The sequence below is a fragment of the Python bivittatus genome, unplaced genomic scaffold, assembly GCF_059951505.1.
Source record: "Python bivittatus isolate LINGU-HERP-01145 unplaced genomic scaffold, Pbiv_v1 ctg000580_np1212, whole genome shotgun sequence".
NCBI classification, from domain to species: Eukaryota; Metazoa; Chordata; class Lepidosauria; order Squamata; family Pythonidae; genus Python; species Python bivittatus.
In genome coordinates, this window is record NW_028277087.1 from 28,326,366 (window position 1) to 28,903,081 (window position 576,716).

At 39.4% G+C, this 576,716-nt stretch overlaps 8 protein-coding genes and 1 pseudogene across 22 annotated transcripts; 3 read left to right on the forward strand and 6 right to left on the reverse strand.

Moving 5' to 3' along the window:
• Positions 1–757: 757 nt before the first annotated feature.
• On the reverse strand, positions 758–34,225 carry SLC25A47 (solute carrier family 25 member 47). Of its 6 annotated transcripts, none has more exons than XM_088149847.1 (7): positions 33,751–33,822; positions 31,703–31,836; positions 12,470–12,513; positions 11,720–11,791; positions 10,128–10,310; positions 9,502–9,778; positions 758–1,459 (listed from the first exon to the last, which is right to left on the reverse strand). In XM_088149847.1, exons 2-7 carry the CDS (start codon positions 31,704–31,706, stop codon positions 1,179–1,181), a joined length of 861 nt encoding a protein of 286 aa, XP_088005973.1. In that variant the 5' UTR covers positions 31,707–31,836; positions 33,751–33,822; the 3' UTR covers positions 758–1,178. The 6 variants fall into 6 exon arrangements, with proteins under 6 accessions (XP_088005973.1, XP_088005971.1, XP_088005974.1 ...); XM_088149845.1 differs by having other exon boundaries at positions 33,646–33,781; XM_088149848.1 differs by lacking the exons at positions 31,703–31,836; positions 33,751–33,822 and adding an exon at positions 34,089–34,225.
• SLC25A29 (solute carrier family 25 member 29) lies at positions 34,139–48,931 on the forward strand. The gene is made up of 4 exons (XM_007431103.3): positions 34,139–34,277; positions 38,862–38,905; positions 42,199–42,282; positions 45,133–48,931. The coding sequence occupies exons 1-4, from the start codon at positions 34,244–34,246 to the stop codon at positions 45,889–45,891; spliced, it is 921 nt and encodes a 306-aa protein (XP_007431165.1). The 5' UTR covers positions 34,139–34,243; the 3' UTR covers positions 45,892–48,931.
• Positions 48,932–55,458: 6,527 nt separating this feature from the next.
• YY1 (YY1 transcription factor) lies at positions 55,459–76,690 on the reverse strand. 2 transcript variants are annotated; one of them, XM_007431102.4, is made up of 5 exons: positions 75,654–76,690; positions 62,106–62,256; positions 60,740–60,800; positions 59,986–60,144; positions 55,459–56,654 (listed from the first exon to the last, which is right to left on the reverse strand). In XM_007431102.4, the coding sequence occupies exons 1-5, from the start codon at positions 76,363–76,365 to the stop codon at positions 56,472–56,474; spliced, it is 1,266 nt and encodes a 421-aa protein (XP_007431164.1). In that variant the 5' UTR covers positions 76,366–76,690; the 3' UTR covers positions 55,459–56,471. The 2 variants fall into 2 exon arrangements, with proteins under 2 accessions (XP_007431164.1, XP_007431163.1); XM_007431101.4 differs by having other exon boundaries at positions 62,106–62,268; positions 75,654–76,688.
• A 19,779-nt stretch (positions 76,691–96,469) lies between these two features.
• On the forward strand, positions 96,470–120,585 carry DEGS2 (delta 4-desaturase, sphingolipid 2). The gene is made up of 3 exons (XM_007431106.4): positions 96,470–96,575; positions 109,211–109,953; positions 119,272–120,585. The coding sequence occupies exons 1-3, from the start codon at positions 96,494–96,496 to the stop codon at positions 119,416–119,418; spliced, it is 972 nt and encodes a 323-aa protein (XP_007431168.1). The 5' UTR covers positions 96,470–96,493; the 3' UTR covers positions 119,419–120,585.
• Positions 120,586–121,191: 606 nt separating this feature from the next.
• Positions 121,192–285,855, reverse strand: EVL (Enah/Vasp-like). 5 transcript variants are annotated; one of them, XM_088149855.1, is made up of 15 exons: positions 285,455–285,855; positions 193,735–193,903; positions 190,543–190,723; positions 148,979–149,042; positions 141,608–141,672; positions 139,240–140,115; positions 131,039–131,259; positions 130,711–130,826; positions 130,018–130,078; positions 128,706–128,769; positions 127,573–127,639; positions 127,409–127,471; positions 125,303–125,369; positions 124,197–124,254; positions 121,192–122,784 (listed from the first exon to the last, which is right to left on the reverse strand). In XM_088149855.1, exons 1-15 carry the CDS (start codon positions 285,457–285,459, stop codon positions 122,747–122,749), a joined length of 2,115 nt encoding a protein of 704 aa, XP_088005981.1. In that variant the 5' UTR covers positions 285,460–285,855; the 3' UTR covers positions 121,192–122,746. The 5 variants fall into 5 exon arrangements, with proteins under 5 accessions (XP_088005981.1, XP_088005979.1, XP_088005977.1 ...); XM_088149853.1 differs by lacking the exon at positions 285,455–285,855 and adding an exon at positions 248,643–248,840; XM_088149851.1 differs by lacking the exon at positions 285,455–285,855 and adding an exon at positions 214,265–214,428.
• An 8,899-nt stretch (positions 285,856–294,754) lies between these two features.
• Positions 294,755–399,785, reverse strand: EML1 (EMAP like 1). Of its 3 annotated transcripts, XM_088149856.1 has the most exons (23): positions 399,605–399,785; positions 368,966–369,148; positions 367,144–367,276; positions 354,522–354,656; positions 347,687–347,715; positions 346,081–346,107; positions 340,825–340,954; positions 339,501–339,650; positions 338,481–338,550; positions 334,376–334,486; positions 331,573–331,668; positions 330,737–330,871; positions 327,311–327,410; positions 326,080–326,234; positions 323,755–323,880; positions 322,651–322,782; positions 312,624–312,691; positions 309,399–309,487; positions 307,913–308,010; positions 303,593–303,680; positions 303,324–303,419; positions 297,938–298,068; positions 294,755–296,116 (listed from the first exon to the last, which is right to left on the reverse strand). In XM_088149856.1, the coding sequence occupies exons 1-23, from the start codon at positions 399,672–399,674 to the stop codon at positions 295,991–295,993; spliced, it is 2,478 nt and encodes an 825-aa protein (XP_088005982.1). In that variant the 5' UTR covers positions 399,675–399,785; the 3' UTR covers positions 294,755–295,990. The 3 variants fall into 3 exon arrangements, with proteins under 3 accessions (XP_088005982.1, XP_088005983.1, XP_025028938.1); XM_088149857.1 differs by lacking the exon at positions 346,081–346,107 and having other exon boundaries at positions 399,605–399,783; XM_025173170.2 differs by lacking the exons at positions 367,144–367,276; positions 368,966–369,148; positions 399,605–399,785 and having other exon boundaries at positions 346,081–346,137; positions 354,522–354,571.
• LOC148214705 (uncharacterized) lies at positions 356,672–360,295 on the reverse strand (annotated as a pseudogene).
• A 104,135-nt stretch (positions 399,786–503,920) lies between the features above and the next one.
• LOC103060463 (extracellular tyrosine-protein kinase PKDCC-like) lies at positions 503,921–526,740 on the reverse strand. 2 transcript variants are annotated; one of them, XM_088149858.1, is made up of 7 exons: positions 522,295–526,740; positions 520,225–520,347; positions 519,387–519,658; positions 516,959–517,038; positions 516,746–516,850; positions 515,210–515,386; positions 503,921–504,602 (listed from the first exon to the last, which is right to left on the reverse strand). In XM_088149858.1, the coding sequence occupies exons 1-7, from the start codon at positions 522,766–522,768 to the stop codon at positions 504,586–504,588; spliced, it is 1,248 nt and encodes a 415-aa protein (XP_088005984.1). In that variant the 5' UTR covers positions 522,769–526,740; the 3' UTR covers positions 503,921–504,585. The 2 variants fall into 2 exon arrangements, with proteins under 2 accessions (XP_088005984.1, XP_007433698.3); XM_007433636.3 differs by lacking the exon at positions 503,921–504,602 and adding an exon at positions 510,411–512,299 and having other exon boundaries at positions 522,295–526,738.
• A 5,075-nt stretch (positions 526,741–531,815) lies between these two features.
• CYP46A1 (cytochrome P450 family 46 subfamily A member 1) lies at positions 531,816–556,114 on the forward strand. Of its 2 annotated transcripts, none has more exons than XR_015797691.1 (15): positions 531,816–532,044; positions 534,557–534,634; positions 535,000–535,081; positions 535,669–535,742; positions 536,582–536,668; positions 537,110–537,248; positions 537,640–537,750; positions 539,001–539,157; positions 540,624–540,683; positions 545,069–545,141; positions 546,579–546,663; positions 547,514–547,634; positions 551,384–551,494; positions 551,984–552,072; positions 552,937–552,988. XR_015797691.1 is itself a non-coding variant. In XM_007433635.4 (15 exons), exons 1-15 carry the CDS (start codon positions 531,917–531,919, stop codon positions 555,001–555,003), a joined length of 1,494 nt encoding a protein of 497 aa, XP_007433697.1. In that variant the 5' UTR covers positions 531,816–531,916; the 3' UTR covers positions 555,004–556,114. The 2 variants fall into 2 exon arrangements, 1 of the variants encoding a protein (XP_007433697.1); XM_007433635.4 differs by lacking the exon at positions 547,514–547,634 and adding an exon at positions 554,851–556,114 and having other exon boundaries at positions 552,937–553,003.
• The last annotated feature ends 20,602 nt before the right edge of the window (positions 556,115–576,716 follow it).

Genomic DNA, 576,716 nt, shown 5'->3' on the forward strand with positions numbered 1-576,716 from the left:
TGCTAATCAATTGTAATCAGTAAAAACAGTTAAATGCTGTTTTTACAAGCTCTTATTTTGTTTTGTTTATTTCCTATTGGAACCTGTCAATGCACTCCTGCTAGTATTTAGCAGCTTCTATTTCCCATGCCATGAAGTCACTTCATAGTTTTGAGCCCACTTTGTTTTTTTCATGATCAGACTTTTTACATTTGCCAATAGGTCCATATCCCAGGTCCCACTCAATAGAAACTGTGTGCCTGAGTTGGAGTGATCCCAAGTAATTTCAGTCCAGGAGTTTATAATGGGTGAGCATCTAACATACAGGAGTTTCCTTTCCTGGGTATTTAAATTCCCTCCACTGCTGAATCTAAACCCAGGGAGGAGACAAATGATTGGGGTGACCCATGTGTTCCAAATTATTGCAAACAATAACCTAAGGGTGGCTGTATCCCTTGACTGATACACAATCAAGACAGATGCAACACATAACAACACAACAATAAACATGTGCAAGCCTTTTTTAAAAAATAAAAAAATCCCAATTTTCAAAGTCCTAGGAATGTGTTTATCCACTGGCCTGTTATCTGGATTCAGAAACAGTTCCTTTGACATGGAGACTAGTTGACAGTCTCTCATAATTCATGAAGTTAGCAACTCAGTCATTGTTTAAATGTGGCAAAGCCCTTTCTTTCCAAATGATCTTTTAAGCTTAGGTGAGATATCATAGACTACAATTAAAATGTTATTTTAAGTGTCTTTAATCTTAAAGAAGTCAATTAAAAAAAAAACATGTTTAGTCAATAAAAGAAAATCCATCCAAGATTTGATATACAGTACTGACCCTGTTTCGATTAAAAGAATGAGCTACAGCAGATCTTCAGCTCCTAAAAGAAGATCATCAGCTTTTGTTTCTGTGTTAAATGTAACACATTCTAGCAACATGAACCACATCCTAACCATAGTTATTTGTAACTATGGTTCATAAAAACAAACAAAAGCATTCCCTCAGGCTGCACAAACACAACGAAAAAAAGTTTTTGAGAGCATGATAAAGCTTTAATGCATATATCCAATTCTGAAATTTGCAAACGCAAAGCTAATTTATCATCACAAGAGTTGTCTGAAGACGAAGTATTTAAATAAATTGACTTCAAAAAATAAGCAAACACTTACAGAATGAGGCTGAAATAAAATTTTCACTTCCGCAAATGCTCCCCAAACCTAAGAACAGCTTCATAAGTTAAGAATATCATCATGTTTGTAGGAAATGCACGAAGTGAGTTTAGTCCAAGGCCTTTGAAAAGAACTCTTATTCCTTCTTCCCTTATGCTGTCTCTGGCACAGTGTATTAGTCCAGTATATTTACGCTGTCCATCACCATCTGCTTGCATCCGGGCTTTAATGACATCCATTGGGGTTGCTGTGCCCCAGGCCAGAACACCAGCACAGCCTCCAGAAAGAAGCACAGCCCACAGGTCTGCATACACAAGTATAAATAGTGTAAACTATCACTAATACTCCAAAATCATTAAAAATCCAAATTTTGCTAAAAGAAATATCCCAAACTTGCTAACAACGTTACTATAAGTTCCTCAAAGAAAGCCATTTTTCACACCTTAAAAATGGAAGGGTTGCCTTAGTTTGGCTGAAGATAAAGTAATAAAGGCTGACAAGTTTTTTGTTTTTGTCCTTTTGGAGAGAGGATCATCTTAAACTCAGTGTCATCTTCCTTTGGGATAAATATAGTATTATGTAAATTAGTATAATCCTCATAAAACATCGCTTCGATGCAACTCATGAGCCATTGTGTCCATTTCCCAACAAACAGAAGCTTCCACTTTATGATGGCGCTGTGAGTACATGTCTCTCGCCTCTCTCCTGATTAAAGTATTTTCAAACTTCTGAATTATTGGATTCTGTGGACAAAGACTTTGCTCACTGGGTAAATAAAACTTTTCATTATATATTATCTTGTTTTTAATGAGCTATTGGGATGGCAACTAGACCCAAATGATCAACAGGTAGCTTAATTCCAACTGCATCACTAACTGCCAAGCCAGGCAAAATGGTGGAGGAGGAATCTTCCATTAATTTGCTAAAAGAGATCCTGACTCAGATACAAGGTTTGAAGCAGATTCAACATGATTTGGCAGAGCTTAAAAATGATATAAAGTAGATGCAAGACAAATTGGTTTGCTATGAAGATTAGCTAACTGCCCACAAGGCTATTATTCAAGCTAGTCATAATATTTTGGATAAACAAATTACTTACTTACAGTCACAACTGCACAGGAAAAATGTATGTGTGATTGGCATTGAAAACCCTCTGACTCAATCAAACCTGGATTTTTTCAGAAAGCTTCTCCCTTTGGGAGCAGACTTTTCAGTTGAGATTAAAATGTTATTAAAATTCCTTTAATGAGACGGAAGACTGGAACTAGCTCCAATATCATTATTGTACAATTCCTTCATGTTACTACAAGAGATGAAATTTTACATATGTTTTGCCAGGAATCAGTAAAGTCTCTGTTGAAGTGGGGTTCTAGCCAAAATAAAATATCAATTTAACCTGATTTTACTAAAGAAGTCTCTGAAAAGAGAAGGCTTTTTACAAAAGCAAGAAGTTTTGCAAGATCAGTACAACTTCAATATTTCATGTGCTTTCCAGCTACATTCTGCATTAATTATCAAGTCCAGATTCACAGATTTGATAATCCTCTGAATGCAGAGGCTTTTATTTTATCTTTGAAATCTGCTGATGGACAAACTTGATTATGTCTCATTCTATGAAATCTGTTGTGGGAGAAGTTTGAATTTGCCTAAGGATGCCTTGCAAAAGCCTCACTTTAAAGAGTCTTCTTCTTCTTCTTCTTCTTCTTCTTCTTCTTCTTCTTCTTCTTCTTCTTCTTCTTCTTCTTCTTCTTCTTCTTCTTCTTCTTCTTCTTCTTCTTCTTCTTCTTCTTCTTCTTCTTCTTCTTCTTCTTCTTCTTCTTCTTCTTCTTCTTCTTCTTCTTCTTCTTCTTCTTCTTCTTTCCTGTCCTCATGTTATGGTCAACTTCAAGATAAAGAATCTGGGCATATTGCCAACTTTAGTGTCTATCTCTAAATACAACATGTTTGTCTGAATGAGTCTGAAACTGTTGTATTTCATCTATAAGAAGAGAGAAAAAATGATAGTGCTTTGGGGAAGTTATGTATTTCTGAATGTATTTTTTTTTTAGGGTTCTAATAATGTTGTTTGTTTGTTGTTTTATTTTCTTGCACATAATCACATTTTTCTCTATTTTTTAAGTATATTTACCACATGAGAAATAGAATGGTATTTAAGTGCTAATTTGAGTTTTTATGGAGGTTCTATGTCTGTGAGCAATACTAGAAAATATGATAAATATTTAAACATAGAAAAGTTTATTACTAAACATTTGTTAAAAGGTACAGGTTATAAAATGAATTGGTACTGGGAGACCATGGATAAGTGGGCCAGAATAAAAATAATAGATGAAATGAGTTGGTCTTAATGTAAAAAGTGCTGTGAAAATGTAATCTTAGCCTATTTAAAATCGTTAAGGGCAGACATTGCTTTTTTACAGGAGATTTGTTTAATGGAACAGGATAACTCTTTATTCATGAAGGATTGGGTGGGACAGTTTTACTTCACAAATACTTCAATAAAAGCTAAAGTGTGGTCATTTTAGTTCAAAAAGGACTTTTAATTGATGTACAACAGATTATTACTGATGTAAATGGGCAGTATTTAATTTTATGTGCTAAAATAAAAGGGACTGTAATAGTTTTGGTTAATTTAGACCTAATTTAGATTCTCCTATTATGTTTTATGAATGTTTTTGACATTTGAATGAGTGTATTTATGATAAAGTGGTAATAAGAGGAGATTTTAATGAAATACTGGATCCTGCACTGGATAGAAATACACTGGTACAAAAAAAAAACACCAATCGTTAGTGAGGGAAAAAAGACTTATATAGAAGAACTGAATTTAATAAACTCCTGGCGTTTGATGCATCCAACTAAAAGAAAATAAATATTTTATTCAAATGCACACCAGAATTTTTTTAGCTTTGATTTTTTTTTTTTTTTTTTAGTATCATCAACTTTATATCATCAAATTCTAGGTGACTTTGGGCTAGTCACTGTCTCTCAGCTCAACCCACCTCACAGGGTTGTTTTTGTGGGAAAATGGGAGGAGAAAGGAGTATTAGGTATGTTCGCCACCTTGAGTTATTTATAAAAATAATAAAGGTGGATAAAAAAAAAATCTAAAAGACTATTCAAGAAGAAAAGTAGAAAGTAGTGGATTGTATAAATATGACTGTGCAACAAAAATAAAACTTTTCACAGGCTAATATTCTTTTGAATTACATACCTATTACATGGCAATTGACAACTGGACAACATAAATGGACTCTCCATGCTCTTACTATGGCCAAAAGACTGATATTGCAGCATTGGAAAGATAAATGTATGGCCCTGTTCACTGAATGCATTGAAGACCTGATTATTCTTGCCACCTATGAGCGGATTGCCTATAGATGTAGACTTTGTATGGACAAGGATAATGAAATAGGGAACTCATTTATACAAAATACAGTAAGTTAAAGACAGATGATAGATATATAAATGTATTAGAAATAAATATATATATGCACTTGAATAATATTTACATTAGATAAGTATATATAGAAGTTTAACTGTTATAAGGACACATTATCCTTTTTTCCTTTTTTCCTTTTTTCACTTTCCTTTTTAAAAGCACTTTTTAAGTGCTTGGGAGGTTTTTTTGAGAATGTGTGTATTTGCATTACAATTATTTTGGTGTTTTATCTTTTTTCTTTTCCTTTGTTATTATTTTAAAAGCAATAAATAAATAAATAACAGAAGGCCTTCAATCCTCATTATCAAATAAAATTCCATCAAACACAAACATACTTACTTGATTATATGAATGAACAAACCTAATGTAAGAGTTGTGGTGTGTCATCATGAACTTGAATCCAATGAACTATTCCCACAGTTACCAAGGAAAACCCACAAGATAAGGAAGTGTTAATTCCCCCACACACACATACACCCAGAGGAATCATGAAATTTGTACTACAGAATTTGATGATGTCTTGCCTGACATGGCCATCAAAAGGAAATTAAACAGATTCATGGAGGGTATCAAGCAATTCCCAAGGCCATCTGGTTGGCTACTTTGGACAACCTGGGCATTGAGACAGACCCAGCAGAACTCTTCTTAATTCCTTGGGACCAGCAAATAAGCATAATTACATTTAAACACATTATACAGTGACTGCTTCTAACCAGATGTGAACATTAAGAAGAATTTGAGATATTTTGCTATATATACTTGACCCTTCATATATCATGTATTGTATATGAAGCCAAAAAATAAACCTGTTAATGAACTATCAGGATAAAAGGGCATAGCTAAAATAAAAATGTCATAATGCCTCTTTGACCTGCCTTCCATAGTTCATGCCCAAGATGCCTGACATTCCTATTGTGAAACACAAGATGGGCCATTCAGGAAGATCCCTAATTCTATTAATCGTGCTTCCCCTTTCTCAAATATGTGACAGTAGTTTCCCTCCCTCTTCAAGTACTACCTTCATTTGACTGAGTTGTTTGCTGAAAGATTCCAAATATGCTCCACTCTGTTCATCTCATCTTGATTTTTATGATTTTCTGTTAAATTAAGCTACAGGATTGCATCACACACTTGAGCAATCTGTCTACAATGTTAGTTCAAACACAGTGTGAGAGCCAGATTATTATTTATTTTTTCCTCCAGGAGAACACTTCAATGAGGGGGAAACTGGTATTTTCTTCAAGACTCAAGTTTATAGTTTTACCCCAAATAAAAGTTTATTACAGTTTAGTGTAATCTGCTAAAAGATATTGTTAGCCAGAGGGGCAGACTTTCTTAAGTGTTTTGGGATTGCTGGCTTGAAATTCTGCTAATTGGAATCAAAACATATTTAGAAGGCATCAGGTTGGGGGAGGTTGGGCTGTAATATTTATTTCTTTATTTAGAAGCCACCTGGCTCAGAATGACCTTGCAACCCTGCTATTAAAAGTAATAGCAATAGTGAGGTCCACGTCTTCACCATCGTGCTGCCCACGCTATTTCAAACAAAACCCTTAAATTATGTATTTATTATTTCTCTGACAGCTGATTGTATTCCTCAAGCAAGCAAGTTAAACCAAAAGAAACCCCTAAGGCAAGCAGAAAATATCTAAACTCATTTTCCTACCACAATGAATAATCATTTTCTGTGCCTCATACTTCCGTTCTCTTACATTTCTTGTACCTTTCCTTCACTTTCATAAATGAGAGCTTCTCTGCATAGTAACACACACATCCAATTTTTTTTACAGTTGCAGACTACCCATCTCCTCAAGAGCTAAAATGATCTCAGCAATCACCTCCAGAACTGAGAAGGGGCAATGGGGGCTGCTGCCTCAAGATTTGCCAGGAGGAAATTAGGACCATTTTAAACTTTTTCCATCCCTTCTTCCCTCACTTATTGAGCAGAAGGCCTGGCGCAATATGGTTCATGGGGTCACGAAGAGTCGGACACGACTTAACGACTGAACAACAACAACATACCCTTCATGCTATTCCCTTTTCACGTAAACAATATTAGGCCAAAATAGCTAAATTAAGTTTACATCAGCACCATTTACTATACCTTTTCATACTTTACTATGCTTGCAAATCATCCTTACTTCCACCACATCTATATATCACTTCATACAACTGTCCTTTGTACTTACCAAGTTATAAAATGCTTTAAAAAAAAAAAAAGAATAAATTCACAACTTGAAAAATCCTTGCACAATTCTTGCTGCTTCAGTAACAAGTTGACATGGAAGCCTAAAGATACATGTTAATTTTCCCAATAAATTATGAACCCTTGCAAAATATATGCATATTTAATTATCTAAAAATTTAAATGTGCAGTATTAATTACTGTAAATTCAAGAGAACAAAGCTTTAAAAAATCCTTTTATGGAGGAAAAGCTGCTGAATGACACCAGAGGACACAGCCTCTATCAACCAGTTTCATAACAGTTCAAACAGAATTTTGTAACAAGCACTTTAACAATGTTACACAACCTGTACAATCACACTTTAACAATGTTACACAACCTGTACAAGCACAGTTTGACAACGTTATATAACCTGTACAATCAATGTGAATTATCACTAAGCTTATTTCATCCTATCTTATATGCAAAGGATCTGCAAGGTCTACTAATAAAACTCAAGGAGCATAGTGAAAAAAATGGGACTAAAATTAAATATAAAGAAGTCCAAATTAATGACAACAGGTAGAACAACCAGCCTTAGAACTGATAATGAAGATATAGAAGTGGTAGATAATTTCTGCCTTTTAGGATCAACCATCCACAGTAAAGGAACAAGCAGTCAACTTGACAGAGCAGCCATGAAGGCCTTGGAAAAGATATTCAAATGCCTTGATGTGTCTATACCTACAAAGATCAAAATCGTACAAGCCATGGACACTATGGAAGTGAAAGTTGGACCTTGAATAAGCAAGACAGGAAGAGCACTGATGTTTTGAACTTTGATGTTGGAGAAGATTCCTGAGAGTACTGTGGACGGCCAAGAAAACAACAAGGTGGATGGACTCAATTACAATGGTGATGGATACACCATCAGAAGACCTGAAAGACCAGGTTAGTGATACATCATCATGGAGAAAATATATCTGGGTGGTCACTAAGAGATGACACTGACTTGATGGCACATAATCAATAAAAAAACCCTAGTCTAGCCTAGCCTAGCCTACTGTCTTACCATTCTCCAGATTTCAGATTCTACCGTTACCCCGTGAGCCATACCGGGGTTTAGAGTAGATGATCTCAAAATCCCATTACAATTCTAAAATCCTATAGATCTATAACACATACTAGATTGATAGGGAGGAGATTGAAAAGGGTTAGAGTATACACCAGCCTTCCTCATCAACTTTATTCAAAAGCCAGTGGCCAATCAGCTTGTGCATGAAAGAGGTAACTCATCACATGTAGCATTTTCAGCAGGTTAGACAATTTGTGGCCAGTATCCCAACTGGCTGCAATACCATGGTATTTTTAGATCTGAAAATACCACAGCAAGGAAATGACTGATAGGACTCTTTTGAAAGCAAATATCTAACCCTGAGGGGAGTAAGGCATTACATTCAGTCAACTGCCAGTAGGCACAGCTAGTCTCCATGAAATTTATGGCACAGGTAATCATCTGGTTTTCAGGCCCATAATGCCTCATTTTGGGGAAGGAGCCCTCCAAGAGACATCCTGACAGATAAGACAGCCCACACTGGTATATTTAACTATATAGAAGTAGGAGTGGGAGTGAGAGAATCAGCTTTCTTATCTCTGGCATCAGGCAGAGGAACATCCTACATCTCTATGAAATCATTTCTAGCACAAAAACGTGTGGCCATGTAAGCTCCTGTAGACATCTGAGGCATTGATTGCCTGCATTCAAAAGGCAAGTATTCTCCCTCCAGTATCCTTAATCTATATGCTACTAAAACTGTCACTGTGTGTTTGTAACCTTCAATTGGGTGAAACAGCGCATCATAGGGCAACAATTTTTTAATCAGTGTACCTCAAATGGGCTAACTTAAAGAATGTGTCCAAAATCCTGGACCCATTACTCCTGTGGGATTAAAATTTGGCAAAGTTGTGGCCACTTCAGCGCCACCACGCTTTCCGACTACACTTCCCAGAAACCTTTAGGTTGTATGGTGCAAGGGAAGATGGGAGGGGTATATCCCCACCCTCTTTCCCACCTCCCTCTGGCCCCTGCACTTAGTCAGCTGGTGTCAAGGCCTGACAGGTGAGCAGCAACTGGCTGCTTTGGAAATGAGGCCAACATCTGAAATCTCTTAACAGCACTTGGCAGTGAGGGAAGGACAAGGAAGTGACTCGGATGCCTGCTGGCAAGGTAAGGCTGGCTGGGGGGTGCCAACGGTCAATGGGTGAACCCTCTTCTTCCCTGGAGGGAGGGGGCCCCTGGGGATATGCCAGGGTGGTGAGCAGGGGTGCATTTTTCCTCGCAGTCTGTGGCTTCCTTTGTTCCCCCACCCCCCAGCAAGGTGGCAGGGAGTTCCAAGGGTCAGCCAAGGAGGAGGAGGAGGAGTGATTTCCAATGCACCCTGCCAGCTTCCCACAAGGAAAGTCAATGGGGAAGCCAGCAAGAAATCAGAAGTCGCTCCCACTCCCACTGCTTTTTTGCCTGTCCGTAGTTATTTGGTTTCTCTGTTTAGGTAAGGAAATATCTCTGAAAGGATGACCCAATGGGTCATGGGTTCTCTAGTGGTTCTTAAAAGGTTTGTATATTGCAGGGTGATAAAGGAAAATGCAAGGTATAAATGAATACATGTCAATCTGTCATGACACAAACAGGCAAGATAGACATCTGAAGCTTTTGAAACAGATAATTCCATTTAATGCACATACCTGGTTTGTTTTTACCAGCTGGAGTAAGCCAGTCACATAGGACAGAGTAGGTAAGGAAATAGGCTGCGCATGAATGACAATCCCTGCCCAGCAGAGCCAAAGATCCTTTGTAGAGACCCGCAAAGCCTTCTTCTTTCACTATTGTCCTCAAACAATGTAAGGAACCTTGATACTTAGGCCTGGAGTCAAGAGGATGAGATGATGTTATCAAGCCATGTGGATCTTTCTGGATCTGTAATCTTACTTTGGCTATTTCTGCAGGTGATATTAGCACAACCTAGAGAATATAAATAAGAATTTAGAGTCAGATCTTGCTGCCCAGATTCTGGAGGATCTTAGCTCAACTTCATGTATCCTATCTGGTCCTTTGACCAAAATATATTCCTATATTTTCCAATCATGTTTGCACTCTGCACATCTGATCAGAAAATTTTCTCTAGCTCTCTAGGCAACATTTTGGTAGTAGGGAGGACATGCTTAATATTTCATGTGTGTGTGAGGTTCATTTTAATATGTGTGTGAGGTTCACTTCAATTCTAAAGATTTGAAAGTAAGTAGGAGATGCTGACAGATCCTGTTCCATCAACAAACAAATACACCCCATATTGTTTTATTTTTTAACCTACCCGGACAGCACCAGTAACACAACCTGCAAAAGATATATCCGCTTTTGATGGTTTTCTGTCTGCAGAGCCATATCGTAGTCTACAGATACCATAAAGGAAGTTTTTGTAGATCCCAAATGAAAATGATGAAATCAGTGATGCCATTACAACTGTCATTGAAACGCCTCTGAAGAAACCTGGCACCTGAATGGAGCAGAGAAGTGAGGAAAATGCCTTTTTAGAACAGAAGAGTAAGAAGCATAAAATTCCTTACAATGAACAAATTAAGTATAACCTAATGATTTTAGGTTTTGTGGCTATAACCTAATGATTTTAGGTTTTGTGGCTAAGCAAGGTAAAAAAGAGGAAGGAAGGAAGGAAGGAAGGAAGGAAGGAAGGAAGGAAGGAAGGAAGGAAGGAAGGAAGGAAGGAAGGAAGGAAGGAAGGAAGGAAGGAAGGAAGGAAGGAAGGAAGGCAGGCAGGCAGGCAGGCAAGCAGGCAAGCAGGCAGGCAGCTAGCTGTAGGCACACATTATTATTTTATATTACACATTAGGAATAACAATAATAAACATTCCAAATTAGGATCATCTTCAGAGATACGTAGAGCCAAACTTACAAGTGGGTCTTTCCCCACTAGCATCTAACCATAGCACTAACACACCATGGCAACTTCTGTTTTCTCCTGTACCCCGATGAAGTTGCCTTCTCTTATCCAGCCCATGAGCAAGATAGGCTTAAGTCATCCTTTAGCAGTATTGATACTAAAGTAGTATTTTCCTCCTTCATCTGTTACTAGGGTCATCCTCAAGTTGTGTAAAATCTGTTAGACTTTATCACTTTCCCTTGGGAGGGAAGTCAAGTGGCAGCAATGGCTGGGAACAGGAGCAGGATAGGGACTGGCAATGAAGACAACAAATCTCACGCAAGTATCACTTTCTGCCTACTCAGAATGGGTAGCATTTGAACTCAGCAGTGGGAGATGGTGCTAAATAAGACATCATTCACCACTTAACAATTGCTAGGGATTCAGAGGAAGAGATTTAAACTGTTTATGCACCCCACTCCCAAACAGCTCCAGTCTGGATCAATCCATCCCAATCTGAGGGAGGCAAAAGTGGCTGGCCAGCAGGTTTTGGGTACAATTAAAGGACAGCAATTAAAACCAATATTTCTGTACATTTAAATAGAAAGTCCCAAAAAACAGCCAGGTAAAATATGCCCTGCTCTACTGGAATGCCACATGTTATCTCCTTTCCATATGGCTACATATTACAGTGTAAGAAATTACCACTTGGTAAACTCAGGGCCTTCGGACATTCTGGGCTACAACTTCTACAATGCTTCATTATTGGCCATGCTGGCTGCAGTTGATGGGAACTGAAGTCTAAACGTTCAAGAGGAAAGTTCCCTACATCTGGCATGTGTTCAGCTGTAGAATGAATATGCTAATTTTTAAAATGTTATTTTATTTGGAACTGCATGCAAATCTATAGATTTCCCTTGAAAATACTGTAAGTCTCTTTACTTTAAGAGGTAATAAGGCAAAAAAACAAAATAAAATGGATGCTATGATCAAGATAATTAGAAGTACTGATTTTTTGCTATACATACCCTTTCGGTTCTGTATGTATCTGTGATGCAGTGCCATATTCCACGATAGTGTGCTTCTGTCTGAATTCTCACCTGTTAAAGCAAGGTAAAGCAATCCATCATTCATATCAAATGTATAAAAGGAAGTACCACAATTGGGCATTTTATGTGACATACATTCTGTTTACAAACAATTAAGAACAGAAGCATTATATTAGTTAAATTAAAGGTGCACAGAGTTTGTTTTTGAAGAAGAAAGGTGGAGATCCATAGCTCAGGCCATGTTTATATAACACATTAAACCAGCCAGGCACATTTTTAATTAGCCATCCGGCCTAGCATATTGTATGAATTTAGGCCAAGGGGTGAGTTTATAGTTCAATATGATGTAACAATCTACAGATTCAGGACAATGTATGGGTCGGTTAACCATGAGTAACAGCTGTAACTGTCTATTGTGGTTCTGAAGTTCTGAAAGGATTAGGAGAGTGAACCTTGGAATTCCTTCTGCTAAATCCTTTAACTTACCACAGAGCTTTTATCTGAAGAGGGGAAAACTGTGTACACAATGAACTAAGCTATGGTGTGATTTGTTTGCTTCTGTCTTAGAACTCGATGTGTATCCAGCCACAGTGGATTGTAAAAGATGGTTTATTAAGCACAGCATGGCTTACCACAAAGTGTTAACCCAATCATAGAGAAGCCTGCACACTTTCCCATGTGGTAGGGATTATACACAAAATAGTATTTTTAAGAAACTGGCTGAAATACCTTTACTGTATCCAATGGATAACCTACTGCAGCACTGACACCACCTGAAACAAATAATTGTATGTGAATTTGTTTTGGAAGTATTATAATTAAACGTGTTCAAGCCCACAGAGGACAGATTACATTCTTCAAGCTACCACATTAATACTTCTCAAACCAACCTATGTATGTTCCACTTTTACCAAATCCCTCCCTCTTGCTTTGAAATTATTGTTTGTATATACTTTTGATGGGCTATCAGAGTTAAGACTTCCCCACTGCTCTCCCAAGCCAGTGATACTTCCTTTTTCTGTGAGATGGTACTAGTTGGACTACATAAGTACCATCACACTGAAAACTGACAAGTCTTTAGCATATGTAATCTGGTATCCCCTAACCAAATTTATATATTAGGAATTCCAAACCTGATTTTCCAGGATTCTCAACCACAGAGAATCTCCACAAAGAACAATCTGCACTATAGATGCTATGCCCTGTGATTGTGGAAGGAGACAGAAGTGGAAGATTGAGTGGCCTTCACTCTAAAGTGGACATTAGTGAGATCTATAAAGAATGCTGCAGAATATTTCTAATTTTTAACAGACATCTAGTTAAGAGACATCTTGCCTCACTTGTATCTATTTAATAATGTAAGCTATTCAGTTGTGCCTATTTCTTATTTGCAAAATATCCATTTGATGGTAATGCTAGTTAGTATGATATAATGGAATATTACCCCTTCATGGATCACTGCCTTGTCGTGGCGAAGGGGCTTGCGTAACTCAGTGAAGCCATGAGCTATACCGTGCAGGGCCACCCAAGACGGACAGGTCATGACAGAGAGTTCTGACAAAATGTGGTCCACTGGAGAAGGAAATGGCAACCCACTCCAGTATCCTTGCCAAAAAAAACCCATGGACAATGTTAAAAGGCTAAAAGATATGACGCCGGAAGATGAGCCCCTCAGGTCGGAAGGTGTCCAATATGCTACTGGGGAAGAGCGGAGGGCAATTCCAAGTAGCTCCAGAAAGAGTGAAGCGGCTGGGCCAAAGCCGAAAGGACGTTCAGCTGTGGATGTATCTGGAAGCAAAAAGAAGGTCCGATGCTGTAAAGAACAATATTGTATAAGTACCTGGAATGTAAGATCTATGAACCAAGGCAAGCTGGATGTGGTCAAACATGAGAAGACAAGATTGAACATCGACATCTTGGGAATCAGCGAACTGAAATGGACGGGAATGGGTGAATTTAATTCGGGTGACCATTATATCTACTACTGTGGCCAAGAAACCCTTAGAAGAAATGGAGTTGCACTCATAGTCAATAAGAGAGTGGGAAAGGCAGTAATGGGGTACAACCTCAAAAACGACAGAATGATCTCAGTGCGTATCCAAGGCAAACCATTCAATATCACAGTCATCCAAGTCTATGCCCCAACCACTGATGCTGAAGAAGCTGAAGTTGACCGCTTCTATGAAGACCTACAACACCTTCTAGAACTAGCACCAAAAAAGATGTCCTTTTCATCATAGGGGATTGGAATGCTAAAGTAGGAAGTCAAGGAGTAATCGGAATAACAGGCAAGTTTGGCCTTGGAGTACAAAATGAAGCAGGGCAAAGGCTAATAGAGTTCTGTCAAGAGAACAAGCTAGTCATAGCAAACACTCTTTTCCAACAACACAAGAGACGACTCTACACATGGACATCACCAGATGGTCAATACCGAAACCAGATTGATTATATACTTTGCAGCCAAAGATGGAGAAGCTCTATACAGACAGCAAAAACAAGACCAGGAGCTGACTGTGGCTCAGATCATGAGCTTCTTACTGCAAAATTTAGGCTTAAATTGAAGAATGTAGGGAAAACCACTAGACCACTCAGGTATGACTAAGATCATATTCCTTGTGAGTACACAGTGAAGGTGATGAATAGATTTAGAGGATTAGATTTGGTAGACAGAGTGCCTGAAGAACTATGGACGGAGGTCCGTAACATTGTACAGGAGGCAGCAACTAAAACCATCCCAAAGAAAAAGAAATGCAAGAAAGCAAAATGGCTGTCTGATGAGGCTTTACAAATAGCTGTGGAAAGAAGGAAAGCGAAAAGCAAGGGTGAAAGGGAAAGATATAAGCAACTGAATGCAGATTTCCAGAGAATAGCAAGGAGAGATAAGAAGGCCTTCTTAAATGAACAATGCAAAGAAATTGAGGAAAACAATAGAATGGGGAAGACTAGAGATCTCTACAAGAAAATTGGAGATATGAAAGGAACATTTAGTGCAAAGATGGGCATGATAAAGGACAAAAAAGGCAGGGACCTAACAGAAGCAGAAGAGATTAAGAGGTGGCAAGAATACACAGAAGAACTATACAAAAAAGATCTTAATGTCCCTGATGTCCACGCTGGTGTGATCACTGACCTTGAGCCAGACATCCTAGAGAGTGAAGTCAAGTGGGCCTTAGGAAGCATTGCTAACAACAAAGCTAGTGGAGATGACAGTATTCCAGCTGAGTTATTTAAAATACTAAAAGATGATGGTGTTAAAGTGCTGCACTCAATATGCCAGCAAGTTTGGAAAACGCAACAGTGGCCACGGGATTGGAAAAGGTCAGTTTATGTTCCAATTCCAAAGAAGGGCAACGCCAAAGAATGCTCAAACTATCGCACAATTGCACTCATTTCACATGCTAGCAAGGTTATGCTCAAAATCCTACAAGCTAGGCTTCAGCAATACATGAACCGAGAACTACTGGATGTACAAGCTGGGTTTCGAAGAGGCAGAGGAACTAGAGATCAAATCGCCAACATTCGCTGGATCATGGAGAAAGCACGAGAGTTCCAGAAAAATATCTACTTCTGCTTCATTGACTATGCAAAAGCCTTTGATTGTGTGGATCACAACAAACTGTGGCAAATTCTTAAAAAGATGGGAGTACCAGACCACCTTACCTGTCTCCTGAGAAATCTGTATGCGGGCCAAGAAGCAACAGTCAGAACTGGTCATGGAACAACCGATTGGTTCAAAATAGGGAAAGGTGTACGACAAGGCTGTATACTGTCACCCTGCTTATTTAACCTATATGCAGAGTACATCATGAGAAATGCCAGGCTGGAAGAATCACAAGCCGGAATTAAGATTGGAGGGAGAATCATCAACAACCTCAGATATGCGGACGATACCACCCTAATGGCAGAAAGTGAAGAAGAACTAAAGAGCCTCTTGATGAGGGTGAAAGAGGAGAGTGCAAAAGCTGGCTTGAAACTCAACATTAAAAAAACTAAGATCATGGCATCTGGACCCATCAATTCCTGGCAAATAGAAGGGGTAGAAATGGAAGCAGTAACAGACTTCATTTATTTGGGCTCCAAGATCACCGCAGACGGAGACTGCAGCCATGAAATTAAAAGACGCTTGCTCCTTGGGAGGAAAGCTATGGCAAGCCTAGATAGCATATTCAAAAGCAGAGACGTCACCTTGCCGACAAAGATCCGCATAGTCAAAGCTATGGTTTTTCCAGTAGTAATGTATGGCTGTGAGAGCTGGACCATAAAAAAGGCCGAGTGCCAAAGAATTGATGCCTTTGAACTGTGGTGCTGGAGAAGACTCTTGAGAGTCCCCTGGACTGCTAGGAGGTCAAACCAGTCAATCTTAAAGGAAATCAACCCTGATTGCTCATTGGAAGGATCGATAATGAAGCTTAAGCTCAGATATTTTGGTCACCTAATGCGAAGAGAGATCTCTTTGGAGAAGACCCTGATGCTGGGAAAGATTGAAGGCAAAAGGAGAAGAGGACGGCAGAGGATGAGATGGTTAGATAGCATCACTGAAGCAATGAGCATGAAACTGAGCAAACTCAGGGAGGCAGTGAAGGACAGGAAGGCCTGGTGCAATATGGTTCATGGGGTCACGAAGAGTCGGACACGACTTAACGACTAAACAACAAATGGAATATTGCTGCTACAACACTGTATCACTCCAGAAATCCTCTTGTCTAGGTTTTGTAAAGCTGTTTCCTCTTTGGCTGCTAATCCTTTGCTTTTATTTAGCAGGGGTTCCCCCCCCCCTCCTTTCTGTAGTGTCCCATGGTTAGACAGCCTCAGCAAAATATCATCAGAGAAATAAATACATATCTAAGCTTTTAGATGTGACACTTGATTCTGCATGTTGGTGATCTGTGTCCCCTAAACATTTAGGATATGAAGAAAGGTTAAATATCCAGGTCTTCTTCAAAACATTTAATTTCCCTGAGAAATATTACTCTGCATCCAGAAGTTTCCTGATTCAATTTCTGGGATTAGAATCCTTTAAAGAGGGATGACAGCTGTTGCCTTCGATCAATACCAGCCAGAATAGCCAATGATCAGGCTGAGGAGAACTATAGTCCAACAACAACTGGATGGCCACAGAACCTACTTCTGCTTGGAGCTCAAACAAGGTAATTCACTTCCCTATCCCACTTTTCCATTTTTTCCAATTGATACTCAATGTTCCATGGCTTCTAGCAACTATTGAGCATACTCTATTCCTATTGGCTTATTCTGGGGGTGTGGGTGTTTGTTGCTTGTGGTTGATTTTCTACTTTGGCATGCTTAGGAATCTGATGAAGCATGGGAGTATTTTTCCCTTGTTATATCCTGTTTTCTCTCCAAGGAGTACTGAGTTTGCTACTAGAAGCAGTAATAGAAGACAGTCCAAGCATAAACTATAAATGAAAGATGGCAGAAAATTGAATAATATGCCCCATGTTGGTCTTGACAATATTGCTGTTCTAGATATCAGTTGACCTTTTCTAGTGTGCTATGAATGACAGTAATTATATAGCTTTTTAACATTCTCCAGGGATTTCCATACTCCAAATATAGCCACCATCAGACACTTCTATGGCCCAAAATAGTCTCAGGGATTGAAAAATTTGAGCTGCTGCAACAACTGGAGAAGAAAAACAAACAAGTTACACAATCCCATGAATGAACTTTCTATTTTCCATTAACAATTTAACATAGTATGTGTATACTATGAAACTAAATACATTTACTCTAAAATAACTTATTGTAGCGGCTACAGTGTTGGACTAGGTCTTGGTCTCCATTCAACCACTATAAGCACTTTGAGGTAGGCCAGGTCAAGAAACCAATATGCCAGAGATGGACCTTAATGAAATAAGGTAGCATAACAGAATCTTGAAGGCCCATACAGCTTTCTCTCTGCCCTTATATTAAACAAAATCAAGGCAGGATTATTTTGAGTTTCTTTCTCACATTTTCCTCTTTCTCAGGACTATGTAATCTTTTCTGCAAGTCTCCCTTTAATGGCTCATTCATTCTGTCCCAATACAAAAGATTAATTCTACATCCTTCACAATTATGGACTCATTGGATGTCTTGAGCTAGTCACTCTTTTTCAGCCCAACCTACCTTATCAGCTTGTTGTGGGGATAGAATTAGGGGAGATCTCTCATGTACATTCTCACAAAAAAAAGAGAGATATAAATAACATGTTTCCAAGTATGCTTTTGTTTCCAAAACTGCTGAGATATTCTGCTCCATTGAATAGAAAGAAAGAAAGAAAGAGAGAGAGAGAGAGAGAAGACAGACAGACAGACAGACAGACCTCTTAGGAAACCAGTGCTGCTAGAAAGAGAGATGAGGCCTTAATCACATCTTCAAGGAGAAAAAAACAAATGGAATGCAAAAGTGAAACTTTGATCACATCTGAATACTGTATTCAAGGAAAAGATAGCATTTCTTCAGGACAAATGCTTCCTTATTATAATACACTAGATACATGCAACAAGAAACCAGATACCTCATACAGAGAAAAAAGAAATTCTGAATCTAATCCTTTCAGTTGTCTTTTCTATATATACATAGTTATAATTTGGGGGGGGGGCATCATTCACTGCCAGGTAAAGTATTCCCTATACTGTACTCATTTTTATAAAGTCATCTGTTTGATGTTGTTCTCTGTTTGAAGATCTGCCAGTCCATGTCTGACTTAAAAATCAAGAATCATCAGAGAATATGAGAGTATGAATTGTCCAGCAAATTTAGCAAGCAGATGGTAGATTGAGCACAAAAGCATACAGGTTATCTAGGTATATTTATAGTTAAGCTATAGTACTATTTTCCACATGTGTATAAATTGCCTATGCAGGTTTGATACTCATTAATACGGAATACTAACCATGCTCTCAATCTGTCAAAATGAGACCAATGCTCAAGGTTCCTTGTTCATGAGCATGTGGGGATGGTGAGGGGGGAGAAGGGGCCAAATGATAAGTATGACTATATAATTGTGCAAATTGTGCTGTGACCTACATACTTGCATCAGACATTGGGATGCAAGTACATAAGGGCAGCATTTGTGTGATGACATGCGCATGTCTTCATTTTTGCATTACTGTGGTTTGCTGTAGACACTGCTGTCCTTGTCCGTTTTTTTTTTTAATGTCCCCAAAATGTAATTTTAGAAAGAAAGCCAACCCACAATTTTATTTTCACTCTTCTAAAGCATGGGATTTCCATAATATTCCTTCTCTTCGGAATAAGTACTTCAGTAATGCTTCTAGTGGTTATGTTTCTTGCTATGCCTCCCTCTTTCAGTTTCTCCACACTGATAACAAACTTTCATCTTCTTGTTTCTTTCTTTCAAGCAATATACATTTATGGAAATAGCTCAAATCCACAGCTGCTCCCAGAGCATATGTTTACTAGCACTTTCCTTGACCAATGAAAATGGGATTGTGTAAAACTGACTTGATTCTCACATGTCCCAGCTGACCTTCATTTTGGAAGTATACCTGATTAAGGGCCTCACAGAAACTGGATAGGACTAGGAAAGAAGGGGTGGAAAACAGCCCTTATGCATTTCCTGAGGCCCCTCTTTCCTGTAATCCTTTGATAGCTATGCTTGCAAGACATAAACTGAAAAGTCTTCAGTCAGTTAAAACAAAGAGTTGGGGGGGGGAGAGAGAGACCCTTTTTTCCTTTCTTCTGCAGCTCTCATCATTCTCTCCTCATTTCTCGTTATATCCTTAGAAGATCTGTCAACTTTCTTTCAAAGATTTAGGAGTATGTGGGAAGTAGAAGGGTTGGGGAAATTTGTTCCACCAGCAATACATATTTAATTCTAGACTATTCATACTTATACAGAGACTCCTGATGTCAAATAATCAAAATGTGGCATTTAGTGAGCCAGATAACACCAGTTATTTGTGGATTAAAATAACTGCCCTTCAACCACATAACCTGAAGGAATAGAGTGAAACCTAAAATAACAATGCAGATATTTCAAAGGGTTTCGAAAGAGCTCTAACCTGAATTAATAATTACACAAAACAAGCTGCACAGAATACATTCTTGCAAGTTCTTTCATTTCCCTAACTATAGAGTTTTTCAGTAGAAAAAGTGTATCCCTGAGTAAGATCACTATAATTATTCTGACTGGTTTTCTACTTCCAAGAACTCAAGATGTTTTTACCAGGCACATATTCATCCTGACCTCTCTTAAGTATCCTTCTTAATCCTTGACCAACTTGAAACAACAGCTATTTAATAGAGATAGTCCTTGTTTAGCAACCACAGTTGGGACCAGCTACTCAGTCATTAAGCAAAGTGGTCACTAAATGAAACTGTGACTGTACTTATGATCTTACTTCAGCTTTCCTTTGCTTTACAGATTTGTGAAGGTCATAAATGCGAGGATTGATTGCAAAGTTACTTTTTCATCACCATAACTGCAAACGGTTGTTGTATGAGGCAGTCACTATATGCGGACTACCTGTACGTTATCAAATGAATTATGAATGGAGGCTGGAAACAGTCTGCGGTGAGTTCCAGATTAAAAAATCCATACTGGCTGTTTGATATTCATTACCTCCTTAAGTCTCACTGAAGTCAGCTGGATAACAAATCACTATTACTTTCAGTGAGATTTTAGTAAGATTAGTTTCCTCTGTGCTAGGACCTTTTTCTTTTATTTTCTTAGTACCTTAGAAAGAACTGTCTGCACTGTACAAAATCTCATGGAATGATCAAGGTGCAGCATTTGTCAGATCCAACAGGAGTAGCTTCTTCAGAAGTTATCTACCACACATATGCAACAGATATGTAGTAGAGATGTTTATTTAGTGCAATCTCCATTTACAGTGCCACTTGTTACATAGCTAGGATCTGAACAGGTAATACTTCCATTTCTAAACATCAGAGCTGCTAGCCTCACATCTGTCTATAGCAGCCTTTTTGAAGCTAGTGCCCTCTAGAAGTTGGGCTAACTCGCCACCATCCCTAGCCGGTAAAACCAATGGCTGAAATGATGGGCCTGTTATAAATCTATATACTACTAAAACTCTCGTGTCTGTTCGTAACCTTCAACTGGGTGAAACGGTGCATCATAGGGCAACAATTTTTCAAGCAAGGTACCTCAAATGAGCTAACTTACAGAACACGTCCAAAATCTGGGACCCATTACTCCTGTGGGATTGAAATTTGGGGAAGTTGTTGCCACTTTGTCACCCCACTGCTGCTATTTCAGCGCTGCCACCACACTGTCACAGTCAGCCGCAGTCAGGCAATCCTCCTTTCCAACGCTCCCTGACAGCTTCCCACAAGTTAATGGGAAAGCCAGCAGGAAGTCTAAACTTGATCATTGGAGGGGTGCGGGTGGGGGAGACTTGGGAGGGAGGGAGGGAGGGAGGGAGGGAGGGAGGGAGGGAGGAAGGAAGGAAGGAAGGAAGGAAGGAAGGAAGGAAGGAAGGAAGGAAGGAAGGAAGGAAGGAAGGAAGGGAAGATTTCCGACACTCCCTGCCAGCTTCCCATAAGGAAAAGCAATGGGGAAGCCAGCAGGAAGATGGAAATCACTCCCACTCCCACTGCTTTTTTGCCCACCCATGGTCGTTCTGTTTAGGTAAGATAATATCTCTGAAACAATGACCCAATGGATCACGGGTTGTCTAGTAAGAACTAGAGGGTGTCAGGTTAGGGAAGGCTGATTTAGGGCAGAGCTGTACTTTCTGCTTGGCCCATTCCTAGTACAGGCCGCTCACCACTTCCAGAGTGCAGAAATGAATATCATCCTCTTCTCACTCCCAGCACATTACAAATGTACCTCACACCTATATTTTCCAGCTTCAGTTCAAAACTGCTGTTTTCCATCCTGGACCATCTTAAGCCCTTCAGAGCAGATGGTCTCCAATGCTTTGTTCCATTCTAGGAGCACCCGAGTTCTGATTGGCTGCATGGCCTGGCATGTCCCCTCCCCTCCAGCATCTGGTCATTGCTCAAAACAGCCATTTCACTCCAAGCTGCCAGACTGCTGCATTCTCTGCACTTTTTAATAATCTTGCAGTTGATCCAGCAGTGGCCTGTTAAGTCAGTGAACTATCTTCAACCCTAGAAACCTATGCTCCATTCAACCCTTACATGTCCCAGTGGGCACCCTTGCAGTTTATAATGCCCAGGCTGAGTGAAGCATGCTCCCCCTCCTTCCCCACTTCCTGTCCACAGTACTGCAATTTTTTATTTGGAGTACAGTACAAAGAATGAAGACTTCCATAATATTTTCTCAATAGGTACCACACTGATACTTTTTTGCTATATTTCAAGATAACATTTTTTCTAGGGAAAATGACATCCAGAGTATATTCAAGGGTTGAAAGTCTTGAAACACAGTGGATTCAAATTTTTAAAAGGCTACCTTTGTTGCCAGTTCTTAGTTCTTATGCAATTGATTGGCAAATTATCCGCACATTTAAAAGTATCCAAAATTGGAACATTCAATCCTGAAAATGTTTCATAGCTAGTGGTGGTTGTTTTTAACAGACAATAAATATAAAGCTAGATCCGTATCTCAGAGGTTCATGGATGCAGTCACGCAGGAGCCACGTGAATGGAAAGATGTAGAAGTCACTCTTCCTCTTCCCACCAGACCACTTGCATGCTGGGCTGTGGCTGAACTCTCAGATGCTCAGCATCACACGTTGTGCAAGAATTCAGAAACTTAGATTTTTCTCTTTGTGTTTGTTTTGTTTTGCCCTGCTGCTCCAACTCCTCCAAGCTTTACAGATGAGGAGCTCATAGATCATATAGGGAATTTATGTATGTGTGTTCTGCCCTTGTTTTTCCCAGTGGTAGCCTGAATACCAGACATGTTTAGGAAATCATATTTGTTTTATTATGAGTACTAAACGCCTCTTCATTCATTTTGGCTCATGTGATTGCTTTAAAAAGAAGCACTGGTGCTGTGTGTTAGTTGTAGCCTAGTAAGGAAGAGACCAGTTTATACAGACCAGCTCCTAATGCAATTCTGCACACATAGCCAACACACATATGAGGTGGCTACAATTTCTCCAGCTGGCAAAATATCCCGTGGTAAAACTGAGCACTGAAATCAAGAGTTGGCTGGCGATGGGCTAAATCTGTTCATTCTCTTCTGCAACACTGCTGGGAGCACAGGAAACTTTCTTATCCACTACTGCATCTGCTCAGGGCATAACTGGATTAAATAGTTTCCAACAGAAAATAAAGCTTTGTGTTCTTGTGTGCATCCTAAGGAAGTATCAGCAGCACTGACTATGCTGCTTTTGCAAACAGTTTACAGTAAAAGTAAGCTCTTCTAAATCAGACTTTGATGCTGCAGTCAGAGTGGGTAGGGTTATTCTCATATCTGAGGTTTAAAACTGCTCTTGCCTCAACTGTTTTGCAAAATACTATATAAAGGCCAGATTGATCATTTGCATTACAAATATCTTTCCACATTCATTTGCATTACAAATATCTTTCCACATTCTGTATTAATTTAATAAGCCGTGATAGTCCCAAAGACAATGGAATATTGCTGATGCAAGTGTTCTCACCCAAAGACATCCTTAGTTTCAACACATTTCCCTTACGTCACTCTACAAGGTGATATAAGAACATCTGTGACTGCAAAGGCTAAGCCTGAAACATAATGAATCCTGACTAGCATGGTTTTGGCATATTTAGACTAGTATCACATTTCAGTAGATTAAAAAGGAACCCATAGTCTAAACTCTATAGGTAAGTTGCAAGTAGGGTAGACAGTATAGTGTGGTTAAGAATTTATTATAAACAAATGCCATATTTAGCCCAAAAGGGAACTAAGATAACTTCTGAGCTGGGAAAGATAGGGGACTTTTCTCTTTTAGGTAAACATGATCTTTGTTTAAATGGTTTCAAACTGAAAATAGACTTTTGTCTTCTGATACGTATCCAAAGTAGTAGCGCCTACTATGATGGTTTTGCAAAACAGTTTATAGTAAAAAGGGGCCACATGGACTATGCTGTGCCATGTATTAAATATTCCCTCTCTATTTCTTGGGTCAATATCACTTCAGCATATAGCATTTTCTTTTTTTCACTCACAGATAAAGAAAAGGTAGAAAAGGAGATACTTATCTGTCCTAGAATAATCCAAATATGACTTTGATATCTGGCATCACTTAGGATGGCACAGAATTTTGGATATATTGGTAACAGTTTTTGGACTGAATAGGATTCAACACCATTGATCCATCTTGACTATATTTCAGTCTGGGCTGAACCCATATAAATATTCATCTGTACTGTTTGTATTAAAATTTTCTTTCCAAAATAAATATTTAAAATATCATTTTCGATTCAGCCTTATTGAGTATAAATAAGTAAAGTGAACATATAAAGTTCAACACCTATACCTTGGGTTTTAGAGTTTGCCCAGTTCTGTATTGAGAACAGTCAACAGGGAGAATACCCAAAAAAAAAAAAAACCCTCATAAAGCTTCAGTTCTTTGACTTTCTTGCATTCTGTGTGGAGGGCATATTTAAAAATCATGGATGAACGTTTTTTAAACACAGAATCTTCTTATGTGATGAATCACGCAGTCCCAGGAGCGCTGAACCATGAGATTCTCTGGAAAGCATTAATCAGTACTAAACTGGTAATGTCTCAAAGAACAGAAAGAACCAATGGAGCAATTACTGAAAAGTAGTTGTCAGAACATTCAACAGACTGGTCAATAACATTTCTATTTTTATGGAATGAATTGGTAACATCCTAATTTACATACATGTCAACCTCTCCACAAATGACAGCATCAAATGGATTTCTCTAATAATTTCTTGACAATTATAGTGGTAAAACACTAGAAGTAATTACATCAAGTCTTCCTTCTTTCTCTTTAAAAGGTGTGCATGATTTTGGAGCAGAATACCAGAATGAGCTAGATGGTACATTCTGAATACACTGCATGGGATGCTGTAATGGTATGTGGGAATGACCTTGGAAAACGGTTACTCATTACTCAGGCAGTAAAAGAGATGGCAGAAGATTTGTACTTGCAAGGTTCTGTAGCCTTACAATAAAGTAGAATTAGCTCATCTGGTCATGTTTCCTGTCTGGTCTACCTAGGAAGACTGACAGATGTGGACATGCAAGCTAGAATCTAGATTAAAGGTCCTCCTTTGCATGGACATGTTTTGGGATAAAATTGAGTTTTGGTTATGTTTGTGGCATACTAACCAAAATGTATCAAAACTGAAGGGTACTGTCTTTACAGTTAGAGAATGGTGCATATGGCATAGGTACTACTAAGTTAGGTGACCTAGACTATACCTTTTCTATCTTATAAAAATCATTATGTGAAAGCTTCAATTGACCAAATACAAGATAGGTGGTGGTGTCAATGTCCATGGGCCCATCTGATGACAAGCACAGCATATGAAAGATAGTGACTTGGAATGCAAGAACAGTATGTTTTAAAGAGCATGAATTAACAAATGAAATGAAGGGAAAAAATAGGTCTGTTGTGTGTTAAACTAAAAGGATGTAATAGACTTGAATGAATGTGGTCTGATCTTGCAAAGAACTGAAAATGTAGGTTCAGTTATAAACGGATTATGTACTGGTGTCATTTGGGCTGTTGTGGGTGGATGTGAAAGTAGGAACCCATGGAGTGGTGACAGTTGCATGTTACATTACCATGAATGATGATACTGAAAGAAGTTGGGATGAATTTTGGGAAAAATCGTGCAACATTCTTAATGAATGCGGTTCAGGGAATAACATTATTCCATTAGATAGTATGAATGGATTGGTGGGAATAAGATGAGAGAGTACAGAAATAGAGTTTGAGCCACTCAGCCCTAAGAATGAATGAGAATGGTGACTGTTAGGATAGAACCTTTTAATAAAAATGACTCTTTGTTTTGAATATGTGAATTTAGCATAAATCTATTCAGACGTAAACATGGCAAAGGAATGAATACAAATCTAAAAGCAAGACTAAATTTTTTATTTAAGATGAAAGCAAATTAGTGAAGGATGCAAAAAGTTCTGAATATGGAGCAGATCATCTTTTGGTAGCATCAAGAGTGGATCTTGGGGGAGAAAGGGACAGAAAAGGAAAGAAATGAAAGAAAGGGGGAAAAGGGAAAGAAAAGGAAAGAAATGAAAGAAACTAGAGTAAAATTAGAATTGCAGGAGTAGAAAGTATGAATCTTGTATTAAAAAGTATTTTAAGATAGATTAATCTTCCAACAGAATGAACGGAAAGTAAATATAAATAAAACGAACATGAAAGAGTTATGTTACAGAACAGCACAGAGATGTGTGGAGTTCCCTAATGAGAAGTACAAAAAAAGATGCTTGGTGGAATAATGAAGTAAAAGAGGCTATAGATAAGGGAAAATGCATACAAGAGAGTGATTTCTGAAAAATTATGAGAAAAAATATTGTATAACGTGCATAGAAAGAAAAAGATAGTTGAAAATGTAATCAAAGGGATCAAGGAGTGGTTAAGATTTAAAAAGGCAGAGGAAACAGTGATTTTAATGGAAATAAAAAACTATTTTTGAAGTGGGAGAAAAGAAGCCTCCAGCAGAGTAAAGATTTAAAAATAAATATGATGAAGTTATTTGGGATGAAACTGAAGTGAGGAAATTCTGCAAGAAATATTTAGAGATTTGTATGGGAATGATTAAAAAAAAAGGCAAAAAATAGTAAAGCTAGAAATGCAGGTGGTATAACTGGAGAAAGGCTAAAATATTGGTGAAGTTTGCTTATGGAGTGGCCAAGCAATTTGTTTAATGTGTGTGAAGATTATGTGTACGCAATTGAAAGAATGCCACTATGATCCCAGTCTATATAGGGAAAGGTAGAAGAATGAATGCAATGGAAAAACTACAGAGGGGTGAGTTTGCTTAGTATGTCTGAGAAGGTGTTTGGCAGAATTTTGATCAAAAGGTTATGAGAGGCGACAGTGAGCAAAATGTGGGAAATACAGTTTGTACTTTCGCTGAACAAGGGATGTGCTCTTCAGCAGGTCATTCAGAAATGTATGAATGTGATAAAGTTTATTGGTCATTTTTTGGTGTAGAAGAAAGCTTATGATAAACTGAACTGGGTTGAATTATGGAATGTTTTCTATGAATATGGAGTGTAAAGATGGTTGCTGAATGTGATAAGAGTGGCACGTAATGGAACTAAACCATGCATGAAATAAATGTTATGCTTAGTGAATGATGCAACATTGACCTTGGAGTAAGGCAAGGATGTGTGTTGTCCCCTTGTTAATGTATTTACTGTATGAAAATGTGTGTAAGGAATACTTGTGGTAATATTAGGGGCGTGTTATTTGGGGGCATGAATGTACATGTATGCAAGTGGTGCTGAATTGTTGGTTCAGAACCCAAATGGTATGCAATGAATGTTAGATAAATTGTATGATACACAAGTATGGATCTGAAAATTAATGTATGGAAGAGTAAGATAGCTCCGTTGACAGGGGAAATGAAGTGAATGATTGCAAGTTATACATAAACAGTAATTAGAACAGTAATACAAGGGCATCCACAGTGCCAGTCACTGGTTTCAAAATGGTGGGCACAACCAGCTGGTCAAAGCTCTGCCCCTTTTTAATGTGCATCTCATGCATTACACACAACTAAAAAGGGGAGGGACTTTGATCACTCAGTTGTGTTCACCATTCTGAAGCTAGTGAGCATCTCTGCAGATACGCCTGTAGGTGTAGATACTATGTGATCTGTTGAGGGGAATGAATATTTGTCTAAAGAAGTGAAAATGGCTATCTTTAAGTGCATGATTTTGCCCACAGGAAGGAAGGCAGGCAGGCAGGCAGGCAGGCAGGCAGGAAGGAAGGAAGGAAGGAAGGAAGGAAGGAAGGAAGGAAGGAAGGAAGGAAGGAAGGAAGGAAGGAAGGAATGGTGGGTGGGTGGGTTCTGAATTATTGTGGACAGAATAAAAAGTGAGTGACCAATACAAAAGAAATATGTCGAGGTGGCTTGCTCAATTCATTAAGAATTGAATTGTGAATTAAATACATTTTAAAAAGTACTGAGTCGAAGTAGAAAACCAAGAATGTAGATCTTAGATAGAGTTGATTAGATGCTCAAAAAGAGAGGTGAAAAGTTAAAACAAAGAGCAATGTCTGAAGTAATGTATGGCTGTGTTGGAACCAAGGATGGTCTGCAAGGATAGAAAGAAAATATATGATCATATTAAAGAAGCAAATACGGAAGGATTACTGGCACTGATCCCAAAGCTGCTACTGTCCTCAGCTAACTACTTGCTTAAGTTCTTTAGATGATCTCAGTCCCGGGTGTCCCAAAAATTTTAAGTCTAGTGCTGGGAAATGCCCATGATATCAAAGAAATAACAACTGTCTCTCTTCATCAAAATACCACCGTATTATTTGTATGTCTGTTACCTCCAATAGCTCCAGCAATGAAATCCATCTGCACCAAGTCAACTGTCTTTGCTCGTCCAGTAAAAATGTTTGAATCACACCATAAGAGGGAAGAAAAATCTGTTTTTCCAGAAACGAGAACTCTGGAGGGACGTGCTGAGTTTGAACAATAGGTGCTGTAGTCAGCAGCACTAGCTTTCTGCACCTCTCTCTGAAGATAAATTGAAAGACGTACATCACCAGAATTTGGAAACCGTCTCCGGAACACTGGCAATCTATAACGTCATAGCAGCCAGCCTGCAATTGTTGCAGGGGACAGAGACCTCTCTCCTTGTGCCTTTTGCCCTGCAAACCAAAGCATTAACTCTGAGCTGAACCGGGGCCAGATAATGGGTGGAAGGTCTTTTAACTTAAAAAGTGAATTCCTGCTTCCTGACTTGCTGAATCTGTTGGCCCAGCAGAGAACAGGATGCAGATCAGCCTGGTATTGAGGTCAGATGGCCCTAAGTAATCAGTCCTCATCCACACAGGAGGGATATAATCTGTTGTGGGGGAAGTAGGCACATGCTTTGAGTGCTCTGGGTGAATGGAATTCAAATGGCTATCTCAGGCATTTCAGTAGCAAGACTTGGAAAGACCTTTGTCTGAGAAATACTCAGTCAAGCCAGTACTAGGCTAAGTGAACTGATTATAACTGATTCAGTGATTAGGGTTACCTATTGCATTAAGTCATAGTTCGTAATTATGGTTTATTGCCTAAGCCACAGTTGGATGCACCCACACAATATGCTAAGTTATAAACTGTGCTTTATAAATCACAATGGCTTGGTTCACACAGGAGATGGTTAAACAAGACAACTAATTCAGATATTTTGCCTTAATAGAACAAATTGCGTTAAGCCAGTCTTCTTCAACCTGGTACCCTCCAGTTTCATTGGACCCCAATTACAAGCATGCAGTTATGGATGTTGCAGTTCAACACATCTGGATGACATCTGGTTGTGGAAAGTTGGCCTAGCTTCTTAGTAGGAGCCTGATACACATAGACAGTTCTGTGTAAGACAATTGCACTGGAAATCATGCTTCAAATCAGAAAGTGAGCTCAGAAAGAAGAGTTTTAAAATGCAGTTAACCAGTAGCTTTGTCTAGTTAACACTTAACCATTCTGAGTGATTGATTAACAAGGATACTTCTCCTTTAGTCCATGTGATTCTGCACCTATTGCCAAGTATGATTAGAGGTGTCTCATGACATATGATCCTCCTAAGATTCTTGGTCTCAACTGAAGAGTCATTTGGGGTCTTGTGCCCAATGTACCTTATAAGCATCTCTGACCTACTACATCTAGTTTATGCCTGCACTCTATGGTCCACTGACATCTTATCATGTCTATCTCTCCCCATTACCACCCCATAGAAAGAGTTCCAAGTATTGTATTATTAGGAAAAATCGTAACTAACTTCAGCTCAGATCCCCAAGATCAGTGCTTTTAACTGGTAGAAGAGATGTAAACTGAACCATGTATTTCAGTAAGAAGAATTTATTGCTCCATTGACCAGACAGAGACAAAAAAGTGAGAAATGGCCACCAAGCATAACACAAGAATTAACTTTGCCAAATCAGGTGGTGCATTCATCTAAACCAGCTTCCTGTTTCTGTTACTAGACTGTTTCAGAAAATACAGACAAGATGGGCTTTTCCTACTGTTCATCCTCAGCAACTCATGTTTCTGAACACGTGAACTTCTATCTGTTCTGGCTTGGATGCCAATTGGGCAGAGTCTATGGTGATGAATGAGAAAATATCTTGTGGGGTTATTTGGGATTCTTTTGAGTTTGTCAAGACTGAGAAAGTGAATAGGGTCCTCAGTAGTCTGAATGCCACCACCTGTGGAGAGATCCATGCTCTCCCTGGTTCTTCTGGGGCATCAGACAGGGCATGAATAGATGGAACTAGGAGATTATGAGTACTTCACTGGGAAGGGCATAGTATCACCTGTGCCATCTCCTGAGAAAGTTCATCCTGCATGTGGCTATCTTTTCTGCCCAGTTTCCAACCTTCTCAGATATTTTGGGTCATTCTTAGTCAGTATTCAGGCTTGGTCATGGGACAGAAACAGCAATGGTTGCTCTGGTCGATGACCTATGTTTGGACTGAGATTGCAGAAGTGTGCCCCTATTAGACTTCTTGGTTGTGTTCAGTATCATAGACCATGATGTCATTCTGGATCCCTCACAACAGTTGAGAATTGGGGCATCATTCTTTGGTGGATTCACTCCCACTTAAGTGGAGGGTTCAGGTAGGGTTCATGGGGGAGCAGTGATTGAACCCTTGGCTTCTCCTGGGCTTGATCCTCTCCTTCATGTTATTCAACATTTATATTAAACCACTGAGGGAAGTCATTCATTGGTTTAGGGTGAAGTTTCATCAGTATACAGATGATACCCAGCTATACATGATCACCTTGAACTGGTGCCAGGAGACTGTAAAAATCTGGATGGGGCAAAACAAATTAAATCCTTCCAAGATGGAGTTGCTGTTTGTCAATGAACATCTCAGCAGTCTAATAACAACAATTCTGGTAGTTACTCTTGATGGAGTCATAGTCCCCCCTGAAAAAGTTTATGTCTTGCAAATCATCCTGGAGTCTCAGCTCTTGCTGGAACAGCAGGTAGAAGTCATGGTGGGTGTATGATCCTATTTTGACCAGGATGCCATAGTGACAATTACTCATGCCCTGATCACCACTCTGTTAGACTATCATAACATGCTCCATGCAGAGCAGCCTTTGGAGATGACTCAGAAGCTGCAACTGGTACCAAAAAAAATGCCAAAATTGTTATGCCATCAGTATATAATAACACAGGTTTTAAAGTTCCTACACAGGTTACCAGAAGACTTCTGGACCCAATTCAAAGTGCTGATTATTACCTTCAAAGCCCTTCATAGGGCAGGAACAGGTTATATCAGGCAGTGCCTTGCCAAAATCTGCCCTTCCAGTTAGGATACCTAAGGAGGAATTGTTAAGGTTCCAGCATTTTGTGAGGTTCATGAAGCACGGACCAGACAACAGGCCCTCTTAGTGATGGCTCCCATTTTTACTGAGTATTATTATTTTCATTGTGTTTTTATTGCATAATATTTTGAACTATCATAGGCTGAGAGTCCATATGGATTGGGGTAACCTATGTAAATAAATAAATACATTTGCTATCATGATTCATAGCTACTGATAGGTCTCTCCTTAATCACATTCATGGCAGGGTGAAGTGAGCAGAAAAACAAGCAGGAAACAAATGAGCAAACAAATGAACAAAAAAATACAAGCAGAAAGGTTAAAATGATTGTGCAACTTATCTTATTGCCTGCCCATCAGAAACTCTGCTGGCTGTCATGACCGCATAGAGGAAACTAATGTAAGATCAATGTAATTAAAATGTATACTATATTGAGACTAATGTATATTTTAAGAGGGATTCCAATGTTAACCCCTACTGGACATTTTACATTTTACACAAATAGGCAAACTAATGAGAAAAGTAATATTTACACATTGCTGGAGAGTAGGCTTTTTTTTATCATCATGTGCCTGGTTCCTCCCATTGCCCTCATAAATCAGCAGTGCCTTTGAAAAGAATGTCACAAGACATTGTCCTAGGAGGTGTTCATTTTCATTTCATTACACTGCAGCAAAACATGCACAAAAGTAAATAGAGAATAAAGGTAAATAGAGAACATGCATAAAGGTAAATAGAGAAAGCCCCACCCCGAGCATCTTTGGAATAATGTAAGGGCTTAAATTTAAATTTCACAGATTAATACAAATATTGCTTTGACAAACAGAAAAAAGGCATCTGTGATTTACATGTCATAACTAAACAAGTTTATATGAAAAAGACACAGGAAACAACTGTCAGAAGTCAGTAGCACGGCCATATCTGCATTATGTGCTAGATTATTTCTGGATGTAGTATGTTGTACAAACCCAGGTAAAAGTGTAATTAATAAAAAGTGCCTAAACTGTGGTTCTTAGCAAGCTGTCTTACAGGCTTAGTCCTCTCAACTTCAATTCCTCATAAAATAACTGGGAAGTTACTTTAAAATCAACAGTATCCTGACCTCTGGATTCAGAGAGGAGGCTAGAGCAGCTAGAAAACTGGGTTGCTTTCTTCTCCAGCCCTTCTCACGCAGACACTTACAGGCAGAGGGGAGATGGGGACGCAAAGGGGGCAGAGAAGCCGCTGTGTAACATGCTATTCGTGGTGGCCCCAGTGCCCATCAGGCAACCCCAGAGGCACACTGCTTTGTTTTCACAATCGGTTTTTTAAAAAGGCAAGGAAACGTCAGCCTGCCGACCATTGCAAAAGCAGCTGGGGTACCAGCCAAGACAGCTGCTTCCAAGCAAATCAAAACTACCCTTCGTTTGCTGGGTCAACTGGCACTAGGTCACTGGATACACTTACTCGTGGACTGAGCCAGAAACAGTTGAGCATGACATATGAGCACACTATTTGCACTGTTTGGAATCACTTTGAACTATAAAGTGGTTTGATTCTGACACAGTATCTTTGATAAGCTCTTAACTCATCTTTTACTATTCTCCCCCTTGTTCCTTAACAACTCTGCATGGTACCTAATACTTGTTTCGCAGAGCTGTGTTCTACAAAACCTTATACAATGAATTGTTGCCTTTTAAGTTGCCCTAGACCAGTGTTTTTCAACCTTGGCAACTTTAAGATGTGTGGACTTCAACTCCCAGAATTCCCCAGCCAGCCATGCTGGCTGGGGAATTCTGGGAGTTGAAGTCCACGCAACTTAAAGTTGCCAAGGTTGAAAAACACTGCCCTAAGACTTCGTTGGGTTTTTTTACTGTGAGACTAACAAAGCTTCCTTTCTAAATATTGACAGGCGACGTACATCTCAGGCATCAAACACTGAGTAATGAATGCTGGTAGGCAAAGAGTGGGTGCGTCTGTATGAAAGACGTATCCTTGGTTAACAAACATTGTTTATTCAGTTAATCCTGGGTTCCCACGACACACTGAACGACAAACTAATGCCACACAGCCATTTTTTTTTCTCCAAAGGATGAGCCCTTGGCGGCTCAGGGCGCCGCTACGTTCTGCTTGGAAATCCCCAGGGCCACCTTGGTCGCCCGCTGGAAAAAAAAAAATCGAGGATACGTTTCCTTATGCAACGTTATGCATGTACATCGAAAGCAAGCCACCCTGCGGCTATCTTTCAGGTAACGAGCACAGAACGGAAGATGTGGCCTTCCAGTTCATCCCACTTCTCCTGCCTCCGTCCGCCGGGCTGCCCAGATCAGTTTCGCTGCTTGCAACCCGCACCAGCTCGCGGGCAAACGATCTCCTCGCCCGCTGACCGTGAATTGCCATGCAGGAGCCCGCACCCCGGGCCTGCCGGACTACCCCACACCTTCCACTGAGTAAGACGGAATGCCCCGCCCCGACGGCGGCCTTAAACCCGCGGCACCTGCCCAGCGTTGCGCAGATGCGCTGACACAACAGTCGCGGCCGGTATTCGCCTCGGTCTAGGAGGAGGCGGCGGCGCTCCCTTCCGCCCCTCTCGCTTCCCCACCTCGAGTCTCTCGCAGCCGCTGCCTTCCAGCGGCCAAGACGCCTCCCCAGAGGAGCGCCCAATGAACGGCCCGCGTGGAGGGCTTCACTGGAAGGGCGTTGTCCTGCAAGCGGCCTCCTATTGGAGGCTGCCTTTTCCCCATAAGGCTTGGTCTCCCCCTCCTTTCGGTGGCGTCAGAAATAGAAACGACTCGATCCAGTTTGGCGACAAGCGGGAGAGGAACGCGCCGGCTCGAAGGGCGCCCTGGATTTCCCTGGCTCGCTGTCAGAACGTAAGGGGGGCGAAGGAGGAAAAGAAAGGACCAGTTCCCCGCCGCAAGTAGTGTCTGGATTTCTTACCTCCCTTCCGCCTTGGAGGAAGCCGAATCCCCTCCTTTATTCCGTAAGGAAGCTCGTTATAATACTCAGAGCCACAAGGTGCATTGAAACAAAAACCCGGAGTAAGGCGCACTTAAACGCTTCAGGTTGGAAAGCACGCTTTGGGCACAGCGATCATGGCGCTGGATTTCCTTGCAGGCTGCGTAGGAGGTAAGAAGCGGGGCTTGGAGCGATTGGGAGGATCGAGGTTGACATAGTTCGTGCCACGACGGTGAATGGTTTGCGTAGATCCGGGGCGGTGGGGGGGGGAGGCAGCTGCGGAAGGCGACGGCTACCTCCCCCTCTGTGGCTTGGCGCACTGCAGTGAAGATGCGCTGCCCACCCGCCCGAAGGAGGCCGGGAGGTGTTGCATTCATGCGCAAACGCTTAGAAAGAGGGAGGAAGAGACAGCCCCCAAAGCCTCAACGCGAGCGGTGAATTTATTACTCCCCCCCCCATCATTTTTGTTCTTGATCTGTTCTGGGAGGGACGTCGCCGATTCTCTGCCGACCCCATTGTCCCTGTCTGCGCTGGATTGGCTTTGATCCTGTAGAACCGGCGAATTAGCGCCCAGAAATGGGGAGGCTTTGGGTGGGTCGGCTACCTCTCCACCGAAGCTTGGCGAGGCCATTGTGCAAAAGCGGAAGCCGACTCTTCCTCTTCTTTACCTTCTCCTCGGCCACCTAAACTTTCCGGGCCGGGAATTGAATTTGGTGTAGGACGTGACCCAAATCTGTACGGGTCTGTTAGGAAGAAAGTTCCGTTAAGTGTAGTGGAACGAAATCCTAGATGTAGCCTTACAACTTAAATTCACACTAAATACAAGTAATTGGGCTCCATTTCTGAACTGGGGAGAGAAAGGGTTGAGGTTTATTGAAGGCCGAAGCAGCCCAGAACTCATTATTCCTACCCCCGGATCGCTTTTATTGCATACTTTTTTTTTCCCCCAGGATAGATAGGATGCACATCCATTTCTTGGAAACTCCATATATGAAGCAGAGCTACCCACTGGGGGACGAATACACCAACATTAATTATTGGAGGGAAGATCCTTGAACGGATCTCTTGCTATTGCCAAAGCAGACCCAACCAGACCTCTCTCTCCTGAGATTGTGGGGACTTTTTTTAAGAAAATGGAAAAGCTTCTGTTAGAAGTATTTAAGATACTTTCAAGCTATGCTTTTTATTTGTAGGTGTCTCCATACAGATTCAAAGTATCACTCCCATCCATTTCATTGTGAAATCACATGAGACGGTGGTTCCTAGTGGTCAGTTTATCTGGAGTTGGAGAGTAATGTTACTTTAAGCCCTGGCACACAGCAAATTGTAAACCAGCTTTTCCCAACTAGATTCTCTTGGTCATTTTTACAGTCATGGGGGTGATGGGGAAAGCTAAAAATCAGGAAGAAATTTTTCATTTTTTTCTTTCTGATAACTTTCTAGGGTTTTTTTTTTCTTTTTTCTTTTAGTCCCAGTCTCTAGCCTGGGAAGATGTCTCATGTTCTCAAGGGAATTTTGGAGTTTGTTCAAAACATTCAGAAAACACTATGTTAAGGGAAGGTTAGTGTAGGTGGTTTAATTTTTCTTCCTCATAGTATTGTTTTTTTAATTAAATCCCAGAATAGAAAACACAGTTGCTTGCTTTGTTGTTGAGATGGTGTAAGTAGCATTTTCCAATGTATTCACCCTTGTTGATTTGCTTTTATGTGTCTTTCAAGAGTTGAAAGTGGCATACAGAGCACTCCCTTTTTTAATTTTCCCCTGCGCGTGGTCTGTGGGTGGTAGGTTGGACTGAAAGAGACAAAGTCATTTTTATGCCTTCAAATGAATTTGTACCTGGGGCTTCCTGGTTCTAGCCCATCACTGCATTACAGTGATTCAGAGATGCTAGCCATCTGTAGCTAACTGACTGCTTCCCTTTGGTTACTAACCTCTCTTTGTCATTACATAGACAAGCATGCTGTCCTTCAGATTTTCAACTCCAACATTTAAGCTACTTAAATGTAACTTAAAAATGGTTTGGCAAGGCTTTAATATGTTTAATGCTGCAGCACACATTTGTGTTCTTAAAGGAAGAATGTTAAGATGCTAACAACCTGTTTAGATTTTAACCCTGCCTTAGTCGCAAAGATAAGCATTTCAAAACAAAATGTGTAGTTTTGTGTATGTGCTTGTTCTAAGTTCTTGCATAATTTCCTATGACAAATGCATACTGATACTCCATTTTACTGTAATCTAACTAGCACACATCACTGGATTCTGTCTTCCTTTTTACCCTGTGTTGGAACTGATCACGTGATGTAGGAGTGACAACTGCCTTGCAGACAGGGTGTATCTGTCCTGTTTCACACAAAGCAGGCTGTCAAGATTTGGGTGGAAAAGATATGCTCATCTGGAGATAGAAGCAAGATAGAAGGATGAGGAATGTAGGAGGAGAGAATTACATTTACTCTTCCCTCACACAGAAAGAAAAAAGGTGGGATTTTCCTCTCTAGCCAGATGGGGAGTCTGGAAGGTTTTATTTGGCACAAAAATGGTATTACTTTGGCCCACAGCATCAGGGTGTTGACTTTGTGAAGATAAGAATAAAGGATTGGATTTTGAATTGGATATTTGTAATCTTTCACAAAAGGGTTTGGATTAGAGGCTGTGATCATTTGTATCTTACTTTCTATTATTTGAGAGTACTATCATACTAGCCACTATCACATTTTCTCATTATCACACTTTCACTAATATTGGGTAAATTTACAGCTTCACCCGTACAGAAATATTAATTTGTGTGCTGGTTTAACTGATACACAAATAGGTCTTCTAGCTGAACATGCAGAGAATTTATCTGCAAAACCTACAAGTATGCAAATTATGTAGTTTTACATATTGAAAAAGTAGCTCCGTTGATGGGGCAGGGAGCACATCAACCTGCTGTCCCCATTATAGATACTTCCATTGGCAGAAAGCCCCAGACCAGGGCAGATTAGAGGCAGCCTTGGTTCTCTTGGAGCCAAAGGCCTTTTGGCCTTCCTGAAAGGTTCCCAAGGTTGGAGCCATTAACGTTGCCATCTTGCCCGCCTCCTGACACTGGCTGAGGCAGTTTCCTCCCCATTGAAATTAACAGATGATAATGTGGAATGAAATTGTTCCCCACCCCTTTCCTTAGTCCCACAAATGGAAAATGGGCAGGGGAGAGTGCCATTTCAGTCCCTTTCTTCTTAAAATGGCAGAAATACCCTATAAAGAGTGGAACTTTAAGCTTGCTGAGAGAGTAAACATTTAGCTCTGTGCTGAAGAAGCCCATCACTTTGCTTCTGGCATGTGCAATGAGGAAAGGTTTATGACTGATGAAACATTTGGTGTTCTATGTATTTTCAATATGCAGTTAGTTTTTTTTAATGGTCTTGGAATAAGCATATATTTTCCAGCAAAGCATGGAGTAGGCAAACACTCATTAGAGAAATGTTGAGTGTTTGGACTGCCTGATGGGAATGTGCGTATTGAAAGCACGTCCTTCTGTGCTTAAGAATACTTTGCCAGGCTGACTATATAGGATACCATTTCTTGGGGAAAAAACCTAATTCTTTAGTGAAGAAGAGCTTGAACTGGCCTTTCCCCTCTTGGTATTTTTTTCCCTCATTTGATTATTAAACCTGTTATTTAGTATCAAGTTGCCAATGATACGCTCTTATTCAGCTGGGCTAGATGTCATGTGGTAGGGCAGGAAGTAGCTTCTAGAAGTATAGTTAGGACAGTGACTTATATTGCTTTGTCCCACCTGTATTGTTGGCGGATGGTGTCTAGTGGTTTTGCAGACAGCGCGGGAACATTTCCTGTACTTTTTCTGAACTTCAGTAGAATGAAGAGTTCAAGGCAGTCTTTCCAGGTTGTGTTCTGGTCCCTTATTTGGTCTTCTCCAAGCTTCCACTAGGAAACTGCAGCTGGCACCAAATGTGGTGGTGCCAGTGCTTATGGGCAGGCTTTGGTGTGCCCATGTAGCACCACTGTGTGCAGGGTGCACTGATTACCAGTAAGCTTCCAGATGTGATTCAAGGCACTGGTTTTTACTTAAAAACTTTCACGCCATTGGGCCTGGTTGTCTAAGAGACTGCCTCTCTCCCATCCAGTAACATCTGTCAGAGTGAGTGTGTTCCAGGCCCCATCTTTAAAGCCATCTGGTGGGACCCAGGAGGTATGCCTTCTCTGTCACAAAGCCTGCCCCCTGGAATAGTAACCCTGGGTTTGAGTAACCCTGACCTTGCTGTCCTTTAAACAGGCCTTGAAGACCTAGTTTTCCCCCCAGGCTTTAGGTTAGGTGGAATATGTGTCCTGAGTGCACTTGTGCTATTGTGTTGGGGGTGTCAGCCCTCTGGTTCCTGCTATCTTTTATCTGTTTTATGTGACCCTGTCCCCCTCTTGTGACCCTCCGCTTAAAAATAAAAAGGGAATTCCTGCATTTGCCCATCTTTCGCCCATTTGTCCATCTCTTTATAGTAAAACGATTCTAGGCAGACATTATTTTTATAATATGGTGCTGCTCATGTCAAAGCTAATTTGACACTGCTTCCAATTCTAATGTTATTACTATATCCTTTTTACTTTCTCAGTATCTGATCTATTGCACCTGTAGATGGGTTTGTACTTTGCACTAAGCTGTATGTGATTGTTGTACTCTGTATATTCCTTAATAAATCTATATTTACATGATGGCCCCAGTGGCATGATACCACATGGTCTCATTGTGCTCTTTGTTTATTTCAGGTGCCGCTGGTGTATTGGTAGGACATCCATTTGATACAGTCAAGGTGGGTCGACTTTTCACAAACTTTCTTACAATATGTGATTAGGCCGAAGGTAGTACTAGCCCTTACAAATAGAATGGGGAAGGGATGTAGATGTTTGAGACCAAGTAAAACACGTATAGACCTTTCAGTAGATTACAGTCATACTAAAATACTTTAACGTCCCATTAAACCTTCCACAGAAATGGAGCATTTAGAGTTTCAGGTTACATCAGCCCTTGTCTGATGCACTTAAAAAGTGTTCTGAGATATGAGTCTTCAACCATATTTTAATAAGATAGTTCAGTGACATCTAATAAATCCTAGATATAGTTTTGAGCGTACATAACTCTTTTGTACTAAAATAAAATTTTAAAATGCACTTTCCTTAATCCTGCTTTATCTGGTGCACTTCTTTTATTTGCATTTGAAGCAATTAATTTGTTAATTATATTGACTAGATGACTGTTTGCTGCATGATGAAACAGTCTTGCTGATTTAATGTGCTTCTTCCCATCCAAGGAAAGATGTTGTGAGTTTTCAATGACAATTTTTATTTTCTTGTTTAAGACATGGATGTATATGGGTTGCTGTTGGAGAGATAAGTAGTAAAATTTTTGGCAAGAAAAAAAACACTAGAATTTGGGTAATATCTGTGGCTGTACAGAAGCCAGATAATATCTCAAAACAGGATTGTGAAATAAGATACAAATAATGGGAATACAGGGATTTGAGTTGTAAACATGTTCATATTTTTACTTTAGAGAAACCCTCACTGAAATCTGTGGGGATTCTTTTTGAATATTTACGTGCAGGATGAAGTTATAATGCTATAGAATATAAATTAAAGTAAAAGGGCTTAAATCCAAATATTTCAGCTTGTATGTGAATTGTGTAACCTTTTTGAAGAGAAAATGTGCTGAATAACACTCTGTAGATAATCTTATAGAGTCAAAGACTAGTTAGCAGCTATAAGTCTTAAGAAATGTAAAGTCTGTTGACTTATAAATGTATTTTTAATTATTTCATGCCGAGAAATAATTTTTGCTATGAATTCATTTTGTTAAATTACTCTGAATTTCCTTCCACATTGTTTCTTATCAGAATGAGTAGATTCTAGGAGTTACATTTAATCCTGCATATATTTTATGGACAGGTTTACAGAATGAAAGAATAAGCTGGCATTCCTGAATTGAAATTTATTTTAGTTTAATTATTTTGGTGCATTTATATTCCATCTATCACAAACATGGTATCTGTGGGATGTCTAAGTGGTTTTTCACTGGCTTTCTTAGCTTAAGAAATATGATCGCATCATGTGTCCTCAAACTGTGCTTGGGCACCAAACAATATACTTTCTTGGAAACATGTTTGACAGAGTATGCTTACAAAGCAAATGTATCATGGTTGGGAGGTTACTTAATTTATCATAAATCACCGAGAGACGTTTATAATTTGCACAATACCAACGTTAAAACAAATAATTTCTTCTGTAAATATACATGCATATAAGTTTATCTTAAATGTTTAGCTTGCTACTATGTTGTCAAAGGAATAATGATACAGCTACTCACACTGAGAGAAGGAAGGGGGATCTGTTTTGCAGACAGATTCTATACATATTTATTTGGAACTACATCCCATTGGGGGATTAGCTTCCAAGAAAATATGCACAGGATTGTATCATTACTTTCTTTTAACCTGTCAGAAATAAAACCACTGGTTTCATGAAAGGACAGTTTATGTAGAATTTAATCTTTGTTAGTCTTACCTAATATGAAAGTCTTTTCCTGAGCAAACTGAGTAGCTAGGCGCTATTTTCTCTTGAATGCTACATTTTAAAAATAAATGTAATGGAATTTAAAACAAAGTTTAGTAACTTTCCAGTAGTTGTACAGATTAGGCAGGTTGGGTTTGTGGGATGGGGAGGGGAGGGCATGTAAAATGGGGAAGATGCTGAAGTGTTTTGGAACCAGCTCTTCAAGTGGAGACTCCTCCCCCCACTTTGTTGATGTAATATGTACAATTGCTTTGTTGCTTAACTGCCTTTACTTTTTGAGCTAGGGGCTGTCTTCATTAACAGCAAAAGTGTTACTTTGTTGTAGATGACAGATAAGCCTCATCACGGGAGAGTTACCTAGTAAGTATAGACCAGGTGAACATTCTGTTTCTCTCGGTCTTAATTTATTCCAACATTTATCATTAGTTCAAATTTTTATAAACAAGCAAAAAGTACCAAGAAACATGTATGGTATATTTCCTTCCTTTTTTTAGTTTGTAAAATGTTTCTAGAGCGGAGGGAGTGGGGTGTGTAATGTCTTTAAATACGAGCTGTATTTTTTTTTTAAGAAAAGCCTAACTTTTGCAGTTTGTTCTCTATTATTTTTATTTGTCCCCTTTTCTGCTTAAAGTTTGTATACATGCGCTAACAAGCAAATGCCTCTTAAATTGTGAATTCTGTTTCAGCCCCTCTTTAAATTAGGAGCCCATTTACTCATTTCCCCATACAGCTATGACTGCTTCTGTGTTAATGCGTTTTAGGTATTGCTACTGGAATTATTTCCGGGCCCACTCTCAGTATGCTTTTTAGTGTTTTGAATTGCCAGCATTTTATTGCTACTTACCTTCTCAAAACAGATAAGAAGAAAAGCTAGGAACCAGCATAATTTAATATGGATTTTATAAAGAAATGACGTTGGGACAAAAATGGAACTCTTACTCTAAAGATGCTCTTAAGTTTCAAACTATCATTAGTTTCTGAGATCCTTAAAATAGTTTTAAAATATGCAGGTTCCAAATTGTGCCTCCAAACAGGATTTTCTGACCCTGTCAATCTAGTGTATAGACTGCTAGAATACATTGTACTAAGATTATTTAGACTTTCAGCTCATTTAGTCATAAACCTAAGTAAACTTGTAAAAGTCTTGCAACTGTGGTCCTAAAGAAAAATTCTAAGAATATTTTCACTTACAACCAGTACATTTTGAGCTTATCCATTCATGGTTCTATAGATGAGCAACACCTAATTCTTTAGAAGTATCAGATGTGCTAATTAAACAAGCTATAATTGAACAGCCAAGTGAGGGTTTACCTTACTGAAGATCTTAATTTAACATCCTGGCAAGTGACCACCCCCGTTCCATATAGACTTTAACATAAATCTGAGTGGCTCCCAAAATGCAAACTATCCTCTTTAATTTCCTGTGGCATCATGCCTGCACATGTGCATAGCTACATTATGTGTATGCACCCAAAGGTACTATCACACTGCCTGCTGATTTTTTGCCATGTCAGTAAATTCTAACTATATTTTATAGGTACGCCTTCAAGTTCAAAATGTGGAGAAGCCGCTTTACCGTGGGACTGTACATTGTTTTCAGTCTATCATAAAGCAAGAATCTGTAAGTAACTTCCTGAATGAATGTGCATGATTGCACTTAGGAGGAGGAGGAGGAGCTATTTCAATATAAGGAATATGGTCCTCTTGTTATGTTATGCTGGTGGTATTGGAACTGCAAATGCCACCTGGTAGTTTGAAAGTGCCTAGGCTACCCATCAAGAATGGCTTCTTCCCAGGACAATCAGGATCATATACAAATTGACCCCAAAATTGCTGAGGCACTTCAAACTACCCAAACCTTTGCTTTATATTGTTTGATTACTTTAGATATAGCTTAATTATTTATGATTTAAAACTATTTATACCAATTATTTATTGAGACTGTAAGCCACTAAGACTCTTGTTTGCAACAGGTAAAAAAAAATCTTTAAAAAAACCAGTAATATAGGAGGTTAAATCATCCGTGCACAGCTTGATTCGATTCAAATCAGTTCAATTGAAATAGAATTCAAGTCAGTGCTATTCATAATTTTGTAAGATAGACAGATGAAAAGATATAACATTTAATTGTATAATTGCCCTATATATATTGGTCGTAGATGGTTAAACATCACCATCCTTGTGCCTCAGTTTTCTCTTGCTCTTGGAGGTGGTCAGCCTGTCAGCTTTCCCACAGCCTGAAGTGATCAAAGCCAAGACTTTGCCACTTCTTTTTTACTGCTTCTTCTAATAACCAAACTTTGGCAATGAGAGTTGACCAGCTTTATCAAGATACAGAAAACATTTAAGAACATGAAGACCAAAAGTAAAAAAAACAAACAAACTAGCCCAATGGAAAGTGAGTATGCTTAATAGGGAATGTCGAGTCTCTTTGGAAAAGAAAACCAGGGAAGAAAAGAAGGCCTCACTTAAAATATTTACAGCATCTATGGTCCAGTTTATACATGATTATTTGGAAATAAGGCATCCTGAGCTTAATAGGACTTACTCCCAGGTAAGTATATACAGGACTGCAGTCTTGGACTCCTGGTACATAGCTGAATACAGTAACTGTTACTGGTGCCTGCTGATAAGCATGATAGAAATGGAAACTAAACAAGATGATCTGTTCTGCCTTTGAAGGCTCTTATTAGAATTACTACACAATTTGATAAGGAAATATTTTCAATTGCCAGCAAGGAAGAGTCTTCATACTACTGTATTGCTCTTTCTTCAGGCAGTTTGTTTACCTCAACATGATCCAAATGGGCCGTTTGCCTCTCATTTTCAGATTGAAGATGTAAAAAGAGCCTTGCTTTATAGGTCCAAAGAACAGGATTCTCTGTTTACTAGAAGAATCCTTTAGATTCAGTTCCCCAAAGGGTTTTGAAATGTGGGAATGTGAACGTAATATCTACCTGCAACTTCTTAAAACGGTTGTGTCCTTTCTCAGAATCAAGCAACAGCTACGAAATGCAGAACTATGATCTTGGGAAAAGGCATGGCTCCTTTAAGGTGTTGCAGATGGGTACTCTGTACGTGTTCAAAAACATTTTCTGGAGTTAAGTTCTGAAGCATTGTGCAAAATTATATTTATAAGCCCCCTTACGCCAGAGGCTCCAGATGTTGTACAAAAGATCATAATATATTACGGTAAAATACAGAATAAGCCACTAAACAATATCATCAGCAGTAGCACTAGTGGCACAAGTCTTACTGCAGCTGATAATCTCCAAAGGCTTTCCAGACTAGCCAGGTCCTCACTGCCATCCAAAGCCAGGAGGGGAGGCCATTCCTCCATAGTTCCAGCCATCTTTAAGTTTAGTTCAAGATACAAATTGCATGGATGTTTAATACTCCTAGTGGGTAGTGAATTCCTTTACAGGAAGACAGTAGATGAAAATTCATTCCTACCTAGTTGTAACGAAAGTATTGATGTGTAAGAATATTGTAGCAATATTGAACAATTGTCACAAGTTTAGAATATATCCAGAGGATATGCATAGTAATTATTGTATATGAATGTGCATATTACTGGTTTATGGCAGGCTGCAGCAATTCCAGTATCTATCTCAAAGCTTTGGGTGGTTTGGGGAAGCAAAGAAGGACAGACACCAAATTATTTCCACTCATGCCCCCAAATAAAGCTCATACAAGGTTGCTGCCTTTCTTGCTACTTTATTATTGATCTTAGTTCTTCATTTGCAAGGTCAAAACTACAGGGTTCAAACAAAAAAGAACTCCTTAGCTTCCTTAAAGATGTATACAGATGTATATTTGATTCCTAAGGGATGTGCTCTGCAAGGAAGGAGTCCGGTCTGCACTGATAATAACTACAGCAAATCATGGTAATAGTTGTCTTTATAGCCAATTCATCCCCTGATCATGGGACACTAATGTTCTCTGTTTTATTAGAATCCAATCCTGATTGGTGGAGATGGAATTAGTAATAATTTACCTTGTTCGTTCATATTCTGATAGTCCACAGAGAGATTAAGTAGTTGCCAAGTGTAAAAAATTGTATTACAGACAGAACTTTTGAAATCAGAAGCTGCACAGTGAAATATGTGGGCTTGGGAATTGTGGAGTTTATTTTGCACTTGAGGGGCTATTAGTTGTGATTTGGCTAAGTGAAGGCTTGCACACAAATATTCAATCATTTGCTGCTGAAAAAAGCAGGAAATCTTGGGGATATGATTTTTGGGTGCTGCAAGTTGTCCAGTCACCTTACACAGTCCAGGAGTGGCACAAATCTGAACATGCAGGCTTTCTAAGTAAGAAGGAACAAAAGCCTAAAGGATAATTCAGATGTTCTATCTATTAATGTGCCAAAATGAAAGTTTGCAGAGGTTTAATGGCTTAATTTTATGTTGTTTGAGAAGAGTCTTAAAATGCCTGCTTATCATTTATTTGTCGGCTTTTTTTCACCTAGGCTCTTGGACTTTATAAAGGTATTGGGTCACCAATGATGGGACTTACCTTCATTAATGCCCTTGTCTTTGGCGTTCAAGGGAACGCTCTCCGTGCTCTTGGAAAGGACACACCGCTACATCAGTTCCTTGCAGGTTCAGCAGCAGGTGCCATTCAGTGTGTGATCTGCTGTCCTATGGAACTGGCTAAGACACGGATGCAGCTGCAAGGAACAGGAGAATACAAGTTGAAGTCCAAGAACTACAAAAACTCTTTGGACTGCTTGGTGAAGATATATCGAAAGGAAGGCCTGAAAGGCATCAACAGGGGAATGGTTTCCACATTTCTGAGAGAGACACCCAGCTTTGGTTTCTACTTTTTGACATATGACTGCCTAACCAGGTATCTGGGGTGTGAGGCGGAGGACAATTACATTGTTCCCAAACTGCTTCTGGCAGGAGGCATGTCTGGCATAGTCTCCTGGCTCTCTACATATCCTGTGGATGTCATCAAGTCCCGCCTTCAGGCTGATGGAGTTGGTGGAATCATACGGTATCAGGGAATTCTGGACTGTGTTAGAAAAAGCTATCGGGATGAAGGCCTAAGGGTGTTCACAAAAGGTCTTACATCCACATTGCTTCGTGCTTTCCCTGTTAATGCTGCAACTTTTGCCACTGTTACAGTGTTCCTTACATATATGAGGTCAGAGGATGGCCAGATCAGAGGCGATTTAAGTGGATGTGAGGCTGGTCCAGTGATCCAGCAGCCTTCAAGTTTTTAAATTGACTGGAAGATAAAGTTGTACCTGTTACATATAAGATGCCATCATTTTTTTTAAAAAAATATCTGGATACCAAAATTACACATTTCGGTCTGTATAAAGCATCTTTTTAACATCTCATTTATAAAAGCAGCTTAATGCTTTAGGAAGACTCTGAGTTAACTCTAGAAATTCAGACAATGAAAGGACTTGCCCTTTTAATATGTGCTTAAAAATACATCCGCTGCATTTTTTCAATGCAGCCTTGACATCAACTCCCATAATCCCCCAGCCAATGCATTATTAAGGAAATTCAATGCAGCTACTGGTCACCAAGTTGAAGAAGTCAGCTTCAATATATTGCAGCCAGCTCGAAATGCCATACTTCGCCTATCAACCTTGATGCTAAATTCCTATTCAGACTCTATCCATGTCCAAACAGGAAGAGAAGGGAAGAATAGGGGCTTTGAACAGATAATGAAGGCTTGTATGCACAGATGTCACACCCCTTTCATGTTCATTGGCTCTCAATGCACATTGAAGGTCTGGATTTGGCTCTCTGTTCTGATTATTGCTGAATCTGACTACTCTATTCTGTTTAAAGCTGGTTGTCCTGGTAAATGTAGGGCTAAAAACACTTGCTTCATTTTCCTGCACTTTATGCAAGGGGAGCTTGTGTTCTTCCAAATAATCTTGGCTTATAATTCACAGCCATCTAATCAGTGGCCTTGCTGGTGGGAACAGACGGGGTTGAACAACTGGAGAACTACAAGTCTTTGCCCCCTCTATATTTTAACATCCTGTTGCAAGTCATTCTGTAAATGATGTAAGCTACACTTTTACCTTTTTTTAAAAAAAATTTGCAGTACCTGTTAGGAAGCCTATAGCCTCTTCCTGCTAGTTGTGAATATTTTAGGACAATGTATGAACAGCCTGCTCTATCTCTTGATCAGTATGCAGTAAGTTCACTATCTTAATCCTGCCACTCAGTATGCAGATACCTTCCCTGCTATTTTTAGATTATGGCTTGTTTTTCTGTGCTTCAAATGCACTTGTGCAGGCAGATTGCTGCTATTTGCATTTGCCTCTTAATTTTTTTTGTAATGTATGCAGTTGCATCTTGTAAATGTTTAAAAATATTTTAGTTACTACCGTTTTGAGTTGAAAGCTAGAGTAAGCTGTCAGAAATCTGTTACAACGCAAAATGTAGACTAACTTGATTGTTTTTTAGGGTGGTGGTGATATATTGCTTAAATTACAATTTCTCCATGATTGGGGTATATGCACATAATTGTGAACTATACGTAATAGGATAAAGGATGAAAGTATATTTAAAAGGATTTAACAGAAATGTATTTTAGAGAATGCAATATTTAAAACAGAAGTAGAGCTCAGTAGTTTAGGAAGGGTTGGTGAACATGTTACCTGATAAACTATCAAGCCTATTTAATAGCATACTTAAATAGAAATGCTACAACATAGTCCCACTGATATCAGTAATATACTAAGTCATTAATTGGGTTTTAGTAACAAATGTTTAAGGTTGCAATGGTATACATGCTTACCTGGATGCACATCTGATTGAACTCCAACCGAGCTGATTTCTGAAGAGCAAAAATACCACCATTGGCCTAGTGATAATGTCTTTCAGGATGTACTGATAAAACAATCCGGGCAGTCAAACATCTCTTTCACATCACTAAGTGAAGAAAAAAGCCTTAAACTATATCAGAATTTGGCATCTCCCTCTGCAGTAATGAAATCTGTAGGAGTTGCCTACTAAGTATTGGAAATCTCAAGAATAGTTAGCTTGACACTGGAAGTTTTGTTTCTGTCCACACCCATCTCACTTAAAGATCTGCTCCTAACAACTGTTCTGGGTAGGGAAAAAAAATTCTCTAATTTTATGCCAATATTTTCACATATATAGAGAATGGTGGTGAAGAACTGTATAGCTATGTGACGTTTCAATTACAGAGATTTGATTCCAAACAAATTTAAGTAGCTCTCCAAATTTAATCAACATGGAGTTGAATTGGATGCATTCTGAGGTGAGTTTGGCATATGCAGAGTATTTTTCCAAATCAATTGAGAAACATCAATCCATTTGATGTTATAATTCAAATTGAAGCCACTCTCTGCAGTCCTACAGGATTGGACATAATGTCATTACTCTGGCTGACTTCCTCACACACACTCTTCCATGGTAACATAATGTAAATGCTCATTTACCTGAGTTGGACAAAAAGATGTGGAGCTCCTCAAGTCCAAAGCAGGGATTAACACTGCCACTTACCCATTCAGGAAACACAGTGTATGAATGTCATGTGAGATTGCCAAGCAGCAAGAGGTGAGTGTAACCTTTAGACCTGACACGATTTCATTGCCCATAAGGACACCTTGATAAGTTAACACTCAGCCAGTGGTCACTATCTAGCACATAGTGAGTCATCAAAGAACCCTACAAATGTTTTAAATTGCAGTTGCACTGTTAGCTAGATCCTGCAATATAAAAGTTGTTTAAACACCACTTTTCTCACATGCTTTTAAGTACTTCCTATTCTTTTTCCATTGCTGCTCTCAAGAATGTGCAAGTCACCCTCCCCCCCAAAATTGGTACCACTTGCAGACTTAGCTTTAGGCCAGAGCTAACATAGTTAAGGTTTCCAAAGCATCAGTTGAAGGCCATTATTCTAGCTGCTGAAGAGACAAGGTGAAGAAAAGCTGGTGGAAAATCTATCAGTGTGATACAGAACAGAGGCTATATATAGAATGTACCATTAACTAATTGCAGTGGATGATAGTATTTTTGGGACAGGTGCAATATATCTGCTCAAACTCTTTTTAATAAAAATCTAGCCAATTGTTTTAACAATTATGCTGGAGAAACCTGTAAAATTGGATTGCTGCTTCTGTACCTTGCAGGTATGCTGGATGTTTTAACACTACTTGCAGGGACATTCAAATTGAATGTGAAACCCGTGTTTTTTATTGTGCAACGACACTATCCTTTTTTGTACAGTATTCTGTAACTATTGTACATAGAAGAAATAAACCTTTTTTTAAAAAAACTGTTCTTTTTTGGTGTGACTAGGTTTACATGTCACACTAAACCAGAGATGAGCAACCAGTGGGCCTTCAAGCCCCTCTGATAAGGATTTCTAAAAACTCTTATGGCTCCTATCCTATGAAGCAGGAAACATGCAAAAACTATCATACAAGCCCTAATAGGCATACAGTTCAAAAACAGGAAAATTCCCCATCTGTCAACCATTTGGCAACCTTTAGCCTTCCAATGTTAGATGTTGCCCTTGGCCTGCAAACGATTGCCCACCTCTGCACCAGACCAAGACCCTGTTATGGCTTAGCATTTTGTAAACCAAGGGCTGGAAGAGAAACAGTACATATGCTTCATTCTCCATATGGCAATACACTCACTGGATATCCCAGGGTGGTTCTACAGGTTGTGTGAGGTACAGTTTAGACCCTAATCTATCATCTAAGCTATTCTGACCAGATTTTTAGCATCTTGATAAAATAAACATGGGGTGGTTGAAGTACAGTAATTACAAGCTTCTCTCTCTTCTTGCACCCCCTTTAGTAATGAGCTGTGGAAAAGGATGGGATTTGGGGGTTTTTTGTTTTCAGATTTGACCAGTCTCTTAAATACCAGTGCAAAGGTTTACCTGTTGGTAGCAGCACTACCTTTGTTTCTCTGAAAACATGTTTGATGCCATCATAATATGAAGTGGATTCATTCCCAGTGGGGTGGTTCATGCCTACTATAATTTCTATACCTGTATCAACCCACTATTTTTCACACATTCTGCTGCTATTGCAAACGTGCCTAAAGAGCCTCTGTTTCTGTACCTATGGTATGTCTCTATGTTTACTCAAAATTAAAATATATTGGCTGGTTAGCTGTCCAGAAAGCCTATGACGGAGGAAAACATTTTTATAATGACCAATGAAAACAAAAGTTTTTTTGTTGCAACCTTATTTGGGGGGTAGGAGCAAGCAGTGTCAGAATAATGGCAGCAGCATTGCGGCGTGGCCCATTCCTTTTCTATGTACATTTGACAAAGGCAGTGAGAGTCTGGTAGTAAGACTATATATCCGGAAGATATTTAGCAAACTTGGATCTAATGGTTGCAGAAGACTTTTTACAGTCTTTTACTTCCTTCCTTTCCTCCAAAACATTCCTGAACAGCATGGGCTGAATGGTACAGAGTTCAGTACCAAAGTGGCAGAAATCAGTAGAATAAACTTGCACTGATTTCAAGAGATTTGCTTTTGTGTTACTGGTCTATATACTGCTGAGCAAGGACAAGACTTAAAATTGTCTTGCAAAATTACTGGCTTCTACTCATTAAGCAAGTTGCTAACTCACATGCAAGTTATGTTACCCTCCGCTCAGTAAGTTCTAAGTTCAGTTGTCATCCAATATTATGTACAGAACATGGCAGACAACTCAGGAAACATACTTATGCAATGGAGAGTGCCACATGCTTTCTCAAGTATACACAAATAAAACTACAAATTCAGGAACATCACATCATACTGCTGCTTTTAGTTTCATACTTATTTTTGACATGTGGAACAATCAGATATAAAGGCATGCAGTGGTAACAGGCAAATGTATATTTCTAAGTACGGTAAATTCAAAGTTAAAGTCAGTTTCAATTAGAGTAGCTTAAAATTTGTTTGTTCTTTTAGAAGAATTAAGGTCTGTGTTGGGAGTGTTGGTATAGTATTTGACATTCTGTGACAGGGACAAGTAGTGGAGAGGATTAAATGATATATTTGGCTCCACCCTGCAATGCTAAAAGTACTCCTTTGGTTTTGACACAACAGCATTTAGACTTACTGTGAAGTATTTTTCTGGTCATCAGAGGAAAGACTCAACAGGAAATAGTTAACTCCACCTCCTCCTCTTCCTGTTCTATAGAGAAAACTTCCTTCAGTCACAAACACTGACTTTAAGTGAGTGTGGGTCAGCTCTTCCTTTAGTGTATATTCCCCTGTAACAACACAAATTGAAATTAAGATGTATGGAAATGGAAGAACAATGTATAAAGTTAGCATAACACAGTGAAGTAACTTGCATCTCAATCTTTGATCTCATAATCTTCTAAATAGAGTGGAACTGTCTAGTCCAATGACTGCTGATGAGAAAAGTACTTCATGGTAAGCTCAACTTGTGTTCTGCCACCAGAGATGAAGCAGTTAAGAGAGAGACATCCAAAGGTGATATTCATAGGATAGGTCAGTGTGACACTTTACAGAACTCTAGTAGTCCAGCACAATGAAAATTCATATCAGAGGATACAAATCTATTTTATAAGATAGCTGGCTCTGCCCTAGTAGCCACCCTACAAGTTACTTCTGCAGTAAAAGCCATTGATAGAAACATCTCCCTTAACAGGAGTGCTGTGAAGCATGACTCTTGCTTGGTCCAATGCATTAACCTGAATTGGGAAACGTGTATCTCCTGATTCTTGTATCTAAGAAGATAAACAATTGTTGTTTCTTTGGTCTCTAATGTACAGTTGAGGTATTCTGAGAGTTCTGTGCACATTTATCTCAGTCTAAGTGCATTCACTAGGGGTGGAACTGGGCAGGAGTTGGGAAGCACATAGAATTTGGAAAATGACCAAGGACATGAAAAAGATCTAGAACCTTCTTGCCTGGTGGAACACACGTCTCCTGTAACTGAATGAGTCCCTACCTCTCAAACCCTCCAGCCAAGATTAGAACTACCAAGCAGATTGTCTTCCAAGTAAGAAAGTCAATGGGAATCTGTCTAATGGGATTGAAGAGGCAATCAATGATACCGTCAGAAAAAAGGGAATCACTGGAATAAAAGGAATGTAAGGAAGTGGCACACATAAGCATGCCTTAAAATCAGTGCTCCCTCTCCATCTAGCAGAGTGGAGTCTAAAGCAGTTACCTTTTTATATCACATTTGTTGCCAGCCCCCTCTTTAGACCTACCTATAGAATCTGAATAGTTCATGAAGCTCCATGACTGATACCATGGGTTTCTGTATTAGTATTACCACTTGAAAGTGTGCCAGCTCAACTGATCCTAGTTGTGGATATTGCTTTGGGGCCAGGAAATCTCTGTCATCTCTGGAAGGTCAGTGTAGTGATTAGTTCATTCAATTTCCAGGATTGTAGATGTACCTATTCTAGGTTTGGATAAGAAATTGGATCTTGAGACAGGTTAAATACCACAGGTGTTCTCTCATCTCCACTTGGATAATGTGCCAGAATACAGCAATCAGAATCACCAATGTGAGTCTTGTGTCCCACCTTTAATAGTATTGGAGAACACAAAAGAAAAGGTCTTTTTGGCTATAGTAATATCAGGAGCTTGAGCCCCTATGCTCTATTGTCCTGCAGGTGGGAGAATAATACTTCATTTTTCTGTTGTCAGCTATCACAAATGGGTCAAAAGAGAGACATTCTGTCCTGAGTTCTTGTGAAAAATCTTTCTCCCTTAGAAAAATACAGGCAACCCTGCCAGTCTGGTGGTGATCATTGCCCCCTTTATTGATTCCTATGATATGGACAGGAACTGCTTCTCTCCATGTCATTTGATGTGTAGACTCTCTCTGAAGATCCTTTCATCTGGATCTGCTGTAATGATTTAAATAGAATTTGTTGTGCCCCCTCACCCGGTCTGATAGTGTTTTTAAGACTAATTGTACTGCCTTCTACTCCGCTTGATCATCAGTGTTGACTCAGAATGGGCCCGCCCCCTGCCCTTTTTTGGGAACAGGCTGTCCCTCCCATTAAGTTGGCATCTACAATTGTTTGACTCTAAATCAGCTGAATGTCAGGTTGGCTGGGACTAGCCTCTTATGCAAGGACTGAATAACTTTTCATAACAACTGTATGTACAAGTGGGGTCTACTGGATATGCTCTGATTCTGAAACAGGAGAGGGTGCTACTGTAGCAGCCAAGTCCAATGTTGTAATCCTCATCTTCTGTAGCCATGTCATTCTCTTAAATATTGGCCTTCTGGATGGTAGGATCTCTCATAACTTGAGAGTATGCACTTGAGAAGCGCTTTCCTTTCTGTCTTGATCGTACTTCCTAAGTGTGGAACCTGTTTGGATGATGCCAGAATCCTATTGGCTAGGTTCACCATGAAGCTGTGATCCCGGAGACAGCTAGGATAAGGTTCTTCGCTGCTTTTTCATATAGGGGCACTCTTATGGGGAGTAGGTAATAGAGAGGCGTAAAGGTGGACTCTGTGTTCTTAAATGGCCCAGCCATGGATTTTCCCTTGTTCTCTTGTGGAAAACAGAGAATCCTTTGCATCATTTAGGGGATTTGATACACTGAACAAAAGGTCATAGTTTGTTTGTTTTTTTGCTTCTTTGGTCCCTTTATCTGCAAATAAGCAGATGATGAGAGTGACTAGCATGAGTGGATGGACTTTTGGAAGTGAGGGTACCTATTTGAAAATTTGGGACTAAAATCTAGGATTGTGTAGAATTGTTCTGGAAAAAGCATCACTGGAAGGGGAGGTGAAGCTGACTCCCATACTTACATGGATAGCCTAAGGCCAACCAAAGCTTACCCTTTAGTTAGTCCTTGAGCCACCAAGGCCTTGGTTACAAGACCAGCTTACACCTCCTTTGTCCTTTCCTCAGGGATGTCCTTCCCTCCATCCACATAATTCCATATCCAGCACCTTTTGGCTCTTCACAGCCATCCTGTTTTTGGAAGAAAAGTCAATCCTGTGGATTTGCTCCTGTTGGGAAAGGAGAAGCTGGGTGCTGCTGCTCTGTTTTTCCCAACCTCTATCCTGCAGCACTGCTGGCATCACCCAGCACTTCATCCATTGGGGGGGAGGGGTTGAAAGGATCATCTGTCATGTGGCTTCCTATTTTCTTACCTGCCTGCTCTGGAAGCAGCCACTTCCATAATTGACCTCAGCCTTCCAGCTGCCTGATCACTCTTAGTACTCCTTCTTGCTTCTACTGGGGAGAACTAAAGGAGTCTTCAAATCCTTCATTCATGTGCTAGAAAATCAATGTCTTGATTGCTGCTATTGCTCACCTCCTCTAGTGCATACTTCTCTTGTTCTGGAGTCTGACATATCTTTGCTTTCTCATTGGACAAATGGATTCTACCCATCTTCTAGGGGCTTCCCCAACTCAGTCATGTAACCCATTTGGTTGTGGTCTTCTGTTGGTATGCCAATCAACTGCCAGGAGCTGTTTTGGAGCAGCTGACATTTTTCCCCCTCAGCTCCCAAAATGGAACTAACAGAGAAAGTCACTGCTTCTTCTACAAGGACTGAAGGGAGGGGATTCCTCTACAGGACAAGAAGTAATCTTAAGTTTTGCCTTCTAGCTAGAAATGTTAATAAGCTTCCATTATCTTCATCTTTAGTGACCAAAATTTAGGAAATTCTAATGTTCAGAAACCTGCAGAAGAAAAGTACAAAACGTCTGTCAAAACAGACCTGTTCAAGAACTCTACATAAACAATGTACTAGAATAGAAACCAAAGTTGCTAAACTTCCACTTACTTTCTACTTCCTAATCTTCCTTAAAAACAATCTATTTATTAAGTTCAGAATCCACTTTTCAATAAAATTAATACAACTATGCAATACAGGAAATGCAAGCTCTAAAATTTGATTCTTTGTTGACAAAGTACTATCTCACTGGACACAACTTTAACATTTTAGGCAGCAGACTGAACCCATAATTGATGTCTTAGTTATGACATATTTCATCTCTGTTCTTTTATCTGCAAGATAAGAGCAAGTACAACCATTTGACCTGATCCAGCTGTGTAACAGTATTAATTAGGAGAGATGTCCCTCTAAAAGACCATATCCTTTCCACTACAGAAGCAGTAATGTTGCCAGAATTATGCACAAAAGGAAGACAATGAAAAATTATACAAAACAAGTTTTTTAATGTGGAGAACTTATGATTTCCTTGGCCCAGAAATTGAGTTGGCTGGTTATAATTTGGTATTTTTAACAATAGATTAGACATGCCCTGCATAGGACAGCTATTCTAGCGCAATTCAACCCACAGTATTCTAATGCTAAGGACCAGCTTTCATCTGAGATCTCTTCATTACATTGATAATATGTTAGAATTCACATGCCCAATGCATCATACCATACAATAATGGATTCAATTGATACCACCTTACCTTGCCAAACTGAAGCAACAGCATTCCATGAATTACCCTGTCCCACCACTTACTGATTGCAGGGAATATCCCACAGTGTCTGCTAAGAAAGAATGATCTGTTGAAAAAATAGTCTCTCTCTCTCTCTCTTGCAATCATCAGATCTGCTGTTGAAGGCTGAGACCCTGTGGAGCACATCTGGGAGGTTGAAAGTAGAAGAAAAGGAATGGGAAATCCCACAGCAAATGTCTGACTACATAATTCTGGAGGGAACCCAATGAAACTTGAAATTTTACTTCAGGAAAATCCATACTATCTGCAAAAACCAGAACCCCATACCGATTTAATGGAATGCTATGCAGAAGACAGGTACACTTACATTTTTAAAATAAAAAAAATCTAATTGAATGCAAAAACAAGTAAAGGTAACTTGAGTTTTATTTATCTTCTAATTTCTGGGAGGTTAAAGAACTATAATTTGTTTTGGACAACAGAAGAAAATAGGCTGTGCTTACAGATAATTTTCTGCCATATTCTTTCTTCAGGACCACTGTTTTATTGTTGCCCACTCTATTACACGGGATGTACACATCAGGTGTTGTTAAAAGGTCAGTGCCTGTACAATACATTCTACAACTGAGCACCACTTTCCTTAACTGAACAGGCAAAGAGAAAGTACACGGAACATCAGCATCTGGCAGTATTTTTCCCAAAAAAAGAGACTAAAATGGGTTTAAGTTGATTAACACTATTAAATCACATCTAATATTTGTTACTACATGATTTCATTACAGCTATACGATACAATTATACAAAATGTGTTAACATCAAAGAATACAACCAAAAAAAATTTAAGATAGCAAACAAAACCTATATAACTTTTTTTTAATCTTTACAGGAAAATACTTTTGAAGTATGCATGTAACTGCCCATTCTTTTAAAGAAAATCTACTGCAAGCAAAGTTATCAACCTCCAGAAAAAAATCACACGTAGCATTACTAAGCATATCCCCAAAAAGTGTACAATATGCACACTTTGAAAATACAAAATTAAAAAATTGTAAGCAACAGGTGAGCTTCATATTTATAACAATGTGAAAAGTCCAATTTTAGCACTGTTTGTAGAAAGAACTGTCTTTGATGCAAGTCCATGAATTGTCTGTCTCTTCCAGGTAGGATCACACTTTACAAAAACACCATGCTCTTGAAACCAAATTACAGAGCAAAATGGAGCATTGTAGCAATGCTGCCTTAAAGTTTATTTTGCTACTTTATCAAAAACAAGTCCCTTAGGCATGTAAGGTTCTTTTTTTGTTTTGTTTTTTTAAATTCTTTCCTAGAAACAATATACAAAGGGGGAAGCTTATTTATTTTCAACCATTCTCCTGTAAGGTAAAAGATGTTTTGAGTTCAAGAGCTTTCTTCTTGCAGTTTCACTGGTTGTTTTTGGCCTTAGCGTGTGTTAAGATGTGAGATTTCAGATTAGTTGACTGAGCAAACTTCTTATTACAGCCATCAAAAGGGCACACATAGGGCCTGTCTCCAGTATGAATTCGCACATGCGTGCGTAAATTGAAGTCCAGTGAAAAGCGTTTGCCACAGCCTTCAAATGTGCACTGGTGAAAAGAGAACACAGGACATTAGCAGCTTGTTTACAGATCTTCACTTGCAATATTAGATTTACATGAAGTAAGATTCTATTCTGTGCAATTCCAAATTGAGTCTCTGTTATTCATAGGTGAGTTCCACTGAAACTGGAAATGTTCACTTGTGCTGTTGCACAGCAAGGAGGGACAGTGGAATACCCTCTTTGCAGAAAGATTACAAGGTCTTCTCCATGATGGTACTAATTTTGTAGAATTCACTCCTAAGAGAGATCTACCTAAAAACCTTTTCAGGTATACTTCATCTGTGTTAAAACATCTGTATCATAAGATTTTTTTACAGCCTAATGGTTGCAAGCTGCTGTAAGAGAGAAATATAAAGAATATAAAGAATCTGTGATATAGTTCCAAAATTAAACTAATTCTCTTTAAATCAACATGAGTGGAAAAATCCACAGGAAAACATAACCAATGATAAGGGAAAGTTCTCAATCATTGGCATTGCATCATAAATTGAACAAGAAAGGGACAACCTAGAAAGACAGAAGCAGAGATGATTGCCTGCCCTTGTCAATCCAGAGACGGTCTCAGCAGGGTTGGCCTTCCGAATATGAAAACGTTCCCAAATCTAGAATTCTCTAGATGTATTGAAATTGCAATCTGAAGAATTCCCAGGTGTATGGCTAAAGAGACTACAGTACATCAAAACCGCTGCTCTAAAAGGTTCTGAAAATGCTCTGCTCAAACTCCCATTTATCAAAATATTCAGAAATCATTGAGAATTTGCTTTTTTGTTCGCAATCTAAAGTAGGCAATACTAATAGAAATCTCATCAGCCTCATTGTATCTACTACCTCACATTACACGGATGGTGGTTTGGAGAATTCAGTGTATTACAGGTATTATTTACAACAGCGGTCCCCAACCTTTTTGGCGCCAGGGACTGGTTTCGTGGAAGACAATTTTTCCACAGATCGGGGGGGGGGGTGTTTCGGGATGATTCAAGTGCATTACATTTATTGTGCACTTTATTTCTATTATTATTATTATTTCTATTATTATTATTTCGGTGGGAGGAAACGCTGGTGGTGCTTTGTGCGGGAATAGGAATCAGTTGCTGGTCCTGCCTAGACATGAATGTCGGAAAAACGCGACACAACAGAATATCCGACTCCCCTGCGACTGCCAGCTGGGCTCAGCCCTAGGAAGGAGGCAATGGCAAACCACTTCTGAAAAAACCTTGCCAGAAAACTGCAGGGACTTGTCCAGGCAGTCTCCGAAGAATCGGACACAACTGGACAGATTTAAAAAAAAAAGCTTGTGGGCTTACCAAAACTGTGACTGAGACAAGCGCGCAGTGCGGGAAAGAGGCACAGATGGAAGCGTTAAATAAAATAATGGGCGGGCCATGCACAGAGTAAAATAAGTGTCAGATTCTGAGCGTGCAACCTAGATCCCTTGCATGCACAGTTCACAGTAGGATTCGCGCTCCTATGAGAATCTAATGCAGCTGCTGATCTGACAGGAGGTGGAGCTCAGGCGGTAATGCGAGCAATGGGGAGTGGCTGTTTTCGCTCGCTCGCCCACCGCTCACCTCCTGCTGTGCAGCCCAGTCCGTAACAGGCCACAGACTGGTACTGGTCCGCAGTCGGGGGGTTGGGGACCCCTGACTTACAAAACATGAACTGGAATCTGATATTTATTTATTTATTTATTTATTTATTAAATTTATTCCCGCCCATCTCCCCCTAATAGGAGATATATTTTAAACCATTTTAAATAAAACAGTAACTCATAGAAGCTCCAGGAAATTTTAAGAGTACCAGATTGGGGAAAAGCTGTAACAGCAGGAAATCACAAATTTAAGCAACAGAAAAAAGTCATCCAGCTAACATCACCTATGTACATAAGCAAGTCAATGTTGTTCAAGTAGCTTCTTTGTATCTCAATCTGAATTTTTAAGAAAGCATGTTTTAATGTGAGAAATGGTTAGGAGCCAGAACATACTGATTAAAACACACTTTTAATCTTTCTCCAATTATCAACTAAATACCTATTTTTTTTCTTGTAGTATTAATGGATGCAAACATATTTTTCAAGAGAAAAAAATAAGATTTATTTCTGCTTTTAACTGCAACCTTAGGGTTAGGGTTATGTTTATCCAGTCCTGGCTATAAAAATGTGATGTAATTGTAATTTCTGTATTTATCAAGAATAAAACATCCAAAGAATGTCTTGGGAGATATATAGTAAAGGACTACTTTAGCCAGTGAAATCCAAGTTTGAGCAGTTGTTGCTTCTTCTTAATGCTTCATTCATAACCCTTCTTCCTAGACAGTTTTTACAAAGTAAATACGGGAAACCTTTGCCAGGGAGGCATGGGTGATTGCTTGGCCAAGGCAGCAAAAGGTAGATTGCTTTATATAGTCATACTGGGTATGGTGAACTAGTTCTCCTATCAGCTACAACAACAGTTCAAAGAGAGTCATCTTTCTCAAAAGGAACTAAAAAAAGATTGTGAATAGATTTTTTTCTACTGTTAAGGTTTCTATTCATTGTGTCTGTTAAAGAAAGGCTGTTTGCATACAAGCACATCCTAAGAATATGAGAGGAAACCAAAAAAAATGTAATTGTTTAGGCTGTTGTCTTGTTTGTACATCTTAACCTGTCAAACTGGACAGTATGACCTACATAACTTCTAACTCTGTCCTATAATGGCAAAATGCAGCATGTCAGAAAAGGGAAAAAAAGTTTTCAGAACATTGCATTTATCTATTTCAGTTACTTATAACTTCTCCTCAATTATTTTTTTAAAGTTATCAACAATGATGTCGTGTGCAGAAATGTGGCCAACATTTAGAATTCTTTTTCCATTTTTGGGTAAGGGGAGAAAGGGGATAATAATTATTTGCATTTCAAGCATTCTCATCTCAAGAAGAATTAGTTTAACTGTTTTTTAAAGTCCAGTTTGTTAAGAGTTGAACTTTAACAATTTTAATGAAGCTGTTGTCCTATATAATTTATATGCACCAAATTAAAAATGAGAATACTGTCTTAATCCAAAATACTGTAGTACAGGAAATACTTTTCGGTTATGGATCAATCAGGTGAAATATAAATGGGCTTATCACTAACTGCCTTTATTCCATTTTGGAACTAGGGGAAAGAGTTGGCTGAAAAAGCCTCTGTACAAATTCTTTCCAGTACTGATATTATCTGTCACACAATTTATTAAGTTTCAGAAATAAAACAAAAACAGAACACACATCAAAGAGAAACTAACTAGACTCTCATGACTATGTTGTAAATTGACTATCTCACCTAGAATATCTGAAATAGTTACCTGAAAGGGTTTTTCTCCAGTATGAACTAATTGGTGCCTCTTTAGCTTTGAGCTCTCAACAAATGCCTTGCCACATTCTGCACAGACGTGTACCCGAGGCCCATGAGTGTGTAGATGCTTCCTCATAGCGGAATTATCCCTGAACATCTTTGTGCAGCCCTTCAAAACACAAGTAAATTATTTAGTTGTCAAGACAAGCCCAAGCACCAGAATTATCATCATCTTAATCTGTATACAGGTAGTCTCCAGTTTAAGAACGAATTCCGTTCCCAAGGTCTGTCCTTAAGTTGAATTTGTATGTAATCCAGAACAGTATTATTGTATAATACTGGATAAGTAGTATTGTGTAATTAACTCGAACCACTATGTATTTATCTCAAATCATTGTGTATTTAACTCAATTTTTGCTACAATAGGCTCTGTTCTTAACTATGAGTCGTCCATAAACTGGGCATTCTTAACCCGGAGACTACCTGTACACTGACTAGGTTTACAATTATACTGAACCAAAATATGGTTTGGTTTTGGTGTTCTGCAATGTGCAAGCACAGCCACTGCAGTCTATATGACTTAATGCTGTGTGAAGTGAGATTGCTAAAAACAAACCTCTTTTTTGAAAGCAGGAATCAGAATCTCCTATATACTGCAGCATAGGAGAAATTTAAACTACCCACCATGTAAGTAAAACATGTATGAAACTCCTGTATTAAAAAGGTTCTCATAGAAATAAATTGGTCAAAATTGCTTCACTCACTTTATGAGGACATGCTATCGTTCTTGGAGCATCATCTTCTTTGATTTTTCTTGGCTTCATTCTTACAAGAAAATAAAAAACAAGCATTGATTATTGAATAGCAGATAAGTTATCAGAAGTATCTTCTGTCATAAATCACCACACTACATTGTAATTGCCTCCTGATTAATTGGCTGAACTGTTTTAATTAGGGAATTTAACAATTTACAATTCAGATTCTATGAGAAAAAAAAAGCTCCCAAGTTTAGTTCAGATAAAAACTCAGAAATATACCCAAATTGATTTGAGGACAATAGGGCTGACATAGAATTAACTGCAGAAAGGATTACTCAGCGAGTGGATTTAAAAGAAACAAGGCAGCACTAATATGTTACACTTGTTTTAAAACTAACCACCAATGTCTCTTGGTGGAAGTTAAAATCAGATATATTAAAGTAAATAATTAAAAGCCTATGAGGAGACCTTTCAAAAGCAAACAACAAAGTGTCCAGCCAACCAGAAGTACAACCCAGAGACTGGGGCAGCTACAGAAGGCTTGAATCTAAGCTGCTGTGCTGTGAAATTATTCTGCAATAACTGCAGGCAAACTCCTTAGGTGGATCCCAATGAGCAGATTGGAATTGTATAAAAATATACATTCTCTTCAGTAAAGTGGATAAGACCATACAGCCCATTATATTTTCCCCAAAAACAAAGTGACAATGTTTTTAACACAGGCTTAATGTAGTCTCTTTGAGTTCTGTACCAATGGACATTTGAAAGTTACAAGTGAGTGAACTAAGTTAGTTTTAAGATAATTTTTAGAGAAAGGGACTTGAGATTGGGAAGGGCTTGATTAGTCTCTTTAGCCAGTAGCAAGTCTCCACAACTTGGTGCCCTCCAGTTATGTTATACCAACTCCTGGAACACTCCAGCTAACAGAGTCTATAGCTAGCCATGACAAATTTCTACCAAAGGTGGAGTCTATGGTAATCTCAGGATTGTGACCTGATAATTTTAGGGGAAAATAAGAGCCAAAAAGCAGCACCAAGACAAAGGGCTGAAGCATATATACTAATTTGCAACAACCAGCCCATTTTTGGGCTGCAGCCATCTATAAAACATAGGTATAGAGTGCCAACTATTCTTCTGAAATCCAGCCAACAAGCATTAATTTTTAACATCTGTGAACTATTCTGATTGCTTGACAGTAAGTCACTCTATGAACATCAAGGTGATTAATTATATCCCTGCACTGAAATTATACTCCTGCGTTGACCCAATTCAGTGATTTTAACTGAGACCAGAAAAATCACATATTGCCAGAAATAGGAACAATTATTTTTTAAAAAGAAAAAAAAAAATCTAAAGCAGTTTTTTCACCTACCTTGCAAATTCAGCCAATTGTTTAGGATCAGAAAGGTCAATACCAGGTATTCCTCCAGGTGGCAGCTTCTTTCCCGTCATGTATTCTGAGTAGTCCGGAGGGGAGTTCTCGCCAATGATCTGTTCTTCCACCACAGTCTCATGGTCAATGTCTTTTTTGTCATCTGCAATGATTAGAGAAAACTGAATTTTGATTTAACATCCACGAAGGACAACACTGATAGTCTGGAAAATGCTTCTTAGGCAAAGTTTGTACTAAGAAACTGATTCAGCTATTTTTAAGGCAAAAATACAGAGTTACACTTAATAAGTATTAAAAAAATCATATTTAATAAGTATACTGATCATTCATTTTTAGAAACTAATTTCCTTAAAAATGTGTATTATGAATCATTAAATGTAATTTCTGATACATGAAGAATTCTTTCAAATGTACTGCAACTAAAGGGAGACATTCTTTGCAGAATTTTTTTTTTAAGTTATCACAATAATCTGCACATTACCATCTTTGGTATTTATCTTAATTCAATCATAGTAGGACTATTAGTGGCTACTGATGTTTTTTACTAAGTGTTTTTCCCCTTAACTTGAAAAAATATCTGAATTCTTGCTATGGAATTAACACCAAACCCCCAGTCTGACAAGAGATGAATAAAACAAGACACACATACTTACAATTCTGGCCAACTAAAGTCTGTTGCAGTAACTTATTTAAAATATATTTGAGCAAAATTTCCCTGGCAATTTCCCTTCCTTTTATTTTAGCTATCAAAACTGCAAGTCTATTGTTCATTTTTTCCTAATAAACACATTTATATAATGCTTTCCACCATTAAATTCTCAGAGAAGTTTATATTGCAAGATCAGGCAAAAAGTTTTCAATCTTTAGTTGTCTCAATGAGTTTAATCAAGGCTAAATAATTCCAAGTTTACATGTTATTTTTAAGAGACATGCTAGGATAACCAAATTACAAAATTTGGTGTGTGTATGAATGTGTGTGTATAAATAGATAATATTGTGGCATACAGAACAATGAGAGGACCCCCAGCCCATTACCTTATAAGATCCACCACAGCAGATTGATAGCTTTATAAATACGTCATGAATATAATCTTACTATGCTGCCCAGAGTTTAAAAAGAAAAATAGTTTGCAGTAAGATGGGCAGAGGAATACTGTAATGGAACAACACAGTGCAGAGCCCAACAAAGAACAAGTTATCATTGCTTTCATTACTAGCTTTGTTTTGTGCCATTAAGATTTCATTATTCATGTTGGTTGTGACTTAGTGACTATGTACTCACTTAGGCCACTAATTTTAAACAGCTGCTTTTCTTCTATTATGATTGTACAAATAAACCATTTCCTTTATTTCCGTATGGATGAAGAGACTGGTCTTTGTTCCTAGTTCAGTTCTCCCCTCTAGGCAAATTTAAAACCCAATTAAGAGAGATACAGAAACCATACTAATGTAAATGTGTCATAATAGTGCATATAATTAATTTATTTATAGATCATATTTATATGGCTGTTTATCTCACAGACCGTGACTCTGGGCAGTGTGCAATAAAACCATAAAATAACAAAATTAAAACACACCATTAAAAACACTGATGTTATTAAAAAAGGCTAGGTAAGAGCATTGGATATTACGAACAGTGGAGCCACCTCAGCAGATCATCATTCCCTTGAGACCCCCCCAGGCCTGTTGACACAGCCAAGTTTTGGGGGATCTCCAGAAGGATGGCCGAGAAGGGACCAATCTCACCCTGAGGGAGGGGATGATGTTCCACAGGGCAAGTGCTACAGCAGAGAAGGCCTGTAACTCCTTAGTAGACAGGACCCACAACATACCTCTTCTGCTGGATCTGATGGGATGGACAGATAAAATCGGGAAGAGGCGGTCCCTCAAACAACCTGGACTCATGCCATGAAGGGTTTTAAAGGTCAAAACCAGCACCTTGAATTGGACTGGAAACAAATTGGCAACCATTGCAGCTCGCGGAGCAGAAGTGTAACATGTGCCATTCTAGAGGCACACATAACTGCCTGGGCCGCCTCATTCTGCACCAGCTGAAGCTTCTAGATATTCTTCAAGGGCAGCCCATGTAGAGCACATTACAACAGTCCACCCAGGAGGGGGCATGAGTGACTGTGAACAGAGCCTCCCAGTTGAGGAATGGGCGCAACTGGTGCACAACACAAAGCTGTGCAAAGGCCCACCTAGCCATGACTGCCATGTGCTTTTTGAGCAGGAATCATGAGTCTAGGAGGACCTCCAAGTTGCACACCGGATCTATCTGGGGCAGTGCAGCCCCATCCAGTACCAAAAATGGTATAGTCCCAGGACTGGCAGGTCCAAAAATCCATAGCCACTCAGTGTTGCCAAGGTTCAGTTGAAGCGTGTTGTTCCCCATCCAGACTCCCATAGCCTCCAGGCACCAGGATAAGACATCAACAGCACTGCTTAATTCACCAGAGGCAGAGATGTATAATTGGGTATCAGCATACTAATGATATCTCACCCCATGGCAACAGATGACCTCACCCAGAGGCATCATGGAGACATTAAATTGGAAAGGGAAGACCACCAGACCCTACAGCACCCCACATAGTAGAGACCGACAGCAGGATCTCTCCCCCGCATTACCACCAACTGATATTAACCCCACAGAAAGGAGGAGAACCAGCACAACACAGTGCTGCCTACCTCCAATCCCTGGAGCCAGTCCAGAAGGATGATCGATGGTATCAAAGGCCACTGAGAGGTCAAGTAGAGTGAAGATGGATGCACCACCTCGATCCCACTCTCACCCGACATCATCTAAAAGCATGACCAATGTCATTTCTGTCCCATTCCCACACCTGAATTCTAGCTGAAAGGGGTCCATATAATCCGTTTCATCCAGGATTCTCTGAAACTGTTACGCAACCACATTCTCTACAACCTTCCCTATAAAGGGGAGGTCAGACCCTGGATTAAAGTTGTTCAGTATGGTGGGGTCCAGCAATAGTTTCTTGAGGAGGGGGCGCACCAAGGCCTCCTTAAGAGGCAAAGGAATAACCCCCTCACCTAAGAAAGAATTCACCACAGCTAGAACCCACTTGCATGACACCCCCCGGGCAGCTTTAGTTAGCCAGGAGGGGCATGGATCTAAAGAGCAGGCGGCCACGCTCACAGTCATGAGGACTTTGTCCACCTCCTCAGGGCCAACAGGTTCAAACCATTCCCAGACAACCGGGCAAGACTCCACCCTGTTGCAGGACCTACAAGAAGGCTGATATCCAACTGCAAATGAATTCAAGCAACTTTGTCTGACAGATGCTGAGCAAATTCTTCCACATGATCCTGCAGGGGGATCCCTGAGCCCTCTCTACCCAAGAGGGCACGTCACCCAAAACAGGGCTGCAGGACAGCTATTTGCAGATGCAATAAAGGCAGAGAAGTGTTGTCACTTCACTACCTTTACCGCCATTAAGTAGGCCTTAATAGTGGCTCTAACCTGTGCTTGGTTGAGTTCATCTTTCGTTGAGTGCCAGAGGCGCTTTAGACATCTTTTCTCCATTTCATCTCCCTCAGCTCTTCCGTGAACCATAGAGGGTAATGGGATCCACAAGAGGGGAGAGGTCACATAGGCACAATCCAATGCAAAGCCTTGGCTGCCCTCTTGTTCCAAGCAGCAACCAAGGCTTCAGACAGACTGTGCAGCACAACAGCAGGGACACCCCCCAGCTCCCTCTGAAACCCACCTGGGTCCATCAATTACCAAGGGCGGACCGATCTAATAGGTCCTGCCACTCTGCAGTGGATAGTGGCACCGGAGAACCCCATGGTAATCAGGGTGTGATCTGACCATGTCAAGGGGACACTAAAAGATTTCCCAGTTCCAGATCACATTGCCGCTGCTCCAACAGGAAAGCCAGATCAGGTGTGGGACCACTGTCTTGTATTGGGCCCTGGATGACTGGAATAGGCCCATGGCTGTCATGGCAACCGCAAGCTCCAACCCCACTCCCAGAGAGGGCAGACTGAAGTTTCCCAAGACCGTAAGTCTGGGGATCTCCACTGTCAACCCAGAAATGGAGTCAAGCAGCTCAGGCAGGGAGGTTGCTATGCAGTAGGGAGGCTGGTACAGTAGCAACAATCCCAGCTGATACCTAGAGCCCAACTTAATGAACAGGGTCTCATATCCAGCAACCTGTAGAACAGTGCCCCTGAAAGCCTTAAGAGACTTCCAGATGATGATCACTACACTTCCACCCTTGCCCTGGAGTTTCAGCTGATGCCACATCCAAAACCCCACTAGGCACATTTCTGAAAGGGCCAGCCCCTTTCCAATCCCAGCCAGGTCTCAGTAATGCATGCCAGGTCGGCTCTCTCATTTGTGATTACAGGCCAACCTGGCATTCAGTAACAGCAGCTGAAAGCCAGGGCCTCTGAAGGTCTGCTGACTAGGTACAGGGGTTGAATGCAGGACGCTGGAATGTGAAACTTGTAAAAGACATTGGGTTCATGCTCCCTGAGAATGGCCTGCTCCCCATCTCCCACCGTACTTTTCCATGCCCGTCACCAACATAATACTGTGATCCACCCAGCCCCCATAAGCCCCAATGTCCCCAAATCCAACCCTTCTTGTTCCCTAGGTCAGGGGTCTCCTCCTGTCCTCAATACCATCCATCCCAAAGGGGGGAGGCTAAGTTTCCTGAGGCACTTCAGCCTGAGCTCTCAGTGCCATCAGGATATCCAGCAACTGCCCCCTTCCCCACTCAAAACAGTCAGTTGCCACCCCTAGCCTGGTCAGGGTTCCCTGCCATTCACACCCTCCCTTTCCCTCTCTCTCACCCAGGGGAGAGAATCAGTGCCACAGTGGGAAATCCACAGTCCATAGTCCTTGAGAAATGGGGCCTACACAGCACATCATTGATGGTCATTGCCAAAGACTGCATCCTCCTCTGTAGGCTCTGTAGGCTTGAGCTTTGCCCACAAAAAGAGAACATAAGCCAACTTTCCTTTCTGAACAGTCCCTAGACTTGAGGAATGTCTGCTAAAGCACTGCTACCAATCTCAACAACCCTACATCTCTCCCCTTAATTTTTTAGTTAGAGCTTAAAAGTGTGGGCATTGTCATAGAAAAAAGGAGGTCTGAGGCAGAGCTGGGGGCATTAATCATATTTGAGGCCTCATGTTGGAGAAGCTGGTCTAACAGGACATATCAGACTTACTGGTCAGGGATTATCCCTGCACTGCAATGGAAAGGCGGCAGTGGTAGGGGAAGGAGGAATAGAGGAAAGGAGAGATAACAGCAAATAGAGAATCCATTTACAGCAAGTAAATACATATTCAAATTTGAAGAAAGACGTTAAGCTTAACTTTGTACTTTGTGGAAGTTGTGAGGCAGAATTCATATTGGTAAATGGTGGCATATAGATTTTCTACACATTGTGCTTTGCTGTACAGTGATACCTCTAGTTACGAACTTAATCCGTTCTGTGACTCTGGTTGCAATTCGAGTTGGTCTCAAGTCAAGGTAAAGTTTCCCATAAGGTTCAGTGTAAATATGGTTAATCCGTTCCGCCCTCCGAATTTGGTCGCACCATGAGGCAAATTTCCCCATAAGATTCAATGTAAATATGCCCTCCGAATTTGGTCGCACCCCAAGGTAAATTTCCCCCATAAGGTTCAATGTAAATACGGCTAAACAGTTCTGAAACATATGCATTTTATTTTTAAACCTCAAAAACCTTCCAAACGCCACAAAAACCTTCCAAACGCCACAAAACACACCACAGGCCTCACCAAACGTCTCCTTGCTACCACGATCTTGCCCACAGGAAGCCACGACCGCGTGGCAGCAGGGCAAATGGCCGCGGATCCGGTTCGTATCTCGAGGCGGAGTTCACATGTCGAGGTAAATTTTTGGGGCCGGAGCTAGCCGTATCTTGAAAAATTCGTAAGGAGGGGGGTTCGTAACTAGAGGTACCACTGTATTTTTCAGGCAACTAATGAAGAGGCACATGTAGACACACACTATTTCACTTTCAACAAAAATGTTCCAAGTCCATTATGGATGTATAAATGTAAATACTATTACAATGTTCGTTTGGTGGTCTGTGGGCCCAGTATCATTTACAAAATCAGTCAGACAAGGCTATTTAGTCCATAAAGTCCACCCCTACCAAGTGCAGGAATTCAAATGAAAGAATTTTTGGCAGATGGCTATCATACTTCTGCTGGAATATATCCAATAAATGGGAGCAAATCCCCTGTCTGGATAACTGTTCAACTATTAAACTACTCTTGCTTTTAGGAAGATTTAAGAAAAAAACCCCCACCTTTTTTAACCTACCTGCCTTCTTGTAACTTAAATCCATTATTCCATGTCCTACTCTCTATAATGATAAAAGAACAGGTCTAGGCCTTCTTCTGTATGATATCCTCTGAGTTATTTGAAGAGTGGTATTATATTCCCATGCCTCAGTCTTTTCACAAAGCTAAACCTGTTCAACTTTTTCAATCTCTCTTCAAGAACTTAAATTTTAGATCTCCAATAATCCTCATTACCTTTTTCTGAATCTGTTTAGGTTTTCTGAATACTTCCTAAAAGTGTGGTGCTCAATACTGACACAATAATTAAGGTGGGATCTACCAACCAAGAACAAAAAGAAACGAATACTTCCAGTGATTTAGAAGCTATGCTTCCATTGATGCCACCTAAAATTGTATTTGCTTTTCTCATAGCCATAAATGCTGATTTATATTCCATTTGTAATCAACTACTGAAGACCTTTTTCACCAGTACTATTGCCAATTCATATATCTGGCACTCCATGAATGCATCTGATTTTTTTTTTAATGAACTTTGCATTTTATTAAATTTCATTGTCATTTTAAGCCCTTCATTAAAAAAATATTAAATTTTATTTCTGAAGAAATAAACTATCACACCAATTTTGTGTCATCCATGGTTCTAGTAACATTTCCTCCACTTCTTCGTCAATGTAATTGATAAAATAGTTAAAGAATACAGGACCTAAAACTGAATTCATGGCTTTCCACTTCATACCTCTCTGCAAATAAGACATTGCTAACCATTCTTTTGAATACAGTTTTCAAGTCATTTTTATTTCCACTTAATTGTCATACCATTTGGCCACAGTTAAGTAGCTCACTAATCAGAACATCATGGGTACTTTATCAGATGTTCTTCTGAAATCGATATACAGTGGTACCTCGGGTTACGAACACCTCTGTTAACGCATTTTTCGGGTTACGACCAGCTCCAGCCCCAAAAATTTACCTTGGGTTGCGAACCACCTCGGGTTATGAACCGGATCCGCGGCCATTTTCCCTGCTGCCATGCGGTTGCGGCTTCCTGTGGGCGAGATCGCGGTAGCAAGGAGACATTCGGTGAGGCTTGTGGTGTGTTTTGTGGCGTTTTGGAAGGTTTTTGGTGTGCTTGTCAGCATGGCAATTTCATTTCCGGAGGGTTACGCAGCGCAGGAAAAAACAACTGACTTTAGACAGGTTTTTCCCCAGAACTGAGCCTGCAGTTAAGAGGCAAAGAAGAGAGGAAACCCCTGAAGGAGATCTCCCCAATGTCCTTTTGGAGGGGGGCTCTCCCTCCAAACAATAACTGCCTCCCCACCCCATTCTCCCTCTTCATACTGTGCTGTACTGTACTTTTTTTCATGTTTTTATGGTTTAAAAATAAAATGCATATGTTTCAGAACTGTTTAACCGTATTTACATTGAACCTTATGGGGGAAATGTGCCTCAGGGTGCGACCAAATTCGGAGGGCAGAACGGATTAACCGTATTTACATTGAACCTTATGGGGAAATTTGCCTCGGGTTGCGACCAATTCGAGATGCGATCAGAGTCACGGAATGGATTAAGTTCGTAACCCGAGGTACCACTGTATATTATGTTCACAGCATTCCTGTATCTACTAAAGAAGTTACCCAGCCAAACAACTAACAATCAGATATTAATATCACAAGATTTTTTTTATGACAAATCTATGTATTGTTTTACATGCATGAGTGGGGTGGCAAATTTGACTTTAGGACCTTCACTGCCACGAGCTCAGGTAAGGTAAACATAAATGCAATTGTACAGCAAGTCTAACTAGTTACCAACAATGTTGCAATCTATTTGGCATCCAAATCACAAAACCTGGGGTCTATGAAATAAATGCATGGAAGATCAGAAAATAGTTATGGCATCTGGCAGATTCCTAAATTATAACAGATCTGACTATCTGGGTATCCAAAAGCTGCAATGTTTACTGCAGAGTAGTTAATATATTCTAGCAAAATCCAACATTATTCAGGTTCAAAGCTGATACCTATTTATGAATCTCCCTACACTAGTGAGAAGATTATAATACAATATAATATATAATACCAAGCCATAACATGTTACATACGTATTTGACTTAGTGTGGTAAATCCACCTTTTACCCAAAAAATTATATACTATATCTGTGCTGGTCTGTGACCGTAATAAAAATTTGATTTGAACTAGCTAGTCCTTGGTTAATGATGGACCTGTTTAGTGACCACTCAAACTTACATCAGTGCTGAAAAAGTAGGTTTATAACCGGTCCTCAAACTTATGATGGTTGCAGCATCCCACGGTCAAGTGATTGCCATTTGCAACCTTCACAGCCGGCTTCCAACAAGCAATTCAGTGGGGAAGCCAGCAAGTTGAGATCATATGACATCACACTTAACAACTGCGGGTCATTCATTTAATGACCAGAGCGGAACTGATATCATAAGTTGGGTGCAGTCACATGATGTTTCACTTTGTGACTGCATTGCTTAGCAATGGAGTTGCCAGTCTCAACTGCAATCATTAAGCGAGGACTACCTGTATACCAGGTCACTACAGCATGTTCAACAAATGATCATTTTAAAATCCTAGCTTACTGTTACATACAAAATCAGCAAATTTGGGAAGGCCCAGAACATGAAGGGGTGAATCAGAGCAATCTGTCCTTACCCTAAGAGCTGTACAGTGCTCCTATTCAGAGCCTGGTAAACCTCAAAATAGGAACAACTAAGTCACAATACTAGGATAAGAACATGGCCAAACAGAAAGTACAGAGCAAGACTCCTGCATGCTCAACAGTAAGGAATACTGTTTCGGTACATCAAAACTATTTCTTCACATACTAGTAAAATTTTATTTCAATGTTCCTGAACTGAGCACAATTATTTTAATGCCACCATTATAAATAGTATTAAGTATTCAATCATGCCACTATTCTAACTTAATGGTCTAAAAGATATAACTGCAAAAAGGAGTTTAGAGAAGCTGATCATAAACAGATCAGACAATTGATTCATACCAGAAGTCAGTAATTGTGAAATAAGTATTTGCAAATGGTTTAATAAGCAAGACACAGAAGTTAACAAATCACTGAAGGAAAGACAGAGGGGAGGGAATCATAAAATAAAGGTTTGTTGTTACATCTCTTTATTATCAACTATAAATGGAAAAGAGGATTTTTTTTATTGTAAATAAAATCTTAACACTTTTCCGTAACAAATAAAATAGTTACTTATACAAAATCTAATATACTTCAGATAACCAACCCTTTAATTATGTACTGTTCGTGGTTATTTCAGTGTTAAAATTAGAGAACTACATAATACACAGAAGGCAGCAACATCAGCAGTATCAGTACTAAGTAAAGACTTCACTGTTCCCAGAACAAATTCAAAGCACAATCACACACTATGCTTGCTCTTAAACTTTTAACAAACTCAATTCTTTCTACATCATATCTAGGTTTATAATTCTATATACCACCATTCCACAAGTATTCTCCAGACATATTAGCTATGCTGACTAGGAATTATGGGAGTTGTACTAAACATAAGGAAGACTACAATACACAGAGATACTAGAACCTACTTATGAGCATGCAAAACCTGTGGCAGATGGCATACATTTTGCAATTATGATTATGTATTCTGAATATTAACAGAATTTCTGTGAATCACTCAATGTACTTATTTAAGAATGTGACAATACAGCAATTAAACTGATAATACAGAAATTACTATTACACCAATCTACCAATCATGGGAACAGATAAAAAAATTAAATTCAAATTCAGACAGAATAGGAAAAATCTCTGAGACAGCAGGGCATAAGATTTAACTATTTCTACATATTATGTAGTCAGAAAACATTTTTTGCACATCAAAGACCCTATCTTTACATTACATGGAAAAGAAAATGCTCATTTTTGTTTTATAATACTCTATACATTCAATCAGAAGGCAAACCAATATTTGCAGTTTTTCTTTGATGAGTTTTAGGATCCATTCAAACTTAGAACAAGTTGGGGCTGGATAAAAATCCAATATTGAGCTCAGTGAAAATTATGCAATACTTTGGTATATATTTCAATTACATTTAATAAATCATTAATTTTTAAAATGAATACAATCTGGTTTCCATTATTTCATTTTCTGTGTATAATGCTGAATCATGGTAATTTACCAAACCCATTAGGCTGGATTCAGACTAAACTTAGTTCCCATTTAAATCAATGGGATTTGAGAGATAATTTAGCTCACTGATTTCAATAAAATCAAAATTTAACTAATTAAACAGTACAATTCTATGTTTACTCAGTAAAACCACTGGGCTAAATGACGTTTCCTGGATTGGGAGGCCCTGCTCACTGTCACTTATGCCCCTGTGACCTCCCATCTGGACTAATGCAATACACTCTACAAGGGGCTGCCCTTGAGGAGCATCTGGAAGGTTCAACTGGTGCAGAATGCAGCCGCACAGGTAGTAAATGGTGTCGGTTACTCAGCACATGTAACAACACTACTCCCTGAGCTGCGTTGGTTGCCAGCGTCCTTCTGGATGCAATTCAAGGTGCCGGTTGTCACCTTTAAAGCCCTTCATGGCTTGGGACCACATTACCTGAAGGACTGTCTTTTCCCAGTTGTTTCTACCCATCCGGTCTGGCAGGATGGGAATGCTCTGGGTCCCATCAGCCAGGGAATGCTGTCTGGCGGGGCCCAGGAGGTGTGCCTTTTCTGCTGTAGCACCCACCCCAGGGAACATTCTCCCTCCAGAGATTAGTATGGCTCTGACCCCGCTGATCTTTTGCAAAGCACTAAAGACCTGGTTCTGTGCCCAGGCCTAGGGCCCTGAGGGTGTGAAGGGTCCTGTCTCTTGGTTGTGCTAATAATCAGCAATAGTGGTATCTTCCTTGGCTGCTGTGTATTTTAATTTCTGTATTTCTGATGAGAATTAGTTTTTAACTTATTTTAAGATTGTTTGCCACCCAGAGTCACTAGCTGAGATGGGCGGACATACAAATTAAATAAATAAACCCTAACCAAACAGCATGGACATTTATTTTCTATGGCCAAATAATATATGTCTTATAAATTATCAGTTTTTGCCCTCAAGTAAGCAATCTCACTTAGCCATAGATGAAACTATTACTAGTTTCTAAGCAACACAAAACTAGAGCATAAAGGGAATGTGAGCTACGAAGGTTTTTGAACCCCAGATGGCATATATTACTAATGTAAAAATGCTACAGTAAAAGAGTTTATAGAATTTAGTAAGGATGTAATCATCATCAGAAATCTATGAATTTCAGTAGGGGCAAACAGTTTTTTCCCCCTTACCAGCAATTATACTGATTAAATTATTCTATTCTAGGGATTATATCAACACTAGGAATCATTAGATTTTGTCTTTTCAAACTATATATTATCTATGAGACATAATCATTAAATTTTAAGTTCATTCAACAAATACTGATTTTTTAAAATTGCTTAAAACACTGCAATATATACAAACATTCTAATCAACCTAGCAGGCATAGTGGGGTCAGAAAACAGAGTTCCTGTACTAGGTAAGCTAAATTCTTTTCTGTTTTTTTGTTTCTATTGGGAGTATGAGAATTCAATGTCTTATATACACAGCTAAGAATCGCGACAATAAAACTAAATCATTTTTTTAAAATGTCACCCTTAGTTTTGTATACTTAAAAGCATTTTTACAGGAAGTCATTTAAAATCTAAAAACCTACAGTGATTCCACAACTGTCCCACTATCACCCAATATTCATGGAGCAACCATAACCATCTAATTACATGATGGAAATTCCTTTTAAACTGTTGGAAAGAGCTTTTAAGGACCATGTTTGGGGTCTGGGACAGGAAGTACCAATCCTATATTCTGGCTGTGTCATATGTGCAAAAACATATAAGGGTTAACAGCTTTCAAGTCAAAGATCTAATACCAAAGCACCAACCGGAAGAAGATCTGTCTCTTTCCTCCCAAATGGATAACAACAACAACCACAACAAGATCTATTTTAGGATACCTTCAAGTCCAGTTATTTAAAGACCTAGTATATGTCATTTAAAGGGTTAAAAAAATAAGTACCATACTTATTCTGTCTCTCAGGGGATGGGATACAGCTTCAACTTTATTTCTTGTAAAGAGTTCAAACAGAATGAAGTGAAACCAGGAGCTGTTCTAACACTATCCAAGTACTGACAGCTTTAAAAGTATAACTCAGCCTTCCTAAACAGACTGCAATGGCCTTCAGCCCCTAGCTTACTCTTCATTTTGGCCAGAAACAGAGATGCTATCCAAATGTTTGAGGAAGGGAAGGTGGGAGGGAAGAGAAAGGAAGATGCCAGGAGGAAAAGGAAATGAGGAGGCATCTGCGAAGCAGCCGCCGCGAAGGCAAGAACGCTGATGGGAAAAGAAAAGGACATTAGGAGGGGCGTCCAAAGGAAGAAGACATGAAATAAAAAGAAGCCTGCGCGTTGAGAATACTTAGAAGGAGAAGGAATTGTATTGCGAAGAAGCTCGCAAGGAGCAGCAGGATAAAACCTTAAGGGGGCGCCAAGAGATGTCGAGAACAAGCAGTGTTTAAATAAAATCAAATCGGACTCGGTTGCGAGGACAGCTGAAAAAAGTCAACAGCCGGAGGGCGAAGGCTGTGAGCACTGAACCAGCTTGGCGGCAAGAAGAGCGCCAGACCCGGCGAACGAGAAAGAAACGGAGCAGGGAAGGCGAAAGAACGGGTCGTCGAGGTCGCCGCGCGCCTGCCCCGCCCCCAGCCTCCCTCCTCCTCCCTCCTACTGCAGAAACTACGCCATTGCGGCCTAGTCCAGGAATCAGTCAGCGAGCGAGGGAGGGAGGGAGCGAGGGAGGGCGCGCGCGCGCGCGCTGTGTCCCCTCCCCCCCTCTCTCGCAGCGGCCATCTTGGCGGGGCTGCCGCCATCTTTCTTTCCCTTTTCCCCCCCGCCGGAGGGAGCCGGGCAATCAGGCAGGAGCAGCGCAGACCCCGCCATCTTTTCGGGGGAAGCCGCCATACTTGCCCTGGCGAGATGAACATGGCGGCGCCCATCACACACATCCAAACATGGCCTCCCTTCAAAACAAAACGGGGGGAAGAAGCCTACCGGGCACCGTCCGGGGCTCCCCAAACCTTCCCCAGTCCCCGCCGCAACTTGCCGGACTCGTCCCAGCTGCTCTACTTACCCGAGGCCCACATGGTGACAGAAAACTCCCCCTCCAGGGTCTTGATCTGCACCTGCTTCTGTTCCCATTTCCTGGCGCCGCCGCCCCCTTCGGCTCCTCCGCCGCCTCCCGTCAGATAACTCTTCTTACTGCTCTTCTTGCCGCTCCCGCCGCCTTTCTTCACCCGGCCGCCGCCAGAGGAGGAACCTCCGCCCGAGCCTCCTTTACTGCCCGCGGCTGCGACGGTGACCAGAGTCTGCTCGATGTACTCATCCTCGCCGGCTGGAGCCGGCACTGGAATGAGAATCTGGTCCTCGAAGCCGTCATCGGCCCGCAAACCGTCCGAGTCGTCGCCTCCTACCACCTCTTCGCGGGTCTGCACTAGGATTACCTCCTGGTGGTGCGGGTGGTGGTGCAGGTGGAGCTGGCCCCCGCCAGCCCCGACTCCACCGCCACTTGGGTCACCGTCGGTGACCAGCGGCTGCAAGGCGATCATGGGCGGGTGGTGGTGGTGGTGGTGGTGGTGGTGACGGCGGTGGGGCGGGTGGTGAGGGCCGCAGTCCTCGCAACACTCATCCTCCTCGTCGTCGTCCTCGTCCTCCTCGCCGCCCACCACAGTGGTCTCAATGGTCTCCACTGGGATGGTCTCTACCTCGATCTCGTGCAGCTCCACGATCTCGGCGGGCATTTCCGAGCCGTCTGTGGCGATGTACAAGGTATCTCCTGAGGCCATGGTGGCTGAGCCGCCGAAGGCGGCGGCGGGCCCAAGCCTAGCAGTGGGCCTCGGGTCCGTTCCTCTGCCCGACGTCGGTGGGGCTCAAGCTTCTCTGGCTTTCCTTCCTTCTCTTCCGCCGTCGCCTCCTCCCCCTTCCACACAAACACCACCAGTTCTTCGTTAGGAGGGTGGGAGGGAGGTAAGCAGGCAGCAGCCTCAGCCACCGCCAAATCCCGCCTGCGCCGCCTCGCGAGAGTACCGCCGAGAGATTCAGACACCCTAGTTCTCCCTCACCCGCCATCCACACCCGCGGAGGCCGCGGTAGCCGCCGAGACACGCCCCTTCGCAACCCTGGGCCAATCGGAACACTCAGCTCGATTTAAGGACACCTCTCCTCGAGCAAACTCTCCGGCTTGACCAACTGGCAAACGGGCCGGTTACTTCTGGAACAGCCTCTTTTCCTCCTGAGCTCAGCCTATCACAATGAAGTTGAGCTGAACAGCCCCGCCCTGCCGATTCCAGTTAGCTTATCGTTGGCTCCTTACGAGGCGAGAGAGAGCCGTTGCTCTTCTGGTCCCGCCCACTCCTGTAAATGAGCCGTGAGAGAAAGTTCTACTCGGCGTTGGCGGGCGCTGGTTTTCTCTGCTGGGCGGAGCTGGGGGCGCCTTCGGTTTTCCTCTTCGGGTCCTGAGAGCTTTTGTGGCTGGTTTTGGCTGCCTGGGGGAAGCAGACGGGTTGCATCGACGCACCTGGGGACTTTAAAAGGGAGAGAGAAAGTTCGCTCGCCATCAGCTTCCTTGCTTTTTTTAGATAGACGAGAAAGAAAGTGTACTGCGGACGCTGTTGATTTTCTATTCCGACCCTAACTTGGTTCGTCCAAATTATTTTTGTTTCTCCCGAGTTAGCACTTCTGTTGAATTCGTCTTTCATGATCCGAAACAAACGAAGTCAGGGTTTGCGCAATACTCTACAGTTGCCTAGTTTGTGGCTTACTGTGTTGTGCGAACTGAAGAAGCCGCGGTTCCTTAATAGCCCGCGGCTCAGTTAGCGACGGGTTACGCGTGGCGCGAAAAGGGAGAGGTTCTTTTTCTGTGACAGAAAAGGGGAGCACTTGAGCCCCGTCGCCCTCTGACCACCCGCAGAACCGAGGCAGCATTTTCTTAAAGCGCCCCATTTTGCGGTCCGGGCTTGTTTTAGGGATCCCCGAACCGGCAGGTGTTCCCACTCCGTTACTCGCCCTGTTGCGGAACAAATAATTTGCGGTATAGTAGGGGAATATTTCTTGTAATCTTTTCATACAGGATGTCATTTTCCCTTTTGGGTAAAGTGTAATTAGGGTTGCAACGTGGATGGTTACAATACAGGTGAAACTTGAAAAATTAGAATATCGTGCAAATGTTCATTTATGTCAGTGAGGCAACTCAAAAGGTGAAACCAATACATGAGATAGACGCATTACATCCAAAGCGAGATATGTCAAGCCTTACTTTGGTATAATTATGATTATGGCGTACAGCTTATGAAAATCCCAAATTCACAATCTCAGAAAATTAGAATATTACATGACATCAATAACACAAGGATTGGAAATAGAACAATATCGGACCTCTGCAAAGTATAAGCATGCATATGTACTCAGTACTTGGTTTGGGCCCCTTTTGCAGCAATGACTGCCGCAATGCGGCATGGCATAGATGCTATCAGCCTGTGGCACTGCTGAGGTGTTATGGAAGACCAGGATGCTTCAATAGCGGCCTTCAGCTCCGCTGCATTGTTCAGTCTCATGTCCCTCATCTTTCTCTTGGCAATGCCCCATAGATTCTCTATGGGATTCAGGTCAGGCGAGTTTGCTGGCCAATCAAGCACAGTAATCCCATGGTCATTGAACCAGGTTTTGGTACTTTTGGCAGTGTGGGCAGGTGCCAAGTCCTGCTGGAAAATGAAGTCAGCATCCCCATAAAGCTCGTCTGCGGAAGGAAGCATGAAGTGCTCCAAAATCTCCTGGTAGACGGCTGCGTTGACCCTGGACTTAATGAAGCACAGTGGACCAACACCAGCAGATGACATGGCTCCCCAAATCAACACAGACTGTGGAAACTTCACTGGACTTCAAGCATCATGCATTGTGTGCCTCTCCATTCTTCCTCCAGACTCTGGGTCCTTGGTTCCCAAATGAGATGCAAAAGTTGCTCTCATCAGAAAAGAGGACTTTGGACCACTGGGCAACAGACCACTTCTTTTTTTTCTGTAGCCCAGGTAAGATGCTTCTGATGTTTGTTGTTCAGGACCGGCTTGACAAGAGGAATACAACATTTGAAGCCCGTGTCCAGGATCCATCGGTGTGTGGTGGCTCTTGATGCACTAACTCCAGCCTCAGTCCACTCCTTGTGAAAGTCCCCAACACTTTTGAATGGCCTTTTCCTGACAATCCTCTCCAGGCTGCGGTCATCCCTGCTGCTTGTGCACCTTTTTCTTCCACACTTTTCCCTTCCACATAACCTTCTATTGATGTGCTTTGATACAGCACTTTGGGAACATCCAACTTCTTTTGCAATTACCTTTTGGGGCTTTCCCTCCTTATGGAGGGTGTCAATGATGGTTTTCTGCACAACTGTCAGGTCAGCAGTCTTTCCCATGCTTGTGATTCCTACTGAACCAGCCTGAGAGACCATTTAAAGGCTCAGGAACCCTTTGCAGGTGTTATGGATTCATAAGCTGATTAGAGTGGGACACTTTGAGCCTAGAATATTGAACCTTTTCACACTATTCTAATTTTCTGAGATTGTGAATTTGGGGTTTTCATAAGCTGTACACCATAATCATCACAATTATACCAAAGTAAGGCTTGACATATCTTGCTTTGCATGTAATGCGTCTATCTCATATATTGGTTTCACCTTTTGAGTTGCCTTACTGACATAAATGAACATTTGCACGATATTCTAATTTTTCAAGTTTCACCTGTAGTGTACATCCCATCCCACTGAGGAGTGCAACTGTTCAGACAAAGTCATTAAACATTTAGAGCAAGTATACCTTTCTAGGTACTTCACATTGACTTTTTATTGTTGTTAAAGCCTTAATATTTTTGGTACTGTTTAAACAGTTTGGACCACATTACTATGTATATTTAATTTCCAATAAAAACTCAGTACAACTTCTGTGTCAATTTTTTATTTGAAATCTGTTGAGTTTTCCTTGCAAATGTTAAAGAAAGTGACTGGATGAGTATAGGTTAAGCGTGATTTAAGGAGATCTTCAGTGCGGGGGAAAGGATCAGACCAGGTTTATTTATTTATTCGTATTTATATAGCTGCCCATCTCACAATCAAGTGACTGGGCAGTGTACAACAAAGTTAAAAACGAAATATACAAGTTAATATTAATGTTAAAAGCTTTAAAATTATAAAAAGCACAAAACTAAAAACAGAATAAAGAAGATTAGGCAAAGAGGAGGTGTTAATTACACAGCCATCTCAATATTTTGCCGGTCCCCTGGGGTCCCCAAGGCCTGCTGACACAACCAGGTCTTGAGGGACCTCCGGAAAGCTAAAGGGGATAAAGCCAGCCACCTGAGGACTGCTGAGTTTGAGATAATGCTAATTGGGCATGGTCTCTTCCAATTCAACACTCAACTTTAGCAAGCAAGCTCTGTAAATGCTTTTGTGGTCCCAATGCACATTACTGCACTTTTCATCTTGGGTGAGGTTTCTCCTATGTAACATCCTATGTTACTAATAGGAAGGCAGATCACTAGGAAATACTAGGACTGCAAACTAGAATTTATTTGCCATTGCCGCCTTCTGGGATTTTTTAAAACTTCCCAAAAGTTTAGAAAAATCCCAGAAGGTGGCAATGACAAACAATTTCCTTATATTAGCAAGAAAGCAACTGGATGGGCCCATGAAGTCCCCAGGAGCTGAGTTTGACTTTTTAGTTATCTTCCAGAATTGTAAAATGGCAGTAGAAGTATATAACTTACTTCAATCACAATCTTCTTCCAGCATATGTTACAAATAGCAGTAATAGCATGTAGGACAGCCCTTATTTTTAGGTTAGTAATCTAGAAGACATGAGTAAGACAAAAAGGAAGAGCAAATAAGCTCAAACACCAGTTCTTACTACCACTAACTGGGATGGAAGCAATGTAGGTGACAGGTGGAATGTGATTGTTAAGGAGAACCAAGTAGATAGCAGAGGTCTCTCAACAGAGGCAATGGAACAGGTTTGTTTTTCTTTCTGTTCTGTGGGATGAGCAATATTTAAGTGTTTCTGTTCATGTCAGCCATTAGTTAAGCCAAGAACAAAAAATTGTCATCTTGTGATATCCATCTTTTCTTGTTTTCTTGTACTAGCTAGAGAAATAGGGGTGAGATTTAGAGGCAAGATTGTGCCAGGGACAGCCTGTTAACAGGGTAAAAGTACAGGAAATGATGACCTCATGGATTTCAGAAACAGTCACTGGCCTGTTTGTAGAAGCACTCCCACAGTGTTCGAGCAAGGGAAGTGAGGATGGATATCATTAAACGTAGAGTGGCCAGATGACTGAAGGTCACTGGATTTGAGAGAATGCAGTATTATGCTCAAGTTAGAAAGAGGCACTATTCACCTAAAGTGGCCTCAGGAACTTCCAGTGTAGAAAAGTGCCTTTTAGCCATGTTCAGGACAGAGCTGAAAATGGAACTCCTACATTTCTGCAAGAACGTTCTGTTAAAATATAAAACGATTGAAATGGCAATTTTATTATGGAAATCTTTTAACTGCTTTTTAAATCTCTATATTGGGGTTAGAGGACTGTTGGCTGGACTTGCCATCTTGTTCTCTTTTATCTGTATTTCTTACTTTGTCTTGTTTTATTGTGAGTGGCCCAGAGACATTCTAGAGTCAGAATATTGAACTGAATTGTATACCCAAGACACTTTACTTAAAAAAAAAAAATTGTGTGGTATAGTTCTACAGCTTAGAACACAAGGCTCTAACAAATAAATGCATGATTAATTGAAGGTAAGGAAAACATTTTGGTAACCTAACAGGCTTCCACCACATTGGAATGGGAATAAGCAGAAGATAAACAGAAGGTAAATTGGGGTATACTGGTAGACCTGTTTGGTTTTCAGTAGATAACCCAGTGTTTATGCATCCCAATTGTTAAGCATTTTTCCCTTCCTAGAATACTTTACTGAGAAATAAGATTTGGGGACTGGGGCAATTTACAAAAGAATACATCACATCTCAAATCAAACTATCAAGAGTAAACAATCTTTTTTATGTAGATGTGCATAGCAACTTCCAAGTGGAGTGGAAGAGAAAAACAAGACTACTTGAATGCAGTACTTAACATTATGCAGTGCATAAATCTCCTTCTACTATGACGTTTTGCAGTAATTGTTGGGTTACCACTGGGAGAGTCTATTGGAGGTATGTTTCAAGAAGGATGATGATTGCCTTAATTTCATTATCCTTAGTATGTATTATCTGACTATGCCTTATCAACTGCCAACCTCCCCTATCATATTACCTATTATATTATGGTTGTTGTTGGTTTAACTACAGCTTTGCAAGGATTAATCCTCTATATATTTCTGACCATAACTATTAAATGACAATATTTATCCAAGATAGCAGAATTCTTTAGATGGAACTGATCCTGGTTCTTAATGTAATATATATTGTTCCTATTTATACAGAGATTGGTTTCCCAGCAGATGTTAACTATTATAAATGTTCAGCTAGTATTAGCTATCAGCTAGAAGTGAAAGATTTTACAGTACTTCCTTGAAAAGACAAATGCGTCCTACAGGTTTTTTGGCTGTGACTGTTAAATTTCTTTTTTTCATAACTTTTCATAAGAAGGCTTAATAGAGTATGGTATTTGGCATACACTTGGCAGCAGAACAAAATTGGCAAGGGGAAGAGGCTCATTGATTTTATTGTACTTTGCAATGTTGGCCCTACCATTAGCCAGAGTACGGCAACTGCCTCAGGTAGCAGTTGTCAGGTGTAACAGCAGCTCTTCTCTCACTGTTCCCTTCAGCGTACCTATTGATTCATTCAACAGTCAATTTGGCAAACAACCGTACATGAAGATACCTAGGGTAGGACGCCCCACTTTGTTATTTGTTTCAAGCAGCAAGTAGAAAGTAGTTCTTGGAGCAGTAAAACTGGATGCACCAAGGACCATCACCTTGAACAACTCTGAAAACCTGTTATACAAATGACAGTTAAGTTAATGACTGCTTGTCAGGATCGGTAGCAGGATATCTCTGATTATCAGTTTGGATAAAATGCAAGCGTGATTATGTTGCCTTCATGTTCTAATTGTAGCCTTCTCAGGGGGTGCCTTTGGTCTAATCCAGCATGGTCCTTGCTACATGCCTCATCTTGATCAATTTCTAAACATTTGAGTTTCCATTTTGAGTTGAAATAATTAATGCAAGGTAATTTTACAGTTGCTTCTAAAAATTGCTTTTAATAATGCTTCAGATTTTCCCTCCTTCAATAAAACTAGTTATGTGCCCATTACCTGCTTATTTTGACTTTGGAATAGCACCCTTGTAACAGGAATCTCTATTTAACCTATATGCAGAGTACATCATGAGAAATGCCAGGCTGGAAGAATCACAAGCCGGAATCAAGATTGCAGGGAGAATCATCAACAACCTCAGATATGCAGACGATACCATCCTAATGGCAGAAAGTGAAGAAGAACTAAAGAGCCTCTTGATGAGGGTGAAAGAGGAGAGTGCAAAAGCTGGCTTGAAACTCAACATTAAAAAAACTAAGATCATGGCATCTGGACCCATCAATTCCTGGCAAATAGAAGGGGTAGAAATGGAAGCAGTAACAGACTTCATTTATTTGGGCTCCAAGATCACCGCAGACGGAGACTGCAGCCATGAAATTAAAAGACGCTTGCTCCTTGGGAGGAAAGCTATGGCAATCCTAGATAGCATATTAAAAAGCAGAGACGTCACCTTGCCGACAAAGATCCGCATAGTCAAAGCTATGGTTTTTCCAGTAGTAATGTATGGCTGTGAGAGCTGGACCATAAAAAAGGCCGAGCGCCGAAAAATTGATGCCTTTGAACTGTGGTGCTGGAGAAGACTCTTGAGAGTCCCCTGGACTGCTAGGAGGTCAAACCAGTCAATCTTAAAGGAAATCAACCCTGATTGCTCATTGGAAGGATCGATAATGAAGCTCAAGCTCAGATATTTTGGTCACCTAATGCGAAGAGAGATCTCTTTGGAGAAGACCCTGATGCTGGGAAAGATTGAAGGCAAAAGGAGAAGAGGACGGCAGAGGATGAGATGGTTAGATAGCATCACTGAAGCAATGAGCATGAAACTGAGCAAACTCAGGGAGGCAGTGAAGGACAGGAAGGCCTGGCGCAATATGGTTCATGGGGTCACGAAGAGTCGGACACGACTTAACGACTAAACAACAACAACAACAGGAATCTCAAGATAAAAGTAATGCTATCAATTTATATCTTTTGGGTATACTTATTCAACAAATTGTGCATGTTTTTCTTTCATGCCACACTTAATTTTATAACTTGGACATAGAAAATCCCAAGCAAAACCACAGGTATGTAATCTGCCCAATTAAAACTACAATGATGGTATAAAAAACCTTGGACAAACTAGTATCGTCCTTGGAATTATATCCTTTATTTTTAGTTGTACAAGAGAAAGCATGAAAAGTTCATAATGCTATGGATGTTGGAGACAACAGTCTTGCACAATTTCAAGCTCATACTTTTTTTGAACACACTGTGATTTTACAATCAGAAATTCAACACTTTGGGAGACATACCTGCTGATAGTTTTACTGCAACTGCTGATCAGTCTTTCAGTGGTTTACTTTTTTTGTCAGTGACTTGATTCACACATCGGTCACAGCAGCATAAAGTTCTACCATTCATTATTGGGAGTGAACTTAAAGAGCCTCAGTCACTATGTTCACTGAGTAACAAAGCAGAATATGGAGTTCTCCTACACAAGAAATGAAGTGAGGAGAGAGTCAGAGTTAAAAATGACTTCTGCTGTACTAGTAACTGGCAGCAGAAGAACTATGGGTCTTTTGCTGACAATTTTCTGATCCCTCAGAATTATCACTCCATAGGATAAGAAGACTGGCATCAAATGTGTCATTTCTTGCTGCTTCTCTCATGTGTCCCCCATGGGAAGAGAAGAGTCCTGTTTCTCCTATTGCTCTGTTCTCCCCACCTGGTCTCCTGGCATCCATGGCAAGAAAGATGGGGAAGGGGGAGGCTTTCACTTTTCCAGTCCTATGGAGTGATCAGCCTGTGAGATCAGAGGCTGTGAGATCAGAGGCTAGCACCAAATAAACTGTTCTCTCCTGCTTCTCTTTCCTCTTCTCCTGCCACCCAGCAGGGGAGGGACAGAAGGAGAAGAAGTGGGTCTTTTCGGTACTGGCTCAACCACCTCCCCCTCACAACATACAAGCCAAACGCTCTTTCCATAAAGTAGAGACTGAAGACCCCCATTTCCCTAGTTTCCTTTCCCACTAGTTCAGCCTACAGCCTTGGGATAACACTGATTACAACTTTCCCTTGGGGGCATGCCCTTCCTCTCTCACCACTTCACTTCCCTCCCATGGCTTTTTGGTATAGTGGAAGGCAAATGGTCCTGCAAACCAGTGGCCAGAAATCAGGGTGGGTGGATGGGCACATGCGTGTGGTAGGCCCCACCTCTAACCTAACTTTGGTATGATATGCTTCAGATGGACTGGAAAGTATAGCTTGTGCTGAAAGAAACTGGAATCACTACTTTTGAAGCAGGCCAAGAAAAGACAAGTGGGAACCTGCCTTCCAAGTGGGCACAGGGCAGTTTGAAGAGGACATTATACAGTCATGTCATTGACACATGGTTAGTGGGGCATCTTCACATTGTGACAAGTTAGACATGTAGACGAGCCCTAAGTTGAAATGATGTTTGTTACAGGAACCAAGGCAGTATGGTTATTCAATTAACTGTAATTAAACCATAGCTTAGCACAACATACGGACCTAGTTACAGTCTCAAGAGAAAATAAAATTACATTTGGTGCTCTGTAATTTTATAAACGTAATTCTGGAGCACTCCTCTCTGGAAATAACATTTCTGAAGAGTTTCCTTTTTAGCATTTTATTTCTTTATTTAGGATTTTAATTTGATCCAAATCCATGTTTAAGCTGTTAATAGGAAATGTGCAGCTCTGAACTATGCCAATGATCACGCATGATTGTATTCCTGCTTCAGTCGTTTCTGCTTACAGTGACTTATGATGTCTTCTAGCACAAACCAGCCATCAATTATGTGATATAAAACCCATCCTTGCTACTGTTATATTGAGCTCTCTCTGAATTAGCAAAGTGATGTGCTAAATCACTAGTAGAGATTCTGTCTTCAGCTGCAGTGGACGTAGCTCAAAATGGATACTCGAGGACACTATATTTATATTATTTATCCGTATTATATTATTTTCCCTTCTTCCTTTATATTATTTTCCTCCTTTCTTTAAAAACTAGATTTACTATAACTGAAACAAAAGTATATTAAAACACCCATTTTTAATTTATTTTATCCTTATGCCTACATTCAGAAAATGCATATTGATTTGATTCTAGAACACTGAAGACAGAACCTGCAAGCCACTTAGATTCTTTTGATTGAAGCAAAACTAAGGCACTTGTTAAAAGTATCTTTTTAGCATTTTTTTATGTCCATGATAGGTGATGATAGAAATGTTTACAATGCTGAAAAGCTGTTCAAGTTAGAAAATGTCCCATATAATACGCATCCATTTGTAATTTAAAAGTTGTATGAGTAAGTGGAATCTATATCAACCATTATAGTTTCATTATAAGTGATTTTTAGAGTTAGACTGCTATAAACAATTACAATTAATTCTAGAGTTAGTTCAACTTCTGTTAGGCATTTCATAACAGTGTGCATATTAGCCCTAGATTGGAAAGTATCATCAAATTTGAACTGACAGCATGTATTTTCAAAAACATGATTTCTTATATTTTAATTCTTTCTCACCACACAATCTCACCAAACCTCATGATGTGAGGTTCAATCTGAAACAAAAGAAATATATTTAGGATGGTGAAAATAAAACAAATTTTAAATAAATACAGTGTGATATATTAACCTGATCACATGCAAGAATGAAATTGCACTCTTAAACATACTGTATTAACTTGAAAGGAAGTGCTATTGAATTATTTCTGAACTGATATCTTCCATTTCTACTAGTCATGCAAACCTGGGAAAGTTGTGACTACACAGAGGTGTTGCAGACCCAGGTAGTTATTTATTTATATTATTTATATGGTCACTCGTCTCACAACAATGACTGTGGGCAGTGTACAAGGATTAAAACAACTGTTACAAGCAATGACTCATGTTATCTGAGGTAAGCAATACATCCCAGTCAGAAAAACCACATCAATAGCAAGGCTGGCCCAAATGCCTGGGGAAACAGGTCTTCAGAGTCTGACAAGGCTAACAGGGTCAGGACCAGCCGGATCTCCAGGGGGATGCTGTTCCATAGGGCAGGTGCTGCCATTAAAGAGGCATGACTCCTGGGTCCAACCAGATGACATTGTTTGATAGAAGGGACCTGGAGTATACTCCTCTGTGAGATCTGGTGAGGCAAGCAGAAATGATAGGAGAGAGGCAGTTTTGCAAGTAGCTTGGCCCTATGCCATGTAGAGCTTTAGATGTGACAACCAGCACTCTCATCCACCCCAAAACAGTTTTTGAAGATCAAACCTGGTGTTGCATAGTTTTGTTCGGAAGTGCTGTCAATTTAGACTGCAGCTTTAATGGGATTTTAATGTGTGACCACATGTGTCTGTGATGGATAGAGGTGAGTTTACAATGTACGGTAGCTGCTATGAATATGCACTCAAACATTCACAGAGTTAGGCAAAATTAAGCATATAATTTTTTTTTCTTTTCCTTTTTGGTAATCTGCTTGAGATTCAGAAATAGAATTTCTTTTTTGTCATTTTACTGTTGTTTCAGTAAGATTTTTGAATCTATGATTGTACAAATCATAACATGGTTTACTTGTATGAGTGCAGCCCAATGTAGTTTGTAAATCATGGTACATGGCTTAGCATGGTGTGCTAAATCCATCCAAGATTGTTTATTCAACAATGGCTAAAGCAAACCATAGCTTAGTGTAAGCTTGCACTTTTTCCAAGCCAAAGATTGGACGTGACTTTTGAGTTGGCACATCAGGACTCTAAAAAGTAGTGGATAGGGAACAAAACCTAACATTGATTTCATTTACATTTTATTTAGTTAACATGATTACTTTTGTCATGTAATTAATTGTTTTTCCTTTTCATCATATTAAAATTGCACTTGGTAACAACTTTTGGAAGTTTCTGAGAGCCACTCCTAAGGTGTTCCAGGACAGGCCACATACCAGATTTATATAATATGTACTTTTAGCTTATAGTTGGTTGCCTTAACTATTATTATGTAGACATCCTGTATTTTTTATTGTTTTGTGTACTCTCTTGCACTTTTCTTTGAGAAAAAAGCAATCTATAAATTAAATAGCTGCAGCCTGAGGTGCAATGCTGCAAATCTGCTAATAAGCGTTATGTAAAGATGTGTAATTATCTCTAATTATCTGATTATAGTAAGACAGTTATGCAGTTAAAAAGGCAAGTAATTTGTAACAGAAAGGCAGGTGACTGATGGATATCAGCTTTTAATAATGAAAATCTGGACTAATTTTTTTTTAAAGTCTGCTTTCTTTATTTTACTTTGCAATTCTAAACTTTTTTTGGGGGGGGGGTTCCTTTGAGTCAGTGTTGACTCCTGGTAACTGCCTAGACTAGTCCCTGCAGTTTTCATAGCAAGTTATTTTGGAAGTGGTTTGCTATTGCCTGCTTCCTAGGGTGGAGAGAGAGTGACTGGCCCAAGGTCACCCAGCTGGCTTCATGCTAGAACTTTCACAGTCTCCTGGTTTCTAGCCTGATGCCTTTAACCACTACACCAAACTGGCTCTCCAATCCTAAATATACATCCCCAAAATAAATTCTGTGGAGATAAACTTTAGTAATGGAAAGTAAATCATCAGGTTAACATAAGAGATACATATAGTGGTATTAATTGGCACACAGCATAAAATCTTTCCTCACATGTGACTCTTAACAGAACCCAGCCCTTGTGACACAGTAAAAGCTGCCAGCATAAAGCTGCATTATCATTTTCATCACACATCCTCCATTCATTGTGACTGGATAATATTTTGTACTATAGAAAATAGCAGGATAAAGCTACATTAGTCATGGTCTGATCTAAGACCCTGCCAGTCTTATGGGGACAGGGAAGAAATGTGGGGGTTGTCAAGCTCTTGTTATGTTGTAAATTGTTAGTGAAGAAAGGAAGATTCCTGTTGAAATTCTGGCAAAAATATTAGGAGGTGTCTGCTAGTACCTTTTCCAACCAGCAAATTTTGTTAAAAGGAAGGATGCTACCAGACTCCTCCTGATATTTTTAGCACCAGATGAACGTGGCTCTCCGCCTACTATATAGTATTGAAATTACTTTCTATTTATGTCACTGACCACTAGATGTCAGAGTTTCACAAATTAAATATATAGCCTCAAGAGATCAGTTGTACAGGGCAAAATAGAGGAAAGTCATTCTCTACTTCTTGCTATTTTCTATCACAGAATTGGAAAAAACGGCTGAGTCCAGCCTCCTGTTTAGTGCAGAAATCCAAATTAAACCATCTCAAACAGATGGCTGTCTAGCCTCCATATGAACACATCCACTGAAGAAAAGCCCACCAATTTTCTCAGTAATTGGTTGAACTGTCAAACTGCTCTTAATGTTACACATTGTTAGGAATTATAGAAGAACCATGTTAGAATATGGTGGCCAAAAAAATAGGATTCTGGTAGCACCTTTTACAACAAACAAATGTTATTAAAAGGCCTGTTTTTATTTTATTAAAAGGCCTTTTATTAAAAGCTGCTGCTCACAAAAGGTTAGGCCTTTTAATAACATTTGTCAGAAAAGGTGCTACCAGAACCCTGTTTTTTTGGCCACAATGTTGGGAAGTGACTTTGCTGATAAAGAACTCAGCAGAAATTGTAAGCTTACAAACACTTTTGTGCATCTGTAGTTGGCCATACTAAATGGAGTTTCACATTCTGCTTTTCTACATGCAAAGGCCTGCATGTGTCCGCCTGCGAATACTTATCCAGTCCACCTGGGCGTGGGGCTTTTTCCACTGCAGACATTTGCATATTTAAGGTCCACTGACGTCCACAAGGCTTAATTATGAGTCAGTATGTTAAGGGTGGCAGAGTTAATCACATCCTTGATTTAAAAAACGAACACCAGATTTTGATCTTTAGAATTAGATGTTAATATTAATTTTCACTCAAGATTGTTCTGTTACTGAGTGGACAAGATAGCCTCTACTTTTTGCCTCGCAATTTCCATTTTAGAAGGAAAGGGAGGAGGAATCTTTCAAATTCCATGATATCTGAGATAGTAAGCTATGTGATGCAACATACCATGTCAAACAATATACATTGGAACAAGTCCTAAAGATACTCAATTATAATGAACTAACTATCACTGGATGTAAAAAAGCCAAAGGTAGTATTAAAAGTTAGCTATCAAAGTATTGTCGAAGGCTTTCACGGCCGGCATACGATGGCTGGTGTGGGTCTTCCGGGCTGCGTGGCCGTGTTCTGGAAGTTTTGTTTCCTAACGTTTCGCCAGCACCTGTGACCGGCATCTTCAGAGGGCAGGAGCACAGACAGGAGCAGTTCTCTCTGTGCCCAGGGTGATGTGACCCTTTTGTGGGTATTTATAGAGATCTGAGGGGGGGGGAAGGGGGGATTGGGGGTGTGTGGGAGGGGTTGGGTTACTGAGTGGCTGCTTGTTTTGGTGTCAGCATCTGTGTGTATCTTCCTGGGGATTAGGCAGGGTTTTTTCTTCTATTGAATTGTTAACGAGGGGCTGCTGGGGGTGATTAGCAAGTTCATTGTGTGAACTGTTCACACGTCCTGGTGGTTGAGCTGAGTTCGTTGACCTGAGTTCGTTGACAGACCCACGTTGGACAACCCTAGCCATTCGCTTGTAGGACCCAATTAAGGTGGTTAAGTTCAGAGTTTAGGAATTGGGTTTCACAGATCCAATTGGCACGATCCATGAGGTTTTGATAATGCCTCTTTTCTGACGTGGGTGGTGGTTGGAGTTTTTGTGTAGGTACCGGTCTGTGTGGGTGGGTTTTCTGTAGACTTTGTGTCCTAATTTGAGGTCTGGTTTGCGTATGACCAACGTGTCTAGAAATGGAAGTTGGCCGTCCACTTCTTTTTCCATGGTGAATTGTATATTGGGGTGGACGCTGTTTAGGTGGTTCAGGAACCTCTCTAGGTCTTCTTCATCCTGACTCCAAATTGCGAAGGTGTCATCCACAAATTGGAACCAGACTGTTGGGGTAACAGGTGCGGTTTCTAAAGCCCGTTTTTCAAAATGTTCCATGTAGAAATTTGCTACGACTGGGCTCAGGGGGCTTCCCATGGCGACACCGTCCATCTGTTCATAGTACTCATTATTCCTTAGGAAGTAACTGGTTGTTAGGCCCTGCTGAAATAAAGCTGTGATGTCTTCTGGGAAGATCTGTTTGATGAGTGCCAGGGTATCCCTCACTGGTACCTTGGTGAACAGGAAGACCACGTCAAAGCTGACCAGTTTGTCCGTGGGGTTGAGTTTCAGGGTGCTGATTTTGTCGATTAAATGTCCTGAGTCTCTGATGTGGGCTGGAGTCTGTCCAACGTGGGTCTGTAGAAGGGTGGCCAGATGTTTGGATAATTCATATGTCGGGGAGCCAATGGCTCTTACGATGGGTCTGAGTGGGATCGAGTCTTTGTGGATTTTGGGGAATCCGTATAGTCTGGGTGTAAGGGCTTCTGTCTTGCATATGCATTGAAGTACATTGGGGTGAAGGGAGGAGCTCCTCGTCAGGGTGTTGCTTTGTTTCATGATTTTGCTGGTCGGATCCCGTTTTAGTTTTCTGTATGTGGTAGGGTCTAGTAGTTCTCTAACTTTGTCTTTGTATTCATCTGTTTTCATAATTACCGTGGCGTTGCCCTTGTCAGCCAGCAGGATGATGATGTCGGGGTCCGAATTGAGGGTTTCTATGGCATTTCTCTCTTTCTTCGTTATGCTGCTGGTGGGGGGCTTTGCTCTTCGTAGGATCCTTGCTATTTTACCCCTTATTTCCTCTGCTTCCTCTTCAGGACGGTGGCGGATGGCTGATTCCACATTGGCGATGATATCTTCCACAGGAATTCTGGGGGGTGTGATTGCGAAGTTTCCTCCCTTGGGTAGGATGGCAGTTTCTTCTGGCGCGAGTTGGCGTTCCGTCAAATCGATGACAATGCGGGAGGGATTCAGCGCCGGTTTTGGTTGACTGTTTTGGGTCCTACAAGCGAATGGCTACTCCAAGAATGAAATAAAAAGAGCCATCAAACCAAGAAAACAACATGCGACTGAAGAAGAAAAACAGCCACCCACCAACAAAGTATTTCTGCCCTACATCAAAGGGGTCACAGACCACATGGGAAAACTGATGGAAAAACACAATTTCCAAACAATCTTCAGACCCACCAGAAAAGTACAAGAAGTGCTAAAATCAGCAAAAGACAAAAGGGATCCCTTCACCGCCGCAGGAGTATACCGCATACCATGCAGTTGCGGGCAAATATACATCGGGACCACAAAACGCAGCATCCATACCAGGATAAAAGAACACGAAAGACACTGCAGACTACAGCAACCAGAAAAATCTGCAGTAGCTGAACATGCTCTCAAGCACATTGGACACAAAATCCTATTTGAAAACACGGAGATACTGGACAACACCAACAGCCACTATACCAGGCTATACCGGGAAGCCATTGAGATTCACAAACACCAGCACAGTTTCAATTAAAAAGAGGAGAGTCTAAAAATCAACAAAACCTGGCTACCAATCCTGAAAAATACAGCCTGCAAAAGGTCAACGAACTCAGCTCAACCACCAGGACGTGTGAACAGTTCACACAATGAACTTGCTAATCACCCCCAGCAGCCCCTCGTTAACAATTCAATAGAAGAAAAAACCCTGCCTAATCCCCAGGAAGATACACACAGATGCTGACACCAAAACAAGCAGCCACTCAGTAACCCAACCCCCCCCCACACACACCCAATCCCCCCCCCCCTCAGATCTCTATAAATATCCACAAAAGGGTCACATCACCCTGGGCACAGAGAGAACTGCTCCTGTCTGTGCTCCTGCCCTCTGAAGATGCCGGTCACAGGTGCTGGCGAAACGTTAGGAAACAAAACTTCCAGAACACAGCCCGGAAGACCCACACCAGCCATCTTAGCTATCAAAGTTAATCAGAATTGAATGGCAGATATGCATATTAATTATATACATTTATTTGACATGATGAAGAATATTAGAAGGGACTCTTCTCTTCTCTTCTCTTCTCTTCTCTTCTCTTCTCTTCTCTTCTCTTCTCTTCTCTTCTCTTCTCTTCTCTTCTCTTCTCTTCTCTTGCCTTTGAGTCAGATTTGACTCCTGGTGACTACCTGGACAAGTTCATGCAGTTTTCTAGGCAGCATTTTCAGAGGTAGTTTGCCATTGCCTTCTTCTTGAGGCTGAGAAGAATGACCACCCAAGATCACCCAGCTGGTTTTCATGCCTAAGGAAGGACCAGAGTTTCCTTATTTCTAGTCCACCACTTCTAGTCCTTCTTAGTAATATCTATAATGCCGCAAACATCTGTGTGACAGTAGTCAGAGAATGTATACAATTTACACACCCATACTAACTAGACTTTATGCATTGATAATTATCTTCTTTGAAAGTTCTCCAAAAGTTATTTGGAGGTTATGCACACACCCGCAATAGCCAAATATTCTTTTTTTGTACAGTTTTCCTGTAATGATCATGCCTTGTGAATGTGCCCAGTCACACTGGTTTATGTACATTCCACATACATTTCATACTGACATAAGGTACAAACAGTGTCAGGGAAATCAGGAAACAAATAGTGGGAAGAAAATGTATCAGAAGGGAGCGGTTGGCTTGTGATCTGGGAAAGCACATAAACCTATTACAATTTTTTTTTCTGTTTCAGATAATTATCTAGTTCCTTTTGTTGCATTGGTCATAATACAGTGGTACCTCAAGTTACGAACGCCTCTCCTTACGAATTTTTCGAGATACGACCAGCTCTGGCCCCAAAAATTTACCTCGACTTGCGAACTCTGCCTCGAGTCACGAACCGGATCCGCAGCCATTTTCCCTGCTGCCATGCAGTTGCGGCTTCCTGTGGGCAAGATCGCGGTAGCAAGGAGACTTTCGGTGAGGCTTCCGGTGTGTTTTGTGGCATTTGGAAGGTGTTTGGTGTGCTTGTCAGCATGGCTCCAGAGAAAATGCAGAGCAGGCTTGGCAAGAATAAGGCTTTGAAGAAAAAAGTGACGATCGAACTTAAGAAGGACATTATAGAAAAGCACGATCATGGTATTTGTGTGACTGATCTGGCCTTGGAGTACAAGATGGCGAAGTCGACCATCTTGACTATTTTCATGTTTTTGTGGTTTAAAAATAAAATGCATATGTTTCAGAACTGTTTAACCGTATGTATTTACGTTGAACCTTATGGGGGAAATTTGCCTCGTGGTGCAACCAAATTCGGAGGGTGGATTAGCCGTATTTACATTGAACCTTATGGGGAAATTTGCCTCGTGGTGCAACCAAATTCGGAGGGCGGAACGGATTAACCGTATTTACATTGAACCTTATGGGAAAATTTACCTCGAGTTGCAACCAACTTGAGTTGCGACCAGAGTCACGGAATGGATTAAGTTTGTAACTAGAGGTAGTAACTGTATATTTAAATGTTCAGATATCCTACAGTACAACAATTAGAAACAATATTACCCTACCCAAAGGTTTACAGTCCAAAGATAAAGACTAAAGCGATTAGGGCTGAAGACCAGGTAAAGTAAAAAAAAAAAAAAAGAAAATCCATCTTCCTTTGAATTCACACCTTGGGTGACCCTGCTGGGAATATGTACTCTAAGCATTCTTCCTTCATCCCTCCCAGGAACACCCCCACCCTGCTATGATGAGGCAGCACAGCAGGACCGTGGGGTGGGCATGGACATTCCCAACACATCAGTATTATATTTGATTATATTATGTGATAATATTTTTTTTACCAAGTTGTTTATTTCTACTTTTTTGGTATTAGGATGGCTTATCATCAAATGAGCTTGTGCCCTTCAGGTCAGAACTTATGTACTTCATAGCAAAACTTCCTTTCATGGGAAGTGCACTTGTGAGAAAATGCTGTTCTCTAAATCATACAGAGTTATCCTTCATTACAGTTGTTTCTTCAGAGCATATTTTATGGGAATCTAATATTTCAAATACAGGTAGTCCTCGTTTAATGACGGTTTGAAGTTACGATGGCCTTGGAAAGGGTGCTTTATGGAATCATAGAACGTCACGTTGCCCTCCCCCTGTGTGGTCAGGTGGCCGCATTTCAGGCGCTTGGCAACTGGCTCGCACTTATGACCAGTTACCAAGCGCCCCATGATCATGTGATCACCATTTGCAATCTTCTCTGCTGGCTTCCCCAGAAAGTCAATGCAGGGAAGGTTGCAAGCAGAGGGGACAGAGGGAAAAATCTCGGCGGTGTGCAGGAACAGAGCTCAAATCCTGAAGATTTGAGATCTGTTCCTGCACACCATCGAGATTGGGGAGGGGAAAAAAGGACAGAGTAAAAGAGCTGTCTGCTGAAGGATTTCAGCTCCACATGGAGCTGAAATCTCCTGGCAGGCAGCCCTTTCGCTCTCAAATGTTCCTAGAGCCACCGAAGGGTTTGCCCTCCCCTTCGAGGATGGAGGGGAAACCTCTCCGTGGTGTGCAGGAATGGAGCTCAAATCCTCCAGACCCCAAAGGATTCCCTCCCCCCTGTCCATGGAGGTGGGGGGCAAACCCTTCAGTGGGCTTTAGGAACATTTGAGAGCGAAAGGGCTGCCTGCTGGGAGGATTTCAGCTCCAGCCTTTTCGCTCTGCCTGCTTAACAACCCAGGAGATCACTTAACGACAGCAACCAGGAGTGCCCAGATTGTGGTTGTTGAGCAAAGCAGTCACATGGGCATCTTGCTTAAGGATTGAGATCCTGGTTCCCAATTGTGGTTGTTAGGCAAGGACTACCTGTAATAACAACAATAGTAGCAGCAAAGGTTCTACTTGTTTCATTGTTTCAACAGCCCTGGGATGAAGCTTGAGGTGAAAGAAAGTAACTGGCCTGAAGTCATTCAGGGAACTTTAAAACTGAGTTGTGATTTGAACCAGGAGTTTCTACATCAGCATAGGACACTTCCCTTTTTATCTCCCTCTTTCCTGCAGCCTTGTCATGTCCTTGTAAAAAACTCAGAATTTCTTCAAAATAATTTGTCACAGTGAAGATCAGATCCCTAGGATTATCCACCTCATAGCCCTCAACTTCTATAAAAACGTTTGCTTCTCCATTGTTCAGGGTCCCTCTTCCTTGTAAAGCAGGCACTCAATGATAATTGCAATAAACATGGTTCTTCTTCTCAGTGTTATGCTCCTTACTTCAGCAAAAAATCCACAACTTTAGTTGCATCTCTCTTGCTATCCAGCTCAGCTGCTGCTGCTTCCTCCAACTGTTATGCCTTTCTGGGAGTCGTGTATTGGATCCAACACAATTTTATTATACACAGACATAGGAAGTGTACATTCTTGGCACACACTTCGATCAATTTCACATTGCAATCCCAATAATATCTCCTCTGTAAATCAATTCAAGATCAACAACAATTGGAGAAAACACCCCAAGCCCAAATCCATACCGAGGCACTCTTAACTATTGTTATTATTAATGTTATCGTCCTAACAAGAACCTAAGCCTAGGCACATAATTTGCTCTCTCTTCGGCTGAAGCGGGCGAGGATGGGGCGGGGTTTGTCTCGAGCGTTCTCCGAGCTGATATAAAGTGTCTCGCTGGAGCGCGCTTAACTCTCGTGCGCCAGAGGCGAGCCGCGTTAGTGTGGCAGGGATGGGTAACAGGGCTGCCCGCGCGGACTTCGAGTGGGTTTACACCGAGCAGCCCCACACCCAGCGGAGGAAGGAAATTTTGGGTAAGCTGCGGTCGGGAAGGCGGCTTAACGTTCAGAAAAACTGGAAAGGTCGCTTCTTTTGGTGAGGTGGGGGCGCCCGTCCATCTTTCTGTCCCCTCTTAAACGCAAAGAGTTGCACTTTATCCCCTCAGCTTCCCAGTCGGTGCCCAGTTAGATCACGTGGAATTAAATGTCAGCGCGGGCTGGATTCCCCCCCCCCCATTCTTTCTTTTTTCCCCCTGTAGTCGAGTTCGTCTTCTGGTACCCGTGAGGACCGTTAATAATTTTCTCATCAACAAGGAGGAACTGGTTTGCCCTTGTCCCTTCCAGGAGATCTTTGCGGCTTCCCATCTAACCCACAATCCTGGCTTCCTTGTCCAAGTACTAACCTTCTCCAAGACTGCTTAGTTATGCGGTGCTAGGTGCTGCCACGTGTTGAGGATAACTTTTCTTGTTTAGTGGGGGGGCGGGGGGGAGGTGAATGAGGTATCAAAGTAGACAGAGGTTTTAAGCTTTTAAGCCCATTTCCTATGTAGGCTCTTCGTTTCATAACTGAATCTTCCAAAGGGTTGATGTAGTTACAGTGGGGCAAAAAAGTATTTAGTCAGCCACCAATTGTGCAAGTTCTCCCACTTAAAAAGATGAGAGAGGCCTGTAATTTTCATCATAGGTATACCTCAACTATGAGAGACAAAATGGGGAAAAAAATCCAGAAAATCACATTGATTTTTAAAGAATTTATTTGCAAATCATGGTGGAAAATAAGTATTTGGTCAATATCAAAAGTTCATCTCAATACTTTGTTATATATCCTTTGTTGGCAATGACAGAGGTCAAACATTTTTTGTAAGTCTTCACAAGGTTTTCACACACTGTTGCTGGTATTTTGGCCCATTCCTCCATGATCTCCTCTAGAGCAGTGATGTTTTGGGGCTGTCGCTGGGCAACACGGACTTTCAACTCCCTCCAAAGGTTTTCCATGGGGTTGAGATTTGGAGACTGGCTAGGCCACTCCAGGACCTTGAAATGCTTCTTACGAAGCCACTCCTTCGTTGCCCGGGCGGTGTGTTTGGGATCATTGTCATGCTGAAAGACCCAGCCACGTTTCATCTTCAATGCCCTTGCTGATGGAAGGAGGTGTTCACTCAAAATCTCACGATACATGGCCCCATTCATTCTTTCCTTTACACGGATCAGTCGTCCTGGTCCCTTTGCAGAAAAACAGCCCCAAAGCATGATGTTTCCACCCCCATGCTTCACAGTAGGTATGGTGTTCTTTGGATGCAACTCAGCATTTTCTCTCCTCCAAACACAACGAGTTGAGTTTAGACCAAAACGTTCTACTTTGGTTTCATCTGACCATATGACATTCTCCCAATCCTCTTCTGGATCATCCAAATGCTCTCTAGCAAACTTCAGACGGGCCCGGACATGTACTGGCTTAAGCAGGGGGACACGTCTGGCACTGCAGGATTTGAGTCCCTGGCAGCATAGTGTGTTACTGATGGTAGCCTTTGTTACTTTGGTCCCAGCTCTCTGCAGGTCATTCACTAGGCCCCTCCGTGTGGTTCTGGGATTTTTGCTCACCATTCTTGTGATCATTTTGACCCCACAGGGTGAGATCTTGCGTGGAGCCCCAGATCGAGGGAGATTATCAGTGGTCTTATATGTCTTCCATTTTCTAATTATTGCTCCCACAGTCCCCACCAAGCTGCTTGCCTACTGCAGATTCAGTCTTCCCAGCCTGGTGCAGGTCTACAATTTTGTTTCTGGTGTCCTTCAACAGCTCTTTGGCCTTGGCCATAGTGGAGTTTGGAGTGTGACTGTTTGAGGTTGTGGACAGGGGTCTTTTATACTGATAACAAGGTCAAACAGGTGCCATTACTACAGGTAACGAGTGGAGGACAGAGGAGCCTCTTAAAGAAGTAGTTACAGGTCTGTGAGAGCCAGACATCTTGCTTGTTTGTAGGTGACCAAATACTTATTTTCCACCATGATTTGCAAATAAATTCTTTAAAAATCAGACAATGTGATTTTCTGGATTTTTTCCCCCATTTTGTCTCTCATAGTTGAGGTATACCTATGATGAAAATTACAGGCCTCTCTCATCTTTTTAAGTGGGAGAACTTGCACAATTGGTGGCTGACTAAATACTTTTTTGCCCCACTGTAAGTCATAGTAGTAAGGATAGGATGCAAGTTTTTCTGGTAGGATTTATGGGGTGGCCAAAAGAAGTCTAGTACACACAATGATTCCTCTTTGTTTCAGTCATGCTGAACAACAACAACAAAACCTGCCACGCTATTGTTTGCCATATAACTAGAAAAAAAATAAAGAAGTGATAACTCAGCCGTTTGCTCAGTGCTCTCAGGGCAGGATTTGGGAAGAAGTAATCAAAAGGATTCCCAAATGTAGCAAGGCTGGCTTATTACTTTACTTGATTGTTGCACGCCGCCCATAGTCACTTCTTGTGAGATGGGCGGCTATATAAATTTGATAAATAAATAAAATCAGATTTTGAAAAAAGCAAAATATAACATACATTATCACCTAAGGAGCTATAGCTCCCTTCTTCCTTATCTCTCCCCTGGCCCTTCATTAAAACCTTACTTTCAGAGTCTAATCCTTTCCCCCTCGTTTTACTCTCCCTCTTTTCCGATTATTTTTGTCACAAATAAATTCCTTAATACTTTTTGAAAGCTTTCTCCTAGTCTCATGTGAGAAGGTTACTGGGATCCAGTTTAGCAATGCCAAAAGATAGGATGAAATAATGATGGGGCTTGCTACCTTTCAAAACATTAATATTATTTCATTTTTATCCATTTCTTCCTCCTCCAGAAAGCTCAGGCTAGACTATGCAGTTCTCTTTCCATTTCTTTTTACTGCACAGCAGTTCTCTGTTGTTATGATTCAGCTGAGTGGTAATGGTTACCCAGCTATGGACTGGACCCAGGTCCTCCTCTGACTACCACAGCTTCCTTTATCTTTCAGAACAGGTTGGATGGCTAAGTACTGCTGCAATCAAAGTCCTTCCTGAACTGGCACTATGCCTGATGCTTTGCTACGAGAAATATATTTTTTTATTGGCTGAAGGAGGGTTGTATAAATTCCTTTCACTTACCACTCACCTTTTCTTGTTTATGAAATCAATAAGCAAAGGGTTGCACCAAAGGGTGTTGTGCAAAATGGAGCAACTTTGTTCAGCTGGATGGGCAACTTCATTTCAATTTACTCCACAGTGAAGTGTGTGAAAGATACTTCTTTTGAAATGGGGTGACTTGTGTTTAAACTGTCACTTAGCCATTTAATGTGCATTTTAATCAGGTCTTACAATCTAATCACTTGCTTCCCTTGGCTGCATTGGAACCACATTTTATTTTAACAGGCTTAAGTAAATACAACAGTGTTTGTTATTCTGGAAAGTTGTGTACTGTTTGACTTGTGAAATAAATTGATTTAGATTTCCCCAATATCTCATACACCATCCCCATTCTCCCTTGTTGACTGGAAGTTATAGGATTTTTAATCCATCATCTCTGGAGGGTGATAGACCAGGGAAGGCCAGACTAATTACTTACTTAGGGCAGTGTATGTTGGATGATTGTGTAATACTCATGTCACTTGTTCCATCTCTTGTGGCATTTTCTTATATTGCCCTCCCAGCATGGCTAACCTGATACTGAAACTCCTTATTGAGACTGGAAAGTAGAATCAGAAGCTCCTCTGCATTTCATCATTGCCTCAAACCAAGCAGCATCTACTCCGTGTGTAAGAGGAACTTCCTGTGGAAAGCATAACAACCAGGCAGTTGTGTCTTCCCCAGAATACCTATTCCCTTCCATCTCAGGCAGTAGTTAGTATATTTTGCCCCAAACCCACGCATATTCCTTACTGGGCATTTTTGAAGTTCCCTCTGCTTTTAGGGGATATCCTCCATGTCATTTATTATTAATTATTATTCATCTAAACTGGGATGAACATTGTTTAAGGGGTTGAGGGCCACAACTCTGTCTCCTAAGGTCCCAAAACCATGCTGCCCATTTTTGGCCCCTGCTTTGCTCCTTCCAAAGACAGCATTATGGCCTCTTGCCTAGATAGCACTGGTCAAGTCTGTGCAGTGCAAGATTATGCTAAGGCAACTCCCTATTCTTAGGCCTTTTGGCTGGGGAGTGGGGATATGGAAAGAGGATATGGAAAGAGGAAAGCTCAAGGTTTGAGGATTAGCTTCACAGTATCAGAAAGAGTCAGACTCAGCACCAGCAGTGTGACGTGGCATCCTTAGGACTTTCCAGGCTTTTTCACATGCCCATCTTATATGAAGTACTGCTTAAATCTGGGCTCTTGTTATAGTGTATTTTGGAGGCAATAATGTGTGTTTTAGAGCTAGGAACTCTGTCTGCTGACATCTCCCTGTTACAGCCAAACCTACTATCCATTTTGAGTTTCCAAAAAAACAATAGAGAAGCTCTTCTCCAGCCAACCTGAAATGTAAGACCTGATTTGAATTGCTTTATAATGCACTTTAAAGGGAACTAATAGGTACAACATTATGATTAGGAGCTTAAACAACGAGTACATTTATAATATCTGATGGATAGATGGCCTGTATAAAATCATGACAATGCCACAGGTGCCTTATTTTATGAAACACTTAATTGTTATTTAATTAATTCCCTTAGGGATTTCATCTGACATGTTTTGATCTGTGTGTGTGTGTGTGTGTCTGTCTTTTGAATTTAGTATGAATGGGTATGCCAACCCATTTTTGTGAGGGTTAGCAACATAATTTACTGGTGTCCTTTTTTTTTCCCCTTTTGCAATGTTTAAATGGATAGCTTGGTGGCCACAGGCTAAGCTATAGATCTCATGCTCTGCATGTTGTTTGTCAGGGCAATTAAGCTTTTAACCGGCTTTAGCAGTTAATATTTTTGTAGATAGTTGATTTGTTTTTGCTCATATAGTCAGCTACACCTCAGGCTAGGCTCAGTCTGTTGGTTCTTAATTTAACCTGCCTAACAGCACAATATAGTTTGGCATCAAGCAATAGTTAATTGGCATTTTCTTCTTTCTCAAGAGACCTTCTTACACAAATTCATGTTTGCTTTCTTGAAAGGATGCTCAGGCAGCAATCTGATGCGTCTGGATACCATTTTTTGTAATGAAAAACAAACAAACACTACCTTTGGTTATTTTGGCAGAAGCACAAAGCCCAGTTTTGCCCCAAGGAAACCCATGCTATTTTGTGTAAGCTAGGACCTCTGATCCTGAGACTAACTTACAGGTCCTCTTGTTGCCTGCATCCTACTAAGGAGCAGTACATATAGTGTACTGCCACGTCCTCAGACAAGCAAATATTGCATTGTCGTAACCTAAATATATTAGCTGTACTATATATCTTTCGTCAGACATACAGAGATGAAAGGGACTTTTCCAGGATGTGGCTGATCCTTTGTCTCATTTCATAGGTATACACCAAACATTAATCAGAATGGTATAGCTGAAATTGCATGGCAGATGAGGAACCTACAACCCTCTTTGGCTTTCTCATCCCATTGCCACAAAGCAAAATACAAAATGATATTAAGGAACTGATCGAAATATTAAGCAAAATGCTCATCAAAATATAAAATGAAGAGAGTAATTGGGTTGCGTTTTCTCTCTTTCTCTAAAAGGATAGAATAAATAGGATGGGGAGGAAGCTGTGGAGGAAGTTATATAAAACTTCACGATTCATCTAATCTCTTTTTTAAAGCTCCTGAACTGCTGTTTAGAACAGTTTGAGGATTTATGAAATTGCTCATTCACTGGGCTGAATAGGATCCACTCATGTCCTTTCACATTCCTACCCCATGAAAGGGAGGTATTTGACAATTTAAAAGATGGAAAACTTTCTTTGCCATAGGTAGAAGGGATTGGTATTTGCTGAAGAGTAATCTTTTTGAAATAAAGGGGTGTTATGAGCTTTTGAGGGGCATGAGAATGGCCACATGACAAAAAAAGTATATGGAGCCAAGAAAGGGCAAAAATGAAATAAGCTTTGTATTAAATTAATGATGGACAGTGAATATTTAATTAATATTCTGGATGTGCATTTTTTGCAAAAATCTCCCTACTGTTTGGATGTTTGTAAGCAAATAAATAAGTAAAATTTAAAAAATAAATTAATGCACTTTTTAAAAAACTGAAAAATTGCAAAACCCAAAGAAATGCAGTTAGGGAAAAATAAATTATTTCTCTGTATATGGAAATATGTAATGTAGAAATCTTTATCAGGCTAAATGCTAAGTAAACTTTGAAGAGTGGTAGGGAAACTGGTTTAACGTAGAAGCCACAGTGTTGGATGATAATTTTCATCATCCCTGGCTGTTCGTCTTGCTGGTCTATGGGAATTTGATTCCAACAATAGTTGGAGAGCTGCAGATTCCAGTCCTACTCCAAATCCTGTGCAGATTTGAAGTTATACCTAGGATAGTTGGGGCAAAGAAGCAAACAATGGTTGATTCTATTTTGTTAGCTATATGATTTCTCTCCTTTTAGCTTTCAAGCTCTTTTGGTACCTTAGATGGGAAATCTAAATTTATTAATTCTTTTATTTCCACCTGTGTCACTAAGATGGGATTCAATTGACAGAGAAATTCTGCTGTGCAAATGTCTTTGACATGGCTCATATATAGGAGATACTGTATGGACCTCTAAGAGGACAACTCACTCTGCTTGTTTACAGTTCTGCATCTCATTCTGCATCTTTACAGTTTCAACCCTACCCATAATTCTTGCTTTTCTCTCCAAGGTCACAAAAAAGGGTCAAATAGATTCAAGTTTGTTTCTAGCAAATACATTTATAAATTTGTTCTATACTTACAGTTTGTTGTTGAGTTATTTATTGGTATAAATAAGTAAGATACTATATGACAAATAAAAATACATATATAACAAATAAAACTTAGATAGGTAAAGGGAACCTTCTGGAACTCAAGAACATCACCACCACCACCAAATTAGATTTGTATATTTTTCTATGCATGAAATGAACCAGGATGGAGAAGGAGAAAAGATGTGCATTTGAAAACAATCAAGTTTGCTTTCACATTTCCAGAAGGGAGAGCTGAGGCAGAACACATTTGAATCACCAGGTGTGGCTTATCTAGGCTATCCAACAGGCGCTTTGTAGCAAGAAGTTTTCTGTTCCTGCTTCAGTTCTTTTAACAGTTTGTGAAAATAATAACAATATCTGTCTCATCATGTTCTCTTACTTTTGAGGATGCACAACTCTTTTTGAGGAATTGGTCACACTTAGCATTTGAATAATCTGCTAGGTTGTATAAGAATAAAAAACAAGGGGGGGGGTTAGACCAAAATTAAATCTAATTTAACTGAAATTGAAATAAATGTGGTCAACATAATTACCCTTCCCCTATATTTAATCATTTTCTATCACTTTGAGAATGGCTTTGGGAAGCTGCATTTGAGATGTTGAGGACACATCTTAGCGGGCCTCCTATTTAGCAGTCCTTTAGTTCAGTGTTTCTCAACCTTGGCAACTTTAAGATGTGTGGACTTCTACTCCCAGAATTCCCATGCTGGCTGGGGAGTTCTAGGAGCAGAAGTCCACACATCTTAAACTTGCCAAGGTTGAGAAACACTGCTTTAGCTAACTGTGTGGGAATTTGATTTTACCGGCAAGTTACAGCATACCTTTTATGTTATTGTTCATTCTTTAATAATATCAACATGAAACTAATTTGTGGCAATGACAGACTGTGTGGGGCCTGTAGAGGATGAAGAAGTAGTGAATTGCTGCTGGTATTGACCCTATCTCCAGCAATCAGTTCTTCCCTGAGAAAAGCAACTTTGCCCCAGTTCTGTAGCTACTGTGCTGCAGAGAGCTCCCTTTCTGATAAGCCCAGAGATTTCCCAATGGTCAGCTACTTAATCAGGCAAACTTGTATAAACAGAACCTAACAGACTTATGAGAGTTTGTTTATTCTGTGATGCTGGAATGAACAGCTCAGGGAATCAAACCATCTTCCCACAAAAGCAGTCACTTACTCAGGCATCCTGCAGCCAAAGATTAGCTTTTTCTGTTTGCACATAACCCAGTTTATAAATTGGAGTCAAGGTGCTAGTCCTCATTCCTGAGTTAGAGCATCAGCATAAAGTCCCTAGACTTTGCTAGTGGAAGTTCTTCTGGAATAAGTAGTTTCCCCCCTCCGTTTAAAAAAAAAATAAGTCTAGAGTTTTACTTTTTTCTGGTCTCCTGATGTGGATTGGTTTCACCCCCAGCTTCCAGAAACCCATGTGTTATTTCCTTAGTGCTGGTAAAGGGAAGCATAAAAAATGGCATGCAGGCTGAAAAGAAGGATTTTTTCTTTTCACAATGAAAAGCGGTTCAGCTTTGGTCAGAAAGGGAATTTAAGAACAGTTCATAGGAAAGTTGTGCTTAAGGAGGTGAAATGCTTCTTTCTTAGCAGATTGTCACATCTCTGTGAACAACAGAATCCCTGAAGCGTGTGCATTTTTAGCTACCTAGAACCTATTGGTTACCTAAATATATTTGAACACGAGAGGGATAGAGAGCTAACAGACCCTGATGTTAGTGATGAATGAAGCCACTTGCAATTGAAAAAAGAAATTGGAGACATGCCAGTTATGTTTAAAAGTAAATGGGAGTCTGTGTTAGTACTACAGGTGACAGTGAACCATTGGTTTCCAAGTAGTTGGTGTGAAGTTAGACTGAGGGATATCCTTTCTTCTCCATTTGTCAGAATGGTCTGTCCTTTTATGTACCCTTCTTCTAGATGTTCTTGTTAAGTTTATGGACAAACTCTACCAATAAGCTGGGAAGGACTTTACTCACATGATCTTAATTTATTTAAGTCTGGAAAATAATGGAGAGGGAAAGGGATTAGAATCATTGCAAGTGCTAAATTTTAACAATTACCTAATTGCATTAATTTAAAGTATAAGTATTAATATTTAAGGAATCAAATGGCCATCCCACCATTTTAATATTTTTATGTGGCCCACAGGATTTTGTTCAAAGGCTGAAGCAGCCCTTGGACCAATGAAAGTTGTGAGTGGCTGACTTAAGGGGACACTGGAGCAGCCAGGAGCTCCATATTGGTGCTCTGTTCTCCTGTCCATGGCAGGTCAATCTCTCTTCTTCACAAGCAGGTTGGATTTTGGTGAAAAGTTGATCTCAAAGCAGCTAGGTCAAAAGAACAACGCACACATAAGGCTTGATCGTAGCATCTCTCAACTTGATCAAAGGTCAACAAAAGAAGGGAAGTGACGTATTTTTAAAAAATCAATCGCATGTTAACATTGCTTCATGCTTGCCTTGAAGATAGCAAGTAGCACTCATTGGGGCAAAAATGTCTTTTAGGTTTGTATGCTGAGGCCATGCTGGTTGGAAATTCTGAGAATTACAGACCAGACACATCTGGAGGGTGCTATAGATGGCTGCTACAAATTCCCTTACATTAACTGTCTTGGTATTTAGAAATTTTGGCTGAGTGTGTTGCCAAGAAAACTCTGTGGGCTTGTCCATGTAGTCTCCAAGGGTCAAGACTGATTATAAAGCCAAAGTAGCGGACCTGTTCTGTACATTCCTGGCAAACAAAGGATCCCAAGGTCAAGTTTACACACCATCCTAAGAAGCCCATCACCAACCTAGACAGGGGCACGACAGAAAGATCGTAGAATATTTGATGATACAGTAGTATTCCTCTACTCTTACACACTACTAGAGGGAGCCAGGGTTTAAAATTTCAGTCTCTCATCACAATACAGCATTTCAGTCCCTAGTTCCCAGGCTATTACTAATGTTGTTGAATAAGCTACCCATTTTGATAATATGTTCAGGTGCCCATAAAGGCTACTTCTTCATAGCCTCAAAGATGTCACAAGTCTCATTGGCTTGGATTTTGGATTTGGGAGAGCAAGGGCTTCTTCCTTTAGCAGATAGGCAGGATTGAGATCCAGCAGACTGTCCTTCCAGCAGCAGAGGCCATTTTTATTGGTTCTGCTCTTCCCATAATGTACTGCAAAATCCCAGTCTTTTGGAGTTGACTGTTGAGGAACAGAAGGTACTGCCATTGAACAAAGACATGAGTGAAAATGTTCATTATTAACATGAGTGAAACTCTTCATGGGGTACTTTCATGAGTGTGAGAGCAAACTTAGGATCCCAACCAGTTTCTGTCAAGAACCAGTTGTTCCTTCTGTGATGAATAATGACTAGCCATTTGAAGCAAACCTTTTGTGGCAGGAGCAATGGATAAATTGGTATCCTGGAAAATTGGTTGAACATTTGCGTGAAGGACATTTATCAAGATATTCTAGGAGAAGCAGATGAGCCATTTCAGGGAGCTCCTCACGCTGTTGCCAGTATTAGCAGCATCCATAGTTTCAAGGTTGCCCCATCCTCTAATGGGACTGCAGTGCAACAGGAATTTAACCATTAAAGCTAGGCCTTCAGGGTTTTGTAGAAATACTTCTGCCTGGTTTTTTTGTGGATGGTGATCCTCTAAAATTAAGAGATGTACAGGTAGTCCTCACTTAATGTCACCCATTCAGTGACCATTCAAAGTTATAATGGCACTGAATGAGGGGGACTTACGATGGGTCCTCATAGTTGTAGCTGTTGCAACATCTCCAGTCACATGATTGTGATTCAGGCGCTTGGCGACCAGGGTCCCACGGTCACATGATTGCCATTTGCAACATTCACTGCCAGCTTCCGACAAGCAAAGTAAACAGGGAACCCAGCAGTAAGTCACAAATGGCAGTCTTGTAACCGTAGGATGCTGCAACTGCACGGGATTTGCCTAACAATGGCCATTGGGACTGCTGCAAATGCCATTGTAAGTTGGCACAGTCACAGGATGTGGCACCTTATGACTGCATCATGTAGCAATGGAGTTCCTGGTCTCAATTACTGTCAGTAAACGAGGACTACCTGTATCTTGAACTATCTTCCTCCTAATACACAGTATAAAAAGGCCTCAAGAGAGTTCCCTCAGATGTAATATGTAACACTGACATGAAAACAGAACTACTGGTTGCTCTCCAAGGGGTTTTACTGGAAAAGAGCCAGGTTCTAATTCAGCTTCACCTTCCAGATATTGTGGGACTACAACAGCCAGAAATTTCACCAGGACAACCAGCAGTGGTCTGTTTGGGTATTCTAGGAGTTGCAGTCCCCACCAGAGGCATTTGCCGGGAACAAGGAGGCTTAGACTGTCCTGCCCTTTTTCTGTATGCACAGTGACCTCTCACACCTACCCAAAAGGGGTGGTGCTAAAGCACCATGCTGCTTTCATCACACTGATGAAAGCAGCAAAATCCTGTGGACTGGTCCCTTCTCATCTATAAGCTGGCGTAGAGATAAAGATGACCTTGCCAAGGCAACAGGGGCTAAAGCATTTTTAAAGTCCAGAACCTCTAGATAACATTCAGTGACAGCCCCCCTAAGTCACTGAACTATAAGGAGGAAGGGGAAGTGGCAGTGCAATCAGACTTGCAAGATTCTGTTATTATAGTCAGTCTCAATAAAAGTAATTGTAGACATCATGTGGAGTTGATTTCATCGTCTGGTCTAGCTAGTGGGGCTGACAAGAAGTTGAGAAAGGTTGTTTCTAGAAAGGGATATTTCATTTATCTGCTACAGTTAAATAAAACTGGCTATTTACAAATCAGAAATGTCTTAATAATCTTTTACCCCAACTGTAGGAAATCAACCCAGCTATTGCTAAACAACATAAGAAGTCAAGGGGTCCCTTCCTACTTTTAATGCTAGACATTCTGATGGTCAATGTTTGGGTTCAATAGGGCCAGCTGTAGGCTAAGGCTGAGTAGGGCTCCAAAGCTTAGGAGACATCAACGTTGCCCCTTCTTCCAAATGATTCTAAAATGCAATTCTTTGCATCAGAGGAAGGTGGCACTAGGGCACATAGGGCATATAGCCTGCTACATTCTCATGGGCATCAAGTTTTGGTGTCAGCTGTTTTAGCATATTTTCCCAATGGCCTCTTTTTAAAGCAGAAGAGGGAGAGTATTTAGTTATAGAATTATAGCTGAGGTTTAGGTCTAGAACTAAATTTCATATTAAGTCAAGTGAAAACTAATTTTTAAAATAATCATCCCTTATTTAAAATAACAAAGCTTTAGACAAGAATATTTATGTAATTAATGGGGAAGTGGAACCAAATAATGAAATATCAGATTCCAGGACCTCTGTTGGAAGGTCCCAAGGAAGGATTTGAAGGTGTATGATAGAGCAACTTTCCTAAAACTAAGCAGATCTGAATTTAGTAATTATTTGGCTAGGAGACTGCCTGGGACATGGACTCTACAACGGAAAGATGGAATATTAAGAAAGAATAAGAGTTCCTCATATAAATGGAGTGGTGACTCTGTATTTTGTTGCTGTTGTCTGTTTTATTATCACATGTAGTATGTAGTTTCAGTAATTTTCAAACAATTTAGTTTGCGATATAACCTCTTTTCTTCTTTCTGTCGAAGGGATCTAATTATGTGATATAGATAGTTCAAGAACTGGTGACGTGAGACTTCTGGGCTAGATGACCCTTTAATTTCATAGGAGCAAGACTGTTCTCAACTGCATTTAATTTCATCTTTCTTTCCTCCCTCAGCCAAATATCCAGCCATCAAGTCTTTAATGGGACCAGATCCCCATTTAAAATGGATTGTGACAGGAATGGTATTCACTCAGCTTCTTGCCTGCTACCTGATGAGAAATTTAGCCTGGAAGTGGGTTTTCTTCTGGGCCTATGGTTTTGGGGGCTGCATCAACCACTCTATGACGCTAGCAATCCATGACATCTCTCACAATGTTGCCTTTGGCAACAAGCAGGCCAGGTGGAATAGATGGTTTGCAGTCTTTGCCAACTTGCCTGTTGGATTACCTTATTCTGCCTCTTTCAAGAAGTACCACATTGACCACCATCGATACCTTGGTGGAGATACTTTGGATGTGGACATCCCTACCAATTTTGAGGGCTGGTTCTTCTGTACTCCACTTCGGAAATTGATCTGGCTTGTCTTCCAGCCATTTTTTTATGGTTTGAGGCCACTGTATGTAAACCCCAAAGCAATTACTGAGATGGAAATATTCAATGCTTTGGTACAATTTTCTGTTGACCTTACAATCTATTATTTGTGGGGTTGGAAGCCTATTGTTTATTTAATAGCAGGAACAATCCTGGGCATGGGTTTGCACCCTATTTCTGGGCATTTCATAGCAGAGCATTACATGTTTTTGAAAGGACATGAAACATATTCGTACTATGGACCCCTCAACTGGATCACCTTTAATGTTGGCTATCATATGGAACACCATGATTTTCCCAGCATTCCTGGATGTAGACTGCCAATGGTAAGCACTGATATTCTCTCCTTGCAGTACTTCAAATTGTTTGTGTATGTTGCTTATTAAACTCCTTCGAAGTCCCAATCATGTCGTGTAACAGGGAGGAGGGATACAGAATTAAAGCATGCAGTAAAATAGTAAGAGCCAGTTGGTTTAGCCTCTGACACCAAAATATGGTTTGGACTGAGGGGAAAAATTATAGGCATTATGAAAAATGCTTTTATGATTATCAGTGTGAAATCAAATGTATGGGTAAATGATCATCTTTGTTTCTTCTATTGGATTATAAATGAAATGTCAAATCAATATGGCTGCTTTTGACACTATCTTCTGTCCATATTTAATGGAAGGCAGCTGGAGTATGAACAAGTATCAATGTATGTGCTTTGAGACAATTGCCATAATTCAGTTTTTCTTCCTCCTCACCTTCCATTACATTTGTCCTACTCAGTTGACAGGCTACTTGATTTCATTAATTGTTTTTCACTAGGAATTATTGGTAAATAATATATTCCCAAACCTGCCTAGTGATATACACTAGGGCTGATTTCTGCTCTAAGCTGTGAATTTAATTTTATATAAAACTGCATCAGTGTTTGGAACTGAACATGTTCTCTGACTATTAAATGTCCTGAGGTGAAGATAAACTTGGATTGATCTGTACATATTTTTACACACAAACACACCCTTTTAATGGAAAATAACACACCTCTGCCTCTATTGCATACCAACACCCCCAAACAACAACATATACGCATTCCAGTATATAATCTCCAAGCTAGAATGTTATTTGTATAACCTCTCTAAAATGTATTGAACTCCTTTCAAGAATTAAACATTAATTTTTGCTTGTTTTACCAGACAAAAAATGAGCCCCCAAATTATTTTCCCACTACTTTACAGTGCTGTGCAAATGCAAAATCAGTGCCTAAAGGGGGATCTGCCTTGCATCTGTGGTCCCTTCCCAAACCCACACATGGCAAGTTATCTCTGCAGAAGGGTACATAGACCCTTATGTGCCAATACATGGGGGCTTGGAGCCTGGATGTCACAGTCAGAGCCAAGATGCATTGTATTGTATTGTGTAGAGCCCCCAAATTGTTGTGAATATGTAGGGTGAGGAATCCACTTTTATGAATTTCAGTGTTGAATATCTGGGTCTGCTTCTCCCTGGTTAATGTGTGGCTGGACCATACATTGTGACACCAAGAGGGGCAGGCCTCTAATTGTGGCACCACACCCACCATCTTGCAGATTCTGATACCATCCCCACTTCTGTGGTGGGCCTGGCAAATTACAAAGCATTTATTTGCCACAAAGGCACTTTGTGAGGTTAATGCCTTCTATCCTTCCCTACGTTCCCTAGGATGCTCCCTACCACCCCTGTTCAGCCTTGGAGGGGCAGTGGGCACAGCTCAAGCAAAGCAGTGAGGTGTAGCAACCCTCCAGTTTTCAATTCTTTAAGAATGTCAAGGTGGGGTCCAGAGGCATTCTTGTAAACAGAGATAATGCTGGAAACTGATGCTTGGTTTTGCAGCATGACAGCTTCTCATTTAAATTGGTTTAATTGAAACTTTTTAAAAGCCTTTTATTTTAAAAATAAATGGCTTTTTAAAAGGTAAATAGGTGGGACAAGAGCATGGCAGGCACCAAGGGAAGTGATGATGTCTCTGACATATTGGAGTTTAGGGGTACTACTTTGGCTAGCCTGTCATGAACCATGTTCTTCTGTTCTTTTTTCCAGTGTGAGTTTCTGATTTTGGTTTAAAACATTTGATGTAAAGATTATCTTGGAAGACTCTCACCACCCTTAACAGTACCTTAAGTTTTGGGGAGTCTTACAACATGTTGTAATATGGGTGGCTATTAAAGATGTTAAAAACACAGAAGGGCAATGGGAAATAATTTCTCCAACATTCCAATAATAAAAGATAATGTGAATATTATCTAATCAGTCTGGGGGCCAAAAGCAAGGTTTTCAAGCAGTGGAGACTACGGTCTCGGCTTTTTTTGAACCATTCCTACAGACACTCAAGCAATCTGTCTTTGGGCACACCCTTGCCAAACTTTCTCCTCTACCTTTCTTTATTCATTTATGGTGTAGGGCAAAACAATGATCCAGCTTGATCTTGATTTTCAATAATGTCTTATCTTCAGCCTTCCCTTCATAGGCATTCTTATCTTATATGGCAGCTAATGCTTTGTTCGGAGTGAATCTGTCTGGTGGAAAACGAAAGGGGGGAAGGGTAGAAAAACATTCCCTGGGCTAGATGGAGTGATGGGGAGGTGTTGTGTTAATGACTGACATGATCGACATGTCCAATTGCAGGCTATTTAATACAATCTATAATTACATGTGTTGTTTAATTTGGCCTTAGCATAGCTTTCCCCATCAGAATATTTCAGAGTGGCACATTCCTGAATAAGACTAACTTCAGTCCTGTTTTGAAGAATATGCTGCCATGGAGTGAGATGTTCACGCTGTGCCTTGTTTTCTACCCAGCTAATACAATGGGTTATTCATACAGGTTTAATATTTGCAGCAAAATAGGTAATCTATTAAAGGAGTAAGAGCCTGATGGGGACATTCTTATTCATTTAATGATCGGTAATTTTGCATAAACGGGAACAAACAAGTTAAATTTCTCCAGAACATAAAGCAATGTTCAAATCTAGTCATTGTCCTAATAAAAATATAACCCAATTTTTTATGGAGCACCAGACGTCAAACACTAAGTTACAAATACCACTCCCCTCAAACACACCCACACACACCCAGAGTTTTCAGTGCACGGAGAAAAACCCCTAGTTGCTCAAGATTTGCTTCATAACATGTTCTCTTTTCCCTGTTTCTGTTCAATTCAGTCCGATAACTGAAGGACTACAAGTCCCATCATGCTTTACCAGTATTGTGGAGGCTATGAATTCACCGTGATATCCTTGGCATCATGACTCGCACACCAGAGCCTAGTTTTCTAGCCCATGCTCCAGTCTTTCTATAGCATCATCAAAAATAAACTATAAAGCAGTTTGACATTCCTTAAAAATGCTTGATTGGGCAAATAAAAGTAAGAATATGGATTGAGAGATTTCATCTAGAATCTCTCTATGCCAAGCTTTGTAGCATAGGTGAACTGGTTGTATTTTTCCGTGGACTATAGTAACTGGTGGTTGAAGTTATTTAATAAATAATAGCAAATACTGGTTCAGCTTAATAAATCCACTTTATCTGATGTTCTTTGCCGCTTACTTCTTTTGAACTCAGCTTTTTTCACTCTAGCTCCCTCCTGCAATTGATCTTGCCACTACTGAATTTCATTCTCTTTTATTCATCTCCTTTTAAGCTGCTGATCCCCAAACAAAATTGACTTGTGTTGAGTGTGAAAGCCCTCTAGATATTTTTAGGTTGCAGCTTCCATCGTTTTAGACCATTGATCTTGATGGCTGAGGCTGATGGAAGCTGGACCTCAACTATCTGGAAGGTCAGTGGGGTGCCTAAGCAAGTCAGGGAGGGGTTACCTGTGTCTGTCAAAGATAGACTTTGTGTAATTTTCTGATCCAGTATTAAGAAAACTAGGGTTTGGAGAACAGGCCCAAATGCCTGGATTTGCAGAATACATTGACCTCATCAATAATCATGCTGGCTGCATTTGCACAATGCACTGAGCAATGTCAATAGCATTTTAGCCCAGTGTGTTATGCAACCCAAGCATCTTCTGCTTTTCATATGAAATGTATGAAGGGTTAGCACTTTTGGAGGGAACCATATTAGAAAATGGTTGTTCTGTCTCTGATTCCTATTTCTTGGGGGAGGAAGGAATCAGAATGATAACCTAGCAACCACAGTGAATGTCAGTGGCTATCATTGGGAGCAAATCCCACTGTTATGAAAGATGTGAACATGTGTCACCTGCTGCCTTTTTTCCCCCTTGCCGCGAATCATGCTTATGAAAGATTTTGGTTCATTCATTTAGTAACATGCATAACTTTCCAAACTTTTACCAAATTCCCTCCCTGCCTTCACATTTTTCTGTAAGTTGCTCTAAAACATAAAAAGTTATACTTTGGGGAATGTGTTCTAATGCCCTCAACCCATTTCTTTGGCTCTGATCTGATTGTGACCTTCCAATTCTGTCCTGTTTAGAGATGGGACATCCCAAACTATACACAAAATGGCAGTGGCATTGAGCGGGGGGAAGGGGAGAAAAGTCAAGATGGGGGCCATTATGCAATTAAAAAAGGGTGGGGCTTTGATCAGAGTTATTTATTGCCTGGCAAAGCATTTCCAAGGAACAGCGTGCATAAAAGTAATTTCCTGTGTTTGCAATAAAGCTGCGTTTAGCAAGGTCTAGCCACCACTGTGGCATTAACTGCAATACATCACCCACCCCCCAGAAACTGTTTTCCTACTGGGAAGGTAGAGTTACAGTATTTAGCATGCGATTGGCTCTACTCATTCAACATACTTAATGATGGTTAATTCAGGCATAGATTACTTAGTATAGTTCTTTGAATTTGCCTGATAACACTGAATCATCAGCTTCCCATGGATTGGCATTGCACAACAGCTAAAATCACTAGGTGGCTGGCTAGCTTGTGCTAGCTTGTGCTTCAGGGTATTAAGCAAATACACCCACCATTTTAAGAGAGTCAACTGATTGCAAGTAGAAACCAGAGTATGTGCTCCTTCTCCATGATGGGGAACAAAGACCCTGCCTGCCATAGAAAGGAGTTGATTGAGGTCGGGTGTGGAGCATTCACAGAATCTTGGAATTCCTTCATGAGCAGGTGGCTATTTTTTTGTCTGGCTCATTGCCCCTCAAATTAATAACTTCTGCTGTGCTTCAGGATGTTTGGTTTGGTCTACATCAACCAGAAAAACCAAGTAGAAAAACCTGACACACTGGGTTACACCCCAGGTAGGGCTTGCTGACTGGAAACATTAGATTACATTTTAACACCAATTAACTTGACCCTTTCAGTTGAAGGACAAAAATCTGTTGTGTGTAAAAACATGGAACTGGGAGCAAAGCAAGCAGGGGCCAATTGGAAGTCCGTGCACTGAATTTAAAAAGTGTACTGTTGCTCTTTGGTGTAAATCATGTCTTAAAGCACCCCCCCCCCCAATTGTGTGGTTTATTGGAAGCTGCACATATTTCTTTTTAGAAAACAAGGCGTGGGAGGAGGCATGGGAAACATTTCAGAAGGGGCCCTCCTAGTTTTCCAGAGAGTAAAAGGAAAGGAGGGGGGAAGTACTTTCAGGGTTGCGAGATTCTGTAAATGTAACCTTACAATAAAGAGTTAGTATTCATGGTTTTGCTTCTTGTCTGGACTGCCTCAAAGGGCTAACAGGCAGGAAAATGTTCCTGAAACCAGGGGTCATTACTGAGAAAACCTGTTTCCTGGTCCAACTCCCTTAAACTCCCGGGGGGTGGGAGGGAATGGAGGATCTAGAGTAAGTTGTCCCTCAGTGTTCAAACCAAATGGGCAGAATCATGCTTGCCAAGTTGTTCCCTGATATGTCCTACCATTTAAGCCTTTATAGATGAATTGGGCCTGGTGACCACATTGTCCTGCAATTATAGGTTTCACTGGCTAATAGCCTGGCTGTTTAATTGCTTGTTTCCAAAGGCAGCCCTATGTCATTATAACCCTATGGGTTGCAGTAGGCAAGTCATTGTTGGAACTGCCATGTGCCTGAAGGACATGATTTGTTTCAGAGGGGGTTTGGGTGAATTACAACTTCCAAGTGAATCTTCATGTAATTGAATCAGGTGCCTTTAAAACATTTTTAAGAAATGAAAAGATGATTCAGAGGCTTGATAGGAATTCAGAGTCTCACATACTGTTGCAACTTTCCTTCCATACAGTGGTGTCCATGGAGATGGTTAGCTCCACTCCTTTTGTACATGAGTTTACATTACATGCACCTATAGAGGGGCAGGGCTTGGATCATATTGTCATGTCCACCAGCTTGTCTGTTTCAACCACCCCTGTGGACACCACTGCTTTCAACAATGGATAAAATAGGGCAGGGGACTATTATGGATCTATAATATTGCTATGAGTAGGTAGCTAGCGACTTTTATTATTAATTGTGTAAATTTTGCTGATCAGAGCACTTTGGGGTGTGCTGCTCTGTTGATTGTCTTACTTTTCTATTCAGGTTTGTTCAGGTAGATTCCCTGGCTGGGGTTAAGGGAGAGAAGCTGAAGACTGTTCTACTGATTTTTTAAAATTCATTTTGCTTTTTCTTGCCTGATCACCTTTTCTCCAAATCCATATCTTTTTATTTTTATTGTTCCTTAACTTTTAATCTACTGTCTGACCTCTAGTCCCCATTAGGCTGTAGTTCCAGTCTGCTTGCATTCTTCAGCTCTTTGTTCCCCCTTTCAATCTCCACATTTTCCTCAATATTTTTAATCTGCTTTTTTCTGATACTTGTCTACCTCCTTCTTGTCTTCTACTGAATGATTCTTCTTCATTCTGTCAATAAGCTGAAGTAGTATACTGGTTATTTGACTACTGCATAACAAATTATTTATACTGTGTTACTATACAACCTCAAATTTTAATAGTACAATATTTTCATACTTCAGAAAAAAATTACCGAGAGACTAAGAATTCTGTCTGTACCTGGAGTTTATGGAATGATGACAGGATGTGGATCCTGTTGGTGCACAATATGCCTTGTAACCCAACACCACAGCTAGTCTTGGAAGTGATGCTGAAGGTCACCTTGTTGTTGCAGCTCAGGAGTTCATGGACATCATGGTTTTGACAGCTTGTCTCAAATAACTTCTGCCCGTCTCATCACACACTTTAGACTAAGTCTTTGACACCATGGGAGGTGCTATTTAGGTGGAAGAGCCAGCGATGACTCTTTTGTCATGGACAGATCACCTCATAATTACAGTTTGTTGGACAACTCTCCAGCAGGAGGAAGGAGGTAATTTAAAGGATCTGCCCTTAGCAGCTTCTCAATCCATACAATTCCAGAGTTCACTAGTGAGGAAGCTTGCTGTTACGTCAAACCTATCAGTTGAAACTAGGTGGCGGATTGAAACAATCAATTGTCCCAGGCTATCAATTGCTCACCTCTGCCTGCTTGCCGAGCTTTTGGTTCTCCTTGGTCTAGTAAGAAATTGTAGGAAAGAAGCAGGCAAAGAAATGACTAGAAAGCTAGTGGTGGAAATCCATAAGTGAATATGACCAATTCTAGTTTAGAGTGCATTGCTGAGCCAGTGAGCCTTTAGTGAGCCTGAAGAGTCCTTCACTTCAAGTTACAAATTGGGAGACCTAAATGCTCCATTCCCAGAGCCTCTGTACTGGGGCACTGCAGGACTCCATTCTATCTCCCATGATCTTTAGTATCTATATGAAACTGCTGGGAATGATCATTGGGAGTGTGGGACTGGACTCATCTAAATGTGGATAATACTCAGAACTGCTTCATTTTCCCACGTTCGTCAGGTGTGCAAGCTGCCTGGTGGGCTCCTGTTTCGATATAATCTAATCAAGGTAGAAGGTTTAATAATTGGGGAGACTTAATACATATGGTTAGGACTTTACCTGTTCTAGATGGAGTTTATTGTCCCTTGAAGGAGCAGGTATGCAGTCTGGAGGTCTTCTTTGACACTCTGCTGGCTTTGAATTTTCAGGTCAGTGTGGTAGTAAGAGGTGCCTTTTTCCAGCTGTGAATGATCTATCAACAACACTTCTTCCAGAAGAGTTCTGACCTGGCTACTAATACCCATGGTCTTGTTACCTCCCAATTAGATAGTTCTAATGCTGTACTTGAAGGAGGTTCAGAAATTCAGCTGTCAGACATCTGTTGGGTATTTGCTAGCAGGAGCATGTAACACTTGCCATGGCAGATTACTGGATTAAATTCAGATTGCTTATTTTAACAGATAAATCCATAAATTGTTTGGGTCCTGCTTATCTGAAGGATCAGCTTTCCCGTATGTTACAATCTGGTCGCTCCAATAAATCTCACCTTATTGCAGATGCTGGAAGTGATGAGGACAAAGTGTTTTTTTTTTCAGTGGTGGCATCTTCCTTATGGATGACCCTATCCCTAGAGGTCCAGACTGCTCCATCCTTGGCCTGTTTTAAGAAGTAGTAGCTAGTTAGGAGTGGATACATTTTTATGCTCAAGCCTTCATCTTCTAAGAGTTTTTTTACATTGGATATTTGTATTGCTGTATTGTTTTGTGGATTTTATAAGCTCTTTTGATATTATATTCTATGATAGCTAGATTTTATTTATGTTAACCATTATGGCTGGTATTGTTGGAATCTCCAATTTATAAACAAACAAAACTTCATCACAGATAAAACTGCTATATTGGTAAAATTATCTCAAAGTCAGCTGCCCCTATCTGAGAGCACATTTTTATGGACACAGTTTAGGTGATGTCCATGACTGGAGATGTCCATGATCATAAATGCAAATTGCTATCATTTTGAATGAATTTCAGTGGAAGTTATGCCTGGCTAGAATACACCTGGTCCACCTTGCCTCAATTTTTTATCTGCCCCATGCCAAAGCCCTTGATAAGTTATGTTACATATCTGTGTATCTAATACTATCAACCAGGTTAAGCTGATAGGTTTCCAGTTTGCCTAAGAATGTGTTTCTGTGTCCAAGTCATCATTTATCACAACGAACTTGTTAATATAAATTCATAATAAATGGAAACAGGATATATCAATATCTACCCAATCTGTGAATCAGTTCACGGCTTGTAGAAATTACTTTTGTACTCAGATCCCATTGCGAAGGTAGAAAAGTCAAGACATGAATTTGTTTCATTCTCTCTGTTGTAAATATATAATGACACAGAAAAAAAAACCACCTTCCAATCTCAGCTTCTTAGTTCTTCAGATGAAGTTCAGGTAGTATTTTGGATAGGACCTGAAATTACATAGCAACTGTTATTTCTGTCTTAAAGTCATATGAACATTCAAGAACATATTGTGTTATAAGGTTTTAGGCTACAATCTGACACAAAATTATGGGTTGAGTTTAGGATTGCCTTGCCTGTACATCTGATTATGAACTTTGTATTCATTGGCAGAAAAGGAATCAATAAGCTAGCACCTGCACACTCAAATTTGAAGCTGCCTGTAAACAAACTTTTATACCTTACTATGTAAATAACTGTCTCCTAAACAAACAATGAACAATACTAAGAAATGTTTATAGGTTCATGGAATCCATTTTGATAACAAGGGAGATATAATGTATATATTGGCATTAAATTAAATATTTTGCAGGTGAGAGATCACTGATTAATATGTTCCCTTTGATCTTTACAGGTAAAGAAAATAGCAGCAGAATATTATGACACTCTACCTCAGCATCAGTCATGGGTTCACGTTCTCTGGGACTTTGTTTTTGATGATAACATCAGTCCTTATTTAAGGGTTAAAAGAAAATGCAAATTGGTTTCTGAACCTTGCTAGATACCAGCTCTAGCCTTTCCTCTCTGGACTTCTGCACCTTGCATATCTTTCCTTCGCAAATACAAAGGATGCATTTTATGAAGTGTCCTAGGTAGGCGTAGCTGATGTATATTTCTGATTGCAAAGGATTTTCTTAAATCCAAATATGAAGAAATATTCAAATGAAGCTGGTAAAAAACCTTCTGCTTTACTACTGTGCAGTACAGAATTCAGGGATAGAGTCAGAGGACAGAGGAGCTTGAATTTACAGACCTGGAAAGTAGAGAAAGGTATATGATAACTGCAGCAGGTCTTTTATATGCTCAAAGTTGAAAAAACTTGATATTACCTACAATGGAAGAATGGATGGTAAAGTTGATGGAGCTATCTGAGATGGCAAAATTGACAGCTTTGATTAGAGAAAAGACTGAGTAATTTTAATGCTAACTGGAAGTCCCTTTTGGACTTTTTGCGGGAAACAGAAAAAATGAAATTATGATATATGAATTTGATTAGTAAAATTAATAATTATAGAAAAAATAGATGTTAAGTTGTAATGTATGTTTTACTTATATCTGCTGTAAAAGAAGTCAGAAGTCATTTTTTGGTATTTTTTATTTTTCTGCACTTCTGCTTTCCTTCTTTCTCTTTATTCTTCTATTCTTTTTCTTGATTATTAGTTCTTGTTAGTTTTTATATTTTTGTTTTTAAAATTTAAAGTATTATAAAAAAAGAAAGAGAAAGGTGGCTAGCTTTATATATTTTGACTAGAGTACAAGGTTGGGTACGTCTGATATTACAGACAATGGGCTTCTCTCTCTAGAGAAGTAGGGTAGATAGGGAATTCTTCAGGTAGAGGAAGATGGAGGAACTCCATGTAAGCAGTTAAGTAATGTGCAAGTATGTAGGAATTCCTCATCATCTCATACTGTTGTGATGAGCAATGGTTTTGAGAGCTATAGAATAAAGATTATCCATTCTTAGAGGAGAGGTTTACCAAAAGCATATTAGTTGCAATGATTAAATTGGACCTCCATGCTACATTTAAGGTGACTGAACATGTATAAGGAGGCAGCTCTGTTTATGGCTTTACGTTATATAATACAAAGAGAAAGACCACATGTACCTACCCAGAAGTAATCTCAATACAAATTAATGCAGTCATCAAGGTAAATGGGGTTAGGATTGCATCCTAAAAATGGACTGAAACAAGTATATTCTTAACACAATTATGTGTAATTGGGGAGATAACCTAGCTTGATAGCAACGGATATGGTTTGTGTGCTTCAATCCTTGGTATTCCGAATTACAAAAAGACCAAGTGGTTAATGTTGGAAAGGCCTCTCTGAAAAAATGTTCCAATCAGGGTGAATGATACTGGTTTGGACGGAACGAGGCCAAGACTGGCTTATAAAGTATATTATTTTTATCTACCTGATTGTCTGCTTTTCCTTTTTCCTTTCTTTTTAGGCTACTACATATGATACTAATTTCCAGATAGGTTAACCATGTTATTTTATTGCAACAAAAAACGAACAAAACCTATGGTACCTTTAAAGATGAATGTATTTATTATCACATAAGCTTTCATGGACTACAGTCTGCTTCCTCAGATGCATGATTCATTATTCTGAAATTTATATTATATACTCTTGATATGACAACTCACCCCCAAAACAAACAAACAAAAAAACACAACCCCAGCAGTCATGTGGCTCCTGAAGTGTAAAATTGGAGGTGCTTCCACATAAAAAAAACCCCAGAGTTTTCAAAGGAAAGAAAAAGGCTTTATTAAAAAACCTAGCCAGTGCTCCACTTATTCTTGTTTAGTACTCAAACCGCACCCCCCCCCGCATGTTGCACGTTATTAAACAACATGAGATGCACAGTATTATTACTTCCTCCTAATCAACAATGGATGTTTATATTGTCCAAGGCAGGTAAATAAATCCTATGTTCAGGACACAAATGTTAGTCTTGGTCATTGACTTTCCCATAAAATGAAAGTTTGAGGGAATTTTTGAGGGTCTTTCTCAGGAGAAACCTCCATATAATTTCAAGAGAAAACAGTTTCAATTATACTAGCAAAATTTTTCATGTGGGTTCCACATATCTTTAGTGGTTTGCTCAAGCCAACATACATTTGAAGCCTAAGCAAAGTAAAATAGTTTGCTATTAGTTATCACAGAGTATTTATGACAAAATATTGGATGATGTGTTATGGGGAGACCTATTCAGTGCAAATTTGTTTTGGGAGAAGAATAATAGTAATTCTGAATGAAACCACTATATACAGGAGACATGCTTAAAAATGATGAAAGACAATTTAATTTGTCTTAGAGACTTGTTCTATTCTCCAGTCTAGGTCCAGTGATTTGCAGCCATCAACTTCTTAAATTGATATATTTCATAAAATATCCAAGAGATGTAAATATGAAAATGTGAATTTTCTATTTCTCTAACTGCATTTCTGGTAGCACCACCAGAGGTCAGATAAAGACCTGGTTTACACAATATGGGAAACCATAATATGGTTTCCTTAATTTTGGTATATCGTCTTGTATGAATCCAGACAATTCAATAAACCATGGCTTCATGCAATGTGTAAACATAATCATAGCCATTTCCTTTGGAATACCATAGTTGGTCAAGATTGCCAAGTTGGCCATCCCTGTTGTTAATAAGTAAAAAGTTATATATTGTGAGCCCAAATCCATTACAAGAAAGAACTGAAAAGAAGCCAATCAATGCCACGTGGACAATGAACAATTTATTACCAGTATGAGCACAGATACTGTGATGCACTGATGTACCGCTTCAATATGGTGGTAGCTTTGAGACTAGGGACTTCCTGGCTGACAGCTGGCATCCTCTGGCCTCAACGAGTGATGCCATTAATTAGGTTCTGTTGGCAAAAAGGTTTTCATTTACACTGCAGACTATCAGTAAAATTATTTTGAAGTCATCTAATAAAAGCAAATGGATCACATGTTTCTTTACCTACTATATACTAAAAACAAAAATGTCATACATTTAAATAAGCAAATACAAAATACAAAAAGGCTGACCAAATCTGATGTGCATTGTCAGATGAAATTTTAAAAATCCAGATAAATGTTTAATATTTTCCATTTCAAAGATTTTAAGACTTTTTTCGTTCTTTTTTAAATGAAGCAAATCCAAGGCAGTAGCAAGCTTCAAAGTCTGCTGAGTCTGCTAATAAAAAGGATTTTAAAAACAAAGGATGCTGTCAGGTGTCCTCTTTCACCATTCTGCATGATCTTGGTACACTTAGAAATGATCCATCACTTGTCATGTCCCTTGCAACTTCCAGATGGTCTCGCTGCCATTATGTTGTGCTGATTCGACTCAATTCCTGCCTGATGGCTAGAAAACAACAATAACAAGCAAATAAGGTATAAGCCAAGGCTTATAACAAAGGAAAAGGAAAAGGTCATCACAATCTCACACCTAATTTAAAGGTCATCAACATATTTCATGGGAATCGATTGAAACAGCAAATATAGAGGCAGCATTGAGAAAACAAGGATGAGTAGATCAGCTCCTGGTAAGATCCAGAGAGGACACAAGCATCTTAATGGCCCGCAGTTTCCTCTCCCCTGCCTTCTATTACACGTGATGAACCTTGTGGCCTTGGACATTCGGGTTTGGGTTAAGATGTCAAATAGGTAAACAATCTGGTATGAAGTAGTAATATAATATACTGGGAAAGAGGTGTCAACCTTATATGCCAGAAACTTGTTGAATAGAAAGCCTGGTCTGGCATCTTCAAAACATATAATGACAGTTAGCAAATTTACTCACAGGCCACTAGGTCTTTTTTTTTAAAGAATTGCCTCCATCACTCTTTCTCAGACCTGCATATAGCTTCCAATTGTTCCTAAACATAGCAGTTCTTCAACACTGTAACAGATCTCTTTCTGGCTTCTGTTTTTGCAGCTTCCTACCTTTTGCAAAATATCTATATAAACTGTAGCAAGTGGCAACACCTAGTTGACCGTGGCAGATCTCAAAAGCTACGCTTGACTGGATCTAGCTTACCTGAACAGGAAACCACCAAGAAACTGGAAAAATATTGGAAGTCAAACCATGTCTGTATTGTTGCTACAGAAAACTACACAGATGTGTCCATGTAATCACCAGGAGTTGAGCTTAAGCAGGTTTGGATTCTACTATGGCAGGTTATATTTTCACTTCCCTTTAAGCCAAATCCTGAGTTCAGTCAACAAGTTGAAGGGTAATCTTTCATTCTGTGTTATCTTGGAACGCAGCAAGATAACCAGCAGGGTGTCTTTTTTTTTTCCTCCAATAACCCACCTTGATTGTGTGTTTAAGGTATGTCTAAAGCTGCTACAAGAACAAATATAGACATAGGAGGGGAGCCTGATTTCCATGTTCTGTGAAACTTAACAGCATATTTTACTAGGCATGTAAATCATAAAAGATTTCAGATCAAGTTGGAAAAACAGACCGCTTCAAGCATTTATCTCCTGATTTCTCTGGGAATCTGAATCTTAAAACTGATTGGTAAATCTTCTTGTGCTAAAATAAAATTCCTATTCTCCTATCTACACCTTCCTAAACTTGGACAGTGGACAGAGGGTAGCTAGGCAGCCATGATATTAAATGGATATAATCCTGACAAGATGGATATTCTCTTGACTTCTCTATCATACACTGTAGCTAAAGCATCTTAATTTGGTGGCAGGAAAGGGACTCCCATCTTGATCCCCCAGCCCAGGTCAATGCAAGAAATGAACCCCTCCCTGGCTTCTTACCATCAATTATCTCTTCTTTTACTTTGTGTAACTCTTTTACGACTTCCTCCAATATTTCCTACAGAAAGAAAACAGCAGTTGAAAAGTGCTCTTCAACACTGTAAAGGCCTAAGTCCCTTGAACTGTGAAAATCAAATTCTCTCAAACATGCCTACAAATCTAATCTGAATTTCTACTTTTGCACCATACAAGAAGAGTTAAAATGCACTGTTCAGAAATTTGATTTACTGAAGTTAAAAGATGTATAGGTTTACTTCAATTGCATAGTAACAAACTGAAGCGAGTTCACATGGAATTTGGGTTATTTTGGCACAGAATGTCCACATTATGAATCTATATGCATATGTCTGACACTACAAACAGATTGACACTTCTTGGATTTGAAAGTAAGGGCCAGTTGAGACACCACACTTATTTTACAAAGAAAACATGTGTTTTATTGTTGTGGGTGGGAAATACATGCCATTTACTAAATAGGAAATATAAGATAATCTTGGATTTCAGGCTGCCCCCTGTAATTGCTTTCTCTTTTGTAACATTTAATGCAGTCTGTTAAGAGGCAGGGTCACAAGGGACACAGGTTTAGTAGAGTAAATATTTTGCATAAAAAAGTCTCAGATTCAATCCCTGGTATCTCTTTGTCTGAAATCTGGAGAAGCAGTATCAGTACTGAGCTAGATAGACCAAGGATCAGAGTTAAGTATAAAACAGGTAGGTTACTTGTAGAGTCTTGGCACTTAGAGATGGTTTGTTAACTAGGTTTGGGAATGAGAAAAGAATTCATAAATCCACACACTTTTCTCATTTTATTGCCTTCATAGATCTTGAAAATGATTCATTTCTTTGTGAGACAGGCATTTCACAGCCAATTCTGTCCAAATTATGTAAACCAGTGGCCCTCAGGAGAACCATAGCTCAGTGGTAGAACATGCAAAAAGTTTCAGGTTCCATCCCTGAATTTTCAGTTAAACAAGCAATGAGTAAGGCATAAGGAAGATGCTTGAGACTGTAGAAATATTGAACGAAATTGTTGGTTTTCCTGGTATGAAGACCATTAATAAACATTTCTTCTATCAATATTCATTAATGTACAAATTCCAACTCACTTGTTTCATACGATCAAAATCTAAAGTGTCCATTGCCACATCATTGCTGCTGCTTGCTGGCTTCATCCTTGAGACAGAACAAAAGAAAATAAGAGGCAATTCCATGCTTCACAAAACTAGGCTATGTTTATTGAGATGTGATGTTAGTAATACCTTATAAAACGGTATATAAAAGCAGATGAAAGTTAATCATAAAGCTCACCAATACTTAATTCTTTGTGCTCCCTGTACCACTTAGTGGTCAGGTAATTTTGCTAAACAAGTAGCATCAAGCCCTACCCGCTATGCATCACTGAAAGGCCACTTTAGCTTTGAAAATACACTGGGAAGGGAGGGAGCAAGCCAAACTGCATTTGTGTATGTAAAGTTTTTTTTTTACCTGTAATGTTAATTCAAATAGTTTCCATGACTACTTTGTTGCATAACCTGTTATTGCCATTAATTATTTACTAGACACTGTTTGGAATGTCTTCCAAAGGCCCGGATAGCTGCTGGATGAACTTTCAAAATTTTTTCTTCATTGTTCAAATCTATCTTTATTTTTCCTATAAATCATCTTTATCATCACCATTATCTGCCACCAACAATATCACTACCACCAATACATACTGTTAACCTATGTGCCAAAGAGCTCTATCATCTCCCTACAATGTCTCCTCTTCACTCAAGCCATTTGAGTCACAACTCATTCCAAAACCTGAGCCATGGGGACATCATGTGGTCAACACTGTGCAGTGCACAAGCAATAAATCAGAGTTTATATTACCTCTTTTTGCCAGATGTGATATGGGATACTAAATAATGATTACATGGTTAAGTAATTACAGGAAAATTACAAGTGAAATGTCATTATCAATGGACTACTGGCATTTAAGGGGGTTGGACAATATAGAAAAAGTCATATATGGACTTCACATTCCTTCAGACCCAAATAATTCTGTCCTATTTTTTTTGGTCAATTTTCAACAGCTAAAAAAAAAAAAAATGCAACGGATCAGAAAGAAAATATTTATTAACACCCCGAGCAGTTTATTTTTCTTCAACTGCAGAAAAGGCAATAAAAACAATTTACAGTATTTTTCTTCTAGCCTACATATCTACATGATATTTTTCTGCAAACCCTGGAGGCCAAACTAGGAATTTACAACAAAATATTTCAGTCTTAACATCTGGACTAACCAAATGGCTTTAATGCTAAAATTATAATCAGATTTAGCTGAAATCTAAGTAACATGTATATTTTACTTTTGGGAAGAAACCTACTAAATTTCATTATATATTTTTATTTTATTTTATTTATTACAGTTATTGATTTCATTTATATGAAGCATGTAATTTGATGTTTCTCGATTCTTGTTTAAACTTTTTACAGAGCAGTTAGTGAGATGAGAGCGTGACACAGAGTACAATTTTCATTGTGTGCGCTACATTTTGGAAGGGATGAACATGGATGAAAGCCATTAAAATAACCCGCATTGACATCCTGATTTTAATTAGGCCTTCCACAGCCTCTGCATAAAATATTGAAAAAGAAGAAGTTAAAAAGCATAATCCAACATCAAATGTTATGTTTAGTATGTTGACTTTTGCTAATGTTAAAGTAACATTCCCATATATCTGCAGTAGAATGAACTGTAGGCATATCTTTCCACAATATATATGTTTTCTTTGTGTACCTTCTATACCTCATATATATGTCCTCCACTCAGGTTACTTTATGTAACATGTTTTATTTAATCTTAAGACAATTTTTTTTAACAGTTCTAAAGTATGCTGAGTTTAATGCATTTTTTCAAACTATACATCAGCTTTTTTCCCCCCAGCAAAGAATAGGAGCTTCTGCTCACTGCTACCCTCTGAGCAATACTGGAATTCACTCCAATAGTTCACAGCATTTCCATGTAAAAGCAGTCCATGATGGATTTCAATTACATACCTAACCCTCACTGACATGTGGTTTGTTAAGCAACAGAAGAGCAAAAAAAAAAAAAAAGGTGGCACGTCACACCCAGGCATACAGCTTGTTAGTTGTTGCATGAAAAGTTACATGTTTTTGCAAAGGATAAGCCAAAAGACTACAGAGAAGTCAGAACATTTTTTCAGTACCTAAAAGATGGCTGAAAGTGAACGGGACCTTTAGATTCAGGACTTCTCACCACTGATGGGTTTCTATGCAATGGAATGAGAGGATACAACATGATCACATCCAGAAGCATCATGCACAAGTCCAATACATGCAGGTGATCCATACAGGATGCTCTGTAACTAACCTAGAGAGTAACGAAGTGACCGGTTTTTCCATGGAGTTGCTTCTCTCCCAAAGTTTCTTCCCAGCATCTGTATAAAGAGCAGACACACAAACAAAAGGCTGTAGGACCTAGATTGTGGAAGAAGAGCTTAGACAGAGGTATGGGGGGATATAAATAAAAATAACATAGCTTATAATACATTTCTATTTCTTATTTTCACCAATTTTTGTAATATCCAATGCTACATAGAAGGTCTAGTAACTCATGAGTGCAGAAACTCTGTGGGAAAGATAGTATTGGATGGGAAGAGCCATGAGAGCGATATTTCTCTTTTACCTGGCCTCTGATATTAGCCCTGTTTTGTTTTCCATGGCCCTATTCCTTCTATGTGGCTGATTCCTTCTCCACATATCTAGAGTGATGTGGGAAACAGCCATGGGGTAGCAATTCCCAAACTGTCACTGTTGTTTCTAAGAACGTGAATTATCTTTATTCCTGCTCATGTATGCAAGTTCTGTAGACACACATGTTGAACCCAAATTATTTGGAAAATTTAAAACCTTCATTAACTGTGACTGGTTTTGTGTCTTTCAAGATATATCTTTTTAAAAATCAAGCAGATCTGCAAATGAAGAACAATATTCTGACCATTTCTCAGCAACAAATTTGCAAGGTAAATACCACTGCAAGAAAGTAAACTACGACACTTTAAGGTATAATTCTGTGCAGTTTTGCATTCAGTTTGAAAGCAATGGCATCTATGCATGCTTAAAAATATTATGCTGATATATGTGCTGAATATTAGATTTTTTCCTCAGAAGATGTGTTAATTTTCCTAGCACACATGAATTACTGTTGCTAGGTTCACAAATTAAATCTAGTTATAATCCTATTTTAATCTTTCTTAAATAATCCATAACGGATTGGGCTGGATTCTCACAATACTTTAAGGTAAAATCAAACAAACGATATTACTGCTTAGCATGGTGTGTGAATGCAAGCACGAAATTACTGAGGTGGTCACTCCCTGAATTATTGAGTAGGGACCATCTTTTTAAAGATTTTTGACTGCCCGTCATACCCATTTTGCATAACTTAGATTTCACCACAGAAATAACTGTTGTCAAAGGGAAGACAGTAACAGAGTTGAATACCTGAAGAATTCTGCTGTTGGACAGGGCCGCGTGTAACAGGTGAAGGGGAAGTGCTAGCATCTTCCTAAATACAAGCAAAATGTTATCTTAATATTGTGTTCTTTGTGACTGCTGTTTGGAGAACATATGGTTGTATATTCCTAGCCATAAGATAGCAACAAAATAATCTCCCTAGGTGACAAAGTAAGTTCTCTTTAACAGAGAAAGCTATTTATTCACTCAGCCCTGTACTGTCAACTTTTCTACACCTATCATCAACCGCTACATAATTAACTGAAGTTGTTCTAAGTATGTCTGTCTGTCTGTCTGTCTCCCTCCCTCCCTCTCATTGCCCTATTACCTGATGCCTTCTGGTGGTTAACAATATAACAAATAAAATGTCCACAATAAACTAACATTTGAACAATTAAATTAAATTAAAATGTCCATGATAACAATAATAATGAAAAGATATCATGACAGGAGACAGTGTCATCTAATCAACCACCAAAGCTTTGTAGAAGAGCTCTATCTTTACTACCTTTACTACCTATCAAGAGGTCAACAATGTGGCTAGTCTAGTTTCTAGGGAGAGAACATAACATCAGGAAAATGAACGAGAACAATTCTTCCTGGTCTTGGCCCCCTTCACCTCATGAACATAGGGAATTACCAGGAGTTTTCCTTGGAAAAAGCATAACAGAAAGGTTGATTCAGCTGGCAAACACAGCCCAGCAAAGTATTTTGTAACAAGCTGTACAAAGCTGTATAGGTTAAAAACAGCACTTTAAATTGCTCTGGAAACTCACTGGCAAGCAGTGCAGGGCCTGTAACAGGTGTACTACTGTATGTTCTTGGTGATTAACAAAGGCCACTGCATTCTGTAACAATTATAGGTTCTGAATATCTTCAAAGATAGCCCTATATAGAGCATTGTATAGCAGTCTGAATAATGATGAGGGTGTTGTTACTGAGAGATTCTCACACTCCAGATAGGGCCATAACTGATACACTAGTGGAAACCAGGTAGAGAATCTCCTTGCTATGGCTTCTACCTGCCCATCCAGCAGTAGCCATGTGTCCAGTAGGACTCTGATTCACAGACCTGCTCCCTAAGGGGTACTGCTTCCCCATGAAAGACAACAGTGGGGCTGACAGAGAACCACAATGCCTAAAGCATTTTCCAATTGCCTGATGAGGCAGGCCAAATGTTTCAATATCAAATTATATATATGAGAGCAGATAAAGGGCATCCTTCACAAAATCACTCTGATAGGCATCCAAATTACTTCCATGATTCAAATGCCACAGAATTAGACAGCGCTCCACTTACATTTTGGCTTTCCTCTTCTTTTTTGTCTGCTGGCTTATCTGACTGGGATGCTGCTTTTCTCCTTAGGACAGAGTGAAAAAGGCTATAAATCAATTCCTTGGAAATACATCCACAACTTATGCATTCATCTATGTTAAATTCCTCTCAACACAGTTGGAATTATCTGTACAAATGGCAAAGGAGTATATCCAGTGGTGTGCTGGAGCTGGCTCACACTGGCTTGTGAGAGCCAACTGTTAAATTTTATGCAATTTTGCAAACCAGTTGAGGGCAGAGCTGAGCCTCAACATCTAGCGTGTCAATCAGCTGTTCTGTGGCTAGCGGCACAGCATGGGGGTGGCAATGGAGATGGCAGGATGGGTTGTTAAACATTTAGTAGTACACCACTGGGTGTATATAGTGATTTGCTATATTCATATTGACTAGCAAATAGCTCAAATAAAAGTTTCATCTTCTGCCTGAAACAAACACTGATGGTTATAATTAGAGACATAGTCTTTTGCTTTGAAAATTTGGTTAGCTTTTATAGCAAGTGTAGCTCCTTTGGGTGAATTAGCCTGTAGTGGACCAATCCCTTCCCACCCTTCTAGTCTTTTTTGAAATTGTGGATAAGAAAAAAGAGGCAGTGCTTTTCACAGATGATGCAAAACATATACCCCTCAATTACCCTAACCAAGTGTCACAATCACTAACCTTTTCGCCAACAGTTTATTCATTTCCTCCATAAGTCCACCTCCTCCACTACTTGTTCGATTGGCATCACTCTTGGAAGCACCACTGGGACTAGAACCTCCAGATCCGTCCTCTGGCTTTTAAGACAGAATCCAACAATTTAGGTTCCACAGGCATTAAGAATTTGATTTAACTGTTCAGGAAAATCTAAACATCAAAGGCATCCATTGAAAATTCTCTATGGATGATGGAAATATTTATTCATTGCCTTTCTTACTCCTTCATATACCAGAATTTCAAGGGCCCAGTTTTAAGCTTATAATGCCTGTGTCATAGCTGAGAGCCTTACCCGTTGCACTCTCCTTAATTTGGCACCAGCCAGAGCTGCTGCTAGTCCTGATACTGATCCGTCATCAGTGCTAGTTCCTCCACCACCTGCTGGCAATGGAGGAGGAGGAGGTGGCGCGGTTCCCGTAGGTGGAGGAGGAGGGGGAGGGGGAGGGGGTGGTCCACCAGACGATGTGGGCATTCCAGTGGCAACAGAAGGGTGACCTGGTGGTAGGGCAGGACCTGAAACAAAGAAATGTCATTCAGGAATTGCAATACACTGTCTTGTTCACTTCCTTTGTTGATGGTTGCTTGGACCAATAACAGCAGGCAAAATGAAAGCCAGGAGAGACATAATCTCTAGGATCCTCAGAATCTACCAGGTAATTGTGTCACTGTAGCATAAGGCACAGGGCTTGTTGGGAAATAACTTGGATCTTCCCTATTGCCTGTAACGAACAGCTGGCATCTCTTTTCCCCATATTTAGCCTCTAGTTGGATGCCTTATTTTAGGCTTAGGAATGCTACACCAGGAAAGGGATGTACCTTAGCATTTTAAAAAATAAAGCGAAGTGTAATAAACAAATAAAAAATAATACATCAGTGATTGTACAGTAAAACTACATACATTACAGTGATTAAACTGAACATAAGAGGAGACAAAAAAGGGGATTCAAGATCATATGATAACTCAAGTTGAGAATTGTAGCTACAGTATATGGGCATTTTATTCAGTCATGTTCTGTTCTGGCAATTTCACTGCAAGGCAATACTCTTGAAAGCAAAAGCTACTATGATGGCTTTGCTTTGATATTTTTATTCGGGGGGGGGGGGGAGGGAACTATCCCACAGCAATACAAGCTTTTAATCCAAAAATCTCATCTCAAATCTTATATGAAGCTCCAATTTAGAGTACAGCTGTCAACAGTAACATAGCTCAATTGCAGGTAACATTTTTAAGAGCTCTTTTAAATGTTCCAAATTGTGTTCTTCATTCTTCTGGAAACCAGGCAATCCTTCCAAAAAGAAAAGCTTGGCTAGGTACAATTAACTTTTAGTTCGAAATATATGTTTTCAAAAGCAAGGAAGTGTTGTTATGCAAAATTCCAAACGATTCTTATATAGGTAGGTGGTTTAAACAGAAGACGCAAAAGATTATTGGCACTGATCCCAATTATTTGTTCTCCCGGGGTATGACACTGGCATTTTATTGTATAAACAGTAATTAAAGATTATGGGATAACACAGTACAGGAATTAATGGCAAAGGCCAAAGGTCAGTGTTAATCCCTAACACCTTTAGAATAAATTACACTTTTCAGCTTCCTATATATTTTAGCAGTTTACATTTGAGTAAATATAGAATAGCTTTTTCTAAAAAGCCAGATTAAATGCATTGCCATCAAATTTGTTGTACAATAGATTTCAAAAGATTTCCATCTCTCAAAAATGTTGCTCCTGCAATGGTATTGACCTTAAAACTGTGGGACGTATTCTACTGCACTGTGATTTTTATAAGAGTTTTTGTCAGGATATAATTGGTCCTATTTTAAAATCAAGCCCAGGAAGAGATATTTCTAAATATGCTAAAAACCTTAAAATTACAGTGGTGACAGCCAAATTTTAAACAATGGATTTAAAACAATGTCTTTATAACAAATTAATAGGTTAGAGTTTTAAATGTTTTCTGTGACCTCGGTCAACTTATTTTATCTGTCAACCCTTATGTCAAACCTCTTGATTATATCCATACTTTATTATTAGGTCTTTGGCCCATAATAAGCATTACATACGTATGTACATACAAGCAAATATACAACAAGGGATGTAGCTTACTAAAGCATTTTCTGCAGAAAGGTTCAGTCACTGGCATTTCCAAGGAACTCTGGAAAATGTCTTGCCTGGAACCCTAGAGAGCTGCTACCAGTCAGTGTTGGCACAGCAGCTTCCTATGTTCCCACTAGCTGCAGTTCAAGGTGCTGGCAGTCACCTTTAAAGCCCTACAGGGCTTAGGACTGGGTTACTTATGGGACCTCTTCCCATTGTTTCTACCTGTCCTGTCTGATCCGGCAGGAGAGGCATCTTACAGGTACCATCAGCCAAGGAGTGTCAGCTGGCAGGGCCCCGAAGAACAGCCTTTTCCGCTCTGGAACATCATCCTTCCTGAGATTAGGCTGGCTCCCACTCTACTGGACTTTGAAGACCTGGTTCTGTGCCAGAGCCTGGGGCCCTGGATGGAGCCTGTTTCTTAGCTATGTTGAGGGCTTTTTATGGTTCTCCGGCTGCTGTGTGTTTTATTTCTTGCTTTATTTTAAAATTTGTATATATTTTATTTGTTTTTAATGTTGTGAGCAGCCCAGAGTCATGTACTTGAGATGGGCAGGTATATAAATTGAATAAACAAACAAACAAACAATTCTATTCTACTGGATGAATTGTGGCTCCTCTTCTCAAACTCAGACCACTCTTTTATATATTTGCTAATAAACAAAGCACGGAACAAGAAAAGTTCAGCCTCGGAAGAGGCAATTTGTTCCTTTCAAATGCCCAGCATTCTTTTTTCTATAAAATAATACTTTTATAAGAAGCAGTCTGCAATAATAATAAAGAAGAAAATCTTCCTTTATCAGCCTTAATTTTTCCTCTGCCTCTGAGAGATAATATACAAATAATCCAAAGAGCCTCCTTGCCAACCAGACAGGAACGGATATAGTCAGTTCCCAGCCATGATCTCTGGATAGAAGAGTAGAAGTGAGCACAGTTCCTTTAATCCTGCAAGTGAATCACTGGCACTGTTAGAGACAGCAACACAAATGATTTCCTTGTCAATCCGTGACTGCCACAAATCCTGAGTAAGTCCTGCCTGTCTGCCACAATACTCTTTTGCATATGGACTTCTGGTGGGGAATTAATGGCGGCTTAGATGTCTCTGAGAGCAGCAGGAGACGGCATCTCAGCTGATCGGCGGCTACCAGCAAGCACTGGCCACCCAACTTGCTCCGGATAAGGAGGAAGCATGAAATCACCCCATTTGATCTCCAGACAGCCATTCCTTGAAAGCTAATCACGGAGGGAGCCTCTGTGAACGGCTTTCAGGTTGAGCGGCAGGGAGGCGGGGGACCCATCTTCGTTTGCAGCTGTGGTGCAGCCTTTCTACGGACATTAGAGCCGACCATCCCCATTTCTAAACACTGATTATTTTTCAGTCTAAGAGAGTCCTTCCTTTGCAACAGATAAGTAAATCTCTTGGGGCTTATCCTTATTTTGGGGGCTATATTTTTAAAAGCAGAAACAGAGTTTTAATTCGACTTTGAACAATTAGCAAAAAGCTGAATGACAATTGGATTTATTTACTTGAGATTGGTTTTTTTCCTTTTCTATACAAAACTCCATTTGCAATAGAGATCTGATTTTTCCATGAGAAACTCTTTTGTTTTGTTAGATCATACTTGTGGATTGGTTGGATTTTTAAAACAGAAGAAGATTGTAACCTGATCCCTCTGTGTTCCCTTGATGTTTGCCTGCAATTCTAGCTTGAAAGTCTCCAGAGAGCTTGAACTGTCTCCTTACTTTCACTCGCATTTAATATATTCGATGTAAAGGGGAAGAAAAAAATAGAGTATGGCTAAGTGGAAAGTACTGAAAGAAATGGTTGCTTTAAATTTGCTTAAACAAAAGTTTGATGAATTAGGGGCCAAATTTGTAACTTTGGGGGAAAAAATGGAAGAAAGAGCAGACAGGATGGACAGTTAGGTGAAACAAATAGCTGGAGAGATGAAACAAAGGTCTGGAGAAATGAAGCAGGTTACTGAAAGAGTGGAAGTGCTGGAGAATAAAGCAGAGACCAGAGATTCGAAATTAGAGAAAGGATCAGAAAATGTGGCTTTGCTGGAGCTGAGAAAAAAGAAGTGTGATATGGAAAAAGAAGCCAAAATGGACTTACAACTAAAACCAACTAATGATATAATAATACAAGGGGACATACAAATAATAAAACAGAAGTATGATTTGGACAGTCTGCCTATCCTGATTTGCAAAGAGAAGGTGTTACATTGGGAAAGCTGTATTTGAGAGGAGACAAACATAAAATGATAAGAAATCAGTTTGGGGGATACTATTTGAAAGGATTAAAGATCAAGCTTTTTAAAAGTAAACAGAAGGTTTATAAAGTGAATTGATTTGATTATGGTTAACATGTATGTTGAGGTTTTTGATAGTTATTAACAGGATTTTCTTGTGACCAGGATTGAATGATGAGGTTTTAAAGATTTGTGTATAAATGGGGAGAGATTTTTCTGTTTGTTTTTTTTTTTTGAGAAAATGACAAGTTGGATTATAAAATAGATCTATTTTTGATTAAGGTTAATATATATATAAAAGTTATGTATTTTTGTTCTCATATATAACAACTGTAGGGTTTTTATATGTATAATCTTTTTTGGACTTTTTGCGGGAAACAGAAAAAAATGAAATTATGTTGTATGGATTTGAGGATTAGAAATAATATGGGTTAATAGGAATAATGGAAGTGATTTGTGAATTTAGAGCAAGAGTTTATGTATATTGTTACTTATATCTGTTGCAAGGAGGGTCAGAAGTCAATTCTTTTTTTCTTGCTTTCTGCACTTTACATCTTTACTATCTCTTTTTTCTAATTTTTTCTTTTTTTCTCTTTTTTTCTCTTTTAATATTCTTGTCAGTTTTTACTCTGTTTCTTTTAAAATTCAATAAAGTTATTATAAATACTCCTTAGCATTTGGGGGACATCTGCATGTGCAATGGGCTCATCTGGACATTCAGATAGTCCCAGTATAGTCTTATGTTTGTCTACTTTTCTCAATATATTTTATGGAGCTTACTCCTAGATAAGGACTTCTACTATTGCAATAGGCAGGATTAAAGCTTACTGAAAATTAGTGATTTCTGGTCCATGAAATTCAGTTTTAAAAAGGGAGATTGCCCTGGTATTCTTCAGTTTTAGGGTAACAGATTTATTTCTGATGCATTGTTACAGAGACATAGATCCTGTCAACAAAATTTTGATTGGAATCTCAAACTATGCCCAACGTATAGCATCCCTTTTCAAAACTGAAGGGTGACCATAAATGAACTGGTCACAGTGCCAAAGCACAGCAGCAACAGTGATAATAGCAGTGGTCCTTCAGTTAAACTAGCAGAACTAGTATTTCATTACACAGATGAGGAGAACAAACTGAGCTGTCCATTCATATCTTATTTGTAACAATATTATTTAGGTGTAACACCAAACATTGCACACTTTTTTCCTAGTCTTTATCAAGAAATTTTTCATAAATTAGTGACTCTCATTTAAATTCAAGATTAATTTGAACAATCCTAAGGGACATGTCCATTCAGAAGTTTTGGGATGCTGTTCTTGCAGGCAAAGTAATACAATGGTTTTTCAGGTACTTCATATTTCATATTGCTAAATTATCCACACCAAAATAATGGAAAGAAGAAAGATTTGTATAACCTTCCTAATTTTTTCAATAAAGTAGATTCAATATATTTTCTAGAAAACAGAACTGGTTCTCTTGGAGTTTTTGTGTTTCACCGTGAGCACACTAAAAAGAGCACAGAAGCAAGATATTGGATAAGTACACCTCTGATCTGATCCAACAGGGCTTGTCTCATTTATATGCAAAACTTTATTCTAATATATCAGATTTCAATCTACATTATTTCCAATTTATATAATAGCTCTCTCTCTCTCTTGCCAGGTTAAAATTGTTTCCAGGTGACAAAGTATGAGATATTTCTCTTTTTAAAGTTAGCAATTTTAGAACACAAAACATTACTATAGGGAAATATAAACAGGCAAGTTAATAAAAATATTGAGGAATAGCCACTTTAGTAGATTTATTGCAAGGCCTCCTCTACATAGTGTGTAAATATTTCTCATAATCATGCTAACAGTTAGACTTTAACCTGTTCTTTATAATTTTTTTTTTTATTAAACCTTCTTGCCTTGTATTTTGAACAAGTATTTTCCAATATTGGATGTCACACCATTGCCACCAATCTTTATTCTTTTTTTAAAAGTAACATTACTTTAGTACTGCATATAAAAGCGATCTTACATTAATTTAGTCCTTTAAAACCATTATTAAAATCAAGCCAATAATCAGTAATTAGCAGCCAATATAATATGAATAATCAGTTAAAAAAAATTGTTTCTATCTTATTTCAGAAAGTCTGTCCCTATTATAATGAATCAGGCAAAATCCAGTATTTTAAAGCCTTATATTAAAAGAACCCCAATCTTCAGATGTGGTACTAATTCATATACACAAATATTCTATAAATGGTTTTCAGGTTAAACTGAATTCAGTATCAGACTTGTTTTTTAAGTATGAAGTTATTTTTAATACTGAAGCATACTCTCATAGCTTAATCTGTTGTTCCTCTAAAAAAGAAATAAGTAGTATCCAGTAAGTACCATAAAATGTTATCATACAGTCCATATACTTTGTAATAATAGAAGACTTAGTAATGAAAAACAGAAAAATAGCTGGCAAGAAAGAAAAGTCAGTATTTAAAATATGTTCCATTCAATGGTGAATTATCTTCAAGGACTCTTGAGCTTTATGACATTACCATAATGTGTGCGCGTGGGGGGGGGGGAATCCATCCTGAATATTGCATTTCCAGCAGGTTTTTTTTTTTAAATAATTCTTTTGAGTAAGAATTATCTATTTTGGCAATCAACCAACAATTCTCAATTCTGCATACATGCATTTTCCCCACATAAATTCCTTTCATTTTACTAGGATTTCTTCTTGCTTCATTTTAGCTTTTTCTTGTCAATTAAATAACACAGAATTTTAATCTATCTAAGTATTGGAAACTCTTCCTAAATTCAAGCAATATTCAAATTTGTAAAGTATACTCTTCACTCTCCTATCCAAACTCCCATAAAAAAGGAGATACAGTTCTATAGTAAGATGTCAGATTAAAACTACAACAAAATAAATAAATTTTGCCTTTCTGCTCTCAGAAAACCAGATACCAGATTTTTTTTCCAATGCTATAGCACAAACTGTTTTCAATAATGGTTTGTCTATAATGTGAGTAGGACTGACTATTGAAAATTCAGAACTATTCTAGCAGAATCAGCCTAGGCAGCAGGAACGCTAACATTTTTATCAGGGTTGGGCAACCTTCTGGTGGCCAGGAGCAGCTGCATATAACGGTTTGGTTGGCAGCTTATAAAGTGAGCAGGGCCATGTCACATACATGTGCAGGATTAGGTCTGAGGTTTTCTTCCTTTTTTAAATTGTGACATGCCTGATCTGTACATTATTTTAGTACAGGCATGAGGAACTTGCAGCCCAAGACTTGTATGTGGCACCTGAAATTCTTTTATGGAGACCTAGAGATGGTTCCAATTGGGTCACTGAATTGCAGTGATGCATTTGCCAAACAACTGTTGCATTATTTTCTATAATACTAAAGATGGAAACAAACAATAATATAAAATAAATAAATAATAATTAAACATATAAAGGTTCCTACTCAGATCACCTTCTAAAAACATTCTGGGGAAAAAAGGAAAATCTCTGCCCCTGTATGTAATCAAGTCTACCCTCTTTGTTATACCTGCTATTGTCTTAGTCAAGCAAAAAATGTTAAGTGGACCTCTTGGCTACCAAAAGGTTGGCCCTTCTGTTTTAGAGTGTCCAGATTGCTTGTTTGTATGGCTTCACTAAATATAACAATCTTGTCAGACTATTCAGCTACAAATTGCAGATCTAGATTTATGACTCCACAGCGAAAGTTAAGACCTGGATACTGATGTCCTTATTTACACCTTACTCTTTCATTGAAAATGCTTTGAACCTGAATAGGGCTTATGACACTAAACCAGCATTTCCCAAACCTGACAAATTCCAGATACATGGGTTTCAACTGCTCAAGTAACATGGCCACTACTAAACTTTGAATCTGCCAAGTGTAGGAAACATTGCTCTAAACTAATCATGATTCTACATTACACCAGTTACAGCATTCTTTGGATGGTAATTTATATCCTGAATTCATCATAAGCACCTAAAGGGCTACTGAAAGACTTACTGGAAAACAGGACTTTACAACTGTTGAAAACTACTTATGTGTTTTGCTATATAAATATATATGTTTAAAACATATATTTTAAAAAAGGAAATAAATTATATATACTTATATTTTCAAGCCAAGTACTTACTCATGTGGGAAAAGGTAGATGAAGTCATGTAAGAAGGGGTCCTCTTGGACAAATTCATCTCAGATATAGCAGCATAATGAGGATGTAATGAAACAAAGTGTGACATAGATGGATACAGCTGGTGTGGAGAATGAGGCAACTGTTGGGAGGGCCAAGAAAAAGCCTGGATAAAGGATCCAGGTGGGCTGGATCCAGGTAAATGTGAAATGGGCACTGCTTCTAAGTAGGAGAAAAAAGATTGATCTTTTCTCTTTACCTGTGTCCTAGAGGAGCTTAGAGGAATTTGTGTAGCTAAACAATCTTCATGCCGGCCATTCAGACCTGACTGAGGTACATTTGCTGAGGCATCTTGGACCACTGCATCTGTAGACCCCTGAATTCTGCCATTCTGGGCAGCAATCACAGGAAAGACTACTGGAATATGGGGCTGCAGGATCAGCCCCTTTTGTACAGGGGATATAAAGGTCACAGGAGGAGAAGCAGATTGAGGAGAATATGACAGGGAAGAACATCTTATGGACTGATGAGGGGAAGTAGAGGCAAGAGGTGGAGATAAAGAGATTTCCTTGGTGCTTCGTGTAACAGTTCTGTAGCCTGGCCAAATTGGTGGAAAGGAAGGGCCAGGAGATGACGGAAACTCAGAGGCAGAATACTGATGGCAAAGCAGAGGGGATTCCCTGGCACCATGAACAGATTTGAAAGAGGCCTTGCTAGCAGATTCAGGGAGAGGAGATGCTGATGAGATTGCTTTGGCATAAGGAGGAGGAGGAGGAACAACTGCACCAGTGGAAGTAGAAGCATTGTAGTTACTGTAGTCAGGAGGAGGAGACTGGCAGTGAAAAGGGGAAGAAGACACTTTAATCTGAAGGGTGGAGACTATAAAGAATAGAAAAGGGAAAAATAATAATATGGGTTGGTACTGAGGAATGACAGAAGGCATCATGGTTAGAAGGTGGGGGAAAAGGGAATGCAATAAAAAATAAATCAAAATGAACCCAATGCTTAACAGTTAAAAAAGATTAGTGAAGATACAGGTATTAAGGTTATTCAGAGGAAGCCAGAAAAGCTGCTAATGCATTTAAAACCAACAGAAAACACAGCCCTGTGAATGCCAAACCTTTTAATCCATAGCCAATTTTACTGAAGACCCACTTTTCAAGACCCTACTCATCTAACACATAGTTTTATTTGCCAAACTCTTTTTATTTATTGTACTTATATCCCTCTTCCTTCTAGAAGTTCAAAGCAATTTACAGGGTGATCCATATGATCTCTTTTTCAAGTACCAATTACATCTACAACTGTTTTGCAATAGCACTGCTAAAGTACCCAATAATGTTCATTGGGTCCAAAGCAAACAGTGCCTTATGTATAGTAATCTTCACTCCAGCTCCCAAAATTCCCTGCTGTTACTACCACCAGCTACATTGGCTGGAAATTCTGGCAGTTATTCCCAACATAACTGGTATCTTTTTGGGGAAGACTAACCTAGAGTGCCCCTATGATCTCAGTGATGGAATTCTATGCCCTATATAGATTATCTTCCGCTGAGGAGAAGCAGTAATTCACAAACAATCATGATTAGGCATACTACAAGCCATGTTGCACCAAATTAAAGTTCTTTTGCATGTTGTTTACTTTTTGGGTTATTGTATTGGTGTAGTTGCTATATCTATACAGTTATGTCCCACACACCTTCAATAACAAATCTATTGAGAAAACCAAATAAGTGAGGACTATAATATGGCTAATCTCAGTCAGCTCCCAGGCTGAAGAGGTATCTGTATAAAGATCATAAGATCCTCCAAATTATATAAGTTATGGGAGTGCAGGCAATGTGGGAAGCAGGAGACTAGTACAGCAATAGAAAAACTTTCACTTTAGAACATCCTTCCTGTTCTGTAAGAATGGCAGAAGAGCAATCACGGTGACACTATATAAAATTAAGAGTATTTTCAGACATACAAAATTAAGAGTATTGGGGTAAAAAGTGAACCCTCCCATGTTATTTGTGCCATGTTTCTATACTAATAAAGATATGCCAGAATATGGGAATATAACCAGTATGAGCATTCTATTTGCATTGGAGGTAATTTCAATCAAAATTGATTTAATCCTTACCAGTGAAAACACCCTAAAGAAAATCCGAAAGAATTTTTTAAAAATGCTACTGCATTGCATTTCAATGCAAAAGCATCTCTGTATACATTATGCATAAACTTTAGTAACTGAAACCACAGAATAATTATAGCAACAGATGAGAAGCCAAACTTTTTCAATAAAAGCACAAGGAGCAGCCAGAAGTTAATAGGGAGAATTAGGGGGGGAAAAAGTAGTCCTGCTTGGCTTCCAAAAGCATGATACATGCCTGTGGTAGAGGTTCTTCTTTCCAGAGATTCCTGGCGTTGCTGCTGCTGCTGCTCCATTGCTTGCCTATAACAAAGGGGTTTAAAAGAAATCCAGCTTTAGTTCCCAGAATGCATTTGAGAAATGCTGCTTAACACAAGGTGGGTCCAATCGTGGAGTTTTAAAAATCATCTCTGAGTATAACTGGTAGTCATTGGGCAAGAAGGAACACTTGATTTCATTCAATGATCCAACTCAAATGTTTTAGGAAGCCAGATTTCTGAAGAATGTTATCTTATCAGGAAGAAGGAAGCAAGAGACTTCTTCCCATGGTTTCTTTACTATTCTTCTGAATCAGATCTCTAATTTGTATCTCTCCTAACAAGGCAGAATTATAAGCCAAGACCAGTGATTTATGAACTTGGCTTGCTAAAAGAAAATCATCCCAAGAGTTTACTTCTGATGGAAGAAGTCTTCATGATATTTTTAGCTCAGGCCTTCTTCCCGATCACAAGAACAGCCAAATAGGAGTGATCAAGCAGTACACACCATATACCTGCTTGTTCCTGATAAACCAAAAATCTAAATTATGCTTGCCCACTGCAATGTTAGTATTGGATCAATGTATATTCAATAGTACATGAGGTTCCAGTTCATCAAGAAGCATTACACATGAAGTTCCCATATACTGAAGGGGAACATTTGCCTTGATTGATTGACTGACTGACTGACTGACTGACTGACTGAATGAGTCTATGTGTGTGTGTGTGTGTGTGTGTATGTACACACACACACATATAACAGAACCTATGTCTTTAGCCATAGCCTGGCTAAGAGGTCTTCTGGTAATAGCACATGTCTGTCATTTCAACATCAATTGCACAACATCATCACCAGGGCTATGAAATAGTAATGATATTTGTGCCAGCACTGTTTTACCTAGTGAAAGACAAAGCAAAGGTCACTTCAGAAACAGCATGACTCAAGATCTACTGTATGTACTCACTGGAGGGAATTCTTTTGCCCTGTGCCAATCCCCTGGGCTCCTGTTGTAGTGGTGTGCTGGCATGGTTAAGAAGATAGGAAGGAATGGAGGTCTGCCACCATGCCAGGTGGGAAACTTCTAAATATTTTTTATACACTTGGTTATATTTTGCATTGCGCCCCCCCCGCCTCTGGAATTTTTTCCCAAAATCCTGGAGTAACATCCACAAATAGAAATGCAAAAACCAAGTGTAGGAGATGAGAAGCAGAAGCAATTTATTTTCTCTTCTATTTGTGAAGAGGGAGAGGGGATTATTTTTATTTATTATTAATATGGCATAGATTTGGTGAAACCTGGGAAAGTGCTGTTATAGTTCGGCATGAAAGGACAGAAAATGAGCACTGATTGGATGGCAATTCTTTGTGCTCAGCTGTTGTCCAGAAAGGGCAAGCAATAATTTGCTGAGAAGCTCTGAGAGCTCTAGACATGCAAACAAAGAAAAACAACTGAGCTTTTAATGTGTTGATGTCTAAATATTTCTGAAAATGATCAAAACAGCATGGGTCACCTATGGATGCATTTTAAACTAGTTGGAGAAAGAAAAGATTGTTTCCTGAAAGAACTCTAAATCTAAAATGGCTCAAAGCACCTATAAAAGCCATTGGCAAAGTTGGTAGTGGGGCATCTTCTTACCTCTTTTTGCTAAAGGTTAACCTCTAGCATCATTTCTTCTAGTTCTGATCACAGGCATTTCAGGGTGAGGACAGTAAGAAGGGTCTAAGATTCTCACCCCTGATCAGTATTGCAGGACCATAGCACTGGATATGGTTATTTCCATAAGACAACTTTTACTTGCTCTGATAAGATACACAAATAAAAAGCTACTTCCATTTTCAACCCCACACCTTCAACCCCTTGTGGTAACTGGGTTAATTTGAAAAAAAAGTAAAGTGTGCATTCAACTGTTTTCAAGAAGACAATGATTCCGTGATGTGCCAACTTTACTGACGGTATAGATACCAAATGTTTAGTGACAGCTAATTTTATATTAAATATTCTAAATTGCTACACGTTAGGACCACCTTTCTCCAATTTGCCTCTACTCTGCCCATCAGATCTCATAGAAGAGGCATGCTCTGCATCCTATCAAGTGAAGAATCTCACCTGGTCAGACCCAGAAAGCATGGCTTCTTTATAGCAGAATCTGCTCTTTGGAACACTATTCTTCCTGGAATTAGATTAGCCCCCAACTTGCCTGGCTTTCTGAAAAACCCTTAAGACCTGGCTTTTCTCTCAGATATGGGGTCAGGAGTTGGCTAAGCTTGTGTGTTGCGTGAATTTGTTGTTTGGCTGGTTGCTGTTTTTCTTTTTGTATTTTGTTTTTGTACTGACGTTTTTATTGTGTTAGCTGCACAGAGTTGCTTTATGTGAGATGGGTGGCCATATAAATCTAATAAATAAATACATGCATGGAGTGCTGTCAGCCTTTCTAGCTCATGAGCAACATGACTGTGGCTGACGATTGTTGTTTTAAAAATGCAGTTTTGCAGGAGGGCTTCCCTTATACAGATTTTTTAATAGTTCTGGTGAACTTGTACCAGTTTCTTAGATAGCCAAGATTATTATAAGTGTGCTAGGATTTTATATTCACTATAGTTAAAAGTACATGAATTCTAAAATACAAGAGCAGTACTTGTCAGAAATGATGGGTAAATCATATGGAATTACTTTCAGCAAAATATTAATCCTAATGCAAAATATTATCCTTCCTATACTCCAAATATTTCTTCTTGGTTTCAAGCTATCTTATGTGGAATTCCATTTGTCCCTCAGAAGTTTTATGGCCCACTTCTCAAATTCTATTAACTGTAAATCATCTTATTTTCCATAGAAAGGTAATAAAGGGATGTGTTCCTACCAGCCATCATTACCGGCTGATGACTGTATAGAAGACTGTGTAGCCTGTACAATATAGAAATATGCAGTTTTGAGGAAATCCCAGCAGAGGGCATGTCACTTTCAAACCATTTATTACTTATAGTTTTAATCTGGCCTCCCATTGTTCAGTTAAAAAACATGAATGGAGGTGCACTTGCTTCCCGATATATGCATTACATTTAACTTTAGAAATTACCTATAGTCTGTTAAAAAAGAAGAAAAACAGAAGAATTTTTCCAATATTCAACAGAAATTAAGATGAATGAAATGTAAATGTATTTTCTAAACAAATTTTATATACTTTTATTTAAAAACAAACACATCTCTCTCTTGATTCCAAGTATGATTTCTTAATATTAGTGCAATGGGCAGAATTATTCAGCAATAAAACAAAAAACAAAGCAAGCAAGTGAAGATATATCTCATACAAATAACATGCATCTTTTCTGGCCCACCCAACTTGTGAGCCAGGTTACAATGTTCTTGGAAGCCTTGGCCTCCAGCTGCTGCTACCGAATGCCAGGTCTATTTGTAATAAATCTCTCCTCATCCATGAATGAGAGGGCAGACCTGGTTTGTATTACCAAGACACAGACAGGGGCGGGGGGAGCGGGTGTCCTCATTTTGAAGTTGTGCCCATCTGGGTTTCAGGTTTGGTATCAGTCATGAGCTTGGGAGGAGGTATGGCAATTGTTGAATGGTGGTTCTTCAGGTGACTGGAGGCACCCACAGATAACCGGATGTTAGAGACCACAGAAAGTGAGAGACCATGTAAACAAAAAATTGGCTTATGTGATAAGAGGCAACACAATGTGGATATGAGAGATGCGGGAAGAAAACTTTCAGAGACTCTGCCTTAATTAACTCACTATAACTCTGGATGGGATTTTACTCTTACAGTTTTCAAGATTCTAATTTTACCCCAGTCTAGCATTAGAGAAGTCTTTCTGAAATTTGTGTTTTAGCATTCTTGGTTTGCCAGCTATTTGGGTCTTGACACTGGAGGTGAGACTTTATTCTTGTGGTTGGGCATCAGGGACCAATTGGGAGACATTAACATCTGATCTTGTCATGGTCAGATCGATCACTCTCTGACTGCTATGGAGTTGACTGGGGTCACCAACTTCTACAAGATAGAATGTGAGTGGTCCAAACTGGAGAGCCAGTTTGGTGTAGTAGTTAAGGTGCTGGCCTAGAAACCAGGACACTGTTTGTTCTAGGCCTCCCTTAGGCATGAAAAACAGATGGGTGATTTTGGACCAGTCACTCTCTCTCAGCCCAACCCATTTCACAGGATTGTTGTTGGGAAAATGGGAGGCAGGAGTATTAGGTATGTTCGCCATCTTGTGTTGACCATTTTTTTCTAAAAGGTGGGATTAAAAATATAATAATAATAATTATTATTATTATTTTCAGGTGTCTAATGGGTCCAGCTGATTTCCAAAGGTCACTTGGGGAATTTCCTGAGAGGCTGGTGGATAGTTCTGCTGAAGCCTGGTTGCTCTCTGGAATATGGAGGCTATTTCAGCCTTGGAGAGAATTGTGGCTGAGCAGCCTCTCTTCAGATACAGGCTTAATCCCAGCAAGACAGAGTGGCTGTGAATTCAGAAGCCATATGAATTTCCATCTTTAGTTCTGGATGAGGTCACATTCCCCGTTTGCTACACTAGTTCACAGTTTGGAGAATCTCCTAGGCTCACTCAAATAGTATGTAGCAGCTGAGGCTGGGGGACTTTGAACAACTACAGTGGTACCTCGGTTCATGAACTTAATTCGTTCCGCAACTCTGGTCGCGACCCGAATTGGTCGCGACCCGAATCAAATTTTCCCATAAGGTTCAATGTAAATACGGTTAATCCGTTCTGACCCCTCCGAATTTGGTCGCGACCCGATTTTGGTCGCGTCCCGAATCAAATTTTCCCATAAGGTTCAATGTAATTATGGTTAATCCGTTCTGAACCATATGTATTTTTTTTTTAAACCACAAAAATATGAAACAAAATATAGTACGAAGAGAGAGAATGCTAACCTTGCTCGACGCGACTTCTGGCATGGAGGGCAGGAAGGTGGGTGGGGAGGCGGTTATTGCTTGGAGGGAGAGTCCCCCTCCCTACAGGAAGCCACGACATGTCACGGGAGGGAAAATGGCCGCGGATCCTGTTCGTCACCTGATCCGGCGTTCGCGAACGGAAGCAAAATTTTGCGAACGGAGCTGTTCGTGACCCAAATTGGTCGTGAACAGAAGCGTTCGTGACCCGAGGTACCACTGTACATTTTATGCACCAGTTGTGACTATTCCTGGATTGGAAGGCCTTCTCACAGTTCCTCATCCTTAATCACTTAATGATTGGAATACTGCAACTCACTCTACATGGACTGCCTTGAAGACCACTTCAAAGCTGTCCGGACCGTTGTAGCTCCCAATATCATGGGGTCTATGTGATTTGCCTATGTAACACCTCTACTATGAGAGCTGCACAGGTTACTAATTGCCTTCTAGGTGCAATTCAAGGGGCTAGTTGTACCTTTAATGGTGACAACCATACTATCATGCTAACCATACTAACATGGCTCAGGATCCAAGCTTCTTCAAGATCACCTTCTCCCATTAGCATCTGCCCACCCAATAAAATCTGGACAAGTAGGCTTCCTCTAGGTTTCTACTCCTAAGGGGTCTTTTCATCAGGGAAGGCCTTTTCTGTTACTCTTCTGGAACAACATTCCCCCAGGCATTAGATTATCCTCAACTCTGTTAGGTTTTAAAAAGCTGTGAAAACCTGTCTTTTTCAGAGGGCCTTTGAGGTGTGATCTGAATTTATTATTTCCTATTGTGGGAATGTCTGATTGTTGCTGGGTGCTGTTTCTTGATGCTTTGATATAATTATTATAATATACTTTAATTGTTTTTAATTTTCTTACTGGATCTGGGAATGTTAGCTGCTTAAAGTCATGCATTTTTGGAGTGGCATAAAAGCCCTACTAAATAAACAATCAATAACAAAACCATTCCAGTTGATTTACTGGAGTTAACCCAAATTTATCTAAGCTTTATAGTTGAGGGAAATAATTCTACTTCTCTGTTTAAAACTTAGAACATTTGCACCTCTTTACTTTTCAAGAACAACTAAATTCCAACTGCTTAGGTTTGTCATGTGTTACGTCTTGCAGTTCTACTCCGAAACCATGAAGCAATATGTAATAGTTTCTAAGAGCTTGCTAGCTGAAATCTGACATATAAATCCTTTGATAAATAATAACAGGAATAAACAATGAATTACTTCCAGTATTGGGTCAACCAGTCCCTTCCTTATTTAATCATTTGCATCTCGTAAAGCTCATACCAGCAATTCTCTTGTCAAGCAGACAAAGGATATGCTGGTTTGATGAGTGGAAAAAAGAAACGAAAAAAGTGTGTATATTTGAGAGAAAGAGCAAGGCAGTTTGCATACTGTGCTCATTGGTCCAATTAGCACTTGATGTGAACAAACCTTCCCTAGAGCCCCATAACATGTGACCTAGGAGGTCACAGATCTTGTCCTTAATAGCTATGTCATCTGGGACATATATTCTCAAGTCTTTAAGACTGCAGATACTGCCTTTGGCTGCTTTTGGTCAATTGTATATGGCCTCATAAATCCTATTTTATGCAGCTGTGAATACACTGTAGCCCTTTAAGAAGTTATAGTTTCCTCTTTCCATCATTTGTAGGCTTTAACATAGATTGTGAGGAACTCTGTTATAATGGTCCTGATCTGTTACCATAATTTGTTGATCTTCAATGAATAAAATATAATTCTGCAACAAGATCCAGGTGAATTGTCATAAGCTATGTACTCTTAAACATAATTAACTCTGATTAATAAAGCATTTCATTCAGATAATTTAGAAATCATCAATGACAGAAAACCAATATAGTTTAGGTAACAGAATCATACAAAATGGACCAAAATAATCATTAAGGGACATTATTGTATAGACTCCAAGAAGTTAACAGTATCTGAAGGGAGTAGACCTATTCTCTATTGCCCCAGATGATAGGACCAGAATCAGTGGGTTGATTTCCTTGTAAATGGGTTCAGGAGGAATTTCCTGACTTTACTAGCTGTTAGTCAATGGAACAGACTGTCACATAGTGGTGATTTTTCTTTTGCTTGAAATCTTTAATCAGAGGTTGGATAGTAATCTGCCAAAGATACTCTAGTAGAGCCAACACTAAGTAGTGGATTGGACTAGATGACCCTAAGGTTTATTCTATTTCTATCATTCTACCATTGACTTCAACAGGATTAATAATCCATCTATTGTGCCAACTCTGACAAGGCCTTCAGTGGACTTGCACAATTATATATCTTCTGAATGAATTCCCTGATGATTGAATGGAGATGTAAGTTTAAATAATATGCAACAATTTGGTTTCCATTTATTTTTAAAATGAAAATCTGAACATTTCTGTAGATTTTTGTTCCTTACCTTCTCTGAATTTCAAGTTCATCTGGAGAAGGTCCATTTTGAACCTGGCGCTGGGTTGTGGGACCTAGAAGACAGTAAAATAGCTTCACAGTTATCAGTGGAAAGGTAGTAAGAATATTCCCACAGGATCTGAAAAACAGATTATTCAAGGAAGTGTGATTAATAATCAGTGCCTGGTTTCAATGCCAACGGACCTTGGGATTTGCTGCTGTTACGTTTATACTGATGGCTAAATTGTCTATACATGAAGAAACTCCTGCAATCACAAAAAAGGGGCTGTCGCAAAGACCAGCATTATGAAATAAAAATATATTAAAGGAAGTCTAATTCGGGATAGAATTATAAATTAGGAGATGCAGGAGAGGAAAACTGGGGAGAGTTGATGGACATAAGGAGAGTGCTACAACTTTCTATATATGGAATCCCCAATCCAGCCTATATATTACTCCTTAAGCCATTTTAGTACTCCTAGAATTAAGAACTTCCACAGATTTTATTTGGACCACATTTCAAACACCATGTCCGAGATTAATGTTTTCATTTAACATTCAAGTTTTTAACAATTCAGACAGCAACCACTAGGTGGGATGATTAGTATTATAATGCAGAAGACATACCAGGGAATTTAACTCATATACGCTATTGATGCCCCCAGAAAACAAAACAAAACAAAACAAAACAAAACAAAACAAAACAAAACAAAACAAAACAAACCTTCCTTCCTATAATTTACATTGAAAACGAAACCCATACTGGTCTCAAGGAGGATTCCTTGAGTTCTTAAGTATATACTGAATCTGCTCAGTTGAACTTCCCAAGTAACTTGGATATAATGGTGATTTATTTATAATTTTAGTTATTTCAAATAAGTATTTATAATTACACTAAGAAAAAATCAATAGTCTTTTACAATATTGAAAATATTCAAAGATAATTTTTAAAAAGCAACAAGACAGTTTTAGTAGTCACATCAACAAAAAGCAGTATAAAATTGGAAAGACATACCCATGAAAGGAATAGGCACGCTAACCCAATAAACCCCTGGTGTACTGTATATGTATATATGCAATGGCAAATTTCAATATTCCCTGGTTTTAACCCTTGTCATATGTTCATGCTGCTCCTACACATGTTCAACAAAAATGGTTCTGCCATTGCAAATGTACTTATGTGCTTATGACCAAATCCATAGGCTTCATGATTATAGGAAGATATACATAGTTATCCATATACTTTACAATGAAGTCTCCTTTAAATCAAGCTCAATTCATGATGGCTTCAGGGAAGCATCCATGTAGATTGGGAATAGTAAAAAAGTGTTTTACTATTGCCTTCTGGGATTCTTTTTCACTTCCCAGTCTTACCTATAGCCCTAATATCCCGTGGAGGTTTCCCATGCAAGGACAGACTTTGCTTAGCTTCCAAGTTTACACAATGTTGGCCAGATGCTACCAACTACAGACACTATATACATGATATATGTGAACACAGATATGCTACAAATGTACCAGTGAATGCATCATCTTCACCTCTCCAACACTGGCATATATTCTGGCATATATATGAGTATCTGGAGGGCAGCATGTTGGGGAAGGCTAGGCTAGAGTCACATTTAAAGACTCAAAATCTCTAAGATGATAGCAAGAATGAAGAACTTGTGGCCTTCCATAGCTTGATACATTATAACTTCTGGCAGGTCATGAATATCTGGTGTAAGGAATGAAGTTAATGAGGCAGGAACAGGAGGCTCCCAGGCTAGGGATGTTATGACAACATGGTGTCAAAGCCACTAAAAGAACAGCCAAAGATCCATTGATTCAGAAAGGTGGGAGGAACAGACTTAGAATTTAGACCCTGGACCACAGATATATATTTAGGTTCTGACTCCAATGTACTGCAACAGGAATATTTTTTGTGAGTATATGACTTCATTCTAGTTGGCAGTAAAGAAACTAATCCATCCAAGTCATGTCTATGAGCTTTCTGTCAAGTAACCTGAATAAGGGGGTCAGTGCTGGAAGCATTTCTTGCTGGGCCTGAGGGAAGCGTGATATCTGGAGGACCAGAAGTTCTGCTCTCCTCCAGTGTATTACTGAACTTGGTGCTACTCAAGTAGGAATTATCAATGGCTGCTAAGGAAGTCTGTAGACAAAGAAAAGAGCCTGATATGAGACAGAGGGAACACAGAACTATTCTAAACACTGAGCTTCCCAAGAGTCAGATGCAGGCTGGCCCCAATTCATATATGCCTAAGAATGCAGAATACACACACATGCTTTAATATTATCCTTTATAGAATCATTCCCATCACAAGCACTTTGCACATGATAACAGAAGCATTTTGTTAGTTGTACAATATTCGAGAGATCAACAAAATTACAGAAATCATCATCATTCTGGGAAACCAACTATGCCATTTTCAAATGTCCTAGAATAGAGGACAAGTTTTCTTTCCTTGTGATAAAAAAAACATTGTAAAGCAGATACTGCAGATATAGAATTCACCCTACTTATACCAATTGTTCAGTTGAAACCGTCCCCATTGTTTAATTGAAAAGTTTTCAGGTTCTTACAGCTACTGGCTACAGAATTCTGCCAGATTGTGTTTTCTGATGTTCAATTTTGCATTTGGGCTCTGCCAACCTTAATGCAGAAATTCAGCACATGGAATTATTTTTAGCAATTGCCAGATTTCATATACGCATGACCAGTCTGAGACAAATCAGTCACTGCTTTGGGGACTAATTACATGTTACACACCAATATGTGCAATTCAGCCTAGGATATGATTTTAAATGAAAAAGAAGCTTGGGAAGAAATAAGACCAGAGAAGCAGTAGAGCAAGTATTATTTCTAGGCTTTCCTCTCCTAAACACTATTTCTCCCCAAACACCCATGTGTGTAAAACCCTGTTGGGGAGAAGAAACAACTTGAGTGCAAAGAATTAAGAACTGTTTCTATTTCATTTCAAATCCCCCCACATTTTTTTTCTCTGAAAAGGTACCTCAGTTTTGTTATTTCAGTATTTAGAAAGGGTTGTTTTTTTTTTCTTTTACAGAACAGTAGAACTGTGAAAGAAAAGAGAGGGAAGGAAAGAGAAAGCAGGAAAACAGAAAGGGACTACAATTTACAGGATCAATATTAAAAAATTAGTCTTGAAAAAAACTGCATGGATTTCTTTAAAAAAGCCAAATGTGGGGCAGTGGAAGCAAAAAAAAGAGTCCAAACAAAAATTCAATAGCAATGTTCTGAAAAAAAGTGAAAAGATGTGCTCATATATGAAATTGAAGAGAGATAATTACGAGTTGGTAATCACTTATCTTTAAAAAAAAAAGAAGACAAATGATCAGCAGGAAGAAATATTCATACTAGTGAAGATGGCACTTTTTAAAAAAGAGAACCAGGCTATGAAAACAACTGCAAGCACCAAAAAGAAACAGAAAACAGCAGGCTTCCCCAACATGTTATACTTCTGATGTACTGGAGGTTGAGGAAAGCTGTAATAAGGATAGTGTACCAAAAATGTTTATCTGCCCCATAATTCTGAATAAATTAAGTACAATTTTCCAAAGCAATACCTTGTCTGGAAGCCCCCATTTATTAAGGGATGGACTTGGAAACACAGAGTTGGAAGAGTCCATTCAGACAATTTTTTTTTTTTAATCCACACTCAATCGTTACCGATTCTGCAGCGACTGCCTGGACAAGTCCCTGCAGTTTTCAAGGCAAGGTGTTTCGGAAGTGGTTTGCCAGTGCCTCCTTCCTAGAGCAGAGCCCAGCTGATGAGCGCAGGAGGCGGGGTTTCCGTTGCTTCGCGCGTTTTTCGGGTGTGCACAGCTTTTGCGTTACCGGCAACTGCTCCCGTCTCCCGTGCAAGCGCCACCAGCATTTTTCCTCCCACCGGGGTGAGAGTACCTATTTACCTACTCATGTAAGTTTTCGAGCTGCTGGGATGGCAGGAGCTGGGGAGGAAGCAGGAGCTCACTCTGCTGCGTGGAGCTGGGCTTGAACCCGCTGAAGTGTAGACCATTTCTGGCCGGCAACTTTCAGCGTCATTAAGCTGCTGCGCCACCGCGTCCCCATTCAGACCATTAGACAAAACTTTTTTTCGCAGTGCAAGAATGCAAATTAAACATTCTGACAAACCCTACCTAACTTCTACTTGAATATACCCAGCAGAGGGGAGCCACTGCTTTCCCAAGTAACTTTTCAGGATTGTATAGCTTGGTACAATTTCATGGTCTTTAAAAAACTGAGCTAATTAATTATTGCTAATTATTACACTCTCTCTTAAATTTTTATGCTTGTTCTTGGCACTGGCTCAGACAGGTGGGACATCCTCTCTATAGTTTGATTAGCAATACAACTCCTGAAAGAACTGAAATATCTGAAGTCTCCTGAGTTGCTTTATAATAAAACCCCAACTTTTTGCTTAAATAACTTTTGTCAATTTTCTGCATATTCTTTCAGAACAGCAACAGAAATAAGTTATGTCTGGAGTTTTCTTTTAGCTAATGAAGATTCACCAAAATATTACTAGAGAACTTGAGATTTTTAGAGCTTGCTACTGCCTCTTATCTACCAATTTTAAAATATGCTTACAGATTTGTTAATAGGCTGTCTTGTGATTAGACATATGCAAGCCAATGATAGCATAAGTAGAATCAAAGATTATTAGCAGCTTGTATGATCACTTGTAAACCAAACTCTCTGTGCCTGAAACACAACAATTAACCAAAGCATTTTTTATTCATTTTTTTCCTGATTAGGCCAAACGATTTCCCTGAAATCCCTTTTAATATCATCCTTTGATCCCCAAAGTTCTTTAAAAGATTTGAGCTCCCTGATAATTTGTCATGTGTTCATTTTTGGATGGTACAGATATAAGCAGGATGAGTAGAAATGTGTTTTATCCTTGTAGGGGGCTACTTATTACATTGCAGCTATAAAAATATAACCTAATTGTTACTAATGTAACATCCTAAACCTAAATATTTTCTACTTTCATGCCTACTTGCTAGTCTCCAGGTTTACTCCTATTCACCCACTGGTTTATTTACAAATAAGCTTTCTGCTCAGGAACACAAGCAGCCTGGGAATCAAGCTGATACACAGTCTCTCAAACTGTATGGCTGCATCTTTCAGTACTTGTGAGAGCCCTTCCGCCACTCTCTTAACTTTCACTTTCACTCCTTTTTCCCCACACAGCAGCTGCAGTTCTGCTTCACCCTCTCTCGGAGATTCCTTTTCAGGCTATCTGCTGTGATGAGCCAAGCTTCTTCATTCGTTGCAAGACTGTTTCTCCTTCCTTCCAGGCTGCTTGCAGCTGCCTCTGCTTATCTGTCTGACAGTTCAGCTACTCCTCTGCTTTGCTGTCCCATGCAATCTCTTTCCTTGGTCTTCTTCATCCTCTCTACAAAACTACACTCTCCAGACACATACCAGCTCCAGCAGCAACTCCCAACTCTCTTCATCTTACATCTGTAGGAGATCTTTTGATCAGTAACAGAGTAGAAAGATTCTTGTCACTTTTGGAATGATTGCACCTTCCAGAAGGCTCCATTTCTAACCAAAAAACCCAAAACAGAACAGATTTTTTTCTATTTGTTACATTTTGGAAAATTACTCCCAGTGCAGTCACAAACATGAAATAGCCTCTACCATATATCCTGCGACAAATGCTTCCTCATGTTTTGCTCAAAGTTAGTGGTGATGATGATTAAGCAGAAAGATGTGTAGGGGAATAACAGAAGGAACATATTCTTCAATGTTTCTTTACTCCAAATCCCCTCCCAGAATTTTTCTTTGAAAATGAAATTCAATAGCAGGGTTCTACTAGATATATTCTGCATGATGAAAGTGGTCCTAATCCTGGGTGTAAATGGAATTTTTTTTTAAATATTCTGAAAGGTCAACTGGCTCATATTGAAGTATGCTTAACATGTTTAAATAAAGCTAAATTTTAAAGTATCATAACAAGTAAATCAACATTAATAAATAATAACAGAGATAAAGGGCCACATAAAACAAGAGAATAACTTAATAAATAATGTAGCTAGTTACTAAACAAACCTCCTTTTAGTCAGGATTCCCTCCTCTCCCACCTCTTGATGCTTATTTAATCTAAACACCTCTAGTGTTTAGTCCTCATCCATTGGAAAAGAAGGGCCACATAAAAAAAGAAAAGGGATTAACACAAACAAACCCGTATCTGACTCATAAAAGAACACTCAGAAAAATCTGGTTGCTGCATGTTAAATTGGCTTGTATTTGCTATAATCCTCAAGAGGAGTCCTGAAGTAACCAAGTCAAGAGATAAGTAGTTAATGCAGCAGAACATTCAGATTCTTCATGAATCAGACAAAATATATAACTTGCTTCTAGACATTATCCAGGCAGATACCTACATGCAAAAAACATTCCAGGACTATGGACCTGACCTTAGGTCCATAACTACCTCATCTATGGTAGAAGTTGTGCCACCCCAGCACAATTATGGGTGTTTATTATGAGCAACACTCTCCTCTTGCATGAATCTCAATTCATTCACTCTCATCATCACTCTCATTACTAATTCCAGACAAACACACAACAAAGAGATGGCATCTTTTTATTCAGATGAAAGGGAAAAATACAACAACCTGGTAATCTGAATGGTCTTGGTCATCAGTATCAGGCAGATGTTAATACAAAGGGCAGTACAAACTCATGAGGACTCACAAGAAGAAAATCCCCCAATGTCATAGAAATACAACTTCCCAATGAGATAAGAGTGAAACTGCCAGCACATGATGCCAACAGCCTCAGCCTCTGATCTGTAAGGATACCATGGTCACAGGTCCTAAAAACTGATGAGAGATCCAAAAGCATCAACTGGTATATATTTCCAATCTATTTCTCAGCTAAGGCAATTAAAGCATATCTGAGTCCTAGATCAAATCATTTTTTTCACCCAGAAGATTTTGATACTATTTGGTGATTGACTTCTTGAATAATTTGGCCAATAACTGAGCACTTAATCTAAAGTTCCTCAGATAATGAAAGTAAGGTCTTTTTCTCCCAGCAATCATATTAACTGTGTTTTTTTCCCAATCAAATAAATAGGTAATAGCAAGGCTTTCCCCTTTGTGTGAAAGCCTATCCACACAGAGTTGCACGTGTAAAAGCATACATGCTGTAGTTGTTGACACTATATGTGTGGATGTCTATGACCAGGTGAAATTGGGAAATTAGAAAGCAGGGCTTACTATGCAGTCCTATCCCATGAAAGTTTGGAATTAATACAATTTTCATAGCTTTCATAACTTATATACAGGGATTCTGTTCTAAGGAAAAGAAGCCAAGCCCTATTTCTCTCAACTAACACCAGTCATGAAGAGAATGAGTCAAATAAGAAAGGCATAACCAAGATAAATCCAAATATTTTGACCTTAGACTCAGGTCTCAGCAACTTATCTAATAATAATCTAATCAGAGAAAGGCTTAGTTATAAGGTAGTCCTCGTTTGGCAGCTGCCTCAGATAGTGACTGCTTGCAAATTCAACAGGAATAAAGGGTAATAAAAAATTCATTTTCTGACCAATGCATGCCTTTACAACAACAGAAGCTTTCAGTGTGAAATTGATTAAGATCTGGTCAGTTTCAGGCAGCAGCTGCCAGTCAGTGGGAGGGTTCTAATCAACTGATTAAGGTCAGGGAACTAAGCTTGTTAACTTGCAGTTAGCACTTTTCAGGGATGCACAAGGCTGTGGAGAAAAGCAGCTCAGGAAGAGATAGCTTGTTTAAGCAATCTCTCCTCCCTGCAAAAGGGCAAAAAAAAAAAAAAAAAGGAAAAAATGGGTCAGGCAGAGTACACTGTATGAGAGAACTTTATCTAAATGAGATTGCAGCAACCAGCGATCTTTGCAGCATTTTCTCTCTCTCTCTCAGTCACGTAGTTTGCTTAGTGACCATGTCCCTTAGCGACCATTTCGCCAGAACCAATTTTAGTCACTAAATAAGGGCTAAATAATCTGTGTTTAATGAAGAATAAAATTCTATAAAGTAGTCCTAGAAAAGCATTTGAATGTAAAGTTCTTATTTAAAAAAGAAATTATCAAATCATTGCCAAGATATGAAGTAACAAGGTTTAAAATAAACATCTCAATACAGGTAGTCCTTGTTTAGTGGCTGCCTCATTGAGCAACTGTTTGTAGTTACAACAGTGATGAAAATTTAACTTTACGACCAATTCTCGCATTTAGGACCTTCAGAGGTCTGTAAAGCAAAGGGAAGCTGAAGTAAGATCATAAGCAGAGTTATGGTTTCACTTAGCAACTGCTTCGCTTAACGATCAAATTGCTGGTCCCAACTGTGGCTGCTAAATGAGGACCACCTGTATTATATGGATTTCCACATCTTTTTATGATTTGTCATCAGAAATGATAATTACATCTTATCGTTTGAGGAAAGATGCAAAAAGACGAAGTTCCTCTAGGAAATTATTCCATTTGCTACTCTAGATTAGGATGCCTATGAAGAGTTCTAAGCTGAAAAAAGCAGAATAGTTTCAAACAAGGCACATAATAATGAATTAAAATAAAACCAGTCATTATAATCAGAAATCAATCCTGTTATTTTTCACTACAATAAATCTGTAAATGTTTACTACTGATGCAATGATTTCAGTGATCATTTAAATCAACTACATTTTCAGAACAAATCAACCAGTGAACACCTCAACTTTTAAAAAAAATTAAAGAGCCAGTGAGAGATTGCAGTTCAGTCCCTTCAGCATGTTCCTGTTTAAATTCAGCCTATGAAACTGGCTTTCTGCCCCTCCTTGCTAATATTCAGGAAGTAAATACTACAGTGGAAATACTACAGTGAGAGGACAGTAACTATGAAAGAGGGGCCCTTAGAAATACAAACCTAAAATGGGAAGGACTAAGCACATATATTATATTAAACAATTCCACTGAAAATTGCAGACTCTTATGGTTGGTTTTCATGTTAAAACTTCAGAGGTGTGTATATTCACCTTTGTATAAAATTTAGCTTCTTCCCCCCTTCTATATTTTAAATAATACATAATAAAAAGTATCTGAAGATGTATTTGAAAAATGGGTAAATTCTCAGCTAGAAAAAGCTAAGCATAACCATTAATCAACAGCACCATCAAATACAAAGTAAGCACAATATGGTAATAATAGTTACAGAGCTTCGAAGCAAATAATGTAGCTACTTATTAGACAAACTTACTTTTAATCAGTGTTCCCTACACTTGAGGACTCCTCTCCTATTCCACTTCCTGGCATTATTTCATCTAAAAACCTCTATTGTTTTTAACCGTCATCCATTGGAAAAGAAGAGACAGAATGGCCACTTTGCATGTTATGGCACTAAAAGTATCTCCACAGGGCTATTGAAAAAGAAGATTCATTTCAAAGCCTTCTAAAATCCAAACACATAAAATCAGAGGGGAGGATTAATAATACCTCCCACCCTTCCCTTTGCAACAGCAACCTGAAAATGAAAGATGCTCAAAACAGAAAAGTGAAAGTTTCCATCACCTACAAGACATTCGGCACAGGATGATGCAGTCACACTGACAAAGGCAGAAGCAGTGGCAAATCCATTCCCTGTTAACCATAATAAAACTTCAGTACAACTGTTTCATGACCAAATGCATATCTAGCATCCATCAGTGGCCAGGTTACACAGGATGTAATCAATACCTTTCCCACAGCAGTAGAGTGGGCCTCTTTAATTATTTAATCAGAGGCTGCCTTCTGAGCCTAACAGGAGGCTTAAATGTTAGGTTTTATAACACAGCACTCTATCTAGAGAACAAAAATAAACATGGCTGAAATGGCACTGTGGGAAACATTTAAGAGTCCCAGAAGGACAAGATGACTGCCTTTTCCCCATACTTAAAGTTCTATGAATATTGAGGAAAGCAGAATATGATAATGCAGTACTTTTAAACTGAGGACCCTGCACAGCCACTTTGTCTTATTTGTAACTTTCAGAAGGATAGGTATCGAATGAACCAGCACATTGCCTCTTCCCATAATATGGAATGCATGCAGGAGTCTCAATGATTCTGCCATTTCATCTGCACCTTTAAGGGGGAAAGGCAGGGAGCAGCTGAAGCCAAACAAGGATGGGGGAGGGATCTTATTCAAGGTCCAACAGATCAGATGGGTCAGTCTATAAGCAATATTTATTTATATAGGGAATTTACACTACTCATTTTTTCCAGTGTGAGATCCCCTTTGGACTTCAACGTGATGTGCTATATATTTTGATTGATTGTACACCATCAAGTTGGTGTCAACTCTTAGTGACTACATCAATAGATTTTCTCCACAATGATGTGTCCCTAACCTGGTTTTTCAGGTCTTCCAATGTTGTACCCATTGCCGCTGTAACTGAGTCCATCCACCTTGCTGCCGCCGCTCCTCCTCCTCCTCCTCTTCTTCTTCTTAATTATCATCATCATCTATTACATTTATATGCTGCCCAACTCCCAGAGACTCTGGGTAGTTCTTCTCTTTCCTTCCACCTTTCCCAGAATTAGAGCCTTTTCCAGAGAGCTAGGTCTTCGCATAATGTGTCTCAAGTAGGATAATTTGAGCCTGGTCATTTGTGCCTCAAGTGAGAACTCTGGAGTGATTTGTTCAATTATCCATTTGGTTGTTTTCTTGGCTGTCCACAGTATTCTCAGAGTCTTCTCCAACACTAACGTTCAAAAGCGTCAATACTCTTTCTATCCTGCTTTTTCAAAGTCCATCTTCCAGAGTGTCACAGGGAATACCATGGCTTGCACTACTCTGATCTTTGCAGGTATAGACTCATCACAGTATCTAAATATTTTTCCAAGGCCTTCATGGCTGCTCTACCAAGTCCTAGTCTGTGGCATATTTCTTGACTGCTTGTTCCTTTATTGTGGATGGTTGATCCTAAAAGGCAGAAGCTATCCACCACTTTGATATCTTTATTATCAGTTCTAAGGCTGGTTGTTGTACTTATCATTAGTTTGGTCTTCTCAGACCATCTCATTGTCCTCATGAGACACTTCTATTTAATTTTATTCTCATTTTTTCACTTTGCTCCTTAACTTTTATTACTAGAACTTGCGGATCCATTGCATTTTCAGCTATCAGAATAGTGTCATCAGTATAGCATAGGTTACTGATGTTTCTTTCTCCAGTTTTAAAACCACACTCATCTTCTTCCAATCCAGCTTCCCTTAATATATACTCAGTATGTAGGCTGAATAAATCAGGGGAGATTATACAGCCTTGCCTTACTTCATTGCCAACGTGGAGCCAGTCTGTCTTGCCATGTTCTGTCTGTACTATATATGACCTGTATATAAGTTTCTCGTGAGGACAATGAGATGTTCTAGGATTCCCATTTTCCTAAGCACATTCCACAGCTTGAAATGATCGACACAATCAAAGCCCTTTCTATAATCAATGAAACATATATTGACTTCTTTTTGGTATTTTTTTGCTTTCTCAATCATCCAGTGGGCATCAGCAATAATGACTCATGTTCCTCGGCCTTTTCTAAAGCCAGCTTGAACATCTGGCATCTCTTTTTCCATGCAGGGCTCTAATCTGTGTTGGATGATCCTAAGCATTATTTTGCTAGCATGTGAAATTAAGGATGCTTCATGGTAGTTTACACACTCTGTTAAGTCTCCTTTTTTAGGCAGTGGAATGTAGATTGACCTCTTCCAATCCACTGGCCATTGTGTTGCTCTCCAGTTTTGCTGGCATAGCTTATTTGGATTTTTTACTGATTCTTCTTCTGTTGCTTTCCATATTTCAGTGGGTATTCCATCAGTTCCTCTAGCCTTCTGACTTGGTAATGACTGGAGTGCTGATCTAACTTCATTTTCTAGTACTAGAGGTTCTTGTAAGCTGGGAATATCTTCTAAAGTATCTTGGATGTTGACAACTCTACTGTACAGTGTTTCAGTATACTCCTTCCATCTTTGATCCTCTTTGAATTGGTTACTATCTGTCCACTGGCATCCTTTAGCATACCAGCTCGAGGTTGGAACCTTTGAGTTCAGAGATGTTTTGAAAGACTTTATTTTTCTATATCTGTTTTCATCTTCAATGTGTTTAGAGATTTTGTTGTAATAGTGCTTCTTGTCTCTTCTAGCAGTTCTCTGAAACTCTTTGTTAAACTCCTTCCCATGATTTTTGTCTTTCTTGGCTTTGGCTTCTCTTGCAATATCCACGGTTTCTTCTGACATCCAGTTTGCTTTATTCTCTTTCTTCATTTTTGGCAGTCTCTTTTCATATTCATCCCACAATTCTTTTGGTTATCTATCAATGATGTTCAGGACTTCAATGTGATTCCTGATGTTCTCCTTGAAAATGGTGGGTATATGCTCAAGGTCATAGCGTGGAAACTGGTTGGCTTTCTTCTTCTTTAACTTAACTTGGAACTTACACATGAGAAGTTTGTGTCCCACAGTCAGCACCTGTCCATGTCTTTGATGCTATACTTGAGCTTCTCCATCTCCTTTTAGCAATAATACAGTCAATTTGATTTCTATGTACATCTGGTGATGTCTATGTATAGAGGCTTCATTTTGGTTGTTTGAAGACAGTGTTAGCTACGAAGAAATCATTGGAGTGGCAGAAATTGATAAGTTGGTCTCCCACTTCATTTCGTTTCCTAAGTCATACAATCCAACTACAGTTTCCTCTTTCATGTTTCCAACATTAACATTCCAGTTTCCAATCACAAGCAGAATGTCTTGCTTGCATGTTCCATCGATTTCAAATTGAACTTTATCATAAAACTCATCACCTCCTCTTCTTCTGCACTGCTGGGTGGAGCATAAACTTGAACAACCATCAAAGGGTTGTCCACAAAGTCTAATTTATATCATTCAGTCATTGATGGCATTGTAGCCAAGTACTGTTTTTTCTATATCCTTCCTAGCTATAAAAGTAACAACCTTCCTTTGTCTTTCATGTCCTGAGTAATAGTCAAAGTGATCTTCTGACTGAAAGTGCCCAATCCAGTCCATCTCAATTCACTAATGCCTATGACGTCAATTTGTAGTTGTTTCATTTCATCTTTCACTGTGTTGAGCTTTCCCGTATTCATGCTTCTTACGTTCCATTTTCTCTTTGCAGCTTTGGATTTTCTTTTCCTGTATGGCAACATCAGCAACAAGACATCCCAAAGGCTTTAATCTAGCTATGACTTAAACACCTTTTGTACTCTGAAAGATCCTCAGCTTTTCCTCAGTAGCATGTTGAGTACCTGTGACCTGAGAGGCCCATCATCCAGCACTCTATCATCAATAATTTTATATTTTCTATCCATGTGGTTTTCTTGGTAAAAATATAGGAGTAGTTTACCATTGCCTTCTCCCACGCAATATTAACTGATGTCTTTGCCATCATCACTAAAGTGATCATCTGCCTCCAGCATCTTCCTATATCGCTGCCCAATATACAGTAGGTTTCTGCTTGCTTTAGCTGGGCAGCTGGGATGACCTTCATACCTTGGGTGACCCTGCTGGGAATATATACTCTTGGCATACACTCCCAATGTTCTTTGCTCATCCATCCCAGGAACACCCTCCCTTCCACATGACAAGGCAGTACAGCAGGTTTTGGGGGGAGGTGCATGTATATATGTGTGTATATGTATGTGTGTGTGCACACGCGTCTGTGTGTGTGCAGTGCATAAATTCCCTTTTCTATAATATGTCTTTCATGCTTTCAGAAAACGGCTTCTATTGTTTCCAATTATGACTCTGGCTTTCCCATTTTAACAGATTTTGTCTAACAATAATAAACACAATCAACAAAGATACAGTAGGGCAAAAAAGTATTTAGTCAGCCACCAATTGTGCAAGTTCTCCCACTTAAAAAGATGAGAGAGGCCTGTAATTTTCATCATAGGTATACCTCAACTATGAGAGACAAAATGGGGAAAAAAATCCAGAAAATCACATTGTCTGATTTTTAAAGAATTTATTTGCAAATCATGGTGGAAAATAAGTATTTGGTCACCTACAAACAAGCAAGATGTCTGGCTCTCACAGACCTGTAACTACTTCTTTAAGAGGTTCCTCTGTCTGCCACTCATTACCTGTAGTAATGGCACCTGTTTGACCTTGTTATCAGTATAAAAGACACCTGTCCACAACCTCAAACAGTCACACTCCAAACTCCACTATGGCCAAGGCCAAAGAGCTGTCAAAGGACACCAGAAACAAAATTGTAGACCTGCACCAGGCTGGGAAGACTGAATCTGCAATAGGCAAGCAGCTTGGTGTGAAGAAATCAACTGTGGGAGCAATCATTAGAAAATGGAAGACATATAAGACCACTGATAATCTCCCTTGATCTGGGGCTCCACGCAAGATCTCACCCCGTGGGGTCAAAATGATCACAAGAATGGTGAGCAAAAATCCCAGAACCACATGGGGGGACCTAGTGAATGACCTGGAGAGAGCTGGGACCAAAGTAACAAAGGCTACCATCAGTAACACAGTATGCTGCCAGGGACTCAAATCCTGCAGTGCCAGATGTGTCCCCCTGCTTAAGCCAGTACATGTCCGGGCCCATCTGAAGTTTGCTAGAGAGCATTTGGATGATCCAGAAGAGGACTGGGAGAATGTCATATGGTCAGATGAAACCAAAGTAGAATGTTTTGGTCTAAACTCAACTCGTTATGTTTGGAGGAGAGAGAATGCTGAGTTGCATCCAAAGAACACCATACCTACTGTGAAGCATGGGGGTGGAAACATCATGCTTTGGGGCTGTTTTTCTGCAAAGGGACCAGGACGACTGATCTGTGTAAAGGAAAGAATAAATGGGGCCATGTATCGTGAGATTTTGAATGAACACCTCCTTCCATCAGCAAGGGCATTGAAGATGAAACGTGGCTGGGTCTTTCAGCATGACAATGATCCCAAACACACCGCCCGGGCAATGAAGGAGTGGCTTCGTAAGAAGCATTTCAAGGTCCTGGAGTGGCCTAGCCAGTCTCCAGATCTCAACCCCATGGAAAACCTTTGGAGGGAGTTGAAAGTCCGTGTTGCCCAGCGACAGCCCCAAAACATCACTGCTCTAGAGGAGATCTGCATGGAGGAATGGGCCAAAATACCAGCAACAGTGTGTGAAAACCTTGTGAAGACTTACAGAAAACGTTTGACCTCTGTCATTGCCAACAAAGGATACATAACAAAGTATTGAGATGAACTTTTGATATTGACCAAATACTTATTTTCCACCATGATTTGCAAATAAATTCTTTAAAAATCAGACAATGTGATTTTCTGGATTTTTTCCCCCATTTTGTCTCTCATAGTTGAGGTATACCTATGGTGAAAATTACAGGCCTCTCTCATCTTTTTAAGTGGGAGAACTTGCACAATTGGTGGCTGACTAAATACTTTTTTGCCCCACTGTAAATGTTTGGATGCCACACTTACTCAATAGAAACTAACAAATAATGTCAAGAGGACTGAACTCAGGTGCATTTGCTGCAATTTCACATTGTGGATCCACTTATATTGGTCATTTACCAACTCCCTACTGCTAGTTATGGTCATACCATTATAATATTTGCATTTTTACAGGAGGTTTGAATGATTCCTTTAAAAGAACATTCTCCCCAACTTTTCTGTCAAAGAGAACAAAATGATTACATATGTGTACAATTTTTTTAGCATATACAAAAAATAATAGTGTTCCAATTTGTGAATCACTTTGCATTAAATAATTGATACAGCAGTAGATTCCCCGTTTCCTCTGCAATACTCCAAACAGACAGTGCAGATGGTTGCAAATAAAAGAGGTGCTATATTTCTGGAATACAAATAGTTGAGATCAAGTGTCCTTTTCAAAAACAGCATCTTTCATACTCACTGCAACCAATTTAGATTTCTCTCTCTTACTCCTCCTAAATATGGGCTCTCATCTTTATCATTCAACAACACCTGCCGTGATCCATGCAAGACAAGGAGGCATGCTATTCCAAGCAGTATGCTGATTGCTTTAATTGCTAGTGGACTGAAATCCTTTCACTGCATCATTAGCAGTGGGGCCTAAGCAGCTGCTTAAGATAAGTCTTAGGGCTGCTTTTGCATACAAATGCAATGTATGATTCTGAAAATGATTCAGAAGTAGTACTTTGGACCTCACACAACTGCAGCACCTTTCTGTTACTAGAGCAATCTGATTTTTTCCAGACTTCTGTGTGAGCCGTGCTTTAAGAATCACATTAACTGTAAAACATTAATTTCTTAAATTCTTAGCATCTTTTTTCAGGTTTGTGCAGAAGCTGAAAAAAACATTCGAGAGAGATACTCCATTTGTAAAAAAGCTCCAAAGCTCTTCTTCTGAATCATTTTCAAAACTTACACAGCCCTATGGAGTTGCACTGTCTCCCAGCATCACTGTTAAAAGAGAAAGGCTGTGGAAAAGCAGAAGGGAATCATATGGCGAGTTGACCTACCTGTCTAAGCTCACAAATGAATGCTACTCTCTAAGCAACACCCCAAGTGAACTTTAACACATGACTGTCTCTCATAGTTATCCAATGACCTGAAATGTAGCCTAATCACGTACAACAGCAACTGGCTCACTGGAAACCTGGAAAGCATCTAACAAGTTATTAAACTGCTGCCATCAAGTTGTGAATTTTTCAAGGCAAACTCTTTTGTCAAAACTAGGTTGGCAGACAGATTTAAAAATGTCTCTAAAACTTTAGATTTTGCACCTCCACATTTTATTTGTGTATACATTGTATTTAATTTTCTCCTCCCAAAATTTATTTTAAACAGCTATTATTTCAAAAAGAGATCAGGAAGAAAAAATGCATATTAAGAGAACAAATTAAGGGAAGACTCCCTTTATTTTGATCTCTTTATCAATCAAACATAAGGAAGTATTTTTCTTTCTAAAATTATAACTGCTGTCTTAATATTAGTGGGAGGAAAGGGAGAAAAGAAGAAATTTAAAATAATTTGTAAATTAAGGATGTAACTCACATTATCCATAAAGTTAAGGAACTAAGTAATTAGTATTATAACACCGATCTTCAAATGTAGCTACTGCTCTGTAAGTTCTATGAGGAATTGCTCTGAAGAAGTGCTCAGCTCTGCAATACAAATAGGTAATTTCACTGACTTACTTGATTCTTGCCTGACCTAGAAGTAGCCATAAAGCCCTTTAAATAACTTCCAAAGTTAGCAAAAAAATAAAAATAAAAAATTGACAGAAACTTTAGCCAGTAGGCATCACATTTATTTATTTCATAAATAATATGGAACTTATCTCATTCTGCAGTTATTCAGAGCAAGGTAAGTTAAAAAAAAAAGAAAGAGGTAACACAAAATCATGGTATAAGCATTATGTTCCTAAATCTCCAATATCACATGTTTTGGGGGGGTAGGATAGGGATGTATAATTTTATTATCTCAAGGGCTTCACCAGGCTTTCCAAAGCTTGCTTGCTATTTACTTACTTACTTACTTACTTATCAATCAATCAATCAATCATATTTATATAACTGCCCATCTCACACAAGGTGACTCTGGGCAGCATACAACAATTAAGAAGAATAAATACATAAAAACAATTACAAATAAAAAAACTGTAAAGGTCCATATGCCAAAAAATGGGCAAAGAAGGAGTTCAGGAACTGAAGGAATAAATTGGATGCTTAAACATCTGTAACACTTAAGGTTATCTTTTTGCTCCTTAAAATCCCATCCAACTTGCCTCCCAAAATGGGCACAAATTTTTGATCATATCCAGTCTGTATGTATCACTCTACAATGCCCTTGACCCTGGACTGATTAAATTTTTTGTTCTACGGACAGAATACTGGACTTGATGAGCCACTGATATAATCCATTAGTACAATGTTTCCACCCCTTTATCTATTATTATTATTTCTATACCGCCAATTTCCAAAGATTCTTTATTCGATATTGTTCAGTTGAAATCATATTAACATTTTTATTTAATTGGATCAATCTTTTGCAGTGAATGAAATCAATAAGAAAAGAGTTAACCTTCGTATAAGGCTACCTCTATCAAAACATTAGCGTATCCCTATGGGACACACATGCTGTCTTTAAATTTAGTGTCTGAACTGTTGAGACAAACTACTTAGGAAAATGCCAGCCAAGAGATTTCTTCTTCAGTTCTACCTTCTCTGAGGGTTAATTAAAACGTTTGGCTAATAATAGAGCCTTGTGTTTGTTCAGATAAGCTATATTCATCACTGGATTTCAGTAAAGGCTAAAGAGCACTATTTGGCTAGAGTTCCAAGCTTATTCTAATGTGCTGCTCTTATTTTAGAGGTATATTGGTAAGACATGCAAATGATAGTTGGCATCTAAGTACTTGCTCCCAGTAAAGGCAGCTTAATGAAGATAGTGGATAACCTTTGCATAATGGCACACATCACAACAAAAAGGCCAGAAAATTATTCATCTCACATTTGATATGACTGAAAAACATACTTACAAATAGGTTACTGAAATTGACTGAAACAATTATTCAGTAGACAGTTGGACCTCGTAGTCCTGTTTATACCATTCTGTTAAAAAGTAGAGATCTCTTTTTGCATTTTCTGAATTTTTTCATATCTTTGTCATGAAATTTGATTAGCACTTGATATGTGTCATCCTTGAGCCAAACCCAATCCACCAAGAAGGCCATTTCCACCCTACTTTTCCTGCTATGTGTTGGAAGTGCTTTCTGATTTGTGTGACCTCAAGCTGTGCTATCCAGTCTGCCTGCTATGATTCATTTCAATGTAGGCACTCCCACTCCAGTTGGCTACTATGCATATTGGCAGGATTCTCCTTCCCCCCTAGTTATTGGTTGCTGCCCTCCATGACCATTTAATGTCATCAACAGAATGGTGATAAAGTGCTTTTTTTTTTTAAACACAAAAACACAAACTCATTGCTGGAACAGTGGCATGATGGAGTTCTCTTTTTATTTTTTAAGCCAGATGAAATTATCTTGAGTTCTGCCATTTTCCCTTTCTAGCCCAAGTGATGGGGAAAATGGTAACCCTGTGGCCTGCCTTACTTCCCTCCCTCCCTCCTCCCCTCCCTCTCTCTGGTCCAGGAGCAATAAAGAAGCAGTAGAAACCATCAATCAACAGTCATGATAAATACAGTCTAGACAGCAGAGAAAGGGGTTGAAACAGGGAAAGCAATTTCTTAAACTGGCTTCATTTCCAGCTGGTTTATGCATGGGACACAAACAATTTAAGCCTGCAGTGCAGAAAAGCCCTGAGTCTCTGTGAATCACTAGAGTCCTGGAGCTTTAGAAATGGTTTGTTATTTTTTCCAGACTGATAGGCATTGATTACTTTTTATGGAGTCCTTCAGAAATTTCTTTTGAACAGGCCATGATGGTCCTAGAATATGTGTGGTGAGAACTTCACTGTTATAAGAAGAGTCAAAGTTTGCCAGATTTAAAAAGAGCAGCGCTGGCCAAAATCAGCCCTGACTGTTTAATAAAATACACAGACAATTGGCCTTTCAATTAAATTGATTGAACTAGAGAGATCATTTATTTTTCACACTGGAACACTGCACGTTGGATGAAGTTCTGATAATATTCAGTGACAAAGGTGTGCAAAACATCAGATAAAAAGGAGTGATTTTTTTCCCACATGAACTGTATGGCAAAAGAGATTTCCAAGGGGACAAAATAATTCAGGGTATGGATGGAGCTATTTATATTGTGAGGTTATTCATAGATTCATTGGGTAGTCCCAAACAAACAAACTTTAATCTATGAAATGGGAATACTAATTATCTACTTCACAGAGATACTGCATAAAGACCTGTGAAATAAGCAACAGTAATTCTTGGGATTATCTTACTTATTCTATTTTTAAAAAATACTTTTAAGCTCTTGTAATGGGTAATAACAATAATTTAAAATAAATAATTTAATTTAAATTAAATTAATAATTTATTTAAAATAAAAAATAAATTAAAATAAATTATAAAACAGTATTCTTTTGAAGACTGAAAAAATAATATATACATTTAAGATATTTAAAACATTAATCCAGAAGGGTAAATAATTTATCCTGTAGTAAGGGATCTGACCCCCATGAAAGGAAAGAGCTTTGGAATTTTAAGATTTTGTTAATTTGCTTTCTTTTAAATAAGTATGCACATAGCACATATTTTCACTAATACTATGATAGTCATCAGAACACAAGCAACTGCTTCGTACCAAGACACAACCATCCTTGGTACTGCCTAGCCCAGCCTTCCTTGGCCTGGTCCATTTTAGACATGTAGGGATTGCAACTCCCACTGTTCAGAGACAGCATGGCTGAAAGCTGGAGTTGCAGCTCTAACACACGTGGAACGTTCTCTCACCTGGAGATGTTAGAGAGGAATCTGGTACTTACTGCATTGTGGTTTACTGTTGCCGTAAGGAGCTTGAACCAAGGTCTTAGAGCTTGCAAGCCATATGCAAAATTACTATGCTACATATGCTTTTTCACTCTGCTATTAGCGTGTCAGTTAATTCCCTCACTGCCAACTTTTGTATTTGGAAAGCCTTTTGTATTTGGAAAGGGAAGGCTGCAATAACTCATGATACACTCCATTCTCCAATGTTGATGCATTCTGTTTTGCTGGTACTGTGTTTCAGCCAAGACAGAATGATGGTCCCAGTGGAAAAATAAAACCTCACAGTCTAGGCCAACATGCCATGAAGCCCAAGAGAATCATTCAGACAGACAGACCCTCTTTATGAAGTTTATCACACAGCGTGACTTTTCTGAAAAGTTCTGTATTGTTAAAGTGGTTACTAACTTATACTATCAGGTTAAGAAAAAACTGTTCATTTTATAGCAAGGCACACAAAACAAGTTTATACAAGACAAGGAGAAAGAGCTCAGTCATGCTTGCTTCAGGCTTTATGCTTCCGTGTTATTCCTGTTATTCTTACAGAGAAGAAAGAGGTGCGCTGGAGATAATTTACAATTCAAATTAACCTCGAATAGCCAGAAATAAACTCCATTGAAATAAATCTCTGTTTGCCACTCTTCAACCTTACAAGATTGAAGTAGCAGAAAAACAAGGTAATATAGCCCAGTGAACAAAAAAAATTCCTGTTTTCAGGCTGCATATTAACAAATATTTCATAGAAATACTAGGACAATATTTGTATCTGTAAATCTCTGTAAAAAAATCCTATGGATTTTACTCTGAAAACTAACGAAGTACCCAGCCCCAAAACATTTTTTGTTTTCCATGGCATTGTTTTGCCTCTTTCTCTTCTCTTTTCATTTTTTACTGTTCTCTCTCTTTTACTGTTTGAACTTGTATTCCCCATACCTCAAACTGCAAGGTGTTCTGCCACTGACTTCCACAGAATGCACATAATATTCTAAGAAGAATCTAAATCAAGGATAGTAAGTTATTATCCAAGACAGTTATCAGCTATTCTTTTGTTCCTCTCCTCAATAAATATTATGATTATCATATAAAATGATTCTATGAGGGTTTTGGTAACCTTGTTGTAATTAAATGGTGATAGTTTAGAAAACTGAAAGATGTGAAATCTATTCTGCAGAGGACCAGGATGAACGTGCAAGCCACTTTTAGTTGCCCTTGTTTTGCAAAGAAGCCACTCTCTACCCCTGCACAGATACACGCTTGCAAAATGTGGCATTTTTTCAGATTCAATGCACCAGTAGATGATATTGGCAAGGCCTTGAGTGATTTGCTATGCTCTTAATGAACGGAAACTGATACTTACTGTGCGTGCTCAGGCTGATAGTGGCCCAACTCACTCCCTTCAGATGACCGTGCCGAGTCCGTCGGACTGGCATTTTTAAAACATTAAGTTACTTTCCACGATGCAACATAAAGAGTGACAAAACAACTCCTCCAACTGATTTTTGCATTGGGCATAGAGGATACTGTATCCAAATGACACATCCGGAAGAAGGACTTTGCAGCTAAGCAGTCACAGAATCAGTCTCCAGCATAACAAGAGAAATCCCTTGTGTAGAAAAGCTCCAAGTGGGAAAAAAGGAAGGAGGGGAAGGGAGAGAAAAGAGTAAACCTGGAACACAGCCAATAACCCTAAAGACTCCTTGGGATATTTTGGACCTAAAAATCCTCCAATCAGAGACGTGATGACAGGAAAAAGCAGACACACGTCTCTCTAGACCATATATGTCTTAGATTAGGCAGACTTTGGAAGGGCTGAAACAGGAGATGAGTCTTTGAGACCCATCAACCGGCATCACATGTCACTTGTCAACGTGAATTACAGCAGAGTTCCGAGGTCCTGTTTTGAGAAGTGGAATTAGTGGGTGAGAAAAAACACGTGCTTAAAACTTTTTTTTTTTTTTAATAATACTAACACATTTATATAGGGCATTCTTACAAGCACGCAGATTCAATTGCTGGGGGCGGTGATTTAAATACATTTTTCTTGCACATCTGTTACTCTTCCCTGCTTAAAAATACTAGTTTTTTTACAATCTGGTAAAGAACAGAACAAACATAAAATTAATCTGCCTGAAAACAGCTGACAAATCTAGTGGCAAAAATTAGGAATCTACAGCTTACTCTTTGGAAATTGGCACTGACAGCAGATCTTTTTTGCCCAGCTACTTATTTCCTTGGTGAATTTTAATACGGTTAACAACAATCTGCAGCAAAAAAATGTCCCCAATCCACAGATGATTTAAGAACTGCATTTTGCAAAGGGAGGCTATGTGGAAATTCAAAAAATTATATTGCTATCAATCTTCAATTAGCTTCCACTATTTAAATTGTCACTGTGTCATAATTTTACATGTAATCCACCAACAAAGTCCAAAATTGTACAATCTACACTGAATCATTCATAGCGCACCTTTTCTAAATCAATTTTATATGACAGCAGGAATCACCAGAAATTTGAAATGAAAATATGTTAGGCACAATCTAACATTGCGTAAAGGCACCCTCTGCCACTTAGGAACTTTAATGATAAAGTTCCAGGATCTGCCTGCCTGCCTGCCTGCCTGCCTGCCTGCCTGCCTGCCTGCCTGCCTGCCTGCCTGCCTATCTATCTATCTATCTATCTATCTATCTATCTATCTATCTATCTATCTATCTATCTATCTATCAGTTGCTGGCACTAGCATACTGTACTACGTATTTGAGGCAGCCTCAAAAATTACAGCCTGAGTAGTTTGTTGGCCAAGTGGTATGGTAGCCACTGCAGAGTTGATCAACTCTGTACTACTTTGATATGCAAGAAACTTCCTTTATATGTGAAGGACCCTATGGTACTTCCCATCCCAGTGCTGCTTTATAGTTGACATTCATGTATGCTTTGGGTCCCCAAAGTGGCTCCTGCAATCACTAATATGCTTAAGGATACCTTTCTTGTTATCCCCAATTTTATATGCCATTGGAAGTTAATCAATTCCTTCAATTTAAAAAATGGAAAGTTAATATGTGGCAAAGTCTCAAACATTTTAATTTCCATAAACATTTTTAGAAATCCCAGAGGCATTCCTTAAAAAATGAAAATAGGGGGCTGCAGCCCAGTGCTTTATTTGGAAGCGTGCTTACCTATCCAGAAAAAAGGCACTGAAGTCACAGAGAATACTCTAGAAGGCTTGAAAGAAAGTGTGGTGGGGAGCAACTTCAACTATTTACCTTCTGGTAAATTGCCTTCTGTGGTGGCCATTTTGGCAGTGTATGGATTACATGGTCTTGGAATTCAACATGGGCCAACTGGTCTCACTAATGGAGGGACAAATTACACCATTAGCTCCTCCCATCTTATCAAGGGCTTATTGTGGTACTTCAGTGGTGCAGAAAAGAGCAACTCTGCCTAAATATCATGCTGTTGGATAGTTAAAAAAGTATCTGTGTTGTAAACTGGGGAAATTTTCTGTGCATGGAAAAGAAGGATGTGATTTAGTTACCATAATTTCCATCTCAGTGAGATTCTAATATGGTTACCTGGCTTTTCAGCCAATGTTACAATTAGCCAAGAAGGTAAGTGGCAACACCTATCCAATCTTAGTTGATCTAGAAAGCCCTGGTCAGTACTTGGATGGGGCTATCTGAAAATTCCTGGCCTATAGGCAAGACTGATTATGTATCATCAAGTTGTTTTTGATGTGTAGTGACCACACAGATAGATCTTCTCCATGATGATCTATCCCTAACCTCTTCTTTCAATTCTCCCAATGGTGTACTCATCGCCACTGTAACTGAGTCCATCACCTCGCTGCTGGTTGTCCTCTTCTTCTCTTTCCTTCCACCTTTCCCAGAATTAGAGCCTTTTCCAGAGAGCTGGGTCTTCACATAATGTGTCTGAAGTAGGATAATTTGAGCCTGGTTATTTGTGCCTTAAGTGAGAACTCTCAGTTGATTTGTTCGATGATCCATCAGTTTGTTTTCTTGGCTATCCATGGTATTCTCAGGAGTCTTCTCCAACACTAAAGTTCAAAAGTGTTAATATTCTTCCGTTCCTGCTTCTTCAAAGTCCAACTTTTGCTTCCATAGAGTTGCCATGACTTGCATGGTTCTGATCTTTATAGGTATAGACACGTCATGGCATTTGAATATTTCTTCCAGGGCCTTCATGGTTGCTCTACCAAGTGCTAGTCTGCAGCATCTTGACTGCTTGTTCCTTTAGTACTGATGGTTGATCTTAAAAGGCAGAAGCTATTCACCACTTCAATATCTTCATTGCCTCCAGGCAAAACTAGGAAATCAGAAAGACTTCCTGGAGGAAGGCAATTCCAAGCGCTTCCCACAACATGCCAAGAAAACTTAATGGATACATTCATGTAAGGCAGCAGAAATCAAGTTCAAGTTCAAATCAAAAGATGACTTTATTTTATTTTACTTTTTATTGACAACTTATGCAATACTATGATTCCAATTATTCTTTGTGGAGATAATGTATCCAAAGATTGTATTTTTCCTTAATTTTCTTTCATCATTTTTTTTCTATGTATATTAATGTCTTCTGTCTGTATTTAGGTAGGAAAAAAAGCAGTTCTAATGATATTATTCATACAGGAGAATAGATATCATCAAAATGATATCAATATTATCTTATAGAAAAGCTATTCTTAGCTGCCTATTTTAAGTACTTTAGTCCACTGCAGCTCTTTTTGCACCAGTAAGTCTATGCTATTTTAATGAACCATTATAATCATTCTGTCAAGATGTACTTTCAGTAAGGTGTTTTTTTGAGGAGGGGGAGTGCCTTCCAGTCAGTGTTGACTGCCTGGACAAATCCCTGCAGTTTTCTCAGCAAGGTTTTTCGGAAGTGGTTTTTCCATTGCCTCCTTCCTAGGATTGAGAGTGATTGGCCTAAGGTTACCCAGTTGGCTTCATGCCTAAGGTGGGACTAGAACTCATGGCCTCCTGGTTTCTAGCCTAATGCTGTAACCACTACACCCCAAACTGGTTCTCTATATTTTCAATAACTGGCTCTCTTACTTTCGATAAGCAAGATCAGCAAAAATAAATAAATAAAGTAAGTAAGTAAGTAGCGGCATAGAATGCTCCATGGCCAGAGCACTCCATTTCATTCTACTTCCAGTACTCTTCACCTGGAATACTTTGACGGTGTTGTTTGTTCTGCCTGTTTGCAATTAAGTTTTTTTTTTTTTTTACATTGGCTGCAATCCCTATGATCCCTGAGAATATGTCCCATAATCCTGACATACATTTTTGACCCCATCATCTGAGGGCAGGGAACTCAGATTTTGACAATCCATTCCAGCTCCTGTGGAAAGAGACATTCCATGGGGGTATCAGGGTAGGAGCTTGGTCCCTAATTTTGATAACCTTCCCATTTCCTCAACACAACCTGAAAAACAGCACCCACTACAATGGTAATCTTAAGGATTTTTTTTTTTAAGTGTTGAGGACATTAAAAAAAAAGCCTTCATTTCTGCCTTATTAGTGGAGGCTTGACTGAGCATTGGATAAGGAGATTCCTTTGCTTCGAGATCCCTATTCCTGACACATACACAAACACACACTTAGTAATATGATTATTTGGCCCAACATTTATCCTTAAAAAACAGCTTCATTCATTTGGTGTTACATTCCAAAGGCTAATCTCACTAAGACATTCCTCTACCACATTCCTGCTAAGCTGTAGGGAGTGACATTAATATAAATGATTAAGTATAGCTCAACTGTCCCCAGTTGATGCATCGGCTAAACCAATTATCCAGTCACAGTAGGTCTGATTCAGCCTTCTCATTGATATAAATGGTAAGAGTTAAGTGTCTTTGCTTAATTCTTTCCAAAGGAATGAGCAGGACTTATATATTGTTAAACAAAGCTCGAATGGGTCCAGTATGGGGGATTTTTTTTAAAAAAATGATTTCACTCTAATATAATATATGGACTCTCTCCATAAATAAGCACATCGTACTAAACCTAAGTCAAAAATAAGAAGACTAAACAAATCTGTACCTATGAGCAATGGGATAGGAAGCTTTTCACTACTAAGTCACAAGTTCCAGTCTGTCTGAACTAAGTAACATGATTATCAAATGATAGCCAAAAATGTACTCATGACGGATCAGTTTGTCTTACTGACACCTAGGATTTTAAAATAGACAACTTTCATCAACAGAATACTGAAAAACATTCTTAATCACCTGACCTACCAGGATCTTATTTTAGTATCATTATTTGCTACTGTGTACTTTGATATTGAGTTAAACAACAATTATTACTACAATGGTTAAGGTTGTCTCATTTTCTCTTTATTTTAAACTTGTATATGTTGCGAGTCCAAATAATGGCTCAGCCCACAAATAAAATTCCAAAATTCATGACAAATAAAATTATTAAATCCCAGTTAAAAACTTTAAACAAATTGTGAAAAGCCTGTATTAAAATAATAAAGCCCCCGTCTAAACTGTAATACAAAGGGGGAAAGCTTCAGCTCCAGTGATAAATTGTTCCATAATCTGGGTTCAACTTCAGAATTAGCTGCTGATATTAAGTGGGATCTGCAAAATGTGTTCCACTGAATGGATGTAAGTGGTCCTGCATTTAATCTGGGCCCAAACCAAGCAAGGTGTTATACAGCCCAATGAGCACCTTGAATTGAGCCCAGAAAGCAACTGGTAACCAGTGTAGCAATTTCAATACAGTTGTGATATGGCATTTCCTGGAAGCACCATCACCACCACTACTCCTGTGCTCCATTCTAAGCCACATAAAAGTTTTGTTTCATGAACAGTGTACTGCAATAATCCAGCTTGGAAATTACCTGAATATACCTAATCAATGCCAGGTTTCCTACCTCCAGGAAAGGATACAATTGTTTAATCAGCCAATGCTGAAAAGGCTTCCTTCCCCTGATGTAATTTGTCTATTCAGCATTAAAGACAGATCCCAAGATGTGAAGAGGAAATGCAACCTCATTCAGTGTAGGTATATCTTTCAAAATCTAAAGTCAGCCTCTCGGATCAGCAACAACTCTGTCTTATTCAGACTTAGCTTCAGTTTGTTCTCCTACATTCAGTTCTTTACAACCAGGAGACATGCAAAGGATTTTGAGACATCCATGGAAGGGAGAAGTATAACTGAGCATCATTAGTGCACTGGTGGCAATTAACTCCAAACTCATGCATGGTCTTTCATAGCAGCAGCATAAATAGCATCTCCCTGAGCCAAGTTTGACTGCTGGTAACTACACAATCATGGCCATATTGTTTTCTTGGCAATAAAATGGAATTATTCACTATTATATTCCTTTGAGTATTTTTTTTTTTTAATTTTACTTCACAGCCTGCCCTACAGCCCCAAAATTTCTTAGTAGTCTCTCATTCAGGTATGAACCTGCCTAGCTTTTCTACCCCCTTGAAATCAGCCAAGGCTGGGTAGGTGCTATTAATTTAGGTAATAAGATGGAACCTACTGTAAGACAATTATCAAGGGGTTGAGCAGAATTCTCCTAATAACATTTTCTGATAGCACTTAGAGAAAAAAAAAGCTGAAATCACTGCCAGGTGCTGCCTTAAACCCCCCAAGTTCTTCAAGAAAATACTGGAATTAATTGTGTCAAATGCCCTTGAGAGATCAAGGAATTTTACACTATGACAGTTTATCATTTTTTTCACAGTAGAGTTTATGCATAACAAGGATCTCACCACTGCCTCCTTTCAAAGTGTGAGAACTCTCTTTGTTGGAAAAAAGTTAATAAACTCAAAAATCATTTAGTAGGAAACTGTCTTTGAGGATCCTAATAAGCCAGGATGTGGAGGGAGACAAGTAATGGAGTAAACAGATACAAGAACTTTATCCATTTCCTCAAGAGACAAAGAGGGTCTGACACAGGATAGAGATCACTTGGGAGTCAGCTTATCAAACAACCAAGATACTTTGTTATTCCAGGTCTCTCCCAGACAGTTAATATGGTAGATGGCCAAGTCTGAAAAACATTCCATAGAACACTCTAGAATCCACCTGGATCCATTTGCTTCCACAGGGCAAATGATACACATTGATCCCAGCCTTAGTCAAAATAGCTCAAATTTAACTGTGGCAAGGACATTTCTATAATCCCCATTTAAGGTTCACTTCCTCCCAAGACAAAAACAGACTCAGGGTACGACTTGCCCCGTGAATAGGTACAGAAATTATCTGGGTGAAACCCATGGGGGGCAGAAATCCTGACCCAACTGCCTAACAGGCAGCTTGAGTATGAATATTTGGAAGTCCCCCCAAATCAAAATTCTTGGAATTTCTAGCATCATCTCTGAGACTAAATCAGCTCAGCCATGAATTTCACTAGGCAGCAGGGCTTCAATATACCAACAGTATCACCGAACAATTTAGAACAAGATGTATACCCTCAAAAGCAGCTACAGAAAAGGGAGATGAAGTGTTTATGGACCAAAGCAACATCCTGTCCCTGATTATTCTTGTACTTTGATGTATCCAGCTTACATCAAACCAGCCCATATGACTGAACTCATTCTGCCAGTTTCCATGATACACATCATGTTGTCTTCTTAATCTACAGTATTTTTCTATCACAGATATTATCATTTTTTAATTGAAGACTGACCTGGCATTTAACAAAAACAGCATAAAACCTGTGATTTCTTGACCTCTAGTCAGTTGAGGAGGCGGAGTTAGAAATTATTATGAATTGTTAGATCAAGGCATCAGTGGTTGAATAATGCATCAAATCTTGCCTTTCATGTATTCTGGGAACCTGAGTTGCCTGTTCTCATTGCTGCAGCGTGCGTGTGCTTAAGTCCTCCCTCACCAAATTGGGAAAACTAAGTGGAATAGTAGAATACCATCACATCATGCTAACCCTATGAAACTGAAAATTAACACAAAGCATTCAACATAACCTAGAAATTTTAATTAACTATAATTTAAAAAATAGCAGTTGAGTAATTTAATATTGGACACATGTACAGCCTGCAATTTTTAAACAATGAAAAACTAGGAGGGGAAACAAAATATCATTGTTCTAGGTATCTCAGTTATTTCTTCTTAGGCAGCAATATAGGATATTGATCATCAAAATACTGCTGTTGAAACCAGGCCAATTGACGGTTAAGAAGAAGCTGATGTAGAATTTTAAAATCTAGACCACTATTGAGAATAACCTCTATTCTGCTAAAGGAAATTAAATTTCTGATTAAGAAGTTCCCACAAAAGAACTTCCCACAGGCTAAGCCAAAGATATAACTCAGAAAGTCAACACATCCAGTTAAACTGTAAATAAAAGACAGCTGTCCGCTATTAATTCATTGCTCAATGTATTTCATGTTATGAATAAAGCTCACACTATTTCAAATACCATTTAGAAACTAAGAGGCAAAGGAAGATTGGTTATTATATGAAAATATGAACTCCGCTTGTATCACTGCTTCATATAGTGTGTTCTGATTGACATCATTCCCCAAGGCAGAAGTCTTTCCTTATTTTGCTCTATTTTAATTGGAGACTGAACTTAACACAGCAAAAATAACCTGGGAGTTTTAAATTATAGGAATAAAAATAGGGTGGCAGCTCTGAAATCTGAATTCCCTGCATGCAAACTATGTGCTCTACTTGAGCTACCGGGATAAAGTGTTCTAATTTTTAGAATATTAGAGGGTTTTGGTTTGTATGTGTGAGCATGTGTATGAATGATTCGGTGAGGAGAGAAAACAAAACTGGAATTGAATATGAATATTTTAACTGTTGCCTCTAATTCTAGGATATTTCTAGTACAGGTAGTTCCAAGTTTAAGAACAAGTACCATTCCCAAGGTCTGTCCTTAAGTCAAATTTGTATGTAAGCTGGAACAGTATTATTGAAAAATACTGTATAAGTAGTATTGTGCAATTAACTTGAATCATTGTGTATTTAACTCAAATCATTGTGTATTTAAATCAAATTTTGCTACAATAGGCTCCGTTCTTAACTATGGGTCGTCCTTAAACTGGGTGTTCTTAACCAAGGGACTACCTATATCTCAACCAAAATCCACTTTCTTTTTGAAATATGTCATTATAAACCAAGACTACATTAAATTCATTTTATATACTATCTGATCCTTTTTTAATTGAAGATACTGGGAATTGGACTTGACTTCCTGTATGCAAAGTATGAATGCCACACTATTCTTAATTTGGGGGAAGGTAGTTCCTATCAGCTTCTGTATCACTAGGAATCATCTTCATTTAAGTGATGGTATTGTCACAGAGCACCAGAAGTTTATTAAGCGCAGAAGCTGCTTTCAACTCTCCCACAGCCTTCCGGACACTGAGGTACTTATGCAGCTGCTTGGACAAAGAAAAAGGTGTTTTTTCAGAAGGTGAATTCTCCTCTTCCAAGGGAAAGTGGCAGATAGAACTGTCATTGGTTCCAATGAAAGGATTCCTTCCACAGCACTCAACACATTCAATATTGATTCAAGGTCTGTCACCCATCAGCATCTCCCACTCAACTGCAGGGACAAGCTTGAAGGCTTTGACACTCATCCTGCTTTCCAGAAGATGGTTTACTGTTCACTGAACTATTGAGGAATGAATTTCCAATGATAACTATTTTGAATATAATTGAACTCTTCCATCTGTAGGTTGGGTGGCCAAAGAAACTGAACCAAGACCGAAGCCCCAACTCTTCTCCAAATCACTCTCCTTAACTCCTCCAGGCTCAAGCCAGTTTTGGTAGGATCCCATCCTTTCCTGCTAAGGTAGCTCGCCCACAGAGGATGGGAGGAGCTTCACGTTTCGCATCCTCTCATTTCTAGCAGCACCAACCCAGGCCAAGCTCGGCTTCTGTGCCCAGGCAGCTTCTCACAGCCACACGCCCTCCTCTGGGCTGGGTCAAGTGCCCAGGCAGGGGGATGCTGCACCAGTGCGGGCCATTGGAAGGGGAAGGCAAGCAGCCAGAGGGGCACAGGAGTGGAAGTGGAAGTCCCTCCGCCTCTCCTACCAAGCCATTCGCTGAGGCTTCTGCTCCAGGGCAGGCCAGCTGGCACAGCTGCCTCTACTCGTGCGGGATCCCCGGGAAGTGCCCACTAGGAATCAGAAATTACATTCTAAGAGTGGAGTAGATTAAGGAAAACATGAGGAGAAAGAATGTATAAATGGGAGAGGATAAGGAATTAGGATCAATAGATACATCAACGGCTTCTTTGAGACTGGATTTGAAGGGACCCCTCTTTGCAAATTACCTAGATACATAGCTGTAACTGGCCATCCATGATATTACAGGGCAAAGTTAACACACTTACTCTAAAATCTATGAGTTGAGAATGGATGTTTGGGAAGAAAGAAATATTTAATATCAGCAGCCCTATATCATCCTCATAATGTCAGGGATCAAGAGCAAGGAGCAGGTCCCAACCTAAGTTCTGAGCATGGGAGCCCTCCATTCAGGAGGCCATAGCTAGATGAGGAGAGACATCAGAAAGGAGCCCTGCAAAGGAGTTCCAAGTGCAGCAGACAAGGAGGGAGAATATATGGGGTTTTAATGAGAACACAACTGTTCAAATTAACACATTCTTGTAGGAGAATTAAAAAGTTTATTTAACTAAAATCTAAAGTGAAGAAAGAATGGAGAAATATTGATTTTCTTTACTGTTCTGATTCAGCATCTATTTTCTATTTGTACCTTTGCTCCCCCTCTCCCCTCTCCGGCCGATGCTGATTTCTGTGAAAGTAGCAAAACATCAAGGAACTTTCCCAAGAGCTGTTATGTGTTTTAAAATGTGCTTCAGAATGACTACTGGTAAATCCTTATGTACATAAACAACAGCAATTCTTTTCCTGCTACATTTCTAAACAGAGATACTAGGGCTCTGGCCCATACCACAAGATAATTGGAAGACAATTTTGTTATCCATACAAGGTCAATAGTATAAGAAGAAAAAAAATATTTTATTTCTTTACCTAGGTCAATGTTATAAGCATATTTTAATGTTCAATCAGAAACAACCACTAAGTAATTTAATTATATATTTAGCTTAAATAACATCTGAGTTTTGTGGCAACAGACTAATTCAGGCACAGGTTACATGAACCCCAGTTAATTTCATCAGAAATGCTAACAAAACTAAAATGGCTTACAGGTCTAGATTAAGTGTCTTACATGGATTTATGATGAGAGAAAGAAATAGTGGGAGCATTTTCACAAAAACACTCAAAACTGCATAAAAAAAAAAAATCATCCCCCAGAAACCACTATAAAGAGGGCTATCAGATGTAGGCAGCAAAATTCCAGGCAATCACAAGATGGCAGTATAGAGTTAAAGATATATGTATTTCTTTGCTGCCATGTGTTTATTCAGTTTATTTACTTTTATTTATTTTTATTTGTATGCTGCCATTCCTGAGGGCTCTGAGTGGCTAACAGTCAAAAACATCATAAAAAGAACTCCACCAAAATAAAAAAATAAAATCTCTCCCCCCCCCCCAAATAATAAAAAATCCCAACAGGTTCACAAGGGACAAAGGAAAACATGCAAAGCCCAGTGTCCACCAATCCACCTCAAGATTCCTAATGTCTTCTGCTTGGCCTAGATGGAAAAGCCAACTGCCTTTTGACTTTAGCTTTTTGGCTTTGGGGCTTAACTGTTTTCCTGAAACCCAGGAGGGAACAGAAAGATTTGATCTCAGTAGGGAGGGGGTTCCAAACACTAGCTTCTTGGTCCTGCCGGATAAATTCTCAAACAGATGGGACCAGGAGGGAGCTGTTTGATCAGACTGGATGGGCAGATGAATATTGGAGAAGGCAGTCCTGCAGATAGCTAGATCTGGAGCAATGTAAGGCCTTAAAGATGACAACCAGCACCTTGAATCACACCCAGAAGCCATTTGGCAACTAGTGCCCTCCGAAAGCAGTGGGGTCACCCAAGTATAACTGGAAACACATGTCACCACCTGGGCTGCTGTATTTTGTACCAGCTATAACTTCCAAATGATTTTCAGGGACAATCCCATAAAATTGGAATTGATTAGGGCACAAGCGACTGTAAGCAGGGCTCACTGATCCAGGAATGACGCACAAGATTGTCAAGCCATTCAGAGTCATTCTGGAATTGGGCAGCACCTAAATCAAATACATTAAATTAAAATTAAACTAGATGAAATTGTGTAAAAGCCCTCTTGGTCATACCTGACAACTGCTCCTTGAACAGGAGCTGTGAGTCCAGGAGGATCTCCAAGTTACAAACCACCTCTAAGCAGCGGAATTCAATTTGTTCAGAGCTAAAGATGGTGCCACCTTGGAATTGTTTGGCCCGTAGACCCAAAGTCTTGGAGGAATTCAGTCTCCCAGTCCAGAACCTGACAGCCTCCAGCACTTCTACCACAGCTTGTTTGGTGCAGCACCAAACTGGGTATCATCAGCATGGTGATCTCCTAGTGGTCATCCACATCTCTGCAGCCCTGATCTCATAGTCCTAACTATAAATAGTACTGTATGTCTGGGTAGAGGCATAGGAATCATTCTGCCTGAAGCAGAAGCAAGAGTACCAGTTGTTGAGACATTGTAGCACAGTAGGTGGAGAAATGAAAGTGTTGTTGCTCTGACAACAGAGCAGATCAAAGCAAGGAGGCTGAAGGAACAACTCTGGATAATGTTGAGCCACTGCAGGCTGTTTATACAGGGGGCATTTGACTGCCTAACAAGAGGGCCATATTCTTTCCCCTTGCTCTCAGTCTGAGTTTGCATCAATATAGACTTTTCTAACCCGCCAATTTGCTGGACTTTATGGGACATGCTAAATGCAAATTATGGAAGTTAACTAGCTTCTTGACCTCTGTTTAGGGAAGACTGCATATAATAATAATAATAATAATAATAATAATAATAATAATAGCGGCTATATATTAATTTTACAATATCGTGAACCCTAAATTTTACTGGTTGACTGGGTTCACTTTCTAAGAAGAAAATGCCTTTTTTTGAAATGCCTTTTTAAAAGTGTTAAGGAGCAGCAAACTAGTGTAAAAATATTAATACTTCAATGATTTTCAAAGAATATATTAACCATCCTAAAAGGACTGAGTTTTAAAAGTTAAAACTAAAAATATTGTCATTAGATTACCATTTGCAATTCTTTTTTAGTTCAGTAAGAACTCATAAAAACAATATTCAGCTGTATGTTAAACATCTCATATTATCTGAGATCTTTTTATAACTTTCTTCAAAATACTGTATTGTAAATTAAGAGCTACCGTTTAGTCTAAAAATCTTTGTAAGTATGGTCAGGATCATTTAAACTGCAATTCTATGTACACACAGCTGGGAATTAGCCCTACGGAACTCAATAAGACATACTTATGTATAGATGTATAGAGGGCTACACTTTTCATATGAATTACTCACTTCATAAAGGCTTTTACATTTCAATCTTACACATGTCTACTTAGAAATAAGTCACTGGATTCATTGGGCTTATGTTTATGTGTGTGTGTTTAGGGTATAGCATTAGTCTTCCTTTTGTAGTCAAACAAGATGGATTTCTTAATACCACTCAAGTTAGTTGCAATCTAGGCTGTATTCATATATTGCACTAAATCATTGTTTACTTAACCATGACTTATTAAATAAACTAATGAAGTCACACCATAGACTAAACCATGAACAAAGCTTTACAAGCCACAATTGTTGCTTGATATAATACACTAAGCTACTGGCTGGAACCTTAAAAAGGAACATTCATTACTGTTTCCTTAATGTTGAACTCATTCATGCACTTTTTAAAACTTCACGCCCGGAGTCTTTGAAGTCTGTATTGTTTAAGAAGATAATCTATTAAAACTTTTTTTCATTCTATTCCAATGCAATTTCTTATGTTACCTAGTTAAATACTGTCCAAAATGAGGGAAGGAAACAGATAAAGACAAAACGAAATGAAATGAGATAAAATAAAATGCATCAAAAATATTCTGACCATCCAGTTTATGATATTTGTTAGTAAGGGTTTTCACTGTTTTACAAAAATTCTTTCATCCTTTTTAAGTGCATGTAAAAGGTCACTACAGGCTGTATGAGAATGAAAAGTCTCAGGCTTTGCTTCACTGCTGTAACTCTCATGGTTTTCAAAACCAAAAACCAATGTTTTCAATGTTGCCTTCTTTTTTTTCCTGAAAGATTTCTTAATGCTTTTGCTGCTAGGAAACATGCTCAGCTTATTAGTCTTGGTTATAATAAATAGACTATTGGCATATTTATTATTTTGCTAAGTTGACAATTGTTTACCTTCTCTAAAACTAACCTTGGAAAGAGACATTGAAAGAAAATGATCACATACAACTGGCCAAAAAGAACTAATGTTTACTAAAGTTTGGGGGGGGGGGTTCCTTCAAAAGAAAAGATTTAACCAGTTATGGTGCTCTGAAATATTTAAGAAATTATGAAGCTCATTTAATTCTATGTTATGAGTTGAAGCATCATGAACAAACAAAATATATTTAGAAAAAAGAGTCAGAGGGTTTATACTGTATTTTGTTCTTTGGGCAATATGAATTAAAATACTGTAATGTATTTTCCATTTATGTTATTTGCTTCACAAGAACTTGCTACATTTTGTAAACATGGCTACAGTATAAGTTTTCATTTTCAGAAATGTAAATATATCAGCATGAGCACTATGTTTCTTTAACATAAATACAGTTATCAACTTGCTTTTAAATGTTGTTATTTCGTAATATAAATTAGAAATATAAAACGGGGATGAGCCAGATTTGGGCTACAGAGGGACAAAAGTTCAATCCCCTGACATTTTATGCCAGCATTCCAATCCAAGTTGAAGTCTCTGCATTTACAGTACTTTAGCCTAGGGGGGAATACAATTGTTTAAAATGTAGCTTGACTCTGCATATGAAAAGGAAGATTGCTGGCCAAAATCTGCTAATGTCAGAGTTAGAGCAGAATGCTAAGGTACAAATTCTGTTTTGAATCCTAAGATCAAACAAGATTCCCTCTTTAAATGATGGGAGAGGAGGTTTTTTTTTAAAAAAATTAAAAATGCTTTCTGTCACTCCTTTCTGCTGTCCATTTTAATTTTCTTATTTCTTTTTCTTTTTCCTCTTGTTGCTTGTGTTTCTCTTTTCTGTCCTAATGTTTTACTCTCTGCCTATTTTCTTCTCCCAGTCCCTATTTTTCACTTCCTCTTTATCCTGCTTTCAATTTGTTCCTCCATGTCAGTCAAATTCCTTGAAACTTTCCTAACAGGAGTTGGTGTCCCAAACTTTGTCACCTTCCTGTGGACATTATATGTATCAGCCATATGTTTTCTAAATAAAACAAAATGTCTTGCAATTGGTGTATGGTAGGATCAATTTGAAACAATTAGCTAATTCATACTTCCCAAATAGAGAGCATGGAAACCTCTTCCCTACAGCTTTTTTAAAAACAAAACAAAACAGTGGTGTTCATATTAAAAGAAATTACCTAACTGATCCTGGCTCTTTGATTTCTTCATGAAAGACACCCATTTCCCATGGGCTGCCCCCAAGTAAAACATCTCTTGGTACAGCAATTATGTATTCTATTTTTCAGGTACCACTATATTAACTTTTGAAGCCTGCTTACAACCAGAGGCTCTGGATTATACTACATTGCAACTCTTCATCTGATACACTTTAATATGCCTCCCAGTACCTCATAATTATATAAAAATCATGATGCAACAGGGAAAAGTAATCTAAAGCCAACTATAGAGGATCTATATTTACAGTCTCAGAAAGTATGTCAGGGCAGTAGGAAAAAGCTTAGTTTAAGTTAAAACTGCAATACTACCTAGGGCTTAGCCAATGCCATATTTGCATAAAGAGGACTCATATTTTTTGATGAGGCATTTGAGGTCACAAAGCTTGTCCTTAGCAGAATGTACCGTATTTTTCCGACTATAAGACGATACTTTTTTCTAAAATCCTTACCCTAAAAATTGAAGGGCATCTTATTCAAGGAAGTCAGCCGAGGAGAGAACCGCACAGTTGCAAAACTGCCCATACTTTGTTTCTGCAAAGAGGTTTCCTCCTATTGCTAGCCTCCAATCACGAGTGAAATAGCTTGTCTCCCAAACAGACTTCCTCCAATCACGAGCCTTATGTAACTGACGTCAGCCGATGCTGAACAAACCAATTAGAGGAAGGCTGTTTGCAGAGACAAGCTATTGTCAGTTTCACTCATGCTTGAATGTAATCAGTTGTGCAAAAGAGCATGGAAATAGAGCTGCAGAGAGACGGTTTGGACCTCCTCCCACCGAGTGTATCAGGTAAATATTAACTAATTACTAAATAAAAATGTGTTCTGCGCTATCTTTAAAATATTGATTTCTTAATTTTGGGTTGGAAAAGTGGGGGTCGTCTTGTACATGGGGGCGTCTTATTGACGGAAAAATATGGTAAGCTTTTATTGTAGCAAGTCTGCTGTCATGTGATAGAACTGAAGAGCAAGAAAAAAACAAGAGTAACCCTCAGGATTTTCATGCCCTCCAAATGATTTTTTTTTTTTAAAAAAAGGACTTTGCCAAAGGCTTTACTATGGACCCTGTGTTTCTTCTAGTGTAGACTAATAAGAAAATCCAGTAAAATTGTCCAGCAGAGAAATGCTGGGATGGATTGATTAAATTAGCATAACAAATTGATTTAATGCTTGCACTCTATTTATTAAAGACTGAGGGTATTTTCTTAGGGATTCTGTAAATAAAAAACAAAAACTGATGAAGTTATTTCTAATTGCTGAAAAAATGGACAGCACTATCCCCCAGGTTCTAAATAACCTTCCAAGAATATGCTGTTTCAAAAATGTTTTGGTGCAGCTAAAACTATTGGGACCTGGTAAGAGTAGATAGTGCTAATTTCTCCTTTTTATCCTACACCACTGAGCAGATCAATTAATCAATCAATTAAATGTGTATGCTGCCAAATCAATTTAGTACCATGGTGGTCACACAAGTGGGTGGTTGAGTGAAATAAGCAGCTTACTGCCAAACACTTGAACTGATATATAGTATCTAAGCTTAACAAACACCTCAACATAATGTACTGAGTGTCTGGTTTATGAAGAAAGCAAATGTTAAAAATAGGACATCCAGAAATAGTCTAAGCAACTAATGCCATCAATTTGATGTGCTTACTTCTTTCTTAAGTATTATGCCTGAATTTCACTTTTCATATTATGAGCATTTTATAACTAGCCTTTCATGTTTTTCAGTTAGTGCGATATATAGATTCTAGAAAAACCCTTCTTTGCTAGGAAAATAAGAACATATGTTAATTTTATTTGTAAAGGGTTTTTTTTTAACAAAGATTTTTTTTTAAAAAAAGATCATAATGATGTACGATAAAATTCCTGCTCTCAAGCACTGACCTGTTAAATAATAATCTGAGTTTATGAAATACAAATGGACTTTTCTTCATCTTTCAACAGACTCAATCATGTTGATTTAGTGATAAAAATAATCAATTGGGAAAGCTCTATGCATTAGCAAGGGTATGCACTGCATCTAGACTTTGAAAAAAAACACTATTTAGAAAAAAAAACTGCTAAGCATTATTCTAACTTACTGTCATTCTACATACCATGGGAAGAGGATTTCTGCATGCATGTGAAAAGCGTTAGGGCTAGGGTGATCCTTTGGACCAACTCTTCAGAGATTAGGAATGGTATTTCTGAACTGTGACGTACTGAATCCATATCCTTTCCTTTGGTGGGCTAGTTTATATATCTTAAGACATCAATTAGTATACACACAGATGGTTAAAGACTGTAACCCAGCATTTAAAAAGTACTGTTTGCAAAGATTTCTGGAATTTTTATCCCATATCTGATGGATAATCACCCCTCCATATCTATACTGCCAAGCTGGTGTACATGGCTTAGGATCAGTTGCTTCTTCTCAATCTAGCATGTTATAAACTTCATTAAAACATCGCACTGAACGTGGTTCCTTTGATTCTGATTTAGCATAATGTGTGAACTAGTTTGCTATGGTTTGTTAGAAATGTGATGTAGTTTAGCATCATCATAATACTGAAAAGCACCAGTTAAGACGTCAAGTCTAGCTCAGTGCTAAGATCTAATTCAAAGCTTTCCAAAAAGATGGTTGTCTAGTCTCTGCCAGAACCCATCCATGAACAGGAGCCCACTACCCCTCTGGGTCATTGGTTCCACTGTTAAAAACCATTATTACTATTAAGAAGTGTTTCTTAACATTAAAATGGAATCTGCTTTCTTGTAACTTAATACTATTCTACTTGCTACACTCAGGGTTATAAAGATGCTTTTTCTGTGTGGCACCCTATCAGAAAAGCTTCCATTATGTTTTTAGTCATATTTTCTCATACCTATTTCTTTCTATCTTTCCTCATAAAAAACTCAGAAATCTCAGTGTTTATATTGAAGAGGATTTTTCACAAAATGAGGAACCCAGCCACAGTTTTTGATCCACTACACATCAAACTGAAAACAACGTAAGGGTTCCTAAGAGTTATGATAAATAAATCCAACAAAAAATTCCTGCAAGGAAACTTTGCATTATGCTAGCCTATGCTGTAATAGGCTAGGAGAAATGGCACAAGAAGAGAGATGGGAACATATCATAATTGCCTGAGTTAATCTGCTGATATTAGCAGTTGGTCTTCTTTACATCTGTCTCTGGAACAACAGCCCTCACCATCACAAATTCATAAAGAAATCTTGACTATGATATAACTCTATATTACAGTGGTCAGTAGACTATTTAAAAGGATATCCTACATATGTAATTAATGGTCTTACTGGATCTAGAAGCCACATACTGATAGCATGCTCTCCTTTTCATGGAAGAAAACTAGGTTAGTGTTTGCTTCTAAGAATAAAAAGATCTTGGCTGTAATTTATATAGATTTTCATAAGGTTCCTAAGACTACAGACCAAAACATGTTTACTTTAATCTGGGATCCACTGATTTAGCATAAAAATTACTTCCAAATGAGCTTGCTTAAAAACAATATCTAAATATCAATGTTAACTGTGCATGGTTAATGCTGTGAAATGTCAGATAGGGATTACAAAGAGAAAATACTAACAATTGCATAATCTTAAACTAAATCATCAGAATCGACTATTGAATGTACAGAAGAAAAATAAACAAGGCATCTTGGGAAATAATGCAAGATAAATCGATCAAGCTATTAAAGTCTCACTGCTCTTTCATAAGACTACCTAGGATCTTGGTGCAGCAAGTAAGCATCTCAGTCATCCAAATCTTATGTTCACTTTTTTTTTTAGGAATAAGGATCTGTAGAGAGTGAGGAAGATGACCTTGTTGGAGATATGCAGAAGCTGGAGCCTAGGTAAAAGGGGCCAAAACATTTTTTTTAAGTCCAGAATGGCTAGATAACTTTCAGAAGCAACTCAGACACCTCCCTAATTCATTGAACTATAAGGGGGGGGAGGAGCTACAGCACAATTGACAGCATAAGATTCTATTGTTATAGCCAATCTCAATAAACATAGTTGTAGACAACCTTGGACCATTTCATGGTCGGGTCTACCTAATGGGGCTGACAGGACAAACCTAAACATCACATGGCAAATTCTTATTCATTATTCATTCATTCATTCATTATTATTCATTCATTCTTTATTCATTCATTATTATTATTCATCTCACACAGGTGGATATAAAATGAAAGGTATCACATTTCTTATGATAATAGAAAAAGTACAATTTCGGCTATGAAAACTGCCTATCCAGATTATTCGTTTTATGAAGTGGGGAGAAAACGGGTATCCATATTTTCCCCCATGGGCAGAGGATAGCTAATAGCATGTGCTATTGCCAGCAGTACTGTTCTCATACAATTTAACATCAACCTCATCTCAGAAGAGAAAAATGTATATTTTAAGGATACCTAGGTTTTGCCTTTATTTGCTTTCAAAAAAAGGGTAGATACTGTATTCTGAATGAGACATGTAAATCCTGACACTAATATTTGTACTATAACAGACTGTACCTAATCTGCTAAGAAAGAAGGTGGTGGTGATGGTTGGGGGGACTGACAAACGTAATTATTTGTCTTACCTCCATCTTGCTGTGAGTTCATGATATTTAGGGCAAATAGCATTGCATTTGAAAATGTGGTTGCCTCTTCTTTACTAGCGAAGTTCAGTCCGTAAACCTGCCGTGCGTCACGCCACTGATGGAATGTAGGCGTTGCCTGATTGTACTTCAGTCCTTTCACAATTGAATAATTAATCACTACCTGAAATTGAAACAGGAGAGATGAGAGTCACTAAGGAAAAGTATATACACTGTGCTTTAATCTGCTGCCATTATTGTGACGCTGTTGTTTGGTTTTTACTACTATAATAGTGTGTAATTTTATCATATTGTTTTATAAATGGGTTAAAGGTAGCTGCATCAGAAGGGAAAATACCCTAAAAGACAGTACAGCAACCTACTAAAATAATAATGAATTAGCAGCTATTGCAGGGAAAAAAACACACAAACGCATATCATCTTAATATTGTTGAACAGTCAGATATTATATACTTGTGTTCTCTTTAGGTAAGAGTTCTTTTCTTTCTTCTTAGAAATACATTTTGATTTTTTTTTTTGCCAAAATATATTTCCAGAAAGGCAGAAAACAAGCATAAGAAAATATCTTGTATCAGATTGTTCTATCTGTCTATTTAGCCTAGTAATGTCTACTCTCTTGGGGGCCCAAACATAAAGAAATGTTTCTCAATACCTGCTATCTGACCCTTTTAACTGCCGATCCTAAGGATTATAGCTGAGGCCCCCTATATGTTAAGCAAATATTTATAATTGAGCTATGGTTTGTCTCAGCAGAGTCACTAATAGTGAGGCTCCAGAGCCCTACATAGCTCATTGTTTTACCCTCCCCTCACGGCTCAGACTCCTAACTCCCTCCATATCATAAACATTGCTCTTTTCAGTCTAAGTATTCTTCCTCTTCAGATCCAAATGCCTGAAACAGATACAGCTTGGAAGTGATGTATATTCTGCAAGGGTGTGGCAACCATGGACTTGTTCCAGGTCACCTCTGGCCTAATGTGTACAAGCAGTCATATGAAAAACTAGGTGTTTACCTTGGAGCAATGTGGTAATGGGATCTGAAGGTAGAGGGCACTGATTTTCATGCACATTGTCACCTTGCTTCACCTCTGTGGGGGTGATGGGATGGTTAAAATGCCACGCCCCAGGCAGCTAATAAACCCAAGAGATTTCCTGAGGGCACTTGGGGATTTTTCCAGCATTCAGGTAGCTGTTTTCTAGAATTCAACAAGTCATCAAACAAGATTGCATACGAGCAGGGTTTCCCAAGTTGCAGATCTCAGGGCCTCCCTGATTTTCTGTGAAGCTTCAAGAAATGAAGCAGCGATCGATTGATTGATCGATCGATCGATATCAATGCTGGTAGAAACAATGAGTGAGTACCCAAGTTCTTAGAGTATTTAGTGGAGTCTAAGGAGTGGAATGTGTTTTCTTCACAGCTTTTCCTGTGTCTGCAAACTCGCATCCAGGAGCCTTAAGTAAAGTAGTTGATCTCCCTGCTGATCACCACAATATTTTTATGGGATTCTTTTAGATAAAATGATTCACATTCATTTGAAGTTAGACACCAATTGGACAAAGTCTTATGAAGTGACTAGGGTAATGTCCAACAGGATTATCTGGGATCCCTTTGAGCTTGTAGAGATCAAGGAAGTGGATACAATCCTCTGCAGCATGCCACTCCTGGCTTCCTTGGGCAGATAGATAGAATGAATACAGCTGGATCTGGGAGGTGATTAATATCTCTCTGATGGAAAGAGAGAAACCATCCACTTTGAAAGAGGCATACCTCAATCCAGCTATTTTACCAAACTTCTGCCCAATCTTCTTTTTTTGGAGAAGATGGTAGGGCTTCATCTACAGAAAATCCTAAAAGAAATGCATCATCTAGATTCCTGGATTGCAATCATGTGACTGAGGGGTGCTGCAATGATCCTAAGTTTGAGCACCGGTCATAAATCACTTTTTACCCTTGTTTGTAATTTGAATGGTTGCTAAATGAATGGTCTTTAAGTGAGGACTACCTGCTACAAGTGAGGACCTGTAGTTGGACTGTATACCTCCTGGTCCTATTGCACATCTCAGCAGCATTTCATACCATCAATCATGGTATCTTTGTAGATTGCCTGCAACACTTGAAAGTAAGAGGCACTGGTTCCTGCTTGAGCAGCAGGTAAAGACTTTAGCTAGGAGGGCTTCCAGCCACTTTCAATGATGAACCAGAAGCAGCCCTTTTGGAAACGGAAAGCCCTTATAACTGTGATTCATTCCCTTCATCACCTTATGTTTAGATTACTGCAATACTTTTTCTTGGAGCTGTCCCTGAATGAATCAGAAACTGAAAGTGGCCCAAATTGCAGCAGCCCAATTATTAATGCGAAAAAAGCCAGTTTGGTAGTGTTACCACATTGTTGAAGTTAGTTCACTGGTAACCAGTAGGCTTCCAGGGCAATTTAAGATTTTAACCTTTCAATTCCTACATGGCTTGGCACCTGTTGGATCATCTTTCTTGACTAGCATTAGTCCTGTGAATTTATCTTAAGAAGGGCTGCTGAGGATCTCTACCCCATGAGTGAAAGGAATGGGAGCCTAAAGGTGCTTATTCTCAGTGGAAGTCCAGATGTTAAGAAACATCTTGCTTCTGAAGGTATGGAGAGCTTCAACTTGCTTGCCTTTTGAAAATCATTAAGACCATACTGTTCAAGTGGACTTTCAGAGCAGACCATAACTATAGATTATTATTATGCCAATGAGGGTTTTCTTGTAATGTAACCTGCTTTGTGTGGTTTGAAGTAGAGCAATATATAAAGCACTGTATAAATAAATAAATAAATCAAATAGAAAAAAAGGTTTAAAGCTTGGAGTGTACAACATGCTTTATTTATACAAGATCCTATGTACAAAAACTGGCATCTCCTGGTAATGCTGAAATTATGTGAAACCCTGGAGAACTACTTGTAATCATTTGAGACAGTTCTGTGCTAGATGGAGCAACAGCCCATTTCAGCATAAGACTTCCTCTGCTCAGCATAAATTATGCATTTCAACCACAGAGGAAAGAATGTACTCTTAAAATAAAAAAAAGTATATGTACATACACACACTAATGTACCTTTTTCTAAAACACAGAACAACCACTGTTCTTTGAATTCTATTTTAGAACTCGCATGGTTGAAATGCTGAAAAAACACTCACTTGTTGATCTTGAAGTTTAACTCCAACTACTCTAAATGTGTTGCTGGCCGTGTTGTGATAGATGTTGATTCGGCTGAAGCCTTGCTGTCCAGGCTTTATTGGCACCCATTTCTTACTGGTATCGTCATAAACCATAACTGATGCCCGGGCTTGGCATATACTCTGTTCACTGAAAAAGAAATCAATAAGAATAAACAATAAATCAAAGACAAGCACAAGATCTGTAATATACTTTATAGTTTGAAATAGTAGAGCTTGAGAGTTTTAGATGTTTGCATTTTAAATGCATTAATTAATTCAATTCAAACTTCCCAAATGGAAATCCAAGCAACATTATCTTGTAGTTTCTGCAGTTGTTTTGGCTCAAAAAAAAATCTGTCTGTCTGGATAAAATGCACAGAAAAATATATCTTCTGTGAAAAAAAATATTTTCATGCTTAAATGCAAACATGCTTTTGTTTTTCCTATGATGATTTAAGCAAAATAAGGATGAAACAGACTTACGAACACATGTGAAAATAAACAGACTGATCCACACATCCTCTCTAGTCTGTGAGACAAAATGTTTAAAAATAACCATATGCATGCAAAATACATATTTTATGCCTAGGATATGACCCCTACCCATTTTCATGCCTTTAGAGCGTTCTACAATGCTGGCCTCGTTGCACTGGCTTGCATTATAGCAAAAATTCTGACCTTACCTATTGCTTGTTAGTTTCTTTAGGGAACTGCCGTTTACAATGAATTCTGGTTGTATCACAGCTTTATTTAAGCCCCAATACTTAATCAAATCTCAATTTTCTTTCAAACCATTTATCCTTATTTCAAGATCATTAGTTACAAGTGGAGTACTAAGAGGACTGTTCACAGCAGAACCTCTTCTTATAGGATTTATGAATTTGGGTTCATCTGCCAATAGAACAAATGGATTGGCAAACTTGATTGTTTCTCTCCCTTGCAGTTCCCAAAGACCACCAAAGAAATTTTGGAGGTGGGGTGCAAAGGAGGAAAAGTACAGGAAATTCTACTGCACAAATACCAGTAGGATTTTCCACAAATTGTATGAAGAGGTATTTTTTCATTGCTGTCAGCTAAATCAAAGAAATCTACCTTTCCAATGAAGCTAGTACAACCCAGAACAATGGCCTTATACTTGCTCTTATAATGTGATGTAATAAACTTAAAGCTGCATAGAACTAAGATACTTACAAATATATTTACAAGGTATAAAATTATATTTTGAGGTATTTAATTTAAATAAAAAAAACCAAAGGAACAGTGCAACCTCATTTATTTATACACACATTAAAAAAACTAACGCACCATTGAAATAAAGTAATTTAACAATCCAAATTATCACACCCATCAGACATAAAATCCAACCAAAACAAGTCTTAGCCAGTCTTCTATACACAAACTTCATTTTGTTTTCTTTAAACTGAAAAAGACACACTTTTTTATGTGAATGAAAGAACTTTCTTGAACCACACTACTGACATCTGTGCTTTAACTTAATCATGACTTAAAAAGTAGCCGCAGTGAACACTTTTTAAGCAAACTATTAGCAGTGATTCTAAGGAGAGAAATGAAAGGACAAACAATTTTTCTCTTTTCTTGTTCCATCACCTCCTCCTCAATCTTCTTTCTAGGCTAAGAATGTTTAACAAAAGCAATGAAGAATGCTACAGTTAAGATTAAAAGCACTTCTTTACTTAATTTATAGTCTTCTTGTGGCATATTTCACATGGAGAGTGCATTCCAGGATAGAGGGTGCTATCACAAAACACTTCTTAAAAATAGATGAGAGAAGTAAATGTAGCATCCAAAGTGCAAAGCAGTTGATCAGGATAAAATTGTGACTAGAGTTCTAATTTACATCTATTGGAGCTGCTGGTATGAGAACTAGAGCTCTGATCTAGGAAAAGTACAATTAATACTCTGCAATGTACACTGGAGAGACTTGTGCACTGGGGCCAGAACATTTTAACTTGTTTATGAACCATCAGTAAATACATTTGAGCATGGAGGTGGCTACATTTCCTAATACTACAAAATCTATCACAAGAGGAAAACAAAACAAACAGTGAAGAGCTCCAAAAATATTTCTCCAAACAATATGAATGAATGAGCACCAAATATCAAATGCGGTTCCCTGCAAAGTGATGTATATCAGCAGAAAAATCCAAACTTCATACATTAATTAATGGGTATTGAGTTGGCAGTGGTTGATCGGGGAAGGTACCTTGGTGTCATGGTGAATAAGTCAAAGAAAGTATCAACTCAGAATGTAACTGAAGGGGGGGGGGAAAGACAAAATTCAGAGATTTTAAAATAAAACACTAATATTGCAATCCCCTTCACAGAGGCTATATTGGAATACTGTGTACATACAGTACCTAAAAGAGGATACTATAGAGAATGAAAAGATGCAAAAAAAGGCAACCAAAATGATTGAGGGGCAGAGCAGCTCCCATACTGGACATCTGAGCATTCATGGAGAGAAAGTAAATAAAGTGCAGCATGATATAGGTACATAAAAACATACACAGTATGAAAAATGTGGATGGAGGGAGATTTTTCTTTCTTTCTCTCCCACTGCACTTTTAGAATTCAGGATCATCATTTAAAGGGAGATATATAACTAATAAAAACAAATACAACTTTAAACAATGTATAGTTTCATCGTGAAATGATGGTGATGGCTATCAATGTAGATTATTTTAAAAGGGGCCTGGATGAATTCACGGAAGACTGGGCTATCAGTGGCTACTAGTCTAAAGAGCTGTTTAACACTTCCCTAAATACCGACTGCTAGATTCAAATAGCAAGAAAGAGTTATCACTCTCTGGTTCACACTGGGGGCTTCCTGAAAGCATCTGATTGGGCAGTGTGGGGCACAGAATGCCATACTTATGGGCCACTGGTGTGATCAAACATGATACTCATGTTCTTATGGTGTTGCAAAAGTGGATTTTACAATAGACAAGCCATATCATTAGGTACTGCTGGGTTCTAATTTCAGATATAAAAAAACTGTTACGTTTTCCTTCTAGAACTCAGTCTAGGGAGGAATGTATGCATTTTGAGGGAACACAACAAACGTATTACCAGACTGACATACAGTATTAGAACGCTTCTTCATCTTTCAATTTCTCCTCTACAGGAAGTTCTGATAAACTCTCATGGTAAAGCCTGATAGCCTGTTTCCACATTGCTTCAGGAGTTTCCATTTTTATGCTAATATTTGTTTAAAGCTTCACATTTGACAGTAGGACTCTATCATGAAATTAATGACAGTCTTCCTATCATTACATATCACACCATCAATTACATCAAGAGCATCATTAATATATTTCACATCATAAATTACATCATGGGCATTCTCAAATTAAATTACCCTTTGAACAAATCATCTTCCACACAACACAACTACAATAGCCATATTGGTAGGAAAAATTAAGCACATTTTCCTGGTAACAAAATATTGCTGTTTGAGCACTGGGGGAAATTGTATATTCATTATCTGGTATGCTCTAGTGGCATAGTAGAGCCAGTGCAGTATAGTGGTTAAAGTATTGGGCGATGACTGATGATACCCTGGTTCAAGTCCACACTCAGTCATGGAAGTTTACTGGATGACTTTGGGCCAGTTACTCTCTCTCAGCCTAACATACCTTACAGAGTTATCATGCAGAAGAATTGGAGGAAGGAGTGCTACATATATAGTTTTGAGATCCTGGAAGAAAGATATACATCTAACAAATACAAATAGATATATTTTGTTCAGAAAGATGTCTAGGTCACCCAAAGTACCTTCAAAGTACTTCACAGAGTAGCTCTTGTGAATGTAATGTCCTATAAATACAGTGGGGCAAAAAAGTATTTAGTCAGCCACCAATTGTGCAAGTTCTCCCACTTAAAAAGATGAGAGAGGCCTGTAATTTTCATCATAGGTATACCTCAACTATGAGAGACAAAATGGGGAAAAAATCCAGAAAATCACATTGTCTGATTTTTAAAGAATTTATTTGCAAATCATGGTGGAAAATAAGTATTTGGTCACCTACAAACAAGCAAGATGTCTGGCTCTCACAGACCTGTAACTACTTCTTTAAGAGGTTCCTCTGTCTGCCACTCATTACCTGTAGTAATGGCACCTGTTTGACCTTGTTATCAGTATAAAAGACACCTGTCCACAACCTCAAACAGTCACACTCCAAACTCCACTATGGCCAAGGCTAAAGAGCTGTCAAAGGACACCAGAAACAAAATTGTAGACCTGCACCAGGCTGGGAAGACTGAATCTGCAATAGGCAAGCAGCTTGGTGTGAAGAAATCAACTGTGGGAGCAATCATTAGAAAATGGAAGACATACAAGACCACTGATAATCTCCCTTGATCTGGGGCTCCATGCAAGATCTCACCCCGTGGGGTCAAAATGATCACAAGAACGGTGAGCAAAAATCCCAGAACCACACGGGGGGACCTAGTGAATGACCTGCAGAGAGCTGGGACCAAAGTACAAAGGCTACCATCGGTAACACACTATGCCGCCAGGGACTCAAATCCTGCAGTGCCAGATGTGTCCCCCTGCTTAAGCCAGTACATGTCCAGGCCCGTCTGAAGTTTGCTAGAGAGCATTTGGATGATCCAGAAAAGGATTGGGAGAATGTCATATGGTCAGATGAAACCAAAGTAGAATGTTTTGGTCTAAACTCAACTCATTGTGTTTGGAGGAGAGAGAATGCTGAGTTGCATCCAAAGAACACCATACCTACTGTGAAGCATGGGGGTGGAAACATCATGCTTTGGGGCTGTTTTTCTGCAAAGGGACCAGGACGACTGATCCGTGTAAAGGAAAGAATAAATGGGGCCATGTATCGTGAGATTTTGAGTGAACACCTCCTTCCATCAGCAAGGGCATTGAAGATGAAACGTGGCTCGGTCTTTCAGCATGACAATGAGCCCAAACACACCGCCCGGGCAACGAAGGAGTGGCTTCGTAAGAAGCATTTCAAGGTCCTGGAGTGGCCTAGCCAGTCTCCAGATCTCAACCCCATGGAAAACCTTTGGAGGGAGTTGAAAGTCCGTGTTGCCCAGCGACAGCCCCAAAACATCACTGCTCTAGAGGAGATCTGCATGGAGGAATGGGCCAAAATACCAGCAACAGTATGTGAAAACCTTGTGAAGACTTACAGAAAACGTTTGACCTCTGTCATTGCCAACAAAGGATATATAACAAAGTATTGAGATGAACTTTTGATATTGACCAAATACTTATTTTCCACCATGATTTGCAAATAAATTCTTTAAAAATCAGACAATGTGATTTTCTGGATTTTTTCCCCATTTTGTCTCTCATAGTTGAGGTATACCTATGATGAAAATTACAGGTCTCTCATCTTTTTAAGTGGGAGAACTTGCACAATTGGTGGCTGACTAAATACTTTTTTGCCCCACTGTACAGGTAGTCCCCCAGTTAAGGAGACCCATTTAAGGAAGACCCATAGTTAGGAATGGAGCCTATTGTAGAAAAATTCAAGTTAAATCACAATGATTTGAGTTAATTATATAATACTACTTATACTGTATTATACAATAATATTGTTCTGGCTTAAACATAAATTCAACTTAAGGACAGATGTTCCTAAACTGGGGACTACCTGTAATTATATGGAAAGGTTCTGAGGAACCATATGCTATCTGCACTACTAGTACCATCAGAAGGTATTAGAAAAACATTACTATGAAATAAAACAGAATCAAACTGATCTGGGTGATGGAAAGCCCTTCCAACAAGAAAAGGATCAGAGAGCTATATGTCCTCTGTATTTTTGCATTTCCTAATATTAGATTTAAGAGTGGCAGTATCTTCAGACAGATAAAGTATTTCTTCATACGATGAATAATGGAAAAAGGTCATCACACAAGAAGATCCTCTTCTATTTAAAAAATCCTGATTCACTCCAGCATTTCCAGGTAATGTCCTGGCAAAGACGCCTATCTAAAATCAATGCTAATCAATACAACTTGTCATCCCAAGCTGGTCCTGTCTAAATGTGTTGGGTATCAATCCTCCAGAAAGTGAAAGCAAATAGATGGAGCTATCAAAAGTGATAGGACCCCCCCCTTTTTTTTAGTTCAAGTGTACATTTATATTCATGGTAAAAAAAGGATTCCTGTGAGGGTTAGAAGGAACTATATCCTTGAAGCTTACGATTGGCAGTTGTAGGCTTTCTGCTCTAATTTTTGGTTTTCTGGTATCTAGCTTATCAAGGAGCCAGCTTCTTGAATCTCTACATGCCGACTTTTGAGAACAACTAATGATCTTATGGGTATTGGCAATTCTCAGGGTGACGCCAACCAGTTACTTAGAACATATTTCTCCTAAAGCTGCAAACTTGGCAAGAATTATCATTGTGTAGAAAAAGAAACAGTGAAGCATTCTTCTGGCAATGATCCCAAACACAGAAACTTAACAATATGCATATTGTAGTACACTGAGTGAATAATGGTGCATGCTGGAATTACAATGTTTGTTTTAAATAAGTGGCAGTTTTTAAAAACACATGGCAACACTTGAAGCACAATCAAACTCATCCAGTCTAACTTCATTGGGGATTGTATGAGACACTATGGTAGATGGTAAGATTGCTGCAAAAACAGAAGCTGCCGCCTCCTCTTGCTTTGAGATGTATGGGTTTGTGTGACATGATGTAATATCATTCAGCACTGATTTTCCTGAGCCCCAATGAATTTGAGGAAAGACAATGAAATGTGTACCACAACAATGTGATGCCATACAAAGGGGAGGAGAAGGAAGAGGTGGGGCTGATGATTTGGGTAGCAGCCATAGATCTGCTTTCACATCTGGCAGGAAATGAGTCACAGCATTATAGTTCTCATTCATTTTGAGCAGAAGATGTTTCTGGTGGATTGCACCTCAAATCTCATCATTAAAGAACGATGTATAATACCAAAATATAAAAACACTTTGGCCAGGGTTGTAGCTCAGCAGTCTGCCAATTCTGACACGCAAAGAGTTGGTTCAGTTACCAGAAGATAAAAATATTTTTGGTATATTTCCCTGACTGGAAAAGGCATCTCTGATCAAGACTCTACAGAAATTCTGACAGGCAGTAAAGAAAATATTAAGTTAACAGGGTCAATGGTGTGAGGCAACTTTTTATATTACCTATATGAGGAACAGAGGATGTCTCTCATACATAGTGCTAGAAGGTTGAAAGACCTTTCTCTACCTTCATATTCCCTCAGAAGCCTTACAGTGTTCCTCTGCAGTGACATAGAACCTTTTCCTTCCATTTGTTTCAGTGAAGCAAAGATTGGTTGGGATTATATAACGACAATACAGCCTCCTCTGATGCGTTGGTGTTGGCATTTGTAGCCAATTGAAATTTCCCAATATATCTGAAATTTGGAGAAAAGCTCAAGTCTCTGCAGTGCAGCCTTCTCTGGAATGCTTGAAATACAGCAGTTTTTCATTCTTAGATAATCAAGAAGTGGATGTTCTTAAAACTTTTTTGATGAAAGTGGTTGAAAGAGATTCTGGAAAGTGGAGAGAAACAGGCACCCCAAAAGAATAAAGCTATACAAAGGAAGGACAGAAATAATAGATTTTTTTCCTAATCTTCCCATAGTGACCATCTGACAGCTGCTCCACTATTAACTGAATGACAGGGCTGAGACCTACAATTATCTCCAACTCAGCTCCTGAGGTATACAAACAAGAATAATTTTTAGAACTAATCCCTTATTTCCTACTCTCTGTTAAATTCCACTGATCTGATTTTATTATTTAGAGATTTAACCCTAACTTTTGTTCTTATTCTCCTTTTGTTAAAGAAATCCTGTATTTTTAAATATCTCGGTAAGTTGCATATTAGTTTTTCCTATGCAGGGATCAAGAGGCCTGGTAGGCTGGAGGCATCTTCATTCTATTTTGGGAGCTTACCAGTTATGTACATATGCTTACATCACCATCCCACCACCAAGTTATAATATCCTTGCTCACTCCCCCTGCTCCACCATACTCCAGAGAAACAAAAACACTGTCCCCAAAGACCAATGAGATCCCCAAGGTTTTCTGTCCTGTCCCATTCATATTAGAACTTCTGAGAAACAGCCCTGAATAGACACACAGTTATCATGTCTGTCTTCAAGCCAAAAAGAAAAAAAGATATCACATGAAACAGTATGGAAGCAGATAACAGTGCTGAAGAGGTTGAGACAATTTATCATTCTAGTTCTCTCTAACTTATGTGAGCAGCCAAATGCCAAGTTATATATCTGTAATATTAGGCCAAAACACAGTTGGACCACAATATCCGCTTGTAAAGAAAATAGATCATACCAGTCACATAAAACTTGAGCAGGACATTCTATAACTGGGGAGGCAATGGGAAAATATGAGATCTTTCTCTATTCTAAATGAGAACAAGCAGATCTAATTCCTGTTGGTTAACCAGAGGAGTTTTTTTTAACTATTATATGTGAATATAGTAATATATTTTTCTCTCAAGCCAACAGGAAATCACAAACCTATGGTTTTCACTTCACTAGAATGAGTCGGCTAAAGCCAATGTAAATTTCATTTAGCACTAGCTGCTTAAGAAAAAAACTGAGTCATATTATACAGGATGTACAGCTGACCTATGTTCACTTTATTAGACTAGTAAGATAGAGTTGAGAAGCCACATGCCTGTTGCTGCAATCCACTTATTCCGAAGAGATCACACATTAAACAGTTATTTAAAATAAAACTAGTTACATCAATGTTCAAGTAAAAGGTATGATTGTGTAAAAATACAAGATTGGTTGAACTGAAAAAATATAATTTAGTTACAGAGTAAAGTAATATATTTGGCTCTAACATAACTTCCCATATCAGAGATAATATGCCTTTTGATGCCACTTGCCTAAGAAAATGGATGGTGTTGGGCCTATTTAGGACCTGAATGAGAATTTCCTAGGAATACCAGAGCTGGCCAGGAGGTCAAAAACAAGACAAAATAAAACACAAAATGCAATGGCAAACTGCATCTGTGTAGCTGACAAGAAAGCTACATGGATACGAAGCTACCATGAGTCAAGCTTGACTTGAACAAAACTTTATGAGAAGCTGCCAGATACTGCCAAATACTACTCCTTAAGGACTGGAGGAGTGATGATCATTCTGAAAAGACTCTAGAAGATGCTTTTGAGTTACTGAGGAATTTGAACTATCACTAGAACAGATTTCAAATCAGAACCAGCACTTATTAGGAAACTGCATGATGAAAGAGACAAAAGATGTATCAGTACATGATTCAAAACAAAAGTGCAAACTATTTTTCTCCTTTTTAAGGAACATTATGAGCAAATACAGCACTTATTCAGTAGCTCACTTCCTCAACAAAGTCCAGAGTCTGCAAAACAGGACCTCAAAACAGATAGTATGACATTACTTGAAGTCAGATTCAGCATTATAAAATAGAAATCCAAAAGTTATTTATGTAGATATGCAGTGAATCAAAAGATATTTTATGCTGACTTTTAAGAGACTTTACACCTCAAGATAGACTGAACTTTATTTTTGAACAAAGACTTACAATTCCTAACATCTTATTGCTGTTTCTATTTTCTTCACTCATACAGTTTCTGGGCCAGTGGGGAACATAACTTACCAAGGTTAAATGGATTACAATGTACTAAGAGTCTAGTTGAACTAGCTACCATCTTGGTAGAACATGAAATAACTTCAAAATTGTGCAAAAGGAAAACCACGACAAATGAAGTTTTAGATGGGCAGTCCACAACCCATAGGACAAATGCAATCCCTGAATCACCTTTTTGCAGCCATCTGACTCCCTTCGGATCATACTGCCAAAAGTGGTGGTTGCAATCAAAATGATGTGCTTTTCTACTATTAAATTGGAAATACATATTGTTGCTTGGTTGCATAAACTTACAACATTTAATTTATTAAATATATATATACTGCCCAATCCTATTTTGTGATCCTTTCCAAAGGACACAGGATGTATTCTAAAAAGGCTATCCTCAATTTGAGTTCTTCATTTGGAGTCATGACCTCTGTTTTATTAGCTTGCATTCTGAGGCTCCTTCCTGATGGCCAATAGTTTAGTCAGCACAAAATAATAAAAATAGAGATAACATAGTTAGAAAAAGAAAAACCTCAACATTCCCTACTAAATAAAGAAAAATAAATAAATAAAACCTGACCATGGTAACTTAATTATTTCACCAGCTGCAGCCCCTCACCTGTGGTTTCTGGCCACAAGAAGTTGCCCATTTCTATCTTATGAACAAGCCAAGTAATATGAGTGAAACTGATTTCAATACTACTTTTGACAACTAATGCTTCAGAATTCTCCTCCAGACTTTTTTTTAACTATCGTGCCTCTATTTTAGTCCTTTTATTGTAGCTGTCTGACTTCAAAATGATAGGAAACGGGCCGCAAAAAAAGACACAGGGCCATGTGGCTCTGAGTTGTCAGTTACAGTGGCAAACACCCTGAAGTTTTATTTATACTGCTACTATAGACATTCAAGGTCCCAACCTCAAATTGATATGCTAAAGATAGCCACTGGGCTGATAACTTATTTAAAGAAGATCAAAGGTGAAAGGAATATACTGAAATTCTGTACAGTAGAGATGTCAACATCCAAGATACCTTAGAAGATAATTCTTACTTACAAGAACCTCTAGTACCAGAAGATGAAGTTAAAACAGCACTCTGGTCATTACCTAGTTGGAATACTGAAGAAGCTGATGGAATACTCACAGAAATATGGCAAACAACAGAAGAAGAATCAGTAAAGGTTTTAATCAAACTATGCTAGAAAGTCTGGGGAATGTTACATTGGCTAACAGATTGGAAGCGGTCAATCTACATACCAATACAAAAGAAAGATGACTTAATAGAATGTGCAAGCTATCATACAATATCCTTAACTTCACAGGGAAGCAAAATAATACTTAGGGTCATCCACAGAGATTGGAGCCCTACATGGAAAGGGAGATGCCAGATGTTTAAGCTGGCTTTAGAAAGGGTGGAAGAACATGAAACATTATTGTATGCTGGATAACTGAGAAAGCCAAATACCAAAAAGAAGTCAGTATGTGCTTCATTGATTACAGAAAGGCATTTGATTGTCAATCATGTCAAATTATGGAATGTGCTTAGAAAAATAGGAATCCTCATGCAAAGCCTATAAACAGGACAGGAAGCCACAGTACAGACAGAACATGGCAAAACAGACTGGGTCCAGGTTGGCAAAGGAGTGAGACAAGACTGTATACTCTCCAATTATTTATTCAACCTACATGCAGAATATATACTGAGTGAAGCTATATTGGAAGAAGATCAGTGTGGTTTTAAAAATGGAAGAAAATTATCAATAACCTGTGCTATGCTGATGACATTAATAGTTGAAAATGCAAATGACCACAAAGTTCTCATAAAAAAAGTCAAGGAGCACAATGAAAAAACAGGACTAAGACTAAATATAAAGACTAACTAATGATAACAGGTAGTGCAACCAGTCTTAGAATTAACAATGAAGATACTGAAGCAGTAGATAGCTTCTGCCTTTTAAGGATTGACTATCAGCGGTATGGAAACCAGCAGTCACGAAATCTGGAGATGTCTATAATGCTGGGAAAGGTAGAAGGAAAGAGAAGATGAGGATGACCAGTAGCAAGGCGGACGAATTCAATTACAGCAGTAATGGGTGCACCATTGGAAGACCTGAAGGGCCAAGTTGGGGACAGATCCTTGAGCAAATTCAGCTATATGGTCACTAAGAGTTGACACCAACTTGATGGCTCATATAAATATGATCAATAAATCAATCACTATGCAAATTCAGTCCACGGGAAATTGAGAGTTTTCAAAATTTTACAAAGGAATGTTCCTGTTAAAAGATGCCACTGACAGATGCTGAGCTGCCTTCTTCCAATTCGCAGCATCAGTGCTTATTCTGGACTTACTATGAGACAGAACCAGGTAGTCACAGTGATAGGAACTTCATTCTTTCCTCAAAGTGAAGAAAATTACAAACGTATATTGTTATTTCAAGAAATGTGAGAACTACTGAGAAAGCCCTTTGCCTTGTCATATGGTTTATGCCTCTTTTGTAGCTGAGACATTTAATTTTAAACATATATTTATATAGTGAAACACAGTGGAGAACAGGATCAAGACCATGTCTTGATTTCTTCCTTTTCTTGCACAGGTTGGATGAGTTAGAGTCAAGGTTCAAGTTTTGCCTGCATGATTTCCTTCAGTCCTGGGAAGAGTCACTTCAAGTGGCTCCTCCTGGTAATCTCAGCCACCATATGTCTTCCCATTTAGGGTAGACATGGGATAGCCAAGACAGAACCAGATATGTAGGCACTCCAGCTGAAACACCTACAAGCATACAGACATGTCTCTCAGTGATACTGTGTCCTCCTGCTTAGGAGAAACAAAGGGGTAGCTAAGACAGAATCTCATTTGTATGCACATCAACTGAGGCACCTGCAGTTAATGGGAGGGGGAGGAGGGAGTTAAACTTGAGGCCTTGCAGGCTAGATGACTCAAAGGCCAGATAATCCTCATTCTGCTGAAGAATCTTTTTGCTTACTATTTGACAGTACAGTAAACAAAATGGTGATTTGCTGATTTTTTAAAAAACAAAAACCTTAAATATATAGCATTAAGTAAGAGATGGCTATTTTCAACAGTGTCACAAATAAACATTGACATGGAAAGTAGCATCAAAGAAGTAGCTCTGTAAATGTACTTGATTAACTAGAACAGCATGTTAAATCTCTTTAGAAATGATTATCTGAATTCAGAATTAGTAACGTTGCAATATTGGTAGCAATTCTGTATGCATCTTGCAGGTCATATTCAATAAAACAACAGCACATGGCAAAATATTTCACATACTTAAACAGAATGCCATTCAGTTAATCTCATCCTATAAAGGCAGTTTAAGAAAACATTTTTTTAAAAAATAATTGAGATCCATTAACATGAGTTTTTTAAAGTTTTATAATAAAAACGTTTAATAAAATTTATATATAAAGAAGATCCATTAAAATAAGAAAGACAGATCACTAGGCAGGGATATTAACTAACAAATAAGCTTCAGCCACAATCTGGAGATTGAAAAAAAAATCACTCCATAATAGTAAACAAACCTAATTTACTTTTGGACTGATGATTTGAGATATAAACTCTTACTTGTCATAATACAGAGTATTATTTTTAAAGAAATTGTATCACATATTCTCAGTAAGTTTGCCAAATTCTTACCTTGCTGCCATCGCAGAAACAACCTGATGTATTTTTTGGGAAAATCAGAGTATTAATGATGTGTCCAGTACAATTACTGCATTACAGCATGTAGTTTCAATTTGCAAAGGAGAAGTACACATTACCAAGTTTCAACCAAGCCAAACCGTTTAACTTTATAGAGTCTCATAACCAAACAGGAAAAAGGAAGCTTTACTAAAATAGAAAGTGTACATACAGGAAACGAGCTATAGCTGTGTTTTGTGCTCGAAAATCAATTATTGATCAAAAGGTGAGTGGAGAAAGACACGAGACTTAAAATATCAAGTTCATGTTCAGACGTTGGCACAACAGCAAGAGCTACAGTTACAAAAAGCTACTACCACTTACAGGAGCCAGTTGAACTGTTTTTTTGTCAGATTTCTATTCCATTTTTTCTCTAGGAGCTCAAGAAAACATATATAGGTTCAAGCTTATCAGTGAGTTTCCGTGGCTAACACTGGATTTGAAGCTGGGTCTCTCCTGTCCTCATCCAACATTTTAACTCTTTGGAGCAATTTAGAACAAATGCCACAGTACTGTGACCTACAACATGATCAGTTTCCTCTAAGTCCTCTTAATAAATAAAGGGATTCTGGTTAAACAAACAATATCCAAAACAGTCTTTATTGAAAACACTGAAACAACAGTCACTGTTTTTATTGGAAAAAACATATGAAGTCCTGGAATAATCAGCTCTCTTAAAGGGACAAATTTGAGTTAGATGTTCCAATCTTAATCCAATTAGAATGTTGTAGCATGATCTGAAATACAGGCAGCCCCAAAATATCAATGAGTTGAGTGAGGAATGGGCTATAATACCTCCAAACCAATGTGGGACATTGATCAATAAGTACAGGAAAGATATGGTTGAAGTTATTGCTACTAAATAATGAGCTACTAGTTACTAAACGTAAAACTTCATATATCAAATCAAGATAGTGAATATTGGCTCAATGTCTTCAATAAGGACATGATACAGTACACTGTTCAGAGTCTCTTTATCTATTAATAGGACTTAGATGAAGCTCTAATCACACTCTGAATCACAACCCTGCAGGATTATGGATAGTTTTTAAAGAGTTCACAAGCTTTCTTTCACCACTATAGCACATGACAATCTTCTAAATTCTTCCTCTTATCATTGAGAACAGCAAAGCAGGAAGATGAACACTGTTTTTAGAACTAGGTTAAAGAGATTTGACATGCAGTGTGATCTAATTTACAAGTTTTTTTTTTAAATGGGACTTTCCTAAATCATTAGTAGCCTGTTTTTTGTCAGCTCCAATTCCTGACTGTCCTCTTCAAAAGTTTCACCTATGATCAAATGTATGTTATATAAAACAAAACAACAACCCTGAGAGTTCCACGTATCCAACTAGTCTATGCGGATTTGCAGCTTCACTAAAAGCTTCTAACAATTTCAGAATTCACTGGAGCAAATAAAGAGTTTCGCATAAGTTCTTAATGTGTGAGCTAGCATGTCCTTTCTCTTCTTACTTTACTCAAATAAATATTTTAAGTCCTCTTTATAGAACGTAAAGGTTGGAAGGGATTTTGAAGGGATTTTCATCTAATCCAAACCTCTGTCCAATTCATTACTACAGCATCCTCAAGAGATGGTCATCTAGTCTCTAAACACCTCCAGTGAAACAGAGTCCACTACTGCTGTTCCATTTTTAAACAGCTCTTGCATTTAGGATTTTTTCCTAGGACTAACCCTTGTCATTTAAATATGCTGTTTCTGGAACAACTCTGAACAATTCTGCTCTGTCTTCTCCATAACAGCTCTTCAGATACTTGAAGAAAGTCAAGTCATCCTTGCTCTTCTTGACTTCTCAGCAGCCTTCAATACCATCAATCATGGTGTCCTTCTGGACTGGCTTCAGGAGTTGGGGGTGGGCAGCATGGTGTTGTGCTGGTTCTCCTCCTTCCACCAAGGTCAGTTCCAGTCAGTGTTGACAGGAAGGGAGAGATCCAGCCCACAGCCTCTACTCTGTTGGGTGCTGCAGGGCTCAGTTCACTCTCCCCTTTTATTTAATATCTAGATGAGGCCACTGGGTGAGGTGAGCCGAGCCGATGGTTTGGGGTGAGGTGTCATCAGTATGCTAATGATACCCAGCTTTATATCTCCACCCTGGGCTGCCTGAGTGATGCCATAGATGTCCTGTCTCAGTGACTGGAAGCTGTAGTGGCCTGGATGGGGCACAATGGGCTTCGGCTGAACCCGAGCAAGACTAAGTGGCTTTGGGTGCTTGGACCTTCTGGCACAAAGGTTATTTACCTCTGCTTCAGGATGGGATGACACTGCCTCAAATGGACCCAATGAGCAATCTGGGGAACCTCTTGGACTCACGGCTCCTGCTGAAAGAGCAGATGGTAGCGGTAGCTAAGAGGGCCTTTGCACACCTTCGGGTTGTGCGCCACCTGTGCCCATTCCTGGACCAGGAGCTCTATTCACTGTCACTGATGTCACCGTTACCTCCTATTTGGACTACTGCAATGCGCTCTACATGGGGTTGCCCTTGAAGAGCATTCGGAGGCTTCAACTGGTACAGAATACAGCTGCATGGATTATAAACGGTGTCAGCTATTTGGCTCATGTAACACCATTGCTTTGGGGGCTGCATTGGTTGCCAGTACATTTCCGGGTGCAATTCAAGATGCTGGTTGTCACTTTTAAAGCCCTCCATGGCTTGGGACCAGGTTACCTGAGGGACCTGTCTTCTCCCAGTTGTTTCTACCTGTCCAATCCAGTCTAGCAGGATGGACAGGCTCCAGGTCCTATCAGCCAAGGAATGTCAGCTAGCAGGGACCAAGAAACATGCCTTTTCTGCCGTAGCACCTCCCCTCTGGAACATTCTCCCTCTTGAGATTAGAATGGGCCCGACTCTGCTGACCTTTCGGAAGGCCTTGAAGTCTTGGCTATGTACCCGGGCCCAGGGTCCCAAGTACAGGTCGTCCTTGCTTAACAACAGTTTAATGATGGCTCAAAGTTACGACAGCCTTGGAAGAAGTGCTTTATGACCTGTACTTGCACTTACAACTGTTGTAAACTTTCACACCAACCCCTGCGGTCATGTGATTGCAATTTGTGACCTTTTTATGATGGTCGTAAAGCAAATCATATGGTCATTAAGCAAATCATATGTTCAGTGGATTCTGGCAAAAACCATCCATTGGGGAAGCTAGATTTGCTTAGCGACCACATGACTCACTTAATGACATGACTTGCTTAACAACCATGGTGATTCACTTTACGACCATTGTAAAAATGGTTGCAAAGTCAGGTCTGATCATGTGGTGACTCGCCTAACGACTGCCCACTTAACAATTTTCCAACGGTCCCTATTGTGGTTGTTAAGCAAGGACTACCTGTATGTGAAGGGGCCCATTTCCTGGTTATGCTGGCATAGACATTGGCTGCTATCTATATTTAATTTCTTTTTTGTATTGTGTTTTAACTGTTTTAATTGTTTTTATGATTGTTTGCTGCCCAGAGTCACTGGATTGAGATGAGTGGCGATACAAATGGAAATAAATAAATAAATAAATAGACAGACAGACAAACAGACAGACAGATAGATAGATAGTTACAGTTCTCCTAAAATGAAGTGGCAGAACTTGACACAATATTCTAGGTGCAGAATTTTGAAGAATGGAGAAGAACGTGTCTTCTCCTGATCTTAACACTATACTTCTGTTAATGCATCCTCCCCCAAAACAATCTAAAAATGACACAAATCAAACAAAACAGAACAAAACAGGGGTTCCCCCAAAAACAATAATACATCAGTCCCAGGCCTTGGACCAAAGCCAGATTTTTAGAGCTTTCTGGCACCCAAGGGGAGAGGGTGCCATCCTTATCTCTGGGGGGATGCTGTTTCAGAGGGTGGGAGCTGTGACAGAGAAGACATGCATCCTTGGTCCCACAAAATGACAACATTTAATAAAGGGGACCTGGAATGCATCCACTCTGCCAGAAGGTATTGGGCAGGCAGAAATAATTGGAGATAAGCAGTCACCTAAGCAAAGGAAGTATAGTTGTAGAAATTAACATACAGATAGTCCTCACTTAACATCCATTTGTTCAGTGACTGTTTGAAGTTATAACGACACTGAACAAAGGGACATATGACTGGTCCTCAAAATTCTGGCCGTTGCAGCTCCCCCATGGTTGTGTGATCAAAATTCCTTGTTGACCACCTTTTGTTTGACCACCTAAGCACGGCTGCCAGTGGCCCCTGCTGCTCGGTCCTGCCACTGCAGTGCCTTCTGCATTGCGTCCCATTAATGTACTGGCCAAGGCCTTCTTTTGCTCTGACTTCTTTCACACCGGTGCAGCCAGGGTTTCTCTTGCACCCCGCCCAGGGCCTCTATTTGTGCCCCGCCTAGGGCCTCCATTCACACACCAGCCAGGACCCCCAGTCACAAGCCAACCAGGGTGTCCATTTGTGCCTTGCCCAGGGCCTTCTTTCATGAAACAAGTGTGAAAGAAGATACCAGCTGTGCCAGCACAAAACAAGGACCCAGCTAGAAGGGTTCTTTCACGCACAGCCGGGGCCTTCTTTCATGTGGGCAAAAGAAGGCTCTGGCTGCGCCAGTGCAAAAGACATTGTACTTTATGACTGCATTGTTTAGCAATGGAAATTCCAGTCCTAATTACTGTCATTAACCGACAACTGGCTTTTTTTTTTTTTTTAAGGCTTGGATCTTAAGATACACTCATGAAAATTCACAAAAAGAAAGCTTCCTCTGTGTGCTCCCACTCTTCCTGGTGTCAATGATACTTAAAGAAGATACTACATATATCTATTCAGAAGTGAGCTATGCTAAGATTTATTTTCCTCTTGTTGTTGTCCAGTAAGCACATTATCATGACAAAGCCACAGAATATCCCCAAACTCCAGGTGAAAAGTATTTTATTTTTATTTAGAACACTTGTGCTAAGAGAATTTTAGCACTGTTCATCTAAACCAGAAATAATTAACTTCCTCTTCTTTGAATCCTGACATGCAGTTAATGGCAGTGCTGCAATGAAATCAGTAGTGAAGGCAGGCCTAATGCTTGCGATCCTATTTTAATTATAATGTGTTTTTTTTAAGGACAAGGGTGCTTTATTTTAATCTTTATTTTAAAAAATGCCAAATCAGGCCATGAAAAAGTCATCTATTACCACTGAATTTAGGTGATATGATTCTGGGGGTTCAGAGATTGCAAATATCAGTATGGAGGTCCACATGTACCCATGGGCTGCCCACCCTACCACTCAGTCAATTAGAATGGGTTATATACTGTAATCAAAAATACAACTCTAAGATTTATACAGCAATATATATAATACATATTTGACAGCTGATTTGCTGACCCACAAGAGTCTTACATTATCATTTCAATTGGCCAACTGAAGTGTTACAGATAGTTTTGGGCTTAGACATACGGGAGAGGTCACCAAAGAAAGAGGAGATCCTGTAGTGAAAATGGTTATGGACCTAAAAAGTGTAACCCAACCACTGTGCTTAAACATCTTGTCCATCTAGCAAGAAATATAAATGAAATTCTTCAGCACTTATTCTGAATTGTTACATTTCTGACAGAATGTCGGGATACCAACCAACTAACTAAGCAAAATATTTTGAAGTCTATTGCCATATAGCAACCTCAAAAAATAGGGTTGTGAACAACTTCTGAGACAACTTCACCCAAGGCTTAACATGATAATAATTTTCAGTTCCAAAAAAGTAACAAGATCAAGATTCCCAGGCTTTTGGTTGATGATCAGCTGCTTTCTGCAGCTGTGAATGAACAATCAGAGCAAGTTGGATATTGTATTAGGCAACACAGTGTTATCCTAACAGTTTAACTCAGTGGGAGGCTGAAAATATACTCTCAGTAAATTGTTGATGTGGATAATGAATCCTAACCCCACACTGAGCAGCAATGAAACAATTTATAGACCATATGGAGGAAAATATTCTGCCAATTCGTACACACAACGGAGTTTTCAAAATCCTGTTTGCACTAGAGTCAATGTATTGTGCACATTTAAAAATAGTAAATGTAGCAATAAATGTCACGTCACAGAGTCAGCACTTATGTGGAAGTGCATTTATCCTCTTCCAAAATATCTAAAATATTTTACAAATTTTTTGATACACACACAAGAATTTGGAGCCCCAACTGTCTGACACATTTTACAGCATGTATAAAATAAATATTTCAATCCACTCTCGCTACCAGGAATAAAATAGGTTCAAGATAGGAGTGGTAGAAGAAATGAACCAGGCTGGTTACACAATTCACACAGAGATCACCCACAGTGAATAAACAAGAAATCATTGGACCAGGAAGGGTCTATTTATCCGCTGATTCACCTATTTTAAGGAAAAGCTGGATAAATCTAGAGAGGCAATTTGTAGTATAACTAAATCAGAAGTAAGGTAAGCAGTTTGGTTAAGATTTTGAGAAGAAAATTAAAGCCAAAAAAACAGCAGGACATATTTTATAAATTCACTGAATACAAACTGAAAGGACAAGGAATAACAGTGAATCAACTGCAGTATGTTCCTTGCAGTCTGCAAAACAGCTGTTAAAAATAAAACTTAAAGGATCTAATCTTCTTGGTGAACAATGGTGCACGCTTATTTTGCTAAGTTCACCTGACTACATTTCTGCAATTCAGCGAGCAGCAAAGCACAACCAATGGCAATTTTTTATACCAAGCTGGCTAGAAATAATTCAAGAATTATTTGCACAGCTATCTTATTTATTCCATTACCTGAGCTATCTTCAAAAATCCAACTCAGAGCAAAACCCTAATAAATTTCCTGTACACCCTTCTGCCTGAACTTCTAAAAAGGATATATAGTTGGTTTATTATCATCTGAAAGATGCTCTTCTGCCTGAACAAAATCAACTTCCCCACTATAATGAGAATATAAATCAAACCAAGCCCTCCCATGTCACATAACCTGTTTGGATAGTATAGATGAAATTCATCTTAATAGATGAAAATACTGACCTACCAGGCCCTTTTCAAATCCAACTGAAAAGGTGTCTTTCCTAAATCACACTTTTTTTGTCTTTCCGTCTTTCCCCTTCTATTTCTACTTCCTTGCTTGCCCATTTCAGCCCTTTCTGTATAAAGGTTCAGCAATTTCTAATATCCAACCATAGGCACTTACTTGGTACATCTGCAGCAGAAAATGTGTATTCTTGTGTAATGGAATAGTATGCATGAAAACACCTTGCCTTGCAATAATTTAATCAACTTCTGCTCATTTCCTGATAGTGAATTACATTCTTCTGGTCCCAAATACATGCAGATATTACTGTTCTGAAACACTATATTCTGTAAAGCAGGAGAAATGTGCCATTAGGGAATCATTGAACTGCTCATTTCTAACATCTATTCCTATTTTTATAAATAATAACACAATTTATCTCTAAGTATCAAATAAGAAATGGGATGATTACTTCCAAACAATACATCACAGGTAGCTTAAATCTTAATCTAATTTCACTTTGTTTTATAATTAATAAACTCCATTTATTATATTATTATGCTTTTAATTTAGTAAGGATTTCAGTACAGATTTCGACATGGTACTTGGTGTTGTTTGGTTTTCAGTTGAGATTAGATATTTTCTATAGATACTTATATTTCAACTATGAATTACAGGTAGTCCTCGAGTTATGATTGCAACTGGGACCAGGATTGCCATTGCTAAGCAATGTGGCTGTAAACCACAATGTCATGTGACCGCATTGCTTAGTGATGGAAATCTAGGCAGTCCAGGTTGTCCTCGTAACCTAAGGCATGTGGGTTGTGAGCGCCGAAGAATTGATGCCTTTGAACTGTGGTCCTGGAGAAGGCTCTTAAGAGTCCCCCTGGACTGCTAGGAGGTCAAACCAGTCAATCTTAAAGGAAATCAATCCTGATTGCTCATTGGAAAGATTGATAATGAAGCTCAAGCTCAGATACTTTGGTCACCTAATGAGAAGAGAGGAGTCTTTGGAAAAGACCCTGATGCTGGGAAAGATTGAAGGCAAAAGGAGAAGGGGATGGCAGAGGATGAGATGGTTAAATAGCATCACTGAAGCAATGAGCATGAAACTGAGCAAACTCAGGGAGGCAGTGAAGGACAGGAAGGCCTGGCGCGATATGGTTCATGGGGTCATGAAGAGTCGAACACAACTTAACGAATGAACAACAACAACAAGAGGGAGTCCCAGGTAAGGAGTGTATGGGTGCTGCAAGGGAGTGGGCAAGGCCCTGGGAGGCCTGGCATAGGCCACGCATGAGTTGGGGAGGGGGTGCTCAGTGTGGTGTGAGCTCAGAAAGGCCAGGGAATGAGGGTGCAGGGTGCATGTGATCACAGAGAAGCCATGGTGAGAGAGCGTAAGATGTGTGCATGCATGTGTGCGATTGCAGGAGGCCACAGAAAAAGAGTGCAGGGTGTGCATGTATGTGTGTGCCAGCACAGGAAGGCCAGGGAAAGAGGGCATGGGGTGTGTGCAAGCCTCCCTGCAATCGCACATATGCACACACATACCCTGTGCCCTCTTTCCAAGTGGGGAAGGAGGGCATGGTGCATGCGAGTGAAGGAAGGCTGGGGGTGGGGGAGGAAACTTACCCCAGCAACTTGAGACCTTCCTTGCCAGCTTCCCACTGACATTGTTTGGGGGAAGCTAGCAGAGAAGGGTGCAAATGGTGATCTCATGACCACGGAACACTGCAAACGGTTGTAAGTGCGGGCTAGTTGCTAGGCATCCAAATTTTGTTCACATGACCCTGAACTTCGAGAACCAGTTGTAGGTCCCTTCATTCAGCACCACTGTAACTGAATGGTCACTGAACGAATCATCGTAACTCAAGGATGACCTGTATATATTTTGCATTACAGGTGCTTTAAGGGCTGCAAAAAGCACTTTTGTTTTCCTATGGTACATATTTTGAAACCAGAAAAGGCTGTCTTTTGCAGAGTAATCCTGTATGAAATGTTTACCGTGTGTGTGTACATGTGCATGTATTTGAACATTTATTAATGAAACTACATGAGGAAATAATCCTGCTGAATTTCTACATCAGAACATTTAAAAAAGATATAGCGAAATCTATCCTTTTGATGTAGATAATGGCCCAGGTTTATACCCAGAAAGCAGTAGCTGACCTACTGCTCTAATTAGGCTGGCAGACATTTTGACATTTATGTTGCTGAAAGTAGACAACGTTTATAGCTTGAGGGAAGGCTTTCAGTTCCTCTAACAATCACAGTATCTCTGGCATTGCATGCTGCAGCCTTTAAGCATCCAAGGGCTCAGTGAATGTGTCCTGCATTTCACTGATTAAAAAAAAAAGGAGGCTCCTTCTGCAGGAAGAATACTTTACAAGCAATATCATTTCAGCCATCTTGCACCTGATATTAATTTTCCCTTCCCATCGTTGAGGTACTTTGTATGTATTTTTGATGTGTTTCCAATTCAGGAGACAGATTAGTAGGACCAGTAGAACAGATAAGAAAAAAAAAAAATCCTCAGATCGGACCTGTACCTAGCTCTTATTCTTCCCTAGCCAGGACCCATTTAATGTCTTATTCTCTGTCTTATTCTTCCCCAGCCTCTGTGATGGCACTCAGGACAATGATAAAAACTGAGCTGCTCCACAGAGTATTCTAGATAGCCAATTTGGCCATCCTTTTATCTTACTTCTGTTCATCTGCATTTTTAAATTTTAAATTTTAAATTTCTTAATTTGTTATTCCAATTTTTAATGCTTATCATGGATGTTTTAATATTTTCATATCTTGTAAACAACAGAGTTGCTTCAGTTGTGATAGTATATAAATAAATAATAAATAAATTGGATAAACCAAAAAAAGTTGATAAAAAGAGAAAGGGGCAGGAAAGAAAACCACATTTGAAGAGTATTAATTCAGAATGATGGAAGTATCTTCTAATTGCCGAACTGGGAAGGAAGGGCATCTATAAATTTCAATCATTTTCCCTCAACACTGCATTGTCATTTATGCTATTGCTTGGTAACTATTAAATAGCTCCATCTTAATTAAGTAGAGTTTCATAGTGATATTATTCATCATAAATCACTGAGTAGAGTATCCACACATTTGGTCAAATCAGAATGAAAGTATTTGTGATGACCAAGATATTACACTTACAAGTATTTAAGTGTTAACTGTACGTTAAACATGTGTAAGCATAGGACCTTAGTAATTCATGTGTGACAAGCAGGGCTTCAGACTTTTTCTTCATTTGTTTTTGGATAAAAGCTTAAGAGAAGCTCAGAGAAACTCCACAGGATGTACTTATACATCCTTACAGGTAAACTCCTTTTCTGCCAGTACCACAAAATGTTGCTGAGCCCTAGACTCTGTATAAAATTTACCTGCAAATTTGCTTTACTTAAACTGTATCTGCAAACTTATTTGAAGTCCAAGCAAGTTCTGTGTAGCATTAACTTCAAGATCCCCAGTTTAAGTACACAGCATAATCTAATTTATTCTTCTTTCACTACTGTTCTTCTACCCCCCACCCCCTTTTCTTTTTTTTCTCAGATTTCAAATATTTGTCTCACTCAGCCTGTCCCGACAGCTCTCTCTAGGTCTCACATCAAGATTTTATCCCACCCTAATGAACATTTTAACTCCCCCTGCAGAATGTACACTCTCTGTCAATATTCTAATTTCAAGACTGAAGGTCTATACTCAGCAAAATGGAAAATGAATAAGTGTTAACATCAAATCAAAATAAGCAATGACTGTAGAACCACAATCAGAAATAACATGGGCCTATTTTGCCTATCATCCTAAACTAATTAAGACTACATGATGATTATTTGACCTTTTCCCTCAGAACTGTGTACTTTTTGAATATAATTAAGGTCTAAAAACAGCCTAAATTATGATGCAAATTATTTACTGGGACTCATATCAACTACAGCATTTGGATAAAAATATTAGTAACATAAAGGTATCACCAGCACAGATTTCACAAGTGATGGAAGCACTAATTTTTTGAATGGAAGAAAAAAAAATTGGTATCAAAAAAATGTTAAATCCTAGCACAGAATAAAAGAGGCAAATAGAGATTAAGAGAGCAGGTGAGCAAGAGTTAAGCACCTACGTGAAAGTATACATACAGTTCCAAGACTTCAAAACAAAAAGGTAACTGAAACAGTAACAAGCACATAAAGTACTTATTTATTAGGTAGGGTTGGCTGGGAGGTGCCAGTGGTCAACAGGAGTCCTCTTCCTCCCTCGAGGGAGGGGGCCCTTGGGGGCACATCGAAATGAGAAGTGGAGGTTTTCCTCATGGTCCATGGCTCCCTTTGTTCTACTTCCCCTCAGCAAAGTGGCAGGCAGTTCCATGGGTCAGTCAAGGAGGAGGAGGAGGCTCTACCAGGGCTCTCATGAGGTTTGTGAGGAGAGGGAGGGAGAGGGGAAGAGGGAGGGAGGGAGGGAGGGAAGGAAGGAGATTTCTGACGCTCCCTGCCAGCTTCCCACAAGCAAAGTCAATGGGGAAGCCTGCAGAAAATTGTAAATTGCTCACAGTTCCACCGCTTTTTTGTCCTTGATCATTCTGTTTCTCTGTTTAGGTAAGGAAATATCTCTAAAACAATACCCCAATGGGTCATGGGTTGTCTAGTACACTATAAAATCATGGTATAAAACAACATATCAACATAAACCTAATCCCCCAAAGCACAGCACAGGTCTCTGCTACTTTTCAAAAGCCTGCCAAAATAAAACAGTTTTGATGACCTTGAGGAAGGCCAACAATAAGGGTGCCAGGCATGTCTTTGGGTGTAAGAGGTTCCAAAATTAAAACTATTCATTCACAGCTCCACTAAAAGTAAACTTACTGAACACTGAAGGCTGAACTGCCTATATAACGTGATCTGCATTCTTGCAACATTATGGAGTTATGTTTTCAGTACTGCCACATGTAATTAAAACAATAGCCAGGATATCAGATATTCAATCAGTCTAGTTCTAATATCTTTAAAAACTGAAAAATTAATACTGAGATGGAGATGAACTTTACTGCAATTCTTGAATTCCTATTTTAAGGAAGAAAATGCTAAAATTGAAAAAGGTAGAAGCAAAAAAACTTTTCTATGAAGTTAAAGTGAAGTTTGTACATACCTAACTTCTACTTTATACTTTTCAGAAGAAGAATTTATAGAGTAATTCTGTGCTCACTTTATATTGGAAGGTGTGGGGGGGGGGAAGTGAAAGACAGAAATAAGCTGTCAGTGCCACATTTTTCATGGAATAGCTCCAATGCCTGGGCAGCCAACTATACAAATAGAAATGCAAAAATTAAAAAAAAACAACTAAGATACTTCAGTATCCCTGCAAACTTTCCTAATGCTCACAAATCAAGGGCCATGTAGCTGCTTACACAAGACACAGAAGAAGCCAACTGACACAAACCGAACTTAACACAGCATTAGGCAGCTGCCACTGATAACTTAGTGTTTGTAAAGCAACAATATAATGATAAACGCTGATTTGAATGATCCTGTGGCTGCAGGCGAAGAATGGTCCTAAGCATTATTTTGCTAGCGTGTGAGTTGACATTTCTACAGCACAGAATTTCAGAATACTCCTTCCATCTTTGATTTTCATTGAATACTATCTGTCCACTGGCATCCTTTAGCATACCAATTTGAGGCTGAAACCTTCTTCTGGGTTCAGAGATTTTTTTTGGAAGATTTCCCTTGTTTTTGGTGTCTGTTTCAATCTTCAATATCTTTATATATGTTGTAATACTGCTTTTTGTCTCTTCTAACAGCTTTCTGAAATTCTTTATTAAGTTCCTTCCTGAGATCCTTGTATTTTTTGGCTTTGGCTTCTCTTCTCTTCTTGGCAATTTGCACTGTCTGTTCTGATATCCAGTTTGCTTTCTTTTGCTCCTTGGTCTCTTTTCAGATTCATCCTTAACAACGTATTTGATTTCATTCAACAATTCCTCTGGATCCCCATCAATAAGGTTCAGGACTTCAAAGCAACTCCTGGTGTTCTTCTTGAAAATTATGGTTATATGTTCAAGATCATATCATGGAAACTGGTTGGCTTTCTTCTTCTTCTTCAGATTGACTTGGAAGTTGTATGTGAGCAGTTTGTAATTTGTTCTACAATTAGTCTTCCCCACATATTTACTGTTATAACTGAACCCTCCCACCTTCTTCTATATTCTTATACAGTATGCATACTCCCAACTGGTGATGTCCATAGATATATAGAGGTGTAGTTTTGGTTGTTGGAAGACTACGTCAGTGGCAAAGAAATCACAGGATTGTCCGAAATTGGTTTCATTTCTGTTTCCTAGGCCATGCAGTACAGCTACATTTTCCTCCTATTTCCAACTTTAGCATTCAAGGTAAAACCACAAGCAGCACATCTTGCTTGCATGTTCTGTTGATTTCTAATTGAACTTGATTATAACACTTATCAACTCCTCTTCTTCTGCATCAGAAACTGGAGCACAGACTTGGATAGCGTTCATATTAAAAGGGTGTCTGTGAAGTGTAATTGATATTATTCAATCACTGACTGCATTATACACAAGAACTGTCCTTGTTACTTCCATGTTGTCTATGAAATCAATGCCATTCCTTCTTTGTTTTTCATTTCCTGCATAGTAAACAGTATGATATGGCTGAAAATGTCCAATTCCACTCCATTTTATTTTGCTGAAGCCTGAGATGTTGATGTGGGGTGGATTCTTTTCACTATGTTGAACTTTCCTATGCCCATGATTCTTACACGTCACTGTAATTCTATCTGTGCAGCTTTGGATTTTCCTTTTCTGCAAGCAACATCAGCAGCTAGACATCCCAAAGGCTTCAATATAGCCATGTCATAAATAGCATAAATATTCCGAAAGATAGTCAGCTCTTCCTCTGTAGCATTTTGAGTGCCATTCAACCTGAGGGGCCCATCAACTGTCATATATCATTAATCATTATGTATTGTCTATCCATGTGATTTTCTTGATAAAATATGTAAGTGGTTTACAATTAACCTCTCCCATGCAGTATGAAATGATGCCTTTGCCACTGTTAAGTGATCTTCCATCTCCAGCATCTTCTGCTGCCCAATATACAGTAGGGGCCCACTTGCTTTAGCTGGGCAACTTGGATGATTTTCACACTTTGGGTGATCCTCTTGCCATACATTCCCAGCATTCTTTGTTCATCCCTCCCAGAAACATCCCCCTCCTCCTGCCATGATGAGGCAGCACAGCAGCACTTGAGCACGGAAAGAAAAAAATACAAATACAAAACATAATTTCTGGCTTTTTTTTTTTTTTTTAATTGGTGGCTTTGAGTCAGTCTTGACTCCTGGTGACTGCCTGGACAGGTCCCTGCAGTTTCCTTGGCAAGATTTCAGAAGTGGTTTGCCATTGTCTGTTTCCTAGGTATGAGAGAGAGTGACTGGCCCAAGGTCACCCAGCTGGCTTTGTGCCAAGGCAGGACTAGAATTCACAGTCTCTTGGTTTCTAGAAAAACAACATATTAAGCATAATGTGGTTTTTTAGGTTTTGGCCCAACATGTGGTATGAATTTAGCCATTACAGTATGCAATTCTCAAGACAGCAAGATATATAAAACCTTTGAACTGTGGCTTTTTCAACAAACCATAGTTAGGCAAATGGTAATATCTGCAGATCATGCAAATAAAATGAAAATGAAAAGGGGGAGGGGTGGGGGTGGGGAAGAGAGAGGTTGGCTCCTATTCTCTCCAGTTCATATATATTTCACCACATTTCACCACAGTGAACATAAGCAGGACGAACAATTTAGGACATAAGCCAGGCAGCTGGATGTACAATATTCTTGGCTGTCTGTCAAGCTTTCAATCCTCTTATGATAGGAGATACAGATGGAACACTGGAATGCTTTATACAGCAAATTGTATAAAAAGGATATAAACAAAGAGTATATTTAGTACAGGCATGTACATGTGCCTGGAAAGCCTGAGACAATCAAATTTATTTTTTCTCTTCAGAACTGAGCACCAGTAATCTTTCAAAATATTAGAATTCTGTTCAAATAATTGTTTATACACTCTATCTCAAAGTCACGTTACATCCCCTAATTTGTTACATGCATCTTTTCACTATTAGCAAGGAATAGCACCTGCTGCCCATGCTCATTTCCCTTAGCAAAAACTGATGGGGAACTCCACCAACTGGATCAGGATTTCAGATTCATGTTTTTGAGGTCACTAACCGATATGCAGGGCCATTATCAGCTCTTACTATCTTTGAGGAAGTGTAGGAGTCCTAACATCCTGACAAAATCTACCACAACTACATGCCTCGGTACCGTTTTGAAAAATCTGTTAAGATCCAGTGTTCCAAACAGCACTGGCAGACAAGGATAGCAGTCCTTTTAAATTTTCACAATGCCCATGATGCACCACCATTCTTTTTTATTTGTAATAATTTTACAATTATTATAAGTTTACAAATACAAAGATAAAAGACTAATACAAACTAAGAGAAATATAAAAAGTGAAGAAAAAAGTGCAAAAAGAGATAAAAAGGAAAAGGAAAAAAATAAGAAAAGGAGAAATATTTAAAAAAATGACTCCCACCTACCTCCAGACAAGTATAAACAACTTCAGTAACTTAACATCTTCTCTAGTATTTCAATAATAATAATAATAAAAAAATCTCTTCTTCCCAGATCTCATCTCTTATCAATAAACAAACTGTAAAAACTCATCATTCAGTCCTATTCAGCAAAAGTCCATTAAGAGCTACCAGAAATAATAACAAATATATTTTAATCTTAATCAAATCATTTTGTATTCCAACTTATCATTTTCTCTGAGGAATAAAGCAAAAGAAATCTCTCCCCGTTTATAAACAAATCTTTAAAGCATCACCATTCAGTCCTGGTAAAAAGAAAATTCCATTAATAGCTACCAGAAACCACAACATATATATATATTTTAACTCTGATCAAATAAATTCACTTTATAGTCCTTCCATTTACTTTTAAAAAGCTTGGTCTTTAATCCCATCAAATAATATCCCACAAGTTGATTTCTTATCATTTTCTCTTTGCCTCTTCTCAGAAACCGTTTCTGTAGTTCAACACATCCCTTTTGTAAATCCAAGGTAAGAAGGCTATCCAAGTCACTCTTCTGATTTATTATTTGTACGTTCCTTTTAGTTATTAAAACATCAGCCAGTTTCATTTGTAAATCCAATGTAGTGCCTTTTTCCATATCAATTTTATAATCTGTCATTTTCAAATCCATTTTCAAATCCACGTCATCTTTTTTCATATCATTCTTGTACTCTGGCATTTTTAAAAAATCATTTTGAAATCCACATTCAAGTCAGCCTCAGTCTCTATTTTCTCCAGTAGAATCTGCTTCTCTTCTGTAGCCTCTCTTAGATCCATTTTTATAGTGGCAGACAATCTTGAAAGTAATTTGTGAGTACATTGTTCCCAGACAGCCTTAATTATTTCTATAATCAGAAACTATTGCTCCATTGTATTAATAGGTCTGTTCTCCTTTAACTGTAATCCTTAGTTTTCTTTGGTTCCCTCTAGTCAACCTTCAAAGTGCCCTCTTATCTTTATTTTCCAATCAGCAACACTTTCCCACAGGAGGATTTCTTACAGTTAATTTCAAAATCTTCATATGTATTTTTATAAAATTTTGAACAACTCACAGGAAATAGTTTTCCAAGCCTGTCTGGCCCCTTAACTTTCCAAAATCAACATTCTAGTCCCTCTTTTGCTGTTTTCCAAAAATTAAAAAAAAATCTTTTTAATCCTCAAACTTCTTTCATCCAGGATAGAAGGAAGCTCTCCCAGCGTAGTGAACTTGCCCTTCAGAAGGTTCTTAACATCCAAAAGATCAATAACAAGCAATTTCCTAAGGTAGTTAAGAGAGGAAGTGGGCAAACCTGGTGTCCGTTTAAAGGGCAAGAGCCACATTTAGGCAGGATGATTTTCCCCTGGTTCCCAGAGCTCTCAAACCCACCAGGCTTTGCAGGCAAGCCTCTGTATGGAGCAAATTTGGGGATAATCCTAGTTCTCTCCTTGATCTGGAGAGGGGTTCCAAAGAGCCAATCCATTTACCAGCTCCTTTTTCTTCCGTGGCCATCGGCTCCGCTCTTACAGAGTCATCTTCAGTCCTCCACTGCTTCCCCGGCAGTCCGATGCACCACCATCCTTGAGCAATGTAGCAGTTAAAAAAGTAATTGCTACCAGGCAGGATTGCATGAATCACTTCTGCCAGATAACTCTGTCAAGATACAGCAATGAATGAACAGGATCATTGAAGGAAAAATTATCCGGAGACCTCTCAAAGCCAGACTCTGCCTTACTTGATGGGTAAACTAGGTTGTTAATATATAAACCGATACATTGCTTCACAGACAAGGTCTGCTTCTTATTGTCACAGCAAAGCTTATCATCCATTCTTATTCCATCTCCATGTGTACCAGTGGGCAATCTCTTCCCACTCTGGCAGTAGTGACCAGGTCGGTAACTGCTCTCTTACCCACGTTAGACTGCAAGTAGCCACAGAGTACAGCAGCTTCAGGCTAGAAGGAATGCTCATTCCCAGTGATCCTTATCTGAGTCCTGCTGGAATCACAGTAGCTAGGTTCACATATCATTCTTAACCATGGTTTGTTAAATTAGTCACCACTTACTGGCATAAAGCACCATACTGAGCCCAAACCATACAAACCAGAATATCATTTGAAAGATCCCAACCAGCTAAGCCCATCAACAAAGAACCCATAGTGCCAAAGTCCAAACTTCATTGTTAGACCAGAATATAATGAAAACTTTATTAAAATAAAAAATAATAATAATACAATAATAGTAATCAGTATAAATTTACACCTCACATTTTCAATTCCGGTGTCTTGTTTCAGGCAATCCTGTGGGTGATACAAGTTGTGATGAGACCTTGCCACTAGGAAACAAATTTTTGAAAGTAAAAATGAAGTCTTAGGAGTCTCTATAAGCTAAGAGAAATTGAATACAAAACGGATCTCAGTGAACTGGGAAATTTTTTAGTAAAGTAGAATTAGTTCAGTGGAGTAAAATTCACAGCATGGGGGATTGTGTTCAATTGATTCAAGCTCACCTGATCACATGGGCAGAACTTCTGAGCAACTGAGCTATAAATAATGCCCATCTATATTTGGGATCAATAAGTCTATATAGGTAAGCTGCTGGAGCAGTTCTTTGGAATTGTCTAAGAGGCTGATACACGTGTAAAGTTTGACTTAAATTGTTCTGAAATTCTACATCCCAGATCCTTTGTTTCATAACTTCTTTCATCTTTTCTGAACTTGGATGTAACAGATACATGGGTAAAAGGCCATACAAATGCAATTTGTTTTGATGCTCTTTCACTGTGTAGCTCTAAAGTTATCAGAAGATGTGGAAGCAACACAACTGGTGCTAAGTTAAGCCTTAGCCAGATTGTCAAGACAGCTAACCAAACATTGGCTTCAATTTTGGGCAATCTGATTCTAGTTTTAGAAGTGTGTTAGGAATGCATCTTAGAGACTGAAAAAGAGATCTTAATAAATTTCAAGGGAGCATAGCTGGAATAAGGTCCTATTATATGTGCCCCATATAATAATTGTGTGGTTGATTTTGCAACAAAAAGTTTGTTTCTCTTCAGGAAACTTGGAAAACAACTAGAAAGTTGGAAGTTTTTGGCTTGTTCATGGCTGTCTATATGCCACTTATGGATCTTAGTCCTGTTGGGGAAAAAAACATGACTTTTTGTTTTATGATTGTTAATGATTAGCTGCTTCTCTTGGCAGTGTTGAATAATGGCCTCAAGAGCTCTCCTGAGACCAATCAGAGTCAATGACAAGGTGACAGCATCATCTGCATAAAGGAAAACAGGAAAATGTTTGCCAGGCACATTAATCTATCCTCTCCAGACATTTAACAAAGAAATTTATATGACTATTAAGCAGAAATATACCGTTTTACTCTCTTGGCCACTGTAATTAGGTCAGAGAGTTTCCAATTGCATCTTAGTCTGCATCTTGTATTGTACAGTTTATATATCAGCAGCAGCAACCATTTGCCAGCAGTAGAATTCTCCAGCTTTTCCCACTCTTAGGACTGACTGAAAGGCTGCCTCAAAATAGAACCTATAGCTGCAAAGCTTCTAATAAATTGTATGATCTCAAAGGAAAGAGCACATGAAGCTTTTTGTCTTAGCAGAGCACTTGTTCCATTAAAATGTACATGACAGGCAATGATCATTCCATTGTTTTATATGTCATGTAACTCTGGTTCCCTTGTAGTGAACTAACTCTACAGTACAACATTGGGCACATGGAGTATTAGGGTTGGAAATTAGTGGGATAATTGTATTATCTTTATGAATGCCTTGTTTATCTTCACTTTATTCCAAACCATTTAAAAGACTGTAAAACCTGGTCTCTCCATGCAAATTCCCAATAAATGCTGTGCATCATTATCTCACAATTGTGAAGGTTTCAAAAACTTCACTCTTCACTTAAAGAGCTGTATACAACATGAACTGAAAAGACATACCAAGAAAAAGCCAATTCTGCTGCATTTCAATACTTATTGGGTGCAGCATATATCAATTACAGACTGCATAATTTTTACTCTAGGCTGACAGGAGTCAAATATGTAGTCATCATTTCTGTGTTAATCTGTCATATAAGTGTTCAAAATTCTAAAAAGTAGACGCTATGAAGAGAGAAATAAATGTTATATATGAGGACATTTAATTTCTCTTGAACAATGAAACATGTATTATTTCCTATAAAACAGAAGACTTTGATTTAGAAGCAGAGCTCATGTTATTCCAAAACACTTGAGTTGGTGCATAATTCTGCTTGTGTGTGTATGGGTATGTGTGTGTGTGTCTATGCGCGCATGCCTTCGAGTCAGTCTTGGCTCCTAGCAAATGCCTGGACTAGTCCCTGCAGTTTTCTTCACACGATTTTCAGAAATAGTTTGCCCTTGCCTGCTTCCCAGAGCTGAGAGAGTGACTGGCCCAAAGCCACTCAGTTGGCTTCATGCCTAAGGCAGGACTAGAACTCCTGATCTCCCGGTTTCTAGCCTTGTATCTTAACCATTACATTAAACTGGCTTTCATAATTCTACTTAGATATATTTAATTATGCCTACCCAGCAAGCAAATAAGTATATGGTAATCTCTTCTTATAAACAAGACAAATCAGGTTAGAGTTCTCCTTTGCATATTAATAGAAATCATGTCCTATTCAAGTTTAAAATATTCCATCAGGACTGGTTAACAAAATTACACGGCTGGATTTATTGGTGTCCTGGCTAGGTTTTTGATACAGAAAAACACTTATATGCCGGTTATTCTCGAGAGTAGGGTTAAATTAAAATAGTGCCTGAGGATGGAGGTCAGAGGTGTCCACATGATCTAATGCTTTTGTCAAAAAGCATCACACACATACAAAAGGGGTGAAGTTAGTGCTGTGATATTTGTTTTGTCACTTGCTTACCCTTAACCCTCCCTCAGACACCTCTGGATACAGGCATATTTGCATACACTGAAACCTCACTTTAATCATGTAATTTGTTAATTAAAATTATGGGTCAGAAGGCAGAGTAGGTTAAACTTCTACACTGATTTCTTAAGAGTTCCAGGTTTTTGATAAAAATAGCTGGCTGCATTAGAAATTCATAAAAGCTAAACCAACTATAGTGTGGATTGTACTTGGCAGCTATGAAAAAAATCATTCAGTTTTTCTGATGAAACAAGTAGCAGTGGAACAGCAAGGTTCTTACTGCTTTTGCTCCTTTTCCCTACTAAATAACTTTATTATCTAAAGTTATTAAAGAAATAACTTTAGTTAATAAAACTTAAAAGTAATGCTATTTTAGTGAATGTTCTTCCCTATCTTAATTGATTAAAAATCAGTCATTCTTAATGCAGTCCCAATCTGAAAGACTGGAAATTAGAAGTAATTCACATAGCTCCTGAACAACATTTAACAGTGTTAATATGCACTAAGCAAAGAAATACAGATACATGTATGTCAAAGTAAACTCCATTTACTTAAAAAGAATATCTGGGCTATTTATTTATTTATTAAATTTATATGCCACTGAATCAATGTTGAGTCATGATGTCTTATAAAAATTAAGATTAAAATATCCATAATAGCAGCATATAATAGCAGCATAAACATCACATGAAAAAAAAAGATAAAACATCCATGGTAAACATATTCACAATAACATCCAACATAAAATATCTACAGTCCACATTAACTAAAAAATAATAAACTTAAACTAAATAATTGTCTTAACCCCTACTAAAATTCATACCAAACATTCCCTCTAAGATGACGATCAACCACTTAAACCCCTATGGATCACTGCTGTCTTTCCTGCTTTCCAGAAGGCCTGTACCATGGAGAAAAATCTAATATTTAAAGGAGGTCTATTCCATAAAGTTGGTGTCATTATGGAGAAACACCTCATTTTAGCCCCCATGATGTCATGGAAGTTGCCCAATAAAATTCCAAATTATTCAAATATAATTTTACTAGGTCATTATTGCATAGAAAATCAATTGTCTCTCTAATCTTGAATACATATCGGAACACCTCCTATTTGGCTGGATGTAGGCAACAGTACACAAGGCCTGAACTGCAAGGTAGTGTTTAGATTAGAAATTCTGGCTTCCAAAAAAAATAGCTCAACCTTGCTTGGAGTAAAACTGAGGTCTGAGACAAAAATATGCTGAAACTGACCAGTACTGTTTCCTTACTGTTAGCAGGGAATACTGCATGTCTCATGGGTAAGACTAAGATTGATAATCTAGTGTACGCCTTCTCTATCTTTCTAAAAATGGTTATGTGAAAACCCTGACTGATCAAAGCCATGGTGATGACCACATCTTATGGAAGAGTTGAAATATAAAAGTAAATTGTAAAGAGTATGAATGAACAAAGCCTGAAAAATGATGACATTACTTTAAGACTCTTATTAAAGACACAATCTTTAATGACTCGATTTCATTAAAGTAGCAGGATCTTTATTCAAACTTTCATGGAAGTGTGTGGGAAAAAATGTATGCTTTAACAGCAGAGAGATGCTGTGCTCACCTGAGGTCCAAAGCATTTTTCCCAAATAATTTCTAAGTTGTTCAATTGTTCAGTCACTTCTGACTTTTTGGGACCCAATGGACATCATTTTCATTAGGATACCCGGGCTATGGTTCTGTCATTCCATATATCAATGATATGCATATCTTTGCATATCTTTACAACAGTGAAGTTTCCTTTTGCTTCTGGGCACATCAGTTAATGGATTATCTTTCCAGCTTTAATTCAGCTATACTGTTAAGTACCAATGCTACTCATACTTGCTCTTTACTCTTCCTCAATAGCTCACTGGATACTTCAGTTATAGAGGGCTCATCCTCCAATATCATCTTAGCATTGTCCTGATTGTAACTATTTGGTTTTCTTGGCAGAATTTTGGAAGTTATCATTTCTTTCTCCAGTGGATCATATTTAGTCTCATCCTTTATCTTTGACCTTCCTGTCATGGATTACCCTTTTGGGAATGTACACTTTTAACAGTATAGCTCATAGTGTCACCGGGATGTGCTAGCCCTTTGCCATTACAAAGTAACAATCCATGGAAGGATCATTCCAAATGTGCACAACCTTAATACAGGGCTACTATATCTGGGCTGCAAAATTCCAAATAACCCCTAGAAGAGATACAGAAATTTATAACACAACATATTTTTGCAGCCCCATATTTTTAAGGATATGATAGCCTTAAATATTCTTAACATTAAGACAACTAGGAAACTGTCAATATTTTAGATCAAGCCAAACCCACAAATGCTAAGGAATCCCTAGAACATTAGCATTCTGACAAATCAGCTATCAACTGACACATAGAGATAAACCCCATGTACACACCATTTAAAAGATATAACCAAAAGTCAAGGAAGGAATCAAACATCCCGCAACACATTTTCCCCAGCAACCAACACCAGGAGAAGCAGAAAACAGGATCAAATAAACAATCAGGGAAGAAACAATACCCTAATCAAGAAAGAACTCACACCACAACAAAGTCTGGCAAGGAAAGCTTTTTTTTTTTTTTTTGTCTGCACTCAGTCATTGCTGACCCTGCAGTGACTGCTTGGACGAGTCCTTGCAGTTTTCAAGGCAATTGTTTTCGGAAGTGGTTTGCCAGAGCCTCCTTCCTAGGGCAGAGCCCAGCTGGCGGGCGCAGGAGGCGGGGTTTCCGTTGCTTCGCGCCCTTTTCGGGCGAGCGCGGTTGCACTACCCGGCAACTGCTCCCAACTCCTTTTTGCAAGGCGCCACCAGTATTTTTCCTCCCACTGGAGTGAGAGTACCCATTTATCTACTCACGTGAGTTTTCGAACTGTTGGGTTGACAGGAACTGGGGAGGAAACAGGAGCTCACCCTGCTAACGCGAAGGCTGGACTCGAACCGCTGAAGCGTCGACCATTTCTGGCCGGCAACTTTCAGCGTCATTAAGCCACTGCGCCATATATAAACAACCTGCAAACTTCACTCTCCCGTGTACTGATGATGTTACCTAGCCTGATAATGAAAAGTCTGTAGGAAAACAACCAAGCTCAGAGAACACCAAGACCCCAACAAAATGTTATATGCTTATGTACTGGACACTTAATGAGGAAGGATTTGCTAACAAGATATATAACCATATTACTCATTCCAATCACATAGGCAGAAGTTGACCCATGCTCCACCCAATTCTACAACATTCTCTGCAAATCAGCAGAGAACTCAATTCTTCAACACTCTTGACAACCAGTTTTTGTCTTCCCTTACTTCAGAGACAGATGAAACATCCAGTGTTTGATTGCATTTGGTTTTTCACTGGAGAGATTGCCTGAGATGTCCCTGCTGTCTAGCTTGCATTTAATACAGCTCAGTTCAAGGAATAACCTTCAAATCAAGTTTTTCTGGTTATAGGATTTGTGGGGAAAACAAGTTTTTCTTGGAAAAATGATCTGGTATCATGAAGAAACAGGCTTTTTAAACTTCTAAGTCCATTTGTTAATATCTTCAAACATCAATCTTTCGTTGTAATTGCTCCTCTACTTATCAGGATCAACATTTTGAAAACCAGCAGATAAATATACTGAAATACATGTTGTGAAATAGATTGTGTAGTGGGAGGAGGAGGAAGCTAGAAATTTACTTGATCTACATTTTGAGAAAGAAGGAGAAAAAGCAATTTGTTAACTCATACACCACAATGCAGGAAGTTCTGGGGGTGGGAAATGACAAGTTTGAAGCAGGGAGAATACATCATTGTCTGGCATTCTCTTTGCTCAGTTATTGGTCAATTTGGCTGAGCAATGATTGGCTAAAAGTGTCTTCTACTAACTTCAAAACTTCCAGCACACAAACAATGCCATGCTGAAAGTGTTTCTGGTCTTGTCAGCTTCAGCCTTCAACATATATACATGCATAGGTACATATAAAAGTAGTCCTTGACTTACGACCATTTGTTCAGTGACCATTTGAAGTTATGAAGGTGCTGAACAAAGGCATTTACAACTGGCATCTGAAGGTACAGCCGTTGCAGTGCCCCTGCAGTCATGTGATCAAAATTCAGGCACTTGGCAGCCCGCCCTCACTTACAACTGCAGGAGCACTTCAACTCCTCCCACCCACCTATCTTCTCCTCCATCTCTGCCCTTTTGGGTACCCTGCACAGCAGCATTTCTCAGCAGTGGCGGCAGCGCTGGGGCTGAATTAGAGGCCTGGGGCCTTCAGCAGTCTCAGCCAGCCACCACCACCCCCAGGCCTTTACTTCAGTCCCACTGCAGCTGGCACTGCTGCTAAGGAGTGCCACCTCAAGCCCTGTACCATGGCCAGCCACCCAGCACCACAGCACAAAGCCCCAGCTGCCTTGCTGCTCTGCAGACCCTGCTGCGCCCAGCTGACCTTCACCATTTTCCTCCCACTTCTGATAAGGCATAATCTGCTTGCCTTATGCAAGGCAGCTGCTGGCTGTTTCTTCCCAGCTATGTGTACTGTTATCCAAATCGCGTGCCCCTTTCCCATGCTGCTTCGGAAAGCCTTTGGAAAGATTCTGAGGTCTTCCAAGGCATCACAAGAATGGGGCGTGCCTGCCATTCTCCAACTACAAAGTAAAATATGAACATTCTGTTGGATCTGTAGCATAATACAGAACTGAATAATAAGTTTACTGAACAAGTACAAAGGAGCACTTGCCTGAGAAATTCTGGCTCTGGCTTAGTTTTTTAGCCATTCCTGCTTTAATGTTCTTATATAGTCTGAAGTGGAAGAGTGGAAGGCAAGGAAATAGAAATGAGGTCTGTGTCCATCAAGATGATAGAAAGATTCCAAGAAAGTTGATTTGGATGGAGGCAAGATTCCAATGTAATAAATAAATAAATATTCATGGCAGATGTCTCCCCACTAGTTTAAGATCCCTGGATTGGGGGGAAACAAGAAGAGAATCAACTGAGAAATCTCTCATTATTACTTCCTAAAATTCTGAGATACCCACATCCCCCAGGTAATAAAGGACTGGTAACACCCCAAGCACTACTAGAGTTGGCAGGGGGAATATTTGCTCACTTTCCTCCAAGTCAGCAGAAACTATGCTTCATCTTCTACATGGGGTTTTGGTATCGATCCCAGATTAGTGCCACAGTGTTCCCATACTGTTGAAGGCATCAGATGACTAAGCTAATTTACTTCAGACTCAACATGAATTGCAAAATTTTAGTTTTGCAAGCTGCAACATGGAAGCAGGCCATTTTCTTATGAACAGGAACTTCCGCCAATTCCTGCTTTTCAGCTCCTTAGTTCTTCTACTCCCTACAAGTGCCAATCTCTTATACTGCTTTTATGCTTCTCACTGGGCTTCCACAGAGCAAAAAGGTGAATTTGTAGCAATGAGGGAAGGATGGGGACAGGTACTAGCTGGTTCTTATTTTTATGCTGTCATGTAAGTCAACTGCCAGAAGCACTGATCACGTAATCAAGAGTTTATAACAGCTTTGGTGAGGATAACTGCAGGCCATTGTAGGATGGGTTCTGAGAGTTTGGGGAATTATGACAATGGTTACATAGGAGTGGCATGAACTGCACAAGTGAACCTGGTTAAAGTTATCTTAAAGTGGGAGACAGCAAATTGGGAGTGATGGCTGCAGCTATTTTTGCCTATATTTTGTATCTCTGCATGAACTACCACCAGGGAAGAGGTCATACATTTACATCTAAGAAATACACACACACACGGCTCTCAGCCTAATGCCAACCACTCTGTGCAATTATACAGATGGTGCAATTGGAGGTTACACACTGCTCACAGATGCTAGGATCATGGTACATCATCCACATTTCCCTTTTTTGTGAAGGCAAGATGTCTCATTTCTCACAATAAAGATATTTATCCCTTAAAGAAGCCTTTCAATGGTTAAATGTCTGCTAAACATTTGCAGTTCAAATCACATCTGCTGTGATTTATCATATTATGAACTCTCCAGAAGCAAGAATAAGCTCCTCTTTGCCAAAAGCTCATCCACACATTTGACAGATGTTTTTAACCACCAGTGACTGCCATATTGTTCCTCAAGTTGTATGCTCTGAAGAACTCTTGTCAAGCTTATTATTTGACTGCTGACTTCATTCTTCCCTTGGGAATCATCCAGTCACAGTGATTTATCATCCCAACAGTTCGTTATAGGTACAGCTTCTGAACCTGTAGTCTTAGCACTGCTTTTCCGACACACTGCATTTTGTAAACCTAGTAGATATGTTTATGAATTTTAGGTCACATGTTTCTTGGGGCACAAGCTTTTCATATAAATCACCATGCACACTGATAGTGCCATACTAACAAATTACTACAATAAGGGCTGTGCCATTTTTCATTATTTGGGATAATTCTCTTTCATACTGAACGAAGAGTGCTGTTGGAATGAACAGTTCTTTTCAGACTACAGCCATGTCTAGTAGTGCTGCTAATAGTTTTATTCAAAAACATGCAAAATCATAGGTTCTGTTGTTGCCACTTCCAGCTGAAATGGGATGAAACAGACTTATGAACAAACACTTGAGAAAACAATGCATATGGAAAACAAATTGATCTGTTCATCTAGTCATATAGGAACTGGCATGTACATGGATATTTTATAACAATATTATCTAAAGAATACTTGAGAATTTAAATATGTGACCAGAGTCTTGAAAAACTATCCAAGCAAACATTTTAATCACACCCAAAAAGTTGTATCAGAAGGAGGACTTGAACTGAAATTTCCTTAAAACTGAGTCACTGAATTTAAAAACAGTACAGGATCCAATGAATGCATTATTTTAAATCAGTTGTTCTGGATTTGTATTCCAATCTAATAATGGATTTGTATTTGCTATTTAGTACCTAAAGTCCCCAGCAATAACATGGATTTCTTCCAAAAACAATGTGTTTTGCCCCATTTCCTCCTGTTTGCCCTCATATCCTCCTGTTATAGATACTTGTTGTTAGACAGATTTATAGGTTTTATTTTCCTTGTGCTAGAGCATGATAAAGCTGTGGATACACCCTTTGTTTTCAAAGCACAAGCAGTGATGCTGTATTATTTTGGCAGAACTGGAACATTTGTGTACATATTTCTGAAAAAGTTCAAAACCTTTGCTTGCATGCAAAAATGCAATTGCCTTAAGCTATTATAAAGTCATACTTATTAGTACCATGTCATTCACTTAAACTGAGATTTTTTTCAGAGAGAGAAATACGCCTTTTTTGCATAAGTTTTGACTTATTCAGAATGTAAATACATTACACTAGTCAAACTAACATGTCAGTTATAAAGGATACAAGGAACCTAGCAAATAGTTAAAAGTTTAAAAAATCCCCATAAGCCATTCACTTGCTGACTCTGCCTTAAAAAAAAATCTGAAGAAGCTGTCACATTTTTATGCCAAGTGTATGATAATAGATGAAGTCTCAATTTGCTTTGTTTTTTTACTATCAATGTGACTTGTCAGGGGACAATGGGTTGGAGGGAATCAAGCATGCAGATGAAAAAAATCTTGCAGGCTTTGCAACTTTTACAGTTTTATCTTTTTGCAGATTTTAAGGTTTATATATGCAGTATGCTGAGCAGAAAAGGAACCATATCATCCATGCTTGATATATGAAGTATTTTTAAAGAACTCTTCAAATGCAAATCTTTACATATGATATATACATAATCATATGCAGAACTGAAACCTCAAATAACAGATATTTGATCTAGGAGTCAGACATTCTGATATTCCAGTCAGGATGTCACCAACCCTGAATAAAACCAACATAATCTATAGATAGTGCTTTCAAACTGATAAATGTAATAGAAGGATTCAACACTGATTATTTTTTCAGTTATATTATTGTTCCATGTCTTGCTACATGCAGCCTGCAAGTAGAGGTAAGAGGGTGGGAGTAATTGTTAAGTATCTGGACTCAGAAAAGTCAAAATTTTCTCTTCTTCCCTTCCAGTGATAGAGGGTTTGTGGAATGTTTTGAATTGGATATTTTTCAAGAAAATGTCCTTCGATTTTTTTCCCACTGTTCTTAATTTATTTTTTTAAATGTATATTGTATTCATTTTATAAGCTGTATCTTAACTGTTCCAAATAACCTAAAGTAATTGAATTAGAACATTTGATTGGGAGGATGGAATTCAATTACAGTATGCAACAGTATACCCACTTGCTAGATATAAGGCTCACTGGAATAGTGAAAGCATGAATAGATTTGTACTGGCAGGGAAGTTTAATGCCATATTCAAACATATTTAAAACTTTCTTTCGCAATAATTTATATTAGAATACTTGACAACGTTTTAACACAACAGTTGACTTGCTAGGCTTGCCACCTGCTCTATTTCAAGTAAAATGTATTTAGTCCTATGATTTAGTGTTTATTTGCAAATGCAAATCTCTCCTTAATTTAGATTCTAGCGAGGAGAAAACAAAGATGCTGAAAACAACTATAATAATAATTTTTGCATGCCCTAAAAAACTGCAAGCATAAATATGTTTCCAAGGAATAGACATAACGAAAAAAAGTTAGCAGCAGATGATTAGTATCATAGTCTGATCCAGCTGTATCCTAGTTGGATACTTTAGAACAGAGGTTTTCTACTGCCATGCTGAAAGGTCCCCAGTTATGCAATGTTAGTCAGCCACAAGTAAATGATGGAAAGTGCTGCGCAGCTGGCAGTCAGTGCCCCACCTCTGTGATATCACCAGGGGCGGATTGCCTCAATTTCTCCTCCTGAGTCCCAGTAACCAGTGATGTTACGGGACTTCCACTTTTGCAACCTGGAAGTCCCACCTACAAGATGTGTGCCATGAGATGAAAACTGCTGCTGTAGAACATTTAGACTGTTCTAGGTTAAATACACCATATTTGCAAATACTTATTTCTGAAAGCTGGTAAATGTCCCTGTATTCATATGTGTCAGGCCCAGCCCAAGAACAACGGTGAAACAGTCTAGTCAAGTAAAGTTCCTTTATTTGCTTATATCTTACAGACAGAATCTTGCCAGACTAAATCTATGCTACAGCAACTAGTAGATACACCCTGGGAGATTCTAGGGAGTGGCTATCCTGAACCTCTTTCACTTCCCACACTCCCCGAGGACTGTATTGTCTTTTGTCTCCTTTCCCCTCCTGGAATGTACCCTCTTCTTCCTGATAGCCTTTATTTCTCACAATATGACATTTTACTTACTCTCCCTTCAACAATTATTTTCAGTTTCTGTGAATGTTACATGACTTGTAAACCATCTCAATAGAAAGCAAACAGAGTGATTGCTTTCCCATCTATTGCTGGGAATTTGGCTATTTTTCCCACCACTTTTTCAAGTTCACAGGTGCACATCTGTTTTAGCAATGGTAGGAAGAAGCATAACTTCTAGGGATAAGCAAAAATAGATTTATAAATTCTATAAAAAATTTATAAATTTTCTCATAATTTCATATTTTTAAAAGAAGTACAATAATGGAGATACACAGCCTCCAAAGGACAGAGGAAACAAAATAAAGAACAGAGGTTTTGAAAACCACTTAAGAAGGCAACATAAGATAGCATAGGCACTATGCAACAAGACTTTACAACACCCATGAAGCCTTATTCAACACTGCAGTAACAAGTGACTGAAGACAATATTAGATGAGAAGGATGACTGCACTTCCTCAGATACAAAATACAGTAGACTACTTAGAATATACAATACTATAATTGTACCCATCCCTTGAAACATGAGACTGAAGTAAAGATTGTGCAGAAAGTCCCTAGCATTCAGCTAGAACTGTAGAGAAGAGATGAATCCATGTCAGAAACCACATGTATATGGCCACGCTATTCTACCTTGCCAGAAAACCCATATAATCTACTTAATGAAGGAGAAATGTTCCTCCTTACAAGCTTCAAGAACCGATCATAAAACGAACTGATATTTAGTGAAAGAATGAAAGGAAAATACCAGCCCGTACTATATGCAGATGTATAATAAACCTGTTAGTATTAATATGACTAATAGGTAAGCCATTACAATGCATAATTGTACAAAGAGGGAAAGGTACAAAGAAAGAATACATAGATGCAATAGTAATTCTCTTAGGGCTTTCTCTTGCATTTCCTCAAAATATACATGGACATAAAATCAAGTCTGTAAACATCTGATCCAAAGTTAGTGAGTTCAAACAGAATGGAATGTCAGAAATACTGTAGAAATCATAAAGGACCTTAGCCAAGCCAGTCATGTTTCATTTACTTCTTCTGTGGCTTATTTTGGCTTCCTTGTGCTGAAAAACAGGGTATACAGCAGAACATGAATTCCTATACACACACTTGATGATACAGTTCAAAAATATATTTTTAGAGGAGCTTTAGACAAAAACAATTTTTACATTCAGACTACCATTTCTAGACCTTAAGGAAGTACTGTTATTGATTATATCGTGATTGTTACAGGTGTATTTTATTACAACATATAGAAATGCAGCACTGAAACTACTTATACCAACTGCATATCAACATATAAATACAGATAGTTCTCGGTTAACAACGGTAATTGGGACCAGGTATTCCATCGCTAAGCGATGCAGTTGTAAAGTGCAATGTCGTGACAGGGCCAACTTATGACAGTAGATCTGGCCATTCCAGTTGCTGTCATTAGGCGTGATGTCACATGATTGCCATTTGCGACCTGACAGCTTTCTCATTGAATTGCTTGTCAGAAGCCAGCAGTGAAGGTCACAAATGGCGATCATGTCATCGTGAGACGCTGCAACATTGTAATTGTGAGCTGGTTGCCAAGCACCTGAATCACAATCATGTGACTGCAGGGACACTGCGATGGCTGCAGCTATGATGACTGGTCATAAGTCTCCTCGTTCAGCACTGTCATAACTTTGAATGATTGTTGAACAAGTGGTCACTGAACAAGGACTATCTGTAATGACAAAGATAAAACTGGATGTGTGCTAATAATCACAATATATTACTGTACACCAAGCAAACACAACTAAACCTCATCTTTTTAATCCAATATTCTTCATTTCTTAAACTGCCACATTCATGTTTATTCTTCTCAAGGCACCTGAATTTTACATCCCATGTTGTATGGCATTTCTCTTCATAATACTTTACTTATGAAGCTTGAAGTCTATCTCTTTTGTAGCAATCCTCATCTATGCATGTTCTAGGTCCCTGGACAGCATTACCTATATACATCAACATATATGGATACTGGATACCACAGATAACTCCTTTAGATGCATAGGTAAAAAGGTCCCTTAAAATACAGGTGCTACAAGTCATATACAAGTCATAAAACTGCTGCATTGGTATCAGTTTTTACAAGTTCTGCATTTACCAAAACAGGCTTTAGACTCATCTCCTTTCTATGGAACAGCATTCCACTGCAACTCATGGGACTCCAACGCTGTTGAGTTTTTAAAAAGTATTAAAACTAGGCCAACTGGAATGAGATGGCATAATAAATATGATGTACATCACGTACAGGTTGTTCACGATTAGTGTGAGTTCGAATAATGCAATATTTGATTTACTTCAAATTGTAAAGTGATACCAGGTTGCATTTCATATGACCCAAAATTCAGTTAATGCAAGGCTGGCATGTGCGCAATTGAGGCTGGCACATGCACAGTTGTGGTTGTGGTTTTAGACACTGCTAATCTTTGGGTGTGCAAAATGGAAAAAAGGAAAACTCCATCAGAGGAAAACTGTAATGTGCAAGTGAAGTAGTTCACTCTCAAGGAATCCGAAGATATCTTTCGAGCAATAGAAGTCAGGAAGCAAAAAATTATGGTTGCTGACCCTAACCTCGATCAAAGCACGCAAATTCACCAAGATGTGGATAAAACACTGCGTCTAGCAGCATACATATAAAATTTAAAGAAAGAGAAAACAGTTCAGTCTATGCTGCTAAAATATTTTGAGAGACAATAAAGATGCTCTTGTCAATATAAGCATAGCTTTAGGAATGATGTTTAGAACTTTTTTGTTTTTATTTTGCTTTCGGTATATATTAACTGCACTAACTGAGAGCTACCTGTATAAAACATAATAATTATATATGTACAACATATTATAATAAAACAAAAGCTTACATTGATGGCTCCAGAATTCATCCCAAAAGGCTCTCTGAAAAAACAAATATTTAGACATTTTTGGAAGACCCTAAGATTGGGAGCCCTCAGCTGGTATGGTAAGGAGAGCCCTTACAGATAACACTTACCCTTGGGCACCTTCCTGTTGTTCTCTGACTATCCAGGATGGGAGGGCAGATTTGTTCAGGGAAAGGCATTCTCATGGACACCCAGGCCCCAAGCTATTAAGGGCTTTAAAGGTGACCAGTATCCTTCAGCTGCAGTCAAATACATACTGATAGACAATATAATTCCAACAGCAACAGTGTAATATGGCAGTATCAAGACTGACCAATAAGCCCAATGTAGAGCAAATTATAGTACTGTAATCTAACCGAGGGATGACAAGGGCATAAGTGACTATCCTCTGTGTATCTTGTTTGGTTACTGTTATTTATATTTTTTTAACCTTGAGATCAGGGCCTGGGATGATTGAAGGGGTATATAAACCCAGATTGTCAGGTTGAGAGAGGCAATATCTGTGTCTACCAGTACACCTTTGGTTATAATGCACCTTTATACAGATTAAGAGAAGTTTACTATTGTTACTATTGTCACTGTGATCAGAGGTATATTCTTACAATGACATATATTCTGTAGTAAATACTAATGTTCAAAAATTATGTTTCTAGTTACACAGGTATAGCGATCATAAATTAAAGGTATAACTAATATTAGACTGGAGGCGAATATGTGTAGCTCAGGGTTGAACTGTGGAGACCTTGGGGTTCTCTGAGCTTGGTTCTTTTCTTGCAAATGTTTCATTACCTGGCTAGGTAACTTCTTCAGTGCACTGAAGATGTTACCTAGCTGGGTAATGAAACATTCGCAAAAAAGGAACCAAGCTCAGAGAACCCCAAGGACTCCACATAATATTAGACTGATGGCAGGTAGAGAAAAGGAACAGGAACTTTCCAGATGCACACACAGTGCATCAAATTACAATGATGTTTATTGTAGCACTGCATTTAGGTAGAAAATTTGTGCATATTTCCAATATTCTGTATATTCTGGCCTTAGCTTAACAAACTATACATATACAGTTCTATATAATAAATTCCAAACAGAAATTCGTTTACTGGTGTAGACTTTCACAGCCAGTATCTGTTGGGCAGTGTTGAGCTTCAGGGTTTAGTGACTGTGGTCTAGACAACAAATTTCCTTATGTTTCACCAACAACTGTGGCTGGCATCTTCAGAGGCAAGGTGGTCTATTACCTGCTCTGCACCACCCCAAGATCCTCCCCAAAAGCAGGACTAATCAGGCATCAGCCCCAAAATGGGCAAATCAGAAACCTGCCTGGACAAGGACCCAATCAGGTCATAGCTGCTCAGACTCAACAACCAGAACCCAGCACGAACAAAGAACCAATCAGGAATAAGTACTCCAAAAATGACCAATCAGAAGCCAGCATGAACAAAGAACCAATCAGGAACCAACACCACCAAAACAACCAATCAAGATTGGGCACGAACAAAGAGCCAATCAGAGACAGCCCGCACCAACCTGCACCAATCAGAAACCAGTTTGACTGAAGATCAATCAGAAGTCAGTCACCCAGGTCCCCAGTCTGAATTGTCTGTGGTTGCATGGCAGACCACCTTGCCTCTGAAGATGTCAGCCACAGTTGCTGGTGAAATGTGAGGAAATCTGTTGTCTAGACCACGGTCACTAAATCCTGAAGGTCAACACTGCCCAGTAAGAAATGTGTGTGTTTGTTCTGGAGTCTTATTTGTTTTACTCTTTCTCTCCCTGTTTCATGCAGCTTCTTTCAGTATGTTCACTTCTGGGCTCACTTGTAGCCTTGGAAGACAAATGGAAAGAGAAAAATTGCTATGTTTTTAGTTTTTCATTTAAGTAAATCCTCTTATTTCATACCCTTAACTCTCTGTAAGGTTTCTTTAACTTTCTGAGACATCCTTAGGCATGCAGCAGATGCTCCAAGATCTGTGCTTGCCTAGAAAAGGCCCAAATAGTTATGTAACTTCCATTTAATCCCAAGGGTTGAGAATTTTTTTCTTAAAGTGCAATAAAATGTGGTTTTCATATCGCAACAAGGAGTTAACATAGATTTCCTATTTTGTCATAATGCTGTTGTTAACTATGCTAATCTCAATATTGATGTTCATTGTAACACATTTCAAACTACATAGTCTCATGTAGAACATTAACTAATTGCCAGATTTGATAAGTAAATCCTCATTGCCCTGCCAAATGACAGATGTCTTTCTTTAAATTTCAAGAACGCAGATTTCAACTGGACATCAAAAAGGATTTCCTTACAGTACAAGCTGATTAACAATGGAACAAATTCCCTTGGAGGTTGGTAGACTCTCCTTTGCTGGAAATCTTTAAAGCAGTGTTTCTCAACCTTGGCAACTTTAACATGCGAATTCTAGGAGTTGAAGTCCATCCATCTTAAAGTTGCCAAGGTTGAGAAACACTGCTTTAAACAGAGGCTGCATTGCCATCTATGGGGGGAGCTGTAGTAGTAGATTCCTGCACTGGACATGAGGCTGGACTAAATGATTTTCAAAGTACTTTCCAATCCTGATCTTATGAAATAGCATTTTTATAACTTAAATCTTTCATGTTTCAAGATTTTTTTTTCTTCAAAATGATCCATGTAGAAACTGGCCAAGCCAGGAGCAAATCTGCAGGCCTTGGTGGACCCTTCTGATCCTGAAATTAAAAAACAACAACTTTGTAGTATTATCCTTGCCAAAGAACAAAAACATGGGGGATGGGGAGGCTGGCTGCCAATTCTAGAATCCGAAATTACTTTCCTAATATCCAAAGCATTCCTGAAGTGTATTTAGAATAATCAGGTATACTAGGAATCAACCCATCTGGAATCCATTAAGAATACTTTTTTAAAAGAATCTGGAGGATACAATGGTATCATTGGAATGAAAAGTTTAAGAAAAGATTCCACATATTCTCATATAGGTCCCAAAATTCATACACATCCAGAAGCAGCAGGCCACCAGAAAAGATATTTTTTATAAATTTAGGTAATAAAATAATGAGGTTCCACACTCTACTCCAAATAAATATTCATGCACAGACTTAAAAATACAGTGATGAATGAGGCCTTCATTTAAAAGAGTATAAACCTTTTAAACTCTACCTGTTTGATCAGGGATGCATTTTTCATAATGTTATATTTTCTCTAGTTGCCATTATCCCTTCTGGATGTAATCTTATATGTCCATTACTTCTATTGCTCTTTCTTTATCTGCAGGTTTAGGAATAATACCTTTTCTCCTTTTTAATCCCTCCAAGTACCTGCCATTCACATCTGGTAAAATTAAACCGATGAGGAATGTGGATATTTTCAAGATCTTTTATAATGTTTACAAGTAGTCCTTGACTTATGACCACAATGGGACTGGAAATTTTTTCGTTAAGCAGTGCGGTCATTAAGCGAGGCATCACGTGACTTGCGACCTTCCCTGCCAGCTTCCCCACTGACCTTGCTTGTTGGAAGGTAGCTAGGAAGGTCACAAATGGCGATCATGTGCAACTGCCGTAAATGTGCAATGGTTTCCAAGCGCCTGAATTATGATCATGTGTCTGTGGTGATGCTGTGACAGTTGTAAGTGCAAGTACTGGTCATAAGTCACTTTTTTCAGCACTGGTGTAACTTCGAACAGTTGCTAAACGAATGGCTGTAAGTAAAGGACTACCTGTAAAATTAACTCATGAAATATCTTTACAAAAGGGTTGGAGGAAATGGATTAAACTCTGATTTTACTCTCAATATTTTTTCAGTAGGAGATGTAGGAGATATTTGGTCATCTTAAAAAAAATCTCAAAATTACTGCAAGAAGGCAAAGTGGGAATATCATTCCCTGCCATTCTTTTTAGCCAAAGGATGCTTCCTGCCATACCAGATTACTTTTCAGCTTTTTATTTTGGGTAAATGGGCACATTTCCAAATAAAATACTAGGCTTTAGCCAGCCACCAATTTTATTTTTTTAAGAATTCCCAGAGACATTCTTTTGAATAAAGATGATGCCAGAGGCTGGCACTTTGCAGTTTTAATTTTTATTTTTAGTTGAAGAGAGACAAGCAGCAGGCATCATGATTCCTATTACTGATATAGTGCAATTCAACAGCTATCCAATTATTAACATCACATGAAACTTGTAAGGATTTCTGGAGCTGAATAAATCCAGATTCAATCCTTGGCATATCCAAACTAAAATATATGAGGCATCCTGTCAGTCAGACTATCAGGGCTAATTCAATATAAGGCATCTTCTAATTTCAATTTATTTGTTTATTCAAATGTTTGTATCCTGCCTTTCACAACAATGGGCTTTCAAGATGGCTTACAAAAATAAAGCTGAAACCTTGACAGACAGAAAGAGGGAGGAAGGAAGGAGGTAGTCATCAACTTCTGTATATCTGTGCTTGTCTATTTACTACAAGACTGCGAAGTGGGTCTGCAGGACTGCAAAATAGCACCACTACCACAAGGAGCACATGTGGCTGATGAATATTATAGTCAGCAAATCCATGTTGTGGGACCAGATCAACTTGGACCACTACACATGGGCTGTGCAAGACTGGTACATGGAGATCAGAGACAATCTGAGGAACTTGTATGATGACAAACATAGGTTGTGGAAGGAGCTCAGCACCATTTCAAGGCCCAACAAATTCGGTCAGTGCATCAGTTGCACCCATTCCTGGACCTGGAGGCTCTACTCATGGTCACATCACTACTCTGCAAGCTGCTGTGGCTGCCAGTATGCTTCCAGGTGCAATTCAAAGTGCTAGTTGTCACTTTTAAAGCCTTTCATGGCTTGGGGTCAGGTTACTTAAGGGATTGTCTTTCTCCCATTTTTGAACCTATCCTATCTGGTCCAACAGTATGGGCATGCTCTGGGTCCCATCAGTTAAGAAATCTAGGCTGGCCCTCTGAAATGTTCTCCCTCTGGAGATTAGGTTGGCCCCAACCCTGCTGGCCTTTCATAAGGGTCTAAAGACTTGGCCGTGTGCTCAAGCCTGGGGCCCTATGTGTATGAAGGGACCCATCTCCTGGCTATGTGAATGATTGTTGGTTTTCTCAGCTGCTGTGTATTTTACTTTTTGTATAAGTGTTTTTTTTTTTCATTATTGTTCGTCACCCAGAGTCGTCATTGAGATGGACATATAAACAGATTAAATAAATAAATAAATAAATAAATAAATAAATAAATAAATTTGCTGAGATCTACACCATTTTCAAGGCTCAACAAATTCACTGACCTTTATGTTGACTGAAGGAGATCAAGGTGTTCCACCTGAAACACTTGAACAAGATGTGCCAATTATCAATAGAAAGTGAGGAACCTGAGAAAACCCAAGTGAAGAAGCTCAGAAACTTGTGGAGTTCACAAAGGAAGGATATAGCCACTATTTGGACCCACATGACTGTTATCTCAAGTATATTAATTTTCAATTTCATTTGCATTTTATATAGAAAAGGCCACTGAGGTTGCCAGAGCGATCAAAATCAACGACTTCAATGTAGTGGAGATTATGCTATGTAAAAGGAGAAGCAGAAAGAATCCATTAGAGGACAACATAATTTAATAACTACATGATGACTATAGGTATGAACTGATGTTTTCTGCTTCAAAATAAATATGATGTATTAATTCTTTGATTCATTAAACAACCTGCTTTCAGTGTTGCTTGTTTCATAGACACCACATCATCAAATGCTAGATCCTACACCAAAATATCAGAAAGAAATCCATTAGCTTATTAAGATGGAAAATGAAGAGTGTACATCAAGCTACAGGGTAGACAGACATAATGACCTCATTTGGAAGCTAGCCAAATGCTCCGGATAAGCACCTTTACATTCTGAATATCCAAAGAATCAGGAAACTCTGCAACACTTAGCTAACACTATAATCAATCTGTTAAACAGTACGGTACTGTAATACCTTAGACATATAATGGCACTGATTCATTCAACTTGTAAAAATATTCCCATTTTAGAGATCTTAACCCAATACCTTCATCTCTGAGTTTATCTGCAATTGTTATAATCTTTTTAAAATGCCCGTATGGTCCTTCCTGAATATAAGCAGACTCTTTTCAAATGAACAGACTTGGCATCCAGAAGACATGCAGTAACACATAAAGTGCAGCAACACAATAAATCTTCATAAATCATACACAACTCCAATTGTACATATTGGTTTTATGTGACTTCAAACTTACATCTTGTTCTTCCCTTAAGAGCTACATTCTACCCCAGCAACCAGCTTTCCAGTTAAAGGCAACACAACTGAAGGTCAATAAACAAAAATGAGAACTAGTCAAAGGGAGAAGGGTGCTTGTTTCCTAGCCTAATTTCCAACTTTTCTTTTCCTGAGGGCTTAACTCCTGCCCCTATCAGTTCAACTAGAGGAACCCCGCATCACATTTACTAAAGATGATGGCAGTGCTTTTGATATCCACAGACTTTATCTGTCAAATGTTTCCACCCACTTAAAAAAAATTACAAAATAATATTACACTATAATTAGGGTTTCCATTTTATTTGATATAATTCTTATTTATCTGAATCCCACATTTCTTCATCTGTCAGTGCCTTTAGCTGTGGTGGCTGAGAATTATGGGAAGTATAATCCAACACAACATATTTGAAAAGTACCAAATTGGAAAAGGCTGTCCTATGTAACATACTAGAGGACAGGTCCCTCTCTAAACCTGCAATGAGGGGGAAAAAAGAAAAAGAAAAAAGAAATGGATGCAAGAGTAAGAGAATGATACCCATTTATTTCAATTACATCTTCATCAATATTTGGTAAAATTAGCTTTTGATATCACCAATCCTAATTAGAATGTAATCTATACAGTAGCAAATAAGAACATTTTCCTTGTTAATCAGCTATGTTCAATTTGAATCAGTAATTGTAGAATTTAGAAGAAATTCTTCATTCTGGCTGATAAAGAATTCTTTGTAGTTTAAGAACTTTCACAATCTTACGGAAGTATAACAATATAATCATGACATCAAATGAATGAAAAAATGCTGAGCATGGTGACTATGGTATAATCAATGCTAGTTGCTTATAGTATCTTCTACAGACATCCAACACCATTTTAGTGCCAATACTGAATAATGGGGACAGGTTTTACATCACCTCAACAATGACTGGGTGATGGTAGGTGACACTACTAGTAGCTACTGAAGAAATGAGGTACTGTTTTCCCCAAAATAAACCTCTGTAACAAAAGGAAAAAAACCTGACATGCTACTTGCTCCAAGACAGCTAAGTAAATGATAATCTAGTTTGAGGCTATCAACAGTTAACAGTGAGGCTTTGCCTTCTGTGAGTTGGTGTATAACAGTGAAGTTTATTTTATCCAACGATCTGATCCGAACATCATGATGAAAATCACTTTTGCATCGCTTCGCCTCCATCTGTGCATGATGACAGCACAAAAAGACAGTAGGACTGGGGTCTCTTCTCTATTTGCAGTGTAACTTGGTGACAGTAATTGGCCCTCTTCAAGATTTGCTAGCACTCTCATAACAATGCTACAACTGCAGTTACGCTACAGCACTGCGCCGAGTTCTAGTAAAATCCTTCTGTTATCAAGATGGTAATTTTCCTGTTTTTATTAAATAGCACAAGTTTCCTCTTATTTTTTTATCTTAAATTCCACAGACACCAATGACATACTTTCAGGAATTAAGAATTAACTATTGTCAATCATCTGCTAAGGATGGATCAGCCAGACACGAGCAAAGATGTTACCAATATTACATCTGACATCAAATTATGTTAATCACTCAATCCCTGTAAGTAAAGTCCATACTTCCCTCTTAGGACTAGTGTTCAGTTAAACAATCTGCTTCTCATACAAAAAGAAACCAAGTTAGCTTTTTACATAATGTCATAATAAAATGACATTATGACAAACAAAATAAAATGTGAGCATCATGGAACTGTTCATTATTTTTACCAGTTAGTTTCAAAAGAAAATAGTGAGTACATCTTAAACAATAAGCAAAAAACACTGAAGATTTTATAATGTGTAATATATCCCTATATTATCTAGTTGTAGGTTAAGAACAGCATTGAGGTTCAATTATTAAATATAAATTTTTAAGACTGAGTTACAAAAGGTGCCACCAACATCTCACAAAAGAAAACACATTTTATATTTAATATTTTTCCCTACTTATCCATTAGGTGTACAGTGCCTTATATTTTTACACAAAATCCCTGCACTGGTATCTAAAGCATTTTATTTTTACTAAGTGGTGTCAATGAAATCCTGCAGCAATGAAACCACAAGAAACAGACATGTATATGGTGCAGAAGCTCCCCAGTTTATTCCTATATGCGATCCGAGCATATTTTGCTCCTTAACTCTCATAATCTGCATTCTTTACAGAGGAGAAACATTTCTCATGCACCAAAGATAGCAAAGACGCTTTTTATTTTTCCTGACAGAACACCATCTTTTTATAACTCTAGATTATACTTGCAGCTTCAGGCGGCAGCAGTGACAAAAATTCCAGTAAGACATAAAAAGCTATTACTCATCTATGTAGTTCATCATGCAGTTAGCTATTGTTTACCTGCAGCTCATCCTTGACACACCCACCTCCCAAACACTACGGAAGAACTGCAATTTTTAGATGAAAGCAAAAATCCCTCTTGCATTTTGGAAGCCTTTTGCAACTGTAAAAGCAGTCTGACATTACACAGCAAAAATCTTCCAGGAACAAAAAACCCAAGCATGCTGATGTATGAAACACAGCCTACCTGAATTCTTCAAATGCATACATGGCCTAGGAAATAGGACAGAGGCCTTGAAGTCTGCAAGATAACCTTGATAAGACTCAGGAGAAACATTTAGTTGGGCAAGCCACAGGCATAACCAAGAGCAGTAGGCTGTAAAGATTCTGGAAGAAAAGGGGCTGCAGATATTGGCCTGCAGCCTGCAGCTCAACCAGCTGCTGACAAGCAGCAGCTCGCAGGGAAAGGCGATAGAATACCATGTGATCATTTCAGCAAGTCTGATTAATGCAGTATACTCTAATAATACAGGCTGATATCTTTATTATTCAAGCCAATCCATGCCATACTTGCGAAACCTGAAACACACAACACTTAGCACCTCTCGTTTTGTGTTTGCAGGGTTTTTTGCCTTTTTTAAAATGAAACAATACATCTATTCACAGAAAAGAAAAATATGGGATCAAAGAAGGTGTTTCAACAGGATTCACTGGAGTTCCACAAACTAAGACTGTGGGATAGGATGTTAATTATATTATTTATTATAGCTATTTTTTATGCAAAATGGCAATAAAACCTACATGCTGTATTATGTTAACTGCTTCACAATTTGCATGTAACTGCATGAAAAGTCATATCCAAATAGAGCTGGAAAAACTAGTCTGAACTCTTGAAGAGTTGTAGTCTCTCATCTGTCAGCCTTACTAGGTAGACCAGACAGGAAACATGACCAGATGAGCTAATTCTACTTTATTGTAAAGCTACGTAACAAAATCTTACAAATCTAAAAGTACAATTCTCCCTCTGTCTCCTTTGCAGCCCGAGAAACTAGGGAGGGTCTCTTCTGAGCCTCTTGTCCCGCCCACTATCCAGCTGTGGGCTATACTGTCTCTTATTTGACCATTCCCTTGGTGGTGTCTCTTGGCCCAGTCTCCCAAGTTCTTTCCCACATACCATTACACAGCAGACTGATGGTTCCTTATTTTGTTGCTAAACAATACCAGAAGACTCAACTTCACTCATCTCTGATATTGGGAGTGCTGTTTAGGGATAATACGAATTACAGTCCAATAGAGTAATACCTCGGTTCACGAACGCTTCTGTTCACGAGCAATTCGGTTCGCGAACAGCAGCATTCCCAACATTTTGCTTCCGTTCGCAAACTCCACATCGGGTGACAAACACGACCTGCGGCCATCTTCCCTGCTCTGACACATGGTCGTGGCTTCCTCTAGGTGAGATCGCGGTCGCAGACAGACACTAGCTGTGAAGCTTTTTGGTGTTGCCTCAAGCAAGGTTAGTGTTCGCTCTCTTCATACTGTACTGTACTGTACTTTGTTTCATATTTTTGTGGTTAAAAAAAAATACATATGGTTCAGAAAGGATTAACCTTATTTACATTGAACCTTATGGGGAAATTTGATTTGGTTGGCAACCAATTTGGTTGGCGACCATGTTCGTAGGGGTCAGAACGGATTAACTTTATTTACATTGAACCTTATGGGGAAATTTGATTCAGTTCATGACCAATTTGGCTCACGACCAGAATCGTGGAACGAATTAAGTTCGTGAACCGAGGTACCACTGTAGTTATGGGGTCAAGTTTGAGAACCAATGCATTCATTAGGATTAAGTAACCAGGTGCCTTCCAAATAATTTGGTCTAGAACTCTCATAATTATTTAGCATTTATCACTGACTCTGAGGAGCCACAGGTCTCAGCTGATAACAGGCAGATCTTACATTTTCAGGAAGCCAAACTAGCAAGTAGTTTAGCTAGAAAACACTATGTAGAACAGCATTCTGAAGTGGACTATCTGATGGCTATTGGTAGCTCATACGAACATACCCACAGTTGTACCTCATCAGCTAATATTCAGAGGTATGTAGTCTCTAAACCTGGAAGTAAAATATACCTGTGATAGAGTTAGCATATTTGAAGTCCCCCATCCCCACTCCCTGCAAAAAAAAAAAAAAGAGGATGTGGGGGTAATCTGTCTACGGTAGCTTCCACATGAGCTGGAAGGTAATAGAAAGTTCTGGTTCCCATGGAAGCATGTGCATAAGTGCATATATGCAAAGGCTCCCCCCTGCAGACAGCTGTGCTGTAAGTATGCAGACAGTCCCTTCACTTCTATCTTCAACATAACTAGGACGTACGTGAAATATGTAACCAACAGGGCTACTCTCAATTCCTCCCATCCTGGACTGAATTTGTCAAGATAATGCCTGAACAGGCTAGAGATCAAACCTAGAAGACCGCTCTCCCTCCCTTCAGCAAAAGCAAAATCTTTCTGATTTCTTTTCTGTAAGTCTGGCACACTATAAATTAAGCAAACAACTTTCAAACTCACAACTCAAGACAATATATCTGGGGGGAGTCGCTGAGAAATAACTGAACATGGCCCAGGCTTGACTCTTGCCCTACAAACCCTGGGGGCCAGGAGGCACACAAGTCAGTAGCAGCCATGGTGGCCACTCCCATTTTCAACACTGATGCATCAAAGTGATGACCTTTCAGGTCAGAGAAGGCAAAAATAGAACACCACTACAGTATTGTTTTTTCCTCACAACTAGGCAAACCTGCTCTAAGTATCTCCAAGCTCTTTAAAAACAAGGAATCCCAGACATTTTTGCTATTTTTAGTTTTCTAGGGAGTTCAGCATCTAAAACAAAGATTCATCTTGGAAATCCCAAATGTATGGTAACCCCAGGCATCATAATTAGTAGCATTATCTTCCATTAATTTGTCCAAACTGCACAAGTAGATTAAAATGGCTGGAGCTATAATGAGACCTTCTTTGCCACATAGGAATCTTGCCCTTCTGCTCCTGACTCTCCACTGCAATTTTTTTTGGGGGGGGGGCTATGACCATCAAAAATCACTAAAATGTGTGATTAATTTGGCTAGATTCACACAATATGCTATGTGACCGTAATCTAAAATGGGGTTTGTGGTTCAGACATTGTCTTACCATGTTATGCGAGCCAGATCATCATATTATGGTACAGGAATTGTGAATGTTTAACGCATGTTTAGTGCTCAGCAAATGAAAAGTTTTTAAATGAGATAGAATCAGAAAAGACCAACTAAATGATGTGACTTGAAAAGGGCCAAACCAGCGGAGTCACATTTTGAAAGAAACAGCGCTGACTGAGGGAAGTCAAAAGTGTCAGGGATTGAAATATGCGTCAGGCAAAAGCTTGTCTGCCTAGCAACAGTACAAGGAGTAATGTGGAACATTCTAGTTTAGCAGGCAACATACAGTCATGGGAACAAACTTTCAAACATGATCAGCATTCATTATTAAATATTCATTATTAAATAGCCTTTTTTTAAAAAAGGCAAGAAGCCTGCAAAAAGAAGCCTTATTCATTTGCAGGATATTAGAAAAGTCAATGTATTGCAATATGCAGAAAGAGGAAGAAGTAATAGGCTGCCTAGAAAGCATTTCTGGAATGTTTTCAAATGAAGTACCAACGACCCCTAAAAGCTTAAAGATTTGGAGTTCACATAAACAGTTTCTCCATCAATCCTAAATTCATTTCCTTTGAAGTCAACTGGGGACAGAATTTGGTCCATTAAAAGGTTTAAGGCTGCAGCCCTGTCACATTTTCTGTCAATATTCACTGAAGTTCATCTAAATGAATTTCTACACCACAGTTTTGAACCTGATTTATACTTTTCTAATTGTCATGTATCCCAACCAAGAAATCTTGTAAGTTCTGTCTCACACAAAGAGACAGACATTATCTTATCACTGTAATAACTCAGATATGCAATCCCATTAAAGAGACATCTTTAGTAGGACTGTTGGCTTTCCAATGAAAACTTCTGCTCAAGTTCCTAAGTGAATGACCAACTCAAAAGAAGCAATGGGAAATTTCCTGCTTTACTTCAGCTAAGAACGAGCCTTCTGTTAGAGAGGAACAATGGCTTTGCATCAAGAATACTTAAATATACTTTATTTATACAGTTATGAATAAACACCCAAGGTATTTGTGAATAATAGTTCCTGTAAATACCTATTAACAACATTATTACAAGATACAGTATCAGAGAGAAGGCTCTCATGTCATCAAATATTATGGTGTGCAGGAAAATTCCTAACCCTGTAACAAATTAAAAATAATACATCTGTAGTCCTCAAAATGGTGTTGTCAGCCAGGCAACCTATTATTGATTTTAAACTATAATGGTGCCAAGAAATTCCACTGAACTTCATATAAAACGGTATCAGAGCACAAAAGTATAAGTCCAAAACAGCAGATTGGCATCTCATCATTTTGCTGTTTGGGAAATGTTGTGACTGGCTATATTCACTATTCTATCTACAGTGGTACCTCTAGTTACGAACTTAATCCGTTCCGTGACTCTGATCGCAAGTCGAGTTGGTTGCAAGTTGAGGTAAATTTTCCCATAAGGTTCAATGTAAATACGGTTAATCCATTCCGCCCTCCGAATTTGGTTGCACCACGAGACAAATTTCCCCATAAGGTTCAATGTAAATACGGCTAATCCACCCTCCGAATTTGGTCACACCACAAGGCAAATTTCCCCCATAAGGTTCAATGTAAATACATACGGTTAAACAGTTCTGAAACATATGCATTTTATTTTTAAACCACAAAAACATGAAAAAAAGTATAGTATAGCACAGTATGAAGAGGGAGAATGGGGTGGGGAGGCAGTTATTGTTTGGAGGGAGAGTCCTCCTCCAAAAGGACATTGGGGAGATCTCCTTCAGGGGTTTCCTCTCTTCTTCGCCTCTTAGCTGCAGGCTCAGTTCTGGGGAAAAACCTGTCTAAAGTCAGTTGTTTTTTCCTGCGCTGCATAACCCTCCGGAAATGAGAGAACACGTTGTCGTTCATCATGTTCAACGCTCTGGTTGTCACAGTTCTGTTGGGGTGGTGCTTCTCAAGGAAATCCTGGCACTCATTCCATTTCGCCATGATGGATTGTATCACTTCACTGCTCACCTCCTCCCCGTCATCCTCTTCCTCAGTGGAATGCTCCTTGCCAAGCGCTTTCTGTTGCTCACTCTGGAGCTCAGCAAGTTCTTCCGTGGTCAGCTCCTCCTTATGGTCCTCAACAAGCTCCTCTATGTCTGCATCATTGACAACCAGACCCATGCTCTTGCCCATGGACACAATCTCCTTCACTACCTCTGCATCAGACCCTTCAAAGTCACGTTCAGCGACACATTCTGGCCACAGTTTCCTCCAGGCTGAGTTTAAGGTCCGGCAGGTGACATCTTGCCAGGCTTTATCAATGAGGCTGATGCAGTGGAGGACATTGAAATGTTTCTTCCAAAACTCTTTCAGAGTCAAGGATGTTTCCTCAGTGACATTGAAACACCTGCTGAAGAGCGCCTTTGTGTAGAGCTTCTTAAAGTTGCAGATCACTTGCTGGTCCATGGGCTGCAGAAGAGGTGTCGTGTTGGGGGGGAGGAACTTGACCTTTATGAAGTCGTATTCGGCGTCCATATCATCCACCAAGGCTGGAGGGTGTGCCAGGGCATTGTCCATCAGAAGAAGGCACCTTTCAGGCAGCTGGTTGTCAGAAAGATATTTTTTAACGCTAGGTGCGAACACCTCGTGCAGCCATTCCATGAACAACTGCCTTGTGATCCACGCTCTCGCATTGGCCCTCCACATGACAGGCAGTCTGGCCTTGTTCACATTGTGTTCCCTGAACGCACGAGGGGTCTGGGAATGGTACACCAGTAGTGGCTTAATCTTCAGGTCGCCGCTTGCGTTCGCACACAGCAAAGAGTCAATCTGTCCTTCATGGGCTTGTGCCCTGGCAGTGCCTTTTCCTCCTGCATGATGTAGGTTCTGTTTGGCATCTTCTTCCAGAAGAGCCCTGTCTCGTCGCAGTTGAACACTTGCTGAGCGACGTATCCTTCCGCCTTCATGAAGTCCTCAAATTTTTTCTTGTAGGCTTCTGCAGCAGCCTTGTCAGAACTGGAAGCCTCATCATGTCTTGCCATACTGTGGATGCCACTTCTCTTGCGGAATTTCTCAAACCAGCCTCTGCTGGCTTTAAATTCTTCACTTTCTGCGCTGGTAGAGGGGTTTGCCCGCAGTAAATCACTGTGCAGTTTCCTGGCTTTTTCACAGATGATAGCTTCACTCACGCTATCACCTGCCAGCTGTTTCTCATTCAGCCACACTAACAACAGCTTTTCCACCTCTTCCAGCACTTGTGTCCTCTTCCTCGTTAAGATCGTTACTCTTTTTGCCACATCAGCTCCTCTGATGGCATCTTTATTCTTCAAAATAGTCGAGATGGTCGACTTCACCATCTTGTACTCCGAGGCCAGATCAGTCACATGAATACCACGATCGTGCTTTTCTATAATGTCCTTCTTCAGTTCGATCGCCACTTTTTTCTTCAAAGCCTTATTCTTGCCAAGTCTGTTCTGCATTTTCTTTGGAGCCATGCTGGCAAGCACACCAAACACCTTCCAAACGCCACAAAACACACCACAAGCCTCACCGAACGTCTCCTTGCTACCGCGATCTCGCCCACAGGAAGCTGCGACCGCGTGGCAGCAGGGCAAATGGCCGCGGATCCGGTTCGTAGCTCGAGGCGGAGTTCACATGTCGAGGTAAATTTTTGGGGCCAGAGCTGGTCATATCTCGAAAAATTCGTAAGGAGGGACGTTCATAACTAGAGGTACCACTGTATTTTATGATAATGTACATGATACATTTCTACTATTCCAAATGCATGCATTGCCTTTAAAAGACTGATACATTTAAAAGGATAATACATTAATTAAAACATACTAAAATGTTCTGATACTTTTTACTCTTTCAAAAAATCATTTGAATCAAAACATTTTGTAAGTCTGTATAAACATTTTCACTTAACAATGCTTAAAATCATTACCCAAGACCTTCTGAATCCTCTATCTCATTGTTCTGCCATCCATCAATTTGTTCTTCTATCTTCTCCTTCCCAATGTTTTCAGGCATCATGCCAGGCTCAGCAGCAAATCACAATTTCCCAAACTCTCAACCGGGGCATCCACAGTGATGGTCACTGGCTTCAAAATGGCAAGCAACCCTTTTTTACATGTATGCAATGCATGTAATGCACATTAAAAAGCTTTGACTGCCTGATTACACCTTCCATTTTGAAGCCAGTGACCATCAGTGTGAACTCCCCTGTACTTAACCACCTATTCAGCACTTAGCTTGATTTGGCAGAAAACTTTAGACGCAACTTGGCTAAATTAGAATTTTTATAGCAAACAAGAATGATGGCTTAACAAAACTGACTGTCAACTGCAGAGCAAAGAATTCAAAGTTTTTACATAGCTATGTGTCAGCTTAATCTCTTGATTCTCCCCCCTGGCTTTTCCAAGTTAACAGATTCTTGGGGGTTCACTTAGTTTTTGCAGCTAAGATCATATTCCTCTCTGGCTTAGGAACCATTGGTTCCCACCTTGGTAGCTCCAGCCATTACAAATGTAACACATAAGATTACAGATCTGACTCAATTTGTACCAGGCTCCACTTGTAGTTTAATTATTATTTTACTTCAAAATAATATACTCAGAGCTATAGTTTTATCATTAGGCTATAAAGCCATTTGTGATGGGACTACAAATCTCCAATCTGTATAATTTAGAAATCTAATCAAAGGGATGTTTTCTGATAGAATGAATTAATGATATTCTTAGCAATCAATAAATACTCTTCTGAGAGTTAGTCTAAAGACATTTTGCTATCTGAAGTGGAATAGCAAATATCCCTCCAGTTTCACAATAAGGAGCACAGTTGGTACTCCAGGCTGACAAAGAATTTTTTTTCACCAAGGGACAATCAATCAATCAATTAATCAATCAATAACAAATCCCACACAATTTGCTGTATTTTCATGATACCCAATTGTTGCTACAGGCTAGCATGTCAGATCATTAAATATTGTTTACTACAAAAGAAATCAAATGTTAACTCTCAGTGAAAAAAACTCATTCATCATCATCATCATCATCATCATCATCATCATCATCACCATCATTGATATCCTGCCTTCTTGTCCATAAGGCACAAGATAGATAAAATATAATTAAAATTGTTTTTTAAAAAATATATATTTACCCTTCCCAGGTTAATTTGATGGGTCAACTTAATTTCATTTTTAGTTGCTGGAAAATCTGCTACAGGAAAACTGTATAAAACAATGTAGAAGAAATGTCTTGGTTCTATCAAATAATCCAAGGAGTCTATTGTATAGCTCAAAGTGCACTTTTCTGATACATTTTTTAAAGCTTAATTGCATGAAAATTCTATACAAAGAACATTTGCATTTTAATTTCAATCCCACATTTTCACAGTGGGATCAAAAGCAATCTTGCAATCAAGATAAATATGGCCATTCACCTACAAAAGGATAACACTATAATTTGTCAGCATTCGTTATTATTAAAGCATTCTATAGCATGAATAGATGATGTAATAACACACTCACCCCATGAGTCAAAATCAGCAAAGTTATTTCTGAACAGAATTTATGCAATGTTTAGAATTCACCAGTTCATAAGATAAATGAAGTGCGCACACACACAGACATGTCTTGTTTGTATTTTTACATGGTAACAATGAATAAGTAATGAAATATTCCCTGAGATCTCACAATTAAATCTGATGATGCTTTAGAATCAACTAGAAAATACTTCTTTCCCTACGGTCCATTTTTCTCTTCCCTATACACCTTTACAATATACAATTTTTTTTGTAATAGTCAATATTTTCCAGAATCTTTCCTCCAGATATCATTCCATTAATCCCCCAGAGGTAGTTAATCATGAATCACCAATCAGATATTATCTGTAATATATGATTAATAATAAAATATATTTTTTTAAAAAAGAAAAAAAATTGTATATCTCTGGCCCTTAAACCCACACTTTTCACAATCCACTCGCACAAAAACATAAATTATTAATGGAATCAATAGAGAAAACAAAAAGGTTTGTATATTTATTAAACTATTTCAAGAACATCCAGTTAACCCAGTTCATACACAAAGACATTGAATGGTAGTCAAGGCAACTTCCTACAATTTAAAAATAAATAATAAATAAGTATGACAGAATGTCAGAATAATAAACAAATAAGTATGACAGAATGATGTATTAGAATGTATTCAGAAGGCTAGTAATTAAATAATTACATGGAAATTTGAAGGCTTACTTTATTAAAATACAGTCTATATGTCCACAGATTTATCATAGACCATGTAATTTGATCAAATGTCAATTTCCATGTTATCACACTAGCTTTCATTTTCAAAGTTTTTATTTCCACTTTTGAGGTTGTAATTAAAGGTTGAATTCTTCTGGATAGGGATCGTATGTGGGATAACCACCAGAACCCCCAGGACCTTAAGCTTTCTTCATAAATCTGGAAGACCAGATCAGGAATCAACTCCACAAAAAGTTAAAAAGCTAAAACTACTTTTATTGAGAGTGGTTATAATAACAGAATCTTGCAAGTCTGATTGTGCTGTACTTCCTCCCCTTGTTATACTCATGTGGATTAGGGAGGTGTCTGTCTAAGCCTCTTCCACATATTTTCTGTTTCTAAGATATATGTATTTTCCCCTCATCGCTTTAGTAACAGAGCTCACATATCTCTGTCAAGATTATCTTCCTTACTCTCTACACTTTTAAATACAACACAAGAATGGGATCCAGTGAAGTCTCTCTGGACTTCCAGTGCTGTTTTAGTAGACCTCCAATTACTTCTTGTTCCTGATGCTATCAGGGATAATTATCCTTTGACAAGGACTCCAGAAAAATTTCTTACCCTGAATCCTGTAACTGAGTTTAAAATGGCACTAAGATGAATAGATAAATCAAACAGTTGGCGACTCGTTACTAGAATTAATCAAAACATATGAGGGCCAACCAGATCCATCAGCTCATGAAGTTTGTTTTCTGTCAGCAGCAAAGTTCATGAATGTTCAATGTTCAAGTTCAATGGAGAATTATCCCTTCCTGCTAATACATGTTGCAAGATGTTGCAAAAAATAGCTACAACTGTATCACCATGATCTTTGAAAATTTATGAAGAAAGCTTAAGGTCCTGGGGGTTCTGGTGGTTATCCCACATATGATCCCTATCCAGAAGAATACTGGAAGTGAATTGTTGGCTATGCAAATGGTATCAGTGACAGAGATTTGCTTTCTGGAACCATTAGTGTTATCTAGATGATGGCCTGCTGGCATGACATGGGCTGCATCTCACAAGGACTAGTAAACTGTACCAAAGCATTGTGAGTTTCATTAGGAGGACTTTAAACTGAACTCTATGGAAGTTGGAAAGGAAAAAAAAGTGATATAAAGACCTCAAATAAGATCTTCTGGGTGTAAAAAGAAGTGGAAATGATGAATGAAGCCTATCCCACCAGCACAAAGAACTGAAGAAGTTCATGGCCTTCACTGACTGTACACCAAGCTCAGAATATGGGTAATAAACAAGATGAGTTTAAACTTTTAACAAAGAAAGGTGAGAATAATATAAAGGGGTCCTGGTGGAATCAGTCCTGAGACTGGAATATAGCAGTTGAAAAAGAACAACCTGTCATATATAAGTAGTATTAACTTCTGATCAGAAATCCAACTCAATCAATATGTCAATAATACAAAGACCATTTGGGTTAAAATAAGTCAACAAATAAAAGAAGTACAGTATTGTTGTTGAGGTGAACTTTTACTCACTGTGCCAAGGAGATGATGTGGATGATATGCAGTTTCCAAAAGCAATTTGCAGATCTTTAAGAGAAGAATAAAGTAGTAGTGATGAGGGACTTTAATTACGTAACATCTATTGGAAGAAAAGCTCTGCCAGCTATTGGTCCTTCCAAGAAATTCCTGAATTAGTTTCCTGATTTTTTTTCCTGCAGAGGATGAGTCACAAAAGGATCAGCTATGTTTGCTTTGATACTAGCCAGTGGGAAAGAATTAATTCAGGAAATTGAAGTGTCAGGTTTGTACCCAGGCCGCAGCAATAAATCGCTCTCTAGAACTTCCAACCCTCGCTCAAGTTCTTTCTTTGGAAGTCAAGGACTGGATTAGGACAGATAAGTAAAGTTTATTACAGATACAAAATATTCCTAATGAAGAAATAAATCAGCTTCTACAAATTCTGATCTGCCATATACACTTGTGTGTTCCAAGATATCCTGAGTTTCATTCTTTTCCCTTTTTGTTGTAATAGACACCACGCTGCCCTTTTCTCAGGCTAAGCTGTTAATGCACCTGCACTATGTTTACGTAACACACTTGTCTGTTTTTAGCTTGTCAGCTCCAGCCCTCACAGGAAATTACAAGAACATAGGGCAAACACGAAAATGTGATGCTGGACTGGCTTGTAAGAGCTGATTGTTAAATTTTCTGGAATTTTGTGAACTGGTTGAGAGCAGGGCTGAGCCACAATGCCTAGTGCACTGATCAGCTATGGAACAGCAATGGAGTCAACAGAATCGGCTCAGAGAACACCAAGAGTTGAACCTTGAAAAATGTGTGCTGCAATTTGTAGAGAAGTCTTGCACTCTTTAAAAGAACTGCTCAGAACAGATTGAGCAATGGGCAATGGGGACATACAGAAGATGAAGCTTCCAGAAGTGTCAGTAGATGTATCATTCTAAGTGCTGACGGCAGCATCTATGGAATAGGCCAAGTGTTGCTTCCCAATAATAAGTAAGGGCTGCACCAATAATTTACTCTGTAGAACACTCATGGATCCACAAAATATGGCCTGCCCAAGATGAGAAAGAATATTGTGCAGTAATGTGGTCATGTGGATAATTTTCAAAGTACCTTTATGGTCTGAAACCCTTCCATCTATATATAGACCATGATTCATTGCTTCCTCTGAAAAAATTCAAAGTTTTGGATTGGGTACCAATAAGAACCTGAAATCTCTTCTGTTCATCAGCTATCACCTTCATGCTGGATGCCACCCAGGCAAAATAACTTAGTAGTAGCAGATACTTGTCCCACTTGTCTCAATAAACACTATTGCCCCCTAATGCGGACTCAATGTAGTCGTCAGGTTGAGAGCCAGAGTTTCTCAGAGCATGGATTTTAGTTATGTCAACAACTTACAATCACACAGCTTCAAAATTGAAAAGCACAAGGCAAACAGTCTATGAAACCATGGAAAAGGAAGGAAAAAGAAATGCTGGAAGTATACCGCTCTGAATATAAGAAGGGACTGCATCTTTATACTGACAAAGGGCAAATAAGAGTTTTACAGTAAGTGTTTCACCCTAGTATGCAATAAAGACTCATGCTGTGTCTTGTGTCTGACAGCCTGCAACCAAATTTGAGCCCAAGTTTTTTCTCAGGCTATGATAAGCCAAGTGCTTAGGAACTACTGCCAAATTCATATCAATGAGGCTGGCATCAGGCTGTAAAACAAATGGAGTTTTACAGCTTCAGTGCCTACCTCCAATTGGTATTTTCAAGTTGTACTCTAAATTACTGTTTTTGACCCACTGCTATAGGTAATAGTGATTTTTTTATAAAATGGCTTGCCGTCATAATTATGTAACATGTCTATTGTACTCAATCTATTCTTCAGATGACAGGAAAACTTACAGTGTCACACAGAATAATTTTTTGAGTGACAGAATTGTTATTCTGGCTGAAATGCCATAAAAAGTACCGGAAAAGCTTTAGGAAGGCTACCTAGGCCTCACTAAATGCAGATAATGTGCAAAGCCACCTGTTCAGTATACAAAGTCAAGTCAAAATCCTAAAGATCTTGTAGCAGTCATTGATTTCTGCCAGAATCTTTTCAGTGAAAAGAATCCTTGTGGTTTACACCAATGCCAGATAGACACAAGAAGAGAATTAGAGCTGATACATGTGAATCTGTAGTTCGTAAGTACTTGGTGGTTATACACTATTTTTCTAGGTGTCTCAAGACTGTAACCATAGCCAATTTTATAAGATCCACTATCACTAATTTCTTAAAAAGCATGATAGAGATATCCTAATGAGCTCCAAGCAAAGAAGAAATTAAGTGGAAACTCTAAAACCATCTTCCTGCCTTGACTTGGCCAGATCAGAAAATCTTTGAGATGAAAAAATTTCTAAGGTGATGTTTCCTTTCTATACACATATACTATACATACTTCCTTTTTTGAGAAGCTACCACCTGTTGTTTCCACTTTAATTCCATGTCTACACTGATTTTTCCCCTCTTCTTGCCAGGCCACAAGTAACAAACCCTATTCTAGATAACTATGTACATATCTACTTGCCATATCTTTTAAAATAATACAGATGATTTCTCTTTTCTCAGGAAGTCAAAATATTAAAAAGATATGACAACCAAGCCTGGAGTAACTTTCCATATTAGGAAAAAAATGAATAACAACACAACTGTTTAAAGGCTTTTAAATTACCTTTCCCTTATGGAAAAAATTCACTGTTTAGAAATATCTGTTCTACTGATATTCTTAACATGGGGAACATAAGTGGGGGGGGGGGGCGGGGAACCAAACAGTGTAATGCAAGATTGTTCTAAAAACTCAAGGAATCTAAGGACTTAACCTTTGTGTGTATCTATATTTGGACTGAATTGAGTTCCTTTGTTTTGTTTGAACAGGATTGTGTTTTAAAATCCCATAAAAGCTGTCATTCATTCATGTAAAACATGCTAAGCAAAATGCCAGGCAAAGGATACAACCAAATCATAACAAGAATCGTACATATGTAAACATAGATAATTCCACAAACAAGTCACTCTTGAAGGACTAACATGCTGAATTTTGACCAATTTTTTGTTGCATATACGTGGATTCCTGCAATATGTTAAGCTGCAATTTAGTGACTTAACTATGCATGAACTAAGTCATTAGAGTTTCACCATTGTTATTTATTTATTTATTACTGATAGTCCTCAACTTACGACCACAATCGGGACCATAATTTCTATTGCTAAGCGATGCGATTGTTAATTAAGTCACACCTGATTTTACAACCTTTTTGCCATGGTTGTTAAGTGAATCACCACTGTCGTTAAGCAAATCACATGGTCATTAAGTGAATCTGGCTTCCCCCATTGACTTTGTTTGTTGGAAGCCCCCTGGGAAGGTCACAAATGGTGATCATGTGATCCTGGGACAATGCAACTGTCATAAATACAAGCCAGTTGCCAAGTGCCCGAATTTTGATCACATGACTGCAAGAATGCTGCAACAGTCATAAGTGAGGACTGGTCATAAGTCACTTTTTTCAGCGCTGTCATAACTTTGAACGGTCATTAAACAAATGGTCGTAAGTCGAGGACTACCTGTATAACACTTCTATACTGCTGGATTACCTATATAATACTTTTATATTGCTCTACTGCATACAAAAAAAAAAAAAAAGACACCAGTATAGATATCTTGGGAAAGATGGCCTTGCAGGAACATAGATGCCAAGCCATGCAGGGCTTTGTAAGTTAAACTAGGCCCAGATACCTACTAGTAGCCAATGCAATTACAGTGGTACCTCTAGTTACAAACGCCCCTACTTACTAATTTTTCGAGATACGACCAGCTCCGGCCCCAAAAATTTACCTCGACTTGCGAACTCGCCTCGACTTACGAACCGGATCTGCGGCCATTTTCCGCCCGTGCCACGTGGTCCGCGGCCATTTTTCCGCCCATTCCACGTGGTCCGCAGCCATTTTTATGCCCATTCCACGTGGTCCGCCACCATTTTTCCGCCCGTTCCACGTGGTCTGCGGCCGTTTTTCCGCCCTGCTGCGTGGTCCATGGCCATTTTCCGCCCCTGACACGTGGTCCGCGGCCATTTTTCCGCCCGACACGTGGTCCGCGGCCATTTTTCCACCCCTGACATGTGGTCCGCGGCCGTTTTTCTGCCCCGATGCATGGTCCGCAGACGCCGGAACGGATTAACTGTAATTACATTGAACCTTATGGGAAAATTTGCCTCGTGTTGCAACCAATTCGAGTTGCAACCAGAGTCACGGAACGGATTAAATTCGTAACTCGAGGTTCCACTGTACTTCAACACGAGCGCCACTCTACTGAACTTATTTCCTCTAGTCAGCAGCTGGGTTGCTGCAATTTGGACCAAATGGAGCTTCTGGGTCATCTTTAGCAGCATTTTCACATAAAGCTTGCTGAAGTAGTCTAACCACCTTGATGAAACATAAATCACTGTTGGAAGTGGTAATTGTGAGGTCAGAAGGACGTCTAAGTTGTATAACTACAGTTTGAGGAAGAGTGCAAACCCATTCTGAGTCAATGGAGGGAGTTGGACTTAACCAGATCACTCATCTACAAAAAGCAACTCCATCTTACAGCCTCCAAACACTGGGTCAGGGCCTCCAAAGCACCCATGGCCTGGCTTGGGATGGTGATACATAATTGAATACGATGAAATACTGATGATACCTCATCCTAAAGCGACATATGACCTCTCCTAGCAGTTTCACCTAGATGTTCAAGAGCATAGCTGAAGCCTGCAGAAACCACAATGAAGAAGCCAAGGGCTTGACCACTTTTCTCCCCTGTGCACTGACTGGTACCTGTGAGGGAGTGAAGTTGGAGTTGCTGCCCGTATTTTGGAAAGGTAAGCTGCAGCTGGGCAGAAATACTTCTCACCCCCATTTCCCTTGTTTCCCTGACTACTCACAAGCATCCAGGCCAGCTTTCCAGCTGCCTGTGATAATGAGCCATACCCTGGCATTTTCAAGGATGTGCCGACATCCAGAAACAGCCTCAATCCCACCCAGGCTCTTAGCTTAGAAAAGAAAACATCAAGACAGGGTGGAAGAGGAGGTACATGTAGAGGGTGTATATGTAAGAGGAAATGTGACAAACAGCCTACAGATGGGGAAGTGGAATAGTGAAGTCTATTACTCTAGCTATCACAAGCAGGCAAGAGGACTAGTATTCAACTACCAAGACCACAGGTTGTGGTGAGCAGCATATCTTGGTGGGCCTCCTGGCTGGAGCGTGGAGTTTTGCTGGGAGCTTAGTAGCAAGTAAAAGAGGAACAAGCACACTGAAGCAGCACTTTATCTCAACTAGTGCAGGAACATCTGGAAAAGGCTTAAAGGTTGTATGCCACTCTACAGACTTTACAAACTTTACAAACTTATTTATATAGACTTCATACATTTTATGGACTTTTGCTTGAACTAAGTATTAAAGGACTAGGTGTTAAAGACATATTTACATGGCATCACCTTGCAAATCCTAGATGGGTGAAAAGCAATAGCCTGTGGTTGGGGGAAGGTGTGTGCTACAATAAAGCATTTTGTACAGCTTTGCTATGCTGTAGTGTGTCCAGTCCTTGAAAAACAAAGAACCCTCACAGTACCATACACTCCAGTAGGAGGTAAACCATGAAACCGCTTCCAACCCTAACCCTAAACTGTCCAGCAGGATGCCATTACTGATGTTATCAAACTTCATCCAGAGGACTTCCAGGGGAAGTATGGTGGACTAAAGACATCCCTGTGAAAGTGAAGCCGACTGTGGCAAAGATCAAGGAAATGGTGAATAGACCGGTTCCTTGGAAACTCTCCAGATAAGAAGAGGATGGGAGATCGTCCACATGTGCTCCAGATGGCTGCTCCTCATGAAGAAATCACAGGACAGCAGTTTTCCACAGGTTTGAGCACCTGGAAACAATGGGATTAGCCATCTTGCTTGGAACTGTGGCAGAGACTTTTAAAAGACAATAGCTTCGCAAACCTCACTTTCTAATCACTTTTGAAATTGCTCATTAACTACTTCTAAGCTATTAGAGACCTTTGGAACAAGTTTGAGAACACCAGGTGAATCTGCCTTCAATCCCTGAATGAAAGGAAATTTTAATCATAAACTTAAGAACTTAAAGAATCTGAAATAAACAGCAAAAAACTAAATATTTGATCTTACAAGACAAAACAAAGATAAGCAATTTCATGATTTCAAAAACTGGACACTAGAGGGGACTAAGATTGTTAGGTTGAGAAAAGATTTACAAGCCCTTAAAATGTTTACAAATGTTTTTAAAATGTTTTAAACATTTAAAACATTAAAATGTTGCAAAACATAACAATGAAAATACTGAAGGAGACTTTTGAAGAATGGAATCAGAAAATAGTTTTAAGCATTTGTTTATAGATAAGAGATGGGATACGGGATGAAGAGATAAATGTTTGTAACTTTAGAGAGGGTGAAGAGTTACAAAATTTGTTTATACTTGCTGTGATGAAGGTTGGAAGTCACTTCTTTATATATTTTTCTTTTTCTTTATTGTATTCTTATTTTTCTCTTTTTTCTCCTTTTTCCTTGCAATTTTTGCTCCTTCTCTGTATTTTCTTTTTTCTTTAAGTTTAGTTTGTATTAGATTTTACCATTATAATCAAAATTATTAATAAAAATTATATACAAGAAATATCATATATCCTCAAGATTTTGGCAATTCCACTAGATCAGGGTAACCGATGTGTTCCACTATTTGTAGCCTCAGTCTGTAGCCTCCAGAATTCCTCCAGAGTTGGCAGGACTGAAATTTTCAGTCCTTTTGTTTTTCTGTTTTAGGGAGGTTTACAGTTCATGCACCTATCACCTCTTCAAAATCCTTTTTCCCAAATTGTACTGCTTGCTTGCTTGCTTTTTCATTTTTGGGGGAGTGTAATTTTTTTTCTCTTTATTTTTATTTTAAAAAACATTTAAAAATGGAACCAGAGGAAAAGAAAATAAGAAAAAAGGAACAGAAAGACGGATTTACAAACTATAAAAAATAGATTAGAATTCACAACATGTAACAAAAAAAACTAAAAACATTCTTCTATTATTCTACTTAATTTTGATTATGTTCCATCAAGCCAGTGTCAACTCAGCAACCACACAGATCTGGGACGATCTGTCCCCATCCTTCAGATCTTCCAATCCTGCACCCACTTCCACTGTAATTGAATCCTATCCACCTTGCTGTCAATTGTCTTCTCTTTCCTTCCACCTTTCCCAGAATTAGAACCTTCTCCAGAGAAATAGGTCTTCTCATAATGTGTCCAAAGTATTATAACTTGAATCTGATCATTTGTGCTCAAATGAGAACTCTTGAGTTGATTTGTTTGATGACCCATTTGTTTGTTTTCTTGACTATCTGTAATATTTTCAGGACTCTTTTCCAACACCAAAGTTCAAAAGCATCAATACTCTTTCTATACTGCTTCTTCAAAGTCCAACTTTCACTTCCATAGAGTGACACAGGGAAAACAATTGTCTGCACAATCCTGATCTTTGTTAAGTATAGACACATCATAACATCTGAATATCTTTTCTTAGTTCTTCATGGCTACTTTGTCAAGTGCTACTCTGCAGTGTATTTCTTGACTGGTTCCTTTATTGTTGATAGCTGATCCTAAAAGGCAGAAGCTATTCACTACTTCAGTACTTTCGCTGACAGTTCTAAGGTTGGTTGCTGTACAAGTTCACATTAGTTCGATCTACTTTATATTTAATATTACTCCCTATTTGAAAGCTCCTTGACTATCATTATTAGTGCTTATAGATCACTGTCATTTTCAGCTACCAGAGTAGTGTCAACAGCATAGCACAGATAATTAATGTTTCTTCCTCCAATTTTAAAACAACACTCATCTTTTTCTAATCCTGGTCCTCTCAATATATATTCGCCCTATAGATTTAATAAATTAAGGGAGAGTATACAGTCTTGTCTCACTCCTTTGCCAACCTAGAGCCAGTCTATTTCACCATGTTATGTCCATAATTATTCTTCTAGTAACATTAAATTTGTTGGAAAGTATGGGGCTTCAACCAAGCCTGTCTCACACAAGCACAAAGGGAGGGGTGGCTTCGCTGTGGCCTAGCTTTGCTGCTTTGTGTGGGAGGGGCTTGGAGCCCACCTTTTTTCCTGTTTCCTTCATTTTCCTTCTCTTCTCCTCATGGCTCTCCACAAGGTAGGGATGAATCCTCTCTCCTCCTCATGATTTCTGAATTAACATTTCAGAACCCCAACAAAATTAAGGTTATATATATAATCATATATCAATCTGGCACTTTAAAAGCTATTATTAGAGTCAAGTCAGAAATTAACAAAACAACCAAAGTAATAAGAATCATCAGTCAAAACAATGAGGTTTTTTTTTAATCTTGTGAGGTTTAAATGGGCTATCCCTACATATAAAATATTATATATGGAAAACTGATCGCAAGCCTTTGGTAATCATTGGTTAAAAAAAGGGCAAATGAAGGTGCTGTTGAAACTCTTGGGACTTCAATATACAACAAAGCCTTGACAAGAGCAGGTCAAGATTTTATGATTTCAATTGGTTTAATTCAGATAGTTTCAGAATCAATCAGTGAAGCATGTAATATCATCAATCTTTTTTTTTTTCCCCTGGAGGGAAGTGATCCTTATAAGGGTTCCAGAAGTACAACATTTTTCATGGATGGATCACTGCTTGGTGAAGATTGGGTTGTCACAATCAACTCCACTCTATAGGGGCAGGGACCAAATTAACCTAGTTAGATCCATTTGGATTCCAGGCAGCTTTGGGAGATGTTTATTCAAACCTGGCTAGTTGCCCTACTACCAGCCTGGTAGAGATGTGCAATAATGAAGTCTCCTGGGTGCTTGACATGGTGGTGCCCAAGCATCACTTGTCCTTTATCACAGTCTGTGATGTTCCATGGAATGGTTACAGGAAATGAAGCAAAGAGGCAGATGCTCAGGTCTTTGGATGAATATGATCAGTCTTGTATAGTTAGCAGCACTATAAGGCTTTTACCATGATGATCCTAGAAGAAAATAAACTAAGGATTTCCTCTCTAATGGTGCCAGCTTTTTAGGGTTGTAGGCTGGATAACATGCCCTTGGTGGCCCAGGCCACCTGAACTCCATTGTGACAGTTTTCATGGATCTTCGCAAATTAAGTCAGTCTGATTTGTACTGAAGTAGATATCACTTTGAGCACTGCCATATCTGAGATTTTCATGTACTGTCTAAAAATATATTTTCAATTTGTCTCATTGTTTGTCTTATGAGGCTGGATGAAATATATATAATTTTGATTAAGAATTTTGATTATAATAGTAAAATCCAATACAAGCTAAAAGAAAATAGAAAGGAGTAAAAAGTGCAAGAAAAAAGAGAAAAAAGAATATAATTAAGAGAAAAGAAATATATAAAGAAGTGACTTCCAACCTTCATCACAAGTATAAACAAATTTAGTGACTCTTCACCACCTCTAAGGTTACAAACATTTATCCCTTCAACCCATATCCCATCTCTTATCTATAAACAAATCCATAAAACATCACCTTTTCAATCCTGATGCCAGGAGAAAGTCCATAAAGCATTGCCAGAAACAACATAGCTTGTTTTAACCTTGATCAAATAAACCAACTTTATATTCCTTCCTTTTACTTCTAACAGTCTTAATCTTTAGTTCATTGAAATATTGTCATCGGATTTGATTTTTCTTCATTTCTTCTTTGTCCCATCACACAGAGTTCTTCAAGACTTTAACAAGCCTCTTTTGTAAATCCAGTAGGAAAAAATTATCCAGATCACTCTCTTGGTTTGTCGTTGTATTTCCCTTTTAAATTTTAAAACCTCAGCCAATTTCTTTTGTAGATCCAGTGAAACATCCTTTTCTAAGTCATTCTCTTGACCTGTCAGCTGTAAATCCACTTTCAATACCATCTCTATCATGTCAGATAAAATTTGTTCTACATCTGTCATTTCTTCAATATCTTTTTATCCTAATTTAATCTTATCTTTTGGCATAATCTATCTATAAAGCAGACACCATTACTGACATTGTTGATATTGTGGTTACTATTTTCTGATTCCATTTTTCAAAAGTCTCCTTCAGTATTTTTATTGTCATAACTATGTTGCAGGCTTGTATATCTTTCCTCTATTTAAACTCTTTAGTCCCTCTAGTGTCCAGTTTTTGAAATCATGAAATTATTCATCTATGTTGTGTATTGAAAAAAAACCAAAACAGGATCTATTCCCCTTGAGAAGCTGTTTGTACTTTATAACTAATTCCAAAATCTTATTGTAAAAGTTTCAATATTCCATTTATAACTTTCTAAGATCAAAATCTTATTTAGCTTTTTGCTTTTTATTTCAGATTCTTTACATTCTTAAGCTTATATTAAAATGTTATTTCATTCAGGATTAAAGGCAAACTCACCAGTGTTTTCAAACTTGTCATTCCAAAGGTCTCTAATAGCTTAGAAGTAGTTAATGAGCAATTTCTAAAAGTGATTAGAAAGTAAGGTTTGCGAATTTACTGTCCTTTAAAAGTCTCTGCCATGGTTGTGAGCAAGATGGTTAATCCTATCACCTCCCAGAACTCAAACTTGTGGTCTCCTCATGGGGAGCAGCCATCTGGAGCACATATTGGCTATCTCCCATCTTATCCAGAGAGGTTCCAAGGAACCGGTCTAGTCACTGATTCCTTAGTTCTTTGCTGTGGACATTGGCTCCACTTTTGCAGAGCTGTTTTCTGTTCGCCATAACTCACCAAGAAGTCAATGTATAACAACATTTCATATCGGCCTTTTCACCAAATATTCCTCATTAGAGATGGTAAAATGCTATCTACACACACACACACACACACACACACACCCAAATACACCAAACTGGCTCTTTATCCTTTTATATACTTTCTACATTTAAACCCAAAATAAATTTTTAAAATCCTTTTATATGCTTTTTAAATTTCTTTTGGGTTTAAACTTTACTTTAATTGGCAAAGCCACATTCAGTATAATGCTACTTCTTTTTTGCCCTTAAATCTGTAAGAAATATTTCAAATATTCACCTTCTTTCTGAACCTATTAGTGAAACTTATGTCTGTCAAATATCTCACTTTTTTTCTCATGCAGTATTCTGCAGTTCTCTGCGGTTCAGTCCCACAGATTTTTCTCTCCTGAATTAGTTGCATGCTTTTAAAGACATCAACAGCTTCATTTCTAAATAAAAATATTATGATTTTCTGAATATCTTAATTCTTGCTGCTACCAGTTTTACTAAGTGCTCAGCAGCTTTACATGATAGCTGTAACTCTTTGGGAATTTTTAAATGCTCTAACTCTTCAGCAATTTCTTATGTTCTCCTTTTGTTTTCACTCTACTTCTAATACTACGAACTGTTTAACAAAGTAGCGTATTGATTAAATGATAACATCTATTATGCACTAATTGTAATATCATGTTCTACTATAAACCCAACAGTCAGGATAGACAGATAGACAAACAATAGAGCTGTATTTCTAAGTTTGACATCTTTGATCCGTGTTGTAATTTAACTCCCATCATCTCTCAGATAACCTGGTCATTTGGCATGCTGGAGGTGAATTTTGGGTGTTGAAATCCAACTGCAGAGCAGCAGGTTGTGAAAGGTAAAACAAGTTAGTTGAAAATAGCAACAAATAAAACGTTCAGCACTACACCAAATGATTGGGTAAGCAACTATTTTTTTAATCTGTCAGCTAACATTAATCAAAGTAGGTGCCAGGTGAATGAATGAGAGAAGAACAACAAGCCTTTCCTTGTTTCACTTCATCAAAGACAGCACAAGGTCTCTGATGAAGAGAGAATTGGGCAGGCTCTTAAGTGCTCTAGATCTTTGATGGCTTTATTGATCAATATAATAATGCTTGGAAGGAAACAGGTAGCTAGCGAAATTCTTAAACACTGTACTGTAATCCAAACACATGGAGGGAACTAAAGTAGGAAAGTGATTTAAACCACAGTGTGATCTGAGCAATACCATCTTCTCTGTTTCAACAATCATATTTCCTCATTCATCTTATTTTTATGATGAGAAATACAATTATGTCTAGTCAATCTCTTATTTACCTTCCACAATATCAGAAGATACAATAATAAAAAAGAATCAATTATTTGACAACCCATTCTCATGTAATAACAAATTATTCAAATATACTTTAAACAAGGTATACTATGGATCATGACTGAAAAGAAGTTGATATCCATTTCTCATAGTTGTGACTGTATCACTCCCGCATATAAAAATGTGTACAGGTAGTCCCCAGGTTACAGATAACCCATAATTAAGAACGGAGCCTATTGTGGCAAAAATTAAGTTAAATACACAATGATTTGAGTTAAATACACAATGGTTCAAGTTCATTACACAATATTACTTATGCAATATTATATAATAATACTGTTTCAGTTTACATACAAATTTGACTTAAGGACAGACCTTGGGAACAGAACTCATTCTTAAACTGAGGACTACTTGTACACAGAAGCAGTGTAGAATATAATTAATTAAAATTAAGATTAGCTGCCCACATACCTCAATTAATTGTTAGATATCATGACTTTCCTGAAAAAGTGTTTGAAATAATACTTTATTATTTATTTTTTGTTGTCTGATGAAAATGAATATGTAACTAACCAAGTTGGATTGTTCGCAATGGCTGCAAGAAAGATATGGAGGCAAATGTTGACAAATAGTGCGGCAAATACTAGAGGGGACGGACTGAACTGATATGGATTGCTGTACTTTTAAATGAATTTTGCTAAAAGCTATGGTTGCAAATAAACATATGAAATGAAATGAAATGAATACTTGATAATTTACCACCATTTACTGTCAGTGCTGAAATGTGGCATTACCTTTTCACATGATTGATTTTAATGCCAGGGACAACTATTATTATAATAATCTATTCCAGCACAGACACCATTTCATAACAAAAGTCATACTGAAAATATTTCAGGGATGTATCAAAAGTTCCATTTCTAGTAATTACAAAAGCTTAAAATAACCGCACTGGCTGGGTTCATCAAATAAACAATTTGTTTAGCCATAACAAATTCATTCGAACACAATGCCAGAAAATGGTATGGAACAACATTGAGGATTCAGCCTTACCTTTACAGGTAGGCTACAATGAGTAAAGGGATAAGGATGGGATTTTCTGCTTTGTTTTGTTTATTTTAGGATTTAACTACAGTTTCACGTGCTTGCTAACTCAAGTGAGAAGAAACTACCACCAATTTTCAACCACTGTGCACAATTGCAATAAGAAGCTACCACAGGCCACAAAAAAAGAGAGTAAAGGGCATAACTTTAAATATACATTTTGTTAGTCACAGACCAGATATTCAGTATAACAAATAATAGCTAAAACATTCAGCAGTCTACATATATAAGCAAAATTATCAATCTCCATAGGTCACTTTTCTGTCTCAAGATGGTGACCTGCTCATTGTTTATCCTTGTTGCTAAGTAGCAAAATTTTGCCACAAATTAGGTGTCTCTAGAATTTCTGCTAAGTGCAACTAAGGAAATTATTTAATAATGGCTGAAATAGCCATGCACAACCTAAAAAACACATTCCATAGATTCAACCACACCTGACCCACGTGGGCATTGCAAAAGGTGATATTGGAATGTTTTAAATCTACCCTCCAAGATGATAGAAAGGAGAGAATTAAAGCAGACTTGAACAGAGGTCATTCTATAACTGAAGTAAGAGAATGCAGATATTTTTCAGCCACGAGCCTCAGTGGTCAGGAATCTTTGTGATATGAGTCAGTTCATACTGTGTCTTCAATCATTCATCTAATTAATTTCTTGGCTTTATATAAACCCAAATTTAGCAGAAACCCAGGAAACAGACCAATCACAAACATTTTAGTTATCAAATGCATTCACCATCTAGATTTAAATTTATCCCTTGTAATTATGGAAATCAACCCAGTTGGGGCACTCTTAACTTTAGCCATGCAACTGCCCAATCCTGCCCTCCATCCAAGGGAGTCTTGCCTCCAGGGTCAAGTTGTACTAGGCAACATACAGTGTCATAAAAGAAAATCTTAATAATCTTATGCTCTTAAGGAAAAAATAGCATATTTTCATTGTATAAATACTTATTTACTTAAAGTATTTATAAATAAAATTTATAAAAAATACATTAGGCTATATCTAGTTGTTGTTGTTGTTTAGTCGTTAAGTCGTGTCCGACTCTTTGTGACCCCATGAACCATATTGCGCCAGGCCTTCCTGTCCTTCACTGCCTCCCTGAGTTTGCTCAGTTTCATGCTCATTGCTTCAGTGATGCTATCTAACCATCTCATCCTCTGCCGTCCTCTTCTCCTTTTGCCTTCAATCTTTCCCAGCATCAGGGTCTTCTCCAAAGAGATCTCTCTTCGCATTAGGTGACCAAAGTATCTGAGCTTGAGCTTCATTATCGATCCTTCCAATGAGCAATCAGGGTTGATTTCCTTTAAGATTGACTGGTTTGACCTCCTAGCAGTCCAGGGGACTCTCAAGAGTCTTCTCCAGCACCACAGTTCAAAGGCATCAATTCTTCGGCGCTCAGCCTTCTTTATGGTCCAGCTCTCACAGCCATACATTACTACTGGAAAAACCATAGCTTTGACTATGCGGATCTTTGTCGGCAAGGTGACGTCTCTGCTTTTTAATATTAATATATTATTTTAATACATTATTTTTTAACATTTTTGGTACATTACAGGTGCCATGGAATGTTGCATTTTTTTTTAATCCATTCAATCATGTCCAGTTCTTGGAGATTGCCTGGACAAAACTCTGCAGTTTTTTCAGCAAGGTTTTTTCAGAACTGGTTTGCCATTGCCTCCTTCCTAGGGGTGAGAGAAAGTGACTGGCCCAAGGTCACCCAGCTGGCTTTGTGCCTAGGTGGGACTAGAACTCACAATCTTCCAGTTTCTAGCCTGATGTCTTAACCACTACACCCAACTGGCTGTCTAGAATGTTACATATAAAGTCCAATTATCAAATTTAGTGATTCAAATAAATAAAATCTGATCCAAATATACCCAATATTAATTAAAATAACAAAGAAATAAACAGAGTTCTTTTTCTGCACATGCCAGTGATTTTCAACATTTACAGTTCTCACTTTTCAAACTATATCAAAAAGGGGGGAGTTGTTGTTTTTGGTTTTTTTTTTGAGGACTGCTAAATCCCCAAAGTGTGAAACTTTACAAAGCTGGTATTTGGATCAAGTGCTTCATTTAACACTTGAGTTGGTGTGGTGAACTGTACATATCAACAGTACACAAATTTGCAATTGTGTACAGACAACTTTTCCCTAACTTAACTGAGATACTATTTAAACGTAAGAGAGAGGGAGAGAAAGAAATACATGTTTATTTTCCATTGAGGTAAATGAATGTAAGTTGTGTGATAGTCTGCATCTCATTACCAATCCCTTCCAAAAGGAAACTGCCATATAATATACAGTCTTTATATTTTTAGCTATCATTACTTATCAAAACTGAAAAATTTATACTTTGTGTGCTGATTTCATAAAATCATCTTAAGTGATCACCAAAACTACTTCTAGTCAAAGTATATATGAACAATTTATTGTGTTCAAATTGCAATTAGAGATCTTAACGAAAAGAAAGAAGCTCATTCTAACAGCCTTTCAGAGGAAGTTCCGTAACTGAGTGTTACATAAAAGGTCTTGACTATGAGTGCTCACTTCTATAGAAGATGATCAGAATACTTCCTACAGGTAGAAGCTGCCTTTCAGGTACCCTGCCTCAAAATAATTTAATATTTCTTGGGCTGTCAATCTATTTCCATTCACAATTCAAACTATTTTAGTAGTTGTGACTGAAATTAACTGGAGGTGCAAATGACTAAAGACATTGCTGCCTTTGAAAGTAAATTTAAAGATTAGCCATGATGTGGGAGTAGCTGTTTCCCTAGTCAGGTTAACCCTTTGGAAGTTAAACACAATTAAACACACCATGTTTCTCTCTTCATTCCTTCCTTGTCTAGTTGCCTCTTCCCCTCTTCTCCCTCCCTCCCTCCCGAGATTTTCCACAGCATGGGGGAGGCCACCAAAAGACGTATCTCCTGGCTCTCACTCCATTCACCTCAGGAGGGGTAGGAACCCTTTCCAGCCCCTCTTGGAGTAAATACACAGAATGATCAGAGTCTGAGTAGAAAAAGTTCCCAAAACCAGCAGCTTGAATTGGGCCTGGAAGCTTACCAGCAACCAATGCAGCTACCAGAACTCTGGTGTAATGCTACTAAATCTACTGCTCCCTGTTAGAAGTTGAGCCCTGCATCTGGGGCCAGCTGCAGCTTCCAAGTCGTTTTAGGGGCAGTGTCACATGAGGTATGTTGCAGTAATCTAAGCATAATGCAAGGCTGTAAGAGCTACATGAGTCACTTTTGTAATAGCTTTTGAGTCCAAGAAGGCCGTAGCTGGGGCAGAAGCCAAAAGCTGGGGAAAGTCCTCTCTGGCCACTGCCTCCACTTGCTATCAAGCAGGAGCAATGAGCCCAGGAAGACCTCCCAGATGCAGACCTGCTCCTTCAAGGGCATGAGACTCCACTGAGAACTAACCTCAGAGCCATAATCAACCACTTTGATCGCATACAAACAGCGGCTGAGATTTCATTAAAGCTTGTTTTGACATACCTAGTTCCTTATTCACCAAGTCAGTACCTTCACAGCATCTTTGGCCCTACATAGAGTGACAATGTATAGTAAGCATTATCCACATATTGATGATAACCTCACCTCAAACAAATTCCCCAGAGGTTTCATGTAGATGTTAAATACCATGAGGGAGAGAATCAGTCCCTGTGGCACCCTACACTGAGCACAACCGTTCCTCTCCTATATACCCTGTATTCTGCTTTTGGAAGGAGCAGAACTAATACAGAACAGTGCTTCCTACATCCAACCATCACTAGGGTTCCAGAAAGACATCATGGCTGATGGTACAGAATGCCACTGAGAGGTCTAATAGAACCAGAAGAGGTGCAACCTAGCTATCCAGGTACCAACATAGGTGATCATCCAAGGCAACCAATGTTGCTTCTGTCCAGGCCCAGGCCTGAATCTTGACTAGAAGTTATCCAGATAATCCATTTCCTCCAGGATCTTCTGTACTACTTTCTCCAAAAATCCTTCTGGCTGCCCAAGGAAGTAGGCAGGGCATGGGTCCAATCCATGCTACTTCCTTGATCCACTTCCACTTTCTTGATCTCTATAAACTCAAGAGAATCTCAGAGCATCCAAAAGACAGTGCTAGAGTCATCTTACAAGAATATGTCCACAGGACATATCCTTAATCCAGACCAAATGTGAGCAACTTTATCTGCAAATAATTTCACAAACATGTCACAGCTGCCCAAAAGAAGATATTTTTCCAAATCTTTATCCAAACATGCATCACTTTAAATAAGGCCAATGGGCATGAGTCTGTAGACACAATGAGTCTGAAGAAGTAATCACAGTTTGCCATTTTTATCATCATGATATACTCCTGAATATGGATACACAATCACGTTCAGTGACATCCTTTGTTCTTCTCCACTGTTGCCCTCAGTGCCTCTTTAGCTGCTTTATTCTGTGCCCTTGTCACCTCCAAAGTCCAGAACACAGTTTCATGGCATAGCCCCCTCAGGAAACATAACAGTAATAATAATACTAAGAGTGGTAATAATAGGATTCAAAATAAATAGGCAACATTAGGTAGTATCAGAGTTTCACAGTTTAATTGTTTTTCAGAAATTATTCTCAGCAAGTATATGAGAGAAAAGCATTTGATACAAATCAGAAAATTTTCCAATACAAATTAGAAATTTTCTAATGGCAGTTACTCTCTTCATATTAGCACACTTGCATGCAAAATGCTTCCTGTCAAAATTTTCTGAAAAACCAATGTCTGTATCCAGCTGCTATGGAGACCTGACATCCTAAAAGTTCTTATCCAAAGATATCTGGAAAGTGCCAAGTCAGTATAAACTGTCCTAAAGCCAAAGAAAAAGGATCCAGCCTCCAGTGTGATAATACATTTTGACCACAAACTTGGGTCTTCTCTGCCTTCAGATACAAACACTGGCAAAACTAGACTTTGCATTAGTTATGTGAATACAATTAACGAGCGTAGTATGAACATTAAAACCAAAAGAAACTCCAGCAATCTCAGAATCATGGAGAATAAGGTTTAGCCCTTTTTGTCTGCCATAGCCTTCTCCCCTCAAAATAAATAAATATGCAGAAGGTCAGACAGGTCATGTTCTGTTTCTACCACCCAAAAGTGCAAGACACAAGATAAAGGAAGGCAGATCCCTAATGAATCCGAAGGAAAAGAATCCTAATAGTAAGAAAAGTTTTGTAGTGGAACAAATTACCAGGAGAGGTGGTCAGTTTCTCTTTCCTAGATATCTTTAAACAAAGGCTAGGAAGCCATGTTTTAGTCGGGGGGACTTGACCTGATGCCCTAAACGGCTTCTTCTTTCTGTTGCATTTAAAGCACAACTACATGAAGTTACCTTGCAACTCAAATAACAGATTCAGAGAGGCAATTTTAATTAGGCCTGGGAAAGGGAGATAAAACATTAAATCTCCCTCCCTGTTTTTACATTCTTAGAGCTGTTCATGTCCCCTGTTATTTAAATAACAAAATACATTCAGATAGGTAGGGTCACTACTTTACATTCAAATCAACATACTTTCAATTCAGGGGACTCTTCAAGATAAGCCTGGCCTTATAGCTAAGCACGATCACTAAGCAGAACTAGAGGCAGAGCTGAAGCCTGGAGGTGCAGGGGAGTCATTTGGAATGGGACGAAGCAGATGATTTTGATCCTGCTCTAATCCAACTGCAATTAGATTCTGGTCCCAATCTGTTTTCCCACAATTCCTACATACTGTATTTCAAAGGACCGTGCCACAACAGCTACACTAAAAAGAAAAAAGAAAAAACCAGAGACATCATTTGTCCAAAATAACATGGCGGGCCAGAGGTGTACAGGATTTAGTGAGTGACTATCTTTGTCAAGCCACATCAGTGGTTCTCAAAGTGTGGTCTCGGGATCACCGAGGGTCCCTGAGAAGTCTTCAGGGGGTCCACAAACTCAAATAAATATTTTAAAATTACTCAGTTTTAATTTCTAATACAGTAAATATCGATAGATGTAACCCACATAAATCAAAGCTCTTTGGGGTCCTCAATAATTTTTAAGAATGTAAAGGGGTCCAGAGACCATTGCCTTTGAAAGTAAACAGCTTTTGAGGTTTGATTAAGATCCTTGGTTATTATTTTATTATAATTAGATTTCTATCCCACTTTTTTTAATATGTTGTGATCAACTCAAGGTGGCAAACATGCCTAATAGTCTGGCCTCCTATTTTCCCCATAACAACAACCCTGTGAGATGGGTTGGGCTGAGAGAGAGTGACTAGTCCGGCTATCATGCCTAAGGCAGCCCTAGAATCACCTTTATACTACATTGTGGTGGTCTAGTCTCTCATTTTGAAAAACTGTGTGGTGTTATTTTGTAAGCTGGTTTGTAAAACCTAACAATTGATTTAAATTATGGAAAAGACCATTGTTTTATCCTTTATATTTCCACCTTAACTCCTGTACTCAGGAGAGTGTATTGTTGCTTTTTTTAAAATCCCTTGCCTTTGCATAAATATCCTTCAACTTATCCATCTGAAATTTTGGCATGGATATTCCCAACCACCAAGGCAACTATTGCTGCAAATTTCATCACATTCTGTCTTCTCCACAAAAAAAAAAAAAAAACAGTTCCAAGAGCTTGATTCCTTTAAATCCTACAGTTTTAAAGGAATAGAACCCAAAACCATTTTTTTTAAAAAAACTGGAACTTCCTCCCCTGAGAAAGGTCTAGTTTTCCAGAATATCTCATTCTACTAAAAATGTTTCAGACATTTATGTTTATTCCACACTAAACTATGGAAGAATAGATGGCTATTTCTCCCCAAACCTCACTCTGAAATCAGCTTTCAAGTAAAACTGAACTATCTTTGACATGATCCAGCTTTGGCCAAGTAACTTTTAAGAGTTCTGGATTCGGCTCCAATACCGATTGGGTGGCCCGTGCATAGGATTAGTAAAAGCCAAGAAAAAATAAGAATGTATTTAATTAAATACAAATACCAGGAAGTAGTGTGCAATTAAGAATTGATATGTGGACAAAGTGGTGGCACTTTGAGCTTTTCTACATTGCAGTTTGCCACAGTTTGATTCTACTGAGTATTAATTCACATACTGTACTCGCACTGCTTTTGTTATCTGAATATGTGCTCAGAAACATGTTGCCAAATCTTAAGTGAACTGTCTGTTTACACAGCAGGGAGCTAAATCCATGCCAAGATGTTTCTTCCCAGAGCTTTTTGGCACCTCCACTACCACAAGTATTTTGCTTGTTTGCCACTGTTGCTGATGATCTTTACTCTTCTTTATGCTCATTATTGTTTTTGAATTATGCATCGTTTGCATATTCTCCTGTTTTTCATAGTCACCGTATAATGTTTATTATTCAGGTTTCTTTTCAAGTTTTCACTTATGTTTTTTTTTTTGCAAGCCCCTCAAGCCATTAAGGGAGTGGGTGACATACCAATACTTTAAATAAAGGCGTAGCAAAGCAATTCATCCCCCCAATCACTAAAAAATACTTAGAATTCTCAAACAAGATACAAAAACATCCCAGCTTGCCTAATACGTTATCATCTTTATCAGCCAACTCAAAATTTATGGTGGTGTACAAGCTTTTGAATTTCCAACAATTCTCCCTAGAGTAAGACCTTGAAAATTAAAAAATGCACCCGTTATTTTGGAAATTTCTGGGTCTAATAATGATATTGCATTAAGATTTTTCCACTTGTGGTCCATCAGGTTGTTTTTTGGTTTTGATGGCAATAGACTTGGACAGCAAGTAGATAGACGAAGCAATTGTTCATTAATCAGAAGTGCAATGGTTGCGCACCAGGCACCCAACTTTACAAATAAATATTGCTATCCTGAAATTTTAATAATCTACAATTGATTTCTAATGCAACTTACAATAAGTCAATTCAAACATCATGCCAAATCATACCTTGTTGGAATATAAACAGAAAACCCTTCATGCCAGCAAATTACCTATTCAATATTACCTGTCCAACACACCACAGAGCTCTTTCCTTGGATCACTTTAATGTCTTGCCCTCTGCAATACTGAAAGGAATGTATAACAATATTCCCTTTGCAGAGAAATTATATGGAATTCCCCATTATCTGAATGTTACTTTGCTTCTTTATTTTACCTTCCTCTGCAAACATATCTCCAACTTTGCTGTTTTAGTCCGACATCCAATATTCTCATCTAAAATTGCAATTGTATACCCACTTGTCTGTCAGTAAGTTGTAAATGGATATCTAAAATATGAAACAAAATCCAAGTGAAGATCCCCTACCTGTCTGTTGAGCTTTGAAATTATATCTCAACACTGTGCTCCCAAAGCAAAATGCGAAGATCTGATACACACATTGTGCTAAATTATAGTGTTTTATTTGGTTTTTCGCACAGTGTATGTGCAATCCCTCACCATAACCCTAACCACAGTTTAATAAATCATGGCTTAGAAATCTAAGAACTCAAAGTGTGAGATCCATCCTCTTGCATCTTAAAGGAAAACAGTTTGCTTTCTGCCTTCACACAGTGTATCATTCTCAATACAGGACAGAGTTAAAACACTGCCTTCCCTGTGTATGCCAGGGGATCTAGGGAAAGAAAACAGTTGGTGGCAACTACAGACAATGCCTGGCTATCAAAGCTTGCCAAGATTGTGAACCCTCTGTCAACATTGCAGAGCCAGCTTTAGAGTCTATAAAAAGAAGAGAAGGCCTTCACATGCACGAATATAAGAGGTCAGCTATTTTGTGACTAGAAAAGAGAGAACAAGGTTCATCTCCTGTGCACTAAGTAAGACAGTCTCCAATGGATGCTCATGAAAATAATAAATATTTTCCTTTCTCTGCCAAACAACTTTTTAAGCACTGCTATGTAGTATTCTGCTGACCATAACCCTGAAAAGACATGGATAAAATGAGACATTTGAGAGGCAGGTAGTTTGTGTACTATTGTGTCAGGGCTAGCAAAAGACAAGACTTACACACTAAACATACATATGTAGTCTATGGAGCTCTATACCGGTGCACTATTGTCTAGTGTTGTCTGCAGCTTTTAATAAATCCCGGCATACTCTGTCATACCAATGTAAGTAATGATGGCCAATCATGCCAAAACATACCATCTACTCACATGATATTTATCCATCCCATTGAAGGACTGAGAGATACAATGATACTTCAGTGTCCTTTGTTCCTGGAATGTACAGTTCCTGCCTAATAAATAACCTGGGTCTAACAAGCAGCTGCAGAACATTCTGACATTTCAGAATGTGCTCCAATCACAGTAATAATTATGTCCTAGGAATCAATATAAGGTGTATCGCAGTAGACAAAATTCAACAAAGGCCAAATTTTTCTCCTTCTATTTCATTTTGATCTTGCCGTAAGAGGTTGCCATATTTTAAATTATGAAATGCCACAAATGGTGGCAATTATGCCAATTGCGCAGAGTTTGCATTGTAAACCCAAAGCTTCAGCAAGAACTCTATTCCAGAATTCTTCCTAAAGGCACCTGCTTTGATAAAGCATGGAGGGAAAAAATGCAGGGTTCATCCACTTGTACAAGCTGTAGTTTCTCAAAATAACGCCAACAATAATCAGGACTGGTATGCCATTCCATTCTCCATGCCCTGAGAAAGAAATGCAGAGTCTGTTGTGCCACTGGCAAGATATGTAACAATAACATAAATCCAGAAACACTCGCCTGTATAAGCAAGTAAAGAACACCACCATTATATTATTAGACCTTAATTACAGACCTTATTACAGACCTTAGACCAGAAATCCTCAGTGGTACATCTTTTCTTAATAGTCCCATCTCTTCTTATGGCGTATCACTGCTTCCAATAGTAGAGAATATAGGTAGCTCAGGATATCACTGCTGCCCATTCACTGGTTTTTCTTTTGCTGCACCCAATCTGCCCCATTGCTCAAGAAGATATTTAGTACATCAGGAGGACACATATAGATTGCTCTAGTAGCTGTTTATATTCTCAGAAAGCGCTGGTGGAAGAATAATGAGAAGACTAGAAATAAGATCAGCAACCTCTGAGGGATCATCATTTGGTCAAATGATAGAACCTGTTTCTTGCTAGGTACCTATCAATAATGCCATTTACTTAAATTGGTCCTGCAAGACACATGGGTAGAACAATAGTATGTAAAGCTTCCCACTTTACATGATAAAGTGAGAAAATGAAATGAAGAAATCTCTTCCCTAGCTCAAAACCACACATAATCTCAAATATAAAGGAAAACACAGGACATGCACTACAATATGAAGAGAAACAGATACAAGACTTCACTGAATTACCTTCCAAGAGATAAAGGAAGGAGTCTTAGCACTCTCAGTTAATTCATGGGAATAGTGATGAAGGAAAGGCACACCCACATTCATGGCAACAGAAGGGAGCAGTACATTTTCTCTGTCTCTGTTGCCATGCATATACTCTGTTTTTCTCCACATGAAGCATTCCATAATCATTATTTGCTATATAAAAACCCATTTTCTTTATTCCCTCCCCCCCCATGTAAGAGCTGATTGATAAAACACACACGTTTTTATGTATGTTTGAGCAATACTAAAATTACATACATGCAGAGCTTAGAGGTCTCTTTATTAAATACATACACAAAGAGCTCTTTCCCATAACTCAGTGAAATGCTTTCCTCCCATCTGTGAGCCATCAGAACCCTAAACTCTAAAACCTTTCCCACCGTCAATTCCAACTGCCTCTGTTCTGGCTTAAACTGAGAAGATGATGTCCTCATTTCCCATGTAGGGAAGGTTGCTTTCTCCTCCCCCCTTCTTAATATCATCAGCTGAGTGGAAAACCATTTACCAATCACAGCATTGATCCAACATTGGAGATGGTTCTGACACATGGCTAGATCCACAAGTTTAGCCATCTTTCAGAACCTGTCTCCACTTTCACCTGCAATCTTCCAGTGTGGATAAGAGTTTCCTGGGATGGGAAGAGCCTCCTGTGGCCCAGAGACTTACTGTACACCAGTCAGTGTAATTAGCTCAAAACAACAGCTAACAAGAGCTTGGTCAGGATTACACGAGCCCATTCTTTTTTGCTGTTCATGGTGTAACCCCCACCCCCAAAGAACATGGAACTTATTCTCAAAAGCAGCCCAAACAATAGGTGAAAGGAGTGGGAGGTTGTACTAATAAGCACAAATAGAGAGCTAATCTGTTCTTCTGCTCTTCATGCAATCCCATCACTACCACCATTGGTCAGCTGCTATTCGGGCTGGTCCACATCTCCAAGATGGGGATGGTAAAGGGACCTGATGTGTACAGGGAGATTGCTCTGTCTAAAAAGACCAGGTTCTTCTGCTGCCCAAACCAGAAGATAATCCTCAGGGACTGAATAAGAGAGGTTGTGCTCATACCAGCTTAAAATGGACAATACAAGCCAGAGTGCACTCACCCCCACCCCCTGGGACCACCTGACAGAGCCATCAACAAAATAGTTATACCCATGTAAAATTGCCACAGCTAGTTAGCTGTTCAAGAAAGAAAACATTAGGTAGTTAGCATTGACTTGTTTACACAAAAGCATGCTATGTAGTTATTTTGGGCAAACCAAGGCATATGACCTTCCTGATTACAGCTTAGTATGCAAACAAGTCATTATAGTTTGTTCAACAAATTATGTTTTAAAAAATCCTAAATTACTATTAGTACAAACTCAGGCAATCTGTCATGCTAGTTTAAGTCATTATAGCCAACAATATGCTAAACCACTCACTAGCATTGCATCCATCTATTCATTTGGTGAAAGACTAAGGGACACAGTAATCTTTCTTTTTCACTGAAGAAGGGAAGAATCTACACAAACAAAATGACAGGGTTTATATTTCTAGGACAGCCTCCAAGCCTGACGCCCACTTGGAAGTCATTCCTCTTAATGCCAGCTGCCATGATTTTGTTGTTATTCTGTGAGGCCAATGTGTTTCCACCATGTGCACCCACAGTAAAGCTGCATTACCTGAAGGGGAAACATGTTTCCCCAACTCTGAACAATGCCTACCTCCCAAAGGATTAGGGCATATGTTAATTCCTTGGATATACAGCAGACAAATCAAAAAGTGATGAAGTGCATGAAGGACCTTAGTTTTAAGAACAAGAAAATACATGTGATCAGATGCAACTCACAATAGACCTTCTCAGTTTTCAGGCTGGCAACTGACCAGAAAAAACAATCTTAGACAGATCTGCAGAAATCAGCAAGAAATCTAAGTAAGTGTTGCACCATACCAGAGAGAGATAAGCACAGCCATCTGCGAATGCTTGACAAATTCTAGAGAGATAGCGGTGTGAAGCTGTCACACCCTCAAAAGAGATCACTTGGTAGGGCCTTCAGATTTATTGAGACTTTAATGAACTAGATAAGACAACTCTCAAGAAGCAGGTGTCAACCCACCATATACTGCTGGCCATAACGATGTCACAAAGGATTCTTTTTGTCTCTCACAGCTGCGGATCCCACTGCTATTAAAGAGCACAGGAGCAATGGCTAATTAAAAAGAGAGAGTTAGCAGTTCTATTCATGTTCTCCATGGAAGCGGATACAGAAGCTCAATTCCGCCTAGACTAAAGCTCTGGAAATTCTAGGCCGGAGGCAAAGAGGATTCAAGACGGCAATGCACACGTGTCCTTGCTAGAGGCAGACCCAGAGTCCTGCTCTTACACCCTTCCGCGCGCACTCCTCTTAGGGGCAGAGCCAGCGTTACTTCCACCTGCCCGCTGCCAGGTGAAAGCGCCAGCCCTCCTCTCCGAGGAGAAGAAAAAGAGCTCCAGCACCCGCCTCAGCTCGGCCGACTCACCTCATTTTCCCCGCAGCTGAGCTTTGCGCAGCCGTTTCTGGCCAGCCGCCTTTCCCCCCACCGCACAGCGGGAAGTTTCCCCGCCCCGGCCCGGGATTCGGCGACGCTCCTGCAGCAAAAGCGGCAGCAGCTGCTACTCTGGCTGTCAGATGCTCAATGGAGGAGCGCCCGAGAGGAGGAAGAAAAGCCCGCCGAGCGCTGGCGACTTCGCTGTTGCATCTGCTGTTCAATCCTGCCGCCTCCCTCGGCTCCTCCGGCTCGCAGGCAATGGCATCTTCTTACCTCCCTCTGGCCAAGGGCGCTAGCTGGGGAGCCGCTCCTCGGCGCCTGGCAGCTGGTCCAGGGCCCCGGCCATCTCCCCCCGCCGTTTTCCCGGGATGTGGCGAGGCAGGAGTGGGCGTGGGACAAATCGTTGGCGAGGGAGGAGGAGGAGGAAGCGCACAAAGCCCGCGGGGCTCTGCTGCCCACTGCTGCCGAGAGACACTTCCGCCAGCCTGTCTGCCGCTGCTGCAGCTCTCACGAGCACCGCGGACCAGGCAAGCCCATCCAGGCACGCGCAAAGGGGGGAACACACGCCGAACGTTCCCGCAACAGACAAACACCGGCAAGCGCGCACGCGCCTCTTGGTGCAGCCAAGGTGCGGGCGCCGTTCCGCTTCATTTTGTAGGACTGCGTTCCACTGTGTTTATTGCTCCTTTAAAAGAAGTCGGGGCTCCAGCCTTGGTACTTTCCGGCATACAATTAACGCAGATTCTTTGGGAACCCTCCTAAGTGTATTGTGTGTGTGTACAAACTTTCGTGGACTCTTGCTGTTTTATTCCTCAAAACCCATACAAGATGTAATACACGCAGCGTGTGTGTTTTAACTTTCTCCAATCTGGCGCCGAGCCTTATGAGTTGGACTATAATTTACCTCACAACCAAACATTAGTGGTTGGGAATCCATGGGAGCTGAAGTCAGCTCATAATCAAACAGTAGGCTCCAATTGGCAAAGGTTATTCTGTCACCTGAGTATTGTTGAACAAAATAGGGCCTAAGCATCCAAGTAGTGGAGCCTCCTTGCTCAGATGTAGTTCTGAACTTTAAGCACTAGATGCAGGAATTCGTGTTTTCAATGGGTGTCATCTGGTTGATCTACCAGTTAAAATGCTGTGTTGAATTGGTAAGTGTGTGTACAGAATGTATACAGTCCACCAATGCTTTTGCCAGAAAAACAGAACAAAGTGTACTCAGAAGTAAATACCCTTCAGTTTAATGGGTTTATTCCTGTACATATCAGAGTGAATGACCCTTTTAAGATACATACAGTGCATTCGGAAAGTATTCAGACCCCCTTCACTTTTTTCAATTTTGTTATGTTGCAGCCTGATACTACAATTGTTCAAATTCATTTTTTTTCTCATTAATCTACACTCAGTACCCCATAATGAGAAAGTGAAAACAGAATTTTAGAAATGTCTGTAAATTTATTAAAAAGAAAAAACTGAAATATCACATATAGTTAAGTATTCAAACTCTTTACTCAGTACTTAGCTGAAGCACCTTTGGCAGCAATTATAGCCTCCAGTCTTTTTCGGTATGATGCAACAAGCTTTGCACACCTGGATTGGGGGATTTTCTGCCATTCTTCTTTGCAAATCTTCTCAAGCTCAATCAGGTTCGATGGGGACCATCGGTGGACAGCCACTGTCAGGTCTCTCCAGAGATGTTCAATAGGGTTCAAGTCAGGGCTCTGGCTGGGCCACTCTAGGACATTCACAGAGTTGGCCCTAAGCCATTCCTGTGTTGTCTTGGCTGTGCTTAGGATCTTTGTCATGTTGGAAGGTGAACCTTCAGCCCAGTCTGAGGTCCTGAGCGGAACAGGTTTTCATTGAGGGTATCTCTGTCCTTTGCTCCATTCAGCTTTCCCTCAGCCCTGACCAGTCTCCCAGTCCCTGCTGCTGAAAAACACCCCCCACAGCATGATGCTGCCACCACCATGCTTCGCTGTTGGGATGGTATTGGGCAGGTGATGAGCGGTGCCTGGTTTCCTCCAGACATAACATTTAGAATTGAGGCCAAACAGTTCATCAGACCAGAGAATTTTGTTCCTCACAGTCTGAGGTGCTTTTCTGCAAACTCCAAGTGGGCTTTCTTGTGTTTTGCACTGAGGAGAGGCTTCCATCTAGCTACTCTGCCATAAAGCCCAGATTGGTGGAGGGCTGCAGTGATGGTTGTCCTTCTGGAACTTTGTCCCATCTCCACACAGGATCTCTGGAGCTCAGTCAGAGTGACCATCGGGTTCTTGGTCACCTCTCTTACTGAGGCTCTTCTCCCCCAATTGCTCAGTTTGGCCAGGCGACCAGCTCTTGGAAGAGTCCTGGTTGTGCCAGACTTCTTCCATTTGAGAATTATGGAGGCCACTGTGCTCTTGGGAACCTTCAGTGCAGCAGAACGTTTTTTGTAGCCTCCCCCAGATCTGTGCCTTGCAATAATCCTGTCTCTGAGCTCTGCAGGCAGTTCCTTTGACCTCATGGCTTTTGCTCTGATACAGCATGCGTTGTCAGCCGTGAGGCCTTCTACAGAGAGGTGTGTGCCTTTCCAAAACTTGTCCAATCAATTTAATTTACCACAGGTGGACTCCAATCAAGGTGCAGAAACAGCTCAGCAACTATCAAGAGGTACCTGAGCTAAATTTCAAGTGTTGTTGCAAAGGGTCTGAATACTTATGCCAATGTGATATTTCAGTTTTTCCTTTTTAATAAATTTACAGACTTTTCTAAAATTCTGTTTTCACTTTGTCATTATGGGGTATTGAGTGTAGATTAATGAGGAAAAAAGATGAATCTGAATGATTGTAGTATCAGGCTGCAACATAACAAAGTTGAAAAAAATGAAGGGGGTCTGAATACTTTCCGAATGCACTGTATATTAGCAGTTGGTCTTAGTGAAGAAAAAGCTGCTACTTGCTGAATGGAAGAGTTTCTCCTAAGTGGAGGATCCTATATAGGATCAAAGAAGAAATGTTGTGGGATGGAATCAAGTGTCTTCCAGGTGACATCCTGACATAGTTTGGAAGCTTCTCATTATGACTCCACATGAAGGCAGGGCCTTTCAAGTGCCACCAGATCATGCCTACATGGTCTATAACATATACTTCTTCAGTTTCATGATTAATTTCTGAGATCACAAAAGATGTCAATAGTCTCTAACTTAGAAGACTTTAAAAACATTTTACACAATTCGGAAAAGAGACACATATGAAATGCCTCTTAACTATAATTAAAGTTCAGGGTTAGAGCGTGAATTCAGAGGGTATACAGGAATGTCTAGAGGTGGGGGTTGTCAAGTTGAAAATTGTAGCTGTGGCCATGCAGTTGAAACTTTCATCTTGACTTTTTTTTTTCTTCCATACAATTGCCCCTGAGGGAGCATAAGGTATTAAGATACAAATATTAGCTGCTGAGGGATAAACAATAGTGCAGAACTGTTGGATTTATTTATCAATAACTTTTTTTTTCCTGCTCAGTATCTGAATCACAACATGAGGCTGAAATGTTGTTGCTGTTGTTTTCTAAAGTATTCTTAATTACGAGTACCTTGAAATAGCGTTGCCCCCCCCCAATACATTTATTAAGATGTTTAGGCACCTTAAATAGATGTGCAAATGCTGATTGACAGGTCACTTCTTGTTTCTAAAGCCCTTGTGTATTTTTAAAACATTCAATAATTGCTAGCAAAAGTATTTCCAGTTCTGTTATAGGAAATATTGCAAAGATGGTGTGTGTGTATACTGCTGGTATTCTCACTTTGCACATTGTACTAAGTCATGGTTTGTTTTAACCAAGGTTTGTTGAATATGCCATAGTTGTCTGTTCACACATGTCAAAAATAATGGTTTACAAACCATAATGGATAGGTCCTATATTGCCTTAAGTCCAAACCAAATCAATCACAATGTAGCTTAGTATGATTTATGAATCTCTCTCTCTCAACTTACCCATGTGTGTGCTCTACGTCACTCTCTTGCCAAAGCTGCTTTGAAGCTCTCAGCTCACTAAATTGAGCAGTTTTAAGGGCACTAAACATTTTAAAAGCACAATACTTAATAAACAGACTAAACTCTCCCTGCTCTCTTTGCAGAATGCCTGAAATCAACAGCTGGTCTGGAAAAAGCTGCTTGTAGCAATTTTTAACTCTTTGACTCTGTCCTCCTTACTTGACCCCATTTTCTGGGTTGGCTCTCCTCCATTCTGGCCCATATGATCCCATCTGCTACTTCCTTTGATTCTCAATCCCTTCCTGGCTGATCCACTGAGCATTTTTTTAGCTGATGGTGCCTGTCAGTTTCCTTTCTACCATTGAACAGTATCTCACCAACCAAGACATCTCAAAACTGCCCTTCCTCCCTGTTTGCCTCAGAGGACTTTCACTGAACAGAACATTGCAGGAACAAGTCTTACACCTTCTTTGTTCTCCTTTACTTATTAGTCATCTTTCTCTCCTGCTTCAGAAAGAAAAATTATTACCCAGTTCTGTCCTTATCTCTTTGACCGATTATATGCCATCAAGTCAGTGTCAACTCTTAGTGACCACATAGTTAGATTTTCTCCAGGAGGATTTGCCCCCAACCTCATCCTTCTATTCTTTCAACATGCTAGGCGGACTTTTTGGGCTACCTTTCTTCCTTTTCTTCATTTTCCTATCTGTGACACCATTATCAAGCTGAACTCCTGTCACATACCTCTCTCTCTCCATAGAAATCTCTCCTTTTTGCACCCACAGTTAACTCAACTTTATACTCTCCTAATGCCTTAAGACTTGTTTCTTCTGCTTTACTCCTTGGGAGATTCCTAATTCTGATTCTACTTTGTCTATCAGCAGCTTCTTATTTGTTCTGCTGATATCTAGCTATTTATTTCCTATGATTCCTATAACCATTGTTTACAGTCTCTAAAAATCTCTGCAACTAGCTGTGCTGTTGCAGTGCAAACCTCAGCTCTTTCGTACACCTCATGATGTCTCATGCACATACAAAAAAGGCAGATCTTGCATAGCAATCGTAGGAGGTTGGGTTTTTTTTCATAAAAGCCTTCAATCCTACAGATGCAATTACTGCTGCCTCCTTCATTACTTACACCTAGTAAATTCCTACTTACACCTGTTATTGCTTACTCCATGCTCTATACTTACTCCATTCATTATTTACACATGGCAAATGTTTACCAGTTTGCCTTTTTTTTTTAATTTCAACTTTCTTCCTGTTTGGTCCAGCACTAATATTTACAATACCAGCCTTTTACAACTGGGGTGTAATTCCTTTAATAGTTCACCAGCTCTAATGCAACCATCTGGGTGCATGCCTTAGGGCAGGAATAGAGTTACTGGGCAATCCTAACCCTAAAAGCAAATGAGTTCACTGCCCAGTTCTAATGCTGGACTAATATGAGGAATGGCAGTTGAATGGCTTACCTGAACTTGGACGACTTAGCAGTGTAAGTTGCCATTATTACCATGCAGCTCAACTAGTAGAATGTACTATATGTGGGGGGGGGGTAGCCTTTGAAGATGACCTGGAGGCTACAGCTGGTACAGAATGTGGCAGCTAGACTGTTAACAGGGAAATCACTACAGCACTGTAGAATAACATCTATATTGCAGTTTGTTTAATTCAATTTCTATAGTCGCTATCTCAGACAAGTGACATTGGTTCCCAGTAAGCTTCCAGACCTAGTTCAAAGTGTGGGTTATAACTTTGTTTTGTATGGCCCAGCACTAGATCATGTTTTAGCCAAAATTATTCTGACCTTTCTGTATTGAGCTCTAGAGAGGGCCTACTGAAGTTCTCCCCCATGAGAGGTAAAGGGGGCATAGACTAGGAAGCAGACTTTTCCTTTGGCTGCCCCCATTTTATAGGCTACACTGGTCCCTGGTCCCCACACTTCTGGCATTCTGAAAGGCACATACTTTTCAAATGGGCATTTGATGCCTAGCTATGAATATCAGGTGACTTTCAGTAAGTTTTTGTGAATTATTAATTTTAAGCTGATTTTGTGGCATGGAGTTAATGGGGTTTAATTCTTTGTTACAATCTTGGGAAGAGGGCAGTGTTAAAATGTAGATAAATACATTTAACCCCACTACTGAGATTGTTCCCTCCCATCACAGGTATCAGGTATGCCAGTTGCCAGATTGAACTGGCATCCTTAACATCCTTACCTAAAAATTCTTTCGGGGAGAATAGAATGTTCCAATTCCTACTTACCCTTTTCAATGGATCCAACCCAGTGCTTCCTCAACAGAGCTAAGCACGCAGAATTCCCAATTCTAATTGAGAGGTGCATGTCCTAAAGTTGTTTCTTCAAGACTATTTTACCAGGCTCTTTATGAGGCTTTCTTGAAAGGACCTTCTTTTGAAGTCAGCAATGATCCATGTCACATGGTAGTCATTCATTCATCCATCCATCCAATTTGTATTTATGTTGAGTATTCAGTCAGAGAACTTCCTCTTCTAGAACAATCCTCAACTACTTTTAATTGATCCCTTAGTGGTGCTCTCAGAATGCAACACAGCTTCTTGGAACAGTCACACCAGAAGGGGGTGAGGGAGTGCTAGGGAATCTCATCCCCCACTGTGTGCAGAATTAAGAAATTATTTGCATTCATTAATTTGCAATCAAAACAGGAATAGTTATTAATTTTGGTTTTGTTTTTGCATTTTCTCAACTGCAGAATTGTTTGGGTCCCATTTTCATATTAGCAAGTGTTACAGAATCTGCATTTCAAGTCTGCATCTGATTCCAATCTAACACCAACTTAAAGAAGCAATGGAAGAAAGTTAAAGGGTTCCTACTAAACTCTCTTCATAAATATATGCAAAAAGCTTTCACTTGATAATCTACCAGGCACTTGCCAAGACCACTAATCTACCATTCTAATGATCACACCGTTAGGGGTCATGGACAAAGAGGATACACATACACATTTATACATATGAATGGATGGACAATTTTCTCAGTAGAGAAGAATAAGAAATGTAGTCCCTCAAGGATCAGTGTTGAGACTGGTATGTTTTAACTTGCTTGTAAAGGATATTAACTTAGGGATAAGCTGGCCAAATTTGTGGATGATACCAAACATTCAACATGACAAAAATCAAAGGGAACAGTGAAGGGCTTCAGAAGATCTCTGGAAACTAAGTAATGCACACTGAGACAAACCGCACCCTTTATGTATATACTGATAAGGTCTGAGCTCTTGAGGTCATGGTGGACAGTTCACTAAAGATGTGGACTTAAGTGTGTAGCAGCTACTGTATGAATAAGGCAAATTCTGTGTTAGAGATCATGAGGAAAGAGATGGAAGAAAGAACTGTAGTGCTCTTATACAAATCTAAGATACAACTACATCTGGTCACTACATTTCAAAAGAATACAATGCAGCTTGAAAAAGGGCAAAAAGGGGCAGGCAATCAGGGACTCAAATACCTTCCTTGTGAGAAAAAGCTAGAACTTTTGGGATTCTCTACCTTAGAAAAAAGGTAACTGAGATATATAAAATAATGCATGGCATGGGGAAAGTACCCAGCAAGAGATTTTTCTCCTCTTCAAACACTAGGCCATCCAATAAAGCTTTTTAGAAGGTAAACAAGTACAAAATAAAGCATTTCTTCACATAATAAGTATTTAAGGTGGAATTCAGCACAAGGCATGGTGACAGCACTAACTCGGATGGCTTTGATACATCCATGGAGGAGAGATCTAATAAATATTATTAGTCCTTTACACTTAATGTTAACCTCCAAATACCAGTTACAAAGGAACAGAGTTAGAGGGCCTCTGTTCTTGCTTGAGAGCACTCCAGAGGCATCTGGGTGGTGACTGTAAGAAACAGCATGGTGGACTATGTTGACTCTATGGATTGATCCAGCAGAGCTACTGTTATATTCCGGTAGTAGAGATTAACAAATCGTCAGTTTGATACTGAGCAATCCTAAGTGAAAAATATCCTGTTTGTTTTTATAGTATTAGATTAAAACTAAACAAATAGACTACAGTCACCTATCATGTACGCATACAAAGGAGAGAGTAGCCAGTGCTTTTGCCAGTAAGACCCTCCTAAAATCCTGAATCAATTTGATGGAGCCAGATAAGGGACTTTTCAGGGGTAGAACAGAAATTACTTGGAGATGATTGACCCAATTCATAACATCTTACTGGTTTGTCTGGGTAATTCATTGTTATAATTTTGATGTCCATTGAAAAATGTCAACTGAAAACTATTTTGGGGAAAGGAGTATATGAAAAAACATTTTAAGACAGCTATTTTATTTTTAACTTTGTATTTTCCAGTATAGTTTACTAATTCTAGAATTTTTCTGATTTTTTTTCTCTATTTTTGATTCCTAAAGTCTGTTAATATTGTTACTTTATCTAGCACTGATTTTATTAAAGGTTTTATTGACTTTAGATGCTTTGATACAAATATTCTGATTTATTGTAGCGTTCACTACAATTTGCTTCAAGTCCTTAGCCACATGATGCAACAAATAAATTCTATCAATAAGTTTACATACAGGAATCCAGCACTGAAGGTCTGATTTCACATTCTCTGAATAAAAGCTAATAATTACAAATACAAAGGCAAAGTTCATGCAGATTCAGATTGCTTTGGAAAGTTCTAATCTTGTGTAGTACTACATTAAAAGTTTTAATGTCAAATTTAACTCACATTGAAAGGTATAACATAAATCAGAACAGTGCACTAATGTTTATTGGTGTCCTGCATTTTCAGTGTAGCAGGTGGGAGATGTAATTTAAAAAGCTTCCAACTTATTAAAACTCTAAAAACCCTCATTCAGAGTTCAGTTAATTCATGTTTCCTTTCCACTTGAGGGGGGAAAAAATCTTTACCATTTAGCTTTTCAGAGCCTGCTTATAACTTTGCTCATTTCAAATATTTAGATACATTCCCCAATATAAACAATAATTTTCAGTTTGTTTCACAATGAAAAATTGTTAAGGCCACCTGAGTTATTTTACACTATCTCCAGTCTGTCTTCATTGCAAAACACAATATCTTCTTGTACTATACATATCAATCCATGAAAAACACATAGCAAAAAGGGATAAATTGTTCATTGATATGCAGGGCATTCCCAAATGTTATGTTTTGCCAAGTAGTTGCATTACATGATTTGACACCAGGCAGCCTCTGCAATATTGCAAGGTAACTGGGACTACAGATCTCTTGAACTGAACACTGCTGCACTGACACATCTAAAAACATAGCAAATATATTAGCTCCAGGGACCAGAAATCTTTCTTAATGGTTCACGTTTATTTTCCCATTTCCTCTGCTGGTTTATAGTAACCTTAAAAAGATCTCTTTGTACATGATCTACTGGGCCTTAAAATACAAATATACAATATCCATAAGCAAAAGACAAGTAAAACTTTGAATGAGTTACTATTTCTTATGAATTTCTAACCTTTTTTACACAAGTATAAACATTCATGCTGATCAACATACAGAATGATTTCCTTTATCAATCAAACATCTGAGATGGGATCAAGTAGGTTCATTATTTATAAGAAATGTTCATTAAATTTTTATCTTTCAGCTTAAGTTGGAGCTGTAATTCCTGCTCATATATTCAAGTTAAATTGTGGTAGTCCATATTTAGGGCCACCACATCTGTGCTGCAAAAGTCTGAATGAGCATTAGATGGCGATAAAAAAAAATTATCTCCTTGCTACCATCTGGCATTCATCTGGATTTCTGCAGCAGAGATGCAGTAGTTCTACGTATGTTTAATTTCAGAGATAATGAAATCAAAGCACAATCCAACAATGTTAATCTTACTGAAAACAATTCATTAGTCGCAAGTTCATGAAAATTCTTATTTTCACATTTCCTCTTTTAAAGGGCTTATAACTCTGATAGCAATTTGGCCAAAAATGTTGTGTGAACCGTTCATTTCATTTCACAGGCAAACCTATGAAGGTCCCATTGAAATGAACGACACAGAACAGCAGTGCTTTGTGGCTTGTTTACTTATTTCACCTTGGTCTAAAGTTTCTGTCTGCTTTCTTCACTGTTTATTATAAATAGATGTACCATCATTTTTGCAACCGTTTATATTCTAACAATGTATTTAGACAGTACAAAGTGTGTAAATAATAGAACAGCGAAGCAGCCATGTGTAATATTAGAATAAGCTTTTTGGTGACTATTTACTATAAAAGTTTTTTTTATGTGTATTGCATAAATATTCAAGCCATTACTTCATTTTAAACTTGAATTTCTTCATATAATGTACAACAAAAACAGAGAGATGATAATTGTTTTTTGAAGTGATGCGTAATGAATAACCAAAATAAGTATGGTAAGTAGCCAAAGACTTAACTTTCCTGAGGTTTGTAAGAATTTCAAAATCACAGTGACTAGGCTAGAAGACAGTAACCTTACTGTTAAATTTTCAATATACATTTTGTACAGAACTTTGATGCAAGGCCAGTTCTTGTTTGCACATATAGTTTCATGCAAGGATTCTTCTAAATAATTCGCCATTGCATAATACTGGTATCTTTTCCACCTGTGGAGATGAGATGTGTATCTTTATATAGAAAATCTACATTGGTTACATGACTACTATGTCCGCCATACACGTGACTTGGAGCCTGAAAGACATAAATAAAAAAGGCACTTTCAGTAACAGAGGAGTCCACATTGGTAAGGGGAACTGTTATTACAACAAAAGCTGTCAGTTACAACTAATGATTAGGTGCCAATCTAGAGGAAAATCATGCCATGTTGTTCCACCTGCTACCACCTGCTGACCCTGACTCAGCTCAGACACTAAGATCAGACCAGATGGGAAACTACCAGGGAATACCAGGGATGAAGGTTAGACTGGGAAATAAAAACACACAGGAAGAAGGTAACAGCCAACCACATCTATATTATTGACAAGAAAATGGCATGAATATGCCTATAACTCAAACTCAAAGGAGATTAGCAATTTTACTTCAATCAGTCATGCAGGAAAGTACATCATTGTGTTATTGTACCTGTACTTCCCAATGAATGTACACTGGGGAAGATTTGTTTTCCACAGAATAACTGGTGGATGATACAGGCAGCAGTTAGCACATGGCTGCTTTCACCAGGATTTTTTTTATGGTGGAGCTGCCTTTGAGTCAGTGTTGAGTCCTGGTGACTGCCTGGACAAGTCCCTGCAGTTTTCTTGGCAAGATTTCAGAAGTGGTTTCACATTGGCTGCTTCCTAGGGCTGAGAGACAGTGACTGGCCCAAGGTCATCCACCTGGCTTTGTGCCTAACGTGGGAATAGAACTAACAGTCTCCCAGTTTCTAGTCTGATGCCTTAACCACTATACCATACTGGCTCTCTACCAGGATATTAGTCCAGCATAAAAGGCAAATATGGCATACAGACAAATAAGATTATTTTAAATTAATCATTACATTTGCTTCTCACTGTTTCTAATGTGGGAATTCCTAGTCATCTATCTTCCTCTTTGGCTGGCAACTGGATTACACAGCATAATCTGTATTGGTCCCAGAACAATTTACTATTATTTTTTTTATTTTATCATCATTGTAACAACCTGACTTGCCCAAGGCATGTAAACAACCATTTAAATGTAAACATTTAAACAAGCTACACAGTGGAGCAGGGATACTGATCTTGTCTCCAATGTTTCAAGTCAGCATTCTTACCTGTGGCAACTTATCCACTGTTAAGACTAAGAATCAGTAAACCAATTTACATATCTGCAAGGCCATAAAGGTTACATTTCTTTTTTTAATAAAGTAGTACACTTCCTAATGAAAAATGAACATCAAAAATGATTTCACTAACTTTTCAGGATGATGAGCACTATATTCATGTGTAACTTGTCAGATTAGTTTAGGGATTTTTGGATATTTTTTGAACGCTACAGAAAAGGAAGAAAGCCATGTTTATCTTTAAAATTGTAAGAATGAATGTAACTTTTGGTGTAACTGCATTTCCTAGCCTATTTGAGAAGACAGGTATCAAATAATTACGTTCTTTCAGGCATGCAGCTCTTCTAATGTTTTTTGTTTTGTAATTTTTTAAATAAATTGTTCTGTAATTCTTTGGTGAACAGCTTTATCTAAGTTAATTAATATTCCATACCATTTTAAAAAGTTAATGAGGAGACCTACTGTATATAGACCAATGTACGTATTCACTGAATGACTGTAATAGAAAATATTACATAGATCTAGTATTATCTAAATCTGCATTAAATTCAATGAAGGAAATAAATCTAGTTATAAATATTATAATTTAGTTTATCTTTCTAACTATTAAAACAATAACTGAAACAATGTCAAATCAGACTTGGTGGAATGAAAATAAGAGATACCTTGCTCAAAATCTTCAAATCAAATGGTATAAATGCTTTAATCAGAACAACTTATACAAATAACCTCTAATGTAGCTGGTACCTTACCCTAAACTGTGAACATGGATAAGAGAAGAGATGTACTTTGCCAAAATCATCACCAGTTGATAATAATTTTCTTTCATGTGAACGACAAAGAGCATTTATATCTGTGCCATCTGAACCTTCTGGCCACACACCTAAGAGAAGAAATAATCATTTATTTAACTTTTTGAACACCCAAAGCCACAAATCTATCTGCATTGGATTTCTGAACTGCTTAAAGTATGGCATCAAACAATCCAGATCCCATTTCTTGGCACATATTAGAAGCTAGATCTCCCAGATTAAAACAGAGACTGAAACATGTGCTGAGATACATCACTGGTATAGGATAAAAAAGTGTTTGGTAGATTTGTATATATGCAGGTTTAGAAGACACAGGCTGTGTATACACATCATGGCTAAACCATGGACTGTTGAATGTAATGGCTAGATTTACCTAAATTATACAATATAAACCATGGTTTATAAACAACCATAGCTGAATTCATAAGATGGGCCAACGCAGAGCCAAGCAATGCCCATTATGGCTTAGCACAAAGTGTGAACCCAGACCAAATGTGCTGCTGTGAGGAAAGAAAAATGGAGTTTATGTAGATTACAATATAGTAGTAATAGTAGTAGTGCTACTAAATTTATCATGCTACTAAGAAGAATAAAAGCATGGAATAAAAACAGATATTAATATTATAACCAGCAACAATCAACTGTAAAATCACAATATAAACAAGGAGCCGCAAAACTAAAAAAGCTATAACATGTTACAAGAGTTGAATGAAAAGTAATGCCTCCAATTTTATAAATTGCCAATAGATGGCAGTACTGATGTGCTAGAAGCCTTGATGTGTTCTTTAGCACCCATTTTTTCACTTCAGTTGGTGGGAAGTTGCTGTGAGAAAAGGTTGCTTGTGAAATGAAAGTCTGTGGTGAGTATTCATCAGTGGGCTTTAAGCAACATGTGACTGAATTTTTGATTGCCAGAGGATTACCTCCAATTGAAATTTACTGCTGAATGCAGATTGTTTATTATGACGACTATGTTGACGTGAGTATTGTGTGTCCCTGGGCCAAAAGCGGTAAAGTTGATGAACCAGGAAGAGCTATCAAGAACAAAGTAGATGACCGGTGACAGCAACCAAAAAGTTTCACATGAGAAAGCTTGATGAGCTTATTAAGGACAATGATTACTGGAAAGGAAATTGCTGTCAAGCTTAGCATTTCACAGGAACATGTAGGTCACGTTACTGATGTTTGTCAATACTGGAAATTCTGTGCAAGATGGGTTCTTCATATACTGATGGTAGAAATGAAATCTTCAACAGCTCAAATTTGTCACAGTTGTTATCACACTACAAGAATGAAGGTGAGGAATTTCTTTACAGCATCACGACAGCTGACAAAACATGGGCTCATCATTATGACGCAGAAATGAAGCATCAGCCCATGGAATATCATCAGAAAGCTTCACCTGCTGGAAAAAACATTCAAAACCTAAACTTTGGAAGGAAAAATAATGGTTACAGGTGTTGGGATGCAGATGGTATTATATACATGAAGTTCCTTGAACCTGTCACCATTAGCAACTCAGAGCACTACACTGAAACACTCAAAAGTTTAAAACAATGATAAAATAGAGTTCAGAATGAAAAAAGGAAATTTTGCTGCAACATGACGTTAGGCTTCACATCTCAGAAGCCACCTAAGAGGCAGTTGCAAAGTGGGATCTCACTGTCTTACTCCATCCACCATACAGCCCAGACTTGGCACAATGCGACTTCCATCTTTTCCCAAAATTGAAGGAATACCTGTGGGCATCTGTTTGACTCAAATGAAGAGGTGGAAAGGACTGTCAGGACCTGGTTGAAGAGACAAAGTGTGGAGTCCTTTCATGATGGCCTTAAGAAGCTTGTCCATCATTGGCAGAAGGATGCAGCAGTGGTGATTATGTGGAGAAGTAAATACAGGTAACAAAAAATTCATTTCAAGGATTATTTTCCCATTTTAGTAAATACATGTTTTATTTATTAAAATATCCCTGTTTAAACTGAAGTTATGAAAGTGAGGTATTACTTTTCATTCAGCACTTGTAATATCAACTTCAATATATTCAAATTGACTTTAAAAAAAAAAATCTTCAGAAAGGTTTTTAGTGCTTTTTGGTGGTACTTATTTATATATTTATATATTAAATTTATGGGCCACCCAGCTCCCAAACAACTCTGAGGAGCTTATAACTAGAAACATATATATATATAAACTTAATAAAAGATACAAGTAATTGGAAGAGCAAAATATTCAAAACCAAACCAAAACAAGCAAAAGGACAAAAGGGAGCTCCACAATCACCTTTTCTCAAGGCCTCAGAGTAGTACTAATAGTAGCACCTTTATTTATCATGCATTTATAACTAAATGCAATAAAGATAAGAAGCTGTAAGTTTCTTACAACAGGTTCATTTGTAGGAACAGTTTTATTTATTTTTACAACTAAGTTAGCATTTGTTATATTTTCAAGCTTAAGGTTGCATAATGGGTTAATTCTACTTCAGGACCAAAATAAAAGTTGACCAAAGAAACCTATTTTTTAAAAACACACAATAATTGAAAAAGTCATAGCTCCCACTTAATATTTCCAAGGCATATTAGTAAGTGTGATTTTTTGAAATTTCAGGTATCAATTTTGTAGGATGATGATTTACTGATAATAAATTAGCTCAATTAGGCCGGTGCATACCCATGCTTGGGTATGGATACATAAAGCAGGATAGTGTAATGCATGAAAATCAGGCAATCATGGATATAAATCATAATACGTACTTTCAACTTTATTAAGATCATAGTGATTAATGTTAACTGGGATTAACGTCAATATAGGACTTAATCATGACAAACAACAATGAAGAAAATTCAAACGCAAGATGAGGCTACAGAGTAGATATGCAGTCCTACAGCCTTCTTCCATCTTCTACCAAAACCTGATTATTTCATTATTAATCATTAAAATATTATTGAATTATTAAATTATTAAATATTATTTCAATATTGATTAAATAATAATTATTTTTGCACTGGCCACAAAACATTCCTGAATTGAGTATTCCACTTCTTGATCTTACACACTAAGATCAAGACAAAAAACTTTGGGGGGAATAATGGGGGGTTGAAGATGGCTCCATTTTCATGGAGCCGATGACCGTGGCAGTTAAGAGGAGCTGGCGAAAAGTCTGGCTCTTTGGAACCATCTCCAGACAAAGGAGATGACTGGATCACCCACAGGTACTCCTTACAGAGGCTCCCTGTGAAGAGATCACAATTTAGCCATCTCCAGCGGGTTGGGCGCTTTGGGGGTTGCAGGAAACATCAAGCCCAAGCTGCAGTTTGGAGCCTCTAAAGAGACACTAGATTTACTTTCACTTCCTCTTTTAATGAACATCAGAAATTACTTATTACTGATTTACTTGGAAATTAAAAACCTTCTGAAAGGCAAGTTGCTGTACACCAGGAGAATTTCCTTCAATCCTGGGAGAAAGAAGATTTAAATACGTTTAAAGATTAAAAAGAAAAAATTTAACTTTTGGAAAACAGTGAAAGGGAGTTAAGAATGTTGGCTGTGGATAGTTAAGGGGCCAGATGGATTTTAAAGAATAGTTTTTTTATGGACTGTTTTACATTTTATAAAAATACAGCAGACAATTTTGGAATTAACTGTAAGAAACCTGATTGTGGGAAAGTTTTGGCTTTGAAAATATACAAAATATAAGAGTGGGGTTTGAAGGTTAATTAGAGGGAACCAGAGAGCAATTAAAGGAAAATATATTTCCTAACATAATGGAGGAACATTGTTTTACTATAGAAGAATTTAAATCTGTTTGGGAACAATGTGTTCAGGACTTATTTTTAAAATTGGATCTAATAGAAGTTATAGAAGAAGAAAAGATTCTATTGGCTAAAACAGAAGCTGAGGATGATTTGAATAGGGATTTTAAAATGGATTTTAAAGAATTGCCAGACTATCAAAGAGGTATGGAAGATATGGAAAAACATAGATTTGAAAATAGACTAGAGTGACATGGAGAAAGAAGTTGTAATGGATATACAAACTATGCTGGCTGATGTTTTAACAATTATGATGATAAATCAGATGGGTGACTTGAAGACTTATCTTATTTTGGTTCCATAGAAGGGAAGCACTAAACCTCTGAAGTTGCTACTGAAAACAGACAGGAAGAAAATGATAAGAAATCATTATGTGGGACTTTATTTGAAGAAGTGACTGAAGATTAAGCCTCTTAAAAAGAAGAAAAAGGAGTTCAAAGTGGACTTATTTTGATCCTGGGTTGTTATTATTGGAATCTGTTTTTTTACTAAGTACAGTGGTACCTCGGGTTACGAATTTAATCTGTTCCGTGACTCTGGTCGCAACCCGATTTGTTCGCAACCCGAAGCAAATTTTCCCATAAGGTTCAATGTAATTACCGTTAATCCGTTCCAGCGTCCACGGACCACGCATCAAGGGTGGAAAAACGGCCGCGGACCACGCGGCAGGGCGGAAAAACGGCCGCGGACCGCGCGGCAGGGCAGAAAAACGGCCACGGACCGCATGGCACGGGTGGAAAAACGGCCGCGGACTGTGCGGCAGGGTGGAAAAACGGCTGCGGACCACGTGGCACGGGCGGAAAAATGGCCACAGACCACGTGTCACGGCGGAAAATGGCCGCGGATCCGGTTCGTACCCCGAAGTGGAGTTTGCAAACCAAGGTAAATTTTTGCGGCCAGAGCTGGTCGTAACCCGAAAAGTTCGTAAGCAGAGGGGTTTGTAACCCGAGGTACCACTGTACTCTTTTACTTCCTATTTGTTAGAAAAAGTTATGGGTTAGAATGTAAAAGGGACCTAATGGATTTAGTTAAAAATATATATGTTACTATTATTGATATTCATTATATCTATGGGGATAAATCTTTTACGTTTTACTTATTAGAGAAAGTTCTGAGTCAAAATGCAAAATAGATTTATTTGTCTAAGTTTAAAATAATAGGTTATTACTACTGGTACTCTTAATGCTTTTGCTGAGTAAGACTGTTCAATGAATCTTTCTATAATTTAGTTATTCTTTAGTGATGAGAAATGGGAAGAAGAGGTTTTTTTTCTGTAATATTAAAGAAGGTGTTATGTTACTGTAAATGTTTATACTTGTGTGGAGGGAGGGGGCTCACTTTTTATATGATTATTTTTCCTTTTTCTTTCTCTTGTTCTCTTCTTTTTTGTCTGTGTATCTTTTCTAATTCTATATTAGCTTTTAACTATGTAAAACTCTAATAAAAATATTACTGAAGACAAAAAACTCTCCACTAATTTACCAAATGTTAGTCTGTGAGAAACATTACATACTTACCAAAAACATGAAATCCTAGAGTGCAGGTATAAGTAACCCATTCTATATCTCTTGTGGTTTCAACACTTACTACTTGCTTACAAGCTGAAGGAACCCCTATTAAGAATAAAGGGAGGGGGAAGGGAAAAAGACATAACATTAATGATGAAGGCTTAGGATAAGAATTAACTGAAAACTAAGAGACCAAAGATAAGTCTCTTCTCTGTAATGGAATCTTGGTTGTAAAGAATGTACTCTGTATTAAGGGCAATATACTATTTGTTACTTACAGTATAGGATTTCATAGTCCCCTGAATTAGACACAAGATACTGAGAGTTAGCAGACCAATCCAAGTGAGTAATGAAACTTGAATGACCCTGTGAAGAGATGCATTATATTAATCCCAACAGCATAACATCCCTCAGTAGAATTGTACTACTATTACATATAAAAAGCTACTTGAAAGGTATGCTGAAACCTTGTTTACATTTACATAGTTGTATCTGGTAGCAAACCAGAAGGGGTGGAACATTTTCAGTGCATTGACTGCAAAACTAACAACCTCTCCTTTCACTGTAAAAAAATCAAAAGAACCAACAGGTCCTCCTTGTCATCCTCGTTAGGCTAACCAGGTAGGAAACACGACCAGATGAGCTAATTCTACTTTGTTGTGAAGCTACACTGACAGAATCTTGCAAGTCTGAAAGTACATTCCCCCCCGGTCTCCTTTACAACCCAAGAAACTAGGGAGGGTCTCTTCTGAGCCTCTTGCCCTGCCCACTATCCAGCTGTGGATTATGCTGTCTCTTATCTGACCATTCCCTTGGCAGCATCTCTTTGCCCAGTCTCCCAAGGTCTTTTCCACATACCATTACATTCCTAATTTGGCCTTAAAAAACAAAGTATATTTGCCTTGTGTGTTTATTTTAAGGTAATCCTAACTATATAATGTGAATGAGAAATCAGTAACTCATTCTCCCAGTTTCAAAATGACTTGAATTAGTGGCATATAAATGCAACAAATTCTCAACTATTAATTCTTTTGCTTTTGAACCACAAATTATTATTACCGTCTACCTGGAAGCAACACGAACAAAGAAAAAAGATGTTAAAAAAGGCACTCTATTCCCTAAATCATATTAAAGTGAACTGCAGGACTGAACTAAAATTTAAATGGATTTACAGAAGGAAAACAATCTAGGTCTGTAAGCAAGTAAAAAAACCCCTCTGGAAATAATTTAAGATGTTACTGCTTGAAGGGTATTTTAAGGAATATATTTTTAAATTGTTTTATAAATTAATGTTATGGGTTTGATGGTTAGACATGACAGCCTCAGAGGTTCTCTCTGAACTATACTCTTGAGTATAAGGGCTTTTCCAGTTAGCCACATTAAAATGTTATCCATCAACAGAAAAGTAAACTGGCATAAATTATGCCCCCCTCCCCCATTGCTGATGCCTATTTTGCAAGAGCAATAAGGCTGGTATATCTACTGCCTTCCTGTATCTACTGCAGGCCATGTTAAGGAAAAGGATTGGTGGATTTCTCTGGCTTTGTTTCCCCTCCTATCAAGTGTTGCCTTTTGGCAGGAAAACCACCACCAATCAGTCTCTCTAACATAAGGTGGGGTGGAGTGGGATTGGGCAAGTGTAGGCGGGTGCTTAGAACAGTAGATTTAGCCAATCAAAGCTGCCTACCAAGTCACAATGCAGAAATGTTAAGTCTGGAATTGGTGAGGCAGAAAATCTCCGATTTTCATGCCAAAGAAAGCCCTGTAAACAATGGACAGATGGCAAAAAAACCCTTCGAACCTGTCAAATAAATAGCCACAGAATCATTTACTCAAAAAAAGCAGGAGAAAGAGACCTGGATTCAAACCTTGGGTCCACTGTACAAAAAAGACAGGATTTCTGAGTGTTGTAAATAGAAGACAGATTGTATACGTGGCTTCATATTCCTTTGCTAATCTGAGTCTGCTCAGGAATGTGAAGTGGGGAGAGTCTAATGCCATAACTGATACGTAGTTCTGACAGCAAGTTCTCCACCTCACTACTTCCATTGCCATGCTCTGACTCTAAGATTAAGCAATGGCTACAGTTCCATTTACAACCCCATTGACTGTAGACTGGAATGCTAATGCTTTGCTCCAATATCAGAACCAAGATGCAACCCAGATGGACGATTAACCCAGATGATGAGACAATCTAGAATTGGCCAAATGCATGGCTCCAGTGCTGCTCCTGGTTCAATATGCTGCTGCAATTAGAGTCACCTGAAGCAGAATACCCACCTCCTTGCCTAACAAGTATGATGCATCTGGGCGAATTTACTACCTTCTTCACTCAAGGTGAGCTATACGTCTTTCTAAAATTGGAGGATTTTCCCACCAACTATTATCTTCAGCCTCATAAACTATTTATCATCAGCCTCTTGACCAAGAGAAGTGCAAAACTCTTCTGATATAGAACAGCCTGAACATGGACAGCTATGCCAATTTTGTTGACACCCCTGAGGATGTATTTGAAATATAGGGGGGAACTCATTTGGTAGGTCACCTTAAAATTTTTGGCTGCATTCAGTAGTTGAACCTAAGGAGCTGGACACTACTGTAGTAGAAATGCTTTCTGCCCAATAAAATCTGTACCAGCATATGCAAGTTTATACTGTGGAAAACTATGTCACTTCACACATGAGTGCCCTACTAAGAACTTCTGCCTTCCAAACCATCAATTAAGGGTGGTACTTGTGAAGAAAGGGGACACTTTGTAAACAAGGGCCCCAAATGCTCCAAATCTAGGCTGTCAGGAAATGAGTCTGTCTCAACCTCCAAAAGTTGAGAGGCTGGGGCATCCAAAAATTAAGTGGAATCCAAGCGTGTGATCATTTACTCATTCCTTTTACACATCAGATCCATCTGGGCTCCAAAACACTCTAGCAGAATCTGGTGTCGTCAGCAACTTCACAGAATACATCTGATTATGTTAGAGGGAGAATTTCTTTTATGTCTGGTTTTCTAATTCTCTGCAGTAAATCTATTTATCCTTTTTGAATTTGCTTGGGAATGCAGAGTGTGGAGAGAGTCTAATCACCATACCTAGTATGAAGCCTTCATAGGAGGGGCTCTGTCCTGATCTGTTAGGCACTTTTTGAATTTGGATCTATAGCAATTTTAGTAGAGTGTTATACTCAGATGACAGATCACAAGCATGGAAGAGATGATGAAGTAGGACGCAGATCTCCTAATGTTCCTGTCCATACAACCCTACTCTGTATGTGTGATCAGCTAAGCTATTTCTGAACACAAGTCTCTTTTCTGAAAGAGCTCTAAACCTGACTCTCTCTCCACTTTAAACAGTACAAGCACTCTCTCAAGAGATACATTAAACAAGTCTAGCACAGTTTCAACAGAGTGCTAAATCCATATTTAAAATGCAAGTTTAGCACTTTTTCAAAAGAATGTTAACCCTGTTTATAAAAAGCCAACTTAACATTGAAAAGCACTAATCAGGCCTGAACTAAAATGGTCATAGTTCCCAGTGTGGTAGATCATATCCATGATAAAATGTCAGGAAAAAACACTATTTTAAAACTGGAAGAATGACTTCAAGCTGTCTCAGCAACTTCATGAGAAATCGGCAGAGAAAAAGTGATTACTGAAGTGTATTTATTCTGCAGTTAGGGGGATATTAAGAAGTCTCCTAAAATTATTGTCAGATGAGCTATCAAGCATTGGTACCCTGACACACTGCCTGTCAACAACTGATAATAGATGTGGTTGATTATGATTGTCTTGTCAAGAGAGATGAAACTTTGACATCCTCCACCAACCTAGAGGTCTCTGGGAGCTGTAAAAAGGATGCATCTTACACTAATAAATCAGTCATGTAGAAATATATTGACAAACAGAAATCTATTGAAATGCCAATATCATCAACACTCAATCTTTGACTCAGCCTGCATGTAACTGTAATCAAAACTACAGATAACAGAAATATTAAACTTCAATGATTAAGAATATTTCAGTGCTTCCACCAAAACAAAAGTCTGCTAAGTGCTAGTATCTTTCAAATGTGTCACCATTAGGACATGGATTGCAAATGAGTATTATTGATTTTTTTCAATACATTCATTCATTCTGTTAAGTTATATGGCTGCCCATTTTAATCAAGTAACTCTAGGCAGCTAACAAAGGCATTAAAACAAAAACATACATATAAAAACAGGAGAAAGAACAATAAAATACAACAGGTAAAAATACTCAACCCCTCAATCAGTGCAGGACATCATTAATAATGTCCTAAAGCCTGAGGAAGAACCATGTTTTTAGGCCTTTTGAAAGGCCAATAAGGTTGGGGCCATGCACACCTGGGGGTGTGTGCATGCTGTTCCCCAGGGTAGGAACCACTGGGTGCATACTGTCCCTACTCACTACAGAGAATATTTAATCATTTAAATATAATTAATATTTTTTCAATAGAATTAAATATTTTCAAATACTTTTGTTAGTCCTAAACCTTCAAGACATTAAATAAATCACCTGAGAATGTTAAATAAATATACACAAAAGTAAGCCTGTATGTCTAAGAATGCAACAAGATTATGACTTACTGAACATTTGCCAATTCTACTGTATTTTCTTCCATTGTCATTAACACTATATATATAAATAGAATTGTCGTGAGAACCTATTGCCAAGAAGTTGCCATCTGCAAAACAGAAACAATAAAACTATAATCACACTGATTTATGAAGCAGAAATGCCACTTGAGCAAGCACTTTAAAAGACATCTGAAAGTCAGATTGCACACACCAGGGTACTGGCAAAATCTCTTTCTCCTACATGAATATTTCCATGTGCTCAGCTTAAATCTGAGAAGACCCTATTTCAGGGAATGAAGACATCTAAATTTATGTCCATTGATATAAACAGCAGCACCATTTCAATGATGGCACCTTCTTTGTGCAATTCTCTCCTTAAGGCATTTCCAAAGCTTTTTAGGGTAGTGGGATATGGTGTTGGGCTGTGATGATTGCTTTTTAAAAATTTATTCTTAGCTGACTTTTATCATATGATTTGTTTAATTTTATTGTACATGTTTTGTTTTGTTTTGTTTTGTTTTGTCTTGTCAAGGAATTGAATTTTAGATGCTGTCCTTGACGGGCACTACAGTACAATTTGAGGTTTTGATAATTACTAGGATTATAATATAATATAGTATATATTTCACTGAGAGCTTGTATTCAATCGTAGAAACCACAAGATATTGGAAAACTTAAGACTTGCTTAGCTACTACAGGGGCAATCTTTTACTCATGTTTCATTCAGATCAATGTGACTTGAAAAGAGCAACGGTGGTTTGAATCACAAGGGATGAATGCACAAGTCCACTGCACTGAGTCAATATCAAAAGTAAGCTGTTAGCATGGCATCTATGACAAGTGAGAGCATGGCAAAAGATATAATCACAGCAGTAATGCTGGTTGATTGCACAGCAGTTGGGTACTGAGATCTCTGGATCCCAAAAGTGGCCAGGATGTGCCCCAATCCAACTTTGCATTATTACAAGGGAGAAGGGAATTGTACCTATGTGGTTAAATTCTACTATATTTGCTTATTTTGTATCTTCTGAAAAACAGGCATTAAGTCTGCTTCTTATAACTACATTTTATGTCACATCAAGCTCCCCACATTAGGACAAACCTGATGTATCTGGATTTTTTGACACAACATGTCATCATTCTACTATTTTCAAAGGGATTCTAGTAACATGATGCATGAGCTCAATCCAAACATCACACCAAAATCAAATGAACTGACTGAAATGTCAAGTCATGATAGCTTCATTAAGCTAAAACTCAATGATGTGAATTGGCAACTGATGAAAAAAAATAAAAATTTCAGTTTCAGTTGAAATGCTATTCTGATAAAAAATTAAAATATATTCTCTATTCACTTGTTTATTTCCAGAGATTCTGAGCAGCAGAAGCAAGAAATGCAAAACTGTTATTTATGGAGGTTAATAAATATATGTTATAAAAACTCTTTTTTGATTAAGCAACTGGACAAGTGATGCCAAACTAAACAATTCCAAACCTGGTGAGTAACGCATTGTGGACAGCTGTTCATTTCCATCAGTGTGTACAGTGACTAAATCCTTTGTTTCAGTATCAAACACAAACCACCTGTTAAAAACATTGTGAGGAAAATTTGAAAAAGTTGTTTCATATGAAAGCTGTTGAATCAGATTAAAGTATATGTTGACATTCCTTAACAGTTCTTGTTGTTTTATAAAGGACGTAAACTATTACTCTAAACATTAAAAGGATGACAGCTATAATTTTTAGCATAAAAACTAAACATTAAAATTAAAAGGCCTAAGTAAATAAATAAACTGAAAAAGGGAAGAGCCTTGCTTCAACCCCAGTGGCATTTCTTTTTGTGATATGGGTCCCATGACAGAAAGCCAAATTGGTCTTTAATGCCAAAAGTATCCATGATTTAAACCATAAAAAGTGTCTTACTAATAGTGTGGGGTACTAATAGTGTGGGGTAGACCGTACATAACATGGACCTAAGCCACATATGCCTTTATACACCATTATGAACACCCTGATTTGAACAAGGAAGTAGCTGGCAACCAATGAGTCTGTTTCAAACAGGTTAACCTGAGTCCCTCCAGGAAGCATCATTCACCATCCATGCTGTTGAATCCTGGACTATCTGTATATCTGAAGCACGTACTACAGATACCATACAAAGAACATACTAAAATAGTCCAGGCTTCAGGTTACCAGTACTTGATTACTGACCCCAAATCTCTCTTCCAGACAAAGACTCACCTAGTTTTTCAGCTGAATGTACTAAAGACATTCCTTGGCACAGATACAGTATTATGTAGCATCCACCACTGATGCTGGATCCAGGAGGACCCCAAGTGAAACCCTGTATCTTATGGGGGATCACAACCTTTTCCAGAAGAAATGTATCTCTCAAATCCTGAAAGCAGGCTCCTCAAGCCTATCTTCTCTGATTTCTTTTCTATCCACTCCTTTAGAAGCTGGAGATCCCTGATGTTCAAGAACATCCAAGAACCTTGAGCTCATGGCTGAGTATCACCAGCATGCTGATGACAACTAGTTTCAAAGTTGCAAATAATCCTTCACATCAATTTTATATATGTGCTAAGTAACATTTGTTACAGGATGGAGCATTGTAGGACCATCTACAACAGTTCTCAAAGCACTAAGCAGAAGTTGCCCAGTATAACTTTCTAACAATACCCAGAGAGTTATGAGTCAAACCACTGTAAAATAGCCCCTCCAACCCCCAGCTTTCCTCAAATGCTCCAACAAGATTCTATGATCGATAGTATCAAAAGCCACAAAAAGATCCAGGATATCAACAGGGTTACATTACCTGTCCCTTCCTAAGGGTATCTCAATGCCAAATCTGTCTCTAAACTCAAATTAGAAAGGATTAAGACAATCCATTTCATGTAAAAGCTCCTGGGGCTGCAATGCTACTGCTCTCTCCAACTGCTTGGTTAAATATACAGTGTTGGACACTGTCTAATGGTTAAAACTGCCTAGGTCCAATAATAGCTTTTTAAACAAGAGTCTTTTTTTAAGGTGGTGGAGAATTTTCTCTGCAAAAGAGCAGCAGGATCAGGATGGAGCCTTTAGTGACCCTATACATCATTATTAGGGAGGCTCTATCCTGGGATTGGCACAAACAGTTCAAAGAATCTTACCCTCAGTGGTCAAGTAACAAAACAGACAGACACCAGTAGATAGGGTGCCCTACGTGACACTGAGTCTGGCATAAGACTAGGTGATTGTTTGTGAAACACTGCCCAAACTAAGCATAATTGACCTCAGAAGGTATTAGAGCACTGATAGGAGCACCTGAGGTTGAGCTATCTACCCAACAATCCTAAAAAGATCCTTTGAGTTACTTCAGCTTGATTAAATAAAAATGTCTTTGCTGTGAGTAAGAGATCATAAATGAATTCACTGCATCAACAGGTCTGCTTCTGTTGTTGCCTAGTTTTTGCCATCTTTTATTCTTGTTTACCACTGTCTTGTTTTATTTCTTTTTATGTTTTACTTGTGAACCACCTAGAGTTGTTGGGAGTTTGGGTGGTGTACAAATATCTTATATGTCTAGGCTTTGAACATGAGATTACATGTTATTTCAGAATGTCAGATACATAAAATCTATATATAAGAAATCTAACATGTCAACAATTCAGGATGGGGACTTGTAAAACTCCTATGAATCATTACTATTCTTTCTTTATGAAACATTCTCCTAACTCATATACAAAGGTCAATATTTATATGAGTTTGGACTGAATTTAACTTAAAATAACACATGGCATTCAGGATCCAATTTCATGGTTCCCTGAGAAGATACTCTATAGAACTCACCTTAACTGGAAAGGAAGGCCAACATAGGCAGCATGCCACTGAAGGTTCCTTTTTGCATCAAAGATAATTTCTGTAATTATACTTTCTCCACAGCTCCTACTTAAAAGTATGAGGATGGGAAAAAGGCATAGCAGGGGCAGATCTCTTAAATCTAAAATCCTCCCATTCTCCTGACAATTATTAAACGCACTGATCCTATAATTCTGTTCTGGCAGATAATTCTAACCTTAACTCTAGCAAGACTTTGGATTGTGTAATTGTCATATTGGGGAACATCAACATCCAGGAAAACAGAACTGCTCTATAAATACTGTGCCACAATAAAATCTTTACATGGTCACAATTTCTAAACTTAAAAGTTAGTTATTAAAAGAGAAAAAAGCAAACATTCATATGGGATAGCACAAATTCTGTAAGGTAACTTGAGCAGTTCTTTAAATCTCAGTATACCTGCTATGTGAAAAAAAACCTTTCTGTTGCATTTTTACACATAAATAAGTATTCGCAATTATTCTTGTGAAATATCTTAAACAGTTCTGATATACCATGTGTTACAACTCTAGATTGTATCTGTTTCCTTCTATTGATAGAGGTGTTTTAATTTAGTGGAAGTTTCTTTCAACTGAACAGAGATGAAGGCATGTTTCAATGTACTGTCCTCCCTCTGCAGCACTCTATGCCATTCTGCACAGTGTTCTAAAATATCCAGCAACATTTTGAATCAGATTAGGGACACACAGAAATAATAGAAGAAACAGGGAAAATTACCTCCATTTCCATTCCACTGATCCATTAGTGGGGGATAAAACCCTCTGTATTTCCAAAAAGTGGAAAACTTCTATTCCATGTGAATATTTAATGACTATGAAGCAACATCTTTAAGACTCACCTTCCAGTTAGTGTTCCTACTGCAACCACAGACCCTGAAGGATGAAAACCAGAAGACTGTGCTGCATCCTACAACATTCCAAAAGAATTACATGTATTCAATGATTATAGCCGCTCAAAACATTTATATATAAATCAAATAGTTATAAAGCACAGCCTATGCTCTCTTATCCTTTACACTGCATGTTTTAAAGAAATCTCATGAATTAACAGCTCAGTTTACTTGGCCTGTCACCTGGGAAATGAAAAGGAATACAACTTGAGCCAGAGGAAAAATGGATTATTCCACATATTCCAGAAACAGTGCCTCAAAGCCATCAAAATTAATTTGGTGATATGAAGTTTGTAGCATAATTTAAATAATCATACTGAACTGTGGCAGTGAAAATAAGATTATACAGATATAGCATACTCTCAGAGAAGGATATGTAGCAAATTTTAGATATCACCAACAATATGAATAAAGTTCCTAAGACATTTAAGACATTAATACATAGGATGAAGAACTTGCCTAATAATGTGAATTTTTTTTTTTAGTACAAGACTTCTAAAAAAGTTTTTATGTAACAGAATTGTGTATTTTTTAAAATACATTAAAACCAATATATTGAGATGAAGGCTAAATGGAAATGCTAGGATTCCAGAACTGAATATTGATATCAACAGACCTTTCAAAAATAAAATATATCCCTGAAGGCACCTGAATCCACTTGGGAGAGGAAACTGGAGCCATATAGGATTTATGTTGATGCTGTTGCTACCCTGTCTTTGTGCCTGGAGGCTGTAAGGGCTTGGACGGAAAACAACAGGCTTCAACTGAACCCTTGCAAGCCTGAGTGGCTTTGGGTTTTAGGGCCTTCTGGATCTGGGACTTTACCATCTTTGGTGCTGGATGGGGTCACACTGCACCAAATAGACTTATTGTGCAATCTGACGGCGGGGGGGAGGCTCCTGGACTTACAACTCCTGCTTGAAGAGCAGGTGGCAGTCGTACCACAGCTTTGTGTTGTGTGACAGAGCCTCATGATCACTCCTGGATCATGAGGCTCTGCTCAGTTGCTCATGCCCTGGTCATCTCCTGTCAGCCTTTCGAGGTAGACCAGACAGGAAACTTGACCAAATTAGCTAATTCTACTTTATTGTAAGGTTACATTAACAGAATCTTGCAAGTCTGAAAGTACACCTCTCCCTTTGTCTCCTTTACAGCCCAAGAATCTAGAGAGGGTCTCTTCTGAGCCTCTTGCCCTTCCCACATTCCTGCTGCAGGCTAAGCTGCCTTTTATCTGACCGTTCCCTTGTTGCATCTCGTTGCCCTGTCTCCCACATTACCATTACATCACTGTCCCCTTCAGACTCAGCCTCCTTCCCAGGTTCACTGGGAAAACTGATTGTGGGCTGTGAAAACAAAGTGCAGCTGTGTCGCTCCCCTCTTCTGCTGGTAACTCCCAAGAGCACACAAGGTGTCCTGCAATCCATCTGCACCTGTAGAGGTGACTGCTGCCCCCCCTCCCGCAATACCCTGTATGCCTGATGTGAAAGGAGCTGTGTCATTTTCCCTGCCCCCACTTGGTCTTGTTATCCCCAAGGTGCCCTCCACCCATACCTCCTGTCCATCTTGGTCAGCGCCAAACTCCTGCAAGGCCAGTAGTTGCCTAGGACAGGGCTTGTCAGAGTATTGGTCATGAAAGTAGTGCACCAACTGTAGCGTGTGGATGTCCACTGCTGTCTCCCATGACCTCTCCAACTCTGGGTAGCCTTTCCAGTGGATCAGTTATTCAACCCGCTTCCCTCTGCATCTAGAGTCTAGCACTGCCTCCACCTTGTATTCTTCCTCCCCACTTTCCAGTATGGGAAGGGGGGCTGCCTGTGAATGCAGCGTGCAGGGGAGCACCTCTTTCATTAGCAAAGATGGATGGAACACAGAGTAAACCTTCACTGATACTGGCAATTGCAACTGGAATACTACTGAGTTTATTTGCTTAGTCACTGGGAAGGGGCCAATAAATTTCAAGTCCAGTTTCTTGGAAAGCCTCGCAGAAATCAAAAATTTTGTCAAAAGCCATACCAAATCCCCTTCTGCAATCCTATCTCCCTCTTGTCTGTGTGCATCTGCTGCTTTTTGTATGCAGACTTTTCTAATTCTAGTTGTTCCTTTAAGAGGCTTTGGACTGCTTGCCCCTCATGCAGGAAATCTGAGGCACGAGGAATGGCACTTTCTTGCCTGGCTGTTGATAAGACCCACAGGTGGAAACCATCAGTTGTCTGGAATGGGGACATAATGGTAAAGGAGTGTGCTGCATTGTTGTAAGCAAATTCAGCAAGAGGTATGAGATCAGTTCAGTTGTCTTGCTGATATAATAGCTCTTAAACATTGCTGCAACAGTTGGTTAACCTCAGATTCTCTGTTGGAGGCTGGATGATACAAGGAAGACAAATGAATTAAATAAGTGCAAGAAGGCCTTCCAAAATTTGGAAGTGAACTGACTTCCTCTGTCTGAAATAACATGATTGACCAATCTTCTATATCTAAAAACATGGTCCAAAAAGAGCTGAGCTGTTTCCTGGGCCATTTGGAGGCCCCTGCAAGGAATAAAATGAGCCAGTTGGTAAATAAATCCACTACTACAAGTATCCGTGTATATCCATGCACTGGGAGAAGATTGGTGATAAAATCTAGAGAAACAGTGTCCCAGGGTTGTGATGGGGTCTCTAACGGCTGCAATAATCCAGCTGGTTTACCAGGAACCAGTTTCACTCTATGACAGACATGGTAAAAGGAAACATAATCCTTAATGTCTGCACCAAAGTGTGGCCACCAGAACTCTCTGAAGGCTCTATGTTGGATTTTAAATATGCCCGTGTCCTGCTGTTTTGTCATCACGGCACAGCTGTAGAACATATAAATGTCCATTGTGCCACAGCTGCCCTCCTTCCACTGTGAAAGGCACAAAATTACCTTGCTGGGATCCTTGGAGATCATCCATCCGGGCCCTTGTGAATGCATTCTGCTGTTGCTGTGCCCTAATCCAATCTAATAGAGCAACATTCTCTCTCCCTGCTCCCACCTTTTCAGGTTGCTCTAATTTATGTTGCGACTCAAAGTTGCATGGCTGAAGCATCATCACAGGGGAGGGTGACTGTGGCACATCATACTCCGGTTTATGTGACAGGGCATCTGGAAGTTTGTTTTGGGAGCCTGGAATGTAGGAGATGTAAAAATCAAAGCGGGAGAAAAATTGTGCCCACCTGATTTGCCAAAGGGTGAGAGATTGCACGTTCTGCAGAACTTCTAAACTCTTATGGTCTATATGGATTTGTATAGGGTTGGCAGCCCCTTCCAGCAGGTCTCCATTGCTGAAAGGCAGTTTTTAGCGGCAGCAACTCCTTATAGAAAATATCATAGTTCCTTTCTGCTGGAAGGAGCACTCTGGAGTAAAAGGGACACAGTAGCAGATCTGCCCCCCTTTCTCTCTCCACTTGGAGCAGGACTGCTCCTACTGCCACATCTGAAGCATCCTTCTGCACCACAAAGGGGTGGGAGAGGTTGGGGTGGCGGAGGAGGGGCTGAGAAGCATAGAGTTGTTTTAACTCTTGAAACACCGCTTGCTCTTGAGTCAACCAATAGAATTGCCGATTCTTTCTTAAGAGCCAAGACAGCGGTTTTACATGGTCAGAAAAATTAGGGATGAATTTCCAACAGAGATTAGCAAAGCCATGTCTTTCACATTACATGTGAGTGTGCATGTGCGCCATGATATAATAGACTGTACCTTTGCTGGATCCATCTGTATGCCTTCTGTTGAGATTCTGTACCCCAAATAGTCCAACTGAGGCAGATCAAATGCACATTTTTCTAGCTTGGCAAACTTAGCCCATAGTTTTTGCAATATATTTCTGACATGGGTGACATGCAAGGAGGGATCTTTGGAATAAGCCAAGATGCCATCTAAGTACACCGCCACGTATTTGTCTAAAATGTCTGAAAATACTTGGTTCATGAAGCTAGAAAAAACAGCCCCAAAGTTATCCAGGCCAAAAGGCATCACTGTATATTTGAACTTGCCGTATCTTGTATTGAAAACTCAAATATTCATGTCCTGCTTTCATTCTGATTAGGTCGTAAGCACTTCTCAAGTCTAGTTTTGTAAAGATGCATACCTTCTGTAGCTGGTCTAGTAGATCTGAGATAAGCGGAAGCAGATAATGATCTCTAATTGTCACTCTGTTCAGGTCTTTGTAGTCATTAATGGTACCCAGAGGGGCTCCCTCCTTTCCCTTCAGAGTGGCTACTGCCTCTCCTTCTTGTTTTCTGGGCACAAAAAAAGTTGGTGCAAATGATGGTGAGTTGGAAGGGCGAATGAACCCTTTTTTGATGCTGACATCCAAATATTCCTTGAGGATGGCTAACTCACAAGTAGATATGGGATACTGTCTCTTTGCTGGGATTTGGGCTCCTGGCTTCAAGTTGATGATGCAATCGCATGCTCAATGGGGGGTGGGGGGCAATACAGCTGACTCTTCTTCCCCAAACACATCTGCAAATCTGAATATTTTTCTGGTAGTGCCAATCCTCCCTTGTTCTGCATTGGAGTGGCAGAGGGGTCATAGGTTTGCACTGCTTATAAGCAATGCTGCTGGCATTTAGGAGAGTGAAATGAGAGTGTCCCTTGTATCCAATTTACATCTGGATCATGTAGTTGAAGCCACTCTATTCCCAAGATGATGGGCACTTGCAAGGAAGCAGTCATGTAAAGCATTATGAACTCTCTGTGATCTATGATGTGAACTGCAAAAGGGCCATGCTGCAAAATCGCCCTGCTCTTAGTGGCTGTCTATCAATCATCTTAATTATCACTGGGCTTTTTAGAGCTTGAGTAGGCAACTTTAGTTTCTGTACTGTTTCTACATCTATGAAATTAGTGGTTGCCCCCGAGTCTATAAGAGCAAAGAGTTCCACATACTGCCTCGAATCTAGAGTAACAATAATAGGAGTAATTAGGTATGTTTGCCTACTGTTAAACGGTTGAGGCCCCTCTTCAGAGCTCCTGGGAGGAAGGCCAGCGAAGTTTCCCTGATGTGCTGTTTTAAAATGAGCTGGGCACTTGTTGGTTACATGCACCGTTTATTTACAAGTTGTGCATTTTGTTGCTGTGTCAGACACTTGAGCTTTCACTGGACTTGATCTGGCTATGTGCCAAGTAAAAGCACAACCCCTGATCCCTTCTTCTTTGCTTCTCTCCTGATGTTAGGGATCTCTTGGTTGCTCCAATTTGCATGGGTTCTCTCATGCGGGATTCCAAGGAGGCCATTAGGTGGGGTGTATGGAGGAAGACAGGCTATAGGTTCTTTTCCCCTTCCCGTTCCTTCCCTGCTTTTACTCCTCCAGTCGGGCATCTATTACTACACAACACTGATACAGCTCTTCCAAGGTATTTGGGGTGTTTTGCCTCACCAGCTCATCTCTCAGATCTTTGGCTAGCTCTTCTCTGAACTGGTTAATCATGGCTAAGTCATTCCATCTTACATCTCCAGCAAGTAATTTAAAGTCTGAAATATACAATCTTACTCTCCTCTGTTCCTACTTGAGTTTTCAGACTAGTGGTGATTCACTGTATGAGATCCCCAAAGTGTCCTCTGAGTTTATGCATGAAGTCCTGATAGTAGTCCAGCACTGGATAATTCCCTTCAATGAATGGTATTGCCCACTTAGCTGCTGCTTCCTTCAGCAAACTTACCACAAAAGTCACTTTCATGCAATCAGTGGGAAACTCCAGCAGCCTCCCTGTCATAAACATTTCACAATGAGCTGTGAATGTCTGAAATTGATCCTGTCCCCTCCAAACTTCTCTGCCAAGCTCTCATGGAACACAGTAGCATTGTCTGAGCCACAAGTTGTTGTGCTGCTGCGGGTTGAGGCAAATTCTGTCCCAGCTGTTGCGTTAGTTCTATCATGGCATTCTGCAAATTGGTCATCTGTGCATCTATCTGCTGCTGGTGTTGCAACAACGCTGCTGTGAGGTGCTTGGCGGACAATGGAGTCCCCTGGGGATCAGAAGCCATTCTTAATTCCTCTCTTTGGAAGAGAGTATGAAACTTGCAAGAATAATGTCAACCTTACAAGGCAGACCAGAGAGGAAACATGACCAGAGGAGATAATTCTACTTTATTGTAAGTTACATTAACAGAATCTTGCAAGTCTGAAGATACTTCTCTCCCCCCATCTCCTTTACAGCCCAAGAAACTAGGGAGGGTCTCTTCTGAGCCTCTTGCCCTGCCCACATTCCTGCTGTGGGCTAAGATGCCTTTTATCTGACCATTCCCTTGGCTGTGTCTCATTGCCCTCTCTCCCAAGGTCATTCCTACATAGCATTATACCTCCTGAATGGACTGTCTACATAGGGCTGCCCCTGAAGAGCACCCGGAAGCTTCAACTGGTACAAAATGCCATGGCGCAGGTGGTTATGTGTGACCCTAGAATGGCACACACTACACCTTTGCTCTGCAAGCTGCATTGGTTGCTGGTTTGCTTCTGGGTTCAATTCAAGGTGCTTTTGACCTTTAAAGCCCTATATGGCATGGGACCAGGTTATTTGAGGGACTGCCTCTCCCCAGTTACAGCTACCCATCCCATTAGGTTGGGCAGAAGGGGCATGTTGCATTCCATCTGATGGGACCCAGGAGACGGGCCTTTTCTGTCATGGCATCTGCCTTCTAGAACATAATTCCCCTGAGGTGAGACTAGCCTCAACCCTATTGGCATTTAGGAAATCACTCAAAACCTGGTTCTTTCTACATGCATGGGGATCCCAGGGAAATAGGGAGGCTGCAAGTTGGCTATACTGTGTGTAGGATGATGGTCCATTCTCCTGCAGTCTTATTTATATCTGTTTTTTAACTTATTTTAACTTATTTTAATTTTTTAAATTGTTCTATATATTGTTTCAATGCAACTAAAAATTTTAAAACAATTTAAAATTATTTAAAACACAGATATAAATTATATAATAATATATTTAATTGTTGTATCACATTGTGTTTTTATGGAGAAATTCTATCTATCTATCTATCTATCTATCTATCTATCTATCTATCTATCTATCTATCTATCTATCTATCTATCTATCTGGTCACCAGGAGTCAAAAACAACTGATGGCACGTAATTAATCAATCGTGCCCAAATTGCAATCATGTGACCAGAGGGATGCTGTGACAACCAGAACATCAAGGACCAGTCATAAGTCCCACTTGTTCAGCGCTGTGGTAACTTCGAACAGTCGCTGAATGAGTGGTTGTTAAGCAAGGACTACCTGCATGCATATTCAGCTATCATATAATGATCATATCACTACACAGATTTCATTTTCACTGCTCAGAGCAAGCTCTGTATCTGCCCAAAATGACATTCAAGTCAGAAGCATCGTAAATTTACTCTATAGTTGATGTAACATGAAAAACCATTCAGAGGCATGGAGTGGAAAGCAAGGTGAATGAGGGATTGTTTGGATCTTTCTGGAAAAAACAAGTTCAATCAATTTTAATTCATTTTGCCTGAATTTCTGTCCATTGCTATAAATAGAAGATTTGCCAAAGAAAGTCACATACTGAAACTATACCAAAAAAAAAAAAAAAAAAGAAGTAACTGTAGATTGCATTACACCCAATAACAAATTACTACAGGACTTGGGGACCCAATTAGACTTCATGTATTTATAATCGAAAGTTCAAGCTCATACAATTTTGCTCTAAATTGATTCTTGGCTGTATCCTACCTTAATGTCACATCCAAAATAAATTTTATTTTATGCAAACAAGATAACTGTCATTTGTAAGTTTCCGAAACATATTCATAACATTGCCTCTATTTCTAGTGCTTAGGTTGCCATGACAGCACCATCTACGTACAAGAGAGCTATTAGCAGACACAGGAAAATCCACAATTTAGCTAAGTAGAAAAAAACGCGAAGACAACTCAGCATGCAGATAATACACACAGACTACTAGCTCACTGTGGTGGCAGACTAGAATGGTGAACACAGCAATATTATATTTTCTTTTTTTATAAATTTACTATAAAACCAGCAACCTAGAAAAGATCACAGTTACTTAATTATTAGTCAGGCACTAAACTATGAATACTCAACACTTTTCTCCACACTAAGGGGACCTTGAAACTTTACTTTTATCAAAATAAACTGAGATCTGTTAAACTGTTATTTTTACTATTAGCTGACTGAATAGTAACTTCAGAAGTGAACAACACTGGTAAGTAAATGAAGCTTGGATGAATGCCTATACAGTATTGCTGTGGATGACATTTCAAATGTTAAGAGTCTTTTAAGTTGAAGCATACCATTCTTGAAATAAAAACTTGTCATGTCATGAAATCCTCAGCATGTTACATGATAGTTGTCCATACAACTATACAAGTGTTGGCCTTATGCTCTACAAGGACATCTAATAGACTAACCAAATTGATTGTGGAGTCATTATTATATGGAAGAACTGAATGAACCATTTCTGTCAAATCTTTATAACTGTAAGCAGTCTCGCTTAGAGTGTGCCACAATAAAGGATTTATCATTCTCCTTGTTGAGGTCTCTAGCAGAAAATTTTCAACATTCAAAGGAAATTATAATTTCAATCATACTTTGGGGAAGCTATTGTAGTTAACCTAGGGTACAACTGCTATACTTTTGTAGTACACATATGCCCTAAGAGCAGCACATTGGGGGAAAAAATCAAGAGACATAAAAAAAAAGTCTCATAGCTATATTTGTGATGTTATTAATATTATGTTAATATTACCTAAATCATATTACTGCCTATATGCAGAACTATAAAGCACTTACTTGAAAATAGTCATGCATTATTCAGAATTTTTCACAACTGGCTTTCAGTGATTTCTGCACAATCAATACATATGTAAGCTATGTCAGAATGGGCAAATATATGATAATATAGAATATATTCCTATAAAATGCCTATTTTTTCACCATCTATACTTCATACTACAATCTTTGAATAACCTATTTTACAAATATTTCCTTGTGTATGTGCATATCTATCTATCATCTACCATCCATCCATCCATCCATCCATCCATCCATCCATCCATCCATCCACCTATCTATCTATCTATCTATTTCAGGATGGTAATTTTGACACTTTTGACATTTAGCCCACAAATGCAAATTGTTGTATAGAGAAAGATTTCTGATTCTCAAAAAATTAAGCCGAATGTCATTCCTGCACCATGAATTCTCTTCTTTTTTTCTACCTTGTGATAACATGAAATTGGTTTTTTTTTATTTAAAAAAATACTTTGATTTTTAAAAAGATTAGTTAAGATAGTACACATTAAGGATCAGTAAGATTTTTACAGAGCAGCCATGAAGAACTTGAAATCTAAGAACCTGTACCCAATAGTCATGCTCTCTTCCTGTGATCACTTCCACCATACAGTATTTGTGCTTCTGCAAGTATACTTCCTGTGGCTCATGGTAAGAAAGCAAGGCTGAATTTCATCACAGAGCACAGGCAAACTGTAGGAAAAGATTCTTCTCTCATTCAGACAGTGGATACCTAGAAATCTTTCCATATTACATGATGATAAAAGGGCTCCATTTCTCACAAACAACACGGAAAGAATGGTGTGAATCTGGGGTAATGAATCTGGTGCTTTGACATATAAGTGAATCAGGTGTATGAATGTATAGGGTGTATAATATATATGTCAGAAAGTGGTTCTGGAGGTGAATGTATGAGTTGGTACACATGTGAATATATATGGAAATGAATCAACAGTGTATTGGGAAGAATGTTGTGTGTATATCCAAGAGAGCACACAGTGAGATATGTATAATACAAATGGTTGTGGCCTTGCCTACTTCAAGTGGTGATTCTCCCTTGATTTGCTTGTCCAGAGTGCATACAGCTCATAGTTCTAAAAATATTCCCAATTCCTCACTTATAATTTGTTATAAAAGCAAAATTGTGTTTTAAGTCCCTTTTTTTAAAAAAAAAATACCTCTATAGTTTTGTTCCAGATTGGACGATGACTGATTGCATCCCAGAGCATAATGTGTTTATCTTGCCCACATGTGAAGAACTGAGGCTTGATGGGATGGGCTGCTAGTCCCCAAAGCTCATCAGTATGGCCCTGAATGAACACAGAAACATTTCTTCAGTAGATGAACAATAGTTTGCATAGCATTATAAGCCAGAAATCCTATCAAAATGCAACATGAATAAGATATTTGATGGTGTATATTATGTTTAGTTTCACTTGGCTTTACGCACTTATACAAGCTAGTATACAATCCAGGCACAACTTACTTAGATTATATCTGGGCTCGAGGTTATATTTGAATTAGTAAACTAATTATACATGGATAAATTAGCATTATATTTGAATCTTGAGTTCAAATATAATGCTAATTTATCCATGTATAATTAGTTTACTTGTTTGTGTAAAAAGAAGCCATCCAGTCTTGTCTGGATGCACAAATCTATAAATTCAAGGTTCAAACATCATGTTAATTTATCTATGTGTAATTAATTTACTGGTTTGTGTAAAAGGAAGGCTGCAACCATACTATGTTTTAGTAATCCAGGATTATTGTCTTTAAATGAAATGCAGATAATTACATATCTAGTCCTCTTATTGGTAATAGTGGAGAAAAACAGCTTTAAAATTCTATTCTCTTTTCTTTCAACCCTATACCTTTCTTTCCCATGAAAAAGACTGTTTAACCCACATTCAAATCATCAACTGAAATACACATACAGTTTTACTTATTAATAAATGTCTTACTGCCTTTTCTTCTTTTCTCCTTCTCTTTTCTCACCACCTCTCAAAAATCAGACAAAAGCTTTTCCAGGCTTTTTTTTTTTTTCATTTAGACTACTTTGAAAAGGACACTGTACACTGATTGTAAAAATTTAAATTGATCTTACATGGAATTTTTATAAAATTACTACTTATTTAGCAAGTTCTCAAGTCATCTGCAAGAATAGTTTGCTCAGGTTTATAATTCAGAATATTTTTAAAAGTAATGGATTTAATGTTACATGTCATATTTTTGAAAAGATGGGTCTTAGGGACAGATTGTACTAAAAAAGTAATAACTACCTGGGTTATGGGAGAAAAGTCTCCTGACAAAGAACCTTGTAGCACAAAGTTTCGAGTGGTTCCTATCAATACAATGTCACCTTTCCCTTCGGCTATTGTTCTTATAGGACCAAACTGTTCCAGAATCTGTTTTTTAAAAAAAGTGAAAGAGTTAGATTGAGTGGGTACATAATTATTTTTCAAGTATACAGTCCTACTGTGCTGATAGGGGCATAGGGGTGAGGTGGGGTGGGTGGATAAGATACGTGTTGATCTGAAACACCTATTTATGTGTTTTAGATGTATTTATAGTTCTAATGTTTTTTGTAAGTCGCCCAGAGTCCCCTATTGTGGGGGAGATGGGCGGTGGAGAAATCCAATTAAATAAATAAATAAATAAATAAATAAATTTCTTTTGGGAAGCAAGATGGAAGTACCAATAGAGGCGAATATGTATAGCTCAGGGTTGAACTGTGGAATCCTTGGGGTTCTCTCAGCTTGGTTCTTTTCTTGCAAACGTTTCACTACCCTGCTAGGTAACATCTTCAGTGCTAGAGTGTGATGGGGTTTGCTCTGTTTATATACTGTGGCATGCCCTGCCAGTGTTGGCGGGGGTGGGGGGGGGTTGTTTTGTTCCTCTGGTAGTTCTTTGATTAGGGTATTGTTCACTGCTTGATTATATGTCTGGTGGTAACCTCTACTTATCTGGGTGATGATTGCTGGTGAGGAGATGTTCTGGTATTTTGTTTTCTTTTCTATTGTCTCTTTTAATAGTGTGTAGATGCTGTTTATCTCTATGTGTCTGTTGATTGCTGCCTTGTCTGAATACCAAACTTCCAAGAATTCCCTTGCATTTTTGGATTTAGCTTGGTCTAAAATGCTGAGTTTCCCAGTTAAAATTATGGTTAAGTCTGTCCATGTATTGTGAGATTAAGGAGTTTTCATCACGTCTTCTGACTGCTAGTTGGTGTTCATGGATACACTCTGCCAGCCTTCTGCCTGTCTGTCCTACATAGTGTTTGCTGCGGTCCTTACACTGTATGTTGTAGGTGACTCCTGTTTTTTCTTCTTGTGCTACTGGGTCTTTTGGTTTACTTAAGATGTTTTGGAGGGCTTTAGCTGGTTTCTGTGCTACGAAGATACCATGTGGTTGTAATAGTCTGTTGGTGGTTTCTGAGACATTTCTCATGTATGGCAGTGTGATCCTTTTCATAGCTTGTGTTGGGTGTGTTGTAGTAGGTTGAGTGGTCAGGCACTTTTTGATAAAGTTGCGTGGATATCCATTTTGTTGGAAGATGTTGTATAGGTGATCTGTTTCCTATACCTGTACCTGTTTAGGTATAGGTACAAAAATACCATTAAAAATATAGAATATTTCAGAGAACAGGAATATGCTGGGCAAATTTCTAGGATAAGCAACCTAGCAACCAATAAACCAACTAAAGCCCTCCAAAACGTAAATTAAAAGACCCAGTAGCCCAAGAAGAAAAAACAGGAGTCATCTACAACATACAATGTAAGGACTATAATAGCCACTACGTAGGATAAACAGGCAGAAGACTAGCTGAGCGCATCCATGAACACCAACTAGCAGTCAGAAGACACAATGAAAACTCCTTAATCTCACAACAAATGTACAGACTCAACCATAGCTTCAACTGGGAAACTGTGAGCATCCTAGACCAAGCTAAATCCAAAAACATTAGGGAATTCCTGGAAGCTTGGCACTCAGACAAATCAGCCATCAATAGGCACATAGAGATAAACCACATTTACACATCATTCAAAAGAGACAATAAAAAAGCTAAGAAGGAAACAAAATGACCAAAACACATCCTCTTCAGCAGCCAACACAAAGATAAGCAGGGATTAACACCAGACAAACAATCAAGCAGAAAACAATACTCTAATCAAGGAACTACCAAAGGGAAAACCACACCCGCACCAGTACTGGCAGGGCAAGCTACTGTATATAAACAGGGAGCAAACCCACACTCACTAGCACTGATGATGTTACCTAGTTGGGTAATGGAACATCTGCAAGCAAACAACCAAGCTCAGAGAGCACCAAGGACTCCACAGTTTAACTCTGAGCTACATATATTCTCTTCTATTGGTTCTAGGATAAGCATCAAAAGATATGGCCTCTTCAAAACAGATGAATTATGTGACTCGTCCAAAGTTAGATTTTTATGTACTTAGAATACATATATTGGTAGTGAAAACCACACTAATATTTTAAAGGTAGTAAGAGTAGATGCCTCTTCAAGTGTCAAGTTGTAAAACAATGCATGTTCTTTAAAACAAAAATGTTAACAGAGAAGTTTTAAAGCCTGAAGTCATTACCTCGGTTTTGTGAATTTTCTGATAATTCCCATTCCAAGATATCAACTTTCTATCCTTTCCACCTCCAGACACAAGGGTGCCATCTCGCAACATACAAAGGGCAAATATGCCTCCTTCATGAGCGCCTTGGATTGCAGAACTTATTCTGTTGGTACCTGGAAAGAAGAGGAAAGAAGCTCACTAAATAATAATGTTTTATTGGATTATTCAGTTAGTTCTCCCCTTGCTAGAGGAAATACAGTACTGTGGCCACTGTAATTTCTTTCTGGTCAGGGACTCTAATGAAATGTTAAAGTTTTGAGCAGAAGAAACTATAAGCTACTGAGAAAAAAAAGCACCAACCACAGACCAGGACTGGGTTTCTAACTTATCCTAGATCACCTCTTAGGGCTTTCTTAAAAAAACAGGTTTTCACGGCTTTCATGAAATATAACAGGGTTGGGGCTAGTCTGATGTCAGATAATGGGCTATACCAAAGAAGTGGGCAGCAATAGAGAAGGCTCAACTCCTTGGGCCCTGTAGTTAATAGTTCCTAAAGGAGTGGGCCTGGAGTAAACCTATCCTGCTTAATCTCACTGGATGGTCAGAAACCAGTGAGAACCACTGATCATTTGTTCAGCAACCGTTCAAAGTTACTATGGTGCTGAAAAAATAACTTTACGGCTCATTTATGACCATTTACGATATTCACAATGTCCCTCAGCCATGCAATCACCATTACAGTCAATATGCATTGTCCTGTGTCTGACCTGTGGTTTTTTTCTCCCCCCACCCCCTTGCAGAGCAGAGATTGGAGAGAAAGAGATTGCAAGAAAGTAAGCTGTTTGCTCTTCTACGCATCAGAAGAAATCTGATTGCACCAGCAGCCCAGGGCTGGGAGCCATCGGCGCACAAACAGCTTACAACACTCTCTTGAAATTTCTTCCTCTCCAATCTCTCTGCTCTGGCGGGACGGGGAGCAAGCGATTTCTGTAGGCAATCTCTCCTTTGCCTGTCCCTTTCCTGCTGCCAGCGCTGATTTAGTAGTTGTAACAGCATATACCTAATGTAATCCAATCTAGTATTTTGACAAATAATAATTTTTGCATAAAATAGGACTAAAATATTTCTCAAAGATACCCTCCAAAATCTTACCTTTTATTGTGTGTGTATGTGTGTATCTACAAAGAATTTTTTCTTTTATATGCAGAAAATAGTAATTTACTATTCTGCAAGTTCATTCTTTTCTTACCTTTTCCCCATACTAAGATATTTCCACTTGAATCTCCTGTGATTGTATCGCCATTTTCAGAAAATGTCACACACAAGACAAACTTTGGCTTTTCTTGTTTCTGTAGAATAAAATAGTTAAAACATCACTAAGCGACTATATCTTTGTTATATATTTCATGTAGTCAGTTCAGGCTTTATTTATTTAAGTTTTTTTTTTAATCCTGCCTTTATTATTTTTACAAATAACTCAAGGCCGCGAACATACCTAATACTCCTTCCTCCTCCTCTTTTCCCCACAACAACAACCCTGTGAGGTGAGTTGGGCTGAGAGGGAGTGACTGGCCCAAAGTCACCCAGCCGGTATATTAACAATTGAAAAAAAATACCATATTTGCTTTTGTCCCTAATGGAGAAAAAATAAATAATGCTTCAAGGAACCATTCTTGTGTTCATGGTTTAAGAAATCTTAAAAGTGAGAAAGTTAAATGACAATCTTAATGTTGTAGAACTGTATATGTATTTAATAAATGTTATGAATAGACTATATTGTACAAATGCCTTCTCTCCCCTGGTCTTGGCTTGTTGGGTCTGAAAGGCAATATACTATCAAGAGCCACAGTCTATCAGCTAAGATGCTTGAAAGACAGTTGGTGATATACGTTTGACAAAAAGGTGTAAGAACAAGTGTGATAAAACGAAGCCACCTATTTAATATATGATGCCATATATTGACTCAGGAGAAGGGCAGGGAAATAGGAGAGAAAGAGAGAGAGAGAGGGAGAAAGGGAGAGAGGGGGAGAGAGAGAGACAGGGAGAGAGAGAGAGAGAGAGGCCTCCCCTTAAGATTTATCAAGCAAAAGAGAAAAGAAACAATAAAAAATATAGCAGGAAAATATGCATGTTGGGATTCTACTAAGCGTAGAAAGGCTACAGAAATGAAGAAGTGATCAGTAGCAAAAACAATGTCTTAATAGTGTAATCACCAAATATCCATGGCTTTAATAAGATCGTCAATCTTACAAAAAATATAGTAAATTTTTGATTCACTCTTTTAAATTATTTTTAGGTACATTAAGTTAACTCTAGCTTTAATCTCACTGAAATAAAACAGACTTCACATAGTCACACAGTCATGACTAAGTTGTCTCACTGAATTTAATAGTCCTGCTTTAAGTCTGGATCACATTTACATTTGTGCTTGTGGCAAGTAGAATCTCTGATACAGATTAACTGAATTGATGGGATATACACAATATCTAGTAGCACAGATAATTAAATTAGCAGTTGGACACTGGTTTTGTTGCAGTTCCAGAGGAGATGCCTGGGTTGGATTCTGGCCCAGTTATCAGGGAACAGTTTGAACCTGTTGGACCCAAGGAAGTGGACAGGGTCCTTTGAGCTGTGAGCTCAGCCACGCTCCCAAGATCCATGCCCCTCCTGGCTTGTGAAAGCAGCCCAGGGGGTGTTGTGTGAATGGGCTCTAGAGGTGGTTAATTCTTCGAGGGTGGGGTTGTTCCGTTGCCTCTTAAAGAGACTCTAGTGCACCCCCTCGTCAAAAGGCCATTGCTAGATCTCACCATACTGGACAACTTTTGTCCAGTATCTAACCTCCCTTTTTTGGGTAAGGTAGTTGAGAAGGTGGGTGCACAACAGCTCCAGAGTGCCTTGGATGAAGCGGATTATCTGGATCCTTTTAAGTCCAGATTCAGACCTGGATATGGGGCAGAAACAACATTGGTTGCAGTTCTGGATGATCTCTGGCATGGGCGGGATGGAGGTTGTGCATCCATGCTTGCCCTACTTGACCTCTTAGCAGCTTTCGATACCATTGACCTTGGTATCCTTCTGGATCAGGTCAGGGGACTGAGGGGGTGGGCAGCACAGTGCTGTGCTGGTTTGCCTCCTTTCTCCAGGGTGGATTCCAGTCGCTGATTGGGGAGGAGAGGTCCCGCCCTCAGCCCCTACTATGTGGGGTGCTACAAGGTTTGGTGCTTTCCTGTCTCCTGTTTAATATCTACATGAAACTGCTGGGTGAGCTCATCTGGTGCCACGGGGTGAGGTATCATCATTATGCTAATGATACCCAACTATACATCTCTGCCCCGGTGCTTTAAGTGATACTTTGGGCGTCTTACCCCAGTGTCTGGAGATTGTGAGGGTCTGGATGGGGAACAACAGGCTTCAACTGAACCCTGGCAAGACAGAAGCTTTGGGTTTGGGGTCCTGCCGGTTCTGTGACTATATCATCTTTGGTGCTAAATGGGGTGGCGCTGCCCCAGACAGATTCAGTGTACAATCTGGGGGGTCCTCCTAGACTCGCTACTCCTGCTTGAAGAGCAGATGGAGTTGTGGCTAGGCGGGCCTTTGCATAATTCCATGTTGTGCGCCAATTGCGCCCCTTCCTGGATTGTGAGGCTCTACTCACAGTCACTCATGCCCTAGTCACCTCCAGATTGGACTACTATAATGCACTCTACATGGGGCCGCCCTTGAAGAGTATCCGCAAGCTTCAATTGGTGCAGAATGCGGCAGCATGGGCAGTTATGCGTGCTCCTAAAAGAGCACATATTACATCTCTGCTCCATGAGTTGCATTGGCTGCCAGTTTGTTTCTGGGTCCAATTCAAGGTGTGGTTTTAACATTTAAAGCCCTTCATGGCATGGGGCCAGATTATTTGAGGGACCACTTCTCCCCAATTACATCAGCCAGTCCCATTAGATCCAGCAGGGAAGGTGTGCTATGTGTTCCATCGCCCAGGGACTTGCATTTGGTGGGTCCCAGGAGGTCGGCCTTCTCAACTGTGGCTCCTTCCTTGTAGAACATTCTCCCCCCTTCCCTGTTGTCGTTTAGGAAGTCCATCAAGACCTGGTTGTGTCATCAGGCCCAGGGGTCTTTGTGAACTGGAGACATTCTTAGATGGCTCCAGTATAACTGATATTCTGCTCTCTCCGTGGGGTTTGTATATTTCAAAATCTATTTTTTAAAAGATGTGTGATAATTTAATAACAATTTTTTATCTTTTTATAATGCTTGTTTTTATTCAGTTGTTATTTTATTTAATTGTACGCCACTCAGAGTTGCTTTATGTGAGATGGGCAGCTATATAAATGTGACACATAAATAAACAAACAAACAAATAAATAAAAATTACTGATTTCATGGTTTCTAAGGGGAGAAGAAATATGTCAGTCTGGCTAGGATTTAAAAGAAAAAAATAAAATCATACAATAAAATGAAGGTTGCTAGGGAACAGTTCAGGATACAAAGAAAATAAAATATGTGAATTCTGCTGTTTAGTACTTCATATATCATTATAGCATTGTGACCTAGTTTCTAAGGAAGCAGCATGGCCAACAGAGCAAAACTGGGAGACAGAAGATTAACATTCCCCTAATGATCCTCTGGTTACAGGGAAAAAAATAAACAAGAACATTAACACTCTTACCTCAAATAATCCCTGCTTTTTAATAAGAGAATTCCCTTCAATCGTCCAAAAATAAAGGTGAGATTTTCCACATGTGACTATTATATTAGTGTCTGTGGGGTGAAAATCAGCGGCAAATACGGCTTCATTAGAGCACTAGAAGAGGAAAAAATATTAAAAATTTGGAAACAAAAGCAAAGACATAATAATATTAAATACTAAGAACTACTTGTTTGATAGCGTATCAGTGCATTGTGACTTTTGTTTTTAAATTAAAATACTTAAACACAAAATACTTCATATAAAGGTTTGGAAGATGTCTCACGTCTTAAAAGAATGTAACTTTTACTTATGCAGTACTTTTTCTGTCTTCTAATGCATTCTACTTACATATGCAAATGACTAAGTATTGGTCAAAGATTTATAATGACTTTTCACACATGAACCTTAAGCTACTAGAATGTTGTAAATCTGGATTTTATCTCCCAAAAGATAACTTTCTGCATCTTATAATGCCAAAAGACTCAGAAAATCCTGGCACAGTTTAGAAATGAGAGTTATGAATAGTGCAGTTTTCTTCACTTCCGCTTTATCCACACAAAATATGTTTCCTATGATTTCTTCAAAAATAAGTAAGCCTATGCAGAAGTACAGAAGATGCAGGATATTTTCTTCCCTAGCATTCATTTATAATGAAGGATGTATTTCAAGAGGAAAATAATTTAATAGCAAAACTAGTGGTCACATGTAACATCTACAAGATGTTGGAATGAAGCTGAAACATTATGAACATTTTTTGACCACAAAAAAATCCTGCTGGTCTCAAGTAGCATACAAATGACAGTACTGCAAAATACCTTGACCTCTGCAACCTTTTCTTCCCTCTGCCAGTCCCATACTGAAAGCACATGGTCATTGGAGTCATCCACCGAACACAGGTTACTGCCTCCATTCTGAAATAAAACATGAAGTAGTCCATCATCCCTCAGTTTATATGACTTGCTACTTTAAAGACAAGTGCTTAATAGCATTGATGTTCCAACTAAAATTATGCATTCCCATGGTCACGTGATCAAAATTTAGGTGCTTGGCAGCCTGCCTGCACTTATGACCGCAGGGGTGCTGCAAGTCCCCCCACCCGCCTATCTCACCCCCATCTATGCTGTTTTGACGCCCTGCCGCCCTGCGCTCTGCTGCTGCAGCTGATCATGCTGTCTTCTTGCTCCCACTGCTGATGAGGCGTGCCTGGCCTGCCTGCTGGGCTGGGTCAGGCTGGGCTTCAGCTGTGAAAAAAGGAAAAAAAAATAAGCAGTCCCTTTGCACAGAGCTCTTGGGCGGGGCTGAGCAAGGGGGAAAAAAATGAGCACAAAGGGACTGCTTGGGGGTTTTTTCCTTTGCTCAGCCCCGCCCAAGAGTTCTGTGCAAAGGGATGACTTGGTTGGGTTTTTTTTTTCTTTTTTCACAGCTGAAGCCCAGCCTCACCTGGCCCAGTAGCCAAGCCGGGCACACCTCATCAGCAGCGGGAGCAAGAAGACTGCAAGAAGAGCAAGGTCAGCTGGGGCAGTGGAACGCAAGGTGGCAGGGGTCTTGGAGCATAGGGTGGCAAGGGAGACTGGTTGGGACTGGGTTGGGGCAACTGCAGCTTCCTGGGGCATGGCAAATAGCCCCAGAGCCACGTGGTTCTGCATTGCTTAGCGACTGAAATTCTGGTCCTAATTGTGGTTGTTAATCAAGGACTACCTGCATTATGGATTCTTTGTCTGAACAAATGGTGTAAGAACCAACCCATTTTGAGAATTTTGGGACCAAAATGCTTAAACAACTATGTATTCACAGTCAGGTATCAACAAAGAAACTACAACTGTTTTTATTTACTTATCTATTTATTTATATGTCACATTTATATAGCCTACCATCTCACACAAACTGACTCTTAAATAAAATAACAAATGGACAAAAACAATCATTATACAAAGATAAAAAATTATTAAAATAAAAACATTATCAAATTTTTTAAAAGTTTTAAAATATACAAACTCCACGGAGAGAGCAGAATATTAATTATAGTGGAGCCATCTAAGAATGTCTCTGGTTCACAAAGACCTCCAGGCCTGATGGCATAACCAGGTCTTGAGGGACTACCTAAGTGAGCCTCACTTCAGGAGGGAGAATGTTCCGTGAGGAGGGAGCCACACCACAGAAGGCCCACTTCTTGGGACCCACCAGATGCAAGTCCCTGGCCAATGGAATGCAGAGGATACCTTCCCTGGATCTAATGGGATGGGCTGATGTAATTGGGGAGAGGCGGTCCCTCAGATAACCTGGCCCCATGCCATGAAGGGCTTTAAAAGTAAAAAACAGCACCTTGAATTGGACCTGGAAGTAAACTGGCAGGCAGTGCAACTCATGGAGCAGAGGTGTACTATGTGCTCTTCTAGGAGCACACGTAACTGCCCAGGCTGCCATATTCTGCTCCAGTTGAAGCTTGCGGATACTCTTCAAGGGTGATCCCATGTAGAGTGCATTACACTGATCCAATCTGGAGGTAACTAGGGCATGAGTGACTGTGAGCAGAGCCTCACAATCCAGGAAGGGGCACATTTGGCATACAACACGAAGCTGTGCAAAGGCCCTCCTAGCCACGACTGCCACCTGCTCTTCAAGTAAGAGACGTGAGACTAGGAGGACCCCCCAGATTGCGCACTGAGTCTGTCTGGGGCAGTGCCACCCCATCCAGCACCAAAGATGATATAGTCACAGAACCGGCAGGACCCCAAACCCAAAGCTACTCAATCTTGCCAGGGTTCAGTTGAAGCCTGTTGTTCCCCATCCAGACCTTCACAATCTCCAGACACTGGGATAAGACGTCCAAAGCATCACTTAATGCGCCAGGAGCAGAGACGTATAGTTGGGTATCATCAGCATACTGATGATACCTCATCCCGTGGCACCAGATGAGCTCACCCAGCAGGTTCATGTAGATTTTAAACAGGAGGGAGGAGAGCTCCAAACCCTGTAGCACCCCAGAAAGTAGGGGCTGAGGGCGGGACCTCTCTGTTTTTAATGGGAAACACAAACTGCAACTGAATTCTAAGACAAATAAAGTAACCTCCCTGTCCTTCTGCATTTAGTTACTTCCACAGATTTTCTTCCAGTTAAGCAGGGTTCTGCTGGGAAAAAAAGCAACTTGGAGCTATGGAGTACAAGATAAAATGAAAGAGGAGGATAAGATAAAATGAAAGAGAAGGGACATAGAGACCTATTTGCCTCATCTAAATGTTCCTCGTATCCAAAAAGTAGGTCCACCCCTTGCTTTGTATAAAAGTAGGGAAATGTAATAAACGTATACATAGCTATTTAGTGACAGTATTTAACAAGATTTATACCTATAAATATGTTTGAAAACTATGTTCTTATACTTAAACCTTCCTTAATTAAATAAAGATTTCACTCAAACAAAACTAATTCACATTTTCTAGAAACAAATAATATTATGTACCATTCATTGGTAAAATCCATACAACCAACACTGAAGTCAAGTTGCCCAAGAATGGATTTTGTTATAAAGAAAGGATTTCCAGCAGCCTCAGTTTTATAAAATTTACAATTGGCCTTGGAAAGCTTACAAAGCATATCAAATATACATTAAATATTACTTACTGACTTAGAAAACGCAATGCATGTGACAGCTCGATCAAAGAATCCCATGCCAATTACATGTAGTGTATTCAAAGTAACAGAGTCCCAGATGCGGACATGGGGCAGTAATTGCTGTTGAAAGTGAGCAAACAAAAACAGAAGATGCATTTAAGTAGAACTCCAAACATAAAGAATTCTAGCCATCCTGGATGGGATGTGCAGCCTTTTCACTTTGCAGATGAGAAAACAAGAGACCCTATTCTCTATGGTCAAATTATTGCAACAATTAATTTGTTAATGGAATGTTTAATACTATTTTGTTTGAAGTAATCAACTCAGCTCAAGGCAAATGACAGGTATTTTGGAAAACAGTCCATTCTATGCCAAAGTTTGAAGGTCCAATAATTAACTGCAGTGATGCTGCTGCCAAAAGGTTTAGGACACCTGCCCATGTGGAGCTGCACTGCTCTGGGATAAACATCATGCTGCTTGTATTCTCACAACACTGGCTTCCTTGGCCAGCTGGGTCCATTTTCTTCTGGTCTGGCTGTGGTATAACATATGAGCTGTGCCACATGTTGAAACTTCCATTGTATGATTTGCAGCACTGTAGCTCTGCACAGTTTGAAAGCAGTCTATTTTCCCTTTTGTAGGAATTCTTCCTTCATTCTGCCTCCTACTCCTGCACATCAAGCTCCCGGGTAGATTTCATAGGCAACCTTATTCATGAACAGAGATTTAATATTTTTAGTCAGTGTCACAGTCCCTGTTAAAAAAAAGCCTAGCTTAATTTTACCTGCTTGTATAAGCACCATGCTTTGAACTCTTGCCTTATCCTATCTCTTGGCCAGTGAGTTCAAGCAAACCCTCACAGTGGGTTTGCCTGGCAACCAAAGCAGCTGGCTAAAAAGCTATGGTTCCATACCATCATCACTGCTTTTAATGGAAATTTATATGCATGAAGAATGACATCTTGATGTTATGCACTTTTCCTTCATATTAACAGCTGAAATTTTTTTGAGTCAAACATATACAACGGAGGGGGGGGGCATCTGGAATCTTATTTTTCCTGTTTCTATGTACAGCAGTAATGAGATTATTTTGTTACTCCATGAGCTGATGTAGCTGGGAAGCAAGGCACTGACTGACGATTTTTGTACTCTCCTATTGGTCAGCTGGAGGGACCACCAATCGCCTAATAGTGTTCCCTGTCTGTTTTCAGTGATCCAAGGTTGTAGAAGTTGAAACAATTCTGTTCAAATTCTTTGGAGAATGGAAACAGCACCACAGGTCAAATGACAAAGCCCACAATCAATGCTATGAATTTGTTAGAGGTCTTAAGTGAAATAACTATTTCAGGCTTAGCCTCTCATTTGCAGTAGATATTAGAACTATGTAGTGTTTCAGATTCAAAGACAAAAAGGTGCTTTAGAGTGCATAAGGATTATCACCTATTTGCAACACCTTAATCAAGCACGTTCTCTTCCCAGAGTTGCAAACAGGTGCTACATTTACACACCCACAAGCAGTCCACAGTCCTAATGGGAATAAAACAAATGGATCATCAAACAAATCAACCCAGAGTTCTCACTCGAGGCACCCATGACCAGGCCCAAATTATCGTACTTCAGACACATTATGAAAAGACCTAGTTCTCTGGAGAAGGCTATAATGCTGGGAAAGGTGGAAGGAAAGAAAAGAGGAGGACAACAAGCAGCAAGGTGGATGGAGTCAGTTACAGTGGCGATGTATGCACTGTTGGAAGTCCTGAAAACCAGGTTAGGTACAAATTAAATCTATCTATGTTGTTGCTAAGAGTTGACAATGACTTGATGGCACATAATCAAAAATCACAAAGGTCTAACTTTGAAAATATTCTTACATATGAAACATTATGAATATTCTAAAATCCTGATGCTTGAATTATTGGAAAGAGAGAGGGGCCCCAATTCCCTTAGCTGGTATTTTTGGGGGACATTAGGGGAGATATGAGTTATCTAAAATTAATAGGAATCTGTCTGAGTTCATGAAATGTATTAAGTTCCTGTTGTGTTCTTATCCCTCTCCATAATATGAGAATTCTAAAGCTTTATACAAATGCTTTGTATAATTTCTTGTTACAGTAAAACTAATTACATATAATGTTTTTTTGTGTGGGCACCTTCAAGTCAGTCTTGACTCCTGGCGATTGCCTGGACAAGTCTGTGCAATTTTCTTGGCAAGATTTTCAGAAGTGGCTTGCCATCATTATGTATATGAAATCTTTAAAATGATAAAATATATTTCTAAAAACCAAATAACCTGATAGATTAAAACTTCAAAATTTAGCCAAAAACAGAAGTACTTCCAAATCATAATAAACTCCAGATCCAGTTTGCATTTGGAATACCCTTTTATAGTTCTAATTTGACATATAAACTATATTTTCATATTATATATGCATGCAGTGCATTTACAGGACCACTAGAGAGCAATCTTTGTAAATTTAAATTTTAACTTCAACTTGCACAGGAGACAGACAGAAAATATTTATGTACTGACAACTAAAGTTAATGCAGTGAGCTAATTCACCAGATTACACTTACTTTATTTATTAGATTTATATCTGCCTTTCATTTAGGGGCTCAAGTTGTATACACAGAACTCCTTCCTCTTATTTTATCCCATAACACAACCCTGTTGGGCTGAGAGAGAATGTCCATTATGGTAATGTTTATGTATGCCAGAAAGGAGATCTAGCATCCGTTCTTAGGTTTTTAAATTAATGACAGAAATTAGAAGGCCAAATTTAGGATATTATCTGCAGAGAGCATCTTTTTAAACATTTCCAAGCCAACCATTTTAATCCAGCCAAAGTTTTACAGTATGTTTAAATAAACTGAAAAATGAAAAGTATACACACTGTGTCAAACTTAAGAATTAGTCCCATATTCTGTAGTTAAAATGACCAACCAGAAAGCTATGGGAAGCCCAGAAGCAGAATATAACTGCATCCTTCTGCTTATGTTTCCCAGGATTGCTGCTGAATGTGGTATTAAATTCTGGTCTTGAATTTTCTAAAACTTAGATAACCATCCCTCAAGATTTTGCAAAATTTTGAAATGTGCTAGCTATAGGGGGTCCAGATACCTGAATAGTCATCAGCTGAAATATTTTAGAACCTGAAGTTCGCTATAATATAGATATTGAGAAGAACTAGCTTAATATGCAGGAAACAATAGTACTGATTACAATAGGCATCTGTATAGCAATGGAATGGCTGAGACTTGTTATAGATGACAATGATTTTTTTTCTTTTTGACAGAAAGCATGGTGATGAAGCAAACATCTTGAGAGGAGACAGAAGTGTGGAGAGAACATTTAGTCCAATGAAATAATGAAATATTCTCAATAAAATTGCTCAGATTGATAGTCCTCATTTAATCCCTTCCCACTTTTTGATTTCAACACCAACCATAAATGAGTAGGTTTTTTGGTTACAGCAAATACTAATGTTTATACAATTTTAATACCCAGATTAAGACATTTCTCTGAATTTTATTTCCCCTAGCAAGATCATGCTTTTATCCAAACTCATTCTGTCTTTTATTCATTCATTCTGCATTGATATAGTGTGACTCAAGATAATTGAGATATTGGTTTTCCAAAATAAGTCTAAAACCACCATACCAAACTATGCATTAACAGTAAAGGAATACTTTGAACTTCTGAAACAACATCTGAAAGCTTCATTTTGATACAAATTACTCTCATACCGAAATAATGCTAAACATTGGAACTATTATATACATGAATAAAGTGGGCACTGAATTCAAAATGGTCTACAAGCATGTTTCTTTCAGATGCTCTATGAAGTGTCCAAATCAAAGTTATAATGAGGCACAGACATTTAAGCAAAGGCAAGACTGATATAGTTATAGGCTGAAAATATAATGGGAACATGAAGCCCAGGAGCAATTTCAACTTCTTTCATATATTCTATTAACACCAGTTAATATCTTATTCACTAACACAAATATTAGGAATTAATTTTAACTCAGCTGTTCAACATTAATATTAAAACAATTCTAGCACAGGGTAAAAAGAATTTCATTTCAAGGAAATAAAATTCTAATAGGTTGCTTACTTTTCCATCCTTAGATGTCCCTGCGACTTGACCAGTTGCTATGGTAATCCTGTCAGGATGTACTGCTAGGCTGCCAAAAAAAGGAGGGGGGAAGGAAGAGGGAGAGAACATACCTTTATTAAGTAACAAATTTAAAAGCATTTTTCACAACATGAATTAAAACAACACAAGACACTTTTTAGTTGATATTTTCTGAGTATTTATTGGGGTACACAAGAAAACATTCTCAGTGTTTATCTTATCTCTTTTATCTAATATTAAATGCTAATGCACACTATAGTATCCTACAATGCTATTTTAATTTTTATTATTTTAATTTCTACTAAGATCTGATCATTTATTTTTCATGACAAAATGTTCAAATGGATTTATCAATCTACAGCATTTTCCAACACTAAAATATGAAGATGGCTAAAAGTGCAGTTGCATCAATCTCTTTATTCCCTTTTTTCTAATTATGCATATTTGGTGCTGAACAATTGATGAAGATTACAGTTAAGATTATATGGGATTGTCCCATTCAAATATTATTTCCTATTAATTCAGATATCATCAGCCATGAACCTAGATTGCTTTAGGCAAACCATTATTTAGTCAGCTTCAGTCTCTTAGCTGTATGTCCTTCCTAATCCGTGACAGGTTGTTTTAGGGCAAATGAAGTATTGAACCAAATAAGACTCTTTAGGTTCAACTTCTATTCATTCCAAAATGAAAGCCAGGAATTATTAATGCTGAATGCATAAAAATGGAATTATTTTTATTAGCCATTCCTCATTAGTCATTGCACTGTGTGAAAATGCCATGGCAGTGTTCCAGTGGCAGTACTACTGTATATCCTGGCAACTACCAGTAAACCTAGGGTCACCAGCATTTCTAAGACAAAGTCAGGATGTTTTGTTCATAGCCCGTGAAATATGGTGCTAAGCCTACCATTATACTTTATCAGAAATAGACTAAACTATATCGCTTTTAATGTTTTATTCTTATTTGTTTTCAAACCATCACTTTCCGCTGGCTTACCATTTCACATCGTCATTGTGACCAATATAATGTCTTTGCAGTTGTTCTTCAACATTATACAATACAACAACAGATGCAATGAAATAAACAGTTTCTCCGGTTGGTAAAAGATACAGATTATTGCGACAATCCCGACCTCTGTAACCATAGCTGGCATCTTAGTTAAGATATAACAACTGAACATTAGAAGTGACAATATTGTGAAACTCTGGATCCATAAAGTACTCTGAAATTTTACCAATTTCTGTCTCAGGAACAATTGGTGGTAGTTACATGTAGTAGTCATTGATTAAAGTTCTAGTTCCAAGTTGTGAGAGGACATATTCCCCTTTAAGAAGGGTGATACTTTTGTAATATTTTGTACACTTTTCATACTTCATGGCATATCATATATTGTATGCTGGCTCAAAGATCACCAACTTTCTATTAGAAAGCTTATGAACGCAGCTTATGAACGCATCTGTGAACTGGAAGATTTGAAACAATTGCAAATTTGCTCATGTGCTGACTTTGTGGAGGGGCAGAATTCCATATAGAACATTCTCCTTCTCCCACTTAAAATCAGATTTCCCACAGCCAATAGGAAGAGGTTCTTCCCAAAGGGAAAGTTGCAGCTCTTTTGGTCAGCATACCTGATACTAAGCCAGGACAACTAAGGCAACATAAAACACAACAATAACAAATAGCTAGTAGATTTTTTAATTATTAAAACAATTAAAATTAGACTAAAAGCAAATCACATGAAATCAGACTGATCTACACAAGTACTGTAACTAAAACTGAAGACTATATTTGATTTGTGCCAAAAAGATACTGACTTCTGCTCAGAATGTGAAATATTAACTGTTAGAAATAATTAAAAGAAGGGATCCAGCATAGCCAGTGTTTTTGATTAGTATATGATCTACATGGTTGTATTGAAAACCTGGTTAGTTTTTAATTTAAAAAAACACAGTATGGAGATGTAAGTTCCCTTTGAAATGCCACTAGAAACACAAACCTTCTTTAAGTATATTATAATTAGTAACTGCAGCACCCTACTTTTTGTTACATGCCTAATTTACTAGCATAATAATTAACTTATTTTAAACATACATCTTCAGGCTACATTAAACTGAAACCTTCTTGAGAGATGATTAATGATATAAAGATATAGACAAAAAGTTCCATAGCATTAATAATTGTTTTTTTGTGTGTGAAAATATACTAGTTCCTTGAATTAAAATGCCTCCTTTGCTTCATAACCTTTAAAGATGTACTTTAAAAATAGAATATGAGAAATAAGCAGTATTTAGTTTGAAGTGTGACCATAAAAAATGGATACACCCATTCCAGTTTAAGCTTCTTGGCTGGTAATTCTGCCTTTGCTTCCAAATTGTAAGATTCCACTTGATCTTTTGGCATGTACATGGTAACAGGACGTCCACGTAGAAACATTTTAACATACCCTTCCTCTATTGAAAAAATAAATCAAATATATAAAAAAATAGATAGACATTCATATTCAGTATTCTGCCATTTTACCATTTCATGTCCCTAACAACATCTTAAAGTTATGTGGGGGAAACTGACTTTTTTAAAGCAACAAGCAAACCTTATTATAATCAGTTATGCATACAGTTTTAAAATCTTTTTAATCACTGGAACTCCATAATGAAATAAATAAGTAAATATATATACTGGAAAAAGAAAGCATAACTTTCAGAAAGGAAGTTCCTTTTTTTTTCTATTTCTACCCAACTGAGGAATTAACTCTAACAATTACAATTAACACAGAAAAGCCATTAAAAATAATTTTACTGGTTTCAATTAAATATTGACATATCTACATATCAGTATCTATACATGTTAATATTAATGACTTCTTAGACTAAAGATAAACTTAGTACTTTATTTGTATTATTAGTGATAGCACACACTGGAACCTCAGCAAAGACAGATGGTAAAAGAACTATGCTGATGCACTGTGCATGCAACAACATAGCTGTATTTTGAAACAAATACAGGTAGTCCTTGTTTAGTGACTGCCTTATTTAGCGACCATTCGCAGTTACAACGGTGATGAAAAAGTAACTTTGTGACCAATCCTCACATTTACGACCTTCACAGGTCTATACAGCAAAGGAAAGCTGAAGTAAGATAATAAGCCCAGTTGCAGTTTCACTTAGCAACCGCTTCACTTAACGACTGAGTTGCCAGTTCTAATTGTGGTCGCTAAACGAGGACTACCTGTGAAGAAAAATACAAAGAAAGAAAACAGACAAAAGGATTATAGATTAGATCTCTGCTGTCATTAATCAAACATAATACTAGAAATACTTTATTGGGCTGTGTTTTAAATGCTCTGCTGTAACTAATTAAACATTTAATATTAGAAATACTTCTTAAGCGAGGTACTGAAGTAAAGAAACACTAATTTAATAGCAGATCTGAAAATACTGACTTAGGGACTTCATGGGGCTTTAAAAAATTACATGATCTGAGAAATGCCGATATTTTGTCTTGGACTTTTAGAAATGGTAAAGCCAAATGAAATTTCTTATAAGCTGCAGAAGTTGAGACTCAAAACTTTCTGCCTTTGCTGCTCCATTAATAGATCAAGATGAAGTCTGCGTTGCTAGATGTAATTTCAAAAAGTAGAGAAAATGGAAGGACAGAAGTAACAGTGTTATGAATATCTGCTGAAGGAACTTAGCTCTTCTAAAGTACTGCTGAAGATTGTCAAACTCTATTAAATAATAATCCACTTTTATTCTTATTTATTTATTTAAAAAATTATATGGTTATCCATCTTAAGAACACAACTCTAGTGGCTCACAAGAACAAAATTTTTTAAAAAAAACAATAAAAACAAAAACCTGGTGCCTCAGGCATCCTCCTCAGATGCATTCAACAGAACCACCCACAGGCTCCCACCTCACCCTATTCCAACAGTTGGAGAAACAGCCAGCTCTTTACAGTCTTCCAGAAGGCTTAAAGGGCAGGGACTGCTATGGAAGAGACTTCTTGTTAAAGAAATCTTTATTTTAATACATGAAATGACTAACGAAAAGAGTTTTAACCAAAATTATCTGTAGCTAGTAACAACAAATCTACGCATTTTATTTTAATGATTTGTAATTCTTAAGATTTAGAGATCTAGAGCTAATTGTTTGTAGAGTTTTTTGTTTTTTTTTTAACTGAGCCTGACTCCTGGAGACTATGGATGTATCTATATAATTTTCTTGGGAACAATATAGAACCGGTTGCCATTGCCTTCTTCTGGGAAGCTTCCAGCCTATAGCCCTGGTCCCATCCAAGTAATAAATAGGACAAAACTTGTCTAACTTTACAAATCAGCCAAGGCTAGCTAGGTACAACTGTTTCATAAAAGAAAGAAAAATGTGTGTTGGCAGAACAATAGTGCAGATATGCACTTTTTATTATTGATACATGCTGTTAGAGAAACTCTGAAAGCATGAATTCATCAGTACTTGACATTTTTATTTTGAAAATAAGTACAAATGGATAATATAAACCTTGCTATAATAAAGCCTCCTGCGTGGGCAAGGGACTACAGGATACACTGCTAGTCCTGTATCAAGGAACAAAACATACTTCTGCACTTAACACTAAGGTATGTATTGAAATTTGTATTGATTTATGACTGCCAATTTCTTAAATACAGGAGATAGACAGCAGGTTGTGATTTCTGGAAACTTGCCCTATCCTGAATGAAACTTTTTTTTGCTATTGTTTAACCAAGATTTGGTGCTAATCTATATCAATGCAAACCATAATTGATGTTCAGGTTTGATCTTCAAAACCTGGTTAAGAGGGAACCTGATTGATACAAACCATGAAAAGCACAGGTGCAGTTGAAATTTTAAATCTTAATTAAAGCTAATAAGAGAAACGCTTAGAATTGACATATGAAAAGAAAAGAGAGGTACAGAGTAAATATGCAATTTTTCCCCGCTGTCAGGGATATATCTTTTCAGAATCCATTTCATTTAAGATTGGACTTTAAGATTAATTTTTCCTGCAGTGTTATTGTTTTAGAATGTGTTTTACATTTGCTTAGGTTAAATCTACTAAAACTCTCGTGTCTATAGTATTCAGGTGGGCAAAATGGTGTGTCATAAGGCAACAGTTTTTGAACCAAGGTACCTCGAATGGGCTAACTTTTTTTAAATTAATTTTTTATTACAAAAAAAGGAAAAAAATTATATAAGAGTGCTTTAACATAAAAGTGAAAAAATTCAACAAAAAAGTTAATACATCATTATAATAGTACACAGTTCCAATTTTATATATGCTTATCTAATTCAAATGTTATTCAAGTACATATATATTTCCAATAAAGTTATATGACTATCCTGTTTTTTTTTTTAACCCAGTGTATTTTGTATACACTGGGTTAAAGTTCCATATTTTATTATAGCCTCAAATGGGCTAACTTACAGAATATGTCCAAATTCTGGGACCCATTACTCCCATGGGATTGAACTTTGGGAAATTTGTGGCTGCTTCAGCATGGCACTGCAGCAGTCAGCCCAGGTCACATGATCGTCATGGGTGTATTCCTGACCTCTTTCCTGACTCCTTCTATCCCCTGCGCCCAATCGCTGCTGGGAAGGCCTGACAGGCAAGCGGCGATTGGCTGTACGGAAACAAGGCAGAAATTTGAAATCTCTTAACAGCAGTTGGCAGTGAGGGAAGGATGAGGGAGCAGCTCAGGTGCCTGCTGGCAAGGTAGGGCTGGCTAGGGGGTACCGGTGGTCAATGGGCAAGTCCTCTTCCTCCCTTGAGGGAGGGGGCCCTTGGGGACACACTGGAATTAGGAGCGGGAGTGCAGTTTTCCTCACAGACCATGGCTCCCTTGGCTCCACCTCCCCCCAGCAAAGTGGCAGGCTGAGGAGGAGGGGGAGGGGGAGGAGGCAGCTTCACTGGGGCTCTCCTGAGCATCATGAGGGGAGGGCAAATGGCACAAGCCTATATTATATGTGGAAATGGAGGGAGGGACAAGGGGAGGAAGGAAGGAGGAGGGAGAGAGGAAGAGGAAGAGGAAGCAAGGGAGGAGGAAGGGAGGGAGGGAGGGAGGGAGGGAGGGAGGGAGACTTCTGCCAGCTTCCCACTAGCAAAGTCAATGGGGAAGCCAGCAGCGAGCCACAAGTCGCTCATACTCCCACTGCTTTTTGGCCCTTGGTCATTCTCTTTCTCTGTTTAGGTAAGGAAATATCTCTGAAATGATGACCCAGCAGGTCACATGTTGTCTAGTATTTATCTACTGATAACATCCAAGTACTGAAAAACAGTTGCCTTTGTAAAAATTGCATATTCTAATGCAAATATCATGAAAAAATAGTAAAAACTATGGAAGAATTAGTACACGAAACAATCACTGACATTATATTGTATTGCCAAAAGAATTATTCTGGTATATCATTCAAGATCAGGTTGATTTATGTAAACACACTTCTATAAAACCTATTATTAACTTAATCAACCAAGCTATTGGTCATATTCCAAGGATGGATTAGAAATTTGCCACACTTGCTTTCCAGACCACCCTCCAACAACAGGCAGACTGATCTGAAAAGTGGCATGCCCCATATGAGATAGAAAGAACAATATATGGTAAGTGTCTTAGACTATAATAAGAAATATAGATTTACAGAGATTAAGCCACTGAATACAAAGTTAAAGGGACAACTGCTGAATGAAGCTTAGTTAACTATGTACAATAGTTGTAAACAGCCCTGAACAGACAACACTAAATGCTATTAGGACAGTGGTAGTCTTAAAACAGCACCTCAAGTTACCCATAAGAGACTGAAAAATTAAAGAAACACATGATATATTTAAAATGTGGACCACTATAAAAATTTAATGATTAAGAACATATAATTTTATAAAGCTAAGGAGATGTTTAATGAATGAGACATTAGGAATAACCATTTGTATAAATGCAATACAAATCTGTTTACTCTTCAAAATTGAAATGTGTAATATGTATACATTACAATAAGGTTATATGTTAAGTATTACCAGGCATTCCCAATACTACAAAAACACCATTTTCATTTAATATTTACATAATACAAAAAAACAGAAATATGTGTTATCCACTTCAGTTTGCTTACTGGTGTCATAAGTTAAATCTATTACCTACATAGGATAATTTAGATAGTGAATAAGCACTGCAATTCCATCTAAAGCAAATGGTTTATTTAGGCATATGTTAGGATGCTATCTGAGCACACTAGAACAGGCATTATCACTGTTTTTCAGCCAAACTGCAAAGCAGCTATTATCACATAGACAATAATGTGATGCTATATAGCTCTCTCAACATTTGGGCCTTTTTTTGGCCATTCATTTAATCAAGAAACCTATATAAACATCTATTAACATTCAATTTTACAAAGTTTACAAGCCAGTAGATGCTCCACAAGAAGCTGGCAAAGAAAAAAGGGAACTTGTTTAATAATATTATAATCATACAAGGAATAAACTGTCTTTACAGGCTCAAACTGCTTGGCCCTGTTAATAGGCTTGTTTAGAGAGCTATGAAATTTTAGAAGCAAGGTCCACCTACCTTTACAATGTGTCACACGACGCTTCCCTTGTGGTTACAGAGACAGAGATAGAAGTGCTAGATAAAGATGTATTCAAGAACAGTCAGGCTCATCTAAATCCCTGCTTTGTGGATTACCCAGCTGCATTATTCTATGGTCAATGCAGGTAATATGATACGTCCCTATTTTGCATTCATATGGACATGAATAGAAAAAAACCTAAGTACATATGTAAGATAATGCAGTACTTATAATTTTGTGTAGTTTCTGCAGCTTCCATCACCTTTCATAATTCAAATATGCTATCTCAAAAAGCAGATTGTAATGGAAAAGGAATGTCCCAAATTCTGTTCTATTGCTATTGTGTTGAGTAGTATTGGTTCAGGTGATACAAATTAAGATTTGGTGTTCTATGTCAAACAATTGTATAATCAAGTGTAAAAGAGACCTGCACAGTAAAAAGTAAAAATAAATTTGGATTTTCTTATAAAAATAATAGTTGTTCATTAATTTGATATTCTTAAAAAAAGATCTAATGCTTCAAATAGTCCAGCCCACTCCAAATTAAATATAAGCTTTCTGTGAGAGTTTTTGTTTGAAAGCCAAGCTCAGATGTTTTGTCAAATACTCGCTCTCAGCCCATATTGCCAGGGTTATCAGAAACTGGGGAAAGATATTTATAGGAAAAAAGAGCAGATGGGAGAGAACCTGTTTAACACCACCCCTTCCTGCCAATTCTGCCCTCAGGGTACTCTTTCACACACGTATCTCCACTAGGCTGATCTCTAGTTCTGGAGTTAATCCTGGATGGGTGTAGATTTAAAATATCAGAATGGCATTTAACAGGGAGACTCAAGAGGCACAGTCTAGCACCTGACTGGCAATGTATACAGCCAGATATTGCAATTTCATAATGATCATACAGAACTGTTTCTTCTAAAACAATGTGCTCTCTTCTCCTTAAAACAGTCCTCCTGATTTACAATTTTGTTCCTCAACTGGTTGTCTGGATTACACTGACATGGTATTACTGTCCATATGCAATATCCACAGATTCTTTTGCAGACTGTGTAGTATCAGCCACAGAATATTCTCCTTGATCAGCTCCTACATCATTACTATGTTGTGGAAATCCATACTGAACAAAACCATTGAATTAAGACATATAGTTTGTTTGGGTCTGGCATGTTACATGAACACAGTAACTGTGTTCCATTAACCCAGGTTTATGGGTTTAGCATTATTGTGTGGATCCAGCCATTTTACTGGAATTGCACCTTTCCGCTAAGGAGCATGGTGGTTATATCAAGTCATTTTATTCTGTGGGAAGGACAGACAAATACTTAAATTACTAAACAAACTGTAGACTTCTTTTAAGACTAGTAGCAAGATAAATAGCAAATAAAAAGTATAAACTTATAAACTTAATATGGTAATGTAGTTTGTTAAAATGTGAAGTTTATTGCAATTTGTTAATCACTATAATGTAGTCTAGACCATGATTTAGTAACAAAAGTATAATAATTCGGCTAGCCAGTCATCTAGAGAAAGCCTTTCAAATATTCACATTCATAATAAGAATAAAAGTTATATATTTTTATGAAACAAAGAAAACAAAATAATTACCTGCACTGAACATTGGTTCCTTGGGTTTGCTGTAAAAACAATTAAGGAAGATTATCTTAAATAACACTGAACCATACATCCTTCCTTCCAAGCATCCTCTCCTTGAATACCCCATCTACTTTTGATTAATTCTTCTCCTTTACTATCATCATTCATTCTAAATCCCTCTTATCATTCACTTTAAATCTATCTAATCTAATCTAATCTAATCTATCTAATTTCTACCCCGCTGCAATCAAATGACTTTCAGAGGCTTACATAGAATATAAAAAGTTAAAATATCGACAGTCTGATTAAAACCCCAAACAAAAGTAACAGTAAAGAATCATATTTTCCCCCCTTTTTTCTAAAAAAGGAAAAAAAAAGATGGCATCATGTACAAGCTAAGAAAGTGCCTTCTGAGATTGTCTGGTCTTCAACATTTTCCTAAAAACCCTAACCTGATCTCTGTCAGGAGGCTGTTCCAAAGCATCAGCGTAACCACAGAAAGGCAGTGCTATTTGGCTTCGGACCCCTAAACTTCTTGGAAATGTGAGACCGTAAGTAGCTTCTTCCTGGATGTTCCAATAAGTTGTGCCAATGCTAGTTGAAGTACATGGTCCTGTAGTTATCCAGGTGCCAAGTCATAAAGGGTTTTATAGTCTAAACTAGCACTTTAAGTTGTACCCACAAACCAATCAGCAATCAGTGCAGGGTCTACAAAATTGGTGTGATGTGCTCCTATTATTGAGTGCCAATAAATATGCAGGCTGCCACATTTTGGTCCAGCTGTAGTTCCGAGTAGTCTTTAAGGACAGCCTTAAAGAACCCTGTAGTACTCTGTGTGGTAATATGAGAATGAGTTATTGTAGCCAGGTCCTCCAGCACCAGGTAAGACCAAACTGGCCCACCAGCCGCAGCTGGGCATAGACTCCATGGCTTCCACCTGCTGTTCAAGCAGAAGCTATGAGTCCAGAATGCCTACCCCCAAGTCATGAACCTGTTCCTTCACAAGTACCTGCTCATGGCTTCCAGGGAAGAAATGGTGAACTGAAGACAGCTTCAGTGAGAGCGGAGCTGACAACCATGGCAGAATGAAGAACCGGCAAATGGACTGGCTCTTTGCAATTCCTCTCTGGACAAGGGGAGGACTTGGGTTTGCCCACAAGTGCTCCAGACAGTTGCTCCTTGCAAGGAGACTGCAAGACAGCAGTCTCCAGTGGGTTTAGAGTTCTGGGAGAAGAGGGAACACCATCTTAGCCCAAACTGCGGTTGGTATCTTTATGGACACAGGATTCACATGCTTCCTTTTCTAATCACTTTTGGAAATTGCTTTTTAACTGTTTTTCAGCTATTAGGAACCTTCAGACAGACAAGTTGTATAGCACTGGATGAGTTTCTTTCAATCCTTAATGAAAGAAGTTTTAAATACAAGTTTAAGGACTTTAAAAAATTCTTTTTTTGGAATAAACAGCAAAAAGGTGATTAGAATGTTGATTTTGGAAAGTTACAAATGGACTAGGGATCCAGATGGATTTGAAATAAGATTTTGAAATTAATTATAAGAATCCGTCCCATGGGAAAATGCTGTTGTTTTGTATTCTTAAAAAAAAAATCACAGAATGAGACTTTGAAGGTTGGATACTAGAGGGAACCAGAAGGAATTTAAGAGTATAATTAAAGAAAAGAACACTTAAATTTGACTTACTAATACAGAATAGAGCAAAACTTTAACATTGGACAATATTTGTGAACAATGGACTCAGAAGTTAAATTTAAAAGTGTCTGCCATTTTAGACAAATTGTGTTTAAAAGGTGGACAATTTTACTGGACAAGACTGAGACTGATTTGAAAGTGGATTTAAAAATGAGGGCTACAAGAATAATATGGAAAAGATGCTATATTGGATATACAAATGAAACCAGCTGATGTCTTAATAATTAAAAGGGATATATAAATAACAAACCAAAAGAATGACCTGGATAACTTTCCTATATTAGATTTACAAAAGAGACTTATTAAAGTTTTGAAGAATTTTATGAGAAGGGATAAAGAAAAAATGAAAAGAAAACAAGTTCTAGGACATTATTTGAAGAGATTAAAGATCAAGATTGTTAAAAGTAAAAGAAAGGAATGTAAAGGTGTGGGTCTTCCGGGCTGTGTGGCCGTGGTCTTGAAGTCTTGTTTCCTAACGTTTCGCCAGCACCTGTGACCGGCATCTTCAGAGTGCAGGAGCACAGACAGGAGCAGTTCTCTCTGTGCCCAGGGTGAAGTGACCCTTCTGTGGGTATTTATAGAGATCTGGGGGGTGTGTGTGTGGGGGGGTTGGGTTACTGAGTGGCTGCTTGTTTTGGAGTCAGCATCTGTGTGTATCTTCCTGGGGTTTTGGCTGGGTTTTTTCTTCTACTGAATTGTTAACGAGGGGCTGCTGGGGGTGATTAGCAAGTTCATTGTGTGAACTGTTCACATGTCCTGGTGGTTGAGCTGAGTTCGTTGACCTTTTGCAGGCTGTATTTTTCAGGATTGGTAGCCAGGTTTTGTTGATTTTTAGACTCTCCTCTTTTTATTGAAACTGTGCTGGTGTTTGTGAATCTCAATGGCTTCCCGGTATAGCCTGGTATAGTGGCTGTTGGTGTTGTCCAGTATCTCTGTGTTTTCAAATAGGATTTTGTGTCCAGTGTGCTTGAGAGCATGTTCAGCTACTGCAGATTTTTCTGGTTGCTGTAGTCTGCAGTGTCTTTCGTGTTCTTTTATCCTGGTATGGATGCTGCGTTTTGTGGTCCCGATGTATACTTGTCCGCAACTGCATGGTATGCGGTATACTCCTGCAGCGGTGAGGGGATCCCTTTTGTCTTTTGCTGATTTTAGCACTTCTTGTACTTTTCTGGTGGGTCTGAAAATTGTTTGGAAATTGTGTTTTTCCATCAGTTTTCCCATGCGGTCTGTGACCCCTTTGATATAGGGCAGAAATACTTTATTGGTGGGTGGCTGTTTTTCTTCTTCAGTCGCATGTTGCTTTCTTGGTTTGATGGCTCTTTTTATTTCATTCTTGGAGTAGCCATTCGCTTGTAGGACCCAATTAAGGTGGTTAAGTTCAGAGTTTAGGAATTGGGTTTCGCAGATCCAATTGGCACGATCCATGAGGGTTTTGATAATGCCTCTTTTCTGACATGGGTGGTGGTTGGAGTTCTTGTGTAGGTACCGGTCTGTGTGGGTGGGTTTTCTGTAGACTTTGTGTCCTAATTTGAGGTCTGGTTTGCGTATGACCAACGTGTCTAGAAATGGAATTTGGCCATCCACTTCTTTTTCCATGGTGAATTGTATATTGGGGTGGATGCTGTTTAGGTGGTTCAGGAACTTAGGACACAAAGTCTACAGAAAACCCACCCACACAGACCGGTACCTACACAAAAACTCCAACCACCAGCCACGTCAGAAAAGAGGCATTATCAAAACCCTCATGGATCGTGCCAATCGGATCTGCGAAACCCAATTCCTAAACTCTGAACTTAACCACCTTAATTGGGTCCTACAAGCGAATGGCTACTCCAAGAATGAAATAAAAAGAGCCATCAAACCAAGAAAGCAACATGCGACTGAAGAAGAAAAACAGCCACCCACCAATAAAGTATTTCTGCCCTATATCAAAGGGGTCACAGACCGCATGGGAAAACTGATGGAAAAACACAATTTCCAAACAATCTTCAGACCCACCAGAAAAGTACAAGAAGTGCTAAAATCAGCAAAAGACAAAAGGGATCCCCTCACCGCTGCAGGAGTATACCGCATACCATGCAGTTGCGGACAAGTATACATCGGGACCACAAAACGCAGCATCCATACCAGGATAAAAGAACACGAAAGACACTGCAGACTACAGCAACCAGAAAAATCTGCAGTAGCTGAACATGCTCTCAAGCACACTGGACACAAAATCCTATTTGAAAACACAGAGATACTGGACAACACCAACAGCCACTATACCAGGCTATACCGGGAAGCCATTGAGATTCACAAACACCAGCACAGTTTCAATAAAAAGAGGAGAGTCTAAAAATCAACAAAACCTGGCTACCAATCCTGAAAAATACAGCCTGCAAAAGGTCAACGAACTCAGCTCAACCACCAGGACATGTGAACAGTTCACACAATGAACTTGCTAATCACCCCCAGCAGCCCCTCGTTAACAATTCAGTAGAAGAAAAAACCCTGCCTAATCCCCAGGAAAATACACACAGATGCTGACTCCAAAACAAGCAGCCACTCAGTAACCCAACCCCCCCCCACACCCACACCCCCAGATCTCTATAAATACCCACAGAAGGGTCACTTCACCCTGGGCACAGAGAGAACTGCTCCTGTCTGTGCTCCTGCACTCTGAAGATGCCGGTCACAGGTGCTGGCGAAACATTAGGAAACAAGACTTCAAGACCACGGCCACACAGCCCGGAAGACCCACACCAGCCATCGTATGCCGGCCGTGAAAGCCTTCGACAATACAAAGGAATGTAAAGTTGGTTTATCTGATCAAGATTAAAATAGATATGTTGTTATCTCTGGTAACCCTTAATGGACTTTTGCTGATCAGAACTGAACGATGAGTCTTTAAGGATTTGTTCATAGGTAAGATATGGGAAGAAGAGATCATTTGTTGTATTTTAAGAGAAGGTGATAAGTTACTAAAACTGTTCATACCTGTTGTGATGAAGGAGGAAATCATTTCTTTATATATTTTCTTTTTTTTTTATTATATTCTGATTTCTTTTCTATTTTTCTTTCTTTTTCTTCTTTTCAGCACTTTCTATTTTTTCTTTTTTCTTTTCTTTTTTAGTTTGTATTAATTTTTATCTTAATTGTAATGTTCAATAAAATTATTATTAAAAAAAAGTAGTACCTGCTCATCAAGAAATAGTGGTAACAACAAACACACTGAAGTACAAATAGCAACTCCATCTTATTTGGATTCAGCTTCAGCCTGTACCTTCCCATCCAGGGTCTCTCATAACCTCCAGGCACTGGGAAAGGACAATGACAGCATCTCCCTTACAGACTGAGACAGCAATGTATAGTTGAATATCATCAGCATGCTGGTGATACAGTACCCCAAACTGTCAGATAACCTCACCCAATGACTTCATACAGATGTTAAAGAGCAGGGGAGAGAGGACTGACCCCTGCAGCACCCACATCAGGGGCCACTGAGCCTACTTCTCCCCCACTACAATACTGTAGACTAAAACTACCCACTGAGGAAGGAGCAGAATAATTGTGAAACAATGTATCTGTGATAGAAGGCATGAGCGGGGAGGATTCTGGAATGGAGCTTCAAGGTTACAGGGTGGGGGAAGTGACATTCCAAGCATCTCCTCCGCCCCCAGCTGCACTGTGTGAAAGTAAGGAGGAAGAGACTGGCCCCTCCCTAAGGACTTGAGGTTATAGTTGCTCTCCTTGGGGAATTAGAGTTAGTCTGGTGAGATTCTGTCTATTAGGTGCTAGCTAGTAAAGAAGTTGAGCTGATTTCTGGACTATCTCGTGTGATTCTTGGGCTGAACCTGACAGTATCCTATGCCTAATCCCTGCAGTTAGTCTAACAAGATAGCACTGTCAATGAATCAAAGGCTGCTGAAAGGACCAGCAGGACCAGGATGCACATACTACCTCCTTCCAGGTCTTGCAACAGGTCATCCAAGAGATTGACCAAAGCTGTCTCTGTCCCATACCCAGGCTAAACCAAGACTGAAAAGATTTTGTGCTGCCTATCACTGTAACTCTGATTCTTCTTCAACATCCTAACTTCTAAAACTTGCTTATGTTTTTACATTTTCTTACCCTGACTATTCTAAACTTCTGACCAATTCTTGTTGCGCTGTAGTATTTTCTTCCATTCAAGCAATGCTGTCAAAATGATTAATATCTACTTTTATTAAAATTATGCAGTGCTTCCTTTCAGATCCAACACTGGCTCTCCATCCATTTTTACATCTATTCCAAGCTTCTTGTCCTTATCTTTAAAGGTCCCTCAACTTTCTATCTTTCTATTTCTATCCCATAACTGAAATGCTCAGTATATGATGCCACCTTCCTTTTTCTTCCTTCAAATTCTTCCACAACAGGTTTGGTTACTTACCTGTAAGTTCTTCAAACAATCACTTGAGAATTTGCATGGACTATATGCCTGTATAGAACCTGTTCAGAACTTTCTAGAGTTTACAATATTCTTTGGTGGGAGCCCAACCTATTAGACCTTCGAGATAGGCCAGTTCAAGAAACAGACATAGCAGGGATAACTGAAATGCTCTTCGCTGTAATAAGGTAGAATAACAACATCTTGAAGGACAAGGAAAAAGAAGACTGATGCAGGACCTTAATCTATTCATCGCAGAAAATCGTGGGATTGAAGAGGACAGAAGAAAGAAAAAAAAATATTTCTTTTGCTTATCAAAGGATTACCTGCTAGATCAAAGCCAGTTGCCAGTACATCTGGCTGAACCAGAGAAAAAGGAAATCTTGCCACTAATACCTATAAGTCACACTCGAACTCTAGAATTAGGAAGAGTAGGTAGGGTAGAATTAAAATAGTGCACACTTATTGATCTTAGATCATAATCTATGCACGTAAACATGTTTAGAGTTAACAGAGATATGACAGTTAAAAACAATCTGGCTCAACAGGAGCATGGCTCAACAGGAGTCATGCAGCGGAGCAGGGTTCTCACCAAACAATTTTGAAATTCTAGGTGGCTCTAAACAAGGCTCTTCACAATGTCTAAATTACAAAGACCACAATGAAGAACCACCTTCTTTTAACCTCCTGAGCCCCACAGAAATGTAACTTAGAAATTCTGCTTTTCATACCAGTCACTGTTCTTTTTACCACTAGATGAACTGCTTGTGGATCCAGCCCGATTGCGACTGCCTTTGGAATCTCCATAGCTTTCCCTTCGACCACCAGGAGAGACACGTTCAGCTGAGTTGGTTCTTTTAATAGTGCTAACAGAAAACGAGGATATTGATTAAAGACATATAATCAATTAGTCTGAACCTATATATCAAGCTCTTCAGCAGTATACCTCCCAAGCAATTATACCAGTGATTCAGCAGGCACCCACCCTTTTAACTTTTTGGAAGGCCATCAAGACCTGGCTTTTTACCCAGGTACTGGGATAGAATGAGGATATCTGGAGCTTGTTGTGGGGCATCCCAAGGGGATGACTGAGGGGACGGGTTTTTGTTTTTTCATTTTATGGTTTATGATTTTATAATTATTAGTTTTATTGTTGTTAGGCACCCAGAGCTGTGTTTAAGATGAGCATCCATACAAATCTTTCAAACAAACAAACAAATAAATAAATCTCTTTTGAGTTGAAATTGCTAATCAGTAATTTCAAACTGGAAGGCAAGCAGGATGGACATGGAGAAATGTGTCATTAAAAATTCTTAAACATAACATAACCTCCAGCAAAAGTAAAATAATACAGGAACAAAACTGATTTACATGGAACATATATACAAATCATACTCTGATTCTGATCATTAATAAAGAACAAGGATTCCTTGTTTTGATTTGAAAACTATTCAGCTTTTACACATATCCAGAGACCTTTCCCCATGGCAGAAATTAACAATAATCTTGCTTTAGTTAAGAATTTCTTTCTTTCTTGAAAATACTGCAGATCTTATTAATAGATTATGCACAATTTTGCTATATTGTTATATAGAAAATATAGGTAGTCCTCTGTTAATGATGGTAATTGGGACCAGCATTTCTGTCGCTAAGCAATGTGGTCATAAAGTGCGACATCACACGACTGCATTGCTTAGCAACAGCATTCCCAGGAGTCCCCACTGCCATCATTAACCAAATCTTTGGTCATCAGGCGAGGACCCATCCCAAATGAAGCCATTCCCAGCTTGGTCCCTCCCAGCCCCGAGCCTCAGTAAGGTAAGGGACTGCCTCCTCTGCCTCCTTTTGAACTCCCCCCACCTGCCTATCTCCCCCCATCTCCACCCTTTTGGTAACCTGCCTAGCCACTGCCTCCAGCTGCCCCTGCCACCCAGCCTTGCATGCCCCCGCCACACTGTGCACCACTACTGTACCAGCTGGGGCCTTCTTTCACCAGGGCTTTTCTTGTGCCCTGCCCAGGGCCTCTGTTCATGTGCCAGCCAGGGCCTCTATTCATGCCCCGCCCAGGGCTTTCTTTCACAAAGCTTTCTTTCTTTCTTTCTTTCGGTGTGAAAGAAGGCCCCAGCCAGTACAGTAGTGGCATGCAGTATGGCAGGGGGCAGGGCTAGGCTGTGGGGGCAGCTGGCGGTAGTGGGTAGGTGGGTGGCCAAAAGGCGGTTGTAAATGTGGGTCATATGCCCCTTCATTCAGCACTGTTGTAACTTCAAACAGTCACTGAATGAATGGACATTAAGTGAGGACTACTATTATATAATGTTCTATTTCTCTCTAACATTCCTTAATTTATTTCTTAATCGTCCTGGGCAAAATTGTTCCTACCATATAGCCTCCTACCCCAATACTATTGCTCCAGAACTTTACAACACCTGCTGTTAAAGAACTTTTGAAGCCCTGTTTCTGTCCTTCATCTTGAGAATGTTACTTATTGATCATATCCCATACAATCACATCCCTTGCAGTTTAGAATTTAAAAATTAGAATATAATAATATTTCTAAGTAATATTTAAAAGTGGGGACAGTGAAGGAAAGGAAAAAAAAGAACACAGAAGGCCTAGCTGAACAACAGCATATAACATTAGGCACCTCTAAATTTCAGTGGGGTGAACATTCTAGAATGCAGGGAACAACACAGTGAAAGTCTTCCCATTTCAATACATCCAGAAGCAAGTCTATAATGGTGAACATGATCTGTCAAGTATCTTGGTCTAAAGTTGTTTAGGGTCTTATTTATCAAAACCAAACCTTAAACCCATCTCACTAGCTAATTGGGAACTAGAACAAAGGTTATACAAAGATATAACATGTGCATGGGCAGGTGCCCTACTCAGCAAACTGACCATCAAATTCTGTACCAACTATACCTTTAAGACAAATAGCAGGGTTAGCCCTGTACTGAATGCATTACAGTAATCTAAATATTACAATATGGAAACAACAATAGCTAGGGTGTTCTTACCCAGGAAAGTGTTTAGTTGGATACCAATGAGGCTAACAATTGTCAATCCTTGGCACCAATCACTTGGGCCTCCAGTGACAATAATGACCATAGGAGCAACTACAAAGAACATACCTATTCTAAGGAAATGCAATCTCTTTTAGAACAGGGAAACTCACAATTCCCACATCGGAAACCACCTAAACACAAGGTCTCCAGTTCATTCAGATTCCATCTTAGTTTATTGGCCCTCATCCATCCCAGAACATGCACAGCCTCTCTTGGTTCAGATGTGACAGAGACAGAGCTGGGTATCCTCAGCTTATTGACGACACAGTGCCCCAGATCCACAGATGAACAACCACAGCCGTTTCATATAAATAATAATAGTAATGAGGACAAAATAATGATTTGTGGCATCTACAACATAACTACCCAATGCTATTTTCTCAGACTTTCCCTGCAAGTAAGAGAGGAATCATATAACACAGTGCCTTTGAACTGCCAACTGTGGATACCACACCTGACTGTATCAAAAACTGCTCAGAGATCAGACAGAGTCAACAAAAAGTAATCAATGCAACCATGGTTAATGCTGTTCTTAAACCAGGCCTAAAACAAGACTGAAATGTGTAGAGATAATCAATGTCCACAATCAACCCCCTTTAGCAAATTCTTCTGCCTTTGCTTCCTACATTGTTGCTCCCAGAACCCTAGCAGTATATTTTGCTCTAAACTTTTGTCAAGCTCTCCCTTTTCCTCTAGTTTAAAACCCTAATGATGAAATTCATAAGGCATCTGCCAACACATTCTTCCTAGATGTCATGAGATGTAGCCCATCTTTTGTCAGGTGTCCTTTATGTGGGTAGTACTGCCAAGATTGACAACCAAACTCTTCTCAGCAGTGCCATTTACTGTATGTAGTCAATTATTCTCTTCCAGGATCATGTTCTCTTGTCTTATGCCATGACCCTCAACTGGAATGATTGACAGAAACACTACTTGCACTCCCAGTTCCTTCACCTTTCTGCCCAGGACCTCAAATCTTAGGAGATCAACTTAAAGTCTCTTTTGGCTGTGTTAATCCCACACAAATCAGTAGGAATGGATAGTTATCAATGGGTTTCAGGTACTTCAGCAACTTCTCTGTCACATCTGGAAATAAAACACCTCCCATATATATCAAATTTATATCACCGCCCAATTCCCCCTCAAGGAGGGACTCTGGGGGTTCACAACAAAACAATTTAAAATCAGTAAAAACATAAATAATACAAATATAAAATACAATTATTAAATACAATAAAATCCAAGAGATGGTGATATTATTTCAGCCTGTGACCAGATAATATCGGTCAAAGGTAAGACTAGGGAACCAGCCAACCCCAAAACTGACTATTCCCAACCCCACCCCATGTGTGATGACAAAACCAGTCTTCAGTTTTTTTCTGAAGTCTAAAAGGGAGGGGGCCAACCTCACTTCTGGGGGAAGTTGTTCCAAAGGGCAGGGGCTGCTGCAGAGAAGGCTCACCTCCTGGACCCCGTCAGATGAAATTCTCTTGTAGATGGGGCCCGTGGCAAGCCCTCGCTGCATGACTGGATGGGACGGGTTTATGTGACGGGGATGAGATGGTCCTTCAGTTACCCTGGACCATGCCATGTAGGGCTTTAAAGGTGATAACCAACAGCTTGAATTGGACCCGGAAGCAAACTGGCACCCAATGCAGCTCACGGAGCAAAGGTATTATATGTGCTGATCTTGATGCACCTAAAATTGCCCACGTAGCCACATTCTGGACCAGTTGAAGCTTCCGGATACTCTTCAAGGGTAGCCCCATGTAGAGCGCATTACAATAGTCTATATGGGAGATGACTAGGGCATGAGTGACTTCGAAGGGCCTCTCGATCCAGGAAAGGGCATAACTGGCGGACAACACAAAGTTGTGCAAAGGCCCTCCTGGCCACGACTACCACCTGCTCTTCGAGCAAGAGTCATGACTCCAAGAGGACCCCCAGGTTATGCACTGGGTCTGTCTGGGGCAGCGCTACCCCATCCAGAACCAAAAATGGCAAATTCCTAGGGACCGAGGGGCCATTAACCCACAGCCACTCCGTCTTGCCAGGGTTCAGCTGAAGCCTGTTGTTCCCCATCCAGACCCCCACAGCCTCTAGGCACCTGGAAAGGGCAGCCACAGCATCACTTACTTCCCCCAGGATGGAGATGTATAAATGAGTATCAACGGCATATTGATGATACCTCATCCTGTGGAGACAGATGATCTCACCCAGCGGTTTAATACAGATGTTAAAAAGGAGAAGAGAAAGTACCGAGCCCTGCAGCACCCCATAAAGGAGGGGCCGCGGGCCTGATCTCTCCTCCCCTATCAACACCAACTGGGACGGGCCCTAGAGGAAGGAGGCAAACCAACGCAAGACTACACCGCCCACCCCCAACTCCCTGAGTCAGTCCAGAAGGATACCATGGTTGATGGTATTGAAAGCCGCTAAGAGGTCAAGGTGAGCCAGGATGGATGCACCACCTCCATCCCGCTCCCGCCAGAGATCATCCATAAGTGCAACCAATGTGGTTTCTGTTCCATATCCAGGCCTGAAACCTGACTGAAAGAGGTCCAGATAATCCGTATCATCCAGAATCCTCTGTAGCTGCAGTGCCACCACCTTCTCAACCACCTTCCCCATAAAGGGGAGATGGGAGACTGGACGAAAATTATCCAGAACAGTAGGGTCCAACAATGGTTACTTGAGAAGAGGGCACACCAGCGCCTCCTTAAAGGTCGCTGGGAACACCCCCTCTCTCAAGGATGTATTAACCATCGCCAGGACCCAACCACATGTCCCCTCCCTGGCTGTCCTCACCAGCCAGGATGGACATGGATCTAAAGCGCACGTGGTGGCATTTACAGTCCGGAGGATCCTGTCCACTTCCTCAGGACCAACAGGATCAAACTGGTCCCAGATAACTCGGCAAATATGTTCCCTGGGCATCTCACCAGACCATGCCTCACACTTGGCGTCCAACTTAGAACGGATCTGAATGTATCCTGCAGATGCTTGGAAAATTCCTCAGCACGGCCCTGTAGATGGTTTTCTGAACCCCCTCTCCCCAACAGGGATCGGGTGATTCTAAACAGGGCTGCTGGGCAGCATTCTGCGGATGCAATAAGAGCGGAGAAATACTGATGTTTCGCTACTCTTACCACCACAAGGTAGGCCTTAACCGCGGCTTTAGCTTGTGTTCGGTTGGGTTCGGTCCTTGTCTTCTTCCAGCAGCGCTCCAGGCATCTCTTAACCCTCTTCAGAACCCTCAGCTCCTCCGTAAACCATGGGGAGTGACAGGCTCGAATGGGCAAGAGAGGCCGCTCAGGCGCAATCCTGTCCAAGGCCCCAGCCGCTGCCCTATTCCAGGCAGCAGCCAGAGCCTCCGCTGGACCGTGCAGCAAGACCTCGGGGATAACCCCCAGCCCGTTCTGAAACCCTAATGGGTCCATCAGTTGCCGCGGGCAGACCGGTCGAATAGGTCCTCCCTCCCTGAGGACCTATTATACAGGTTTGCACACTATGGCTTCAGATTTTCTCAGCAGAAATCATCCACCATCACAATATGCCTCTTGTCTCTGTGCTCTGTGGTTACTTTGATCCATAGTTGCTGAAGTGACTATGGATTGTCTTCTAGAATGAGAGCATTATACCATTTTCTGAGCTCCATCAGCACTGAGTGCTTCTTTGGGTCCTATGCTCCCCCTTCTCTTCCTTTTCATGTTCTCATCTTTACTTCCCTTCCCCGTCCCTCTTGAGGAGTTTCCCCTGTCATATCCAGACACTTTTCATCTTATCTGGTATGTTGCAGTGTAGAAACTGTATTCACAAACACTTTTATTCAAGCTTCCTATAACTTTAAACCTTATTCCATACCGTGTAATGTGGAATGAGGTTATTAGAAGGCTACTATCATAGCCTCACTCACTTGTCTTTTCTCAAAGCTAAACATACTCAATTCCTTTAATATTTTTTTTTCAGAGCTTAATTTCTAGTCCCCTGATAATTTTCACTGCATATTTATAATTTCTCTGATTCTTTCTTGAAGTGTGATACCTGAAACTGAACCTGCTGAGGTGGAGTCATATGCAATTAGCAAACAATTATTCCAAAATCCTTTTTTGCATATAGTATTACAAAGCATCCCACATTCTAAACTTGTACATTTGATTTTTATTTTCTAAGAGAAGAAATCTGCGCTTGTCTTGTGGTACCTCACTTGATGCTTCTCTCCAATTTGATGAGGAACCATGGGTGAATACTCTTTAAGCATGATTTTTGAGCCAGCTATCTGCCCACTTAATTATCATACTATCCAGCCTACTGTTCATTAACATGCTAATCAGCATGTCAAGCAAATGTTAGTGTAGAAACAAAGGAAATAAAATTAAGCCCTTCTAAATATAAAATTACTGTTAAAGGGATGTATGAGAATTTACTTCAACAATGTTTCCCTTTTGCACTATGATTTTTTTTTAATTACTACTGCCAAATAATGAAAAAGCTGGTTGCATTATGAAATACAGGATAAAGACACTACAGAAATATGTTGCAATATTAATAAGAATCCCTCACCTTGGAATAGTTTTTTTCAGTTTGCATGCACTGAGAAGATTCACAGACCTGCTTAATCCATGAATGAGACGTGCATGAACAAAAAAGAATAGTGAACGCAGTAAATCAGAATGTAAGAACAAAGAACATTTATTTAAAAAGTTACAATATACAGCATGTAAACTTTATGCAGTTAGCATATCTTTTTAAAGGAACAATAACATTTAGGAAGTTCCTTCATAGCTATCTTGACAATTCAAGCTAAGAATTCCTGATAGTGTTTTGAACAAAAGATACTGAAGATTCTGAAAAGCACTATAGTAGATATATCTCAGGTATGTGGTAGACATGTCAGGTGTTTCCTTTATTTATTTATTTAAAACAGGGAAGTCTTTTGATGACTGGTGACCACTTAAAATTTCTGACGGCGGAATAAAGAATAGGCAGGCAAGGATATATTTATTTATGTATTATTAGAGATATTAGATAACAAAATGTATCCTGCCTTTTATTCAGGAGCTCAAGGCAGCATACCTAGCACTACCTCTTCCAAATTTTCCCCACAATGACAACCCTGTGAGATAGGCTGGGCTGACTGACCCAAAGTCTTCCAGTGAGCTTTAGCAAGTGGTGTGGGGCTATATCATGGGGCTACAAGGTTTCTCTCAGGTTTTAGGTAGGTGAGGGATTGACTTTTTTTATAAAAAACAAAATTAACTTTATTTTAGAACTTACAACTATATTTTCTATGTTTTTTGTCTCAAAGGATAGGAAACCATCTGACTAACTTTCAGCAATAATGGTAGATGACAAAGAAGAAGGAATGTGAAAGAAAAAGGTGGAGGCTACAGATTACTGACCCTTGGTTCAAAACAAGACAAGAACAAACAGCAATGATCAATAGGTACAAACAGAAACTTCAATAAGAGAGCAGCAAGATAACAACAATAACATAATAAGTTATTCACAGAAAGAGAACTAAACAATGAATTATTATATATAATAATTGGAAATACCAGATATTTTTTTTAAATTCACAGTATGTCATCAAGAAATTAAACCAATCCTCTGCGCTCATTGTTACCGAGAGTAGATCACTGGAAATAGTAAGATGCAAAGGAGGGTAACCATATGCAGGAGTAAGAATGTTTACAAAGCTTCAGTAGCAGAGAGACATGTTTAAAACAGCAACATTTCTTAAACCATGAAAAACCTCTCCCACCTTGAGATAGTGATACTGTGTAATCATATGTCTGATTTAGCTTTAGAAATTTATATCTAATAAGCTACAGAACCTAACTAAAAGGTAGAATAAAAAATAGATATAATCCTATTGTTTAGATAATAGCTGTTTTATGTTTTTTTGTTGCTTGGTAACTGTAATAAAGACTGATGCTGGTATACTCATACAACAGTCTTTATTAAAAGATAACTACGAATGTGAGTTCTCTTCCAAAAAGACTTAGGGACACATAATTTGAATTTCCATCCCTTCCCTCCTTCTTTCTCTATCTCCCACATTCACACATAGAACAGCACAGAAGCTGGTTTCTTGATTCTATGCTACTGACTTGTGTCTATATAGTGCACATGCATAAAGTGTGTGCACATGCATAAAGGAACAAAGTTGCACAAATTTGCTTCATGCAATACTGGATTGGAATACTACATAGAAATGATTGCTATACTACTAAGTGTGAGCACGCATGGGAAGTCTGAATTATCTGTAATCAATGTCACTTTTCTTTCTTTGTTTTCACCACACAACTGCATACTCAGGTACTGACATAAAATTCATCATCTTGAAGATTGTAACAGCAGACAAACACATTTGTGGCAGTATGTAGTGAAATATTAGGAGCTCCTAGACAGGGTGGGAAAAGAGCCCTACTTACTACTGTCATAAAATAACGGTTACTGCACAACATAGATGTTTGCCGTTTCCTCTTGATTAGTAGAAATAGAAAAATACACAAATTGATTTGTGGAATTTATATAGGTCACAGATACTAACTTTTATTTTGGGGAGACAGACACTGGTACAGAATACACATAGCCGTGTGATTTATAGAAGTCTGTGATGCACTCTTCACTAATGAACTACACATTCAAAAAGGTTAGTTCTATCTATCCAGTAAAACTCAAGGTAGATCTTATTCTAATATGTTATGTGAAGTAGAAACTGGGGGAGGGCTCCATAAAACAGGTCCTACTACATCCTGGATGGCAGGCTGAGTGAGCTGCCCAGTAAAGTGAGAGAAGTTCTTCTGCTCATCTACTCCACTGTACAGCTATCTGGCAAGTTTGTTCTGACTTCAGGGTTTAAAAGAGTATAAACCCATAGTCAAAACATACCTAGCAAACAAAAGTTCGCACTGGAAGAGCAGCATGGTGAAGTGGAAAACTGCCCAGAATCCCAGGGAAGGGAGCATGCTTACACCAGCCTGAAATGGCCAATAGGTATCAGGCTGTCCCCATAGCCTAGGGGTCACCTGAATACACTGATCATATTTGAATATACTCATCCTGTCACTGCTATGAGTTAACGGGAAAAACATCACTCTTTACAATTTCGTTGCAATTCCAAAATTCTTTTCTCCCAAGAAACAGAAGTATACCTAATCCAAATTCTGTGTGGCAATGTTCTTCTCAAAAATAAGGGCTGTTGATGGGTTTTAGCTATAACTTGAAAATGGCTTGTAATTTTATCTAACAAAATCAAGTGTTTGGATGCAATACAGTGTAAATGTTTTCTGTAAAACTACCCTTTTGAGTGAAGTAAAACAATTAGGTACAAAAAGTGTCTAACTTCTTAAACAATAAAAAAAATTGAGAAGGAAAATAATTAAAACACCTGTCAGTAAAATTAAATGTCCAACCTTCAATAACAGCTCATAACCAAGAAAGCAAGATTCTTAAAATTCAGAATGGGCAAGTTTATTGTAATGAGAAAGTTATGTGTGCCTTGGCCCTCATTTATCATTCTTCTTTTCATTGGTCTATTTGTGGGTGTAAGTATTTATAGCGTTGATCCATGTTAACATCATTAATTTTATTATGCCTTTTATTATAAAATATATTATCTATGGTACTGGACAGTGAAAGAAGTAACATGAATAAAACATCTGAAAAAAGCCTAATACACCATTAATATGATGATTGTCTTATTCATTAATTATTTTAGTATGTTCATTATATTACTTTTAAAAGTAATACAGTAAGAAAATGAGTTAAGACTGGCACTGAGCCATTGATAATAACAAACTGCCTGGATTATCGTTACATCCATGATGGGATGATACAGTTTGCTTTGGAAACTTTTGTCTGCAATCTGCATTAACTATTAAGATTAGTTGAACATTTTCTAATGACCATTAAAAGTTAGACCAAATAGGTGAGCATTGGCTATTTGAAACAGAGTTAGATTTTAGAACTCAAATCTGTGTGATTTCTCTATCCATAAAAATTGTGATTTAGGGATAGGCTAGGAGAGCTAAATGCTATGGATACTCTTACTTTTATTTACACAGTATACTCTATAATTCTTTTTCTCAATTCCTGAGAATTTATAACAAGAGATACAGACATGTCCCTTTGTGTTGGCAAGCATGCTTAAATCTACAGAGAAACAAGTCACATACTTCCATGTTTTATGCAGCAGTGAGTGCAGCATATTGCTGGATTCTTATTCTGGTTGGTGGTATGCAACTATTGTATACTAATGTTTACAAAAAGTACCCCACCCTGGCCACAAATATAAATAAATGACATCCTTTATTTCTAAACACTTTACACACAATTTGGAACAAAAAACCACAAGAGTACATTTCAAAGTGGCTTGACAAAAGGAAGCAAGGAGGCAGACTTAAAAAAAAAAAAGATAAGAGAAAATAGAAATGAAGTATCACAAAAAAGTAATCTTCCCTGTGACAAAAATGGAAAGGAAAGGTACAGATTTCCTGTATTTTATTTTCACAGATCATCAAGACCAAACATATGCAACAGGATACTGCATTGCTTTGGATTCAAAGGCAGAAAGATACTTTGGAATGCACAGAAGGTATATTGCAACTCCTTAAACCAAATGCAAATTTTCTTGGGATCATACTGCAGGAGTAGAGGGCAGAGAAAGATACAGCTGCTTTAAAGAGTTATATACAGGTAGTCCTCGCTTAGCGACCACAATTGGGACCAGCAACTCCGTCACTAAGTGCCATGGTCATTAAGTGGAAAATCATGTGACAACAGGCTTATGACGTCACTTCCCATTCAGTTGTTAAGCAAATCCTCGCAGACATTAAGCGAGACATCACATGACCACAACTTGCAATTTTGCTTCAACATCCATACTGTCGGAAGCTGGTTGTAAACCATGCAAATGGTTATCATGTGATTGTGGGATGCTGCAATGGTCATAAATGTGAGAACTGGTTGCAAAGCTGTTTTTTCCACACCATCATAACTTTGAACAATCGCTAAATGAGGCAGTCGGTAAGCAAGGACTACCTTACTACATGAGTGCTCCCAAAGCACCTTTTTTGCTTTCTTATCTGAAGCAAGTACTGTATAGTCCTAGTAAGTTACTTTCACAAAGTTACAGTAACAGAAAAACAGGAATCATTCTTCTTATTATTATTAGACTACTGCAATGCGCTCTACATGGGGCTACCCTTGAAGAATATCCGGAAGCTTCAGCTAGTCCAGAATGCAGCCGTGCGAGCAATGTTTGGGGCCCAAAGAAGGACCCATATAACACCTCTGCTCCGTGAGCTGCATTGGGTACCAGTTTGCTTCCAGGTCCAATTCAAGGTGTTGGTTATCACCTTTAAAGCCCTACATGGCATGGGGCCACGTTACCTGAAGGACTACCTCGCCCCCACAATCTCAACCCGTCCCACCCGATCTCACAGAGAAGGCATGCTCTGGATCCCCGCGGTAAAAGAACTTCGACTAGCGGGGTCCAGAAGGCGGGCCTTCTCTGCTGTGGCCCCTGCCCTTTGGAACATCTTGCCCCCGGAGGTGAGACAGGCCCCCTCACTCCCGGCCTTTCGGAGGGATTTGAAGACCTGGCTCTGCCATCTGGCCTGGGGCAGGGAGGGAGGATATCAGAAATGGGGTTGGCTGGCCCCCTAGCGGCCTGGTGTGGCCCCTATCAGCCTCTTGGATTTTTTAGCTTTTTATTTGTGTAATGTTTGGTTTTTATAACTTTTAATTGTATTTCTGATTTTAGTTTGTTGTAAGCCGCCCAGAGTCCCCTGTTGTGGGGAGATGGGTGGGGACAAGTCAAATAAATAATTAATAATAATAATAATAATAATAATAATAATAATAATACAATTTGGCAATAGAAAACAAATGGTAAGGCTGTAAGATGGATTCAATATATTTCAAACATTTTCGTTATTCTACTAGTCTGATATAGAAACAAAGACACTCATTTTCAGAACAGATGACAAAATCCTTAACTAGACTTTTCCTGCTCTTAACCTCATCTTACAGAAGAAAGAAAGTAACAGTCTAATTATATGGCCCTTTAGAATTTCTTGCAACTACATTCATCCTGATTAATTAATCCACTATGAATAAAGTTAGACATTTCAACAAAGTTTCCAATTGTAATTTGGTTTAACTATCGAGAAATTTATCTTGAAAGTATTACTGAGAGAGAGAAAAACACTCAGAATAGTAATTTAAAAGCTAAAGACAAGCAGTATACTCACATATATTATAACTTGATAATTAATACCTTTTTGCTGCTGGTGATACAATTTCTTTCCTAGTTCCTGATGGAGAAGGTAGAGGACCACTGGATTTCTTTGGTAAGACAGTTCCATTATTGACAGTAGTCTTTAAAGGTAGTGTTTGAACTAGTGGTCTTGCTGTGAAATGAAGAAAAAATAAATTGAGGACTGAAAATTACAAGCTCAGAAGTGCACACAATACCTGAAGTAAGATCTGACCAGTGCAGAATAAAGTGGAATGATTGCTCCCCATTATTTGGAAGCTTCTCTTGTAGCAATTTGAGATTCATAATCAGTTTGTAATCTATTACTACTGAAGATCTTTTCTATGAGAACTGAATCTGCCATCCTATACCTGTGCATTTATTTCCTTTTTCCTAAGTAAAACACTGCAGTTTTAAGATGTTGTTTTGCTATTTTCAGACCATTCCTCTGACTTACCGAGATCACTCTGATTTTTTGTATCCTCCAAGATATTAGCTATTCCACCCAATTGTGTCAGCTGATAACTTCTCCATCCATGTTATTAATAAAAATGCTGTAGTATATAGCCCAAGACTGAACCCTTAGTAATTCCTCTCAATATTCTACATTATTTTGATATGGAATGACAGAGCATTCTTTGAGAATGATTTACAAGCCAGCAAAGTTGTCCACTTAACTGTCATGCCTTCAGTCCAATTCTGACTAGGCTGCTAATCAAAATTTCTTTTGTTAAATGCATAGCTGGCATCAATACATATAACTATAACATTTCCACAATATATTAAGAAATTAACCAAACAAAAATATGAAAATTAGACTGACAAGACATGCTCTTCAAATATCCATGCTGAATTTATTATTAGCTCTAAAGCTTCCTAATTATGAATGTCAGACAGATTGACTTGTTGTTCCCTGAGTCCTGCTGTTCCCCTTCTGGAAGATAGGGACAACATTTACTCATGTCCCATCATATGGAACTTCACCCATTTGCCGGATCTTCAGTAAATTCCTTCAGCGCCTTGAGCAAATTCCTTCTGGCCCTGAAAACTGGAATTTATACAGGGTAGTAGATAAAGAAATTACACAACTGATGTTTTGTCATTTGCTATAAACTTCAGCTATGTGACTGTGGGCAAAGCCACAAAAACAGGTTAATTGGTCAAACTGCCAATTCTTGATGTGGAAGAATAAAGAGATTTTGAGAAACAAATAATCTTCCTAAGCCTAGAAAATAGCATTTAGAAGAGTACCACATATTTATAAAATATAATTCCATAAACAATAACATGTTTAGATGTTAGATGTTATAATAACATGTTTAGATGCCGGATATACAAGATCATGAAGAAGGTCAGCTGTTGTTTTTGAAATCGTTCTTCCTGTGCCATCATATAAAAATATTTAGAATAAAATATTGCAAAAACACAGTTGACCTCAAATATTTCTGGAATAATTTGGTATACTTTAACAAATTCTTCATATTCATTAACATAACTGAACTGAAAGAGAAAATATTCAGATATTTTCAACTATTCAAACACTAGCTATTGTTCATAAAACATATAAATATGCACAGAATGAAATCTAGTCAGATTTAACAGAAAAGTAAGACCTGATCAATTTAAAAAATACTTATCACAGTACACTTCTTAGAAGACTTTTCTCATCAAATATACTTCAGATTCAATATTCAGGTCAGACTGTAAAACTGATCACTGTGTATCTCAGAAAAAAATTAGGCAAGATATATTCTCAGATAATTCTATTTATCTCATCTTAACTAGTTAAAAATATCATTTTCATTGTAATATGAACAGGTGAATTTGAATGGGAGGTTAATACCTTTGGTAGGTCCTTTCTTGCTTTGCATGGCCTGTTGCTCCTCAGTAATATTCAGGCGTCTAACAACATCTGCCAGAGCGGACTTGAGCAACTGAATGTCATCTTCCTGCATCTGAACACGTTGTTCAAGTGAAGCAATGCGGTCTGTCACCTCCATGCTGCTGGCAGCAGAAGCACTGTCATCTAAAAATACATATGTATTTTGAAAGGCTGGGTTTAATATTGGAAATATTTGGAGGTATATTTTAAAAGAACTATCACCCAAATGTTTGTATTCGGTATATGCATTATTAGATGGAAAGCCAAACTAAAAGCAGATTTGTATTCTACCCTTTCCTCTAAAATTCGGGCACCTAACACCAAACAAATATTATAAAACACTGAATTAAAAACGTAACAATGCAAACATAACTCAAACAAAGTTTAAAACAACAAATATCCCAAATCCCAAATGCTTACCGGAAAGCCAGGTTTTCATTGCTTTCCTAAATGTTAACCATGTGGTGGCCACCTGGATCTCAGGGATAGATTTTTCCAGAGGGACAGGGCTATCACCAAGGAAGCCTGGTTCCAGGCTTTTGTCCCCTAACCTCCCAAGAAGCAAGGACCCTTCTGGGCTGATTGAATACGATTAGCAAATTCTATTTGAAAGAGATGGTTCTTCAGGTTTCCTGGACATAAACCAGGTTTACAGACCAATTCCATTAGTCTTATATTTCTTATTATAGAACTTTATAAAAAGACAAACCAAAATGAGATTACAATCAAGTAATCAATTCATGAAGGCATGTTTCTTTTGATAAAATCACAATTCTTCCAGAATTATTTGACACAAACCTGAATTCAGAAGACCTATCACTATAAGATTTTCACACATGTAGTCAGAATAGCTGCATATAATTCAATGACACATTGCAATCCCATACTTCATTACATTTAGTGGGACTTACTATTGAGTAGATATGGATACTTGTTGTTCAGTCATTAAGTCGTGTCCGACTCTTCGTGACCCCATGAACCATATTGCACCAGGCCTTCCTGTCCTTCACTGCCTCCCTGAGTTTGCTCAGTTTCATGCTCATTGCTTCAGCGATGCTATCTAACCATCTCATCCTCTGCCGTCCTCTTCTCCTTTTGCCTTCAGTCTTTCCCAGCATCAGGGTCTTTTCCAAAGAGTCCTCTCTTCGCATTAGGTGACCAAAGTATCTGAGCTTGAGCTTCATTATCAATCCTTCCAATGAGCAATCAGGGTTGATTTCCTTTAAGACTGACTGGTTTGACCTCCTAGCAGTCCAGGGGACTCTCAAGAGTCTTCTCCAGCACCACAGTTCAAAGGCATCAATTCTTCGGCGCTCAGCCTTCTTTATGGTCCAGCTCTCACAGCCATACATTACTACTGGAAAAACCATAGCTTTGATGCGGATCTTTGTCGGCAAGGTGACGTCTCTGCTTTTTAATATGCTATCTTGGTTTGCCATAGCTTTCCTCCCAAGGAGCAAGCGCCTTTTAATTTCATGGCTGCAGTCTCCGTCTGCGGTGATCTTGGAGCCCAAATAAATGAAGTCTGTTACTGCTTCCATTTCTACCCCTTCTATTTGCCAGGAATTGATGGGGCCAGATGCCATGATCTTAGTTTTTTTAATGTTGAGTTTCAAGCCAGCTTTCGCATTCTCCTCTTTCACCCTCATCAAGAGGCTCTTTAGTTCTTCTTTCTGCCATTAGGGTGGTATCGTCTGCATATCTGAGGTTGTTGATGATTCTCCCTGCAATCTTTATTCCGGCTTGTGATTCTTCCAGCCTGGCATTTCTCATGATGTACTCTGCATATAGGTTAAATAAGCAGGGTGACAGTATACAGCCTTGTCGTACTCCTTTCCCTATTTTGAACCAATCGGCTGTTCCGTGACCGGGTCTAACTGTTGCTTCTTGGCCCGCATACAGATTTCTCAGGAGACAGGTAAGATGGTCTGGTACCCCCATCTCTTTAAGAATTTGCCACAGTTTGTTGTGATCCACACAATCAAAGGCTTTTGCATAGTCAATGAAGCAGAAGTAGATGTTTTTCTGGAATTCTCGTGCTTTCTCCATGATCCAGCAAATGTTGGCAATTTGATCTCTAGTTCCTCTGCCTCTTCGAAACCCAGCTTGTACATCCAGTAGTTCTCGGTTCACGTACTGCTGAAGCCTAACTTGTAGGATTTTGAGCATAACCTTGCTAGCATGTGAAATGAGTGCAATTGTGCGATAGTTTGAGCATTCTTTGGCATTGTCCTTCTTTGGAATTGGAACGTAAACTGACCTTTTCCAATCCCGTGGCCACTGTTGCGTTTTCCAAACTTGCTGGCATATTGAGTGCAGCACTTTAACAGCATCATCTTTTAGTATTTTAAATAACTCAGCTGGAATACTGTCATCTCCACTAGCTTTGTTGTTAGCAATGCTTCCTAAGGCCCACTCTCTAGGATGTCTGGCTCAAGGTCAGTGACCACACCAGCGTGGACATCAGGGACATTAAGATTTTTCTTGTATAGTTCTTCTGTGTATTCTTGCCACCTCTTCTTAATCTCTTCTGCTTCTGTTAGGTCCCTGCCTTTTTTGTCCTTTATCATGCCCATCTTTGCACTAAACGTTCCTTTGATATCTCCAATTTTTTTGAAGAGATCTCTAGTTTTCCCCATTCTATTGTTTTCCTCAATTTCTTTGCATTGTTCATTTAAGAAGGCCTTCTTATCTCTCCTTGCTATTCTCTGGAAATCTGCATTCAGTTGCTTATATCTTTCCCTTTCACCCTTGCTTTTCACATTCCTTCTTTCCACAGCTATTTGTAAAGCCTCATCAGATAGCCATTTTGCTTTCTTGCATTTCTTTTTCCTTGGGATGGTTTTAGTTGCTGCCTCCTGTACAGTGTTACAGACCTCCGTCCATAGTTCTTCAGGCACTCTGTCTACCAAATCTAATCCTCTAAATCTATTCATCACCTTCACTGTGTACTCACAAGGAATATGATCTAAGTCATACCTGAGTGGTCTAGTGGTTTTCCCTACATTCTTCAATTTAAGCCTAAAGTTTGCAGTAAGAAGCTCATGATCTGAGCCACAGTCAGCTCCTGGTCTTGTTTTTGCTGTCTGTATAGAGCTTCTCCATCTTTGGCTGCAAAGTATGTAATCAATCTGGTTTCGGTATTGACTATCTGGTGATGTCCATGTGTAGAGTCGTCTCTTGTGTTGTTGGAAAAGTGTGTTTGCTATGACTAGCTTGTTCTCTTGACAGAACTCTATTAGCCTTTGCCCTGCTTCATTTTGTACTCCAAGGCCAAACTTGCCTGTTATTCCGATTACTCCTTGACTTCCTACTTTAGCATTCCAATCCCCTATGATGAAAAGGACATCTTTTTTTGGTGCTAGTTCTAGAAGATGTTGTAGGTCTTCATAGAAGCGGTCAACCTCAGCTTCTTCAGCATCAGTGGTTGGGGCATAGACTTGGATGACTGTGATATTGAATGGTTTGCCTTGGATACGCACTGAGATCATTCTGTCGTTTTTGAGGTTATACCCCATTACTGCCTTTCCCACTCTCTTATTGACTATGAGTGCAACTCCATTTCTTCTAAGGGTTTCTTGGCCACAGTAGTAGATATAATGGTCACCCGAATTAAATTCACCCATTCCCGTCCATTTCAGTTCGCTGATTCCCAAGATGTCGATGTTCAGTCTTGTCATCTCATGTTTGACCACATCCAGCTTGCCTTGGTTCATAGATCTTACATTCCAGGTACCTATACAATATTGTTCTTTACAGCATCGGACCTTCTTTTCGCTTCCAGATACATCCACAGCTGAACGTCCTTTCGGCTTTGGCCCAGCCGCTTCACTCTTTCTGGAGCTACTTGGAATTGCCCTCCGCTCTTCCCCAGTAGCATATTGGACACCTTCTGACCTGAGGGGCTCATCTTCCGGCGTCATATCTTTTAGCCTTTTAACATTGTCCATGGGGTTTTCTTGGCAAGGATACTGGAGTGGGTTGCCATTTCCTTCTCCAGTGGACCACATTTTGTCAGAACTCTCTGTCATGACCTGTCCGTCTTGGGTGGCCCTGTACGGTATAGCTCATGGCTTCACTGAGTTACGCAAGCCCCTTCGCCATGACAAGGCAGTGATCCATGAAGGGGAGATATGGATACACTGTGCTATAATTTATATACTATCTCTTTAACCCAGATGTGTGGTAGTCAGATCTTCAACATAACTTATGATTTTCCTGACCTACATTAAAATATAGAATAGTTGCTCTATGTGTCATTCTCCAATCAACTCAAGATGTACCACTGAATGTTGGAGTGTTCCTGATTCTCTATGTATTTGTATTTATTATATAGCATATTGTTCCGTTATAATCAGATAGGATTAGTTAACTGGTTTATTTTGTTTTATCATAAAACATCTTCCATTGCCCGTTCTTCTTTAATAAATCTTAGCTTAACTGGATTTAGATTACTGAAGAGAATAGCTTTCACTGCAAATACACCCTAGATCATTTGAGTTACAATATATGACTTTATACCAACAAAAGGAAAGTAGTATAAGCCAGACTAATTTTAATGGCTTATCCAGCAGAATTTGAGAGTTTACCTGGACATTTTCCCATTACCAAGAAAGTTGTATCTCAGGCCAACAATTCACTTGCATTGTTAAGAGATTGGTAGCAGTGCACTTTAGATTTGGAAATAGAACACCAGCTCCCTATTTCCCAAGCAGGAATTCTACTGCACTATGTAAAATGACAAAATAAAATGAATATTTTTGCAGCACCAAAATTTTAAAATTTGAAAACTCAGTGCATTTTCAGACTTAAAAACATAAATGCAAGTAAAGCATTAAATAAGATCATTTTGGCACTCTTTCAGAAAATATGTACTTCTAAGTGATATATTTTTAGATTTATTTTCTTTCTCCACCTCCAATCTTCTTTCTTTCAGGTTTTCCTTCTTCTCCAATTCCAATCTTTCAATTATTCTATCAGGATTTGGATTTTTAATTTATTGAGTTCAAGTGGGCTGGTATTGAAGTGTTTGGGCTGTCCAACATGACAGTCTCAAGGGCCAACATGTTGTCCCTCAAGACGTTTTCTGCTGGCTGGCCAGGCAAAGAGGTCTTTCCTCTGCTCAACAGCATACAGGAGTACTCTGCACTGTAATGCTAGCTTATCCTGTTGAATGGAGAGGCTAGAAATAAAAATTACTTTTGTGTGAACAAGTGCTCTTATTTTCTCTGCTAAAAAGAATTTAGGAAAAAAAGAAACAAAGAGGGGAAAAAAAACCACCTACACACCTCAGATCGAATGCCTATCTGTCTGCTAAACACAGGCAACACTGTCCTTTCAATTTAACTTGAAAGAAAGAGGGAAAATTATTTAACTCTATGCTGCCCTCTAGCATCCACATGATACCACCACTGCCACCATGTTATAGAAATAGAAGAGCCCACAGAGTTCTGGAGGACTCAAAACTCTCCTCCCAGGAGCCTTCCAGGTTTTATATTCTGGTCCCATCTCCCGATTTGGGAATGCAGCTAGGTGATTTGATCTTCCAAGGGAACACCTCACCTGGAGTCCTCCTTCTATCCCTACCTATAGAGAGATAGGATTCTCACACCTTCTGCTGCTCTTTTGACAATTAAAATAATTTTTTTTTTTAATGCAACTTCCAATAAACCTCCCTCCCTCCCTAGCTTAGAGATGTGTGGCTAAAGTATTTCAGCCATTCCTTGGGAGACAGACCCATCTCCAGAAAGTAAATGAAATCAAATTTTATTATAAAAAAGAAAAAGTAAAATATAACCTCCATCCCCCCTTTATCCTTAAATCTTAAAATTCATACATTCAACATTGTAGAAAAGGAGTTACAGAATTGCCTTGATTAAGGTCAGCAATTAAACAGAAAATCCACAAGAAAATGCAAATGAAATACTCAGGTAAGCAAGATGGTGCTTGTCTACTATAAGTGGCATGCATACTGGGGACTACAGTATCTGTGAATCCTGAGCTTGTCAACTGCCAAAGAGGGTACACTAACAACAGTTCTGAAACACTATTAGCAGTTGGTCAGAGAAGACTACTTTCCAGATAAGTTATCAAGACTTCTAAAAAATATTTTATTATACACATCAATTTTTTTTGTAAATGAAATAATTTTACTGAGCACAATTATTTGTCAGATTCTGACAAAATGATATGAGCAGTGATATAAAAATTCTTCCTTTGACCAAATCAAATCAAATGTATTAAAACATATTTGATTATTTGACATTAGAGCTTTACTATGTTGTGTATACTATAATCACATTTGTTCACTAACCTGCTATCTTTAAGGTGAATAGTTTAAAAATATTTAATGAATAAAATAAAAATACATATTGTATTAATCAATACATGTTTTTTACATTAATCACAAAATTAAAATGTACTAGTTCTTTAGCAACTGTATAAGATTAGGTGGAAATAAACTATTCTTTCCAAAGGGGCCATGTTCATGCTGATCTAATAATGTTGCACTTTAACTCAGCTGGAAGTAACAAAATTAGCATATTGGACAGACAATTTCATTAAATATTTAATTTAAAACATCATAAAATAAACATCACTCAGCAAGCTTTCTGTTAAATTTAATGTAGTTTTAAACACTTCTAATCAATATTTTGATTTTTTTTAAATAAAACATTTTACCAATTGCATCAACAACATCTCTATTTTATGGGCAAAAGTCATATTGCTACTGATTCTAGCACTTTGCTGTCGTTGTAGGCCTATCTGGACTACAAAAATCCAAATGACTACTAACTGGAAACAGAGTTAGTAGTTGTCAGCCAGATTTTTTTTCAGCTCAAATCTGGTAGTCCTACTTTATTATTGTTCTGTGTTGCATGTGTCATAGCCATTTTCATTCCTCAAAACAAAAGCATCCCACAAAATAATTAGTTCTTCATATCCACTATAGATATGATACACAACTGGAATTTACAGATTCAAGTGAAAATCAATGGCTTAGATTATACCTCTATTTAAGGGCAGCCAAAATATCAGGGAGTTTATTGTCAAGTTTGTTAAAACCTCTCCCTTACCCTCAGGAAAAAAGTCTTACTCTAGAAAACATACAAGTAATAAATAAGGGAAACAATGAGATGCAACTGTGATTATTGCAGCACATATATGCAAAATAGTGGACAGCTCGTTGTTGGTTTAATCCAAAACTAATGCAGGATACATCGCTGACAGTTTGACATCCTCCACATGCATCATATGGGTTTCTGTCCATTCTCAGAACAACACGAATTTAGATTATTGTGATGCCTTAGCTGGCCTGGAATATTAGTTTTAAAAAAATAGGAGAAGGAAAGCCTACAATAAAAGTGATTTTATTTGTAACTTAGAAACATTTCACCCCACTCTTCAACAAAGAAACTTCTTCAGGAACTAACTAAAATGTCAGCCCCTCCATAAATATAGGATACAAAAAGATAAAGGAATAAAGGTGGAAGGTTGTTTTTTTTTTAAGGAAATTCAACCATTAATACTTAATCCAAACTAAAAAATAATTTTAGGAGTCCTAAACCTAATTAATCTGTTGAGGTTATAATCCCTGAGGTTTCTTTCTCAAGCTAAAGGTTAAAGAAACCTGCTAGCACCTTTACTTTAAAGACCCATTACATTATGCTTACTTCAAGCTTACTTCAAGGAGAAAATTCCTTTTTCTGCTATTATCTGCTTACAAGTAAACATCCATAGGGAGTGTTAAAGAAATTTGATCTAGACTTTTTGGGGGGTACCAACAAGCATGTAGACAAGGATTGTCCAATAGATACTGTATACCAAAGTTTCAAAAGGACTTTGACAAAGTCTCCAAAGCAAACTCAAATGCCATGGGATAAAAGAATAGAAGCTCTCATGGATTGTCAACTAGTTTTGCACAGGGAACAGAGTAGTAATAAATGAGCAGTTCTTGCATTGGTGAGATAATATGTAAAATTTCAAGTTGGGGTTGGTCAATATTCAGGTTGATCATTATATAACAGAACACTTGATTAGCTGGGTTTATAGTCTTGTCCAGCAGGTCTTGTCTTCTGTTCATATGTCTAAGCAGAAGTTGAGAGCTTTAACACATAAAGCCTAGGGGACCTAGGGGAAAATACATGGGAAAAATAGGGATGTTGGAGGAAAAACACTTCATATCTATCATTGATCATCAGTGTTACAAAATACATCATAAAACATAGTTCTCAAAAATCAAATGTTCAATTATAGTACAATGGAATATCAATTAACATTGCTGTCAGGATCTGACTGAAATTAGGAATGAAGACGGCCTAAGCCCCCGGGAGATGGGGAATATGAATACACACACACACGGGGGGGGGGAGAAACTTAAAAGAGTTGTATACATTTGGTACATGTTAACTTATATGCACAGATCCAATTTTGGAAACCAGTAAGCAATTTAAATGGAATTGTACATCTTATCTGTGATTTGTGTAATTGTTCAAGGTATTCTGTGTACTTGTTCAGTCTGCTCTTCTAAATTCAAGGCCCCTGCTCTGGAGATTAATGAAGCTAGAAGCAGCAGGAAAATGGAAGCAGCGAAGCTTGAAACAAGAGAAAATTCCCAGCTCCTAGTTTTCAAACAAAGTTCGGTCAACCCAGAGTTTTTATACTTCCTTTTAATTACAGATGCTGATGTTGCAAATTCTCTCCTTTTGTGTATGTGGAAAGGACTGTGAAGCTTAACCACATTTACCTCGTAAACTAAGTCAGTCTCTAACTAAGCAATGTCTAAGCTCCAGGATCTCTGATAGAGTTTAATGAAAGCTGGGACGGTTTGTTTTTCTAGCAATGCAAAATGGAAACAAGCAAGTATAGCCTGGTTTTGTCAGGACTGTAGATCACATGATTATGAATAATGAAACATGAAGCAGTTCCATGATGTGCAGCTGCACAAGATATATACATTTGGAAGCTTAGCTGTGCAATTTTCTGGATTTCTGAGGGGCATCCAGGTACCATATTGGTAAAGCTTTATGTTTTCCTATTAACCTTGCTTTTTCACTATAAAACATGATTGCTGTAACCAAACTATATATTTTAAAAAACTATAGTTGATGTCAGTGATCAGAAATCCGTTTTGAGCAAATAGATAATTGAAGAAAAAAGAATTTGAAAAGAATTATAACAGATTAGAATTAAAATAGTTTTTGATTTTGAGAAACTTTTTATTTCAGGTTTGTTTTGAATTATTTCATTCATGAGAAAGGTAAACTGCCATTCTAATATGATACTGAGTCATATCATTTGAAGTAGCAGATGCGTGAGTGTGCACATTTTTTTTCATTTTATTTATTTTTTTGCCCTTGTACTCAATTTAAAAACTTAAGGCAGCTTACAATCATTAAAATGCAAAACAGAAAATACAAATTAAACAACAGAAACTTAAAACCAATGCAAACTTTTAAAAATTAACTTCTGTATCATTATCAGTCCCAACAAGTGGGTGCACTTGGCAAACTTTGAGTTTGGAAATGAATCAGGAATGGGCCTGGATAGTACTGAATGAGAGATTACAGGATATTAGGGCTAATGGCTAAACATTAGGACTGTGCAGCCCTTGGTATTTGATTCCAGAAAAGTACTTTGGAGTACATGAGGGTGTGAACATGGTACATGTTTGCAACTCTCTAAAGTAGCACTGCCTTTTCTCAGAAAAAGAGTTTTGTTTTGTTTTTAAATTTGCAGATAGTAGGTACTACCTTCTGAAGAACTGTTATACATCCCTGCTAAATACTTTTGAATAACACTGTGGCAGTTCTGGACTGTTGCAAAGAAAAACTACATAGATGGATCTCCCCAAAGCTGAGTTTATCTACATCTCTTGTAAAGACTGGTGCAGAATTTGGGCACTGTTCACTGATACAGTATTGAGGGAGAAAACTGCACCACAGTGCTAGTCAAGTTGCTTCCCCACTTCCATAGCACCAGTGGAAGGCAGGTTTTTGGGGAGATAGTGGTAATCAGGATTAGAGTGAGGAAGTAGCTAACTTCTCCTGCCTGTGTACAATGCCTTATCATCCTAGTGAAAATCAGTTCCTGCCAGGCCACTACTGCATGTAAAACATAATACAACACTATAAGTAATATACGAAGCACTACATCTAGTTTGGCCATAAGGAATAAAACTGCATATAAGTGATGAATGCCGAGGCAAGTACCTCTAAATCCTTTTATTTTTAAATGGAAAGATTAAAGTTTGCTTCCTGGAATCATGGGGGCTCCATCGATGAAGGTTTTCAAGCAAAAATTGGACAGCCATTTATTTGGGTTGGTACCTATATGAGAATTCGTAATCTGGGCAGAGGGTTGGATGGGACATGCTATGATTATGAGATAAAATTTAAAATGCTTAACCCTGTGTTTCATCAGTATATTTGTATATCTTCATTCATGACTTTACTTTGTATGATAAAAATATAATACAAAAAGCATCCAAGTTTGAGAGTTGTATAAATATTGTAATGAAATGAATGTTGAGAAGCAGAAAGTGCTTTCTCCCTATCAATTTCTCCCTTATTATTACTATATGTGATGATTTTGTCTCCACTGAAGGAAAGTTATAACTCATTCATACATATTTTAATGTATTTTAATATTTATTAATTTTATTTTTTGTTTTTGTTTTCATTATACTTATTATAGCATTATATTCAAACTTATTTTATAATTTTCTAATAACAAACATATTCAAAGGGATAATATCATATAGCAGCACGTGTAAGAATAAAATACAGAAGTGCCTCATTAGGGAATGTAGTTGAAAAGAAAAAATTCAGTTATGAATAAAATAACATTCAGAAATCTAAATTAAAGGATTGGATCCTCACTAAAAATCACATTTTTGTCTGATATTCAAGGAATTATTTATATATTAATTGTACTAAATTATGTGTTATTTTAAGCATACTTTCTCCCCTCTTTTTAATATACAGTTGATAAATTTATATATCCTATCGTACTGTATTTAAATTTTGTAGACTTAATTATATTTTGATGTAAATTTAGTATTTCTTTATAGTTTTAGGTTTGGCTGTTAATGATCCAGGAGAATATCTATTTAGGTTAGTAATGATTGTTAATAATCTCAGTTCCGTAGTGTGTGATACTAAAATGATGAAAGCAATCTTTTAAGCTTTTAAAGAGATAAGGCTCAAAATTTTCCAGAATAACCAATCTAGATAATCTAATTTGATCAGAAGGCCATGAGGCACTGAAAGGCATAGAAGCTGGACAAAAGGGAAGGAATAGCAATAATAAGCTTGATTTCTGAGGTGTGAGTTGCAGCATGGTGAAATACTTGGAAAAATTGAACTAAGTATTTATGAACTAAAGTTGATCTAAACTTTAGGTAGTCTTATTCTGAATGTGGTTTGATTTTCATTTAGAAGAACAAACAAAATGAACACAATTATTTATTACAATCGATTTGTGTTAAACTCATCTCTATGCTACTCTATATATCTTCCCTCCTATGTATAGTCATTGAAGAGCTTTTCTGAAGAATGGAGCTTTATTAAAAACAAAATCTAATGAAAAGATTTGGAATTTTAGCAAACCTCCATCCCCAGTCTTCTGTAATGTTAATTTACATCTGAGTACTCCATAACATTGCAATAGCTCAACTAGTGAGAGTGGGGAAGAGGGTGATAGTGTTTTTCCAGAGTGGCACTAAAACCAACTTATATTTATATCATTGAATTCCTTAAATCTTGTTCTTATAAAAATGGAAAAAGTACTGTTTTATTTAACACGTTTAGTTTGTGTTTTTATTGTTATGGTCTTAAAAACTACTATAATGATACTGCTATAGGAGGCTAGGGGTAAGAACTGAATGTATGATGGAATCAGATAGTCATCTAATTTATCAATGTATACATGTTTATGTTATACAAATGGTTGTGTAAAGTATTGTTTTGCTTTTCTCATATGCTGCAGAATAAGAACATATTCTATTTACAGTGGAACCTCGAGTTACGAATTTAATCTGTTCCGTGACTCTGGCTGCAACTCGAATTGGTCGCAACACGAGGCAAATTTTCCCATAAGGTCAATGTAATTACCGTTAATCCGTTCTGGCATCCACGGACCACGTGTCAGAGGCGGAAAAACAGCCGTGGACCACGCGGCAGGGCAGAAAAATGGCCACAGACCACGTGTCAGGGGCAGAAAAATGGCCACGGACCACGTGTCAGGGGCGGAAAATGGCCGCGGACCACGCGGCAGGGCAGAAAAACAGCCGCGGACCACGTGGAAAGGGCGGGAAATGGCCGCGGACCACATGGCACGGGCGGAAAAATGGCCGCGGACCACGTGGAACGGGCAGAAAATGGCCGCGGATCCAGTTCGTAAGTTGAGGCGAGTTCACAAGTCGAGGTAAATTTTTGGGGCCGGAGCTGGTCGTATCTCGAAAAATTCGTAAGTAGGGGCGTTCGTAACTAGAGGTACCACTGTATATTTATATTTACAGAATAATTTATTTGAAAAGTAATTAGTTGGACTGTTCAGCCCCTTAACTTACAGGTAGTCCTTAATTAATGACCATTTGTTCAGTGCCTGTTCAAAGTTACGGCGGCACTGAACAATTGGTACTTACGCCAGGTCCCCAAAGTTACAACTGTTGCAGTGCCCCCACAGTCACATGATCAAAATTCGGGCACTTGGCAGTCCACCTGCACTTACAACAGAAGGGGCGCTTCAACTATCCCCACCCACCTATCTCCCCCCCACCTCTTTGCCCTTTTGGCCACCTTGCACAGCATTACTCCTTGGTGGTGGTGGCAGCGCTGGCGGCACTGGAACTGAAGTAGAAGCCTGGGGCCTTCAACAGCCTCAGACAACTGCCATCGTCCCTGGGCTTCTATTTCAGCCCCAGCACTGCCAGTGCTGCCTCCGTCACCAAGGACTGCCACCTCAAGCCCCACGCTGTGGCCTGCCATCCCAGCACCTCAGTGCAAAGCCCCAGTTGCCCATGCTGCCCTGCACTTAACTGGCCCTGCCACGCCCAGCTGACCTTCACCATCTTCTTCCTCCTGCTGCTGACAAGGCACATCCGGCTTCACCCTATGTGAGGCAACTGCTGACCGCGCCAGGCCTTCTTCCCGAGGTCATGCGCACTGTTTTCCAAATCCCATGCACCTTTATCACAATGCTTTGGAAGGCTTCTGAGAAGGCCATACATGATTTGGAGAATAGCACGCACAATTTGGAGAACAGCACACACAATTTGGAGAAGGTGGGTGCAGCCTTCTCACAAGGTTTCGGAAGGCCTCAGAAGCCTTCCAAAGCATTGCGAGAAGGGCACATGCGATTCAGAGAACAGAGTGCATGGCCTCAGGAAGAAGGCCTGGGACAGCCAGCAGCTGCCTCGCATAGGGTGAGACCAGGCACATGTCAGCAGCAGTAGGAAGAAGACAGTGAAGACCAGCTGGGTGCAGCAGGACTGTCAAGAGTGCAGGGTGGCAGGGGCAGCTGGGGCTTTGTGCTATGGTATGGCAGGGCTGGTGGAGCACAGAGCAGTGGGGGCTTTGCACTATGGCACTAGGGTGGCTGGCCATGGCACGGGGCTTGAGGTGGCACTCCTCAGCCGTGGTGGCGACAGCAGGGCTGAAGTAGAGGCCTGGGAGTGGCAGCAGCTGGCTCAGATTGAAAGCTCCGGGACTCTATTTCAGCCCCAGTGCCACTGGCACTCCCACCACAGCGGAGGAGTGCTGCTGTGCAGGGTGGCCAAAAGAACAGAGATGGAGGGAAGACAGGAGGGTGGGGGAGTCCAAGAGGATGCAGAGGAGGCAATCCCATATCTTACCAAGGCTCGGGGCTGGGAGGAACCAAGCCGGGAATGGCTTGGATTGGGATGGGTCCTCGCGTAACAACCAGAGGGATTCAGTTAAAAATGGCAACGAGGACTGCTGGGATTTCTGTCATTAAGCAATGCAGTCACATGACGTTGTGCTTTAGAACCACATCACTTAGTGACAGAAATTCTGGTCCCAATTACTGTCCTTACCCAAGAACTACCTCTATTTCTTGTCTATACAAGAAGGTGCTTTCAGAAGGACTGCAGTGTTTATACAATTCCACCAAATTTTGGCAGTAAGAAAGAATTAAAAGAGGGCTATCCTTAGTTCTCCTGAGAAGCCAGCAACATCAGACTTGCTTTTCATCCAACTATCATCCAACAGCCATTCCATTCCATTTGACTGTGGCAGAGGGATAAAGTAAGATCTGTGTTAAGAATTAGTACCTGTACATTATTATTTTTCTTTTCTTTTGTGCTATGTTATCTTACAGTGGGTCAGATCTCCCTAGCAACCATCAGACTAGAGTAGAACAGCAAAGGAACTTTAGGAAAAAGCTTGAAATGATAACATAAGAATTCTGACAAGTAACTTGCTTTCAAACATGAAGCCTATTTATTACCAATTCAAAGCTGTGAGATTCCAGCTATCTTCCTTCTGCACTTTCATGGTAATGGGGAAGATGCCAATCTCCTCTGAGAAGGCAGACCAGTGGTTTTTGTTTACATAAAAATTACTAGCCACATTATCAGTATGAAAATCCTCTCTTACAGATAGCAAGACTAAGGACAGGGACTGCCTTTTTTATTGATCTGGGAGCCATTCTGGGAGCCTTGAAGAATAGTAGACAGACACTGTAAATAAATACGGTCTGAGCATATAGTCCATGAACAAATATAAGAATAGTATTTGTTCTGCCAGGGTCCAAAACAATTTGGAATCTGATGGGCATTTGGAATGTGGGAAAAAAATTCTGAGGAAAGAAATGATTATGCAAGTTTTTATATTATATGTATTGTATTATATGTACCAATTATATATAGTCGGTATATATTGAATGGGGAGGGAACACATAAAGCGTGGGGATGACTAGCCCCATAGAGACCTGCTGTCTTCAGCCCCAGATCCATCATCTGCTTGGACTTTCTCCTTTTTTGGTAATGTTTTGTATAAATTTTTTATGTTTTATGTATTTATATATATTTATTGTTTTCATGCTTTGTGTGAGCCATCCAGAATTGCCCATTGGGGGGAGATGGGTGGAGAGAAATTTAATAAATAAATAAATAAATAACCCAACCAATTTTAATCAACCAAATTTTATCTGTGACCATTAGTTAAAGAACTTATGTCATTATCATTGGCATTACAAAACAATTAGATGTTAATTTGAAAACAGCTAGTTTACAATTATATTACAACTAGAAATCCAGTTTATCAAATCCATGTACTGTACACTCAAGCTTCTGTATGAATGAATAACAGCATTTTGGAGAATTCAATAATGTCACTTCTAATCTTAAAGAGCTGGAAGTAATCCGTACTGGGGTGGTTGGAGGCTCCAAATGGCCTGTACATGCTACTTGCTCTGATTCAGTTGATCTAGATCAGTTGATCTAAATACTATAAAAACTTAACTAATTTTATCTCTTCTGACCAAATTGATAGCCTAATGAAAAGAAAGTACCTCTTCAAAAGTTTTATGTTGAGAAATGATAAATTCCTCTGAGGAACTAATCTGTAATTTTCATTACCAGTAGTAGATGCTCATTTGTATTCTCCATGATCCCTCAGATTTTATTGTATTTATTTATATCATTTATAGATGATATAAATAAAGGAAAGTTCAGTGCAGGGCATCAAGGAAAATATGGATAAGTCAAATTGAAATTGATCTTATCCATTGTAGACTGCATTTGAATCAAGCTAAAATCATAGCAATGGACAAAGCACTTTGGTGAGACATTGTATCAAACATCCATGGCCCTGTAGCACCCACAGCAGCAAATTGGTTGTGAAACCATATTCAGCCAGTCATGTGTAGGGAGATCAAGTTCAAGATACTTACTCTTTAATTCCAATTCAGTAGGAACAGGATTTTGACCAATGTATATGAACAAAACCCATATCAATTAACTTTAGATAATCCCCTTGATTTTAGATAAATTTAAATTTTAAATTGCTGTTTTTTTGAAATTAGATTCTGAAGGTAATTGTAATCTCTGATTGATTGATTGATTGATTGATTGATTGATTGATTGATACACAGACTTATCCCCGCCCATCTCCCTGCAATGGGGGACTCTGGGCGGTTTACATCAAGTTAAAACAATAAATACATGATTAAAATTTATAAAAAGACAAACACATCTACACAGATGGAAAGAAGAGGAAAAAAAAATCCAAGAGGCTGATGTAAGCCACACTAGGCCTCTAGGGGGCTAGCCAACCCCATTGCTGACAACCTCCCTCCCCGCCCCAGGCCAGATGGCAGAGCCAGGTCTTCAAATCCCTCCGAAAGGCCGGGAGTGAGGGGGCCTGTCTCACTTCCAGGGGCAAGATGTTCCAAAGGGTGGGGGCTACAGCAGAGAAGGCCCGCTTTCTGGACCCCGCTAGTCGGAGTTCTTTTGCCGAGGGGGTTCAGAGCATGCCCTCTCTGTGAGATCGGGTGGGACGGGTTGAAATCGTGGGGGCGAGGCGGTCCCTCAGGTAGCCTGGCTCCATGCCATGTAGGGCTTTAAAGGTAATAACCAACACCTTGAATTGGACCCGGAAGCAAACTGGTACCCAATGCAGCATACGGAGCAAAGGTGTTATATGGGTCCTTCTTCGGACCCCAAAAATAGCTTGCGCGGCTGCATTCTGGACCAGCTGAAGCCTCCAGATACTCTTCAATGGTAGCCCCATATAGAGCACATTACAGTAGTCTATCTGGGAGATAACAAGGGCATGAGTGACCATTCGAAGGGCATCCCGATCCAGGAAGGAGCGTAACTGGTGCACAACCTGAAGCTGTGCAAAAGCCCTCTTCGAGCAGGAGCCGTGAGTCCAGGAGGACCCCCAAATTACGCACTGGGTCTGTCTGGGGCAGTGCTACCCCATCCAGCACCAATGATGGCAATGTCCCAGATACAGAGGAGCCATTAACCCACAGCCACTCCGTCTTACCAGGGTTCAGCTGGAGCCTGTTGTTCCCCATCCAGACCCTCACAGCCTCCAGGCACTGGGAGAGGGCAGTCACAGCATCACTTACCTCACCAGGGATGGAGATATATAATTGAGTATCATCAGCATACTGATGATACCTCATCCCATGATGATGGATGATCTCACCCAGCAGTTTCATGTAGATGTTGAAAAGGAGCGGAGAGAGAACCGAACCCTGCGGCACCCCACAGAGGAGGGGCCGAGGATGGGACCTCTCGCTCCCTATCACCACTGACTGGCATCGGCCCCAAAGAAAGGAGGTGAACCAGCACAAAACTGTGCCGCCCACCCCCAAATCCCTGAGCCGTCCCAATAGGATACCGTGGTCGACTGTATCAAAAGCCACTGAGAGATCAAGGAGAGCAAGGATGGTTGCACTTCCACCATCCTGCTTCCGCCAGAGATCATCCATAAGTGCGACCAATGCTGTTTCCGTTCCATAACCAGGCCTGAAACCTGACTGATAAGGCTCCAAATAATCCATTTCCTCCAGGACCCTTTGGAGCTGTGATGCCACCACTTTCTCAACCACCTTCCCCAAGAAGGGGAGGTGGGAGACTGGATGAAAATTGTCCAGTACGGTAGGATCCAGGGAGGGCTTCTTGAGGAGGGGGTGCACCAACGCTTCTTTAAAGGGTGCTGGAAACACTCCCTCCTGCAAGGATGTATTAACTATCGCCTGGATCCAACCACGTCACCTCCCAAGCTGCTTTCACCAGCCAGGAGGGACATGGGTCCAGATGACAAGTGGTGGCCCTCACAGTCTGGAGGATCCTGTCCACTTCCTCAGGAACAACAGGATCAAACCGTTCCCAGATAACTGGGCAAGAACGGTCCCCTGGTATCTCCCCAGACCCTGTACCATGCTTGGAGTCCAACTTGGAACAAATCCACATGATTTTATCCTGCAGGTGCTCTGAAAATTCCTCCATGTGGCCCTGCAAATGAATCTCCAGCTCCCTCCTACCGAGGAGGGATCTAGTGATCCCAAACAGGGCCGCCGGGCAGCACTCTGCGGACGCGATAAGGGCGGAGAAGTATTGGCACTTGGCCGCTCTTATCGCCACAATGTAGGCCTTACATTACAATTATCTTCAGAATGTAATTTCAAAACATGTAGTATAGATGTAGTATTAATTGAGGAAGTACCCACCAACATCTGTTCAAAGTCTGTTTGCATACTTGCACACAATAGATAGGCATAAACTGTAGATATGCTAGATCAAGACCAATGTAATGGTTTTTTGGGGGGGGTCTGAAGGTTTCAGGAGATGTAGTGATCATACAGAGATGGTGGTTTTCCACTCTTTCAATATTTTGGAGAGTCAGTTAGAATTTTTCTTTCTTTTTTTTTGGTTATGTTTGTGCCTGCTTGCTCAAACTGGCAGAATGTGGAACAGTTCCAGCACTGATGGGTTTGTGCTCCTCCAGAAGGAACTTGTCAGTAATCTGTGGGGTTTTGGACTCACTGCTCTGGCTGCAACAGTAGGTGGAAGCTATGGCCAGAAGATCCTTTGCATAGCTCTGGCTGATGGACCAATTATGGCTGTTTCTGAAATGGGAGATGCTGGCAATGATCACTCATGCCCTTATCACTTCTTAAATGTACTACTGTAACACACTCTATGTGAGATTACCTTTGAAGACCATCCAGAAATTTCAACTAATACAGAATGCACTTTCCCATGTACTAACAGAAATGTTCCAACATTGTCACATAACATCAGTGCTAGGGAGCTGCATTGGTTACCAGTTTGTTTTGGGATACAAAACTCAGGGGTTGGGTATCAATGTGACCGCTGTCTCAAAAAATCTACCTGCCAAGGCATACTGGTAGAAGGATCATGCAAAGGATTACTATTGTCCCATTGGGGGTGGTGGGAGAGGACACAGAAGTGAGCATTTTCTGCTGGAGCTTCCCTTCTGTGGAACTGACTCTCTCTAACCATAAGATCAGCAACCGCATTATTAATATTTATAAAGCTGGTTGGTAAAAACATGGCTTTTTAGGCCAGAGTTTTTCAAACTTTTTCAGGCTGTTAAAAAAAGTTTAGTTTTAGTTAAAAAAAGAAATCCTGGAGCACTGATCAAGAGGCAAAACTCTAGTGGTAGAAGATTGGCTGCATTCAAGTGAACTTTTCTTTTTAGCTTAGTCTCTCATGGAACCCAATCAAGTTTTCTCTGAACTCCAGGATTCCACAGAACATAGTTTGAAAACCCTAGATTAGATAGGTGTTCAGGGACTGAAATGTTGATGATGTGTATACCTGGGATGTGGATAGCCTACTGATGGTTGTGGCTAAAATTATTACAGTACTATGAATTTGAATTGTGGATATTTCTATGTATTTTTTCTATAGCTATCATAAAGGCACTTATACATAAACAAAAAGACCTACATTGATTTTTTTAGCAGTAATGCTATCAACATTTAGTAGTGTGGCTTGATGGGGTTTAGGGGCAGAGCTCTTAAACTCACAGCCCTTCAGGTTATTTTTTGCCCCCCACAACAATACTTCATAGGCACTGATGCTATCGCGCAAGGCAAGAGTATTGAGTGCTACACAGATGCATAGGCTGGGCCTTGGGAAGCACCCAAAGAAGAACACTGTCTGGAGTGGTGTCCTCACAGTTCATTTCAGTCTGACTCAATGGGTGTCCCAGCAACATCAGGGCCTGATTAGTCAGCTATGCAGTCAGGACTCAGAGGCCACTTACATTGAGCAGCATCACCCTTTGAGAAGCCCTGCCTGCTCATTCAGAGTTTGGCAAGCATTGCTCCTGAGGTGGTGCTGGGCTCTTGGGCAAGGGTAGCAGGGAGATAAGGCTTGACCAAGAAAGATGGGCCAAGAGGTGGGGGGGAGGGACCTGAAGGGAAGAGGTAGCCAAAGAGGAGAGCCAAGTTTGACCACTCTGCTGCAAGGCCTCTACAAAAAAAGTAGAGGAAGGCATAAGAAAGACAGCAAGAGAGCTAGGAAAATCTGTATAATGGATTTCTTAGAACCTGGGGAAGTAGATTGATGGTTTATAAAGTATTACAGGGCCAGCACATTTCCCCTTATCAGGAAAGCAAGTAACAACATCCCCATTGCTTCAAGAAGGGGTGAACAAGAGGATCAAAGAATTCTTGGCCTTATGAACTGAGAAAAGAGGTGCTAAGATACATATATTCAGTTTTTAAGATTCCATAACCTAATCCCCTTTTTTCCTTTCAATAAATCTGATTAATAAGACTGTATGAGAATGTAGCCTTCTTGGTTGTGAATGGCTTTCTAGCAAAGGAAGGAAAGAGACAAAAGAGTAGGAGAGATTAGCAAGAAAAAGACTGAAGAAAAGGAAGTTTGTTCTGCTCAGCCAGGAGAGAGAAGAGAAAGAAAAAGTAGATTGGGCAGCTCTTAGTGAATGCAAAAATATTACATATCAACTGATTAATAAAATAAAACATTGGTGTTCTGGTTAATAAAAAACAATGCAGCTAATTGATGAAAGTGAAATGTTTCTGTTCACAGCTGTATTTCAGAAATAGCTCTGTTTCACAGTTATTTTATTTTATGAATTTGTTATTAATGTCATACTGGGATATTCTTCATTTGCACTCATTAAAGACTTTGTAACCATCTCTGAAAGACCTTTAGTGTTGAGGCCCTTAATTAACTAGTCCTTATGAGGCATTTGTGATAGTTGAAGTTTGAGACCCTTGTTTAGTGGTTGTGCAAAAGAATTGGGAGGCCACATGCAGGCTTGTGGCCTGAAGTTGTCTACCTTTCGCCTAGACATTTCTTTAAAAAAAAAATTTCCTAGAGAGTATGTATAGAATTTTTAAAACTAAGGCAAAACCAGATGCAACAAGAACATTTGTATCCATTTTCATATCATATGATGTAGGTTCTTAGGTTAACAAGAAACATGGGTAAGGGTCCTGAACTCCCCTCCTATGTATTTTCTCTGGCTCTCCTGATTTTTTTCTTTTCTGTAAACAAATAGGAAATGAGAACAGTGGTAGAAAACCTTGAAATGCATTACAAGGGATTGAGTCTTATGTTGTCTTTTACTGTTGTCATAATCCCTGTCTCTACTTTCACAATTTTTTTACTTTTTACTGTGGCATCTAGGTCAGAACTTAATCAGCTACATGTAAGTTTCTGATATAGTTTTCAATTAGAAAGGCAGACTAAGTAGCCATGAAAACAAGCAGCAGATTCATAGAGGAGCACCTGGCTGTGTTTAGAGTCTGGCAAAAATTTAGATGATATTTGATATATAAAATAGACTTAGAAAATGATATGACTGTGTATGAGAGAGAGAAATTCCATGAAAAACAAAACTATGTGACACTTAACAGATCTAACCCATAGCAGATCTAACAGTATAATGACAGAATGTATTCTTGATTGTTAATCAATTTTAGGATTGGAATAATAAGTAACTATTACAGAAACCTTGGTCTAGGGTTTGCTTCTTTATTGGTTCTGTTATACCTTGTTTCCTTATCCGTCAAAAAGTCCTTGACTCAGTTTACACTGAAATAAGTTAATATTATATAAACTAAAATAGTAACATTTCTGGGGAAAATGATATAAAACTATAGTAAAACATGTCCTCCTAATCCAGAGTCTATTACCAATCAGTCATAACTAAATTATTGTAGATACATATGCCACAGTCAGTTCACTTGTAAAGGATGGTTGGGGCTTATTGGTAAGCTAAATCCAGTATAAGGACTTTGATAAAATATATATATGATATATAATACAGGCAATTAGAAAATGTGCAAGAACTAGCACATTTCTATTTCAACTATACCTCTAATTTTTTTTAGAATACAAAACAGCTTCCCATTATTGTATTTGTCCAATATAGCACTGATTCTCCTTTGTCAGTAAAAGAGAAGACTGAGTCACTTGGATGAATGCCAAATCTTGAACCTTCTTGACATGGATGAAGAAGGATAAAAATGAAGACCAAAAAGTCACTTAGAATCCAAAACATTAGCGCTTTTATGAAATCACTCAATAGCTTTACCACTGTCATACATAAGTGCAATCTGAAAAGGATACAAAAAAGGCCACCTTTTTGTATTATACTTCCATCTTTGAGAAATTGCCAAGCTGTGTCATGACCAGCTAGCTAAACAATGAATTACAAATAGTCTGGCAAATTCTCTGCTCCTATGACACTACAGTGTGTTGCCATGAAATCAGCTAAGGGTTTTTTTTAATAGGATTAGTATTATAAAACAAAATCTTCAGACAGAGAAGGGAATAAAAGCAAGTAATGTTGTCGCACTAAGGAGAAGTTAGGCACTGGTCTGCATCAGCATGTCTGTGCTTAAACATAACTGAGAAATGTTTAGCTTTTTTTTAAAAGGACATAATCCTCTCTCAGAAGAACAGAAAGATCCATTTACAAAATATAATGGTGGGAGAGAAGATATAAGTTTTAAGCTGCATATAATGGATATATGGCAAAAAGTCTGATGTACATTCCTTTGGAAGATTAAAAAGAGAAAAATTACAGGACCAGCTCTATCACTAGACAGTGAGGTGGCTACTTCACACAGCAGATGCTGAATGCCATGAGGGCAGCAAACTTAAGTTACTGTAATGTGTTACTACTAGCTATTTTTCTGCCTAGCCTGGCAAAATATGGGATTTCTGCCTCACATGTCAAAATAACTTGTGACTTTTGTGGGTAAGAGATGACATCTATTGTTTCATCTAAGGGGGCAAAATGTCACTATATTTAAGGTGGGTTCAGATGTGGCTGGAGGTTTCATTCAGTGATAACGAGGAGCAGGGGTAAATGGAAAAGCTACACAGCAGAAGAAAACGTAACAGGAATAAATGCTTAAGAATTGCTAAAGCCACCCTCTAGCTGACCTATCATCTGGAGATTTATTTTTATGTCAAGATGGCCAGTTAACTAAGTTAGTTTGGACAATGTATTTTATGCCAAATCATATTGTTTATTTATTTATTGGATTTCATACCTGCTACAATCCTGAATTTCTTGAAGTTTCCAATAACGAATACATAAAAATAAAATATCCATGGTAAAAATTACAAATTACATATCATAAAAAACATAATTACAATCATCCTAGGTGTCATACATCACCGTCAGTCTCTAGTACAATTCTGTTTTGAACACTTTCTGAAAGATCACAACTCATTTCAAGCATGAAGCTATTCCAAAATATAGGCATTGTCATGGAAAAGAAGCATCTATGCTTCCATAATATGTAACACAGAGAATGGGGAATTCCCAGCAGTTTCTCCCAGAAACAATACTCCTGGGGATATTTTAGTGTAGAGTCGTATGGGGCTTTAATGACTATCAATTTGCACTGCCACCTACTTCCAAAGAGAGGCATTAATAACTTCCTGGAATCAGCCCTCAAATCCCTCCTTGCCTAATAGAGAAGCCAGAAGGAGCAGGGATCCAAGACACTGGTGGCTGAGAAAATACTAAAGAGCACCTATTCACTAGCAAAAGTATGAGCGATATCATTAGTAATAAGTAGCACAATTTGATGCAGTTGAAAAATACATGAATTTCTGTTACTAGACACAAATTGTATCTTCAGACTCCCACCTATATCACTGCCCTTCCAGGGTTACATTATCATGGGTAGTTTTCAGTTGTTTAATATAATTTCCTTAGGAAATCCCTCTCTCAATTTCAATTTATGCTGTTCCAAGAGATGTTTTAATTCCTATAACATGGTGTTAACTGACAGTAATTGTTGATAAATTGAAATTATGTGCTGTCAGCAAGCAGTTCTTTGCTACTAAATCCATATTAGACTCAGAGCAAGGCCATTTCTGGTCTAACATCTTCCTCAGCTTTTAATGAGACTCTCTTCTCAAGTGCTTTTAATTCTTCACTCTCCCAATCTAGTACTGGAAAATAATTAGAATTATTACAAACATTAAGGTTTAACACTCGATGGCACATTGGATCATTGTAAGCTGATCTAATGTAAGTTGTTTAGAATAAAAATATCCTTCTCTTTTCAGTGTTTTTTCATCAATGCTTCTTCATTTTAGTTGTCAGCTTACTTTTTTCTTTGATCTTGTCCTTTCCCAAGCAACTATTTCTGTTGATATTCCCCATCTTAGAATTAAAAATAATGAAAACATACTCCATAGAGCCAAAATAAAAACATTAAGACAAAATCACTTATGTTACTATCTCAGTTGCCATCTTGTCCCCATCCCTGGAGTGGATCAGTTTAATCAGTCTGGTTTAACCCATGGAGATCAGTGATCAGGACTAGGAAGCGATCTAACCTGGCAAAGAGCTGGTGGTAATGCCCTGGATATCTAGATAATTACAAAATTGCAAAGAGGCAAAAATGAGTTTTCATGTATGTCCACTTTCATAGGTTGGGCCCAAAATTACTTGGAACAAGTCTATGACAGAATGGAGCAGCTAAGCACTGTTTGCCATCCTCTCACATGATCTTCCAGACAGATAAGCAGTACTTGGAAGGTAATAAAATAATCTGGCAAAGCACTGAGCTGGAGTAGGTAAGGTTTTTCACATGCACAGTACTCTAATGGGCAAGTGGGAGAAGAGAAGATCAAATAAGTTAAGGAGCTGACAGGAAGAGAGAACCATTGTTGGAGACTGGAAAAGAAGATGATGATGGCTGGCAAATTAAGTGAGATTTATTTATTTATTTAATCTATTAAATGTTGAGGCTGCCTGACTCCTTGATGAATCTGAGTGGGTTACATAGGAAAAAACAATACAAATAAAAAGATGTTTTGGAAATTTTGGCTGCTGAAGACATGCAAGAAGACCATCAAAGAGTTCCTGAGTGAAAGGAAGATCTCCAAAGATGGAAGAAGACAGCACAGCATGGGATTATGTCTATCTAGTGCAGAGTGAAATAGAGAGGAGGATCTGAACATCAAGATTCTGCTAGCCACAGCAGGTTGCCACCTCAGCATATCTAATGCCCTTGATTAACTCCAAGGGTGGGATTTAGTATAGCCACACGTTACAATAAATTAGGCATGCTGACTTTAGAAGAAACATTGCAGGCAAGGAAACAATTAAGTGCTGAAGGCAACACAATTAGAGCTATATAGTGATTTATTGCTTTTACAGCATTCAAACACAGTGGCAGGAACAGGGAAATACTTTCTGTGTATCTGCTTAAGCTAAATGCCACATACACAACTAGCTTTGCATGACCTAAAGAGAAACTAAGATGTTCCTATTTTGGACTTCTGGGAAAGAAATGGACTGAAGATTGTGAACTGCTTCACAAAAAGCAGAGCACATGACCACAGTGGAATGAAGAGCTGGCGAGTAGAGCAGCTCTTCGTAATTCCTCTCTGGACAGGAGAGAACTTGAGATCACCCACAAGTGCTCCAGACAGTTGTTCCTCACAAGGAGACTGCAAGACAGTGGCCTCTGGCAGGTCTAGAGCTCTGGGAGACAAGGGAATAGCCAACTTGCTCAAACCGTGGTTGGTATCTTTAAAAGGACACTGGGTTTGCATATTTGTTTTTCTAATCACTTTCAGAAATTGCTTGTTAACTGCTTTTTAGCTATTTGGAACCTTTGGATTAACAAGTTTGATAGCACTGGGTGAGTTTCCTTCAATCCTTAGCGAAAGAAGTTTTAAATACAAGTTTAAGGACTTAAAAAAATATATATTTTGGAATAAACAGCAAAAGGGTAATTAAAACTTTGATTTTAGAAAGGTACAAATAGACTAAGAGTCCAGATAAATTTGAAATAAATTTTTAGAATTAATTATAAGAATCCATCCCATGGGAAATGTTTTGAATTCTTTAAAAAAAAACCTGTAAGTTAAGACTTTAAAAATTGGACACCAGAAGGAACTAGAAGGAACTAAAGATTACAATTAAAGGAGAACACTTACATTTGATTTACAAATACAGAATGAAGCAAAATATTTTAACATTGGACATATTGAAGGATATTTTTGAACAATGGACCCTGAAATTAATTTTAAGAGTCTCTGTCTCTATAGATAGACTGTGTTTAAAAGATGTTATGGAAGAGAGACAAGTTTTACTGGACAAGATTGAGACTGATTTGAAAGTGGATTTTGAAATGACTGGCTACAAGAATGACACAGAAAAAGATGTTACACTGGACACACAAAAGAAACCTCAATAATTAAAAGGGATATACAAATAATAAACCAAGAGAGTGACCTGGCCAATTTTCCTATATTGGATTTACAAAAGAGCCTTGTCAAAGCTTTGAAGAATTTAGTGAGAAGGGACAAAGAAAAAATGAAAAGAAATCAAGATCGACTGTTAGAAGTAAAAGGAAGGAATATAAAGTCGGGTTATTTGATCAAGGTTAAAATAGATATGTTATCTCTGGTAACTTTTAATCGACTCTTACTGGCATCAGGACTGAGATAATGAGGCTTTAAGGATTTGTTTATAGATAAGAGATGGGATATGGGAAGAAGAGATCATTTGTTGTATTGTAAGAGAAGGTGATAAATTACTAAAATTATTTATAATTGTGATGAAGGGGGAAGCCATTTCTTTATATAGTTCTTTTCTTTTTATTATAGTCTTAATTTTTCTTTCTTTTCTATTTTTCTATTTTTTTCTTTGCACCTTTTTTTCTTTTTGTACTTTTCTTTTTTTAATTTGCATTAGTTTGTATTGTTGCAATTATAATTTTTTAATAAAATTAGTATAAAAATATATTCCTATATTTGATGTTATGAATAAAGATAAATTTGGTTCACAAGCAGGTGCATATGCTGGAGTTTGGATGGATGGATCCTGAGAACGAGCTCCCAACACAAGGTATGATAAAGCCCATAGTTGCCAGAGGCCTTGAACTCCCAAGTAACTCCCAAAATGGCCCCCAGGCATAGACGTTAAAGTCATCCAAGATCAGAAGCTGAGGAGATTCCAATACCAGCCCAGAGAGATCAAGCAGTTCAAGAAGAGATCCTGCCAGGCAGCAGGCAGCTGATACACCAGAAAGACCCCTACTTTGTTTCTCTAGCCCAACCTAACATATAGATAATTATACCTTGCTACCTCAGAAGGAAGAGTCCCTGGTCACTGATACAGCATATTTCAGGATCAACACCACTCCCAACCCCCTGGTCCTGACATCAAAACTGTGAAGGATCTGAAACCCAATACTACAGATCTCAAAAAGAGTGATGTTGCCATCTTTGCCCAGCTGGATCTTGGTAACACACCAAGCCTGCATGCTTATCCATCACCAAGTCATGATTGAACAAGGCCTAAAAATTCAAATCTGTTAAAATTCATTCTGTTACTTTCTAATTCTCTCTTCTAAGGTTTTGTGTGTGTGTGTGTGTGTGTGTGTGTGTGCGCACACGCACGTGCCTTCAAGTCAGTGTTGATTCCTGGTAACTGCCTGGACTAGCTCCTGCAGTTTTCTTGGCAAAGTTTTTCAGAAGTTTTACCATTGCCTTTTTCCTGGGGCTCATAGAGAGTTACTGGCCCAAAGTCACTCAGCTGGCTTTGTGCCTAAGGCAGGACTAGAATGGCAGGACATGGTCTCCCAGTTTCTAGCCTGATGCCTTAACCACTACAGCAAACTGGCTCTGAGGTTATTAGTTATCCCACCCAGTTTGAGTCAGTTGTAAATTTGATAAGCATTCTCCCACCTCTTTATCCAAGTCATTAAAAATATGAAGAGTAGAGGACCCAGGACTGATCCCTGTAGAACTCTACTTGATGCTTCTCTCCAATTTGATAAGAAACCATTGATTAGCATTCTTTGAATATACTTGAATTTATAAAGCAGCTATATATCTGTTTAATTGTTATGCCATCCAGCAAATATTTAACTAGCTCGCTAATTAGCATGACATGGAATACTCTGCCAAATGCTTTGCTAGGTAATTACTTCCTAATCATGGTCTGGTGAATAAGCCATAACAGGCTGGTTCACACACGCCTATGCCATGACATAGTTTGTTTAACTTGGCTTAGCAAGCTGTATGAATCCAAGCACTGTGGTTTATGGCTTAAAGCAGTATGCTAACCCATCCAATTGTACCTAAGACAACAAAATGTTGAAAAGTATGTAGTTTTTCATGTCTGACTTGCATTGATTCTGATCTTATCCAGATGGAAATTTTGAGAAGGTATGTTGGGGCCACTTCAGGTCATTCCCAAGGCCACTGCACTGTGGGATTTCTCAGGGCAGTCTCTACTTTTTAACATCAAAATTAAGTTTTGTACTTGGGCTGTATTCCTTCAGAAGGATCAGACTCAAGCCTGCAGATGTTTTGCAAATCAACATTACTTCTGAAGGAGCAATGGGAGATTTTATCCCAAATATACTACCTTCAAATTTGTTTTCACTTCAAAATACTGGTTTCTACCTGTAAAGCCTAACAAAGCCTAAGAATTTATAGCCAGCACATCTGAAAAAAAACCACCTCTCATTAACCAGTCTGGCAACTTATGAATCTTCATCAGATGCCACCATCAAGAGAGGTATACAAGGCAGAGTCTTCATTATAGCAGAATTCTGATTGTGGAATTAATCCCTTAAAGAGAATAGAATGCAAACATTCCATTTACTTGCTCAATTTCTAGAGAGACTTGTGGCTGTCTAGATATTACTGAACTACCCAACCAACATGGCCAATAGTGAAAGATATAACTTGTACTTCAACAATATCTGAAGGGTCCAAGTTTTCCCATCTGTTCTAAATTGCAGAAAACTTCCTTCATCTGGATTATATTCATATCCAATCAACTTCTCTCACATTATTTTCTATGGCTAGAGCACTTTTCTGAAGTGTCCACATAACTGAGAAGCAATCTTCCTTTTAAAACCAGTTCTATAGTACCTTATCTCTACTTTGTCTCTTTATAAGACAGAATTTGTATTATCATCTGATCTCTCCAAGGTAGTGGCTGTGAGTCCAGTTCTACAACATCTTTTCCTGAAAGCTAATCCTGTTAAAACTAAATTCACGTGAGGAAGGCACAGATGAATCAAGCTATTTGTACAGAAAGCAGTAAACATACAGTTTTATCCATTCAAGACTCTAATTTATGATTAGGCTTCCTGAACCTTACTGATGTTTAAATATACAGTATTTACAAGTCTAAACAGAAAAGCAAACAATGAAAAAGAGATGCAAACCACATATTTTATTTCCACAATACAGTATAAAATTTGCTTTAAATAATCCCAACCTTCAGCTGATTTAGAAGAGTTCTTCTATTTTTTATATCACTGGCAAAAAACAGAATCTAACAACGTCCTACACAAATACAGTATTTTGTATATTTGTTCTTTCTACAGGAACACAAATATAAACAATATGTGAACTACACTGTACTGAAAGGTATGGTATGCTGCAATCAATTATAATTTCTCCAGGCAAAGAAACACACACTTTAAATCACAATTAAATATTTTTAAAGTTAACAGCAAAACGTATACATATGTACTCGCATGTAACTCTCATTAATCAATACTGTGTTAGGATGTTTGCAAATTATTTAAATTCCATTTTAAAAATATCCTATTGAGTCCAATTGACAATACACACATTAATATATCATCTCTAATTACAGGAAGGGTCTTCTGCTTTTAAAATTTTACTGCAAAAGTTTCCTGTAAATTAAGCTGTGTTCTATTACATCACCATCCAAACACCATTTGGTTTATTATAATCTCAGAGAAACATGCCAGAAACTACACATCTTAGAAACCAGCATATTTTCCATCTCAAGACTTTTGTTTACTTTAAAAATAACTGCACAAGAAACCATAAATCTTTCATGCAGTGCAGTATGCGAACGAACAAAACTCATCATCAGAATTACATAAAAGTTCAATGACTGACATTATAATATGATTCACAAATATATATATTCCTTATAATTCTGAATGTTTTCTTTGCTTATTCAGAACTAAAGACTGTAAAACAAGGGAACACGTCAATCAACTCAGCGTTTAATCCCGGGGCGGTTCCTAGAAGTTAAGCCCAGAAGTAGAAACTGCTTTCCTCCCTCCAAACACACAAGATGAGTTTTTACTTTCTTTTCCACTCTTCGCGATCTTCTATCAGACATACGTCAATGCATTCCTGCAAGGGGGGGGGGGCTGATCTCCATAGGCAGGCACAGCTCTTGCCCCCTCCCTAGCCTTCGCATGCGGCTAACTAAAACACCAAGCGTTTCTTTCGGTCAGGCAAAATAAGATAGGGCTGGTGAAGATAAACGCTTGTTCTCCCTTTAACCTAAAACTGAAGAGTGAGGTAGAAAGAACAGCCCTGAAGAGGCCCTAGCCTTCCTCCAAGCAGGAAAGCTGGGGGCTTGGCGGGGGCGGTTATCCCTAGCCAGCTTCTCCGGCACATCCGCCCCACTTGCCAAGTCAGCCCATCTTTGCCAGGCACAAAACTGAAGCCACGACTGCACGACTTCAGGGCGATGCCCACCCACCACAACCCATCCCCAGCGGCCCTTGATCTCGGATTCTCCCTCTGTGCGCGCATGTACGCTCGGTATCCTACTTTCCTCCCCTTACCATTACAGAACTGCAGAAGCGAAGAAGTGTCATAGAGGCTGCTGTAACTGGAGAATCCGTCCTCCATCATCCCGAAGCCAATTTCGCGCCCCGCTTCCGTCCCCTTGGGATCCTCGCCCCCCAACCCCAGTTCAAATCACCCCCTCTTCCAGCCACTCTTCCCTCCTTTTCCCTCGCTCTCCTCAACTCAGGCTGCTCTTCCGCTGTTCCACTCGCTCCGTTCTCTCACCCACACAGTCCAAGAGCGGAGGAAAAGCTGAGGCGGCTGGGGCTGGGGCCGGCCTGCCGCCTGCCTCTGCCAGTTGCTATGACAACGCATTCACTCCACCGTGGCTTGGGCCGCCGCCGCCGCCGCCGCCGCTTCTCTCCTCCGCTGGAAAGGGAGGGGGAAGAGGGGAGGGGAGTAGGGGAGAATGGGGCTGCCTCTCTGAGACTTGGGGGGAGCCAGGCGGAATAAAGTCCCACCCCTCCGCCTGTTGTCTAAAGAGCTAAGTTGAGAACGGCGACGTTATTCTTCGCCGCTAGAAAAAGATGGACCGCGTTTCCCTACCCTGCCGTTCAATGGAAGGCGAGCGGGCTGCCTTTCGCTCCAAATTTAGGTTGCAATCCGTTTCTTTCCGAAGGCAAAACTCATTGCTCCACACGAAGGGAGCTGGACAGCATCCTTTGGAAGGGTGATTGCATAAAGCATATCTGGGGCTTCCTAGGAAGATAAGAGGCTACCTCGCCGGCACCTAGCCCTTAATCACTCTTCCAACCTTGACACCACAGCACGGCTAAGAGGATTGGTATGTTCAGCCACCCGAGTGGGGATCCGAAGGCTGTTCCTTCCACAAATAGGGAGTGCTTGAAGGAGACCCGTCTGTAAGGGCAAGGATCAAAATAGCCGATGAGGAGTTTTTAAAAAGGGGAATGTGTGGGGGATTCCCTGTGGAACGGGCTCTTTCCTGCCCGCTCCCCTCAAGTAAATCGCTGAAAAACAGTCAATCCCTGGGACGCGAAGTATAGCAGCCTGCACACAGGGCTGCTCGCATTTACGTGCTGCAGCGCAGAAGAGCCCCTCCAGAGAGATCCCACCTTAATATGAAAGCGTCATTTAAAAACGCGGCTCCCAAGCATGTGCAGAATGCCTTTTCATCGCTCCCAGCACGTATCAGGAATTACTGCATCCACATTAAGGAGAGAAACCATAAATTCCAGCAGTCTTAGATCCTGATACATCCCATTTTTTCCTTACAACGGTCCTTCCGATAAGAAACAGAAACCACCTTTCCGGTTTCAGCGATTGCAAACGACGCCCTTCGCAGCCTGAAGCGCGCTGCCCCGCCCAGGCGTGGGGATGGCGTTCCTCCCAGCTCCCTTTTCAGAATAAGGGCACAGGAGCGAGGAGCCTGAACAAACGGGAGAGAAATTTGGCGACTATTTGGGCAGGACCCGGGGAACCGCGGGAGGCCCAAGGAGAGAGAAAGGGAAAGGGAAAAGAGATTCTGGCGAAAAGTTTCTGGCAGAAACGGGAGATTACCGAGAGTGGAGCGATGCAATCAATAAATGAACGTTATTGAAGGAAAAGCAGACATTTCTGATGCTGGTCGACGAATGTTTCTGCCTGCTGTTTCTGAAAAACTGGGAGGTGCTGGGCGAATGTTTTGTGACTGCTTAAAATGCTTCTGAAACTGGCTGTTAAGACTACTGTGTTCTAGTTCACGCCTCTTTACGGGAAAATCCGTCATAATTAAAAGGGGCTTATGGTTAAAGGAGTGGGCCGTGCAATCCGAAATTCCTGTACTTAACGTAAAGTACTCGGCCTTACTCCCAAGCACGTGTACCTAGGATTGAAGCTTTAATTGAGGCTAAGAAGGAAGTCTGTAATTAGTGACATGGGAGGACTGAGAAATTCCAAGATAATTTTAAAACGGCTTTTGTACTGATAAAAGTTCTGTAGCGCATTTAGAATACACGTGCATCACCCAGAGGAGGGACTTCTGGCAAGTTTTTTCAGAGTTTGAAACACATCCTGTTGTGCATATGCAGAAAATCAGAACTGTACATATGTATATGTTGAAGGCACATGCGGCAGATTTAGTGGGAATTCTCATTAAATTTAGTGTTCCTTATTCCCAAATATAAATATTCCAGTCATACATAAGCTGAAATTCTGTAACTTCACACTAAGTAAACTCAGTCAGATGTATTTCTGAATAAATTTGGCCAGTAGTGTACTGTTAGGACTATTGTGCTATATATAAAAGTTAAGAGGTATTAAACTGTTGAAACTATTCAGCTTTACAGCATATGGTAATACGGAATGAAATTTCTGGCCCGTTTGAAAACTGCATGGAGAAACCAAAGTAACTGTTGTACAATAATGTAGAATAAGGTTCGGTCCTCTGTAAGAGCATTATGATATATTCTGAACATAGCAAGCAGTGCTACAGTTTAATCCCACACTGCTAAACTGTGGTATATTTTATCATAATTTAATTGAATAACCTACAGTTGTTTGGGTTTGCACAACACAGTAATTCATTAACTGGCTAACTGACTTTCTTAGAACTTAGTGTCTGAGTTGAGACAGTATGCTAAATCAGAATCAAAGAAATTACATGATGTCTTAGCAAACTGTAGCAACTAATCTATGTAGTAGCCTTGTCATGTCTTGTAATGAAGAGAGACTAAACATTTTTCTTCTACTTTTAATGGGCTCCTATGTCTTCAACAAGGCATTGTTGTATCTGACCTCTCCAATTTCTACTCTTTACAAAACAAAACTTTTTGCTCAGCAAAAATATTCTACATTGTTGTGCTGACTGATATATTGCAAAAAATGGCCTAGTCCAGCAAGAGTTTCTTGTGGCTGGGGCTTAGTCCCATTGTTGGACTGGAGCCTTTGGGCCTTTGTAATGTAATATAATGTAATGCAATGTAATTCAACCAAGTATTTTCATGTTAAAGAGAGAAAGTGTTAGAGGAACAGAACAGTACCTTTTTAACCATGCCATTTATCCAGATGATCTCTGGAACATCAAAAAGGTTATGGATCAGAACATTCAGATATATATCTTATTTATTTGTTAATTCCTCTAAAACATGATATCCTAAACATGTTGATGAACATATACATTGTACTACATGATTAACTGTTGTAGTAAGGAACTAGTTTATGTTCAGACAACTTTTAGATGATTACTCATGATGTGGAAACTGGCTTGAGACACTCTGCTAAGCAACGTAGTTTATTTAGTTCTCCATCAGCATGTTGTGTGAATTTAACCATTCCCCTCAAAGCACTTCATTTGGTTACTCTAACTGCACAAAAACCACAGCAGTTGTCCATTCCCATATTGAGAGGCATCTGAAATCCATGGTGCATAGCCAGTGTTATGCTCCTGTATGCCCACTTGCTTTCAGTGGAAAAATTATTGCATTTTCCTTTTGGTGCCTCTTACTCCATTCACATAGCTGTTTAGGATTATAACAAGAAGTAGATGAGTGAATTTAAAATCTTTCAACTGAGCTCAGTTCCTGGTAACTTCATAGATGTATCCTTCAGATTTTTTTTTACTTTCCAGTCTAGCCTGTAGCTCTCATATTTTCTAATGGTTTACCATTCAGGTAGTATCCAGGCTTTGAATTTAAACTTGAGGTTATTAACTTGCATAACAACCCACAGTATAATCAGTATGCATCTCTAGGTGCTTTGGGTCTGCTGATGTCATGTAGCATATTCCTCCATTTTAGTTTGTTGTGAGCCAGTTATTTCGCAAAGTTTTTCTTTGGCTGAAAAATATAGGTTATGATTTCTGGAGCAGTTAAAGAAGATAAGTCAGCAAAGACCCATGTGGCAAATACGTCAAAACCACCACATTCAGTGTTTCTGAATTTCATCATCTACTATACGTTGCTTATGTGTTGTTTTTTTGCCAGAGGCACCATGTCAGTGCTTTGAAGGCTGAGGCACCCTGGCCAAGTCTATTGTTGCTATTGGCTATGACAGCTATTTTCTGTTCTTTGACAATTTTGCTGAGGTATTTAAATGATTCAACTTGTTCAAGCTGAGTTCCATCAAAGCGGATGGTTGCCCAAGACCCATTGGTTGAGAATTTCTTAATCTTGTCAGTATTGATGGTTAAGCCATATGGATAAGGAGCAGTTTTTATATCAAGTAGGATGTCATAGGATTCTCTTTCACTGCCTGTAAAAATCTCACTGCCATCAGCAAACATTAGATCTGTGATGAATTCATCTTGTCCAGATTTGATGCCATGCCAGTCAGCAAAGACCTTTCAGATGACTGCATCAATCACAGTATTGAACAGCAATGAAGATGCAATGCAGTCCTACCTCACACCAATGTATACAGGGAAGTCTTTGGATTTCACCACTAACATGAACAGAATTTCATGATTCCTCTTATAGCTGTTGCAGGAGGCATCCTATTTTAGCGGACAGACCTTCTGCAGTGAGTAATCATGGATGACTGTCTAGCTTTTTTGAGCTCAGCCAAGATACCACATGCTCTAGTATCTCTTTATGTTTTTTACTATTTTGCTGTTGAGTCTGTAGTGTTCTGAATGTTGCAGACTAGGTAAGATTTGCAAAGGCACATAAGAATTCATATATTCATAAATAATTGCCAAAACAAAATATACAGTTGAGTAGCCAAATGCTGTTTTGTGTGTGTGTGAGAGAGAGAAAGAGAGAGGGGAGGGAGGGGGGGAAGGAAGGAAGGAAGGAAGGAAGGAAGGAAGGAAGGAAGGAAGGAAGGAAGGAAGGAAGGAAGGAAGGAAGATTAATTCACAGTTCTGCATATTTGTTCAGCCAAGACTGACATATTTTGGATGCTGGCCAAAGGAGAACAGCTAATGCATGGCAAAATGACAGACCTTTTCAAGGTCTTTAGGCAAGGACCTGTCATTATTTTTAATTGTTTTAATGCAATGCCAAGCTGCTCATTTTGGCCTCCTGACCGAGCTATGGCTGATTCAACTAACCACCATGTTTTTTAAAAAGGCCATTGCATAGGAGCACAGAAAGTTTTGCATCCCAAAGGCTCAATCCCTTACAACTCTGTAACAGAATTTAGCAAAAAATAAGAAAGACCTTTGTCTAAAACAGTGGCATTGGGGGAAGGGGAGGATGACCCAACAAAGTAAAGATGGCAGTTGTGATAGTGTGAAGCCTGGCCCCTAACGCCACATTGATGCACATACAAAAGGAGTGAGGCTTCAATTGTGCCTCTGCAACCATCAACTTCACTATTTTGACATACATTCTTCTGGGGACACTGTCAGTCTGAGATACTAAACTTCAGTGCCAGATGAATGGCTCATCTATATCAGGAGTGGTCAACCTGTTAATTATAAGTGATTCCTACATCATGAAGCTTCAAAGCATCATAACTAATTGTCAGATAACTCTAGATAGGCTTAGTGCAACTATTTTACTTAAAAACTGGAACATTCTGGCCTTTGTGCAGTTGAACTGGACCTATTGTATCCTTGACTGAAATGAAATGGGACAAAATAAAGTTGGTACACAGCCACAAGATTACCCACTCTGACTTTATATCATCATGTCACTCATAGGTGTACAATCTGTGTAACCCACCAGCACCTCTTTTACAATCCTCAGAGCATACTTGGAGTAGGCAAAGCCAACAATGTTGGCCCCTTTGTCCAGTGATGGAAACTTTTATGAGCTTTGTAGAAGTCCAAGCCACTCATTTCACATCAAAACTCTTAACACCCCACCAAGATTGGTCTGAATATTTAGTTATCTATTAGAATCCTACCCTGCCTCTCTGCTTATATTCTGCTTCTCACTCAAGGTGCTTGGTGCAGTTAAAACCAACATAACAGGAATATTAAAGTCAATACAATTAAAAGCAAAATGAATTAAAATCCATGTCATTTTCCTCAATAAAGAAAAAGGGGGCCAGCAGCAAAGGATTCTATAGCCTCGGAGCCACAGAAAGGTTACCATCAACATCTTAAACTATATTTGGCAGGCATTTGGCAACTAGCATAGATCTTTCAGTAGATGGAGAGTGTGATCCCTGTACTTCACACCAGTTAGCAGCATAGCCACTGCATTTTGCATCAGTTGCAGTTTCCAGACATTTTTCAAGATAAAAGAAGTTGCAATGGTTAGAACCATTTCTATTTTATTTCTATTATTAGGAGGCAAAATGGGAACTTTGACAGCTCCATAAATCCTACCTAAGACAAAGGGGATAAAGCACTGAAAATGTTAGCCTCGCTTTCTACAGTGTTGGCAGCCACATCCCCTATGATCTGAGAAAGAAAATTGGAAAGAAAGGGAAAAAAAGAGCAACCAGGTCACAAGAAAGTTGTGCAGGCCTGACACGAAACTGTGAACAAGCCTGCCTCAGAGAGGTATGAATAGGGTTCTCTTTATATGCATTGTTTAGATTAAATGTCCTGCTCATCAGCCTAAACCAGTGTTTCTCAACCTTGGAAACTTTAAGACCTGTGGACTTCAACTCCCAGAATTCCCCAGCCAGCATTGCTTGTTTGCTGGATTTCTGGGAGTTGAAGTCCACGCATCTTAAAAGTTGCCAAGGTTGAGAAACACTGGAACTATACCTGATCTTGTAAATACCACTGTGGAGTCCTTGGGGTTCTCTGAGCTTGGGGTTAGAACCTCAAAGAATCCCAAGGACTCCACAGTTCAACCCTGAGCTACATATATTCTTTTCTATAAATACCACTGTATTACTGCTAAAAATCCCCCACTAAGCCTCCAGGAAGTATGAGTACAATCCAATAAAACCAACATGCTGTTGAAGCCCATTGATTCAAACTACAGAATTCAACTTCTGTTTATGTATTTCTTTTTGAAAGAATGGGACTAAAAAGTGCTTAACTTTGGAGGATCACACCAGATATCCCTTTTCACGATATCTGTCCCTCCCAATATGTGTTCTTCTTAACTCAGGAACAAGTTTCCTTATTGCACATAATATCTACTGGTTGAGGCCACACAATACAGAAAACCTAGCAGTAGAAGCATTTGCACATCATAGTAAGTTTGATTAGTGTTGACCTTCATTAGGTTTGGGGGGGGGGGTCTTACCATATTGTGCAAACCAGCCTATTAGATTGGTTGATGGTGCAGTGTGTTGTGCAAACCCAGAAAACAGATCATTCAATAAGTGTGCTCATGCAGGCACTGGATCAGGAAGTGAATGTACAAATAAATGTCACCTAAATGTGAAAGCCATCTAACTGCATTATACTGCTTTCAGGGGGATGTACATCTGAATGTGTGTCTGGATCCACATTCTGGTGCAACTTGTAAAGACATTAAACCCATCTAGAAGTAGGTTTAGATTATCTTTTTCCATTCCTTGCAAAATGGTTAAGTAGGATAATTTCCTATTAAGTAGTACACAATTTAATATAATTATAGCACTCTCAGTGAGATGTCAACCCAAGTGTAATCTATACTTCATTAAGTTGTCAAACATTTTCTGTATAAATCAATGAAAATCTCATCATGTCTGACTTTGATGCCAAACAATTTCTGCATGTGTCCATAGTGATCCCACTATAGTGTGAAGTTAGTGAAACAGTGCATCTAAAAACATTACCTCTTTGGTAGATTATGTATTTTTATCATAATTATAAATAACAGCCTAGAGTTACAAGAGCTCTGCTAATATTATCTCACTACATATTTAGAGTATTATACTGGAACTGAGAAGTAACTAATACAGTAGTATCTTTCCCCCATCAACAATGTAAATAACAATAACGTAAGTAATATTGCATATGTTGATTAGGTGATACTATATTTTGGAAAGTTTATTAGATGAATGTAAGGATTTTATTCTTATCCTTATGCATTTCTATAACAAGCCACAGGAGTTTCCTGATGTCCTTTAACTTTTGTTTCCATACAATGAAATTATGCCATTTTTCAAAGAAGTTGGCATATTTTGGAAAAAAATAGTCATTCTTACCTGTTTTAATAACCTTTTCTACAAGTTCAGTGATCCATTATTAAATGTATAAAAAAGCAGACATTTACCAAAAAATTGTATCTTTCTGCTAATTTTAACTACCTTTTCTCACAACTAGGATATCACTTTGTTTGGATTATTGAAGAACAGAAGGAAGACAGAAGGAAGGAAGGAAGGAAGGTAGGTTGGTTAAGTTACTTGGTATATCTTGAACAAATATTTTACTGCACACATTATAGTAAGATTCCTCAAATACTGCATTGTCCCATTAAATATATTCTGGTTGTATTAATCTACTTCAAAATTTGAGACATACAGTCCCGGGTATACATTATTAAGCATAATCTCTGCATGATCCTGAAGCATTTCTCCCAACTCCCAGATGCCACAAGTGCAAACAAAAGAGTAGGGCTTCAGTTGTAACACTCTGGCTGCCATCTTGCCTATTCTGACATCCCTCCCCTTGTGCTGATACCCCTGATTTCTCCTTATTTTTGCTGAAGTCGATCTTGAATCCCATGTAACTTCTCCGTATTTGGCATCATCAGTTTCTTTTTAATTTTTCCCTTATAATTTTTTTTTTTGAGCCTGTTGTGTTGTCAATAGATTATGATACAGAATTTTGTATTGTGCTTTTGGTAAGAGAAGCACAAATATGTCTTGGATTTTCAGAATAGATGATTGTTGACTGTAATATACAAAGAAAAAGTATGACTGCATAGGGAATATGCTAAAAAATAAAAGAACTTTGGACAGGCAGCGGCAGCACCTGGCGGCTTTGGGCTCAAACAAAGGGGGCCCCAGGTAATCATGGGGTTAAACTAGACTGGAAAGTCAAAATACATTCTGGAAGAAGGCAGCAGCACATCACTTCCTTCCAGATATCAGGAAAACTCCAAGGAAACATTACATCACTATTACTATTCTTAATATGTATATCCTGAATACCATAAAACAGTTGTAAAAACTCTTTCTGATAGATTTAAATAGAGAAAAAAAAATGACATTAAAGATTTTTGTCTACTTCTCCCTCATCGATATATGAATCTTTTTATGTTATCAAATTTTTAAGTTATATTTTATTAGACCACTTGTAGAGGCCAGTCAGGTGTCATATCTGGCTTATAGGCTGCCAACTGGCCTTCTTTGCTTTCAGAAATGAAATAATATTATTAATATTACTACTGAATAAGGAAAAACATCTAGGCAAAATTAATGTAATTATTCTTGAAATCTCATGTAAAGGAAACCTGATTTAAACTTATCATATGTGACCTGTGCACATTTCAGTGCTTTGTTTTGGGGATGGAATGACTTTTAAGTTTTAGTTTCTGACTATCAGTGCATGATATTATCATATTTTGGGACCAAGATTAGTGAAAGGAAAAACATTCTGATAATTTCATTGCTTGGAGTGTGTGATGCTTTATAATCTTGTTAGACTATAGCACAAAATGAAACAGAGGGAAATAATATGCTTACGAGTATGCATAGCTGCGTAATAGATTTGGAAGCATCTTTAATGGACTCTGAGAACTAGGAAACAACCACTAAAATATCTTTCCATAAAGCATTGTTCAGTCAACAACACCGTTGATGGATTTGTACAAATCCAAATTAGTTTACGTGGAAAAAATATCAGACGCCATCTGACTGAGAGCGTATTCCTTTGAATTACTTAAAATGGGAGGTTATTATCTCTGAGCCACAAAAGAAAATGGATCAGTCTATTTTTTGTTCATGTCACTTTCAAACACACTCACTCAAAAATCCATTCCATTCTCTTTTCCCATAATGAGTAATTTAAACAAAATCTACATTCGCATTTAAATAAGCATCTTAAAGTGCATTTTCTCTCAAGGTATCTATTTAGAAATAATTATATTTTTAAAAGATTTTTAAAATATACATTTTAAAAAGTTCATTTAAACAATGCATCAAGAAAACATTAAAATGTGTAAAAGGATAATAAAGTTCATAAACAAAATTAAGCAGAAACTACACAGGAACTTTTTCTTTTAAAAAAATCACCTAGTCTGGGAATATACGTGTTTGTAATCTTAATACAGATATAATTTTAAATATCCATATTAAATATTTTTGCCAAAAGGACATTTGCATAGATGAAGATAATTTAATATAAATTATTTTATTAATAATCTAAAACCCAGAATCCAAATATGAATAAAACTATCTTTAAAGAATTCTTAATACTTTTGACTACTTGCTGTGCTACTAATTTTTGTGCCAATGCTTTTTCCAATGTTTTTAAATAAAACTGATGCAAAGCAAAATATTAATTACAGTAAATTTGGCAACCATCAATAAAAATTAAATCAATGTTATATAATTTTATATGTCTTGGGGAAAGTGGGCAATAAAGCCACATTAGAGTAAATTACCCAAGGTAGTTGTGAAATGTGAAATTTCCTCAAAAAGTTTCAATCATAAGTAGACATTATCAAAAGAGATGGTGATATTTATTAATTTGATTACAATACAACCACGCACCTTTTTAGCTGAAAATTGTGGTTTATGACAAGTGTAACACTAATGGATAGTTGCATTCTTAAACGCCTCTTAAGCTGAGACACCTATCCACAGCTTAGTCCCCTCTAGATATATTGGACTTCACCTCCCAAAATTCCCAGCTAGTATGCTCAAAGTTTCAGAATTCAGAGAGTTGAAATGAACATCTAGAGGATGCCAAATTCCAGAAGAATGATTCAATAGAGCTTCATCACATCAGTTCAAATGAGAATTCAGCAAGTTCCATTTTCCCTGTCTTCTTTATAGTTCTGGGAAATCCAAAACCTAAAAAATATATATTTATTCCTTACAAGTAAACTTTACAAGCATGTTGAATCAAAACCATCATTGACCATCATAGCTTCCAAATTAAAATATATTCAGTGCAAAATATTAAATCTCAAATAATGCTGATGTATTCTGTCAACACAAAAGGATTCCACAGAGTCTGTTGCAGAATGATTAAGAATCGTCTCCATGGCTTAGTGTGAGTGTATAATTAATTCTGATTTGTAAGGCAAAAGGGATTTTGCTCCTACCATCTTCTTCAGAACTCATATGCTCTGAGCATCTGAATACTGAATGTGCTGTTTGCCATTTTCCCTCATTATTCTGAACCATGTTGCAAGAGGACTGATTATCAAAACTACTATGTACTGCATATCAAAAGATACTTTTCTGCATTTTGACATCAAAAGCATGGTAATTCATATCTGTGGAAACCTTCCCATAGGCATTGTAACGTGAAATTGTGACTAATGCGTAATTTTAGTTCAAGAGCACTGAGTTCTGTGTATTCTCTAAGATGTTGTAAATGCAAATTAATACCTTAAAATGTTTAAATACTTGAAACTAAATACAGTAAACATCCTCATCATATCACTTATACCATCAAAATCTGATTATGAATAAAAAAACTGGATAACTCTTGTATTTGCATTTAGATTTACCATTTTGGCAGCTCATGTAATCATCAAGACTTTTGTGACGTATTTCAAACAGAGCTTTCAAGGGCAACACTATGATGAGTATGTTATAGTAGGTTATCCTTAGAGCAGACTTCCTCTACATGGTGCCTATAGATAGATGGGAAATGCATTTCTTAAAATTCTAAGCAAGAATGGGAAACAAGGTGACCTACAGTTGCGCTGTGAATACAGTTACCAGCCTCTGATCATGCTAGCTGAGAATTCTTCCTGTTTTCAAGTACAATTCAAGATGCTGGTCACTACCTTTAAACACCTAAATGGTTAAGAGAGAACCTTTCCCTAATCAGATATACCCATTTGATCTGGATACTCAGAACTGCTTAGAGTTCCCACCTACCAGGAGGTAATGTAAGGGTGCAAAGACAGGTGTCTCTGTAGGGGTTCTCTTCCTATGGAGCATCTTACTTTCTGAGATGAGCATAGCCTCCACTATTTTGGCCTTCCAGAAAGCTGTCAAGACTTGTTTTTTCCAGGGCTGATTGTGGAGCCATCAGTGTATGTTTAGTTTTTGTTATAGTTACTGTATATACTGTATTATAGAGTCCAGTTGGATTGAGGTGGTGTATACATTTCATAAATAAATTCTGAGAATAGCAGTCCCAACAAATACCAAGGTTATTTGTTGAAGAACTCTGATTGTAAATGTTATAAAGGCAGATATAATGAGTAGAAAAGGAAGTTTCTATACCTTCTTAGTAGATTTCAAGAATCTACTAAGTCCAGAATCATACATGGGATATATATTTTATTTTCCAAAAGAGGATTAGAGGCAAGAAAAAGGAGGGAAGCCACTTCCCCGTACCTTCTGTGCTAGCTAGCACAAGCCTTCCCAAAGCATGGGATCCTTGGTCACATACTCATTCCTTACCTAACCCGTCTTGTAAGATTATTTTGCCCAATGTGGTAGAGCAGATTAATCAGAGAGCAAACTGGTAAACCAAGGATTGCAATTCTATAAATACTTTCTGAAAAGTAAGGCCCATTTGAACCATTGGAGCTCATTTCTGCATAGTTATGCATAGGATTACACTTTAGCTTTATACTCTTTTTGCCTGAATTAACTTATGTATCTTATAATCACATTTGTAATGTGGTTATAATTCTCAGGATCATTATATTTGGCTATGTTCTTATAGCATGCTTTACCAGAACAGCTAATAAGAGACAATGAATTGTGAAACAAACTTATGAAGGAAGAGTGAATGGGTCAGGAGCAAGACTAGTCAAGACTAAGAAAGTCATGGTTGGATGAAGTTTATAAGATCCTGAAAAGAAGAGAAATTTTAAGAATAAATGATAATGTATGAAATGATAGAGATGTGGTAGAAGCAAGGATAGAAGGGTATGGAGAGGTATGGTGAATGGCATTGATGTAAACTAGATTTACTATAGTGGTATTTCCTTTTTATCTTATGCTTTTAATTTCTTTGTGTCTTCTTCCTCCTTTTGTGCACTTTCCTTAACATTGCTTACCCCAAACAGGAATAGTAGGATAGTATATCTGTATATTTCTGAAAGATTAATTTACAATTTCCTGTATTATGGAAACTGAGAAAATTGGTTAACTCTGTAACCAGGTTATGCATGTTTTGTGAATCTAATAACTGTATGGCTATAGTTACAATTTCTTAAAAATATTTATGCAATTCAATCCCAAGTAAGCAATACTTTCTAAAACTAGCATGAAATGATATATGATCAGTCATTAAATTGACAAGCAACCCCCACAAACATGGTAATAAGGATTATACTGGTTGATAAAATGTATTTTCCATTTTCTTACATTATTGTAAATTACATTTTCTCATCAAGACACAATGCAATTATGGTAAATAGAGACATCTCAAGGGAACAGCTGCACATTTGGTTAAATTAGCAATCAGCACCATAAATAATACAACAGGAATACATTTATATGTTGTAAATTCACCACTGTGAGAACAGGTTATCCATTTGTATTGAGCAATCCATTTTAAAAAAAGTTATTTCTTCATTCATTTAGAACCAGCAGGTTCTAAAGGGGAAAACATTTTCTTATGCAATGTAGAATGTTGAATTGCTTTTATTTAAAATTGTAAATAATAATAATCAACAACAATCAGTTAGGAAATTGAAAACAAATTCTTTTTTTGTTGTGGTTACAAAAGTGTTGTTAAGCTACCCCAATAAGTTGTCTAATCTATCTGCTGATTGTGGTAAGGATCTACATATCCCAGCAGCTATTTCTTATTATGAATATAACATTATCAGGATAAATTTCAAACCAGTACATTGGATTGTATTCAGTTGTTTTGTACATCTTTTTTCAACCTGGCACCCTCCCTCCAGACGTGTTGGGACTGCTACCCCCTGCTTAAAATAAAATCAGAAAGTGTTTAGAAATCTACATTTTTGACACACAGTAGTAGAAATAAAAGAAGAATTAAAGGTTTGAGATAATAGAAGGTCCAAGTGAGGCCATTTCTGAGGGAGCATTCCAAAACGTTGACAAGGACCACTCCCAAGTACTCATCTCCCTCATCTCCACATGCAAGATAGGAACAGAAGTGTTTGCCTTCCTCTGAAGTAGCTGGGGAAACTTGTCATCCATTAGGAAAGGAGGATTTATGTGTACTCCTCTAAATGATAAAGACACAATTACAGAGCTGTACCAACCAAGATTCCACTGGGGACAGCAGTCAAGCATAATGGAGAACAAAGCCACTCTGCTTTCCTGCCAGAACAATCTTACCCAAACTGGTTTGAAAACTGCCTCTCGGATCTTCCTTCAGTGCAGTGAAAGATGGTGTATTGTGGGCAGCCAATGGGAAGCTGTCCCTCCAATAGGCTGGCAAAGGATGGGAGCAACATTGAGGCAGTCATGTCACTTCTGGATTAAAGTGTAGGGACTAGAATCTTCCATCTACAGATAGTCCTTGGTTAATGATAGTAATTGGGACCAGAATTTCTGTCTCTAAGTGAAGTGGTTGTAAAGCGGGATGTCATGTGAATACATCACTTAGCAACAGTGATCCTGGCAATCCCCGTTGTCATCATTAAGCAAGGATCGTGGGTCATTAAGCAAGTCACAGGCAGATTGCAAGCAGGCAGGTAGGTAAGGTGTGAGCACGGCGAGGCCAGGGGTGGCTGCTGCTGGGTAGGGAAGGGTCCATGGGTAGCCCATGAGGTGGGACACGAGCACAGCAAGGCCGGGGTGGCTGCTGCCAGGTGGGAGAGGTGTGCAGGTGGCCTATGAGGTGTGGTATGGCCAGGGATGGCTGCTGCCAGGCAGGGGAGGCTGCAAGTGACTTACCAGAGCAACTTGCAACCTTCTCTGCTGGCTTCCCCATTGACTTTGCTTGTGGGAAGCCAGAAGGAAGGTTGCAAATGGCGATCATGTGACCGTGGGACACTGCAACCATTGTGTGAGCTGGTTGCCAAGCGTCCAGATCATGATCATGTGACCCTGGAATGCTGGGACAGCTGGAACTTTGAGGACCAGTCTTAAGTACCACTTGTTCAGTGTTCTCGTAACTTTGAATGGTTACTAAACAAGTGATCATTAAATGAGGACTACCTGTAATTCTCTGAGGGAGCTATTCGTGATGCTCCCTGACATGTCACTGTTTCGCTATTGCCCCTTGGAGAATGCTGAGGTTAAACATGGCATCTTCCCATGTAGGGTAGTGGTTGTGGAACTGTTTCTTCTTTCTGTTGTACTTCACTGCAGTTTCTAAACAGATGAATTTGGATGCAAAAAGTACTATATATTTATTTGAAAAAATGGACTTGGCCATGAAAGCTTGTGTCTTTGCAGTCTATTTTTAATTCTCCAAGGGATTAACACAGAATTGCATAAATACATGAAAGCAAATAGTTGCTTTTAAAACATTCCCAATTTCACTGGGCAAATTAAAAGAGCATCTGAGACCATTTTTGTTGGTGGGAACTTGCATTGAGGCAACCCACAACATTGTAATTGGATTAAGGAATGTCTCAGCAGTGACCACAAGGAAACTGATGATGTTAGTAATGTTTGCAAGATGCATCTCTATTCTTATCACACAGAAAACAAGATTATTATAATAGACCCTGAGCATTTCTCCTTTTAGTTCCTTGATGTCTCTTAGGATATACAGTTTGACTGTTTTCTCATCAAAATCATGGTAGCAGCCTTCAACCTGGCAGTCATGATGCAACAATAACCCTATTATGACTTGCATTTTATAGAAGCTAATTAAGTTACAAGCTTTTGAATACGCTCCATTGTGTTGCCTTCCAGATGTGATGAGACTCTGATGACCAACACTGCCAACCACCATGAGGAAAGGTACAATTCTAGGAGCTGTAGTTCTAAAACTCTGGAGGGCACCAAGCCACTTTCTGAGAATTTTCTTCCAATAAGGTTTAGATGCTTAACTTCTCCTTATGCTTCCATTCCAGGACTACCTGGATGTATGTACGGATTCATGTGGCTGTTTGTAGGTTTTGAACAAAAACTAAATCTAACAAAAATTTAGAGAGCAGTATCATGGGGAAAATGAAATAATATGTCACTGGTTTTACAGACTCAGTAGGAACTTTTAAGGAGTGCTCTCTCCTCATATTGGCCTCAAATTCTAAAAAACAAAGTGGTATTGTACCTGGCTGCAAATTTGAAACAATATTTCTGCTCTGCTTGCATAATGTCGTGTTTCATGATGTGTTGGTACAGCTGTTGAAAATACCCTCCCTTAAGAATTTATGTACTCATGATTAATTATTCCACAAAGCATGCCACCTTTTTCTATTCTCTACCTTTGCAATTATAAACATGGATTACCATCAATGCTCCACACATTATGATGCATTTGCAAGATGAATTAATGTGGATTAGTTAACTCTGTCATGTATTCCAGTCTCTCTTTTGTTCACACAGTCAGACTGGTTAACATGCAGTAATGGATTGGACTATCCTTTGAATCTGGCCAAGATCCAAAGAAATAATAAGCACACAAAGCCAGAACTTTGTTTGATGTTGGTCCCAGAGCTGTTCATGCTGCCAAAAAGGCACTTGTGAATTAAACAGCAGCTTGTTTCAGCAGTGGGGACTCTGTGTCAACCTCAACAAAGAAAGCTTCAGCTGTATATAGTTTTCTGATCTAAGCACACACATTCCTTTTTTTATCTGAATATTCCTTCAAATTTATCTCAAAAACCTTGGATTAGTAGTATTAATACACATCACATCCTCTTCTGGCAATAGCAATGAAATATATAAGGAACCTAGGAATGCTAATGGAAATGTCTTCTATCCTGACTTGTCTCCTAATTTTGGGACTCTGAATTAGGCATTATCCTATTGAGAAATAGCTCACACATATTTTTAGTCACAGTCTTTCATGTTTGATTCCTGGTTTGGATCAACAATGTGTTCTTCATCTGTTCTAAGATCATCTCATAAATACGAGCCACTAGCTCCAATATAGAAATAATTTGGACCCATTCACAGAGAATCACAAATCTCTCCTTGAGCCCTAAATTCCCCTCCCCCAACTCTCCATGGCATCATCAACCGTCCACTTCCACTTAGGCCGTAGGGAAAATTTGGATAGCACACTAGCAGCAAGTTGCAAGAAGGAGAAAAAGTGGGGATTGAATAATCTTCTTTCTCCTTCAAAATGGAAAAGACTGGTTAAATACATTCCTGTCCAGAAAAGAATTAGAAGATTGTAATAGTAGCATCATAGCTGATTCATCCATTGCCTGGAAATGCAAATTGTGATACTACTAATTTAAACAACAACATATGGTCTAGCTTATGTATCATATTAAATAAGCTTTCCCAATCTGGGGGGGGGGGGGGAAGCCAAATAGGCTGCTCACCTTTGCAACCCCCCCCCCCGATTAAATAAAATATAGCCTACCATAATATGTGACCCCAGTCTCACAGTTCACATTTTTTTCTATCATAATACTTAGCATACTAAATAAAACACCCTATACATAAAAATGTGATTTGATAATATCAAGTATCGTCTTTATATGAAGTTTTGATGGATAAACCTAGATGTGTCCTCAAAATGTATTGCACTCAGCATGCTCTATGCTGACTGAGAAATCTGGCTTCCAGTGGATTTGGAGGACATCAGATTGGGAAAGGAAAGTACTCCTTCAACTGTAAGAAAACAAGGAAGAACTGAAGCAAATGGTATGCTTTCTAATTCTGAAATTTGTTTCCAAAATGTTTGATGTAAAATTAGATGGTTTGCAGGACACTACATAATGAATCAAGCAATCGTAAAAAAGAATAAGAGTCATCAGCTTATCCCTAGACGACAATACTAAACACTGTGCAACTATACAGGTTTTCTGATTGTTTTCCTCACTGAAGTAAAACCAACAGAATATTCTATTTGTCTCCACTAACAAATAGGAACTCTGTTATTTGGCCTACTGCTTGCTGTAGAATTTTATTTCATAAATTCTATTGCATAACCTGGAATTTATCTTGCAAACTGTAGAGGAGGTGGGGTAGAATTACAGCAGTGAGTGAGATGGTATTACAAATGGAATTTGCAAAGGCTTTCCTCACTGGTGTCACAGCCGTTTTTGTAAACCTGGAATTAAAAAACACTAGGATTCTTTTTACTTCATTTATTTGGGCTCCAAGATCACCGCAGATGGAGACTGCAGCCATGAAATTAAAAGACGCTTGCTCCTTGGGAGGAAAGCTATGGCAAGCCTAGATAGCATATTAAAAAGCAGAGACGTCACCTTGCCGACAAAGATCCGCATAGTCAAAGCTATGGTTTTTCCAGTAGTAATGTATGGCTGTGAGAGCTGGACCATAAAAAAGGCCGAGCGCCGAAGAATTGATGCCTTTGAACTGTGGTGCTGGAGAAGACTCTTGAGAGTCCCCTGGACTGCTAGGAGGTCAAACCAGTCAATCTTAAAGGAAATCAACCCTGATTGCTCATTGGAAGGATTGATAATGAAGCTCAAGCTCAGATACTTTGGTCACCTAATGCGAAGAGAGATCTCTTTGGAGAAGACCCTGATGCTGGGAAAGATTGAAGGCAAAAGGAGAAGAGGACGGCAGAGGATGAGATGGTTAGATAGCATCACTGAAGCAATGAGCATGAAACTGAGCAAACTCAGGGAGGCAGTGAAGGACAGGAAGGCCTGGCGCAATATGGTTCATGGGGTCACGAAGAGTTGGACACGACTTAACGACTAAACAACAACAAAGGATTCTTTTTGGCAGAAATGCAATGCACATAATCATTTATTAAGATACCTCTTGTTTATCAACTGTTACTGCCCATTAAGGTGCATGTGGAAATAGTCAAAAAGACAGGAAGAGTCAAATAATGGGAGATGACTGGCTTTTGAGCATCTCATTGAATTATATCTTCCCACAATTCCATAACTGTTGGCAAAGTATAAGATAATGAAAAGAAAAAAAGTTACAACATCCACAGTAAGATTAAAATACAAACAACATTAAAAGAAGATTAAAAATAAATTGATAACCCTAACAGTAAAATATAAAAAGGAAAAGACAGCGCAGTAGGTAAAAATCATGGAAACGCTTTCTGGGAATGCTCAGTTTTTAATAACCTGTCAGCCCTTTGAGGTAAGCCAGGACAGGAAACAAACTCCACAAGATTTACTAGAACTCTACTTTATTGATATAGGCTACAGCAGTGTTTCTCAACCTTGGCAACTTGAAGACGTGTGGACTTCAACTCCCAGAATTCCCCAGCCAGCATGGGAATTCTGGGAGTTGAAGTCCACACGTCTTCAAGTTGCCAAGGTTGAGAAACACTGGGCTATAGTAAGAGAATCTTGAAAGATTGACAGTGTTTCCCCCACTCCATACAAAAGAGTGTTAAGGTGGAGCTAGTTTAAGTTTTTTTCTACTGTTCTCTTCCTGTCCCAGGCTTAAATCGTGGTGTTAACTGTTGCTGCATACTTTCTCCAAGGTCATCTCAGTGGTTCTCTGGACCTTCTGAAAGCCAGGGAGGGACTATCCTGATCTACTGAGCTAGGTTGGACTTGACAGGCTCCTAAACCTCCACTCCCACTCCTCCCTTGCTCACTTTTCACAGTAACCTGGCCCATTCTGACATCCAAAGCACCCAGAAAGGTCTTTGTTGCAGTCAACTCAACTTCTGCCCATCATTCAAATTAAAATAATCAATCCTACACTCCAGATCCTCCAACAGTGTCACAGTCCAGGACAAGATCCAGAGGAAATTGTAGTTGGTTTGGCAGCCTCATCTCCAGAACAGTCTGAATGCACTGCCTCCCAATTGGCCAACCAAATGTTGAAAACTAATCTAGATGCTCTGATTCACCAACCCTGTTTTCATGTTGATATTAGGAACACCACTAAGCATTAGATAAAGCAGAAGCATTTCCAACAGAACTATTTTTCATTTATTGTAACCAAAGTCCATCAGATGCCATTATGCTGGACTGTTGCCATGCATGGTCTCATACCTCCAGTACAGGAACTGAATAGTACAGTATTCTTCCCTTTCCCCACTGGGAATCTAGTTTAGCCTGAGGTTGACCATATCTCATCTTTAATGCACTGAATGAAAACCAATTTTGCAGGCCCTCCATGGGTTATCAGCTGGTTTCTGCATTCAATTCAAAGTGCTAGTTTTGGGTGCAAGTCAAAACTCTAGGTACAGTATGTTCAGGACCACCTACTAAAGGCCTACTAAAGTTGACCTGTCTGAAGAGTTTCTCCCAGGAGAAGCTGCTTTTAATCCCCCTTTTTATAAGATGATGGGGCAGGAGGCTGGATATTTTCTGACATGGCTCCCATATTCTGGAGCATCCTCCAGGAACTAAGTTGTCCCCTTGCTGATGGCCTTCTAGAAAGTGGGGAATATTGTCTTCTTTCAGAGGGCCACTGGGGATCAACTGAGCATATCTTGGAAACAGATTTAATTAATTAATTGCTATGGTGTCTCATTTATCTAAAAGTCAAACTACAGTGTCAGTGAAATTCCAGTTAGCACAGCACAATTGTGGGCAGTGGAGAACAGTAGATGTGAATGCTTCTATGTAGCATGTCATATTACGGATTTGGAGAAGTGGTTAATTCTGTATTTGTTTCTGTCATTTGAACAGGCCTCATGGAAATCACTCTTTACACCTAGAGTGATTGTTAAAGTCACTGTTATTCTACAATTTACTTTAGAGTTCTGGGAAATAATTAAAAATTAACCATGTAATAGAATCCAGTGTTCCCACACATCCCTTGTTTTTGTTTTTTTAATTGATGTGACAATTGATTACATGTATGTATCCATTATGCTGTCATGGTATCTGATCATGTGAATAGTTTACATATGATAGGGTACCTCATGCATAAACCTGGTTAATAAAGTCTGACTGATTATAAATAGCCTCCTCATACCCCCTCCACACCACCAATAATCTAGTGTAAATGAAATACAAAGAAAGAAATGATGCTGATGATCTGAAGCCCAGTTATTCTGCCAGATCCACCTGCAGTGCGTCTAATTCCCTGCTATAGTAGGATGTATCTTGGTTCTTTTAACTTATTATATTTAACAAAAATCCAGCATGCCTAAAAGATTGTAAACATAAATTATCAGCTTAATAAGCATCAATCTTTTTTCAGGCAAAGAAATGAGATCATTATTAAAACCCTTCTACCTCTGGTCACCAAAGAGGTCATTCATCAAAAGATTTTTGTGAATGGCCTTTTTTCCTCAGAGTTGTGCTATTTTAAAATTTTATTTGGCTGCTACCCAAGAATAAGAAATCAAGTAAAGTCTTAGGATTACACAGAGCTAATATGAATCACCATTTGCAATTGTCATACTGTAGTGTGTGAACTTGCAGGTCGAACTGAGCAGCAGACGAAGCACATCTACCTTATGCTCCTCCCTGCTGAAACAAATTAGGAAGTTTACTGAAAATATCATGTTCATTAATGCTTCATGAGTTGCCATAATCATTTGCAGACAGGTGTTCAAAAGGACTGTGCAATGATCTCCTGAAATGGATTTTGGAAAGTTATAAACATAAGTATTACAAATATGCATTGGCAAACAGCCAGCTTCATAAGGATAGCAAGGAAGCAAAGAGTGTGCATTATATCCTAGAGAATAGCGATTTAACTGCCAAGAACAGAGGAAAAAAACAGAACAGCTGTGAGATCAAAAGGCTGAGGAGGAATGCGAGCTTGGTATAAAGTCACCATTTCTCCCCCTTCAAAATGAGCTTTGAACAGTTAAAGTCAAACATGAGAAGCAGCTTCCCTATAGCTCTTGTATTGAATAATGGTTTCATAATGATACTGTGAACACCTGCACAGAGATGCTCAATGAGCGCTTTGGCTCAAACCCCTGTGAGCAAGATCAAGGGGATCTCTTGCAACAGTGTGCTTGCCTTGATCTTGCAATGCATCGCTTCTGCCTCCTCCTTTCCCTGCTCCCAAAGGCTTCCTTCTTGGCAAAAATTATGCACATAACATCAGGTTCTTGGTGAGGATTCTGAGATTTGTGGTCATAGTCCTCAGCTGCCAACATATTTTTTGGAGAGCCAAGTTCTCTCATGCTGCCCTCTTTCCCAGTCCCAAAAGTATGAGCTTCAGGGCAAGGAGGAGAGCAGGTGGTAAAGGATACTGTGTGAGCCACGCCAATTTTTCTCTAATATTTGAGGACTCTTTGAGAAAACACTCAAACAGTCCTGAACCCCTATTTTATTTCTTTTTCCCATACAACCATATTTACTTAGTTCTCTCATAGAAATTTACTCCATTCATCTGATGAAGTGGGTTTGATCCATGTAGTATGATGATATAAAATTGATTATTGTCAAAGGTACCATGAATCTCTTAGGTTCTTTTTTTCCCCCTAGACAACTCAGGAAACTTTTAGGCCCGTCTGAAAAAACATCATAACAAGGGCTTGCAGTAATGTAGTAATACCTCTAGCAGACTTGCCACCCGTTCCATATTTCTTTTTTTATATAAGAACTTTATTAAGTTATAAAAAGCATAAAGATAAAAGCAAACAAGAACTAATAATCAAAGAGGGAAGTAGAGAACAAGAGTTAGAAATAAAGAAAGAATACAAAAGTGATGGAAAGTAAAGAAAAGGGAAGAAAAGAAAAATTAGAAAAAGAATGACTTCCGACTTCTTATACAGCAGATATAGATAAATCATATAATAACCTCTTACTCTAAAACTACATCTTAACATAGATATTTTATATAATATATTAATTTAACTAATCATCAAATGCATATATCATAATTTCATTTTTTTCTGTCTCCTGCAAAAAGTCCAGAAGGAGCTTCCAATTGGCATTAAAGTTAGTCAATGTTTTTTTCTCTAAGCAAAGCTGTCAATTTTGCCATCTCAGCTAACTCCATCATATTCACCATCCATTCTTCCTTTGCGGGTAATGTTGAGTCTTTCCACCTTTGAGTATATAAAAATCTAGCTGCAGTTATCATACATAAAAACAAAGGTCCATGAACTTTTTCCAATTGTTTATCCATCAGTCCCAAAAGGAAAAGTTCTGGTTTTAACTGTATATTAACCTTCAAAATCTTCTGAATTAATATATGAATTTGGGTCCAAAATTTTTTAGCCTTATTACATGTCCACCAAAGATGATAAAAAATCCCTTCTTGTTGTTCTCATTTCCAACATATGTTTGAAACCCCTTTGTACATTTTTGATAATCTTTCTGGTGACAAATACCACCTATACATCATTTTATAGAAATTCTCCTTCAAATTATAATACAGTGTAAATTTTAATTCTTCCATCCACATATTTTCCCATTGTTCCATTTGTATATTATATCCAAAAATTTTAGCCCATTTTTATCATACAATCTTTAACTTGCTCATCTTCTGTTTCAAATGTCAGCAAAAGCTTATACATTTTAGCAATAAGATGTTCATCATTGGTACACAATTCAGTTTCAAAAACAGCTTTGTTTTGTTCAAAGCCATATATCTTTTTATCAACTTCAAATCTTTCTCCAAGTTGTACATACGAAAACCAGTGGCATGAATGTCCTTGAGATGTCAAATCCTCTCTTGATTTTATTTTAGTTTCTCCTTGATGAATATCAAGAATATCGCCATAAGTTAACCATTTCTGCTTAGTTACCATTTCTTTCCTATAAAATGCTTCTTGTGGAGATAACCATAGGGGTATTCTCGGACACAATCTAGGTTTATATCTATTCCAAGTTCTCAAAATGGCACATCTAATAAAGTGATTCTTAAAATCCCCATTAACCTTATCATACTATAAATAGCCGTGCCACCCAAATCTCAATTTGTGTCCTTCCAAATTCAATAATCTGTTATTTCACAGCAACACCCATTCTCTCAACCAAACCAAACAACAAGCAGCAAAGTACAATTTAAAATCAGACAAGGCTAAACCTCCTCTTTCTTTAGCATCTTGCAACACCGTATATTTAACTCATGGTTTTTTACCTTGCCAGATAAATTTAGTTATATCCTTCTGCCTTTGCTTAAATGGTAAATCAGTAGTCACAATCAGTATTGTCTGAAACAAAAATAGCATCATAGGTAAGATATTCAACCACCTGTTCCATATTTCAAGGAACTGTTCCATATTTAGAATTGAAATGCAGAGTTCCTTCTCAGCTTAGTAAGAATTTATTCCCCCCCCTCGCTTTTTTTGGCTTTGAGAAACAGATAATTGGTGCAAAAGGCAACTTTAATTTAGCCCACCATCTGTACAAATGGAGATCCAGCTCTGTTGTTTTCTTTTAACACTGCATTTCTGGGTTGTTACTCTTCTTTTTATAGGATAGCATCCAATTAAGTTACTAATGAAAAGCACCATCAAAATCAATAACATAACTAGTCATCATGATTAATGTAAGACACATTAAGTTCAAAATAACTGAATTATGAATAACCAAAACTGAATAGTTTCACCAATATTACAAGGCAACTTGTTTATAAAAGTAGCATGTAAATATATTAATTAAATCTATTTAATATATTAGAACATAATCTAATAAATGTGTATTCTAATGAATGTATCATTTATTTATTATATCAGAAACGTGACTCTGGGCGGCATACAATAAAACCATAAAAAACAGTAATTACAAAAATACTCTACAATTAAAACATCATCATCATCATCTAAAAAACCAGAAGGGCTAGGGAGAACATTAGATGTTACACACAATGTAGCCACCTCATTAAATCCCTGTTCCCATGAGACCCTCAAGCCTGTTGACATAACCAGGTTTTAAGGGACTTTCGGAAGGACATTAAGGATGGGGCCAGTCTTACAAATCTTACAAAGGGGTCTCTTATTTAGAACTCTTCAGCCTTTTCTAATCTTGTGATCATTTTTAACTTAACCTCTATTTTGTGCATCATATTTCAAGTCTTCCTCTTCCCTCATCTGTTGCTGGCACAAACGTGTGTCTCCTTCTTACTGCATTTTTCTCTTCCAGTCCATTCTGGGTCCAGCAATTACCTTCCCCCTGCAGAGCATTTCCCTCAGACCTTGTCACTACAGACAGATTGCTCACTCAAGGAACTATTTTAGGCATTAGACAGACCAAAATGAATATTCTTTGCAATGTCCCCAGTGATACTTTCTCAGTGATCAAGCCAGATAGATGCATAAAGATGTGGTACAACATTGTCATGTTGTTTAAAATTGTTATTGACACTATCAATATTTTCTCATGCTGGTATATTCAGCTTTATACTTTAGGTTTATTGTTGTACTATGTAGCATGTGGGGAGGGGGGTATTAAGGAAAAAGGAGGAGGATGCTAGTGGTATAAAGCAATATTAAATATTGCCTTTAAACAAGATTAAGCCTTAGTTTAGAGTAGATAATTAAAAAATTGGGGAGCCGGCAAAACTAGTCTGGCAAACATTTACTGCAATTTTTGTTCCAGAAAATTAGCAAGATTCCATTGAAATGCCTGTAGCCTACTGAAACTAATTCACATTAAAGTGCATACTCTTAACTAAATTGTGTTATTGTGGAAGTTGATGGAAGAGATAGTACATTAAAAGATTGAGAATTGTAATTCAACATAAACAGGAATTATATGAGCCAGGATCCAGCCTTTGGGAATGAGTAATCTGGGCTCACTGAAACCTTGGTTTAACTCTTTTTTTTTTCCTTTTTACCAGTCAGTCACTATAGCAATGGGAAAATATTATGATATATAGAAATTATGGGGCTATGACTCAGAACGAAAAGAAAAAGAATTCATAGTTTCCACTGGGCAAATTGCTCAGCCCTGGAACATGTACAACAGCACTGTCTCCTCTGATTGTCAAAGGCTCTTCATGGCCTCAGAAAAAAGCCTTTTATAAATTTATTAGGTGTTAAGATGTCACCAAACCCTTTATTATTTTTGCTGCAAGTGATAGACAAGTCTATTCTCCAGGAAGAATTTTAACCTAGAATTAAATAATTAATCTTTATTCTTTCTTTCAGCTAGGGGAAAAATAAACTGGCAAATGATCCTTTAAAATTATAATTTATAATTTTAAAGGATCATTTAAAATTTATAATTTATAGTTAAGCATTAAGAAAAATTAATTACGTTTTTAAATTAAGTTAATTTTTAAAGTCTTAGACGTATGTGTTTTGTGTGTGTCTAAGTTTAAAAGTCTGTAGATGACAAGCACTAATATAAAGATCACAGAACTTTTTAAAATTGGAAGGGATTCTGAACTCATACAATTCTACATCCTGCTCAATGCTTTCGCAGATCCTGCACCAAATGGAGCCATGGGCTAGATGACTTCTGAGTTTTCTTCCAACTCTATGATTCTATGGTTCACTGTCGGAATATTGCAACTGCATCAACTTTGAAGAAAGGGTGATCCAATTCTTATTAAATACTAACAAATACCTCCAGCAAGCAGAGTATACTACCTCCTGAGTTAATCATGGACACTCTCTAACAGGTCTAACATTTTCTTCTAATATTTACCCTGAAATTTCCTTCCCTCTAATTTCTATTCATTGGTTCTAGTCTTGCCGTTTGGAGCAAATGGGAACAAATCTGCTCCATCTTCTGTGTAATACCTCTTAATTCTCTTGTAAATTGCCTTCTTGTCTCTCCACCAATTCTTTCAAGTTTTCTCCTAACTGTGGTTTTCAGTCTTCACAAAATGCCTGTGATCACATAGCATTCTAAATAAAAACCAAACCAAACTTGCTGTGATTAGGATTATATGTGAACCCAGTCTATGGATTCATCCCCACATCCCTCCTACAGCACGAACATGCCTCAGCAATCATTTTTAATGCCATGTTCCTCATGACATTGCCTTTATCTCATCTCCAGCCCATAGCTGAGGGATCTTAAAGTTGTTTTTAGCTGTTCCAGTTTTAAAGTAGTGTTTTCCCTCTTTTTCCAACATATATGTTGCCATGAATACAAACTAGCATCCTTTGTCATTGATATGGTTGATGATGCAATCAGGGCTGGAATTTGCCCAGCTCCTATTGGCCACTTTAGGCTGCTGTGGGTATGCCCCCTCCCCACCAATCACTGCCTTCCATGGTCATTTTGGCTTAAACTGCAAGAGGACTTGAACCCCTGGCTTTTGCAGAGGCCACATACTATCTGATTGGTGCTTTCCAAAGTACTTATGGAGTCTTATGTAGGATAATTATAGGTTTGGCACTCTTGAAAGAGCATTTGACCTGTGTTTCAAAAATATGAGCTGCACGGGACATTTATTAAAACAGGGGAAGAGAATTGGATTCTATAAGCATTGTGCTGCTAGTTCTGTAACCAGTTTGTGCACAAAAGGTTTTTCACTGTTTCAGTCTTTAAAGGGTTTCACAAGGCTGAGCTTTGTTTTGGTGGAGAAGATGCCATTTTGCTTACTCCACCAAAACAAAGTGCAGCCCCAGTGAAGAACGGAGCTCATATGTTAGCAACTAAAGATCAGAGGTGCAGAAGAGGGGCACAGAGTTAAGTGGGAAGGAACCCCTTGATGCTCTTTGCAACTCTTCTTCTGTGTCTGTGACTTGTTCATCAGCTCACCTGGTAAGTAGCTAAAGTTACCATTCAAAGCACCCACCCAGCCCCATCACTCATTAAGGAGAGCAAAGTAACTAATTAATTGCATTTAAGGTGGTTGCTTTTCCTCCCAGCAGTTCATGCTTAGGAAATCTACCAATCACTTTGTTTAACTTGTCCAACATTAAAAGGGACAAGCATCGCTCACTGGTGTTGTTACTGAGACACAATAGACTCTGCCAACAGGGCAGCACAATTTATGCCAACGTACCTCTCTGCTAACTCAAGGGAATATTGACATTTAAAGCTGCCATCTGGCTGTGCCCTCTGTTGTCCCTATCCAAACTCAGTTTAAGCTCCACCTGCTTTCATTTCTCATGCCTACACATTGTCAGTATCTCCTAATTATTTTCTCTTACTGGGGAAAAGTAATGCATTGTCCCTGATGCAGTGTTTGGCTCTGCAGTAATCATCTGATGAGCGAAACAGTTTTAGAACTCTGCAAGTTGGTTATGGCCCTGTTATCTTTTTACTTTTCTGCTACTGTCCCTATGACCCCTTTTGGAATCCAAACAGGACTGCCCTGGAATCAGCAAAGAATAAACCAAACCTGGCTCGGATCATGTGAGATCAGAATATTGATGCAAAAATAGAGGATCTAGTGCAATACCATTAAATCCTAAAGATGTGCAGACTCTATTTTTCTATATATACAAAGTCCTACAAATCTAAAATGGGATCTCAGAGTATCCTTCAAAAAAAGTCAGGCATTCCACTTCAAATACTTTTCATTGTCCCATTCACTCCTCCAGCTTTCAGCCACGTTTTGTGGTTCTATATAACACAGTTCAAATCCTTGTTCCCATAATAATGTTACTTTTTGCCACTCCTTTGCTTCTACAAACTGGTTTTTCTGGAGCCACTCTGGTAAGGCACATCTACTCAATTAAGTGCTATATAGAATTATATCATCAGAGAAATTTATGTGTTAATTAATTACAAATTATCACCACCATCATGAGGAGGAAGAGAAATAGTGCCATTCCATTGGGAATGGATTGTTTGGATGCATTTTTAAATTGAAGAGTTCTTAAGGTTCTTCCATGTAAGAATAGCTGTGCTGGATCACACCCAATATCAAGTCCAGCACCCTGTTCTCTCAGTGGTTGTCAGCCCTTTGAGGTGGGCCACATCAAGAAACTGATTCCACAAATCTGACTGGAACTCTACTGCCTGACTGCATTTTTGCTTCCCTCCTTCTTATAACCCAGTGAGTTAGAGTGGAGCCAGTCTGAGTTTCCCCCAGTGTTTTCTTTGTTTCCCGGGCTTAAAGTACATTTTATATACGTTGTTATAACTGTCTCTTGCATAGTTTCTCCAAAGTCATATCTGTGGCTTGGTAGCAATATCAAAGAAGTTTGCCACTGCCACTTTCTGGGGAAAAGCCTATAGTTCTCTCATGATGATTTCCAATCCAAATACTAACCAGGTCCACATTCTGCTTAGCTGTTTTGAGATCAGCCAAGGTCCATACAGTGCTGCCATCTGTTGTGATATTAAGAGGTATAATATAGTACGGTGATGAAGATGTTCAATTTGGACACAAGTTCAAGTTCCTACTTGACCCAGAGTTCACTGGGTGACTTTGAGCTAGTTCCCCACTCTTTCTTAGCCCAACCTTCCACACAACTTTATTTATTTATTTATTAAGGCCATCTAACTCCATAGCAACTCTAGTGGCATATGATAATAAGATCATTGCTAAAAATATTTTTGTGGGGATAAAATACTTGTATGTGGAAATATACATTGCCTCCCAGGAGAAGACAGGATATCAGTGCAATAATTAAAAAATCATGACTAATAAGCATTGAAAGCGTTTATCTACCATAAACATTGTTTGCACCCCTTCAATTCTCTTCTTCAGTCAAAACTCTGGAAAGATTCCAAAATTCTGCAAGATTCATAGTCTGTGACAAGTCTCTTTGTTCTCTAGCGTATTTGTTCATTGGCCTTCCAAATTTCTTTTGTGCTAGCAAGATCTTTCCACCCCAAAAGTCGCTGATCCCCTGAGGCATGGGGTCTGATGGCAGATTATAAAGGCATCCTTTTACCTCAGAAGGTCCAACTATTAGGCCCGTTGCCCAGCAACATGAAATTCTAGTACAAAAAGAGTAGCTTCATTAATCTTTTAAAATATTTTGCCTCACTAACTAGTAAATAATTAATGCTGATTTGGGGACTTAGATGCAATGTGTCCATTGGCATTTTGACAGGAAGCAAACTACTTACATCCACCCTTTTTGTTACTTATTGGAGTCATAGTGGCACAGATTATCCATTACGAAGGTTTAGACTATACAGTAAATAAATATTAAAAACCAAAGAGGGGATACCTTGACTTTATTTTAGGAAAATAAAGTACAATCTTAAAGACCCGTGTGCTTTTGTGGAGCACAGGTATCCCATAATATGTTTATTAGTCTTTAAATGCCACAGGGCTGTTCTTTTGCTGTAACAAACTAACTCAGCACCCCCAAAAAATAAATTAAGGTAACTCCATCATCTATTTATCTCTTTCTCTCTTCCCCCAAAATGCATCCATTACTGTTGAAGTAAGTTATTTTTAAAACTTTTTTAACCCTTTCTAGTGCAAAAGATCAGCAGATTTTTTACACACACAAAAATCTCCCCAAATAGGAATGTTGCCAATGTTAATTTTCACAGCAAACCTGGAATCATTGCCAAGTTCTGAACTACCGTAATGGGAAAATTTAAGCAAGCAGAGGTGGTCACTGATAAATGCATTGCATTATGATCTTAATTTGTATAGCCTCCATAGACTGTTTAGGTGCATCAAAATCAACAGGTCTATTTCACTGAACACAATAAACCTTAAATCCATAATTTAAGAAGTTAAAAATGTAATTGATCCCCAAGGATCTCTTACATTCTTCTTCTCTCCCACTGTCTTTGGCACCACAATCTGCTTAAATTAAACTACACATCCTCGCTGGATTTAAAGAGACTACAGTTTAATCAGAATTGCACTTCCAAAACAGACTGCAGTCCCAAAACATATTGAATCAGGGGTGTGCATGCAGTATTTTGGAGATTAGGAGTCACACATAGTCTTCAGTGGCATGCCTGCTTTAATGTTAGGAGTGGATCCTGGGGAAAAATGTATGTGGAAGAAAAAGAAAGAAGTGAAAAAAACATGAGTGAAAAACTGCAAAAAGAGAAAGGATGAATCCCGTATGGAAAAGCAATATAAAAAAAGAAACTATGGGGACTGCGTGGAGCAGAGTAAAAGCAATTAAATTACAGAGTGCCACTGAAGCTTATGAGTTACACAAATGGGAAGCAAGAAAAAGAATGCTGAACGGAACGATGAAGTGAAAAAGCTGGTGGGTAAGAAAACATAACACATATAGGAAAATGACTGCTGCAAAAAATTAGAAAAAGGCATAATGTGTGTAGTTGTAAAATAAATAGTTTAAAAACATCATAGAGAAGAGTTGGTAGGGAACTTGGAGAATATCTAATCTGACTCCCTTGCCACTACTACAATATCCCAGACAGATGACCATTCAGCCTCTGTAGAAACACATCCAGCAAAGAAAATTCCATCAACTCGTATGGCAATATGTTTCATTGCTGAACAGCTCTTGATTGCTTGATTATGTGCCATCAAGTCATTGTCAATTCTTAGAGACCACATAGATAGATTTTCTCCATGATGATCTGTCCCTAACCTGTCCTTCCAAGGGTGTACCCATTGCTGCATTAACTGAGTCCATCCACCTTGCTGTTGATTGTCTTATTCTCTTTTTTCTACCTTTTCCAGCATTAGAGTCTTCTCCAGAGAGCTAGGTCTTTACATAATGTGTCCAAAGTAGAATAGTTTTAGCCTGTAGAATCATTTGTGACTTGAGTGAAAGAACAGCTCCTACTGTTAAATTTTGTTTTGTAAAGTCCAACCAAAATCTTCTTTATAATTTAACCCACTATTTCTTGTCCTATCTTCTGGAACAACTCTGAACAATTGAGTTCCATCTTCTATATGACAGCCCTGCAGATACTTGAAGACATTGGGCTTCTTTAACCATAAAGGCTTGGTTGGTTGGTTGGTTGGTTGGTTGGTTGGTTGGTTGGTTGGTCGGTCTCTCTCTCTCTTTCTCTCTCTCTCTTTCTTTCTTTCTTTCTTGTGAGCTGAACCAGGATGGCAGATGAATGTACACCACATATTGTCGAAGGCTTTCATGGCCAGAATACGATGGCTGGTGTGGGTCTTCCGGGCTGTGTGGCCGTGTTCTGGAAGTTGTGTTTCCTAACGTTTTGCCAGCATCTGTGACCGGCATCTTCAGAGAGCAGGAGCACAGACAGGAGCAGTTCTCTCTGTGCCCAGGATGATGTGACCCTTTTGTGGGTATTTATAGAGATCTGAAGGGGGGGGATTGGGGGGTGTGGTGGGGGGGTGTAGGGTTTGGGTTAGCAAGTGGCTACTTGTTTTGGTGTCAGAATATGTGTGTATCTTCCTGGGAATTAGGCAGGGTTTTTTCTTCTATTGAGTTGTTAACGAGTGGCTGCTGGGGGTGATTAGTATGTTCATTGTGTGAACTGTTCACACGTCCTGGTGGTTGAGCTGAGTTCGTTGACCTTTTGCAGGCTGTAGCCACTCGTTAACCCAAACCCTGCACCCCCCACACCCCCAACCCCCCCCACCCCCCAATCCCCCCCTTCAGATCTCTATAAATACCCACAAAAGGGTCACATCATCCTGAGCACAGAGAGAACTGCTCCTGTCTGTGCTCCTGCTCTCTGAAGATGCCGGTCACAGATGCTGGCGAAACGTTAGGAAACAAAACTTCCAAAACACGGCCACACAGCCCGGAAGACCCACACCAGCCATCGTACACCACATAATTTGTGACTCTTAAATAAAAATAAGTAAATAAAAAGACAGTGATCATATCTCCTCACAGTCTTCTTCAGGTTAAACATGCCCATATTTCTATTATTTTTTATTCCAGGCCCTTTATCATCTTGGCTGCTGTCTTCTGGACATATTCAAATTTGTCAATATCCTTCCTAAAATGTCATATCCAGAACTGGACACTATATCCTAGTGCCAATCTGACCGTTGCAGAATACAGAGGAATGACTTTTCTTGATCCTAACATTATACTTACACTGATACAGCCTAGATTACATTTCTGTTTTTCTGCAGCTGCATCACATAGTTGTATACTCAGGTCATATGTCCTTTGCATGTATTACTGTTCAGTATAGTTTTGCCCTTTCCCTCCATCTTATACTCACATCTTTTATTTTTCATACCCAAATGTATGAGTTGGCATTTGTCCCTGTTGAAATTTATTGTGCTGTTTTTTGCCCATTGTTCAAGTTTGTCAAGATCATTCTGAATCTTGATACTGTTCTCTCAGTCATTCTACTCTTCAGTCATGTTCTACTCCTTCATCCAAGACATTTATAAATACATTAACAGCACAATGTATTGAACAGAGCCCTACGATATCTCACTCAACACTTCCCTCTATCTTGATGTGTAATCACTGAAGTACATTTTGGAAGTATGGTTGTTCAGCCAGCTCTGTACCCATCTAATGGTAGCAGAATTGAATCCATATTTTGTCATCTTCTTGTTTAGAATCTAATAGATTCAAAAAAAGTCATTGAAGGCTTTGCTGAAATTAAGGTACACTATGTCCACTGCATCCCCATGGTCAGCTTAACTGGTCACTCTATCAAGCAAGGTGATTGGTTTTGGGTGATGTATTCTTGATAAATCCATTATGAGTTCTACCAAGTGGTGAATTCTTTTCTACAAAGGGCTTAATCATTTGTTCCAGAATCTTGCCAATTATTGATGTCAAGCTGACTGATCTGTAATTTCCTGAGCCCTGTTTTTTTCTCTTTCTAAAGATAGGAACAATATCTACCCTTCTCCAATCCTTTGACTTTATTTATTTATTTATTTATTTATTTATAAATCAATCAATTTTATATCACTGCCCAACTCCCCCACAAGGAGGGACTCTGGGCAGTTCACAATTTAAAATCAGTAAAAACATAAATAATACAAATATAAAATACAATTATTAAATACAATAAAATCCAAGAGATGGTGATATTATTTTAGCCTGTGACCAGATAATATCGGTCAAAGGTAAGACTTATGCCTATTGTCTACAATTTCTCAAACAGCAAGGAACATTTAAGGTTAAAAGAGAGAAAATCAGAATGATGTTGATGAAAATAAGCTACTGTTTTGAAAGTGGGTGAAGACAGTTAAACAAGAAACCTTCAGCCATGTAGATGGAATCAAAAGTAATGACAAAGTTTGGGCTGAAGGAAAGTGGATAGATCAATAGGAAGGGGAACACCAAGAAAGTTACGGTTGGATAGAGTTGGTGTTCAAAAGGCAACATATGAAGCAGCGTGTTATACTTCACCTAGACCACTGGTATTGGAAGTCTCATAAGCAGAGATTCAAGCACATAGCTGCATTAGAACTACTAGAAAATCTATCGTATGAAGAAAGCCAGCATCTGGAAACTGGAAGACTCAAACCATATATATAGCAGATCCAAGGTTTAAATATTACACCTTTCTCTTGCTCATGCATTGCAACATGCTAAGGAGCATTCATTTTCCAGAGTAAGCAGCTGACATTGGTGTATTGTCTGGTCTCAGGATGTTTACCTGAGATCTTGTGAGCCACCAATTTTTACAAGGCCCATGAGTGGACAGGCAGATGGGCAGCAAATCACCAGGTCTAAGCATCAGGCAAGCTCTTGAGGCAAGGGCCAGGTCTGAGGGGTGGGGTGGGGCATCCTATGCAGTGACAGTGGCCTTGCTGGCAAGCCAGCACCGTAAAGTGGCGACTGTGTTTCTTGACCTGCAGACCTGCCAGCTGCACCCACAGAAGTGAAGGAGATGTGGGGTCTGGCCCTTTAGAAAAAATGTTTGCTGAACCCTGAGATTGGCCATTATAGAGCAAACATAATTTTTTTGTTTTATGTATGAAGATACATGTTTATGTATCTTCGCTGGAAGAGCTCAAGGCAGCTTTCAGTACATCCAGAGCAGTCTGTAATCCAGGCAGTTTACAAAGTTAGATGAGCTTAATTTCAGCAACAGAATTGCATCAAGATTGTTGATATTTATTTATTGTGCTTATATACCACCAACTCCAAATGACTCACAGCAATTTACTATGCAACAATCCTAAAATATAAAATCATATTTAAAAACAAAACAAAAACAAAAGCCAGTAACAACATAACCAATTAAACAAAAAATCAAAATCAGTGATCGCCATTGGTTCCAGGCAACACTATTATCTAATGGCCCTTTGAAAGAGTTCTGCCTTGGCAGACTTACAGAATAGGGCCAATGCAAGCCAGATCCCAAAGGGAAGTTGTTGCACAGGGTGGGGTCTGCAGAGAAAAGGTCTGCCCCTGGACCCCCATCCTTCTCCTCTTTTGTATGTGGGAAACAGAACATATCCCCCATCAGGACAAGTGCAAAGAACAGGCTCATTCTACCTGGAAGAGATTATCCTGAAGCTACTTAGGAGCGAACCCATTCGTTTGATCAATAAAAAAGAGCTAATTTTGAAGAAGTAATGATAAAGGAAATCTGCTTATGTAGATCTTGGTTTTTTATGTTAGAAACTCATGAGAATGCCCCCTTTTAAAATCTTTTTTTGTTCTATAAAATACTGGGGTGTATCAGTTACAGACTCTTGGACTAGTCTCCAGCAAAGCTGTCCAGAAAGTCCATCTCTGATCTTATACCATCCTCCCCAATTTGGGGCCTTCCAGGTGAATTTGCAAGTTCAAGCCCCCAAATTCTTGCCCAACTTAAGTGAAAGGCACCAGGCTAGAAAAAATGTGGTATAACAAATACAGAGAAATAAGTGTGCCATACACATACACACAAGTTAGAGACCTACATGTTCCTGCTGATTCAGGCTTTTTTTCCTTTCTATTCCTTCCAAATAAATCTTGACATTTATTGGAACTTCAGAGTTTTTAAAGAGAGGACTCATTTAACAAAAATTGCTTGTTTTTATTGCAGCCTGGTCTGAATCATATTTCCACAAATGCTCCCAAACTGTTTTAAGGTCTAGATAATCTTGGGAAATGCAAAATAGACTGTCATTTTTTATATATCTATCTATTGATCCATCCATTTATCTAGGGGGTTCTGCAATTAATCAGCCAGCAAATTTTATTTATTTAATACATTTCTAGGGTTGTCCAACTCCAGAATAACTCTAGGAGGCTTACAAATTAAGTAGAGAGAAACATCACAGTCTCAGAAAAGGAGAGTCAACTTTTTTTCATTGTCACAAGAATGCTAATTTTCTTTTTTCTTTTAAATAAGGTTCTGGTACAGCCCAGGAGTTAATCCATTTCCTTTGAGTCCCTGAATTCTCACAGAATAAACAAATATGGTTCAGCATTTTCACTTACAATGATTTGAGAAACTGCATGGCAACTGACAGCTATTACAATATGTAGTCTTTCTAATGTGGTATCATGCTGGAGCATGATGCTGTAGGCACAAAGGTACCGATTAATATGAAAGAACTCAAGCTCGTATGCTGTTTTAACCAATGGGAGTGGCTGCATTCAGGTAGCTTATCTTGTCTCATCCTTTATGGAGATTACTTGTTGTCAAAACAACACAGCAATTAGTGTGCAAACAGTCAAAGCATCATATCTGAAAAATTAGGTTTGTATTTGGAGAATGCATCTCAAAAATCCAGTATTTGGGGGAAAAAAGAAGAAGCCAATGCTTTTTAGATAAGCACATATGGCACCAAAGAGGGCATTGGGTGCATTTAGATAACCCCTTGCGAAAGCTGATTTTGCATACTTGCTGCCCTCCTTCTGCATTTCACATTTGCTGTGGGTTGGCCTGTTTCTTAAAATATTTGGAAGTCTCATGAATAATGGATAAGGAAAGAGATCTATGAATATTCATAATAATCACTGCTTGGCAAGGCAGTGAACAGACAGAAGTGTTGAATGCACACATTTAGAACTCCGAGTGCTTAAAATCATTCTTAGGACATCATAGGAAAGCAGATTTCTCTCTCACACAAACACATTCTCACACATGCAGAATAACACACAAAATGTCTGTAATAACTTACTGCTAAAAGTATGCTTACAACTATGACTGTTATTAAAAAATTAGCCTTGGCCATATATTTGAGATGTGCTGGGGGTGGGGAGAGGACTATTGAAAACATTCTGGGAATCATGATTTTCTGGAAATCTCATTTCAGCTTAATGTTTGATACACAGTTATTCAATCAAATTCATTTCAATCTCTCTTTCTCTGTTTTCAAAAAATACATTAAAAACACCAGTAGTAATTTATTTTTATGTGCCTCTCAGAATCCAGGCTAATTAAAGAATCCAGCTAAATGTTACAGAAGAGATTTAACTATCACCATCATAGTTGTCCCCATTTATGCCTCCCTGGTAATATCTCATAAAACAAAATCTAAAGTGACCACATTGTTCACAGCATTAAAAACATACTGTAATGGAAAGTGGAGTGATACAATCATACAAAAGTTGCACCATTGGATCTTTTTGTATAGTAGGTTAATTCTGTAAGATGAGAAGCCAATAGGAGTCTGTGAGAAAATGGTCACCACTTAAATACAGATTCAAATATTAGCCATAACAGATTATACTGATTGACTGAGTTTACACAATATGCAAACTAATGGTTTGTTAACTGTTGGCTGAGTACAAACACAACCACACCGTATATACCTTACTGCTTTATTACTACCACTATTAGCCAGTATAGTTTCTGAATTCAGTAATCTTAAGTGATTCAGGTTGTAATCCTTTATCTACTCACCCAGAAATAGGCCTCATTGAATTTAGTGTGATTTGTTTCAGAATAGATATATATGAGGATACCTTGTCAATTAATTGTAATTTTCCAACAAATGCTTTGAAAATCCAAACAACATGTATATGTATTGTTGAAGGCATGTTTTGTAAATATGAATATTTAACTTTTAGGAAGTGGTTACTGCCCTTCAAATTGAATTTACCTCTCTTAACACACACACACACACACACACATTCAAAATCACTGGTGATTCACTAACTTGGAAAGATGTCCCAGTTTTTTGTTTTTGTTTTTTTAGTTGATTGTGATAATTACTCAGAATCTCTAGTCTATTCTTTAATGCAAAAATAATCCATGATTGGATATTTTGAAAATTGCTGTTAGATCCAAATACCCACTAGTTTGTTTGTTTGTTTCTTTATCAATTTATATAGCCGCCCATCTCACCAGAAGTGACTCTTTATAGTTAAATTCCTATAGTGTGTATAACTGGATCATGGGCTAGGAGATGGAATTTGTGGAAATTCTAAAACTGAGTTAATCCACTGAACCAAGTAAGCCAGAGAAGTTTAAATTTCACCAACCTTCCTCATGTCATGCAAATTGCTCTTTCTGACATACACGATCGTCTTGGGCACATTGTATCTGTCACTGTTCTGCTTTTTACCTCACAGCCACATGGGGGATGAAAAATAATAGCTGTGGGAGAATATGATCCCCCTAAACCTATCCATGTGATGCCCACTCCAGTTGGCCCAACATGGATTTTTCTTTCTTTTTTCAGTCCAAAAAATCACAAGGGTCACTTAGAAACATTTGTGTAGCCACAACTGTTTCTGGTTTGGGTTATGGACTCAAAATATGTAAAAAAATTGCTGACAAAGGAGTTTTATAAAGCCTCAGCTGACAGATTTGTATCAGCAATATGCAGAACACTTTCTCCTAAAACTGTTAACAGAATTCCTTGAACATATTCAGGCATAAAGAGGGATGGGGTGGTGCCATAATCAGGCTACACTGCCAAAGTTCACTAGCTACATTTCCAACCTGGGAAAGTCTGGTGGGGAAATACTAAATTCAACTGAATGTTCTTAGAATCCCCTTCAGATCTTTGCACTGAGTATTCATGAACTGAAAGTAGACCCAACAGACTGGGTTGTTGAGGACAGGGATGGCGTGTATGCCTCTCCTCCCCATTAAGTCCCTCACATGTTCACCAAATTTCAGAATAGGGTCATTGTTTTACAAACTATTGCATTTCTGAGTTTGCGTCTTTTTAAAATACTATAAGCATCTAGCAGGCCATGGTTGGTTTTCAAATTATAAGCTAAGTGAGATCTTGTTACTACTTGAATAAGAGATCACCGGGGAATATCAGGTTGTAGGATAGAAAGGGAAGCCAAAAAACAGCTCAGAAAATGACAATGACAAACCACTTCCACAGCCTTGCCAAGAATGCCACATGGACACATCCAAGAAGACACCAGGAGTCAAGCATGACTTAGATAGACTTTATATTAAATATGTATAAACATTCTAAGGGTTTGCAAACTGTTCTATCACAGAACATCACAATCCTAAAAAGGGTCATTTCCACCTTAGAATGGACCATTCCAAATGTACTGGAAGAAGAAACTGGCTAGACTGTTTCAAAGTTAAACCACCTTCAGAACAGTTGGAATGACCTTTATTGGGGTCAGAGCATTCCATTATGGAACATTTGACATCCTTACACATTTTTCCTGAGTTTTCTCTTTATGAGTCATACATGAGCTATGACAAAGAAAAGTACATAACCATTAAGAAACCAACAGAAGAGAAATCTGCCCAAACTATGTTGCGGTTGACTTAGGAGAACTGTAGCTGAAAGGGATGTAGCTTTGTGGGGAACAAAGATCCAAAGAGTTATCAGTTATGGCAGGAGTAGGCAACCTTTAGAGAGCAACATGATTTTTATTTAGAGAGATTTATTTATTTATTTTTAGAATATTGTTTTTATTTTGTGGGGACAGGCAAAAATTTTAGTGATTAGGGCACTGATAAGGTAATGTCACTGAACTAGGAAGCATTAATATGTTGTTTTATTCGTCTGTTGGATTGTAGATAACCTCTTCTTATAGAATAGAACAGAATCAGCAATGTGATATCCCTGAGGACCAGAGTGTTTCCAAGACCCCTAGTTGCCCTCTATGAAATCCCCAAATTATATATATAATGCCCTGAAGTGGCGATATCTTATGAGAATTCAAGTGAGGTACAGGAAAATCTTGCAGGACTTTGGTATTCTTCTAATGTGACATTCGATCAAATTTCAAAATTATTATGAGAGGTCATATGACATCTTGGTGGTAAGATTACCAAAATCTTGCAAGATTGTAAAAAATTGGCTATTTTGCTTCTCCTTTCTTTTGTTCTGCCTGCACAATCATGCAAGTGCCCAGTGCCTGAAAATACAACCGACCCTAGAAGTTCTACCTCACAGGCTTTAACAAAGGTGAATTGGAACACTTCACCTGCTCTAAGCCTTTGGAAAGAATTTTTATATTTATTTATTAATATAACTATTTAGTCAAAATGTCCTCACTCCCTGGAAAGGTCTAGTATTTCCTATATATCAGGAACAGGGTACTCAGAAAAGTGTGCACACTCCCCTCTTAAATCTGCTGTTGTGTATAGTTGGCCTTAATCATTCTACTATAAGTTTATGGGAAAAGACAGTGAAGCCTCTTAAATTGCATAGATTAGTCACAGCATGAACCTAGACTTCCTGAAGCCTTTATGGCCTTTCAGGAAGACTAGAAATTAGATTTATTTAACTAGCCGCTGAAAGACATGCATGCTCACGTATGCACAGACATGGATGGAGAAGAGAGTTGCTTTCCCTGAGCATTAATAAAGCAAACAGAAATAAGATACAACTAAAAGACTGTAGTAAATGCTTTGTTTTTCTCATTAGAGCTTGAAAATACAGCTGTTTAAAAGCTACAAGAGGCTGAAACAAAACTTTCTTATTAAACATGATTAAGATGTTAATATTATTTGAGTTTGGCCACTTACAGCCACCTGCCCAGCTTTTCTAATTATCCTGGAGGAACAGAAAAGCTGTTTCTTGCCTTCAGTTCAAGATAAAAAGGGCTCCTTCCTCTAAAGTAATTATGCTTAAGAGAAGCGGCTTGATGAGCTCATAAACTAACAAAGATTAAACAATGTTATTAAATACCTGCCTGCCCCCTTTTTCTCTCCCTTCCTTACCCCTCCCTTCCCTTCCTTTCCCCAGCCAGTTCTTCTGATGTCATGTTTTGCAGTCAGACTTTGGAATCTTTCCCCTGGATGCATGCATCTAAAATCGTTCTGAAGAAAGTTTTCATGCAGCTGGGTTGCTAGATAGTTCCAGTTCATGGAATCAGTCCTGACTACATTACATAAGTGATCCATTTTGATTATATGTATTTTTGTAAGGATTTTCATGGAAGAGAGAAAAGAGATGCAACACGTATTTGGAAATGGAATACACTCTACATGGAAATAGCAAATGAAAATGATATTTGGTACAGTGTCCTCGAGCCACAAGGTCATCATCTAAGCACACTTAACAAATATTCAGCACAGTATGAGTTAAAGAATACCAACATAGCAACACATCCATAGCAAAACTAAAAGGACAAAGGGAAAAAAATGGAGAGACCTGCACAGCATTCAGAAGGTCCAACATGATCCATTTGAACAGGTTCTTCGGGAATCGATTTCATATTTGTCACTAAGGCTTCAAAAACTGGAGGTGGGGGATGCCCAGCATTCAAAGAACTTTGCACAAGAGACATCTGGCTCTCTTTTCTTCCTTATATTTATGTAAGGGTTGCAGTGACAGCTGGCTGAAACAGACACATCCAAATTAACTGAGCCTCCTTTAAGCCAAAGCATTATTATGATGTCATAAGAAGCCGCTTAGGATGCCAAGGTCAGTGGAACAGGACAGCCCTTGGATGCACATTGGGCCTGCAGTAAGCGAGTTTGAAGGCAGAGGAGAGCATTTTGTTGGCTGTCCTGCCTTCGTTAGATTGTTTTAAAAAGCCATGACACTAACTGGAAAGATGCATGGCTTTGCTTTATCAACACAAACAAAAACATGTCTACTTCTTTGCAGAGTTGCTAATATTTCACTGAAATGAACTGCTTATAACAACTGCCCCATTAGCAAAGATTGCTGCTTATGTTCTCTACTGTTTAGAGTTTTTTTGTTTTTGTTTTTTGTTTTGCTATATTTTACTTTATAGAAACCTGTCCAACATTGTTGAGAAAGCTAAGCTGGTGGATTGGTTTTTAGATTACTGTCTCTTTTTTTCCACTTTCTTGAGAGGTTGCACAAGAGGCCTTTTTACCACAGCTGATGAAGAATATGAAGATAGACAGAGCTTGGAGAATTATATTCAGTGAAACTTCAGACATAATCAACCCTTCAGTTGCTTTCTGCCAGACTTTCCCAAGATTCTATTACTGAGTCCTTCACTGTAATCTAATTGTACATATATTAGTAACAGCCAGTTTGGTGATTAGGGAGCACTGGAAAATGTAGGTGGGTTTCATGAAGCAGGGATGGTATGCAAAATACTGCAAATAGCCTTACCTGAATGGTTGGTATATTATTTGAATCACATTTTTGTTCTTTTTTATCATTAAAAACAATCCCCAAAACAACAACACAGTTCATTTGTAAAAAATTAAAACCAGTTAAAAACAATTATAATGGATAATTAATTACAAACCTCTAAAAAGATGCTGAAACCTTAAACAACATAAATACCCTGTAACATAGGACCACAATACCAAACCAGGCCAGAAAGCCATTGGGCCAAAGCACAGTCACCCAGTGCTATCCTCTGGACATAGCCCTCAGGAAGTTGCACCACTGTGGTTCCCATCACACAGAGCTGGTCCAGGAGGATATGATGGACAATTGTATCAAAACCATCAAGCGATCAAGGAAGTTGCACTCCCTCATCTATTGCCCTGTTAAGGTCCACCCTCAGGGTGGCTGATTCAGCTCCTGAAGCAGGCCTGAATCCAAACTTGAATGAATCCAGATAATACGTTTCTTTCAAGAATGACTGCATCTGTATATCCTCTACTTTCTTGAACATCTTCCCTAGAAAGCGAAATTGATAGCTAGGTGGTTGTTAGGAGCCATAGGTTCTACAGTGGGTTTCTTGAGCAGCAAGTACACTGTTGCTTGTTTTGAAGAGCAAGTAAACTAAAATATCTGACTCTCCCACACAATTACATTCCAGATCTATCCACTCAGTTTGTGCTGGCTAAACCAAATCAGTCATGATGAACAAGAGTCAAGGAACCGTTATAAGGATTTTATGCATATTTTCAGGCCTTACAAAGACATCCTCTTACGTTACAGTATTTATGTAACTAGGCTATTAAAGTTATATTTTTTAAAAAGTGTCAGTATGACAGATGAATCAGATCTTAGTCATTAATGGCAAGAAGAAACTATATTCTGTCCAATATGAGAAGCTGTCAGTAATGCTTACAAGGAGAGAGAAATGGTATGTTAGGAGAACCAATCAACTGCAAGTTAGTGGTTGCACTAATGTGCTTTTGGAAGAGCTTTTGGAAGGCTTCAGATCTACTTCACTGGAACTTGCTTAAACACCATTCCATGAAAGCAGGCTGGATTCTCAGAGAGATCTAATTCACAGGATTTATTTGAAAGACTTATATGAATAATTAAGTCTGGTCACAATCTTTAATGTGACTATCAATATTTCAGAGGCAAATAATGCTTAAGTTACATCATTTTTTCCATTTAACCCAAAGGAACAAATGAATAACTATTCAATGTTAGGATGCATTTCAACCAAATCTGTCATACACAGTTTTTAGGATAACTCAATTTATGAAATTTACTTTCATATTTTGCTTACTATGTAAATGTTACTTCACACCAGAATAAAAACACTAGTTCTCTGGCAGTCATTATTCTCCAGGAACTTGTTTTAAAGATTTCACTCTTAGATGGTAACAGTTTTTGCAGCAAAGGGATGCACTTCACCTGGCAGAGTCAACCATAGTACAGGAGTCCTCCCATTCTGATAGCTCTGCCTAGAAGAGCTCAGATTCTTCCCCAGGAGTGGTGGACAGCAAACCATTCAGCATCTTGTCTGTGGCTGAGCTTGGTATCCCAATGAAAAGCAGGGAAATAATATAATCTAAATGAGAATTTAGGTAAAATTTAAGAGGGGATGGTGGAAATAAACCATTGTTATTCCAGATACTCAAGTTAATGAATAATAATAAGTATAGCAAATGTTTGGTTTATGTGTGAAGGATTTTCACTGGTAATTCTGATTTCTGAGCTATGTTTGCAATCTTTTACTAAAGGCCTGTTTTAAAAAAAATAAGCATAAATCTAACTGAAGTGAAATCAGTCTAAGTGGAGTCAGCCGGAATGAGTAATACTTTGCATATTCTACAGCTAAACTGTGGTTGAGAACATGGCAAAAGAAAATGATAGTGTATTATTGATATTTTCCTGAAGAATCATTCTTCATGAGATGATGCAAGTCAGAGCATTCCATATGGATGAAACATCTTACAAAAAGAAACTTGCCCCATTCTCTTGCATTACAGCAAATAATTAAGCCCTTGCAACCTGTAATAACAGGCTAACTACAGCCTGTTGAATGAGCCATATCAGGTTCACCACCATAGAGGGAAGTTTCATAGTAGGAGCTTTCATTTTAGAGGGCAGACACTTTTACAACAATAATATATTTTAGCATTCATAAGCAAGCACCTAGTGGTAGCAAGCAACAAATTATGGTGATACCACCTTTAGAATTTAACCAAAAGATCAAACAGTTAACAAAAAGGGAAAAATCCGCAACGATTTGGGGCAGTGGTAGATATCTCATGGTTTAATTACCACTGTTTTAAAGGCCTAGATGTGAAGTAGGGTTGTCTGCTAATTATTAGAATGCTGGCTTAATCTGCTCAAGCCAATGTATAGCTATTGTGGCCAATCAAAAAGCTGGCAATCCCCAACTGGACAAATCATATAATAGCAATGGGCAACAAGTGCTTCTTTCATTATGATATTGCTGAACTGCAGTTCTTGTTCCCAGGGGCCATCATAGGGTGTGCGTTGGAATTCAATAATGTCTTAATAGTCATACTACTTATTTGTATGATAGAATAGGAAAGCTCACCTCCTAAACAAGCATTTTAATAAGTTTACAAGTTCAAAGGTTGCTTACAATATTGGCAAATACATATGTGAAGAATTATACCACTACATCAGAATTTTGTTCCAGTTCAAAATCAGTTCTAAGTCTGTCAAACAGGTGGTATTGGTGCATTTCAAGAGTTGAGCTATTTTCTGGCTCTGTGCCAGTTTTTGGAAACTGGATCAAACCTACCAGCTAATCAGGTAACTTCTTTAATAGATTGTGGTAATGTTGTAGATATAATATATCTTGATTTTATCAAAGCATTTGAAACACACCTGATTACCCTAAAAGTACTAGAGAAAATGATGAGTTACCATATGTGCCTAATTTGTGGCAAAGGATTGGTATCATTTTCATTTAATTTGCATTGAGCTGCTTTTGCAAATTAGGTAAACATATCTTATTTGTTCTGGCTATATCATCTCCAACATGAGAAATCTGAGCTTTCTTCACACACACACACACACACACACAAATATAGGGCTCTCTTAGACATTTTAGATTTGGCATGATAGGCTGAAATATCCCACGTTTAAAGGCCAAACAGTGCAATATTTAATCAATGCGTAATAAATGAAGGATAGCACAATAGGGACAATTCTACATAGCTGTTGCTTTCACCCAACAACCCTTTATAAATCAATTCAGAGCAAAGCAATTGTCCTTGCTTACTGCTACTCTTCCTGCTACTGCTTATGGACTTCTGAACTTTATTTATTTATTTATTTATTTATTTATTCATTCATTCATTCATTCATTCATTCATTCATTCATTCATTAAATTTCTCCCCTGCCCATCTCCCCCCAATGGGGGACTCTGGGCAGTTCACACAAAACATTAAAACTATAAATACATATAAATACATATAACATAAAAATGTTAAAAACATTACTAAAAAAAGAGGAAGAGAGTCCAAGAAGATGAAGGATCTGGGGCTGAAGACAGCAGGCCTCTATGAGGCTAGCCATCCCCATGCTTGAAGTATTCCCTCCCCACCCCAGGCCAAGTGGCAAAACCAGGTCTTCAAAGCCCTCTGGAAGGCCAGGAGTGAGGGGGCAAATCTGGGTCCAAAGCATGCCCTCTCTGTGTGATCGAGTGGGATGGGTTGAAGTCATGGGGAAGAGGTGGTCCCTTAGGTAACCTGGTCCCATACCATGTAGGGCTTTAAAGGTGATAACCAACACCTTGAATTGGACCTGGAAGCAAACTGGTACCCAACGCAGCTCGCGGAGCAACGGCATTACGTGGACCCTTCTTGGGGCTCCATAAATAGCCTGCGCAGCTGCATTCTGGACCAGCTGTAGCTTACGGATACTCTGCAACGGTAGCCCCACGTAGAGCACATTGCAGTAGTCTATCAGGGAGATAACAAGGTCATGAGTGACCATTCGAAGGGCATCCCAATCCAGGAAAGGACGTAACTGATGCACAACCTGAAGTTGTGCAAAGGCCCTCCTTGCCATGGCTGCCACCTGCTCTTCAAGCAGGAGCCATGAGTCTAGGAGGACCCCCAGATTACGCACTGGGTCTGTCTGGGGCAGTGCTACCCCATCCAGCACCAAAGATGACAAAGTCTCGGATACCGAGGAGCCATTAACCCATAGCCACTCCGTCTTACCAGGGTTCAGCTGGAGCCTGTTGTTCCCTATCCAGACCCTTTCAGCCTCCAGACACTGCGAAAGGGTGGTCATGGCATCACTTACCTCACTTGGGATGAAGATGTATAATTGAGTATCATCAGCATACTGATGATACCTCATCCCATGATGGCGGATGATCTCACCCAGGAGTTTCATGTAGATGTTCAAAAGGATTGGAGAGAGAACCGAATGCTGCGGCACCCCACAGAGGAGGGGCCGAGGATGGGACCTCTTGCTCCCTATCAACACCGATTGGGATCGGCCCTGAAGAAAGGAGGTGAACCAGCACAAGACTGTGCTGCCCACCCCCAAGTCCCTGAGCCGTCCCAGTAGGATACCATGGTCGACCTGAGAGATCAAGGAGACCAAGGATGGTCACACTTCCACCATCCCGCTCCCACCAGAGATCATCCATAAGCGCGACCAATGCCATTTCCATTCCATAACCAGGCCTGAAACCTGACTGGAAAGGGTCCAGATAATCTGTTTCCTCCGGAACCCTTTGGAGCTGTGATGCCACCACTTTTTCAACCACCTTCCCCAAAAATGGGAGGTGGGAGACTGGACGAAAATTGTCCAGTACAGTGGGATCCAGGTAGGGTTTCTTGAGGAGAGGGTACACCAACACCTCCTTAAAGGCAGCTGGAAACACTCCCTCCTGCAAGGATGTATTAACCATCGCCTGAATCCAACCGCATGTCACTTCCCAAGCTGCTTTCACCAGCCAGGAGGGGCATGGGTCAAGATGGCAAGTGGTGGCCTTCACAGTCCCCAGGATCCTGTCCACTTCCTCAGGATCAACAGGATCAAACTGTTCCCAGATAGCTGGGCAAGAATGGTCCCCCGGTATCTCCCCAGACCCTGCCCCACACCCGGAGTCTAACTTGGAACGAATCCAAGCGACTTTGTCCTGCAGATGCTCCGAAAATTCCTCCGTGCGGCCCTGCAAATGAACCTCCACATCCCACTTACCAAGGAGGGACCTAGTCATCCTGAACAGGGCTGCTGGGCGGCATTCTGCAGACGCAATAAGAGCAGAGAAGTATTAACGCTTTGCCGCTCTTATCGCCACAATGGAGACCTTGATAGCAGCTCTAACCTGTGTTTGGTCAGATTCAGTCTTTGTCTTCCTCCAGCAGTGCTCTACACGTCTCTTGACCCTCTTCAGCACCCTCAACTCCTCCGTAAACCATGGGGAGTGTCGGGGCTGATGTGGCAAGAGAGGTTGCATAGGCACGATCCTGTCCAAGGCCCCGGCCGCCTTCTTATTCCAGGCAGCAGCCAAGGCCTCCGCTGGACTGTGCAGCAGATATGACAGCATAAAAATCACCAGTGAGTTAGCACCCTGCTGCTTCAACTTTGTGCTTAATTTATATTGTATTTGCTTTTGCATTATTTAAAAAATAAAAGTGTGAGGGACTTGTGACAATATCTCACATGCACATTACCAAAAGATTTAGAGTACTGCAATGAGCTTTACATAGGCCTGTGTTTGAAGATTACTTGGAAACTCTAGTGGATATAAAATACAGCAGCCTGCACATTAGTGGGTGAGAAGTATTCCAGCCAGGTAATGCCTGTGTTGTGGGTGCTGCACTGGCTTCTACTAAGTTTCTGAGTACAATTCAAAGTGCTAGTTTTAAGCTTCAGAGCCCTACATGGCTTGGCTCCCAGTTATCTTTAGAATTGTATCCTTCACCCAGAACTGTCCTACCTGTCCTGTACACTGATCCCCTTTGGGAGTGCTTAGGGTTCCCCACCCATGAAAGGGAAGAGAAGTGGGGAACTAGAATCAGTGTTTTTCTATGGTAGTCCCCAGGTTGCAGAAAAGCCTCCCTCCAGAGGCCCAATCATCACATACCATGAAAGCTTTCCATCAGGCTGTGAAGACACAGCTCTTTCATTGGGCTTTTGAGACCTAACTGGGACTATTATTAAATTAGGATTGGTGTCAGGGTTTTATTTGTTTTTAATGATTAATGTTTTAATAGTAGTTTTATTGTATGTCTATTTAATTGGATTGTAAACTGCTGGAAGTCAACTGATTACAGCGATCAAATAAATACCTAAATGGTACCCTTTATTCTGTTTAAAAAGACCAGTGAAAGGGTGTTGTGGCACCCTAGTACCTCAAATCCAGAGTGGAGGAGGAACTGCTGAGGATCCTGGAGGTGGGATTAAGAATTCCTTCCAACTGGAGAAGCAAATGCCTCCAAGCTCCTCATTTTAGCTATAGAGCTGCTTTCACAGCAATTCCTCCTGCACATTAAGCTTGAAATTAATTGGCTCTACTTGTAGAGGAGTAGGGAGGAATGTAAAACTGGTTCTATAAACATCAGCTTAGCCCTGAAAGAGAGGAAGGGTGAGAAAGAAACTCAGCACTGCCCCAGCTTGATTTTCTTTGGTCTAAGAGGGGGAAAGAGAAACTCTGCCAGGCTTGCAAGATTGTATTATTATATCCTATAACAGTAAAAGAGAGTTCCAACGGTTCTTGTGGAATCTGTTTCTGATTCGGCTTGCCTCAAAGGGCTGACAGAATTGTACAATGGCATATGATCATGTAAGTGAAGAGCTGCTCCTGCTGTGGCAAACATGAGGCATACATTGCTGTTGCTCTCACATTCTTTATTGTCACCGGATGAATTATGTAATCCTTAGTTCATATGAAGAAAAGTACCAGTTTGCAAAAAGAGATCTCAGAGGAAACCTGAATCAGAATTGTGTCAAGAAAATCAGCGGAAACTTAAGACTATGCCAGTTCAGTTTATTTATGCATGTAGCTCATTACTTTTTGCCCTAGCATTTCATTGAAGATTTCAGTCCCACAAAAGCAGAAATTCCCAAATCACGTTCCATGGAATAAGTAAATTAGCTTATGAACTCCACATACCCATGAAAAAAGCACCCTCAGACTGTTATGCTGCTCTGACCTTTCCTTTGTCTATTCAGCTTGGTTGGAGGTGGATATTTCTGCCCTAAAAAGGAGCCTCACTGCCACCATCTTCCTTCAGAGGAGTTTGCCTACTGCATCTTAGTATGAGTTGCACTCTGGACTTGGTTCCTTCCAGTTAGGATAAGGGCGGGCAACGTTTTGATTGGCAAGAGTTGTAGTAACATGGGAAGGAGGACTGAGAGTGCATGGGAACACATAGGTGTATGGGAGGAGCTGGAATTTATGGCAGAGCTTTGGGGAAATTCTTATTTTTTAAATTGTATATGTCTACTTTAGAGCTTACACTACAGTTCACATCTGTTCCCCAACAACTAATTGTTGGTTGCCCAGGGGAGGGGGGGATCTGGGAGTTGCAAATGGGCTTGGGATATACAGGCAGCCCTGGGGAAAACATTTGAATTATGGAATGGGGCCCATTGAAGTCACTTCGGATGAGTGAAATGTGCTCCAGTTTTAATTTAAACAGTTTGTATGCCTGGGCAATCAAAACACGTTTGATAAACATCTAAAAGCAAAATGTAGGAAGATAAATTACCAGGACCTGCTTGTAATTAAGCAGGTTGCAGAGTTGTCTATGTAATTTTCAATCGCCTAAATCTGTCACTGCCTCCCTTTCTCTTTCTTTGAATCCTATACTGGTACTCTTGTGAAAGAGACACTTTAGATACCCTTTCAGAGGGCAAGAAAGGAAGAAAACAGAACGGAGAATTTTTTAACTCTGCTGCTACAGATACATCTACAAACATTTGCTAATTGTAATCAGCCTGGTAATACTTAGAAGATTATAACAGGCTTATTAAGTAGGGGATTAAGAGGACACTGTCAGGCTGTAAGAGAACTTATCCAAATGAAGAATAAAGTTGCAATATGAGATTTCCTATAAGGGAAAAAAAAGCAATATAAATGCTCATGTCTTATGTCAAAAAGATTTTTGTAAAAAAAAAAAAATGAATTCATAGCTTTGCAGCTATTGCAATGAATCAAGGAATTTATCCCATTCTGTTACACCCATTTTAGGGCATGTTTTTTCAGTATCAACCTTAAAGGTTTTAATCAGAATGTTGTCATTTTAAGAATCTGTACCAGAGAACCTTATGCAGCTGTGTAAAAGTCTCAGCCCCACAGTTCTTTGACAGGTATTTCTGCCAAACCCCTTTAGAAAATTTGCAACATGTACAGTTCATACAAAATGGTTTATATTCACTCTAACTATACTGTAAATGCCTCAGAATCTCTCCCAATTATTCTATGGGATGGGTAGAAAAGAATCAGAATTAGCTTTGGAAAACCTGGGTTTCACTTCCTGTTTTCCATAGCTTCTGAGCAGATATAGTGAAAAATAAATGTTGTGGCCTCACTGGGCAATTCATTATTTGCAATACTTGTGTAAATAGCAGGCACAGGCCCTCTAATCTGGATTACAGCCTTAATGACAGAATAGGATTTTAACCATACTTTTCTTGCTGTAATTCTGCCATAAATCAGATCTGTTCTTCTTTACCAGCTGTTGTTACTGGAAAGCAAATTTCCATTGGGATAGAGGGAGATTTTCCTTCTAAAAGAAACAGCAAGCATGTGGACCAGTCTGGATGAGGACCACAGTAAAATTGAAGGGTTAAAAACATTTTACCTCCTTCCCAAGGTTCCAAACAAAATCAGCTGCTCTCATGCCTGCTTGTCTTCAATTTAAAAAATTGTCCACAGAATTGCTATTTACCCAGTGTTGCATTTAGCTTGGGCGGGCATAACACACCGAATCATATATTAGTCTAACATATTACATGCATAATGCAGACTAAACCCATATCGTTAGATTATGGTTCTATGTGAATCTAGGTCATTGGTTTAATTCAGTAAATGGTGATTAAAAATGAGGTAAAGCAATGTTAAAATGGGGTTGGATAGCTTGTGGCTCACTAGATTGTATGAATTCAAGCTACTGGGTTAATTCATTAAACCATGGTTAAGCATGCTAAATCTGGGCTGCAAAGAGTTGGACGTTTCTATATCTCTTTGCTGCCATCTGGTGGTCATCCTAAATACCATTACTGCTGCCTAACCATGGTTCAGTTAATATTCCCCCCTCCAAGTATATGCACTCTTTAAATCACTTTTTTTTTCTTCTTTTGAAGCCAAATCCATATTTTACAGCCTTGCTACAACTTTACTCTCAACCCTTTCCTTTCCCATTTCTGGAAGAATCTTTAGTAATTAACTATCGGTCATATTCTTTCAGTAATATTCTATTTCTGGAAAACTTTGACCTTTCTTTCCTTGAGTACCTTATGTGGGGATACTGCTATCAATATTAAACATTGTTCACAGCTGGCCATTTTGTATGAATAGAAATGTGCTCAAACCAAAACAATTGTATTAAACAGAACAGGGTTTCTCAATCTGGGTAACTTTAAGATGTTTGGACTTCAACTCCCAGAATTCCCCAGCCAGCATGGTTGAGAAACACTGAAATAGAGAGTAGCTTGTTTTCCACCAGTACTAGAACTAGGAAGTGGTTCCCCTAGCACAGTATTTTAGAAAATCATAGAAGTAGGGGTTGGAAAGGGCCTCGGAGCATCTAGCCCAGTGCAGTTACTACAGCATCTCCCACAGATGGTCATCCAGTCTCTGTTTAAACACCTCCAGTAAAGAACAGTCCACAACCTTGGCAGCCTGGTTCATTGTTGAATACTTCTTACTGTTAGGACTTTTTTTCTGATTTGCAACCAACATTTATTTTCTCATAATTTAACCCATTGCTTTTTGTCTTGTCTTCTGGAACAATACTGAACAATTTGTGCCTGCTTTCTAGATAAGAGCCCTTCAGACTTAGACTGCTATTATGTCTCAGTCCTCTTCAGAATAAAGATATCCAACACCTCCAGCCATTCCTTGAAAGCTTTTTCCTTCCAAGTCTCTTATGTTATTGGCTCCTGTCCTCTGAACACACTGTAAAACATGAAGTCCAGGACTGGAGAAAATATTCTGGGTGCGATCTGACCAATGCAGAATAGCCTCTAGAGCCTGACACTATGCTCTGCTGAAGCATATTTTGAACTAAATATGCCCAGTTTTAGTGTTATGCAAAGATCTAGTCCCTAAACATGCTCAAGGAGACTACACCAATGTTTAAAGATAGATGTCCTGAGCAAATGTGATGAGATGGGGTTGATGGTACCAAATCATCTGGGCCAAATTTTTACCTTAATGCCAACATTCTCACAGAGGAAAAATGGGCTTTCACTTTCCTTTTTCACTCTTTGTTGAAACATCCCTGCAGCTGTCTGACAGGGCTCTTAAGACTAGGCTACATTTAAAGGAATAGAGCACACTTAATACAGGACACCTCCGTGTGAGGCTTTTTGCCCTTCAGAACAAATCTGGGCCTTTCTGAATGTACTATGTGATCTAGTTTTGACAGCTGAGTTCTCTATCCCCATCTCTTTTGACTCTGCTGCAATTTATTAAAAACGGAACAAAGTGGGGTGTTTTTTTTTCTCCAGTGCTCTGGCTCCGCAGAGCTTGTGGGTGGTCCATTTGATCACAGGGAGAACTCCTCCCTACTCCTGGATTCTTCCCTGTACCCCACTGCCATCATTTCTCCTTTGGAGATTTTTACTGAGCCCCATCACATGCAAGGAAAGCTTTGCATCTGTACCAGGAGTTCTCATGCCACCACCTACAATTTGGTGGTAAATCTAAGTGCATGGGGGGGGGGGTAATCTGGCTGCTCAATAAACACCAGGAAAAGAAGGGGTTATTTTCTGCTGCCACATTGCTGCTTCAGGAGGAATGTGTGTTCAGGCATATCAGTCTCACCCTTGGTTTTTCAACTGGAGGGGGTGGCTCCACCCTGCAACCTTTGACTCCCAACCTGTGCACTGCACACCAAAGCAGGAGAAAGCACTGTAGAGGGAAAGCAGGATAGGTTTGCTCTCTGTTGGGGATGGCTTGTAAACCCTGCATGATTACTGATTGGACAGACATGTGGCAGATTCATTAAATGCAGTGAAGGAATGGCGGCAAGGCAATTTGGATGTTTAGGGACGACTTTTCCATTATATCAACATAGATTGGGTAGTGGCCCTAGTCACTTATATTTCAGGATAAGGAGATTTTTATTATTCAAGAACCCGCAGTGGGGCACTGTTCAAACAACCTTCTTTATACTCTCCTGTTGATGGCTTGGAGTAATCTCTGTAGCTCGGCAGGAGGGAAGATGATTGCAAGTCAGTTTCAAACTGCATTAGAGGGATTGGGGAATAGGGGAACGGTACATTAGAAGTTCCCTTGCTATGCTACGCCTGAATACAATAAACCTCTTGTCCAGTTCAAAGATCTATGTGAATTGTAGCCTTTACTTTGATTGTCTAGTTGTGCAAAGCTCTCATTCATTTGCATGACTTTCACAAAAGGAGACAGGATCAATGGCATAAACAGGCTCTCTGTGTATTTAACAATAGTGCAGATATCCAGTACATAAAAGTTGTGGTGGAGGAGCATCCACCCGTTCATCCATCATGTGAAGGTTATCACCTCCTTTGAAAACATAGGAACTATATCTTAGCCTTTATATTTACATATCTAACCTGTATTGGATTGATACCAATCTAACTCTTAAGACCTCTCTCAAAGGATGCTGCAGATGTTTTTCTCTATTGTGAGGGCTAGAATTTTGTTTTAGAAAAGAGCTCTTTGGTTCTCTGGAAGTTAAATTCTTTTCTGAATTTCACAATCTAACGTGCATCCCATAAAAACAATTTATACTGCACCTTCATGCTTTCTTATAGTACCATAAAAACTGCTATCTGAACCAGGAAATTTCTCATTCAAAGCATGCAAATCAACCCTTTGTATAATACTTAGGATATATAATACAGAATTTTTAAAAAATGAAAAGTAGTATTCTTAGTTTTACTTGATGAAGGCAGAAACTCTTAAATTAATAGGGTAATCAGGCAGGTAGACATCTGTAAAACAAAACTAATAATGCTGAGCCATGGGACAGTGTAGATGATAAATACAGCTGAAGCATCACATTATCACAGACTCCCCATCCTGGTGTCCTTCCCAGCTACACTGCCAGCATGTCAGTTCAGGAAGACATCATGTTCAGGAAGGCAGCCTTATAGGACAGGCAAACTCCAGGGACCTGAACCTTTTCTCATATCTCTTTCCCCAATTTGCATTTAAGTTTTGGAAAAAAAATGGCCAAAGAGTGTTTATTTTTACTTAGGGATATGGCTTTATTAATGTAGAACAGAAGCTCACATCTGTAATGTATTCTACAGTAAACAAACTATTTTAACCTTTTAAAATTATAAACATTTTAAATATAGAAACTGGATTCAGTACTTGTAGGATGGTACAAATGAATTTTTATTACACACTATTTTATTGCTCCAATTATTTTCCTGTAAATTATGTTTTAAACCAGATAATCAGTTGAACTTTTGAACACTTATCTGAAAGAGGTTGGAAATTAAACCTAGTGAGAATTGTCTTTGTAGTAATGCTAAATAATAATCTTGAAATGAGCATAATTAAAGTATTATATTACCATCTTGGGACAAAGTAGTGAAATAAAGAACCCACTTTCATTTCACAACTGTGGATTTTTTGGTCGTCACCAGATCTCTTGATGAGATTACGGGTTTATAATATACTGCTAGAGAAACATTAGCTCTTTTAAGAAATTGGGTAATAGCTAAGAAATACTATAATGGGTGAGAATTTTTCCCCCTTGCATTCATTCACAGCTGAACATTAATGTTCACATATATTAGTCTGACTTCTACTTTCAAGAAAGTTCTATGTTCCAGTAGTCACCAATATATGTATATTACAGGTTCATATATTGTACTGAATGAAAGAACATAATGGCTTAGATGTAAAGAACTGTGAATGGAAAGAGAAAATACATTAGCGGTGTTCCATGAAGTTTTCTGTAAATGTGAAAAGATGGGGTTTTTTGTACAGTATGAAAATGCAATCAGCTGTGCTACAGTATAAGAAAAATAACAAGATTTATCGCCTATAAAACTGTCATGAAATGATATTGTAAAGGTGTTACACAAAAACTTTTCCAAATCTCTGTAGAGTCATTTTCCATTTAACACTTTTCAACTGGAAAGGTGGAACAGGTTTTAATATAACAAAACACCACCAGCAAATCCAATATATCTTTTAATGTCCATTAATACTGCAGACAAGCAAGAAGAACTAATTTATATGAGACATGCCTCTAACTGCTTGTATAAAATCATTGCTTAGTTTGGGTCTAAAGTGGCGATTAGAAACTACTATGAAACACATAACTAGGGCATTGGTATTTTCATAGTACTTGCCCACATCTGGGAATATAAACCTACATAGGTGCCAGCCACTCAAGTTATTGGCTGTGTTTGCACACTACATGTATCCACAGTTTATTTAACCACGTGCTACTCAAAGGACCAACATAGGAAGGCTTCATACCAGTTCAGAATCCCTGTGAACCTGTCTGATCACACAGTACCGGCTGAATTCAGTAGTTGATTTCTGGCATTTTTTGTTTGCATTGCTGCAGCACCTGTGAGTAGGCCACTGAGAGGAGGGAACTCTTGTTTCCCCCTGCCTCCCAACTCCTCTTTCATGGGGCCTTTCAGTGTCAGAAGAATGATGGATGGGTGGCTTAGAGTTCTCTCTTACACTTGTATTTCAAGGCTGGTGGAAGTGAAGATAATAATCAGTTGGCTTCAGGCTACTTTTGAAAGATTAGGTTCGGAGCTGCATGATGAGGTTGCCTGAATGCCAACCGAATGCCAACCTTTTAAGCTGACTTTATTTCTAGCCTTTTTATGTACTGGAGTCAAGCAGCCTAAGCTGCAGTGTGGAAAAGACCTAGGGAGTAGAAATGTTAGAGGAGTGGCAATAACCTCAATTAACTTTATTTTGTGGAGTTCATTCAGGTATGTCCTTTTTTCCTAAATCTGTACTGGCCAATTTAACAGTAAAATAGAGTATATTCAGTATATTAAATGGAAAATATGAATAATGGAAACAAAACACCATCTTACTATCTTATAAAACACTTCTGTTGCTTGAAAAATGTATCATCATGCTAATGATACCACACCCTATGTCAGTGGATGACTTCACCCAGTGGCTTCATATAGATGTTAAATAGGAGCAGGAAGAGGATGGAACCCAGAAGCACTCTACAAAGCAAGGGCCTTAGATTTGACCTCTCCCCTGTAACATCACTGACTGGAACCAGCCCCAGAGAGAGGAGGAGAACCACTGTAACACAATGCCTCCCACTCCTAACCCCCGAGCAGGGAACGAGAGACAGACAATTAGGTATTGATAATGTCTTAGATAACCCTAATTCTTTGATGCTTTGGAACTTAAAAATCTACAGAAATAACGAATACAATGATGCTTACTTTGAAATCAATGCCATTTGCTTAGCTGGCTTGAAAATGAAATCAGGTACATACATTCTGCAGCAACAGTACTCATGGGAACGAGAAGTCAAGAAGTACAGAATGCAGATGCTATCAAGCACTGTTACTGCTACTCATTAATTTGCATCTATATTCTTCTCTAGGTGATAGTTCAAAACTGGTAGCAAAGTAGGCATAGGCTACTTTACTGTATTTGCACACCATCCACGTTTTAACCTACTTTGTTCTATGAATCTAGTTTGTGTCATTATAATTCAGTGTGTCTTTGCAAAACCTGAGAATTTGCGGTTGCCTGAATGCCAACTGAATGCCAACCTTTTAAACTGATCATAGATCAGTTACCTGTAGGCAAGTGTGTTGTGCCATTTGTGCAGACAGATTTGTAGCCCAAACCATCCCAAAATGTTCAGAGTGAACTTGTTAATGAAATAAACATAATATTTCACAAATGTTAAAGCACCTTCTTCACTATGTTATGCCTGACCACCAAAAGCCAACAAAAAATATAATATATTCTTCTGGAAATTGTTTTGCCAACAGTTAAATAATAAATAAATAATAACAAAGAGGACGCTAATCAAAATACCCTAATATAGGTACCACCACTGAACATTCCTTCTCTCTTTGCAACATTTGAGAGTAACAGCATTCAGAGAAGGGAATTCATAAAAGACTTTGTAAGCAGCCATGATGGAACAGGTAAGAGATATATGCAAAAAACAGACTTTGTTGAACCAGCATGAATGTATATTTTGTGAGTAAAGACAAGATCTTATCTGCCAAGATTGTCAGAAATGCTGCTGTGCAATACTTACTTACTTGGAAATACAGCCCATTGAGCAGGCACACATAGGATTGCACTACTAGTTGTTATAATCCAGCTAGTTTTGCAGATTATAATCATCTCAAGAGAACAGACAAAGAGCAAATGCCAAAAATAGAAGCTGTGTTGTAATTAACAAAGGAGACATTACTCACCAAACAAAAAAGCTATGTAAAAGAACAAGCATTCAGCAATCTACCCCCCAACTTGTCCTCTATTGTTGATTGTGGACTTCACCTTCCCTGATTCTGAAGTTTGGTAGAGACATCTAGTGGCTGATTACAGCACTCTGTGCAGCTGCTAATCACAGTTTTGGAGACATTAAAAGAGACAAGATCTTTCACAAAGAATCAAAAAGTGGGACCTCTAAATCAGTATTTTGACTCTTAATAGCAAGGGTTGACTATATCTATTCATCCCAAGAAAATTGCATTTCATAAACCACATGTTCAAACATAAAATCAAAATTCATAGACATCTTGGTCCACCATAATCTAAATCAATGTACTATAGGTTTCTGGGCTCAGTTCAAATTCATTTAAATTAGATACAAATTACAACACAAGACTTCCATATCTCTTTTTTAATATGTCCCACTACCATTCTTAAGATTTGACCATGACTCACCAAACAAAAAAGCTATGTAAAAGAACAAGCATTCAGCAATCTACCCCCCAACTTGTCCTCTATTGTTGATTGTGGACTTCACCTTCCCTGATTCTGAAGTTTGGTAGAGACATCTAGTGGCTGATTACAGCACTCTTAATAATACAATTAATAAAAATAGGCAAATGGTTAGAGAACAATGTGCATGATTATGTTCCATCCTTGGTTCCCCATTTTCCAGTGTCAAGTTCTACAACCAATATCAGCTGCATTTGGTGATGGTGTCTATACTGATTTTCAGGTATGCTAAATTATGCAGAATTGTGCCAGAGTTATCTTTATTATTTTGTAGTCACAATCCACTTTTTGAGGTAGGGATATAATGACCAGCTTGGCAAATAGAGATGAACAGCTTTGGCACACTGCAAGTGGCAAAATATTCTAGCTGTTCTGGAGCATCAGGAAACTCCTCACCTCAGAAAACATCTCCACTTCGGGTAGAGCACACATTCCAACATGTTTCTGCTGTGGCTTGTTTTTTCATTGGAGAAAATAAACTACCTGCTATTATCAACCAAATGGAAGCACAACTTTAATTCATTTTGCTCCCAAAGAGGGCAGATTGATCAAGTCTACATTGGGAAAATCCGTAAAGAGGGATATTGGGACCAACCTCAAATATCAGAGACGCTATTTTATAGTTGCACAGTAATAATACAATCTTGTTAAACATAACAGGGAAACTGCTTGCTATAAATTTGTTATTAATGTTAGGCTCCTTACTTATACTTATGCACACTCATGTACTAGGTGTGCACTTAGGATGGCCAATCTGAAGAGGAGGAGAGTGGGGATGAGAGTTTTTGCCTTACATAGTTGCTTCGATGTCTTCTTTTGGGTTGATCAGCTCCAAATATGGAAGTTCTCATCATTTTGTTGTATATATTTTGGCTTGGGAAGAAGTCATTGCTTACCTGCTTGTTGACACAAATGTAATATTGCATGCTGGCCCACTCTTTTGATTAGTTCCCTTTGCTGGTCCATGAGCTGGTCATCAGATTTCCAGGAACATGGTTTTGATGCAGATAAATCTTTGTTTTAAGAATACTGTCTCTTGAATGGATTTTAGGAGTTGCATCGTGTGTTATATTGAAAGTGTGCACAAGGGAGGGAAAACATATCCATTTGTCCTATTCCTTTACATACAGTAGCCTATGAAGTATCTGTGCACATAAAATACATATATTTGTTCTCACTATGCATGCATACTCTTGGAACTTCTATTCAGTGGCCTCCAACTACATGCACAGAACTTTGTAGGACTATACAATGCTTTGAATTCAGTTTGGAAGAGATGTTTAGAAACATGAGAGAACATGAATGCAACACCCATCTGCATCTCATTAAAACAGCCGTGCAGCTGTTCCAAAATCATGTACTGCCACAGGGAGATTTTTAGTGCAGCTGTATAATCCTGAAAACAGAGAGAATTGCTTTAATGAGCATTGCATTTGGTCAAACCTAAAGCACTGCACAGCCCTAATATTTTGTTTATATGGAGACTCATTTTCATGTTAAGCTGAATGCGTAAGTCTGCTCCATTGGTTTTGCTCCTATTCCGCTGAACTTCTGTTCCACTTTTCTTGCTGTGCATGTTTACAGTAGGTTCCAGACAAATATTTTCAGTTTGTTCATTTAAAGATTAAGCCAACTATAATATTGTGGGTTCAGTCATTCACCATAATCTTCATACCCAACAGTTTACAGAATAACATGAGAAACAAAAGATTATCTAGCTCAAATGAATTCCAGAGAAAATACATGGACAGAAATAAATCTTACATAGAATATACAATATGATCCCATCTATAATTGCTATTTTTAATGCCTAGGTTTGGTTCTGTTTTCCAGTGCCTATAATGCACATTGATTTAGTGTTGATTTTTATTTTAATTATTTTTCTTTATAATGGTGAAATTGATGCAGGGATTGAATATTAAGTCAAAAATATATATCCGGCCAATTTATACTGTTGTAAAGGTTATTTCCTGACTAAATTGTTAAGGCTGCAAGACAGCAAATGTATTTGCTACCTTCCAAAAAGAGGTGACTTTGGAAACTCTTGGTTTTGACAGATGTACTATCTTCCTTGCCTTTACTTATTCTTTCTTCCACTGCCTTTGATTGATTGCTGTTGATGCTGGTAACAACAACAAAGTACTTTTAAGGGAGCAAAAAGGAAACTACATAGGACAATGATTTCTCTGGTGGTGAATTTGAAAAGAAATTTATATGTACTACATGTAGAAAGAAATGGATTATGAGGAGGCATTTAAAGATAAAGGTAATGGTAATTGCAGGAATCATAAATGCTATCCTCCCAATTGCTGAAGTCTATGCACAAAAATTTATAGGATGATAGAGTCAGAGGAGATCTTTCAAGTTAGTTCAAATCATTTATCAAGGTAAATAATCCAAAACCAAAACAAGTCATCAAAATAATTGTATAGTAACATTCTATGAAGCTTCAATCCAGATAAATAAATAACATAGAATCTAGTTGATTTTCTGAATCAGTTCTAGTGATCAGGCAGACAATGGAAATCAGACTGTAGATCATCCATGTACCCTTGCTATCCACATTTGGCTTGAATTACTCCATTGAGGAAATAGATACTAATACTCCAACTACTTGGCTCCATCATCACACTTCAGGCTGTTTTTTTTCAATGTTGAAATCTCAGCTGTAGCTACAGTAAATCTTATCAATACCTACCACCTAGAAAATAGATTGAGATTAGTTGATGGTGCTCCTTCTTTTTCCCCTAAATTTACCATGTAGCATGTAAATTTACCAAGTAGCATGTAAATTAGCTTATGTAAGTTTTATGCAAAACTGTCTTCCCTTGTCTCCTTCTCCTTCATCCGCCCAGAGTCACTCTGCAGTGAGATGGGCGGTGACAAATTTGAAAAATAAATAAATTAAAATAAATTTGTGATATTTTTCTTCTATTTTTGACAACTAGAAGTGGCTTCCCAGCTCACAATGTGGTATGTCAGGGTTCTGGGTTATGTAAAACTCTTTCTGGACTAGTTGCAAAAATAAATAAAAGAGTAAAAGGAAGGGGAATAATATAGTTTTACATTGATCCTAATGAATGTGCTTATTTATCATTCCTATTTAACATGGTTTTAATGAGAGAACGCTCCTGCCTATGTCTGACTAATGATGTTGCTGAAGAAGCTGGTACAATGCATATCTAATACAGTCCTCTGTAATAATAAATGACAGCTTTCTAGGAAAGATTGTAGCCCCATATTTCCTTTCTCTTCTGAGTCAAGACAAGGTCATTTCATTGATGAGTGCACAGCTTTCAGACATCCTTGTTACTTAAAATCTCTTTTTTTTTTTAACATAAGATCTGAGGCAGAGAATAGATAAAGAGCTTCTGCAGCTTCATTTTTTAAAAAATATCCCAAGTGTGAAAATCTTCAGTCGGGCTATACTAGGAAATGGTTTTACTTCGAAAGAAAGCTATTTTCTTTCCTCTTCTTTGTTGCTGTTGGTTTTTTGTTTTTGTTTTTGTTTTTTTGCTCTAATGTTATCCTGTAGGAGATGTGGGCTGCATGCTGCGAATTCAAAGGCTTTGTGATCTTTTGTTGCCTGCAACACCCATGGATTGTAGGGGTGCTCGTGAAAATGTGTTGTGCAAAGCAAGAGCCTATTTCTGACTTGCCCTCATTCATAAGTCTCAGCAGGGCCCCATTTACATTGTTGTAACCCACTTGGATATTAGTCCTACACACACATTCCTTTGCTTGGAGACTCCTTGTACCTACTTTTCATCATCTCTAGGCTTGCTGCTTAGGAGAGGTTGGCAATTTAATTCCTGTCCATTTAAAAAGCTGCTTGGACGGCCCTTTGCTTACATGGTTTGCTGAAACAGGATTGATTTCAAGACAGAGGAGTTAACACCTACATTTTTAAAAAGGAATTTCAGAAGCATTAGATTTCTATTCTTCCCATCCTGCCTGTCCATCTTAATATATAATGGTGATATGAACACTGTTTATTTATTTAAAATCTTTTCTATCATGAAGACATCTGCAGTACAAATCTGAAAAATAATTAAATTTGATTGTCATATTTCTTCAAAGAATTCTGGGGACTGTAGTTGTCTGATGGTGTAGACAATTCTGTTAGTTATCTCTCTAGACAGAGTTGACAAAACTACAATTACCATGGATCTCTGATGAAAGGGAATTGATTTAATTATCCTATGCATAGTAACTCAGGAGATAGTTCAGTGGGCCTTATTCTCTGCAGTGGGATCTGCAGGGGCGATCAAAAAGTCAAGATGAGGGCCACAACCATGCAATCGAAGGGGGAGGAGTTTGATCCCATGGTTGTGCCCCGCTCCTGACTTCTTGACCCCCTCCCTGCTGACACCCCTCATTCTCTGGATCACTGATTCCACTACAGAACTGCCTTTATTGTTCCTTTCCACTTTTTTCCTAACATTTTTTCAATTTTTTTCTAGTGTTCAACCACCTTCCTGTAACTTAAATCTGTTATTCTGTGTCCTGCTATTTGGGATAATAAAGGGCTTTAAAACAGACAGCTGGAACCAATGGCCTTCCATCTCCCAGCCGACCAGACTGCATGGTTCATATGTGAGATGGACAGCTATATAAATTGGAATAATAAAAAATATATATAAGGGATGTTATGAGCTACAGTTCAGTAACATCTGGAGGCCCACATATATTTTTTAAATATGTCATTTACTTTTAACCAATCTATTCTACATAATTTCACATTTATATACACAATACATTGATACATATATGTGTACTTAATTAGTTTTTACTCAGTAGCCACAAATAATGGTATTCCCTTCTCATTGGTTCACTTTTTATGACAATTTTTTTATTGCAGATATGGAAAACAATTTTATTTATAGGTTGATCAAATTAACTGTAAATAAAATTATCTTCCCTTATTTGCACATGCATACATTTGAACTGCAAAATGTGGTACACTGTAATGGCAATTTTTAATAAACTATGTTAGCTACTCCATATGTTCTTCAAATATAACAAATAAAGTAGCTCACTTTATAATCCATTAGAAATTGACATTACAATATACGACATTTTGCAATACAAATATAGGTGTGTTTCATTGTTAATTAAAATCCCACTGAATGGGAAAGTGCTTCTGAGTGTCATTTGTAGGAGTGACGCTGCAGTTCCATTTCCAGCGATACAATCTGTCCCTACATCATGTCTGAATTAATTGATAAAACAGCAGAAGTAAAACACAATTATTAAACCATATGCCAGGCAAAGGGACTTTTTATTTGTTTTTCTGATCATATATGAACGTGTCCATATTAAGGATTGGCAAATGTTTATTCCAGACGATTATGTCCAAATCTGTATTTGCTTAGTATTATTTCCATGTATGTACCCATTTAGTTTTATTTCTGACACAAAAATAATATATAATTTCATTTACATATTGGTAAATATATGTAAATATTCTTTCAAAATGAATATTTTGAAATGTATTTTTCTTAAAATACAGTTTTTAAAAATGCATCTTGATTTTTTTTTAAATCAAGAACTCCCACAGAACATTCAGTAAACATTCTGTGAAATTTGGGGAGTCACTAAGTTCTGATTACCTTATGAGTCCAGACAATGCAGATCATTGAAATTCCTAAATCCCTCAAACAATTCTGGGGTAGCAGAACAGAGAAAGGATACAGTATTGAACCTTTTATTCAACTACACAGATTTATTCCAGGTTCAAAGAAGTAGTAATACGAACAAGAATGATTGTGCTATATATGTAGTCTAATAAAAACACTGAATGCATAATAGTGAGCTTCATCCCTCTAGCGTTTGAATGCCACTGCTTTACCAAAGGGGAAAAAAAACAGATACTAGGGAAAACTCTAAAATAATTGTTGAGTTTTGCATTTATCAACATGCAGAAATGATGGAACAACTATGTACTTAAGTTAATAGAAAGTATGTATGTCAGTGTAATTACAACTATGGAAGCAAGCTAAAATAATTCCCTCCTCCTATAAACTGATATTTCTTTTTTAAAATCAACATTAAGGATGGTAAAATTCACTGTACTGGTGGAGGTCTTGGCTTTTAATAAGAGGAGTTAGGTAAATATATTCCTTTGTTGCTGTGGAACTGCTGTCTAATTATTGTCCATGGGATAATCATAGTTACTTTGCCTGAAATTTGGCAAAAGAATGTTGCTTTTTCTTATAGAATGATCTGATGCATGACCCTCAGTGGGGTTTCCTTCTACTACCAAAACAGTTCAGATATACCATAGAACATAGTACACTCTGTGTGTATGAAGAAACAAAGGAAGTCATTTTGAGAAGAGAGTGTAAAGGAATCAGAGAAAGTTTGCAATAAGAAAATCTAGCTACACATTTTGGGGTGCAGGATTCCTCTCTAGAAGCTGGTGTAAAGAAGTTTGTTGCTGTACGCTTGTGCAGGCTGCTGACATTGATTGCTCTATACATATTTGTCAATTGAAACATTTACAAAGTCTTGAAAATCTCTAACAGGCTCTCCTATGAAGGGAAGCCAAATCCAATAATGGGCTTTATAAAATATGAGTCAAAACACATGTGAGCATGTAGACAGCATTTGTTGGGAACATTTTAAAGCAGCTATATCATTTCCTAGGCTAGCAACATTACCCAGAAAAAGATGCATTTCATTTAAGATACCCCTGAGAGGTGCTATGTGTGCACTCACATGCCCTCTGTGTCACAATTTGCCCATCAGATCTGGATCTCTGCATGATCCTAGTTTTCACTTAGGTGCATCTATGGCTACTTTAGGCTTACCTTGCGAGTTCATCCTTCCTTGACAAATGGAGCTTTGAGTTATGCTTAGCAATACAGTATTCCCTTTTATTTCCATCTTAAATTGCTGCAGCATGGCTGGGTCTGTGTTTGTGCAACTATGATTACATTACACTTGACCTGCTTTCTTTAACTTAACTGCATGTTAAAGGAAGTACATTGTGTGCAATTTCCAAAACTCTGGAAGATCAGAGTCTCTAAATGGTTACAACTCTTTTACAGGAACCTCTTTCAGGATGACTAAAGAGGACCTGTTGCTTAGCATTGCACCACCATAATGTGATTTGATTCGGTTTGGTTTAATGTGTTGTATAACCAGCTGATTTTGGTTTATTCAGTGGCTAATCAAACCATGGCCTAATATGATATAGAAACCACATAAGTAGAAGACAGTCTGATAATCTATGTTCATTTGCTCAGAGATACTTCCACTGTTCTCAGTACTTCTGACTTCATAGACTGACAACCATTTTCCAAGCATCTGAAATTTGCTGTCTATCCAAAATGGTCTCTAACAATGGTACTGGGATATTGCACAGCTAAATTTGTATAAAGACACTTGGGCCTTCTTTTAAGGCTACAACGTTCATGTTGACTTACTATAACTACAGTGCTTTACTATATTTACATGATGAATTTTCTAACTTGCATTCAATTCTTGCAGAGCAATCTTCCTTGCTCTGATGGAGCCATGATCAGCTTTAGCACCCTTCCTGCTACCTCTCAGTAGAAAGCAAGTTAGCAAGGACCTCCAATGCAAGGAGTGAGAGAGAAGTATTCTAGAGTAGTTCAAAGACTGATTTATAGTAATCCCCCTCCTGATGAGATCTGGAGAATTAGGAAGCTCCAGAACTTCTTGTGTAATCTACCCCAGTCTATTCTCAGGTCTTTCCCTTCTTCCCTCTGCTGATACCAGAATGCCAACATTGGTGAGGGAAGCACTGTGGATGTTTTTGTAGAATTGGTACGTGCGAAGAAATAGCCTACTTCTGCCTTACTTTCCCGGGGCCTATAGGATTGCAGCCTTAGTTACTTGTTTGTTATTTTACTAATGTCAGAATATTTTAGCATTTCTTCTGACCATATTTGCTTGAAATTCCAAGATGCATTTTTCTACCACCCCATTCGTTTATGTTCTTGTCCTCTCATCTCCCCACACATTTAATTTTCCATTCAAATGAAAGAAGGCAAGTCAGTGCTTTCTACTAAGAAGTTGCCTGCTAAGATCTAAAGAACTATACATAATTAAAGCTTCTTATTGGAAAAGAAATATAAACCAGTTAGTATCTAGTTATTGAAACTCACAAACTGGTCATGGGCAGTAGCTCTCCTCTGTCCTGTCTTCATTCTACTCCCACTCCACCCAACAAGAATTGTGCAGCTGTTCAAATAGCTTTCTTGGATAGGCTGCAAATGGCATAGAAATGATGGCATTTATTTATTCTAACTACTGTATAAACTTCAATTCCATGAACCTATTAACGTGTATACTTTTTACAATAGTTTTAATGTTGCACTGCAGCTAGATAGTGCTAAGTTCTTTACTGTATAAGGAGGGGATTCTGAGCCCTTCCATGCTGGAAAAACCTCTGTTGCACGCATCTGTTTCTGGACATGTCCTTACTGCTCACATATCCCTGTCAGAAAGTGCTGTGCAATGTGCTGTGAAATCATAAATAGTATGCTTCCTCGCCACACTACTATCTGCTTCATGCCTAAATCACCCCAAGCCCTATCACCATCACACTATTCTCCTGCTTTGTCCTTATCAATCCTAACTTCCAAATACTATCAACATGGCAGCATGATCTCTCACACTCATCAGGAGGAAGGTGGTCCATTGCACAGCTAGCCAGTTCATGCTTTTGGCTCCTCAGCCAAAATTTCCTATATTCTGAAGACCAACCTACCCATCATACCTGCCCAGATAGCAGCCTATTCTGATGGATTCAAGTAGCAAATCAACAAATAAATATGTAAGGATCAATGCATGGGGTAGGTGAGTGGAAGAAAGATGCTGAAACAGGATGGGGTAAGGGGAGAATTGAGGGTACCTCTTTAAGCTTTGATTTCTCTTTTTGCTATTCATGAATGCATGGAGAGTTTGGAGCAGGAATGAAACATGTAAACTGGGCAAGTGGCATGTGTGAAGTGCAGAAAGTAAGCATTATGTAGCTGAAATAGGTTGGACTGCCATGCTTTGAACTCAGCTACTGGCTGGCTTGGACTAAGACTAAGACTAGAGGAAGGCTTTCTCAGCAAGCGCCCAACCTTGAAAACAGGATGCTAAGGATGCTGGGGAATCTCTAAAGAAGGGGCAAAAGCATAAAAGGCAATAAAGTCAGCCAGCTGAGGAATTCTGGGAGTTGAAGTTCATGCATCTTAAAGTTGCCAAGGTTGAGAAACCTTGTTCTAGCCTATCACATCTATATAATCAAATACAAACTTCATAGAGAGGTAGTTTTGTTTGGTTTTATTTCTGTGGGGTTTTGTTGTTGGTTCTCATTTTGCTGTAAAATCTTAAGAATGATGTGAGCTAACCAATATAATGTTTATCACATACTGTACATTGTTGTAATTTCATCAGATGTAACATCTCTTTGCTCTTTTTGAGGATGTACAAATGCTGCTGGGGGAAGGAGAAAGCAAGTGAAAAAGTTGGGGGAGGATGGTGGAAAAAAATAAAATTGCTTTGGAGATTGGAAGCAAAGAGACAATATTTGTCTTTGCTGTAAGAATGCAGAAGTGTTTGTGTTCATGAAAGGCCAGAAATTATCTTGCGAATCTCACTGTCATGAGTTCAGTGCAACATAAACAGGGCCTTGAAAGTCCATAGGTAGCATATAATACCTTAGAAGATATGTAAGGAATTCAGGCAAATCAAAAAGCTTGTATACCTGCAAGGCCTTAAAAATGCTGTTTTATCACCTGGCTTGAGGATCCAGATATGTGGCAGAGTCTGTGCAGCGATTGTGTTAATTGGTTGCTGGTGGTTCTTTTACCTCAGCTGTTGATTGTATTTGTGTTGTTTGTTTGTTTGTTTTTATTGTTATATGTTTTTGTATAGTTTTTAACTGTTGTTAGCCACTCAGAGTCATGAATTTGAGATGGGCAGTTATACTGAATGAATGAATGAATGAATGAATGAATGAATGAATGAATGAATGAATGAATGAATGAAGTTTAGGAAGATAATTAAGATTTATAATTATTTTAGTTTATTTATACATATAGCACACTTCTGTAATGTGATTTTTTGGTATTTACATAAATATACTAGACTGAGGAAAAAATGAGGATTCACAGGATTAGCATGCCAGTAGACTCCTGTCCTCCATTAGATTTCCAGAGGAATCCATGATTTAGGATTTCCTGCAGAGAACAATATCAGCTCTCTGCTTCTTTTTCAAACTCAGTTTCCAGCACAGATGGACTTCCTGCTCCACATGAGTTCTCATTCTCTCTTTCCTTTTGAATAGTGGGGAAAGTGAATAATATCCAGCAATCATCTGTACTTTTTGTCATCTATTGGAGAAAAAGTTATTGTTTACCAACTGCCTTTTGTTAGATTTTAGAAGTTATTGCATTAGGATTGATACCTCAACTTACAAAAATCTTATTGACTTTGTTTGTACAACTATGACTAATTGAATCTTGGTTTACAAAATTAATCGACTTGCTTGACTTTACACAATATCCTGAGCCATAAACTAACCAACCACATACTGTGTGGGTCCAGCCATGGTCAGAATTAAAGAGTTAGGGCTGGTGGAGTTATCCTGACCAGCACAAAACATATTGTATGTCAGCTTTCAATAACTATTCAATATCAAAATGCCATACTATAAATATTACCAGGTATGGCTTCAGATTCAGTGAGGAACCAAACTGAGCTACCTACCAATTCATCAGCAATGTTTCTGGGCACTCTTCACTGAACCAGGATCTGCCCTTAGCAAAGAAAGATTTTGTGCAAACAACTTACGTTTGCACAAAACTATGCCATTACAGGAGGAGAGAGACAGGACCTGATGTAAATAAAAGCAGCCAGTGAGACTGTCAGCTAACTGGCAGGGAACTCAACTCACTTCCTGTATGGATCTGAAGCCATGTATGTAATGCCCGAAGTCAGATTATGCATAAACATTGCATAAAAGCAATTCATGTATTTATTTAAATACTTTTAGATATCTAGTGTCAGGACATGAAGTGGGGAGATTGTAGCAGAATCAGACTACGATGGATGGGAAGAGGGTTGTTGTTACCATTTTTAATCTCTTACGCTTATCCCAGCCCTGACAGAAATCACCCCACCCAAAGCTACTGTTAGTCTTGGGAGGCAAGTATTCATCAGCATCAATGGAACTATCAATGATTATATTAGTTTGTCATGCAGTTGTCATCACAGTAAAGAAAAAACTTTATATTCCTTATCAATAGCTGCAAAAACTTGTCTCTTAAGCCTTTTCTTTTTCTGTTTTTTAAAGGCATCATACACATAGTCATTATGGCATTAATTTGTATTAGATGCATTGTAAATATTGTTTCTGTCATTTACTGTCACTCTCACCTTCCTGCCTTCTCCCACTTCCCTGATATGACTCATCTCTGCTTAACAAGGAAATATGCTTCCAGCTTATAAACAACAACAGGTCATTTGATATGGCAGACAAAAATCTCCCTTTTCCACTTTAGTCCTCTAATGCATACAATGCCCTTTTCATTCAGCACAGAAGTTAGAACCAGATGTATTCTGAGATGCAGAAATACAAATTCTGAATACAAAAACTTTTTCAACAAAACTAATTTCTGCATATATCTATTGGCACAGTCACTCAATTCTTGGTAATCCTTTAGGGCACATGTATTATACTTTGAGAATGATAAGATATAATTAAAGCATAGAACCCAGAGATTTGCAAGTTAATACTACTACTAATAATAATTCCTTAGTTTCCAGTCTCAAAACACTTGACATAAACAAACCCACCAACAAAAACATTTTCATTAAATATAAATTTTGAAATATCAGTAGATACTGGATGCAAGAATTCTGGGTTCACTTCATTGAAATATTCCCTGTCTGGACATTTATTTCACTGTTAAAAACAGACATTGCATCTGTTCATTTATTTCAGTCTCCAGGTTTTTTCCTTATCACTATGTAAGATTTATTCTTCTCCCTGGATCTACCTTACTATAGAATAAGGTAGTCTTTAACAAGGACTTGAGTACAATGGAAGATAACAGAAATAAGGAAGCTAAATAATATTATGAATAATAGGTTTTCAGGTCTTCATTCTCTTAATTCTCTACAAAGCCATGGAAGATATCTGGTGACCTAGCGTCACTCAATAGTCTCTGGCTATTTCTTCTACTGATTTATAGCATTGACCAATCATCAGTTGTGCTGTGGCACAAACACAGCAATAAAGGCTGCCTTTATATTGCCACAACAATGGTCGGGTGACAATAGAAGATGCTACAAATCACTAGTGAAAAACAATCTGCATTCTAAAATGCCATAATGGACATCACCACATGCCCAGAAAATAAAATGACTCCAGGATTGTTCAGAATTATTCTGTGTTGAAAAGGATAAAGTTTTGTATTTTTGGATCTGTAGTACTTTCAAATAAACTGTTTTATATCACCTTTTCAGAAAATAGAATGGCTGAGCATTCAGTTGGTTTGGATTCCTTTAATGCAATTTCCTTTTTGGAATGGATACAGTACGGTGCGGTGTTTATAGCAAGGGTTCAGAAGTTTGTGAACATCTATTTCAGCCAATTTCTATGGTGTGTTGCTAAGGCTGGCAGAGCCTCCTAGCAGTAAAAGAATGTGCTTAGATATACTGTGCCAAGAACTGATGTTCATACTACAGTGCACTTCCATCTTTCAGCAAAAATCCTTGTTTCTTTTTCACTCCCTTTTCTGCAACCTTTGGCAGTTAGGAAATGACAAGACTATATTACAGCAGGGTGCTATTTCTGATCTCAATTCCAGACAGTCCCTGCCAAGATGATCCAGAACACAAATATGGATATTGCCATGTCTAAGGAATTAGTCACCCTGTATGCTGTCCCCATTTTGTCACATGCTATTAATGCTCCTTGCCCAATCCCTCACCATAGGAGAGGTTAATCATTTTTACAAGCCAAATAAATACCTAACATTTATTCTTCAAAATTTTAAACAAACAAAAATAGAACAAGTCACTTCCATAATATTCGTCCAGTTATGGCTGTACAAAAAACACTGCAGGATATAACTGGCTTTGAAAGGGAAAATCCAGCCCAAACTCTCATTTCTTGTTCGCCCACAGTGACAGGGTTGGATGTCTGCTTAAGAACCAGGGCAGTTTCCCATGTATTGCTTTTGCAAGTTGAGAATGTGAACTAGGACAGTGTGGTAAATATAAATCCGGCACTTACCCACAGCCATTCCCTCGCAGTCTGACATCATGCGAAAAGAAGTTTCCTTTAATTCTGCTTAGAGAAGCTGCAGGAGGAAAAATACAGAACTCATTCCGTCATTGGGGCAAGCCGATCAGGAGTTAAGAAAATACAGACTGCTCTCTCTTTCTTCTTCTTCTCTTTCTTCTTCCCAATAGTATATTTACCCACTCGAAGAGTTAGAGCAACATATTCTGGCTCTGCCTTCTCATTATGGGATGTAAAGATAAGAATGTGCTTTTGTGCCAAAAGAGCATGCTATTGGTGGATAAATTTGTTGACATCCCTCCCCTTTAAACAGCTTCCTCTTTAATGTAACAGTGGCACATTACATGCTGGAAAATGCCATGGAATATTTATGAAAAAGCTTTTAAGCCCTGTGCTGGGAATCTGAACTCAAATGCCCACTGAAATAATTATGATGCAAAAAGCTTGTAACCAGGGATTCTTTCAAGACATTCCTAGTTATGTAACAGGAACATGTCTCTGATTTTCAGGCACTTGAGAGACATGAAAGCAGCTTTGGATTTAAAACACTTTGACAAGATGTGTGGAAACCTCTGGAGCTAGGATATGTTTTTTAAGCACACATGTTAAGGAAACAATTCTAATCGTTCCAGAAGGCATTTTCTCTTCTAGTTCTATCCATTTATGAATTAAAACAAACCATGATTTAGTCCTGGTTCATGCATCTCACAAAACCGTTAACCACGGTACAGTGAATAAGACCAGAATTGTACAATGTATTATGGCTTAGCATGTCATAAGCCATGGCTTTCTCATAGCAGTTGGATTCACATAACATGCTAAGACCAAGCTAAACCAATGGCATGATGGTGCCCACTTTTTGTTAGGCTTAGATCCACCCGTGTCTTTGAGGGCACATCAAGGTCACACTGCAGAAGAAGTCAGAGCCACAGAAAAAGATTTTAAGGGGGGGGGCAAATATTAAATTGAATTGATATTAATACTGCTACCTTTACTTTATTTGCATACAGACTCCATCTCCTCATATCTCAACTGACTCCCAGGTTGAAAATAAAATATGTTTTCGCAAAGCTACAGATGTACAATGTATGCCTCGTGTACAAAACAGGCAACAGAACAAGACAGAGTCATAACTTCCTAGTGAGCAACAGAATCTGGGTGGACTTTGGAGGCCACATGTTACTTCCTGGCAAGCTACATTTTATGCACCGATGACTTACCCTGATAAGTGAAACTGACCATGTTATTTTACTCCACCCACTTTTTCAACTAGGGAATATTTTCCTGGTCACAAATGCTTCCTTCAATTTGCTTTTCTCTGAGAAGTGATCACTGTCACATACTGATTTTTTTTGAAGTATTTACAAACAAATTCTCAACCCTGATTGCTCATTGGAAGGACTGATAATGAAGCTCAAGCTCAGATACTTTGGTCACCTAATGCGAAGAGAGGAGTCTTTGGAAAAGACCCTGATGCTGGGAAAGATTGAAGGCAAAAGGAGAAGAGGACAGCAGAGGATGAGATGCTTAGATAGCATCACTGAAGCAATGAGCATGAAACTGAGCAAACTCAGGGAGGCAGTGAAGGACAGGAAGGCCTGGCGCAATATGGTTCATGGGGTCACGAAGAGTCGGACACAACTTAACGACTGAACAACAACAACAACAACAAACAAATTCACAAGCTGAGCATGATTTAATAATTGATGTAACATTTTAGGATTCTTCTTATTGCATTATTCTTGCTAAGGCTCAGGCTGGTGTAGGTGGGAAGATAGGTGCATATTATGACAGCACAGAAATAGACATGCTTAAGAGCCATTTATTTCAACTTGCATCCCTAATTATGGACTAGACTCTAGTAATGAGAAGGCCAGGCAGGATAGCTGCAAAATATCTTTTGACTGATAGCAGTAAAAACCTTCCATAAGTCGTAGCTCAAAAAAAAAACCCAAAACCCTCTATATTAAGAGCATATTCAGAAAAAAAATTGGAATACATATTTGGAAATACATATTTATGTGGAACAAAGATTAGAAATTTACACTGAATTATAATTTAAAAGAATTTTTTTATAAAATGATGTGCCGCTGGTATTTAACTCCTGATAAGTTATCAAAAATATATACTGGTATAATAAAGGTTTGTTGGAAATGTTCACAGGGTGAAGGAACCTTTTATCATCTTTGGTGGACTTGTGAAAAGGCTAAAACATTTTGGGACCAGATATGTATTGCTATTCAAAAGATTCTTAAAGTGAACATTAAAAAAAAACCCAGAATTGTTCCTACTGGGTTTGATGGAGAAAGGACTGGAGAAACAACATGGAACTTTGCTTATATGACCACAGCTGCAAGACCGTTATGCGTGCAAAGATGGAAAGACTCACAAATACCTACAGTGGAAGAATGGATTATCAAACTAATGGACTTGGCTCAAATGGTGAAGCTAACAGCTTTAATAAGACCCAATATCATTTCTAAATTTGTCTCCTCATGGCAACCCTACCTAGATTACATGCTTGGGTTGGAAAAAATGAAGCTTTGATTGTGGGATTTAATGATTAGATGGTTTGTGTTGATAGAAATAATGTTTATCTGGATTAATTAGTGGTAAGAGATTAACTTTTTTTAAATTTGTACTCATATCTGTACTGGTGATAGTCGGAAGTCACTTTCCATTTCATCTTTCTACTCGATCTCACTATTTTGGTTTTTGTCTTTTTCTTTTAGTTCTATCTTCTTTCCTTTCTATACTTTCTGATTTGCATTTTAACTGTATTTTTTATATATCTTAATAAAAGTTTTAATAAAGAAAAGGAAATACATATTTATGTGGATTTTTAATGCAGACTTTAAAAATCACATTATAAATGTGAAAGTGGAAATGAATGACACAAACATCTGTAAAACTGACGTGGGTTAGAAATACAGTGATCTGTCCCTGCATATACTGTATGTCCAATTACCAGCTTGCAGGAGGGCCTTTGTTTTCCTTTATTTACTTATTTAATTCAGTTTCACATCTGCCAGCTCCACAATGACTCTAGGTGGCCTACGATTCAAAGAGAATTAAAAGAAAACAACATATATCAAAGAAAAGGAATACAACTGATTGGAAGACCTATGCTACAGTACTGTGCAACTCGGAGAAAAATGTAAAAAATGCTCAGAACCAAAGGGACTCAACCACCATCCTATCCTAAGGTCTGGGAGAATAACCAAGATTTTAACAATTTGCAAAAAGTCAGTAAGGTGGGAGCAATATGGGTCTCTGAGCGGAATGTCATTCCAGAGGATAGGAGCGATCAGCATAGGCACACTTCCTGGGTCCTGCAAGATGACATTGTTTAATTGATAGGACCCAGAGCATGCCCACTGTAGCTGACCTCAGTGGACAGGTGGAAATATATGGAGACAGGCAATCCATCAAGTAGCCAGACTCTATGCCATGAAGGGCTTTATAGGTGATCACCAGCCCCTTGAACTGTACCCAGAAGTTAATTAGCAACCAGTGCAGCTTGCAAAACAGCAGGGGCATGTGTGCGTACTGCGACACTTCCATTACTGCCTGAGCCACTGCATTCTGGACCAGCTATAGCTTCCAGGTGGTCTTCAAGGGCAGCACCATGCAGAATGCATTAAAGTAATAAAATTGTAAGGTGACCAAGGCATGAGTGACAGTCTAAAGGACCTCTCAGTCCAGGAATAGGCACAACTAGCATACCAGGTGAAACTGTGCAAAGGCCCTCTTGACCACAGCTGTCACCTGCTCTTATAGCAGGAGCTGTGAATCCAAGAGGATCCCCAGACTGTACACTAGTCTCGCATGTGAGTGTGGCCTCACTGAAAACTACCTTGCCTAATCATAGGATCTTGAAATATTGTATAAAAACAAATGTAAAACACTTTGCATACATTACCAATATCAATCTGTAGGACAACCCTGCAAGATAAATTAGTATTACTATGTTCCACGTCGATAGATTTAAGTGCATGGATGTCTCTCAGGCAGCTTCCAGCATTACTTTCCTTTCTTTTTCTGGGTCCTAAATAGGCGTTCTGTAAAAAATAAAAATGACAAAGGATTGTAGCTTAATGCTTTGTTTGGAAGTGTCCCCAGAAAAAGAAAGCAGAGGTAGGAAGAAGGGTCTGAATGATGGACAATAAGAGAGGAAGAACTAGGACAAGTAACATTTAGTAAACCTGTGCTTTCCAACTATTTGTAAGAATTGTGGTATTCAGTTCCAACAAAAGCAACTCTCATTGAAACCAATGCAGGTTCAAAGGAAAGTTCATTTATTGGAAAGTAGTTTTACCTCACTCCAATTTCACCCCCCTCCTTCAGTCTTGGAACCTCTCTTGCACATGTCGAAGATGTCCTCAGGTTCTCACGTTGGTACGGCATTCCTGAAAGCGAGATAACAGCTCATCTGCGCCTAACGATTCCCATTCCCATTCTACTCCCCCTTCCTCCCTCTCTCTATAATGGTAGAAATGAACTAAGCAAACTAGCAGCACAAGTGATTGATTGCGAGGATTCTGACACTAATAATGATTCCCATGGCAGCTATTTTGCAAATGGGCAGCCCCTCTCCCCTCACACCCTTTTTGCAAGTCTACTTGCAACATGTCTCAAAATGTCAAATGTGTAATCCAGCCCCAAAAGGTTGTGGACCCCAGTCTTAAACTGAGAAAGAAGAATTTTCCAAGTATATTTCTGGCAGAGCTAGAATTTAAATTGGGGATTTCCAATTGCATAGTTCAGTCTTGTAACTAGATATGATTGGGATTCTCATTTGTATAAATTAACTTACTGTATACAAATTAATGAACATTTCAAAATTTAAGTACTACTGCTGTTGAAATAGGATGGATAAAATGAAATACAGTATAGGTAAAACAAAAATACCATCTCTTGTTTAGACAGGCCATACGTGATCCATCCACTCAAGCTGCGTAGGGTTATACAGAACTGTACAAATTAATTATGTTAACATGAGATTGATACATGATTTCTCCTGTCAGAAGCTTCCATGTTCCTATTTCTGATTAGAATGTTGGCAGCGTATTAGGCCTAGGCTGAGTGCCTCCCTGACCTAGCAGATGAGATGAATAGATCCCCTTCAATCTTCATTTTTCATCTACAACAAAGGTCATACAGAGTGATTGCTTTCGCTAATCAACTGGGCCTGATTATTAAGCATATACTTTTCTATTTGACGGAGGTGAACACTTCACAATCCAGTTTTACCCAAGTCACTCTCTTGCTAATCAGAAATATGCTATGCATAAAATTATGTATCACAAAACTCTGTGTGTATTTGTTTCGGATCTATGCAAATTCAGTTGCTTCCAACCCCATCCCTCCTTTTCTCCAAACTAAGAGAGAGGAAGACATTCACTTCTCACACGGACCAAAGAGTAAATCAAAAGCACATGACAAGAAACAGAGGCGAAGGCACCTCTTTAATTTTTTAAAATTTATTTGACTTTCTAAGGAGCATTCAGAATTACTGAAAGGGGAAGTTGATAATACAGTCCTTAATCAGTTTCGATTATATGTATTCACCACTTGTGCAAAAGATGTATCTCAATGCAAACTTATATCTATCTCTATAGAATGTAATATAATGTAATGCAATGTAATGCAATGTCATACAAATGTCATACAATGTCATACAAATCACATTTTTACAGTTTAACACTTTAAATTTTTGTATGTCACAGTTTTATAGTTGAGTGATTTCTGTACTGCGATAGAATAAAAGATACAAACTAAATCAGTGCTATGCTTCAATATTTGGGGGGCAAAAACCACATCTGGTCTTTGAATAGTATGGCAGAGGCTACAAAAATTAAATTGATTAGTGTATAAATTAAACTAGAATATGAATACATGTATTCAATAATTGAACATTTCAATTCAGAGGCAGATTTTGGCAAGGCTCTGAAGGCCGCACATAAACATTAAGGGAAATTCATTGGATTTAGAAGGTGCCCAACTCCATAAGATTCTAGGTGGCATAAAAGATAATAAAAACAGTAAAAAACACAAACCATATACATCAGAAAAAGCAACTGATCATACAGATGAGATCCTATAAGGGGGTCAGAAGCCACCCTATCCCAACACCTGGGGAGTTAGCCAGGTTTTCAAAGACTTGTTGAACATCATCAGGATGGGAGCTATACAGATCTTGGGAAGATGTTGTTCCAAAAGGCAGATGCTGAAACAGAAAAGACACACTTCCCAGGTCCCCACAGATGGCATTGTTTAGTCAAAGGGACAAGAGTGTGACCATTCTGCCCAATTGTACAAGGTGGGGAGAAACTATCAGACATAGGTGGTCCCTCAGATAACCAGGCTCTATGTCATGAAGGGCTTCATAGGTAGTAACCATCTATTTGAAAACATATCTTTATTCCTAATATGCTCTTCTTTGTAACCAAATGCTCTCTGCCTTCAATCTGGTAGCACCATAATTCATATGGATAGGTGCTTATACTGGTGAGTTTAAATTAGAGTCCTGGACAGAGAATCTCCAGCTGGTGGGGACAGATTCTGGCCCAGGTCTTGAACTAGGGCCTGACTCATCTGGCACAGGATGCTTGGAGAGATTACCTGAACAGTAATCTCAGATGAGACCATGATATCCTAGAATTAAATGAATGATGTATGAGATGAACAAAACAATATGCAGATCAATCTAGCCCTAGTTTTAATTCATAACAGCTTGCACATTTATTATATTTTATCCAGTGCTGCCACTAGAGCATTTCCAGGGGGCAGCTGGCAAGCTGTTGTACTAGTAGTTACAATAATGTATTCCTTTTCTGCCTTCAGAACAGAAGCAAGTGAGCTGCAATGGAGTGAAATGAAGTCAGAAATGGTTCACTGACCAGAGCAGTCATCACTAAACCACAGGCCTGAAGTTCCCAATCAGCATGGTTGCTGATCATGCTGGTTGAGAATTGTAAGAGTGGTAACCCAGCATTATCTGGAGGACAATGAAAATGGTGGACCACATTGTCTGCTATAGATAAGGAGAAAATAGAAAGGGCAGGTTCAGTCATTAAAATAAAAGCTACAACACCCTACAGGAACAATAGTTAAAACAAGGATAGAAATGCCCTGAAAATACTTTTATTAGTGAAGCAATCTTATACATATCTATTCAAAAATAAACTCCGTTGAGATCAGTAAGATTTATTCCCAAATAAATACAGGATTAATGTTTTAAATGTTTATAACCCTTCTCTCTGTACATTTGACTATCATTGCTCTAAACATAACCATACAAATCTCAACTAAACATTGTTCTCATACCATGACATAAAAGGAAGATTGCTCAGGGGTTATGCTTAGGGGATTATGCTCATGCTTCATTTTTTGAATAATTTGTTTAAGCATCTGAAGGAGTAACAGATACTCCACCAGATGTAGAAAAGAGAGCTTTGTTAATACAAAATCAGTGCATGGAATATGGAATGGAATGGAGTGGTATGTGGGGGTGGGGTGAAAGGAGGAATACATTTCTGCTTTGCTTTGCAAAACTAGGTGCATGATTTAAGAATAAGACAGAACAGTAGGCATGCTTAAGGAAAGCTTATCTCTTCTAAAATCAAAACCATTCAGCAGGAAGATTTAGCTTTGTCAATTCAACTAGAGAAACTAGGAAAAAATCAAGACATCTATTTTGCAAGTCCTCTGACTGGATCACAAAATATTTCATGTAAGCTAAATGGGTCAATATGCAGCAAGTGAAATGAGGTCCAGAGCTTAGAAATTCATTTGTTTTTGAAAAAGAACAAATTGGCCAGCTGAGAGATGTAGCAACATTTTCTATTTACAGATCATTGCTTAGCCTGATGTAGAATATTACATTGTCCATGAAATGAAGCATAAATGCAAGCAATACTTCAAAGAGGTTCTGATTTTCCTCTTAACTATTTTTTTTGGTTTTCCTTTTAAGATTATTTTATGTAGCACTCATAACTGCTACATATAAATTTAAATTCAGAAGGATTCATTTGTGTGATGAACAAAACAGCTGCTTCTTTGACTTTCACAAGGAAAATGGACCTGAAGGAACCACTTAGATAAATGACCATGTGCTCATGAAATTAGCAAACCATATTTCTCTAAAAAAATTCAATTCATGGAGGGAGCCCATGGGGGCAGGCATCTGCCCTTTTGAACTTTGTACAATACATAGCATTGACTCTATAGAAATAATCCCACAATTTACATAGTTTCTGTTAGTTGGCTCTTTTCCTTTGTCCTCCTGAATATATTATCCCCATAATTATGGCTGGATCTGGATAAAGGATACAAAGAAATGGCAACACTATTGCTGTTTCAATTCAGTCTTCAATAAGAAATTATGTGTTCTACCAGGAAATTGTGAAGGGGAGGATGAAAAAACAGGACTGAAAGAGATTGACAGAAATATTTTCTGGGAATACCTCTTTTCTTTGAATGAGTTTAACTCTTCAGAACTGGATGAATTGCATCTTAAAGTGCTGAAGGAACTAGCTGATGGTCTGGCTGAACCCAATTATCTTTTAGAAATTCTAGAACACTGGTAAAGTGCTAGATAATTGAAGGAGAGCAAAAACCAAGAGGAAAAGGAAGATCTAGTAAACTACAGACAAGTCAGTTTGATACTGATACCTGGAAAGATTTTAGAGCAGATCAGAAAGAGTTTGTTCTGTAAGCACCTTGAAAATAATATGGTAATTATCAGAAGTCAGCATGGTTCTATGAAGAACAGATCTCGCTAGACTAATCTTTTCTCATTTTTGATTGGGTAATCTATTAACAGATTGTGGGGATATTGTAGGCATAGTATACCTAGATTGCAAAGGAAAGGAATGCAATTAAAGGGCAAAGCCAGAATCCCAGAGGGCAAAGAATGAAAAGAAACAGCAAAGCCACCACAGTTAGTAGATGGAATTGGATTGGCTTGAGGGGGATAAGAAAGCAATAGGAGGAAGAAAGAAGAAGCAGACAAATTATCAGATTTGATACTAAGCTGGAAGAATGAAAGGTTTGTCCCTGGACAGCAGCAGAGGCAGAGAGGACAGAGCAGTGGCTCTTGGTGGTCAAGTCAACAGAATGGAGACCAGCAGTCTAGAGACTGCTGAAGGTGAGTGACAGGCCAGCAGAGTCCACTAATCATTTTTAACCAGGTATGTTTCCTAGTTCATGCTATTTGAGTGAGGGTCAAGCTGAAGCCAGTCCTCCTAAGTGGAAGGTGTGGTGTTCTAGATATGAACTGCCCCCGAATAGGCCTAGCAGGAACCCTATGATCTGAACACCATGAGCTTCTTAGATTGACTTCCAGTCCCCCTCCTCCACTCCCCCCATTGTTTTGGAGAAGAATGGGACAATTCCATTCATGGAATGGTAGGTTTTACACATACATAGGGCCAAAAGTTATATTCAAGCTTTAGATGGACATTCTAAAGAGAATAATCTAATACCTTCTGCCTGGTGCTAGCAAACCCTGTGCAACTGGCAGGTGCTTAGTGCAATTTGGCAAATTCAGAACAGAATGATTTGCCTGTCTTTTGGCTAACCTTTGCCATAATTTCCATAAATCAGTTAGAGCAGGCACAAAGGTAGAAAAGAATAATATCCAGATGGCCCAGAACTGATGAGGCTCCAAAACAAGAGAATCCCTGGAGGAATTAGGAACAGCAATATGTTTTCAGCAGTTGGAGATCGCAGCATTGGTTTATAGGGTGTAACTGCTTCAGAGGTAATTACGTTTGACCATATAAGGATTTATCTTCTGTAATAAAAAGAAAGATGCAACAGCCACGAAATATAGACTCACACTGAAGAAATTGGAACTGGTATTGAAACAGCACACCTCAGTTATGGCTTAACACCAAACAGAATTCTTGGCAAGGAAAACTGCTGATTAGAGTAACTAGATATAGGATCAAATTAGGATAAGTCCTGGATAGCAGGAAGGTTGCGCATTAAGCAATGTATCCAGCAGGTTAGCCAGTAGTTGTTTTTTAAGACTGTGCTAAATAATAACAAACACAATTTTTTGTGGATTCATACATGACAGAGAACTGTGTATACACACACACATACACAATCAGAAATGTACAAATGAAAAGTAAATAGGAAAATTACAAATGCCATAAGTATCAGGGCTATTCATAGCCTTCTCCTGAATAAAACCGATTCCTAGTGCAATGAGCTTCCAATAAAATTAAGTGCATATATCTGTCTGTCTGTCTGTCTCAGAAAGGTCAAACAGATATGACTAACCAAACTTACAAACTGTTATCTTAACAAAAGGATGATATTTTCCTTACATCAGCTGTAATTCAACAAGTTCTGTGAAATGGCTGTTGTTGCCATCATCATTCTTGGCTCTGTCTTCATTAAATTTGGAGAGAAAAAGCAGGAATTGGAGAATTTTTTCAGACTTTTTTTTTCTCAGAACTCCTCTCAACTTCTTGCTGCTGTACTCAGAGCAGAATCATTCCAATACTTTTATGCCAAGATACATGTTTCTCCTCAACTCCAGAAAATCCATACCTCCATCGCTGTAATTCCATTAATACAAACATTTCAAGGTGGGGACATTTCATATCACTTATCTAATGATGTTCTCCAAAAAGGTGTATTTCCACATTAATCCTTCCCCTCCAATTTTCTCCATTCTGAGTTTTCACCAGGCATTTTACAGGATACCTACTGTTTTGCTAAACCAGCTGCCTGGGTTCAAAAAGGCTTCTGCTGTGTTTACAGTAGACAAATGCATGCTGTGTGAGAGGCACTATTCTCAAGGATTTTTTTTCTTCCCATGAAGGGATTTGTGGAAGAGATTTTTGTCAGGATCAACATACACTCAGATACAATGGAGGAAAAGGAACAGTGAAAAGATGGTGGGACTGAAATCAAATAGCCAGTTTGAATACAATATTTTTTTTACTGTTAATAAATATTCCTCTTCTCTCCACATCCACAGAAAACATGGTGGAACACGAAAGGCAGAAACCTGCAAAATCTATTTTGAGTGCTTTCCATTCCACAATTTCAAACCTTTGGTATTGACTAGAAACAGCCAGAGAAGCCTACAGGAAGATACTATGTTTAACTTATAACTGATTTTGTTTTCTCATTACAAATCAGTGATGGTTGTTTAGGAGCTAGGACACATTATTCCTTGCCAAAACTCCAACTCACAACAGTGGCTTTTTCTCTCCTTTGCTTTTTCCCCTTTCTGCTTGTCTTTTCAATCCAAAATACCTTTCTTTTTCAAAGCAATAAAGTAACCTTTTTCCTGAACACATGAATCTTCAAAATACCCTTCTGGAACTTCTCTTTGAGGATCATCTGAAGTCTTTATGAAAGGCACCACCCTGCTTGATTTTTAATAAAAGACATGTGAGATAATACTTTTTTTAGCCATTGAAAAGAGAATTTGGGTTTATATATCACACGAAGGGCTTATCTGCAGTGCCATATTGCCCCATTGCCAGTATGGACTAGCAACTGTTTCTGGAGGGCAGAAATGGATGTCACTGCCCTCTATTAATCCCCCCACTAACTGTCAAAATTACCTCAGACCGTATTTTTCTGCTCCATTTCTGAAGTACAGTCGTGTGAAAAAGAAAGTACACCCTCTTTGAGTTCTATGGTTTTACTTATCAGGACATAATAAAAATCATCTGGTCCTTAGCAGTTCTCAAAAATAGGTAAATACAACCTCAGATGAACAGCATGTGACATATTACACCATGTCATCATTTATTTTACAAAAAGAAAAACTGCATCTGGCAATTTTGACTTCCTTAGAAGTGAGACACCCTTTTACTCTAATGCCACTTTCCCATGATTACCATTAATAATGGGAATTCCCAGCTCATGAAACAAATGTAGGCCTTTATGTAGATTATGTAGATTATGTATTACGTAGATATTCTTCCTCTGTTGATGAATCTTCTCCTTGGCTGCAAACATATTATAAATGGTATCTTTTTTTTTTTTTAATGAAAAATGCATTAGGTACTTGCAGCATGGTATGAAAAGGAAAGATAACTGTGGGTTCACTCACCAGCACTGACTTAGACAACTGCACTTAAAACAAACCTCGAGGACTGATTCAGGAAGAGACATTAGTGCAGTGGCTAAATTCATGCATTCCACTAAGCAATGGTTAGTTTATTGAATAATTCATAATGGAAGGGTGAGGTTATGGTGTGGCACAATAGTACCTCCTGAAGCATCTGATAGTTTGACCCAATATTAGAAACCTTAATAGATGGAATTCAACTACTGATTTCCAAAAACCCTTTCCTGATCATTATTTTCATACAATGGCATAGTTGATAAAAACTAGTCACTGACTTTATAGAAAGATCAGTTCAGGCAGCAGCATCTACAGGGGCAGGCAAGGGGGTCAGACTGAATAAAGCAGCATTGCAGCATTGCAACACGATCACTAAGTGAAACCGCAACTGCGCTTATGATCTTACTTCAGCTTTCCTTTTCTTTACAGACCTGAGAAGGTAAATGCAAGGATTGGTTGTAAAGTTATTTTTTCATCACTGTTGCAACTGTGAATGGTAGCTAAATGAGGCAGTTGCTAAATGAGGACTACCTGTATTTCAATGACATTTGCAAAGCTTGCAGCTGAAGAACCCCAATTGCCCACAGCTGTGAAGATTCTCTTTGCTTCTCAGATTATTTTATTTATTTAGGTTTATCTTCTGTATATTTAATGTATCCTCTGTATCTTCAGTGCAAAAACAAAAAATCCCTAGAGCAGCTTGTAATGTTCAAAGGCAGGCTATAGCTGTGCAGTCAAAAATAGCTGGCCTAGTTCTTACTAGAGTGTGAAAATGTCTAACCAGGACAATGACTCATTTGTGTTTGGGGACAAAGACATGCACTAAATCATAAAGAAACTCATTTGCTTTCCCCTCACATATTCATTCTGTTTGCAGATCTAAGCTGTGAATAGATATGCATGCCTGATAGATTATTAATTTTTTATAATGCCCCTCTCCCTTTTTTCTGCATGGAATTTGTGATGCAGCTGGAGGAACTGCAGTTCAGAAGTATGAGAGGAGAGCATGGGCGATGCACTTCCCTCCCTACCATTTCAGAAGCTTGGACAATTACAATTATTTTTAATTATGAAATTCCTTCTTTCCTTCTTTCCTTCATTCAATTTCAGTTCAGGCAGCAGCATCTACAGGGGCAGGCAAGGGGGTCAGACTGAATAAAGCATGGACAATTACAATTATTTTTAATTATGAAATTCCTTCTTTCCTTTCATTCAGTCAATTTCTATCTTGCCTTTTCCCCACATTTCTGCTGTTCTTCCATTTTTCTCACAGATAACCTGAGAGGTAGGTTGGGTTGAAAGTGAACTATTGGCCCAAAGTCATCCAGTGGACATAATTCAGTGTGGGATCTCTAGACCTTCTTATTTCAAAGATATAACCTCTTCATAAAGGTTATGAAAGACTCCCGCCTGTCCATAATTATTCTTAAATATTAGAATATACTTTTCCAATAAATCTCACTGTATTTGAAACTATTAGCAATACAATCCTGTATACAATATTTGGCAAAAGTAAGTTGCATTGCCTTTTCTTCTTTGAAATGTTGAGAATATTTTTTTCTGTTTTGGTTCCCACATTGATTGATTGATGGCCATACACTCTTCAGGTTTTCTTTCTATAAATTAACTGTACTCACTCTGTTCCTTACACTGATCTTATACTCTGAATGTATGTCCTTTAGATCAAATCTTGTTAACATACTTACTCTCTTTAATTTTTTAAGTTTAACCTATATATTTATACATTTGACACCAAAAATTTATGGTCTTTTCCACACATGTTGCATTTATCATCTCTTAAAATTTCCCATAGAATTCCCTGATATATTCTACCACTGCATCTATTCTAGGGACATAACTTATATATTGTTGGATCATCCAGTAATTCTAGTAGATAGGATTCTGTTGTTTATTCAGTTATAGTTGAGCAAGTATTTAGCAATGTTCTTTTCTGAATATCATTTCCATTATTTTACATAGTGTTGTGTCCTATCCCAGTCTATTTTATATCAGAGGATTATATCAGGGCACCACAGCCTATTCTAGTCTATTCCAGTCTTTGGAAAAGATATTCACGTGCTGTGATGTCTCTATACCTACAAAGATTAGAATCATGCAAGCCATAGTATTCCCTGTGACACTTTATGGAAGTGAAAGTTGGACTTTGAAGAAGCAGGATAGGAAAAGTATTGAGGCTTTTGGTGTTGGAGAAGACTCTTGAGAATACTGTGGACGGCCAAGAAAACAAATGGATCATCAAACAGATCAACTCTGGGTTGAAGCACAAGGCTGAGAAATGAGCGTCATGAAGTCTGTTACCATATAGGGGCAGGAGAAAGAAATGTAAATTTTAAACCCTAAGGCTGTTATAAATAGAGGCCTTGATTATTGATTCTGCAGTAGCTGCTTTTCTTCATCATTAGGGCTTCTTGTATCAGCAAGAAAAGCAACATATACTGTATATACAAGCTTTGATCTTGACTCTTCTGCATGCCTTTTAAGTTTCTGAATAGGGATTTCCTGTCATGCTCTGAATGAAACTCTGATAATACAAGTTTTGTAAAATGAGGAACTGCTTTTTCAATATTGGTAAGCTTCACTGGCTGGGGTTCCTTGCAGACCTGTCTAGCCACATTGTCTCCTCCAGATCTACACCTGAAAGTACAGCATTCATCCACAGTAGTAGAAAAGGAGTAGAGGAGTGCATTCCAACCTTGCTAGGGGAGTGGGGATGGGTGGGGATGGGTGGGTGTGGGTGGGTTTGAAGTATCTCATAATCTGGCACCAATACATGTCTTAATGTTTGACTCATGCCCATTCAACCTTCTTGGGAGCAATGCAGAAGTTGTTGGCCATTGCCTTCTTCTGGGATTGATACTGGAGTTTTTTCATGTAGATAGCTGGCTTCTTTACAGTATGTCTGCAGAACCCACCTCTCCTCTCTTCCTTGTGAACTACACCTTCATTTTTTACTTTACCAGATAGGGTAGAGTTACCAGATGTCTGGCAAAATGAGGGTGTGTCCTCCTTTTTGTCCTCAAGTTCTCTGACTGGCAGGCATAGCCTTCAGATCAAATATTGTCTGGCTTTTTGAGCATCTAACAAGCTATCTCTTCCTGAGCAGCTTTTCTGTGTGATGCAGTGCTTCCCTAATATGTGCTAACCGCAAGTTAACAAGCTCCATTCTGTGACCTTAGTTAGTTGAGTAGTACCCACTGTGGCTGCCTGAAATTGTCAAAACCTTAATCAGTTACATGTTGAAATTTTTCCCTCCTAACTGGCTCACAGCCCCAAGTGCACTAGGCAAACAGTGGTGCTAGGACATTCCTCTCAATGTGTATTCCCCATTGTGTGCTTGTTTACTCACTTATAATCCTTCCTCTCCAATGAATGTAAATACAAATATTAAACAGTTAGTGTATCCTCCTCCTCCCTCCTTTGTCCTACTTTCCAACTGTCCATATCCTTCTTTGCCTGTTCAGATACAGGTAGTCCCCAGTTTAAGAACGAGTTCCATTCCCAAGGTCTGTCCTTAAGTCGAATTTGTATGTAAGCTGGAACAGTATTATTATATAATACTGTATAAGTAGCATTGTGTAATTAACTTGAACCATTGTGTATTTAACTTGAATTTTGCTGCAATAGGCTCCATTCTTAACTATGGGTCGTCTGTATACCAGGCATTCTTAACCCAGGGACTATCTGTATCTGGTAAACCTAAGGTAGAGTGACCCTTACTTTTTCTATCCAATGTAGATAATGCTTCTGGAACTGAGGATGACAGAAAATAAGATATCCTTAGCCTTATATCTAAAATAGGACATAAATAGAGAGTAAAGTAATGTGCACATATATGTTAGGGAAACATTACATCTTACAAACCTATAGGCTATGATATTCAGGAATACAGAAACATATGTTCTGCTGCAATGCCTTTTAATATCTTTTTATTTCAAGCTGCTAAAAGAGTAGAAAAAAGGAAAAGTAGAGATGATTTTGCCTTCTCCAACAATAAAGAATCTTTGCTAGCTCTTATTAAAGAATATGATGAATTTGAGTGCTTGCATACTTTGATGTGATTTTTTTAATATATGGAGGGGGGAAAATCAAAAGGTGTTATACTGAGTCATTTATCAAATCCTGAGAACTGACAGAAGCCCTGGTTACAATGGGTTCATAGGAAGAGGAAAATTGAGAAAGTTGTGATTTGATGGAGTTGATTAGATCCAAAAAAAAAGGAGAAGTGAGAAATTTAAAGAACAAAATGAATTGATAGATGGATTTGAGGAAAACAAGGATGGTTTGCAAGGATAGAAATGAATTGAGAGGTTTATTTATTTTGATTTCTGAGGCTGCCTAAGTACAAGCAACTCAAAGTGGTGTGTACAATAGATTTAAAAACATTATAAAACACAGCAATATAGGAACCAGTAAAATAATAGAGTGTGCTAATTGCTATATGTCATAAACTAAATGTATTTAAATGTCTGTCTTCAATTTCTTTTGCTTACTAGTTCTTACTTTTTCTGTGCTGTTCCTCGGATAATTCCCATCTTTGTGTACACAAAACTGCAGGAAAGTAAATAAAGGCTTGAAAGTCTTTTATTACAATAGTGGTGCTAATAATAACTGTTGACAAGAAGCAGCACAGGATGGGAAATATGCCGAATTAGTATGCAGCTGTTAACACATAGGAATGAATGGAAGCCTTTGGAGGAGTTCCATCTCTGAAGCTAAGTTTTGTTAGTTCCTGGCTGAGAATCCCACACATGGCAGCCTCAATAACTTTGAGAAATGATGGAATGTATAAATGTTTAAATGTATAAATATATACATGTCTCTTGCTTCTTGCAATGCTTTTCAAAAGCATCTACAGTTCAACCTCATAACATCGGTCAAGCTAGAATGAGACCAAGTTTCAAAAATAAAAAGGCATCTGATATGGGTGTAGGTGGCTCATAGCCGGCATTACAGATAAATGTCAGCCTGATATGTAGGTGCTGTATGCAGTTATATAGTAGACATTAATCAGTAATGATAGAATGAATGTAAGTTAAATCATTGGGAAAATCTGGAGGATCAAGATAAGCTTCTCTTTGCTGGATGTGTTCAAGCAGAGGCTAGACAGCCATCTGATGGGCATTCTTTATTTAGTATTCCTATAGCAAGTACAGGATGGATTTGTTGCCCTAAATGGTTCCTCCAGCTCTATGATTCTATGTTTTTTTTCTGCTCAGAGTTTGCTCCAAGACAGAAAAATATATAGAGACGGTTTGCTGCCTGAGGTGAAAGACAAGAAAATACCTGTCTCTCAACTCCACATGTAGAAATAAGTTGAACTGTATTTCAGTAGTAAAGAGAGGATAACGTCCTTCACTGCATCACTAATTAAGAGCAGGAATCTGCAACCTTTTCATATGCTAAATGCCATTACGTAACCTTATATGTTGGCATGGGAACTATTTTTTAAAAAATAAAAGTAATCTAAAAACATTGCCAAATCTCATGAGACAGCCTTGCAAGAGAATTCCAAAATCTTTCAAATGTTTGCAAGAGAACTTTGGCATCTTATGTGGTCATGAGTCTTGGGAAACATACACATGCAAACATAACATGAGTTAGGCAGATGTATCAAGTTGTTATAGCCAACTTGATGTCCACAGGTCTTACATTGCCAATTCCTGATTTAATGTTTGTAGGACAGGCTCTGTGACATACACAAGTCAATTCCAGGAGAGATGAATGGCTAAAGACCTGAGTAAAAAATGTCAGAGATCTGCAGATGTTGCTCCATGCTATCCCAGCTTCTTCCCTGGGACAATTGCCCAACAGCCTGGTCAGTCCTACCATTAAACAGATCAAAGTGGCTGCCTCATACTGATTTTAGCTATTATAAAAGTTAAAGTTATTTAATTTATCATTATTTTTATTGCCAAAGAAAAGGTGCTAAAATAGGTCTAGCTTGAACATATCTTACTTTTGGAGGAAGGAGGAGAGAGCAGAATGTGGTTTGCCCAAGGCAGAACAGCAAATGGTAGTACTGATATCCCTCTGCCTTCAAGGGACATAATAGACAATATCAAACAAATCATGTTGCCTTTCACTCTCCCTGCCTAATTTTGACATGTGAGGCAAAAGATCTCATAAGCACTTTTCTTTGGAGTTTAAAAAAAAAGGGTAAAATATAGGAAATAACAGTTGGCTGTCTTTTCATGTCACTCACATTTATCTATCTAAGGCAGCTGCCTCCTTCTGATTAATTTATTATTTTGCATTATGTAACTGAACATCTTCAAATCCCCTTGAAAGGTAGTGAAAGACTTCTATTGTTGCTCTTGAAATGTTACTTCTGTCCTGATACTGACTTGGTTCACACATGTTAAGCTATGATTTGTTAACTGAAGAAGCTAATAGTGATCTGCTTCAAACCTAACATTAAGCTATGAATAATGAGTTACAACTGATAATTTTAAGTCCATAAGTCAAGATAAGCATGCAGAAAAATGCATGATTGTTTAGCATGATATGACTGCAGTCACTAGATTTACAACATGCTAAGAACAACAATTACTCATTGGGCTACAGTCAAAAAAATCACACATACAGTATGAGACTACATATGGCTACTCATATTAGAGGAAAGGAAAAAGGTACTCTGTACTTGATCCAAAGGTCTCTCACCACATGCTTTTTCTATAGCATTACAGTACACATTTATCTGTTTTAACAAATGTTTAAGTAGTACCCTTATGATAATGCTGATCTTTCAATATCTCTAATAATTATTGTTTTGTTTTGTTACCATACATGTAAGCGGCCTTGCAAATTGGGAGAAAATTCTATTACTACAAAGATAACTAAACAATAGTTATGAAAGTATATTATAAGGCAGATTTGAATGGTCACTAATTTTTTTAAAAAATATATACAATTTTTATAATAATAATTCTGTTCTGCTAAAAATACCTGCCTTGTCTATGGCACAATCCTAAAAACAGATCTCATCGTTAATAAAAGCACAAGTATAACACTTTCTCACATCAATAATAAAGAATTGATAACAAACAGCACTTTTAAAAAAAGAAAACTAAATATCAAGAAGAATAAAATGTCTTACATTTTACATACAAATGGAAGAGAGCCATTGTGGTTTACTGGTTAAGACAAGAATTCAGACTGACCTGTGACCCCGGGGAGGCACAAGTGAATTTGAGGAGGTGGGGCAGGGGTGCACCTGCAAAGCAGGATTGCAGTCAAAACTCATTCCTGCTCTGCCTGGACAAGCCATTTGTTAGTTTGCCCAATCAAAATGTAGAGAACAGCCCAGAGCGTGGTCTGATGGGTCTCTAGTTTTGTGTGCACAAGCCTGAAGGCTTGCATAGGCAAAGCTGGATCACTATCAGAACTCACTTCTATTCTGCCTGAACAACCTGGCAACAAAATCAGGATTTTCCACAGTTGCTGCCATAAAGAGTAAATATTGATCCAAATAAATGCTGAACAAGAAATGAGAGTGGTTGTCTCAGAACTAAAACTCAACTTTCAAGAATTAAGCAAAACTAAGCAAGTTCTTCCTTCCCAGTAAAACAAATACATGATTTTAAATTTAATTATTTAACTGTTTATTTCCAATGAAAATGTTTTCTTTTATAAAGTGGGAAAGTTCTATCATTGTTTTATTTGAACTATAGATTAAAACTGAAGATTGAAAAGTGGCAAAGCCTCTGACACTCATCTAAATACTATGACATACCTTTACAGAAGCAACTGTTTCATATTGTATTCTGTGTCTGGTTTACAAATGCTTCTCTAAAGTAAAAACTGACCTTGAATCTTTCTGTTGGCCGTAATCTATCTGTCCAATGTAAGGCAGTAAGCTGAACTATTACTGTAATTAAAGGCAGGACATTGTTAACCACAAAGTAATTTATCACTGCTTTGCCAAAAGGAAAATATTAAATAAGATAGCAGCTTAAGAGGAAATAGAACCTATGCTGTATTAGCTCTATAGCTACTGAGAGATTATTATTCTTTTTATGTGTTCCTATTAGAAAAAAAATAGCAAAAAACCTCTCCACCAAATATAAAGGCTACTTTAGAACTCAGGCTCTTTAATTATGCATTTTAAAGTTGGCTTTGAAGCCATAGAATGGAAGATAGATGAGATACCCTCAAGCTCTTTACTAGCCTCTCTTTTCTTTGATGGAAAGAATAATCACCCTAGCCCTACAATGGAATGAATATTCCTAGAGTGGGGTCTTGGCTTCTTTTCCCTCACGTATAACATCTCTGTCATTGCAGGATGGCATAATGTGATGAATAATTGAAAATCATGCTTCAGGTTACAGGAGCCTCCTCCCCAAATATAGGAATAGAGATCTAGAAAATTATGAAAGTATGTGGAACAAATTAAGCCTGAGTGGGGGGCCATGGGGAGAAATGATTTATGAGAAAAGTAAGGTAGATTACTTTTTATTAAGCATTAATAGGGAGATACTGTTCCCTCAAGGCCCCCCAAAAGATATACAATTCCTTTTATTTTATTGAGGTGCATCACAGAAGGTTGTGTTAGGACTGAGAAATAATTAAAGAAGTTAGTTTGATGAAGACTGGTAGGAGTTCGCCAACAGAAACTAAGAAATTAAACCCTTGTTGCAAATGTCATCAGTAACTAACTGCTGCTTAAAAAGCCAGGGGAAACAGGATCCTCAGAGATACTAAGGTAAATAGACACTCAGCTGGGCTTTGGGGTCAGGTTGGGCAGAGTCCCCAACGGGTGAATTGTAGAAGTTTTTCAGTCCTGATCACCATTGCTTAGTATGTTTTAATGTGCTGTTAATGTTAATGTGCTATGATTTATTTATGTCTGTGTTTTACTTTTATACCCCACCCAGAGTCACATAGTTTGAGTTGGGTGACCATATAAATACAGGAAGGAAGGAAGGAAGAAAACTCAGAAGAGGAGATAAACTGAAGTACAGATGCAACATATAAAAGCTGTGGGTGCAAGACAAACACACATACTGGAGATGGGGAAGGAACAGAGCAGAAGTTTGGCCTGGGGAAAAAGAAGACAAGAAGAAAAGGAGTCTAAGACAGATAGCCTACACAGATAAGGGAAGAACAAACAAAACTGGGAAGCCTTTTTTCTTTCTGAAACAAGAGAGAAAGACAGACCACCCATGAGAAGGAAAGAGGTGAAGAGAAAAAGCACAAGCTTTTTGTCAGCATTGCTTTACCCAGCCATGTGTCCACTAACTGGAAAGGGGGGCAGTTTGGGGTTATAAAGGAATAAAGAGACTCAGTTGGAAACGCAAAGCAGAGAGAGAGAGAGAGAGAGAGGGAGGGAGGGAGGGAGGGAGAGAGAGAGAGAGAGAGAGGAGAAGAAGAAGAAGAAGAAGAAGAAGAAGAAGAAGAAGAAGAAGAAGAAGAAGAAGAAGAAGAAGGAGGAGGAGGAGGAGGAGGAGGAGGAGGAGGAGGAGGAGGAGGAGGAGGAGGAGGAGGAGGAGGAGGAGGAGGAGGAGGAGGAGAGATACACGGATTATCAGGTTTTTACCAGGGAGGAAAGAGCTCAGTAAATCGACCAGGGAAGAATCAAGGCTTGCTGGAGCCATGAAGGGCAAGAGAGAAATGAGAAACAAACAGGGTCAGGTGGACAGAAGAGACCCAAGTGAGGATCAGGCAGAGCAGAGGGAGAACATTGCTACACACCCTTGGGGACTTTGAAAGAGGGGGTAACAGCTGATTTGTTTAAATATATATTGTGCCTTTAAGATGCACTGTGCCAAGGAGCTCAGTCCACAGATGAGAGAGAATGAAAACCTGAGTGGATGAACTACTAGCTCACATAGAGCTTTTCTACAACACAGAAAGGGATTCATCCCCTTTCACAACCCTTAACGTTGTTTAGAGTTTTTCCTATGCTTGTATACTAGGATCTGCATATTGTCACTGTTTCTTTATGGCAAGTAAGAAAACTGTTCTTGGTTGTTCACAACTAGAGGTTTGATTTCTTATTGGACTCCCAAGGAAAAGAGAAGAGAAATAACCCATGAGCGCTCCCCCCTCCCCCATGCAACAGTTGGGCACTCGATGCCAGGCTTTGCATGTAGTGAATTGCAAAAGAGCTGGAGAGATTCCTCTTAGGGAATCTATGGAAAGCCAGCTTCTCCAGCTGAGGGCAGCTTCTCCTTTAAAACAATGGCCTCAGAGATAGCCTTCTAGGTCTCAGGATACAGTAGTTTGTTAGTGCTTATATAATTACATTTTCATAACTATTAATATAGTAACACTACTAATGACAATATGGATAATAACTTTAGTTTTTTTAACTGAAATGTGGGGAAAGGATGAGGGAAAGGACACAAAACATTAGCTAGGGAGCAAGTAGCTCTTTGGAACAGCATCCTGCCTGAGATCAGAGGGATCCCTCCCCTTTTAGCCTTCCAGAGGGCTGTGAAGACCTGGTTTTTCCCCCAAGCATTGGGCTAGAATAGGGGTTGAGCTGCGAGGATGATTGGTCTGGTGCCTGGGGGGAAGGCACTTTTGTTTTTACCTTTTTTTTTCTCCAGTGGATCGTTGTGACCCACTTAGAGTCATCATATGAGATAGGCAGCCATAGAAGTCCTATAAATAAGTAAGTAAGTAAGTACAGTTCTGGATAACCCCTTTCCCTCATTGAAGGACCCTCATTGAAGAAGTTGTATATAGAAGTGGCAGTTTGCTTCATAACCCTGAGCAAATCACAGGAATTCTTTCTCAAACACGTTGACAATAGGAATCAAAGAATGCCTTAGGACTGGGCTGTTTTCCTTTCTTCATGCTGCTAGCATTTTTTTTTTCCCCATATAGCTGGCACAGCACAGCTACATTTCTTTTTGGGGAGAGGCCAAGCCACCTGCAACATCAGCAGAAAGATTTACTCTGCAAAGATCTGACAACTAAGAAGTGGAGATTATCAAGGAGGCCCAATATGTCAAAAGAGGCAGTAATAATAAAGTAGTCAATACACATGAAAAGGTTTGATCTTTTCTCAGCATGAGGAAAGCATCATGGGAGACCTGCCTGTGCATGTTGTATTTATGTATTTGTTAGATTTATATTCCACCTTTTGTACAGGAGCTCAAGGCAGTATACACTGCGCTCCTTCCTCCTACTGATCCATGTATCCACAACCGCAACTATATACTAACCAATGATGAAGACAAATTCAAGGAACTGGAAGTAGCAGAAACAATGAAGGAGAAATTATAGTATAATGCCTGAGTTCTTGATGTTAAGGTAAACTCAAGTTGAATGCAGTTAGACTTGCATTTTTTATTTCAAGAAAGCAGAGTTTAATAAACTCAAACAATGATAAGATTACAAACAATTCTACTGTAAAAGAAAAAGGAGAGCAGAAGAAGCAAATGTAACTGCAGTATAATGGAGTACAGATGTGAAAAGAAAAAAAGGACACACATGGGACATGGAAAATGACAAGTCACAAGGAAGACTACATATTAGTAACTTGGAATCTAGAGACAGTATAAAGAAAGCTAAAGTTCATTGTGAGCTGATGTTGATGTTAGTGAAGGATGATAAAAACAAAAATACTTTAGATATATTCAAAATAAAGGGAAGAAAAGGGAGTCAGTGCACGAGTTGCTCAATGAAGGAAGCAAGATGCAAAGAGGTAATAGGTATAATGGAAGGCATGTGCAAGGAGGATACTGGAATGGAGGTTCAAGGTTATCAGGAGGGAGGGGCAGCATTCCAGAGCAAGCGCTTTCTCAGCCTGCAACAGGACCATGGGAGGAGTAAAAGGATGCGGCCAGCCCCTCCCTAGAGTCCCACAGGTTATATCCACTAGTTGCTTTAGCATAGGTTTAGTCTGGCGAGATTTTGTCTATTAGGTGCAAGCTAATAAAGGAACTTTACTGGACTGGATTGCCTCGCTGTGTTCTTGGGCTGGGCCTGACAATAGGGCTGCAATAGATATGTGCTGCAAAAAACTAGATGACCACTAGATGACAGTTTTCTTTTTCTTTTTGTTACCACCTAGTGTTCATCTGAATTTCTGCAGCTCAGATTTTGCATGTTTTTCTACTAGGCAATCATGAAGAGCAGCCTGAAGATACAGGATTAAAGCCTGAGACTATAGGAACATTACTTACTATGAATAAATGTAAATATCCAAGGCAGCTAAGTTGCATCCTAGAATTCTGAATGAATTTGCTGATCATCTGCCTGAATTTATGCATTATAATTGAGAAATTCTGGTGAACTGCCCAGTAATAGGAGAAACTGCAAATAACAGAATGAAATTTTAAGAGAGACAAATGTCACGTTCTGCACTTAATTGAAATTAAACATGGAAAGAGAATGGAGGCTACTTGGCTTGGTAATTTTTTTTTTTTTTATCCGCACTCAATCGTTACCGATTCTACGGTGACTGCCTGGATGAGTCCTTGCAGTTTTCAAGGCAAGGTGTTTCGGAAGTGGTTTTCCAGTGCCTCCTTCCTAGAGGAGAGCCCAGCTAGTGAGTGTAGGAGGCAGGGTTTCTGTTGCTTCGCGCCTTTTTTGGGCGTGCGTGGCTTCCGTGCTACCGGCAACTGCTCCCGACTCCTTTTGCAAGGCGCCGCCAGCATTTTTCCTCTCACCGGAGTAAGAGTACCCATTTATCTACTCATGTAAGTTTTTGATCTGCTGGGTTGACAGGAGCTGGGGAGGAAGCAGGAGCTCTCACTGCTGTGCGAAAGCTGGGCTCGAACCGCTGAAGTGTTGACCATTTCTGGCTGGTAACTTTCAGCGTCATTAAGCTGCTGCGCCACCGCATCCCCCTGGCTTGGTAATAGTATTTGTGAAAAAGATCTTAGAAGAATACAGGTAATCCTTGCAGAACAACCACAACTGGGACCAGCAACTCCACTGCTAAGCGATGTGGTTGTTAAGCAAGATATCACATGACTGTGACAGACTTCTGACCTCACTTCCACCACAGTTGTTAAGCAAGCAATCCGAGGTTGCTAAGTGAGACATTAGGTGACTACGACTTGTGATTTTACTGCTGGCTTCTCCATTGACTCTGCATGTTGGAAGCCAGCTATGAAGTGCACAAATGCAATCACATGACCATGGGATGCTGTGACAATCATAAGTGCAAGGACCAGTTGTAAAGTTACTTTTTCAGCACTATCATAACTTCAAACAGTCACTAAACAGGGCAGTTGTTAAGTGAGGACTACTTGTACTTAATTACAAACTGGCAGCAAAAAAAAAAAAAAAGACATCTCAAAACAACTCCACACTTTGTCAAAACCCAACCCCAACTTTATTACAGCCATAAGATCAGAAAGCAGTGATATAAAACCTAAAAGGTAAGTGAATATAAATATACAGTGGTACCTCGGGTTACGAATGCCTCTGCTTACGGACTTTTCGGGTTACGACCAGCTCTGGCCGCAAAAATTTACCTTGGTTTGCGAACTCCACCTCGGGGTACGAACCGGATCCGCGGCCATTTTCCACCGTGCCACGTGGCCCGCGACCATTTTCCGCCCGTGCCACATGGTCCGCGGTCATTTTTCCGCCCATGCCACGTGGTCCGCGGCCGTTTTTCTGCCCTGCCGCGCGGTCCGCGGCCGTTTTTCCGCCCTGCCGCGCGGTCCGCAGCCGTTTTTCCGCCCGTGCCACGCGGTCCGCAGCCATTTTTCCACCCTTGACGCGTGGTCCGCAGATGCTGGAACGGATTAACGGTAATTACATTGAACCTTATGGGAAAATTTGCTTCGGGTTGCAAACAAATCGGGTTGCGACCAGAGTCATGAAACGGATTAAATTCGTAACCCGAGGTACCACTGTACTGACAGTCCTTGAGTGAGATAGGCACCCACAATTTTGGGAGAAGTGGAAGTCGCAAGGCGCCAAGTCTGGATTGTATGGTGAATGGGATATGAGGTAAGATCCAACTTCACAATTGCCTCTGTGGTAGCTTATGAGATACAAGGCCTAGCATTGCTCTGTTGGAGCAAAATTTCCTTCTTGTGTTTCCAAATTCTGTTTAATCGTTGTTTCAAAGTTTTGATTGTTGCAAACAATTCAGAAAAGTAACCATTAATTTTCCTGCCAAAGCCTGTTTTTTTTTCATTAATCATTTTAAAAAATGAAGTCTCCTTTGATCAGGCAGTGATAAACTGATCAGTCCCAAATAGTTTGGATTAATGAAGGCTGCAGCCTTCTCACATAGGCTGAGCCCAGATGATGGAGTTTGACTTGTTCAGTAAAACTCCCCAGAGTCATTTTAACGAGATGGGTGGTGACAAATTTGATATATAAATATAAATAAAAATAAATAAATACACAAGCTATGTTGCTGGAGACTGTTCATAGATAAGAAATTCAGAGAAAGTCCAGGATCAGACAGCATTAATCTGTGTTATTTGTAAGGAGGGAAAAGAAGCAGCTATGCTCCATTTTCATTTATGTCGTCCCATAATGTCTAATAAACTCCATCTTGCCGATAAATACTGTTGGAGAGCACAAGAAAATAAAATCTATTTATCACTTTACATGTTCTCCATCACCCCATATCTGTCCCTGCCTTCCTTGGATTTCACTGTGAAGTTGTGCATTTAAGGAGACAGGAGGCAGCTTTGATATACAAATCTTTTTGGAAAAAATGTGTTGAAGGCTTAGAATAATGTTAATGTTAAATTATTTGATTTTTATTTGTGGGAAGCTACTATGTCCCATCCCTGCAATGGCCAGCACTATTTTGAGACAATATAGAGCAGTGTTTCTCAACCTTGGCAACATTAAGATGTGTGGACTTCAGCTCCCAGAATTCCCTAGCCAGCATGTTAGTTAGGCTGCTGGCAGAATTGTTGCTGCTGACATTTGCTAAGGTAGCCTCCCACCCCTCAAAACCACTTACAGTGGAGTGGTACTAAAGTCTCTCCTGTTTCCCACATGTAAAAAAAAAAAAAAAATGGCTAGAGAATTTATCCTCCTGAAGAAATCTACTGAAATGACCCCTTCATTTTCTCTGCCTTCAAATCTGGAGAAGAATTTTGTATGCAATGTTAATTTCAGTAGCATTTGCCTTTCCCTGTTCTTTCCTGCTAGAGGCGATAGTAGCTTCTCTCAAAAAGAGTAAAATAATTTAACATTATTCTAGGCCTGCATACCTGCAATGCCTCCACGTTGTTCATTGCCCCTTTAAAAGGCATTGTTTCATCTCTTGCAGAACACTTCTTCTTTCCCCAAATGTCCGTATTGCTTTCCCCTCAGCACTTTTAAGGGACAGAAACAAGACCACCAGCAGTTTTTGGCTTTAGATAAACAAACACAATTCACTGCTAGTTTATATTAACTGAACATGGCATTGATTGGCTACTGCCTGGGAATGTAAAATGGCCTATAAATAATCAGTTGTGGAAAAATAATATCAGTATTTGGCAACAGCCTACAAAGTAACTGTCAAGAGTGACACTGAAGAGACAGGCCATCCATCTAACTTGATGTTAACTCAGCAAATGCCCAATTTACAATTCTCACTCTGAGGAAACAGTCTAGTTTTCATGATTAATTCATTTTCCTGAGATTGGTAAGCCTCACTACTTATACTGCAATACCTTGCTAAATCTATAAAATAATTACAATTGAAAATGGAGATGTAAATCTTAATCTATTTGACATTGCCTTTAAGAAGTAAAAATAACACACTTTTACAAAACAGGGAACTGAAGACAATTTGAGCAGAGATAAAACTGCCTGCAAAAATATAAGAAGCAAAGGTAATGTGCACATAAATCATCAAATCCAATCTTGCACTGAAGGTAGCTCTCCTTTTTCTGGTTTTTTTTTTCCCTATAAAAACCTAAATAAATAATAGGCAAATTTGCCACTAATTAAATAACTAAAGAAACACCACCTCAGATGTGCAATATCTAGAGGATTTCTGATGCAGTTTCTAATTCAAACAATTACCAGCCCATTTAGTCCAAACAAGATCTGTTTGTTTTAGAAAATTTCTGAGGAACCCTAGGTTTCTTTGGAAGTCTTATTAAGGGTGGCTTGGTAAGAAGGTCAGTAACGGCAAAGAAGCTTCTGTAAATGCCACTTTGTTCGGGACTGGTCCTGCCACTAGATAAATGGCAGATATTGGGGGTGGCAGGTGGGGGGACCATCAGTGTCATGTTGTAGACAGAGCTGGGTATGTCTCCTGCAACCAACCAAGCACCACTTAAGCAAATCTCTTGGTCTCAGATAAAATGGAGGCCACTGTCCCTGTAGTAGTATGTGGGAATGACCTTGGGAGACAGGGGGAAGAGTTACAGCCAGGGGAACAGTCAGATAAGAGAAAGCTTAGCCCACAGAAGGAATGTGGGAATGGCAAACATCTCAGAAGGGGCCCTGCCTAGTTTCTTGGACTGTAAAGGCGACGGGGGAGAGAGATGTACTTTCAGACTTACGAGATTCTGTTAATGTAACCATACAATAAAGTAGAACTAGTTCATCTGGGTGTGTTTCCCATCTGGACTTCCTCCCAAAGCTGACAGTCCCATTGCCAGTGTAGACATACAATCTAATTGCTAGTTTGGCCAGCTTCAATACATAAGAGGGCACAATCTTGTAATGTATTTTAGACTGTATTGTATTTTGATTTGTACTCAGTTTTGTTATTTCTTTATATGTGCTAATCACTAGATGAGTGTACACCACATGATCTAAAAATGAGGGGAGGCTTCGCTGACTGAATTACTTTCCTTGCTGGAGTGAACACTATGCATTTGGGGGCCAGAAGCAGTAGAAATGGTCACAGCTCACACCATATTTCTTTTGAGGAATGAGGGAGTAGAAGTGACATGTTTTACATGTTCTATTTTAGAGATAGAAAGGCACTTCTACAAGATTGTGCTCTCCTCCATGCCTGTGCAAGTCAGTGTTGTGTATGCATGTGATAGAAAGTAAGTAAGATAAACTACTGATCAGTAGGGATGGAATTTAGGGGCTGCCGAAATACCTCTAAGTAAACCACTCTGTACGTAGGACAGAAATTTGCCAAGCTTGGGTTGAACAGAGTGAGTGGTAGCTGCAAGTGGGTATATTAATAATCATGCTGTGAGTGAGTGATTCAGTGGGATTGATATTAGAATAGCCACCATTGCTATGTCTGGTTTCTAATATTATGAGGGAGGAAGAAAAATATCTTGCTCTTTGCTTTTTTTATACCATGCATAAATTTATCCATCATCAGTTGGAGTGCTTTCCCTCTTTCAGCATAGGGTTGGACTGGATGATCTAACAAAACTCTTTCCAATGTTATACTTTGTATGCATTTGTACTTTCCAACATGAATCTAATGTGAATAACAACATTAACTTTACTTGACAAGAACTTTGATGCACAGCTTCTTGTAGGGGAAAAAAAGAGAGAGATTACTCATCATACATGGAAAAAACAACCTTATGTGCCACAGATGTTCACCCAGTGGCTTGTTTGGGCATATTCATTGCTGGGCCTGGCTGAGCAGCAGGCAGCCAGAAAACTCAAGAAGGTGACCCTACTGTGTTTCCTTTGCTTGCCCTACATCTTAAATCATTCTCACCACTATAAAAGCAGCAGATCAGGCAACATATAATTAGGGTAGGGAGATAGCAGGAATGGCCATCTGCCAAACCGCGTGCCTCCTTTCATCTGCATATTTATGTATTTAAAAAAACAGAAAACTTTAATTACATTTTAAAAACTAGGTACTTTTAACTCCACAATTTGCCAGGCTGCTTCTAAACTTTTTCTCTGATCTTCAAAGAAAAAAAAAGGAATATGTTTTGCTTCTCTTTTTTAGTTAGTTGCTGCATTAATACCCCAGGGAGGAGACAGGAAAGGTCCCTCTGAGTTTCTAACATCCACCCAAGGCCAGTGTTTGCCACAAGGGAGAATGCAAAGGGTGAGTGTTTTGAATATCTGTCACTGATGTAGTACCTTAAGGAGGGGGATGACAGTGTTCCCTCTCCTGAAATGATGTCTCTCTCTCTCTCTTAAAAGATGTAGTAGCAATTTAAAATATTCCGAAGAAACAGTATTCAAGGGAAAGTTAGATGATCTAGACATGAAAAATAACTAGATCTCTCCGATCACAAAGCAGTAATTGACTAAATGTGGTACATTACCTGCTGCTCGATAATGACGACTTAGAATACATTGTATGAGAGACACCATCATCTTTTTCTTTGTATAATGTATGGTTCTGTTGTTTGAGAGTGTATTGAAGAGGAATAACTTTTCTGAAAAATTGAAGATTGGATCCCAAACTGGAGATTATAGACAGGACCAGATCTGCAAAGGATGACGTCTACTAGATAGCACATTTTTAGCCAATACAGTACAATTTCATCTTAATTTTTGCTATGTGCAAGGGAGATTGGAATAGTGATTTGTTTTATGCACATTGAAAAGAAAACTATTGCAGATTAGCCATAATTATCTCAATGGTAATATGTACAGGGAGCAGGAAAATATTTAACTCAACACTGGAAGTAAAATACAAGTCCCACAGTAATGTAATACCTTCATTATGAGCAATCACAATATCACACAGTCATGAGTAAAGGATTCAAGTTTTTCTGAATCTTCCTTCCTTCCTTCCTTCCTTCCTTCCTTCCTTCCTTCCTTCCTTCCTTCCTTCCTTCCTTCCATATATATGGCCACCCATCTCAGACCAGTGACTCTGGGAAGCTAACCACAATAAAAACTATCAACATTAAAAACAGTACAAAAATTAAATATAATATAAATGCAGCCAAGAGATCTTTAAAAACCATCAGTATCAACACAACCATGAAACAAGGCTCTTCACATATTTGGGGCCTCAGGCCTGGGCATAAAGCCAGGTCTTCAAGGCCTTCCAAAAAGCCAAAAGGGTCAGGGCCATCCTAATCTCAGGAGGGAGGATGTTCCAGGGGGCAGGTGCCACAGCAGAAAAGGCAGGTCTCCTGGTCCTCACCAGCCAACATTTCTTGGCTGACGGGACCTGGAGCATGCCCATCCTGCCAGACCGGATTGGATGGGTAGAAACAACTGGGAAAAGACGGTCCCTAAGGTAACCCGGTCCCAAGCCATGAAGGGCTTTATAGGTGACAACCAGCACCTTGAATTGCACCCAGAAACACACCAGCAACCAGTGCAGCTCCCGAAGCAGTGGTGTTACGTGTGCCGAGTAGCTGACACTATTTACAACCTGGGCAGCTGCATTCTGTACCACCTGAAGCTTCCAAATGCTCTTCAGGGGCAGCCCCATGTAAAGCGTGTTGCAATAGTCCAAACGGGAGGTCACAAGGGCATGAGTGACAGTGAGTAGAGCCTCCCGGTCCAGGAATGGCTGCAACTGACATACAACCTGAAGGTGTGCAAGGGCCCTCCTAGCCACAGCTGCCACCTGTTCTTCCAGCAGGAGCTGTGAGTCCAAGAGGACTCCCAGATTGTGCACCAGGTCTGTCTGGGGCAGAACCACCCCATCCAGGACCAAAGATGGAAAAACGTTAGTACTGGGAGGCCCAAACACCCAAAGCCACTCAGTCTTGCTTGGATTGAGCTGAAGCCCATTGCACCCTATCCAGGCCCCTACAGCCTCCAGGCACTGAGATAGGAGATCCGCGGCATCACTCAGCCCGGGGAAGAGATATAAAGCTGAGTATCATCAACATACTGATGATACCTCACCCCGAACTGTTGGATCACCTCACCCAGTGGCCTCATGTAGATGTTAAATAAGAGCAGTGAGAGAACCAAGCCCTGTGGCACCCCACACAGTAGGGGCCATGGACTGGACCTCTCCCCTCCTATCAACACCAACTGGAACCAACCCCAGAGGAAGGAGGAGAACCAGCACAACACAGTGCTGCCCACCCCCAACTCCTGAAGCTGGTCCAGAAGGATACCATGATCGATGGTATCGAAGGCCGCTGAGTGGGTCAAGGAGAGCAACAATGGAAGCACTGCCCCCATCCCGCTCCCACCAGAGGTCATCCAAGAGCGCAATCAATGCTGTCTCAATCCCATATCCCAGCCTGAATCCTGACTGAAAGGGGTCCAGATAATCCACTTCATCCAGAGCCCTTTGAAGTTGCCACTTTCTCAACAACCTTCCCTAAAATGGGGAGGTTGGAGACTGGACGAAAACTATCCAGATTAGTTGGGTCAAGCAATGGCCCCTTCTTCAGGATGGATATTATGCAAAATGGATACAGAGGGGAGAAATACTACCAAATGGACTTATTGGAGAAAGAAAATGAAGCAACCATAACAGAAAAACAGAATAATTTTTAAGTAACGAAAGATTGCACAAGTTCATCATAACTTCTATATAATTTTAGATTTGAACTGTGATGAATCAGGTTCATATTATCCTGTTCAACATAACTGGTTTCAGTTTATTCATTTTGGGAAACCAGTAATATTTGTCTTTTCTAGTGCTTTATAGTAAAATCAATTAATTAAATACTGACAAAGCAAAGCTTCTTTCTTTACATTCCCCCAAGTTTTTTTTTTCCATTAGCTATCTAATGTCTTGGTGAGGATCCCAAATTGGCCAAGGTGTAATCAACTTCCTAAGCACTCTGTTGGAGATAGATATCAAGTCAAAATGTTCTCCTGATGAGAATTGTTGGGAATTAAACAGGGGGAAAATCACAAGGAGTTGGCTGCTAATACAAAATTAAGAAACCTAGGTTGTTTAGTTGTTTGCTTGCTTGTTTTTTTTTCTCTAAACCTTGGCTGCAGTCCTACACAACATGTTTTAAGCACTTTGGATGAATGCAAGCCAACAGCAACATCAAAGGTAAGCTTGCTTGGCAATCATTTAAAGAGCAAGGAATATTACAGAAGACATCCTGTTTGTTTAATATATGAAGTCACATTTAAATCCACCATAACTTTAGCTTTTTATTTCTCCCCAGAGAGTTAACCTTGAAAACGTGAGAGTTTATATATGCAGCCTTCTCCAATCCAATGTCTTCCAGATACTGTACATTGCATTTCAAATTCCAGTGTTACCTGGTTGGATCTTATGTCAAGATACTCAGCCAAGATAGTAGCTCTGGTGCTCAACTGCTGGTTTGTGATATATAAACAATTAACAGTAGTGTTTCATGCCTCTGATCTTGCTCAGGAGTGTATGGGTTGGGGGAAGCTTATAACATGTTTTGGTATATTATCATAGGAACTTGATCAACCAGCTCCTCTAGTAAAATTAATTGCTGACCAAGGTTGTAAATGAGCTCTCTCTCTAAAAAATACTTACTCCCTGAACATCCTGACTTTATCCCTTCCTTAGATCTATGATAATTTCCCTTCTATTTTTAAAAAATGAATTTTGAAGCACAAGGTATTTGCTTGGTGTCACTTCATCTCTGTTCCTGTAATTAATAGTAAAAAAAAGACATTTTTAAAACATATTTTATCTAAACTTTTTCTCCACAAATTTTTCTTTCTACTTATATTTTTCCAAGGATGTAACAAAATTGTTGTAAAGAAATATTGTTCTACCAGCACACACACTTTTCATTAGAGCTGATGTCCTATAGTTTCCATGCTTCATGCTAAACTCAAGGCCAAATAAGACTATAGATAGAGTTGATAGCTGACAGCATTGGTGGTAAAACAATTGTGTAATTTGAAGATTATGCAAAAGACAAAATCACCCAAGTTAGTTCTTGTGATACAAAGAGCAATTGCATTATCTGTACCACCCGCTGCTTCATGCCTCTGCATCATATAAGTCACATCATTGACATCCCCACCAATTTATAGGAGGAAAGTATAAAAAAAAAAAAAAACAGAGAGGAGAACACAGGAGGAGGTAGTTTGTCTTGCCCAAAAGACATGCATGAAAAATTTGTTGAATAAGCAAATCTGGATTCATATAAGACACCAAGACATAATTATGTTTACAGCCACAATGTATTCTTGTAGCACATTAAGCCAAAACTATATTATAGCTTCAAGCAACATATAACTCCAGAGGTAAAGTGAGATTTCTGTGTATCTGGAAAGAGTAGCGAAGTGGCTGATGATACTATTTGAATGGTTAAAATAAAACGGGGAAAGCCAGGAACTCTGAAAGGAATTCTTCAAAGTAGGGGAATGAGCATTAAAATAGCAAATGTCATTCAGTGTAAGCAAGAAGAAATGTAAAGTAATGCACATGGAGGCTAAAACTTCTTCATATATATGCTGATGAGATTTGAGGCACTGGGAACTGAAAAGGAAAAGACAATTTAAGGGCTGTGATGGATAGCTTAATGTAAATACTAACTCAGTATGGGGGCCCTTTGTTAAAAGCAAATTCTATCCTGGGGTTAGGAAAGAAATTTTAAATAAAATTATCACTATTGTCATTTTTATCATTCATTTTGTTGATATACCACTCTTCATCCCAGAAGGAGTCCCAATATAATGTTTTATATATATTTATTTATATTTCAAATTTGGCCACTGCCCATCTCATGAGGAAGTGACTCTGGGCGGTTTACAATAAAAACAACAAATAAACATTAATTAAAATACAATAAAAATAGTATAAAAATACAGTAAAAACACAATAGAAAACAAATACATACATAAATAATAATATCTTCCAAGGTGCTGCTAGTAGAAAAGATATTAACATACGGGAGCATCTTCAAGGTGCTAGCCACCCCCAGGATTGGTTGCCCCTTTTTTCTCCCCATGCAAGTTGGCAGAGCCAGGTCTTAACTGCTTTCCAGAAGGTCAAGAAAATAGGGGCCTGCCTCACCTCTGAGGGGAGGGCATTCCATAGGGCGAGGGCCATGACAGAGAAGGCTCTCCTTCTGGGCCCCACCAGTCAACATTCTTTCGTTGACAGGGTCTGCAGCATACCCTCTCTGCTTGATTGGGTGGGACGGATGGATAAAATGGGGGTGAGACCATCCCTCAAGTAACCCGGTCCCATGCCATGTAGGGCTTTAAAGGTGATAACCAATACTTTGAATTGGACCCAGAAGCAAACTGGCACTGAATGCAGCTCCCACAGCAAGGGTGTAACATGTGCCATCCTTGGGGCACCCAAAACTGCCCACGCAGCTACATTTTGAACCAGCTGTAGCTTCCGGATACTCTTCAAGGGTAGCTCCACGTAGAACGCATTGCAATAGTCTATATATATATAATGCCTTTATAGAAACAGATGAAGCCACTGGCTGGAATAGTTCTACCTCAATTACACCTCAACATGATCTTATACAGCTGCAGAAGAGTTACTACAATGATAAAAGGACTGGAGCAATTCCACTATAAGAGAAAGTTATATCTGAGTCTAGTTTAGCTTAGAAAAAAAAGTCAAGTTGAGAGCAGAGCACTTGAATGTATAGGATTATGCGTGGTAGGGAAAGAGTGGCTGGGGGAAGGTTTTCTCCTTCTTCCCTACTACTAGGGCATTTTCTGAAGTCAAATAGGCCAGATGGGGTGATGGCCATCTATTCTGAAGACATTAAAAAGGAATGAATAATTTCTGATGACAAATTCATGAAAGGCCACTAAGTCACAGTGCTGCTCTATATTGTTTTCAGAATCAAAGGCACTGCATCTCTGAATATTAATTATTATTAGAAATAGCTATTATTTTCATGTCCAGTTTTGGGCATTCATAATTGAAAAATAAATGTGATCCTCTGAGGTTTCCTTAGAGTTCTTCTATGAAACTACGATCCTCAGCATAGCAGCTTAATGATGGTGGGCAGATAGGAAGAAGACCATCTCTGAAATGCAACATGGTTCAACCCAGCACCTGCCTTTATCCATTTATCTATTTTCTTTCCTTCTTTAAACTGGAGAAAACACCTGGAAATGTACTCTGATTCTGTAGTCTATGGAAAGATTTATTTATGTATTTATTCAATTTGTATAGCTGCCGAACTCACATTTGTGACTCTGGGCAGGTCACATAATTAAAAACAACAAATAACACAACCAATAAAACGTAGAAATCAATAAAGAACAGAATAACACTCCCCCCCAACCAAATTAAAGACCCAATTAAAAACCAACATTAAAATGGAGAAATATATACATCAGGGAAGTAAAGTCATAGAACAATCATTATAGTCATCTGACAGACTCTGAATCAAAACTGGACCCCCAGGCATGTTGACACAACAATATCTTTAGAGCCTTTCTGAAGGCAAGCAGGGTCGGGGTCAATCTAACCTATGGGGGGATGATGTTCCAAAGGGTGGGTGCTATAGCAGAAAAGGGTCTCCTCCTGGGTCCCATCAGATGACACTCCTTAATAGATAGGACCCATAACATGCCCTTTCTGCCAGACCTGATGGGGTGGGTAAATTGAACTGGGGAGAGCCAGTCCCTCAAATAACCTTCCCCTATGCCATGTAGGACTTTCTAGTGTCATCCCCAGTACCTTGAATTGAATCTGGAAGCAAACTGGCAACCAATTCAGCTTGCAGAGCAGAGGTGTAACATGTGCTGAATGGGGATTGCCATATCTGAGCAGCTGAAATTCAGATGTCCCTTGCTGCAATCTGCAGTCATCAAGATTTTTGCAGCCCCATCAGATATCTCTAGTCTATGACAAATAATCCAGTGAGCTGCTTGGAACCATGGCTTGTTACCATAAATTTTACAGCTGCTCTAAATTCAATCATTCAGTCTTCTTACACCTGGAAGTGGAAGTCAGATGCCATAAAGGGACTTCCTTTGGGTGCTAATTGAACCCTTGAAGAATTCATGACTGAGCAGACATTTGAAGAGAATGTCCAAATTCATTACAGCTCATTAATTCACACCGAATATCAAGACAAGGAAGCAGTATATAAATTAAAAAATATATTTGGATGAAAAGGGAATATTAAATTCTATTATCATTTTATATTTTCAAAGATTAGGACATGACAAAAAGAACTTTAGAAGAAATGTGAAATGTTTGCTATTTAAAATGCATGACAAGGAAAGAAAATGTCTAGTGTTTTTAAAAAGTGCAGCCTTTGAGACCAATCTTCATGGTCTCAAGTTGCTGAAAGCATTACCTAGCATTCAAAGTAATAGGTGATAGTGTTCAAGATTTAGCATTTGGCTGATAAGAAACTGGGAGTTGACCTCCCATCTTGAAAGTACATTGTTCTGATTTTATCTCCCAGGGTTGAAAGGTAGGAAAGATAAGCCATTATCTCTTACTAATCCAGAGCAGCTGGCATCAGAAGAGTAATCTTTTGTTTCTCTGTTTGTGTTTCCATTGCAAACCCCACTTTAGAGAGGTCACCATTATAACCAGGGCCTTGTCAGTAGGGCAGCTTTGTTCTGCTGCTAAATAGTATTAGTGCTCATGGCTTCTTCTCCCTTTAGAGCGTCCTTTCTGTACGTTCTTGCCCAGCAGTTGCATAATAATAGCAACGAAGGGGAGTGCAGCTGTGTGTTAATGAAGTCTTGGCAACACTCATCAGCACTGTCCAAACAGGGCACTGGTGCAAACCCTCTGGCTACCTACAGAGAACCTCCACAGAATGTCAACTAAAGCCTTCAAGTGATCAAAATATTTCTCTTAGTATCATAGGTCAAGTCAACATGGGTGGTATAGGGAAGCTTAAAGTATGGTGTGAACATCCTTGTATTATTAAATTGCCTTTGGACCAAATTAGAGATTATAATACAATAGCAAGTGTGTGTAATAGCACCTCCCTCCCCACAGTGAAATGCAGCTGAGGGACACTGCAATTATTGAAAGAAAACATGTTTAAATCTTACTGGCAGTTTGTGTAAGAGCAAGCGGCATTATTACACAAACTGTGTGGACTGGTTCCTTTTGCTTCTGAACCTTTCTCTTATTAAGAATGCCCTCCTCAGGCTACTTTCCCATTCCTGGGAGAAGGGTTTCTGTGTTTATCTCACCCCCATAAAAAAGCAGCTGGAGCAGAGATTTAGAATTCTTTCCATGTAATACTGATTTGCCCCTTAAAATGAATCAGTGTCTCAGTCTCATCCTTAATCATCCATAAGAGGAAAAACATATTTCTCATATCACAGTAGGGTATGAGAATTTCTGGAAAAATGTTGACCACCTAAGAATGTTGATCCTCTAAAAGCACTGTTCTGGGATGGATATGATTTGGAATGGAGTTCTGCTATAGAGGTTTCTTATATTCAGGCTGTTTGTGTGTGTGTACATGCACATAAGTGCTCCCATGCACTTATAAGTGAGAACTTTCAAAAATGCCTACATTTTAAACTCATGTTGCCTCATCAGAAGGTCTTGTGATATAGGAGATGTTGCTATGGGGCTACGCTTTCTTCCATGATGCCCAGATAGTCTCAGCATAGACTTGGGAGGTAGGTTCCACTTGAACCCAATTCATAGACCATACTAAATGTATTGTATGGAGCTTGTCATGATGGTTTACTAACTGGGCTTGTGATTTAGCATGACATGTGAATCCAATTGCTGTGCATTACTGAAAATAAGAGCTGAAAAGAAAAAATCCAAACAAATAATGACAGATCTATAGTATGGATCACTGTGTAAATTTTGTGTAAGCCTGGGATTCCTTCATCCCAAGCCAGGACTTGATTAGAAAAAAAAAATCTTTCTACAGTGATTGCAGCAACAATAATTGTTTTGCTGTAACAAAAAAACAGTAAAAACAGTAAAAAGGAATGTTAGAAAAACTTACTTCTAATATTCACAGGTTGAAAGAGAAGCCAGTCTAGCATGAGATACTTGAATCTGAATTCTTGCACTAAGCAGGGAGTTGGATGTAATCACCTAAATAGCTGCTTCCAACTCTATGGTCCTGGCTTCCAGCAGAATCAGCAGTATTGACAAGTGTATTAAAAAGCGCTAATTAGCTGAAAACAAAATCATGTAAAAACTCAGGAAGAACTCTCTGGCTGCACTGTCCATCTGCATTCCCACTGACGCTCCTGTCAATCACATCTAAACCTGTCACCTTCCTTGTAATAAATTTCTATTCATATTTCCTGGATGGTTAATAGCTTTAAGTTCAATGGCAGTTATTTCCAAAAACTATGATTTATAGTTGGTGTGCTCCAGGTTCCTTCAATTAAATAATACCATCCCTCAGAATCCCGGAAGCACACCTTCTCCGTAGCAGTGCCCGCCCTCTAGAACAAGGTTCCCCCCAAGATCTGGATGGCCCCCACTCTGAAGTTGTTTAGAAGAGCTGTGAAGACCTTGCTCTTCTCCCAGGCCTTTGGTGAAGGAGATGCCCCATTTCGTTGTGCTTGCTATCTTTTTTCTTTATTTTTCATGTTTTATTATAATTTCTTTGGCTGTTGTGAGCTGCTCAGAATCATTGAGAATCGGGTGGCATACAAGTTTACTAAATTATTATTATATAAGACTCTGAATGGAGAAGACAATAAGTGTCTGAAGTTTCATGTTAACAGCTGAAAATAATGTTCAATGGTATCTTAAAGTTTTTTGTTTATTAAATTGGAAAAGATGAAACTTTTTTTAAAGGAACAACAATCCATTATCAGAATGGGAAAATGTATTGCTTTTTAGAAAACACATACATATGCATACAAGTCACTGAACATTTTGCTCAGCAGGATTTCTTTCACTGAAAGTAAACTGAACAACCTCCAAGATTGGTACAAAACTTTAAACACATCCCACTTAATCATGTTAAATTAAAATAATCAAAGTAAATAGTCATGCCTCCATCTTTTCTTTTTCTGGCTGCGCTATACAATGACAACAATAGGTCCAAGATATTATTTTAAGGTTTGGAACTGGAAAAGGTTAATTTAGCCAGAAGAAATGCTGGAAATTTAAATAATCAGGTGCAAAGTCCCTTAAAATATCTTTTGTTAGGGAAATTGAGTGTAAATGGAAAACAGTGATTTGGAAATATTTAACTTTCAAAGGTATCATCATCAGTTTTAATGAAAGGTTTAACTCTCTCTCCTCAAAGGCAGTTTAAATTAGATCAACATGCCTGTGAGACAGAAGGGAAATAAAGGAGGTTGAGTGCAATTCAAACTTTAATTTGGCTTCTGGCAAGATGTAACTATGTGGGGCAAAGGAATGTGCTGCTGGGTGTTTTTAAAACCTGATGGAAAGATTTCAGGTTTACAGAACTATGTTAAAAAGCTGACTGAAAGCTGTCCATTAAATCCCTATACACAAGGATGAAAGTAGATGCAACTAGAATGAAATACTAAAATATGAACCTGTTCTGAGTACCAGAACTGCAGTATAATGTTGCTGAAAATGATAAATTATTTGGTATTTAGAATTCTTTGCACATCCCCTGCAACTCATTCAAGAATCTACTGGTAAACCCTTCTGTCCACTCATTAAGCTGTGTACATTTGCACTTATTCAACCATCATATTTACATAAATTTAAACATTACAAAACTTATTAAATCCAGAAACAGTAAAGTAGGAATATCAGGTGTATATCCACATTAATTTGCACTTCCTGGACTAACAGTTGCCAAATGTCATTGGGATGTGGGCGGCATACAAGTTTAATAAATTATTATTAATACACAAATTAATTGGTTTTATTCTCAATAGCACATTGCTTATTTATAAAATAGTGCACAATGCCTAAATTAAGGAAAAGCGTGTGTATAAAAATGCATATATTAGAGAAAGCCTATATTAATGTGTCCCTGAAGGACAATTGCATAGAAAAATAAATGTATTTGTGTACTTTTTTTTTTAACTTACACAGAAGCTAGAAATACACAATTGAATATACATAAAGCCAATTCGTCCAATCCCAGTGGTGGCTGAAACTGAGACTTGCATAGTTGTAACAGTATGAAACAGCTTACGGAATACCTCTGGGATGGATAAGTTCTTGAATAAAGAGATTTGATTATTGAAACATTTGTCACATAAAGCTGGTGTAAATAATAGCCTCACAGCAGAAATAATGTAAGCCATCCATTTGTGTTGATAACATTAGTCCCAGTAACAATGTGGTGTTTTCTATGGCATCTCAATCAAAGACTTCCTCTTGAGGATGCAGATCGTTTAACATAAACCTCCATGGTGCTACCTGGAATTAAGTAGGTCAAATTGCTTTGAAAAATAGCAAGATGACGCCCTGAGGGGGGGAAAAAATAATTGAGATGGTGCAAAAGAGAACTAAGAATATCGATAAAAGTAAATAAGAAGATAATTGTATATAGGTTAAGATTAAATGCTACAATGGAAATGTTATTGTACTCCAGAAATGCTTTGTATCCTGGTCACAGGATTCCTGTATTTCTACAGAGCAGCCCCCATAATAAGGGCCAAAGCATTTTCTGTACTATACTGTAAACTCCTATAGTGCAAATTTCTCTTCTGGCCATAAAGGTGGGGAGAGGAAAGATGGTAGTGGTGGGGGAATTGATACAGTAATTAACCAGTATAGCACTATGATTCTCAAAATGGCAGCTAGATTGTATACTGTACATCACAAACTGGAGTAGAAACACTGAACATCTTCAGGACATGTTTAAGACATACTCAAGCTTAGTGAGTGTTGTCATCCAAAACATTTGGAAGGGTTGGAAAAAGCTGTCCTACGATACTATGCTTTACAACAATCTTGCCCAGCCTGATGCCCTCCAGGTAAGTTGATCTAGAACTCCTTTCATCCTCAGCTAGCAGTGTACTATATGGGGATGGTGGGACATGGAGTCCAGTATATCTGACAGACTCCAGGTTGGGGAAGCCTTCAGACTCAAACGTAATGAATTCAGCACTGCTTTAGGTATATTATTCCTTCCTCTTTTTCTTGTGTCTAGGGAAATTTATTAAACAAACAATCAGATGGTAATGCCTGGCTATTTGGACTTGGAAATTAAACAGGGCCAGTCCTGATTAGCACTTGGATGGGAAAACACCACAGAGGACCTGGCCTTCAGGCTAGACTCTTGGATCAGATTATATCCCAGGAGACAGTGAAAAACCACCTCTGTACTATTGCACCCCCCCCCCCCCCAAATCCATGACTATATCCATGTAGCCATCAGGAGCTGAACCTGATTCATGGGCATTCATGCCTTTATTTTGCCCTGTGGTGAGATACACTGTAGTTTATCTATTCTATGCACTGTAGATGCACGCTATCTATCCCTATCCCCTCAAAAGACACAGCCACATAGGTAGGCGTCTGGCAGTAGAATGCTTTGTTAATGTTCCACATTAGAAACAAGAAGTGGGAGTAGAAGGGAAATAGTCAACCGTGGCTCAGGAACTGACTTGCTGGCATTTGCATTAGTCCTTCAATGGTCAAGGTGGACTGTTGTGAACCCTCTTTTTATATTCTGCCTAGCCTTTTGAGAGGAGGGTTGCTATTAAAGTAATTCAAGGAGAAGTGATTACAAAAATGGAAGAAAAAGTGCCTTTCTGCCTTTATCTTTCTGCACCGGATCAGAGATGCAGATTGATGCCATCAGCAAAGATGATCCAATCAGCAACTACACACTTACATAGCTTTTGCCTCTGTTGCCACTTCTAGGACAGAATGATGAAGACAGGAAGACCAATTCCTTTTTAACATGGGACTGTGACTAATGATAATTTTGCCTTGCCATTACCTCAGCAGCCACGTTAGGAATCCTACCATTTTTGTCTCATAGAACAATCTGCTCAAGAGAAGTTCTAAGAGTATTTCCATTCCTGACAGCACTGGAATATTGAAATAACATAGATTCCTTTCTTTAAGTGGAAAATTCCTGCAGACGTAGTAGATGATCTTAATAGATTACAATACTGTTCCATCTAGGCTTAGTATTGCCAGACAATATTATCTTTCCTTATTATACTAGCTAAGTTGTTTTAAATGAATAAGCTAAGAACAGGAATTCGGAACTTCAGTGAGTTCAATTACGTTCTATCCCTAAGCTATAAGATATTTAGAAAACACTGAAACACAAAATCAATATAACTAGGAGAACTTATTAAGATAATTGATATATATTATCTATTTTGATTCTCACAATTAAAACACTGTTCCAGTAGAGAAAGGTGCAAATACTTGACTATTCAATCTGCATCCCTCATTGTTCCCATTAATGCTCAGATGACTGTAGAAATGTCAGGTAAAATGGAACACTGTCTTCAGTGAAAGGTTGTAATCAGTGTTAATTAAAGGGCATTCATGAAACATGTCGTTTTGGGGATATAAATAAAAAGAATTATCATAAATATTATAATTATAAGAGCAGTTCTCATTTTAGAACTTTTATCTTGGATACTCCAAGGTATTTTACACAAAAGTCTGCATATAACATGGATTACTTTATCCTGTCTTTGGTAGTCACAATAGTTATTTAATGAGAGAGTAAACCTGCTGAAGGGAGGGAGGGAGGGAGGGAGGGAGGGAGGGAGGGAGGGGACAGAAAGAGAAAGAACTTGATGTAGCTTCATGACTGAAAATATGCATCTCAGTCTAGCATATCTCAAATTTGTGCCTGACAATGCCTGAGCAAAACAAGAAAAAATAATTTAGAAATGTATACTTTGAAGACTAGCAAAATTTAGTTTGAGCAAGTGCAGAATCTGTGAAGCTGGCAAAACAAGTGGATCCAACTCATGCAAGACCACTTGAATTGTTTAAATGGCTGTCTTCAGTCACTGCACAGAAGTGGGGCTGAAATAAGAGGATGTAGAAATATCACCTGCATCTTTATACTTTGGGTGCTTGTAAAGCTGTTCATGGTTCTGCAAAAATTTTGTAAGTGTTTTTATCTAAACGTGCTGACAAGCTATTCTGAATCAGAAACTCTGCCTTATCAGGATTCCTGATTGTGGACAGAGCTGTACACATATGCAGATGAATACACTTCCAAGCACTGCACAAAATGTGTGAAGATCTTTGCAAGCAGTTGGGCGTGTTAGGCTGGCATGAGCATAACTTCCCTTACCCAAATGCAAGTAAAAGCATGTCTAGATCATGTGTGAATCTTCCATGGATTTTTGAGGAAAATGCCAAGGTGATCTTTATAATGTCACTTGTTCTCACCTGTCCATGTTCTCTGTGGAGTGATGATAAAATATTGACACTGTGGATGGTAACTGCAAATGGAGGCAGCTTCTTCTACATTATGAACAGAGAGCATGCATCTCAAAGGGCTATACGAAGGCCAGCACTTATAGTCCTCTGTATCCACACTGCGGAATCCCTTTACAACAACATATTCTGGTGGTAGGGAGAAAAGATAAAGGATTATTACTATGTATCTGTTGGAAACTCAGAAATATTTCTTAAATGAGAAAAATGGAAAAGATGGTTTAAGATTCTGCATCTCAACCAGAACTTATCTTCTCAGGCAAGTCTATGCAAAGCAGTTATAAATCTTGTCTCTCTCACATACACCTGAGCCACTCTTTATTAGCAGTATGGCAAGCCATAACATTTTATTCTTATCTTCTTGGACAGCCTTTATGTCATCAGTGACTCTATTTTCTCACTTGGATGGGTGTAGAATTTATTACATGGACAAATAGGAGTTCTATTCCCAAAGCAGTCTTGTAAGATTTTTCAGGCTCTAGGAATATCATCCCCATTTTAAAAGAAATCAGTAAACTTATTCATAATGAAACCTAACCACACCACCTGAAAATTACAACGTTCAGAACATAAGGCACCACACAACCCATGGATATATGAAATGGAAGTGGGACTATGACCACAAGCTCCATCTTTTATTGCTGCAGTAGACCATCTTGGAGGCCTTCAATACATCTGGAATGTTGAAGCTTACGATGGATGTACTCACAAAATGGCTCCCATGGGATACTTCACAAAATGTCTACTCTGGCCAGGGAAAACTTCACCACAAGTGAACTTGCCCCTCTCCCTCCATGCTCTCTAATATCCCAGAGAAAATGCTATGGAGCCCAAAAGCATTCCCACAAACAGTCAAATGCTTCAGGCTAAAGTTTTACTTTACAACATGTCATTTTCTTATTTATTGGTTTTATTAAAACAATATTTCTAAAATATCAGGTAGGGCAGGAGCTCAGTGGGCATTAAGGGAGGAGTCTGGAGTGTTCATCCAGACCACATTGCCAATCCCTGCTCTAATAGCTATATCCACAGTATTTGTTTAAAAGGGAACCAAACATGTAGGCTTGACTGCCCTCAAGTTGATTACTTGACTTTTCAGATGAATGTTGTGTAAACAGTAGCAGAGGAGTATGGCTGATAGACTCATTAGTGTCAAGGCTAACAGATATGGCCTCTCTTCGCATCACACATTTATTAAATGCTTGAGAGTTGTTCACAGGAAAAGGTCCAAAGATCAAGTAAACCCTACTCAATGCAGTCACTGGTCCCTCTGTAGCGAAAGCTAGTTTTACTAAAATCTCAATGACCCAAGTCCCAAAGGGGTTTAGGTTGACCAAGCTAGCTTCTCCCACCGATTACAATGGGTTTTAATTAAGCACAACTCATTTTATCTGTGTCAGGTCCCTATGCATTTAGTCTGATTGAACTTCCTCACTGAAGTTAAATAATTATTTTAGAAGCTTTAAAGTTAGGATATGAAATCCATACCTTTTAAATGAGAAGGCCTTTTCTGCAGATAAAGTCCTGACTTGTACAAATGCAAAACCTTTTGGAAAGCTCTTAGAGTTTCATTTGCTCCATATCGCAAATCACCTACATGCAGAGGGGAGAGGAATGTTGTAAGACAAAAGCTGCTTTAAATCAGCTCTTATTTAAATAAATATTTTAAACGTATCTTAAACAATTTGAACTACCACATACCTGTGGCATTCAGGATATCCTTCAGAATTGGTTGCAAAACAATGGGTGCGGTATGAGGTAAGAGATAAGTGAAGAAATACCTAAAAAAATATTGTGAAGCCTTACATATTAAAGCAGACTTTACTGAGTATTGATAACAAAAATCTTAAATCTTATGATTTCTAACAAATTGAAATGGAAGGTTCTTGGTTAGAGCTAAATTCAGAACAGAAAAGTTTATCTTACCCTATCTAACTCCAACAATGGCTTTTTAATTTTTTTTTATTTATATGTTTGGGCTACCCCACAATAAATTCACAAATTAACGTTGTTTCTCAGATATCTTTATTAATGAAATAGTGCTTCCAGCTTTGTCCATAGGCCTCCCAGAACTAAATTCCAAATATCTCATTTTGTATCTGCCCATTTTTTGGGCCTGGGAAGAAGAATGAATATAATGAGGGAGAGAGGCATCAGTGCACGTGACTTGCAAGAGAAAATTCATTAACTCATTCAAGGAAATTTACCATTTCTTGTTTAAAGTATGGAACTCAGCATGCTAAGCCATAATGCAGCTTGGCTTTTTTATTTTATTTTATTTTGTTTATATTGCCACACAACTCACCAACTGCTACTCTGGGGTTAAAAGAGAAAAATGAAAAATATTCAATGAAAAATAAAAACAACAGAGAGCATAATACAACTATGGGCAATCAGAGTCACAATCTCAAGCACCACAAAACCAGCCTTATCCAACATCCTGGCCCAGTGCCAGGGGAGGCACCAGGTTTTCAAGGCCTTATAAAAGGCCAGCAGTTTACCATGTACGGTAGTATGAATCCAGCCAGTAAATCATGTTTTAAAAAGGCATACATTGCAATTGTCTCCCAACTGTAGCTTCTCAGCTGAGAGTCAACTTTCTCCAACCTGGTGCCCTCCATATATTAGTTGCTGTGAGAATGAGCCATGTTATCTTTCATTCTGTAATAAGGTCAGTCATGCAGGAAAAGGGCTCGGGAGCCCTCTTTCATATGATAAGCACCAACTATTTTTACCTCAGCAAAAGTTTGAACAATATTATATTCATACTTTTTTTTTTTAATCCGTTCAATCGTGTCCAATTCTCAGAGACTGCCTGGACAAGTCCCTGCAGCTTTCTTGGTAAGGTTTTTCAGAAGTGGTTTGCCATTGCCTCCTTCCTAGGGCTGAGAGAAAGTGACTGGCCCAAGTTCACCCAGCTGGCTTTGTGCCTAGGCAGGACCAGTTTCTAGCCTGCTGTCTTAACCACTACATCAAACTGGCTCTTGTATATTCATACTAATGAATACAAAGAATACTTTTGGGGATCTGCTGTCTGCTATGACCTATATATATATTTGTTGCTTCTTAGTAAGGCTAGTAGACACTTGTTAGTATCACCCAAGTTTGCTTGGATCTAGGCCTTACTGTCATCCAGCAAATTTTGAAAGAATAAGATTTTCCTGTTTCCATCTTTCTTCCTAAATGAGATCCACTTAACTAGCAGAAACAATAATTTAATTCTCAGTATAACAATATCCAAGGTCAGCATTCCTTCCTTCCATCTATTTTAAGCCATCTGTCTACCAACTTCAGTCATACATACTATCCAATATGTTTATTTATTTGTCAAATTTATATAGCCACCCATCTCACAAACAAGTGACTCTGGGTAGCGAACAACAAGGATAAAAAACAGTTAAATTAATAAAAAGTAAAACAATAGTCATTACATTATAAAAATATTAAAAACTATAAAAGATAAAGCTAAAAAAGAAGAAATATTAGGCAAGGAGATGTTAATAATAGGGAAGCCACTTCAATAATTCCCCAGTCCCCTAGGGTCCCCTGGTGTGATGGCACAACCAGGTTTTGAGGGATCTTCAGAAGATCAAAAGTGAAGAAGGAAACCTTATTCCATAAAGCAGGCACCACAGCAGAAAAGGCCTGCTGCCTAGGACCCACCAAATGTAGCTCTCTAGCTCACGGGATCTGCAGCATGTCCTCTCTGCTGGATCTGGTGGGACAGGATGATATTCCCCAAGCTTGAGGAATTTTTGAAAGCAATCCAAAAGTAGCATAATATTTGGTTTCCAGGACAAAGCCTTTATGAATGATAACCACAAATAGATATCTTTAGTTGGAATATTACTATGCATCATGCATTAATGTTTAAAGAATTATAGTAATGTAGAACAACTTCCTATAAATTAGCACTTTTAGATGTATTGAGTAGAAGACCCAGAGTTCCAGACACATTGGACTTCATAGCTAGAATTCTGAGGACTGCAAGCCTAATACACCAGAAGATAGTAGTTGGAGAAGGCTGCCATAGAAGAAAATACTACATGAAGAAAACTGCTAAAAATAAATGGCGTACGTGATAATGTTCTTCCCCAGTTCTTTTTCTTCTAAAAGTTATCCAACTTACCGGTATGCATTGAAAAGATTCCGTTTCTCGTTTATTCCTTTACAATTCCCATGGCTGGCACATTTGAGAAAGAAGGTTTTTGTGGGGAATTTGAGAATGCAGTCCTGATCTTTTTTGCAAGACAGTTCCTCAGTGCTCACATCATCCAGGTCTGTAACTTTCAGGATTCCATTCACCATGACAAATTGCCTTGGTTGGAAATCTAGAAGGGCAATGGAACCCAGAGGAGAATTTGCCAAGTAATATAGCAGTTCTACCAGATTCAGGCAAATCTGAAAGAGAGGTGGTAAACAGATTAAAACACATAAGAAGTTTTCTTACATTTTAACATCAGCAGCCTACCTTTCTTTCTTCCCACTCTTCTGCAGCTCAGTGCACAATTCATCGGAATATACCTATGGCAAAAATTTAAGGCCTCAGTGTATTTGTTGATCTAATATAAAAAGTTATGGGATCACAGCCAATCTTTCCATATTGTTTAACTGCACCTTAAATATGCATTCTGAAGTGGACTACTAGTGGTGTGCTGTAGATAAGTTGCCTTTGAAATAGTCCAGAAATTTCAGCTGGTTATAGAATATGCTCCTGCCTGTATGTTGACAGATATATTGACACTGATGTGTTACAAAACTTCTAATAGCTTCCAGACCCAAAGACTTGACTGTCTTTGGAAGTGACTTTGTCCACAGGATTTGCAAAGAGGTTTAATAGCACTCAGATTCTGTTGCCATATTTTCAAGAGCAAAGATGGTCCTTGGGCCCTTTTTCCTATCATGGAGTGACTCCAGCTAGGGGCTAGTACTACTAATAAAACTCTCCTTTGCTTTTGTTTCCTTACTTTAAATCTCTCTTCCCAGGGGATTTGTAGAAGCTGAATCATCTCCAGAGGGGCTCCCAGCTCCAGCATAGAAACCACTTTCATTTCAGGATACAGGCTATTATTATAGCATTGACCATGCAGCTGTCAGGAGAAAATGCAGGATGCTGTATTAATACAGATGCAAAATATAGAAATTATTTTTCTAAAAGAACAGATAAATACATTTTACTAATGGTGGGAAAGGTCAGATGAAGATTTATTTAAAAACTCAACTGCTCTTGCTACAGTAAGTGTATGCCTTATATAGTTGATGCTAAGCATGCTGGTACTAGATATAGATCATGAAGTTAATTAGTCTGCATTTTGAAGTTGAGGGTTTATACCTCCCAGATAACTCTTTATTCCTATTTATGTTTATTTACCACTAAATCAGCCAAGAGTAATTTTCTTCCAAAAAGGTGTAGCAAACTGTTTTTTGTGGGTTTCTTCCACCAGTTACAGCTCTGTTGGGTGATTAACAGTAATTGAACCAAAAAAAGATTTCAGATTAGATGTTATCTAACTGCACTTTACATTTGTGATCAAATATTTCCTATTTTATTCAACACTGCAAACTCACCTAGCATATTTTGCATGATACTCCTCACCCGTATCATTTTCCCCTAAATATTGTGGCTTTCTTGTAGAGGGTGAGAGGAAAGCATAGCAGAGAACACATCTTGAGACTATAAGGGCTGCATGCATCAGAGCCCTAGGAGCCAACCTGAAATGCCCAAGAAAAGCTTACAAACAAGGCAAAAAAGCAATGAGACTTCTCTGATTGTTGTTCCCCAACCAATGGTATTCCAAAAGTGGGAACCCTGTGGCGCTCCAGGTATTAAAAGATAGTATTTTTCACTATCATGCATTTTTTTGGCAACAGTATGACAGTAGTTTGTCCTTGCCTTTTTCTGATATGTTCTACTCAACTTTCCAGCCTAGCTAACAGTCCTGGAATTTCCAAATGGCTACCAATCCAAGAACTAAATAGGGCCAACTGTGCTCAGTTTCCAAGATCTGCCAAGCTCAGTTAGGCATTCCCATTTGCTGAGGATCTCCAGATGTCACAAGACTAAAATTGCCAGCAGCATCAGCCAGCATGTTCAGTGGGAAGGATGCAGGACACCTATAGGTCATCAACATCTCAAGATACAGATTCATCATCACTGTGATACTCAGAGGCTATGTAGTTGTTTATGAAACACAATCACCAAAAGCCTAATTTTCCATGAATTTGACTAATCCTCTTTAAACCATCAAACCATCAAAACCATCAAAATATCAAGTGGTCTTCATATTTTGTGGTAGCAAATATCTGGAGGTTACAGGCTGCATGATGAAGTATGCAAGTAACATAGCAGCAGTCCTGCATTTTACTCCAAGTCTGCATTATCACCTCCAACAAATCCAGCTAGGATCATGAAGTCTTTTCAGTTGATCAGTCATTAAGTGACTGATTATATGTGTCTCTGTGTGTATTGTATATAAACCTAGAATAGGTCCCCTTTAAACTAACTGAAGGAATTTCAGAAGAGTAGGCATGTTTATTGCAATGCACACAAAATAATTTGTAAAGTAAAATATATTTGGCTGTAACATTTTCGCCTAAAATCTATGGATTGGTCTGTTAATTTGAGGTTGGACTCAAAACAAGAACATTTTTAAAGTGGCGACAGCTTAAAATCCAGGCCATGTGACAAAAAACAGTGGACTCATTAATTTTATTTAAACAGTTATATGCTGCTCTCTGCCATATGTGAATAGTCAGCTTATAGATACTGATATCCATTCCAAGTAAACTGTCATGAGCTACACCTTTGAAACTACTAATCAGGGAGATGGAATTGTGTAGAGTTATTACCTTACATTGTGTATAGATCAACAATCTTGGATTAAGCACGTTCAACCATCACGTGGTTGAAAGTGGGGAGAAACGTAATCTGTAAGATATCTCAAGAAATATACAGTATTTACAACTATCCAAAACATTCAGCTAAGCTCCTAGGGTCTCCTGCCCAACTTCCCAAGCGCGCGGGCGGTACTACGTGCCTTGATGATGCCTTGATGATCCAGACTCTGCAACAGAATCGTCTCCTTCAACAGTTTGTAAGCAGCGAGCTGGAAACAACCTTCCGCGTGGCCGTAGCGTTGAACACAGCGATTCATGTCGCTGCCTGTCCAGTGCACAGATTTCAGGGCGATTTCCTCGCCACCGGGCGACAGCGCAGCCCTCAGCACCAGCTTCGTAATGCCAGCGCCCACCACACCCACATCGCTCAGGCCGTTCAGTTCCGCGCAACCCAAAGGCTCCGCGGCCGCGGCGCGCCTTGCGGGAGACGGAGAAGTGCGCGCTTGGATAGAGGCTGCCAGGCGGCTCAGGTCTTGCTGCCGCTGCTCCAGTTCCCACATCAGTTTCGGAGGCAGCTGGGCATCTAAGAGCCTCCAAGGGCCCGAGATAACAAGGGCCAAGGCAAGCAGGGCAGGCATGATCAACAGTGCAAGGAGTGCCTCAGGACCCGGCATGGCGAAGAAGGAACGCGGGAGCGCACTGGCGAGCAGCTCGCCCCAGCACAAGGCTAAGTTTGGTGAAACGAGAAAGGTAAGGCTTCAGACAGGGAGGCGGGACTCCAGCAAGGAACTGCCCACCACTCAGACTGGCCTCGCAAACGGTCGAGTAGGAAGCAAGGCTCTGGAAAGTAAAAGGTCCCCGCCCCCAACTTATGCACATTCATGATTCGGAGGACTCTCCCTCTTCTCTGGGGGAAAAAAAACCCTTTTTCTCCTCCTGTGGCAAGGTGTAATGGAGCGACGACTGTTCAAGTGCGGATTTGGCTCGGCTAGGAGGTTCAGATGAACTGATTAAATGCAAGTATCACTTGAAGATGACCCGTGACATCCAGTGATGAACGATGGCTCACCACAGATCTGGTCAAACCCCCCAAATTCTTTTCCAGCCGCAGACAGCAGTGTTTTTTGATGGAGCAGTTCACGTATTCAAATGCTGGTTTTGAAAAACTTGGGTTATAAGTATCAAACAAGGGCATTTGGGAGAGAGAAAGAGTGCTCTCCCCCATTTTTCATTTTACAGTTGTTGCTGGGGAATAAGAGTACAGGAAAACCTTAATCCAGGGAAAGGAAAAAAAACACACACACACACACACGTCCAAAGTGTTTCAGAAATGCTACTTACTTTGAAATGTGTGCCACAAACTTTCAAGGTTATTGGAGTTTGGAATGATTGTCTGGAGCTCCTGCTGCTTTTAAACGTATAGATCTGCTGAAGGGAGTGTGTATAAACCCAACCTTGTGCAAATTGCAATTTATATTTCTCAGCCTAGCCTACCTAGGGGTGTTGGGAGAACAATCTATGGCTCTAGGTTCTTTGGATGAAGGACAGCATGCAAATAAAACAACTAATAAAGTACAGTGCAAGTGCAGAACATGAAGAAACTTGCAATTTGTCCTATCACATATCTGTGGTGAAGGTTTCCAGGCATTCTGAATGCCCACAATTTTTGTTCGTTGGAAAAGACTTGTACCCCATTGTTCTGATACTTTGGTATCCTTCAGGACACTTAAAAAAACAATGGAAACAACTTCCATTACATTGCCATTTTTTTAATGCTTGGATTTTGGAGTTATTTAAACAAAATAACATTTTAGGGCATTTTTTGAGGTATTTTTAGAGCATCACTGGGTGCAACTGCATTCCTGCTCTTGAGACAATACAGGATTAGAAACAACAGTTTTTGGACTGTGTTTGACCCCATAGTGAAATGCACTCTTAAACTGGTTTTCTTTAAGAGAATATGTTTTAGTTAAAGCCTTTAGGATTTGTTTTACAGTACTGTCATGTTGTTTTTCCAAAATAATTTCAGCCATTTTATTGTTATATTATTTTGGGGGAATATTATAAAATCTAGTTTGTATGAAAATCCTTTAGTTTTATTAATAATGTTATGCTTATTTTTATTTATATATACATATATCTACCTGCTGATTAATTTCAAATTGTTCTGCTCATAATGCTTTAAAAAGGAGGGGAAGCATTCTTACTAACATTTTGTCAGGATCAGTTACAATCCTAATGAAAATTAGTTCTGTGAAGCTCTTTTTCCTACAATGAATTTCAAGCCTTTGCAACTAAGAACTTTTTATTTCAAAGAAAAGAGTTTAAGATTCTCCGATTATTTTCAGATACAATTTTCTGAATATATGAAGTATGAAGACAGTTAAGTAGAACAAATACAGTTCATTTCACAATTATGACTGGGGCTTAAAAAGGCACAAAAATGTAAGAATTAACATATGAATTTGAAGGCACTGAGATCTATCAATGTGATTCCCTGATATTTTAAGATATCTACAGCATTCCTGCTCTATTTTTGTTCAATCTTTTCTTGTACCCTTCCTAGAAAAGATATTGCATGATTTTCTTAGGCATATGATTGCAAACTGCTGTTACAATTGGGAAGTTTCTCTGGACATGTAACTCAGTTCAGTTCCTAGAATTAAAATTATTACACTATTCCAACACATGTGGAGAAAAATATTCCTTTATGAACACCTACAAATATTAGGGAACTATTTTAAGAACTGCCTACATCTGAACACCTAGGCCTTAAATGGACTGTGAAGACCTGGCATTATACTGGCAAGTAGTAGTCACAGAGTCTTTTCAAGTGTTGACCATATTTCTGTGGAATTATATTCTATGATCTACTCTTTCACTGCCTGTAACAGGTCTTAAAGATGTTTTTTCATTCCAAACTGATTTTAATTGATGGTGCTACTCTGGAATGTTAAAACTGTTATTAGGTATTTTTTCTTTGCAAATACTGGTATTTCAAAAACGGTTATTTTCAAATGTTTTTTATATTTTAAGAGATCAAATGAGTATGCAAAGCCCAATCCAAACTCCCACTTATTTGGCAACTAACTATCTTTTGCATAGATTAGGTTCAACTTCCCCTTTCCCAACAACAGGTAAACATTTTTTTTATCAGTAGATGCTCTCAGTAGAGATCAACATCTTCCTTGATAATCTTTCCAATTTTTGTCCTCAAAAGATTAACTGAATTCAGAAATGAGATGCAGACAGAAGGTAAAACAGAAGAATTGCCTTTAAAGGGAAAAGGCCATGATGTATCCTCTATATTGCACACCCATTTAAATCTTGACAAAGTTTGGCTGGGTTCAAGTGAGACTTTCCTAGAATTTGTGTTATACATTGCACTTGCCTTGCCCATTGGCATCTTTTGGCCACTGTATGGACATTTGGCACATAACATGGAATCATCACACTGTGAACTTTCCCATTCCTACCTGTGGATGCTGTGAAGAAAGTGGGTAGGGAACTCCACAACAGGATACATATTTTTATACTGTAGATTAAACTCAACAACTCTTCAGTGCATGCATAGTATGAAATTACTTGAAGCCAGTTTACTTATTATAATCCAAGAGATTTCCAAATAATAACTCTGAATTGCCTACACACTCTTAACTTTCTTGAACAGCCTGCTATACTCTTGACTTCAGTAAGCCATGTGATTATTCCACATATATAATGATTTTGTGCTAAAAGAAAGTTTTCACAGAACTGTATTTGAACAAAGTGCAGAGGAGGAACTGCATATATGAACTAGGGCTGGATAGGACAAGACATAGTGGTGTTCCAGATGATGCTCCAGGGATGTCTACTAGACCTACGATCTAAATGAAAAGGAGTTAAACTGCACCATCCACATGCTTTTGCTTCTAGACTGTCATCAAGATCTGTGAAAAAAATCCTCTTATTCAACCTTGCCTGAGGTCAAATGGCTGCCAGCTGGCTTCTACATTTTCTTTGTTCTCCAGTTCCTGCTGAGAGTTGCATCCTTGTGTTTTCCTAGTGAGACAACCACTTCTCCTTTTGTGTTGAACCTACTGTTGTCCAGGTAACCAGTCCTGCCACAATTTAACCATTAAGTTTCTCTGCTACAACCGCCTGCCACTAACTCCCAAGACTGGTTAAGCTCAGCAAATGACTACCTGATACTATGTCAAGCAAGCAAAGCTAAATAGCATGGGACTGGTTTCTAAGTTAACATATTTAGAATGTTTTATTTACTAATAAAGAAGAATCTCTTCAAAAAAATACTATCATATTGAAATTATCTGTTTTGGCCTTACTTGTGGTTAAAACCAGATCAAGAATTCTCTGCTATTTGTACCAGTGGTCATGGTTCTGCTCATTGGCCAGGGCATTGCATAAAAACTTGAAAAGAAGATGGAAAAATAATCTGTAGCGTGAGGTTAAATTCTCAGCCAGTGGGAGATCAGGAATATAGCAAGATTTTCTAACCTTAGTAACTTCCATGGTTCAAGACAATTTTTAAAAAATATTTCATATATCGAAGTTTCTCGATGCCAAGTCTTGCACTACACACCATCTTGCTGTACCTCATCATCCTTTCCACATCATCATTAGAGTAAAAGGAGCCTAAAGCTGAGTCAAATAACTATCATGTTTACTTGGAAGCAACAGCAATAAGCCAATGATAAAGCAATGTAGCTCAAAGGTTAAGAGTACAATAATTAATTTCCTTTGTTCTAACTAAAAGAAACATTTACATTACAGCTTGTAGACCAACCAGATTGTTTAGAAAACCAGCTAACAAGGATTTGATTCCTTTCTTACCTGTTTTTATTCACACTTTCATGTTTCACAAGGAAAGCCCAACAAAGATTACTGGAGTTGAAAGAAATGTGAATTGCAGTGAACAATGCATTCCTCTCCATCTCTTCAGATTGTACCTTCAGATGTGACATCTTAAGATGTTCACATATTGCCTAGAGTAACTGTTTTCCCCAAATTTCAATTACCTCTGCAGTCTAGTTTTGATAAAATAATTTTTATTTAATAAACCATTGCTTATTAAACTAGGAGCAAGCATCAGTAGTGGCTACTGGATGAACAGGCTGGTGCTTGCCTAAAACTGAATGAATGAATGAATGAGTGAACTTTTGAAAGGAATGTTGGTGGTCCAAGTTCTCTCTGCTCCAATGGGGGTGTGGAGGACATTTTAGAGAAGATAGGGTGTCAGAAAGCAGAGATCACATCTGTGTACAGAAAGGACTTTCTGGAGCACATCCCCTTCTCATTCCTAATGATGTGACTAAATCAAACATATCATTTTTTTTTTTTTAGATTGAAGGCTGGAACAATTTTCATAATAGCAAAAATTAGTTCATTGAATTGCCTACATTTACTTGAATTTGGGAGATTTTCTTCAAAAAAGGTGAATGGTATAGAAAAAATAAAAAGTGATACCTTTTCCCACCCACCATAAAATACTAGAATTTAGGGTTATCCAATGAAGCTGAATGGCAAGAGAATCAGGACAGGGAAAAAAATACTTTTTTCATGGAGTACATAATTAACTTGTAGAATTTGTTATTACATGGTGCCATGACAATAATGAACTTCAAGAGCTTTTTGACATATTCATGGAAGATAAGGTATCAATGTGTATGTGTGTGTGTCTATCATCTATCTATCATTGTAATGGAGGTTGTTGGGAATATGAGTAGGAAGGTGCTATTCTAATGTCCTTCTCATGGGCTTTCCTGAGGCATCTGGTTGATCACACTGGGCCTTCACCATGTTCCAGTAGCTCTTTCTTGTTATTGAGTTGTTAGTATACTACTGAGAACCATTTTTGCTGTTTTCACAATGCCTGAAAGAAAAAGATAGCAGTAAAGTTTGTGGACAGCAAATAAGAGGTTTAACTAAAGCCGTTGTGAACCCTTCCCGTTGTGAACAGAGAAATGAAAGGGTCATTGCTTTGTGCATCTTTAGTTAATAAATTATTTGCAAATTTGTATTACCACCAGCTACTCAACTGCTTCGAAAGTGAGTATTATTTTCTCTTTAGGGAATGGAATAGCAGTTGGAATAGCAGCAAATGGAAAGCATAACTGAAATTGTACATTCCATCAAAATCATAGCAACTCTTTAAAATTTGGGTAGAGTTGTAGGAGTAAGAAGGAAGGCTATAAAAGTGAGTCTGTAATTAGGAATTCTTGGAGGAAAAGATAACTATAAAAATTAAAAATTAAAAGCTGAATAAATGGAAAGCAGGAACTGTAAAAATTCAGCATTACACTAACTCATAAAAATAATAAGTTTGGCAACAATTATTTAATAATTGCTTGTAGGCTAGAATATGTTTAAAGGCAGTATAACACAAACAGGACAATTGTGGCTCTGAAACTTTTCTGTGTTTCCAAATTTCAAAGCTGATGAGGATTTCAGATTGCTCAGTGTAATTGTGCTAAGAATCCTCCTGAAAACACCATAAAACTGCAATCCTTTGTAATCTGCAGATAACTCCCAATGAGCTCCACAGTTTTCATTAATCACAATGATTGAAACAAACCATATTCTTTTTTTTTTAGCATATTGTATGAATGAGGCTATCACATTAATCCATAACAGATGGATGGATGGAGATATATGTATGTGTGTGTGTGTGTGTGCACGTGTATGTATATATATATATTAAGAATTTTGGTTATAATAGTAAAATCTAATACAAGCTAAACTTAAAGAAAAAAGAATAGAGAGAAGAAGTAAAAAGTGCAAGGAAAAAGAAAAAAAGAAAGAGAAAAGTAAGAATATAATAAAGAAAAAGAAATATACTGTATAAAGAAGTGACTTTCAACCTTCATCACAAGTATAAGCAAATTTAGTAACTCTTCACCCTCTCTAAAGTTACATACATTTATCTGTTCATCCCATATCCCGTCTCTTATGTATAAACCATAAAACATCTTTTCAGTCCTGGTGTCAGCAGAAAGTCCATAAAGGATTACTAGAAATAACAACATATCTTGTTTTAACTTTGATCAAATGAATGAACTTTATATTCCTTCCTTTTATTTCTAACAGTCTTAATCTTTAGTTCGTTCAAATATTGTCATAGGATTTGATCTGTCTTCATTCCTTCTTTGTCCCATCACACAGAGTTCAAGGTTTTAACAATCCTCTTTTGTAAATCCAGTAAGAAAAAATTATCCAGGTCACTCTTGGTTTATTTATTTGGGTTTCTTTTGTAGATCTAGTAAAACATCCTTTTCTAAGTCATTCTCTTGGCCTGTCAGTTGTAAATCCACTTTCAATACCATCTCTATCATGTCAGATAAAATTTGTTCTACATCTGTTATTTCTTCAGTATCTTTTTATCTTAATTTAATCTTATCTTTTGGTCAAAATCTATCTATAGAAGCCGACACCATTACTGACATTATTGATATTCAGTATTTTTATTGTCATAACCATCTTGCAGGCCTGTTTATCTTTCCTGTACCTAAAATCTTTAGTCCCCTCTAGTGTCCAGTTTTTGAAATTGTGAAATTGTTTATCTATGTTGTGTCTTATAAAAACCAAAACAGGATCTATTTTCCATGAGAAGCTCTTTGCACTTTATAAATAATTCCAAAATCTTATTGTAAAAATTTCAGTATTCCAATTTTATCTGGACCCTTAGTCCATTTATAACTTTCTAAGATCAAAATCTTATTTAGCTTTTTGCTGTTTATTTCAGATTCTTTAGATTCTTAACCTTATAATTAAAGTTTTCTTTTGTTCAGGATTAAAGGCAGACTCACCCAGCATTTCCAAATTCGTAATTCCAAAGGTCTCTAATAGCTTAGAAGTAGATGAGTAATTTTTGAAAGTGATTAGAAAGTGAGGTTCACAAACTTAGTATCCTTTAAACGTCTCCGCCACAGTTGCAAGCAAGATGGCTTAAACGTCTCCTGGCACTCAAACCCATGGAAAACCACTGTTCTGTGGTCTCCTCGCAGGGAGCAGCCATCTAGAGCATATGTGGGCAATCTCTCATCCTCTTCTTACCTGGGGAGATTCCAAGGAACTGGTTCCTTGGTCTTTGCCGTGGTTGTTGGCTCCATTTTTTGCAGAGCCTTCTTCAGTTCATCATACCTCCCCCGGAAGCCCCAATAAGCCATAATGGCTTATTTGGTAACCCTGTAAAATGCCCATGTTGTAGACATATACTATTGCGTGCATTTTGTAGACCATATGATTGAGGCTGACGAAGAATACTGATCAAAGGGTTGGTGAGTAGGATGCCAACTACATTTTGCTCATGCTATTCATTTCTATTTTGATTCATGGATACAGATAAATTACAAATCAACCTTAAAGGGGAGCAAATGATCAACTATTTAAGAGTATGGCTTGGTTATAAAGAGAACACAACGTTCAGGGAAGGAAAGTTTTCCCTTTACAGTTACCAGTGTCCCTTCTGGGAGTCTTAAGAACACTGGATATGGAGAACGTTGGGGGAGGAGAGAGATGGGAAACTTCTGTTTTTTGAACTGGACTAAGGCAATTAGTCTTAAAACAACAAGCTAAAGTTTAGGCAATTCTCCCCTCCTTCAGCAGCCCCACCCTATATTATCTGGGAAGGCCCTCTTTCAGGCAAACTTTGGGGAAGACACAGAGGGTGCAAGTATTGAACAGCTATTCTCCTAGAGATGTACTAACAAAAAGATTACAGTCATAGGTTACAGTATGTGAGTGTATATCATGAGGCTAATGTCTGTTGTGTAAACAATGTCCAGGTGCAGGCTGGCTTGCCTCCTCTCCTCTTCACCAAATAGCCAGAAAAAGTTTTGACCTGTCTACTGTATATATATGGTTCACATTTGAAAGCAACTGTACTTGTTGGAATTGTGCAACCACCTTAACCACTTTCTTCAGACATCTTATTAATCAGAACTCAGGAGGACTTGCTCCTTGAATGTTAGAAAAATCAAAATTGGGAAGCTACACCAACAGAGGGCTCACTCAGAAGATACAACATGCAAGGATGCTGCATTGAAAATGGAAAAGGTACTACCCCACTTGTTTTATTCTAAAAGATCTAATCATAGTGTTGATAAAAGGATGATCTATTTGCAATGATATTCAAGAAGAAATAAAACCTTCACGGAACTTTAATTCAAAATATAAAGAGAAATCTAAGATTCCCACTGATAGTGAATTCAGGTGATAAGCACCTCCAGTAAGCTGATGAATAAGGATGTATCAGCGTGCCACTATTTATAAAAGTGCATGCAAACCTTCCAGGGAGGACCCAGGCCATTGAGCCGCAAGCCGTAGTAAAACTTAAAAAGCAGTAACACACGAAAGCAAAATAAGGTAAGGCGCCCCAAAGAAGCAGCAGCTGGCTCTGCAGAATTTACACCGCAGTTTTTGTTACCTCGCCTTTGGAGCGCGGGCGATGTGATCATACTTCACGTAGACGGTGTTTATGTAGCTGCAGTAAAATACGAAAACCGCGAGAGACACAACAAACAAGACGCACATCGAGCTGCAGACCGCAATCAGCGCTTCTACAGTCACTCAAGAGTGCTAACGGGCAGCTGCGATGATCAGCGGCCACGCCCACAACAGATACAGTGAGTCTGAAGGACAGGCCGAGATCTTCGCCTTTGGCGCCTCCCTTTTAGAAGTTTCGGGCCGCGTGACGTTACGCAAAGGCTCTTCTGGGTGGATCCGCCCACCCCGCAGAGCTCCCTTCCTGGAGCGGGAAGCGGGGGGCGGGCGAGGAGGCTGGCTTTGGGCCTGTGTTTTCTGACGTTGGATTCGCCGTCCGTTATGGAAGCGACGTGGAGCTTGTGGCAACTATTGCTCGTTGTGTCGCTTTTGATGTTGGGCCTCTACTGTTGCTACATTAAAATAGTCCATGTAAAATACGATTGCATCCCCGGCGCCCCAAGGGCGAGGTAAGAGAAGCTGCGGGCGGCAGGGCTGGTGCGCAGTCAGCCCCCGACCCTGCCTCCGTGCTTTGAAATGTGCTCCTCCTGGTACTTGCTGGGGAAGGCGGGCTCCCTCAGGTGGATCGCCTGGCTGGAAGCCCGTGGTCGGCTGCCGCATTCAGGAGTTGCACGCTGTTGCGCTCCCGGCACCTAAGTGGCTGAAAACGCAGAAGCAGGATCCAGCCGCATCGCTTATCACTGCATCATTATGATCTCCCTATAGGAGTGCCCCGTGCAGGGGTAATCAGAGAAGTTGCTCTATTTCCGCACCCACCACTCATTTCTCCCACTTTTTTTTTTTGCACATTTTGGTAACCAATATTCACATGTTGGCAGTGATAAGGCAGGAAGAAGATAGTTTAGCCTGGCCTCAAATGTACAGAAGTGTTAATGTATATACAGAGTCAGAGTATATTGTTCAGATTATGTTTCACTCTTCTTTTTGCTTTGTGTGTGATCATTTTGAGTCTTATATTATAACTAATATGGAGCCAGTTTGGTGTGCTGGTTAAGGCACCAGGCTAGAAACTGGGAGATTGTGAGTTCCAGTGCCGCCTTAGGCACAAAGCCAGCTGGATGACCTTGGGCCAATCACTCTCTTTCAGCCCTAGGACGAAAGCAATGGCAAACCACTTCAAAGTTGCCAGGAATCAAAAACTGACTCGAAGGCACTTACACAAAAAATATTATGACTAAGGGCTGAAACCCAGGAAACAGATGTTGCCCATTTCTCCTTCCAATCATAAAAATAACTAAATATATAGAATGACATTTCAATTATCTTGGAAGCCTCTGGATGTTGTTGATTTTTTTTTTAGTACCTACTCCTTCCTTCCTTGAGTTTTTAAATGCTGCATGGACAAAAAGTAAAGTCATTTTTGTTCTGTCTGGAATTAATTTTGTACAGTGTAGCATTTCTGAATTTATAAATATTTTTACCAGGACCAACAACAATGCCACTAAAGAGTTCTGGCTTTTGGTTTCTTATTGCAGATCTAGGACAGGGAAGCAGCAGCAGGGAAGTGCAAAACTTAGGCTAGATCTTTCAGCCATGAGGTTTACAGGTCAGAGTCGGTGCATAGATGGCGCTTGTAATGATAGGCATTGTGGGTGGAAGTTAGTATTTAGGGACGGTTGCTCCCACCCCAACTAGGTGAATAGAAAGGCCATTAGTCCCCAATGCATTCCATGGAAAAATCAGGTTGTTGGGCTGGCAAAGTATGGAAATACAGGGAAGAAAGGTCCACTAAGCCATTACAAGATTTGTTTGGTTTTGCTTGGTCTCTTGAGTGAGCCTAGTCCCTGGAAATTTGTAAACCAATGCCCGTGGCATGGTATGATGTGTGAATCCAACCACTGTGACTTACAGCAAACATGCATACCGCATACCATAGCTAATATTTGCTAAACCAGTGTTGTTTTTCATTTGAAAGTCTCCTGTATTTTTCTACCAATTCGTCTATATTTTTCCTTATCTTGGAAAATCCGTTAATGAGAAAAAAGACAGACTTGGGGTTGGATACTTATTTTATTCGCTTTCTCTCTGGAAGCATTCACTGTTACCCACTGTAACTTCAATAAACCCTGTTTTCTGATAGAAGCTTTCATTTCACTTTTCCATCCTCCTGGTCAAAAACAGCTTCCTGATGGTTTTTCCAGAATCCCAATGGTAGATTCCTAGTTTAAAACACCGTGGCAGGGAGTACCCCAGACAAATCTGATAGGTGAGTGCTCTTTTTAAATTCAAGCAACAAATGTGGTTCCAATCCCATGGAGTTTCCTGGAGCTGCTTATGCATAAAGCAAGGGCCGTCACGATTTGTACTGTTAGATTATGAAGTGATTTAAAACCAGCATATAAGAACTGATTTGAATTCATTTCTTTAGCAAATCTAGTTACTTTTTAAGTACCACTGTCTGGTGACAGAACCCACATATTGTACTCTTTGTTGACTTCTGGGGAGTGCATGCATTTTCATGTCTTCTAACTAAGGCTTTATTGTTTGCCTTTCTCTACATTCTTTTTCCTGGGGTTCCTTCCCATGTAAACTGCATGCCTGCAGTTCCTTCTTTTTCTGTGGGACAAAATTGTACCATGTGTGTCTTACTATGCATTTTACTGTGAAATTGCCTTTTGGAACCCAGTAGCAATCTCCATTTTGTCCTTTTTTTTTAGATTTTTTATCCCACCTTTATTATTTTTATAAATAACTCAAGGCAGTTGAACATGCCTAATATTCCTTTTTCCTATTTTTTCCACAACAACCCTGTGAGGTGAGTTGGGCTGAGAGAAAGTGACTGGCCCAAAGACACTCAGCCGGCTTTCATGCCTAAGGCGGGGCTAAGAACTCCCAGTCCCCTGGTTTCTAGCCTGGTACCTTAACCACTAGACCAAAGTGGCTCTCTGTTATCACATGGTATTTTTCTGTTTGGGTTGTGCTGTGCACATTTAAAATCCTGGCTTTTTTCAAATATTACAGTTTTTTCTTTGGTCACTTGCCAATCATTTGGAGAATGGTGAAAAACAAGGAACTGATGCATGATCTCTTTCTGAAGTGGTAAGTTTTTTAGAAAATCACATGGCTTGAAAGTAGTTATTTTGAATTATAGTAATTTTGATCTATGTTGCTTCTTGCCTGTATTTCGAGTTGTAAGACTCCATTTAGATTTATTAGGTATTTTAAACCAAACAAATTTATAAAATACGTTAGGTATTTTAAATCTAAATTTATAAAAATACTAACTTAAAAAAAACATGCCCAATAATCTTTTGATAAAATGAAACACTGATAAAAAGTAGAATAGAAGAAATTCTCATTCTTGGAGAAACAATACTTGGATATGATGTAATTTAGCGTTTTAAGGTTTATAAATATATAAGTGCTAAAAAAATATAATCTAACTCACATTTTTGCATTCATAGGTCTGAGAAATATGGACCAGTTTTACGTTTTAATGCTTTTCACAGAGTCTCATTACTAATATTAAGTCCTGAAGGAGTAAAGGTATGTGAAAGTTGAGCATCCCTTTGCAGCTTTGCTTTAAAACTGACCTGACAGACATAAGTATGCATAGTCCTTGACTTATGACTTCTTGGGGCCAGAATTTCTGTTGCTAAGCGATGCGGTCCGTAAAGCACGACCACATCGCTTAGTGACAGCAGTCCCTCTTGTCGTTAACTGAATCCCATGGTTGTTGGGTGAGGCAACTTCCTGCCTGCTTCCCACAACCAAAGTCAGGGTGTGAGGGGGGTGCAAGAGCTGTGGGTTGGAGAGGGCGCATGAGAGGTGCAGCGCAGGTCAGGGAGGGTGTGAGGGGGTGCACGAGAAATGCAGGTTGGGGAGGGTGCATGAGAGTGCAAGGGGGTGCATGCATTCCAGCAGGCATTAGCAAGGTATTCAAACTCCTCATTCTCTCTCAAATATTTATACTGATATGCTATAACACTGCATTCAGAACTGAGACCATAGAAGGGGCTCCCAATTCTTCTTAAACATCTATATATACTCTCCAAAATTTTAATTTTCAGATTAATATTATGACAACATTAAACGTATTCAGTAAAGAATTAATCCCAGGCATGTAATTTTAGGAATACCTGATGTCACCGCAATATCCAAAGAACCGAATTGTATATGGCCAACTTTACAATATGTTTGGTGTAAGGTAAGCTAATACAAAGTTATATATGACATGTTAAAATGCAGTAATGGTTGATCAGTACTCAGGAAAACCTTGTAATTCCCAAGAGTGCTCCGTAAATATATTTCACCTATAGCAAAATTCTTAGATGAAAATTATTTAAATCAGAAATATTATCCAATCTCAGTGTTAATTGATGATGTATATTCACGACAACAAGCTCTGAAGTGCTGGATTACCTGGGAAGTTTCACGAAACAAGACTGTCAGAATAAGCAGCCATAACTCAAAACCAAGGTCCTCAGCAGACAGCTCTAAGGTCTGTAAACATTAGGTCAATAAGGCACTTTAAAAGATTGTCATGGTCAATGGTATCAATTCCTGTTGAATAATTCTGTTGAATCAATAAAATGTATTCACCCAGTGGAAGCTTTTAGCATGTATTGTCCACCAAGATTCTTTCTGTTCCTGAACTGAAATCAAATAAGTTGAGATAAAGATCTTTTATCTTTGATTTTTATTGATTTTATTGTAATTTCTTTGTTCAATTGTTGTAAGCTGCCCAGAGTCATTGAGAGTTGGGCAGCATACACATTTAATAAATTATTTTTATTATTTCCATTGACACCCACCATCACCAAATTGCAAGGAATTTTTTTAGCAGAGATCTTACTACTGTATTTACCATGGTTTCCAGTTAATGTTAACCTTAGTTTGCCTGATTACACTGAGAGGAAGCTGGCAAGTAAGAGGGAAATTAAATACCCTGGGATGTTTTTTCTCCCAAACATGGTTTTGTGGGGCAGAATAGGTTATTGAAACTGGCTGAAAAGTAATTCAGGAATTTTTTTTCTCCTTTTTCAGATGTTTAGGGAATGGCTTGGAAACTGATTGTGACTATAATCATTGGCACAAGCAGCGAAGAATTATGGATCCAGCATTTAGTCGAAAGTAAGGAAACAAAGATAATTGGAATAGACTGGTATTTTTCTTAAGAGATGTGGTTTCAGATAGAATTAATCACTGCACAAAATTCTGGTTGTGCAATGAAATTTCTTTTATTCTCGTACCCTGTTCCCCTGTGTGAATATTCAGGAGGAAGACATGAATGTTGTGGGAGGGTAGATAGGATGGGAGATAATCTTTTATTAGTAAACTTCAATTTCTAAAATAGTTGTCTAGATATAAGGATAATGAGAGAAAAGCAGAGGGAACATCCTTGTGTCCTGTTTCCTACATGAAATAGTCTTGGAGTATGTGTGTAGTTCATAGTGTACATCTGCCTTATTCATAATGGATTGTATTATAGTGTCTTTTTTGACTTAATTTATAAATCTACCTTTTTGTACACAAGAAAAGGCTCTTTTGAAAGTAGCTTATATTTCATTGCAGTTACTTGATTGGTTTGATGGGAACCTTTAATGACCAAGCAGAAGACCTCATGAAGGTGCTGAATGAAAAAGCAGATGGAGAAACTGAAGTGGATGTGATGAGTCTGCTCAGGCGGGTGGCACTGGACATCATTGCAAAAGTAAATGAATTCCTTGCCCCCACTAAAAGTAGTAAATGTCTCTAATACAGATGCCAGCACTTGACCATAGTCAAAAGGGCTTTGTGATAATAGGTTTCACAAAGAAGCAAAAGGCTGGGGAAGATTCTTGTTTGTACTTCAGCAGGTGGTTTTATCTGGCCGTGGCTTTACATCTCAATTGGTTAAAGCAAGCCAGCATCTGATAAGGTAGACACTGTCCACCAAAGATGCATGCCATATTATAAACAGAGCTTGTTCTTCCTGCATCCCTTGCTTGGTTGTAGAGTTTTACATTACTGTATTAAGCTACTGCTATATATAGTTGCTATTCTCAGAAGCAAGCAACCATAAAGAAAGAGATGTTTCTGCTCATCTTTCTCAATATTATCAGGTGGCGTTTGGCCTGGAACTGAACACTCTGCACTCTGACCAAACACCTTTTCCTCGTGCAGTAACCATGGTCATGAAAGGGTTGAGCAAGGCACGAAATCCATTCTTCCAGGTCAGTACAGACTTTTCTCTTTCCTTTTTCAAAGCTGCCCTGATGTTGGTCAAATGTAGGTGTGGCCTTTGCACAATATTCTGGCCTTTATTTGTCTATACTGCAAACATCAGAAATTCAATCAGAAATCCAATCAGAAATTCCACCCGTGGGAGCCAAGAAATACTGTTCTCTGGGTTGCTAGAGCAAGTTGCCTTCTGTCTGTTCCTTGCTCAGCGGTGGAGCTGACACCATATATGATTAGACTACCACTCTTATAACCCCCAGTGTTGGCTTTGTTGGCTAGGGAGGCACATCTGGAGGGTGCTGCCTTGGAGAAATCAGGCTAGATGCTCTATAATCAAAATGGAGAAGAGAAAACTTGTTAAGTTCCTGATTGAAGGTATATAATTAAAAACAGCAACAACATAAGTATGTTTTTGTATTTATGGAGTAGGAAGGGATATGAGATGAGTCAGAACTGCAAGAGATGCAATTGTGGCATAAGGCTTAAGAAGAAGGAGAGTACACAGGGAATATGTTTTATACTGGTCATGGAACAAACACATTGTAGCTCAAAATTTGACCAGACTTTTGGGGTGAATTGGGGTCTGATTATGTGCCATCAAATCATTGTCAACTCTTAGCAACCACATAGATAGATTTTCTCCATGATGAACTGTTCCTAACCTGGCCTTCAGCTCTTCCAATGGCATCCCCATCAGCACTGTAACTGAGTCTATCCACCTTGCTGCTGGTCACCCTCTTCTCTTTCCTTTCACCTTTCCCAGCATTAGAGCCTTCTCCAGAGAGCTATGTCTTGCCATAATGTGTCTGAAGTAGGATCTGCCTGGACTAAGTATGTTTCTGAATTAATTATGTATGACTTGGTCCAGGCATGGACTACCCAGAAATGCCTGATCTGTGCACAGAATAGTTTGTATGTTGAATGTTTTGCACATGCCTAATATGAAACAAATAACGGGAAAACAGGAGTATAGTAAAATTGTGTTCAGGAAGCATTTATATGTTTGGGACTACAAATCCCAACCCCATATTAAAGTGGACTGATGTATTTCCAAAGTTCTGTGTTGCAGGCACTGCTTCTGGCTAGATAATGTTTTGTAGGAATTGTGGTCTATTTTTTCTTAATTAGAATTTGAGCCAACAATGTATTTAGAGTTTAACAATCAGGATTCATGCTGACAATTTCTTAATAACAATGTTAAGAAATGCCCTCCTTCTTATGACAATGCTTGTTATTTGCTTAGTATCTGCCAAGAAATAGAAAAGTGGTGCGGGAAGTTCGTGAAAGTGTCAGATTGCTGCGTCGCACTGGAAAGGAGTGTATCGAACAAAGGCGCAGGGCCATCCAGAATGAAGAACCCGTCCCATTAGATATTCTCACCCAGATATTGAAGGGTGCAGGTAGGTGATTTTTTTCTGGAAGAAGCTTAATAACTTTGCATTTGTCACTTTGATTCAATTCATATTTTATACCAAGTTATGATTTTCTAGAGTAAGCCACAATGTATTGGGTTCACATTCCAGAAGCTTACAGGTGCCCTACCACAGGTTTCCAAACAATACATCCCTGGAAGACACCCATTTTATGGATGGATTACACAGTGAGAATGTCTTGTTTGAAGGACAATTAGTTAACCAATAGCAGAAAACCTGGCATCCATGAAAAGCAGCTCAGTCCAGTAAATGAGCCAAATAACAGTGTTTGGACCAAAGGAAAGTTATAACAGAAAACTCAAAATGCACATAGGCAAGATCACATAAAGAAGCAAACTGACTGTTACAAATGCAAGTTACCACAATTGGCACCAATGCTTCACTGAAGTGGGCCTAGGGAGAAGAAAGAAGCCCATTATACACATTCTCGCCCTTTCATACACTCACAGGAATAGGGGTATGTGCTGTTTTTCTTAGCGCAGAATTGTTTGCATACTTATTTGGCCTTTCCCAGCTTGGTGTCAGATGTAGTAGACTGCAGCTGTTATTGTTGCCATCCTGCAGTGTTTTTGGCTCTGGATATAAATACATGTCAAAGTTACAGACATCTCTTTCTGCGTGTTCTGCTTTGGTTTACTTTTAGAAGCTTGATCACACAATTTCCACAGAATTTTTTATAAAGGCTTTATAAATTAGTTAATAAAAACCTTTATTTTTGTGAACTAGTGGAAGAGAGTGTCCATTATTTTCAAAAGTTCAGTTAATCAAAGACAAAATCATTATGACAATGCAAAGAAGGAAATTACATTGTGTCATTTGCATCATTTGCATGATGACATTAAGATGTAAATAATGCAAATTGCATAATTTTGCACCATTTGTGTATGTCATTATGCAAATGATGTAAGTTGGAATAGATTTTGATCAATTCCATGTTTTGTCCACTCCATCAAGGTCCTCAAAATCAAGATTTAACAATATATAGAATTAACCTAGAAAAGAGCACAAGGAGGCAAAACACTATAGTGTTTCAAGTTCAAATTTCTTCAGTAGAAGCTTTTTCAGAATCTTAAAATGAACTATTTAAGACTATGAGTGTACTTATAGCCCATTTTTATAATGACATTTTTAATTCAATTTTTCATCAGTAAAAAGAATGTCAAAATGGGATTTCATAAGATTGCCTTTTTTACAATATATTTTGAGAATTATTTTCTGCTTGAGTGCCTTGCATTTGGAATTAGAATAATAGGAGTTGGAATAATAAATAGCACTCTTTAATTTCTCCTCCCTTTTGTTCATGTGGTATTTCTCTGAGTAGCCCAATTATGTTTCCAAGGTAGGTTTGTATTTTTTAGATGCTGCAGAACTTGTGTTGATGTCCTTTCAAAGAAGTATAATGCTTTCTTTTGTTTCTTTCTTGTCTGTGACAGAACAGGAGGAATCTGATGATGAAAATATGGTGGACAACTTTGTCACATTTTTTATTGCAGGTTTGTAAATCAAGCACACTTTTAATATACAACTATTCCAATTTAACGAAGAAGATGTCTTCCAAGAATATGTCAGTACACTGTATGTACTTCTGAGTTGGTGGGATATGGGCAGCAGTTGGCTTGCAAAATAGGCTTTCAATTAGAGGTACTAACTTGAAATGATAGGAGCATGCCTGGGGTAAAATTGGACTTTGGTTGGGCTTGGGACATAGTGGCCAAAAGTCTAGTACTGCTTTTAATGTAACCAGGGAATGCTGCATGTGGCACAGGTTCAACTAAGTTGTGGTGATCACCTGTCAGGCCTAGCCCAAGGAACTCCAGAGACAGTAGACAGTGCTAATTCAGATCAGCTATGTTTATTAGCTACAACCTCTAGCAAGAATCTTCCCAGACTAAAACCCCAGTTCCCAAAGTCCTCCAGCCACAACAGTGTGAATTCCTCAGGGAGGTGCCAGTCTCATCCTCTTGATCCTCCCACACGGTTCTGGTGAGCTAAGAAAATGTTTGTCTCCCTGATCTCGGCCTTCACAATTCCATTCCATCACATCACCGCAGGATGTGGAAGATTGTGACTTGGAATGTAAGGAGAGTAAATGGTAAAGAGCATAAATTAACAAATAAAATGAATGAAAGAAAATTAAATAGATTTGTGGTCTATCTATAAAACTAAGAAAAAGGGAAGGATACAGTAGAACTAAAAAATGTAGCCTGATCTTGTGGAGTAGGATTGCAGGGAAATTAAGTTTAATTATCAATGAAAGGGCTAAAATGTAAGTGAGATAGTATGAATTGGTGATGTTTAAGTGTCATAGATGTATATAAAACTAGGAATCCATATGTTGGTCATTGTTGTATCTAATGCTCCAGTATTAATTAAAGTAGGATACGGGAAGTTTGGGGGAAAATTGTGTAACATTCTGAATGAATGCAATTCAGGAGAGAGAATTATTTGGTTAAGGGATATGAATGAATTGAGGAGAACAAAATGAGAGAATACAGAAGTACTTGGGCCATTTGGAGACTCAAGAATGAATGAGAATGGTGACTATATGATGAATATCCATTTTTAAAAAAGTCTCTTCCGGGTGAGGAATGGCGAGCTAGTACGTCTCCAAATGAGTGGAGATGATGTTGTGGCCACAACCAAAGGACCGGTGAGTAGAACAGTCCCACAGAACCTCTCCAGATGAGGAGAGGATGGGAGATTGCCCACTTGTGCTCTAGACAGCTGCTTCTCATGAGGAGATCACAGGATAGCGGTTTTCCACAGGTTTGAGCGCCGGAAGACAAAGGGAAGCCACACTCTCAACCATGGCAGACCCTTTTTAAGAACACTGGGTTTGCTAACCTCACTTTCGAATCACTTTCAGAAATTACATATTTAAGTACTTTAAAGCTAATAGAGATCTTCAAAACAAGAAGTTTGCAAAGCTATCTGGTGAGTTTACCTTCATTCCAGAATAAAAGAAAGATTAACTATAAGTTTAAGAATTTAAAGAATTTGAAATAAACAGCAAAAAGCTAAATAAGTTTTTAATTCAAGAAAATTATAAATGAATTAAGGGACCAGATGAATTTCAAATATTAGGACTTTTGCTATAAGATTTTGGAAATAATTATATAAATAAACAGCACCGTGGGAATTGAACTACCTTACGTCATAACAGAAATTTGAGATTTTATGATTTCAGAAATTGGACACTAGAGGGAACTAAAAATTCCAGGCCTAAAAGGAAAAAAGAGAGAGAGACAGGGTTGCCCTTTGTCTTTGGTCAGCACTGGGACAAAATGACAGAAAATTGTATGACATTTGAAATACTCCAGGAGATATTTGAAGAATAGGGACAGAAACTATTAGCTACAATGTCAGCAATGATGTCTGCTTCTATGGATAGACTATGTCCAAAAGATGTTAAAGAAGAAATTACAGATGTGAAACAGAGTACTTTGGAAGAGCTAGAGGATAAAGAGCTGAAATAAATCTCATCTGATACAGAAATATTAGAATATAAAGAAATTGTTGAAACATTGGAAAAAAAATGTGGATTAGAAGACAGAGATGACAGTTAAAGCGGAAATGCAAATAATAAGCCAAGAGATGACCTGTTTAATGACTCCTTACTGGATTTACAAAAGAGGTTCGCTAAAGCCTCAAAGAAGCCTTTGAGATGGGAGGGAAAAAGCGAAGAGATCAAATCCTATGACAACATCTGAATGAATTAAAGATCAAGGTTGCTAAAAGCAAGAGGAAGGAGTATAAAAATGATTTGTTTGATCAAAGTTAAAATAATACACTTTCTATAAAATTCTGGAAACCCCTTATGGACTTTTTGCTGACACCAGGACTGAAATGTGAATGATCTATGGATTTGCATATGGATAGGGGATGGGTTATGGGAAGAAGAGATACTTGCATGTAACCTTATGGGGGTGAACAATTACTAAGTTTGTTTGTACTTTTGATGAAGATCAGAAGCCACTTTTTAAAATATTTATTTTGTCTTTTTCTTATTTTTTTCTCTTTCCTTTTTTCCTTGTTTTCTAGCACTTTCTATTCTCTCTCTATTTTTCTTTTCCTTTCTGGGTTTAGTTTGTATTGCCTTTTTTTTTTAATCAGTAAAAATTATTTTTTTAAAAAAGAAATAGGTCTGTTCTAAAAGTAGAACAATTGCAGGAAGAGAAAGTTCAAGTCCTACACAAAGAGTATTAGAAAATAGATTAACCTCCCAACAGAATGAATGAGAAATGGATATAAGGGAAGAGGATGTGGAATCTGCTAGGTACAGAGTGAAAAAAATTATGATGTGCCACAACAGTATGTGGAGTTCTGCTGATGGAGAGTATGAAAAAGGAAGTGGTTGTGATTGACAAGGAAAATGAATGAATGGCGAAAAACTAAATCAGATGAATTTATGTAACTTAGTAAAATGCATACTAAAGATAGGAAAATTGATGGAAAAAGTTTAAGATAGGCAAATACTGGTAGAAAAGTAGTGGATAGTATATTGTTCATTGCAAGGAATGAATGTCGAAAGGAATGAAAACTGCTGTATATAAGAGCATGCTTCCCCCCACTATGTTACATAGAGTTTGGTGGGAAGTAGTTACTTAAGAAATGTGTGTGACAAAACAAGAAAAGTATATTGATGTTGAATAAATGTGGACTGAATACAAAGGTGAGTAATCAATGCAAAGGAAGTACATAGTAGTTATTTGGTCATCTAGAGAACATGAGTGAGGATCAAATCACAGAACAAATACATGAAGGAAGAGCAAATGGGTCAAGAGCAAGGGGAAGACCACAGAAGTCATGGTTGGATGGAGCTGATGAAATCATCAAGAAGAGAAAGTGGGAAGTTTAAAGAACAAAAGGCAGTGCCTGGAGCTAAGCACGGTTTTCATGAAAGCAAGGATGGTTTGCTAGGCTAGAAAGGTATGGAGAGGAGTTGGTACAAATTAGATTGACCTATATTTCCTTCCCTTTTCCTTATGACTTAATTTCTTTGGTTTACTATTTCTTAATATTTCTCTGTACTTTGCATAATCTTGCTTATCCTGAAAGGGAAGTGTGGGGTACAGATTGCAGTATTGAACTGAATAGATTCTTACTTTGTCATGGAAGCAAGTATCAATGACAGCCGGCGTTCCAAGTACACGATTGCTTAGACATTTTAAGTTTCAGGTAAACATAATGGCGTTCATACTGAAATTATAATTAGGTTGCTGAAGACCATGGGCACTTTACACAAGGTGTTTACATTACTCCCATATCAGCTACACTGTCCTGTGGTCTTGTGCCATTATCCAAAGGCTGGAGCTGTGTAGAGCTTGGAATGGGCTAGTTCCTCAATGAATTCTTCTGTACTTTTCTTCCTGGCTACTGAGTTGCAGCTGCCCAGATAGATCCTGTAAGGGAGATGTTGGCTTGACAGCTTTGCAACTCAGTAGCCGAGGAAAGATTCATTTACTCAGAAGCTCACTGAACTGTAAGTGTATGCTCCATGTTTGTCTGTCTTAGAATAAACAAAAACCCCTGACATATGTTTTAAAATGTAGGACAACTGGAAGATGAATTTTCTTTGGACACATTCTGTAAATACTGATTGATACAGTTGGGCATGGATAGTTATATTTTTATATAGTATATTTTCTGTGCCTTTGAGTCAGTTTTTACTCTGGTACAACAACACAATTTTGGGGGTGAGATATTGTGTTATTAATGTCAAAAATTCACTATTCCTGGTAACAATGCTTAGTCACTGCACTGGAAATATTTAACTTAAAATATTTCCAGTGCAGTGACTAAGTACTCTGTCTTATAATTTGATTACTTAAAACTATAATTGTATTTCTTTCAGTTAATAAGTTGTTATTTTCCATAGGTCACGAGACCACTGCCAGTCAGTTATCTTTTACTATCATGGAATTATCACGGCACCCAGAAATAGTTGCAAAGTAGGTATGCTGGTGTATTGTCCACTTTTCTGAACTTATTTGTGATTATACTTCCCAGGCTGAAGGTTTTTTTTAAAAAGGTTTGGGGCCACTTCAGATTGTCCTGTTGGCTTGTGTTGAATCCCATGATCCTTTCATCCTGCATATACTTTGCTTTCTGATTATTGTGATATGTTGGAAATTAACTGTATTTGGAAGCAGGTAGTCTTCATCAGCAGTAGAACTTTTGGATGCTTATCTGTGTGGAAGGATGAACTGCCCTGAAATAGAAAAATGTTATGTGTGATTGTCAAGGTCAGTGTTTTTTTTTTTCCTCTGTAAAGGTCCGACTCTCAGGTGCACAGCTTAGGCATGTAGGCAGTGATAGAAAAAATGGGGGGAAAGTTAAAACTCCTTAGAATCACCTGCAATCTGGCATGCAGGTTTTGAAAGTATAAGAAGCCAAAGCAGGTAGACAGAAGAAAAAGTGTGTGTATGTTTAGGTTTGGTTGCTGGAGTGAAAGGCAGCGGGATGGGAACGTGAACAGTGGAAGCAGTGGCTGAGAGAGCCAGGAACTAGACGATCCATGGCCAGGGAAAAGAAACCAGGAAGAAGCCTAAGGCAGCTGAAGCCAAAGAAGGAATCTGCAAAAAGAGCCAGCAGAAAAGAAAACATACCCTGGACCGTAGACAGTGGCAGAGCAAACTCAGAATGGTTCAGGTGCTGGATAGCTGGACAAGTGTGCATTAAGAAGTTAGCATTCCTAGTCCTGTGTTGTAGATGGGAAGAGGAAGAAACTCACTGCTAATCGTTTTTGTTTGTTTATATTAAATTTATTATAGCCGTCCATCCCAGCAGACTATAAAGTAAAGGAGAAGAAATTTAAGTCAGTTAAATTCAGTTAGTATACCTTATAGTTAGATTTTGTTAGTGTATGTATTTACACATACATTTTGTCACTCTATATGTATGTATGTACATGTATATATGCGTGCATGCACACACATAAATCCTTATCACTAAAATTATTGTAAATACCCTGTGTATTAAGCTTGCATAGCAATAAACAGCACTCTCTACATTTGTTAGCTGCATATGTGGGTTTGGCTTTGTTCTTATCCATTCCCACCCTCTGACAATCTGTATGAGAAACTGTGGGGGCACAGAACTAAGAAGGAAATTTAACTGTTTTGACTCTTGAAAATGGGTGGCATATGTGCAGGCATTTATTTATTTATTTAATTTATTTACTTGCTTACTACTTATATATGTAGACCACCCCAATCATGAGACTGGGCTATATACGACAAAGCAAGCAAATAACACAATTAAAGACACAAATTAGAAATGACTTTATATGAATGACTGCTAGTCTCATCAAATGAAGCATTATCTACTTCCATAATTAGTCAGTTGTGGTTTTGACTAAACCAAGTTTCTCCTGATTTTCATTTTAGACTTCAGGCTGAAGTCGATGAAGTCATTGGTGTGAAGAGGGACGTTGCCTATGAAGATCTGGGGAAGCTGGAATATTTGTCACAGGTACATTTGAATAATAAACCTACAGATAACCCAGAATTTTGACCTCACCTTCCTGTGCTTCTATCCTGCTAGTAAGAGCAATACATTTGTTTCCAAAAGAAATTTGGAGATGTGGCTCTTGGCATCATTAAATGCCATGAGAAGGGCATTCTGGGATTCTAATGCTATGAAATCTCAATAAAAACATCTAATTCTAAAATGAAATCTTAGCACCCGGTGCTGATCTTCAGAACAATAAGTACATTGTTCTTGCTTAGAATGCTAGATATACAACTTACTGCACTCTTCTTGACATACGACATTATTATTATTACTTAGATTTAATATAGCCACCCACTCCAGTGGACCCTGGGCAGCTTACAGAATATAGTGCTAAATTAAAACAAATAAAAACATAAAACAAGACAGCCTGGACTAAAAACAAAGATTAAAGCAAAGTGCAACAACTCTCTCCCCTCTAAACACATTTACCCCAGGCCTGGGACCGAAGCACGTTTTAAGGGCTTCTTGGAACCCCAGGAAAGAGGACACTGTCCGTATTTCTAGGGGGAAGCTGTTCAGAGGGTGGGGGCTGTGACAGAGAAAGCATGCTTCCAAGGTTCTGTAAGATGACAACATTTAATAGAAGGGACTTGGAGCATGTGCCAGGCGGGCAGAAACAATGGGAGTGGGGCAGCTCTTGGCTCAAGACTTGGCCACTGCTATAAGTATAGAATTCAAAAATGCATTATAATGCAGTAATTTATTATGATGTTATAATTGTGACTATAACTATTATTCATTTCCTGTGGGGAGTGCATACTGTTACCATTCATGTTCTGCTTCTTTTCTCTTTGCTTGGTTCCGGCAGTCCAGAAGTAGAAGGCAGGATCCATTTTTTAAATTGAAAACTACACCGAGAGACTGGAAAGCATTAGTCATTTCTTCCCAAATGCTGGTTTTTCTTCTGTGGCCATCATGTTTGGAAGCAGGTTGGTTGGTGCAGCAGCTCTTAGAACAGGGATGAAACAAAAAGGTGGCAGCAGCTTAAATAAAAAAGAAATGTTTTATTATTTATTTATTGTTAGATTTATATCCCACCTTTATTTTGTGCAGCTCAAGATGGTGCACGTAATGCTCCCACCTCCTGTTTCCCTACAACACCAACCCTGTGTGATAAGTTAGGCTGAGAGTGACTGGCCCAAAGTCGCCCAACCAGCTTTTATGCCTAAGGGAGGACTAGAACTCTCAGTCTCTAAGTCAAGCACCTTAACTGCTGCACTGAACTGGCTCTTTGACATGTTTCTTATGTCAAAGGATTCACAACTGTCTGAAGGTTGCCCCCATTTTTTCAGGCTTAGAAGGCATCAGTAGAGCTTATTTTTCCTTTCGTGTTTTTCACTGGGAGAGACACAGGAGGGATTGAAGACCTTCTGTGTTGGAGGGCATCTCTAGTCTTTGTTATATTTGGGTATATTGGACTGCTGAGCCTATAGGGTAGAAGACTGGAGATCTCAGAACTCCTTTCCCAGAAGCCCTTCACAGCTCCTATTTCGGGGTAACATCATGGCAGCTGCTTTCACGTATCTTCCAAGGGATACCTCACCTGGCATCCACCCCCTAACCCAAATGTGTGAGAGAGATAGGGCACTCACAACCTGCACTTTAATTTTTGGCAATTAAAAGTTAAAAATACAAAAGTAATTAATTTCAATAATGCCAATACCTCGCAGTATATAATAGAGGCATGTAGCTAGGGGATTCAGCCCATTCTTGAGCTATCAACCAGTTTCAAAAGAGACAATCAAAATTTGAAGAAGGAAGAAAAGAAAGAGGATAAAATGTAAAAAAATCTTTAGGTACTTCAGTGAAAACCTTCAATACTGAAGAAGCTATATTAGAGAGCCGTTCAGAACGTAGGATACTGCAACTGCAATGTAATTAAACAAGAAAAATCCAATAGAAGATATAATGCTCTGGGCAGACCACAAAGTGGCACTGATTTGCTACAAAAGGCTGCTCCAAATCTTCATAAAGAGATTTTGGAGAGAGAATTCCAGTTCTTATTCCAAGGCATGAAAAGATCAAAGATCAACATTGTAACTTCATGCACTGCCCTGAGTAAAATCTGGAATTAAATATAGTTCTTTTACTTGCACCAAAAATATAGAACATTAAACTACAAGACTTCAGTCTAGCACAGAACAGACATTTTTAAAAAGCTAATACTATTTCTATATGTTTAGCCCTTTCCATAGAAAAAGCTTGCTTCTTTTCCTGAATTTTAACAACCACTGAGCACCAGGACCTGGATAGCTCCTAAAGCGAATGCACTGTGTATAGTCATCTGTGTAGTTCTTGAATCAGAGGCCGTGGGAAATGATTGTAGTTTCATCCTTTTTTAACCTTGGTCCAGCACTTCTGTTTCTTGTTTTAAAACAAGTAACATTTTTCTTTTTATAATATTTTATTAAGATTTTAAAGATACATATTTAAAAGTTAGAAATGAAAAAGAAAGTTTGAAATACAAAGTATAAAGAAAAAGAAAAGTGAGGTAAAGTAAAAGAAAAAAAGATATGAAAAATAGATAACTTCCAATCTATCTCTGGTCTTAGAAATAATAAGGCTATCATAAGTGCTAGTTTTTAATACATTAAATAGGAGTACTTCTTTGTCTAAACATATCCCATTACATTTATAATCTAATCTTCAAATCCCCATGTAAGCTTCACGCCACCTGCATTTTGCAAATAGTCCATCAACGGTTTCCATTCTTTAAGGTAGTAGTAACATTTTTCTATATCTAGCAGAGAGAGGGCTAGACAATCTCCCTCTGTACATGACCCAGAGCATTTATTTTTCCTTTGTGGGGATGCATATTGATAGTCTGGTGTGAGAGACTGCACTCCCTGATGGAAATACATATTTTGGATGTTTGACCATGTCTAGTAAAGAGGCTGCATTCACAATAGTGGACTTTTTAGTGTGACAGTATTCCTATGAGGAAAGGCAGAGTTGATTCACTTTCTGTAGGTTCAAATTATGGCTTTGTTTGGGAACAGGTAAAAAGCAAGCTAAACAGTCTAAAAAATGTAAGACATTTTTCCCAAAACATTCCTCCCAGTCCTGTGGAAGAAAAGGAAGCCTGGGAGGTGGCTGGACTTATTCTCATAAAACTAAACTACTGTTGGAAGAAAAAGTTATCTTACCAAGTCCGTTTCTGAGCCGGGAGTAAAGACACTGACGAATTGCATGAAGTTAGGAGATTTATTCTTCACCCAAGTGCAGAAGCAATGACAGCAGGCAGTTAGGTGGGCGGCCGCGCTGGGCCCCCTCCCCACAGTACCTTATATACCTTCTGTTACATTCAAACCCACGTTAAGATGTCATGACTTTCTGATCCAATCAAAGCCAGTTACCTTGATCCATACTCCTCCCCTTACCCAGGACCCCTTTCTCTGATGCCAAATAAGGTTCTTCCTTTCTGTATGTAAACTAATTTCTATCACCTTGAGTGTTAACAGCCATATGTAAACATACATCCCTAAGAAACAAGGTCAGGACCGCTTATCTTTCTTCGTGAGGGGTCATCTGAACAAGAAGAGACTATCAGGTCAAGACAGTTTATCTGCTTACATGAGTTGCTGCCTTTCCAGTCAGGAAGAGGCAAACCATGTCAGCAATTAACACATCCTTGAGATTTTGAAAAGTGTTAAAGGTCTCATCCTCAAGAATGCAACCTTTTGATAATCTAAAATACAGTTAACCATACATACAGGAAAGGGAATATTGGCATTTTGCTAGGCCTGCTTTTATTTCATATTATACAATATATAAAGATAAATGTTTAAACATCTAAATGTCTTAATATATAAAAATGTCTACATGCCCCAACCTTCTAACAATACCTTTTAAGATTATACCTTAACCAGCCCTATGACAGTGAGTACAGGGAGACTGTAGATTTCCTTTCCCCAGTTCCTTCTCAGCTGCACTGATAGCAAGCAGGTCGTGATTGGGAACTGAGGAAGAATGCTTGCTGAAAGCCTCTCAGTACATTAAACTGGTGGTTCATCTGAAAGCGTTTTGGATGTCCATACTGGTTAGTACTGAATCTCATTAGCTTCTGGCAACAATGAATGATTTACAGGTAGTCCTCACTTGATAACAGTAATTGGGACTGGGAACTCCGTTGCTAAGAAACGTGGTCATAACTTCACATGACTGCACTGATTTATGGCAGCAGTTCCGGCAGTCCCAGTTGCCATTGTTAGGCAAATCCTGCATTGTCGCAGCATCACACGGTCACGTGATCACCATTTGCATCATCCTGCCAGCTTCCCCATTGACTTTCTTGTCGGAAGCTGGTAGTGAAGTTCATAAATGGTGATCACGTGATTGTGGAGATGCTGCAATGGCCACAACTACGAGGACCAGTTGTAAGTACCACTCATTCAGTGCCGTCATAGCTTTGAATGGTCACTGAACAAGTGGACATTACGCAAGGACTACCTGTACCTATCTGCCCAGGTTTGGAGTTGAATGTATATCATTTAATGTGTTTCTGTAGTTGTTTCATAGTTTTAATTTATTGTAATTTTGCATGGTACCATTTGCTCCATTTTATCTGGCCTTCAGTTTACTTTTAATGAAAAGTGGGCAAACAGTTGTGATATAAAATATTTCTCCTTTCTGCAAAATTATGCCAACTTTTAAAAGAAAGGATGGCTCTTTGTTACAGGTTCTCAGAGAAGTCCTACGGTTATATCCACCGATTCCAGGCACTATGCGCTGGACAGAGAAGAAAAATGTGATTGAAGGAATCGACATTCCAGCAAACACCACGCTGATTGTGAGTCCCTGGGGTCTACTGTCATATATTCCATTTTAATGATGAAGAGTAGAAAGTAAATGTTATATATAAATAAATGACTGGTCAGTTGCCCACTAATGTCATAAATGGATTTTATATCTAGATTAGGCTCAGATCCTTAGAGTTAGAAGGGGCTTTTAGGATGTTAAATCCAACACATGCTTACTGAATGGGTGGTTGTCTAGTCACCTTTGAACAGATCTAGTGAAAGGGAGGCTATAACTGCTCTGGATTACACACGCACATGCATGCACACCCACACACGCGCACACAGTTTCCAAGGACAGGATAATCACTTACATTTTTTAATCCTGAAATCAGAAAAGCAGCAAGGATTTATGTAGGGCTAACCAAAGGCAAGCATTAGAAATTCATTAAAGTACCCCTTTGCCTCTTACTGTGAACAGCCACAGTTGTTTTCAAGTTGCTTTACATTTATCTCTGCCAATGTCTCTCTTCCCTTAATAGTTCAGTACATATATCATGGGACGCATGGAAAGATATTTCAAGGATGCTCTGACCTTTGATCCTGATCGATTTAGCAAAGGCAGATCAAGGTGAGCCTCTGTGTTTAAAATTCTTTTATCTGAGTGTTTGAAATGTTACAAAATTATTAGAAACGTTTGGTATACAAATCTAATTCTTTCAGAAGGTCAAGCAGAAAATACCATAAACCTTCCATAGCCAAAGGAGGAATCTTCAAATAGGATGCTCTTCTTAACTTGCTCCAATAAACATGTCTTTCCTGCATAAGTGATACGAGTCATCCCTTCTTTAGAGCAATTACTTGATGCTGTCTCCTGGGGCTGGATGAAGCCCTATCTAGTATAGGAAGGCATATACAAGTCTGTTGGAATAGGAGGACCCATTTGGTGATAACTTCTGTCTGTTGTGCCAGGTGCTCCATATCTAAACTGGTGAATGACATTAGAATGTATGATTTACTGGGAATTTAAGAATTACTGGTGGATATTAGATTTATCATCTCTTAAAATTACAAGTAAATGTCAACATTGACAACATTCTGGAACTTACTGGTATTGCTAAATGTCTAGGAAAAATACCCCTGAACCAATCCGTTGTTCTTTACTTAATAGCAGGTTGATCAGAAGGGAGTTAACAAAAAAGCTTTTTACAGCGTAGAGAAAAGACCTACCATTTCCAAAAAACTGCAAATCAAGCCACTATTAAAAACACAAATACTAGGTAAATTAGTCTGTAATCCTAATGACTATGCAGCACTTTCTTGGAGAAATAAAAAAGTAAATATGATTACCCTCACTGTGCAGAAAGCACAAATAATATATATTCTTAAAAAATGAAGGTGTGCTCTATAAGACAACATTTCTAAACAGTTGTAGTATCTTATTTGAATACCACAATCTAAACAATTCTTCACTGCTTTGTGTGATTTCTTCTAGGCCTTATTTCTCCTATTTCCCATTTTCCCTGGGACCTCGCTCATGTATTGGACAGTTATTTGCCCAGGTGAGTAAGATATTTGCATTAAGAATGCCTACTCCAGTAGTACCATTTGTTCCTTTTAAAAGAGAGGCAGAGGACCTGCATATGCTCCTGGCCCGTTTGTCCAGCCTCTAGAGCCTGCCAAGATCCCAGTGCTGAAATACAGCAGCTAAAATAGATGTGTTCAACCTCCACAAGGCATAGCACATCTATTTTGCCTTAAAATCTCACCTACCCCCTTCAAAATGCCTGCTTGTTAGGTAGCAACGCATCTGCTACATCTTGCTACATCTGCAGGCAGGAAAAAAAAAACTGGTGGAGCAGCAGTATTAAAGCTGCGCCATCTAATCTTCAAATTCATTTTTCTATTCCTTAAACACATTTTCGTCACTTTCAGGGCTTAATCTGAACAAGGAGATGGGCTTGCTTTATACTTAGCATATTTAGATAGGGTGAGGTTGGCATGGGATGAATCGAAGGCTTTCAGAGGGTACATCAGAAAGTTTAGCTGTGGCGCGAGGTCTGTTTTGGGGGGTTTTTCGTTTTGTTTTACTATTTCTATGTAACTGATAGTATATATTGTTTTATCCTTGGGTTTTGAACTGCTCAGAGTTTGGTTTAAGACAGCCATATAAATGGTTTAAATAAATAAATAAATAAATATTTGTACATTTTATGAGAAAGTCTGTGCTGTGTTCTGTGAACATTGCATTTAAACTGTGTCCTCATGCTGGAAACATCATAGTCATTGTAGTTTTAGACTTGTGAAATTAGTTAAACATCAGTTGGGGGTGAACAACTGGGATAAAATAATTGTTAATTATAGGTAGTCCTCGCTTAACGACTGCCCTGTTTAGCAACCATTCAAAGTTACAACAGTGCTGAAAAAGTAACTTTACAACCGATCCTTGCAACAGAGTTGCCGGTCTCAATTGTGGTTGTTAAGCAAGGACTACCTGTATGTGTTCTAACTACATTTGTGGAAAGGAAGAAGTTAAATTCCATTAAAATAATGATAAGAAACTATAAAGAAGAGAATCATCTTTCCATCTTTAGTTACACTGGCAGTTACCTGGGAAAGGTAATCTAGCACACCTTGAAAGAATTATATCATAAAATACAGGTAGACCTCACTGACTGACTGCCTCATTCAGCGACTGTTCGAAGTTACAACACTGCTGAAAAAATAACTTTACGACCAATGCCCACATTTATGATCTTTGCAGCATCCCTCAGTCATGTGATTGCCATTACAGTCAGTACACATCCTGTGCCTGACCTGTTTTTTTTCTTTTTTCCCCCCGCTTGCAGAGCAGAGAGATTGGAGAGGAAAGGATTACAAGATAGTAAGCAGGCACATAATGGGGAATACACATTGAAAGAGTTCGCACTCGGGACTGGGAGTTGCAAGTGCACTACACAAACAGATCTGTGTATTCCCCATTGTGTGCCTGCTTACTCTCTTGTAATCCGTACCTCTCCAATGAATGTAAATAGAAACATTATTTCCCTTCTTGCTAATTATCCCAGCACCAGGGTGAGCATTCCACAGGGTGGGGGAGTGGGGAAAAAGGGAAGCTGAAGTAAAATTGTTAGGAGGCAAACAAAGGCCGAAGGTATAAAACTCATGAGTCTTGACAGTTGCAGTGAGCAGCTATTTGATAAATAAAAGCCTGGAAGATTAGAGCTGGTGTTGAGGTCTATGACATTCCAGATGTTGGTTGAGCTCCTAGCAGTCCCAGGCAACAGTAAGGGATGAAGGAAGCACCCATCCCTGGGCTAAAGATCACTCCCTGAATGAAGAACAAGTTAACATGCATTTTTTTTAAAAAAAATCTTACTCTTTGTTCTATTTTTTGTTTTCATGACAGATGGAGGCTAAAGTGCTGATGGCCAAGTTTCTGCAGAGGTTTGAATTTGAGTTGGCTCCGCCACAGAGCTTTAAAGTTCTAGACATGGGAACTTTGAGGCCACTTGATGGTGTAACATGCAGACTGAAACCACGGCATCAGTTTAGTTCTTAAAAAGATGAAACATTATCATTTGGGCATTTATGTTCACAATGTCTTTTTGAACTGAACTAGGGTGCATTTTAAGTCAGCAGTGGAAAGGCTGGTTGTGGAGTTTGGACCCGGATTATTTTCACTTGGCTACATTAGATTGTAAAGTAGTTGATTTTCTGTAGCCTGCTTAGTTATCTGATCCTGTTGCTGCTGCTTTGTTTGCCCTCTCCCTGTGGAGCAAATGCACAGTACTGCCTACATGCAAGAGACTAGGCCAGTGTTTCTCAACCTGGGCAACTTTAAGCTGTGTGGACTTCAACTCCCAGAACTCCCCAGCCAACATGGCTGTCTAGGGAATTCTGGGAGTTGAAGTCCACACAGCTTAAAGTCGCTTTGGTTGAGAAACTGCTTAGAAGTAGAGTTGGAAGGTGCCTTGGACATCATCTAGACCAATCACTTGCTCAGCACAAAATCCACTACAGCATCTCTGATAGATGGCCATCCAGCTTTCAGTGATGAACTTACCCCTTCATGTGGCAGTTTGTTCCATGAGCTGATGTCTCAGACTGTATTTATTATGCTTGGCAATACCCAACAAAGAAGAATCGGACCATGAGAAGTGGCAGAACCTGGACATTTTCTTAATTTATATCTCATCTTTATTTTGTACAACTCAAGGCAGCATGCATAATGCTTCCCCATCCTGTGTTCCCCACAAGAACAATCCTGTGAAGTAGGTTGGGCTGAGAGACCATGTCATGCCTGAGGGAGGACTAGAACACATGGCCTCCCAGTTTCTACTCCAGCACCTTAACTACTACACCAAACTAGCTCTCAAGTTCTGGAATTGGCAGCAGGATCCCACTGGAATGTCAGCCTAGGTGGGTGCTTGATGATTCCGAAATCTGATGTCTTCCCTCTTGATTAAACTAGCTTAACTGGAAGGACATGGCAAAAATAACTTGGCTGTTACTTTTTCAGAGATGAAATATGTTAATAATAGCATTACTATAAAGACATTTCAATGAATTGTGTGTATGTGTGCATATGTATATATAGATATTTACATGCATTTCCAGGCCCCGTATCCTTATGAGGAGGTCCTTTGGGGCGATGGAACAGACCAGCCACAAACTGACTGTTTTCTTCCCTATATTTCCCCAGGGAGGCTTTTATTTTAAAAAAAATACCAAACTTATTTTTTTACCTTACCACTTATTACTACACCTATGCCATCTTATACTATACCAGTACTAACATCTGTGTCTACATCTATGAGTATGTATTATTCCTAAACATTATTGCTTGAGCTTACATCAAAGTCTTTAGCTACCATTTAGCCACCTTCAAGTTGACTTCTGTTGCTCTCAGCGGCTGTTTTAAACTGCTGAAGCATTGGCTCAGCAGTTTCTCAGTCTGTGCTGGAATGAGAAAAGGAAAGTGCTTTACCAGCTGCTGGCTGGCTGTAGTTTCTCAGTGTTTCTGCTGGAGTGGTGAAGCTGCTGGACTCAGCTTGTCCGCTGCTGGTTTGGTGAAGTCAAAGCCTGCTCCTTCTTTACCATCAGCTGCAAGTTCTTCTATTCTGCTCAACCACGCAACACAAATTTTCCTCCACACACACCTATACACTCACACTGGTGCTCTCAGCATTTTCCTATTATAATTGGAATCCAGGTGTGGTACAATGCTCTTCAGGCTGCCTTAAAGTCCCAGGGGAGAAAACCTCTTGATTTATCAAGACTATAAATCCCAGAATACCCAGATGGACAATTCCAATCATAAAAGAAATTAACTCTAAACAAAAGAAAGTCTACTTGGGGATAGATAAATATAATCTTTGAGATGGACTAATTGATTGCATTTCTCATTTGTATCTCTCTTTACAAGCTCCTTGACGGTGCAGCTTGTTGATTTCATACAACTGACCAACTGACAGTTGTTGACTTCATATATTACACTAAGCTAAAGTGTGTTTACAAAGCCATTATATGATTTGTTTGATTTTGATTTAAATAATGTGTGGATTTAGCAGTAATATCTGTACAGGTAGTCCTTGCTTAACGACCATTTGTTCAGTGTGTAAGGTTTACCCCATTCGTCTAGAGAAACTCTCGTGACACGTGTGTTCAACAAAGAAATTTACTCGAGCGTAACATCCATAATTACAAACAAAGCCAGGACTGGCTTGGCACATCTTGGGATACAATTTATAGTTCTCCCCTTCCCGCGTTTTGCCCCGTTGCTATGTTACATATTACAGATTGCAGATTACAGATTACCCCCAGTAATCCCCCCTTTTACTCGAATGGCAGGTTCAGCCCAGTTCTTTTGTTCTTTGATTGTTGTTTTCTGATGGCGTGGTCGTTGTCTTCGTTGGGTCTTTCTGTCGCGCGCAAAGCCGGGAGTTTCCAATCGCGCGCTGATTGCTGTTCCTCAAATCCGTGGCTCTCCCCTTTGTCTATAGCGCCCGCAGCCATCTGGCGTTAACACAACGCATCTGCTTGCCATGCTTGCCGTTCAGTTAAGCGGCGCCAGCTGGTCCATTAATTAGTTTGCGGTTTTGCACTTCCTCTTTCCATGCCAGTGCTCGAGCAGTGAAACTGACTAAGCGTGGCTAGGCAAGTTCCTAGCCGCACCGCGCCGGCTGAACCTGACACAGTGACCGTTGAAAGTTGTGATGGCGCTGAATGAATGGTATTTACAACTGGTCCCTGCGGTCTCATGATCAAAATTCAGGTGCTTGGCAACCTCCCCACATTTACGACCGCAGGGTGTGCTTCAACTCCCCCCACCTATCTCCCTTTTGGCTGTCCTGCATTCCACCACCCCTGCCACCCTCTGCTAACCTTTGCCATCTTCTTTCTCCCACTGCTAGAGAAGGCTACAGGAGGCTTTGGGAAGGCCTTGTGCAGCCAGCAGCTGCCTTGTGAAGGCTGGGTGTGCCTCAGCAGCAGGAGGAAGATGGTGAAGGTTAGCTGCGGGCAGCAGAGGTGGCTGAGTGCAGGGTGGCAGAGGCCAGGGCAGCCAAAAGGGAAGAGATGGGAGGGGAGTTAAGCAGGTAGGGGGAGTTGAAGCAGAGACGAGTGTGGTAGAGTCTGTGGTTGGCCTATTTGGCTATTTTGTTCTGGTTATGGACCAAGGTGTTGTTTCAGGTGGAAAGTGTTTCAAGTGTACCATTCTGTTTTAAGTGATGTGGCTAGAAATTGCTCTGACTGCAGTTCGGCGTGTTATCTTTTGAGTTCTCCTGATCTGGGCCTATAGAAGAGGAGAGCCCCTCTTTTTTTTAGTTAGGCTGCCAGGGGTGAGGTTGAAGGGCTGAGGTCTCCGGTGGAGTTTTGGAATGAAGCAGCAGTCATTGAAGAAGCAGGTGGCCCAGAGGGAGGGATCCCTTCTGGGGACTGATGGCTGTTAATGAGCTACTCAAGCAAAATTGGCTGCAAAGTGTCCCTTGGACTGAGGCTTCTCCTGGGATGGTACGTCTAGTGCTCAGTGTCCAGTTGCCTGCCTGTCTCTGAGGTAGCCTCCACAGTCTCAACCCTATTTTAGGGTTTGGTTTGGTTTTCTAATTTTGACTCGGTATAATGGGATGGAAGTTTTAGTTAGAAAGAGAGGGGAATTCTTCCACCTGCTCCTTCCTTTGCTTCTTAAATCAGATTTCTTTTGAATTTAAAAGAACCTCCTCACCCCAAAACCATAACAAATAAACCTCCTTTCAAATACGGCCTGCCACCATCTTTAGTGGAATTCTTCCAGTTGTGGCTGTAAGTGGATCACACAGAGACAATTAAACAGCCCTTTTCTGTTTTAAAAAGAGGCTTGTCTTGAAGGCTTTTCTTTCACGTACCCATCTCTGTTTAGGGCTAGCTAGGTTCATTCTCTGATGGCTGGGAGAACTAGAGCAATCAGCAGGCTAGTTGAAAGAGAGTTGCAAGGTTTATTGGTCAAGAGATAAAGAAAGTGAGCACCTAGGCCTGACTTTAGTGCCATGCCTGTTCCTCCTGAGGACCAGTGGTGCCACCTGCTGTATCATGGTGGGTGAAGCTCAGAACAGGCACAGTGCTGATGGAGGAGTTCTTCCCTCCCACTCGTGGAAGAGGTGGTGGTATTAATGCTTCTGGGTGTCAGTCCTCTCCTCTGTCAACAGCCAAGAAGCTGTGGGTGAAGATTAAAAAGAGGAGGAGCTGTCCCCTCCTGAATCAATCCAAGCATATAGCAGTAGTGGTGACTGAGATGCATTAGGAGATGACTGACTACCATCCAAGTGGGCCTGCTGCAGTCCTAGCTAGCAACAGCATGCTGAGGGAGCACTTCAACTTTGCCCCTGGAAATTCTCTGTGATCATTGCAAGGCATGAGTCAGCTGGGGAAGGATACCTGCCATCTCTTGACCTAAACATGGTTTTAGGCATAATTCCCTGCATCCTTCCCCTTTGGGGCAGCACCGGGCAGCCCATGTTGCTGACTAGCAGTAAGGCACCTGCTGTCAAGCACAACATGATGCCAGCATAGCATTTGAAGCATCTGTTGGGCTGGCCGCCTGGTAATCAAAAGGCATCAGGCCTAACTCGTGCTATTATATCTTTGATGGCACGGTGGAGGATGCTAGATTCCAGCACCTCTAAGGCTACCATTAATTGAAGCCACAGGGCTTTCAGAAATAATATAGGGGATTATCTGCAGAATATTGTATTTGACCTGAAGAAACACCTTAAGGCTCTCCTGAAAAATGAAAAACAAGAAGTGCATATAAATAACTGAAGCAAGCTAGTTCAAGCAGTAGAATTGGCATTTTGGCAGCCATTTTGGCAGGTTATGACTGATTTCTCACCACCACCACCACCAAAATGCCTTGGGAGCTTGGGGGCTAATCTTATCAGAGACATGGATTGAGTTTTTCAAGGCTTCATTTATGTGGCTGAGATCTGAGCTCTTTTGTGGTAGGTGCAGAATATTTACCTGATTGGCCTCATGTATCTACTTCTGAGACATCTAAACATACAGCACAACCAATGGTGTGCTGGTAAATGTTTAACTGCATTGCTACCCCTGTGCCACACCACTAGCTGCCAAACAGCTGATTGGTATGCTAGGCATGGTACAAGCCAGCTCCAGCACACCACTGAGCACAACTAAGAACAGAAAGCAATGTGTGGTGGGGGACTCTTAACATTAGCCTTAGCAGAACTCTTAAAAACCAATTGTGAGTGGGGTGGATGGAGATTCTATACCAGATGCCCCATTTATTCATATCTACCATTCCTTTAGATGCCAAAAGAATGGAGTTGATCAAAAACTGTTCCAATTTTTAAGAAAGAGACTAAGACTGTCTAGCCAATTTCCATCTAATTAGTGTTCTGAGTGCTATCACCAAGATACATATATTTGTGCCTTCAAGTCAATGTTGACTCCTGGCAACTGCCTGGACAAGTCCCTACAGTTTTCTTAGCAAGATTTCAAAAGTGTCTTGCCATTGCTTTCTTCCTAGGGCTAAGAGAGGTCACCCAGCTGGCTTTGTGCCTAAGGCAGGACTAGAACTTATGGTCTCCTGCTTTCTAGCCCAATGCTTTAACCACTAGACCAGACTGGTCCTCACTAAGTTATACATTGAGTGTTTCCATGGAAATTGACTGATTGACCCAAGAGAATGTGACAGCAAGCCAGATTTAGATTCAGCAGGTCAACATTTTTTAGTGCACATTCCTATGATATCTGACAGAGAATTGTTCTAACAATTCCCAAGGTACTCTCTATACCAGTGGTTCTCAATCTTTTCTATGCCCCACACCCCTAGGAAATTTTTGATTAATGTTTGCACCCCCTATAAAAGTAATATCACATTTGAAGATTAAGAAGTCTAATTTCCAATACAGGTGAACAAATTGAACTTTAAAATTAAGCTTTTAACTTGGTGCATAAAATTGTTGCATTCCCTGAAATTTCATCTCGTACTGCCTGGGGGTGCAGGCACCCCAGGTTGGGAACTCCTGCTCTGTGCTATCTTCACTGACCTGGAGGCAGTATTTGATTCCACACTGAGAGAAAGGCTATGGGCAAGGCTAGCAGCTTCCACAATAGATTCAAGATTGCTATAAGTAAGTACATTGCTGTATGAAAACAAGTACATGTCGGTTGGCTGTGCCACTCCTGGAGGCTAGTCAATCCAATAAGCCTTCAACAAGATTTAAACATGACTGCATATATGCTCCCTTGCCATTAAATTTCTGTATTAAATATATTACATTTCACCACACAGGCTTTATCAAAAAGCAAGTTCTATCGTTTGTTCTTGGCAAGAAAACCAAACTTGATTCTGTTGCAGGCTGATAATGATGCAGTCATTTTGTCTCTGACCCAGATAGGCCTAGGGGGAGTTTGCAACCACTGCTAACATACCACAGGGACATTGAACTCGAAGCCTCTGCATGTGTCACCTCCTCTTTAAGGGAGCTTTTGTATTTCCACTTCTCGCCTTCCTTTATTCTGGTCTGCTCCTTTCTACTTTGAAAGCCACTCCTTAAGAATTTCACAGGTGGAACAAATAATTTGCCCCTCTACTACTGAGTATTGGTGAATTTTGCAGGCAGTTCAGTATGTTACCCAAAAAACTCACCTTTCTAGAATTGATTGCCTGCCTGCACATTAACCACTACAATCTCAACACTCAGTTGCTTGGGGGTGTTCCTGCCTGGTGTGCACAGTGGAATCCTGTCAATGAAGCACAGCATGGTAAACACGCATATCCTCCACTATCCATGTCCATCCCCTGAGAACCATCCACCAGCTTCTCACGGATGACCCCATCCCCAGCATATACCTCCAACTTCTACCAGCTTCCACCATTCCAGGTATATCCACCACCGTCCCTTCATTCAGGATTCTGATTTCGGAGGAACTTGCCTGTATACCAGCTGCCGCCTGCTTGACCGCTGGCCTCTACTCGTCGATGCTCAGTTGCTTGGGGGCGTCCCCCGCGGAAAAGCCCGCAGTGCAGAGCGGCAAGCTGCCAAGGAAGCAGAGTCTGGTGAGCGGGCCAGCTCATCCGCCACCATCCGCCCGCATCTCCCAAAGGCCATCCACCAGCTTCTGTCCGGCAGCTCAGCCCCGGCGTCGGCCAGCCGACTTCCACCGGCTTCAACCCGTGAATATCCACCGGTTTCCTCTCACTCCGCGTCGGTGGACGCTTAGCTGCATTCACGCCGCCTCCACCACCAGCCTAAGCCGGAGGCAGGGCCTCTCACGCCACGAACACATTCAGCCAGCCCCATGCATACAGACAAGCACGCTGCGGGCTACATCCGCTCTGGGATGGTCCACACCGCCCACCCATTCACACTCTCAGCCACCCTCCATCCATTCACACTCGCGCCCCGGCTTCAATCCACGGGTTTCCACACGGCTTCCGTCTACCGGCTTCCGCCGGGTCTGTCTGCCGGACGTCCCTTGGCTTCAGTCCTCAGGGAGCTGGGGGTTTCAAGCGGCAAACGGGCCGTCCCGCTCCGCAGGTTCTCAAGGGAACCTGCCTTTTCAGCAGCCGTCCTCTCCTCCACCTTTGGCCTCTTCTGGGTTGACCTTTGGTTGCTTGGGAGTGTCCCCTCTGAAGAAACTGGCAGCGTCCCAACGCGCTCTCTGGAAAGGAAGCACATTAATGTTGAAGGTGGTACCACACCTGGCTGGGCTGGTGGTGTTTGCGATGCTGAAGTGGACCTTTTATGGGGCAAGCTGCCAATGGCCGCGAGTGTGGGCTGAGCAAAAACTCTGATGTCACAAAGAGGAGCAGAGAGCGGTGTGTACAAAGGGTTTGGCTTTAGTAACTGGATGCACTAAAGTCAAACCCTTTATGTACCCGGGATCTGTCTTCTCATTTCTGAAGATGGCCCATGGCCTCCCTAAGTGGGTGTTTAGGGGGCGGTAGTAGAAGCCAACTCCTAGGGCCTTCTGGGTGGGTTTTACTCTGCAGCCCTGAGCCCTGGAAGGAGGATTAACCTTAGCGGGGCAGGTGGGGGACAAAAGTGTACCGAGAGCGCTCTATGAGGGGAGCTGAAGGAAAAGGGATGCCCTCGGGCCATCCCTCACTGGAGGCAATTGGCCGGGTGGCAGCAAGGTACCCAGCATACCGTGGAAAGACTTTCTCAATCAGCGTGAGGAGCGGATTAGGAGTAAATCCCGCTTCCTCTGGGGGATTGGCGAAATATCCCCGGGTCAGCAGGGATGCCCGTTTTCTCTTCCCCTTCCGTGGCAACCTTTGACAAGGAGCGGGTTTCAGCTCGTCCTAATCCTGCCCCCTTCAGCAAACGTCGACCCCATGAGGACACCGCAGGCCTCAGACCTTCTGTTCTGCAGGGATGAAAATGGGCCGGGGAACACCCCTAGGATGTCACTCAACGGAGGCTAAAGACTCAAAACTGCCATTCTCTTTGGCGCTTGCCACTTCCCCGAACCCAGCAATCAGCGATGCAAACGGGAAGAGTTGGGAGGGCCAGCTGCAAGAGCTGAGTCGGGAAAGTCCTTTCCAGGACTTTTACTTTATTTCCTGGGAGAAAACCGATCTAACGAGGGGCTAAGAGTCGACACCAGGTTCCTGGCACGTCATCAATCAGTCATTAAAATGGCTGTAGGCAGGGTGCCGTTCCAGAGACCGCGGAAGGCCCTGACTTTCCATCCAACTGGGTTCCTTCTTGCCCCTAGATAGCGCTGCCTGATTCCTTCCGGGACACAAAGGTATCCTCTCCAACCCCAAGGGGGAATAACTCTCCGCAAAGACTCTCTTCGAGCCCGTGCTTGACCGTAGTTTCAATTCTTTGCAGCTCTTCAAGGCAATTGAAGGTGCAGCTTGGGGATGCGGGATGGGAGGCAATCACCTAGCAACGGCCTTTCAGCCTCAGTCTTGCCATCCCGCTCAGAAAGGTTCCGTGGAACTTGCCTGCCTACCAGCCGTCGCCTGCTTGACCGCTGGCCTCTCCTCGTCGATGCTCAGTCGCTTGGGGGGTCCCCCGCGGAAAAGCCCGCAGTGCAGAGCGGCAAGCTGCCAAGGAAGCAGAGTCTGGTGAGCGGGCCAGCTCATCCGCCACCATCCGCCCGCATCTCCCAAAGGCCATCCACCAGCTTCTGTCCGGCAGCTCAGCCCCGGCGTCGGCCAGCCGACTTCCACCGGCTTCAACCCGTGAATATCCACCGGTTTCCTCTCACTCCGCGTCGGTGGACGCTTAGCTGCATTCACGCCGCCTCCACCACCAGCCTAAGCCGGAGGCAGGGCCTCTCACGCCACGAACACATTCAGCCAGCCCCATGCATACAGACAAGCACGCTGCGGGCTACATCCGCTCTGGGATGGTCCACACCGCCCACCCATTCACACTCTCAGCCACCCTCCATCCATTCACACTCGCGCCCCGGCTTCAATCCACGGGTTTCCACACGGCTTCCGTCTACCGGCTTCCGCCGGGTCTGTCTGCCGGACGTCCCTTGGCTTCAGTCCTCAGGGAGCTGGGGGTTTCAAGCGGCAAACGGGCCGTCCCGCTCCGCAGGTTCTCAAGGGAACCTGCCTTTTCAGCAGCCGTCCTCTCCTCCACCTTTGGCCTCTTCTGGGTTGACCTTTGGTTGCTTGGGAGTGTCCCCTCTGAAGAAACTGGCAGCGTCCCAACGCGCTCTCTGGAAAGGAAGCACATTAATGTTGAAGGTGGTACCACACCTGGCTGGGCTGGTGGTGTTTGCGATGCTGAAGTGGACCTTTTATGGGGCAAGCTGCCAATGGCCGCGAGTGTGGGCTGAGCAAAAACTCTGATGTCACAAAGAGGAGCAGAGAGCGGTGTGTACAAAGGGTTTGGCTTTAGTAACTGGATGCACTAAAGTCAAACCCTTTATGTACCCGGGATCTGTCTTCTCATTTCTGAAGATGGCCCATGGCCTCCCTAAGTGGGTGTTTAGGGGCGGTAGTAGAAGCCAACTCCTAGGGCCTTCTGGGTGGGTTTTACTCTGCAGCCCTGAGCCCTGGAAGGAGGATTAACCTTAGCGGGGCAGGTGGGGGACAAAAGTGTACCGAGAGCGCTCTATGAGGGGAGCTGAAGGAAAAGGGATGCCCTCGGGCCATCCCTCACTGGAGGCAATTGGCCGGGTGGCAGCAAGGTACCCAGCATACCGTGGAAAGACTTTCTCAATCAGCGTGAGGAGCGGATTAGGAGTAAATCCCGCTTCCTCTGGGTGATTGGCGAAATATCCCCGGGTCAGCAGGGATGCCCGTTTTCTCTTCCCCTTCCGTGGCAACCTTTGACAAGGAGCGGGTTTCAGCTCGTCCTAATCCTGCCCCCTTCAGCAAACGTCGACCCCATGAGGACACCGCAGGCCTCAGACCTTCTGTTCTGCAGGGATGAAAATGGGCCGGGGAACACCCCTAGGATGTCACTCAACGGAGGCTAAAGACTCAAAACTGCCATTCTCTTTGGCGCTTGCCACTTCCCCGAACCCAGCAATCAGCGATGCAAACGGGAAGAGTTGGGAGGGCCAGCTGCAAGAGCTGAGTCGGGAAAGTCCTTTCCAGGACTTTTACTTTATTTCCTGGGAGAAAACCGATCTAACGAGGGGCTAAGAGTCGACACCAGGTTCCTGGCACGTCATCAATCAGTCATTAAAATGGCTGTAGGCAGGGTGCCGTTCCAGAGACCGCGGAAGGCCCTGACTTTCCATCCAACTGGGTTCCTTCTTGCCCCTAGATAGCGCTGCCTGATTCCTTCCGGGACACAAAGGTATCCTCTCCAACCCCAAGGGGGAATAACTCTCCGCAAAGACTCTCTTCGAGCCCGTGCTTGACCGTAGTTTCAATTCTTTGCAGCTCTTCAAGGCAATTGAAGGTGCAGCTTGGGGATGCGGGATGGGAGGCAATCACCTAGCAACGGCCTTTCAGCCTCAGTCTTGCCATCCCGCTCAGAAAGGTTCCGTGGAACTTGCCTGCCTACCAGCCGTCGCCTGCTTGACCGCTGGCCTCTCCTCGTCGATGCTCAGTCGCTAGCTGTGTCACCCGCGGAAAAGCCCGCAGTGCAGAGCGGCAAGCTGCCAAGGAAGCAGAGTCTGGTGAGCGGGCCAGCTCATCCGCCACCATCCGCCCGCATCTCCCAAAGGCCATCCACCAGCTTCTGTCCGGCAGCTCAGCCCCGGCGTCGGCCAGCCGACTTCCACCGGCTTCAACCCGTGAATATCCACCGGTTTCCTCTCACTCCGCGTCGGTGGACGCTTAGCTGCATTCACGCCGCCTCCACCACCAGCCTAAGCCGGAGGCAGGGCCTCTCACGCCACGAACACATTCAGCCAGCCCCATGCATACAGACAAGCACGCTGCGGGCTACATCCGCTCTGGGATGGTCCACACCGCCCACCCATTCACACTCTCAGCCACCCTCCATCCATTCACACTCGCGCCCCGGCTTCAATCCACGGGTTTCCACACGGCTTCCGTCTACCGGCTTCCGCCGGGTCTGTCTGCCGGACGTCCCTTGGCTTCAGTCCTCAGGGAGCTGGGGGTTTCAAGCGGCAAACGGGCCGTCCCGCTCCGCAGGTTCTCAAGGGAACCTGCCTTTTCAGCAGCCGTCCTCTCCTCCACCTTTGGCCTCTTCTGGGTTGACCTTTGGTTGCTTGGGAGTGTCCCCTCTGAAGAAACTGGCAGCGTCCCAACGCGCTCTCTGGAAAGGAAGCACATTAATGTTGAAGGTGGTACCACACCTGGCTGGGCTGGTGGTGTTTGCGATGCTGAAGTGGACCTTTTATGGGGCAAGCTGCCAATGGCCGCGAGTGTGGGCTGAGCAAAAACTCTGATGTCACAAAGAGGAGCAGAGAGCGGTGTGTACAAAGGGTTTGGCTTTAGTAACTGGATGCACTAAAGTCAAACCCTTTATGTACCCGGGATCTGTCTTCTCATTTCTGAAGATGGCCCATGGCCTCCCTAAGTGGGTGTTTAGGGGCGGTAGTAGAAGCCAACTCCTAGGGCCTTCTGGGTGGGTTTTACTCTGCAGCCCTGAGCCCTGGAAGGAGGATTAACCTTAGCGGGGCAGGTGGGGGACAAAAGTGTACCGAGAGCGCTCTATGAGGGGAGCTGAAGGAAAAGGGATGCCCTCGGGCCATCCCTCACTGGAGGCAATTGGCCGGGTGGCAGCAAGGTACCCAGCATACCGTGGAAAGACTTTCTCAATCAGCGTGAGGAGCGGATTAGGAGTAAATCCCGCTTCCTCTGGGGATTGGCGAAATATCCCCGGGTCAGCAGGGATGCCCGTTTTCTCTTCCCCTTCCGTGGCAACCTTTGACAAGGAGCGGGTTTCAGCTCGTCCTAATCCTGCCCCCTTCAGCAAACGTCGACCCCATGAGGACACCGCAGGCCTCAGACCTTCTGTTCTGCAGGGATGAAAATGGGCCGGGGAACACCCCTAGGATGTCACTCAACGGAGGCTAAAGACTCAAAACTGCCATTCTCTTTGGCGCTTGCCACTTCCCCGAACCCAGCAATCAGCGATGCAAACGGGAAGAGTTGGGAGGGCCAGCTGCAAGAGCTGAGTCGGGAAAGTCCTTTCCAGGACTTTTACTTTATTTCCTGGGAGAAAACCGATCTAACGAGGGGCTAAGAGTCGACACCAGGTTCCTGGCACGTCATCAATCAGTCATTAAAATGGCTGTAGGCAGGGTGCCGTTCCAGAGACCGCGGAAGGCCCTGACTTTCCATCCAACTGGGTTCCTTCTTGCCCCTAGATAGCGCTGCCTGATTCCTTCCGGGACACAAAGGTATCCTCTCCAACCCCAAGGGGGAATAACTCTCCGCAAAGACTCTCTTCGAGCCCGTGCTTGACCGTAGTTTCAATTCTTTGCAGCTCTTCAAGGCAATTGAAGGTGCAGCTTGGGGATGCGGGATGGGAGGCAATCACCTAGCAACGGCCTTTCAGCCTCAGTCTTGCCATCCCGCTCAGAAAGGTTCCGTGGAACTTGCCTGCCTACCAGCCGTCGCCTGCTTGACCGCTGGCCTCTCCTCGTCGATGCTCAGTCGCTTGGGGGGTCCCCCGCGGAAAAGCCCGCAGTGCAGAGCGGCAAGCTGCCAAGGAAGCAGAGTCTGGTGAGCGGGCCAGCTCATCCGCCACCATCCGCCCGCATCTCCCAAAGGCCATCCACCAGCTTCTGTCCGGCAGCTCAGCCCCGGCGTCGGCCAGCCGACTTCCACCGGCTTCAACCCGTGAATATCCACCGGTTTCCTCTCACTCCGCGTCGGTGGACGCTTAGCTGCATTCACGCCGCCTCCACCACCAGCCTAAGCCGGAGGCAGGGCCTCTCACGCCACGAACACATTCAGCCAGCCCCATGCATACAGACAAGCACGCTGCGGGCTACATCCGCTCTGGGATGGTCCACACCGCCCACCCATTCACACTCTCAGCCACCCTCCATCCATTCACACTCGCGCCCCGGCTTCAATCCACGGGTTTCCACACGGCTTCCGTCTACCGGCTTCCGCCGGGTCTGTCTGCCGGACGTCCCTTGGCTTCAGTCCTCAGGGAGCTGGGGGTTTCAAGCGGCAAACGGGCCGTCCCGCTCCGCAGGTTCTCAAGGGAACCTGCCTTTTCAGCAGCCGTCCTCTCCTCCACCTTTGGCCTCTTCTGGGTTGACCTTTGGTTGCTTGGGAGTGTCCCCTCTGAAGAAACTGGCAGCGTCCCAACGCGCTCTCTGGAAAGGAAGCACATTAATGTTGAAGGTGGTACCACACCTGGCTGGGCTGGTGGTGTTTGCGATGCTGAAGTGGACCTTTTATGGGGCAAGCTGCCAATGGCCGCGAGTGTGGGCTGAGCAAAAACTCTGATGTCACAAAGAGGAGCAGAGAGCGGTGTGTACAAAGGGTTTGGCTTTAGTAACTGGATGCACTAAAGTCAAACCCTTTATGTACCCGGGATCTGTCTTCTCATTTCTGAAGATGGCCCATGGCCTCCCTAAGTGGGTGTTTAGGGGCGGTAGTAGAAGCCAACTCCTAGGGCCTTCTGGGTGGGTTTTACTCTGCAGCCCTGAGCCCTGGAAGGAGGATTAACCTTAGCGGGGCAGGTGGGGGACAAAAGTGTACCGAGAGCGCTCTATGAGGGGAGCTGAAGGAAAAGGGATGCCCTCGGGCCATCCCTCACTGGAGGCAATTGGCCGGGTGGCAGCAAGGTACCCAGCATACCGTGGAAAGACTTTCTCAATCAGCGTGAGGAGCGGATTAGGAGTAAATCCCGCTTCCTCTGGGGGATTGGCGAAATATCCCCGGGTCAGCAGGGATGCCCGTTTTCTCTTCCCCTTCCGTGGCAACCTTTGACAAGGAGCGGGTTTCAGCTCGTCCTAATCCTGCCCCCTTCAGCAAACGTCGACCCCATGAGGACACCGCAGGCCTCAGACCTTCTGTTCTGCAGGGATGAAAATGGGCCGGGGAACACCCCTAGGATGTCACTCAACGGAGGCTAAAGACTCAAAACTGCCATTCTCTTTGGCGCTTGCCACTTCCCCGAACCCAGCAATCAGCGATGCAAACGGGAAGAGTTGGGAGGGCCAGCTGCAAGAGCTGAGTCGGGAAAGTCCTTTCCAGGACTTTTACTTTATTTCCTGGGAGAAAACCGATCTAACGAGGGGCTAAGAGTCGACACCAGGTTCCTGGCACGTCATCAATCAGTCATTAAAATGGCTGTAGGCAGGGTGCCGTTCCAGAGACCGCGGAAGGCCCTGACTTTCCATCCAACTGGGTTCCTTCTTGCCCCTAGATAGCGCTGCCTGATTCCTTCCGGGACACAAAGGTATCCTCTCCAACCCCAAGGGGGAATAACTCTCCGCAAAGACTCTCTTCGAGCCCGTGCTTGACCGTAGTTTCAATTCTTTGCAGCTCTTCAAGGCAATTGAAGGTGCAGCTTGGGGATGCGGGATGGGAGGCAATCACCTAGCAACGGCCTTTCAGCCTCAGTCTTGCCATCCCGCTCAGAAAGGTTCCGTGGAACTTGCCTGCCTACCAGCCGTCGCCTGCTTGACCGCTGGCCTCTCCTCGTCGATGCTCAGTCGCTTGGGGGGTCCCCGCGGAAAAGCCCGCAGTGCAGAGCGGCAAGCTGCCAAGGAAGCAGAGTCTGGTGAGCGGGCCAGCTCATCCGCCACCATCCGCCCGCATCTCCCAAAGGCCATCCACCAGCTTCTGTCCGGCAGCTCAGCCCCGGCGTCGGCCAGCCGACTTCCACCGGCTTCAACCCGTGAATATCCACCGGTTTCCTCTCACTCCGCGTCGGTGGACGCTTAGCTGCATTCACGCCGCCTCCACCACCAGCCTAAGCCGGAGGCAGGGCCTCTCACGCCACGAACACATTCAGCCAGCCCCATGCATACAGACAAGCACGCTGCGGGCTACATCCGCTCTGGGATGGTCCACACCGCCCACCCATTCACACTCTCAGCCACCCTCCATCCATTCACACTCGCGCCCCGGCTTCAATCCACGGGTTTCCACACGGCTTCCGTCTACCGGCTTCCGCCGGGTCTGTCTGCCGGACGTCCCTTGGCTTCAGTCCTCAGGGAGCTGGGGGTTTCAAGCGGCAAACGGGCCGTCCCGCTCCGCAGGTTCTCAAGGGAACCTGCCTTTTCAGCAGCCGTCCTCTCCTCCACCTTTGGCCTCTTCTGGGTTGACCTTTGGTTGCTTGGGAGTGTCCCCTCTGAAGAAACTGGCAGCGTCCCAACGCGCTCTCTGGAAAGGAAGCACATTAATGTTGAAGGTGGTACCACACCTGGCTGGGCTGGTGGTGTTTGCGATGCTGAAGTGGACCTTTTATGGGGCAAGCTGCCAATGGCCGCGAGTGTGGGCTGAGCAAAAACTCTGATGTCACAAAGAGGAGCAGAGAGCGGTGTGTACAAAGGGTTTGGCTTTAGTAACTGGATGCACTAAAGTCAAACCCTTTATGTACCCGGGATCTGTCTTCTCATTTCTGAAGATGGCCCATGGCCTCCCTAAGTGGGTGTTTAGGGGCGGTAGTAGAAGCCAACTCCTAGGGCCTTCTGGGTGGGTTTTACTCTGCAGCCCTGAGCCCTGGAAGGAGGATTAACCTTAGCGGGGCAGGTGGGGGACAAAAGTGTACCGAGAGCGCTCTATGAGGGGAGCTGAAGGAAAAGGGATGCCCTCGGGCCATCCCTCACTGGAGGCAATTGGCCGGGTGGCAGCAAGGTACCCAGCATACCGTGGAAAGACTTTCTCAATCAGCGTGAGGAGCGGATTAGGAGTAAATCCCGCTTCCTCTGGGGGATTGGCGAAATATCCCCGGGTCAGCAGGGATGCCCGTTTTCTCTTCCCCTTCCGTGGCAACCTTTGACAAGGAGCGGGTTTCAGCTCGTCCTAATCCTGCCCCCTTCAGCAAACGTCGACCCCATGAGGACACCGCAGGCCTCAGACCTTCTGTTCTGCAGGGATGAAAATGGGCCGGGGAACACCCCTAGGATGTCACTCAACGGAGGCTAAAGACTCAAAACTGCCATTCTCTTTGGCGCTTGCCACTTCCCCGAACCCAGCAATCAGCGATGCAAACGGGAAGAGTTGGGAGGGCCAGCTGCAAGAGCTGAGTCGGGAAAGTCCTTTCCAGGACTTTTACTTTATTTCCTGGGAGAAAACCGATCTAACGAGGGGCTAAGAGTCGACACCAGGTTCCTGGCACGTCATCAATCAGTCATTAAAATGGCTGTAGGCAGGGTGCCGTTCCAGAGACCGCGGAAGGCCCTGACTTTCCATCCAACTGGGTTCCTTCTTGCCCCTAGATAGCGCTGCCTGATTCCTTCCGGGACACAAAGGTATCCTCTCCAACCCCAAGGGGGAATAACTCTCCGCAAAGACTCTCTTCGAGCCCGTGCTTGACCGTAGTTTCAATTCTTTGCAGCTCTTCAAGGCAATTGAAGGTGCAGCTTGGGGATGCGGGATGGGAGGCAATCACCTAGCAACGGCCTTTCAGCCTCAGTCTTGCCATCCCGCTCAGAAAGGTTCCGTGGAACTTGCCTGCCTACCAGCCGTCGCCTGCTTGACCGCTGGCCTCTCCTCGTCGATGCTCAGTCGCTTGGGGGGTCCCCCGCGGAAAAGCCCGCAGTGCAGAGCGGCAAGCTGCCAAGGAAGCAGAGTCTGGTGAGCGGGCCAGCTCATCCGCCACCATCCGCCCGCATCTCCCAAAGGCCATCCACCAGCTTCTGTCCGGCAGCTCAGCCCCGGCGTCGGCCAGCCGACTTCCACCGGCTTCAACCCGTGAATATCCACCGGTTTCCTCTCACTCCGCGTCGGTGGACGCTTAGCTGCATTCACGCCGCCTCCACCACCAGCCTAAGCCGGAGGCAGGGCCTCTCACGCCACGAACACATTCAGCCAGCCCCATGCATACAGACAAGCACGCTGCGGGCTACATCCGCTCTGGGATGGTCCACACCGCCCACCCATTCACACTCTCAGCCACCCTCCATCCATTCACACTCGCGCCCCGGCTTCAATCCACGGGTTTCCACACGGCTTCCGTCTACCGGCTTCCGCCGGGTCTGTCTGCCGGACGTCCCTTGGCTTCAGTCCTCAGGGAGCTGGGGGTTTCAAGCGGCAAACGGGCCGTCCCGCTCCGCAGGTTCTCAAGGGAACCTGCCTTTTCAGCAGCCGTCCTCTCCTCCACCTTTGGCCTCTTCTGGGTTGACCTTTGGTTGCTTGGGAGTGTCCCCTCTGAAGAAACTGGCAGCGTCCCAACGCGCTCTCTGGAAAGGAAGCACATTAATGTTGAAGGTGGTACCACACCTGGCTGGGCTGGTGGTGTTTGCGATGCTGAAGTGGACCTTTTATGGGGCAAGCTGCCAATGGCCGCGAGTGTGGGCTGAGCAAAAACTCTGATGTCACAAAGAGGAGCAGAGAGCGGTGTGTACAAAGGGTTTGGCTTTAGTAACTGGATGCACTAAAGTCAAACCCTTTATGTACCCGGGATCTGTCTTCTCATTTCTGAAGATGGCCCATGGCCTCCCTAAGTGGGTGTTTAGGGGGCGGTAGTAGAAGCCAACTCCTAGGGCCTTCTGGGTGGGTTTTACTCTGCAGCCCTGAGCCCTGGAAGGAGGATTAACCTTAGCGGGGCAGGTGGGGGACAAAAGTGTACCGAGAGCGCTCTATGAGGGGAGCTGAAGGAAAAGGGATGCCCTCGGGCCATCCCTCACTGGAGGCAATTGGCCGGGTGGCAGCAAGGTACCCAGCATACCGTGGAAAGACTTTCTCAATCAGCGTGAGGAGCGGATTAGGAGTAAATCCCGCTTCCTCTGGGGGATTGGCGAAATATCCCCGGGTCAGCAGGGATGCCCGTTTTCTCTTCCCCTTCCGTGGCAACCTTTGACAAGGAGCGGGTTTCAGCTCGTCCTAATCCTGCCCCCTTCAGCAAACGTCGACCCCATGAGGACACCGCAGGCCTCAGACCTTCTGTTCTGCAGGGATGAAAATGGGCCGGGGAACACCCCTAGGATGTCACTCAACGGAGGCTAAAGACTCAAAACTGCCATTCTCTTTGGCGCTTGCCACTTCCCCGAACCCAGCAATCAGCGATGCAAACGGGAAGAGTTGGGAGGGCCAGCTGCAAGAGCTGAGTCGGGAAAGTCCTTTCCAGGACTTTTACTTTATTTCCTGGGAGAAAACCGATCTAACGAGGGGCTAAGAGTCGACACCAGGTTCCTGGCACGTCATCAATCAGTCATTAAAATGGCTGTAGGCAGGGTGCCGTTCCAGAGACCGCGGAAGGCCCTGACTTTCCATCCAACTGGGTTCCTTCTTGCCCCTAGATAGCGCTGCCTGATTCCTTCCGGGACACAAAGGTATCCTCTCCAACCCCAAGGGGGAATAACTCTCCGCAAAGACTCTCTTCGAGCCCGTGCTTGACCGTAGTTTCAATTCTTTGCAGCTCTTCAAGGCAATTGAAGGTGCAGCTTGGGGATGCGGGATGGGAGGCAATCACCTAGCAACGGCCTTTCAGCCTCAGTCTTGCCATCCCGCTCAGAAAGGTTCCGTGGAACTTGCCTGCCTACCAGCCGTCGCCTGCTTGACCGCTGGCCTCTCCTCGTCGATGCTCAGTCGCTTGGGGGGTCCCCGCGGAAAAGCCCGCAGTGCAGAGCGGCAAGCTGCCAAGGAAGCAGAGTCTGGTGAGCGGGCCAGCTCATCCGCCACCATCCGCCCGCATCTCCCAAAGGCCATCCACCAGCTTCTGTCCGGCAGCTCAGCCCCGGCGTCGGCCAGCCGACTTCCACCGGCTTCAACCCGTGAATATCCACCGGTTTCCTCTCACTCCGCGTCGGTGGACGCTTAGCTGCATTCACGCCGCCTCCACCACCAGCCTAAGCCGGAGGCAGGGCCTCTCACGCCACGAACACATTCAGCCAGCCCCATGCATACAGACAAGCACGCTGCGGGCTACATCCGCTCTGGGATGGTCCACACCGCCCACCCATTCACACTCTCAGCCACCCTCCATCCATTCACACTCGCGCCCCGGCTTCAATCCACGGGTTTCCACACGGCTTCCGTCTACCGGCTTCCGCCGGGTCTGTCTGCCGGACGTCCCTTGGCTTCAGTCCTCAGGGAGCTGGGGGTTTCAAGCGGCAAACGGGCCGTCCCGCTCCGCAGGTTCTCAAGGGAACCTGCCTTTTCAGCAGCCGTCCTCTCCTCCACCTTTGGCCTCTTCTGGGTTGACCTTTGGTTGCTTGGGAGTGTCCCCTCTGAAGAAACTGGCAGCGTCCCAACGCGCTCTCTGGAAAGGAAGCACATTAATGTTGAAGGTGGTACCACACCTGGCTGGGCTGGTGGTGTTTGCGATGCTGAAGTGGACCTTTTATGGGGCAAGCTGCCAATGGCCGCGAGTGTGGGCTGAGCAAAAACTCTGATGTCACAAAGAGGAGCAGAGAGCGGTGTGTACAAAGGGTTTGGCTTTAGTAACTGGATGCACTAAAGTCAAACCCTTTATGTACCCGGGATCTGTCTTCTCATTTCTGAAGATGGCCCATGGCCTCCCTAAGTGGGTGTTTAGGGGGCGGTAGTAGAAGCCAACTCCTAGGGCCTTCTGGGTGGGTTTTACTCTGCAGCCCTGAGCCCTGGAAGGAGGATTAACCTTAGCGGGGCAGGTGGGGGACAAAAGTGTACCGAGAGCGCTCTATGAGGGGAGCTGAAGGAAAAGGGATGCCCTCGGGCCATCCCTCACTGGAGGCAATTGGCCGGGTGGCAGCAAGGTACCCAGCATACCGTGGAAAGACTTTCTCAATCAGCGTGAGGAGCGGATTAGGAGTAAATCCCGCTTCCTCTGGGGGATTGGCGAAATATCCCCGGGTCAGCAGGGATGCCCGTTTTCTCTTCCCCTTCCGTGGCAACCTTTGACAAGGAGCGGGTTTCAGCTCGTCCTAATCCTGCCCCCTTCAGCAAACGTCGACCCCATGAGGACACCGCAGGCCTCAGACCTTCTGTTCTGCAGGGATGAAAATGGGCCGGGGAACACCCCTAGGATGTCACTCAACGGAGGCTAAAGACTCAAAACTGCCATTCTCTTTGGCGCTTGCCACTTCCCCGAACCCAGCAATCAGCGATGCAAACGGGAAGAGTTGGGAGGGCCAGCTGCAAGAGCTGAGTCGGGAAAGTCCTTTCCAGGACTTTTACTTTATTTCCTGGGAGAAAACCGATCTAACGAGGGGCTAAGAGTCGACACCAGGTTCCTGGCACGTCATCAATCAGTCATTAAAATGGCTGTAGGCAGGGTGCCGTTCCAGAGACCGCGGAAGGCCCTGACTTTCCATCCAACTGGGTTCCTTCTTGCCCCTAGATAGCGCTGCCTGATTCCTTCCGGGACACAAAGGTATCCTCTCCAACCCCAAGGGGGAATAACTCTCCGCAAAGACTCTCTTCGAGCCCGTGCTTGACCGTAGTTTCAATTCTTTGCAGCTCTTCAAGGCAATTGAAGGTGCAGCTTGGGGATGCGGGATGGGAGGCAATCACCTAGCAACGGCCTTTCAGCCTCAGTCTTGCCATCCCGCTCAGAAAGGTTCCGTGGAACTTGCCTGCCTACCAGCCGTCGCCTGCTTGACCGCTGGCCTCTCCTCGTCGATGCTCAGTCGCTTGGGGGGTCCCCCGCGGAAAAGCCCGCAGTGCAGAGCGGCAAGCTGCCAAGGAAGCAGAGTCTGGTGAGCGGGCCAGCTCATCCGCCACCATCCGCCCGCATCTCCCAAAGGCCATCCACCAGCTTCTGTCCGGCAGCTCAGCCCCGGCGTCGGCCAGCCGACTTCCACCGGCTTCAACCCGTGAATATCCACCGGTTTCCTCTCACTCCGCGTCGGTGGACGCTTAGCTGCATTCACGCCGCCTCCACCACCAGCCTAAGCCGGAGGCAGGGCCTCTCACGCCACGAACACATTCAGCCAGCCCCATGCATACAGACAAGCACGCTGCGGGCTACATCCGCTCTGGGATGGTCCACACCGCCCACCCATTCACACTCTCAGCCACCCTCCATCCATTCACACTCGCGCCCCGGCTTCAATCCACGGGTTTCCACACGGCTTCCGTCTACCGGCTTCCGCCGGGTCTGTCTGCCGGACGTCCCTTGGCTTCAGTCCTCAGGGAGCTGGGGGTTTCAAGCGGCAAACGGGCCGTCCCGCTCCGCAGGTTCTCAAGGGAACCTGCCTTTTCAGCAGCCGTCCTCTCCTCCACCTTTGGCCTCTTCTGGGTTGACCTTTGGTTGCTTGGGAGTG

Coding starts and splice junctions, on each gene's coding strand:
- EML1 (XM_088149856.1), bottom strand. CDS start 399,674: ATGATGGAGGACGGATTCTCCAGTTACAGCAGCCTCTATGACACTTCT. Junction 308,011..309,398: donor CACAATGCGTTACTCACCAG/GTTTGGAATTGT, acceptor TCTGTTTTGCAG/ATGGCAACTTCTTGGCAATA. Junction 303,681..307,912: donor GTAGAATTGGCAAATGTTCA/GTAAGTCATAAT, acceptor ATCTCTTCACAG/GGTCATTCAAGTTTCATTAC.
- EVL (XM_088149851.1), bottom strand. CDS start 214,401: ATGTATTTGGGACCAGAAGAATGTAATTCACTATCAGGAAATGAGCAG. Junction 130,827..131,038: donor AATTAAGGAGAGTGCAACGG/GTAAGGCTCTCA, acceptor CTGTCTTAAAAG/CCAGAGGACGGATCTGGAGG. Junction 130,079..130,710: donor AATAAACTGTTGGCGAAAAG/GTTAGTGATTGT, acceptor CTCTGTCCTAAG/GAGAAAAGCAGCATCCCAGT.
- SLC25A29 (XM_007431103.3), top strand. CDS start 34,244: ATGGCGCTGGATTTCCTTGCAGGCTGCGTAGGAG. Junction 34,278..38,861: donor CCTTGCAGGCTGCGTAGGAG/GTAAGAAGCGGG, acceptor TGTTTATTTCAG/GTGCCGCTGGTGTATTGGTA. Junction 42,283..45,132: donor CTATCATAAAGCAAGAATCT/GTAAGTAACTTC, acceptor TTTTTCACCTAG/GCTCTTGGACTTTATAAAGG.
- YY1 (XM_007431101.4), bottom strand. CDS start 76,365: ATGGCCTCAGGAGATACCTTGTACATCGCCACAGACGGCTCGGAAATG. Junction 60,145..60,739: donor CGATAGCATGTCCTCATAAA/GTGAGTGAAGCA, acceptor TGTGTTTTGAAG/GGCTGCACAAAGATGTTCAG. Junction 56,655..59,985: donor CTGGAGAAAAACCCTTTCAG/GTAACTATTTCA, acceptor TCTTTTCACCAG/TGCACATTTGAAGGCTGTGG.
- LOC103060463 (XM_007433636.3), bottom strand. CDS start 522,768: ATGCCGGGTCCTGAGGCACTCCTTGCACTGTTGATCATGCCTGCCCTG. Junction 520,348..522,294: donor ATCATCAAGGCATCATCAAG/GCACGTAGTACC, acceptor TTCTCCTGACAG/CTGCATGGTCAATGCTATAA. Junction 517,039..519,386: donor AATCTTTTCAATGCATACCG/GTAAGTTGGATA, acceptor ATATTTTTTTAG/GTATTTCTTCACTTATCTCT.
- SLC25A47 (XM_088149850.1), bottom strand. CDS start 28,201: ATGGATTTCATTGCTGGAGCTATTGGAG. Junction 12,514..28,173: donor CATTGCTGGAGCTATTGGAG/GTAACAGACATA, acceptor TATTTGTTTCAG/GTGGTGTCAGTGCTGCAGTA. Junction 10,311..11,719: donor ATACATACAGAACCGAAAGG/GTATGTATAGCA, acceptor TGCTCCATTCAG/GTGCCAGGTTTCTTCAGAGG.
- DEGS2 (XM_007431106.4), top strand. CDS start 96,494: ATGGGTAACAGGGCTGCCCGCGCGGACTTCGAGTGGGTTTACACCGAG. Junction 96,576..109,210: donor GCGGAGGAAGGAAATTTTGG/GTAAGCTGCGGT, acceptor TTCCTCCCTCAG/CCAAATATCCAGCCATCAAG. Junction 109,954..119,271: donor CTGGATGTAGACTGCCAATG/GTAAGCACTGAT, acceptor TGATCTTTACAG/GTAAAGAAAATAGCAGCAGA.
- CYP46A1 (XM_007433635.4), top strand. CDS start 531,917: ATGGAAGCGACGTGGAGCTTGTGGCAACTATTGCTCGTTGTGTCGCTT. Junction 535,082..535,668: donor TAAGTCCTGAAGGAGTAAAG/GTATGTGAAAGT, acceptor ATGTAATTTTAG/GAATACCTGATGTCACCGCA. Junction 537,249..537,639: donor CACTGGACATCATTGCAAAA/GTAAATGAATTC, acceptor CAATATTATCAG/GTGGCGTTTGGCCTGGAACT.